A 576,716-nucleotide genomic window follows, 5' to 3' on the forward strand; every position below is an offset into this window, starting at 1 on the left:
ACAAGTGGCCAAAAATTTAACTTTGCAGTAGGCACTTAAGGTAACAGGAAACAACCAGCATGCCTGTTGTTTTCCTAAGTGTTTCTACAGTACAGAATTTGATTTCAGTTGAAAGGAAACATTAATGTATATCCAGGATGACTATGATATAAATATATTTACAGTTAAATAATCCTTAGCACTAAAAGTACTTTTCATCTTTGAGGCATTTTACAAACATTAAACTGAAAAGCAGCAGTTATACTTTTTCTTCTACAGTAAAATTAATCACAGTTAAGACATGGCAATGTAGCATGGGAATGTATTCACTGCATACTGTAAGTGTCAGGATAACTTTCTCTTTGCAAGCGTAGTCACCCTGCAATAAATATTTGGATACAATGCAATCCAAAAATCATGTTTTAATGCCATGGCTTCTGAAAACCTTGGATAGTGCAGCTGGTGGCTTCTCATACAATTACAGATTGGGGAAAATCCAGAGGCAATGTGTTAGTTAGGCCTTTGTACTGTCTTAGAATCCTTTAGTACTAGAGCAGATCAGAAATGTAGTAGCAGAAAAAAATTTCATTGCAGAAACATGCAGTTTGTTGAGCCAGAAATGTTTTGCTCAAAACATCTTGGATGTTCCATTTATTTTCATGAGATCCAAGGCAGGATTCCTGGCAGGCTGCCCTAGGGCAGGTTGACTAGTGAGATTCTACTGCTCTCAGAGGCAGATTGCCACTAGGATGGAGACCCTTGGACTCCAAGGAGCTGAAAACCTGAAAGCCCGGGGATCCCTATTTTTGCAGCTGAGATCTGAAAGCCCTGAGAACTCTGGCTAGAACCAGAGTTTTCAGAATGAGGATCCTTACAGTGAGCCTAGGACTTGTAGCCTGGAAGTATTTAGATGGGAGTTCAGTGTCGATGTCAGGGTCAGCGTAGACCTGTCCACAGATGCTGGGAATGGCATGCTGCTGCTCTGTAAAATCAATGGTTTTGCCAAATAGCAATGCCAATTTCACCAAAAAATAGCAAGCTACGCAGGGCTCTCGTTAGCTAGCAAGTTCACATATCAATTAAAAAAAAATTTCCTGCACATAGAAACCCTGCTATTCAGCTAGCTTTATTGTATACCCCTTCTGCTAACATCAAAGCAATTGAAATCAGTATAATTATGCACAAATGTCCTAGAGGAGGTATAAATTAACTTGATTCTTCCCAATTTTTAAATGACACCTTACATAGACTTCCTAAAACATAAGAGGATCCAAATTAGTGTTAAGTGATTTATCTTGCCTCTCAGTTGACTGTGGATTTCTCTAGAATCAGGGCAGGCAAAATACGGTCCATGGGCCACATCTGGCCCACCAGGTTAGTTCATCCATCCCACAGTCACCCACCAATTAATTGTACCCCACCCAGTCCACACACTTCACTCCCACCCTCATGCGCAGGAGGACCCCAGCCCTGGCCAACACACGCAGCTTCCAGGTGGGGCTGCTGCTGTGTGTGTTGGCTGGGGCTTCTCCTTATGTCCCTGCTGTAGTGGTACCTCTGGGCAGCAGGTAGGGAAGCAGCAGTGGGTGGAAGGAAACTGTAGCTGGGTGGGAGCACAGGGCTGGGGCTGGCAGCAGCATTGAGCATGGGGCCTGTGCCGAGCAGTATCTCCATTCTGGCTCAGTCTTCTCTTCAGAAAGCCTCTTTGAGGATGCAAGACATTTGCTACATTTCTCCTAGAACCTGTGTACTTCAGAATTACACACTCCTGTCATAAGGACCTAGACTTCAAAATTGGGTGAATAAAGACAACTCCTAAATCTTTTTATTTCTATTCTGACATTCATGGGCTGATTTGAAAAGCACAAATCATGCAGTAGTTCCCACTTACTCAATTTAAAAAAAAATCTTTTCCTAAACTGCCAATAAGGGAGTGTATTCTATCTTTATAAAATGACCCTTCTTCCCATCATTTATGGGAATTTTCCATCTTTTACATAATCTAGGCCTCTTGCTATGATTTCTTTATATTTTAAGATTTACTTCATTTTAACCTTCCTTTTAATAAAAAAATATCTTGTTCGCTATTGTGAAGTAATATGTCAAGAGACTTGCAGCAGCTGGAGGAAGCTTGTAGAAAAGTGAAGTCTTTCAAAGACATATTGGGTGATTGTTCAATTATTCAGATGTAATGTCTAGAAATTTTTACATTACTTTCTTAAATCATAATGCCAGAAAAACTGAAGAATTTAACTGATATCCTCGTAATAATGTATCATACTAAAAAAAAATAGAACCAATATTTTGTCACTTTTCAGCACTTTTTAGCACTGTTATATCTGAATGCTTTGTGCTTTTTGATGAAAACTATTGATGATATATTTGGACTAAAATGGAAATTTGAATCTTATGCATATTACAAACTTGCTTTCCAACAGAAATAAAACTGCTAGAAACCTGTAGATTGAACTGGTCCAATAATGTAAGAATGACTTGTTGGAGTGATAGTCCAGGAATTAGGAGAAATGAGGACTTTAGTTGGTGTTACCTTTTATTGAGCTGAAAGCATGGTTGGGACAAAATTAGGCAAGTTTTTGAATGCTAGGCATTCTTCATCGGGACCTGGTGAAGAGTCCCTTGGATTGAATGCTTGCCTAACTTTATCCCAACCATGCTTTTGGTTCAATAAAAGATATCACCCACAAAAAATCTTTGCCTCTCGCATTATTTGTAGGAAAACTTTTAGATAAATTTTACTACATGGGAAAAAAGGCAGACTAGTACAATAAGTGTAGAAAGGCTTTTACTTCTGGGTAACTGCTATACTTCTGAACCAAGTCAGATTGACAGAAAGTGCATGCCAAAGTGAGAGTCGTGGGTGTCCTGTTGGAACAAGGTCATTTAAATCCAGTTCCTAGTGGATGTGAAAAATGGAAGTATTTTTGGAACTGGCTATAGAGTGAATGGGTGTAGAGTCTGAACTGTAATATTGTCTTAGATCCTCTCTTTCCTTTATACAATAATGGTATCATAAGGATTAAATGGTTAACCCCTCCAGGCTATATTTTAGGAGCATCAGGGAGAAGATGAGACTCTAAAAAGAATACTTGGTATTTGGTTTCTTGTGACTGATCCCTCCTGTTTTCCTTTTACATATGGAATTCAGAATTTTAGCATGGGTATGATTTTCAGAATCATACTGATGGGGATAAGAATACAAGATTTCACCTTTGCTATGCCTACTACTTGCTCACCTTTCAAAGTAAACCTAATTGGCTAATTCTATCTTGACACACAGGGCAAGTCTTCTAAGTAAAATAAGAGAAAGCTCTAAGGGGCTCATTCATGAATGTTTGCTGATGTAGTGAGCAATTTTCTCCAGCTCTAAATGTTAAATGTCATCTGTTTTATTTGTACTTCAATATAGATCCTAAGAAGGGAATTTCAATATATGGATTCTTAAAAAAAAAAAGAAAAAGAAAAAGCATACAGTACAAAGTAGGACTGAACAGCTTGGGGTATTGTAACAGGAGTTTGTGTTCTTTCTTGTTCAAATCCAAGGTCAGAAATGGCTGAAGCTCATTGCTATCAGGTGACTGTAAAGTTTTTTGTAGAAAGCTTATTGGTTGCCACAGCTCAATTCCTATTGCAATAGATAGTAGTAGATGTCAGCCATGTTAACGGTATTACTCATGCCATTTAGCAGATCATGAATCAAACTTTCACATAGATCGTTGATATTCGCTCTAGAAATCTCTTGGGAGGCATATTTTCGTGATCAGTATGAAGACGTTTGTGATGATCCCAAACATACTTGGATTCCGTAGCCACAGAATCAAATGCTAATAACATATTCATCAAATAGCATATCTAAGAATTAGGATTATCCCCATTTTATAGATGTTGCTGAGGAACATTACATAACGGTGTAGCAAACTGGGTAACTGAATCCAGTTCTCCTCAGCATCTGCCCAGTGTCATAAATGGAAGAAGGAGACAGGCCAAAGGATAAACAAAGGAGTTGTTTTGTTTTCAGTGGTGGCAGGACATAGACTTTTGAGAGGATTAAGATGCCCATCAATAGAAGCATAACTAACAATTTGTGTCCTGGGTAAATCACTGCCAGCTATGGGATGGAAGGACAGTGGGAGTGATATACAAATGCTGAAGAGTGGTGGGCACAGGGAGCAAGGGGCATTACAACTTTTATTATTAGAAACCCACTTTTATGAATACAAGCAACAAATGGTATTGCTACAGTCAGTTAATGAAAAGGGCTAAACTGTGTTTCAGAAGGAAGGGAGAGTGGTGTCAGTACCATTTGGTAAGGGTGCAGTATGTGTTCCCTGAGTGGGACATTGTGCATTGCCTGGTACAAAATATATAGAGGAGGGTTTAGCCCCATATATGGCTCTAGCTTATCCAGTAGGTTAGGTTTAGAGTCTCTTTATCCAAGAGAGAGCCCGTATTGTGATAGCAGAGGGGAAAGATGGATGTGTGTAGCTACTTTATTCTCCCATATTGGACTGGAGACTATTAAATGCAATATGTTTTGGTATCTCTATCATATATTACTATGGACACACAAAAACATTTATACATTGATAGTATAACAATTTTTAAAAGTCCCCATTTTATAAATGATACCATGTAGCTTTAATTCTGTCAACATCCAACTTTCGCCAGATACATGGAGCCAGAAACTAAATTCTTCAGAATGAATACAAGTCCTTATTCAGGGCTATTTCTTCTCCAACTTCTGTTCTTTGTTGGGTTGTATTGGTCGTTTCTCTTTTCTTTTTGTGACAGTGGGAGACAAGATGGTTAGTTTAGTAATTCATCAGAGTAGGCTGGGCAGTCAGGTCATAATTCCATTCTTGCTAACGACAGGACAGATCCGTAGGAAATACATCAAAAAAAATGAAGATTAACCATGTAAGAGAGCTCTGGACTCCTACAGTATCAGTTCCATAAATGATAATATACATGGGCAACTGGTGCCACCTTAGTAAGGGGGGACACATGCCCCCCCTCAGCGACAGTCGGCAACCAGGGGTGTTTCCCTGCAGCCAATCTCACCAACTGGGGGGAGGGGGAGCACCAGTGCTCTCAGGGGGTGCACGTGCACCCTCATGCACTCCCTATGCATTGCTACTGATAGTATGGAGGTATGAAATAATTAAAAATCCAGTCAGGAATACCCTCAATTGAAGTTTAAAGATAATAAAGGAATCTCAGATATATAGATTCATAGATGTTAGGGTCGGAAGGGACCTCAATAGATCATCGAGTCCAGGTGCACCTGGAAAGGTGGAGTCCAGGTGTCCCAGTCTCTCCTTGTAGGGCTTGGTCTGCAAGCCCTTAACCATACGAGTGGCCCTTCTCTGGACCCTCTCCAGGTTATCCACATCTCTCTTGAAGTGCGGTGCCCAGAACTGCATGCAGTACTCCAACTGCGGTCTGACCAGCGCCCGATAGAGGGGAAGTATCACCTCTTCAGATCTATTCGTCATGCATCTGCTGATGCATGATAAAGTGCCATTGGTTTTTCTGATGGCTTCGTCACACTGCCGACTCATGTTCATCTTGGAGTCCACTAGGACTCCAAGATCCCTTTCCACTTCCGTGCCACCCAGCAGGTCATTTCCTAGGCAGTAGGTGTGCTGGACATTTTTCCTCCCTAGTTGCAGCACTTTGCATTTCTCCTTGTTGAACTGCATTCAGTTGTTTTCTGCCCACTTGTCTAACCTGTCCAGGTCTGCTTACAGCTGTTCCCTGCCCTCCGGCATGTTCCCTGCCCTCCCCATAGCTTTGTGTCATCCGCAAACTTGGACAGAGTACACTTCACCCCCTCATCCAAGTTGCTGATGAAGACATTAAAGAGTATCAGTCCAAGGACCGAGCCCTGCGGGACCCCACTGCCCACACCCTTCCAGGTCGAAACCGACCCATCCACCACGACTCTCTGGGTGTGACCCTCTAGCCAATTCACCACCCACCGGACTGTGTAGTCATTCACGTCACAGCCTCTTAACTTGTTCACCAGTATGGGATGGGATACCGTATCGAAGGCCTTCCTGAAGTCTAAGTATACGACATCAACCCCTACTCCTGCATCCAGGCGTTTTGTAACCTGGTCATAAAAAGAGACTAGATTAGTCAGGCATGATCTACCTGCTACGAACCCATGCTGGTTTCCCCTCATCATAATTTGTCCTGCCAGGCTCTTGCAAATGTGAGCCTTGATAATTTTTTTGAAGACTTTGCCTAGGATGGAGGTGAGACTGACTGGCCTATAGTTGCCTGGATCCTCCTTCCTCTCCTTGAAAATGGGGACCACGTTGGCCCTTTTCCAGTCCTCCGGGACCTGGCCCAAGCACCACGAGTGTTCAGATATTACCACCAGTGGCTATGCAATGACATCAGCCAGTGCCTTCAGTACCCTCGGATGGAGCTCATCCAGGCCTGCTGACTTAAAGGCATCTAGTTCCTCCAAGTGACTCTGCACCATCTCAGGGTTTACGCATGGCAGTCTGGTGCCTTGCTGCTGCCTCTCTACAATCCCAGTGAGAGCCTTGTCCTGCCCCTCACTTAGGAACACTGAGGCAAAGTACTTGTTGAGGAGTTCAGCCTTGTCATATATGTATACACATATATACACACACACACAAGTTTCAGTTATGTAAGGAACAGGACATATTCTGCAAAAAAAACTTTGTGCTTGGCTGAAGAAGACATATGGGAATATATGGAATAATTTATCACATACAAATTTGGACAGATATGTGTTGTACTCTGAGGATAAACCTCACTTTCTTGGTAATGCATACAAATTGGTTTAATAAATTATTATATACAGCAGATGTTATTATAAATAGAAAAATGATTTACAGATATTGTTAACAGTTGAGAAATGGGATAGTATCTGGAACTCACTTTGTAAAATATCTAATTCATTGCTTTTAAGATTTTTTTGAACAAGATGTTAAGTAGATTTTATTGGACCCTAGAAAGAATGGCTAGCTATAATATTTTTGGCAGTTAAATGGGAAATTTTAGGGATATGTAAAACTCCCAGCATAACTTCTTTGTTGGAATGGTCAAAAGAACTTATGCATGTTATGTTAATGGAAAATATTACATATGCAAATAGATATAACTTGGCTCAATATGAGATATGACTCTTCTACTAACTTTATAAATTGATTTGTTAGTGGGTTGGTATCTTTTTAAATGTATATGTATATTTGTTAGTTGGTTGTATATAATGTCAAACTCTCCCCTTCCCCTAGCCTTTACTAAATTTATAGAATATATGTTTAATTATCTATTTTGTAATACTTTAATTTTGCTTTCTTATTGTATTTTACTTAGTTTATATATATTTGTTTTATTTTATTATTACAATATAACCATTAATAAACTATTATAATTAAAAAAAAAAGAATCCAGTCAGCAAAAGTCACTCAGTTGCTGCCTATCCAAGAAGCTTACTTTGAGAAACCAATGTATAGTCTTATACATTTCATGTGCACTGTAAATTCTATTTCCAAGCCATAGAAAGATAGTAAACATAAAATTTTAAGATAGTGATCACTTTGGAAGTGTTAGTCTTAAATGTTACATATAAGGTTTAGAGGTCTGTTTTACTGTCTCTGCAACATAGAACTTCAATTAATGTCTTTTCAGCATTTTAATATTAGTTCTAACTGTGATCATCAAATAAAACTATATGCGATTTCATTTAATTCTTAACAATGATGACTAACTCAAGTCTTTGTAACATACAGATCAAGGTGAGTAGAACTTTCAGGATTTTATTTACACAACCTGAAAGTGGCATCTCCAAAATATTACATACAGTGGGTGTTTCTACATGTTCATTAATGCACCATAGTTACTGCGCATTATATGTAGTACTTGTATAACCAAGCACTAAATCAATGCACAGTAACAGGCATTACTGTGCAGTAGCATTAGCACAGACCTTTTTAGTGATGCTATGGTGCAGTAGCATAACAATACTGTGTATTAGCACCGTTTCTGCCATGAGGCGTTACTGCACATTTAGCATCTCGTGTAGACATGCCCACTGATGTGCACCCATTTGGCGTTTCTCAAAAGACCTTTTCTCAAAATGCTTCGATGGGATCTCAAAATTGAAAGCTTTTCACATGATGTTAGAAATAAAACCTAAGGTTAACACAATAATTGGCTAACAAAACTTTGCTTTAAAGACAGCTGAGGTATTTAGTCTCTAGTAACAACAGCTTGAAAAAATCAGTCTAATCTTTTATTCATATGGGCTTTTTTTCTCAGTATTTCCCATAGATCCCACTGCCTGTTCCATCTAACCGGGTGGAGGAGTAGGATGTAGAAATGTTTTAAACCTTTGCTACAGAGCAAACCTATTCTTAAAACATTATCCATTTCAATTGCAGATAAAATACATTCACTAGAAAGAATTCATAGCTAACAAGCTCCGTTTTTCTTTGTGCTAATTGGACTACAATCTGAAGAGAAAATTCCTTATTTTCTATTCCTGTTGAACCATTTGCATGGCCACATGTTACTTTGAATAAGAGAATCTTCGTCAATGATGTTTCAGTCAACAAGAGGGATACATTTTGCATATCTAACATAAGATTTATCTGACATAAAAATTTTAAACCCTAAACTTCTAAAAATGTCAGTGGAAATATTCCATAGCTCTCGGAGAGTGCAGCTGATTCTGAATGATTGTAAGCACACCTAAGTTGTCATAATTGTGTTATGTGCTACAGTCCCAAATATGTTCCTTTAAAAATATATGTCCTCTAAATTACTTTTTAACATAAGTTCGTCAAATATGCTGAAAGTAAACAAAAGGGCCATGTATTTGTGGTTATTGAATATTAATGCAAATTTAGAAAGTCAGTCTCAAATTAAATCATAGTGCTACACATTTTTTTAAGCTTTACTTGACATCTTTAGTTTGAGACAGAGATGTGTTCCTAGGGACATGTTTTTGTATGTAAAGGAAAATTTTAATGCTGAAAAAACCACTGAACTCCGTTGTCATAAACTTTACAGTTACGCTCTTGAAAATGGAACAGTTGACTGGTTTTCTTCATATCTTTTTGGCTGATGTCAGAAAGTAATATTTCATGGTTGTGAGCCTGCCTTACAACCTGTATCTGTAAAAATCCCCTCAGGCATTAGATCTTCTTCCCTTTTCATTTTGAACATACTGTAAGTATCATTCCTATTATTTGTGTGGATGCCAGGGATACTGCATGCTGAGCACATGGGTTATTTGTTTGTCTATTTAAATGAACCCTAGCCACAGTCATGTGCACTGCAGAATTAACTATAACCTTAACCTCAAAACAAATCAAAGTTCTTAGTAAATCATGTAAATGCTGATACTCAGATTATTAAGTAAGAAATGTTTATAATTAGGCTGGGGCATTTATGACAACCATTGTGCACATTTATGAGTTCACTAAGAGAGATGGCATATTCTCTTCATAAACAATCTTTTCTTAATAACTAGAATTGTGCACTGCCCCCAACCAACTGACACCTATAAATATCCATGATTTTTAAGTACATAATCTTACTACAGAAACAATTAGCCTAGATTTCTTTGCAAACAGAATGCTTATTGTACATTAGTTGGTAAATATTGACATAACTTTGGTTAGGATAAAAAAAAGATCAGCTGTTAAATCAGATTTAACAGTAACAAAAATATTTAGTTGTATTTAAGGTATTGGAAGCATCTTAATTTTCATTGTATGAAAAGGTGTACAAATTAGTGCTATTTACTGCCTTAAATCTGTTTTCAGAGGATCACTGAAAGAATTTCCTTCCAAAATAGCCTGATACATAAAAATGATGAGTATCTAATAATGTATATACATTGTGGCAGTTTATAGACTTAAACTGTAATGCATTGCACTGGGGCATCTTTGGTTGTTTAGATATTTTATGTACTCTCTCTAACTGTAATCTACTAGGGTAATACCATTTTCAGTATCATTGTTGATTTTAAAAAAATCTTAAACGATAATGACTCAAGGATAGGTCTTGGAACACCAGAAAGATCTTGTTTTAACAAAGCACTTAAACATGTCAATTGAAGTCAACATGACTTAAGTACATGTTTAACTAAAAGCAAGCATTACAAAAGGACTTGACTTCTTATTGACTTCACTGGACATGTCAAGAATTTCAAGTTAATCGTATGTAATCTTTTTGTCAGGAGCTGTCTTAGGTCCAAGACTGAAATGGCTTGAGCTTCCAGTCAGAATTTTGGGGATTGCTAGGTACATCCTTTGTGGACAGGATGAATAGACAGTTCTTCCCCACTTGAAAGCACCAAATCTGTATATAAAACGAAGACAACTTTGAGGAAGGAAGAGAACACAGTATCATCTCAGCACCAGACGGATTGCTGGTCTGTCTGCTAAAATGAGTGATAAACTGCTTACCCATAGCAGCTTTGATAGTTAGCCCCTCGTACCTTCATGGCATATCCTAACAGATCCCATAACACTTTCCTTTCCTGTAGCTGTGAAACTTCAGTTATACTTTGTGGTGAGCGAGTAGAATAGTGCTGTAGTCCAGATACATTTGTCTTCAGTCTGTTGTGAAATGCTACCAGGTTCATTCCAGAATACGGGAATAGGGTGTCATAGCGTAAGTGAAGGAATTGTGGGTAAATTGTGCAAATGAACCTTGTTCTCTAGCCATTCTTCCCCTTGTTCACCAATAGAGGGGATCAGAAACTACATTTGTATTTAGAGCTTCTGTTCATCTGGAGTTCTGAGCAAATAGCCTATACAGTTATGGTAGTTTTGAATTTTCAAATGGGACTGGAACTGTAAGCCACAAGGCTTATACAGTTGTTTAGCTGGCTTGGGATTTAAGACAATAAAACCGAACTAACAAGCTGATCCTGTGATGTGACAGTTAAAAGTTGTGCAAGCTGTGATAATACTACAAGAGCTAGCAATCCTTGCATTTCAGAGCATAGCCTGACAACCAGCAGTAGTCAGAAAAAGTATTTCTTTTACAATATGCTACGGCACAGTTGTAAATGAATGTTGTTAGTTTGTCTTACACTGAAGTGTTCAGCTCTGGTTACTATCCAAAAAACATATCCTTCACCTTTGGCAGAAGAAAAGGGCCTTTTGACTGCCCTTGGAAGATCAGCAGATTCTACGCTGTATAGTATCTGTCAAGTGTTCCCTTCAGTGAGATGGATGTGCTATTAGCAGATAAGGCATGGGATGGAGCCCATAAACTGCCATGCACAAACTCCCACAGAGGAAGTCAGGGCTCTCACTGAAAATTATTCAGTGTAAAAGACGGCACACCTCCATCTGGTTCTATTGCCCTTAAATTGCTTCAAACTAGCAATTATTCAGGACTATTATTAATCATTCACATTTGGTAGCACCTGAATGCTGCAGTCAGGGCTGGATCTTCACTGTGATAAGTGATATTCAGACACTAATGAAGTAACAAAATGAAATCCAGGCCACTCTGGAGTCAATGGCAATGTTTCTGTTGATTTCACTAGGGCCAGGTTTTCCCCTTGTGCATCTGCCCTGGCTAATGACAGCACAGAAACTTTTGTTTTAAATAAATATGCAGTTCCTGCACATATTTATAGAGCATTTATATTCACACAGTGAACTTTTTTTTGTATTCCAGTCAGTGTTCCCTGTTTGATGCTAACTATATTTTAATTGTTGTCTTATTATTGCATTGGAAATGTAAGGAGAAAATTAGATGTTTTGAAATACTAGAATGCCTATGTTATAATGAAAAATACAGACTTGTAGATATCCACTATTTTTAAAATCAGAGAACTAATTTTATTATAAAAACACATATTAAATAGATATTTGCTTTTTGGTCTTATAGATCAGATATGGACTTGCAACAGAAGAAATCCTACAGTATTGAGCAGAAAGCTAGAAAAATGTAGAACACTCTTGTTCTAGAGAACTAGATCCTTCTAAAAGATTTCTTCAGGCAAGCTGCCAAGTTTGAAACTGCAGCCATGAGATATATTTCTTTTTACTTAGGACTCATTAGCAAGAAGCAGATGTTGGTTCATTCAGTATTAATGTCAGCCCTAATGAAAGACACCCACTTGTGGAAAGAGGTGAATTTTGGAGAGTACTATTTAAAAAAAAAAAAAAAAAAAAAAAAGCACTCTGTGCCAAATTGCACTGTATCAGTCAGCCTAGTGGAATGATAATAGGACCCGAGTTTTGTGAAATCTTAAAGGAATAACTATATGAATAGGAAGGTTATACACTCTTCTGACTCAGCATTCTGAAGCTATAATACATATACTGTACTTGGTAATAATGCAAAGTATAAAGTGAAGGACACTTCTGTTTGGCTGACGATAACTTGGAAACATCAGATATGTAGATATGCTATTATTCATACCTATGAAAGTCTGCCTGTCACTACTGCTTCATGAAAAATTTTGCTTTAGGGAATATTTGAAAAAGTTCAGAGCTCAAACTCACTTTTCCCCATTTATTCATCACCTCTGAAAGTATGGGATAAGATTTTTATGTTCTTTTTCCTTTATTAAGAAAAAAAAATATGCATGTTGGCAGAAAACATTCAATTGCATTAAAAAGCTACAAGAAACTGAAGCAGGTGTCTGGTTCTTGCTAAAAGAATTGTATTTATACATAGCATTTTGTTGTTGCTCTTGTCAAAATATATTTGCAATTACCTTATCAGAGATGGGCAAATTGGAAGAGAATAAAAAGTTATCAGAAAAATATAAATATAAAGTTCTGGGAGTAAAGAGATTTGCTAAATACAAATTTCAAATCAAAGCTACAAATTTTACATTGCAAAATAAGAAAAAGTTCCTCTAACTCTTGAAAATATATGTAGTGATTAAAAACTGAAAAATGGGAATAGATGATTCAGGGTCCTTTCAGCTCCAGGTCATACTTTGAATGTAGTCCAGAGCAGTACTAGCATTATTATCTAAAAAAATGCATTACTTTTCAGATGGTTGTTTGACCTATATGGAATTAATTTGTGGTCTCAGTCAGTTTTTGAGGGCCCAGATGTTTATCACAAAAGCCATGAATGCAGTTGGTAGCAATCTAAGTAGGGAATGATTTTGGAAACTGAACCATTTTACTTCCTTTAGTGGTATTCCCTCCAGAATGCAATTGCAGTACATTACTGGAGTACTATTGCTGATGTCCCTGCTGTGCCAGGTATATTTATAAATAAGTCTTCTGTGGCTAATACTGTAATAAGGCACCTTTCGTATGCTCCACATACATTCAGACACATCAAAAGGATGAATGCCTCTGATTTTAAGGCTAGGGACAGAAATTACACATAAACCAGTTTAAGTGATCAGAAACTGGTTTAAACCTGCAACAGAACAGAAGTTCAGTGCACATGAACTGCTTTCAAAATGTCTGAAACTAGTTAAAGATAAACCTGGTTGAATATACTATCAGACCTAAATGATTTAGGTCAAGCTAGTTTAAGGAACTACTGTCCCAGACCCCTTCCTGGTTTAAGTTAATTCAGAGTCCCCCAGCATACCAGGATGCTTTGCAGCCCTGGGCTGGGCTGTGTTGTCTGTTCCAAAAGAGCAGAGTTGGCTCTGCCCCTCTACTCCCTAGCCAGAGCACTAGTGCTGCTCCAGTTGGCTGAGAAGGGGATGGGGGTAGGAAACCCTGTTCAGGACTGCAATCCCTGCCAGCCTTTTCTCCAGTCAAGCGGCTGGGGGGTGGGCACAGCCAGATGGTGGCCCCAGGCCAGCAGCCTGAGGTGAAGCAGGGGAAGGGAAGGAAGTTTAATCCCCTCTCCCTCTCCCACCAGCATGAGACCTCAGATAGGGTCTGCCTGGCAGGGATGCCTCTGCCAGGCTTTTCTCCCCACTTGAGCAGTGGGGGTGGGGGCATGGCCAGATGTTGGTCCCATGTCCCAGCCCCCACTGCTTAAGTGGGGAGTGTGAGGAAAAGCCTGAACAGACCAGTTAGGGGTCCTGTGCTGGTGGGAGAGGGGAGGGAGAGGGGTTTAAACCTCCCTCTCTCCCTTCCTCCCTTTGCCTCAGGGTGCCGGCTGGGGATGGGGTCTGGCCATGCCCCCTTGCTGCTTGGGTGAGTGAGCAGTAAAAACCCTGGCACGGGCTGCTTTCCCCCTTCCCCTCCAGGCACACCCCAGCTGGGGCCATGCAGGTCAGGGTTGGGGCTTAAACCTCTCCCCAATCATACTTAGTGGCTTGCTGGGGCTTGGCCATGCCCCCCTCCCCCCCAGCTTGATCAGGGAGGGGAAAAAACCTGGAGGGTTTCTCTCCCAGTTCCCCCCCCCCCCCAATCTTCCTGTCACTCCTGTAGGGAAGGAAGAGCTTGCTTTAGCAGCCCCCAGCTTCTTGCCTGAGCCACTACAGTCATGTGGCTGCATTTCTGGAATAAAAAAAACTAATGTCTATTAACTTGCTTATGAGTTCAGTCTATACAGTTTAGACAAACCTGCAAAGACTGAACTGATTCAGGCTCAGACTTTTTGAATGTCTGTACTTAGCCTAAAGAGATGCTATCAAGTTTTCTTAATTTCCCTAAATGAGATTATTTTTAAAATTTAATTTTTGGTTGTAGTAAATTTGCTCTTCCCTCCCTTCAAAAATTGTGTGTGTTTTTTTTCCAGTGCTACTCAAAATCTTTAAACACAATGGAAACTGACTGATTTCCTACAGGGAAAACTAACTATACACACAAGACCATCAAATGCACAAAGTAAACAAAATTAGTTTATATGCATGTTTGCTCAGCAGTTTCTCTTAGTCCTCTTAGGGGTTACTTGCTACAAGAACAGCATTCAAAAATTAAAAAGTGATTTTCAACTTGACCGTGTCTCTCTCTCATGTTACCTACCTTACATCTGTTAGACTCCATTTCATTTCTGTATTCAGTATTTTCTGCCCCTCCTTTTCAACTACCTTCTGCTATGTGGCCATCCACACTTTTCTTTTCATGTGTTTTAGATACAGTGTAAGCATCTGCCCTCTAACTATGTATTTAAGGCACAATTCCATAGCTTTTTCCCCCACCTCCCCTCTCTAAAACAAAGTCCCTGTGGTACAGAGTTCAAATAGCTTGACAGAAATTCTTAAGGAGAAAATAAAGAGAAGGAAACAATGCCCTCCTACACTCCTGAAATACATTTTCTCATTAATTTGCCTGCAAGTCCAATATATGCTCAGAGAGTTAAAGATTGCTCAATTATGAGGGATAAGGGTTTTCAGTTTCCCATGGAAAAATGGAAAAAAAACCCATGGAGTTTCCCTTTTAACCAAGAAAAGCAGATTTTCCACTTTTGCAAAAGCTCTCTGCAGGCTGGCAGAGTTCCACCCTGCAAGGAGGCTGGGGGGAGTAGGAGAAGGCTGGTCTGGTAGGGGGAGCCATATGCAAGTGCACACTTACACATGCATATGGCCACCAGGAAGCCTGGGGACCAGCTCCTGCAGGTAAGTCTGGTGGGAGCAGGAGCAGGATTAAGGCCCCCTGTAAGGAAGGAGGGAGTTGGGCAGGGCTGAGGCTGGGGCTAGGGCTGCTGCCTAGGTGGGGTGGTGTGTGATGCTTGGAGTCCAGGGCCAGAATGCACAGCCACAGGGCCCCAGTGTAGAGCAGGACAGAACTGTGGGTAGCTCATCCAGGAGGCCTGGGGGAGTTGGCTTCTTTCCACTGCACACAGTCCTGTGAAGGGGCAGGGGGTGGGGGGGAGACATGCTCCACAGTCTATGAATGGGGAGGGCTGTCTGCTGCATGCTTGGGTTCCCTGGCCTGCTGCCTTCCACCCAGGCACTCTGCAGACTAGCAGGCAGAACCCAGCAAGGCAGGGCAGAGTGGGGTGGAGAAGCTCAGAGATGCCACTGAGAGCTCTGTACTGCCATAACAAAGTGCCTTCTGCCCTCCTGGCAGCAGTGGGGATGGCGGCATGGAGTTGTGCCCCTTGCAGCTGGGTGGACAGGGGGAACCTTGCTATGGAAGTGCTGAGCTCCCAGAAGCAACAACAAGCTTCCCCACCAAGCCCCACTCTACCCTGCTGTGTCAGATCCCACCTGTTGGGCTGTGGAGGGCCCAGGAAGAGGGCAGTAGGGTGGGGATTCCTAGGACTGCAGCAGCCAACCCACCTCTGCCTTCTTGATGTGCTCTGCTCTGGCTATGCCACCCATGGGGGGAGGGGGGCAGGGAGCTAAGCTGCCACACCAGCTGCTACCTCCCATGAGTGGCAGAAAGGGCTCAGGTGCTGCTGCGGGGGCAGAAGGCTGAGGACCCAGATCCCTGGGCCACCTAGCCCTGGCAGCTGGCGGTCTCCTTCAGCAGTGCTTGGGGGGATTGAGGGACTGTAGTTTGCAAGTGAGGGGCTGTATGAACAACTTGCGCCTCCTGAGGCTTGGGGGGGGGGGGGGCATGGTGACTGCTCACAGGTGGTGGCTGCAGTGTCGGCGGGGACTGCTTACATGGCAGCCTGGTGACATCAGCAGCGAGGGTGGGCCGAGCAGGGACTGCCTGCAGGTGGCCATGATGACATCAGCAGTGAGATGTTCCGACTTGGGACTGCCTGCAGGTGGCTGCAGCAGTGTTGGCAGTGAGAGGTGAGGTTGTGACTGGCAACCACCTGTAGACACCAGCGGCAGTGTTGGCAGCTGCCAACCTTGGGGCGGGAGGCACATGCCCCTCCCCATACCTCTCCAAGCATCACCTGTGGTCCTGGGCCTATGTCCTGGTGAGCAAAGGGGACAGGGGGAGCTCTGATTTTACATGATAAACCCAAAATCAAGTACTAATATTTATAGGTATTTAGAATTTATTTTATTCTAATGACTGAGGCACTGCTAAGCTTCCGAACTGCTTTAAAATTATAAATATATTAGTAAAATATTGTATTCAATTGATACCTGCATGTGTTGTGGCATTTCATTTTAATCATGGATTCTGGGCTGTTTAAAAAAAAAAAAATCATACATTTTCTGATTAATCTGAGAATTTGCAATTTTTAAACAGAGAAAACCAGGATCCCTGCTAATAAGTAATTAGCTGGGATCCTGGTTTTCTCTGTTTAAAATCTAAAATCGTCTGATTAAAAAATCCCAAATTCCCTGAATAAAAAATCCCCAAACTCCATTTTTCAAAGATTAAAATGAAATGCCACTATATATATAGTAGGCCTGTGCGAAATTTCGCCCAGTGTTTCGTTTAGAAACTCTTTTGACGTGTTTTGACATCAAAACAGTGAAATCAAAACAAAACAGAAAGTATCAAAACAGCTTCAGTATGAAATGAAGGCATCACAATGTTTGGAAACTTTTGAAACATTTTGAGTTTTGAAGCAGCCCAGTGGTGGGAGGCAGGGGAGAGCCAGGGCTGCGTTCCAAGTGGCTCCGCAGCCCCATAGATTCATAGATGTTAGGGTCGGAAGGGACCTCAATAGATCATCGAGTCCGACCCCCTGCATAAGCAGGAAAGAGTGCTGGGTCTAAATGACCCCAGCTAGATACTCGTCTAACCTCCTCTTGAAGACCCCCAGGGTAGGGGAGAGCACCACCTCCCTTGGGAGCCCGTTCCAGACCTTGGCCACTCGAACTGTGAAGAAGTTCTTCCTTATGTCCAGTCTAAATCTGCTCTCTACTAGCTTGTGGCCATTGTTTCTTGTAACCCCCGGGGGAGCCTTGGTGAATAAATCCTCACCAATTCCCTTCTGTGCCCCCGTGATGAACTTATAGGCAGCTACAAGGTCGCCTCTCAACCTTCTCTTGCGGAGGCTGAAAAGGTCACTCAGTTCAGCAGGGAGCACAGCCCTGGCTCTTCCCACCTCCTGCTTCTGGGCTGCACTCCGTGGGGTTGGTGGAGCCGATCAGAGGGCAGCACCGGCTCTGCCTGCCTCCCACCGCTGGGCTGCACTCCAGTCAGCTCCACCAGGCCCATGGAGCTCAGCCCAGCAGTGGGAGATGGGCAGAGCCGGCACTGTGCTCGCTCTGTGGGGCTGGCAATTGGAGTGCAGCCCAGTGGCAAGAGCCAGGGCTATGTTCCACCTTCCACTGCTGGGCTGAGCTCCATGGATCCCAGTGCTGGTGCAGGCTTCACCCAATGCCAATCCCAGGCAGCAGTGGCAGCCTCCTGTTATTTGGTGCACAAGGGGGCCTGCACTCCTTGGAGGAGTCTGGCACAGCCCCACAGCCCTCCCAGGATCTGTGCCTGGATGACAGGAGGGTGCTGCTGCTGCCTGAGGCCAGTGGCAACATTTGTTGCCCCCGGCGCTGGGTGCGGGCTGTGCCCAGCACCGGTCCCAGGTGGCAGCAGCAACCTCCTCTCCTCCAGCACAGATCTGGGGGCCCGTACCCTGAGGAGGAGTCTGGCACAGCTCATCAGCCCTCCTGTGGGTGCAAGCCCCTGGATCTGCACCCCAGATGAGAGGAGGCTCAGGCTGCCTCTCCCACTTGGGGCTGGCACTGGGCACAGGCTGTGCCCAGCACTGGACAAGATTGCTGCTGCTGCAGCCTGAGCCTCCTCTCATCTGGTGCACAGATCTGGGTGATCGCACTCCTAGAAGGGCTGTTGGGCTATGCCAGACTCCTCCTAGGGGTACAAGCCCCCAGATCTGTGCGCTGGATGAGGGGAGGCTGCCGCTGCCAACAAGTGTCAGGACTTTTGCTTTGAAGAGTTTGAGGTGCAGTTTCCCAGAAACCTCTGCACCCATCTCCTTGAAACTTGACAGGCTTCATGCCCTTAGAGGGGGCTACCATCTCTGAACTTTTTTTATCCAAATCAGGCAGGAAATGGCAAAGTTTTAGGCATTTGCATGATTCCCCATTATAGCCTGTGGGCGAAACAGCGAAACTCATCGAAACAGCAAAACAGTTTTGATTAAATGAAACAGGACAGTACTTCAAAATGACAAAACAAAACACTGTCCTTTCAAAATGGTGAAATGGATGTTGAAATGAAATGATGATGTTTTGCACAGCCCTAATATATAGGTATCAGTTGAACACAATGCTTTATTGATATTTATAATTTTAAAGGAATTTGGAAGCCTACCAGTGCCTCAATGATTATAATAAATACATTCTAAATACCTATATGTTTTGGAGTTTGATTTTCCTTTTTTAATCCTGAAATATCAGAGCTCTCCCTGCCCCCTTTGTCACCAGGATGTGGTTCAGCTTCAGCTGCAGCACTCCCTACCACCCCCTGCTTTGCGGCACTAAACAACCCTGATATGCTGGTGCCTCTCACTCCCAAACCACAACCCCCCAGGGCTGGGTCAGGGATCAAGAACTCGCCATGGTGAGGAAGGGGGGTGCCACCCTTACCCAGCAGTGTAGATGACTAGTGACTGTTGATAGTGAATGGGGGGCACAATTTAAAGGTTCTGGTGGTATGCAGTGGGGTTCAGGGCAAGTATTCAAAAGACAAAGAAGTTCTGATTTCATTCTAGAGCTACTTTTAATGTCATGTTTTATGATACTATGTAATAGCAGGTGGAGATTTTTCTAAAAGAGAGCTACACATGAAGAAAATTGTGGCCAGACCTGGGTGGGGCAGGTGGAGTATGGGGCTTTCTAGAGCATGGGTCCTGCCCCAATGGAGCAGGGCTGGTCCAGACCCACTAGAGGTTGGCCTGTAATGGCCTGGACCAGCCCCACACTATTGGCACTGTGCTCTGAGCTCTGGCATGTCTGGACAATCCCTGTGCCATCAGTCCAGCCTCCCCCCCACCCCCAATGGTGCAGGCTCACCATTTTGGGCTCACCAGAGCTCAGGCCCTGGCTCTGATGGTGCAGGAACAGTCTCCAACTCTCCCCCTCCCCCCATCCACAGTCTTACCTGCATACAGCTGCCAGGGCTGCTCCCACCACCCTTCCTGACTGTATTGGGCTGTGTGTGTGCGTGTGCATGCATGCGTGTGCACACATGCATGTGGTGCCCCTTGCCCTGCAGCCCCAAATAGTTTTTTCCTTTACCTCCCTGCTCCCTTCCTCCCTTTCTATAAATAAAATTTATTAACGTTAAATTTGGGGGGGTGATCATTCCCTCCTCCCCCACATCCCTCCTGACACATTGCCAATGCCAGCAGGATGCACAGCACTGGTCCCCACAGCTCCTGGGGGAGCACAGCCCACCATACCCCATGTTCACAAGACCCCACCACAGTCTCTCCACTTCTGGGTGCCCATTCTGCCAATGTTATGAGCTCCAGGCCCTGTGCCTGAAAGTGAAACAAACATGGGAGGAACTGCCCAAGTCCCAGACCCAGCCCAGAGAAGGAGGAGAGCCTGGCCCTGTCTCCAGTCTCCCTCCCCCTTTCACCCCAGTCCCAAGTAGTTCGTTGCAGGCTGGAGCTCTGCCAACCTGCAAGGGGAAACCCATGGTTTGCTGCTTCAGACAGGAAAATCTGTTTTTTTTTCTCTCCTTTAAAGAGGAAAATTTGTGTTTTTCTGCAAGAAATGGAAAACCCAATTACCAGTGTTTCTCCCTTACTGCAGTTATTTTGATTGGTTTGGTTTTGTAGCATCTTGGGCTTTGTTTCCTGCATTCTGCATGCTTTTTAATTAGGTCCTGGAGGGAGGAGAATAGAACTGAAGGCAGAAGTCTACAGTTCAATTCTGACACGTTTTGGGGTTCTGGATAACACCTATATGATAAGCAAACTGGCAATTTCAACAGGAAGTTCTTACAAAGGGGTTGTGAACCAAAAGAATATATTTAGCACTCCTGGGTTGTGTTCCCATGAGCAGAAAGGCTTTTGAGGCACTGCAAAATGCACGTGACCTCTCCTACCCCACTAGAGCAATTTGCTACACTCCAGAGTGCAAGTGCAGAGGTGTTCCCTGAGGGCAACTAGCAGCAGAACATTTGTACCACTGTTAGTTGTCTCAGGGAAAATGCACATGTGCGCTTATAGGGACATGCCCCAAGTATTCATACTGCCACTGGAAATGGGTTAGAGTTAGGAAGAGAAGTTTCACAGTCTGGGCATATAGGTGATGATAGAAAAGAACTGTAATAACGGGATTCATAAAAGAAGCAGCAAATGATTGTGAAGGCGGGACACCCTACAGCCGTGCTTAGAAAGATGGCAAATATTGAGGTCACTACAGGAAAGTGGCAAAGCGTTCTAGACAAATTGGAACTATGCTTATTTGCACTGACTCCTTAGGTTGCACAAACCTTACAGATTTATCTGATAATAGGGATAGTTATACTCATGTTTTTTTTTATCAGTCATTTTGTACTTTCTCAGGTAAGTACAACGACCAAAGGAAGCTCATATGGTTGTGTTATGCCTTGCAGCCAAGATGACTTGTGTAGCCATCATCTAGATTTATATTCCAGTCACTGCAGTATTTCATGCTATCATGGACACTTATAACAATCAGAATCTATAAAAGAAAAACAAATAAAACAGTAACCAATCTGCCAGTAAAAAATAGTAGTGTTCTGAGCAGAAATAGGAGGATCATTTCCATTACTATGACCACAGCAAACATACTTGAATATTTCTAATTTAATATTTATTAATCTCAAACAAATATTAATTAAGCAAATAATATTCTTATTTTCAATCACTGGAAATTACTAAAACTGCTAGCAAGAGGTGAATAGAAATGTAGCAGCTCAAACTAAAATTCTCACTTGGTACCTTTTGTCCATCTGTGTTAAAAATATTCCCTTTCACAGTTTGCGGGGGGAGGGGATTGTTTGGTTTTTTTATGTATTCAGTATCTGTAAAAGAATTCTGACTTTTATAAGAGATCAGTTCATGTCCTTGCCTTACTATAATCCAGATAGATACCACATACAAATAAGCTCTTGACTGCAACTGGCTAGTGCTAGATCAGAAGAATGGGAAGGGAACTTTGAGATGAAATACAATGTAACATTGGGTCAGACTGGCCAAGGTATGTCTAGAATCATGTTAGGATTTGCAAAAGTGAGTGAGAAGGACAGGCCAGGAAATAACAATTCAGGTTTTTGGAAGGTTAGTTTGGGGGAAAACAAAAACAACCACCAACCCTGTGTCTGGGCATTTGATTTAATTTCACAAAGGTGGAAAAAAAGGAGAACTTTTCAGAAGTTTGAGAGAGAAGTGAACAGCAGAGTGACTAAGGCACCCAGCTGGGATGTGTTCAACTTCAAGTTCTGTTTGATTCAGAGAGAGGATTTGAACCTGCATCTCCCATTTCCCAGGTCTGTCCCTTAATCACTGACAAGCTGTTTAGTCTCAGGCTCTGTGCATGATTTTTAAATGAAATGTGAAAACAATAATTGGAAATTACATTCAGAATAGGGGCAGTACCCAGATGTTCAAAGAAAACTGTGAACTCTCCACACTCCTAAATGTATTGTTTGGGAACTTAAAAGTTAGTTTAATTCTACAGCCTCCCCCATGCCATACAAACTGCCACTGTGCTAAACTAATCTTTTTCTCTCAGTCATTGCTTGCAACCAAACATCTGAACAAAGATCTGAACTATAGTCTCAGCTGAACAATCTTGTGCTTGAAAACAGGCCAGACAGCAGTTCGGTCACTGATAAGAGAAGACCCCTGCATTAACCCCGGGAAGAATCTCCAGGAAAGTACTCAGAAAAGTTGATGCTTCCTTACTGAATTAGATACAGGATCTTCCAGGTCTGACTGTGCAACTGGAAACTTTAAGTATTTGAGATCATACGTGGACATTAAAGAGAACTGAATAGTAAAACCTGATTCAGAGCAACCTTCCCAGAGAGCAAACTTTTTTCTATAATATGCTTCCTTTACAAGTTGCCTCTGACAATTTACTGTGAATTCCTGTTGCTCTACAGCCTGTACTAGAAGGGGAACTCAATTATTTTGCAGGTACAACAATGTTTCTTAGTATTCTGGACAATTTAATACTGGCAAATGACTTTCTGAAAAATATTTCTAAAGGATCCTTTGGTATTGCGCATTCTTAATTGATAAGCCATTGTCCCAGAATGCTGTTGCCTAAATTTTCCCATGGGTGATGCATCTCAGACCATATTGTGCACTAGAAGGAGCCTGCTGAGCTGTTGTGAGAAAAATACATTGTTAAAAGGTCTATTTCCCTGTTTTCTCCACTTGTTTCCCCATTTTTTTTCTTGGAACATTTCCCAGTAATACTGTTAAAGTGGCTTTTCCTATTCTAAGCTGTGCAAATTGCATGAAAATTATCCTCCCTCCAAAATTATATTTTTACAAAATTTTCCAGGCACACCAGCCCTCGGTGTACTACTTTAATTGGCTAGTAGACTATAATTCTCTCAGCTAAGTTGAATCTATTGCCTGAAAGCCTCCAGAAAAGTACCTGTATCAATTTAAACTGCAGTGTTTCAGAAAGAATGCATACATTCCCCATAAATATGGTGAAGTAATAGGAATAGTTTAATTAACAGCACCTCATCTGGTACTGTCAGGGTCTGATTTCCATTTCATCACCTTAACCTAAGAGGAGGGTAACTGCTTGTCACAATTTAACTCAGCTACCAAAATACTGACAAAGATTACTCCTAAAATACCTCTAACTGCAGAATAGCTCATCATGATCACTATGCTCTCTGACAGAGGAAAGGAGTTCCTTGAAATCTTCACCCACATATCTTTGCTGCTGTTATACTTGAGGAGTTGTTTAAGGTGTCAAAAGATTGCATATGAGCACTATAACTTCATCTGCATGACCAACAAATTTAATTGACAGAGAGAAATTCTTCTACTCGCTCCCTTGTGCACCTAACCTTGAAATCCCCTGTTGCCATATAAAGGCAACATCTGTTCCTTTATACCCACTATAACCAAAGAGAAAGTTACTACAAGGGACTCATGGAACAAGCTTACTTCCTCTCCCTCTCCCCCACCCCCCATGTACCTTTTATTAAGAGGGTTCACATTGTTGGACTATAAAAGATCTATGTCCAGTCAATAAAAGACAGAGGACTCTGATATGGACACAGGACTGACGACAGGTAAGATGGAATCACTCCATTGATAGCTTATGAGCATGGAAAAGGCCATGATACAACTCTCCCATCCTATATCCTAGTTTAAAATACTTCCCATAATAAAAAAAATAAAATTTAGACTGCATAACCTTTAACGGCATTTGACAGGAAGTTAATTCCTGCTGTTATACCTAGTCCCCTGGGGATTTTGGAAGGGACTTTTGGAAGCACAGCATAGTCCATTTCAGAAGGTAAATGGGCCTCCAGTTATTGGTACCTTCCAAATCCCCTTTTTTGGAGCGGAATAAAAAAGAAAGATAGTAAGTGGCTCTAGTGAAATCATAGATAGCCCATAAAAGAGATTTAGTGAACATCTGAAGATTTAGCTATCAACCGAAGAGCTGTAGGGGAAATTCTTTGATTGACAAGATACCTGCACAATTCTCCCTCTATTTAGTGAGTCTCATTTCTCTTTTTCCAATTAGAAACCTGCAGTACTCTTTAAAAAAAACAAATAAATAAACTCGTCATTGGAAAGGAGGAATAATTTTCCATGGAAGAGCATATTGTAATATACCTGAATATTCTAGATGCCAGCAATTTCTCCTATAGATTTTGCCAGTGCTAGGCTCTTTTAACTCAACTATTCTATACTCTCCTTTCCTTACATTATAAGTACCTCATCTCTTATCCTAAAACTCTTTGCAAATTTAATTGGCGTTCAATAGTGATCCATTTCCTACTTAGCTTCCAGTAACACCCCATATGCATGCGTTCCCCTACTTACACCAACAATTCTACAGTGCTAAATAATGCCTTTAAACAGTTACCATGTATACACATTTCTTAAAAGGGACCATAGAGAGGCCATTGAACTCTTAGTTCCCCTCATTCCATCTGCTTGCATAAAACACCTGACATTTCTCATTTTATAAAGAAGAGACAAGGATTTCTTGGTGTGACATCATTTATTGGGCCAACTGTATGGTTGGGATAGAGTTAGACAAGCTTTAGAATGCAAGATATTCTTCATCTGGTCTGACCAGAAGTCCAACACAATGTAGTAAAGAACAGCTGTAGGAGGACAGAAGAGAAATTGCCAGAGGTAGCAGACACAATTAGCAGAAGCCAAGAAGCTGATTACCGGGAGATCAAGATCTATCTAAATGAAGGAGTCATTCTTACCTTTCATGTGAGGAAAGAATACAGGAGTAAGGAGAATGTATAATGTGCCATAAAACTAGTATTAGTGTTTAGACATTGATTTTTAATGGCCAGTCAGCTTTTGAATTTTTGTCTGTAGGTTTGCCTTCTAAAGGTTTTAGGTAGGTTTCCCTTGAGCTTGAGAATAGTGAGGTCAGAGAGGGAATGGTTGCTCTGTGAGAAAGTGTTCCTAATGGTGTGTGTGCATCTCTATTCTTTATATTTTTTTTTTTTCTGTGAGAGTTCATTATGGTATGTAGTTGCTGCTTAGTTTCACCCACATAGTTGCCATGAGAGCACTTGATGCATTGGATCAGGTATATCCACTGCTTCATCCAGTGTTAAAGTTGGAACAGTCTTGCTACACTTGTCCACATGTAACAATTACAGTGTAATAGTTGCTGCTCTTTTGAAACCTGCCCATACCCTGAGACTAATCAGTGATTGGAGAGCTTCAGAGGATGTAGTACATGTTGTCTAACCATGTACCTGTTGAACTATTCATTACATACCATGCCCAATTGACTATTCCACTCCTCTCTGAAAGCCTAAAAGTCTTAAAAAAGCATAAAACTTTTCTTAAATTAGAAGGTCCACAAACATCTTGTAAACCTTGAAACAACTTTTAAGTATCAGATAATATTTGGAAATATGTTGTGGCATCTTCTCTCCTAGTAGGTTGTTTTGTGGTATCAGTTACTGCAACTATTAGTGTTGACCAGCATAAAGCCTAACTGGCTGAATGAGGGGCCTCTCATCCAATCCTTCCAAGTTCCTAAAGCACCATGCCTAGAATGTAATCTTGGATTTTAGATCCTTACTAGATATACACCCTGCCTTTCCAAAAAATGAAAATCTTCCTCCCTCAGGAGCACAATTAAGATAGTGCTGTATTTTAGTGGAGCTTCTAAACAAAAGCTTCCTTCCAAGTTTCTACAGGTATTTGTAATCCTTATCAAAATAAGTTACTAGCTCCCTCTCTCCCTGCTTTCCCTTGTCCAGGATGGTCATATTCTCAAGAGGCATTTTTGCTTCTTCATCAGCCATAGGGGATTTTTTATATTTCTAGTTACCTCTGGATTAAGAAAAAAAAAATAATGGTCCCTCTTTCAGAACCTTTTTTTTTTTTTAAAAAAGAAGCATTCTTGGGGCCACCTCTCATCAGCATTTGGCCTTCACCTCTGTATTTGAGATACACTTCTACTGTGGCTCCCCTATATTCCTTCCTCTCCTTGAGACTCCATTAAGAGTTGAAAATGGAAGCAATACCATACAAATCATTTCCCAGAGTAAGGGAACATGGCAATCCCACATCTACTTGAAGGGCTCCCTCTGGCAGCTGCTCTCTAACATCAGGGACTTGCAAAGCATTTTTTTATTTTTTGGACTTTTCTGATGCCTGTCTATGCACATTGCCTCTTCCCTTTCCTTCAACAAAGTTCAGTTCCCCAGTCAGCTTCCCCATTTCAGGTGCATTTTCTGCCCGAGTGAAAAAATGCCCAGGCACAGAAAGGGGAAGCCAAATAATACTAATCAATAAAACCAGAGAATCTGTCTGTCCCAAATCACTTCTGCGTCAGACTCCATAGTGAACACCATTTCATTTTTGCTCAGAAATTGCATCGTGAACCTGAATGAAAAACCTTTCTGACCAGAGTTTCATTGAATCTGATATATTTGTGCAAAAGGTAGTTTGGATGAATTGGTATTTTCCAAGTTAAAAATGATTTCATAAAAAAATCTTGAAGAATTCTGTTCGGTAATGGAGTCTCAAACCTAATCTGTTTAGGTACTTCTATAAATCCCACTTGGTGTCTGTCTGTATTTATGTACCTAAATATGTTCCTAAAGATACATAAGTTTGTTTGTTTGTGTGACAGGGTGCCGTCTTCAGCTCAATTTTTGTAGGTCAGTGAGTGGGCACCCATCAAATCCTGCTGTATTTTCCTCCCCTGGGGATCATCTTTTCCCCTTTTACTCATCTGTCATGACTTGATGTTACTTGTTTCTTAAAAAGAGGGAGGCTGACGCAAAGGTTCCCAGACAGGCTCTAGGCTCACTGCCTGTAGGATAATGAGCTGTTGCCTTAAAGGGCAAAATGCACACTCTGACCTCCCCGTTACATGCCCCATGCTTCACAGCTGTCTTATAATTTTTTTCTTTATGTTGGGGTATCAGCTACTGTGGGTTTACCACCCCCGCATATTTGTCCCTCTTTTTGGAGCTAGGACTGTTTGCCTGCATCCACCCACCAGGACTTGGCTTTGAGGGTCCTAGCTTCCCTTCAAGCAAGTTTGGGCTCGTGGCCCTACTGCTGCCCTTTAGTGCAATAGGGCTTCTTGAGCCCTCTATCACGGCATTCCTAGGTATTCCTCCTCCCCTACAGCCTCAGCCACAAACCACCTGCTTTAACATTAAATGTAAACCACAGGCCCCTGTGGCCATATAATGAAAATAAAGATAGGAGAGGCAAAATGGGTGCTTACACGTGATTGTGCTTCTGTCTCACAGCATGATGCATTCTTGCCAAGGAAGCTGCTGCAGCTCACTCTGGAGTCATCCGAAGTCTCACTCTCTGCCACCCATGTCCCTGGTCTTCTCCCCTTGAGGGTCACATAGTTCTAGCCTTTCCCTTCCTGTCACCTGACCAGCCAGCAGGGCTGTATCCTTAACCCTTGCTCAACTGGATAGCTGTGCCCACAAGGTTCTGGATTTAAAGGGGCTGCTCTGCTTCCTGGTAACAGGGCTAGGGTTCCCTGTTACAGTTTGTCTTTAATTATGACAAAGTAATACCAGTTTGATTTGGTGGGAGTATTACAAGGTAAAAAAAAAATCAAGCTTTTACTAGGCCTGATAATCCTGGCAAAGATTTATAGAATCTCAAAATACACACAAATTAATGCAATTGATGAAAACAGGAAAATAGCCCTACTTTCCTTCACGGTAAAGAGTTTAATCTATTACTGTTGAAATGGTGGTTGTATCTGTGGAGTTTTGAAAGAGGTTGTGTTGTCATTACCCTACATTTTCAAGGTTTCTTCTCCTCCTACTGAATAGGGCAGTTGTGCTTTGCCCAATGAATCAGGGAAGCTGATCTTCATGCTAGACCATTGAGAACTGGGAAGAGTGGAAGGGAGGAGTGGAGATAGTATTAGTACAAGGAGTTAGGAAAAGGGATCTAGTTGTTCCCTGCTTTAGGAAAATGGTGCAGTTTTCTTTGGGAATAGTGTACCTATTTGCCCAGTTGCTGATCTAGAACATTAGGCAGAATAACAAGAACAAAAACCAATACCAACTGACCAACAAACAAACAAAATAAAATCTTGTAGAAAAATATAAACATATAGGTTTTTCTGTATTTTAAGATTCCACTTTAACATGTTTTCGGAAAAAATACTACATTCCTTGTATTTGCAGCTAGGAATTTTTTCAGGCGTATATAATGGAAGGGAAAATGTTTTCACTCCCAAAGGAGATCCATTTATGCCCAGGACCCTAAAGGGATCTTTTCCAGGAAAAGTTTGACCTAATTACTTGCAGTCCTTGTTTGTTTGTTGTTTGTCCCACCCTCTTTTTTAATTCTACTAAAAACAATAATTTCCCTTGACAGAGAAGCCCAGTTATTTACTATGTGCTGCATAATACAGCAATAAAACATATCTTTCACAGTTTGAAATGTGCTACTAGGCAATTTCATTGAATATTTTATTTATATTTTTGTTTATTTATTGGTAAATTAAGTAAAAAGTGGGATGAGAAGGGAATGATATTGACAGATAGGCAAACATTTTGAGAAGGAGAAATGAAAAGGCATAAACGCAATCATAAAACAAAAGTAAAGTGAAGAATAAAGATTCAACTCACAATGCATTTGTGGGCGTGTGTGCATGCATGCGGGCTCCCTCTCTCTCACTCTTGTTAACACCGGATGGTTGTATCTTGTTTATGTAGCACAGGAGGGAGTATGTCTGCTGTATTATTCTTGGCACTTGTCCTTTTGAATGAGCTCCTTGCTACATTCTCCCTGTGGTGGCAGCACCTTTATTATGGCTTAAAAGTTGTTTTCAGACTTTTTATATTTGTGGACCCCTAAAAAATTTCTATTGCGGCTGTGGATTCCTTTGAATTATAACTGTAGGTATTCATATACTTTTGATTGATCATAGACACCTTTCGTAGAACCCTTACGGCACATCCGCATGAGCATGCACGTGCCTTTTGCCCCACCTCAAACCCCTTTGAGGTGGGGCAAAAGGCACATAAGGGAACAAGAAAATGTTCCCTGTGCTGCAAACCTGCAGTGCGGGGAGAAAATGAGGCTGGGTCTAAAAAAAGCGAAGTTTAAAAAGTGGCACAGGCAACCGGTGGTTGGGTCCTCCATAGAGATGCTCTGGCTGCCAGAGACTCTCTATGGTTACCTCTCAACCTGGTACTGAAACATGCGCCGCCCAGGCCGTGTATTTCATCACCAGGGCTCCAGTGCTGGTGAGTAAGGGGTCAGGGGGGGCTGAAGGAGGGGGGAAGGGACTGTGGGGTAGGACCCCCGACAGCTCCGCCCACTCCCCCAAATTCCCTTCCCCTCACCAGCCCCCCTGAGCCCTTCTGAAGCTGGCCCCAACCCCCAGTGAGCCCCCCCAACCCTGCTGGGGCTGGCCCCTCCCCCTGCCAGCCCCCCTGAGGCCCCTGACTCCTGCCAGGGCTGGCCCCTCCCCCCAAGGGCCCTGACCCCTGCTGGGGCTGGCCCCTCCCCCTGCCAGCCCCCACCAATGCCTTCTAAAGCTGGCCCCTCCCCCTGCCACCCCCCCCGAGCCTGCCGAGCCCTGCCGGGGCTGGCCCCTCCCACTGCCAGTCCCCACTAGCCCCCCAACCCCTGCCGCGGCCAGCCCCCCAAGCCCTACCCTGTCTGGCCCATCCCCCAAGCCCCCCCCATCCTATACTTAAAAAAAAAAATTAAAAACCCTGGCACTTACCAGCAGTTGGAGCTGCCGTGTGGCTGACTGGGGCCCCACCCGCACAGTGCAGGGCAGGCTGACAGCACCAGCGGCCCCAGCCTGAGCCCTGCTGCCCTGGGGGCTCTGCCAGGAGGCCCTGGAGCCACCCCCCACCCACACCCCTGCTTTTCAGGTAAGCAGAAGGCTTTTATTTTCCATTTCTTTTTCTGTTCTTTTTCTGTTTTGGGGGGGGGGGTTTAAGTAGCCTTGGGGGCCTGGGGGTGCAAGTTGGGGGGGTGAGGCTAGGTGAGAAAGCCATTGGGGGGGCTGGGTGGTGCAGCCATTGGGGGGGCTGCAGCAGCTGGTGGGGAATGGGGCCAGGTGGGCAGCAATCAGGGGGCTGGGGTGGGGCATGTGGACCTTGCAGGTGGGGTGGTAGCCCTTGTGTGGGGAATGAACCCTCTGTTGGGGGGCTGAACCTTTTGTGTGGGGGCTGAATCCCGTGTGGGGGGGCCATAGCCCTTGTGTGGGGGCCCAACCCTTTATGTGGGGGCCATCGCCTTGTGGGAGGGCAGCAAAATATGTATTCATGAATTCATGAAACCTGTATTTAGAGTTCACTTTATTATTATGATAAGAGACTTGCTTTAACACTGTAGATATATCAATAAAACATTGCCCAACTGTCTCTGTCTCACTCTCTCTTTATAGTGGTCTTTTGTTTTATTTGTGGTGGAACATGGATTTGCGGGTATTTTAGAGAGTGATTTTGGGATTTTTTTTTTTATCAGGGATTTTTCAGTTTTCCAATAGGGAACACCAGAATTCCTGCTAGGGAGGCCAGTGGCAGGACCCTGCCTGCTCAGAGCTGGCACCTTGGACCCAGCTGGCTGTGGCTGACCTCCTGGACACGTGGGGCCAGGAGGACATGCTTTGACAGTTCAAAGCAGGCCACCACACCCGGAACATATTCAGGGCGATAGCTGCCCAGATGGACAGGCAGGGGGCACAAATGGCAGTAGTGCCACACAAAGGCCAACCCTGCAACCACAGTCCACTGGCAGCTGGCCCAGAGGGGCAGATGCCTCTACTGGCTGTGCAGTCCCCATCCGAGCCTGGCAGGTGTGCAGCAGGTCACAGCCAGGCAGCAGCCCCCACTGCCAGACTGCTGCAGTGGGTAGAGGGTGCAGGGAACTCTCAGGGCTGCTTCAGCAGTCCAGCTGGCACAAGGGGTAGTGTCCACAGGTGCCAATTGGCTGGGCCCCAGAAGCTCCTGAGAGCTAGTAGCCCTGAACTACTTGCCAAGGCGGCTTTTTCTACTGCTGGGGACAGCACAGGTGTTGGCCCTGGGCTCTAGCTCCCCCTGGCTGAAGATCTGGGAGAAGCCAGGCAGGGTTATTTTGCCCCAAGTGGCACAATTTGCTCCACAACAAAGGGCATGTCTGAGCATGTGCGTTGAGGCAAAAAGCCCCAGCTCAAATTTGTACTGCTTCTATTTGAGCTGCTGCAAGCACACGTGCTTTCATGTGTGGACGCGCCCTTAGAGTCTTCAGTCCCATAGGACTTCATGGATCACGGGTGGAAAACTACTGGATTAAACATCCAATCTTATGTTTTTAACTTTTTCCCAAACAGAGAAAAGGGTTTAATGCTGGTAAGGACAACATAGTTCCTGGACGTATCAGGATCCTGTGGATTTATAATTATAAATGGGATGCAGGATTTATAGTTTTTAATTATAAAGGGGATGAGGATAGACTTTTCTCTATGACTATAGGGAACAAGGCTAGGAGCAATGACATCAAATTAGATCAGAAAGAAATTTAGGTAGGAGATAAGGAGGAACTTTCTGACTATCAGTGGTTAAACATTGGAACAGACTACACATAGAGGTTGTGGAATCTCTATTTTCTGATCCACAAAACATGGACTCTATGGTAATGATTTGGAGTATGAGGCTGCCTTTATTTGGAACCATCAAACTATTACCCCAGCTCCCATAACAGATTAGATTTATATTTACTAAACTTCTGTTCCCTTTCTCTTCTCTGTTGATAAAGTTCACTTGAACTTTTATCTCCTATTAAAATTGACAACAGATATGTGCTTAAGTCCTACATTTCTTTAAAAATATCATCCTATTTCATGCATAATAATTTCTGGTATTTGTTATAATTTAAGAGTTAGAATAGTTTTAAAAAGGTAAAAAAGAGAGGACAATAGAGCAATAGAAAAGATAAGAAGTAGAAAAACAAACAACTAGTAAAGCTGCTCATGAATGGAGAAAAGGGAATGAAGAAAAGGAAACAAAATAATGAAAGCAGCTAAAACCGATAAAGATTAAAGTAACATAGATGAAATGGCAACTATTAAAAGAAAAAAATACAGTACCATTTTAATAGAAAACCATGTAGCATTAATCAAAAAGGTATAATAAAATAGTGAGTAGAACTTATTTGATGTAGCATACATTTTTGTATTTACATATTTTTAAACAACGTTAAAGGTTTCTTCACAAAAGCTTTTATATAAGCTTTTGTGGCCAACAGTAGCTGGTACCTCTACTTACTCTTATTACTTTCTTTTCCTCCCCCAAATGTAGCTGTTGTGAATTCCTAGGGAGCAATGCAAGTAGAAAGAAAAGTTTGATTCTTCCTTGATCTTAGGTAAACATAATTTTTTTTCTTTACCCAACACATTATTTCCTCCCCAGGCCAGTGGTAATACACTGTAGGGGGTTAAGTGCAAAAATGTAATTTTCTTTCCCTCTATCTTCTACAGATACACAGTCACATTATTCATAAAACTGGCACTTTTCATTCTCATAATATCTTCAGTAACGTATAGTATGAGTTTACAGAAAATTCTGCTGCCCTTAAATAGGAAATATTATGGCTGTGTAGGTAATCTCGTTGTCTCTACAGACTTGGCTTAAATGTACTCTAAAATAGTCTCTATGACTGATTTTAGACTCATGGGAAATGTACAAACAGTAAAACTAGGTATGATCCTGTTTCCTTCTTTAAGGCACTACATGCCTGAGCAAATCGCCTTTTATGGCTACAACCTGTGTATCAGGTAATGACAAATTCAAGTGAGAGAGTGGATATGATCAATACTTTTCAAAGTCCTGTTGCCAATGGTAAGTTGCATGCAAATAGTAATGATGAAATAAGGATCTAAATATTTATTGAGGGAAAACAGATATCAGGGCCAAATTCTCCAGCTACACCCAGAGAAATCAGTGAATGTAGATTGAATTTGGCATGTACTAGTTTGCTTCTTTAATGATCTTTTATTCACCTGTGGCTAGCCTCATTTTCTATTTCTTTTGTCTTTTTATTTTATTTTCCCCCTCCCTTTTCTTTTCCTGGTCAATATCATGGATAATCAACCTAACAGCATGATAAAAGAAGCCAAGCTCTGAAAGTAGAAGGAGTAATGAAAGGCATCTTTTGTTGAGGTCAAATGGAAATGGGTTTCCAAGGCCTGACAATGCAGATGTCTAGAGAAGCAAATGGTTTCCTAATGGAAGAAAGAGTATATTTCACTATGTGTTTCACTTCTTTTGAGGAGTTAGAGGCACTGTTCTTTTTTTTCATGCGGTAAAGGGCTTGATCACCTTGGGGGGTGGAGTTGCCATGTCCAGAGGAAATTAGTGTTTTGATAGTGACTTCCATTGAGTTCTGATGTAGGTTCTTCAACTTTTTCAATAAAAAGCTTTGGGGTAAGTACCTGATCTTAATTTTTACTTGCTTTTTCTCTTCCAAATAAAATGTGTGGGTTTGGCAGGCCTAGCCTTGGGGGAGGAGGGGTTATGTGCCCCAGTGACCAGCTAGCTTGCCCCCTCCACTTTTCTAGCTCTTCTAATCTGCCACCCTCTATCTTGCTTGCTGGAAGCAATTAGGCAGAAAACATCTGGAGCCTTTGAAGGGCAGAGTGGGGGTATTCCTTTGGGTGTCTTGACTTCTCCCTTTTACACTTGTTCAGGCCCTGACCCTCTTGGCCAGCATCTGATTTGCTGTAGCTGCTCCCTTCAGCCCTGAATCCACTCAGTCCAACTAGGCTTTCTGGTAGCAGCAGCAGCAGCAGCACAGCTGGGAATTAGGCCCCACAGTAGGGCTTTGGCCCTCTAGGTTCCCTAGCCTAAAAGGGGTTACATGTTCTCTCTCTCATGTCCCCTTGCCTTCAAGTGGTGAAAATACACAGGGTAAGGTTCCTACTAAGCCGCCTCCACCTCCCCTTACAGTTGCTATCAGTCCTCTGGGTGTCCATTATAAAACAAGGAAAACAATCCCAACAGAAAGTTCTTAACTTTGGAGTAACAGGCAACGGCTTTAGTCTGGGCCTGCTGTCTAAACCACCCAGAAACAAAATGGAACAAAGGCAATAAAAATCTCTCCCCCTCCTGGAGCTGCTTACAGGGTACGTTCAGGCTTTCTCTTCCTCTGGCAAGGACCATCCTGCCCTCTCCATGATCAGTGCTCCACTGCTGATCCAGCCTTGTCTTTGTAGCCTTCCCCCCAGGAAAAGGTTGAGGGTTCCCTGTTACGGGGGGAACAGTGACTAAATAAATGCCTGGCATGAAAGAACCATGACCAGTTATCCTCAGTGTTGTACGACAGGCCAAGGCCATATTTTCATATAGAAAGAAAGATTGTTTTAAAATAGTTTCTCCATTTGCAGTGAACACATGCCACTTTCCTTTGTCACTGGAGACAGGTCTTATTTTCACACACATCATTCTTCAGTGAATAGCTTTACTATATCCAATTGAGAAAGTCAGTCCTCACCAAGATATGAATATGCTATCCTAAGAGTATCTTAAATAGTATGTGCAGATTTTGCAAATAAATATCTGGTGAATTCCATTAAAAATGTAAGTGCTGTAAGTGGTATTTTCCAAAAAATTAGTTATCAATGTGTAAATTCCACATAGGCATGTCTACATGAGATGCTACTGCTAAGTAGTTAATGCATTTATTTGGTATGTGTATAAGCAAGTACTAAATAAATGTTCAGTAACTTGAGTTACTGTGCAGTAGTGCCAGCAAATGCCTTTTTTAAAGTGCTGCTACTGTACACTAGCCTATTACTATTGTGCAGTAGTGTCTCGGCATGGTTTTTCCGGACACTGTTGCGTAGTAATGTCAGGCTACTATACAGTCAGTGTCATGTGTAGATGTGGCCCATAATTGTCCAAAAGTGTGATCCTGGAAACCTCTGGTCACCTGATCCCTAATTTTGAAGACATCTAAAATTCATACATACCATATGTTCATACTAAAATTCATACATTCCATACATTTTAAAATTCTCTTGGCACTTTGAATTACAAGTGCCCAAAGCTGTCTCAGTCTTAACAAAGCCTACACCTGTGCTTACCTAGGAGCCAGAAACAAAGCATTCATCTTTCATGTTCGCTCTGACAGAGTTTGACCTGGTAGGTGTTCTCAGAATGGCTCAGGATGTGGGAGACCCATGTTTACTTCCTTCTCTGAATGAAGGGGTACATATTCTTCTCACTCATCGTCTAAAAGAGTTCTCTAACCACTAAACTCTAGATTATTTTGGATATGTGTCCTCTTCACACCCCTGTTGAAGCTTATATCATTGCTCAGACTGGAAATGCACAAAAGTAGAGTGGAGACTGACTGGCTAAGCTACAATACTATAGAAAAGGATCTGGGGATTACAGCAGGTAATAAACTGAATATGAGCCAACAGTGTGCTCTTGTTCTGCCCAGTGTGGCACACCAAGGGGTGAAGGGATAAAGAGCTGGGCTTTCTTTTTTTTCTTCGAATCAGAATTTTAAATTGGACACATGGAGGAGCAATGTTGTAATTTATTCCTTTTCCATGTTTTTTTCAACAAAGAGCTATGTTTTGGTGTGTATTGACATGTGACCTGAGGCTGTGTAGACATATGCTAATGCAAAATCTCAAAATGGTGTTAAATTCACCTCTTGACATCACAAAACTTTCAATGTAATCAGTTTGATTGATCAGTTTGATTGATCGCAACTATGATATCTTTCTACAGGTGTTTTCATATTTTTGCACTGTGTCAAGTCAGAGCAAGGTCTGAAAATAATCATAATCTTTGTCTTGACATGAATATTTAGGTCCTAAAAAGCATGTCTTTTGCATATATATGGTAGGGCACGAGTAATGTTCTAGCCATTGATTGTACAGAAATTATGAGAGGCAATAATTTCTTAGGAGACCTCATGAAAAATGTCTTGCATTCAGATTCTCATCTAACTTGATCCCAACGACATAGTTGGTCCAATAAAAGATATCACCCTAAGAAATTCTTGCCATGTATATATCATTTAAGCATGTCATTTTAATACATTTTTCAGTGTGAAATAGGTATAAGAAGAAATAATCATTTCCCAAAGTTTTTTGTTTAAATTACCCTAAATTTTGAATAGACATCATATCCCAAGTTTTACAGCCAGACTGAATATGATAACCTTTAATGATACTCCAAAATAGGTGGATATAAGTTTTAGAATGAAAACACTATCCTTATTACTGCCTCCAGAGTATGACACAAATTGAACTGTCTAATTCTGATATCAGAACAGTATAAGCCAGGAGTATCTACAAAGAAACTAATTGAACTACTTAAGCGGGCATGAATTACATCTTGTCCGCTGTGGTGGAAGTGAGATCACAATCCCTTATATTTACTTTAATTTTTGGTGCAGAATACCTCTGGTGTATCTGAACCAGGTTTATTTCAAAGAGCTAACTACCTGTCACTGGAGAAACTAAACAAGCAAAATATATCTCTGGCGCAAATGCAGAAATCAGCTCCTTATGTTGTGCCAAATAAAACTCTAATGTTTTCTGAAGAAAAGAATGATGTTCTAGTCACAGAGGAGTTGACTTCATAGATCGGTCAAAGGAATCCCAAAGGGGAGTGATTTCTTGTTTTATATATACACTCTTTCCAACCAAGCACTGTGCAGCAGGAAGTTACCATGCAAAGGCATTTCAGACCCTTCAAACTTTTAAATAATTTGTGCTTGTATTGTGCAAGTTGTTGTGATAACACTTATTTTAAGTATCCTATTATTATGGGTGCATTTAGCCTTAATTATAGAAGCACTTATCATTATAAATTCATCTGATATTTATGCAGCTGCCACATCTCCTTTGTTTTCATAGCTGTCCTATTTTAATATTTACACTTAATAAAAAAAGGAGCAACAGAAACAAGCCATATTTTCATTAGGAACTTCAAGTGCTTAATGAGTTTGCTTATAGAGAAAATAATTTATTAAATAAATTGCAGGAATTCTCAGGGGATCATATTATACACTTCGCTATTGTGTGTAGTTTATATTCTGCAGTGTCTTTGTGGTGATGGAAAATCTCTTCCTGTTGGCTACAAAGGACCAACTCTCAGGATCATAATAATTCTAATTTATTGTATGGGATGTGAACTTACCAATAAAATCATAAATGCAAACTTTGAGTTATAAGTGGTACTGGTCACCTTAGCATACACACACACACGCACTCACTCATTCAAACCCATGTCAGTTAAACCCATGTAGCATAGTGTATAGTAGCTGCTGTAGTCATTGTGAGAGCACTGGTGTCAGTATATCTACCTATCCGAGGCCCTGGAGTGTGCCGTCGATGGTCAGCTTCCTTCAAGGTGATGTCTTCTCCAGAAAGTGGTTGCTTGATTGTTCTTCCGTCTCTGTAGATCAGATGCTGGATGAGAGGGCACCACTGAGGGTCACGCTTCACTGCCTTTTATCCCTTTCTGGCAGACTTGTGTGATCCCCTAGCATCTCTTGGCTGCCCAATCCGGAGGTTGCTGTCCCATGTGAGTTTTGAGTAGTACATGACAGCTGTTAGTCACAGGGGTCTCTTTCTGCTGGTACCTAAAGTTTTGGGAGTCCACCCTTGACTTATTGACTTATGGCTGTATTGTCATGGGTTACAGGAATAGTCAATAGAGTGGGTCCTTAGTTTTAGGAATCAGTTCCTTGGCTTGATTAGCTTAAAATGTCTTGTAGAGTAGAGTTTTGTAATGGTAAGTTCCTCTGGCTAGGCTATTGTCAATTAACAGCCAGAGGTACTTGGTTTGTGATTCATACTCATGTTCATTCAAGGGACCATCCAATATGGCAGATTTTATCACTTTACAATTACAATTTCAATGCAGTTTTTAACAATGGTCCAGGGTGTAACTTCATTCTACAGAGAGTACATTCCGTAAGGGTTTTAAAGTATAAAATATAAAATACAAAATGCCATGGTAAAGATGAGAGAGATGAAATATAAAAATGCACTGTGAGAAATATATAAAAATGCAATGTGAGATAGTGAGGATCAAAAGTTACTGGGGACAATAAGTGAGTTAGGTTAGCACCAGGATATATTTACCGTATTTGAAGTGGATATTTTAGTTCTTTTGTTTTCTTTAGTGACATTGAACTTAATTGATATGTAGATGTAGTTTCTAGGTTTCTCCTACAGAAAGCCTCATCAGCTTGCTCTGAGCCTTGCCACACCCATGCAATAAGTGTGCTAGGTTTCTGCCAATACTTGAAAGAAGAAGTGCACAAATGGGGTGGGGGGCAGGGAGTTGCAGGCAAGAAGGGGCTTCTCTTATGTCAGTGTCCAGAAGGGAAGTGTACAAAGGGCTTTCTACTACATTCTTAATAAAGGAAACAAGGCACATTACTTGGAAAGTTAAAAAGTTTATTTAAGGAAAGAAAAACTTTTCAAAAACACTATTGCAATTCTAAGTGAAAATACTGAAAAAATTTTGAAGCGTTTGATCCTCAACTCAGACACTTTTGGAGGACATATGACAAGATGACAAGGGCGAGAGATAACAAAGACCAAAATGCTAAAAGGCTCAGTCCCATAGAGCGCTGAAGTTTAAAAAAAAAAACAAAACCCTCAGCAGCTTCAATTTTTTTTTCAGGTGTTCAGCGCTATGGTGGACTGAGACCTGGGATTATTTGCTAGACTCTGTACAGAAGTCAGAAACTGTTTAACTGTTCCCTACCTGAGACTATCCATTAGAATAGTAATGATAGTAATATATTAAGTGGTGGGTGAGCAGAAGGCTGTCCCTGGTCACCCACTTAGAGAAGGCACAAGAATGGCACCCATTGCCAGTGGTGGCCAAGCCCCTGCCACTGCCAGTGCCACACAGGCCCCAGACTCTGGCTGTTATGCCTCTAAGTCTTGACCAGTCAGTGCAAATAGCTTCTTTTCTGCCTTTCATCCAAACACAGAGGGCATGGAGGAACAGAAAAAGGGGAGGGGCTAAACTAAGAATAGGAGAAATTCTAGCAGTTGTAGGGGAAATCTTGCTGGTAAGGTTTTCTCTCTTTCCAAGGCTTTTATACAAGCTAGATATGGAAGCCTCAGAGGGCCAGGCACTTGTACCTACCAAGAACTACAACAGTGATGGATTGTTCTTGACACAGAATATATAGGGGTGCCAACTAATTCTTTAAAATGAGCAGAATGGAGATGTAATGGCAGATTTTGGTTGGAACTAGCTATGGTTATCTGGAGAGCTCTAGAATTTCAACAAAACTGGCCTTTCAGTATTTAAAAGTAATATTTAACCTACCTTGTACAATTGAACGGTAATCTCTACTGCCATCATAGACAATGATGCAAAGTTGAGTTGAATCTTCCCCATTATTTGTTTTGTATTTATTGATATTTGCTATGTTGCTAACATAATAAGACAACAAATTCATAAAGAATTTGCTTATGACATATGATTAATTATACCTTGTCTACATTGGGAGTTATTTCTGATTGTTACTTCCAGCTAACTCCCTGTGTGTAGGCCCTTCTTCCAATATATAAAAGTTCCTTATGCAAATTATCTTAGTTCCCTTCCACAGAGAGTTAGTCATAATTAATGATTCTAAATTAAAATCCCCTATAGACAAGACCTGAAATATCTTGCTGGATATTTTTTTTTTTTAATGAACATTGAAAATGTTACATATTTTTCTTCAGAAGATAGTCTTATGAATGAGAACCTCAGCTCTGTCTTACTGAGCTAAGGTCTTTGGGGAAAATTTAGTTGAATCAACTAAAGGTGAACAATGAACATAAGTTTAAAGTTGAGAGAGAGGTAGTTATCTGTGTTAGTCTGAAGTGATGCAGACAACAGGGCTGGGTGGCACCTTATAAACTAAATCATTCAGTGAGCTTTTGTAGGCTACAGTCTAGTTTTTCAGGTGCTATAAACAGACTTGTAGAGAGCAATAGTACTATATAGAAAGGAATTAAGTCATTTAAATACAAAGGTTAGGGAAGGGGAATGGAAAGGAGCATGCACTGCTGAGAGAGATGGGTTGAAGAGTTCAAAAGGGATAAATAAGGCAGTGAACCCACTGAGGAACCTAAGCGCAGAGCCAACCCTAGGGGTGTGCAGGGCCCAGGGCACTTCCGCCTGTGTCAGGTGTGGTGGGGGGTGGTGAGCTGCTGCAGGGGACAGCCCAAGCAATGGCTCTGCCTAGGCGTTATAAAAAGCTAATCCAGGTAATGGGATAAGAATCCAAAGTCTCCTAGAACCTAGTCTTTGGATGATTTCTTGTTCCAAAATGGGCATGTCTAGATGAGATGCTAAGTGTGCAGTAGTTTCATAGTTTCATAGTAGGTAGGGTCGGAAGTTACCTGAGTAGATCATCAAGTCCGACCCCCTGCCACGGGCAGGAAAGAATGCTGGGGTCAGATGACCCCGGCTAGGTAATTATCTAGCCTCCTTTTGAAGACCCCCAGGATACGAGCGAGCACCACTTCCCTTGGAAGTTGGTTCCAGATCCTAGCCACCCTGACTGTGAAGTAGTGCTTCATGATGTCTAGCCTGAACCTACTCTCAGTCAACTTATGGCCGTTATTCTTTGTTACCCCCGGTAGACTAATTCTACTGCATATTAGTGCATCACAGCAAAAGACATACTATTGGGCTAATGCACAGTAAAATTAGTTATTAGTTATTATAACTACTAAACTTAATGTACAGTAACTACGACTCATTAATGCATATGTAGACATCCTCAGTTTCATGTTCACCTTGGTTTTTTAAATTCTTGTTTAAGAACAGCTACCCTAAGGTCAGTTTTGGAATGTCTGGGGAGGTTAAAATATTCTACCACATGCTGTTGTGTCTTTATGGAATTTTATGGGAATTCAATGTCCATTCATTCTTACACAGGGGGACTGCTGAATGCCCTCCTGGACAGATATGTGCAGGTGATTGCATATATAAAAGTAGAGGAGCAAAATGAACCCCAGATGTTATCATCAATGTTGTTTAGCCCAGTAATGATGTGTCATGTGTTGATGAGGAGACACAGTAAGCATTTGGGTCCATCTAATTAAGAATAGGAGTCAAGTAGTCTGTTTCTGGAGAAACACTGGGGACTGCTTGTAAGGCAGGACAGACTTCTCCCCCAAAACTGACTTGAAATGGTTGTCATTTTCCAAGAGAGGTCATTACAAATGTGTCTAAAGTGTTCAAGCTGCAGCTATATGTGACATCAAGAGGGATTCTCATGCCCTTGTCATGGAGTTGGTATTGTTGCAGGTCAGAGTGGGGTTTGAGTCTGGTACTGTTTTGAGTGACTGTGCTTCTGGGATTTTATAATAAATGCAGGAATCCTTTCTCCACATCCCTAAGGTATGTGTCCTGGTCGGTGGGTTCAGAGCAGATACAATTGTTAAAATGCATTAGATCCCTGTGTAGATTTTCTCCTTCAGGAGAAAACAACCCAAGATGCCATTCTTTTTTCATGAGTTTGGCCCAAGATGGATTAGGTTTTAGACAGGAGTTTACAAAAAATCAGCAAACACTTTCCTTTTCTACAGATTTTGTAACTATATTAAAGTCTAACATAATATATTTTTAAACTCTTGCTACTACTTAGTTATACCTTCATTTCCTTCTGGAAGTGTAGAATTCAATCCAAGACTGTTCACATCAATGGAGTTTTTTTTCCTGGTTAGTTTAATAAGAGTAAGAGTAACCCCTTATTTATTTTTTATATTATTATTATTACCCACCTAATTTTGGTTCCATTATTTTACTAGCAACAGAGGATAGGATTCCCTCCAGCTTTTCATGGTCAATGTGTTTTTCTTTCATTATTTTTCTTTCTTTTTCCTTTATTTCTCTATCAGTTTTCTGGAATCTGTCTAGTTTTTATTTATTTAAAAAAAGCCACTGCTGATATACTGCCATAATTCCCTCTTTGCATACATATGTAGCTTAGAAAAACTGACTTAGGCTAAAACTGTCTTCTGCTCTAATTTCTGGGTGATTTTCATTTATTACACACATACCTTCCATATGTGCACATACAATGAAATGGGTACATTGATATTTTTTTTCATGCTTCATTACCATACTAACAGAGATGTTACTTTACTCCACTAGTGTAGGACACAATGCTGCTTGTAGTGTAGAGACAATACTATATCAACAGCTGGAAATGAAAAATGTAAAAGTGGCAGAATGAGCTATACTATTTCTTGGCAAATTGGTGGCCTATATAATAAAGGTGTCATGATGAAAAATAACGCAACAATGGAGCTTTAATAGGTCAGCCTCTTAAAGCTTCAACACAGCATGGCTCAAGCAGCTTGAGGCTTTAATGCCACACAGGTCTGTCAGCTTTAGGCTATAACACAGCATGGGCTCAGTGTCTTGGGGGCAAAAGTGTTAGCTGCTCTCATACTAAAACCCAATAATTGAATCCTCTCCTTTTCCTCTGAACCTACAGGCACAGAGCCAAGTAACCTGCTCTCCTCTATGGTCTTGAATGATTTTTGTCCCTATTGTTTTGGGGTTAGAGGTGTCCCTGCAAGCAGGGGACTCCTATACCTGAAAATAAACCCCATGCAACCTCTTGTAGATGGATAACGGGGAGGAAATGGAGTCCTCTCAATTTATGGACAAACCACAGCCATGTCAGAGTTTCATTTTACTACCATGGAGGTGATCAATGGCAGCTCCATTTCCAAGCTGTCATCTAAATTCCCTGCTTTTCGGGTTTGTGAGCCAGTCATGCACCATGGCTGGCTCTTTCAGCCCTTAAGAAATGAAGCGCTGCTTTATTAAGTGGCATTAAAATAGGTATCGCTTTTTTTTTTCTGATGTCTACTTTAATGGTTGCTAGGGATGGTACACGTTTGAGCAGATACATAGGTGTTTCCCATCAACCCCAAGAAAGAGTGACATCCCTGCTACAGACTGGCTACACATCCTTGCTACAGAGCATAAAATATAGTCTTGCTATGGATAGAGCTGGAATTTTGGTTCACAAATCAAAATGAGATGCATTAAAGGTCCTTAATGAAAGGACTGAGCTCCCTAAACATGTGAGTAAAATCTTGATGATGAAGCTTTGCTTCAGGTTGCAATAACTGTTCAGAGCAGTAGGGGTCAATCATTTTGGAACAAATTAGCTCTGCACCCTCCTGAAGTGCCACTCTGATCCTCTTTCCCCAGCCTAATCTGCTGCTCTGCGTCCTGCTCCCTGACCAGTCTACTGCTCTCTGCTTTCTGTTTGTTGCACTGTCCTCCCTGCCTGATCTGTTGCTTTCCTTTCTTCTCTATACTGTATCTGCTATTGTGTTGCCTGTCCCCTCCCCAATCTTCTGTTTGCCACACTCAAAGGCTGCTCATGCCACTTGTAATACACATATCAGAAAATCCTTAGTTTAGAGAGAGAGAAACACTGAGAGATTGGTTTGGGTGCCTGGCTGACAGATCTCAGTTATGTGTTTAGGATACTAGCTTTGGGTTCAAGAAGGAATTTACCCTGAGGCTAGATTGGTAAGACAGTTGAGGTGGGAAGGGCCTTTTCTTTCTTTTCTTTAAGTCATGGAGAGTGGTTCACTTCTTAGGTTTATATGAGTGTATTTTGCCTAACAAAGTCCATGCCATTACAGAGGCCAAAGCAATGGTAGTACCCTTTACCTCTCCTCTTCTTTTCCTGTGGCACATTGTTCTGATGTACTGGAGGAGCCAAAATGGATGCGTTTCTGCATGTGATCACAGGGACAGGATACTAACTCAAAGGTCCTTTCAAAACCTATGTAATATAAAATAAGTTTTATTTATCTGGTTCAGGTGATGCCCAAGGCTTTCAAAAGACTCTACAAGTGCAGTTGATCACTGCTTGCATCAATCAATGTCTTTAGTAGATTTGTTATGAAATTTAGGATCGTGTTTCAAAATGGAAGCAGAAATCTAGTGTTTAATAGTAATCAAGTTTCCTCTGCGACAGGGGTCAGCAACTTAGATTTCTCCCTCCCCCCCAACCCCTGGTCATATCCAGCCAGCCTATGTCTGATTCAGGACGGGACATGGGATGGCATGCAATTGCACTGAGCCATCTGTCCTCTCTGCAACACTGTTTACGATTCTTTCATGCCTGTGCCTATGTTGCTCCAAGGGGCTGAGTATCTGGTAGCAGTCATGAAGGTAGTTTGAGCTCTCCCAAGGGAGGTGGAGATTGGCAGCCCACAACAGGGAGCTGGGTCACAAACTTCAGACTGTAGGAGCAAAAAGTTGCCAACCCCCTGCTCTAGGGTGATATTATCTCACTAGTCCCCACTACATGTGAAAATTTAATTCAGAGAACAAGTCAATAATAGAGGGAAGTTTTGCACAACATTTACTCTGATACACTATTTTTAGATTTGACAGTGACTTATCATTTAGATCAATGAGCTGTGTGGCTTTTATAATAATATACTCCTGAAATTCATAGTTGCAATGTATTTGAATTTGCTACAGCCTCTAACATAGTAGACAGGTTTCTAGCTTCATGTATTCAGTTGATTTGAGCTGTGAGAAAAAACATTTGAAGGCTTCTGTGTTTGTGGTGGTTTTCTGTATCCAGTTTATATTACAAAGGTCCATGAATGATCAGGGATCCAGGTTTTCTCTGTTAAAAATTCCAAAATTCTCTGATTAAAAACCCCCAAATCCACATCTTTCTGTGATTAAAATGAAACACCACTATATATATAGATAACAGTTGAATATAATGTTTTATTGATACATTTACAATTTTAAAGCAATTTGGAAGCCTACCAGTGCTTAATCATTAAAATAAAGTAAATTCTAGATACCTATATATGTTGCCATTTGCTTTTGGCTTTTTATCATGGAAAATCAGAGCTCCCCCTGCCCCCTTTGCTCACCAGGACACAGGTTCAGCTGCAGCTGCCCTGCCCCAACCTCCCACTGCTTTGTGGTGCTGAGCAGCCCTGATATGCCAGTGCCCCTCTTTCCCGACACACAGCCCCTGCCTACGCCTTGCTCTCTACCCACCCACATACCCCTTCCCTGTCCCCTGCCAGCCCTGGCAGTGTCACTCCACCCACCTTCCTGCCCCCACCCCCCCACAGTCTCCCTCCAGTCCTGGTAGCATGACCTGCATCTAACTCACAGCCCCCCTCCCAGCCCTGCCAGTGCTTTTTATTCCCAACCTGCAGCCCAGTACCCACCCCCTACCCTTCTGTCCCTGCCCCCAGGACCCAACCCCCCTGTGTGTGGAGTGGAGGGGGGAAGTATGTGGGGCTGGGGGTGTGTGGGGTTTTCCAGACCTTGGTCCCTGCAATAGTGGTGCAGGGATAATCCAGACTCACCAGAGCTTGGTCCCTGCTGGCCCAGACTGGCCCTGCATCATTGGGCCATGTGCCAAACTGTAGCATGCCCAGACCACCCCTATGCTATCAGGGTCCTCTCTCCCCCTGCCCCACCCCCATCGATGGTGCAGGTCTGGGGGCTGGTCTGGACTTGGCAGAGCTTGACCCCTGATGACCTGGGCTGGCTTCACACCATCGGGGCTGTGCACCAAGCTCCGGCATGCACCTAGGCACCATATAACTACTGACACTGGGGGGGCACAACTCTATGATGCTGCTCATTGGTGACATGTTGGGGGAGGGGCATGGAGAGGCATGTAGCCCTCCATATTTATGCACCAACAGCGGGGTGCAGAGCACAGAGCTGCACCCTAGCCAGACCAGCACTAGGTAGGAGCCACCTCCACAACACAAAGGCCAGAATCCAGCACAGGATAATGGGCTGTGGTGAGATGACTCAATGCTGCTTCCACCAGGAGCCCTGCACCATCCATGCCATCATGGCTGCCAAGATGACATGCCCCCTGCCTGCTCAGGAGCAGTGGGGGTGATGTCGGTGGCAGTGAGGAGTTGTGCTCCCCCATGTATGCAGTTATGTGTCACCTATGTTGCCACCACAGTGGGGGTACACAACTCCATGTCGCTACAGCTGCCTTTGCTGCTGCCAGGTAGGGAGGGGGTGCCTCACCTTGGTGGCCATGGCAGTATGTCTGGTGTGGGGCTCCCACCAGTGCAGCAGCAGCATTAAGCACAAGGAGGGGGCACAACTCCATGCCTTTACTGCCTTGCTGCTGTTGTGGATAGGGGGTGCCTCAATTTGGTGGCCACAGAGGTGTGGTTGGTGTGGAGCTCCTGGGAGTGGTGATAGTACTGAGTCTCCCCACTCTGCCCTCCCATGCCAGGTCTTGCCTGCTGGGCCATGGATGTGGCTCCTGCCCAGTGACAGTCCAGCAAGTCTGCAACCCCATGCCCTGCGTCCCACTGTCAGTGCAAAAATCTGGGGGGTACGTGCCCCCCCATGTTCCCTCAATGCATTGCCAGTGGGTGTACCCAGACCATAGCTGGACAGTCCCCAACCTCCCCCACCCCCCACACTCCATCCCATAGACTTACCTGCCTGTATTGCCAGCTGTGTGTGTGTGTGTGTATACATGGCACCTCATGCCTCTGATCACCCTCCCCATGCTCCCCTCAGCCCCAAGCAGCTCCTTGCAGGTTGGAACTCTGCCAGCCTGCAAGCAGAAACCTGCCATTTCCTGCTTCAAAGAGGAAAATCTGGGCTTTTCTCCTTTAAAGGGTAAAATCCACGTTTTTCTGTGGGAAACAGAAAACCCAGATTCCTGCTGATGACTACGTGGCTGTGCTGCAGCACAGTTGTAGCATAGATGAGTTAAGTTTCTTATTACATTGCTCATTGTTCATACATTGCCTCTCCATGCTAATATGTTTATGCATCTTTAAGCTTCCTGCTTATATTCACCTGCTATTCAATTACCATCTTGTTGAGGAATGTCCTAATGTAGGGGTGGCCGCCCCATGGCACGTGAGCCACAAGTGGTATGGGTGGCTGCGGTGTAGTATGAGCCATGAAATAATGTAATTTGGCTTTGTGATGAGTTCCTTTCTGTTGAGAATAGCCACATCCATTAATACTTGCATTAATACAAAATTATGTTTTGTGCAAGTATTTCTCTGAGTTGCTAAAATGAAAATGTTTAAATAAGATTTTTTTTCTTTTAAGGCATGGCTTTTATTCTGTCACTTTGAAATGATTCTTATTGTGTTTACAAAACTTATGTTCAAACCAATATATCTTGGCAGGTTTGGGCTGAAATAAAGATTTACATTTTAGTTACAGTCTTTCCACTTAAAAGCTCTGCTAGATTTTGGAGGAAGTCCACGGAACTATTATTTCTTACTCAGCCGTTCTTTTTCAAAGCTGCTTCCAGAAATGTTAATTCTATGCAGCAAAAGATTCATGAATGACAGCAATACTAAAATATTTTTACAATACCCTAATTGGTCTTGAGCTTTTGATACTTAAACCATATGACTGCTCCTATTACATTTGATCAGAAACTGATTAAACTACAGTTCTTTATCTTCAGGTATATTAACTGATTTATTCAAGAAGGCACAAAGCAGGATAGCCCTGATGACCTCCATTACAAATATGTCTGTTCATAAAGATCTCCTTCTTGTAAAATATCAGATGAACATCCTTCAAGCATAAGGTATTCTGATGAGTGAGCTGCATAAATGCTGGTAGTGCAAAAAAAAAAGGATAGCATTCTACAGTAACTATTATGAGTTCTAATGGTTAACAAATCTATTTGGATATTAGAATCTCTTTTAATGCAAGTGAGGATGCTGGCTAGAAATCAGTTCAGGAACTGCTACAGGATTTTTAATTTGCACATGCACAGCTTCCACTGCTGGAAAGAGAGACATTAATATCACATGCCAAAAGCAGTAGCTTGTACCGCTCTGCTGTTATGGTAAAACAGGACAAAAAAATTTAAAGTTGGGGAATAAAACATTCCCCATCCACTTCTTTATCTAAATTGCCCACTCACTCCTTTTTCTAAATTTCAGTAGTGTGTTGAAATGAATGAAATCTCTTTGACCCACTCAGTGCCAACACTAAGTTATGTAAATAATATTAACACTAAGTGATTTGCACTCTTTCTTTTTTCTTGAGAGATATGCCATTCAGTCAGGTCATGTAAAATTCTGTGCGACCATTCCATGAAAATGACTGAAAACAAACAAAAATGCATATTACATCTACTTAGATTTTTTTTTCTTCAAAACTTTTTCAGCTAAAATCTCCTTTTTCTTTTTCCATCCAAAATAACATTTTTTATAGGGAAAAAAATCATTTGCCTAAATATGTCCATTTAAAAAAAGAAATAATTTCATTTTTTTAAATGCTTGAATTTTATTTTTGAAAAATGTAATTTCAGTGGAAGAAACCATAATACATTTACATTTTTTCCCACAAAAAGATGGTAGGAAAAAAAGATATGTGAGGCAAAATAACGACTGTCTCCTCAAAAAAACCCAAAACAAAACCGTTTGTTTTCAAAAATAAATTTTGCTAAATTACTTTGAAAATTAAAACTTTTTTCATGGCGCAGACTTGTTCTGATGCAGCAAATGTATATCATATTTTGTATTCCAGAGAATGTGCTACCTGCATATCTAGTCACAGCTTGAAAATAGAAAGTAGAATTCTAGAAACATAAATTTATACTACAACTGACTTTTTGCCCAAGCATGGCCAGTCTGTTTAAGGGGTGCTAAGTTACTGGTACAAGGGGTGATGAGGGGGTGATTAGCATCATATCTGGCTACTTTCAAGCCCTAGACCAAAGGGTAGGTACAACTTGAGGGGAACCTTCTGTACAAATCAACAAAGCTAGAGCTCCCACCTCTAAATCCTCAGTTATGCTGACACAAGAGCCCATTTTAGAATTATATCACATTTAAGCACAAATACCAACTTTCCAATAGTTGAGGTTTATTGAAATTTCAGACACCTCGTTTTTTCCCCTACTATATTCAGTAATACTATGAACATATCTGGATGGGATCTACCTGATGAAGAGAGGGAAGAGCAACCTTACAGGCAGGCTTGCTAATCTAGTGAGTAGGGCTTTAAACTAGGTTTACAAGGGGATGGAGACCAAAGCCATGAGGTAAGTGGGGAAGCTGGGGACATGGAGAAAGCAGGAGCAGGAAGAGACAACAGGGAAGGCCTCAAAGTAGGGCAATTGGCTAGTCACCTCATGTATCTGTACACAATTGCAGGGACTCTGGGAAATAAACAGGAAGAATTGGAAGTCCTTACACAGTCAAGGATCTACGATGTGACTGGAATAACAGAGACTTGGTGGGATAGCTCACATGATTGGAGCACTGTCATGGATGGGTACAAACTGTTCAGGAAGGACTGGCAGGTGAGAAGAGGAGGAGGAGTTGTGCTGTATATAAAAGAGCTGTATGATTGCTCAGAGCTCAAGTATGAAACTGGAGATAGGCCTATTGAAAGTTGGTGGGCTAAGGTCAAAGGGGAGAGCAACTAGGGTGATGTCATGGTGGGTGTCTGCTATACACCACCAGACCAGGAAAATGAAGTAGATGAGGCTGTGTTCAGACAAGCAGTGGAAGTTTTCAGATCACAGGCTGTCATGGGGAACTTCAATCACCCTGACATCTGCTGGGAGGGCAATACAGCAGTGCACAGGCAATCCAGGAAGTTTTTGGAGAGTGTTGGAGACAACTTCCTAGTGGACCAATTAGGGGCCATGCTTTTCTTGACATACTGCTTACAACCAGGAAAGAATTGGTGGGAAATGTAGAAGCAGATGGAAAGTTGGGCAGCAGTGCACACAAGATGATTGAGTTCAGGATCCTGGCAAAAGGAAGAGCCTCAGGGTATGGACTCTGGACTTCAGAAAAGCAGACTTTGACTCCCTCAGGATCCCCTTGGAGGTCAGGCTGAGGGAGAAAGGAGTCCAGGAGAGTGGTTGTATTTTAAAGAAATCTTACTGGGGGCACAGAAACAAATCATCCTAAGGTGCAAGAAGAATAGCAAATGTGGCAAGCAACCAGCTTAGTTTAGCAGAGAACTCTTCAGTGAGCTTAGACACAGAAAAGGAAGTTTACAAGTGGAAGCTTGGACAAACAACTTGGGAGGAGTATAAGAATATTGCTTGGGCACACAGGGATGAAGTCAAGAAGGCCAAGGTACAATTGGAGTTGCAGCTAGAAAGGTACATGAAGAGTAACAAGAAAGGTTTCTACAAGTATGTTGGCAACAAGAGGAAGGTCAGGGAAATTGTGGGCCACTTACTGAACTGTCACTAGGGAGGCAAAATAGTGACAGTTGATGAGGAAGAGGCTAAAGGTCCTCAATACCTTTTTTACTTTGGTCTTCACAGGCAAGGTCAGCTCCCAGATTACTGTACTGGGCAGCACAGTTTGGAGAGAAGGTGAACAGCCCTCAGTGGTGAAAGAACAGGTTAGAGACTATTTAGAAAAGCTGGACATGTACAAGTCCATGGGTCTGGGTGCAATTCATCTGAGGGTGCTAAGGGAGTTGCCTGATGTGATTCCAGAGCTACTGGGCATTATCTTTGAAAAAGCGTGGCAATCAGGGGAGGTACTGGATGATTGAAAAAAGGGAAAATATAGTGCCCATCTTTTAGAAAGGGAAGAAGGAAGATTTAGGGAACTACAGACTGGTCAGCACACCTCAGGCCCCAGGAAAGTCATGGACCAGGTTCTCAAATAATCCATTTATAAGCACTGGGAGGAGAAAGAGGTGATTAGGAACATTCAGCATGGATTCACCAAGGGCAAGTCATACCTAACCAACCTGATTGCCTTGATAATGAGATAACTGGCTTGGATTCAGGGAAAACAGTGGACATAATTTACCTCGACTTCAGCATGGCTTTTGATACCATCTCCCACAGCATTTTTGCAAGCAAGCTGAGGGAGTATGGACTGGATGAATGGACTGTAAAATGGATAGGAAGCTGGCTATGTAGCAAAACCCCCAGTTTCTACACGCAAATTCGTGAATCTTTCTTACTAAAATTGGAACGATACAGAGAAGATTAGCATGGCCCCTGCGCAAGGATGACACGCAAATTCGTGAAGCGTTTTTTCTTTCTTTCTTTCTTTCAAGATGGCCGCTGACAGCTGAAGCCCTTCTAAGCTCCTCCAGCTCAGGTGCTTTCAGCTCGTTGCCTCGCACTCCCTGCCCCCCTTTTCCTGTCCCCCCCCCCAAAAAAAACCCTTGCCTCTCCCCACCCTGTCCCTGGAGACCCCCTCCCTGCCCCTTCCCCCCACTTTCTGAGCATTTTTCCCCTGGGCTCTGGCAGCCTCGTTTGTCTCTGCCCCTCCCCCACCCCCGCCTGAGTTGTCCCTTTGATTTCTGCTGCCTCCCTCCCCCAGGGCCCCTTCCCTTGGTCCCTGCCATCTGCCCCTGCCTTGGGGCTTGCCCTGAGCCCCTGCGGGGTTGCTCTGCTCCCCCTCAGGCCGATTTTGGGGCGTTTTCAGCCCCCTCCCAGTCCCAGTCCCCGGGCCAGCCTGAGGCTTTTTTTTTGCTGCGCTTCGCAGTTTAACCCTGTCCTGGCGAGGAATGGCGGCTCCTACGCCTGGCAGCTGGCATGAGGATGTCTCTCAGGACCTCCCACTGTCTCATGGCCTGAGGGTTCATGCCCCTCTCCATGTGGGGCTCGAGGCTTGCGTGGAGGCTCTGGCCGCCCTCCTGGGATGGCGTACCATCCGCTACGCGGGGCGTGTGAACACTGTCCCGATGATCTATTTGAGCAAGCCCACCTTGGTTGACAGGGTGTGTGCGGAGGGCCTGGACATTGCGGGCATCCACTACCCTGTCACGCCCCTAGAGACTCAGGCAGTGAGGGTGGTGATTTCCAACGTCCCACCGCACGTTTCCAATCGGGAGCTGGCCAGGGGACTCGAGGCCTATGGGGTTCCTGCGAGTCCTTTTCGCCGCCTGCCGATGGGAAACAAGAACCCTCAGGGCAAGCACGTCCTGTCCTTTCGGAGGCAGGTCTTCATGCTCCTCAAGGAGGGCCCCCAGTCGCTGCCTCGCTCCCTGAGCCTCACGCTCGAGGGGCGGCGGTTTATTATCTATCTATCTGTGGGAGAGACCACGTGCTTCAAGTGCGGGGCCTCCTCCCACCTGGCCGCGCAGTGCCCTCGGAGCAAGGTGGCCGGACCATCGCCGCCTGCGGCAGCGCCGAGAGACGGCGCGTCGACCTCTGGGGCACGCGGCAGGCCCAGGGAGGCTGGGAGCTCTTCCTCCCGACCTCCTTCCCCCCCCCATTCCATCTCAGGGGACCGGGGTCTCCAGCGGGAAGCCATCGTCCAGCCGAGGGGCTGGTGCTACTACCATGGCCCCACCGCCCCCTCCCCTGTCTGTGGCGCCCCCTGCCCTCGGTGCGGCAGCCCCACCAGGTGGAGAGGCGGACGCCTCCCCTTGCCCCCTGCCTGCCCCGGCCGAAGTGGCTGGGGTGGCCGGGGACTGCGGTGCTGGAGCCTCATCGGATGATGGGGCTCGGGCATCCTCCCTACCACCCGAAAAAGAGAGGGAGATGAGGGGGGCCTCTCAGGACACCCCATCCCTGACAGACCCCTCCTCGGCCAGTGCCGAGGACCCCCCCACTACAGAGCCGGACCCCGTTCCGGCTGCCACACCACCCGCCCCGTCGGATGTAGCCACCGACGAGGCAGACTTAGCAGGTGGGGGGGAGGGGCCTTCAGGGGTCCCCCTCCCCTCGCCTGTCCCCCAGCCTCCGGAGTCAGGCGGCAGCAGGGATAGTGGCGAATGTCTCTCTTCCGGTGGCCTGGCCCCGGGGGTGGCGGGAGAGCCCGCTGCCCCTTTGGTCACGCCCCAGCCTACCGGAGCAGATGGGGAAGTTAGCGAGATGGAGATCCAGCTCTCGGAGTCTCGCAAGAGACGTCGTGAGCGGGATGGCCCCTCCCCCCCCAAGAAGACAGGGAATGTCCTCGCGGAGCCGGTCCTCGACTCGGACAACGAGAGGCGGCTGATGTGCCTGGACATCGAGGGGGTCGACGCTGCAGTTGCGGGCGAGCTCCCGCCGGGGGTGCGGCTTCGCCGCTTTTCCGTAGGCAACATCCACCCCAAGCTGGCGGAGCCCCCCTGGGTCTCTCCTGACTATGGGGGACTCCTGTCCTTGCTGAAGCTAACCAAGGGGCAGAAAAATGTAGCGGGGCACATCACCCAGTGGTGTGCGGACCCCAAAGTGTTTGTCAAGGCTGCCAGGGCGGCAGTCAAGCTCATGAAGCAAGATCGGGGCACACGTCAGATGGCCTACCGTCTGGACAAGCTTGCCCAGAGGGTGAGAGTGGAGTGGGGCCTGGGCGGGTCCCTCGACTAGAGTAGGGCACAGTAGGCCTTCCCTGACCTGTCTGTATTGCCTTGCTCTGCTCTTGGGTGCTCGCTCTTCCACCCGCACTCTGCTTTGCTCCTCCTCTCCCACACCCACCCCCATGGCAGCCACAACCATTGGCACCTTCAACGTCAACGGCTGTCGAGACGCGGTGAAGCGCGAGGCCGTCCTGGAGCTCCTGCGACAGAAGAGGCTGGCCATCGCCTTCCTACAAGAGACCCACTCTGATAGGTTCAACCAGGCGGCCTGGCGGGCTGCCTGGCGAGGACAGGTGTTCCTGAGCCACGGCACCAACCTCCGCGCGGGGGTCGCGACACTCTTATCGCCGCAGCTGCAGCTTGACGCGGCGGTGCCGCGGGAGGTCGTCTCCGGCCGCCTGCTGACCGTCCGCGTCACCCTCGTGCAACACCGTCTGCTGCTCGTCAACATCTACGCGCCCTCCGATGGCCAGGAGAGGGTCGCTTTCTTTGAGAGCTTGGCTGCCCTCCTGCGCGACGCTAGCGAGGATGATGATCTGCTCCTCCTCGGGGGCTATTTCAATTGCACCACTGCCCCGCGCCTCGACCGCACAGGGCCTGAGCCCCACCTGCCCTCCACTCGCAAGCTGCAAGCTGCCCTGGAGGGGGCAGACCTCGTGGACGTCTGGCGAGCCCTGCATCCCGATGCGCGCCAGTACACCTGGGCCAAGATGAGTGCCGGCGGTCTCACCATGGCTCGCCTCGACCGCCTTTATATCACCAGGCACCACCTGCCACTCCTGCGCAGCAGCCGCATCGCTCCCTCGGGTCTATCAGATCATGGCCTGGCCTTCAGCGAACTGAGCCTGCCGGGGGGAGCCTGTGCACGGGCACCGTATTGGTGTTTGAACATTAGTCTGCTCCAGGACTCTTATTTCCGGGACTGCTTTGCCCACTTTTGGCGGAGGTGGGAGGCTGCGAGACCGAGCCACTCCTCCTGGAAGCTGTGGTGGGACGTGGGCAAGGTCCAGACCCGAGCCTTCTGCCAGCAGTACACCCAGCTGGCCGCGAACGAGACGCGCCGCCGTATCCGGGAGTTGGAGGAGGACGTGGCGGAGCTCGAGGCTGCTCTGCTGGCCGCTGGCAGCGACGCAGCACTGAGCAAGAGCCTCCGGCTCCGCAGGAAATGCCTGCGCGACTTGGCGGAGAGCGCGGCCCGCGGCGCAAGGATCCGCGCCCGCTGCCAGGAGCTGGTGGAAACCGACGCCCCGACCCGCTTCTTTTTCGACCTGGAGCGGCGGCGGGCAGCGAGCAAAGTCTTGGAGCATCTCAAGACTCCTGAGGGCCGGGTCATTACAGAGCCGGGCGAAGTCCGCGAACGTGCGGTCGCCTTCTATCACGACCTGTTCGCGGCCGAGCCGTCGTGCCCCGAGGCCACGCGGGAACTCCACGAGGGCCTACCGCGTCTCGATGCCCTGGAGGCCGGCGAGCTGGAGCGGGACTTGTCCCTGGAAGAGCTGGCGGCCGCCATGGCCGGCCTTGCCTCCGGCAAAGCCCCGGGCCTCGACGGGCTGCCTGCCGAGTTCTACAAGACCTTCTGGCCTCTCCTCGGCCCCAGCCTCCTGCGCGTTTTCCAGGAGAGCCTCGCCGACAAGGTCTTGCCGATCAGCTGCCGCCGAGCGGTGCTGACCCTGCTGCCCAAGAAGGGAGACCTGGGCTACATGAAGAACTGGCGGCCGGTCTCCCTGCTGTGCGCGGACTACAAGATTCTAGCCAAAGCGCTGGCCACCCGCCTCCGCGCGGTCATGGCCTCTCTCACCGGGCCCGAGCAGAGCTACTGCGTGCCGGGCAGGACCATACAAGACAACCTGTTCCTGCTGCGGGACCTGCTCACGGCTAGCGAGCTCTTTGGCCTCGACGTCGGCCTCCTCTCTCTCGACCAGGAGAAGGCCTTTGACCGCGTGGGCCACGCCTACCTCTTCCGCACGCTGGAGGCCTTTGGCTTTGGGCCCCTCTTCACCGGGGCCCTCCGGGTCTTGTACCGGGACATTTCCAGCCTGCTCAAGGTGAACGGGGTGCTTTGCGCTCCGTTCCCCGCGCGCAGGGGCATTCGCCAGGGCTGTCCGCTGTCCGGCATGCTCTACGCCCTGGCCATCGAGCCGCTGTTACACGCGCTGCGCTGCCGCCTGAGTGGGGTGGCCCTTCCATCGGCCACGGGCCCATCCGCTGGCCCTCGTCTCCGGCTGTCGGCCTATGCGGAGGACGTCGCCATCTTCCTCGCCACCCAGGAAGACGTGCGGGCTCTGGCAGCTTGCCAGCGGGCCTACGAGCGCGCCTCCTCCGCCCGCATCAACTGGGGCAAGAGTGACACTCTGCTGCTTGGCGCATGGACTGGCAGGCCTCCGCCGGACTTGCCGGGGGGCCTCGCCTGGCGCCGCGAGGGCCTCAAGGTCTTGGGCGTGTTCCTGGGGCCGACGACCTTCATGGCGCGCAACTGGGACGGCCTCGAGGAGGGAGTGGAGGCCCTCCTGCAGTGGTGGCACTGGCGCCTGCCCAGTCTTTCCTACCGGGGGCGCGTCCTCGTCATCAATAACCTGGCGGCGGCGACCCTGTGGCACCGCTGCGCGGTGCTGGACCCTCCGCCGGAGCTACTGGAGAGACTGCAGCGGCTCCTGGTCGATTTCCTGTGGGACGGACGCCACTGGCTCCCACGAGCTGCCCTCTACCTGGCCACCGGCGAGGGGGGCCAGGGCCTGATTGATCTGGCCAGCAGGGTGGCCGCCTATCGGCTGCAGGCCCTCCAGCGGCTCCTGTACACCGAAGGCCACCTCCCGTGGTGACAGCTGGCGTGCTGATTCCTGCGGTGAGTGGGGGGCCTCGGCTTTGACCGGGAGCTGTTTCAACTGGACCTCACCTTCCTGAACGGGGCGGTCCTTCCCCCGTTCTACCGCAGCATGGTGCGGGCCTGGCGGGCGGCCTTCCATCTCTGTCCCCAGGCCAGGCACCTGCGGTTCCCACAACTCCTTCGAGAGCCCTTGGTCCACAACCCGGCCCTGCACCGGGTCGTGCCGAGCCTGGCCTCTGCCAGCCTCACGGCAGCTCTCGTCGAGGCACGCTCCACCCGCCTGGAGCACCTCCTGGACCTCGCTCGGTCGGACTGGCTGTCACCCGAGGCCCTGGCTGCCCGGCTGGCGATGCGCTCCGTCCGCACCGCGGGGCGGCTTCTGCGGGCCGTTAGGGCCACCCTCCTGACGGAGGCAGTGACCGCCCTGGAAGCCCATCTCCAGACTCGCCGGCCCCTCCCCACCACAGATGCCGCGGAACACGCCTTCCCACCACTACCCGTCATCCCAGCGGTACCCGGCGAGCTGGCCGAGCGGCCCAACACGCTGCTCAGGCTCCCGGTGCCCCCCAGCAGCAATACGGGCTGCCCTTTTGGCACCCTGCCCCGCAAGGACTTCTACATGTGGGTGGTGCGCACCCGGCACGCCCAGGTGCTCGCCGGCCGCCCTGACACCGCGTGGCGGCGGCGCCTGGCGCGGCCCGGGACCCCGGCGTGGCGCACGCTGTATAAGGCGCCCATCGCCAAGAAGACCGGCGACCTGCAGTGGCGGTTCATGCACGGCATCCTGGCCACCGGCACCTTTGTGCGTCACCTGGACCCAGCGGCCTCGGCGGCCTGCCCCTTCTGCCCGGTGGTGCTGGATGAGGACATCTTCCACGCGTTCCTCGACTGCCCCCGGCTGCAGCCTCTCTTTGCCGCCCTGGGGGCACTGCTTCGGGTGCTGGGCCGAGACTTCTCCGAAGACGCCTACGTCCACTCCTTTCCATACTGGGCGGCCGAGCGGGCCACGGTCAGCCTGGCCAACTTCCTGCTGGGCCAGGCCAAGATGGCCACCCTGAAGAGCCGGCGAAACCAGCTCACCGGCACCGGGATGGTCAACGCCCTGCAGCTCTTCCGCCTGCTGGTGCGGGCCCGCCTCTCGCTCGAGTTTGAGCACGCTGTCCTCCGGCGGACGGTGCCTGCCTTTGAGGAGCGCTGGGCCCTTGAGGGGGTGCTGTGCCGAGTCGAGGCGGGACACCTGATCCTCGTACTGTGATGCCACCGGCTGCTCAAGCCGCAGAGACGCGTCAAGCGGGCCGAGGCCCTGGACTTTTGCTCGTGCGGGTCGACCCCGGAGGCCTCCATGGGTGTCCCTGCTGGCAAAACTGTAAATACTGTAAATAGTCCTTATGTTCGTTGTGTTGTTTTTTTTTCTCTAGAGTGTACGGGCAGGCCTTGCAGGCCATGAGCCCAGACCTTGTCCATGAGGCCCAGAGCTTCGGGCATCCTTGTACATGCTTTTTACTAGCTCCGAGTTATCACCCTCCAGGGAATAAAGGTCTCTTAAAAGTCAAAAGTCGGCTGTGTGGCAGTGTTCTTGCCTATGACATAGGAGATCTGAGTTCAAGTCCCAGCTATGGTGACTTGGGGTGAGTGAGCTAACAAGGATCTTTCTTTCGCCTTCCCTCCCGTTCCCCAACCATTTCTGACTTTTTCTCTCCCTCTAAATTCCCTATAGATAAGTATAAGTGAGCTCAGAGTTAGGATAAGATTTAAACATTTTTGTTTTGGTAGCAAGTTTTTGCTTTTGGATATCCACCATTTTATATTATATTATTATTATTAGGTTTGTATTGATTCGTACTGCTGTATATTGTACTATTATCATTTTTGTACTGATTTTTATTGTTTCATATGGATATTGTATTGTTTAGGCCTGTGTTTGTAAGTGAACCAAAGTCATGTCAAGTTTCCATTTTTTTTGTGTCAAGCCTCCATCTTGTGTCCTCTGCCTGGGCATCCCATGTTGCAACTGTATGAGTCACGTACCCCTCCCATGTAAATTGGTTCCCCAATGCATGAGTGTGATTGGGAATGATTGAAATACAATGGTAGCAGGCCTCTACTGAATGGCCTGTAATGACTGGACCATCACCTCGCGCTGATTCACCCAAGAACCACGGACCTCACCCAGGAACAGAGACAAGACCAGCATTTGAAAGACAAAGGACCCTGCAAAACCAGCAACTCTCACCATTACAGACACCCGAAACTGCACATCCCTGCATGGAGCACACATACTCAGTACACCAGGGGCTGATCCTTGCCTGGGGATCAGCCTCCTCCTGTCACTAGGGTCACACAAGGTCTGCCCCTATAAAAAGGGGCAGTGAAGACAGACCCAGTGGGAATGCCATTTCCATCTGGACCAGCACCATCCCACACCACCTATCCACCCAGAGGCCCTGCCGGCGACCCCCCTCTGGACAACACCTACTGGACAAGGACCCCTTCCAGCCTGGATAGGTAGATATTACCTGCACACCTCCTCCTACAATTTGGACTCTCTCTCTCTCCTCCTGGACTTCAGTGGACTTCAGCCCCTGCTGCCATTTTGTGTGGGTGGGTGGGTGGGCTCAAGGGAACCAATTTGGCATTGTGTCACCATCTCCCCTGTTCAATAAAACCACTGTTATTTGCAACCCTGAGTTGGGTCATGTTTTACTGAATCGCAGTCCCTTCCCTATCTTAAATGCCAGCCTCATTCTCTCTCTCTTTCTCAGCTCCAGTTCTCACCCTCCCTGCTAGTTTCCTGATCTCCTCCCAATTCCATCTTCCCTTTTCTGCCACCTCTCAGCCTCTCCTTGCTTTCCTGCTGTCCCTGCTGCTTTTCTTGTGATTTTCTGCTGTCCCTCTGTCTGGTTTCAGGCTTCCCCTGCACCTTCTGTAATCCTCCCCCTCCTCCTGCAGCTTCCTGGTTCCTATTAGCTGTCTCCAGCTTCCAGCACCTAATACTGCTCCCTGCAACTTCTCTAGCTGCCCTGGAGCCATCTTCTGGCTCCCCACACCCAGAACCCCTCTTTAACACCCACATTTTCCCTTAGTCCTATTTTTCCCTGTCCCCATCTACCTTTTCAGCTCCCCCGTAGCTGTGGCTCCAGTCCCAGACTCTGTGCCGGCCTGCTTCCCTGTTCTGCAGGCCTTGGGCATTGTCTTTTAATCAATTAAGATCAATTAACCTAAAGTTACCCCTGAGCCTCAGTCCTTCAGCCCAGGCCCCTGTAGTCTACCGGTTCTAATCCTGGTCCCGGTGACTTTCATTTCCAGTAACTTTAACTCCCTACACTTCTACTTTCTTACCTTAACCTTTCCCCAGGTATCCCAAGTACACCAAGCACATTGCATACATACACATCACAACACCCAACTTAGGAACTCACTGGTGTGTACATGTAGGTGGGTGGTATGTGTGTGAATTATTGAATACATATATATATATATCTATATATCTATATCTATATATATAGATATATATAGATATCATTGTGTGTGTGGTATATGAATTAGTAATCCACGTATGTGTATTGGATGTGCAGGTGTTGGTAACTGGTAACTAATGTACGCTGTCTAAATTTGGTGTGTGTAGCATGTATGGGCTTAAACTGGTGATAGGTGTGCATGAACCTAGACTGGTTATTTTGAACGTGTGTTTATCTGAGTTGCTAGTGAGAGAGAGAGTGTGTGTGTGTGGCATTGTGTGCATGATATACGAATTAGTGATCGATGTCTAACTTTTCGGGTATATTGTGTATGTGCTTGAATTGGTGATAAGTATGCATGTGCCTAGGCTGGTTTGAATGGGTATGTGCCTGAGCTGGTAGTGTGTGTGTGCACCTAATTGATTTGTGTGTGTTTTGTATATGTTCAATTGTGTCACACCCTCCTGTCTAACAGGGGGTTGAGGAACATGACTTCTGAGGAGAGGCTGGGGGAACTGGGCTTAGTCTGCAGAAGAAAAGACTGAGAGGGGATGTAATAGTAGCCTTTAACTACCTGAAGGGTGGTTCCAAAGAGCATGGAGCTAGACTATTTTCAGTGGTGACGGATGACATAACAAGGAGCAATGGTCTCACATTGCAGAAAGGGAGGTTTAGGTTCTATTTTAGGAAAAATGTTTTCACTAGGAGGGTGGTGAAGCACTGGAACAGGTTACCTAGAGAAGTGATGATATCTCTCTCCTTTGAGGTTTTTAAGGCCCTGCTCAACAAAGTCCTGGCTAGAATTATATAGTTGCGGATAGTCCTACTTTGAGCAGGGGGTTGGACTAGATCACCTCCTGAGGTCCCTTCCAACTCTAATTTTCTATTATTCCATCTGCTGATTCTATTACTGGTATATACTGTATTTACCCAAATCCAAGACAAAACCTGAATTTAAGATGCCCCTCCCCCCCAACTAATTATATTCCGTACACACAAAATGTATAGATTCATTATCATTTGCCATGTTAATTTTTGGAGGTTTGTCTTAAATGAGTGCCCCCTGCTACTACAGGTGGTGGGGTGGCAGGCAATGAGAGGGGCAGTGACAGCGGGGTGGAGGGAGACAGGTAGTGGAGGGGTTCACAGTAAGTGAAGGCACTGGAGGGAGCACTGGGAGACAAGCAGCAGGGAGCAGGTAGTGGTGGGAACAGGCAGCTTGCTCTGTGTTGCTGCCTGACCCCTTGTGCTGTCCCCCTTCAGACGTGAGCCCCTGCTCCCCCTTTTCATGCCACTTTACCCACTCTTCACTGCTCATGTACCCCCTGCAGCCTTGGGTCCCTGCCCCCTTCCTCCATCTCCCACCCTGAAGCTTCATCTCCCAACCTACCCCTCCCTCCTTGCTTACCTTTGATTTAATGCCAGGAAGCTTCATCCCTGTTACAGCCTGGGACACAGAACACAAGCCCAGCCTGGCCCCATAGCAGTGGCACTGAGCTGCAGGGCTAGGCTGTGGCTTTGCTCCCTGCCCCAGGCTGCAGCAGGGACAAAGCCTGCTGGCACCAGGAAGTGGTGCTGGAGTGAGGGAGGAGGAAAGTATAAATGGGGAGACAAGGGGGAGGAGGTTATGGTGGAGGATGGGATGGTGGGAGCCAGAGGCTGTATGGGCAGTGTGCAGAGGTGCTGGGGGGGAAGGGGTAGTAGCTATAGCTCCAGCTTAGCCCTGACCCAGGGTTGGGGCCAGAGCCACAGCAGCTGCCTGTCCCCCACTACCCATACTCTATTCTAAGATGAAAAGCTTTTCTCTCCATGTTAAATGGGGAAGAGCACTATCTTTGCATCAAGTGAGTAATTATTCAAAACAGTTTTTAAGAATGCTTTTTTTTTTAAAGAATGAAGTGTAGTTTATGTTAAATTTGTTCTGAGTGAAACACTATGTGATCATGCAGGTACACTCCTCTGCAGTTGCCACTCTAAATTCGATGTCATCACATAATTTTGTATACAATGCATTTTTTATAATCAGATGTGAGACAAAATTAGATGTTTTCTTGAATAATGAGTTTAATATTAGTTCTTAAAATTTTTATTTAGAGGAACAGCATGAGTTTTACTTATATACTATTGAGCAAAGGCTATTTTTGATTGGCTTTTTCGGTAACCTACCAGATGTAACCAGTGAACAAAGTTACTGCCATACAGCCTCGTAATGAATCCTCTTGGGGCCTGGAGGAAATTTCAATAAAAGAGGGTGTTCACGGTATTAGGGTTAATCAATTTGTTTCATCATCATCATAAACTATGTGATTCCTGTTGTTGAGATGTTATTAAATGGTGGTGTGTTATCAGTAGGGTTTGTTAGAATAAAGTATATCTTTTGAAACTGTTAGTGAGATTGCATAAACTGTACACATCTGTTACTTGCGACCTGGGTTTCTTTATATGACAAAAACTAAAGGAATGATTGCTCTGTATAGGAACTTCTTAGGATAACCTCTCATGGACCAGTGTGGCCATGTGTGGGTTGACAAAGCCACAGAAAAAAGGGAACTTGCACCCGATCACCTAGTGGGCAAGTGCGAGAAGGGAGAGGAGAATACATTATAACACACAAAACAGTGGTAATTACCTTGCAGGAGCACTATGAAACAATGTTTGAAAAGCGCTTTGAGATTTTTGGCTGTAAGGAGTTCAAGATGTGCAAATTATTTTTTATTGATCTGTGATGTCTTTCTTATTCCCCTACTGCTTCACAACTGAAGCACTATTGCATTTTCTTTCTGTATTAGAGAGTTTTATATCTTCCCTGCCTCTGCAATTATAGGCTGATGGCTCATACAATTACAAATGGACAGCTTCATCTAACAATTATCAGGGAAGTTAGAGCTTTACTTCTTCCTCCTATACTGATAATTTTGACCAATTTCATAAGCATATATACAGTAGTAGACCATTGAATTAGAACTATTGATTATTTACTTCCTAACTGTATTCACCAGAAAAAAAACAGCTTGTTCATATACAACAATAATAATCCCTTTAAAAAAAACCCAGAGCAGAGCATTGGGACTCAGATAATTGATTCTGAGTGTGCAAAGAATACAGGATCCGGCCCTATATAATCTTTCACATGCCCTCTTTTTTGTGTAAATTCAAATACATTAAGGTAGCAGCACGCTACCCAAATTATCCATTAACTAGCAGCCAGACTGAGTTGAATACTTGAATTATCACTGAGTAGGTTTGACACATCTCTAGTAGGTATTCAATCTGAATTTATTGTAGAAGACAGAAGCAGAGTGAATGAAAATGCCCTCTGTGTTCACGAACCAGTGAATATTATGGTTCATCAACCTGTTTCAGTTACTGTACTTTGAGGTAGTTTGGTCATTTGTAACTAGTGTTTGCAGTCTGAGATAGAATCATAGAAAATTAGGGTTGGAAGGGACCTCAGGAGGTCACGTAGTCCAACCCCCTGCTCAAAGCAGGACCATTCCCAGCTATATCATATACCAGCCAAGGTTTTATCTAGCTTGGGTCTTAAAAACCTCCAAGGATGGAAATTCCACACCCTCTCTGTGGGAAGTAGGAAGAAGCTCCTTGTCTTCTGATTAATCCAGTTCTGGAGAAGTGGTATGCACAAAAGCAGTGTAATGAAGTTTGCATAAGTTTCAATTTTGATTGATATAATTACCCAAATGTACATTGTACTGTAGATCATTATACATATTTCCAAAACTGTAATCAGTGTGTTTTTCTTTGAAATTGTTTAATATAAACTGTGTACAAATATATAGTGATGCAAATTGTCTGCAAACACGTGTATTTCTCATTCTTTTTCTCTTGTGTATGTTATCATATTTGTGTATTTTAGAATAAATTCTTTGAAAGTATGAAGGAGCAATTGAGTGGATCAGAACATCATGACATGAATTTTTGTGACCTGCTTCAGCTTCATCCATCCGCAAGTGGCTGTCCAGCTACACTATAGCATAGTTCTTGAGTAGTTTGTACTTGGCAACGTATACTGGTCACAATGATATCTACAGAACTCAAGGGAAATAGAAGAAAAGATTTGGAGAATGTGGGAAGAGGGGTGCAGATTGGTAAATAAGCCCTTTTTTTTCTGCTTGCTTGTTTCTAATGTTTTCAGATTCAAATGCTAAGTTATGGCTAACTCAGGGCTGTCCAATTGGTGGAGCCACATATGACCCCTGAGGGATTAATCTGCAGCCCCCCAGCTCCTGGTCCAAGTATTGCTCATTGCTTTGATCTCTTGCTGCTGCTCCCAGTATCTCTAGGCTCCTTCACCCTCATCCAGGTTCTGCTGCTTGATACTGCTTCTGGGAATAGGGTGCAATGGTGCAGCTTGTGCATCTGTGGGAGTCTGTGGCTAGAGGCTGTGGGAGGACCCAAGAACCCTATGTGGCATACATGCCAATGTGGTACAGCTGGAGCCAATTGGTGTGTGGTGGGGGAGGGTGGACATGCCCAGAAATCACATTCTTTCATACTGGGGATTTGTGTGATACAGCGTGTTGGTACATTGGTGTCATGGCATGATGGGGAAGGTCATACAATGCATTGGGGGCCCACACAATGTAATGGCAAGAACAAGAGGCTCCTGTAGTTCATCAGGGTCTGAGCTTTGTAATTGTAGATGCAGGGCTCACATGGCATATAGATGGGGAACCTGCAGCTTCCAGCTACGTAGAAGGGGGAAAGCTTTGTGCTAATTTATCACAAGCGTTGGGCTAACTTATCCCAAGCATTTTGGAGCACAGACAGACATATAAATAAGAATGGGTAAGCAGTTCTCTTCCTTGAATCTCTTGAACATATTTTAACAAGCTACTTCCGGGCCTTGTGGTGGCGGGACATTGACAGTTCTCTTATCCCCCTGCTTTATCTGTAACAATTTAAAGGATGTTTTTGGTTATTTGGATATTATGCCCAGTAGTTTGCCATGAGAGTTTGTTTTCAAATGTGTTAAGAACGGGTTAGATAAACACTTGTCTAGGATGGCTTAGACAGGGATAATCCTACTTTGAGCAGGGGGTTGAAGTAGGTCAGGGGTGGTCAACCTGCTGTCTGAGTGCCACAAGTGAGTGACATGCAACAGATCAGGGACAGGCAGGGGTGGATTAATGCATGGGCCATGCTGAGGCACCAGGGGAAGCATGGCCTAGGTAGGCATCCTGGTAGCAGGCATCCGGGGCCAGCAGTGCACGTCTCCTCCCCTCTGGCCAGGCCAGGGCCAGAGGCTATGGGGTGGTCACAGGGCTGTCTGTGGGTGGCTCTACCATCTGCAGGTGGCTGCCAGCACCAGTGCCTCTGGGGCAGAATGGGACAGGACAGCCATGCTGGGGCCAGTACAGGGGCAGGCAGGAGCAGCACAGAGTCCATGCCCTCTGCGCCCCAGCCCCAGCCCCGGCCCCGGCCCCGGCCCTGGCCTGGCCTGCAGTGCTGGGGAATGCAGCCCTGGCTGAGACACTCGTAGGGTGAAGGGGCCAGGCTGGATTGGGGTCAGGGTTATTTTCACCTTAGTGGTGCTTGGATCCCCTGACTCTCCCTGTATGTGCCAAGGAGGCGAGGTGGGCCCAGCCACAGCCTCCTGGCAGGCGAAGAGGAAACCTGCTTTCACATGGTTGAGGGCCTCCAATTTTCTGTTTACCCAGGGCTCCATAAATCTTAATCCACCACTGGGCACAGGACAGGCAGCACAACAGTAGATAGGGCAAGGAACAGAAAGCAGAGAAGCAGATTGGGCAGGGGAAGGAGATCAGAGTGGCACTCCAGAATGCTGTAATGCCTGCCAAAAAATCTTGGCCCCCCACTGAACTATATGACTTCCTGAGGTCCCTTGCAGCCCAATTTTTTTATGATTCTAAGCACAAAGCAATGATCTTTACTAGATCAGATTGAAATCAAAGGTGTTTTCTGTAGTTTACAAAGAGGATGGACAGTACTATCTGGAAAATTCAACAGAAGTGGGGAAGTGGTGAAAAAGGTGATTTTTCAGTATGTTTTCACCTTACTTGAAAAGATCTTTTAACTTCACCAACCAACCAACCAGCTGATAATGAAGGAACAAAATGTAAGTCTTCTGAGGAGATAAGTGAAGCAGAGACAGGAGGGCTTCAGTAAGCACAAAATATTTTAAGGTAAATAATAAATTTGCTTCTACAAGGTATTGTGTGTCAGTGTCAGGAATTACAGACTCCCTTTTGCTCTGATTCATGATAATGAGGTTAAATACAAAACTGGAAGAGAAGTTGCCCTGCAAAGTGTACAGAGAAACAAGATTTCTGCTAGAAGTCAACTCTCCTGCGTGGGCAAAAAATTCTTATTCTAAACAACTTTCTCCACAACTTCTTATTTAGAAACCATAATATCAGGGGAAAAAAATCGGTCTCTTTTCCTGCTCATCCTTGAGAGACTGCAGCTTAAAGCACAGTTTGCCTAATCCAAATTCTGTTTAGAAAAGAAGAAATAAATACAGGCAGATGATACTTCAGAAGTTCTGATCAATTCCAACTTAAAAGGTAGATAATTAAAAAGGAAAAGGGGTGGGGAGGCAAATTCTTTCAAGGATAAGTAGTCTCTCAAGTGCTTATCACTGTCATGGAGGATTTTCTTGACACACTATATATACTGGCAACTCTAAATGTAATCCTCGGGTAGTGTGGGTGGTCCTCAGATTTTGAAAAGGGGGTGCAAGTGGTGTGCTGCTTTGTTTCATAATACAACACAGATTTTCCTTCAATTAAAAAGAAATTAGAATCAATGGACCAAAAGAGACCTGTAAGATCATCAAGTCCAGTCCCCTGCCATGGTCAGGAAGTTATTGGGCTCAGCCAAGCTCACTAAGATGCTTGTCCAGCCTCATCTTGAATACCGCTAAGGATGGTGACGGCAGCATCTCTGCTGGGAGAGTGTTCCAGATTCTGGTGACCCTTACAGAGAAAAAGTTTTTTTCTTATATCCAGCCTGAATTTACTTTCTATTAGCTTGTGCCCAGTGGTTATTGTCTTCCCTTGAGGTGTTTTCCTGAAGAATTGCTCCCCTAGGTCTTGATGCTCACCTCTGTAGGCAGCTATCAAGTCACCTCTCAGCCTTCTCTTACTCAGACTGAACAGGCCCAGTTCTCGGAGTCTCTCCTCATAGGGCCTATCCTCCATGCCTTTAATCATAAGAGTGGCCCTTCTTTGTACCCTCTTGAGCTTATTCCCATCCTTTTTGAAGTGTGGTGCCCAGAACTGGACACGGTACTCCAGCTGTCGCCTTACCAATGCCAAATAGAGAGGGAGGAGCTGTGCTAATATGCTAAGGACATGAGATTCAGCTTCTGATCCGAGCAGAAACAAATATAACTGAGTCTCTTGGGAGGCTGATTGCCATGGAGCAGGCACCTAGTGCCAGGGGGTACAGCTGTTACACCCCAGCTTGGCCATTGACAGGACTTTATATCTTTCTTTCTGCCCTTCTGAGTTATATCCTACCCCCTCATGGCCCCTATGAATCTACTGCACCCTGCCCACTTATCCCCATTGTACTCTAGCTGCCCTGATCCTTCACTATCCTCTTTACACCACACTGAGCTCTCCCCTGCCCTTCAGAGCATTCAAACATTACTGCAGCCCCTCACAGCTCCTGGGCCTCTTATCTACAATCCCTTTTTCTTCCAACCTGCTTTACATCACATTTCACTTCCACAGACCCCTCCATTCCCCTCAGCCCTAAACTTCATCTACCCTTCACAAGTCTCTCTGCCCATAATGCCCAGGCTGGGCAGCAACATGTAGGAAACACTTTTTTTCCCTCTTAGGAGATTGTCAAGGCATCCTTCTTCCCTCTCCAGTTCTTGCATTAATCCTTCTTTATTTTTCTGCACTTTTCATTACTCAAGAAGGTCCTTAAACCCTGTTTTTGTTGGTTGTGTTTACTTCAGCCAACTTTTCCATTCAGCAGAAAAGATGTTTGACCTCTTCTTTAAAATACAGTCAGTGCTTTTAAAACCACTAAAAGAGGTAGCATAACAGGGTCATGTCAGAGTGCCCCAGCTTTAAGGCTTTCTTCACAAGAAATTGCCTTGGGAGTCTGTTTTGCAGAGCAAGTTAAAAAAGAGAACAAACTATTCAGGGAGGATCTAAATTCTGTGCAAATCATGTCTCTGACCTCAGGTATACTTGTGCAATTGTTATAGATGCAGATGGTGTGTGTGTGTGTGTGTGTGTGTGTGTGCACCCGCGCACATATCTTATTTTGTCAAGTGTCTGATTAAAATCATGACAAAAAAGAAAAATTACCTGGAGCTCTGAAATGGCATCACAAGTGATGTGAGATATGGTTACTAGGGCTGTGCGAAATTTCACTGGGTGTTTTGTTTCAACACTGCTTCAAGTTGTTTCGAGCTCAAAACAACAAAATTAAAATGAAACAAAAGGCTTCGAAACAGCCTCAAAATGAAACAAGGACACAAAATGTTTTGAAACATTTTGAAGCTGGACCTCCTTGCAGGGAAACAGAAAGTAAGGAGAGGGAGGGAGAAGAGGGGGGAAGCACTGCGCTGATATTGACTGTGTAGCTGGCCAGTGACTGTGATCCATCCCTGAGGTACCTTCCAATCCCAGTGCTCTGGGGGAAAGGATGGAAAAATAGCTGTGCCTTAGCATACACACAGTCACGTGAGTTTTGGTCTGAACAGTTTGAGGTGCAGTTTCCCAGAAAACCCTATACCTATCTCTTGAAACTTGACACACTTTGTGGCCTCAGCAGGGGCTACCCTCCCTGCTGTTTTTATTTGAATCCGGCAATAAATAACAAAGTTATAGGTAGTATCATGATTCCCCATTGTAGCCTATGGGCGAAACGTTGAAACAACATTGAAACAGCAAAACATTTTTGACAAAACGAAATGCAATAGTGCTTCGAAATGAAATGAAACTCAAAACAAAACACTGTCCCCTTGAAATGGCAAAACAGAAGTCGAAATGAAACAGTGCTGTTTCGCACAGTCCTAGGTTATCATGTGAAAAAGTGGTGCTTAATTATTAAGCATTGTGAAATCAGAAGATACCTTGTGAAAACAGCAACACAGAAATAGAAAAAGACTTAAAAAAAATTACGAGATTTTCATAATGGTGACAATATTTCAATATTTCCTAACTCTTGAGTACTGACTTTGCTACCTTATAGGGATTGTACACGAAACAAGGGTTTAATTCTCCCTAACCTGAAGCTGTGTTTTTAAAAAAATACTGTTTCAATTTAGTGCAAAGTAAACCCCTGTGTCATGTACAACTGTGTCAAAGCCCAATCCTTACCTGCCTCTCCACTGGTGGGGAGGGGAGAGTGAGCTGCTGGTGGGCAGAGCTGTCCCTGCCCAGTATGGGCAGTCCCAGGGGGCACCACAGCTGCAGAGAGAAGCAACAGGCTCCCATGCAGCTCAGGCAGGCAGGCAGGCTCTGGGGGGTAGGGAGCATGGGGTGGAGAGAGATCAGGCTAACCAGTTTGTTTGTTTTTTTCCTTTTGTGGAGCCTGCCTTCCTGGGCTGCTGCTGGGCTGTCTGCACGGTCCGCCTGCACAGCCCCTGGTGCTTCCCTCTGCAGATGTAGGGTAGGAAACTAAAACTCCTAGAAGATGTTTTACTGTGCAGTACCCCAAAGTCATTGGCAGTGCATTAAGCTGCCAAATGTGGTACAGTGGCTAGAATTAACGTGCAATATACTGCCAAATGTGCAAACAGCAATGCCATTAAAGCGATGCAAAAGGCATTTAACCTGATTTAAACCTGCTTTAAAGTGTCGTCTACAAACCGCCTAAATGTTCTTTTACTAATTCAAGTGTACTGTTAAGGCTTATGGCAATAATGAAATACAGCCTCAATATTAATTACATGTTGTTCATGATTTAAAAAGGACAACATTTTTCTCTTATAAACACAACATCTCATAGGGCTTTTCTGCTCACAGATACCATGGCATATTGCCCCCCTTCAGAGGCCATTTGAAGGAAACTAATATGCCATGGTACCTGTGAGTGGGCAAGCCCAGTAAGTCTAATGATCGTCTTTGTTCTTTTTAATGTTTATCAATTTGGTAATGTGGCAGGGCACTGTTAGTGCCTGCCACTTTAAGGGCTGAGCCAAGCAGCGAGCAGGTGCTTGATTGCAGTGGCCATTTTAGATCTCTGGCCACTTATATAAGTAGAGCAGTTCACTGCTGGCAGGCCAGGTAGAAACATTGCCTGGCTGTAAGGCTGTATGCCACACCCTGGACATAAGAGCAGGAGCTTTAGGGGATGGTTTGGAGGCTCATGGTCCTGGGCATGACCTAAAACTGCACCCTGCTAGGGGTGGGTGGCCTGGTGGGGCTCTCAGTGGCATGGGAGCCCCGAGGAAATACCAGGCCATTTACCACCCTGGTGAAAGTCAGGTCAGGGTGCCTTAACTCCAGCTCCCACAACCGGGTGGGTTACTTCCTAGTAGGGCCAAGAAGGTGGACCCAGGTAGAGAGTGGGCTAGAAGCTCAGAGGCCTGACTCAAAACACCCTCGATGGGTCACTGCTGGGGCCAGGACTGAAAGGGTCAAAAGGGCCAGGGACCCACCACAAGGGACACCCAGAGCTGAGGGCTTGCATTTTCTGACTGTCCTTGGAGCTGAGGCCAGGGCCTTGTGGCCAAAGGTACCAGGGGGGACCGTGCCTGAGAGGGGGAAGAGTTCAGGGAGCTAGGCACCCCAGAATGAGGGTGGAGTAGGCTGCTTGATTGGAAGGATCTGGTTGGGGCCTGGACAGGAGGATTCTGGGGCCCAGTGTGGGGCCGGTTATGTTAAGAACTGTGGATGCCATCTGCGAGGCTTGGGCTGCAGTGTAGGGGAGGAATGGAGCCGCAGATAGTGCCCCCTGGCATTGGGGTAAGAATGGGCAGCCTACTGCCTAATTAATATCATAATTATATATCATCAAGGCATGGCAGATGAGGAGGCAGGTGGTTGCCCCAGAAATAGGTGGGCAGGCCAATGGCAGACTGACCTCGAGAAAGCCCCCTGTTACAGATACACAAGTGAGATTACCATACTGCAAAATCTAGAGAATTCAAAATTTCATAGATCCATTGTATTCATCTGAGGTATTACATTTGTGATAGCAGAGAAGCTCCAGGCACAAAAAAAAAAAAGAGAGCACAGAGCTATTCAAGAGATTTCTTTAGAAAGAGAATTAGTTCTTTTACAAGAAAGTTAGATCAGTGTCTATCAGGAAAATCTCCCTCCTCTCAATCTAACTTGAATGCATGGCTGTATGCTTCTCTAGTATGTTGAAGATACCCAATATCCCACAGTCTTCCACTCTCCTTTCCTCCCTGCAAGTGAGGAGGAAAAAGGGAGGGGAGAGCTCCCTGCTAGCCTATCCAGGGATAGCTTTCCCTTGTTTGACGTGGAGAAGTGTACAGAGTAGGGATATTTTCCTGAACCAGGCACCAAGAGAGTTCCTGCCACGAGATAATGGCCTCCCGTCCCACCAATTAGCTGGTTGGTGGGATACAGGGCTGGAACCTTCCTTGTCTGTCTGTGTAGCAGCTGCTGCCAACTACAGCTTGCCCTCTTGCTAGGCAGAGAAGAGGTCAGGCCATCAATCAGTGGGCTCTCCTAAGCGTGGGGGTGACCCAAGAAAGCAGCATTCTAGTGCCCCATGACTGAGAGTTCGCCTATGTAGTTTTCCAGGCAAGGGGTTGGAATGCATGTATGGTACAACTTCTAGTCTATTTATCTAGCACTGAGAATTTCATAGAAATTCCTGCTACTAGAAATGAAATCCTATCCATGGCCAGGTCTGCAAGTTAGATAAGTTGCACCACAAATTTTGTCTGTCTATACAAGTTCTCTTCATCCACCTGGGATAAGGGCATCTTGTACCTGCTACCTATAGCAAGTTTGCTGTGTACACGGATGGAAAAAGTAGTAAGTTTGGTAAGGGTAGCAGTAAGGAATAATAGCAAAGAACTATGAAACAGGTGGAAAGGAAAGCATTGGGTAGGCAGAACAAAAGTGAGAGGGCAAAATTTAGTGACTTGTTTGGTAAGACAATCTTCTCAGTATAGTATTGCTACAGGCTTCCAAGATTATGGAATTGGCTTAAAAATCCATGCAATCTTCATGTTTTTCCTTTGAAGCTTACCTTTGCAAGTAAACTGTAGGGTCAGAAGTTTACAAGACAGAAATGAAATTGTTATAAATGCTGGGACCCTCAAGCTGGGTTTTGAGCAGAATACTAAGTGTTATGATCAAATCATGGGAGATAGCATTTCAAAGTAAAACAAAATTGTAAAATGTTCCTAGTCTCTAGCTATTAGATGGGTCAGACACCCTCCTCCTGAATTCCAGCCCCCCTAGGTGGAGCACATTGATCAACTGCCCAGCTGGTTCTAATTCACATTCAAAGATGAACTATCTTTGTTTAATTTTTTTTTTTAAATACTATAGTTCATTCTGCCAATTGGGTCCCACATCTTCTGCCCACTGGGCCTTTATCTTTAAATTTCTTCTTGCTTCTCCTGTTGGTTCCTCATTTCTGACTGTGGAACTTAAGGAAGAGCATTTCCTGCACTGCTGTATTTAGTTCTGTTTCAAGCAGATGGCCTTGTATCATTGTGTATTAACAAGCATGCTCAGGCATACTCTGTCTACTGATGGGATGAAGTCCCCAGCGGATAACTCTCTTCTTATGAGCAATCAGCGGGACATCACATTATGCCATCCTGAACATCTTGTCAGTCCATTCTTCCTCCCATCTATTGTCCACAGAGAATTAAAAATTGCATTAGGACAACAAGAAATTTCTGAAATGTTACTGTTAATTGAAAATGAGGTCAGTTTGTTGGCATTTCAGAGACTGACAGATTCGCCTATCCACTGATCCCTGAGCTGTGCAGGCAGAACACATCTCTCACCCTACTGGCTTATCTTACTTTTTTTTTCCAAGACACTAAAGACATTCTTAATAAACTCCTGTATCTTTAAATGTTCTTCTCATTGCAGCCAGCATGATATTAACATTTGACTTGTTCTACAGCATTCCTTATCATATTGATGTAACTAACTCAAAATAAGTAACACATCTATGTACCATTCTTTTAAAATAAAATGTTTATATAGATAAAATTTCCCAGCTCAACTGAGGTAGGAAACAGACACAAATCCTCCTTTTAAAGTATAAATACAAAGGCCAGTCCATCTTGGGGAAAAAAAAAAAAAAAAAAATCAATGCATATGTCTCCCTTTCCCTTAGCAATCTTGTCCTATAAAAACAATGAGGAATGGTCGTGGTTTCATGTTCCATAAGGGTGGCTGTGTAAATAACCACAGAAGTCCTAGGTATAATTTGTGTTTCTGGAACTTCAGTTGAAGGCAATACACATATTCTCTGCATGAACTTGATACTTTAGTAAACTGTCACATGAGCAACCCTGGACAGGTAAGTCTTCTACAAGTATTGATACTGGATGGGCACTAGATTCTTCATAAACTTCCTCAACATGCCCCAGTAATGTGCTAGCCAGACAGCTATTTAACTCTTTGTTTCTTTGCTAGCAAGAGGTAGTATGTGCCAATAATAAACAATAGCTATGAGACAGAGACCACTAATGCACATCCCAGAGGACACCACAGAGCAATTTTTTGTTTGTTTGTTGCTGATCTCTACCAGATTTGAATTATGTGACAAAACCGAGAAGTTTCAAAGCCCATACTTAATTTCTTGAACAACCCAGTTTTTGCTCTTTCAGTTTGGAATCATGTAGTGATTTGTTTATTTGAAAGCAAGAGCATCTTAAATCAAGCTGTCTAATTTTAGGTGTGCTTTTTTCTATCCATGGGATGAAGGAAATCCCACATTTTTAAATACTCAAGTGTAATGAGAAGCATTAGTAAAACAAGCCAAGTTTTAAAGATACCTCTTTAGGGACAAATTTGGCCCCAAATTCAGGCATTGCAAACGTAAGCATTTGGAAAACAACAACAAAAGGAAATTTAATGTAATTTCATTATATAAAATTAAGCCAAGAATGTATTGGTTAAGCAAGTGGTTTCTCAGCATCCTCTGTGGTGTGAACCACATATCGTGAAGAAAAGATGTCTCCTGGATGGTTCCCGTTCCATTGGTTATGCAAGCCATCTTATGTCTTCCTAGTATTTGTGTAATATCCACGTGACAGTTACAGCCATTAATTACATGAAAGTGGTTGGATACATACATGTATATTCTAGCTGTACTTTAGTACTAGAAGATCACACCCTACAGTTGATGCATCTGGAAAAACTATTAAACTCCTTGTGTGAATATGGCTCTTATCAGCAGAAACAGGCTTTGATCACTAAAGAGCAGCAGCTGTGAAATGTAGGCTGGTGTGAAACCAGAGCGAAAGATTTGTCTAGGAATACCTATTGTATAAACACAACAAAACATACTAGTAGCAGTGGCCTCAGTATGGACTGTGGACCAGGACCAGATTTACCTCTTTTAACTGATGTCAAAGCGTACATTGAACAAATAGCCTGCAAATATACCAATTGAGTTGGGAGCAACTGGGAGGTTGACAAATATTCGAGGAAATGGAAGCAGAGAAATTATGGGATACTACATTTAGGAGACCTTGTTGCAATAGCTAGCCCACTAATGGACAGCATAAATGTTTAAGTGACTAACGTCTCAAGATGTGTAGTCAGATGTTTCTGGATGCTCAACAGACCACAAGTTTAAACCTGTGGTTCTCAATTGGAAATAATTATTTAAAAAATTACCTATATCTGCAAAATATTTATTAATCAAAACTATTACACATAACAGGCAGCTTCCTATTAGTAATATGGCCTACATTTCTGGACCTGAAATTGCCAGAGATGTAATGTGTAAAACAAGATTATAAAACATTGCATTCAACAAGCTATTCCCTACCTGATGGCCAAGATAGCAATGAATTTAAATGGTGCCTATATATGCTGAGTATTTAAAAGGCTAGTGAACTTGTGGATAATAATGATTACAAACACATCCTGAATCCATATTTCAGAAATTGATACAGCTTTGTGTGTGTACATGAAAGTGCATAGTGCTTTTGAATGTGAGTTTCATCTACAAACTTGACCAATGGAAATTAATCTGTCCAGTATTTACTATCTCTGGAAAAAGTGCAAAATTGAACAATGTGTAGTCAAAGATTTTAAATTCAGAAAATGTTGACAAAACAGAGACACCATAAAATTAAAATTCAAAATGCATCTTTAGTAAAGATGACTTGTAAATATTACTTCCTATCTAATACTGTTTCTATGATATATGAGGAAAAAATACATTTATTCTTTCATCTGTTAAAACATGTTATAAAGTAAAGGTTTCCTATTGTCGACTACATCTGACATTTGAATAATAGGTTATAATCTACAAAACTCATTTCTTTTTCTCATCAAGTTTCTTAAAATGAAAAAAAAGAAAAAACAAAGTAGGTTTACATGGGCGTACTGGCATCCAGTGAAACATGTTAACACAAAGTAGGAGGTGAAGAAAGCACTTGGTAGCACAGGATTGTGGCCAAAGAAATGTGGGTTCAGCACAAGTAATCTGTGTTAACAACCAAGTAAAAGTAGCCAATCTTTAACTCTGCCTCAATGTCCTGGCTATAAAGTAAAGATTATTACACTATTTTGACTGAACCATTTCAGGTGAGAAATGTATCTTTAAAGTTTTAGAAAAATCATTAAAAAAATGTGTGAAATAAGTAACTTAGGAAATAAGTTCTTGTGATGGTGGTGCTTAGGATGCCTCTTCATACCCTCTTATAATCTCCCAAAGAACTATAGGTACCCTGACTTTCCTTTCTGCCACGTCTTGGATGTTATTATTATATGTTCTAATTTATGATGTCACTAGTCAGGGGGGTTGTTATATATAGTTTGGGTTCTTTTGTCTTGTTTTGTTTTTTGTGCCTCTATTAGGGGTCCTAGTATTATGGAGAAATACCTCGCACGCCTTTTCAACTATCCACATGCACTCGCCGACATATATCTATTCACAGTCCGATTAAGATTAACACTTGTCTTTATTTTTATCTTTTATCAATTTATACAAACTTTCTTTACTTCTGGACAGAAGCTGTCCTTTTGTATCCTTTTCCTTTTTTTTTTTTTCCTCTTTAGCCTTATCAGTTGTCACAGCACGGGGTCTTGCGGGATGGCAGTGATCTCCCCAAGGCCCCCTTCCCGTGCCAAGTTCGCCCAAAGGGCACCCTCACTTCTCACCCGCCACATCTTTGATGGAGATTAAATATATGGGAGGCTGCCTTACATCCTCTTCGACACGGTTTGCTGCAATATCTGACCCCATGGACTCCCAGGGGTCCCACTCTGCAATGGGCACTTCAGGGGCACCCTAGCCTTATGGGCTATATGTGGCTCCAACCACCCCTTATACCATGCCCCAAGCCTTGCAGATGTAACTGACATTGTTCGGTCTTTCTCTGTGCCCCCTACGGTGCTCGTCAACAATGCTGCCCCCCTCTCTCTGGGGCTTCTCTCAATTATGCTGCCCCCTTCTCTCTAGGGCTTCTCAACGTGCTGCCCCCTCTCCTGGGGTTCACCACACCCACACTGGGGCTTCTCCTCAACATCCCCTCTCTGGGGCTTCTCAACTGCCCCCCCTTTCTGGGGCTGGGGTCAATGCACCCCGACTACTATGCCCTCACCAGCGCTGGGGTTCCCACGCTGCTGTGGGTTCCCTGTGAGGCCTCCTCCAACCCCTAATAGCCTCACCCAAACCACCGGTCTTTAAACAGCAACACAACACAAGCCCCTGGGCTATAACAGAAATTAAAGCCGCCCAGCTAAAACATCATTCAAGCCTACCAGGGCATACTTCATCCCACAGCATGGTCAGATGCTGCTCCTGCAGTCAGGCTTCTCCTCTCTTCCCTGAGAGAGCTCCTTCCCCCTTGGCTGCTGGCATGGAACTCTCTTTGGCCTCAGCCCCTAGGGTTTATAAGGGAGCCAGGCCCTGCCCCTTTCAGTCAGCTGACCACTGGCAGGTATGGCTTGCTTGCTAGCTCCAGTTGCCCTGGAAACCGAAAGCTGGGCTCCTTACTCACTGCTAGGGCTCTTTCCTTAGCAGTTTCCTCCCTTTAGGAGCAGGGTACCCAAGTGCTCTGCGACATCAGTAATATCAACTTTGTAACTCTACCTATATAATGTTCTTATGTAACCACTATCGATTTGGTTGAACTGAACTTAGTATTAGAAAACAAAGTCTTTTTCTGTCTTGTTTGTCTGTTTTTTCTTTTTGTGCTGGCTTTTATCTTCAAACTCCGCTGTATGCTTTCTCTTTATTTTGTTGCTATATATGTCTACCTTTTATCCTGCGTGTGACTGAAGCCTTGAATCCTCTTGTTGGACAACGAGATGCCATCTCCAAGCTTGAGAGAATGGGTCAAAATTCACTCTCTTCTTTTCTTTGTTTACTTTCCAGGTCAGCAGCCAGATGTGTCCTGTGGTTTGTCTCCTCGGGGATCCGCCCCTCTTCCTCAGAGCTCCGCTCTCTCCGGCATTGTGAGAAGTCTTGAGGTAAGCTTCTTATCCCCTGGGGATCTTCTTTCTCCCCTTTTTTCTCTTTTAGCCCCTCTCTCCATTTTGCTGAAGCTCCCGTTTCCTCTCCTTGTTCCACTCTTGGAGCTTCCATCCTTATATGGTAATGGCTCCGAAAGCATCTTTCTCCGGCTCTTTTTGCCACGCCTGCGTTTACTCTTTTACAGTTCTGCGCAGATATTTCTAAGTGGGCCATCTCCTAAGCACCTCATTATCTAAATTAATTTAGTAAGCAACCTTTTTTAGCAAGAAATGTAAAAAAAATAAAAATAAATTGACTTTTCTCTTAAATATAATTTAGAATTAGCTGTGATTCTGTCAATGATTTGTGGTATATGTATTAAAGGATTTCATTGACTTCTTATTAATTAGGCCTACTCTACCATGGAAAAGCTCTGACAGAAAGAATTGTATTTTGGAATGATGTCAATAGTTCTCTATGCCCAACTTCCTCAGAATACTTTTAATGAACAGGCAGATCTTTTATACCACATGCATTAGTTTACTTTCTAAAGTAAAAATAAATGTTTTCATACATCTAAATATCTGCTGTGCACCTGAAAGAATAAGAAACTTTTTTGGAATAAGAGTACCTTCCAGCAAGGTGCAAATTACAATCTGTTTTTCCCCCTGAAATATAGTAACTAATGTAGAGATCCTGAAAGGCACTTAAATTTAGATACCTTTTTTCACCTTTGAGGAGCTAGACCCTTTAAGGTTCTAATGTGCTAATATTCTGGAACAAATTAATCAATACATAGAATTTTTTGGGACCACTTAGTTGGCTAGAAGTATGTGCAGGTTAAGTGATTTTTCTGTATCAGAGGTTATGTTTATGAAATAACTTGATGCACCTGGATTTCTATCCTGTCTTTGTAAGATGCAATTAATTTTCACTCCTCTAAATCTTAGGACCTTACAAACAAGTGAGCCATATTATTGGCTGAGGGAGACATAAGTGCAAGTAATTTCTTAGACCTGATCCTCTGATTTTTAATAAGGACTAATTGCTGGTTCCCATGAGAGTTCAACCTGAAGGAGACTTGCAAGAATGTGGCATGTCTACTTTCTATTCTCTGAAAATTATACATATCTTTGTTATAGCACCACAGCACTTCTTGGCTAGGTACAGACATTCAAAAAGCCCGAGGCAGAATCGATCTAAGCTATGTGGTGTTCTATAAGTGGCATAGTTTACATCGGTAGCAAACAAAACATGCATTCGCCCTTTGGTGGAGGGGGGCAAATCTTAGATCAGGTTCCACAATTTTTAAGCCAGTCTGTGCGCTGAACTTCTGTTCTGTTATGGATATAGACTTGTTTCCAATCACTTATACCAGTAAAAGTGTAATGTCTGTACCTGGCCCTTATATTGCTAACAAATAGCTTCATGAAGTCTTAACAGGTTTTTTTGGTTTTTTATTTTAAAAAGTTGAGAAAGTCCAATAGTTAAGTCCAGGAATGTCCCTGAGTATTATAAATGCAGGTCCACCGTTTGGTATTATCTGCCTCTAAATATCAGCACCAGGCACTGGAAAACAAGTTCTCCACTCTTCACTCCTGTTGTTAGGTTGGATATAGATGGTCCCAGGTTTTAGTTTCTTTTGAAGTCCTTACTGAATGTATGAAAGAAGACTGTACTATGTGACACTTTACCAACAAAAAAATGAAGGCTCCAGCTGAGCACCTGCCAAGAGTTTCAGAAGAGTTAAAATCTTAATACCTTCCCTTTCCTGTCACATGCTAATAACAGTAATAATGGCCATCTACCTGCAGTTGCACCTGCATAGGTAGACTGCTACAGTAATGTGGATTAAGGTCAAAGATAGAAAAAGTTGTAAAGATAAATATGACAAGAGATAACCCAGGCTGCTCCATTGGCATTTTCCCAAGTCTACAAAAAATCTATCTTCTTGTTTAATTATTTCCCTGGTTCAGGCTCTAGCCAGGACACTTATGTATCTGTAGGAGGCCTCTTGGTTCCACAAAATCATGTCCATGACTTCTCCATTCAATAACAGGCAAATGTTATTGATAAACAGTGATAGCAGATAAGAATAATGCAGGAAAGGCAAACAAAATAACCCACCCTGATTCTATATCTATCAGTCCTAGAGCTGTCACAGAGGGAAGGTATGTCTAGCCATTACGTGAATGTCACCCTGAGGTTCTTTCTTGAATGTTAGATGAATGGAGGTTAAAAGCCAAGACCTAGCCCAGTCCTCCCCCCTCCCCCCCGAGTGGGATGGGTGAGATGGACTGGTGGTGTTCCCTTTGTCCACGGTGGCCTTGGGCTCCCCTCTTAGGGACCCTTTGCTGCTCTGAAGTCCCTCCTTTTGTATTCTTTCTCCCCTCTGCTAACTCTTCATCTCTGGGCATCGCTGATTGGTCTCCCTGTGGTTGACATACTGTCCACATTTTTTTGCATGAGCATATTCCTTTGTTCCAACAAATCTATTATATGCACACATCTTAATTGGTTATTTACTGGTCTCCTGATTTGGTCTGTCTACCAAAGCTGGAAATCCCATGGGCTCTGCAGTTGTGCACTGTGACCTAATACCACCTTATCTCATGTTATGGAACAGTGTGGTACATGTCTTCATTTTCCCTGTCTGTGTCTGCTGGCTTCATAGACAGTAGGCCTTGATGGAAACTTTGTAACAAACAGTCTTTTACAAATTAATTAACCCTTGCCATTCTCCTGGACCATTGTTCTAATGCAGTATCTACTTTACCTACAAGCCAATTCCCCAAAACAAACCTCTAAATATCATTTTCTAGCCATTATTATTGGTGAAGCAAATAGGTCATTTTTCTTGTTTACACTGTTCAACCCCATTGACCCAAATGCAAATTTGTCTTTAGTCAATGCAAGTGAAATTCTGGTACTTTGTCAATGATTTATGCAATGGGTTTCATTTAAAATTGTTCCTTGTGGTTTTTACAAAAAGCTTCCATCACTTAGATTTTATTGATGCGCACATAATTAGCATTTCAGGTTTGTGACCGGTTCACCAAAATCACAGAGCTTAAAAATCTCTGATCAATTAAAAAATAGCTGCAAAATAGGAATAAATCCATTTTGTGTAGGAAATGAGGTGAGACACAAATCTTTCAGCTCCAGAAGCATGCATGGTTAAAGAATTTAGCAGTATATAAAAATATGCAGGCTGTATAGAGACTGATAAGGTTTGCTTATGAATAACATTACCCTATAATTCTCATCTGAGGGCTCTTATTTTTTTTTTTTTTGCTTTTGCTACAAAGATGTAAAGTAGATAATAAAACCATTTCACAAATTAAACAAACATTTTTATAAATGATTTTAATATTTCAATTTGTTCTTTTTTTCCCCCCTTGGCTTATTTGTACCTGACCTTTTCCTTTGGGTGTTAAGTCATCACTCAAGGCATCTGTTATTTCTCAAAATTTTTCTTTCCAGGAACCTACAAACAAAATGTATAGAGTAAGTCTTTATAAATTGGGTGGTAGAGGACAAATTATATTTATCTGTACTCTGATGCTGTCCTTCAAATGATCGGTTACTCTAACCATATTAATTAACCTTGTTGTGTCCTCTTTTTAGGTAAAAATTACTGTCCAAATCAAGTACTATAAGACAGATGTAGCTGTGATGGTTCAGAAACTGTAAGAGGCAAGGATTTTTGAGCTGATATTTTTTTTGGACTAACTGTATAATTGGGATACAATTGACAATCTTTCACCTGCAAGACATTGCCTTCAAGAGCTTGTCTAACTTTATCCCAACTACATAGTGGGTGCATCTACATGACACACTAACTGCAGTAGCTTAATAATACTGCGCAGTAGCGCATCACAGTGCAAACAGTGCTAATATGTTAATGTGCAGTAGTATCACTGTGCTCAGTAGCTTCACTAAAAAGGTGAGCATTGGTGCTACTGAGCAATAACACTGGTTACTGCACATTAATTTAGTACTTGATTATATTAGTACTGAATTTAATGTGTAGTAACTACGGTGCATTAATGATGATGTAGATGCTCTCAGTCAGTCCAATAAAAGAAATAAGTCCAAGAAAACCTTGCCTGTTGTCTAAAATCAATTCAGAGCGAATTCATGCACAAAACTGGATCAGTTTTATTTATATAGGCTAGTCTTAAAGAATAATTTTTAATCCTTGATGCTTAAGAGTGGTGTTGCTTTTGGTACAATAGAACAGAAAATACTAATCTCTTGGCTGCCTTTTTTATTATTCTTGCATGGTGATCTTTTATTTTCATTCCCATGAGATACAAGAATCAAGCTCTCAAAACTGATTTGAATTCAGTATGACTTCTTGAATAAAGATTGCTCAGTTTCACTCTCAGTTATTACATGTCAAATCTCAGGTACACTGCTAGGCATGAAGCTACCGCTATCCTTTTCTCCTCCTTTGCTCCTCAAGCTACCTTCCACATATGCAGTTAGGAATTTAAGTATTGATTCCACTTAAAATAGGAAATCAGGAGCTATAAAAATGTTAATTTAAGGTTAAATTAAGTAGTGCTGGACTAGTTGGACTACCTTGAAATTAATGACCGTTTGGACTGGGACTCCTAATTCAGTCTCTTAAGAGAAAATAACATTTCCAAGCTACCTGTAGCACCTACATAAAGAAGCTTGGAAGACTAAAGATGAAGGTGCTTCATCTCCTTCTTATCTTGTTGAGAGTGCCATGGGCATGTGGGAGCATAAAAAGATAGCAGTCTATACTGTTACTTTACCACGGGGACCAGAATTGTGATGGCAAAAGCTTGTGTAAGGATGGTATGGAGATTCATGTCTTCCATATACTCTCAGATCAGAACCATAAACTATGACTGCACAGAGCTGTATCTGTTCCTGTTGATCTTGCTCCCTCTTAGGAGAATATTAATACTGACTGCCTACGTGGCCCTAAAGGATATTTCCAGGTGTATTCCTGTGAGGCAAACCAGTGATAGGAATGGTGATTTTCTAGCTAATATGTAGGACTGGATTCTGATGACAGAAGAGCAGAAGACGAGAATAATTCCTGTGAGTCTGGATAGATGTGAATGAGGTCAGATCTAATGCCAGTGCTCCCTACCAGGTAAAGAAATATGCTCTTAGAGTGGGAAAATAGATTAAAAGTTTTGTAAAAGACAGGGGCTCCACTAAAGTCTAGATAAAACAACAAAAGCTCTCCCAACAACATTCAGGATAATTTTCTGAGTTGCTGTATCAAATCATATCCACATCCTTAGGCTTATTTCATTGTATGTAGCTAGGAGGAGCAGGAAGACCTAGACCTGAGATAATTTGTAGAGCTGATTTTCCAGCTTGTTTTGTGTAAAATTAATTAGTTTTATCAGGAGCTCATCAGCATGGCATATGATTTGTGTGTGTGTGTGTGTGTGTGTGTGTGTGTGTGTGTGTGTGTGTGGTCCTATAGGGTTTCTGTCCCCCTTGGGTTTTTAGTCATAAGTATAGCTAAGCCTTCTGAAGACATATGTCATTTAGGAGATTATAAATACTCACTGCCTGGGAGGCCAAAAGGAATATTTCCAGCTGTGTATCTGTGAGGTAAATCAGCATGACACTCAGCCAGTCTTTGAAAGAAATATAATCATTCTAAGAGTTTGAATCCACATTATAACAATATAGGAGTAGGTATATTTTTTAAGTCTAACAATCTTATCAAGTCTGGTTACCACAGGAAGTGTTTCAAGGGCTTTTAGTATTGCCAGTATTTTTTCCCTCCATGAAAGTCTTCTTTCATGTCTTTCTTTCTGGAAAAATAGCTCTTGTTTTCACTTATCTAATCTAGATTTCAAATAAAGGTGGATTGCCTGGGAACATAAAGCATCAATCCCCTACACATGCTGTTAACTACCAGCAGGTAAAAATGTAGGTGCTGTTTAACATTCTTTAATTATTACCATAAAATGTGAAGTATGTTGATCTTTAAATGATGAAAACCTATCAGAAACTGCACAGTTTCAGAAAAGATTCACAGATGTTGCGTATAGTGCTAAATTTTATATTCAAGACTCCATTTAGGTCAGGTTGAAATAGGGGCAAATCCAAAAGGGGCAAAGTGGTATAGTCACATCCATCTTTTAGACCACACCACAGGAGCAGTCGTGAATTTTGTTTGAAGTTCCCAAAGCAGGTAAGGACCCTGGTCCCCACGCTCAGCATGCTCTCCCTTCTTCTCCATGCTCAGCAGCATGTCCCTCCCCTCCCATTCTGCCTTCCCCTGCCTACTCCTGCATCTCTGCCCACTACCACCAGCTGACCTGCAGGCAACAGTGGGGAGTGGGGGGATTGGAAAGAAAGGGGAGGTGCTGCTCAGCATGAAGGGGAAAACAGAGTGTTCTGGGGGGAGAGAGGAGTTCTTACTTGGTCTGGGGACTTCAAGTCCCTGACTGCTGTTCCTGCAGCATAGTCTGCCCATCCTGGTTTGTATGGAGGCTGGGAGAAGAGGTTTAACCACCCTGGTAGTGCTAGTCACTGCTGCCTCACCCACCTCAAAAATCCTGAATCTGACCATTCATGGAAATAAGCTAAGGACTTCAGGAACAGTCCTGTTTTTCTTCTTAAATTTAAGAAAAGTCAGGTCACACACTGGAACACATGTGGCTCCACCTTGTTTTTGCCTGCAACCATGTCGTTAAATTTGTAAGCACTCAGTTTGCACTTACTGTTTGTGTGTGTGTGAACTCAGTGTAGCCTTACAGGTGCAAATTGTTCCTCCCAAGCACCTGTAGCTACCCTATTGACTTAAACAGAGACAGCATGGAATCTTAATAGGCAACTACCTAATACAAACCCAACAAAATATCAGGATACAAACATAAAGGGATATATTTACTTAACTCATAGACTCATAGACATTAGGGCTGGAAGGGACCTCGGAAGATTATCGAGTCCAGCCCCCTGCCCCGGGGCAGGAAGTCAGCAGGGATCATAGGGTCCCAGCAAGATAAACATCCAAATGTCTCTTGAAGGCATTCAAAGTAGGTGCTTGAACCACGTCTGGTGGCAGTCTATTCCAGACCATGGGGGCTCAGACAATAAAGAAGTTCTTCCTTATGTCCAGCCTGAAATGGGTATGGAGGAGTTTGTGACTGTTCAACCTTGTCATCCCTTGGGGCGCTCTGGTGAACAAACATTCCCCCAGATCCTGGTGAGCACCCCTGAGTAACGTATAGGTGGCCACCAGATCACCCCTGAGCCTGCGCTTTTCCAGGCTGAAGAGTCCCATGGCTCTCAGCCTTTCTTCATAAGGTCTGTTTTCCTGACCTCTGATCATGCACGTGGCTTTCCTCTACTCTCTCTCAAGCTTCTCCACATCTTTTTTGAATTGTTGAGACCAAAACTGGATGCAGTATTCCAGCTGTGGCCTTACCAATGCCGAGTACAAGGGGAGAATGACATCCTGGGATTTGCTTGAGAAGTATCTATGGATCAAACCAGCATTTTGCTCGCTTTACTAGCTGCAGCATTGCATTGCAGGCTTATGTTCATCTTGTGGTCAATGATGACCCCCAAGTCTCCTTCTTCCATAGTGCTAGCCAGCGTAGCACTGCTGAGCCTATAAGGATGCTGCAGGTTTTTCCTCCCAAGGTGGAGAACCTTGCATTTTTCAGTGTTAAACACCATCAGGTTCTTGGCCGCCCATTTGCTGAGCCTGTCCAGGTCAGTCTGGATTGCCCTTCTGTCTTCTGGTGTGGATGCTTTGCCCCAAAGTTTGGTGTCATCAGCAAACTTGGCCAGTCCGCTTCTGACTACAATATCCACATCATTAATGAAGATGTTGAGCAATATGGGTCCAAGGACAGAGCCTTGGGGGACCCCACTGGTCACAGGGCATCATGACAATTGACTTTCATCAATTACCACCCTCTGGGTCCAACCACAGAGCCAATTCCCCAGCCAGGGGATTGTGGTGAGGCCAAGGCTGCAGTTAGCCAGTTTTGCTAAGACGTGATCATAGAATACCAGATCAAAGGCTTTTTTAAAGTCAAGATATATGACATCAACTTCTCCCTTGTCCAGGTGATAGGTCACCTGGTCATAAAAGGAAATAAGATTGGTCAAGCAAGACCTACCCGCAACAAACCCATGCTGGCTATCCCCACTTGCCGTTAATCAAATCCAGTGCACCAGGAACATCTACTCAAATATACTCAAATTATGCCTTAACATTTGACACTTCTTCCTCATTTTCCAGAGGCAACTTATACAACATACATAGAGAAATAAATTCTTAGTAAACGATTCTCTGAAATATAAATACTTCATTAAAATGATGTCAGGTAAATACTTGGCTTTATGGTTTTTATCTGATAACTTGAAAGGAACCCAAATAATTTAAAATGTTACTTACATTCACAAGTTGCATACTCTGTTGGCACTGTGATTATTTTTGGCTGACATTTTTGACAGCTTGGTCATGCAAGGCAGTGCATAAATGAGTTGTGAAATATGACATATTTAGCAATAGGTACTCAATTAGTTTTGTGGAACAGAGGCTAGGGGAAACTATACTATTAATGCACTTGTTGTTTTGGACGTTTCAGTGTCAGAAGAAAAATTTAATACTGAATTTTGCATTTGATGCTTTGGGCATTTTTCTACTTGTTTAAAATTACAGAATAGAAATAAGTCCTTTGAAAAGCAACATCAAATAACACAACCCCCTTTTTTGTAATTTAGAAAACTCAGTGATTGGAACATGGGTTATTTGGGAAAATGTTATTGACAATGTTTTATAATTAGGGCCTACCCAACTGAAGGAGACAGGTGACCAATTTCATTGGTAGATGATAAATCACAGGGCTGGCTACCATTTTTGTGCGCTTATCACATAACTGTGGCTGAGGGGCCCTGGAAGTCCCACTCTTCTCCACAGATTGGCAGATGGCCTGAAACCATGGCTTAATTACCCTGATTATGCCCAGGGAAGCCACTAATCAAAATTGTTATTAATCATGGATTAATGGCTTCCCCAGGCTTTATCAGGGTAATTAAGCCATGGTATGGGGTCATACCCAATCTAAGCATTCAATAAAACTTGAAACCAGGGGTCTGCAAACCCCAGCATGCGTGCAGAGCATGATGTGAAGTCATTTTGCTCAGCATGCCACAGCAGGCCCAGGCTTTAAGCAAACACCTGCCACCAGACACAGAGCCTGGCGGGCAGCAAAGCCCTGGCCCCTTCCCTATTGTTCACCCTAAAGCACCTGTGTACCCATTGCTAGTAATGAGTCAGAGTGGACAGCAGGCAAGGGGTCAGGGGCAGCTGCTTGCAGCCTTCCCACCCAGGCTGTGAGCAGTCTGGGTTCCATAGCCAGCAGCAGAGGTCTGCCCAGAGTGTGGGCCCAGGCCAGATGTGGCAGGCAACTGGGAGGCTGTAAGCAGCTGCACCAGAGTCTGTGGACCCCCAACCTGGGTCTTTGCCAACAACAGGTGTAGCGGCAGTGGGTGCGCCCATGCCTCAGGGTAGACAGCAGAGCTGTGGGTGCACCCCGCCATCTGCCTCAAAGTAAACATGCACCCACCACCAGCAGTGGGCTGCACTGGGGCTCTGTGAACCTGGGTGCAGATGCTTGCAGCCTCCCTGCCACCTACTGTGAGCAGCCTGCCCTCCCCCCTTCCCCCCCCCCATACTCCATATTTTGAAATATGAAATCATGATTTTGGTAGGTCCCTGTTTATAATCTTTGGAAATGTTTAAATGCCCCAAAGATTGTTACAATACAACAGTTTAGCCATTTTGGCTCTGCTATCTTGTGCATCAACAATCAGATGATTCATTTGATTCCAGCTATACACAGGTTTTACACCTTTTAAATTCAACAGATCATATAGGTGTAATTGAATGCAGAAACATATATAATAGGCCTGTGTGAAGTGTCTCATATTCACTTTGGATTCGGATTCAGCTGATTTGGGGGACAGTGATTTGATTCGGTGATTTGAATCACTGTCCTGAATGGATTCAGCCAAATCACCCAGGCTAGGCCCATCCCCTACCCGCTCTCCCAGCCCAGCAATGGCCACACCGCCCGCCCCAGCTCCCTGCACTTTGAAAAAAAAAGCTCTGACTCACCAGTTGCTGCTGGGTGGGGGGGCCATCCCTGCTGCCCCCCACTGTCCCATTCTGTGTGGGGGGCTTTGTATGAGCCCCCAAAGCCCCAAGGCCACTTCAGGAGCCAGTGAGTCCCCAGTTTTTTTCTTTTTTTTTCCTAAAAGGACCAGAGCTGGGGCAGGTGGGTTAGCCATGGCGGTTCTGGGGGAATGAGGGAGGGTCAGGGGGCTCATGCAGAGCCCCCCATGCAACATGGGGCAGTAAAGGGTAGCAGGGATTGCACCTCCAACCGGCAGCACCCGGTGAGTAGGAGCTTTTTTTTAAAGTACTGGGAGCTGGGGTGGGCAGGTCAGCCATGGGGAGGGGGGGCTGGGGGAGCAGGCAGGGGATGAGGGCTGCTAAGTGCCACCACATGGTTCCATCCTCTGCCAGCCCCCTCTCCCCAAATCTTTTCCAATGATTTGGAGAGCTTCGAATCTATTCAGACCTTTTAATTGGTCCCCTGATTTGATTCAGATTCAGAGATTCAGCCACCAAATTGGGCCGAATCACCTCTGAATCAAATCAGCACCTGAACCTTCACACAGCCCTAATATATAAAGTATTTGTATCCCTGAACTTGCTGCATCATCCACATGAACAATACAGCTTGATTTCCAGAGCCCAGTTTACAGGAGTGGTACTAAGATAAAACCACCCTTCCATTTGAAAATTGAGTAAAATTTGATGTAGAAACCATTAAAAGGTAGTAAATGTTGTTCTGCAAAATGCCCTTTTTGCATTCAGTTTTGACTAGGATGAACAACACTTAAAGTATGACACAAGCTGGTTTTGAATGGAGGAAAGCCACACCCGTGTTTGGCTGAATGAACAGTGGTGGTGACTTCATGCAGATAGGACCTGCAAAACCTGTGGCAAAAATGTCGGGGTTTTTTTTTTGGTTTTTTTTTTTTTTGTGGGGTTAAAGATAGTAATGTATATTTGATAAATAAAGAAATATTTAACTTCCTTCCCTTAAATATCAAAAAGGGGATCAATGACAAGACTACTGGTGATACTCCATATTAAGTGCAATTGCTATACTCTCTTCCCCTCTCATTTAATCTGAATTGGCTTTTCAGTAGTCAGTATCTGTACCCCTTCATTTGTTGTATCCACATAGCAGAAAATGTAAGTATTTTTAAGCTGCTGCTGGTCTACTATCTTACTGATTAAGATATACATGCATATGGTATTAAGATCTTTCATATAGAACAGGAGTTACACTGGAGTTATATGACCAAGCAACAGTTAGATGGGAAAAATTTCACTGTGTTTATGAGAGAACCATAGGTCATGTAACATGATGGAATACTAGAAATGAGATTTTGTACTTTTTCACTCATTGGGTTTCATCCAAACTGAACTGAACATATTATATCAAAAGAAGCATTTAATTCATCTCTTGCCTTCAGGTGGAAAACTTGATCCAAAATGTGAAAATTAGTTACAGCTCAAGCTTTCCATTTTGACTTTTCTTATCAGATATTTAAAGGTTATGATTCATAGTCTATCCCTCATCTTTTCAAGAGTCAAACATACTTAATTCAAAATATTTTGTTTGTGAAGCTATGGCTTTGCAACATCTTATTTTAAATAGTCAGGTCTGTTAAAATGTTGAATGTTGAAGAGTAGGCACTACAGAATTATCACTGAAAACAGTTTCACTTAGTTCATGTTGCAGTGCCTCATGTAAAGCGTATGTGTCTGTGCATAACTTAGGTGCATAGCAATGCAAAGTATGAGCATATAGGCCATCTTGTCAGTTGACAACTGACTTTCGTTTAACACAGGTAAAAGTTAAGAGAACATTATTTGTAAATGTAGACATCAGTTAGCTGTTCAGTGAAAATGCATGAAATACAACTAGTATTAATAGAAATATTTATATGATTTCTGGGTTTTCAGCATTTCTCTGTTTAGAGCTCAAACCTATAGCAGCATGTTGCATCCTAAGTAGACAAAGAAATCTGATATAAATGATAGGATCCCAATTTTTTCAAATGTTAGTGCTCCCTGGCTCACCCCTCTTTTTAAAATCTCTTCTATAAAATGTCATAACTACCATACAGTGAACTACTTCTGCCCTTAAAGGGATCCATGCTTGATTGATATTACATGCAGTATTCTGTGCACTTCTGGAAGAGGCTCAGATTCTATCATAAGAATGATTCATATAAAAACCTGAACAGACTGGTGCTGCTCATTCTAGAGCAGAGGTAGGCAAAATATGGCCTGTGGGCTGAATCTGGCCCTCCATACTGTTCTATCTGGCCTGTGGGGCCCCTAAAACATTTAGAAAATATTTATCTGCTCCTGGCTGCCTGTCAAAGGTGACAGGACCCAGGGGCAGTAGGACCTAGGGGGAGCCTCAGCAGGAACACATCAGCCCAGACCCACCCCAACCTCAGTCATTTCTCTGCCTTCCTGTCCCCACATTGCTCCAGCACCATGTGGCTCCCAGCTGCATTGCTGGACTGGGAAGCATGGGGCCAGCTGGTATCCAGGGGTGTGTGTGTGTGTGTGTGTGTGTGTGTGTGTGTAGGGAGGGTGTGTGTGTGTTCATACGGTGAGTCCCACATACACACCCCACCATACACATGCACCCACACCTCCCTTCACTGTCATACATTCAGAACCCCGCACCCACAACCCCTCATGCACTCCAGCCACCCTTCCCCACACAACTCCCTGCAAACCCCTTCCTGACTTGCACCCCACATATCCACACACACATCCACATGCTCCCTCATTCCACCCCAACACTTATCTACCCCCCACAGACACACAGCACACCCTCCCCCACATTCCACATACCCACACAGCCACAGGCCCCCCACAAACCTATACCCACCCCCCACAATATACAAATTAAAACTTCATTTTAAGCTATTATATGCAATCACCTCTATGCACAGTACACAAACACATGTAAACCGGGACAAAAATATTTTTAAAATCAAATTAATGAATGTTTTACATGTTTACTTTTTAGAATATAATTTGGTATTTTTCTGGTTCTGAGATGGCAAAACCCCTTGATGAAAGGAGTACTTCTGCGGGTAAAAGGAGGGACTTCTGGTGGCAAAGGTCAGGGGTTAGGGGGCTTCCAGTCACAAGATGCCTACCAGGGGGTGGGGCACCTGTCAAGGGGTGGGGCTACCCATGCAGCCCTCAACAGCTTGCCAAAACTGGGTGAGCAGCCCTCTACCTGAAATAATTGCATGCCCCTGTTCTAGAGGGACTATGTCTGAAAGCTTAGAGGACAGTTCAGCATCTGCTAGTCATCCCTTTGGTGTCCTAAGTATTCTAGACAAGGTTCTTTGGGTAAATCCAATCTTTTATTAGACAAACTAAAATAATAGGAAAAAATCTTCTTTGCAAGCTTTTGGATACAAACACCCTTCTCCAGGTAGGGGAAGCTTGATCCTAGTACATGGGGCCCGTGTAGGGCCCAATCCAACGGCATGCAGGGGCTGGCTGAGGCAGTGTGGGGTCCAATCCTAGTGCATGGAGCTCAGTCTGGCTCACAGACTGGCTCCTTACTGCCAATCTAGCATGCAAAGCCAAAAGCTTGAGCACCACTGGTGTAACTAACAGATTGACTCTAAAAATGCATAAAATCTATAGCACATATATGATGAAAACTCCATGGGCCTTCTTCAAGCCAATCCCTAACACAGGTTAAACTGCTAAAAAAAGCCCATTGAAATTGCCTTTCCTGGATACAAAAAATGTACTCCAGGGCTAAGCTCTTGAAACTTTCATTTAGGCAATGGATGTTGTTGCTTCTTATACTATGAATGAATTAGCCCCAGGAGTATTGCAGAATCCTGAATTATAAATTAAAGCAATGAAGGGATATGCTTTATTTTGCCCTCTCTATTTAATTATTTTTCCTTTTTATGCCTTCCGTCCAACTCCTGTGCATATTAGTAACTATACACTCCTGACACATGCATAAAAAGTACTAAATCAATATAGGCTATACCACCATGCCACCCTACTTGACTTCTTTACACCCTCATTTATGTCACGGCTCATTGGGCCCATAAATTTCCATAGGAATTGCAGTTACCTTTAGGCTGAACTTGTATTTTGGAAATGACAGAGGGAGGATAGCCATTAAATGCCAAAATTTGCCACTCAGTCCACACTTGAATGAGACTGCTGTTACCCCCTGTTGAAAGAATAGAATACATCCATAGTGTCAGTGCTGTGTTTGAAATGTTCTCTATTGCATATGTTTCCTCAGATACACTGCTAATAAAAAGCCAACCTCTACCAATTCCTGCTACACAGTGATATAGAAATACAAACTGTGTGACATAGGAACATATGTGTGTGCATATGCATTTCACTTCAATGATGTCAAAAAAAGTTTAAAATCTATTTTTCTGTCAGCTTCTCTTCTCCTCTTTTATGGAATTTGAACTATTTCTACAGCTCCCTTAAATTTTCCATTCTTTGATTACAAAGTTCAATTATGCATTTAGTATCCAAATGAAAAGTTGGGTAAAAATCTAGTTTTATCTGACCTTTTCTTTATTTAAGGAAAAATATTAAAAGAAAGATGCAAGATGCTTAAATCTTGCCCCAGATCTCTCTCATTGTTCTTCTCCGTCTCCTCTGTATTTTCACTTTTTGCTTCAATCTTATCCACTCTTTTTTCTCCTACGTATTCTTCCTCTTAATCTGTCAGATTCTACTATTTCTTTCTTTCTTGGAAGACGTTTCGCTCTTACCCTCTGGATATGTTTTTTATAAGCTTTGAAAAAAAAGAAAACATAAGGGGGATAAAAGAATCAGTGCATCTTACTATTTCAAGTTTTATCTGATATACGCAGAGTTCTGATTTCTTTGGCCAGCCCCAAATTCAGAAGCATCTTCCACAGACTTTGAATCAAAATAAACTTTGGGCCTCTGCATAAAATCAATAGGCCAGTCCATATACTATTGTCAATGTGAATGTGATGACCTTCAGGTCTTGTCTGTGCAGTTAAGACTGGAATAGATTTCCTAGAAAATAGTGTCTGAGAGAGATCATGGCAGCACTGGTCGACTGCAACTTTGAAGTTACTGAAAGGTTTTCTGGCAACTTCAATCAATGCATACATGAATTCTAAAGTGTTGCTGTAAGCCTGGAAGGTTGTAATTTAGAATGTATTTGGCCTTAAAGTCCAGACTTCTAGGTAGTGATGTGCTCTTTTTGGAATACTCAGCTAGGATCCATGGAAAAGAAATACGATCCCTTTACCTGTATACTGGAGATTTCTCCTACTTCAGCTACAGCCACATGTTGAAGAACTTTTTTGATCCTAGAAAAGTGCTGTTATTTTAATTTTGTTAGAAAATTATAGTATAGAAATTGGAAAGAACACCCAAGTTGGGAATTCCTTCAAGTAACATTAGAACTAATACTGATACCTTATTTTTTGGGTCCTTTTTAGGACCCCTAAAAACTTCTAAGGCTGTCTTTATAAGAAATGTGCTTGCTACCTATTCAGGGTAGCCTGTGCTGTGGAATAGGGCAGCCAGGGTTGATCAATAACTTTACAATACAGATTGTAGAAGGGGAATATGAAAAAAAAAAAAGAATTCAGAAAAGAAAATGTCAGTTAAGACAGAATCTCACCACATTGATGACATGAGGTAACATCTTTTATACTTAAAGAACCATGAAATAATTGAGGACCATAGATGGAGTTGTCATTCTTTACTTACATTTCCAAAAGATGGGGGCTTTTAGGATACAGATGTGCAAACCAGATGTTCTATAGAAACTGCTTACATGCATACCTGTAAACTTTGAAAACCAAAGATAACCCAGAGTACCTTAGCTCTCTTTTTATGTATTAATATCAAATGTTGAAACTTGAACTTCAATATCATCACATTTTTTCATTGTTTCCTAATGGAGATGTATCCTGCTCTGACACTCCTTGCCAAAGCAGTTTCATGTTCCTGGTGCTACTTTTCAGAATTGACTATGGAGAGCATGCTTGGCTATGGAGAAGGTTATGGAGACTTCATGCTCTACTATTTTGAGCTGTCTATCAATCCATATTGTGTTTATCTTTATTTTTTTTCTTTCCTTTGGGGAGAGGAAGTATTTAGTGCTCAAATGATCAGGCACAAAAGAAACTTTATTACTTTATTGAGAATACCTTATAAGCAGCTTCAGGGGACTAGGGACTGTGCAACATAGGAATTCTTAGTAAGCATCTTGTCTATAGATGATGGGAAAAGAGTAAGAAATGGTGTTCAGGTATATGGTTACCCAGACCTACAGGAGCCAAAAAGAATTTGCACATTGTTGAAATCAATGCATGGATAATTATTTAAGAATATGGCAATTACATAGAAATATCTGTCTGGTAGGCAACTATTGATCATCTGGATCATGGTGTACACAGAAGAGTTCTAGTCAGATGTTTAATGAATCCATTTGTGGCTGACAAGCCTAACTTTAGAGCAACACAGCTTGGTACAAATTTCACAGATCCATATGTTGTCCGAGTTGAAATCCAAGTTTACAGCACGCTGCTTTCTTCTTTCTCACTTTGCTTCCATCCTCTGGCTCAAAACAGCTTCATGTTGAGCTGCATACAGTGCCAGATGTACCTTTCAGATTGGATAGGATTCTTCACACTCCTCCAAGCTTTCTATGTTGATGTTAAATGACTTCATATCAATTTTGCACACATCATGGTACCACCACAGAAGTCAACCCCTCTTTCTAGATTTGTCTCAAATCTTGCTATACAAAATATTCTTGGGGATATGGTCTCCTCTCATTCTCCTGACATAGCCAATCTATCACAACCTCCTCTTTTTGATAGTGGTTATGATGCAGAACTACTGGCATGGTTGCTCCTATACACACACAATCTGTCTTTTTAGGTACTTGGGAGCATGCATACTTAAAAGAACCGATGGTTTTTAAATAAGCTGACTATTCATGAGTTGCTCTCTGCAGGATCAGCAGTCTATCTTGGCAATGCTATATTTGTTAGTGACCATCCCTGTAAAAGAAAGAGACATCCTCAATAAATGATTCAGTAGCAGGCCATTGAGCCCTTTTGACTTTCTCATACTGTAAATAAACATGACAATTGTATTTTGCAGATCACAGATAAGACCTTAGCTGCGGAACAAGTAATCTAAGGTCTGATAATGGTAAAGAATCAAAAACATTGAAATAAACCTCTGTTTCAAGTGGAAAGAGTTACTGTGCTCTGTGTCTTTCCTGTTCTCATAAAAGGCTTCAGATAGCAGTTTTTCTTTCCATTGCCTGTGCCTATTAGACCTAGCTTCTTGCTGTAGGTTTAAATATTCTCACCAGAAAAAAATACTACTAAAGATAAAGTCTTTCAAGGCTGCCTCAGAGACCTAATGCTCCCTCTGAACTGCTCTTTTGAGCCTGTTGCTACTCTCATCTGTGTTTTCTAGTGAATAGAAAGTGAAATTAACAGATGATGGTGTGACCTGTAAGCCAGGCTCAGAAATGGTGGAATTCTATAGGGAATGAGTTTGCATTGGTGCAATGCAGCCATTTCACTTACGCAAGTTTCTTTTTTCTTGGCCTAACAAAGAAGTTCATTAGTAGGGCTGTGAAAAACAGCTGTGTTCAGCTTCAAAATCCATTTTGACGTTTCGACAGAACAGAGTTTTGTTTCAAGTTTTGTTTTGATTTGAAAACACTGTTCCATTCTGATTCATCGAAAGGGTTTTGCTGTTTCAACATTTTGACCGGGCTGAGGAAGGAACTCAGTCCAACTGAGCTGAGTTCCCCTCCCCAGCGCTCTGATTGGGCTAGGGAAGGGAACTCAGCCCAGCTGAGTTCCCCTCCCCAGCACTACAATTGAGTTGGGGAAGGGAATGCAGCCCAGCCCAGCTGTGTTCCCCTCCCCAGTGCTAGGATCCTGCTGAGGAAGGAAATGCAGCCCTGCTGAGCTGAGTTCCCCACCTCCCACAGCACTAGGATCAGGCTGGGGAAGGGAGCTCAGCTGGGCTGGGCTGAGTTCCCTTTCTCAACCTGATCACAGCACTGGGAAGGGGAACTCAGCTGGGCTACTTTGAAATTCAAAATGTTTCGAAACTTTTTAAATGTTTTGACTGCCCTCATTTAATTTCATGACTGTTTGGAAGCCTTTCATTTCATTTCAATTTCACAGTTTCAAACTCAAAATGAGTCGAAACAGTGTTGAAATGAAACAGCCAGTGAAATTTTGCACAGCCCTACTGATTAGCACCTTTCCACAGTGGCTCCTGTCAGAGGAGCTCTTGATGGAACCTTGAGAATTAAAATTCCAGTAGAAGGATTGACATGCCACTTGATTTTTGTTGATATTAATGGGCCTTTTAGAACTGGGTTGAAATTTTGTTTCTCCTGGAAAGCAGTGATAAAACTCCCATTAGCTTCAACGTGGTTAGGATTTCAACCAAAGATACTAGCAAGTGCAAAAATATAACCAACACATCACAGTGCCATCTTTTCTGTACTGGGCATATTGTATTTATACTACTGAATATCGGTAGATCAGTTCTTCAGATTCAGTTCCAGGTAAGGAAATGCAAATATTTCCTTTCACAATGGGGAATGAATACTTAGAGAGTGAGTGGGACTCTATGGGATTGTGCAGTTGAGCATCCACAGAACACGCAATACTCCTTTAAATTTTGCCCCCAAGAATTCTGCAGTTGGGTCATTGGAAGAGGCAGTTAAAGAACACTTCCTGAACCCAGGATTATACGAATACAACACAACATATTAACTTGTTGCAACTAAAAATTCAGCCCATTGTATGCCAAATGGGTGTGAAATGGAAATATTAAATTGTTGTTCAATTGAAATATCCCTATTTCAAATGGAGTAGACAGGGTATTTAATTTGATAAGTGTAAAAGTAAGAAATATTTTCATGGTTAAATTTGTACAATTTAATACAATTGTAGTATCATAACTGCAAATTATAAACATTTCCCCATATATACATAACAACTTCACAAGTTATTAAATTTAGGATTTGTCTTTCAATACACTTAAAAAGTAGCAGGTAATTTGGGCAGAATCGAGACTTATTTGTGAATTTCAAGCAAGGACTTTCACAGAAACAGAATTTGTGCCTATTAAAACAAGATACAAATGAAGAAAAAAGCACATTTGTAATTTTAATTTGATTTGTATTAAACTCCAAGATGGACACATTGCATAGCAATTCAGAATTCAGTATGGAAACAAGCAACTAGATCAAACAAGCAACTAGACTGTATAATGTAGTGTTAGCACATGTTGATTACATCGGTTGATTCATACTAATTAGTAATTAGCCAAAATGCCCTTTAATTGGGTAGACAGTATTATGATATGGGAGTAAATCTTGACAATTAAGTCATATACTTATCTTTTATGTTTCTGGGTTGTCTACCTACATAGTAAACAGACTTTAGGTTTGATGTTGCTAAACTTCACATTAGCTGCTTTCTGAGAATTGTGCCTCTGGGTTGTTCTTTGATCCATGCTTCTTATGTTTTATTGGATTAAACCTACTTTAAAAACTGAATTCATCTAAGTTTGGATTAAGGGAGGAAATTAATGTTATAGGGAATGAAATAATGAACCTTATCCTGCAACTTTTGACTTTGATTAAACTAATCACTGGGTAAAAACAACTTGCATGACTAGGACCAGCCCCATTATGATGTGTGTTCTTCAACTATTATAAAATACATGATAGAAAAAGTTAAATGTATCAAACTGTAAATCAACTGTTTAGATTATAGTTACAGAGTTTTGCAGAAAATTAATGCCCATCTTTTGGAAATAATTATTTTTGTAAACATAATATTTTCATTGCTATGAGCATTGCTGTGCTTTGTTTTCGTGCTGCAGCTACTGCTTATGTGGAACTGAATGGGATGATAAGACGATATCCATGTATGTGTGTGTTAGGAGTTCTCAGCTCTTCAGCTGAAATGTGGTACAGAAAGAGAGTAATACCTAGAGTTTTACTATGCTACTCTTGGCATGTTTTGGTATTCATTCATAGACACATCATAGAAAGCTCCTTACAATATTATGAAGAATTAATTTTAATCTGTTGCACAGCACCTATTTGGTAACTTCTTCCTCAAACAAATATAAATTAATCATCTATAACAAGATGATTCAAAAGTTAAAGAATGGCTCCGCTAGAGTACAGAGATAGTTAGCCATGTTAGTCTGAAGTCAGGCAGAGTACAGGGGGGGTTGGCACTTTAAAAGCTTTGAGTTTTCACAGGCTGCAGCCTACTTCAGATATTCATAGCATCTGACAAAGTAGGCTGCAGTTTATGAAAGCTTATGCCTTCCTAAATAAATTAATCTTTAAAGTGCCACACTCCTCACCATTGATTAGTGGAGACAGCTAGGTGTATTACTGTTGTGTTGCATTACTTGGTGGATTACTTGGAAATGTTATGATATAAGCAGATTAATTTTCTTCCAGCCTTGATAGTAAGAAAAATGCTTGTATTTTCTTAATTAAAATAGAGGGAAAAATAAAGGTAAACAGAATTATTGAGGTCATTCGGAAACAATCTTCAATGCATATCTAAATACCAGTATGTCCCTTCCAATGCATGCAAAATAGCTAAAACTTTCATTCAGGTTCTCAAATTCAATCTTGCCTGACTGCTATCCATTTACAATGTTGCTACAAAAATATTTTATCTAGCTCATTACTTTACCACATCTCCCCTTCTTGTAGACCTCCTCACTGGCTTTCCCTCTTCTGTTGCATCAAACCTATCTTTACTCTTTGAACTGTTTACATCCTATCCTTATCCATTTTTTCTCTCTCTCTCTCTTCCTCTCTGCTGACAGGTTATTTCTCATCTCTGATTAACCCACAATGCAATCCTCCAGAGTCTATTTGTTAGATTTTCATACAAGTATCTCTTATGCTACCCCTAAGATTGGAAGGAATTCCCTACAAACATCCACAAAACTACCTCAAACCCTCTTTCAATTCTCTCATTAAAATCTGCTTTCCTGAAAAAAGCATCAGTGGTTAGACTGCCGTGGTTCTGTGACTAGTGCCTATTATGATAATGAACATATTTTCCTTGTGTTCCCTTTTACTCTCTATCTCCATCTGCTGTCTTTTGCCTTAAATTATAAATTCTCAGGCAGATGTACCATTTTTGTCCACATTTGTACAATACCTAGCACAATGGAATCTTGGTCCAGGATCTGATCCTAAGTTCTACAGTAACACAATTAATATTTTCATGTTGTTATAGAAAATATCCCTTTCCGGAAGTTACTTATGAAATACTTTTATGAATGCAGTACTTTATATGTACTATGAATAAGTGCACATTTCTAGAAGTGAAAGGAAGAAAAATTCCTCTAGGACAACACCATCAAACCCTTGCAATACTTAAGATATATCAATGACATCTTCAACATTTGGACTGAAAACTTGCAATCTCTGATTGATTTCCATCAGAAATTCAATGTGCATCACCCCTGCATCAGGTTATTATCAAAATACTCCAACACCAACATTCACATTTTAGACACTACAATCACTACTCAGAATGGTAAAATACAGACTACCATATACAAGAAACCCATGGACCAACATAGGTATTTTCACAGAACCAACAATCTCCCTAAACACACTAAGAAAGCTGTAATATTCAGGCAAGCCCTCTGATACCACCAGATTTGCACTGAGGAGAACACCTGTGATCGCCACCTTACAAATCTCAAAAGGGCCTTTGCTCAACCAGGCCACTCCTCCAGAGAGAGAGATTGTACTTTTGAAAGAGACACCTGGATACAATGTGAAGAATTGCTGCAAAACAGAAGAAAAACCCTTATGAATTGCACACCACTGGTTATGACATATCACCCCCACCCAGAACTTATATGGAAAATCTTCAAACAATTGCAACCCATACTAGAAGGAGTCACAATTCTTACAGAGATCTTCCCCGAGCCACCCATCCTAGCCTTTAATGCTTTAATAAGCATTGAACCTTTCCAACTTCATCACCAGAAGCAAACTTCCTATGTCCCCAAAACATTGAATGGAACCAGACCATGCCATGACAAGAAATGCAAAACCTGCCAACACATCTCCACCACCGCCACAACTACTATACCTCACAACAAAACCATCAACATTCCTGGATCTTACACTTGCAGCTCCAGAACTGAAATATAGCTCATCCAGTGCTGCAAATGCCCTCATGGAAAATAGGTAGGAGAAACCAAACAACTACGTACCAGAATGAACACACTGAAAATCTATCAAAGACAAGAATACTCAATTACCTGTGGGAGCACATTTCTCACAAGAAAACCACTCTCTCTCTCCAATCTCTCAGTTCTAACTCTCAAAGGGAATTTACAAAACACCTTTCACAGACAAACCTATGAACTTCACTTCATCAATCTACTGGATACAAAAAATCATGGACTAAATATAGACATTGGATTTATGACACATAAACTACCTAATATCTGACTCCCCAGGTAAACCCTCCACTTTTTACCAGCTATTCTCATTCCCTGTCTTCCCCCCACCCCCCCCAATCTATTGGTTACAGCTACATTCATCCCTCCTCACACACACACACACACACACACACACACACACACACACACACACACACACACACTTTTCTTTTGCCTACTGACCACCTCAATTTACATTTTAACTGACTGGATTTCTTCCATATGTACTGGCCTCTGGCTGCTTTACTACTCCATCCAGAAACATCGCAGACCATCTGCAGATGCTTCCTCAGAATGACACAGGGTATTTGTACACAAAGGCTTGCAAAGAAGAATTTTTCCAACTATTTGAGTTGGTTAATAAATGGTATCAAATTTACCCAAATAATCTCATCTGCTTATGTCCTTAGACCAACACGGCTGCAACCTACTTCCATTTTTAAAAGTGATACTTTGTAATGGATATTTTGCTCCTGCTTCATCTTCACTCATAAGCTGAGTTACCAAAATATTAACCTTTTTCATATTTAGTACTTCACTGTAATAAAGCTTAATTTACATGTCAATTAAATATCACTTTCCATTAAGAGAATTCACTTCATAATATATTTATATTCTTATTAAAATCAGTTTAAATGTGAAGGTCCAGTGTTTTTACTAATTATTGTTTGATTTTAATAGTTAAAATTTTCCATCTCAATTTATTTAAGATATCCTTCTGTGAAGGAAAAGAGAAGGAGAGGGGCTTCCCTAGGTTAAATGTAATAATATTTGGAAAGTCTTGTAGAATCCTCTCAGAATTTAGTTCTCACCAGAGACTTACCTTGCTTCCAAACCATTAATAGCTCATTTAAATTCATCCCTTGTAGAGATTTTAAACATAAGGTTGTTGTCATCTGTTATGACTAGCAGTATAAGGAGATCTTATACTTTGGCAATTATTTTTGGGAAGAGCCCAACACAGATCTATACAAATTATTGTTCCTATTTAAAAAATGAATTTAGTGTGGAAAATGTTATAGCAATGTTCAGATTTTTTTAGCAAGAAAAAAATGGCAACATGTCTGATTTTTGTATCAGATAGTGGCCCTGATTCTTCTGGGTTGTGTCATTTTCCTTCTAACACAAGAAAATGTTAGTATGAAAGTTTTATGGTTTTTTTCTTTCAATAATTGTGCAACAGGTTCTAGGAAGGGTAGCTATATTGTATACATCTTAAAGGTTGCTTAACCTTTTCTTCCTAAATGAAATTTGACAGAGTTCAAAGAATTATTATGAAGTGAAGCACAGCCAGTGATCTGAGTCTAGAAAGTTGATTTAAAAAAGGTTGCAGTCTTAGGTGTGTTTTATGTTTGTTTGTGGTTTCTTTCTTACATTGATGATTGGTTTCAGGTAAAATAAAAAATCCTGCATATTATTCCTTAAATATTTACAGTTTTGGAACTTGAATTTGCTTACACTGTAAGTTTCATTTTTTCCAAAGCAGGTAGACTTACAAGGACAGAAAAGATGATTTCTAATAGAGGAGCAGTCTAAATGAACAGGCACCATTTGGGAAACTATATCTAAAAACATTATCACAATCAATTAGGGAAGACTACATACATGTTGACTATATCTTCTGTGCTGTGATCCATTTTACACTTACCCAAAGTGACATTAATTCAAATGGAAGGCATCAATGAAAATCTTCATGATCTCATGTTTTGAAGTTAAAGAAACACTGAAATACAATATCAGATGGAGAGCCCATTAACCCCCTTCTCCAGAGATAAGTTGGATAATCAGCTGGATCTTTCACTATGCCCTAAAGGTCAAAGGATGGTGTCTCTGAAAGCTAAATCCAGAGTACAGGCCTTCTACTGAGAACATCCTGGTACTAGCCCCAGAGATTTAAGCTACAGACTACTTACTCATGCATTACAGAAGCTCTCAAGTGCAGATATAGAGTAAGTAGGAGAAGAGAGTCATACAGGGTGCATCTACACATTAAGTTAATGTGAAGCAATAAACTCTGGCACAGTTTGAGCCAGATTAAACTGCTGCCAGGTGCAGTGTCTACATGTGTGCCCAGGACAAAAGCAATTTGAGTCAGGGTAGAGCAGCCCCAGGCTAGCAGCAGGCATAGGAGGGTCAGCCCCAGGCTCCTGGTGTTGGTGTCAGGCAGCAGAGGGACTGGCTGGGGCATGAGGTTACAGAACCTGTGGAGCTATATGGCTAGGCAACAGCAAGAAGTCTACAACCTCCCCAGTCACTGTCTACACATGCTACACCATGTGCATGTCCCTGACAGTACTATCTTACAGCAGAGTTAATTAGTTTACTGCACCCTAATACCAGCACACATATAGATGGTGACACTTTACTGCAGATCTAATTAGTCCACTCTGCAGTAAACCACATGTGTAGATGCACCCACAGGGCATGTCTGCATGAGACATTTTCTGTGGAGTAGCCTAATTAGTTCTGCAGTAAAGTCTCTACATCTACACATGCAGCCCTATTAGGTCTCAGTAAACTAATAAACTCTGCTGCAGGTTAGCTCGTGTAAATACAACTACTATCTTGTGGTGGCATTTTCTGTTCAGCAGTGCATATGTAGATGTTTATGGGGCTGGCTGGGGCATGAGAGTGCTACAGTGTGGGTCTGCCTGCTGACTATCCCTGTATTGAAGCACCCTTGTGCTCCAGCCAGCCCCTCTGCAGCACACTGAGCTGAGTCAGAGCAGCCGTGGGCTGGCAGGCTGATCCTGGGGGCTCCCTGCTTGTTAGGGCTGCTTTGACCTGTCTCAGTGTGTTGTGGTCCCAGGTGCACATGTAAACATGGTGCCCAAGAACATAAATTCCAGTGCAATATGCTGTGGAGTTTATTGCTTTGCATCAATTGCATGTGTAGATGCAGTGTCTCAAAAACCTGTGATCTGAAGCCTCGAGGCTTTATAGATTGAAGCCCACCCAATGTATTAAATACATAAAGAATACATAAATACATGGCAAGGTACATCATCTTTTACAGCAGTGGGGGCCAACCTTTATATAAGGTGTGCCACAGATAAACTCTGCACTCTCCTTGAGTGTCACTCTGAATCCCCATCCCGTTCCCAATTTCTTACTCTGCTTTCTGCTTACTGCCCCACTCTCCCTTCCTGATCTGCTGCTTTCTCTGTTGCCTGACTTTTCTAATGTGGTGCTTCCTGTCCCCTCCTTAATCCGCTGCATGCCACACACTAATCTTGCCTGTGCCACTTGTGGGACTTATGCTGCAGTTTGGGCTGCCCTGTTCTAGAAAATGTATGTCATTTCAGCCTGCCTGAAGCATTCGAGGTCAATCAGACAAGGTCAGATTGCAAAGAAATGTTCATACTCACCTTGCCAGATACTGATCAGAATGAGTCTCTTTGACCACTGATTCTGCATGTTATATTAGAAAAAGACCTGGGCTATTCCAGCAGCCCTGGTCACCAGGCTTAATATGTAGCAGTAGACTTTAGCACACTGGGTGCATCTACACGTGCACCTAACTGCGCAGTTGTAACTGCGCATCATTTAGTACTTGCTTTAGCAACTACTAAAGGACGGCACAGTAACCACTGGTACTGCACGGTCCCAGTGCCACATGGGTCATTTCTGACCCTACTGCACAGTAGCAATGAGCTACTGAGCGGTAGCGGTGGCATCATGGTTTGTGCACACCTATGTTATGTCGCTGTAGGTCATTGCTATGGTGATGTAGTGTCTCATATAGACGCGCCCACTGTACATTTGCAACGGATGCAAACTGTTCCAGGACCTAATTGCCTGTACAATACCTCTGACCCGTACTTCAGTTTTTCTGAAAAGATTATTTACTAATATTTTTCACAGAAGTGTGATCAAGCCACAGCACAATTATTGTGCCACCACACAAAATTATTACATATTTTCTCAAAACCATTTTATGTGGAATCTATAAGAAAATGAAAAAAGATTACTTCAGTTGTCTAGGTAATAATAATCTGTTGAAATGGTTGGTTAAAAGTGAATTATATTCCGTACTTAAAGATTTTGTTATGCATTAGTAGTTAATATTAAAAATATATATACTGTTTAGATAGCTTAAGGTATCATTACCTAGTTAAGAGGCCTATAGTGCAAAGCTTTTAATACCAGAAGTGTATTATATATTTTTTTATATGTAGATTACATAGCAGATACCTAGAATAAGCAGGTCTTTTAGAAACTTGACAAAGAAAACATTGCACTTTCAGCTCTGTTCAGCTGAAACAGCAAACATTTGGGTCACATGATATAAGAATATTACAGTGCACTTTCCCTTAAAAATAAACTATTCCCATATTTTCCTTGATTTAAATAGATATGACTTTCAGTAATTCATATCAGCTACCAAGAATAAGTTTGACATATAAATCACAGAGGAACAGACTGTCTCAAGGAGCTCATTATAAGTAATAAATATTTCATACTTGTAATTGACAATTCAAATCTGTACAAGACTGATAACAAGGCAAAGGTCCTTATAATTTAAACCATGTTTGGTGGATCATGGGGAATGAATGGGTGCTCTCAGGCTAGTCAACATCAAGATATTACATATGACAAAAAATGTTACATTAAATATTCTTTGACATCCTTGTTTGGAGAATCAGCAGAGACGCCAAAGATGAATTGGGCTAGGAAATGTAATTATCTGTTCTTCCTAAGAGAAGTGACTCCAGAATAGCACTGTGACTTTTATGATGGTAAATAGAACATTTCATGTATCCATCCTGTCAATGCAACCCCTTTTCACAGTTATGGACGCCATGTAAAAATAATATGTGTTTTTTTCCCCCAAAACAGGTATCTTTTCCTGGTTGGGGAGACTACAGATAGGCTCTTCACTTTTAGTTGGTGGGGACATTGTGGACTTGTCTTCTAATGATGAAATTACATTAGCAAGAGGTATGCTTTGCAAGGTTTTCTAGGAAACCATATGCATCTATTTAAGAAGCAATGGTTCCGTTATTATATGGTTGAATATCAGCTGCCAAAAATGGTATGTATACATCTGTGGATACCAAAGATATAAGTTTCTGTCCCACCACCCCATCAAGGTACGTCAAGCCACAATATCCTTCCTTCCCTGTTTGTTGAACTTTCATTCTAATGTATTTGGTTTAGTAGCAACATACTCTCTTATCTATGAAACACAGATAAAAGCTATGAGAGTATAGAGATAAGAGCAATGTGATTTCCTTACCATCTTCCTCTATATATCTATCCAAACTGTAAAAGCATACACACTCTTAGTGCTATATACCTCACTTAAGCACTGCTCCAATATATCAATATGCTTTATTTTGGACATTGGCTCTCTAGTTGGATAACCACATTCAACCTTAAAAGGAAGACTAGGCAATTTTATTAGATTACTCTAGTAAGCGATGCATATAAAAAAGAAAGCTGTTTAACAACAAAACCCTGATATGACGGATCTGGAGATTAATCAAGCGCATTACTTTTGCTGTAGGAAACAGCCAGTTTCTTTAAAATTAATGACTTGGAAGACTTTCTAGTAGGTAAAAATAAACCTCAGTAGATTTGGATGTGTGAAGTACAACAAAAGTTTGCATGAGCAGCTCCAGTTCACACATGGTAATGCAAAATGCCCAATCTGTAAGATATTCAGCTGAGAAGAAAATGTATTTTCTGTCAAATGGCCAGGTGGTCCATTGTCAGTCACGGTCCCAGTAGGTAAAGTAACAGGATCTAACAATGGCATCATGAAGACTTGAAACAAGGGACCTGATTTCTATCACCTTTGGGAGAGGTCAGACAAGACCCATGAAAGATAACAATCCAATTATGTTCTGCAAAATACATTGTTCTCTTGCTGGTCAATCTTTTTTCAAAGCATGTTGGTATAAATGAGAGATTTTTTAAAAAAAACTTGCCACTGTTGGTACAATGTCAGTAATAAATTATAGTAGAGTAATGCAGAAAGATATGATCAATCTTACATTAAGAGCAAATAATTAATTGCCAGGAGAAGAAAGTACCCAGTGTATTCCATGAGGTTAGCGCTTGGGCTCTAGAAATATCTATAGACAAGCAGGGAAGCTGCTCCAACATGCTGTAGTTCCTGCGTGTTGGAACAGACTTGATTAATTGAGTCTGCTGGAGTATGGCAACTTCCACACTCCAGCAGTCTCCCGTATCTTGTGTATCAGTGTCCTCATGCTTCCAAATGGTGGTATGGGAACTTTACCTAAAACTCGTTTCACAAGTTTCAGATAAAGAACCCCCATGGCCATTTTGAAGTGCAGGGATACTGATACATGAGATGCTCCAGGCACCTCAATTAGAGCAGCACTCTAATTAAAGCACCCCCCACTCCACTCCTGAAGCATATGTATAAGCACCTTAGGATAATTTGGTGGTGTACAAGTGTTTTGACTTTTTAAGTGGAGTTGAACATAGCTTCCCTGCCCCAAAGTTTTAGGCAGTCTTTTTTGTTTCAATACGTCAGATATTGCTTAACAACACTTAGCCTTTTTATAACATAACACTGGCAAACAGTAAGTGACCCACAGACCTCTGACCAGGGAAAATATGAGGAATTGAGGAAGCAACTGAACTTAGATATCGATGGCCAAATAATACAAGGCAGTGCTGGTACTGAGTTTCCTTTCCTGTGCTCTATTATTAATGAATATCAGGAATAAGGTCTACTAGTTTACAAACCTACAATTTAAACAGTGTGTGCATTTCTCTGTGACTGTTATCACCATGTTAAGATGTTTAGACAGAGGAAATTTGAGATCTAAAGCTTTGGAACAAGAAACGGGTGGTCTGTGGTAAGCTGCCATGTGATGTGGTCAGTGTAAGAGAAAAGGGGCTGGAATGTAGATTAGTTCAGATAAGTTAGTCAAAAGCTGAAAGGATCAATATTCAGGGATGTGAGAGATTTCAGAAGAATAGAAAGTGAGCCATAGTTCATACAAGACAGAAAGGTCATTAAAAGTACTGGAGAAAAACACAGGAATAGGAAAAGAAAATAAAAGAATAGAAATAAACTAAAGGGGAACATAACACTTAAAAAAAAAAAGACAAGAGTAGAAGTACTGTAGAGATATGTAGATAATAATGTTATGCAAATAATATTTGTGATGCTTAATATTTCAAAAGGACTCTCAGATACATGAACATTCTTTATCTATTTCAAGAAAAAAAATGTTTTATTCTAGTACTGGACATAAATATCTTCTTCTAAAGTGGAGAGAATCTATACATGTAATCCCTCTAAATCTGAAGTTCCCCAAATGATTCATCATCCTGAATTCTTGACAGTAGAGCAGTTTCCAAAAAATGGGATCTTGTTCATCTCTCTCTGAGGCAGGGCACTGGTTTTCATATTATCATTAACTCTGCATTAACCTCTCATTAGAGATGTCTCCTGCTGAAGATTACTAGAACTGCTGATGCAATACTTAAAACCATAATGGGGAGAGAGGAGGAAAAAAGGCACAGGCAGACATCTGCTTTGGTGGCTCTTTATGGTAGAATCGGAAGACACCCATTTCTATATTCACTAGCACACAAGAAAGTGATTTGCAGCACATCTGACTACCTTTAACTTCCCAACCCAGATGACCAGCTGAGTTGATGTGGGGTAGCATTCAGACTGAGTACAGAATGAGACACACTGAGGCACATTAACTTCTTGTGCCCTACCCTCTGAAACAAGAAATGCTATTCATATATATATTAGTTTCATCTTACATAAACTCATTTGGTTCCCTTTACTATTCTACAGATGTGCTAAAGATTTTAGCTTGAAGTACCACCATTAATGTACCATAAAATTAAGTCTTTTCATTTACAAATATTTTCAGGCGCATAGATCACAGAATTTATTAATTATTCTAGATAATTAATTCTTCAGATAAAGAAATTGGTGTTCTAGGTGCTCATTGAAATAATTAAAGGAGCTTACAAAATAGAGAGGGATCTAGGTTGCGGGTGGATTAGCAACGCTGAAATAGCAGCACTGAAATAGTGAACCTGTATTTTTTTTCTTTTGATTTTTATCTGCATGGGAATATCCTGACAAGCTCCTTTTTTCTCTTTCCCTTTAAAATCTTGTCTTTTCTGGCAATTGCTTGCCTTAGACTATTTTTTTTAGATTTAACTGAATTTTGTATTTTTCTAATAAATAAAAAGGGGTTTCATTGGATTTAGGATTTGCCTAAAACCTGCTCAGCAGCCACCTGATTCACTAGATGACTGAAAGGTCCCTGGGAGCTAATGCTACTTCTGCACTTGTCCAGAACCACCCCAAGCCTGAGGGGCTAACAACTCCCACGTGCTTAATTTGGATCCAGCAGCGAGGCAAGGAGAGCATTTTAGTCCCCTGAGCACACTTAGTGCATGCACTGCCAACACTAAATTCAGTACAAAACACAGCTACAGCTGTTTTCATTCGGATACAGAGATGGTAGGACTATCTAATTTTATGTAATAAACTAGTAGAAAGACCCAGTTGCCCAGGGAGTCAGAGACCTACATAATAGTCCTACAAGATGGGAGATGTAGGTTTGAATCCCCTCAGACTAAGGAAGCATTTAAGCCTGGGTCTCTATATCTGGCATGATTTTTCCAGCCACTGAGCTATTGTAAAAAGGGTTTGGGGGGGAGGTTGGGAAGAAGGTTGTGGTACCAGCTCATTCTTCAGGTGTATTTTGAAAGAAAAGGGTGACTCCTAGTCCAGTTGTTTGAAGGCAAGGGTATAGGCATACACCTTTGGGACAGAGTCTCAGACTTTGAGTGAAGAGAGGTACTTCCTGGCAGTATCGATTAAATTTCCTAAGCCAGAGAGTGGGGAGGACCCACCTCTCTCCTTATTTTCCTATTTGCTAGGTGAGGCACTTCCTAGTGTGCTGACTTGAGGCTTCTCCCCATTCAGCCTACTAGTCACTGGGAATGAAAGTTGGTACTGCGCAGTCCCGGTGGCACATGGATCATTTTCAGCCCTACTGTGCAGTAGCAGTGGTGTCATAGTTAACACCCACCAATGCTGCATCACTGTAGTGACGAGCTACGTCACTGTAGCTAGTCACTACAATGATGTAGCATCTTGCGCCCACTGTGGATCTCACTTGAGAGCTCATCTGAGTTACCTAGCTGTCCCTAGGTGCTGTATAGGGAGCCTCAGAGTTATTAATAGGATAGTGGACTCTGCTGCTTAAGCCAGGCACCTAACTTTTAAGTGCCACATCAAACAGTATTATGGCACCTAATGTCCTTTATGGATTTCATCCTAAGTATCTGACAGAGATATTTATGGGGCTACCTAAAGGATGGAGGTAAATGTGAATATTTCACTCTTATGTGACCTAGTATGGTGTTTCTTCTATATTAACACTTGAGAAGTAACTAGCAATTTTGGTGCCCTCTGAAGAGATACTGTAGAATGTCAGAATGTGCATGTGTATGTGTGTGCTGGGAGAGGGGTCGAGGTGGGAGGGAGAGGAGGAAGCACTGGAGAGCCATGGCAGCATGGTAAGGGGGAGGAAATGCTGAGTGCAGGAGACCAGGGGTGCAGAACACAGTAGGATACTGCTAGCACCCAGAGCTGATTCCCCACCCTAGTTGTGCTATTGGTTAATGCTAAGTTGTTAACACTTGATTTATAGGGGAGTAAATTACTAAGCTGGTATATGCAAGTAGATCCTCTAACATCAACAGACCAGTTGTACATCCCTTGAGGGTATGGTTTGCCTTCAAAGGAAATTTGAGTAATGTAAATTTGCCAACAGAAGGTTTGCAAGATAAAGCCTTATTTATTTGGGAGTGTTACCCTATGGAAGCAGTAAAGATGTCATCTAATGACTCAGAAATGGACATTTTTAGTGATTAATGAGAATTTTAATTCACTAAATATGAGCACTGAACAGTTTGTGAATTTTGATATCAAGGGAATCTGAAAGCAAGGAGAGCTGAACAGAATATTTGCATCATATTTCAGATTTTACCATGAGTTTACTGAATATTTATTATCCTTAACCTCAGGCCATGCTCTCCCAAATCAGCAAACTTAGGTTACAAATCATTTATACTACTTAAAAAGTCACAGGTTCTCTCTAATTTGCTGCTTTTCTATGGCAACTCCACAGCTAAGCTATCACTGCCTTTTCAGTCCTTGGGTCCTGATTTTTCCTTGTGCAGGATGGCATTCAAATGCCCATCATATCTTCAAGATTTATTTTCCTTTTAAAATGTATTAACTTTAGGGTTCTTATAGTGGGTACATCCTATATCCAAAGCATATTCACTGAGCACAGGATTGCAGATTAACCAAAACAGAAGTTCAGAAAAAAAGTCTTACCATTTTCTAAACATCACAGTCGACTAGCAGCAATGGAGCCTCATTTTCAAATATAATGTATACGGGACCATTATTAACAAAGTGTTGTAATTACATTGTAGCCATGACAGTCTAGGAGATATGTGAGAGGCAAAGATTATTGTGGGTGATGTATTTTATTGGACTAACTGCATAATTAATTGACAGAGATGTTAATGGGGGTTACACAGTCATTTTTGTGCAATACTACACCCTTAATTGGGCTTGTTCCTATTCAGTGGAAATACTGAGCCCCTTTTCTCCACCACAAGACTCTTGTTGCAAACTTAGCTATGGGAAGTAGTCTTCAAGAATTGTAGTGCATTTAATTATGTTGTGTGGTCAAATACGAGCCTTAGCAAAATATTCTCCATTACTGGGGAGTAATGAGCACAATTAAGATGAACAGATGTATACCCCTACTGAACAACTGCAGAAATTGATTTTTGTGCTACTTCAGAAATACGTCTACTCTTTTATTTTTTTTCATCTTCCTATTTGTTTTAAGAAAAGCTAAACCATATGTAAATAGGAATAATCATGTCTTTTCTACATATACTAGTCAATTGCCTGTCAAGAATGATGGCGGGCAGGAGGGAGCAAGTAGGGACACAGCCCCATGTACCCCCATCCCCCTGTCTGGGCCTGCTCCCCCCTTCCCTCCTGCTGCTTGGGGTCTGGGCCTGCTCCCCCCTTCCGCACCACTGTGGTAGGGGGAGGGGAGGAGTAGGCCCAGGCCCAATGTGTGGGTGTTTGTAGGAGGACTGGGCTTGAGGGAGGGAAGAAGCCAGCCCGCAGCAGCAGTGGGGGGGTAGCAGTGAGCCCGGACTGATGGAATGGCAGTGGGGGGATGGGAGAAGAGGGCTCAGGGGTGACACGGGAAAGATGGGGGTAGAGGAGGAGTGGGCCTAGGCCTGGGCCCGAGAGAGGGAGGAGGCCCACTCCTCCCCTCCCCACACTGCTGCCACATCTGGCCAGGCCCGCTGCTCCCCCGCCAACTGCTGCAGTGGGTGGGCTTCTCCCCACCCTTGGGCCCACTCCTTCCCCCTCCATGTTGGGCTCAGTCCCACTCCTTCCCTCCCCCACCACTGTCATGTCATTCTTGGCCCACTCTTTTCCTCAAATCCTGCCATGGTGCACCTGTTCCTCCCCCCTGCGTTGGGCCCACTCCTCCCCCCACTGCTGCCATGTCAGCCCGCAATGGCCCTGCAGGCAGCAATGATGAAAGGGGAGAGGAGCAGACTTGCCAGTGTCCTTGTCTCCCCCACAGTATCCTGACCTCACTCCCCCTCTGTGCCACCCCACTGCCGCCACCTCCAAGGAGCAAGGGCAGGGCAGGCCAGCTCCGGTGGCCTGGCCCCCTCCCTCCACTCCATCATTGTTGCCTGCAGGGTGCAGGGCAGGTCGGGGGGGGGGGCGAGACCAGCCCTATTCCATCCTTGGGGGTCTTTAAGAGAAGACTGGATAGGCATCTGGCTGGGGGTCATTTGACCCCAGCACTCTTTCCTGCCTAGGCAGGGGGTCGGACTCGATGATCTGTTGAGGTCCCTTCCAACCTTAGCATCTATGAATCTGCTCCATTGCCACTGCCTCCAGGGAGCAGGGCAGGGGGTGGGGGGGCGGTGAAGCCAACACAGCTGTATCCCTGCTGGTGCTCCACCATGCCGCCACCTCCTGTCCCAGTGCTGTATTCTGTATTCACACTCTGATTGGTTGTTTCAGTCAGCCAGAGTGTAAATAAAGCATTATGGACAGACAGACAGCCTAAGGCTTTTATAGTATTACAATAAAGATGAATATTTCAGGATTTTGTTTCCATGGTTTCTTGGCTTGTATTTCTTTAATAGTATTCTGTTGTTTTAAGAACTAAATATATAAATTAGATTTGGAAAGTGTCACTAAATTGGTTGACCAAAGTTACAAAGAATATTGTTACTTGAATAAAAGGGACTTGATTTGTATGTACCAATATTTAACCAAATGATAAATTAGCAGATATACCTTGGTCTTTTAACATTTCTCATATAAAGTTGATATATATTTATAATATGACAGTGTTTTCTTTGGAGACTGAACATTGTTTTTCTGACTTGCAAGACCCAGTTCTGCCACTTTTACTCCTAGTGAATAGTACGTTATCCATACATACAGACCCATCAAACTGCCATAAGAATGGCAAAACTAGTTCTAATATCTGTTTCAGGATATCTGACCTTTAACTCAGTGCAACACTATGGATATTATGCTGCACGTAAACCATATATATTTAAAAATCTCCAATAGATAATCTCAACCAAAAAATAGGTTGCTATGATATTGTTATCAGGATTTCAGCAACAGTTTCTTCTTATATTTCTCATCAAAAATTGAATTATAAGTAGAAAAAGTAAAAGGAAACTCAGCTCAACTTTTGAGAAACTTTGACTTGATAACCCATTGAATATTAGTATGCAGCCAAGAAAAAAAACAAAAAGGACAATCTTTCTAAAGATTAACAGACAAACATCCTATCTAATTGTAAAAGTAAGTTAAGTAGTAATATTGGCATTCTAACCAAAATGCATCACTTGCTGGAGTACTGATTACTGAGAAGAGAATCTATGGAGAGATGTTATGCCTAAAGTTTAGGGGCATACATCCTTTGCTGGTTTGGTCCCAAGTACCTACAGAAAGGGATAGTTCAGGCTTTAGAAAGTGATTTATTTTTGTGTGGGAGCTCCTCTCAGATGATTCTCTAATTTTATCCATTTGGAATGGGTGAAGGTACAAGCTGAAGGACAGGTGAAGAAACCATCCAGCCTTCTCTTTTGACTCCTCAACCACTATCCAAAATTGGAGGAAAAAGAACAAAAAAGGAAGAGCACAGTTTTTAATACGTTTACAAACTAGAGCCATCTTATAGAGGACACTGAGGTGGGACCCAGAGCAATTGAATTAAGGTGCGACTGGGGATGGTTTGTTTTTGAAGGTAGTGTGTGAATCAGGGGCCATTATGGCTAGGTGGCTAAGGGACGAGTCCAGGGAAATTCAATTTTAGATAAATCAAGTCAGGAGATTTTAGGAGCTATTTCATTAATTCTAACTATGGTTTGCATGGATTAGATATTTTCAGATTTTAGATATATTATGTGCATATTCACACCTAGAATTCCATCGCTACATCAGAAATAAAATTGTACAGATTACAGGGAAACATGTTGGAGCAAGAAATAATTTCATAATTGGGTAATAAGGAATTAATTAAAATATTACAGAATAAGTGGATAAAGCTCATAAAATGAAATTGCTTGGCTAATAAAGTGAAGTTTTAATGAAGAGGTTTTAATGAAGAAGTTTTAATGTACTTTACATACCCCAGGTTAACACAAGTGGCATAAAGTACCCAATTAAAGGATTTATAGGAAAAAAATAATAATCATAACTTGGAAGAATGTGCTAAAAGGATAGGTAGCAAAGAGACCAAAGGGCCCACCATCCACCCCCTACTGTATTTGAAATAACCTGAGTTCAGCATACCAACTGTCTCATAATGCTATCTATCTATGCACAAGCTCTTATAAGTGATTTGTGAAAATAATGTGATAGTGTGTGGGCTGATGGTAATTAGGTGTCTTAGGAAAAGTCTGTCCTTGGCATGAAATATTACTATCTACTCATCAACTGATCTGGTGTACATTATATGCAGCAGTGGTGCTGTGGGTGGGTACAGTACCTTTCAGATATTTCTACTTGTATTCAACATATGACTGAAAGATATCATTTTTTACCCGGAATCTTCAAAGTTTAATGGAGTAAATAATCATTTTTTGACTATAAATAACCTGTGTACATACTGGAAACTAGAGCTTGGAGAGAAATGATAAAATAAGTACTAGGAATTGTTTGATCTAAATTTAAGGAAAGGTGTCATTCAAAGCACCACTTTCCAAAAATAATAAATAAAATTCTAAGTAGTGAATGACTTTTGTAATCTTTCTCCAGCAAGCACTCAGCTTGGCTTCTTTTTCTTTCTTTTTTTTTTTGGAAATTAATTGAATATTTTAGCCTCTTTTGTGTTGAAAAATATTCTGTTGAATATTCTGGTTTCTGTAAATATTTTCTTTTTGCGAGTGCCCTTCACCCAGTTTAGGTAGAATTTTCAGGCTACACATTTTCATCATATATTATATGGTGCCTGATTTCTTTTTCCCAGTATATATGCGTGTATTTATGCACAAATACATGCAGATAAGATTGTAAGGCGCCATATGAAGAACAACCATTTTTTAACTGCTTTGCAAACAGCAACAAACTTGTTAACCACGAACTGTTAAAATTGTCAGCGGTTTACAGCTGCAAGAGTATGACAATTACTTGCTCCTCTAGGGTATAATGGTACTTGCCTCCAAAAGTAAATAGGAACCTGCAACAATAGGAATTGTGACAGGAACTTGCCAGTACACTTTATATTTAGAAAAATCTCTCTCCTTCACACTCCACACATCCAACACTGCTATGCAATCTTTGACTAGTGTTCTTCATCTCTTATTCATAAGTCATGCTATTAGTTGACACCAAAAAAATGTCTGCATCACGTATACCTTATGTTGTAAGGAGGGTGCTTCGCTTTTTGCAGCAGCATTTATCTGACTATCCATAAATCAACACTTTAGTGTTGTAAGAGCTGAGTTTCAAGGGGTAGATATGAGGTGGCACCATCTGTTGTTTGTACCATCTTGTAATCTACTGGTTTTTTGGCTGGCTTTGCAAATAGACATTTTGTGCTTCTGTCAGTCCAGAGAAAAGCTTTTCTGTAAAGGCAGTTTTAAGAGAAATACATTAAATATGTACACAAATGGCTGGGTGAAGGTAGTAGTCAACTGAACAGACTTTTTTGAGAGCTGGGTACAGGCCAAGTTGCATTGCATGCTACCTTGTAGTCAATGAATGAGTAAGATCTGAGGTGTTTTGAAGTAAATGAACAGACAACTGGCCTTTCTGTGATGACTTGAGAATGAAATGAATTTAAACATATGTATACAAGAAAACTTACTTTCTGAGTCCCACTGAGTGTTTAAGCCAGTCCAGTATTTTCCAAAGATTTACAAAACCTTAACATGTGCTCATGTGCTGTCTGCTGCTACAGTTTGATTTTGTTTTGTTTTGTCTTGGAGGATTAGGACATTTTAAACTTGGTTCTCAAGTAATTGCATTTATATACCACTGTTCATCTGATCATACTAGTTAATGAGTGGGATTATCAACAATACCTATAAAATAAAATCCAGTCACATTAGAGAAAAGGCTTGGCAGTTTCAATGGTAAAATGAAACCAAAGGAAGGTTGTGCAAATGACCCATAAGAAATGTAACCCAGAATTAAGTTTTCACACTTTCGGGTTTTTTTGTGAGTTTGTTCCAATTGTATTATTTATTAATTATTTTATTAATTATTATCCTATTAGAAGCAATGATATTTTGTAGAATGTTTATTTCTTGTTTTCATTTAAATACAAGCATTTTTGAGTGAAAAATAGACCCTTTATCCATCTCTGTTCCTGTGAAGATTATGTAGTTTTGTTGCAGTCAGGTGGTCCAAGAAATATGGAAGAAGCAGAATTTGTTTGATTATACCTTTTTTGGACCAACTGTGTCATGGGGAAAGATTAATCAAATTTGTCAGAATTTATATTTTCCCTCATTTGATGCTAAATCTCTATTTAGAGGACATTTGGGTAAAAACACAATGTCTGTGCCAGGAGTTCCCAAACTGTGACATGTGGGTTAGGCTACATGGGGGGCAAGGAGAAAGGGATTTGGTGGTAGGGGTCTGCTACAGACCCCCACACCAAGGGGAAGAAATAGATGCGGGGCTCCTGAGGTAACTCTCGGAGACCATAAAAGCTAAAGAGGCGGTAGTCATGGGGGACCTAAACTACCCGGACATCTGCTGGGAGACGCAGACAGCAAGGTCCCATCGCTCACGCAGGTTTCTAACCTGTATACAGGACCTCCACCTGACACAGGAGGTGCATGGTCCCACTAGGGGGAATGCCATACTGGATCTGGTATTGGCAACAGGGGATGACATGATAGGGGACCTCCAGATTGGTAGCCATTTGGGAGACAGTGATCACCTAATAATAGAATTCAACATAAGACGTCGAGTGGGTAAGGTAACTAGTAGGGTGAAAGTGCTAGACTTTAGGAAAGCTGATCTCAATGCACTCAGGCGATTAGTCAAAGAAGCACTGCAGAGTAGGAGTTTTGAAGGGATGGGAGCCCAAGAAGTGTGGCTGTGCCTAAAGGAAATGATCCTTCGGGCACAAAGCAATGCAATCTCCGAGCGAGGCAAAAGAGGGAAAGGGGCCAGGAGGCTTCCATGGCTGACCAGAGAAATCCAGGGCAGCCTAAGGGCCAAAAGGGGAGCACATAAAAAGTGGAAACAAGGTGAGATCACTAAAGATGAATATACCTCCTCTGCTCGTGCTTGTAGGGAGGCAGTTAGGCGGGCCAAAGCTACCATGGAGCTGAGGATGGCAACCCAAGTAAAAGACAACAAGAAATTGTTTTTTAGATATATTGGGAGTAAAAGGAAGGCCCAGGGAGGAATAGGACCTCTGCTAAATGGGCAGAAACAATTGGTGACAGACAGGGGGGACAAGGCTGAACTCCTCAACAAGTTCTTTGCCTCAGTGTTCCTAAGTAAGGGGCACGACAAGTCTCTCACTGGGGCTGTAGAGAGGCAGCAGCAAGGCGCCAGACTTCCATACGTAGATCCTGAGGTGGTGCAGAGTCATTTGGATGAACTGGATGCCTTTAAATCGGCAGGCCCGGATGGGCTCCATCCGAGGGTGCTGAAGGCACTGGCCGACATCATTGCAGTGCCACTGGCGGGAATATTCGAATGCTCATGGCGCACGGGCCAAGTCCCGGAGGACTGGAAAAGGGCTAACGTGGTCCCCATTTTCAAAAAGGGGAGGAAGGAGGACCCGGGCAACTATAGGCCGGTCAGTCTCACCTCCATCCTTGGTAAAGTCTTTGAAAAAATTATCAAGGCTCACATTTGTGAGAGCCCGGCAGGGCAAATTATGCTGAGGGGAAACCAGCACGGGTTTGTGGCGGGCAGATCGTACCTGACCAATCTAGTCTCTTTCTATGACCAGGTTACGAAATGCCTGGACACAAGAGGAGGGGTGGATGTCGTATACTTAGACTTCAGGAAGGCCTTCGATACGGTATTCCACCCCATACTGGTGAACAAGTTAAGAGGCTGTGACTTGGAGGACTACACAGTCTGGTGGGTGGCGAACTGGCTAGAGGGTCGCACCCAAAGAGTCGTGGTGGATGGGTCGGTCTCCACCTGGAATGGTGTGGGCAGTGGGGTCCCGCAGGGCTCAGTCCTTGGACCGATACTCTTTAATGTCTTCATCAGTGACTTGGACGAGGGAGTCAAATGTACTCTGTCCAAGTTTGCAGATGACACAAAACTATGGGGAGAAGTGGAGACGCCGGAGGGCAGGGAACAGCTGCAGGCAGACCTGGATAGGTTGGACAAGTGGGCAGAAAACAACAGGATGCAGTTCAACAAGGAGAAATGCAAAGTGCTGCACCTAGGGAGGAAAAATGTCCAGCACACCTACAGCCTAGGGAATGACCTGCTGGGTGGCACAGAGGTGGAAAGGGATCTTGGCGTCCTAGTGGACTCCAAGATGAACATGAGCCGGCAGTGTGACGAAGCCATCAGAAAAGCCAATGGCACTTTATCGTGCATCAGCAGATGCATGACGAATAGGTCCAAGGAGGTGATACTTCCCCTCTATCGGGCGCTGGTCAGACCGCAGTTGGAGTACTGCGTGCAATTCTGGGTGCTACACTTCAAGAAGGATGAGGATAACCTGGAGAGGGTCCAGAGAAGGGCAACTCATATGGTCAAGGGCCTGCAGACCAAGCCCTACGAGGAGAGACTAGAGAAACTGGATCTTTTCAGCCTCCGCAAGAGAAGGTTGAGAGGCGACCTTGTGGCTGCCTATACGTTCATCATGGGGGCAGAGAAGGGAATTGGTGAGTATTTATTCACCAAGGCGCCCCCGGGGGTTACAAGAAATAATGGCCACAAGCTAGCAGAGAGCAGATTTAGACTGGACATTAGGAAGAACTTCTTCACAGTTCCAGTGGCCAAGGTCTGGAACGGGCTCCCAAGGGAGGTGGTGCTCTCCCCTACCCTGGGGGTCTTCAAGAGGAGGTTAGATGAGTATCTAGCTGGGGTCATCTAGACCCAGCACTCTTTCCTGCTTATGCAGGGGGTCGGACTCGATGATCTATTGAGGTCCCTTCCGACCTTAACATCTATGAATCTATGTGTACCACTAGGGGTACACAAGACAAATCTGGGGGGGTATGCAGGAGTAATTGTGTAATGGTGAATTTAATTTTCATTATTATAATAATGATTGGCATTTAAAAGGTATTAAAAGATAAAATATATGCTGATAGGGGTACATGGGCAACTGGTAAATCAGGATGAGAGTATGCAATAGGAAAAAGTTTGGAAACCTCTGGTCTGGGCTAAGAAATGTTTCAAAACATTTGTCATATTTTCCAAAACTTTTTACAAGACACCTTTCACAGCCTCTATGGGGAGATAAAACATTTGGATTAGAAAATAATCTGTCCTTTCTGGTTCTATAAAGTGATACATGGAAGCTCAAAGGGTCACAGTTTTAATGTGTTGTACTCTGGGATATAAATGTATTTTCCCCTTTTATATGGAAATTCCAAGTGGGTTTAGTCATTTTTGTCCCATGCTTCCTATCAGCATAAGATAAAATGGGGAAGGATAAAATTTTGCCTAAATGTTTTGAACTCAAGCGGTGCTAAAGTGGTGTAACAACTTCATGGGGAGATTGCTACAAGAAGGTATACATTGAACAGCATCAGATTTGCTCTAATTAACAGCACAGGGCTAGAGGAACTCAAAAGAGTTAAATCAGTCCCCCCCGCCCAACCTTTTAATCTTGTGGGAAAGGACTAGGAGTGACAAGATTGAAGGAGTTAAATTAGACTTAGTTTATCTTGCACACTTAAAATTATTCCTTTCTAATTTTGAATTGAAAAATTATGCTGATTCCTATTAGTGTCCAGTTAAGATTGGATTTCCCCTATCCTGTATTTCCATATGTAAAACATTATATTAATGCACACACTTGCTTTTATTTTAATACTGTAATGCTTTTTTCTCTTATTTTCTGCCCATTGCTATTTCTTTTCTAACCTGCCTAAATCTGAACAGCTCATTTGAACAGGACATCTTCTACATGAAACAGCATAATACCTTGCTTTTCATTGCATATTAAGAATTTTAAAATTGAATATTAATTTTTTTTGAAGCAGACCAACTTTGTTTGACTTCTCCTTCCAAAAAAGTTAATGTGAATTTTGGCTTTTTCTAGTCTTAGTAATCACCCTAACAACCATGATTAATAGAGGTTTGGCTCTTAATTTCCATGTTCCTGAATTTCATTTACAATGAAATTGAAATGCAGTGATAGCTAAACGATTTTTTTGCATGCCTAAATGATCTTGGAAATATTGCCCATCTACACTCCATGTCCCTATAGAAATCTGCCTTTTGTTAATATTGATAAACAAATTGATTTAAACTAAATGACAAGCAAATGCATATTTAAAAATATCTTTTAAATATGTACAAAGAACCATCAATTAATCTTCCTTGCTCATGCACTAGTGGGTGTCTATGACAGCTGTCCAGACTATCCATTGGAATATCCAGTATTCATCATTTCTTATTTTAATTACTATAATTACTTTCTCTCTGTTTACCCTGATATGGTTGAGTCAAATTGCAGGTGCTGAGACTGTCTTCTTTGCCACTAATTCCATAATTCCTTCACTGAAAAGAAACTCCTTAAGTTTTTTGTATGTTCCTTCAATACCCCTCCTGCTTCAGCTCCTCCTTACCTGTCTCCTGGTGTCATTGTCAGGATATCGGACCCTTAAGAGACTTATACAAATATAGTCATCTTGATTGCATAGAATTGGCTGGAAGCAGTGGGTTAGGAGGAACGGCTTCCAGCACTTGCACTGTAGAGTTGTCTCTCAGTTACATCCCTTTCCTTTAGCTTATTGTATTAGTAAAGTCTAACCTGTTCCTGAAAGCTGACCAGAGCTCCTCAGCTGAACCCACAAAAAGCAGTCATGTTGTTCCATAATTATCTAGATGATGAACAATGCCAGATTAATATGCTTTTTTGTCAGCTTCCCAAACACCTCTGTTACTTGCATTACTCCTCTCTTTACACTATACCTCTTCAGCTACTACACTCATCTTTGAATCTCTCTGAGGCTCTCTATGCCAAAATAAATATGAGCAAGCTACCAGTTAATAATTGTTTTAGAGGAGATAAGTAGCTTGCACTTCACATTAAGCAAGAAAAGACTACAAATATATATCAAAACATTTATATAATTCACTGTGTTTTCCTCTACTTACTGTTTTGTATAGCATTTGACATTTTTAAGGGATTTTTTTTTTTTTTTTTAGAATAACTGACAGTGTTCCTTAGTGCCAAGGAGCTAGAACACATGATTAGCTGGGTCTCCCTCTACAATGCATGCACAAATGGCATTTGGCATCTACTTAACCTTTAAAAGCCATCCCTCTCTGTATCAGCAGAATGCCTTTGGGAAATACTGGGTAGCCATGACTATGTCATTTTCAACCTTTGTGCATTACACAACCCAAGCAGGCAAAAAAAAAGTATTTACCTTCTTGAAGGAAGAAAAAATTCACACTGAAAATTTAGCTAATTGTGTTGTTGGATGTGCATTTTATACACTCCCTGCCTCTCCTACCTGCTCCCCCAAACATCTGGACTGGCATGAACACTGTACCCAACTGCAATCATTCCTATGCATAAATATATGCAGTTTTAGTTAAAAGTCTCAACGGGGCATTCCAGTCTAATTCATCCCTTTTGCTATTTGTTAACAGAATGGAAGGAACCCTTATTTTCAAGATCAGCAACTCTTATGCAGAGTGAACATTTTGCCCTGTCAAGTGTAGCTATAATTTTTAGAACGTTCTTTCACCATCTCCCCGGCATCAGCTTCATTAGTGTAGTCAATAGGTTTTTGTTGCTACTCCTGTTTCCTTTCGTGTTGACTTGATGGATGAGAGGATGGCTTCTAGAAACTCTGCCATTCGACACTATGAGGATTTGAGCTCAGTTTCTTTGACTTTTTTCAGAGAAAAGCAACTGTGCACTATACTGACACAAAACCTGAGGCAATTCCCACTGAAGCATTTCTACTGCTTATAATAGGAGTTGGATTTGGCCCATAAACCCTAATTCAGTGTCCATTCCAATCAGAGAAAGGCACTTACCAAAGTTAATTGGAATTGAATCAGGTCCATAGCATGTAAAGCCTGGGTCTTAGCATCTGGAAATAGGCATTATAATTTGTCCATTACACTTATTTTGCTCCCAGGATTTGTTCAGCAAAGCTTTAATTTCTTACATTCTAAAAGAAACTTGAAACTTGTCTGTTTGTCACACTTGGTATTCCTGTTTATGAATAACTTCTTTCCAGGGAGAGGTATTATAGAGGCATAAGCAATTGATAAATAATGTGAAAACATAATATTTTTGATGCTTCTAGGTCTAGTCTGTCCTTCTAGGTATAAAGGAAATGCTCTGGGGTCTCTGATATTTCTCAGAAAGGAGATTAGTTAGATCTTTAGATGAGATGTATATGGGAATAAAAATAGCATCTGTGATTTTGCTACCTGGAATAAAATGTGTAAAGACAATCAATCCTTATGCTACAGGCCATAAGATGATTGCTAGCTAGAATCAGAAACAAATTTTCCTTCATGGTATAATACTGCACAATTAGGTGCATAATGGTTTATTTGATACATTTCTGAAGTATCTGATATTTACCACTGCTGGAAACAAATGACTAAAACAGCAGAAAGACTAATAGTCTGTCTTTGTGCGTCAATCCCTGTGTTGTTGTTAGAAAACACAACAGAATATTCAACCTTTTGGGTTGTTTGTTTGGCTGGACATTCTGACAACTCTTTTTTTGGAGGAAAATAACAGCTCATAAAAAGGGATTCATTATTCCTTTACTGTTGTGGACAGGAGAGAGAATGATTCTGCATATTAAGAAGAAAACCTGCTCCTACTTGCATTCTCTTTTATTTATATATAATGTAAGGTATTAAAAATGTCAGGTGAAATTCCTATTTCCATTCCAGTCCCTTTTGCATTTTTCAAAATGAAAAATGGGGATAAAGGGACAGGCTGTATGTTTCAGAACTGTGAAGTTGCATCTTTAGGATTCCCCTCTCTGTTCACATAGGAGATGTAGCTTGGGGACTAGAAGGGCATGGTATTAGGGATATATCTATAACACACAAGTCTGTGGTGATTATAACCTAGACAAGCTCTTTAGGGCTAGGGTCAGAAATTATACATAAACCGGTATAAGTGATTGGAAACCAATTCAAATATGTAACACAATAGTGGTTCAGTGCAATTAAACTGCTTTCAAAATGGCCGAAACTGGTTTAAGATAAACCTGGATGGATGTAGTATCAGACTTGACTGATTTAGGTTAAATCAGTTTATTGAACTTCTGTCCCAGATCCCCTCCAGATTCAAGTTAACTTATAGTCCCCCAGCGTCCTAGGATCCTTTTCACCTCCCCTGCAAACCCCCACCCCCTTGGCCCAAGCTGTCTGCTCCAGCCAAGCAGGGAGGTGTGTTCTAGTGCTCCCTAGCTTCTGGCCTGGGCCACTGCAGGCACATGGCTGCATTTCTGCAATCAAAATGAATGCTTGTTCACTTATTTATCAGTTCAATCTACTCAGTTTAGACTAACGTGCAAAACTGGATTGATTCAGCCTTGGGCTTTTTGACTGCCTGTACTTAGCTTTAGAGACTAAGAGAATCTAACTCTGCTTATTTAGTTATAGTTTATTCAAATCTAAACCTTATTATTTATGTCTTACTATTTAAAGATAATCATAGTATTTGCCTTGGAAAGAGGTCTGATGACAAAAAGCTCTATAATAGTAGAGAGAAGTACTTAGCCATGCTAGTCTGAAGTCAGGCAGAAGGCACAGAAGGGTTCCACCTTAAAGACTAGCTCATTCAGAAAGGGATGAGCTTCCATAGGCACATCCTATTCTATCAGATGTGATTAATGGACTTCCAGAGAACTGGGGTATTAAATAGAAAGAAATTTGGTAATCTGAATGCAAAAAATAGGGAAAGGAGTATGAGAGTACTAGTAAAATGTATTATCATGTGCAGGTTTGAATTTACAGGAAAATAACCCTGCCTAAGTTATGAAGGAAGCATGACACTGATCTCCTCATTAAAAGCTATTAATAATTTAAAATCAAGAAGGAAATTTCTTAAGCTTTATAGATTTGATTTCTAAATTCAGAAACAAAGATAACTGCCTAAACTCTTCATTACAGTCCTAAAATGATCATTTAGTTGCTTATAATAGGGTTTGGCACACCTAAGAGCTGTTGTGAGTACCAAATATGGGGTTTAAGTAATCTGCTTTTTAAAAAACAGGACTCTGTTGAATTCTGCTATAGTATCTTGTAAAAGAAATTACTATGAAAAATTGTCTTTTCCTTTTCTATTTTCTTCTTCTAGGTAAGTAATTCTACTCTTCTTTCCACCTTTTTTAAAACTTTGGTTCATGCGAAAGCCTCTTGATTTCACTGATCTTCAATCCCAATTGTTGATCTCAGCTAAAACATTTTTCCCCATCTTCTATTCTAAATATTACATTTCTTTTCCATTGCTCATTTAATGTTCCCTAGAAACCCCTTTCACTGTGCTCCTGTTTTCATTCTAGTTGCTTCAGCCAAACTCCGCACTACTACCACTCTATGGGTTGGTCAGAAAAAGCAGAATGAGAGTAGTGTAAATAGCATTTTCTGAGGTAATAAAGCTTGTCACTTCTGCAGCTATCTCATCCTCCACCAGTCTGTAGAATGAAAGTACTAAATCTCTGCCACATGGAGCTGCTTGCATATTGGCATGTTATAAAGCTGCCACACAATTAGACTGCATAACAACCAAAGATTTCCCTAGGTTCAGAGAAGAAAGGCATTTTTGTTTTGTTTTTTGATTTATGCATGTGCACATGTAGGCTACAGAATACTTCTTCTACCCAGTGAAGCACTGTCCTTTGCTTTCAACTTATGAGAATGAAGTCTCAGTTATTTTCTTTCATGTCTGTGTAAGTACAGTACTTTGAACTAAGAGCAAAAAAACAATGTGTTGCATCTAGTAGCCTTGGTAAAAATATCAGTGATTGCCTAAAGGTCTGTTTCTTAGTGAGCAAGATAATGGGACTGGCACTTAACATTCGGAAGACTAAGGTCCACCATCAAATGAGCAGTTCCCAGCTTCAGTAATTCAGACTTACAGTGAGACTCTGCAAAATGTTAAGTATTTCCTGTATCATGGAAGCTCTTTCTTTCACAGAAGGCTGGCATTGGAGAAGAAATCCAACATCACCTCAAATGCACAAGTGCAGCCTTTAGACACCTGAGGAAACAGGTGTTCAAAGATTATGACATCAAATCTGAAACCAAGCTCATGGTTTATTAAGTAGCCATGATCCCCACTTTATTGTATGAAGCTGAGACATGAACAATGTACATGAGATGCCTTAAGTCAGTGGAGAAGAACCATCAACACTGCCTGCAGAAGATCCTTCAAATCCTGTGGGAAGACAGACACACCGATGCTAGTGTTCTCTCACAAGCATTAAGGTGATGATCATCCAATATCAACTTTGTGGGACTGACAACATCATCCAGATGTGCAACTCCAGATTGCCAAAGCTAGTTTTATTTTGCCAGCTCGGTTGAGCCATACACTCAAGAGGAAGGCAGAGAAAGTGTTTTAACAATGTCTTCAAGGCCAACTTGAGAAAATGTAATATCAACATCAATTTATGGGAAACTATCACCCAGGACTACCCCAAATGGAGAAGAATCTGCTGCAAGGATATTGAAACCATGTGACAACAACAGGAGACAGAGAAGCAGGAGTGGCAGAATCAGCATGTTGCAGACCTGAATCATGAATCCAGAGCCACCCACACCATACAGAAACATGTGCCTGAGTCATTATAGAACCTGCCGATCCTGGTTCAGCCTTATCAGCCATCTTCAGACCCACAGACAAAGCAATCATAGAACACAAAAATCTTCAACTGTGAGTAATTGCCAACGATGATGCATCTAATAGCACCTAGAATCTGGCAAGGGTTTTCCTGAATTAACATCTAGCAAGTATCTGGGTTTTTTGAGGGATTGGAGGGATGGTTCATGGAGAGAGGGAATGAAGACTGGTACAAACAACTGCTTTGTAGTAAAACATACTCTATAGCTCTCTTATTTCTTCATAGCTTATTTGACTCAACACACTATCTGTTTCTGCCTTCCTATTTATTTGAATGGGTCTTGACATCTAGAAAGTTTCCCATTTGTAGATGTTGAACATAGCCAGATGGAAAAAGGAACACTAGACAGAGAATAGAGGATAGTAAGGAGGATGACACAATACATGTTCCCATTTTATGGCATGTGGCTAATTTATATCTCCCATAAATCCTAATGGTGAAGGGAGATTAGGACTACAGATTAAATGCCTTGACTTGCTTTTGATGCTTTGTGCCTCTCCTGACCTATCTGAGGATTCCTTCTTTGATGTGATGATAGAGATGTGAAAATATAAATAACCCTCTACCATATTGATTTATGGTGTAAAGAACATCCCCAAAAGAAAAAGGGAATTGTTGAAGCATCCCATCTAACAGCATTCCATGAGTAATAGAACACTCCTGGAGGGTAGACATCAGATGTATCCTAGACCAACTTTAAATGTTACTTTAAGGATAAAACAGTGATTGGACTGGCATCTAGCTGGCAGTAGAATCAAAAAAGCCTATATGTGGCAAAATCATCTTTCCCCTTGTCCCCCAGCTGTGCAGACATATACTGGTTACATCTGAGAATGTAACTTCATGGTTTTGATTTACTTGTAGGTATCCTCTGGTTGTCTGAATAATAAAACCGTTTTCATTATTTTTTGCAAAATGTGCTACTAATCACGGACCCCTAGTGATTATTTTTAAGTAAAAATGTGGATCTATAAGAGAAAACAAATAAATAGTTAGGATTGAAACAGTATCCTTTCTCAAGCAGAAGAAAAAATCCTGAGAAGAAACAACCTCTCCCTTAAGCATTAAGAAATATGTTCAAAGATAATTAATTGTGGTTCTTTTAATTTTTATCACTTGTATAAAAATATTTTTTACTATTGAGATTTGTTTTCATCATTAGTAAAAAACATACTAACTTAAAACTTTCAGGACCTTGTAATCATCTTATTCTGCCCTAAAAAAAAATACAAATAGAGAGGGAGAGAGAAAAAATGTCTCTGGAACAAAATGTGAACAATGCTTGCACCCACCCCAAAAAGCCTAAAAACTGGTACTCTTTCCAGCAACGTGTATTTCTAAGAAATGCTTCATCAAATATTTCACTGTAGTCCTTGTGGGTAAGAGACTTGTATATTATATTCAGAACTCTTTGATCTACTGCATTTTTTGTTGGAAATTACCAATTCCTGAGCTTTTTAAACCAAGAAAATGGAAATAAATTAGTGGGTTTTCTTGTCTTTCCCTGGTTCTGAGTTCATGAGTTTATGGGTGTTTTAATAGGAATCATTTGAAATCATTTTTCTGTGTTTAAAAACAGCCTTGCACTAATATATTTAGAAGTAATCTTCTTTTTATCTAGTTTCTGTTGTATAGCAAGTCTATATTTCCCAGATACACTCTAGGGATAAAATTGTAAGAAAATGTATTTATTTCATTAATTTTATTTTATATACATTTTCCATTCTAATGTGAATGGGAATTCTTTTGTGAATTGCCTCTATTAATGGCAATGTGGGAATGATGTGACTTATAAAATTAGGAGTACTGTCGGTAGGCCTTTGCTTCTCCCACTCTGTATCCTGTCTCATGGCATGTCACTCTGAAGAAGAAGACAGGGATTCTACTTTAGAATTGTCAGGGAAATGTATACAGTGAAATGTTAAAATGCAACTTTAAGATTTCTATAGATTTCATGGCTTTGTATAAATTTAGGCATAGTTTATTTAACTTATTTCTTTTACTTTTGTTAGAAACGTTGGAAGATATGACAACTCTGCTGAATCAGGTAATTTGCTTCTCTACCATCCTATTTTCAGTGGTGGACAGTGCATAGACCTCAGAGTCAAAAACCTATATAGCTAACACCATGGTAAAAATGTGAGGAGGAGTTTTCTCTCTGACTTCTGTTAAATGATTGCAGGAAAAAAAAAAGCCACCTTCTAACATATGACTGTGACTAACCAAGATGCATGAAATCCACTGGGTAAAGTATATTGAAACAGGAAAGTGAATTCTTACTGCACCAGCCATGAAGGTAGGAGAGCTGTCAAGGACAGCTGCTTTTCCAACCTAAGGGAAAAAAAAATCAAGTCACTGCTAATAGCAGAGGAAATGGGATTGTGAGTTCCCCTGATTTCTGCCCCACCATGCTTTAAGAAGGAACTTGTACACAGTCACTCCCACACACTTGCACTCATTTTAAATGATCATCAAACCTTTACACATGACTAGAAAATATGTGACAATATTATATGTTTACCTTCAAGCTCTAATTTTAAAATGTACTAAAGATAATTTTACTGTCAGCATTATGTTGACCTTAACCTGTGGGACCTGAAAAATAAGATGAATTTGACTAACTAGTGATAACTGATGTTGTATGCCTTCCAACTAGAATGGTGGTTTATTCACCTGCTGTTAATTGATAACACTAATAAAAGTCAGCTTTGCACAAAATGCATGCTGATAAAGGTGTCTTCCCCTGGCAGTAACAGTCCTGATACACTTTTCTTTAGTCTCTTTTTCATATCTGTGAACAACTGTCAATGATTATTGACAGAAGAAAAGACTCATTTAAAATAACATTTATGGGAAGAAGAGTTTTACACAGTATAGCGTTCTTTAAAAAAGCTTCCTGTTTCTTATGGGAACATATATTTTTTCAGGATAGATGTGAAAAAGAGGGTCTGTGTTGAGAGCTAGCCCTCCTGGCATGTGTATGTATATAAACATAGATATGAAATGCTGGAGGCATTTTGAAGTCTCATTCTCTACCTGCTTGGAACCTATTATGACTCTCTAAAAGGCCGGGTGAAGAGGCAGGAGGCCAGCCAAAGGCAGTGCATGATGGATCATCCTTCCATTCGTAAGGAAACCAAAGTATAAAAACCATTAGTTCACCAGGAGCAGCTTTCCTATGAGGGTACTTGTGACAGGGGACTGTCTTTGGCTGCATTTTTTTTTTTTTTTAATATGGTGGTAAGTGTGCCCCCGTCAAGTCTTGCTGGATATTTCTTCTCTGGGGATCAGCTTCCCCCTCCTCCCTGCCTTTTCTCATCACCATGGCTTGATGTTACTTGGTTCTAAAGAAAGAGGGAGGCTGACCCACAGGCTCTGGGCTCACCACCCATAGGATAATGAGGTGTTGCCTTAAAGGGCAAAAGTGCATGCTCCTACCTTCCCTTGATGTGCCCCATGCCTCACAGATGGTTTTATAAATTTCTCTTTATGTTGGGGTCTCAGCTGCTGTGGACTTACCCCCCCCCCCAGCTAGACCTGTCAGTCAAAATCCACTAATTGGGGTGTCCTAGGGGTACAAGCATGGGGGAACAAGGAGCCCTGCCCACAGGGGAACCTGGGACAGTGGCAACTCAACCTCAGAGAGAAAACCCCAGAAGAAAGAACCACTTACCTGTTTTAGGACACTGAGCACAAGACAAGCCATGCCAGGAGGAAACACCCACATGGTTCTGTTGGCTACAAATGTCCAGCTCGGGATCCTTAAAATTCTAGTTTATTAGGCGGATTGAAACACTGTAATCATAAACCTTGGGGCTGGTTCACACACACACATGCACACATGCACACACATACACACACACACACAGTAGCAGGCTACAGGGTCAGGTATACCTATCCTTCAAGCGCTGGAGTCTGTCGATGAGGCTTCTTTCAGTGTGGTGTTATCTTCCAGAAGGGGGTCGCCGGCTGGTCCTTCTGGCTGGACAGGTCTGGTCGAGTTGGAGATCAAGAGGGCGCCACTGAGGGTCACTTTTCACTGCCTTTTATCTGTCCCTGGCAGACTTTGGTGACTCCCCAGTTTTCTGGTTTGCCCAATCCAGGGGTCATTGACCCTCGTGGGACTTCCCCCCCCCTCGGTGGCTACTGGACAGCATCTGTCAGCCCCAGGGGTCGTCCGCATGTACGTGCAGGTTTGGGAGTCCGTTGATGAATTTAGAATAGGGCTCTGGGAGTGGTCGATCTGGAGATATTCAGCCCAAAAGTTGGTCTCTGGTGTTGATTAAGTCAGGCCAGGGCTTTTAGCCCTTGATCAGTGAGGTATAGAGATTTCCCGGTTGTTACACTGTCTTCTATTGAGTTCAGCTTCCAGGTGATAATTGCTGCCTGCTTCCATGTTACACATTCAATCACTGATTCACTCATTCTTTCAGAGGCCAGCCTGATACAGGGAAGAGCAGTTTGATTTCTGCCTTTGTTAACAATGTTACAATGTATAACTTACTAAAACACATTTAGTTCAAAGTTGAAAGGTGAGGAGTATAAAATATAAGCTACAAATGCCATGGCACACAAATAGATAAAAATACCAAACTACAAGGGGAGATACAAAATGCACACATACAAATTTTAAAATACAATTCCTTATCTTAAAGTGAGAGAGAGAGGAAGGAAGAAAAGGTAGAAAAAGAGAAACATATCCAAAGAGGGGAGAGCAAATGCAGGCAAGAAGAAAAGGGGGCTTTCTGCTACATTAGAGGAAAAGGGGGCTTTCTGCTACAGTTCATCAGCTGTGCTTATCTGCAGCTGGAGCCGGCATGAGTGGGTGATTCATAAATTCATAGATTCATAGATGCTAGGGTCGGAAGTGGGGGTTTTTTTGTTTTTTTTCAGAGCTGGTACCTTTTATTTGATCAACTGAGAAATTGCAAAAAAACACATCTTTTTCTGCAAGCTTTCAGGTACACATGCCCTTCCTCAGGTTCAGGTAAAATTAAAGACAGTAAAGAGTCCCTGTAAGTAGAAAATAAACTTCATTTTTGCACAGAGGAAGCTGAATGTGGAAGTCTGTTCCTTTTGGTCCATGAGAGTTCATCCTTGTAAGGAACAAAATACCAGATCATCATGCTTAATACATCCCCTTTGCACTACAAGGTTTGCCAAGCCAGCTGTGCCATGCTCTTTTAGATCAGTTACTGTTGACAGATGTGTTGGGACTAGACATGACTAGAGGGTACTATATACCCTGGTGATCCTTGCTACTATAAAGAGGTCTCGGGATCTCTAGGAGCCAGCAGAAGTTGAAGCAAATTTGAGACTAACTTATTCCAGGCAGTCAACTGACCTGGAGACTGGGTTAAAGTAAATATGCCATAAAGCTGCATTTGCCTTCCTCACCTCAAGTCCTCAGTTAAGCAGAACTTGTCTCAGCCCAAGGGTCAGAGATGAACGTGATGTCAGAGAAGAACGCCACCCAGCAGGAATAAAATCCAGCACCAAGAAGGAACTGGGGGAAATAGGAGAGGTGGCAGAGGCTGCAGAAATTCCCCATGATGGTTGCAGCCAGCGACAGCAGGATAGTGGAGGTCTGGTGCAGGAGCAGATGCTGGAGTCAGCGGAGGCTGTGAAGGCTCCCCACACCAGCTACAGATGGCACCAGTGTGCGGAAGCAGAGCCAGCTTGAGGAAGAGCCGAAGGGGACCTCGGCAGGGGCAAGAGCCTGGAGCTCTGTGGCAGAGCACACTGAGGCACAGGCTAGGGCTGGAGGCCCAATGATCCCTCTCCTTTTTTTTCAGTCTTTTACTTTTATTTGAATGGTGCCTTTTCTTCTCCTCTCTATTTCTTCTTTCTCCGTTTCCTTTTGGCACTGGTTTCTATATAGTATTCCTTTTTCTTTTGTTGTTGGTTGCCCGTAATCCTTCAGCAACAGGATACAGGCAGAATTCCAGATGACAGAGCCATCAAGCCACCAGAGGGAGGTATACCAGAGAGTTGGGTATCCAGTGGCCCAAAGCCCAATCCCAGGAAAGTAAGACTGCCAACACGAAGGGGCGCAAAGATCAGGAACTGATGTAACTGGAAGGCAAACCACATAAGATCAAGAGGCTCATCTCAAGGGCTGGCATATGGACAGGGTGTAAGGGAGGTGGAGCCCTGTGTATATCCTCCAGGAGGCATGACCATTCCTGAGGGACCCTCAATGGGAGACCCCACCACTGAAGATCCATCCGAAGTTGTGGCCAGCGAGTTTTGGGGTCCTCCCTGGAGTAATCGAGGGCCCCTCCTGAAGGCACATGAAGCCTCACTGCATCCAACATCAGGCACACATACCAAGGCAACGGAGGAGCAGATACTCGAATCGAGATGGGCACGTGGGGCTTGACTCCGAGGCTCTAGCTCTCTAACTCACCTGTGCTCAAGGCCCTCCATTCCATGCCCTCCGTGACACTAGGCCTACTGGCCCTTCTACGCTGTGCGTCCCTGTGGTACCAGACTGTTGGGGCCTCAGCCCCCTACAGCTTTTGCCCCTCTTTCTGTAGTTAGGGCTTTTCAGCTAAGTCTACTCACTAGGGCTCCAAGGCTCATATCTCCCCTTCAAGTGACTTTGGGCTCATGGCCCTAGTGCAGCACCCCTAGTGCAGCAGGGCTTCTTGAGTGCTCTATCACGGTGCCCCTTGGCGCTAATGAGGCCTCCTCCTCCTCCCCTACAGCCTCAGCCACAAACCACCAGCATTTTTAATGTCAAATGTAAACCATAGGCTCCTATGGCCATATAATGAAAATAATTATAAAGAAATAAGAGAGGCAAAGTGCCCACTTACTTTATGTGATTGTGCTTTTGTCTTACAGTGTGGCATTTTTTTTCCCCAAAGAGGCTGCTGCAGCTGCACCATAGTCATCAGGAGTTCCCCTCTCTGCTGCCTCTGGCTTTTTCCACTTGCAATTTATATGGTTCTGGCCGCCTTCTTCCTGTCACCTGACCAGCTGGCAGGGCTCGATCCTTACCCCCTACTCAATTGGCTGGCCGTGCCCGGAAGGTTCTGGATTTAAAGGGACTGCCCTGTTTCTTGGTAACGGGGCTAGGGTTCCCTGTTGCCATACTTCTTGAGGGGGAGAAGTAGGGCATCTCCAGGACACTTATGGGTAGAGAAAAATAGTGACAGTTCCAGTAGAACTGAAGCACTATTAGGTTTGTTGTGTGGAGGAGATGAAGCATGGGATGAGTGACAGGCTAAAGTGTTCAGGAGCTGGAATGAGGACTGCTTAAAAGTAGAGCTTGTCAGAAATGTTCTGACATCAGGTTTCTTGTTGGAAAATACCAGTATCTTGATTAACATATTTTGTGGATACATATTTTTAAAAGATACCTCACTTTTTACAATGTAAAAAATGTTTAGCTCTTGGTGGAATTACGCATTTAAATTTATCCTAAATGATTTGTTTATACATTTTATATAATAGAAAACTGTGGAGTTTCTTAGGTAATGCATATTTCAAGTTTTGACCAGTTCTACTTTTAATTGCATGCATTGAACTAGAAGTGGCCAAAATGGAAGTGAGGCTGAAGTTGGTTCCTTATTGTCAATTCACATATTCTTATATAAAGACTCATTTTCTTTAGAAATAATTACTATGAGTTAAAGTTGATATTATACTCTCACAATAATCTGTTGCAATAATTTATTAAGTCTATACTGGCAATAATATAAAATAAATAAAGCAAATAATGGTAAATTCAATATGGCATATAATACCCAATAGGTCACCTTAGTGGGACTTGTATTATTAACTACTCAATCATAATCATTATATATCATGGGAGTTCCTAAATAAGGGGTAATTCCTCAATTGTTATAATGGTATTTGATGGCAAATAGTGAAGCTGATTGAATGCATTTCTGTTAAGGGAAACCAGTTGTGTAATGGGCCACCACGCAGAACACAATTCATATTTAAATCTTAATCACTGTTGTTTTGCTTTCTGCCCTATTAATAAGCCTAATAATTGTTCTGTAATAATACAAATTAGATGTAGGCAATTTTGCTTCTGCACCTTATGTACAGAAGTCCTGTCTAAGGAGGAAAAGGATGCTTTTCCTATTGTGTCATCAATGTCTCTATCATTCAGATATGTGACCAAGTCACAAGTACTCCTGCTAGTATAAATCAAACATGCCAGTAAATGCAATGAATACAGGTTCCTTCTATCCATGCCTGAATGGGGACCATCAGCTAAACTGATGCATTAGAAAATACCTTGAGGTATTTAAGATAATAAAGAACTTCCAGGAAACTGCTAAGACTGTTTATAAAAACTAGTATATAATGATATATAATGGTAATGTATATGTTTATAAAAAAATGGTATATAATTGTAAAGTGATGATAGTGCTTTACAACAAAAAGAAAGGAATGCACTGCCAGCAAAGGCAGCAGAGGCTTGCAGTAGGATTTCTTGTCTTTCTCTGGTTCTGAATTTGTGGGTTTATGGGTGTTTTAATAGGAATAATTTGAAATATTTTTTTCTGTGTTTAAAAAGTCTTGCACTAATGCATTTAGAAGTAAACTTCTCTTTATCTAGTTTCTATAGGATAGCAGGTCTATAATTCCCAGACAGTCTCAGGATAAAATTGTAAGAAAACTTATTTAGTAAGTTACATTTTATTTTATCTACATTTTCCATTCTAATTTGAATGGGGATTCTTTTGTCACTTGCTTCTGTTAAGTCCTCCTCCTCCCCCCCCCCCCCCATTAGGATTAGGGATTGAACTCTTGCTAGAGGCAGAAGCTTTTGCCTGAAGAACTCTGGCTGAGAGCTAGTGAACTGCAAAGTACTACAGTCTGCAGTACCTTGATGCAGTTTGCAATATGTAAACAACACTTTATTATTTGCAGGAACTTATGTAAGGAACTATTTACAGTAAATTAATCATCTTGCTACAGCTCTTGCAAAGGTCTGGAGCCTAGCTGTGTTGCTATTCTGCTGCACCAGGAAATAGGAAATCTTACCAGGAAATTCTTACCAGGAAATTCTTACCCAGACTGTCTTTTGGGATGCCACATTTCCTGGACACACCATTGTTTCCAGGAGAACTTCCTCTATGTTGCATAGTTGGTTATGACTGGAAAAATGTTGGGGGGAGGGGTTCCCCCTATAATACTATCTTCCAAAAACATGGTGCATGTTTTATTTGGAGCTATATGTCATGTGAGAAATATAGTGACTTGCTTTCAGAATGGCTAAAACTTAAGAATCTAACTAGACATGATTTGCCCTGAAGTTGGTTTCATTTAGGAAGGTCATACTATTTTAAAATATTGGTCAATATTTGTCTCTGCTGTCAATTGAGGGAGATGTTTGGGGGAGAGGGCGGTTTTCTGTGTGTGTCGGAATTTGCTATTTTGTTCAACCTGAAAAGTTCTGTGTAACTGTGCTGATTTCTCTAAGCTGGCATTCAACTGCCTTATTTGTGGGACAGTCCTGTCTTTGTCTCTGTTCTTACAATACCCTGGTTGACCTGGGATACAAGCTAGGCACTAAAGCTGAAGATGAAGCTAATACACACAGGGAAAGGCTATATGCTGAGATCTCTGGGACTCTGCCAGGCGGGATCTATTCTGAAGTTTGTTCTCTATTCCAGTTCCTTATTCAAGGGAGATGCTGACTCCATATTCATATAATTAAATTATTTGGAAGAACCTCAGAGAACTATTTTTTTTTTTTGTGACTTACAACTACCAAACTGCCTTTATTTAATTTATTTATTTAATTAAAAAATCATTCCCAGAAACACTAGCTCCCAGTTTCACCAGGTTTGTGGGAAAAAAAGATGGTTGTCAATGTTGGTATTCCAACTTGTTTATATCTGTAATTCTAAGTAACTTGTTGCAATAGACTGTACTGTTCATGCAAATAACTTTGATTAGCTCTATTGAGCTAATCAATAATGGCAGCAGTGCTTTAAACAGTAGCATTCCCCTCAGGTTAAATGGCAGAATGAAGGGTTTTCCTGTGGAAAAAAGATTTCATTCTCTGAAAAGTCAGTGAATAAATTTGAAAAGACTTGGATTGGTCCTTTGATATAACCTAATCCACTTATACCATCAGTTTATAGGGCAGAGGTCATATGTAGACAAACAGCCCTGTCCTAGACCTGTTCCTTTAATTCTTAACCTGGAAGGTTTCTGCTTCAGACCTTAAAGTGCTGTGGAGGATCCCTCTGGGTGGACCTCTCTTCCTTTTTCCTTTGTACTGCTAACATAATGCTGGTTTAGGGCGTCTGTAACATAGCATTCTCAAAATGTGGCCAAGGTAAATCCATCTTCTCATTTGTCTTGTTTGTGCAGCTGTTGGGAATTGTCCTCTACAAGATCTCAACATCCTTTATCCCTCTTCATTGTGACCACTTCACTAATATCCAGCACAGGCTTCCATGCTGAAAGCAGTTTAATTTATTTTGGATAGACTCATTCCTCTCCCATGACTCATACACACAGGATTAGGCTCAGGACAGCATTACTAAGGAGTCACAACTTAGTACTGATACTTGTTAGAATTTTATACTGAGGTGAATTTTTAAAAAGCAATGCTAGACTTACCTACCTGAGTGGTTGTTGGATAAAAGCAGTCACCAGAATTATGAAAGCTGATGCTTAGCTAAGAAAACCAAGCAGCAGTTGTCAGAGCTCTTCCGTCTAGAACGATGGCATTGTTAGAAGCCATACTGACTTTCATAAGATTGCTCTTTGAATTTTGATTTAATTATTCTACAGTTCTTTTGGTCTTTTGCTGTGTCTTTCTATCAGTTTGTTAAGGAGACAACAGAACCATCAGAACTATTGGTTCCAGTTAGCACAGTCTAGTTTTTCAAGGAATTATGGTTTTCATGATAAGTTTGTTGTATAAGAAACTCAGTGACAATGTTAAATAACAAGGAGATAGGGCATGTTCTCATTTAACTTCATTGCTAACATCAGACCAGTTTTTAATTTGGCATTTTGATAATCTGACTCTGGAAAGTCTGAATGGTTTTATGAGGAAATTCATTGATTTCCAGTGTTTGTCACAGGATCTACCTACACTGTCAAAGGCTTTCTAAAATGTATTTTAAATTTCCTGTCATTACTTAGTCTGGTGGTACTACATAGCATGAAGATTTGATCAACATAAGAATGAACAGTATGGAAACCAGTTTCTTGTTCTCAAAATCTGCTGTTGATAGCATGGCAGATCCTGTTCAAAATAAGTGGTCCAAAATGTTTCCCTGGGATTGACAACATGGTTTCACACCAGTTGCAGTAACTTAAATATCCTTATGAGATGTTATGATAGTTTCTTTATTCTTTTCTCTTGTATGTCATTTCTCCTATAGACTGTTGAAGTGTCACAGTAGAATCGTCAAGTTCCCTTCACTGCTTACTTTGAGCACGTCTGCAGTTGTTTTACCGCAATCTGCTGCTTTTTTATATGTCTTGAGTTTGTTGACAGCTGCTCTAAGTTCTTGAAAGGTAATTTTGTCACATTTTTCTTTCCTTGCTGAACATTTTACTAGTGAATCTTTTTTTCTGTTTTTCTCTTTGTTTTTAATTTTCCCTTGTCTGTTAACAATGAGAAAGTTTATTTTTGCCTGTTTTCCTCTGGCAATGACATCCCTTGTATTCATTTTTTCCCCCTAGCCCTGCAAAATCCCAACATATTCTTAGCCATATTGACATTTGCGTTTCTTATGGGTGTCCATATATTATAAATTATCAAAGAAGGACTCTAACTTTGTAATGATGAAAAAATTGTTTGGAGTTCAAATTCTATTCTTGTTTAGGGGTCTGTAACTATGAAAAATATATATTTTCTGGACCACTCCATGTGTGGGTATTTTGTCATTTGATCTACATCAGAGGTGACAAAGATATGGCCTGTGGGCTGCATCCAGCCCACGGAGCCCTGTCCAGCTTACCAAAAACTGACAGACTGGCCCTGCACACAGGGCCTGGGATGCACACTCACACAGTGCCTGCTCTGGGATCTGCAGTACATGTTGTGCCCACTCTGGGACCTGTGCTGTGTGTGGAGCATTCTGGACAAGCAAAAATGGGCACCATGTGTAACTTGGATGCTAGACCAGCTGGAGTGGGTGCCATGTGTGGTGTGTTTCCTGGGACCTGCACTGCATGCAACATCTGTTCTGGCTGGTCTGGGACTCATGCTGCATGTGGTACAGTCCTTGATCGGAGAGAGGATATGTCTGTGCTGGATCTGGCACGAGGCATGGGGCAAGAAGCAGGGGAGTCCATGGGCTCAGCCTCACCTGTAGACCACCCTGGCACCATCTATCCAGCCCATGGGGCCAGATGAGTTTTACACGCTTGTTCATACTAGCAATGCACAGATAATGAATGATTGTCACAGGTCTGCTGCACTGTATTCCCAGATGTCCCAAAGGGATGAGAAAAACCTTCTATAAATGCAAAAAATGATCTATTTGAGTCTTTGTTGTGTCATTTGGAGATACCCAAGGTGTTTGGGATCATTTTGTGGGGGGAAAAAAGCTTCTGCCACAATAAGATGATTTTTTTTTTTTATAGCAGACCTGGAAAAGTGGCTCTTTAACATACCGGCTTCTTGTCAAATTTGGTAGCTATGTCTCCTCATTTATTTGGGAGTGATATGGGGATCAGAGTCAGTGACTAGTACGATCTTTCCTCTCTTTCCATGACAAATATTTTTAATGGGATGAAGCTGCTAATCCCATGCCCAACCTAAACCTGAAGGACTGGGAGGTTTGCTCCTGTCTGGACTCTACCTTACAACTTGTCTTGCACAGGTGGTCCTGACAGCAATAAAATCAGAAATGGCTAATGGGATCACAGAAACTCACAAGTAGTTCCTTACTGAAGAGCCATGTCTCTAGTTGAATGGCATGAGCATTAAGGGAAGTTTTTGCCATATGTTCCTGAAAACCAAAGTGCCCTGCCCCAGACAGTCTAGGCAAAGCCCCCACTTGCTTTGTTGTGATACTTGGAGTAATCTAAGCCAGTGTTTCCCAACCAGTGCACTGCAGCACAAAAGTGTGCTGTCAGAAATTAACAGGTGTGCTGTGGCATTTTGCCATGGCGATGAGCTACAATAGGTATGAGGATGGGGAATGCCTTAACAGGTGTGCCGCGGAACATTTTTATTAGTGTAAGTGTGCCTTGGGCTGGAAAAGGTTGGGAAACACTGATCTAGGCCAGATAGGGTCACTGATATTTAGTGAAGCTCTAGCTCGGTATTCAGAGGCATAGGCAAAGGTGCATGGAGCCACCTGCCATTGCAAAATTAAGCTTTGCATGGGGGCAGCCCCAGCACTGTTTCAGAAGATCGCCTGAGAGCAGGATCACCTCCCCTGGAGTGACTCCAGCCGCAGTAGGCCACATAGCCCAGTTCACGACTCAAGTGCACTAAGCTGAGGGTTGTCTTGCGGAAGTTGCCCCTGTCCCCTCGCCTGCAGGCATGAATACCGCCTGCTGGGGGGGCACGGCGCTATCGTCGGCCGCGGGGGGTGGCAAGCGCTGACCAGCGGTGATTGGGGACCGCCCACAGACGCCGCCCGCAGTGTCAGCGGGTGCACGTGCGTCGCCAATGCCGGGGGGGGGGGGCACTCAGGGTCACAGGAGGGACTGGGGCCCAGGTGGCCATGGCCCTTCGGCAGCACTAAGGTCCCAGGGCCAGGGCTGCGACGCGTGCAGGGTTTCACCCCGCGCTGCGTTGCCCAGCCTGGCCCCCGAGGGGCTGGACGTGAGCCGCTTCCTGCGGCTGCTCGCCGTATCTGCGGGACCCCGGGCTGCTCGGGCGCGGCGCTGGGCATGTTGCCCCGCGCGGGGGCAGCTCCGCCGCGGCCGCCTCCCGCTGCCCGGCTCGAGCCCCCTCCCGGGGGGCGGCGCCAGGCGGGCCGGGGCGGGCCCGGAGGAGGAGCCTGGCGGCAGCCGCCCCCCGCACCAAGTGGAGTTTCACTCGGCTCCGGGGCCGCCGCCGCCGCCGCTCCAGCAGCCCGAGCGGGGGCACGGATGGGCAGCGCCCCCACGGCGGAGCCGTCCCGGAGCCGCCGCCGCCGGCCCTGCCCTGGCCGCGGGCGCCCCCCGTGCGCGGTGCGAGGCAGCCGGACCATGTAGAATGCTCCCGGGGCCGAGAGGGAAGCGGCAGCCGCCTCTGCTCTGGCCCGGCAATGCGGAGCCCCCCGCTCCTCCCTGGATTTGGATGGTCCCGAGCGCCGCCGGGCTGCTCCGCATAGGTGGTGCCGGCGCGGGGCCCCCGCCGCTGCTGCTCGCCGCGCCTCACCCGCCCCAGCCCGCTCCCGTGCTCCAGGGCGTGCCCGCCTGGCAGCTCCCCTGCGAGCCTCTGCTGCCTTTGCTGGCCGTGCCCTCGGCGCCGGAGCAGCAGCACCCGCTCCTCAGCGGGCAGGTAAGGCCGGCGCCCCGCGCCCTCCCCTGCCCTGGCTCCCCCCGCCGCTCGGCCACAACTTTTGCCTCCTGCGCGGCGGGCGCTGTCCGGCGCGGCGCGGTGCTGAACTTCCCGGCACTTCCCCTCGCTGCGCGGCGCTCTCCCGGCCGCACCTCGCAGGGACCCGAGGGCTCTTCATCCGGAGCCATTGCTGATTCCGAGCGGGTGGGCGGCGGGGAGGTGCGTGTGTGCATGTAGACTGCCCCCCCCCCCCTTCGCCTCCAGCTGCGGCTCCCTGAAATGAGGCTGGGATGTGCGGAGGTCCCCGCGCGCGGCGGGGCTCGGCCCTGGCCCTGGCCCTCGCGGAGCAGCGCGCTGCCCTTGGGCAGAGCGGGACTGTGAGGCGCAGAGGATGCGGAGCGGTGTCTGTCTGGAATGAATCCCCTGCAAAGAGCCTAGCGCTGGGCTTTGCTGAAGGCGTGCACCGCTCTGTCCAGGCGTATTTAATCCACAAAGAGGCATTTCTTTTCCAGAGCAACACTTATTATTATTACTATTATTATTATTATTATTAAGCATTTGCTCTGAAAGAGCAGACTGGGAATAGCATTTAGTGTACCTAAGGGCCAGATAACGATGTAAGGGTATTCAGTTCATTCAGCACAAAGCCTGGCTCCAATATTTCTCTTCACGCTTTAAAACAAAGTTGTCTTTCCCTTTTAAAGCCAGTCTATTGAAGCAAACATCACATTTATCACCCACCAAGCACCTCTATTTGTCATCCTTTTCAATATTCCCCGAGGCTTCTTGAATATGTAGAGTATGATTTCTTAAAATACATCTGGATGCAGTTGCAACATTTTTTATGTTGTGTCAGGATGCTGCCACTAGAGGTATTTAATGTCTGCAAACTCGATTTTTCCTTAATGTTTAGAACCTGCAAGAATTTTTTTCCCATAAGAGAAGGGGGGGGGGGGTGACTGCTTCGAAGTCTGTTCTTTAAGGCTTTGCTTTTCATCCCTTAAGTCACCCAAATCACTGTACACTTGTGGGAAAAGCAGGTTAGGAGTACAAGGGATGTTCTAACTGTGCAGAAAGCAGTTGTAGTATATGTCTCATTCCAAAATACTAGAACCGACATTAAAAGGTTCAAATGATATGAGTTCATGCATTGTATCTCATGGATGCTTTTCTGAATGTTTCCATTACTTATTCCTACTATAAGGCCACTTTACCTAGCTGTAAATGTTGACTAGAAAGCCTATGTACTAGAAGTTGTGCTAATTCTGTAGTAGTTTAGCTTAATGTTAACCATTTTTTATTATATTTTAATACTGTTTCTTGAAAAAAAAAACTTTGAGCTTGATCATTCTTAGTTCATTTGAGATTTCTAGCTATGAGTGTCCCTTTGCATTTGCTGGTTTGGAAGGAAAATGGGCAAGAAGGGAAGGCATGTTGTCTTGTGTTTAAAGAAAGAATGCTATCAACTACTTTGAAATGTGAGCACATTAGCTACAATATATATCCATAGGTCCAAATAATTCAAGAGTCAGAAAATGGCATGGTCTGTTTCTCTTTGTCTCTTGAGGAAATAACTCTTGTAGGTTGTTTTTCTCCTTCTATGTGAATTTTATTTTGGAGTGCACAAAAATCATAATTCATTGCCAATTAGTAATAGTATTACGTAGGCACTCTGAAAGTCTGAATTTCCTATTTATAGATATCTAAAACAGATTAGTTCCCCAGTGGCACACAATACACAGGGGACTGATTATAAAAATTCCTAAACAGAAGTTGCTTGATGGATTAAAAAGATAGCATTTGTTTGAAATTTAGTATCTACCTTTTAAACATTTCTTAATATATGTGTATAACAGTTGATTTATTGTAGAATATTATTTATTGATTTATTTTTAACTTTCTGTTTTTTAAAGTGGATGTTTGGATCTCATTCTCCAGTCATAGGATTTTCCCCTTCTTCTAGTGTGGAATTTGTTCCTATTTTCCCACATGTATACACATCGACTGTTCCACCTCATGCTGGGAAAAGTTGGATAGATAAGAGGCTACCAAACTGCAAGGTGAGTTTGCCCTTAGTTTGAAATTTATTTGAATATTAAGATGTTACTGTAAACCCAGGAAAAATTATGGTTTCAGTAGGTTATGAAGGGATGAGCAAGGTCAGCAATCTGTTAAGCAAATATCCTGAAGAAAAAAAAAATTGCTATAAAGAATAATCAATAAGCAGGCTATTTTTGTAGACATAAATCAGCAATTCTCTGGAAGACTGAAAAGGACTAAAATATCCTTAAAATGTACTTGTATTAAATCAAATAAAATAGTTTATTCTTACCACAAAACCATGGCTTTGATTGGTTTTCATATTGAGCTTACTCTTGCCACTTCTCTATTACCTGGAGTAAAATACTTTTGTTCAGTGGACTCAGTGGAAGTTTGCCCACAGCTTCAGTTGGGCCAATATTTCATACTAATTATTTTTAACCTTGGTCTTACAATGACACCTCTATAAACTTGGGCCTGCAAGTAAGTATAAATTAGATCTTTTCCTTTGTTTCCAACACCCTTTTTGAAAAAAAATTAAATAACCAAGTGTAGTGGGGTAACTTTGTTCTGATAGTATCTGGAGCCCGATTGACTTGATCGTTTAGTTTGGGATATTTAATAAGTCTCATGTTTTATATTAGGATATGTATTAAATCTGTTATTTTAGGGATCAGATAACAGCCAGCACACAAAATTTACAATCTTACCACATATGCCAGCTCATTATTCAAATTATGTATCCCTCATCTTAGTGTTCAAGATCTTGTGTCCTAATAAATTCAATAATATTATCTTCAACTTGAACTCTTTTTCTCATTTATCCTGCGCAGATATATTTAAATAATGCATTTGCTCTGGATTCAGCATGGATACATCCTGAGGAATCAAGAATCTTCCAGGGACATGAGAAACCTCTTTTGATGACAAATCAAGTAGCTATGGCTATATCTAGGCCAGCTACTGCCTCAAGGCCTCTTCCCACAGTGGTGTTAACACCTCAGCCTATACCAGGTTAGTAATAAATAAATAATTATGTACATGTTTTGTACTATTTATTTTTCCTATTGATGCTTTGCTTTAGGTGATAGCATCAGAACTACTTTCTTTTCTCAAGTAAAACTCTCTCTTGGATTACAAACTTGAAAACCTAGGTCAAAATAAGAACAATTCACTGTCACTTAACTTTTTAACTTCCACTTTTAATTTACAAAGACAAAAAATTAAATTATTGAAAATCAGAGTTCAGATTCTTCAGAAACAGGCCAACTCACTCCACTATGAGGGGGCACAGCTATCATTCAAGAGGACTTGGTTTATCTACATACAATCTAATGAGATTCCTAAAATAGTTGATGTATAATTTTAACATTAGCTACCTAATTTTAGATTTTTCATGGGTCCATGTAGGCAGTTTTTAACATGGAAGAGTAATTGATCCATCAGCTCATTAAAAATAAGTTATGCAAGACAATATGCATGAAATAAATGTCATTAATCTGCATAACCCAGGTATGTTGCAGCTGCTAGCAGTATAATGTTGCACGTGGTAATTCTCTTTTATAACTGGGAAAGGCCAAATTATAGACTGGTCTGAAGATGGATCTTTTGTTTGATTGGTACTTGCTGAACTGACCTGAAATAATGTTTACCACATGAAAACCCTAGTAAATAGACAACATTTAAAGCACAAATATATATTCCAAAAGTGAAAACTTCTAAAGGCTTTCCTACCGAAGTCAAAGTTAGTATCTTTTCAAATAATGGAAAACAATAGCTGTTATAGATTTCTTTGTTACGGTATATTTTTTATTTATAAATAGCATTGTGTGCATGTAATTTTCTTGTATTTTTATCATCTATTTTCTATCAAATTTAACCAGGCATTACTATTTTGGTTAATGTGGGGTTAGAGGTGGGAGGTAGGTCTCTGTTTGTCAGTCTTATTTCTCCTAACTGGCATTTAATATTATTCAACACATAAAACAATTCAAGTAATTTCTATAGTTCAATTATAATTTACAATAAGATGCCTTTTATTCTTGCTATTGTTAATTATTGATCAAGTCTAGTGTTTTATTCAGCTTTCTGTTAGGAATTATAGTGACCATAAATAAGGATGCTGTTAGGCAAAATAATTATGCTATTTATGCTTCTTCAACTAGATGGCATAGGGAATATTTGAGTTGTATCCCCCAAAAGTATGCATTCTTCAAAGTATCCAGCTAATGGCGGGATGTCATGGTAATGAATACTTTCTAAATGCCTGATAAAGGGCATTTGGAATTAACTCATTGGCTCTTACATCCTTTTGCTGTTTAATAGCTTTGTACTATTACCTGATTTTTCTGACTTTTGTCTGTATGCACCATCAGGTAGTAATATATAATGGTGACCTAATTCCATAGTTCACACACAGAAAACACTTGCAATGCATTCATATTGTATAACACAAAATAAGAGTGTCAGCATGTGTTCCTTCTTCCAGGAGCAATGGGTAGGATTTTCAAAATTACTCCCATTGTATCCTTATGTAGCTTATTTCCAATGGCAAGAATGAAGGAGGGTTGGCGGGCAGATCATGTGTCCCCTCAGATTTCTGCACCAATGGCAGGGTGCAGCCTCAAGGGCTGCAGCCTGGCTGAAGCCAGTACTCAGCAGCAGTGGCAGTTGCAGTGGTGGCACAGAGTTGTACCCCTCACTGTGATGGAGTTGTGCCCCACACCCACTGGCAGCACTTATGCATCGCATACAGTTATTTCCATGAATGAAGAATGGCATGTTTCTTAATGATCCTTATATGAATGTATTTTGGCAATGTTTTTACCCCTATATTGTACACCTCCAAGTATGCATGAAATCTCTAAGTGTTGATAGTCCTGGACCATCTACTTCAAACTCTGAGGAGTTCCTCATGAACTGTAGGATCAGGGCATGTAGTAATGCTCAAACAGACATGTAGAGCTAGATTCTCAACTCAAATAAATTGGTATGGCTTCACTGATTTTGCTTTCTCAGCTCTTTTTCTCATGCTATTGAATGTTCCTGTAGAAAATCTCATGACCACCCTGACTTTCTTCCTTAGTAGTTCATGCTTTCTTCCATTTAATGATGCCATCTGCCTACCTTTTATTCTCCCTCATTGAATCCTACATCTGCAACCTCAATCACCATTTGCTGTTTTTTTATTTCTGTCTCAGCTGCTTTTTGAGCTCCACACTGTGCGGGCCGGGGGCGAACCGGGCCCGTCTTTGCGCACACGGGCTGTGGCCAGCAGCCCGGGCACGCGGGGCCGGAGAAGACCGGGGGCGAGCTAGAATTAGTCACGGACACGTAGTGGTTGATTTAAAGATTGTTTACTTACACCGAAGATGATCACGGTGCAGGCAGGAAAACTTGCTTGAGTTACAGTTGCAGATAGAAAAGAAGAAAGGCGGACTAGAGTTCCTTCCCGTGAACACTCTTCTAGCCCATCCGGTTGGAGGCTCTAAACTGCGAGCCTGTCAGGCCAACCGAAGAAAGTACGCGAAACAAAGAGCTCTGAATAGACTTACACGAAGTTTGCTAGGCTCCGTGGATCCTTTTTGCACACAGGGAAGAGGGATACGTCGAGGATTGCGCTTGGTGACGGGGAGAGGCTAGAGGCTGATCAGACCCCTGTTGCCTGCTTGAAATACGTTGGGTCCGTAAGGATCCGCAGCGCTTAGAGATCTTCACACAGCATGAAGTCTCCTCCTCCTGGTGTTCATGGAGTCCTCCAACTTGGGCGGAAACCACTCAAGCTTTTTATACGGTTAGCAAGCCAATCACTAGCTGCCACGTGTGAATAATTTAGAACTAGCCAATGGTGGGGCACAAATTTGAATACGAATGGAGGGAACTCCTTGCAAAGTGCATTTCTGTGCTGCAAAGAAGAAATGCACCCTGCAAAGAAAGCTACTAGTGGCGGGAATTCTTTTGCACCCGGGGTTCTCCTCTGCAGTGGAAAACTCCATCGTGCAAAGAAGCTGCAATTTGGCGGGAACAATTTAGCAGTGCTGAAGCACACAAAACAAAAATCACACCCTTGGGTTGTGACACACACTTTTCTGTCCTGGATCATTTTCCTGACACTGGCCCTTTTTCCTGTCACTGTGAATGACAACTCTGTCTTCGGAGTCAATTAGACCTGCAAACTGGGTGTTATTTAATCTGTCCTCTCAGACCCACACATGCATTTTTTTGGTCTGTACCTGAGTCTTACTACTGTTTCCTTCACAGTTGTGGTCTTTTCTCTCCAAACTAAACTAAAGCTCTGTTCCAAACTATCCTTTGGCTTTCTAAAATTTCCTCTCCCTGCCTTTGACCACTGTCACCTTATACTCCTCGAATCTCTTCACATTTCTGCTACTAGAAACATCTTGGTATATTTCTTTCTGTAATTGTCTGTCCTCTAGTGGCTCCCTCTTTACCTCCACATCAGATATACATTTCAGTTAAAATTTACCCATTGAAGTCAGTGGTAATTTTTCCATTGACACCAGTGGGGTGACAATTTGACCCTTTGTGACTTTTACGTTTTCGATCCTCACATTATTTAATCCCATTCTACCACCCTTTTAAAGCACATTAGGATTCTATTGACCTTTGGCCTTGCTTTAGCAATAGTCTCAGCTTTTACAATCCACCGGTGAACTTTTCTCTAAATACCTTTATACATTCCTATATGCTGCTGCTTATGCAGGGTAAAGACACCCTGACATGTCCAGGCAGATTTTATATTTTCTTCCAATTTTCTACCTACAACTCAGTATTGTAATCCTAACAAAATTTTGCTTCCTAACTATGTTGATTTGGTGAGGAAAAGTCCTTCACCTCCTTTTCTTTTCCTACTGACTCTCTGTTGATAATTACCTGTGAAGAGAAACAGTGAGAAGCCCAGGACAGCCATATACATGCATTACATGGAGACCACACAAAGAACTCTGCAACCCAAAGTTCACTCTAAGTGAGAATTAGAGAGGACCTTGCCCAGGAGAAGAGAATGAAGCAGAGTTTATGGTTATGAAAGAAGATTAAAGGAGTTGGGATAAATTAATGAAGGAGATAGGATGACAGAAAGGGGAGTTTTGGGTTTTCAGATAGGACCCATGATGTGTAGTGTTGTGTTTGCAGCCTCCAGTATTTCAGTGGAGATGGTTTGGTTTTCACATGTTTCTAGGCTTTTCCAGTCGCAATTTGATGCCAAGAAGGAATCTTTTCCCCTTCTGTCTCCTACTGTTGCTACAGATGTCAGGTTTTTCTTTTTCCTTTCTGCCTTTCTCAAAAAACATTGGTTGTAGGATTTTGACTGGGGTGACCCAATGCTCCATTGGGACTGAAAAACCTGGAGGTGCCTGTTTAGAGTATCCTTCTCCCCTGTTCAAGGTCATAGACTCATAGATTGTAAGGGACTGGAAGGGACCTCACAAGATCATTGGGTCCAGCGCCCCTGCACTAGCCAGGAAAGACAACTGGGGGTCATATGACCCCAGTGAGGTGACTGTCCAGTCCCATCTTGAAGATTTCCAGGGTAGGTGATTGCACTACCTCTGGAGGGAATTTATTCCACAGTCTGGACACCCTGACTGTGAAGAATTTTTTCCTAGAGTTAAGCCTGAAATGGTTTTCCAGGAGTTTGTGGTCATTGCTCCTGTTTTCCCCCAAGGATGCCCTGGTGAGCAGTTGTTCACCGAGCCCTTGATGTATTCCCCTGATGTAGTGGTAAGCTGCTACCAAGTCCCTTCTAAGCCTTCTCTTTTTTAGGCTGAAGAAGCCCAAGTCCCTCAGCCTTTCCTCACATGGCTTGCCTTGCAAGTCTTTGATCATACGGTTGATTCTTCTCTGGACTCTGTCAAGCATTCCCATGTCCTTGTTGAAGCGCAGCACCCAGAACTGTATACAGTACTTCAGCTGCGGTCTCCCCAGTCCTGAGTAAAGCAGAAGAATTATTCCCTTGATTTTGCTTGAGATGCATTGGTTGATGCATGCCAGAGTATTGTTTGCCCTGCTGGCTACAGCATCACACTGATAGCTCGTGTTCATATTATGGTCTATTATTACCCCTAGGTCCCTTTCAGTCATGGTGCTAGTCAGTTTGGCACTACTGAGCCTGTAAGTACGTTGGGGATTGTTCATCCCCAGATGGAGCACTTTACACTTCTCAGTTTTGAACTTCATCTGGTTCCGATCTACCCAATTTGCCAGCCTGTCTAGGTCCACCTATATCTGCAGCCTGTTTTCAAGATTGACCATGCTCTCTCATAACTTGGTGTCACCCACAAACTTGGCCAGTGATGTCTTCACCCCCATATCCAAATCATTGATAAAGATGGTGAAAAGCCTTGGACCAAGCATGGACCCCTGAGGGACACCACTAGCCGCTTCTCACCAAGACAACACAGATCCATTCATTAGAATGCTTTGGGTTCTACCCAGCCTAACTGTCAAGCAGTTAAGCCTGCAATCCTCCAGTTTTCCCTTGAGAATATCATGGCATACCAGATCAAAGGCCTTTTGGAAGTCTAGGTATACAATTATGACCTTCTCTCTCTTGTCCAGGTGGTGAGTTACCTGGTTGTAGAAGGAGATGAGGTTGGTAAGACAAGACCGGCCCACAATAAAGCCATGCTGGCTGTCATTCAGAATCATATCTCCTGCAAGCGTATTGCACATAGGCTCCTTGATGAATTTTTCCAGGATTTTCCCTGGGATAGAAATTAGGTTAATTGGCCTATAGTCACCCAAGTTCTCTCTCCTCCCCTTCTTGAAGATGGGCACAACATTGGCCCTCTGCCAGTCTGCAGGGACCTTCCCCGAGTGCCACGAGTTTTGGAAGAGTTTCACCAGAGGTCCCACGATGACTTCAGCCAGCTCCTTCAGTACTCTTGGATGAAATTCATTCAGCCTTGCTGACTTATAAATGTCTAACTTTTCTAATCAATCATGCACCAGCTCAACGTCAACAGTAGGAAGGCAGTCATTACCACCATGCCCATTCTGAACCATATCTAGTATGATTTTCCCCTTAGTCAGGTGAAATACCAAACAAAGTAGTCATTCAGGAGTTAAGTTTTCTTCTTAGTGTCAGTAACCAGCTTTCCTGAACTGTTAAGCAATGCTTCTATTTGTTTTCCTCCTGTTCCCTATATACCTAAAGAAGGACTTCTTATTGTCCTTGATTTCTGTTGCTAGTTTAAATTCATTTGCTGCCTCAGCCTTTCTAATTTGCTCCCCACAAGTGTGGGCCATTGTTGTATAGTCCTCCTTGGGGACTCTCACAAGCTTCCATTGTTTGTATGTCTCTTTCTTCTTTTTCAAGAGGACCATGACATCCCTATTAAGCCAAGAGGGCTAACCAGCCCTTCTGCTACCTTTCCTCTGCATGGGAATGAACTTCTTTTGTGTTTTGAGGATTGTGTCCTTGAGGAATGACCACTCTTCATGCACTCCTTTCACTTTTGGTCCCTGGTCCCACAGGGCTTCCCCTACTATTGCTCTGAGCCTGTTGAAATTCACTTTTTTAAAGTTCAGAACTTCAACACTGCTAGCTGATTTGCCTGTCTTGTGATGGACAGTGAATGTGATGGTTTCATGGCTGTTGTTGTCCTGGCTACCCTTTATATTCAAGTCCCTCACCAGATTGTCTTCTTTGGCGAAGACTAGGTCTAGGAGACTATTACCTCTGGTCGGCCCATGCACTTCCTGAGTCAGGTAGAACTCTTCGATACAGGTCAGGAAGCAACATGATCAGTCTGACTTAGCCAAGTGTCCCTCCCAAGAGATGTCTGGGTAATTAAAGTCACACATGATGACCATGTCCTATGCATGCACGACCTCTGCCAGTTCTCAAGAGAACTCCAGAGCGAGCTCCTCCCCCTTGTTTGGTGGTCTGTAGTATACACATACAGTTAGGTCTGTCTCACTGCCCCTCCTCCCTCCCCAGAGTGTTTCAAGCCACTCTTCTTTGGAGCCAGTGTCGGACTCCAAGGAGGTGTACTGCTCCCTTACAGACAGAGCTACACCTCCACCTTTCTTCCCTACTCAGCCCCTTCTATGCAGGGTGTAGCCCTCTATGGCTACGTTCCAGTTATGTGAGGAATCTAACCAGGACTCCATAATCCCTATTAGATCATAATATCCACTGGAGAGTAGGAGGGCTAGCTCCTCCTGCTTGTTCCCCATGTTCCAGGCACCTAAGTCCTCCAATTGAGACCTTCAATTTCCTGTTACACTGAGAAAGAACCATTCCCTCAGCTCTGAAAAAGTGGCTCTCCTGTTGTCCCCAACTTTGGAGCTTTCTTGTGCACTGGTTCCTGGGCATGCTCCAGTCGTTGTTTCCCCATCCCTGGTGATCTTCGTTTAAAGCCCTATCTAGAAGATTTGCCATCCTGGTTGAGAACGGGGTCTTACCTCTGTGTGTGAGGTAGATGCCATCTCTTCCCAGGGTCAGACCAATTGCCTGCCACATTACAGACCAGGAAGGAATTTGACCCCATGATCGGATCAGCATGGACTGTGGGGTTTTGTTTTGTTCTTTTTGACATTCCTCTGCACTGTGTGAGGTTTTTTTTGCAGGGAGAAGGAATGCAGGGAGAGAAATGGGAGGAAGAGAGAGGGAATTGGTCCTCTTCCTTGGATTTCTCAAGTGCATTTTAACACATTACTTGACTTTGCAGTGTCAGGACATTGGCAGTGCTCTTGTTCCTCTGCTTTACCTGTGGAAACTTAGGGTTCTTGCTGTTTTAGGCATTGTGTGGTATATGGTTTAGATAGAGATGATCCTGCCTTGAGCAGGGAGTTGAACTAGATCACCTCTTGAGTTCCCTCCCAGAACTACTTTTCTATGACATTATATTCCTATCATTCCTCATTGTTTCTCTTCTTTCTATTAAAAAGAAAAAAGGAAAAAAGAAAGAAAAAAAATGAAGCTCTGTCAGTTTTTCAACATATTCATTTTCTTGTGTATTATCCTTGCCCTTTGCCTTCTACCTATTGTGTATCTTTTAAACTGTTAGCTCTGTTAGCAGAAGTTCTCTCTCATCTGTGGTTGTACAGAGCTCAGCACACTGGCACTCTAATTTTGATTAGGACCCTTAAACACTATCACAATAGAAACCATTGGTACCAGCAACTTCAAGAATTGATAACATACAACCGAGATCACAAGTGTTTCCTAAACCTTTCTTCACTGAAGTGCTGGAGCATGTATGCACACAAGGAAGAACCATAAAAAGTGCAGGGGGAAATGACAAGTTCATGGATTCTCTGATCTCTCTAAACATAGCACAAAGAGGCTTGAGAGGCTAAAGGCTGTCAATTTTGTCTTCAAAACATGTGTTTGCAGTGTTTTCTTTAACTGTGGCTCTCAGTAGAGATTTCTCTCCAACTGAAAAGATGCAAAAATTGGTTTTCAGCAAAAAATGAGTATTTGTTTTCTCACTCTTTCAAGGGCCCCCACTCCAATTACAGTAGCTGCTACATCTTCAAGCTGCCAACTACTGTTATAGAAAGGCTGGGGACATGGCTAGAAGTGTATTGCTGAAACCCTCTTCATCTATAATGCTTTGACTGCCATAGGAGCTGAGCCTCTAATTCATTGCAACTGTTCTGTTTTTAAGATTACTTTAAGGGGTAGGCAATCTTTTGCTGGTGTGGGATGTCTTTCACAACCTGGCCCCCTGCTGCAAGCCACAAGTCTTGGAGCAGCCAGCTGCCTGTTCTTACCCTTCCCACTGATCCCAGATCCCTCTGCAGTGACAATAAGGGCAGACATGGAAGAATAGCAGTGGAAGGAGAGTGCTGTGGAGGGAATACATGGCACATTCTATCTCTGTCAGACCAATCCAGTGTGCCAAATCAGATCTTCTTGGGCCAGATCATACCTCTGTACAGGCCAGATCTGGCTCCTAAGCTGTAGGATACCAGCCCTGCTGTAGATGCAAAAAAAAATAAGAAAGAAGGAAACAAAGAAAGGATATGGAAGTGGTAATCAGGTGTACAAGTTTGAAACTGTAGAAAATGGAAGCTCTAGTTAGATCAGAATTATTTTCCTGATTTAAAACGACATGGAAGAATTTTGTCCATTTAAGACATGCATTGGATATATACTTAGCAGAAAAGCAGTTCCATGTGGACTTTTTAGAAGATCTATATATTTTTCAACAGCATGATAATTGGCTAAACAGATATGAAGAATTTTATGCCAAGTTCTTCAAATTAGTTGAGGTTTCTAAAGTTTGTATTAAAAAGACAAATGTAAAGAATAATGATTTGCATTGCTTTCAATGGGAGTTAGGTATCTATCTCAACTCAGAGAATTTAATAAATCTCACTAAGCACCTCTCTGCATCTTAGGATGCCTACATACCTTTGAAAATCCAGCCCTAAGTTAAGATATTGTGTATAAGTATTTATAATATAATGGAAACCACTGAAATTTAGTTGTTGAGACCTTTGAGTGTAAAAGTCCAAGATCAGTAGATACCGTAGAATTAATGAAGTTCTGTAGGCATGCAGTTTGTTTTGGGCTTTGGAGTAAAAATACACGTGGTGTTTCTCTGGTTTTTGTTGCATACAAAGCTTTTTGTCAGGTTTTCTCATGCTTTTTGCTATGAGCATCTATTCGCATTGTGATCATATAAATGCAGTTGGCAAAACTATGCTGATTGAGTCTGATTCAAAACCTCCATGCAATGGATTTTGGATGAAACCCTCTATAACAGGGGTGGGCAAAATGCGGCCTGCAGGCCAGATGCGGCCTGCCAGGCCATTCTATCCAGCCCATGGGGCCCCTAAAAATTTTAGAAAATTAATATTTATCTGTCCCTGGCTGCCTGTCATGTGGCTCCGATGGCTTGCCAAAACACAGTAAGCGGCCCTCCACCCAAAATAATTTCCCACCCCTGCTCTATAACAATCCTGTACCATTGAGGTAGTTGCAAAGATGTCTTTTGAGAGACAGCCTTATAAAAGATGAGAGTTGACAGTAACACAGCTAGAATTTAGCCTAGATGGAAGAAATGGCCAGCCTGGTCCTAGTTAAACCTCATTCTGTTAAGCAACTCTAGAAGTTTTGAAGACAAGCATGTGAATTTTCTTATTTGCTGCAAGTATATTGTAACATCTTTGCCTTGAGGGACTGTTTAACCATTTCTGGAAACTGCCTGCACTTAAGGTGCCAGTTCAGTATTTTCAGTATTTCTTATATAATCTTTATCATTAGTATAAGGAACAATTTAAATATTAAGGGCAAATAATTTAACTGATTGATTCAACTGTAGGTTTACATGCCCTAATCACCTTTGGTGAATGCTTCTCAAAAGTTTTCACTTCTGAAGGAAAAAAGTTTTTGTGATATTTCTGATGGACTAGCTGTATAGTTGGGAGAGTTGTTGAAGAAGCTTTTGGGCATCAAATCCCTTTATATCTAAGAAAGGGCACTTGATTCAGCTTGTCCAGCAGCTCTCCTAACTATATATTTGGTCCTTTAAAAGATATCACAAAAACTCCTTGCTTCTTATGTGAGAAGTATTTCACAAAAACTCCTTGCTTCCTGGATAATTGTGGCTACAAAAACACTCCAAGACTACTTCACTTTTAAAGTTATTAGCAGTAGTCTCAGGCCACTTATCTTATATTCTCAAAGTACAAGAACCCCAAGAAGCAATAACACAATATGAAGTAGTTGTCCAATAGTTGGAAAATGCCCTTACAAAAGAGAGTACTTTTGCTAGGAATAAGCACTATCAGGGGCACAAACCCTGGTTTGATGAGGACTGCTGTCAAGCTAAAGATGATTTAAGAGATGCCTTGGAGCAATACAAGTCTAAAAATGACTGTGTTAATTTCCAATAGATCAAGAAGATTAAAGCAGTCTACCAAGTTGATAAATAAGAAAAAACCAAAAAACAATATCAAATGAGGCTATGGGAGGAACTATGGGAGGTGCAGGGAAAAATGATGATAATCAAAGTTTTTGGTAAATTATAGCCAAAGGGACAAAACATTTCAGTGTAATTCCTGATGTGTATCAAGACCCTAAAGATACACGGGTCTTGTTTTTTTAAAAACAAGTATAATAATTTAACAGCTGATAGGGAAGGAAATGGTAGTTGGGAAGGAAATGTTATCTGTTAAGCTACAAAGAGATCATTATCTCACCTCTGAATCTCAAGTAAGATCATATATACCTTTACTCAGAAATGGAAAGGCCCTTGGCCTTGATTTTCTCCCCCTAGAAATCTTCAATTCCTTAACTAATAGTGCCCCATTCTGACCATAATTTTAATATAATTATTTTAGAAGGAATTTATCCAAAGTATTGGAATGAAAATATAAGGGTTCTTGTACATGTGACAAAAATTGCCCTTTTGTGTGGCTTAATGGCATCCCACTTTACACATACGTGAGTTTTGGGCAATTTAAATGACTTTGCGTCATCATAAACTAACCCCCATCCCAATGTAGTTTAGTTTACGATGATGCAACTTGGAACAGTGTAGTCATTAATCTGTCACATGTACATGGTAATTCATTGAATGACGTGTGGTGAGCTCCTTTGTCGTTAAGGTGTCGCTACAATTTTTGTGTGGTAAGCCCCCTTGTGCACCAAGTTTCACTATAATTTGCAGGTGTTTGAGTGTAGTGAATGTTTTAGGAGACCCTTGGCAGGCCAGGTGGGAGCCCTGGTGAACACCGCTGACTGATACCAAAACTTGCAACAATCCCAGAGCATAGGGGTTGTGTGCCCAGAAAAAATCCCCAGACTTTGCCCAACAGTAACCATGAAGAACCCCTGTTCCCCTCAACCTGCACCTCTAAAGTATCCTTTTTCAGCTGGCTGCAGCATAATTGTCCCCCTAATGCCATTAATTCAGTCACTGGCTTTACGTAAACCTAACAAACTGAGTTCTGTGAGTCTGTGTGAGTGTTAAGCATGTCAACTTTATGAATAACAAGTGAGTTCTAGCAGCGTTCATTCCCTCAGCAGCTATGTCTGAACTGCTCAGCAGTTCAGAATATGTCCCTCTGGAAGTGGTGTCTTCACACCTGGGTCACTGGGTAGCTTGCTGTTGTGCCATGCCCTGATAGGGAGCCTGTGGGCATCCATCAAGGGCCTAACTCTCAGTACGTGGACATTGGGTAGCCTGTTGCTGTGCCAGGGCATACACAGGGTTAAAAGACCTAGCATAGCTAAAAGACATCCAGAACAAGTATGCCCATGGGGTCGTGTGCTAATTCATCTGCAGCCTGCAGGCCAACTGGCACATCTACCTTGATGTTGCCAGGAGAATGGGTGAGCAGGAGGACAATAAGATGGCGGTCTAGTGTCAAGGCAAAGATGTTGTGGGCTGCTTTCTTTAGGGATGTCATCAGAGCACAGTGACAGGGCACCTGAATGTGTGACATGGCCTATTACAGATACCTCCAGCTGCTAATGGAGATATTGGATTGCCGTGAATGCACAGGGACAGAGGTCTCCAGGGCATCCTCACCTGCTGAGACATCACCAGGGATCTTGGTTTTCCCTGATAAAAAATTGCAAATTCTCTGATAAAACCCCCATAATCGGTGATTTAAATAAAAGCCCCCCCCCCCAGCTCCACAGCCTTGCTGGTGCCCCTCACTGCCCCCCACAGCCCTCAGGCCCTGCTGGTGCCCCCTGTCTCCCACCCCAGCCCTGCCAGAAGGGGCCCAAGTTGCCAGGGCTATTTGGCTAGGGACCCGTATCAGCCCCCTACCCCTGGCAGGAGGCTGAGGCTGCTGCAGTGGAGCAGAGCATGGAGCCCTGCTCTGCCCTCTCTCCCTGCCCCCCTCCACTGCTTGCTACCCTGGATCTATGTGTGGGGTGGGGGCAGGATAGGCTACCTGCTGCAGGCTTGGGATCCTGTCCTGTTGCCCTCGCTGGGGCGTCTGCAGCCCAGCCACTGTGACCCAGCACTGCAGGGAACAACGGAGCTGTGCAGGGATATCCTTGCCACTGCAAGCTTCATGATTCCCTGGTGATGTGTCCTCTGTGGCACAGGGGTAGTGGGGGAAGTGGCATAGGGTTGTGCTGGTCATTGCAGCCCTGCACATGAAGGACATCTCGCCAGGGCAGCACAGAGCTCACAGTGGTAAGCAGCTTTCCTGTGTGTCTGAGCTCTGTCCTGCAATGCTGGGTCATACCCACTGGGCTACAGAGGCCCCAGGGGAGGGCAGCAGGGTGGAAGCCTGAGCCCACAGCTGGCAGTACGCACCTGCCCTGCTTCACCCCGTGCATAGACCTGAGGGGTGCAAGTCCCCCCTGCCCTGGTGCTGGCCTAGTGACACGTCCTCTGCATGTGGGGCTGCAGTGAGTGGCACAACCCCATACTGCTTTCTACCCTGCTCCCACACATGGAGGATGCATTGCCAGGGCAGTGCGGAGCTCACAGCGGTATGGAGATCCCTGTGTAGCTCTGCTGTTCCCTGAAGCACTGGGTCACACATTCTGGGCTGCAGAGGCCCCAGGGGAGGGCAGCAGGGTGGGAGCTCAAGCCCGCAGTGGGCAGCCTACCCTGAACACCCCATTCACAGATCCGGAGAGTACGGGCCCCCCCTACCCTTCCAGGACTGCGTGAAGCAGTCAGGAGCTAGCCCCACCTCCGCCCCAAAATGAGCCACCTGTGTCCCCATCCTGCTCCATGAAGGGGCCCTGTGGCCGCACATTGCTGTCCTGGGCCCCAAGCCCCACACACCACCCAGCTGGGCAGTAGCCCCAGCCCCAGGCCTGCCCAACTCCCCCCTTCCTTCCTATGGGACACATCAAGTTTTTAGAGAAGGGGAAGTTATAGGAACCTGAGGTGTGTTGGAATTGAAATGTAAGGAACAGGGCTTTTATAATGCTAATGACCCTATTAAAAAGCCCTACCTAGTCAACCCCCTTAGCACAAGCAGGTGGTGCTCTGAGAGAAATAGTAACTGTTGTGTCCTGCATAATAACATGATTTTGATGAATCCTGATGGAATCTGCGAGGAGAACCAGATGCTGTTGCATGCCCTGAAGATGTCCAACCAGAGAATGGAGACACTCAATAATGCACAGATACTGCTACTGAGTGCAATGCAAGCTATGATGGACTGTCTACAAAAGTGGCAACACATGGTATCAGCTTCTCAGGCCTTGCTATACCAGTCAACGGGCTGTGAGCTGGAGCTGGAGAACTGATCTATGGATCTTGAGGCTGATTGGGTTCTGTGGATCAACATACAGAGCAATGAACGAAGGGTCTGAGTCGCACGGACAGCTATGACTGGTGGAAGCGCATCATACTGTTGACTTGGGATGATCAACAGTGACTTGAGAGCTTCTGCATGAACAGGGAGACATTTGTGCCCAGTTTCACTGCTATCACTGCACATTGAGTGCCATGACACTGTCATGTGTCAACCCATCACACCAGAAAAGTGGGTGGCCATGCCCATCATGACACTGACTACCTGTACCAGCCTCCACTTTGTCAGGAACCAGATCAGTGTGGCTCCCTACACAGCTGGGGTGGTAATATGTGAGGTATGCCAGCTGCTTCAGGACATCATGGCAAACAGCTTCATCTGCCTCAATAAACCCTAGGGAAGTTGTGAAGACTTCAAGGCCATGGGATTCCTTAACTGCATGGGTACATTGGACAGCATACACATCCCAGTCCTATCCCCATACCAGGGTAGCCAGTCATTCACCAACAGGAAAAGATTTGCCTCTGTGATCCTCCAGGCCATAGTTGATCATTGAAGATGGTTCACTAATATTTATACAGGCTGGGCAGGCAGCACGCATAATATGTGTGTCCTTCAAAATTCGTTGCTGCCTGGCATGATGGAGAAAGGACAATATGTGCCTGGGGTCCCTGATGCAGTGATCCAGAGTGTTGCTGTGCCCCTGATTATCATAGCAGATGCAGCTTACACCCTCCTGCCCTGGCTTATGAAGCCATATGGAGGACAAGTTACTGACTGGAAAAAGACAGTATTCAGCTACTTCCTCAGCAAATTCTGGATGACTGTTGAATGCACCTTTGGCCATCTGAAAGCAGCATGATGGAGGTCACTGAACCACAGGCTCAATGTGGAGCCAGAAAACATAATGGTATTCATTTTGGCAATCCGCATGCTCCACAGTATTTGCAAGACCCGGGGCGGGGAGGTATTCAGTGAGTAGTACAGGAGTAGTACAGGCAGTGGTCAGAGGCATGGGCAGGCAGGGCATGGTGTCTCCTATGATCAGTATGCAAATACTGATCAGGGAGTCAATGTACAGAATTGCCTGGCTGCACCCATTCTGGCTGGTACAGATGGAAAGGGTGTGATTGATCAACGCTAAATGCAGTTACTGTTGAGTGTTTCTATAAATAACATTTAAAAATTAATTCAACACTTCTGTTTGTCTCATAAGTATATTGCCTCTAGTTGAGGGGTGTGGGGGGAGGCCGCAGTAATGGTGGAGGTGGGACCCAGACAGGTGGTGAGCAGTGTCTGGGGATGGAAGGGAAACATTGAACAACACAATAGCCCCCAACAGTGCAGGAATGTGAATGCAGGAATGTGAGTGCAGAAGGAGGGGTTCCAGGCATCTTCCAGGATTGGGACCCCTTGTGAGATAATGCATGGAGTGCATTGTTGGAGTTCCAATTATTGCACCACAACACTCTATATAATTTACAGGGTGCAGATTTGTGCTTATATTATAAGTGCTTGGAGAATTTAAGCACCCTGTTTGTGGGGCTAATTGTTTGAGTGACATAAAAAACTATGGATTTATGCCCAAAATAAAGTTAACTTGATAACATAGAAATAGGAAAATAAAAAATAAGAATAAGAATCAAGATAGGAAAGAAAAGAATAAGAATAAAATAATAAAACATTTAAACAATATTTCTCTAATTTTTTAAAAAAATTAAAATATGTGTAAAATACATTTAAAATTTATTAAATTAATCAAATGACAATTAAATTAATTAAATCACACCACTTTTGATCATCTGTACGTATGATGAGCTGTGAGCTGTGAGCTATAGACATCACTGCTATAATTTTGTATGAAGATATCAGTGGGGTGGATTGTTATGTGGCACCCCCTGCAGTAATTTACTGTGAATAGCGTACTGAGCATTTTATGAGATTTCAGACTGATGACATGCAAACAATGACAGAAAAATAAAACCCACCCACTCAGAAAATTGTGGGTTTTTTTCTTATTTCCTCCAGATGCAACAATAGATGCAATACTTCTATTTTATGTTATGTATACAGGGCCTAGATCCTTTGGTAAGGGAAACAAGTTATGTTTTTTCCTAATGTATTGTAAAGTCTGCCATATAGAGTGTAGTCTTTTTTGGTTTGGTTGTGAGTTGAATATAGCTGTGTCCCAAGGGAACTGGGGTGACAGGAGGGCCCCAGGCCAAAACAGAGCCCCACTTACCTCCCGTAGAGCCTGAAGAGCCAGAGGAGGGGCACGCGGCGAAACCACCGGTTAAAGTGATTAGCCGTGTGTATGTCCAGCTGCGGCCAAGCAGTGTGGGCAGGAGACGCCAACCAGGAGACATAAAAAGTGGCCCTGATGAGACGGAGGGGTGGCTGATATGTGGAGGCTGGAGGGAAGAGCCCTCACTCGGAGGGAATCAGCCGCCGTGCCCGGCAGCGTGGAAAGCCGGGGGTGGAGCTAGGAGAGACTTCGAGAGAATCAGCAGTGATGCCAACGGCAGAGCCGGCAAGGAAGCCGGCTGCATAATCGGTAGTAGAGCCAACAGGGAAGCCGGCTGCAACGTTAACAGCAGAGCCGTCAGGGAAGCTGGTTGTAACGTCGGCAGCAGTCAGCTGGAGAGCCGGCGGCACCATCAGCCGCAGAGACAGCAGTGAAGGTGGGAGCAACGCTGACGGGGGATCCAGCAGCTGCACCCACAGCAGAGCCAGCGGCAGCACCCACCGAGGATCTGGAGAAGAGGTAATAGAGGGGCGGATCCAACGGGGCCTTGTCGGGCCGCACCAGAGGGTGGACGAAGACCCAAAGCAGGGTTGGACAGTGGACCATCATGGCCCACAGCGACCTTGGAAAGAGGCGGGGATTCAACACCCCAGTGGGTGAGCCACCAGGGTGGTGGAACCCAAGCCCAGGGCGAACCACGCAGCCCAGAGGCCAGAGGCACCCTTGTGGGCCTCCTGGCCCGTTAGTTTAGGAACCTTGGTTATCTCGGTGGTGGGATAGGCACATAACGTCACAGGTTGATTAGTTTAGAGCGATAGGAAGCCTTATTGGAAGGACCAGGTCAGAGGTCCTCGCAGACCATATACCAGGCCTGAAGACCTAGGCACACAGCAGGCAAGCTGTGGGCAGGAGTTGGGGAAGAGCTGAGGACACCAAAAGGGGCCCGAAGATCAGCAACCCAAGGTGGCAAGTGGCTGGGGTGTAGGGGAGGTCGGAGCCCTATGAGTGCCCGCCGGGAGGCGCGACGACCCTGGAGGCTGCCCCAAGGGGGAACCCCTGCACTGAGGTAACATCCCAAGTTGTGGCAGGAAAGTTAAGGGGACCCCCTGACGTCAGCAGGGGTAGCCTGTGGGGTCCACCCACGAGCCCAGGACAGCCCTAGTCCGGGCGAAGGCCACACGGGAGCACTTAATTGAATGGAGGCGGGCACAAGCTGCTTCTATTCTTACTCCTGTTCCCTTCCCTGTTCACACAAAGGTTAATGAAAACTGAAAGCCTTTCTTGAAAGAATTAGCTATCTTGGGTGATCATTGTCTTCATAACTGGCTCTCTGGTTTAGTGGAATTATTAGGGATTCTTTGCAAGTCTGTGAGAATTTAGTTTCCTTTGAAAAGCAACTCTTTCTGATGTTTTATAATATTACCCCTGTTAGAATTACAATTATTTTAATGTTTTGCAACAATTTGGCATTTCTTGTTCTCAAAAGCTATCTACAGTCAATACTGTCTCTTACAGGTGTTCACTTTTTGTTAGTGTGCTCAAGATTTTTCTGTAGAAATTTCAAAGAACAATTCTTTCATCTAGCATGCTGTGTATGAGAGATTGAGCCATAGAGATATGTTCTCATCTCTTAAAAAATAGAGATTTCTCTGCATAAACTGAAGTCATGAAAAAGGTTTTATAAGATATTTCCAAATGCTTCATTGTTGATTATAAGCAATACAAGCAAATGTACAAATAAGCTACAGCAGTGAGGGCCAGCCTTTTTGGCAGGCATGCCACAAATTAACCCTGCATACTTTCTGAGTACCACTCTGATTCCCTTTCCTTGCCTGATCTGCTGCTATGACTTCCGCTTCCTGACTTATTTGCAGCTGTGCTGCCTGTCCCCACCCCAGTCTACTGTGTGCCACATGCAGAAGCTGCTCGTGCCACTTGCAGCACATGTGCTGCAAGTTGCCCACACCTGACCTGCAGTATGTCTTATGCTGTAGGAGCATAGTGGAAGAGCAATTAAAGCAAGTTATTTTGGTTCCAGAGACATGCATTTAAGCCTTGCTTTGTACTCATGCTGAAGGCTGCCCCCAGTTGACTCAGCTGTAAGGGGATCAAAGAACATATTAGGAAAATTAGATATGCAGATTAAATAGCTCTCACTTTTAAACATAAGAAGAAAAGTTTCTGCATTTTGATTCAGAGATGTGACAGAGACAGAGTCCTAGCAAAAAATGGCTGAGGAAGGCAAACAGAATTTAACCTAAAAATTCTAACTGCACAAAGAACACACAAAGCCACTCACATGGTTCCAGGTTATGGAAAAACCCTTGCACTTCATCTAGGCAAATTTGATTGAATTCAGTGGCACTGGAGGAATGCCTGAAGGGTTCATCTTTTATTTGTATTCATAACAGGTCCACCTGTTTATCTTCTGGGAGGAAATAACTGAAACAATGCTTCTGAGTGGCAACCCATTTTGCTGCCCATAAACAGCTGGGTAATTATTCAAAATGTAACAGGGAAAGCAAGGGCAGAGAGATGGAAGAACAATGGAAGGAACAGTTAAGCAAATATTACAGAACACATTAGCAAAAGTAGATGTGTAAGTTAAATGTGCTGCCATACTTCCTTAATTAGGGATTTCAAGGCATTTAGTCCCAGATATTTAGTGAATGTTGTGGTTGATCTTTACTTAAGGAACTGTTATTGAATGGACAGTATTCCTATGTCACAGCTAGGTTCTGTTTTAGTGAACGTTTTGCAAACTGGAAGTTCAGACATCCACAGAGTAGGCATGCACGTGGCTATCTAGACAAACGGCTTCCTTAGTATGTGAGCAGAAGTATGCAATCTCAGGTCATCCTTACAGAACTAGGCCATTCTCACAAAGGCTCTGAGGCCGGTTTTCTCCTATGCTCTTTATGGTAGGGCAGAGATCAGATAATGACCTACTGGGACGCGATAGGTGTAGAGGCTGAGACTGAAGGGAATTGGAAGCTAGACAGAGAGTTGAAAGTGCTCAGGTTAGGACTTTCTGGGTGTATACAAGAAAAGAAAGCAGGAGCTCATTATTGAGAGAGTTGGATGTTGCCCTGGAAAATTATCTCTATGTCTGCCTCAGGGTTACTATTGACAAGTAACCCTATGTAACCCTATGTACTATTGACAAGTCATTGCAACTAAACTCTTCATGGGTTGTCACTAGGGCTGTGCAAAATGACAGTGTTTCGTTTCAATTTCAGATTCGCTGTTTTGAAGGGACAGTGTTTCATTTCACTATTTCGAAGCGCTGTTCTGTTTCATTTCACCGAAACTGTTTCACTGTCTCGATGCTGGTTCGACATGTTTTGATGTTTCACCCTTAGGCTAAATGGGGAATCATGAAAATGCCTATAACTTTGTCATTTATTGTCTGATTTCGATTAAAATAGCAGGTATGGTAGCCCATTCTGAGTCCATGAAACCTGTCACATTTCAAGGAGATAGATGCAGGGGTTTTTGGGAAACTGTACCCCAAACAGTTCAGAGCAAAACTCATGACATGTGAGTGTGAAGGCATAGGGGGATGAAAACAGCAGGCACAGTACCTCTCTCTGTGCTTAGATGTGCCCAAGGTCCTGCCTCCTTCTGGTCAGCTGACTGGGGACAGGTGCTAGGGGTGTAGGTTTCATAGATTTCATAGACATTAGGGCTGGAAGGGACCTCGGAAGATCATCGAGTCCAGCCCCCCGCCCAAAGGGCAGGAAGTCAGCTGCGGTCATAGGATCCCAGCAAGATAAGCATTCAGTTTGCTCTTGAAGGTGTTCAATGAAGGCGCTTGAACAACCTCCAGTGGCAGGCTGTTCCAGACCTTGGGGGCTCAGACAGTAAAGAAATTCTTCCTTATGTCCAGCCTGAAACGATCTTGTAGTAGTTTGTGACCATTCGACCTCCGCATCCCTTGGGGCGCTCTGGTGAACAAACGTTCCCCCAGATACTGGTGGTCACCCCTGATAAACTTGTAGGTGGCCATCAGATCACCCCTGAGCCTGCGCTTTTCCAGGCTAAAGAGCCCCAGGGCTCTCAGCCTGTCATCGTAGGGTCTGCTTCCCTGACCTCTGATCATGTGCGTGGCTCTTCTCTGGACTCTCTCAAGCTTCTCCACATCCTTTTTGAATTGTGGAGCCCAAAACTGGACGCAGTACTCCAGCTGCGGCCTCACTAAGGCTGAGTACAGGGGGAGAATGACGTCCCGGGATTTGCTTGAGAAGCATCTATGGATGCAAGCCAGCGTTTTGGTCGCTTTACTAGCCGCAGCATCGCATTGCAGGCTCATGTTCATCTTGTGGTCAATGATGACCCCCAAGTCTCTTTCTTCCATAGTGCTAGCCAACATAGTACTGCTGAGCCTATAAGGATGCTGCGGGTTTTTTTTCCCAAGGTGGAGAACCTTGCATTTATCGGCGTTGAACACCATCAGATTCTCGTCCGCCCACTTCCTGAGCCTGTCCAGGTCAGCCTGGATCATCCGCCTGTCTTCTGGTGTGGATGCCTTGCCCCAAAGTTTGGTGTCATCGGCGAACTTGGCCAGTCCGCTTCTGACTCCAGTGTCCACATCATTAATGAAGATGTTGAACAATATGGGTCCAAGGACAGAGCCTTGGGGGACCCCACTGGTAACAGGACACCACGATGAGCCACTTCCATCAATTACTACACTCTGGGTCCGACCATGGAGCCAATTTTCCAGCCAGTGGATCATGGTGGACCCAAGGCGACAATTGGCCAGTTTCTCCAAGAGACGATCATGGGACACCAGATCGAAGGCTTTTTTGAAGTCAAGATATATGACATCAATCTCATCTCCCTTGTCCAGGTGATAGGTCACCTGGTCATAGAAGGAAATGAGATTGGTCAAGCAAGACCTACTCGCAACAAACCCGTGCTGGCTATCCCTTAAGATGTTGGCGTCGGCCAGTCCATTAAGGATGGCCTCCTTAATAAACTTTTCTAAGTTTTCTTCCCCGGGATAGAAGTCAGGCTGATGGGCCTATAGTTAGCCGGATCCACTTTCCTCCCTTTCTTGAAGATAGGCACCACATTGGTCTTCTTCCAGTCTTCGGGCACTACACCAGAGCGCCAAGAGTTTTCAAAGATCCGCGCTAGAGGCTGGGCTATGATGCTCACCAGCTCCTTGAGTGCCCTGGGGTGAAGATTGTCAGGGCCGGCTGACTTGAAGGTATCCAGCTTCTCAAGATGTTCCTTCACGAAGTCAGCATTAATGGAGGGCAGGGGATCACCCTCACCTGGACTTCCCGGCCCAGTAGTGGGCATGGGCGTCCCATGGGGCTGATGAAAGACCGACACAAAGTACCTATTTAATAGGTTGGCTTTTTCCTGGGCGTCAGTTGTCAGTTGCCCCATCTGGTTCAGCAGGGGTCCAACGTTGCCCCTGCTTTTCCTCCGGCTCCCTACATATCTGAAAAAGGACTTTTTATTGTCCTTGATGCTCAAAGCTAGCTGGAGTTCAGTTGCAGCCTTGGCTTTCCTGGTCTGCTCCCTACAGGACCGGACCAGTGCAGAATAATCCTCCTTGGAGGTGACTCCCATCCTCCATCCTTTGTAGACCTTTCTTTTTAGCCTCAGGAGGTCTGCTAGGTCCCTGGAGAGCCAGGGGGGCTGCTGTGCCCTCTTGCTGCCTTTCCTCCGAGATGGAATAGACTTAGTTTGTGCATTGAGGATGCTCCCTTGAGGAGCAACCACTCTTCTTGAACTCCCCTCTCCCTGTGGTCACAGTCCCTTAGGGCCTCACTGACAAGCCTCCTGAGCTTGTCAAAGTCGGCTTTCCTGAAGTCAAGGACTTCCGTGTTGCTGACTGACTTGCCAGCTTTACGGCGGATGGTGAAGGTGATCAGCTCATGGTCGCTGTCACCCAGCTTCCCATCGATCACTAGGTCGCCAACTAGGTCATCCCCAGTAGCCAGCACCAGGTCGAGCAGCGCTTTGCCTCTCGTTGGCCCATAGACTTCTTGAGTCAGGTAGAGGTCATCCACGCACGAGAGGAAGCTCTGCGACCGCTCAGATTTTGCTGAGCGATCCTCCCACGAGATGTCTGGGTAATTGAAGTCACCCATGACAACCATGGTCCTGGAGCAAGCTGCCTCAGCCAGTTCCTGGGCAAACTCCTGGTCTAGCTCAGGACTTTGGGTGGGAGGTCTGTAATAGACTCCCACCATTGTGTCCCCTGTGCAGTGTTCCCCACGGATTTTAACCCAGAGGGTCTCCAGTCGTCCACCCTGGTCGCCAATATCGGCTTGCAGGGACGCGTAGCTTTCCTTAACATAGAGAGCTACACCCCCGCCCCTTTTCTCTACACGATCCCTCCTGTACAGGGTATAGCCATCTATCCCCGTGGTCCAGTCATGGGTGGAGTCCCACCAGGACTCCGTTATCCCTATGACATCATAATTGTTTGCACTGAGCAGGAGGATGAGCTCCTCCTGCTTATTCCCCAAGCTCCTGGCATTAGTGTACAGGCAGGCAAGTGCCCCCTGGGGGGCTCCTTCCTTGCCCACAGATTTTACCAGGGCTGGGGCAGGGGTGGGCTCCCTTGAGTGCCGTGATCCGCTGGCTTTGCAAGGATTGCTCAACGGGCCAGCAGTGGCGGTAGTCCCCCCGTCCCCCAACGGGCTTAGTTTAAAGCCTGGTGGAGCAGGTCAGCCAGTCTGGCTGAGAAGAGCCTCCTCCCTAGGGGAGAGAGGTGGAGACCATCTCTTCCCAGCAGCTCGCTGCCTCTCTCGCCAAAGAGCGGGCTGTGGTCATGAAAGCCAAAGCCTTCCTGACGACGCCAGCGCCGCAGTCTTTGGTTGACCACATAGATCCTCCTGTCCCTTTTCAGCCCATAGCTTGAGACTGGGAGGATCGACGAGAACACCACCTGTGCCCCCAGACCCTTAAGCCCCGCTCCCAAATCCCTGTAGCGCCTCATGACCTGGCTGGGAGTGCTCCGAGCCGTGTCATTGGTGCCCACATGAATAAGGAGCATGGGATAGTGGTCTGTGGGTTTGAGGAGCTTGGGGATCCTCTCCGCAATGTCCCGGATGCGGGCCTCTGGGAAGCAGCAGACTTGCCGGGCTAAAGGGTCGGGGTGGCAGATTGGCCCCTCCGTCCCCCTCAGGAGGGAATCTCCCACAACAAACACCTTACGTTTTGTCTTGGGGAGAGCAGGGGCGGGAGCTGCAGTTAGGTCCATGTTGCCTGTGGGGGCCGGCAACTCAGCAGGCTCTGCTGGGGCAGCAAGAGGTGCGTACCTGTTGCTCAGTTCTGGTGGGGGAGGGGCCTTGGTGTGGCGGGCCTTAGGGCCCTTGACCACCTTGGTCCATGCCCCTGGCTGGACACAGCAGGAGGTCCCAGAGTCCTCCTCTGGCCTGGAGGGAGACTGTGATCTACCCTCTGCCTCCCAGGGGAGAAGGGTCTGGCAGTAGGAGTCTATCTCCTGCTCACAGTCCCTGATGGCACGCAGTCTCTGGACTGTGGCCTGGAGCTCCTCCAGCTGGCGCGCCAGAGACCCCAAAATGGAGCAGACCCCGCAAGGGGAGGTCGCCATGCTCCCAGGCCCCAGAGCCTGAAAAAGGGACAGGCAGCCCCCACAGCCGAGAGCCAGGGGCTCCGTCTGCGTGGAGCCCGGAACCAGGGGCTCCGTCTGGGTGGCCGTCTCTGAGGTGCCAGAGGGGGGGGGGCCGCAGAGCCCGAGGGGACCCTCGGGGTGCGGCGCGTGCCCATCCGTGTCATGCCTCTGGTAGGCTGGCTACAGCTGGGACTATCTACCCTGGGGGGTGCGCAGGCAGTGTCCGGCGCCCTCCTGCACGCCCTCCCGCGCGAACTCCGCACTAACTCACGCCCCGGCAGAGAAGAGCGCCTGTTTGCGCAGCCTGTTCGCGCAGCTCCGGTCGCACAGGTTGTAGCTGTGTTTGTCTAAGGACATGGCAAACAAGGTTCTTTGGATCAATCTGATATTTTTTAGTAGACCAACTGAATAGTTGGAGAAATATATCTTAGCAAGCTTTGGGCCTGAAAACCCTTCGTCAGGCTGAGGAAGCACCCACAGTTGGTGTGTGTGCTCTTCCTAGATGGAAGGTATAATAAAGAAGCCGGAGGCTGGCATGCAATGCACACAAGAAAGCCAGTCAGTGAAAGTGGAAATGGAGGCATCAGGGGGTGAGAGACAGGTTGGGGTAGGGGAAGGGGGAAGTAGCAGGTAAAAGTGGAGAGTTACCTGGGGAGTCAGATGTCCGGCAGGTAGTAGTGTGTCATAACTCCAGTGTCTTTATTGAGTCCATGAGTTTCAGTACCTAGGAGGTTGATGAAGTGCAGTTCATAGGCTCGTCTGTGAAAAGTGGTTTGTAAATTCAAATAAGCACTGAACCTTGCTAACCTCATCACCAGAAGCCAAAACACACTGAATGGATCCAGGCCATGCCATGACAAGACATGCAAAACCTGCCAACAATGTCTCTGCTATGGAGATATCTTCACAATACATATCTCCAACAGGGCACCAAATGCCCTGATGGAAAATACATAGGGGACACCAAGCAACAACTGTGCACCAGAATGAGTGCACACTGAAAATTTACCAAATACAATAACACCCAACTACCTGTCTTCAATCTCTCAGGCCTTATCATCAAAAGGAATTTGCTAAGGCTTTTGGTGGCCACGGAAGGGCTTGAGGACCACCAAAATATGGGTGACGGCACCCCACTCAGCTGTGTTAACCGGGCCACTGATCCCAATCTCCCCATGCAAGGCCATTTCATGGATGGCATTCTGTTGTTCCACCAGCCTTTCAAGCATCAAATCAGTGGAGTTCCACCGAGTCTCCACATCCTGCATGATTTTGTGTTGTGGGATTTTCAGCTCTGCCTGTTTGTTCCGCAGCATTTTGCCCCCCTTGAAGCTGTGGTGGAAGTAGCCTACCACCTTCCTGCATTTCAAAATTAGGTGGCTGGTTGTGACAGCACCCTCACTGGCAGCCCTATTCCCCTCCAAGATATCCCTCACTATGAGGTGCAGCTTGTGTGTCACACACTGGATGCCAGCAAAGTTGGCATCACAGACGGCCTTGACTATATTGGCCCTATTGTTGGTGGCCATGAACCTACGGGTGAGCTCACCCTGCCCAATGAGCCACCCCTGCACCATGCGGTTCATGGCCCCCATGATCTCTGTTGCTGCATGGGACTCATCACCTTGGCGAGGAGCCTCTTGCACACTGACAGCGTGACTGGTTGCACCAGTGCCCTGTGAGGGAAAAGTAGGCATGATCTCCACCCCAGCTGCTCCAGATGTCCAAGGTGAAGTGTAAGGCCACCTGCAGACCTGCCTTGGGAAGCTCCTCCCTCAAGTACTCCTTGCATGCCTCATACAGGGAGGGCACCACAGTCCTGCTGAAGGTGGTGCATGTGGGCACATTGTAAAAAGGGGCCATGAGCTTCCTGAACCCTGGTCACTTAACAAAGGAGAAGGGCTGGCCATCCACAGCAAGCATCTCCCCTATGCTTTGGGTGACCTCGCTCGCCTTGGGAATGCGCCCCCCTATGTGCCCGCCCTTTCCCCCACTGTTCCAGCATGGCCTGCCTCTGCTTTGTGGGGAAGGGGGCTATGGAGCAAGAGGGGGACTTCCCTTTGGGCACGCTCCCACTAGTGCCAGGCTGAGAAGGAGCAAGGGCAAAAGGGTGGTGCCTGCAGAGATGCATCAGCATCCCCGTGGTGCTCATAGATTTCACTCCCTTGCCCCGGCTGGTTTTCACTCGGTGATGCAAGCAGATAGCATGTGTGGGATTATCTGCCATTTTAAAATAATCCCAGACCACACTATCCCCTCACTTCTGGGATGCGGGTGCATGTGCAGATACTGCCTTTTCCCCCTGTTCAGCAGGCAGAGGCACAGCAACAGGAGGAGCAGACTCAGCTGAGCCACTTGCCTCTATAACCTCTACCACAACCTCCTCCGAAGTGCCTCCTGGGGGAGGAGACCTGGTTCTAGGGGAAACTTGAAGGGTATGGAGCACAACCTCAGGTGATTCTCCCTCCTTCCCCAGAATTTTCCTTGCTAGGGCACTCAGCTTCAGCTCCAGCTCCAGCTCTTCCTGTGGCACTGGAAGGCTTAGCATAGGAAGTGAAATGGGGGTGAAGGAGATTGTCATGCTGGTGCTGCTTGTTGTTGTCATGGTGGTGGTGCTCGGGGTTGTTGTTATTATGGCAGGTGTTATTGGAAGGGATGCAGACACTGCTCCCATCTCCTTGGTGCCACTAGCAGCAAAAGCAGTATGGCTGCCAGTTGTTGGAAAGAGGCTGCATCTAAGCTTTGGGGTATGTGGAGTGGGGGGAGACTTAGAGCTCTCCCTCTGCCCCCTCTTCCACTGTGGCCAGAAGAGCAGCCACCTACCTTTCCAGTATGCTTCATGTTTGGTGTTCTGGAAAATCTGTGTTTGTTTTTGTAATGTAATGTATATATTTATGTAATATATAAATTTATGTTGTGTAATATATGTTGTGCTTTCCTGCACAGTCAATGCAGACTGTCAGGGAAAACATAGATTTCTTTTATGTGGAGAAAGAATTACAGAGAATAATAAAAACAAAAAGAGGATTTTGGGGGAGGAATAAATTGAAAAGAATGGATTAGGAAAGGCTATATAAGTATTTTGTAAAGGATTGGATCCCACTTGCTAGGAACAGATTAACAAGTAGGAAGTGAGAGCCTTCCTGATGCTCCTGATGCTGTTGGAAGACACAGCTCAGAAAGCTGACAAAGGCACAGCTGACAAAGCTCATTTCAAACTATGTTTTTATGCTCTTTCTCCATCCCACCCCCAGAGCACTGGGATTGGAAGGAACCTCAGGGAAGGTTCACAGTCACTGGCCAGCTACACGTGTCAATATCAGAGTAGTCCTTCCCCCTTCTTCCTTCCCTCTCCTTAGTTTGTATTTCCCTGCAAGCCCAGCTTCGAAACTCAAAACTCTTCAAAATTTAAAAAACATTTTGAGTGTCCTCGTTTCATTTTGAAGCCTTGTGTTTCATTTTGGTTTCGGTGTTTCGAGCTCAAAACCCATCAAAACACCTTTGAAACAAAAGATCCATCGAAATTTTGCATAACCCCTAGTAGTCTATGCATGCTTTTCTGGTGCATGATTTGAGCTACTGAGCACTCACAGCTACAACTGAAGACCACAGGACATATACTTTGAAAACATAATGGGTTATATAATACTGGGCACATCTATATGTGTACTTTAGTGTGCATTAGCCTATTTTAATGTGCATTAAAGCATCACAAAAAAAAAAAAAAGTGGTTCTGCTAATGTGCATTAAAATAGGCTAATGCATCTTTTTCTAGTACCTCACAATGGAGGTACTAAATTTAATGTGCATTAGCAAAAGCTAATGAACATGAAGATGAATCCTCCATATAATCATTAGAAGGAATTTTCAGAGTTATCTAGTTTACCTCCTTCCATGTATGTAGGATATACTATACCTAACACGTCTCAGACAGAAGTCTATTCAGCCTTGTCTTGAAAATTTCCAGTGAAGCTTATTGTGTAACTTCCCTAGGTAGTTTGTTCTATTGTCCTAACAGTTGTTATCCAACAATGAATGTGTCTAATGCAAAAGAAATATCATTTTCATTTTATGCTGTTTTTCCCTTCTATATTTATGTAATATGAGAGTTATATTTATGATCTTCCATACCAACTGTACTAGCTTGGTTACAGTACCACAGAGAAGTTAGTCCTGCTTGTTTATTTTCTGCAAGAGCAATTTCAGAATTTCACAGAGCAATGTGAGAGTCAGATTTTCCTTATGCTGATATGGGGAAATCCTGCAAGTTCTTTAGTGTTGTTGGTGTAAGATAGGGGTGTCAAAGATACAACCTGTGGGCCAAATCTGGCTTGCAGAACCCTATTATCCAGGCCAGGACGCTGCATAGGTGTTTTGTAGTTGACCTATGCACTACATCTGATGTGCACTGGATCGACCCTGTCCACTGAAGCCAATCCAGTCTAGGATGTGTGCTGCATGATGGCTGGGTTTAGCCCTGCACGTGGTACTCACGCAGGGTGGATATGGGATGTGCTCTACACAAAAAGTCCATACTGGACCAGTCTGGGACATGTTGTATACAAGGCACTCATGCAGGGCCAGTCCAAAATGAGTAATGTACATGGATACTATACTGGGCTGGTCTGGGATCTATGCTGGATCTGACATACAAGGCCTGATCTGGCTTTCAGGTCCAGACTTATGCCATTCATCTGGCCCAAGGACCAGGCCTGCACCATTTATCTGGCTGTGGGGCCTAATGAATTTGACACTCGAGATGTAAGTCATTTTCATTGAGAAGATGCTGAAACCATGAAAGATGACTCTTTCAGGGTACTAGAAGATCATGAACAGCAGAATGTTTTGTTTGCTCATTTTATCTATACTGATCTGTTAAACAATCTAGATCCTTTATTTTATATATTGATAGAGATTACTTCATAGTTACTTTTTGTTACTATTACAGTTACTATTTAGAGTTACTATTAACAACAATTCCATGTGCAAAGTGGCATGGAAAGTGCCACTATCTTTCCAAAAAGCTCTGTTTTGTTGTTGTTGTTGTTGTTATTATTATTATTATTATTATAAAACACTGGTGCCAAAAATATTTAAACTTGGCCGTTGGTCGTCCCTAGTATTTGTGTTTGCCAAAAAGACTATTTTCTTTTTAGTAGGTTACCTAAGATGCCATTAAGGCCTTGCAATGTGTCAACCTATGATAATATGCAGAATTGTAACATAAAAGAATTGCCTACAGTCACTTGATTGAATGAAAAGCCCTGGTAGATAATGGGGACCAGGAGAGTAGAGATGAAACAGAAATAAGCCGAAGTGTAGTTTATAGTAGAAGTAGTATACTTATCTGGCTAAATGGGTAGGTAGATGTAGCTGCATAACCCCCAATGTTTTAAGGATTTTTGATCTATGTATTGTAAATGTTTTAAGAAAAGATGGAAAGGGACAAGACTACTATATAATTTCTCTTGCACATAATAAAAAATTATTTTAAAAGACCAAAACAACTAGGACATAAAAGTATGATATTTTCAAACAAAGGCATGCTTGAAAATTCATTTGGGAAATCATCCCAGGCAGTTTATTGTTTTATAAATAGTCCTTTCCAAAATTCCAGGCATTAGTGAGATACTAACTACAACTCACAGGCAGATTTGGGCCACAAGGCTTCTCCCAGTCCGGATCCAAACCCATCTGCAGTGGCAAAGCAAGTGGTGTTAGTATCAGCCCAACAGTTAACAGAGCCATTGTTCATCCCCTGAAACCTCCCCTCTCTCTATCAAAATGTTTCCAACAGGGCTTTGTACCCCAGATTTCACTGGTGAGCTCTGTCCCCAAATTTCTAGGAGCCCTATGGACCAGATCCACCTCATGGGACATTTCATTGACAAATTTGCTTTAGACAGCACAATGTGTGGTTAACTTTGGTAGCTTTAACTTAAACATCAATTTTACAAAAAGAATGAGAAAGACTACTTTTTTCTCTTGTAAATTTGTGCAAGGTTGCTCTGTTGGGACAGATAGTTTGATTGCTTTCTTCTGTGCAGTCTCACAGACTTCCACGCCAGTAAGCATTGTTTGCACAAATGATTCAAACTAACACTATTATCTTAGCATGAAAATTGATTACATGAAGTGAACCAAACATGCCTCATTGTGCCATAGACCTTTGCAGTGGAAAATATAAAATCGCATTATTGATGTGTCAAGAGAAACTGCACTGATGAGTAGACAAGATTTTTTTAAAGGGTTTTTAAGAGGTTTTTAAAACCTGGATAGACAAAGCCTTGGCTGAGATGATATAGATAGGGATGGACCTGCTTTGAGTAAGTAGTTGGACTATATGACTGACATCCTGAGGTGCTTTCCAAGCCTAATTTCCTATAATTCTAAGATGGGCCTATAACATTCTGGAAGATGAGAGAGATGGAGTTAGCCATTAGCCGTGGGATGCATTTGATACTGAGTGGGACAAGCTTCTTTGTTCCTTCTTTTTTGGTAAGACTGTTGCTGACTTTATTTGGGACTGGGATTGAAATTTTCAGTTTTCATCCCTGCAGTCATTGATAGTGAATAGTGAATAACCCATTATGCATTGCAGCAATTTCAGTTAGTTCATCGAGCAATGATAGAGTAGAATTAGAATCTTTATCTTGCTGATAAAATAAACAGTAATGAAACAGTTAATTAACTATTAACTACTCCCTCTTGCTGAAGAAATCCATGCTGAATCTCAGTAATGAAAAAGTTGCCATTATATGTAACCTAATTTGGGGCTAGTTATGGCCTGTCCAACCTGTGAACTTTAGAGGGAGTATAACAAATATTGCCTTCTTTAAGAAATTAAAAAGCATGAGTGAGGCTTCAAAAACCTCTAGATTTGTCCCCTAATATCATAAGATGTTTTAATTTATGTTTTTCAGTATAAGGTTTTATCTCCTTTCTGCTCTTCTACCACTGAGAGTAATAATTTCAGATTGAAAAGTCAATGTCTAAGGCCCTCTTTGAATATTACAGGTATTGCTTAATAACCTTGGAATGGGACAGGAAGGTGATTTTGCAGCTGCAATCATGACTGCAGGATCATGGATCCCTTCTGCTTATCCCATATGGGGAGGGAGCTAGAAAAGGTGCCCTGAACATAGGCTGTCCCACTTTTACCCTACCTGCCTGGATAGCCACTTCCAGGAGGATCACTCAAATTGTGGTCAAAACACAAAAATGCCCTTTGCATCTTGGAATGTCTGAACCTTTCTAAATGACTTGAATGCTGGCGGACCTGAATGTAGATTGGCTACTGTCGCCCAAGAACTCTTGTGATATAACATTGATATTACTACTCTCATTGAGGCCAGACTTGCAGACAAAGGTCATTTTGGGGGGGGGGGGGGGTTGCTATTCGTTATTCTGGAAAGGAAAACCTGGAAATGACAGGAGAATATAGTGTTGGTTTCACCATTAAGAGCCAGATTGTCAGCTGAATGACTGAATTCCTTCTTGGCATTAACTAGTCCCTCATGATTCTCCACCGCCAGTTGATCAGCAATTTGTTTGCTACCAAAATCAGTGCATATGCCCCAACACTTTATGCTGAGGAAGAACTGAAAAAATAGTTTTATGCTGACCTTGATAAAATCTTCTCTGTCCTTCCAAAAGAGGATATGATCATCCTCTTGGAGACTTCAATGCAAGAGTTGGCTGGGACTTTAACATATGGAGGGGCACTATCGGGAAGGGAGGAGTGGGCAACGACCTTGTCATTACTAACATTATCTTTAGACAATGTGATGGGTACAAAACAACCCTTTCTCAAAACAATGGTACCTCCTTGTGACATCATCATAAGACTGCATGATCTAAAAGAAAGGAGCCAATAACTGCTGGACTAATCATTGCTTAGTGAGATCAACCATGTTCATCGTGCTTGTGCTGGAACATCGAAAACAACCTAAATCAGTCTGAACACAGTGCAACATCAAATGCCTTCAGACCCCTGGACACCATGAAGCCCTCCAAACATATGAAGCCCTTCAATTTTAGGATTGAAGATGATAATACTTGTGTAGAGGAAGATTAACAACCTCTAAAAGAGACCATCCATGGACTTGCAGTGAATCAATTGGCTTTATTACCCAATGCCATCAGGACTGGTTTAACAAAAACAACACTGAGATCAAAGTCCTTCTCAATCAGAAAAATAAAGCTTTCAATTAATTGTACAATTATCTTAAGACCAGCTACATGTGCAATATACTTATTACACAATTTAAGGCTCCAACCAGCTATAAAGTTAGACCTAAAATATGTGTACTAACTGCATAGCTGGTTGCTACTGAGCTTTAATTTGCACATTTATCAGGGTCGCCCCTGTGGCTGGAAGCCCTGTCAGCTACACAGGGGTGAGCCTTGTCCAGGCAAGGCTGCAACACCCACAGCTGCTCAGGAATCTCTGCCTAGTAGCTGTGGACTCTGCATCGTGGAGGCACTCCCTAGATGCTGGGACCCAGTCGCATAGTAGCAGATGCTATTGCTAGGTCCCTGCAGTGTGCCTCCTGGTGATCCCTTCACCCTGGTGGTGTATGAAAACCCCAGGGTGGGAGGATCACTGCAGGGGAAATCCTCCCACCCCAGGGGAGCATGAAACCCTGTGGTGGGAGAATGACTGCAGAGGCAATCTCCCAGTCCTGGGGATGTATGAAACACTGGGGGAACGGGGGGGGGGGGGGAGTATCTTCTCTGCAATGATCTCCCTGCCCTGGAGGTAAATGGGTTGTCCCCACAGCTAGGAGCCCCTCAACTGGTGGACATGGGGCTCCCAGCTGTGGGAACCTGCTTCTTGCCAGTGCAGGGGGAGCCCAGGATTGGGCTTCCCTTACACCAGCAAAAAAATGCGATGGGATCTAATACTCAATCGCACCATTGTACCTCCTGTCATGCACATCGGGCATGGCAGCAGGCGCAATTGTGCGACGCATATATTAGATCTCATCATGCCTTTACCTGAATGTGTAGAGGGGGCCTTAGGTAAACGCAGGTGCCTACCTCTCCCTGGCTGCTCACATGCTTGCCCCATTTACCCCTCATGGAAGCAAACTGCCATACATGTCCTTGATTCTTTCCTCTCTTCTTTCTTCCCACCTGAGCCCATACACCTTTCGTGAACCAGGGAAATAAAATGCAGCCTGGAAATGAACAATAACCATCTAAAATACAAGGCACTCTCCTTTTATATTAGTTTTTCAAATTATGTTTCAGTAAAGATTTATGTGAGCTGCAAAATTTTTCCTTTTAAAAATGCCTCTAGAGCATCAAACAACTTGGTAGAAAAACTGTAACCTGAGCAATACTTAGCACAGTAATTATATTTGCACTAATGTGATATTACTATTTAAAAAAAAATCAGTTCTCACATATTAACATATTTCAAAACAAGTTAAAATTGTTCTCTTCTCTCTGTGAATCATCAGCAACCACATAAATATACATTCTAATAAAAACAATGTAAATATAAATATTGTCTGATAACCAAAATAATAAACTGTCAAATATTCTTAAATTTTTTTTTTTTTTACTTTAATTATTCTTCTCTGCTGTCCTGGAACTTTTCTTCTTTGCCTAGATCTCAGTAGGAAAGAAGTCTCAGGGGCAGTGGGGAGCAGAATTTTGCCTACCATTTGAAAACTTCAGGAGCTTCTCACACCATTCTTCAGACTCTTCATACAGGCACCAAAAGTTTCATGGCACACTATTAATTTGCAAGTTATTGGCCTCTATCTCTCTGTCTCGCTCCCTTTCTTTCCCTCTCTCTCTGCCTTCTGTCTAACCTAGCTAGCCAGGACTGTCTCTTGTGATACTTCCATCAGCCACTTAAGGCAGCTAAAAGCAATATCTTAAGCATCCAGATGCTAATACAAGATTTCCAGATCTCTGCATGGCTGATGAGATTGTGTGCTATGTCTCTTTCTCCAACAGTGAGGTTGTAAGTAAGGGTAAGCACCAAAGCCAGACGCTGCAATTTTTATTTGGCTGCTTATTTTTCTCTCCCTTTTTATGTAAGTGCACTTTGTCTTATTTGTCATCAAAGGAGTAGGGTCAGATTCCAACAAAAGCAACAGCACAGCAGCTCCAATAAATTTTGCCTAATTTCTCCTTTCTAAAAAAAAAAAAAAAGAAAGACATTAATTCTCATTTTAATGGTATCTAAAAGATTTTCATACAGCAAGTTATAAAGACTTGACAACTAAAAGGAAAGGGAATAAGGGATATTGTAAAATGAAAGCTGGCTTTTAACAATTTGTATTTTAAATGTTTTAGGAGTGCAGTAGTGTAACGAAGGAGAGGGCACAAAAATAGCAGTAGCTGAGCTCCTGGTCTGTCCACCACTGCTCCATGCTTGCCTTGCTTTCCAGCTATCTAGTGGCAGTATAAGCTCTTCTCCTCCAGGACTAGGACTGTGCTGCTGCTGCATGCCCAAATTGAGTCTGCACTGCTCCCTGACATGCTCCATTCAGGCTCCACTGGTCAGTGCCCACCTAGATCACCCCTGTGTCACTGCCCTACTCCCCCACCTGCTGGGATCAGGTCTGTACAGCCACCCGTGTACTCAGATTGGTCATCACCTGCCCAGATTGGCCCTTTACCACCTGGCAAACCCAGCTTCACTCACTCTGTGCCCCTCCCTGCTGTCCTGCTCCCCACTTATCTGCACCTACCCAGGTTTGTCACTCTGGGACAAAAGACTTTGGGGAGATAGACTGTCTGCATGGGGATGGGGGTTGGGAGAGGAATATTCTGGAATACCAGAGACCTGCAAATTGCTAGTATTGGCCCTCTAGAGTAGCCTGATGTTATTGCAGCATGAGCACCATAACAGCTGTTAGAGATACTCTTTGCCCAAAGAGGAGTATCCCTGAGATATTCAGAGGGCAGTTAGCACAAGTTTTTTTCCATTTCAGTGTGCAGATGTTTGCATTTTAAGTGCCTTTAATATGGTATAAGGGTAACATGCAACTGCACTCTCAGTTACACTAACTTATAATAGATATTAAGTTCAGAAGTGTCCCCAGGAACATTTAGTCCAGACCCTTCAAATACATGAACAAATGCCATAAGCTGTACAGCAGCTCTTGATATCTTAAAACAAAATATCAGACATCTAATAGAAAAAACCCCAAAGTCTTAAAAAAATGCAGTATGCTACAAGAAAAGAGCAGGAGAGGCCAAGAGCATTGCCAGGGCTTCAACTGCTTGTAAATGTTTTCCCTCCTTTGGGTTTGTTTTTTTTTTTGGTATCTTTAATAGCAGGTTAATAGATGTTTAATGGTGGCTTTCAGTTTTGTGCTAAGTTTGCTGAGGTCTCTGGACTTAAAACCCTCATTTTTTTAACCAATTAGTGATGTACAGTGACAGGGTCATGTTAACACTTTGACTCTCTGAGCTGGTCTATTCCATTAACATTAACACAACAGGGGGGAGAAGGCTACAACATCTTTATTTCCTATGTGCAGGCTCAAATGAACATACTTTTACTCCTTGTCCTCAGCCTTCATAGGTTGAGGACAATGTACCCCATCAGGGGCAGTGTGTATAACGTGTTACACCTTATGCCTTCCCAGGGTGTGCTCTATAATGTGGGATAGAGATTGCCAGTTGACAATCAAGCATTCAGTCTCAAAGGGCATGTCTAGATGAAATGGGGGCCCTAAATTAAAGTGGTGGGTTTTTAAAAACACCGCTTGAATTGAGGACCAATTAAACCCCCGTGTCGTGCACACACCCTGATGACTTACCTACCTCTCTAGTAGTGGGGAGGGGAGGAGAAGCTGCCAGCGGGTGGAGCAGTCCCTGGGCTGCAGAGGGGCAAGTGCTTACCTCTGCAGCAGCAGTGGGCCCTGCCTAGGTGGCACCCACACACAGGCCTTTAGCTCAGGAGGTCGCGGGGGGCAGCTGCAGAGGGAAGCACCAAGCCCCCATGCAGCTCAGGCAAGCAGGCAGTCTGGGGAGGGAATCAGGCTTGCCGTTTTTTGTGGGTGGAGCTGCTTTCCCAGGCTGCTGCCAGGCTGCTTGCAGGGCTTTCTGCAGAGCCGCGGAGCTGCATGGAGCTCAGTGCTTTACTCTGCAGCTGTAGGTGCAGCAAATTAAAACTGCTCAAAGGAGTTTTAGTTTGCTGCGCCCCAAGTCATATAAGGTGCATTATGCTACTGAATTTCCTACAGTGGCTGGAATTAATGCACAATATACTGCCAAGGCATGCAAACACCGACACCATTAAAGTGGTTCAAAAGCATTTAGCTCGCTTTAAAGTGTCATGCACACACGGCCCTTGTTTTGTCTACAAACGGCCGAAGGTTTCAACTGAAACAAACAGGGGAGCTCACATCTGTTAAGACCTCCTAAGTCAGGTTGTCTGTTGAGTCAGGCAGATATCACTGCCTCATTTGAAATTCTGTTCATATTTTTAAGGTTTCATTACAACCCTAAGTGATAGAGGCTTAATTCCTGTTTTAATGAAAGCCTGAATTCTGCAGCACAGTCACCAGATGAATCAAAAAAGAGAGGGGCTCCACAGCAATATGCATGGCTGCATAATCACAGCATGGCTGTAATCATTGTGTGATATCTATCTATCTATCTATCTATCTATCTATCTATCTATCTATCTATCTATCTATCTATCTATCTATCTATCTATCTATCTATCTATTAATTTGAACTACCACACAAATAAGGAAATATGCAATCAAGAATGTAGTGGCAATTTATTCTGTGATTTAAAGTAATGAACCTATATTTTCTTTAAGAAAAGTATGCATCCCTTTGTGTATAAAACATTAGCTTTAAAATTCAATAAATAGATTAAGAACTGCTAGTATTATAAAATTACAGGGACTTTAGGTGTTAAATTCTTTTATAACTTCAATTTTAAACAAACATTTTTCATGACTTGTGAGTAGTTTTTATTTTATCTATAAATTGTACATAATATTTAGTGATTAGGTTTTTTTTTTTCTTTCCTATCAGTTTGTACTTGGTTCTTGTCACTATCAAGGACTCTGTATCTGGCATTTATGTGACAAGAACTCTATTATAAATGTTTTAGAGAGCTTGAAGATATGTCATTTGTTTTATAGTATATAGATATAAATCTTACATGTATTTATCTGGATGTATTTAGATCAAAATAGGGCATCTCTACACAAGATGCTACAGCGATTTAGCTTGATGCTACAGCGATGTCCTATGGCAGGCATTAACTGTGAGGCAGCTCATTGCTACTTTACAGTAGGGCCAAAAATGACCCATGCGCCACTGGGACTGCACAGTACTGGTGAGTATTATGCAGTCATTTAGTACTTGCTGGGGCAAGTACTAAATGACTGTGCAATACAAACAGTCCATTAGGGCTGTGCGAAACAGCACCATTCCATTTTGACTTCCATTTCAACATTTTGACAGGAAAGTGTTTCATTTTATGTTTCATTTTGTTTCAAAACCGCTGTTCCATTTAGTTTCGTCAAAGCTGTTTTGACGTTTCACCCATAGGCTATAATGGGGAAGCATGAAACTGCTTATAACTTTGTCATTTTTTGTCTGATTCACATGAAACATACAGAGATGGTATCCCCTTCTGAGGCTATGAAGGTTACTAAATTTCAAGTAGATAGGTGCAGAGGTTTCTGGGAAACTGCACCTCAAAGTCTTGAAAGCAAAGCTCATGTCACGTGTGTGTGTTAAGGTGAAGCAGGGTGAAAACTGCAGGGATGGTAGCCCCTGATCAGACCACAAAGACTGGCACATTTCAAGGAGATAGGCACAGGAGTTTCTGGGAAACTGCTCCTCAAGCTACTGACAAGCAAAACTCATGTCACATGTGTGTGTTAAGGCACAGCAGGGTGAAAACTGCAGGCATGGTCAGCCCTGCTGAGGCCATGAAGCCCACCAGCTTTTAAGGAGATAGATGCAAGGTTTTTTGGGAAACTGCACCTCAAGCTGCTGACGAGCAAAACTCGTGACATGGGTAACACTGTGTGTGTGTTAAGGCATGCCCTAACTGGTTCTGGGGCCTCTACATGACACAGTAGTGTACCCTAATGAGGCCTCCTCCTTCCCTATAGCTTCATCCTGGCCCACCACTTTAAATGACAACAGGTAATATCTTAGTAAGCAGCACAGTAACATCAGCAACATCTCAGGCAGCCAAACTGTCACAGACTTTCTTTCATCTCCTAAACGAGTGTCTTCTCCAGCAGCTCCCAGAGAAGTCTCCCTGCCAACCCCAGCCCTGGGGCTTAGATGTGCCCAGGGCCCTGTGTCCTTCCAGTCAGGTGCTAGGGGTGCTGGTCTAAGGACAGAGCACTGGCAGACAAGGTCTTTACCTTTGGCTCAATCTAATCTGGTATGTTTTAGCAGACTAACTGAATAGTTAGTTACAGACATATATTTTAGCAAGCTTTCAGGTTGAAAAACCCTTTGTCAGGCTAAGGAAGCACCTGTAGTTGGTGTGTGTTCTCTTCCTGATGGAAGGAATAGTAAAGCAGCCAGGGGCTGGCATGCAATGCAGACAAGAAAGCCAGTCAGTGAAAATGGAAATGGAGGAATCAGGGGGTGAGGGACAGGCTGGGGTGGGGGGGAAAGGGGGATGTAGCAGCACAGGTAAAAGTGAAGAGGTACCTGTGGAGGAGACTGTCATGCTGGTGCTGGTGCTTGTTGTCATGGTGGTAGGGGGTGGGGGTGGCTGTGGCTGGTGCTCTTCGAGGGGATGCGGTCTCAAGCACAGGAAGTGGCACTGGCGCTTCTCCCCTCCTTGCTGCTTGTGGAAGCTTTGTCCCTGCTAGTTGTAGGAAAGAGGCTGCATTGCAGTTTGGGGGCAGTGGGAAACTTACAACTCTCCCTCTACCCCCTCTTCTGCCCCTGCCTGAAGGCTTGCCAGCTGCCTTTCCACCACACTTCATGGTGTGTTTCATAGTGTCTTGCTTTTATACAAATATAAAAATGTATCTGCATTCCTCTATAAATTCTGTAAGGTGTGTAGTCGGTGCCGCACGGTATAAATGTACCTGCATTCCTATATAAGTTCTCTAAGGTATGTAGTCTATGCCACAAGGTATGAATGTATAGGAATAAAATATAAATGTATCTCCCTTCCTATATAAATTAAATTCTATAGTGTAATATCCAATATAATTATAAAATTGAAAAGAATAAATCAATGGATATAGTAATAAAATAAAAGGGTCTAGAAGAAAGCAAAATGTACTGTGGAATCCCACTTCCTCGGTTAGCAAGTAGGAAATCATTCAAATCAATGCTAGTAGTAGCCTTCATTGTCTAACACTCCTGAGCTGCTGGAAGACACAGCTCAGTAACTGTCAGACACAAAGGCAGAAAGCAGGCCAGTTCAAAAAATGCTGCCTTTTATTCTGTTTTTCCATTCCTCCCCCCAGATCACTGGGATTGGAAGGGACCTCAGGGAAGGATCACAGTCACTGGCCAGAGCAGTCCTTCCCCGCCACTTCCCTCCTCTTCCCCCTCCCTCTTCTTACTTTCTGTTTCCCTGCAGGCAAACCCAGCTTGAGCTTTGAAACTCAAAACATTTCGAAACTTTCAAAACATTTCGACTGCCCACATTTCGTTTCAAGGCTGTTTCAAAGCCCTTTGTTTTGTTTTGATTTTGCTGTTTCGAGCTCGGAATGGGTCAAAACAGCGTTAAAATGAAACAGTCAGCAAAATTTCACACACCCCTCATGTCCATAGAGATGGACATTGCACCAAATCTATTTGTATTAGAATGGTGTCTTCTGTATATTTCAAGTAAAAAGAAAGGACTGCAAAGTTAAAGACAGTCATTATTTTCTCATCTAAGTGAAGGCATCTTTTTAATACATTAAGAAAGTCCCTGTTAGCCATTTAAATAGATTATTCACTGGACTCTACAGCCAAAATTAAATCAAAATTAAAAGTAAAATCTATACATTTCACCAATCCTAAAGAACAGAACTACAGGAAATTATAAATAGTATGATACTGATACATTTATATAATTTCACTCTCTAAGAAAGCTAAATATGTAAAAGGAGTTTTAACTATCTAATTCAATTGCAGAGTTTACTCTCCTCTGAAAATTACTTAATTTTGCCTTTAAGTTTTTTTTTTCTATAGAGCTTGTGGGAAAGATATTTTTAAAAGTCCACAGTGGGAAGAATTTAAACAAATGACTAAAAGACTGTAACACTTTGTACAACAGTGCAGCACATTTTTTAATGAGTTATTTTGCATAATGGGATATTATAGCACAAGGAATACTCCTGTGCTCCTACCCCACCCGAGAGAAGAATAGTAATAATCTCCGAGGGTATGTGACCATGCACATTTCATTGATATTTGAAACCCACTTTTGTTTATTATGGAAGAAAATATTTATTGGCTTTAAATGGTCATTAAAAATATTAATAATTAAAAGCCAAATTTAATTTAATTTAATTTACATCTCCTTTATATCTCCAAAGAAAGACAAAGGAATGTAAGAGTTTGTGGAAGACATTTTGGAGGCAAGAGTAGCATGTGTGGTGGTGGACAGACAAATATATGTTTCAGCGACTTTAAAACAGAAAGGGGAGCCAGTGCTCAGGGACATGCATCAACTGTTAACATCTAACTTATATCTGCATGATCCTGTAGCAACACAAGTGAACTGTGTCATCCTAGTTAGACTCTAGCTGGAGTGGTTTTGCAACACTTGCATCACTACAGAATCATGTAGGCTCAACAGTGCATGATAACAGCTTGTATTAGCATCCTTTGATATTAATACTATTACTGTGTCTGTCTTTGCCCTAAACTTATCTCATTTTCTTAACTGTTTGTCATGAGAAAAGTCAATATTACTGGAAAGAGTAAGGTCATGTGGCTCAGAGGAATCAGAGTTTGAAAATGGGGCATAATCAGTAGTATGGTCTATAGAATGGATCTTAATGCTAATAAGTCCTATATTTCTTTAGAAGAGTGGTTCACACTTTATACCATACCAGGTAACAAGAACTTCAAGAAGCTAGTATAGAACAGAACTGGGTCATATTGTTATGAATCACATGGATCGGGGTAGGACAGCTATTTCCTATACAGTTCAAGGATCTTAAGCCTATGACCCCGTAGCTGAATAGAAAAGGACATTGAAAAGAAACAGTGAGTTTCCTGTTCAATGGGTGCATCTACACATTTACTGCTGAGTTGACTAATTAGTGTCACAGACTACACATGTGCCGGTATTAGGGCACAGTAACTTAATTAACTCCTCTGTAGGATAGTATTGTTAAGGACAGTGCTGCCCTACGGCTGAGTAATTATATGTGCTGAAATACACATGTAGATAGTGACAGCAGCTGGCTGGGGCACAAAGGTACTAAAGTGCAGGGGTTGCCTGCTGCTTAGCCCTGCATTTTAGCTTCCTCATGCCCAGCCAGCCCCTCTGCCACCCAACACCGCCACCTGGAGCTTGAAGCTGACCAACCCCTGCCCCCACCCCCACTCCCTGCCTACCTGGGGGTTCTCCACCCTGGCTCAAAGTGCTGCAGTCCTGTGTGCATGTGTAGATGCTGTGCCCAAGAGCAGCTGACTTTGCTGCAAACTGTGTGGCATAATAATCTGTCTTCCCAAATAAACAGAAATATGTTATGATTGCCAAAGAGGCACTGTCTCTAGGCAAAAAAAGCTTATAAAAAGTGTAAATAACACTGGGAAGGATTAGACTTTGTATACATTGATCATAGTTTTCCACAGTATTCAACTTCTGAAGTTTGTATTAATGATAACCTTGTAGCAGCAGTTCTAAGAAACTCCTTTAAGAAATATTTTTGAAAAGGTCTACTGGCTGGCAAAATCTGACATGTTCTTGAAAAGACTGTTCTTTCTTAATTCAGGCTGCAAATTAGAAGGTGGTTTCTATCCACCAAATGAATGACATTCTAGAACAGCTGCCAAGAAGAGTAGTAGATGCAAGCTGACACCTAAATAGTTTTCATATACAACTTGTGATAGCTGAGACTATGTGGCTTCGTTACCTGAAATAGCACAGATAGGACCTGATGACCTAGGAGGTCCCTTTTAGCTTTACACATATTAGGAAAACTAGATCCATCCTTTTTTATTAGAATGATTTTGTGGTATCCAGACAAAGACAGGCAGACAAAGACAGAAGACAGACAGGGATGGAAGGTAAGGAAATGACCCCATTAAAAGTGGGGAAACAACCAAAAAATTTCGAGTTGATGAAATAAGGGGCTCCTGGCACTATCTAGCGCTTTACCCATTTACACTTGTACTTATAGTATGACTTAGTTTGTCCACCAATGGTGTTTATTATGTTGTTTCATTACTTTCCTTTACACATTTTGGGAAAAGCATCATACAAAAATGCTTTTTTCTCTTGAAAATAAAGATGTAATGCTAGAAGGCAACATTCTTCCTGCTTCAGCACAGCCCTCTGGGAAACTGGTAATACAATCATTCTTTTATACTCTTAGATTTCATGAACAGTTACAGGGGATTTTTTTCTGCATTTGGTAACAATAGAAAGTTCCTGGCATGAGAAACATGCGTATAGTCTCTGAGAGCAAATGAAAATGTGAGGAGGATTTGATTAATTTAACCTCCTGATCCATATGATTCCAGAAGGAAATATTAGAAATAACAGGAACATTGCTTTAATCAGATGGATTAGTTTGACTTGACATTTTTGAATAATTCCATTTTGACTCTGGTGTATGTAAGCTGGTCTCCTTTCACTTAATTCAGATTGAATGATCAAAGACATGGTATTAATATTGATTACTGCATTTTTTTTCTGGCCTGCACCTTTGTACTAGCAAGGACAGGTACCTCTCCAATCCAGCTTTTTAAAAAGAAAGTTGTTCTTAATATTGATAATGAAATTAGGAATAATAGAAATTATTGCAGATAACTATTATGTGTATTTGATTGCTGTGTGATTGATCCTGTCTGGTTGGGAAAGAATGATATTTAAGTGTACATTTACTTTACAAACAAAAATAGTAAAAATGAGAGCATAACCTTAGGAGATGCATATAATAATGAAAAATTTTCAACAACTTGACTGGATACACTTTAAAAAATCACATATGTATCTCTCATTCAAAAGTTATGAAACAGATTCACCCCAGGTGTAAATGAGAACATTTTTGTTGACTTTATTGGAATTGCTTCCTCTTATACCTCTGGCTCATAAATTACTCTGTCTTTAGTAATCTAATCTAGAACACAAAGAACCCAGAGCTAGACACCCCTCTTGTCTGCCCCCCGCCCCCCCCCCCCCAAAAAAAGGTAAGGTGCTGCATCACTAAGCATTGCTATGTATAAAGCTGAGCATTGCTTTGTATAACTTTTCAGAAGCAGGACCTCAGAGTGAAATCTAGAAGCCTGACAAAGCATCTGAACACCATATATACTTTAGGTGAGAGGAGAAGGAGATCTAAAACATCCAATAGACTTAACAGAGATCTACTTAAGGTCAACATATTCTATACAGAACTGCCTTGACCTGGCTCATACAGAAATGTTGTGGATCAGGGTGTATTTTCACTTCCAGCCCTCTCCAAGGACTAGATGATTCATTCAGGGAGGCAAGGGGGTACTTCCTTCCACCAAGGATCTGCAAGCTGAATTCATCTTCTGAAAATAAACACTTGCAGCCTTTCTTTTAATAATTGAATGGTTGTAAGGGGGATAACTTTTAAAGCATGGGTATTGCTGTCTCCCCAGTTTTTTACAGTTTTCCAGTAGATATAGCATTGCCTCAGAGGGTTCAAATCTCCCCCAAACTTGACCACTCCCATCTAAATGGAAGTCACCAGGACACCAAGTTGCTGAATAATTTAGCTTTTAGACAGGCCCTGTGTCAGAAGAATCTTCCAATAATTATATTTTTCAGGTTTACAAGTTATTTTTGATAGTGAAATGACCGTACCAGGGACAATGATCTCCCTCTGTTTCTCTACAAAAGTAGGAACCAAGTACATTTGTTAGAAGAAATATTGCAAACCTATGAATTGCCTAAAGTGACGGCTCTGCTCAAATAGTGATTTTTTGCAGAATTAGCAGTTGGTTCTTATTGCCTGAAGGATTTCCACATGAACTGAAAACATTTGCTAAACGACATAATAAGCTAATGATTGCTTAATTTTTTAATGCATCGCTCAGTGTAGAGAGCATAACAGCTGGTGTTTGTCAAATTAGGTTTTCTTTTTAAGATTTTTACTACTCATTTTCTTGTTTATTTAACATACTTAGCCATGATTGAGCTCTAAAGGTCTTCCCCTAAGCTTATTTCAGTTGAAGGTAAATGTAATGTAGGCGCACCCAACCTCCCTCTGTGGAAGTCCTCTTTAAATCAATGGCAGTTCTCTGCATAGAGTGCTTTTAGGACTACAGTTTCTAATAGCATTTTGAAACTGATGCCAATTTCATGCGGGAGAGTAGTCCTATAGTGACAAACCACATTAAACAAACCATTTTATTTTCTTTATTTTTTCTTTTAAATTTTAAAAAATACACTCAGGTTTTAAAGTTGAGCACTAAAAAGTTAGCAAAAACTGGAGTCAGGGTCCCTTTCCAAACTCTGCAAGGTGATGTAAACTAATGGCTACAGGCATCTTAGCCAAGCACGCAAATTTAGCACATTTGTGTTGAAATTGTGACTGAGTACAGATGAGACTTGCCATAGTAGGTACGTGGTTCTAATCACTGTCATGCCTTGCACAACTTCTTGATTATCTGGTATGTGAAAGGGAGAAATAATACTGACCTTATTGCTCAGTAATAAAAATAGCAGAATACGTAGATCAGTGGTTCTTCAATCTTTTTAGATGCATGAATTCATAGATTGTAAGGCCGGAAGGGACCTTGGAAGATCATCAGGTGCAGCCCCCTGCAGGACACCACTGCCCACTTCTCATCAGGATGACAGATTCATTCACCAGGGCTCTCTGGGTCCTATCCTGCAGCCAGTTTCTCACCCACCTGACTGTCTTGGAGTTATCCCACAACCTTCTATTTTCTTGCGAGGACATCATGGGAGACTAGGTTAACGGCCTTTTGGAAGTCAAGGTATACAATGTCAACCTGCTCTCTCATGTCCAGGTGGCTAGTTACCTGGTCATAGAAAGAGATGAGGTTGGTAAGACAAGACCTGCCTGTGACGAAGCCATGCTGGCTGTCATTCAGAATCTTACCTTCTGCAAACTTATCGCAGATAGACTCCTTGATGAACTTTTCTAGGACTTTCCCTAGGATGGGAGTTAGGCTGATTGGCCTATAGTTACCTGGGTCCTCCCTCCTGCCCTTTGTGTGGATGGGTACAATACTCAAGGCACCCCTCAATAGGTGTAAGGTACCCCCAGCTCTTAGTTTTCACTTGGCTTTTGAATACAGACAAATAATAGGGCAGTTTTGAAAGAACTCAGAAGAACCACAACAGGTCAGAATGTTTTTGATGCTATGGATTCCTCTTTGAAGTGTCAGGGCATGTCCAGATGAACGCAGACATGCAGTATGTGGCACCGCAGACCCATCTGCAGCACCACACACCACACACACAGGTGTTCCTCATGCTGCTACATTACAGTGGGGGTGGAGGGGAGATGTTGATCCCAGGATATCCCAGAGTCAAAGAAAACCGTGTCAGAAAAAAGTGGGTTGGTGCATGTGGCAGCAGCGTGCACCACCCAAAACTGGAGCCTGGTCGGCTGGAGCCACACTCCAGCTGCTGGCCAGGCTTCTTGCTATGGCTGCAGCTCTCAGAGGCCCCCAGAACCCTAGATAAGGTTGCTGGGGCTGCTGGGGCCAGCACAAGGTGTGCTGCTGCTATTTTTCTCTGGGGAAATGACCATTGCAAGTATGGTCAGTTAAACTGTCAGTAGAAAGTTTCATAGGGATGGAACATGCTGTTGCTTTAGAACATATTCCACAATATGTTTGAAGTTTCTTTCATTAGTTTTTTAAGTTAGAAGCTTTTCACTTGAATTGTAGTAACTATAATTATTGTTACATTATATATACCAACATTGTTTTCTGACCATACACTAGTTTAGTATGTACCAATCATTCCACATTATCAGTATCAACATATTTAAAGGTGTGTCCATTTTCTTTTTATTATAAAACTGCACAAAACAGGAAGGAAGAAGTATCAAAGGGGGAAGAGGTATGGGGCAGTAGCTATGAAGTATAGGTTTGTAATTCTCATGCCTTATAGGGATCTGCATTCACTTGTTGGACTAGAATCTGGACAAGACACTGTATGAAGTATCTTTAATACTGTACAAAATGACACATACCATCTATAACATATTGACTTGGGACTCCCGAGTACCCTGAAAGTCTCAAATTCAGTTGTATGACTGGGTGTACAGACAGTAGAGAACCACATCAAGTAATAGAAAGAGATATATTTTCATCCCTTCTCATATTATAAAAGCTGGGAAAATTATGTTGTTTGAATACAAGCTGTCTTAACTTGCCAACAAATAATTGTTTCTGATAAAATAATAATAATAATAATAATAATACCTAACTATATTTAACTCCTCCACAGGTGGTTGCCAGAATAGCCTTAAACAAGTTGGCAGTAATCAGACAATTGCATTAGCTGCTGCAGCGGCAGCAGCAGCAGCAGCCATGGTGTCAGTAGATTCAGAAGCACCTCAGGGACCATCACCGACCAGCATCCAACCTTGTCACGTGCTGACTGTGTCGCCCATCAAGATACCAGTTTTGACCTCACCTTTTCCAGGTAAGAGATTTCTTTTTGCTACCAGTTAGCAACTTTTTTTCAATCTTCAGCATAAAGGGATTGTGCTGTGTGTGAAAGTTGTTACAAATACTCTTTGTTTAATGGTTGTTGGGCATGTCTACTACAGCTGTGCGAGTTGGCAGCGATCTGATCTGGCTTAGGATCTGGCTGATTTGGATGGCTGTGATCCAATCCGGAGCTCTGGACCAGGTTTCCGCCTCGATCTGGCCTCGGAGATCTGTCCATAAAATATAATGGGGAATCAATGGAAGATCTATAACCTTGTTGTTTTTCGTATGATTTGGATGAAACTTGCAGGGATGGTAGATTCTGCTAAGAGGATGAAGCCTGCCAAGTTTCAAGAAGATAGATATAGGGGTTTAGGGGGAACTGTACCCCAAATCCTTGAAAGCAAAGCTCCTGTCACGTCCATGTGTTACAAGACAGGGGGCTGAAAACTGCAGGAATGGTGGCCCCTGATGAGGCCACAAAGCTTGCCATGTTTCGAGAATATCAATGCAGGGGTTTGGGGGGAACTGCACCCCAAATTCCTGAAAGCAAAACTTCTGTCACGTCTATATGTTACAACACAGGGGGGTCAAAACTGCAGGGGTAGTAGCTCTTACTGAGGCCACAAAGCCTGCCAAGTTTCAAGATTGGTGCAGAGGTTGGGGGGGAACTGCACACCAAGCTGCTGACAGGCAAAACTCCTGTCATGTCCTGAGTGAGTGCTGGGCCCTGCCAGGACACAAAGCCTGCCTGCCAGCTGTGTGCGTCTCGCTGGTGGAGTCTGTTGTTTGGGGCCCTGCACCTCAAGCTGCTGACAGGCAAAACTCATGATGTGGGTGGGTGACACTGTGCGTGCATTAAGGTGCACCCTTCCTGGTGCTGGGGCCTCTGCACAACCTGGCAGTGTGCCCCACTGAGGCCTCCACCTTCCCTACAGCCTCATGCCCGGTCCTCCGCTTTATGTGACAACAGGTACAATAACTTAGCTGGCTCAACACATAGCATCAGCAGCAGCATCAAAGGTACCCAAATTAAACTGTCACAGAGGCTGTTGTTTTATAAAGGAATTGACAGGAAGAAGTAAAGATGGTGTGTTGTGTTGGACATATGACATTATACATGGTGTGTGATGGCTTATCTTGTGTTTTTATGTCTATATGTGTATTATGAAAAAAAAGGAGTACTCAAAAATGTATCTTTGGAAGCTTTAGGGTTGAAAACCCCTTTGTCAGGCTGAGGAAGTACCTGCAGTTGGTTCTGGATGAAAGGAATAGTAAAGAAGCCAGAGGCTGGCCTGGCTTGCAATGCAGGCAAGAAAGCCAGTCAGAGAAAATGGAAATGGAGGTGTCAGGGGGGAGGGACAGGCTGGGATGAAGGGTGGGGGGGAAAGGGGATGTAGCAATGCAGGTAAAAGTGCAGAGGTGCCCGGGGTGTCAGATGTCCGGCAGGTCGCAGTGTGCCAGAACTCCACTGTGTATATACTGAGTCCATGAGTTTCTGTACCTACTACCTAGGAGGCTGATGAAGTGCAGTTCATAGGCCCAGCTCTGAAAAGTAGTTTGTACATTCAAACAAGCACCTAACCTCATCACCAGAACTGAAGCCAACTTCCTACAGCTCAAAACACAAAACCTGCCAACTATCTCCAGTACCCCACAAACTGCACACCAGAATCTATCAAAGACAACAAAACCCAACTACCTGTGGGGGCCCATTCCTCACCAAAAAACACTCTCCCTGATCTCAGGCACTCTCACTGTCTTAGGCCTGATCCTGAGAGGGAACAAATTACAATGCAAACCACTTTTCAGAGCTGGGCCTATGAACTGCACTTCATCAGCTTCCTAGGTGGTAGGTACAGAAACTCATGGACTCAGTATACACAGTGGCGTTCTGGCACACTGCGACCTGCCGGACATCTGACACCCCGGGCACCTCTGCACTTTTACCTGCGCTGCTACATCCCCCTTTCTCCCTTACCCCCCACCCCAGCCTGTCCCTCCCCCCCCAACACCTCCATTTCCATTTTCACTGCCTGGCTTTTTTGCCTGCATTGCAAGCCAGGCCAGCCTCTGGCTTCTTTACTATTCCTTCCATTCAGGACCAACTGCAGGTACTTCCTCAGCCTGACAAAGGGGTTTTCAACCCTAAAGCTGGCATCCCGGGAAGCTAAGCTGAGCTCACCAGAAGCCTCACAACTGCACTGCAACCAGCAAGCATCAGGGCTGTCAAAGACATGACAGGTCTGGGCGTTCCCCAGCCAGGACTTTGTGCGTGCATTAGCTGGAGTTTATGGCACCTCCTCCCTGCCTTTCACCAGGGGAACATTGGTCCTGGCATTTATGGGGCTGCTGCACCGCCAGCAGTCCCACCAGGCCTCCCTACCCTGGCAGGGTGCAGTTTTAGTGGTCATGCCCAGAACCTGGGGCCTCCTTCTTCCCAATAGCTCCAATCCCATACCTCCAAGTTCATCTTGGCAGGGGAATGAGCTCATTAGAGACATGTTCTTCCCCTGCTGGCTGGTGATGCAGTTAGTGCCCCCTCCAGCTGAGACCAGGGCATGACTTGGCTTTTCAAAATCTCCAAAAAGGAAATTGGTGCAGATGGAGTGAGGAGGGTGGCACTCAGTCTGTCTGCAGGTGGAGCTTGGGGAACCCCAGCAGTGGGAGGTTCACCTTTAGGAACACCAGCTGCTCCACCAACGTAGGATCCAAGCAGGTGCAGTGGGGTGTCACAACATCCCCAGCAATGCTGAATACCCTCTCACTTGGAAAACTGGTCAGTGGACAGGACAGGTGTTGCTGGGCAGATGTAGCCAGATCCTGCCACATCTGGCTGCGGCTTGCCCAGTAGGCCAAGGGGTCACATTCCAGTGGCTCCACCTCCTCAGTGAGATACGTAGCCACTGAAGCCTTGGCGCTTCCTGCCCGAGGCTGGGGTCTAGTGAATTTGGACCCCAGCATTGAATCCATGCATGGCTCACATTGGCACTGGCTGGCGTGGAGGAGACTGGCTGGTGCTGGGAGTGCTGGCATCGGAAAGTGGATCCCCCTCTTCCACTGTCCCTCACCTCTACACTTCGGCCTCCCTGACTTTGTTCACCAGCACCTGCATCCAGTGATCAAGGGTTTTGGGGCTGCCAGTGCACATGCTCCCCTTCACCCTTGGGTCACACATGCCCACCATCATGTAGACCGTACTGGACCACAAGGGATCCAGTCGTCTCCTGATGCCCTCCTTCGGCTGCCTCACCAGTGCCTGCATGTCTGATGACAGCGGCCTGCCCCAGCCAAGAACACTGATCCCCCTGGAACTTCTCCATTTGGTTCTCCAGTTCACTCACTAGGGGGACCACCTGGCTGAGGAGGGCATCGCCAGCGCTAATCTTGGTGGCCTCGAGGAAGGGCTTGAGGACCACCAAGATCTGGGAGATGGTACTCAACTCAGCTCTGTTCAGGGGGGCGCTGATCCCTATTTCCCCAACCAAGGCCATCTCATGGATGGCCTTCTGTTGCTCCACCAACCTCTCGAGCACCAGGTATGTGGAGTTCCACCGAGTCTCCACATCCTGCATGATTCTGTGCTGCGGGATGCTGAGCTCTGCCTGTTTCTCCCACAGCATCTTGCCCCGCTTGATGCTGCAGTGGAAGTAGCCCACCACCTTCCTGCATTTCAAAATCAGCTGGCTTGTAGCAGTACTGGTGGTGGCACCATCACCTACAGCCCTGTCCCCCTCAAAGGCATCCCTCGCTATTAGGTACAGCCTGTGTGCCACACAGCAGATGCCAACAAAGTTGGCATTACGGAGAGCCTTCACCATATTAGCCCTGTTGTTGGTGACCATGAACCTACGGGTGAGCTTGGCCTGCCCAATGAGCCACCCCTGCACCATGCGGTTCATGGCCCCCATGATCTCCCTTGCCACGTGGGACTCATCCAGCACCTTGGCTTGCAATAGAGCCCACTGACAGCCTGACTGATCACACCAGTGCCCCATGAGGGAGAGTTGGTGTCATCGCCACCCCAGCTGCTCCAGATGTCAGAGGTGAAGTGCAAGGTTACCTGGGGCCCTGCCTTGTGCAGCTCCTCCCTCAAGTACTCCCTGCATGCCTGATACAGGGAGGGCACCACCGCCCTGCTAAAAGTGGTGCATGCGGGCACTTTGTAAAATGGGGCCAGAACTGCTAGGGACTGCCTGAATCCTGGTCGCTCAACTAGGGAGAAGGGCTGGCTATTCAGAGCAAGCATCTCCCCCATGCTCTGGGTGATCTCGCACGCCTTGGGAATGCACCCCCCTTTCTGTCCACCTTTCCCCCAGTGGTCCAGGGTGGCCTGCCTCTGCATTGAGGGTAAGGGGGCTTTGGAGAGAGTGGGGGACTTCCCTTTTGGTGCACACACACTGGTGCTAGGCTGAGCAGCAGGAAGGAGGGCAAAGGGGTGGTGCCTTTTCAGATGCAGCAGTATAGCCGTGGTGGAGAAGTGTCTCATGTCCTTGCCACGGCTCATGTGCCTTTGGCAGTGCTGCAGATGGCAAACCTGGGATCATCTACCACCTCAAAATGATCCCACACTACACTACTCCCCCGCTTCTGGGTTGAGGGTGAGGATCCTGCCTTTTCCCCCTTCTCGGCAGGCTGAGGCTGAACAGCAGGAGGAGCTGCCTCAGCTGAGCCATGTGCCTCCACAACCTTAGCCTCCTCTGAGGTGCTGCTTTCCGGAGGAGACCTGGGTCTAGGGGAAACATGAGAGGTGTGGAGCACAAACTCTGATTCCCCCTCAGTCCCCAGAATTGCCTGAGCCAGCGCACTCAGCATCCCTGGTTCCATCTCCAGCTCCTCCTCTGGCAGAGGGAGGCTCACAGTGAGAGCTGAAATTGGGGTGGAAGAGGCAGTGATTCACTTCTGGACTGAGCAGAGGTGGTGCAGGTGCAGGGATGTTAGGTGCAGACGCTGCTCCCATCACCTGGCTTCTACTGGCAGCACTGATGACATGGCTGCTCGGGAATAGAATGTGTTTGTGTTTGGGACGGGGGTACTCGCAGATCTAGCTCTCTCCTTACCCCCTCTCCCTCCCCTGCCAGAAGACCTGGCACCTGCCTTTCCAGCACACTTCATATTGATCTTTCCTGTGCTGCAAAAGGTCTCTGTGTGTGTGTGAATCCTTTTGTATATCTGTCTGTCTTGTTCTCCTGTGAATATCTGTGTCTTTCTTGTGCTATGAATGAAATTATTTGTGTGTCTTCTTTGTGGGTCTCACTATATTGTCTCTTCTATTCTGAATGAAATTGTGTCTTCTTTCTGGTTCTCACTATATTGTCTCTGCTGTTGTGAATGAAATTGTGTCTTGTTGCTGTGAATGAAATTATTTGTGTGTCTTCTTTCTGGCTCTCATGATATTGTCTATCTTGTGGTGTGATTGAAATTATTTGCGTGTGTTCCTGTGTCTCAATATATTATCTGTGTCTTGTTCTTCTGTAAATATCTGTCTGTCTTCTTCTGCTGTGATTTTTTTTTCTATATTCTGGGTCTTTGTGTATGTTTGTGCATGTGTGCGTGCATGTGTGCACATGTGCAAGCAAGCAGTCTGTGCCTCCCTGCACAGTGATAGATAACACTAGCTGGGAAAACACAAATGTCTTTTTGCAAAGTTTCCAAAACAAGTTCCCCAAAAAATAATTCAAAGAAATAAATTGAATTGTAATACTGCTAATAATTGAATTGAATAGCTAAACTAAACTAAGCTAAGCTAAGCTAAGCTAAATCCTAACCACTCCTTTATAACATGAAAAAGCAGCAGACAGGTCTCAGTCACAGAGTTCCTCTCTCACATAGCTGCTGACAGGGAATGAGCTGCAAAAGGCACAGAAGGGCTGGAAACAGGGGCTTTTAAACTTTTTTTAGTCCTGCCCCACAGACGCTGCCATTGGAAAAGGAGCCAGGGAGAAAACCTTCTCACTGGCTACCTACAGACATCAGTCTTCCCCACCACCCCCACTCCCCCTCCCTCCCCAGCTCCCACTCTCCGTCCCTCCCCCGCCCCCCCCTTCCTCTTCTAATTCCCTCAAAATGCCCAAAACGGGTCTGAAGCATCCGAAGTGGGTCCAAAATGCTTCGGATACCCCCAACCTACTCCAGACACCATTACTGGTATCCTGCTTCAAACTGGAAGTGCCACTTCGGACGTCGAAGCATCTGAAGTGGGTCTGGATCTGAAGTGAGATCCAAAGACTCGCACAGCCCTAATGTCTACACATGTGTTTTAATGTGCATTAGTCTATTTTAATGCACATTAAAGCATCACAAAAAACTCTGCATTTCACTAATGCATCTTTTTCTAGTACCTCACATTGGAGGTATTAAATTTAACGTGCATATACACGGTAAATTTAATGTGCAAACATACATTAATGAATTTGTAGCTATGCTCATTGAGTGGTAATTTAATTTTCCAATATGTGTACATAGATATATAATATATTCTCAGATTTAAAATGTTCATTATTCTGTTGGGGTTTTTTTAAGTGACCTGAATTTTTCTAAAAGTGGACTAAAATAGGGTGAATAGTCTAACTTAAATGTACAAATGAAAGGAAATTTGGATGTGAGTTTGAAACTTGGAAACTTATTTCACTTCACACAGGTTTGTAATTCACATGCATTATAGAAATATGTGACCAAAATATGAATTGAATCTCTTCTCGTGCCATCCTTTTATTTTCCATGGTAAAGTTTTGTAAATGGGTTGTTAGTCAGTTCAAGGCAGCATGAATTTTCATACTATAATGACTTATTCCATGGGCAACTGGTGCTGCCTAAGTCGATGGGGGCTTGTGCCCAGTCCTGCCAATGTGGGGAGGGGTCCCATGAATGATCCTACAACAGCCAATCGCTGCAGCCACTCCCGGAAGCAGCTGCAGCGGCACTTGCAGTGGGGACACCGGTGCTCCCACCTGCCCTCTCTGCCCATCACCTAAGTGGTGAGTGCGGCTGGTCAGGGGGTGCACCGGCACTCTCAGCGGGTGCAAGAGCACCCCCATGCACCCCCTATGCGTTGCCACTGACCTATTCCTGGGACATCCCCTGAGATACAGTAAAAGTTGCATTTCAATAAAGTAGCTTCAGCTTTTGGTGAGCTCATTGAATATATTCAAAGAATGCATTATATATGGTGGTTGTATTTTTCCTGCCAAAGTGTGTTAATATTGCTACCTAAGAAAAAATACTCTATTTAGCATGGCATCATTTCCTATTCCTATGTCTAACCAGGCATAGAGCCAACTTTCTGCACCCTAACTCTCAGTGTGGTATGTACACAAGTAGGCCCTTAAATCTCTGGAATTATTGGTGTAAGCACATATGTCGACTGCAAAATAAGGATTGGTGAATGGAAATTATGTTAATGTGTGCATAATGTATATGTAATATGAAATATCACATGTTGTTTTGGTGGCATAAGCATTTGGATGCTTTTTCCCAGTCCTTGGATATACAAATAACACAATTAGATACAGAAAGTACCTTCAAAGAAAAGATATATCAATGAATGCAACAAAATAGAATTAATAAAATTCATTAATAAAAAACCTTCAAAAGGTAGACAGCCATGATTCCAGGTGCACAAATGAAATCTTAAAGAGAACAGTTTGTGTCAACAGTTGTCATTCCTCTGAATCAATCACTAGAATTCTTAAGAAAAATGCCTATGAATAAAACAGAGCTGGAAAAGGTGCTCACCTCCAGAATTGGTAGGAAGATTGTAAGGGTATAATTTAGAAGTAGTAGTTACCTTGCAGGATTTAGGAACCAAAATAACCCTGGGGCAAACTCACTCAAAGGAATAAAAGTGTTAGCCCTTTCCAAACCTTGTAGAGAAACAAATGAACATGAAATAAAGACACAATATACAATTATTGGAAAAGACCTTTGAGGTGAATTCACATGTACAGGAGTTGTACTTTACCTGTACTGGAAAAAAAATCATATGTTGCCAGATGTATCCTTTAAAAAAAGAGGCTTCTTGCATTTAAGAATTGAAGCATTCTAAGAAAAAACAGTCATCATACTTTTGATTTACAGTTGCAATAGCCTGCTCTGCATGAATTGCTTTAGACATGATAGAATATTGTAATATCAAGGAGCTACCCTATTTAGATAACTGGCTCAACTTTACAATGATAAACATGTCAGGCTATGACAATCGTTGCCTTCTTCACAAATAAAAGAAGGATAGGATATCAAAGATTGTGCATTGAGAGTCTGAACAGTAATCCTATTATCAATCATGCACAGTGAACTACATTTTTATAAGAGTGTTCTCGTATGGATTGTATATAGTAGCTTCCTAAAGACAGACAAGCTTGATGTGTTTTTGAACATGCATAAAGGTTTGGGGTTTCACACTAACATTTCTCTACATCAGAGATGTTCCATCTAACCACCTAGTAGTTTAGGAGACTACTGGAAGTTGGGAGGCATGGTCTGCTGCAGAATTTGGGGTCCTGGATGCCAATGGATATGGGCTTTGGTGGCAACCTGCAAGACCAGTGCTGACCCCAAATATGGCTCAGTGCTACCACCTGCTTCCAGACTTGTACTGCCGCCCAAATACAGCTTCATGCTGCCACCCAAACATAGCCCTACCACAGTTACTGCTGGCCCTGTGGATCTCATGTGGGAGGAGACTTTGTGGTCTGGATCCATCCCAGGGCCCAGGGTTAGTTTGACACTCCTAGTCTGTAGTTATTGTACGCTCCATACATATGAGGCTATTTACTTTCCTCAATAGACTTGTGTACAATACAAAAATAAAAAAAGATTTCATAGATGTGCCACTAATAATGTGGGATTGAAGGTATATATCCAGAACAAATGATTGCAAGGTAAGATATCAGCTACTCTGGGGAAACTATCCATTTGCATGTTCATATGTTATATTAAATTTAAGGTAGTTTATCCCTGAGTATAAGTGGGGTGAGCTATCTCAGATTTACTGCAGGCTAAATACTAGCTTATCTCATTATAACTCATTTTGATGTCATATTATTTGGTGAACTTATTTAACTTGAGCTTGATATAAAGATCCCTGAAGCTAAGAGAAGGACTCCCATTGACTTCAGTGGGCTTTTAATTAGACGGGACCCAAGGTTCCTTTCTAGTACGTCTCTGAAAATTGTAATGGATTTATCAAAATGTATAATTCCAAACAATGTATGGTATTATGTGACTAGGTGCTCAGAGAAATGCAAATAAAACTACCTGGTAAACATTTATGGGATTCCCATAAGTGCTAATGTAAGAAACAGCTGTCTGACAACTTAATTGGCCGTGTAAATGAATGGACCAAGTTGAATTTGCCTCACATCACTTCAATTATATCCTTGGCAGATACTGCATTTTTTGGCCATGTATCTAATATACATTACTCCTGTAAGATGACTAATCATGCCTTTGCCTATTGAAACACAGTGGACAAGATACTGAAGTTAAATTCAGGTTCTTTCCCTTAAAGGAAAAAAATGGTCAATTGGTCAAAAGTAGCCATCTGCTGTCAGGAACAAAATTACATTTCTATTTCTCCACTGAAGTTAATGACTGGAAAGACATCAAGGAAAAAATAATCTAATATACAGATAATCCCTTGTGTGGAACATACTTTATAACTCTGTCTGTCTTTAAGTTAAAAACATCAGTGCATTGACATTTATTGAGGATGACTTATTTTTCTCAAAGAAAAATAAATCTTTAAAAGAACATAATCTGTGTACCCTGGGGGCAGTTGCATTTTCCTTGTTTCATGTAGGATTTATTTAAAAAAACCCATGATAATTAACGATCTTCCTATGCTCTGCTTGAATAAAGAAAGTTTTTGTAAGGCAATGTTGACATAATATGCATGAACATAGAAAATAAAAGAATCTCTCATAACTATCTTATTTTTTTCTGCTTAGTATTATTATCTATCAGCCTTCAACATCATTTTCTTAGATATAAATTATGAAATAAGTTACACGGGATAACTGTTATGGCAGTATATTCAATAGTTACTTATTTTCCAGCACAGTCATCAATCAGGGAGGGTTATATTTATTTGTTGTCCTTTTTTTTGGTGTTTTTTTTTGATTGACACCATTATAAGTAATTTCATTTAGGTTTTCATTTTGCTTTTTGCCTTGTTATTTATTCTAGTAAGCAGTTCAGCTGTGTTGCCTGCTAAAATGCACTGTCCAGCCACATCTTTATACGGTTTGATTATGTTTAACATGGTAGCTTTGTCATTTCTTACCCTGAAAATTCACATATGACCCATTCAATTCTTGCAAAAATAAGTGAAAAATCCCCTCCCTGCAGTTTTGCTGCTTTGGGGTAATTGTATTCCTTTTCAATATGAAATACTCCATACATTACACAAAGCAACAAAGAATACAGTCTTGCCTTAGCTATCTGATACTGTCACACATGAGCTATCCAAAATACCATGGTTCCATTTTTTCTAAAACAGAGTCAAACTCCTGATTATAAGACTCCTTACAATGATCAAATTCTACTTTCTACACTAGGTTCAGAATATGTTAAACTATTACTAAATTTACTCCATTGCAACTTCCTACACTGGATGTGGTCCGTGGTTAAAGAGCAGACTTCATTCTCCGAGGTTGACTCCAGCATTTTTTTAAAAGCACTAAATTAACTTTAAAGATGTAAAAATTGGAATTGCAATGAGCTTCTGGAATTTATACAACTCTGGGATTCAATTCAGATTTTGGAGCTTGGAATTAGAAATGTATTATCACCAACTTTATATTTATTGCATCAAGATGAAGCAAGCCAAGTGATAAATTATCCTCCATTTTATTTTATTTTTTTTAGAATTACAGTATTTATTTTCATACTTTCTCCTACAATTTCCTAATCACTGAAGTTAAAAAAAGGTAAAATATGTGTCGGTAGTTATGGACTCTGTAAATTAGCAGTGAGTGCAAATATTAAAAAAGGCACCATCTGCCATATAGACCATTTGCCACCTGTTCTCTTGCCTTCAGAATTATTTAATGGTTTAAATTTAATGTTTTTGCCTGCCACAGAACAGCTGGGAAGTGACTAAGTATTTTTCTTGTCAGTAACTTAACAGCCAGGCAACATTACATGTTAAAAACACCTCTTAATGCCAGAATTCTGCTACATGGCCTTTCATGTGTCTGTCAGCTTGCCTCATTAGCAAATTTTGCTGATATAAAACAAGTTTTATAACAATAATAATCCAAACATATTTGGAAGGCATTTTCTAGAAGGACTGTTTCCTTCTCCACAATGAACACAACTGATGGCTAATTCAAAATTGTCATAATACTTATTGCAATTTCAACAAATGTCAGAAAATAATCTAGTTGCAGTGGAATTACCAACGTGAAGCCCTTGGCTTCCTTAAAAAGGGCGAGATCTTTCCACCGTTACCAGTACCCGGACCCCTCAAAGTAAGATTGACCTATGTCGCAGCCTTTTTTTTGGATTTGCCAACTTAAAAATGCCATCTTGGTTTAAGTTGTATTGATTTCAGTAAATGCTGAGGGTGCTTATTACTTTGTAGAGTTAACTTCAATGCATGAAATCCTGGCCTCATTGTAGTCAATGTCAAAATTCCTATTGAATACTGTAGTATCAATTTCACCATAATATACTAATACCAAACCCTCTGAAATCAATTAGACTTTCGTGTATATCATTTAGTTTAAAAGAGCAGTTTTTAATCATGCAAAGAACGCTGTATACTTGAAACCTACATTTTGGGATTCAGTCATGTCCAATTATGTATGTATGCTTTGTAGGGCTGAATGAATGCTATTTCCCCCCTCTTCCTATTAACAGTTCCTTTCATATTTATTCTTGGAGACTGTCTTCACAAATGAGTTTGCTGGAGATCATAATTTTTAAGTGAATGTTGAATATTTGTGAAAAATCAAGTTTTCAATTCCAAGTATTTACAGTAAAAGCATTTTTTCTAAACTGCATGCAGACACTCAGGAAACCAGAAACCTTTCATGTGACTTACTTGTCTAGTAATAAAGAAGCTTGAATTTTGAATATTGAGTAGTTATAACAAGCTTGCTATAAATTATCTGCCCATCTCTAATGTTGTGTAATGGAGCAAGGAAATGAATGTTTATAGTTATTAAAGTGATAACTTCCTCTGCAAACTAATATTGGGCATAAAATTACTTTTCAGTTTCATATCTATGTTTGGCATATGCAGTGCAGGGCTTACATATGCAATAACTTTCTTAGTTGAGATAATACTATAGACCACTAGAAAAATGAAAGTACATTTCCTCCTCTTAATGGAGAGCAAACAGCCATGGAAAACTGTGAATTGAGAATGTTCTGTTTCTCAGTTAAGTCTGAGTCTTTTTGGAGACTTGATGACTTTTCCTAAGGTAGTCTTTATATCTTTAAAGAAAAATCAAACTCCTGTGCCATTCATTGTTATCAAGTTTTAAACTTTTGCTTAAAGTTCTTATAAATGACTTGCACTGCAGCATCCATAGTGGTAGATGAGTACAAAAATAAATATAGGATATAAAAAGAGAAATGATAATCAAAGACAGAAGTTTTTGATAACATGCTTTCCCCAAAAAAGTTAGTTAATGCACACAGTCCTAAGACTGTACTGTAAAAATGATCAGATCCCACCTGGCTTCATAGATAGTTGTTCAACTGGTTTATTCACAGAGTTTAGATGTTTTAGATTCACAGAGTTTAGAAGCTGATGTTTCTTGATACTGTTCTTTTTCATTGGCATTCTTTCATGTCATTCTATCATTCTTGTTCATTGTTCAAAAACTCAGAGCAAAATATGTTGGTTTCCTAATTTAGGAAAGAGATAACTTATGACCTTCTTACAGACATTTTACAAATCCTACGTGTATTTTGTCTCAGAAAAATTGCAATGTCAGCAGAAGTAGACTTCTTCTACTCTTATATTTATTCTTTCCTCTTTCACGTCTGACATCTTACTAACTAAACAACTATAATCCTCCATCTTAATCTCATATTATAGATAGTAGCTTGAATTTTGTTATTTGAACTTATTTTCATTCTCTTTGAAGAGACAGCTTAGCTGATTTCTTCCACAGGACTTCCTCATTGGTACCCATGTCTCCTCATTAGCTCTGGGAAATATCACCAGTAAACATATGTTCTGTTACTGTATTGACTACTCACAGCACTGCTTCTACCTTCAGACCAGTTTCTTCTGTCCAAATTAAAATCTCAGATTGTTTCACAGGTATCTCATGGATTGTAACCATTGGCTCAGGTTCAATATGATAAACCAGAGCTTTTAATCTTTCCATTCAGCCATATCCCTACAATCCTTATTTTCTTTATCCTTGTGCACAGCAATACTTAGCCTGACATGCTGGCCTGTAACCTAAACATCATCTTCAATTTGGATATCTTTCTAGGTCCTCAAACTTAAATCTTGCCAATTCCTTATATATAACATGTCTAAAATAGAACTTCTTCTCTCCAACTGCACAGACAAAAAAACTCTCTCCTATTCTCTTTGATGTATCTTGACTTTAGCAAGGCTTTTAACACTGTGTTCCATGGCATTCTCATGGATCTAAACAAATGCAGTCTAGATGAAAGTACAGAGATGGATTCTTAATTGGTTGGATCATCATGCTTAAAGACTAGCCACCAGTGGCTCAGTGCCTACTTGGGAGGAGGCATTGAATAGGGTTTCCCATCAGTGTGTTCTGATCCTGACAGTGTTTATTATTTTCACTCATGATTTTGTTGGATTGGATTTAATGCACAGTTAAGAAACATGCAGATGACGCCAGGATGAGTAGAGTTGCAAACACTTTACAGAATAGGATTAGGATTCAGAATGACTTTGATGAACTGAAAAAATGGTCCAAAATTAATCAGATGAAATTCAACAAGGACAAGTGCAAAGTCCTGCACTTAGGATGGAACAGTCATATACTCGAGTACAATTGGGGAATGTTTGGTTAGGCTGCAGTGCTGCAGAAAGGGACCTGGAATTATAGCAGATCACAAACTGAGTAAGAGTCTAACAGTATGCTCTTGTGGTAAGGCCTGTACTACCCCAGCAGCAGGTGGGTGCCCCCTCTCTTCAGGTGGTTTGGCCTGTGAGGCCCCCCACAGCCTATTGGTTGTATTAGCAGGAGTTTCACCTGTAAATTAAGGGATGTGATTATGCTCTAGAATTGATGAGGCATCACTTAGAGTACTGTGCCCAAGTTTGGGTCTACACTTTATGAAAGCCATATTTAAATTGGAAGAGTCCAGTGAAAAGCAACAAAAATATAATACTTTAGGAAACGTGATTTACAAGAAAAGGCTGGGAGAACTTGGAATATGTTGCTTTTTAGAAGAGAAGATGGAGATGACGTTAACATTTTTTTCCAATACGTCAAGGAAATTAGAAAGAGGATGCTAATGGACTATGCTCTGTGACTTCAGGGCCAGAGCAAGAAATAACAGTCTTAAATTGCAACAAGGAAAATTTAAGTTGGATATTCGGAAGATCTTTCTTACAATAAAGCTGGTTAATCACTGGGCTGCATTACCTGGAGAGGTTGTAGAATCTCTATCCCTTGAATTTTAAGAACCAGTTAGACAAACACTTGGATGAGATAGTTTAAACAGAGGTAATCCTGTTTTAAGCAGGGGATTGGATTAGATGTCATCCTGAGGTCCCTTCCAGCCCTTATTTACTCCTATGAGCTTTCATCCTTATTATTCTAACATCTTTTCCTATGGCATTAACAAATATAATATTGCTCCTGTCATGTCCAATCTATGCTGAGAGAATTTTTCTAGAGTTTTGTTTTGGCCATGCCATCCTTCTCCTTGCATCCCCCTTTTTTATTGCTGTAAATATAAGTTGCTGGCTTTAACTTTCATGGTACTTCAGAACAGTTGCCACCCTAACCCACCAGTTGCCTTTTACTACCAAGAGGTTCTTCCTACCTCCATTTGGCTTATGAGCCTATATAGCCCACTGAATACATTTTTTAAGAAGCACCTTCGTACTTTGTCCCATGTTGCCATTCACGCTAAGAGGAAATTTCCTATAAATATTCACAACATTCTCATTTTACTTCTTCAAACTCTCCTTTTCTGATACAAAAGTAAATTTGTCAACAGGCTACAGAAATGCTAAGAATACTACTTATAATGCCAACCTTATTGTTTCTTTGTGATCTCCTACCTCCCTGTATCCATCTGTCTTTTGCCTTTTACGTATCTTATGAGCTGTTTGGGGCAGGGACTGTCTTCTAGTTTAGTGTCTGTACAGGGCTTAGCAGAAATGGTATCTTAGGCAATGTCGAGCTTTCCTAAGTGCTATTATTTTGATGCTTGATGGAAAAAAAAAACCCTAAATTACAGATGTGCCTTTTGGAAAAGCCATTACTTCTTCAGGAAATGTGCCACACAGTGAAAAAGTACTGCCCAAAAGAATTTAAAAATGCCTGCTGGGGGTGGAAGTGGATGGGGACATGCATAAGGCCCTTTCTGTTTCATGCTGTAAATCACAATAACATGAAACTATCCAAAATGTCCCTGAAAGCAGATAATGGTCTTATGTAAGCAAAGACAATTATATGGCACCCATATTTTTTTAAGAGTATTGCAAATAGATGTTGCATTAACAATGTGACCTAACAAAGGGAGATGAGCCAGGACACAACAAACAACCAGTGCCCCAATTCCAGAAAAGAAAGGAAGTTACATGGGCTTCATCCGCCTGGTCTTACATATTTTCTTCAGTTTGGAACTTTACATATACATTGGATTTATGATATGGTGGTCAAAGGCAAAATGTACTTTTCTTGCTGATGTAGTATGGATTTTCTGATTTTTTTTTTTTTTTTATGTAGCTGAATGTGGTAGTGTACCTTTTGGTGCCTGCCACTTTAAGGGCTGGAGGCAGGCAGCTGGCAGGTGCTTGATTAGGGTGGCCATTTTAGGACCCAGCTCACACAGGCTGGGGCAGTAGTTTATTGCCAGCTGCCGAGAGAGTAACGTCACCCAGGGGAGCTACTGCTCCCAGAACATTCTGGAGTCAGGGCAGACTGCCCTAGGCAAGTGGGTGAGCTAACTCAAGATCTAGCCCCAAGAGGCACCCTGTCACACTGGAGAACTTGTATGACTATTTTCTCCATGCTTGTAGCAACATATGAGCAGTTTTAGCAACATCTTGGAGCTATTTTCTTTTGAATCTTTTTTTATTTTACTCTACTGTACTTTGTATTTTATTCTGTGTGGTCATCAAGTAGCTTAGACCCTGTCTACACATGCAGGCCAAGGCACGATTGGATCTAATGCATCATCCACACAATTGCACCTCCTATCCTGCCACACATGCATTGTGGGATCACACATTAGATCCAATCACATCTTATTGCTGGTGTAGAGAAAGCCTGATCCTGGCCTCCCCTTGCATCAGCATAAAGCAGGCACCCATGGCTGGGAGCCCCCTTTGCTGAGAGGGCTCCCAGGTGTGAAAAACATGCACAGATGGGACCCAGAGACCTTGCAGCTGATGGGGCTCTGGGTCCTTGCTGTTGATGAGGCACAGCTGGGACCAGGAGTCCCATGTGGGCCTGGAGATTTCACACACCCCTGAGTCTTGAGGATCATGGCAGCTATGATCCCCAGGGCTTTCGGGGTTGCATCCTTTGTGGCTGGAAGGCCTGTCAGCTGCTGAGCTCCCAGACACAGGGGAGACCCTAATACACATGCAAATCAGAGCTCAATAATAACTAGCTATAAAGTTAGCACACATTTTCGCGGTCTAACTTTATAACTGGTTGGAGCTTTTTATTGTGTGAGAAGTACTTTGTGCATGTAGGTGGTCTCAAGGTGATTGCACAGTTAACCAGTTAATTACACAATACTTTTAACATGTAAATGAGGCCTTAGACTGACCACAGACTAAGATTTTTATTTCCAAAGTTTTATGACTTCATGTCCTTTCTTTGTAAATTAATATCATGATCCTACATTTACTGAAGTCAGTGGCAGAATTTCCACTGATGTCCATGATAAAGGATTAAATTGTAATGAGCCAGTAAGTACATCTACGCTCATACAGTGATCTGTTGTCCTTTCTCAAGTGTTCTCTTTTGATCAGAACACTGAATTTTGAATGTGAAATATAATGCCAATCCCTGAAATGTATGTATCAAGAAGCAAAAAATATTACAATATTCCCCTGGGGTAAAGTACTACAAATGAACTGTGAAATAGTTGAATGTCTGGAAATTGTGGGAGTTGTAAGATAGCAGATTTTCAGAAGTAAGATTTTCAAATGTTAAAAGAAACTAAATGCCAAAAGCATACTTGCTTTCCCTCTTTCTGTGCGTCTCTCTCACATTGTACAAAGTACAAAAATCAAAGGATGTGCTTGCATTACACTTTGTATGTGGCTCACCTGGAAAGCTCTTTACTCTGAATGGAGATTCACTTGTTTGGTTTGAGATATCCAATTTATGATCAAATAGTCTACCTAGAATAAGTCAATAAAATTCTTACATTGGTAACTACAGCTGGGCATTTCCCAAGCTGTCCTCTGCTCTTCTCAGCAAGCATTATAGTCTCTAGCTGAGACCAGCCAAAGGGGAAATTCATATTTGTGTTTGAACAATAGGAGCAGCAAGGATAAAGTAGGTCTTTTTTAATGTTGTTTATTTTCACTTCGTGATTTTATCACTTTTTAACAATATAATTTACTAAACATTTTTCTGTAAAATTGTCCATGTTTTTATGAAATATCATGCTAGAGATATAATGTTGATTGTGGCTTCTCAACATTTCACAGTATCTTTTGATAGGTTTTCAAAGATTAGCCTCTTCATAAATATAATATGCTGTTAATAACTCTGTGTTTTGTATAAAGTATGGCATTTTGAAAGGTGCTGTTTAGTAGGTCAATGTTTCCTTTTTTAGGCAGTGGAGAGGTATTTCTGAGAGTGTCATTATGGCATCATCAAGTCAGTTACATTTTAACCATTTCATACAGTGGACAGGAAGACATGAGAAGGGAAAATATTCTTAGTTTCATAGAAATTGGCAGCATTCATCACACCAAGATCCATCTTTTCCAGTATTATTTCTCCAAAGGTTTCTAGTTCTGAATGCTTTAAAGGTATAAGAATCCTGATGAAGCTGATAATTTGTCCTCCACAATAGATCTGATTTTGATATTTGATAGATTGGCATAAATGAAAACATGAGGCTTGATTTTAATAACTAATTAGGATAAACATACATATTGTTATTCTTTTAAATGTTCAGGTCATTTTTCTTCCTAATTTTTTTGCATTAATGCCTTACCATGGCAATGAGTTTTACTGTTTAATTATGAATTGTGTTTAAAATAAATCCCTTTATCAGTTTTGAACCTGCTACTTTTAATTCAGATAGTGTTCTCATATTATGGGACAAGGAGAATGGATCCATTCGCTCCAGACCTTCATTATTTTATATATCTTTATCACATCCTCTCTTATTCTTCATCTGTCTAAGGAACAGTCTTTCTTTCAGTCTCACTTTGTATGAAGGGTTTTTTTCCATCTCCTTAGTCATTCTTTTTGCTTTTCTCTGATATCCCTCTAATTCTACAATAGCCTTTTTGACATGAGATGACCATATGGGTATGCATATGTTTGTATGTTTGTCTGTCCAATAAAAACAGCTGCATCTGAATACAAAATAGCTATGTGGTTTGCAGTGGAAAGGGGATCTTTTTATATTCATCCCCCTGCCCTCATTTTAAAGGGCAGGACATAAAATATGCAAAAACAAATCCATTGGAAAAACGAAATGAATCCTGTAAATCACACTTACCTTCCTTCCCTAACAGCTAAATATTGTTTGATGAACCCTGGGCTTAGGGACAGAGTAGAGGTAAGTTAGTTGCTTCCAATGTAGTAGTTCAAAGCCAGTTTCTCTGTGTATGGTAGCTTCTTTTGTCCAGCCCACCACAGGATAGAATAAAAGACATGATAAGTACAGTTCTGGCCCTGTTCAAGTTACTGGCACAATGTCCCAAATCTAAATCCAGTTCCTTCACTCAGAAACATTGCTGCATCCCAAGCAAGTCTTCCTTCATTTCAAGGTTTGGGGTGTGCAAAAAATTCCATCACTATAATAGACATTAAGAGCCCCAGGCAACTTTAGAGGGTGCCCTACCTTAATCTTGATTCCAGTATTAAATAAGTACCTGCACTGGACCAAGCTGTAACAAAATAAACACAGTATGGACTTTATGAAGCCCACAACATGCCCACATATTGGCATACTTAATCCCAAGTATGTGTTGAGGTGCTGTTACTCCACTGATGGAATATGGTTTGAGAAGGAGAAAAGGGTATATTAAGCTTTCTACTTGTGTATGCAGGACCCAGTGAGCAATCAGATAGGATGTCACTTCCTTCAACAGCATTAGGAGGCAGAGCAGCCAAGGCCATAGATGTTGGTCTATTTGTCCAAACAGAACACTAATCCCAAGCAGATATATTCTTTTCTATTTGGGATGATGTATGGGGAAGAAGAGAGGTCCTTTTGCCTTTTCCATTAAGAAAAATCAAGTAGTGTGGAGATTCATATCCATCAGAATTTAATTAATTTAATAGGAAAGAAAAGGGCTATTAACAATTCACTAGTGAAAACACAGAGACAACAGGTCCTAAGGCTACATACAGCCTGTAGTCACCTGCTTAATTCACAAAGGTAAAAATACTCTTTAGAGGAGGAGGGGATAACAATATTTATTTTAGTTAGCTAGCAGAGTAAATCTGTGCAGTGTCTTCTATAAAACATATTGACCTGGGCAAAAGTTAATTAAACATTTTATACTGTAGTAAGAGAATGCAAACACTTTGAATTCCCTTATTTGTGTTAATCTCTGTTCACAGAGAAAATGTCATGCAAGTCAGGCTTAATTTACTGTATGTTTAGCTTGTTAAAATAAGAGGCACTATATTTTTCAAATGTCATTATCTAGCAGCAAAGTTAGCATGTCTTAAATTGGGTTTCATGTGTCTTGTGAGTCTTTACATGTCCACAATCAATAAGAGCCTCATCCAGATGAAGAATGAGAGGTGCAAATCTAAGCAATTACAATGTTGGTAGAAGACAGATATCATCAGTGAGTGTTATCTTTGGTGAAGAGGGTAGAGGCTGTCCTGGGAAAATATAAGGAACCTCATGGTGTTTTGTTTATAGTTTTCCCTTTTTACTACTAGAGCTTGCTCTGCTGTCAAGGCCGGCGGGGGAGGCAGCTGCTTGTGGACTGTTTTAAGGATCAGGAAAATGGCAGACAGGTCCTAATTCTACCAAGGAGGTGTGAGTCTGGAAGAGCAAGGGACTCAGGACTTTGCCAAGGTGGAGAGGGAATCATTGGGAGCATTGAGAGCTGGACAGAAGTCAGGGACTAGCAGTGCTGAGCATGGGAGACTGGCAGTTGGAAGGAAAGTTGAGAACCATAGGACCTTGGAATCATAAGGTTGGTTGGGACCTCCAAGATCATCTGATCTAACCTCCTGCATGACTGCAGGATATGCAATTCAAGAAGAGTTTCAGCCTCCTCTTGAAGCCTGTTACTGAAGAATATTTGACAACTTCCCTGAGCAGCTTCCTCCACTATCCTGCCATTCTGACAGGAAGTTATTATTTTTTAATTCCCCCCACCCCCTCAAATTTAATCTAAATCTGCTTTGGTGCAGTTTCAACACATTGTTTCATGTCCTGACCTCTGCAGCAAGGGAGATCAGGTGCTTTTTATGGCATCCTTTCAAATATTTGAAAACTGTTATCATGTCACCCCTAAATCTTCTCTTTGCCAGACTAAATATGCCTAGGTTTTTCAACCTTTCTTTGTACAGCTTGCATTCCAGCCCCATTATCATCTGTTGCTCATTCCTGGATTTTCTCCAGTTTTACCACATTTAATTGCAGAAGCTACAACTGAATACTGTGTTTTAGCTGATGCCTAACCAGAAGTAAGTAGGGTACTATCACCTCCCATGATGTTCCTGTCAATGCAATGCAAAATTACATTTGCTTTTTTGACAACCGAATCACGTTGTTTGTCCAGATTTGAGACTCTGACCCACCAAAACCCCCAGATCGGTGCCAACCCTCTCCCATTCAGTAGGGGTGCATTTTTTTTCTTTCTTACATGTAACAACTTACATGACTTTGCTGATAAGGAACATAGGTTGGCGTGGACCTGAATTTTTGTGCTTTTGTATTCATTTAAAATTACATTTGCATCTCTGAATTTTACACCTATAGACATACATACACTGAGGGCATGATCAGGGAGAGATATAACAATGGAACAAAACCAAAACTTCTTAATTTATTAAAATAAGATCTCATAAGTATTAGAACAGTCTTATGATATTTTGGAATCCAGCAGTATCCATACATAAATACAGTAAACTGGAATTGTTTTAATTGATTCTTATTTAAGAATGTTCTTTACATTCTGAAAGAACATTGGAATTCTTGAGAGAAAAAAACAGTGTACCAAAAAGTAAGTATTAGGGTTAATGAAGGATAACAGTAGATTTATAAAACAGAAAATCATAATAGAAAAGATGGTACTCTTTGGGAAGATTTATCATGGGGGTTCATGAGACTTTAATAAGAGATCAAATAAATTAATAATTTATTTTGGTTATTGCTTTTATTGTTTCCTTGAGTTCATTGGTGCTATTAAACTAATAGGATTTTTCAAGTATTTCTTTTTCCAGTAAGTGCTTAGGGTTACTCTCTAACATGATCGCATCTCTTCATAATGCATGGCTTCTCTTATCTAATCATAGGTAGAAGTTAGAAATGTTGTGGAGCTCTTTAGCAGAAAAGCCAAATCCTTTTCTTGGAAAATACAATTAGACTGAAGTAGTACTGAGTGTTTTCTAGTAATTTCTCTTCTGTTGACACAAAGAACTATGAAGTATGTGTCAGTCAAAAGAAGCTTAGATTTTCCTTCTTAGTTCAATTTTGTTTTTCTAGTATATTGCCAACCAGTTTTGTTTCTTTTTTCTTTGCTTTTTTTTTAAACAACCTCCTATTTTAATGCTATAAACAGGACCAAGTAATCTTTGATCCTGTTTCAAGTGATCAGGTTAAAAACCTAGATCTGAACCCAAACTTCTTCAAAATTTAATTCTGATCTAGGGTTCTTGCATATACTGGGTGCATCTACATGTGCAGAAAATTCAGGCATATTAAACTGCAGCCTCACACGCATCTGAATGTGCACCCATCAGGAGCAAATTTGCTCCTGATGGAAGTAGTTCAGTCCAGGGTTGCTCCTGTCCTGTTCTGCCACCTTACAGAAGCTAGGGGGAGCTCCGGGCTTCTTTGGGTGTTAGCTTTGGGCTGGCAGGGAGCACAGGGGCTGGTCCTGATCTCTGTGGGATAGGGGAGAGCTGTTCCAGCTCCTGGACAGCTGCAATCCTGATCACCACATGGCTGGGAAAGCTATCCCAACTGGCAGGCATCTGCCTCCCAGCCACATGGAGATCAGGACCTTTCCTGATCTCTATGTGGCTGGGAAGCAGCTTCCTGCCACTCAAGACAGCTCTCCCCACCCCCATGGCTCCCTGCTGCCTATGCTGACCAGGAGCAATTTGCTCCTGGTCAGCATCTACACATGTACTTCAGCACATTAGTTTAACATGCCAGTTTCTAGTACCTGTAACTACAGGTACTAGAAAATTGCACATTAGACTAATCTACTGTGCAGTAATGGCTGTGCATGTGTAGATGGTGACACTTTACTGCACATTAGATTAGTCTAATCTGCAATAAAGTGTCATGTGTAGATGCACCCACTGATAATTAAAACCTATTACAGATCAACTAAGTCTGCTGGGAATAAGTATCATCCTGGACTCTGTGAAATGGTACATTCTGATTAAAAATATGCTTTCTTATATACTAAAGACGGAAATAATTTTGAGAGTATTCCATGAAATCAAGAACACGGTGGATTATTAAAAGGCTTATATTTTGTTAATCTTCTGCTGAAGAGTTTGCAGAATGTAATTGTAAATCTAACAGACACCAAACACATTCCACCTCCCAAGAGCATACTTCAGATAATTTAAGAATGATATTTCATTTATTCTTGGTACTAAAAGTAATATAAACCTACCTGTGACTATTTCTTGGAAGTTATATTCTAAGAAAATTGGCCGTGGATATAAACTGAAGTAAACCATAGCAATTACCTACTCTTCTCCATTAGCAATTCAAAGTGGATACTTTAGATCTATATTGCTTAGTCTACAAAACGATATAACAGAAAGGTGCCTTCTGTCCCATTTACTAATTGCTTTAGTCCTTCAGCTTTAGCCATTGCCACAAGGGACATCAAAGAAAGCTGCAATGCAAAATGAGAGTAAACTCAAAAAAGCTGTATATAATATGTTTTCACAGTTAAAGAATCATGCTCAGTCAGCCAACTAGATTGTGGGAACAAATTAGAGCAAGCTCATGAAATTTTACAAACTAGATAAAGTTCAAAATCAATAGAAATCTTCCAGTTGACTTCACAAGGGACTGGATCATGCCCCTAAAATCTAAAATGATATAAGTTTAAATTGTGAAGTAAACTGAATCTTAGTTTAGAGGTAGAGATAAATTGGATCTTTAAACTGCAAATATTCAGTTCCATAAAGAATTATGGAATATTTCCCCTTCTCCTTCATAATCAGTATAACCAACATGAAGTCAAAAGTCACTTTCTACATTTAAGCAATCCATACCATCAATTTAAACTGTGGAATATAAGTCATTTGTAACTGGAAATATTCACCTCCTATAAAGAACTTCAATATATGATGATATATATTGGCAAAATCTTTATCTATTAAAGTGAAAAAATAGCATTAGAAATTCTGGTCAGACTTACAGTTTTCTACAAAAATGTTCATCTCCTAAAGGTGTCAATTCCCTTTTGTAAACTCAAAACCAAACATTTAAACCTCAGCTCAGTTTCTATTGTGTAGGTGGTATCACAAAAAGTAGACTCAGATTTCTAGTTTGTATTAATTTATTACTTTAAATAATTTTAAGCCTGCACCACAGCTAAGATCCCCCTGAGAGGAAGAGATTGGACAGACTTTACTCTGAAATATAATACATTAGCTCATGGGGAAATAATTGCTCTGGAATAACAGATAGAAAGTTGAAGTTCCAAAGATTTGTTACTGCATAATTTATTGTATCCTTTCAAAATTACATTCTATTAAACTGTGAGATATAAAATTTATGTTGGAGATACTTTTTGTAAGGCTAGAAATAAAATGCAGAAGTTTTATAAATGTGTATATATTAATCTGCAGTGATGAGCGTTTTAAAGAGAAAATATTTTAAGTACTCTAGCTGTGTATTTATTTATTTATTATCTTTATTTGTGCTGAATGACCTGTCAGCTATGCAAGACACTTGCAGGGGAAAAAAAAAGAAAATAAAAAGGCAGCAAAGTTCTTTTTAAGTGTCATATGTAAAGTGTGTTGTTTTGAAACACTGAAAGAGCAACATGCAGCCAGCATTAATGGAATGACATTGATGTCTCGCTCTAGAGAATATGAAATGTAAGAACTCAGCACAAGGTACAGAATAGTTATTAGAAGAAGGCTCTTATGGACTAGAAGAAAAAGCATTAAAGGTGAATATTGCTACCTTTACTCATATGAGTTATTTCTTTGTCTTCAAACAGGATTTAACAAAGGAAGATAGGCTTTGTTACAGTTCCCACCCCCCTCCTCCAGCCTATTACTGTGTATTTATAGCTAAAAGAAACTCAGAGTTATAATCCCCCTTCCTCACACAAGCCAAAATGTTAAATTTCCCTGTCTGTTGGAAAATAAGCCAGTGGACAAATCCCTCCCACTGACCAGATGAAAACGAGTTTTTAACCATTCCAGTGGAAGCAGACTCGTTAATTAAAATGAACTGGGCAGTGTTGCAGAGAAGTAGGGGATTGTTTAAAAACACAGTGAAACTGTAAAGACAACTTAACTATCTAGCACACATTCATCCTGCTGTATGGGGCCATATGCAGAGAAAAAGTTGCAAGGCCAAAGTATCCCTGTCCCTCAGTATTACCTGGCTTCCAGAACAGCATCTTTCCTGCTCTCCAGGATATTCTAGATTACAACAATGCCTAATGAAAGGTATCTGTGCCTGAAAGCTTGCAATTAAAGATTTTTTTTTTTTTTTTGCAAAACTCTTGTTGCTCTAATAAAAGATATCACCTCTACTACAAGCCCTGATTGCTCTAGACTACAACAGCCACTCTCTCCTTCCCGCAACCCACTTCATGGCCTCCCACTGACACACGAGCTGTAACAGAGCTGAGTATACGGTTCACTGCATTATGGTAAAGTACAGCTCTCGTGTAAGGGGTGATGAACACTGAACATTGGCGATGCGCAAGGTGTGCATACAGGTGCATGTGCGCCTCCTGCGATCGGCCATGCACCCCCTGGAAGTGCCAGCTGTGAAACCGGAAGTACACTTCCAGTCTTGCTGCTGGCTCAGCGATTGGCTGCTGCCCCTTCCCAACCAGTCGGCAATCTGGTGCCCCCCCAGACTTGGGAGGCACCACTCGCCCATGACTTTGAACAACCCTTAGTGTTTTACCTTTAGGTAATTAAAAGGCATAATGTCCTCTGAAATAATGGGTCAAATCAGACACTTAACTATGAAATCTGCAGGGTTGCTTTGGGTATAAATCAACAGTGGCTGTCTCAATGGCTATACGGCTTTTTCCCTCAGAATTTTGAATGTTATCCAATGTACAAAATGAATAATTCAAACCTCCTTCTTCATTAGGTGCCTGATCACACATTCCTCACACAGGAAAGCCTCCCATTGTCAAGAGCTCACAGAGGTTAAATGTCAGTGGACTGAAAAATTGTTGAAACTATAGTATGACCTATTTTTTTCCTCATTAAAGATACCATATAATGTTCTATAATGCAACAGAACTAGCAGTGCTTAAAATGAATTCAGTGGAGTTCTACCTCTATATCCCTAGAAACACATACAAACCACAGTTAGAAAAACACTGAATCTCTGAGGCTACTCTTCCTGCTTTTTCAGAACTATCAGTTACATCTCATTTGTTTTTTACTGAAGAGTAAAATAGTAATGCCCTGATGATGCTCTGTATAAAAGAGAATTAAAAGTATGCAACCTATAAAGTGCTGTCATCTAAGGCATGGAGTTTGGAAGTATTGAAATATTTAAAATGGACCATTTCACTTCAGCATCTATGAGATTTTGTTGTAGAATAATTAAGAGGTCGGTAGGTAAGAAGGCTTTTCTTTAGAGAGAAGTGTATTGCTCTCAGGCTTCTGTATTGCAATAGGTATGACAATATGCTTTCCAAAAAGACTCCATAGGATTATAAGAAAGCAGGGCTGGAAGGGACCTCACAAAGTCATCTAGTTCAGCCCTCTGCTCAATGCAGGATCATTCCTGACTAGACTATTCCAGATAAGTGCCTGTCTAACCTGCTTTTAATAACTTCCAAGGATGGAAATTCCACTATTTCTCTAGGTAACCTGTTGGAATGCTTACCTTCCCTCATAGCCAGAAAGTTCCTCCTAATTTCCAAACTACATTTTCCAGGCTGAAACTTGAGGCCATTGTTCCTAGTTCTGACCCCTACAGCCACAGAGAAAAGGCCATCTTCATCCTCTCTCTAATTGCCCTTCAGATATTTGTAGACTGTTGTCATATCCCTTGTCAGTTTTCCCTTCTCCGGGTTAAGTGGCCCTAGTTCTTTCAGCCTTTCTGCAGTAGTCTGCAGGCCTAGTCATGCAGGAAACTTAGTTTTATCCTAGTAAGCATTACTAAAAATCAGACCATTTTCTGAATGGTTCCACAGTAATGCTTACTACAGTTTCCAGAGGTAGGCCTCTGCTGTGGGTGGAGAAAGACACAGAGCTTTGAACCCAGGAAAGGGTGCTGCCACTGCTGCTGGATCCCAATGGTGCCCCAGGGTTGTAGCCAGTAAAATATTTAGTGTGGTCCTAGGGCTGGGGCTAAAAACCAGTCGATTGTCAGTCTTAGCGTGGAGAACCAGTTGGAGACTCTAGTGCAGTCCCCAGGCTGGGACTAACAGTCAGCTGATTTTTAGTCTGAGCCCTGGGATATACTGCAGCAAGTTCCAGACTCCTGTGTAGTCCTAGGGCTAGGACCCACAATTCAGATTATTGTGGGTCCCAACCCTGGGACCATAAATGATCATATTCTCTCTGTGTGGAACAACCTGATGTTAGCGCAACATGTGTTGACAGAGTCTGGAGATGTTCCTTGCTGACAAAGGCATATATTGGTATTATATATGCACAAATGGACTTAGCACATATAACCCTGCTTGAATGTGTGAATGCTTGAATTTTAAATGCGTTTAGCACAGCCTAAGTGTCTTGTGCAACATGGCCCATCCTTATAGAAACAGGTTTTATGTAAGAGAACTCAAACATATATGGAAGTCTTAAACATATGAATCCATGAAAATATACTCAAATTTGTGCACTCATCTTCCTTTAAAAAAGCTTCCAAAATGTATACAGTCACAGCAAGAATAAAAGATCCTCAACATTACAGATTTGTTGTCCTCTGAGTATGATGCCTGAACTATAAGTGTCCAGGCACAAATAAAGCACTTTTTACATATTATTGAGAAGAAAAGGTTATAAAGTTAGAAAAGAGAACTGTGCTTTACTGTGCTAGCAAACAGAAATTATTCTCTTATTTTTAACTTATACTTACGAAAAGCCATGCATTGAGATCATGGCAAATTTGAGTCCTCATAGGTACAGTGCAGATAGCTTCTGGGAAGTAAACTCAATGATTTATTTAAAAAAGGAGGCCAGTATGGAAAATTCAGTTTTTGTATTCATTTCTTGACCTTGCATCATTTTTGGTGGAAGTTTTTTTGTGATATGAACACATGTCACTTAACTCAGATTTGTTACATGTATAGTTTGTCACTGAATAGCCCTTGAATAATGGTTTGAAACCAGGTATCAGGAGACTAAAACAGCTATACATTGCATTATCAACAACCTGAGACATCAAGTCCCCCAAGCCAAAGATTATCATTTGTGCTTTTAATGGGCATGAATGCTAAGTTATCTCAAATGTGAAAATCTAGAAGTTTTCATCTTTGGCAGATGCTATTCATTTTAATAGCTATTAAAATAAAATGGAGAAAGGAGAAGGGTTTTCTTTAAAAAAAAATAAATAAATAAAGGAGCAAGCAGTTCACTTTCTTTGAGTTTTATTTCTTGGTGAAATTCAATTCACATATTGTTTATTATGGATATCCTAAATCCAGAGAATGATATAATTTTCAGAGTTTGTAAACTATATATAAAAGTATGCTGTTTTCTTTCATTTTTAAGAAAATAATACATTGACTTGCCTTATAATATTACATGCAACTAGTGTCCTTTCTTTTATGATCTCTAGCAGGTACATTCTGTTTACTGTAGGCAAAGATTATTTTATTGGAAGAATGGTAGTATTTGAATTTTTTTCTGAATTAGCATATTGTTTGCTTTCTGGAGGATCATATTTGCCTGGTTGCTTGGTTTTAGAAGACTGTAATCATTTTGAAAAGGATAAAGATAACACTTCGTTTGCTGTTCTCTGTAGAACAGTTCAATAATACTGTGTACATTACTTCTGCAAACACGCATTACTAACACCACCTATTCAAAAATATATTTATGAATTAATGTAACTATTATTATGTATTTGTAGATTTGTATAATTTATGGAAATAGAAATGAAGATTATTCTTAATGCTCTATATTAAAATAAACTTTAGTTACAGTGGGTACAATGTCTACCATACAGAGGGACAACAGAGTTACACTGGGGTAACTAAGAATAGAATTTACCCATAATATTGTTTTGATTCTTGGTGTTCCTGCAACAAACAATAAATAGGATAGTCTAATATAGTATCTTTGATCAGTTTGAAGCATGAATGGTACAAATTATAGTTGAATATTATTTCACCCTTGATGCTTGAATTGTTTCATAAATACCTTAAGTTTTGCTCTTAAATGCACTGATTTATAAATCCTTCTTCTCTCACTTATTTCAGTTTTCCTCTAGTACAACACCATTGATTTTGCTGTAAGTGACTGGAGAATCAAGCCCTTCAATTCCACAGCAAGAGTTTAGGATATAGCTACGGTAAAAGGAAAATTGGGTTCTCTAGCACTAGGGGGAGATACAGAAATGGGCCCACAAGGCATAGAGGGAGATTCAGGATGGCAGTAGAGGTTGATGGGATGTAAAATTGGGTAAGCAAAACTGACACCTAAAGGTTTACTTAAGAGCCCATTACAGCAGCAGGTAATGACACTGAATGTAATGTTAAAAGAGGAGCCTCAGGACACGGCTGTCTTAGAAAAATGTTCTGATTTTGGATGTAATGCCCACAGCATGGAATAAATCCAAAAAGTCTAAGGAGAGCACTGAGCTCTAATGATCTTAAACTGTGAGAGACACTAGTCTCTGAGGAAATGTTCTAAAGTTTTGTTTAAATGAGATGCTAATCCTGGCCTTTCTTACCTGCTAAACCTTATCCTAATCTTTTTTCTTTCCCAGTTTTTGCATGTGTTCTCTGTGGCAAAATTAAATAATGGGACAAATAAAAATTGGTTCAAAAATTCATTTTAGAGATAGATAACTGTTAAAAAACAGTGACTAGTACTACTTTAAAGGAACTCACATTCTGCTTTATCAGTATCGATATGGAATAAAATTAATGAAGAGTACCTTGGTCACCACTTTACAAAGGCATTTAGACACAATACTATAGCTAAGATAGGGTGGCAAGGGCACTATCCCTGGACATAGAATTGGAAGGGTGTAAAAATAGCAGCCCCTGCAATGCTGGCCTGGGCACTGCTCCTGACAATGCAGCCACTAAGGCAGCCCCATGCACCACTGCCACAAGGGCACAAGTACGTCTCTTAGCGGCATTTTCAAAAAAGCTAAGGCTAGGCACTGAGTCACTTAGAAGCCTAACTGCTTGAGTTGGTTTTGAAAATCTCACTCACTGCTGTGTCCAGATATTTCAATCATTTTGCAAGTCTGGTGACTCAGGACTGGATTCACAAAGGGTTTTAGGCATCATAACACTTAATAGGATGTGGGTATTCTCCATCTTCGGTTATGGTCCCTATTCACAACAGGACTGCCATGTATTTTACATTAAACAGTCATTAGATAAAGTGTATAAGTCAGGGATGTGAAACATATAGCCTACAGGCTGGATCTGGCCCACAGAGCCAGCCTATCCAGCCTGCCAGACTACAGGTGGGCTCTGGCAATGGTGGCATGAGGACAAGCAAGAGCTAATACAATTCTGGTCACCCTCCAGCTATTTTGCTTGTCATCAATGAAGTGGCCCTACCTCCTTGGCCAACAACCCTACTGCTGCTATGTGCTGCATGCCCCATGCCAGAGCTGGAGCTGTCACCAATATGTACCCTGTACCCTACCACTTGCAGCACAAGGCATGTGGCAGCAGCAGTAGCTCTGGCTCCACTATGGGGTAATGCAGTATGTGGCACACAGCAGGAGGTGGAACAGCTCGCATCAGTGCTGTGCACCAGGTGGCAGCCGGAGTTGTCATTACTACCTAGTGTACTGGGAAGGAGCTGAAGTTGCTGCTGCTGCCTCTTCATTCACCAGGATGGAGATGGATCTAGCTCACAAAGAGCCCTGCGGTCCAAATCTAGCCTGGAGCAGGAGATGAGTTTGACACCTCTGGTATAAACAATCTTTGGAACAGAGATAGGAAACTAGTATGTTGAAGATGAGTGACCTGTAATAATGGGGCATTTATCTCCCTCTCTCTAGCCCAATGAATGTTTCTTCTTATTGTCAAAGTGGAATAGCTTTGTCATGAGGAATAACATGACCCTATTCCAAAATAGCCCATAGCCAGGGGGTTAGGACACCTTCCTGAAAGGTAAAAGCTGTAAGCTTAAGCCCTGTCTGGATGAGACAAACAGTCTGTGCAAACATTACACTTAGATCAATCTAAGTAAGGTCAGGTCAATCTAAATGCTAAACTGTACATATGGTTGGGGATTTTAGACTGGGCAAAACATGGCTGTCTGATCTAACTTAGTTTACTTGAGGCGGTGTACCCTTGCCCAATCTAACCAAAAGTATACATGTTTGAAGCACAGCCCTGGGCCTGGGAAATCCCAGCCAATAACCCCAGGTCCAGGACTGTGTTTTTCCTATCCTCCCCTGTCCTGACTGGGTTATTTTTATGCCTCTGACCCCCACCCCCACAATGGGCAACCCTTCCCATGAATCCACCAGCTGAACCCTGATCCCACTAACCCCCTCCTCCCCTACCAAGACCTGCCAAACCCCACTATGGATCCACTAACCACCCTCATCCTACCTGCTCTTCTCTTCATCATGACTTACTTTGATCATGTTCCCAAGACTATTGAATATACGCACAAGTGGAACTTAAAGTCAGCCTCATGATCATAGATTGGGTCCTGGGAATGCCTGCATGTGCCCATAGAGTCTTCATTTTCCACTTGCTGATGGAGCATTCTAACCACTGAGCCACCGGATAAAAGGGGAAGGGGTAGTACCATCCTTTTCTCTTCACCCTCCTCCACTGGCATCTTTTTCAAATATATTGTCAGGAGAAACATGCCTACCAGATCAGGCCTTTCACAGGACATGCCTAGCTTGAAGCATTTTTAACTGATAAGAGACTTTTTCTCTTTTTCTTAAAAATCTAAAAAACTGTACAATTCTAATATTATAAAAGCCTACGTCTGTCTGTCTGTAACACTTTTTTTGTGCTCTGATTGGCTGTTTCAGCAGCCAATCAGTGCCCTAAAGAGACAGGACAGACAGTGGAGTGCTGCCACGACACTGGGGACTGAGGGGCCAGAGGGGAGCGGGGTGAGGCCAGTGGAGTGGGGGAGGTAGGGAGTGGCCCTGGCCCCAGCCCCCGCCCCGGTACGAGGCAGGGGGAAGGGATGTAGGCCTCTGTTCCCCCTCTCCCCCCCATCATTCTTGACGGGCAATTTGCTAGTATATAGTAAAAGCAATACCTTTTCATTCCTGTGTATATTGTCTCATACTTTTACTGCTATAATCAGATGCTGTCTTCATGAACTCTTTATGGCAGAATACCAATGGTCCTTTTTTAGTATAATGTCTTGTTTTGTTTTGTTTTTATACTTGTAGCTTTCCAGAAAACAAACAACTACACCACCATTGTGTATTAAATATGAGAAATCTAGATGTAGGCTATATCTCTGTGGTGTTGAATGATAATGACTTATCTCAGAAAATACATAAAATTTACAAAAAATTTCAAACTCTGGCATTAAAGTAGTGCCATAACCAGATTATGAACACAATTCTAATAAAAATTAGAAACATGTCATAATTCAGAATAATTCTGAGAGTCATGGGTAACAGAATTCATTGTTTGCAGTTTACACTATATTTTAAGGCACTTTAATTCAGGCAGTGTGGAGCAGATGTAGAACAATAATGAGGGGATGGCTGGAACAGCTGAAACTTCAGTTTTATATGCAATTAAATACTTCATAGATTTCAAACAGAAAGAGTCTAAATTCTGTAAAAGCAGAAATGGCAATATGGCAGGGAAGACAAAGCTAACCTGACTCATAGCTGTCAAAGTAAGTGAAGGTAATTGTATCCAAGTATTATGGGAAACAAGTAAATAGCCTGCACAGCCACCACTCTCAGTGGAAGCCTCTATCTCTCTTTGTAACTGGGTTGCCTCACAGTCCAACCTGTTACACTCTCCTAACTGATCCCTAACATTCTCCTAACACTCTCTTAATGTGATCTCTCTTTTTTCTCTCATTTCCACTCCCCTAGAAATCCATAGAATAGGCACCTCTGGCAAACTGTTTTCATTTCCACCTGCATTTTGGGATGCAGGTTAAACTGTATGCATATGGAAGAAAATTAGTCTGGCATTATAGCTCTTGTAAAGGAAGAATAATTCTTTTTTCTGGACCGGAAAAAGGAAAAAGCGTTTCTAGGGCCTTATTGCAAAAGGAGCAATGATTCTGTACAGTCAATTGAAGCAATGCACCTCATTCCCTTAGACCCCAATATTAACATAGATTTTTTTTAAATTGTGTTTTAGCTTCAACTTAAATGCAACATGCTGTCTACTATATGTGTTGTGACGAGTGATAAGCTGTGGTACGGAACTTAAATGTGTAGGTATCAGCAGGTGTGTTTACACAAGATGCTAACTGCGCAGTAGCCTAATAACACTGTGCTATAGTGCATCACAGCACAGACAGTGATAATACGCCCTTGTGCAGTATTATTAGGCTACTGCTCAGTAGTATCACTAAGAAGGTGTTCACTAGAACTACTGCACAGTAACTCTGGTTACTGCACATTTATTTAGTACTTGATTATACAAATACTAAATTAAATTTTCAGTAACCACTGCAGGTTAATGAATATGTAGATGGTCCTATTATTACTTTTCCTATGTTTAACTGATGATAATATTTGTAGCACTCATATGTGTTTGATATTGCTAAATTATTTGCCTGTTACCAATTGCAAAGTTTGCAGATGTCTCTAACGACTTGTTTGCATTTGGGTTTAGAAAATACAGTATAAATGATTAATCTGTAGCCTCTGCTCAGTTTCTTTAACCTTGAGATTAAATTCATACTGAAACTATTGAATTTTAATATACTGTAAATCTATAATATGTCAAGATTAAATTAGTTCTACTCTCTAAGGTCAATGCCAGAATAATACAGGACAGTTACACTTACACAGTTTATCTTTGACAGGCTGAAAGATTAAGAGCCTAATTTTTTATTTCTGACTGTTTCTTTTTATTTATTTTTTTTTTAAATCTGTTCTGTATACTAAAGACTGCCTTATAAAACCTGGAAGGAACTTACCTGAACCAACTTAATGGGATCATTTGGGAATGTCTGTGTTCAGCTAATATTACACAATAGTTAGATTGGGAAGCGCCTGCCCATACTGTCTCTGGACAATGCTAGAGAGTGCTGTAATGAACCACAGCCTGCCTGCTCCATGCTTGCTACAAACTTTAGTGGATGTAGGAATGTAAAGCAGCTCAGGATATGTTCTAATAAGCCTGCTATCCTGGCTATTCCAGCAACATCAGTTGTGGAGAGGAGCAAGTGCAGAGCAGTCTACCATGCTTTACTGCAGCATTTCCTAGCACCGTCTGAACAGAAACAGGTGTGCTCTAAGCTGGACAGCAGTGTTTATGTATTTATGGGAAATTCAGAGAGAGGGGAAATAAAAACAGAAGCCTATACAGTGATGCTGTGCTAATGCCAAGAAGTAGAAATGGCTATCCCTAAGTAGTGTTATATCATTCATTTTTCCTCGGTTTTGTCTATATGCAGTTCACAGGTAGGCTATAAACCTTTAAGTTTCTTACAAATAATTTCTTTACTTATGAAAATGAGTGATTAATCCAACACTCTGAGCCAAGTATGGCAGGTGCTGTATACATTTTGCAGTAGAGAGCTCTGTCAACGCAGGCTTTTAATCCTATTGTACAGCTCTTTGGCTGCATCCAGATGAGCGCGGCTGTGAGGTATGTGGCACCACACCACAAATTTGGGTATTCTCCGCACTGCTATCTTGCACTGTGGAGTGATGTTTTTGACCCTGGGAGATTCCATGGTAAAAAACATGTATGGAAAAAAACAAATGGTGTGATGCCCAAAACCGGAGCCTAGCTGGCTGGAGCCATGCTGTGGCTGCTGGCAGGCCCCCAGCTGCAGGGGGGCCAAGGCTGTGGCTTCCATGGCCCCCAGGACCCCAGGTAAGGCTGCTAGAGACAGCACAGTTGCTGGCCCCAGCCCTCCCTACCCCACCCAGGGTAACTTGCCGTGCACCAGAGCAGGCGTGGTGCAGGCATTCCTTGGGGGCAAGTAGCAGTGGCACAAGGTTTGCCACTACTTCTTGTCCTTGGGGAAACAAATGTCTGCACTTGTGTGAATGTGGCTTTTTTGTCCATTCCTAGGTGTTTCCTGCATATAAACTACTAAATTTTACCAAGAGTCATGGTTTTGTATGGTGAAGTTGAGTTTGACAACATACTAATTTTCACTTGTGACTAGAATTATGAGAAATATTCATTTCTTTTTAAAGAAAGGGGGTGATATTTTTATAAGTTTTGTAAGGAGGAATGTTGCTGGTCTGCCTGGGAACACAACCTTTCCTATTTGTCACAAACCAAACTCTAGTTACTGGTGCCAGAGTATAATCTTCACTGACCTTTACTGATTATAGAGACCTTGAAAGGTCTCTATAAAGCTCTGACAAAGGTCTTTAAAAGAGGTGCCCTGGCATAGTTAAAAACTCCCACACGAACTGTGGTAAAATGCTCAGCATTTTTCACCATTTATCCTCTATTGCTTGGCATGTTAAGTTTCTGCCTCTTTTTTCTATATTTTCTATGTTTGAAAATGAGTATTAAAACTACAAGGGCGTTAATGAAACATTTTGATTAGGAACAATAAACCTGTGGCATTTACAGCGTAAAAAATAAAACTAAATAAAATAAAATTAAGATTAATCTTCTGCTACAGCAATTACATAATATTCCATTTTTTAAATGATGCTTGTACCTTTCTTTGATGACTTCAAAGATGATACTGTTAGCCTGGTTTGTGTATGGTGATAGAACAGACTTTGAACCATGACGCACTGTCTCTCTCTCTCAATCTCTCTCTTTTATATTAAATGTTATGTTTGTGTAATTTTCTCATAGGATGCATATGCTAATTCTGAAGCCCCCTCACCTCTTCCCCTATAAAACCTCCCTAAAACCCTTGAATTAATATGCCATAGGAAAGATGGACACACCTTTGTACTAGGATGCAAATAACAGTAGAATATCTCAAAACATTGATAGTCTGCAACCAAATAAAGAAAAAGACAGATGTGGACAGCATGCTTAAGAAAAAAACAAGTGGAGCTGTGCATTAGTAATATAACAAACCAAAGCTGCATCACTCAATATAAAGTTTCTGCACAAGTTATTTGCACCATTTATGATTATGGTGATGAATCAAAAGTGTTCATTCCTGAGAACAAAACAAAACAACAACAACAAAAGGTTTAACATGTCTTTTAGTTCTGCTGCACCCTGAAAGGGGTCATTGGGAATTATTAGGTAGAATAATTTTCTTTTGGCAAAGAGCAATCATTTTCAACCAGGATGCTGTGGCACTCTTGCTGTTTGCAGAACTGCCTTGTTAACACTAAAAACACTAGAAATAGGGATTTTATACTCATAAAGTATGTAGTGGAACTAAGAATCAAAGTTTTTGGGATCAAAGGTTAGATATTTTCCAGCTTATACTATTCATCCCTTAAAGAACGGGGGGGAGGGAGGAGCTTTCCAGATATCAAACCTCTTCTGAGGAGTGGTGGGATTAATTTTGCAGTGTTGTATCCTGCTAGGATGAGACTCAAATTTCCTGTGTTTTCAGTTCATCTTTAGAGGTAGAAATTAATCACAAGCAAAATGTCACAAGTATTAGTAATAATAGAAGTTCAGGCATCTGAGGAATTAGAGAATGGCACAAGTTGAGACTCTTTAGTTTTAGTTAATTTATTTTTTTAAGTATCTGGCTTTACAAAGACAGAACCGTTTTCATAATCTTGTTATTTTGTTATTTGACCATGAATGTGTTTTCTGATAATGTGAATAAATGCCATTTAGTTTAAAGGTTATTAAAATGAGAAATCTCCTTAAAAGTTGGTAATTGGCCCATTGGAATTGGTCATGAATGCCCTATTTTAAGGATAGAAGCTTTTCTCATTAATCCCAACAGAAACAACATATGGCTTCAAACACACAAGGAATTAACTTGTGTTTTAAGCCTGTAAAAAAAAGTAGTAAGAGGTGGAGACAAGATGCCCTGTATCAAATGGGATGTTTCTTGAACAGAGACAATTGACTTCTAGAACCATATTCAATATCTTTTTGAAGAAACAGAGCTTGAAATAACTATTTAAAAAGAACCTCTATAAGGATTCTATGACAATGAGAAGCTTCTCCTTTTTGATAGATAATTTCAAAACTTCAAAATGCAATTAGATTTTAATTATCTGCGATTAATTTATCTTGAATGTTGGAGCTATGCACGTGGTAGGGGATAGGAGATTTCTTCAAGAGTCTTCTTCTATAATCATCTAGCTCATTGAATACATGTATTAAAATTAATAGGACTGATTTGGAGTTACTAGTGTGATTAAGTATTTACTAAAAAGTTCATTGATTATAGTTCTCTTTGGTACCGAAATGACCACTCCATCTCAGCAGTGTCACCCAATGCCTGAAAAAGGTGCTTGTGCCTGAAAGCTTGCAAAGAACTTTTCCCCAACTATTTAGTTTGTCTAATAAAAGGTATCAAATCTACCCAAAGAACCTTGCCCACCCCATCTCAGCTAATTATTATTAAAAATGAGGAGATGGTAAACTAAATCAGGGAATTCTGTGGTGCATAGGTGCCTGTCAGTTCTCGTTTTTGTGGAAAGTTTGGAAGTATTGTTAAATTGGTTATTATTATTCGATGTCAGCCTTTTATTATGCCTTCCACCCTGCCCTTACTTACAGATAAATGGCATTTAAGGATAGGGAAGAATCTTTCTTGTGCTACATATTAGTTCCAGTGTTGATGAGTTAGATTCCCTTGTATATTCCATACCCAATTATAGAGATAGAAGAAAATGAGCCATGATAGGAAGTGAGTGCTAAGAGGAGGGAGAGGTCACTTGCTACTCAATGCTGATTAAAGCATTTTTTATTTATGCCCTATCTTAGTGCATTGGTCCTTCTAATAGTATCATCTCTCTAGAAGCCTGCTATACTTTATGCCTGAAAAGTCAACTGCATTGCAATAATTTTCCTGACAGATAATTGCTCTTGTGGATGGCCTTTTTTGCAAAATGAATACAGCTGTAGCCAAATTAAAAAGGCCAAAGTGCAACTGGAGTTGCAGCTAACAAGGAATGTGAAGGGTAACAAAAAGGGTTCCTACAAGCATGTCAGCAACAACAGGAAGATCAAGGAAAGTATTAGGTCCCTTACTACATGAGGGAATCATCCTAGTGATAGATGATGCAGAAAAGGCCAAAGTACACTTCATAGGCAAGGTCAGCTCCCAAACTACTGCACCTGGCAGAACAGTTTGGGGAACAGGTGAGTAGCCAACGGTCATGAAAGAGCAGTTAGGGAGTGTTTAGAAAAGCTGGACATGTACAAGTTCCTTGGGCCAGATGGGATGCACCCAGGGCTGCTGAGGGAGTTGGTTGATATGATTACAGAGCCATTTCCCATTAACTTTGAAAACTTTTGGTTACTGGGAGAGGTCCTGGATGATTGGAAAAGGACAAATATAATGCCCATCTTGAAGAAGGAGGATTCAGGGAACTCAGACTGGTCAGCCTCACCTCAATCCCTGGAAGAATCATGGAGTAGGTCCTCAAGGAATCCATTTCTAAGTATCTGGAGGAGAAGGTCATTAGGGGCAGTCAAATGGATTCACTAACGGCAAGTCATGATTGACTTCTATGATGAGGTGACTGGTTCTGTGTATGTGGGAAGAGCAGTGGACATGATATACCTTGACTTTAGCAAGGCTTTTGATATGGTCTCTCACAACATTTTCACAAGCAAGTTAAGGAAGTATGAGTTGGATGAATAGATTGTAAAGTGGACAGAAAACTGGCTGGATCATTGAGTGGAAAGGTTTGTAATCAATGGCTTGATGTCTAGTTGGCAGCCAGTATCAAGTGAGAGGTTGGTCCTAGGGCTGGTTTTGTTCAATATCTTCATTAGCTCCCTCAGCATGTGTACTCTCAGGAAGTTTGCACATGACACCAAGTTGGAGGGAGTAGTAGATACACTGGAGGGTAGGGCTAGGATTCAGAGACCTCAAAAGTGTGGAAGATTGAACCAACAGAAATCTCCTGAGAATTAATAAAGATAAGTGCAAAGTCCTGAACTTAGGATGGAACTGTTCCCCTAAGGACCAAAGGGAATCTGGCTCTTTTCCCAAACAAGAAGAGAGCAAACAGCAGGATTGATACTGCCTTAAAGTATTGCCTTCAGTTTTCTCCAAACCAGAACCTATTCATTCCCTCCAACCAAGGGCCTATTCAGTTAACTCTTTAATAAATCAGTTTTATTGAACATTATAAAGTGTTTATGCCAAGTATGCATATAGATACAATCTTAGTAGTTTCAGTAATCTTGGCAAGATACAATCTTAGCAAGCAATTGTATATTACCAGTCCTAATAATACACAACTCAAGAGCTGGTCAGGCTTCTAGATTCCTTGAAGAGAGTTCAGGTGTCTTCAGTTCTCGGGCATCATCGGGGTAGGGAAAAGTAGGAGGTTTCTTTTGTTCAAGTAGTAATAATTATAGTTCTCTAGTCATGTAGCTGCCAATTAGGAATTTTTATTTGTTTGTTTTTCATCAGCAACCTGAATTATGTCTCCCCTTTATTGCTGGTTTTTTCGTCTCTGCTTGGTACCAGGAGCCATCTGCTCCAGATATGGGTGGAATGCAACATAACAAAACCTTTTATTCATAAGAAGCCACTATCATCATACTCTTGCAGAAAAAGAAGCTGCATCAGGCTCTTTTTGTCTGTAGAGAGCAGGTCATACAATTGCATAAGTCCATGAATGCACTCTTAGCCTACGTATATCAAGGCTGTTCTAGGCTTTGCATGTCTAAGGGACCGTTTCAGTCCTGTCAAATGTCAAGAGCTGAACTGTCTCTACAGAACAGTCCTATGAACCCATACAAGCTGGGGACCTATTGGCTAAGCAGCAGCTCTGCAGAAAAGGACCAGTAGATTACAGTGGAGAATATGCTGAAAATGAGTCAATACTGTCCTCTTGTTGCAAAGAAAGCTAACAGGATACTGGGCTGCATTAGTAGAAGGGTTACTGGCAGATTGAGGGAAGTGATTATTCTCCTCTGTTAGCCCCTGCCACATGCGGGTGTCCCCACCCCACACCCTGCATGCCCCGCCCCCCCCTGTGCGGGAGCTGGGAGTGCCCACTGGCTGCGGGGCACTGGGGGGTGGGGTACGCAGCCACAGGGAGCCCATAGGGAAGCAGGCAGATGGGTGCGGGCAGCATCTGCCAGCTGAAGCACATGGCCATGGTGCAGGGCACACCCCCCATGTCCACTCCCCATATAGCAACCTGCAGCCGCATGCCACACACCCTCCACCACACCCCAGGGTTGCCCTGATGCTTCCCCCATGTGGCCACTCCCCACACCATGCCCTGTGCCCATGTACCACCCCCCACATGCCACAACCTGCACGCTCTGCGCCACACCCTGGGGCCACTCCCCGCACCACGCAGCCACAGCCAGCAGGCGCTCCCTGTGCAGTGACCACTCCCTGTGCCATGCCCCATGGCCACGTGACACCCCCTTTGCAGTCACACACCACACACTCCCAACATGCCCTGCACCATTCCCTAGGGCCGCTCCCCACACCAAGTGGCCAGAGCCAGCAGATGCTCCCCCTGCTGTGGCCACTCCCTGTGCCACACTCCATGGCCATTTGCCACCCCCCTGTGCAGCCATGTACCATGTCCCCCCATGTGCCTTGCATCACACCCTGCAGCCACTTCCCACACCATGCAGCTGCAGCCGGCAGGCACTCCCCGTGCCCTGGTTGTTTCCCATACCACTCCCCACCCCAGCCCCACAGTCATGAGCCACCCCCCCATGCAGCTGTGTACTGTGCCCCCCACGTGTGCCCTGTGCTACACCTTGGGGTTGTTCCACATACCATGCAGCTGTTGAGCATTTCCCACACCATGGCTGTTCTCCATGCCATGCCGCCACGTGCTACCCCACCCCTGCGCAGCCATGCACCACACTCCCTCAAACATGGAGTGGTTGGGAGGAAGAGTAAAGTAGGGCATGACCCAGTGCAGTGGCAGGGGGGATGGGGAGCAGGGCTGGACCTGGAGTAGCAGGAGAGGGGTGCATCCCCGGTCTCCCCCCTCCCCCCTGTCATTCATGATGGGCATTTTGCTAGTACAGTAATAAAGATAGAAGACATCTTCTCAACATGTATTCATTGGCAAAAGATAAGACAGGGATTGACATTTAATATTAATTTTGAACATTTACAGAATTGATGGTAGCATTCTATCTATACATCTTCAGTTCCTACTTATATGAACAATTTATTTCTTCATATATTTGTTCAGAAAGTTTTTGCATAAAAGCACATCAGTATGAAAGCTTAATGTTATATTCCAAAAACAAGTACCAAAATAAATTTTGCTGCACAAAAAAGAGCCATAAAAATGCCATATCTTCAGCCATATTTCCTATATTTTGTTGCATACCATCCCCCCCCCCCACTCCCCTTAATAAGGCATGCACCCTGTCTGAAATGAAATGTTTCTTGAAGGGAGACTATTGACTTCTAGAGCCATTGACCATTGAGAAGGCAGAATGAAGGTAAAAGCCTTTTCCAGAATCATGGCTGAATCCTGACTTTAATGCCCCTGGTACACAATGGATTTTTGGCATGACTAACATGTTAAATGTGCCATAAATAGCAACATGCTACATGTTTATTATATTTATGGTGCCATAAAATGGCAAAGCAGCCATAAAATGTTGCATGAAAACTGTGTAAAATCTTTGTGTCTGGTATGTATGGTGCCATAAATTGAATGGGTGGCATGCCCAATCATCCCAATGCTGACAATTATCTGATTGTTGGCATTGGGACCTGGGCAGCATCTAGTCTGAAATCTGGCTGCATGCTGCCCTGGTCTCAATGCTGACAACCACTGATTGTCTTCAGTGGGATGAAAGCTTGCTGGGACCTGGCATCTTAAAGATATTTGTCCTGCAGGTCACATTCTCTAAGGCTTTTTAAGATGTTGACTCAACACAGCTCTCCTCTGCCTGATCCTCAAGCCTGGGTAGGGGGAAGCCTTGTGTCCAAATCAGGACCAGGGCTGCCCCACACCAGATTTTGACGCTCAGCTGGTCTGGGAGACAACTGCCCCCTGCCCAATTTGTAGGATCCAGCTACAAGGCATCTCTTGCTGCCCCTCTCTTCAATCCCCAGAAGCAGCCCTAGGTTTCAGGTCCAGAATTCTGGGTGCCTCTTTAAAAATGGGTGCACAGCTAAGGATGGGGGAGCTTCTCTTTTTCCCTGATTGCACATCTCAATTTAAGACGTGGCCAACAGGAGTAGTGGAAAATGAAGGACCTCCCTTATCTCCAGATGCACCATGGAGAGTACCGTGAGCCTGACACTGAGGAACCTCTCCCCAATGTTGGTCTTAAGACTCCCAGGAATCTTTAAACTTTAAAACTGCTTTTTAAAGGTACATGGATGTCATTAGCCTATACACCAACATCCTACACCAAGATGGCATCCAAGCCTGCCTCAAATATCTACCAGGACTAAATTACAACTCAGAGTACAGACCTCAGTATATCACTGAACTCATATACTTCATCCTTACACACAACAATTTTCAGTTTCAACAACCAACACTTCCTCCAGACTATGGGCACAGCTATGGGCACCAAAATGCCCGCACAATATGCCAACCTTTATATGATCTGCCTAGAAGAAGACTTCCTCAAGAAATTCACCATCAAACCCTTGTTATACCTGAAATACATAGATGATGTCTTCATCATTTGGACTGGAACCCTGCAGTCTCTGATTTCCACCAAAAAAATCAACAATCATCACCCCTCCATGAGACTATTGCTTGAATACTGTAACAACAGCTTTTTGGTTATTTTTGGACACGATGATCAATATCCAAGATGGTAAAATTCAAAGCACTATATATAAACCCATGGACCATCATACATATATATCTACACAGAACCAGCAATCACCCTAAATACACTAAGAAAGCTGTAATATACAGCCAAGGTCTCCAATACCACTGAATTTGCAGCAAGGAGAATATCTGTGACTACCACCTCACAAATCTCAAAAGGGCCTTCAGCCAGCAAGGGCACTCCTCCAGAGAGATGGATCATACTTTGAAAGAGCCACACGGATGCCACGTGAAGATCTGCTGCAGTACGAAAAGAAAATCCTCACAAACCACACACCATAGTTATGACATATCACCCTTCCTTGGAACCTACATGGAAAATCCTCAAATAATTGCAACCCATAGTAGAAGACCCCTCTCTTAAAGAGATCTTTCCAGAAACACCCATCCTAGCCTTCAAACAAGCACCAAACCTCATTAACCTCGTCACCAGAAGCAAACTCCCCATGATGCAAACCACACCGAATGGATCCAGACCGTGCCAAGACAAGAAATGCAAAACCTGCCAACACATCTCCACTACACCCCACAACAGAACCAGCACCGTTCTTGGATCTTACAGCTGAATCCCCAGAAATATAATATCTCATCCAGTGCACCAGATGCCCTGATGGAAAGTATAGGAGAAACCAAACAACACCTGAGCACCAAAATGAATGCACACCAAAAATCTATCAAAGACAAGAATAGTCTACTACTTGTAGAGGCACACTTCTCACAGGACAATCACTCCCTCTCCGATCTCTCAGTTCTAATCCTCAAAGGGAACTTACAAAACACTTTCTGTAGATGGCCTTATGAACTTCACTTCACAAATCTATTGGATACAAAAAATCATTAACTCAATCTAGACATTGGTTTTATGACACATTACAACCTGCCTGACATCTGATTCAACAGGTACCTGCCTGGTCTGAACTCTTACATTCTTCCTTCCCTATACCTCTTCTCCCCTTCCCTGCCCTACTGTTCTGCCCTTTGTCTCCCTGATTTCTTACTATTTGCTTCTTCACTGAGAGCCTCTTTCTTACTGTGTATATTTACCTCTGTAATGTTTCCCTTCGGCCTCCCCCCACTCCGGTCTCTTCCCCCTCCCTCCTCTGCTTTACCTTTTGTTTCTCTTTTCTACTTATTTATATTTACACTACATCCTCTGACACTTTGAGCTTCTCTCATTCCTGTTTTCCTGATTTCCAGCTATTTTTTATCACTGACAGCCTCTTTTTCACCCTATATTCTTTCACTGTAATGTCTCCCTGTAGGCTGTTTTCCCCTGCTCTCTTCCCCCTCCCCTCTCTGCTTTACCTTTTGTCTTTCTAATTTCTACCTAGTTACAGTCTCACTGACACTTTGCCACACTTTCAGCTTCTCTCATTTTTATTTCTTGTAGTCTCAGACTAGCAGAGACTCCCTATGCCTGAAGAAGGGTGACTGTGCCTGAAAACTTGCTAAGAACTTTTCCCCAACTACTCAGTTGGTCTAATAAAAGATATTACATCTACCCAAGGAACCTTGCCTGCCCTTTTAAAGGTACAAGGTGTCCTGAACTTAACCTCAGGTGAAAGCCCCAGATATTAGGAGTCTGCATCTTTAAAAAGCAGGTGTGAATATGGGAACCCCAACTTGTTTTATTATGTTCTTGGGCCTTGTGGCTGTGGCACCTGGGAAGTAGGGCATTCCTGGCTTCCCAGATGCTGTTTCCATGTGCATGGACAATGCAGCTGGGAAGTGGGGAGTATATTCTATCATGTTTTTTTTTAGTTCAGGATCACATTTAGTTAGGAACTGAACATTTTTAATAGTTTGTTAAGGATTATTATTGACACTGAGCATACTTACAATGTATGTTAAGCTCTACGGACAATGTTTTGTTTTCTGTTAAAGCTCACAGCCAGTGAAGTAATGCAAGTTTTATTCCCTTTATTTGGTGTAATATTCTATATTTGTTGTTTTAGAAGTCAAGAGGATCAAATTCAGAAAATTGTAGAATTTTTTCAATCTTTTGACCAAAGATCAAACTGTCTGTGACCTCTAAAAGTTTACTTCTACCACAGTTTTTTAAACATTAGATATCATAGCTAAACTTCATTTTATAGAATCACGCAAGACAGCAAGAGACACAATGAAAATAGGTAACCAAACTATATGGCAGTAACATCTTTGCTATGCTTAAAAGGTATTTTGTGTGGAATTCAGCACATGGATACATGGGGTTTTTTCAAGGGACCAGGCAGAAAGTGGGTTTCTTAACCATGCTGTTGTTACTTCACCTAAATAGTCCCTCTTAAGTAAGTGGAAGTTTTTTTGTGGATAATTATTAGGTGGAGTAAGGGTCTATAGTCTAAGTTGATGTAATTCATTCTTTGTGTTAATCTAAACATCTCTAAAAAGTTGTTACTTAAAATTGAAGTGAATAAATGGGAAAAAAACCCACATAGAATTAAAGATAATTGTAATAACATTCGTTATATTTATATTAACATTATTATAACCTTTTCAGGGTGCATAGTTCTTTATTACTGGAAGGGGCAGGTTATATCAAACAAAACTGAGCCTTATGAGGGCTTGATTTACTCCCTATTATATAAATACATGATGTTTCCAGCTGCTTCATTGACAATGTCACTACCATGCAGAGTGTCATAAATTTGCTATCAGAAATATAGAACTGCTTATTATTGTTTCAAATTAATTCATGAATTTGCCCTTTTCTTTTTCACGATATTTCCAGTACCTCTCCCCTTTAAAATGACAATCATCTTCTTTAAGGACTGTACTGCAATGGCACTTGAAGCTAAGTTACACAGTCCAACACTTGGTTAATATAGCATTATTTGGCTGTACACTTGGGATGTTGTTTTTGGTGTGTTTTAAAGCAGTCTCCAATACATGGAATGGGAATATATGAAGTCAGCTTGTGTTAACAGTAATTTTGGACCAAGTACAACAATCCAAATTTGTCATTCCTGATATTGGTTTAAACTCTCCAGTTATACCATGTACACATTGGCAATGTATTGTTTCTGCTTGCATTCTGCCATGCCAGTAGATTTTGGAGATAAATGTCTTTGGAAAATGGCTATACACTCTGTATAGCTATTTTCCTTTTCTTTGGCCTCACTTATCCATTGTATGTAACCATCTTTAAGATTTAATTGTTGCGTAGCTAATAATGGATGGCACCGTTATGAGCTACTACACTACTCTTAATAAGAAATTGCTGTAGTGTTTAATGTAGTTAAGTCAGTTCTGGCACTTTATAGGTGTCTATATGTATAATGCATGAAGCCATTTGGGGGTAGAAGGTAAAGGAAGAAGAATATAAGCAGAAGAATACAAGACTTTATTGTAATGTGACAGAGACACCTGCATCGGACAGGTTTGGAGTTTGCCAAGCTGAAGGAGAAACCTCTGGTGAAGGCTTTGGAACTTGCCTGGAGGAAAGGAGGGGGACGTGAGGAAGGCTAGTAGAGTTTGCTGGGATTGGGTTTGGGTTGGAAAGAGAAAAACTAGGGAGTAGGAAGGCAAGGATTGAACATAGTGAGGGAAGCGTGGAATCAAATTTAAGCTGGGAGAGGCAGTAAAGAATTGAAGAAAGTGGGGGCAAATGGTTGGGTAGCATTAGATACAGAGTGAATAGGGAAAAGGAAAAGAAAGATGTCAAGCTAAGGGCTATGAGGAAAATGAATGATATGAAGCCTATGAACAACGTACTGGAATAATAGTGCTTGTGTACATCCCATAACTTGGGATAGCTGTAGAAACACCATTTAATAGAGCTTTATTGATTTCGTTTAATAATCCCTTACATTAGGTGCATATCAAATTACAATTTTACAAATTAAATGTACAGAACAGTGCTAGGCATGATAATAAGGAATGCATCGGGAGGGGGAATGTATGAGGGATATAATAATGGTGGATCATGAAATATAATATTGTTTGCTAGTTATGAATTAGGTATGTCCCTCTTTGGCCTGTGGAAATAAGACTGAGATGAGAGTCAATGATGCAAGAAATGCTTGATGTGTGGGAATGGGATTATGATACACACAGCTTTATAGGGGCAGGGGGTCCTTCCAGTGACTGAAGGCTCTGGTAGGTACTAGAAATACTTTGATACCAATTTCTTTTATTGACCATGCATGTGTTGTTTGTAATTCTTAAGAACCTGAGCATTTGAAAGGAATGTACAAGATACATTTCAGTGTTTTGATTCGTGTTGGCTTTTATCTGTTTTTTATTTTTATTTTGGTACGCATCAATGGCAAATAAAAAAGAACTGAATATAAAATAGAATTTGTTTGAAGTATAATCCTGCTGTTTGATGGACCAGTTCATTTGATTGCCGAGTTTTAGACCCTTTAACACTGTGCATGTGTCCCTCATACTTTCTAGCAATTGCATTTTAATTATGGAGATTTGTATAAATGGATGGAGTGAACTGATAGGTTAGAAGTTTAGGGAGCTTTCTGAATTAACTCTCCATTACGAGCCAAATTCTGCCTTTTGATATATACTGCAGTTGGATTGCTACAAAAATTTTTCCATTAACATTTTTCAGTATTCATGTGAAGACTGTGATTGCTGCTGAAACATAAATTATGCATAAAGGATAGTTGTAAAAATTTTTAAGGTGACCATTGCATAGCATTCTAGGCTATAAGCCTGTTCTAGGCTATAATCACACCTGAAAGTGAAGGTCATAGAGGGAAAATATATCCCTTAAGTGTAGTAGCCTCAAGCACCTAAAGGTCTGCCAAGACTAGTTCAACAATATTTAGATGGGTCTGGATATTAGTGTACAAACGATTTTCCTTAGTAGAATTTTTGAGATGATGATATGTTATGCATAAGATATTTTAGAGTCTGCTTAGGGCAAGCCACAGCTGGCTTGCATGTGCATATGCAGATCCAAGGGCTACATATTCCTGCTCCTACAGAGACTGCAGCCACAGGGCCAGATTGTTGCCTGCTTGTGGGTATAAGAAAAATCATCTTGCTCTAACCTTTTTATTTCCCATTATTCCCAGTACAGGCCCTGTTTACTTAGGCTTTGTGCAGTGAGCAGTGAATTCTACCCACAGTTAAATGGCTGTTTATCCAGCTGTGAATTCTAGGTTACATTTCTTGGAGATACTGTTGAGTATTAAGAAATACACAGAATTTAAATATGAAGTAACGGTTTGATTTTTTTCCCCCTAGAGCTACACTGCTGTGATTCAATCTGAAAGCTTCATTTTGCATTTATCTTTTAACTGGCCTTTCAGACTTTTACAAAATAAAAACTCTGCATTACAAAAGAGATCAGTACTTTAACATTTTATTTTTAAACTATAAAGATTATAAAAAGGAAATCCCATGAACATCTAACATTAATGAGAAATCCCAGCTTTCTATTCTGCTTTTGTAGTTAATCAGGGACAAATCAAATAAAGTACTCTAGAGTCTTACAGAAATTCTGCATTTTGAATGGGCCCTTGAGTTAAAAGAAAACAGAGATATCATGTGGAGAATTTACTAATATTATAGTATTAACAATTTACAAAACATGGCTTATTTGCATAAGGGTCTTCTGTTTTTTTATGACACAAACCATAAGGGGAAGCATCTACCATTAATCAGAGTATCTATTTTTGTAAGTCTTTGTATTCTGAAATAACGTACATTAAGAGAAGCTAGCAGGATGGCAATGCTTACTGCAGTTTTTTTGAAGTTTCATCTTGTAAAGAAATAAATAAAAAATACAGTAAAAAGTTTAAAAGTTGTTTATGTCATTACAAGACTTAGTTTTAAATTCCTAGTAGAGAGATGCAGGGCTCCTGGATCAGCTCTCATGGTTCAAATTGCAAGACCAGAACTTAGATACAAAGTTTAAGATTACCTCATATTTAAGTCTTGCGTTTAAAAAATATTTTAAATATTTTGTATACACACTCAATTTCTCATTCCTTCTTACCAGGCTGCATTTTAAAAACACTTCCAAAAGTGGAAGTTTCACATGGTTTATTCTGGAACCAATGACTTGTGATTTTTCAGTGAGCTTATATAAGATAACATGCCTTATACAAGGCACAAGAAGAGACTTTAAGTATGAATCTCTGTAGCCACTTACCCCGATACACAATGAGTGCACTGTAGTTAGAAAATCCTATTAATTTAATTTGCTATTGTGATATGTCCACTTTACATTTGTGGAAAATCATTCTATGAGGGGCAAGAAACAGCAGATCTTCAAAAAGCAGATCTTGTATATTTCTAACAATCTGCTAAGTTGATGTATCACTCAAATAGTGCCTGCTTTTCAAAAATATGTCTTGTGGTAAATACAAATATATTGAGATATTGTTCGTACAAAACCAAACCAAAGCAAGCCAAACCGAAAAAAAACTCACCAAATCCTCACAAAGCATAATTTTCAGTATAGATCTAATTTACCATATGTTGTATTATAGTGCCCCTTTTAATGAGAGTTGTAAAGATTTGTTTAAAGGAAATAAGAAAGTGAACTCAGATTCTCTTTACTTCACTGAAAATCAATGGCCTTGCTAAAAGCACAGTCAATAAGAATTATACATTATGGAAGTTTTGTAATTTGCTATTACAACAGTGTCATCTGCACATTTTCCTAATCTACTCCTGGGTGCAAAAAACAATCATCACATTCATTTTTTTTTCTTTAATGGGAAAAGAAAATAGTTACAGACAATTGGGAATAGCTCTTAATTGGCAATTTGGTTTACTTGGAAAGAATTCAGTACTTCAGCATTTCCAAAAGGATGCACCTGGGTAATGTGTTTGCCATAACTGAAAAGCTTTTGGTTTTGGTCCCTATATTAGTAGCAGACCCTCTGTCATTTTAATTAGATTTAACCCTTAAGTGACATTCAGTAGTGCCTCACTCTTTGAGGAGTAGAGATGAGTTCAATGGACCATTTGAAGAGTAAGAGTATTCAAATCTAATCCATAATATTTAATTTAGGCATCTGAAATACCAAGAGCTCCTGAAAGCAACTATAAGAATGCTTTTCTGGAATGCCCTCTGTTGTAGGGGCTATGGCAGGAAGGAGGACTTGGCATTGTGCTAGTTTAAGAATAAATCTAAGCCCAAGATTTTCAAGATAAGAATGTCTATGTAAGTGAGCTGATTTTTCAAAAATGCTGCACACCCAGTAGTTGCCACTTGGATCAGTTGGGAACCCACTTGAAAATCAATTCACTTAAAAACCTGTTCAGGACTTGTGGTCTACTTTAGACTTCTAGTTTGGAAAATCTTGACTAAAGTACTTGGAAATATTGGAGAGAAAGCATCTGTGCATGCAACCTGTAATGACCTTGTAATAACATTCATAAAGTGCCCCAGAAAAAGCTTCATTAATTTAACACTGGGCGCAGGATTTTATTTGATACTAGGAAACTAATATTATTCCCAAAGCTGATTTTCCTCCATTAACTTCACAGGAGGTTAGAAGCCAGATTCAATTTAGGTGTATTAATTTAGGCATTTTTATGAGACTTAGGCTGGAGTTGGACTTGCAGGGTACTTTTACACGTGCTCTGTGGGTGGGGCTCCAAGAGCTGCTCTAATTAAAGTGTTTCAAGATGTTACTTATTCTATACTTTTTTTTCTTGTTAAAATGCAAATTAGTTATTTTATGGGAGAATCTGTCCATGAGCACATTCATGTTAGATGCTCATTACAGTTTTTCAGCTATTCTTTGGGTGCCAAAGAAAATATTTTTTTTTATCAATTGAAAGTCAGTATCATGTTGAGCAATCCTGGTATTCATAGATGCTATTATAACACATGAGAAATACATTTTATATCAAATACCACAGTGCATATACATATAAGGATTATAAGGCTAAATACAGCTTGATGTTATGTATATGTAGAGATTACACATGCCACATTAGCAAAACACACTCAAGACAACATACATGATACTGTTCTCTACAAACCCCCAGTTTGTGACACTTGCTTCCTTTGCAGCTGATATTATGAATAAACATGCATATATCAACATCACTTCTTGGCCTTTTGGGTAAGATCAAGCTTGACTAGGAACACTCAAACTTTTATGCCTCCAGACCTGGGATCTGCATGTAAGATGCCTGATTGAATAGGGGGAGTATCTGAACTCTCAGGCCTATGGGTTTGGGAGGTAGGATGGTGGTCTCCTAAGTTGTATGGGCCCATGGATATTTATAGACATGGTTGTCTGATTTGGGAATTGGAAATGTGTAAAAAATGCATGGACCCACTTAGAGACAAAATATGCAGCTCTTTTCCCAAGGTGTATGCAGCACAGTATAATGTAGCACCAGCAGAAGAAGTGTTAGGTAGGGATAGAGGAGGGAAAATACAGAACCAGGTAGTGGGAGGCAGAAATATAATTAGCAATTTTGGCACCCAGGGTGATGTCATTGAACACCCCACCTGCCCTTCCTTCCATTCGTAAAAAAAAAAAATAAAAAAAAAAAATCACTCATACCTTGACATGACCAGCTTGACCGTATAACGCAGAAGGCAGAGATTATCCTTTGCAACATGTTACACAGAACAAATATTTTCAAAAGCTTCTTGAGAGCTAATAGAGACTGGGGCTGAGAATTCCCAGCTGACTGTGCAGCAGCTGTAATTGATGTAGGAATGGAGCTGATTTCATAATTAAAAGGACTAGGACAACAGGGGGCAGATGTGCCACAAATTAGCGCAGCACCCTTCCTAAGTGCAACTCTGATATCCTTCCTTTTATCAAGCTTCTGCTCTGTTTTCTTCTCCTTTCCCTGTGCTCCCAGCCCAACTGCTGCTGTGCTGCGTGCCCGTTCTCCAATAATCTCTGCATGCCGCACATACAGGCTGTCTGTGCTTCTTGTGCCACTGGTGTCACACATTGGCCACCCTTGGACTAGGATACTCAAGAATCTTTGATAGGAAAACACCTAATCTCTTCCAAGATTTGTTGCTGCTGCCTCAGGGCAGCTCTTCACACAAGGGCTGCTAATGCAGTGGGTTTGGCTCCCTGCCCCTGCCTTGCTGGTGCTGTACATCTGCTGGAGTGTAGTGGCAGCTCTCTGGGAGGGTCTGTTCATGACTACTACAACCTGAAGTAAGGGGTGGGGAGCAGCTCCCTGCCCTATGTGGCTGGTGCTCTGCCAGGACAGGGGACAGGACAGTTCGCAGCACTCTTCCTTACAGAAGGTTCCCAGCATACCACAGCCTGGGCTGTCTGCTCCAATAGCCAGGGATGGAGCTGCAGCTCTCTGTGTGCCCTCCCTCCTGTGCGGAAGGCTTCTGGCTCCCTATACACCATCTGCTCCTCCTGTGGTTGCCAGGAGTGAGGGGCAGGTCCCAGCACACTGCCTGACCCATGCATGGAGAGAGCAGGACAGAGGATCCCATCTCCCCACAGCCCGCCTACTTTTGCCGCAATAGCCATGGGGTAGTGCAGGTCTCTGTGCATGCTCCCTGCTGTACAAAGGATTCTGGCTCTACATGTACAGTCTTGTGCTCTCTGGGGGTCCCAGGGAGCTGCTGTTTTGGTGCCCCTTCTTATCTGCTGCCCTTGGACAGCTGCCTCTCTTGCCCACCTCTCCACTAAGTTGTGCTACTGGGGAGGGCTCATTTGGCATGGTGTGTAGTACGTCATTCCTTTGCTTCCTCCATTTCCTTTTGTTTTGTATCATAGCAATAAGTGATGCTGTAGCCATGATAATCCAGCAATTATACAAGTTGCAAGGATTTTTGTGGTAATATCTTTTATGGGACCAACTGCATGGGTGGAATAAAGTTAGATGGGCTTTCAAATACAAGACATTATTCATGAGGTCTGAGGAAGGAAGCAAACAAACACAACAACAGTAGAATAATGAACATGGGGGGGGGGGATTCTCAGGGGTAGCTGGCAAACAATTAGCAAAAGAAAAGAAACGTATTATGGGAGATCAGGACACATCAAAAGGGGGGAAGGGGTCATTAATTCCTGTTGTCTGTAGGAAGAAATTCAGGAATCGGGTAGATCAGAAATCATTATTGGTGTTCAGTTCTTCGTTCTTAGTATCTAGCCAGCTTATGAATTTTTTTTTCCAACCTCACCTTTTAAAGGTGTTTGGTAGATTTCCCTTGAGCTTGAGGCTAGTGAGATCAGAAAAGGAGTTGTTTTGTGAAAAACGTGTTCCTATGGATATATGTGTGTCTGTCATATTTTTCCCATGAGAGTTCATTCTGGTGCATGGTTGCTGTTTAGTTTCTTCCACACAGTTACCATGAGGGCACTTTGGTGAATTGGATCAGGTATATTATACATTTTGGGAAAGACATATGTGGGATGAGAGCGGTGTTGACTAGAAGTAGTGGAGATGTGCTGACTGAGTGATTAATTATCTACTGCTAAGGCAAGACTGTTTCCCATTTGATATCTGTTGAGCAGTGGAGAATTTGATTCTCTTGATGAATTGGGCAAGGTTGAGGGGTTGTTTGAAAGCCAGGATTGGGTAGGCTGACAATATTTCTGTCAAGGTCCAAACTTTTGTATAGCCTGCAATTATTTGATTGTTCTAATCAATTCCAGGGTTGGGGTGGTTTGTAAGAACTATTGGTATGTGGGCCATTTTGTATCCCAACTTCTTAAAGGTTGCCAGAGGAGAGGGAATTTTCATCTGAGAATATCCTCCAGATACAAGAAAATGAATTCCCATTGACCAACCTCTCAGTAACCTTTTAAAAAATAAAATGGGCAAAGGAGGAACTATATAATACTTAACCCATTGCCCTGATTTTGCACCTGTAATGCCTGAGAGCATCTTGGTATCAGTGCTGTACAGTTGTCATTTTGGGGGGCCTTATGAATGAAAAGTGTCATTGAGCTGTCTGTCTCTTTTTGACTCATAGTGAATGAATTCTCAAAGGGCTTTTACATTCAAGCAAACCCTTCAACAATTCCATGCACATCCTTTGTAATACTTCACAAGAGCTGTACTAAGACACAATTATTGTGTTTTCTTGTAGGCTACTGTGTTTTTGTTCCACACTGAACTCGTTTAACAGATATCTTGGAGTTTAAAAGAAAACCTTAACAAAGGGGAAATATTTATGTTTTCTAGATTAGGCTCTATGTAAGTTATTATTATATTATATTATATTGACTTGGTTCTGCTTCAAAATGCACCTCAATGAATTATTTAAAGATGATACTAACAGAATTTGCCAATTGTTTCATTTTAGTTTTAATTGAGCACAAGGAGAAAATCATAAACCCACCAGTGTCTTTCCTCTTAGCTTTACTTTTGTCAGTTTAGTTTTAACGCATCATATTCCTTTTCTGCCAAACTTACTTGAAAGAACCAAGGCTTTCCTCTGATGTATGAAATGATGGGAAGCAACAGTTTGAAACATTCATTCAAAGAGAAACATGCATGAGGGAAAGTCAGGTATTGAGTAGGGTCCCCTATGGTGTAGTGGCCCTTCTACAGCACAAAATACACAAGTGCATTTCTGTGCCCCTGGGAAAGCATGAATCAACACAGTTGATTATGGAGGAGAAAGGAAGAGGCATGGAACAGATACTCCTCATGGCATGTTCTGGTTGCCCTCAGATACACGTGGGAGGAAAAATTTTAAATCAACTGAAGAACTGTATTAGCTTTCATTTTGGGTTTGGATAGACAAAGCATTTATACTAATTTAAAAAGTTTAGAACTAAGAGAAGTCTGGAGCTGCCAGAGATCTTTAGGCAAAACAAGAAAAAGAGATAGGGCTAGGTGAGCAAATTATAGAGGAAAAGAAACACAGGAAAAGTCTAAATTCCAGATTATAACTTGCCATTAATAAAGTATTTCCAGAACTTAGAGGGTGGCTCTGGCTGAGTATCGAACAGAGAAGACTATATTTTGTTCTCTAGAGATTTGAAGTGTATTTAAATCTAAGCAGCTGTATCTGCAAATTACAATCTGAAGAATTTGACTTGTCATCTGGGTAAAAACAAGGCTCTCGAATGTAGAGGGACTAACATGTCTTTGATCCTGACATACACCATTTTTCTGCCAATTTTGCTGTGATGATTTTACTCTTTCTGCCGATAACCACAAGTTGCACATAAGGGCAAAGAAAATCTGAATCTCTGCCAGGTACACAAAATGAACATTAATCAAGCCCATGTTGATATGGTAAACAAACACATTCTGTATAACTATTATAAATTTTACATAGTAGTATACATAGATTTACTTTATATGCACTTCTGTGTTTCTTGATAATTGCCTGTCTTTACACAAAGCATATTCTGACATTTCTAGCTCTTGGAAACAAAGAATTTTATTTCTGTGTTTGTACATGATTTACTACAATACAGATCAACCTTTAATGTGTTAAATAATCATAATTTCAGATATGCCTAGCATCACCATTCAGGTTACTGGAAACACTGTATTTGTAACACTCATTTAGAAGGTTTATTAACCATAGTATTGTCTGAGTTCAGGAGGTTAGCCTCAATAGTCTCCTGAGGTCCTTTCCATCCCTATGTTTCTCTGACTCTATTATAGTCTGCAGGCATACACAGTACTTCCTAAACCAGGGGTACTCAATCTCTGGCCCACAGGCCAAATACAGGCCACAGACCCATGGCATCTGATCCACAGGACTCCCCATGGATTGGGAAATTTGGCATGGGGGAGCAGGGACAAATAATATTGCCACCCTTCCTGCTGCTAAATTCCCAAGCCCTTCCCCCCTGAGTTGGGAGCAGGCTACACCCCTTCCCCAGCACAGCTCGATGGGGCTGTGACAGGACCCCTTCTCTCCATGTGGCTGGCTTGGGGCTGGGCCATACACCTCCCCGCCCCCACCCCTCCCGCACAGTTAAATTGAGGCTAGCCCACACCCCTTTCCCCTTGCATAACTGCATGCCGGCAGAGCTATACTGTTCCCCCCCCCACCCCCGATCAGGGCCTGGCCACACCCTCTTTCCCCTGTTCTGGGGCTGTGTTTTGAAGCCAAGACAAGTACCCTTCTTCACATGACTGAATTGAGGCCAAGCTGCCTCCCAATCTGTTCCACACATCTGGATGAGGCCCCACCGCACCTACCCCAGGCACTGGATTGGGACTGCTGACCAGATCTGACCCACAAACAGACCAGACATTGCCTATCCAGCCCTCCAGACAAAAAGGTTAAGCACCACTTTCCTAAATAGTTCCATCCTAGGATACAGCTGGCCAAAACCCAAATTATTTTCCACATGTTGGATGTTTAAATCGACTTAGGCAAATAAGTGCCTTTTGTAACACGTCATCACCTGACCTTTAAGTCACCAAGAAACAGTGATGGGGAGGAGGACCCACCCACCTTCTATATTAACAAGCAGAGTGGAAGAGAATCACACTCAGGCACGTAGGTCCACTTATGCACCTAATAAGTGGAATAGTATCTGGCCCTCACCACACACTCTCTAGGCTATGGCTTGTCTAGTTAAATGTATCAAGCACATAATTCATCATTGGTTCAAGACCACTGATTGCATCCATGGTGAAAGCTGAGATATAGATAGTTCTGGAGTAAACCCCTGTGTCATCTAACCCAGTAAATTATGGATTCATATTTTCCCACTTTGATTGTAACTTCAGTAATTTCTAAGTTTCTGTTAAGAATTTTAAGAGAATGTTCCCAGGGCAATTATATTACTTCCCAGAATCATATACTGGACTTTTAAGACTTTAGCTCTCAGAGTAGAAATGTATAAATGTTTACTTACATTTAGAAAAGAAAATATGGTTAAGTGTGTGTAAATTTTAGCATGAATATAGCAAAATGTTCACTTGTGGGAATGGGAAATCTTTGCATTTTAAAATATACAGAGATGTACATAATTTGTCCAGGGAAAATGTTATGCTCTTATACTAAGAAACATCCAAAGAACTGTCATGTTCACAAAAGTGACTGGCATCAGGTGTTCTGTTCTTACAAAAGGCTGGTATTTTCTCAACATTTCATCTGTTCTTGTAGGTGGCAATCAGTTGACTACATGTTATAAGTAATGTCATTGACAAAAGAAGGTACTTATGTTTAATGCCACTCATTTCCTCTGTACCTGTTTCAGGTGCTGAGAATTGCCTAGCAAACCTGCCTGTTTTTTGAGAATGCCAATGTTTTCAAGAAATTAGTAGGGTTTGCACCTATGCCAAAAGGGAATGTGAAATGATTAGTAGTAGTATTAAGTGTACTTGGCAACTACTTAAGACTTCTGTAACTATTCTTCTTTGATCATGGTATCTTTCACAACTGCCTAAAGACAGATATGGAAGGATGAATGCTGATGTTCCTAGAATTGATCTGTTGTTAATCACTGAGGCTCCAGATACACTGGCCAAAATCTCTAATGGTGTAAATGGACCATTTTTAACCCTTAAGATCCACAATTTGGTCTTGGTTGAATAACTTATGTACTTACTGAGTTAATAGTCTTCATGTTAATTTTCTCTTCTGGAATGTATAGTGCAATGTAATAGAATCAGATTAAAAGTACAGAAACTGAGAAAAAATACATATACATGCATCTGCAAATGCTAAGAGAGTAAGTATGGTAGATTCTTATAATCTTTTTCATCTCTCCCCATTTTACTTTTGACTTGGACATCAGAATAGGAAGATAAGAGAAACAATGTGAATATTGTGTCCTAGACATCCACATGTTTTAGATATTTTTGAGAGAGAACTAAAACAGGGCAACTAGGGCACCAGCCCCAGGCACCTACTTGTAGGTGGAGGGAAGGAGGGGGAAGTTCAGAAAAATAACAGCTGCCACTGCTGCTGGCTGGCTGCACCTCTGCCATGGGTACCCACTCATGAGTCCCCACAACCCTGTTGCACCTCTAGATTTTCCCCAAACTTTAGTTCCCTCTTCCCAGTTCCGACTCAGTTTTCATTGTATCAATGGTAGTAAATGGGGAACAAGGTAGGAATGTATTTGATTGAAATAGATAATAATAAATGTTCCAGGATATTTTTAGTCTGTCCTCTCTAGTGCTTTGCAGAATTGTTAATTCCCATTGGGAACACATATATCTCATGGGTTTTTTTTATGAGAGTTAGTAAATTAAATTAAGGAGGCAATGTAACTGTTCTCACCATCACTAAAAAAAGTTTTTCAAGTGGAAAGTGGAAAATGCTAAAAATTCTACTTTCCCATAAATCTTAAATCACATAACTAGTATGTGACAACTGATTCTGGGTTTTGTGAAACAGCAAAAATACTTCTAGTAAAAAAAAACAACAAAAAAAGATTCTCTGTTAGCCTGAGCCTACTGTCACTGAAAGAAAGACAATGCAAGTTTCATATGTGAAAAAAACTGCAAGTTCGATTTTTACTAGGAACATGGTATATTTTTTACCTATGTTGAGATAACAGACATTATTAAAATTCTAGTTAAAATAGTTTTAGTTTTAGTGTTAGTTCATCAAAGTGAATCCTGAACTCCTCCACAGCCTTTTCTTCATTAGGATTTGAAGATGGTCAGTTTGACACAGGTTAAAATGTTAAATGGGTTAAAATATATCTAATGAAGATAAGGCTGTAGTTGACATCTCTCTCTTTGTGCAAATTTTACACACTATTCTCACTTGCAACAATTGTTCCCAGTGAGTAAAAATGACAAAACAGGAGTTTTACCATTCAGATAACCATAAATACATTAAATTGGTCTAAATTTTAAGTTGTACAGAAAAGAAAATGAGAATACCATGTGTGCACTGAAAACTCTGTCAAGGATGACTTCCTTAGATCAGGAAGTATATCAGCAACTTATGTTTTATCTGAGACCCCTCATATGTGTTACATGCACAAATAGCAATGGCTCAGAAGAAGCCTCTTGTACTTCTGTTTCCTGGCAAGAGATATTACTTATCAGACTTGAGCCAGCTGCATCACTCAACTCCGAATTTAATCTGTTGTGGTGCAGTTTACCTAGGGATGACATTGGCAATCTTAGGAAAGGCTCTAGTCACTTCAAAACACAATAGATAGCCTCCTTAGGAACATAAGTCATCAACAGCAGTGGACTTTGGCATTCCACTCCATCTCTGTTAAATATTGAGTCAAGTTCAGGACTTTGGTCCTCATCTTTAAAGTGTTCAGTGGAAAGGAGACTATCTACCTAAAGGCCTACCAACAGCAGTTGTTTTCTGTTAAAACAATGGAACTCTCAAAAATAAAAGTTTTGTAAGAGAAATATTAGCTGATGCAAAATGCTTTGGGTAAGCTGAGCCATGACCACCTAGGTCATGGCCCATACATTAAACTGGGCACAAATCTTGCTCTTGTCATTCACATGCAATGGGCATGGTAAAAAAAAAAAAAGAAAGAAAGTAAATTGCAACTAACCTCTCCAAAGACCAGTGATTCCACCTGTTAGGTACCTAAGGGTCACTTTTGCATGTAAAATGTACATTTACAGCAGAGTGGCAGTATTCCACATCTGGGAAGTTCTTAAGTCCTGCTCACCCTGGAGAGACACCAGTGAAGTTGTTCCAGGGCATCCTGCTGTAGGTGATCTCAAGACCTCAGTCTGGCATGCTAGAAAGCAGCTAATGGGAATGAATGAGGAGCATCTTCACCAGCAGTCTTTCAGCAGCAGCTTTGGGATGTGGTAATGGGATGGTGCTGTAGTTCAGATGTGTCCTAGCTGGGACATACCTTAAGGCTAGGGACAGACATTCAAAAAACCTGAGCCTGAATTGATTCAATCTTTGCAGATTAATCTAACCTGGCTAGGCTGAATCAGTTTGTAACTGCACGGACATCCCAGACATGCAGGCACATGTCTGCAATGGCTCAGGCTAGAAGCTGGGGGGAGCTAGAGCAGCCCACTCATGTCTTCCACAGCACTGAGGGACATGACCAGCTGCCAGCAGGATGCTCTGATTAGACCTGTAGAGAATTGATAACAGTGTTTATCACCCCATTAAAAAAACAACAGAGGGACATTACCCCTTGATGCTGCCTGTTGATTCAGCAGGGACAGTAGCCAGCATGTGGTCTGCTAGCTAATACACAGACACTTACTCAGCAAGGCAGAGGGGAGTGGGGAATTCCTGCGGAGTGTTGAGGGGACAGGGGGTGAGCAACCTGCAGTCTCTGCAGAGCTCCAGCCAGGGAGCAGAGGGGAGGGGCCATCCCTGCTGTGCAGCACAGAGCCATGCCCAGCCCAGAGAGCATGGTGGGATGCTGGTGGAGTCTGGTTTAATTTAAACCAGCAAGAGGTCTAGGACAGACATTGCATAAACTGGTTTGACCCAAATCAGTTTAGTCTGATACTACGTTCAGCCAGGTTTATCTCAAACCAGTTTCAGCCATTTTCAAACTGGATTATGTGCACTGAGCATCTGTTTTGTTACAGGCTTACACCAGTTTCTGATCACTTAAACTGGTTTATGTGTAATGTCTGCCCCTAGCCTCAGTGTCTAAGTGTGATTCTGTTCCTGTTTTGAACTTCTGAAAAATGTTGCATTTGTAATGTATCTTCATCTTAGCCTTAAGACTAAATAACAAAAGGTGAGGAGGAGGACCCAGCTTCCATTTGTGTTAATAGTTTCTCAGGGACTGAAACAGGATAGAATATGATCGCACTTGTAGATTGGATGCAATAGGATCTGGCCCCAAATGTCTGTATATGCTATGGGAACTATACTAAGATTTGGCTTTGTCACTATGTACTTTAAGTCCTATATTGAGTAATAAGTGTTTGAGGAATTGGCTTCCAATTTTGAAAATAATTTGAACCACTTCCTTATAGCATAGACATGCCATGCTAAAGACTGTTGAATCCAGTTCCAAGACTAGAGGGAGGAAATTTTCAAAGGTACAAAAGAAAGCTAGTTTCCTTCAGTAACTTTGAAAATCTTCTTAAACAGTACTCAGCCGGAAACTGTTTAACGAAATCACCTAGAATCAAATTCTTCTGTATCTACAAATTGGAAAAAGATGGACATGATAAAATAGTTTTCAGGCCAGGCTTTTTTTAAAAAGCATTTTTTTCTTTTTATGTTTTCAAAGCAGGTGTAAAACTCTAATTCCTGTTCTGTGCTTGAGAAACTGATTCATGGACAAACTTCTATTATAAATAATGGCCTTTGGAAAGTTTAAAATTTTATTTCCAAGTCTACTGTGCTTGCTTTAAAAATAATATAACAGAATTAATTTTCAGTGCACATATTAAATAAGAGACTAATTTTACCCTGGACACATTAATCCAGGGGGATGTAGTTTGCTCTCCTTCACACCATCTGTTTCATTGATTTTTTTTTTTTTCCTTCCTTTGGTTGTTTGCTTAATAAGACTATGCTTCGGTGCTTCAGCTGTGGAGCAGAAAATCTGTTTCTTCTGTAATACTGATTTTTATGGCTATAACCCCAATTTTTATGGTTCTGCAAGAAGACTTGAAAACCAGGCTTTTCCTAGACTCAGAATTGCCCTTGGAACATAAAATTAGCCTGTCAGACTCTGGAATCTATTTCTTGTGTTCAAGTGGCAAGTTTAAAAGAATACTATATCACTGAGCACAGTCTAAAATAAGGAAAAGCCTGAGGAAGTTACCACATTTCTACTTTTTTTTAATTACCATTTACATTTTATAATTCCACTCTCTTTCCATGATATCTATTTTAAATTACATTATGATACTAGCTGTTAGAATGAGAAAATACAGTCTTAGAGTTGATTGTTGTTATTTTGGCATACTGATGCTCTTGAAAGTAATTAATATGCTATGAACAAAATGGTATTTATTTGGAATGTGCTGCAAGTCTAAGAGGGTTGTGGTTGTTTTATTGCTTTACAGCTGAGGATGACAGAGAGACAGTAATCTCTGACTGTCATGTAGCAGTGTTCTGCTCAAAATAAGCAACAGCTGGCATATATTTGGGGAGCTTAACTCATCTCTGCACAATCTGTACTTCACCTCACTGCCACTGGATATTTATGACTCAAAAAAAGAAGAGAACCAAAATTTATTATCTGCTACCCCTGTTACCTCCAAGCTAAAGACAGTTGTGCAGATATCATACAATAGCTCAAAGCATAACCTCGTTTTAGAGGGACCTTGAAAGCCCTCCATTCGTGGGAATTTTTTAAAGTACAAATTTCACCTTCTCTTGCTGCTGCTGGGTTTGCTACACCAGGCCAAATCTTGCAGACGCATAAACACATACTTGACTTTACACACCTGATTAGTCCCACTGAAGAGATTTATTTGTTAGTTTTGTGTATTCCCCACAATACAAGCTGCCTCTTTATTTTAGTGTATAATTTTGTTAACTAAACATCTATTGTTTGCTAAAGTGAAGTAATTTCTGAACACAAATAACTTTCTGTCATAAGCCATCTTCCCCCTGGTGTAATTTTAATATGCTCTAAAACATAAAAATTCAAAATATCCTTGAAAAGACTTCATTATATGCTTTGAATGGCTGCCTCAATATCATAAAGCGAACGTGAACCCGAGCAGGAAATCAGTAGTATGGTTTCCATGGAATATTTTAGTGTAAGCAGTGTAACATAATAGGATGAAAAACTAAAAATACCCTTGATAATTAAAGTAGAGCAGCACTAATTGATCCAAATGATTGTAAATGACTGAATTTTGTGAATTAGTAGGTAAGCATCAAGTACAGTTAAAATAATCAAGAATTTCAAATGTACTTGGTTCATTTATTAGTGTAGAGTTGAATTGTACTATTTATGATAATGTTAATGGTGTATTAGAGACAGCATGCAGCATACTTTTCAAAAGTAATGGCATTATAGTAATGTCAGATTACTAAATCTAAATGGAGACCTCTGCTATTAAATAAGTGTTGAGAAATGGGGAGAATGATTTGCGTGTGCATATATGAATTATCATTCACATTTGTATCTGTATTTAATAGGAAATTTACAATTTAACAAATTAATTTAACAAATTGTTCATAGAAAGAAGGTATCATGAAGATAGAGACCAATGATAAAGAAAGGTTACCGTGGTTTTTGAGTTATATTTAATGCATTAATATACATGCCACGACTCAGGCCCTGAGCTCTATTGTCACTGCCTGCTTTAGCTTGGCAGATCAAGGTTATCTTCTATCCAGTGCTAGTGGGAATAGGAATATCACATCAGCCTGGAGATTCTTTTATTTGGGTAAAATAGGTGGTAAAATAGCTGCTAAAGGCTAAGAACTCCCTCTGGCCAGCAAGGAAGATGGGGAAAGCATAGTTATTTATGGCTCACCTGTGTCCTAGAAATCTTCGTCTACTGTTTGTGGGTACAGGAAGGAGAGGCATAACATGTCTGTGCCCCTAAGGTAGCTGCATGGGTAGTAGTGGCTACCGCGCCACCGGCAAGATTCCCCCGTGGTTGCAACATCTATTTTTTCCGACTTTCCTTCCCTCAACTTGGTGCCCAAGTCACTCCACCCTGGTTACATTAATGCCCAGTGTTGTATTTTGAACCTGTATGTGGGCCGTTCTAAATTACACCTAAAGCTTGTCCAGCACATGGCTGGTCAAGCACTGGTAGAGAATAAGGGTTACTTAATGGCCACATTCTGTACTATTTGGCTGTGGCAGTGGAATTGCCATGAATGGTATTTAGTGATGGAGTTCTCTATTTGAATCTGAGATTTATAAAATGTCATTACTTTTATACTATCACCGTGGGAATACTATAGTCTGGTAAAAAAAAAAAAAAAAAAAAAAAGAAGAGCCATCCTCATAGGATATTCAGCTGTTTCATAAAAGAACAAATTGTAGCATATTAAGATGATTTTGGCTTTGGGTAACAAAGAGTTGTATTTTCCAAAGAGACTGATTGAATTTTTTCCAAGGATATTTACATTCTTTCAAAATTGATATCTTATTAGTCTAACTCCATTTTGCACATCAATACTAAGCAATCAGTGTACAATTGAGGCATTGCAGTAAAAGTAATAATCTCATTTAAGTTTAATTATAGTGGTGTGGTAGCACCACTATATTTAAGGTTGAGAGAAGCTTACTGTTTAACAACCAGTTTTTATATGTGCAGTAAATGCCATATGATTCCTCAGTTTGTTTTTAAAATTGTTGCTTCTAGTGGGGTTCAAGAAATGGTTAGTGGTTTAGTACTGAGGTTGTTCCCAAGACATAGTCTTCCTTAAATCATGACATCAAAATGTTACAGTTCTTATAACTCATTTTGCATGCACCAAGGGTGTAAAATGTAGTTCTGATCCTCCCCATACTTGTTATTCATTGATCTCAGTTAGATCTCAGACCCACCATATTTTATAGAAGCGATATTTGGACAGTCAGACTAGAACCTATTCTAGTCATGAGTGGACAATACTTCTTGCTGTATCTGTATGTTCTCTCTCCTTGCAGTGCTCTGCAACATTTGGAAGGATTGAGTGTTATGATGCTGTCACAGGTTAATGGGTTCATTTCTTAGAAACGGCAGAATTGAGTTAAAGGGAAAGGTGGGTGATTAGTTAAATACCAGATTTATTACTTTTCAAAGATTTAAGTATAGGTGCATTTGACCCTCTGTCAGGGAATAGACTGCCAGTCATCCTTAACTCTGAATGTCAAAATAGACTGTGTTGCCAAATGTAAATAAGCAGTTTCTCATTTTTCATAGAGAGATTTGATCTCACTTTGTTACTTTAACATAAAATACAGAAATGTTGCCTGGACTACATAACTGTCTTTGTGATATAGATACTTGTGTCTACTTTTTAAAACATATCTTCTCATTTTGCCTTAGCAAATGAAGTGTATAACATCAGTGAAGTGTTGCCACCATACCATACCATACCATACCATACCATACCATACCATACCATACCATACCATACCATACCAGGTTGTGTCTGCAAGTCAGGGATTTTAGCTATTCAAATGAACCTTAATTAACTCCAAATTATTTGAATCTATGAATTTCCTGGAAGCCACATTGAAAATTATGGTAAATCACTTCTGTATGGAAGATACCTAGCACTCTGAAAAATACATCATAGACAAACATATAGAAGAATGAAAGTCCAGATTTTGTCCCTGGCTTGGCCAAACAGTATGGGAAGTGATCAGATTGGCCCTGTCAGGGGATTATTGCATTAGAAAGGGAGTCCTGTTGGTTTGGTGATCTGCTACAACCTGAATTTTTCATGGGCAGAGGGTGGCAAGACTGGGACATGCTGAGTTCTGACAGTCCACATCTGGATGACAGTTCCTTGAGAACCATCTAGCAGAGTTTAGAGCACTACTTAATGTTACTTTTCTCCACATTTGTGAAAAATCAAAATAAAAAAATGAAGAAGCTGGGGAGGGGCAGGAGAGGTACATCCATTCTGGGGTTTATCCAGCCTGTCCTGGAGTGCGGGGGAAAGGACAGGTGGATTGGAGGCCCCCTGAGGTTCAGGGCTCCAATCCACTTGCCTTACCCTCCAGCACAGGCTGGGTAAACCCCAGACCGAACTCCTTCTTTCCTTCCCAGCCTGAAGACAGCACTGGGGAAGGGGCTAGGCTGCTTCAGTACAGCCCCGCTCCCAGGATGCACTAACAGTTTTGGAGCACCTTCACCTGAACCCTCATGTAATGAGGGTTAATTTGTCATGCTTCTTAAAGAGCTCTGCAGCTGTGCACTTCTGTCAGAGCACAGCTGTAGAGCCCTTTCAGAGGCCAGTCACATGACAAAGCATCATTTCTCTCAGTACCTTGCCAGGCTAAATCAGATCCGTGTTGTATCTAGTTTAGAAATCTGGCAATGGTTAGTTTCAGCTGCTTCAGAGTATAGGAAACCCTGTGCTGGGCAATGGATACTCTCCCTTAGGGAATTTTTCTTTCAAGTAATTTGTACATTGTTTATTCCCTACCATGATGGTTAAGATCCCTTTAAAACAATGTTCTGTAATCCTGTCTAATGTAGATATTCTCTTTAACCATGTCAACGGATAATTCTTTCTTGAACTCTACTAATCTGTTGACCTCAATAATATCTTGTAACAATGACCTCTGCAGGCTATGTGCTGTGATATGCTTGTGTTCTACTTTATTTCCTTTCATTTTCATTGAATGCATTCTTGTTCATGTGTTATGAATAAAAAGGATACATATAATCAATTTTACCTTCTTTTCACCTTATTTTGTATGCTCCTGTGAAGTCTCTCTCATTTATGTGCTCTCTAAGATGAACAATTCCAGTTTTTTCAATTATTATTCCTGTGGAAGTTTTTCCTTGTTACTCACCACTGTCATCAGCAGTCTCTGAAACTTCTTCTGTTTCTTCTGGATCCTTGCTGAGACAGTGATTAGAAATGAACACAGTATTTCAGGCAAGGGCATATCACTGATTTAGACAATGACATTGTAATATTTTTAGTATTTAATTGAATGCCTTTATTCCAGAATTCCTTCTAATACCGCACAATGCATCATCTCAAGAGCTGTGGGGTTCAGTATTAAACAGAATTAAAGTTGTATGCCTGGAGAATAAAAAGGTTTCTCTCGTGATTAGTTTATAATTGGAACAGGCTTGGGAACTGAATTTTAGTAACATGGTTTTTTTTTTTCTCCAGTATTCAGAAAGATTCTTGCAGAACTAAAATCCCATAATATTTTGTTATGGAAACAAGTCAAGAAGAGTCTGGTCATTTTGAAAACTGCTGTGCAGGGGTGGGTAGTAGAGACTCTGACAAGAATGATGTCGGTTTCTGTCTGCAGCTGTTAGTGTTTCCAGTGTCCTCAGTTCAATAGCAGTCATTTTGGTGGGCTATGACAGCTTGAGAGCTGTGGGGGCTTGGAAACATTGGGAAAACTCTGGGTCCTTGATGGCCCACCTGATGGCCTAAAGGGAAATGAGGAACATCTACTCTGAGGCTTTCAGCATCAAAGCCTGTCAGGCAGGATTTGAGTCTCTTCTCTGAGTCTACACAGAGTCTCTTGGAAGCAGGGGAAGTTCCTCCAAATAAAAATGCACTTGTGAAATATTTCAGTTTGGACTAATTAGCAAATTTTAATGGAAAAAAACATTTCAGCTGATTTTTTCTGTCTAGTCCAATATTTAATATGTTCTAAATTGTATTCTTGGTATGGCTTGGGAATCATTAAAAAGGCTGTTATTTGTGAAAAAGTTTTAAGACTGCTAATCTGTTTTTAATGAAGTGTAATATCAATTATAATTTTAAACGTGTGTGTCATATTTTGAAAATGTGTTATTTTAGAAAATAATGTAACCTTTACACAAACTTGCACATGTTTTACATCTGATGCAGTGCTCCAGAGTTACTGCAAATTTTATGATTAAAAAACACCATTGCATAAAGCAGGGGAGGGTTGTCTATAGAAACAGCAGAAAATAAAAGTGTAACGTTGGAAAACGTGTGATAAAAAGGCTTGCCTGGACCTAAAAGCACCTCTCTTTTTACCATTTTCTTTTATCTCTGAGGCCGCCACCTATTCTATTAGTGTCATGTAGATACTTTATTTCTTCACCAAAATAAAACTAGTTTATTTGAACAATAATGACTGCATCCCAAGTAAAATTGTCTGCTTTGTGTGAATAGCTATAGCCCACAGATAATTTCCAAATGAAATTCAAAAAGTAAGTGTATGACTGGATTCCACAAAGCATTTTTTTCTGAAACAGAATATGCTAAGAATGTGTATGACAGATAGAAAAAAGAAATGAGAAACAAAGTCTCAGCTCTAGAGACTCTAATAGAGAGGTTGTTAAAGACAAAGTATGAAAGCTACAAGGCAGGCTTGAGAAATGGTTTCCTTTATTACCTCCTTATTGCCATGGCGATTGTCAAAAAGTATTGCATGACAAGAAATTATGGAATAAACGTGGGAGTGCTGCTGAATCCAGGGACTTCACCCCAGGCACTGGGTCCAGCTTGCTGGTGCATATGGAGAACCTTGGTGGCTTTTGTCAGTGCAGTTAGCTCACATGCAGGCATGCTTGCCCAAAGTTATTTCATGAGGCCCGTGCTTATGTGCGCTGCTGGCAGCAAGGCTTAAACTCTCATATACAGCCCTAAGACTGATTATACGCTTCCTAGTTTTGTATTGTGAAATTTATTTTGCATTTAGGGATTGACTCATTAGGTGTTGGCGGAATTTTTTAAGGGAGAGTTTTATTCTAGCACTCAACCAGTAAACATTTTTAACTGATCAGGAGGGCAGTACAGTATATAGGAAAGGAGAATCTTACGGGTGGAGCTGTATGCTTTTTCCAGGAAGAGGAGTTCACAGAGGACTCTTATCATCAAAGGACCAATGTCTTATTTGTTTACTGCCTTATCTTGGAAGAGATGTTCTGTGGTAATAACCATCCTTAGGAGCAGAGAAGCACTTTAACAGTCCCTGATCATGTATCTGTCCATAAATAGCACAGGCAGGCAGTGATTCAGAGCTGTATAGAAAATAAGCACAATTTATTTTCTTTTCCTTGCCCTCCTCCCAGTGTGCCAGCCCCACTTCAAATAACTTGTACTCAGAAAGGGAGGATGGGGACTTCTTTTTGTTAAATGGAAACCAAATGATGTACATATTGAATTCTGACTGTTCTGTAATGGTTTAGTTCATACTCTTTTATTATTCATGAGGTCTCTGCAGTAAATATCAACAAAATATAAAAGCCTTTGTGGTCAAACCAAGTTCTTTGACATGTTTTCATGAAAACTTCTTTGATTTGAAATGTTGTGCCATCAAACAACTTCTGTGGCAAAAGAACAATGTGTAAGTTAACTGTTTTAAGCAGTGTTTCATGGTCAGCTGCCAGCTTATCTTTTTTGCGAAGATTTGTTTCAACTCAGTCAGGGGTAACTCTGAACTAAGGGTAGATTTCTGTTCATTTCTGGACACCAAGGCATTTGGATTTGGGCATTTACATGGCATTTTGGTCACATACATCCTTCAATAGACTTGGACGGCTGCGCATGACTAAATATTTGCACAGACTGAGTATGCACCATAGTGACCAGGACTCATATGCAGGTCCTTGTGGATGCATAGTAGCCTAAAACAAAAAGAAATTAAGTTGGCCAAAATTAGTGACCTCCAGACATAGACTTAGGGCAAGAAAAAAAGCGTATGGGTATGTCTGGCTTTATTCAATCCCTCTTTGCCCCACTAACTCAGTGGCTAGGGCATTTGTTTGGGATTTCATTTTTAAAAATAAAATTTAATTCTGAAATTCCAGTAACAGCCCCTACAGTATGCAGACTGAGAGTAATTCATGTGTAGAACTATAAAAGAACAAAATATGATGACATTTTTCCTCCAGGAGAACCAGTGTGTCAGAAAGTTAATATTACAAACCTCCATCCTTCCTGTTCTTAAAATAAACTGTACCCCAAGCTACCTCAATCCATCCCAATCTGTCACTCCAAAAGATGGGCTTTGCAGTGTGTCTGAAAGATTAATGACTGTGGGCTACTTGAGATCAAGGAGGGGACTATGTATTCGAAATTTATGAGACCTTTATGGAGAATGCCGAGTCAGTACCTTCTTTCCTCATATAGATCAAGGAGTTTGTATTTCCAGCTCAACCCTCTTTGATCAACCTCAGTTGCAGCATATGATACAAAACACTCAATTATCAAGTATGAGACAGTCTTCAGGCCTTTGGAGGTTTTATAGATCAAGGTCAACAGATTAAAATATACCTGGAAGACAGTTTTAAGCAGTTAATATAGGTCAAGGAGCATTGATGTCATATGTACATGGCAAAACCTATGAATGCTGTTTAAGATTAGGTGGTAAATAGATTAGTGGTAATATTCCATTGAGTGAATTTCAGCAGTATAGTCTTGAAATTAAAACAGCATAGATCAGTTCGACAAGATCCAAATGAAAAAGAAAAAAAATCAGCCTTCTGGGTAAGTGAAGAGAAAGAAGATCCATAGTAGTTACTGCTGTAATCTGAAAGAAGTTGAGAATTTTACTAGATGCCCAAATTTCAAACTTTTGTAGCAAATAATAGAAAAAAGCCCTTAAGCCAGGGAGTTGATCTAACATGAGAACTAATTAAAAAGATATTACGTTTCTTTTGCCAGTCCAACATAGATGAATTCATTTTTATCCATAATCAGTATCAGTCAACTTTTTTTAATGGTGAATGGATCCTATCTGTGATCCGAGAACACCAGCACAGGTGAATTTTTAAATCAGCTTTTTAAAACATTTCAACCATTTCCTTGTACTTATTAAGAAATCTCAAAATATCAGATTAAGCCAAAAAAAGGATCTAATAATACTTGATTTACTCTGTTACTGACTGTAGGAGTTTCAGTAGCATACTGTGCAAGTGGGAAAGTTGTAATATATGTGACCCCTAAGACTATGTTGTTGTATGGATATATATATTGGAAAACTTTGTTACTAATTCGAGAGAAAATCCAGCCAAAAGCAAAACTGACTTGCCAGATTGCATTCAGAAATATAACAGAGGTTAATTTTAATGAAATGTAAATATTTTCCAAACACAGGGCTTTTGCTGTTTGGACTCATCTGCTGCTATGTATTAGAAATATTCAGGCATACTGTTCAAACATCTGGTTCAATCATTTTTAGCTAGTTTTTGAACTCTCGGAGCTCTGAGCACAGCTTTATTTCCACAAGGAAGATCACACAAGAGCTCACTTCATATTCACTGTGCAAAGACATAAGATAAAGGGATGCTAAGGATCCAAAATGGGGTGCATGCTATCCACAGAAAGCATAATTTACTATGGTGTATTAACCTTTTCATCGGATTCTGAAGGGGTATCCATGAAGAACTCGCTCAGCTAAAACAAAACAGCCCTTATTTCCTGTGAGATAAAGTATATTAAAGCAAGATATTCAGAAAGCAAGATAACAGACAATCATCAGACAGTCACGCAAATATACAAATACCTTGTCTGCTAAGATGACCAACATCTGATTCATACAGCAGGCTGCAAGGTTAGCTATTGTTTCCTGGAAAGTATAAAAGATACAAATTAACGTAACTGATGATAAGGTAGATGGGCTACAGATATGGGCCTACACAGTAAAGTTAAGGTTTAGTCTTTTCCAAAGTTCAATGAAGAGGTTTTGAGTACAGGGTTTTTGTTTTTTTCTTTTTTATAGCAACAATCCGACTTGAAATCTCAAACTCCTATGCCTGCTTTATAGAATCAGAGAGTGCTTGCATCTAGGGTTTCTGCTCAAGCCCATCTGTACTCCTTTTTAAAGTACATAAAGCCAGTAGCTTTTTTTTTTTTTTTTGGTGGGGGGGAGTCTCAGGGGCACCAGCTCTGGGAGGTAATTTGGGGAGGGCACCAGAATGGAAGCCCCAATGGAGCATGTGCCACATCCCTGTTGGGGGATCTGCTCCAAGGTAGCAGAAGCCAGTGTCACTGTTGCTTCAGCTTGCACACTGAGGTAAGCATTGCCAGTTCTGCACCACCCCAGGCACCAAAATTTGGTTACATCTTTGTGTAAAACATACAGGAAAGGAATGCTTCTCAGCCATCAAGACAGCAATAAAAGCATACATGCTGGAAGCACTGGATGGTGGACAGAAGTAGCATTGCTCTGTCAGTAGCAAGAAAACTTTGATGCTCACATTATATGTGCTGCTGTCCTGCAAATCTCTGAAGGTATTTTATTTGGGAATCAAGGACTGGGAATCAAGACACCTTGGTTTTATTATCAGCTCTGTCATTGACCTGCTGGGTGATGTGATTAAATGGTGCTTCATTTTGCTTCACCTCTGTATCTGCTCCAGTTGTTGTCTATCTTTTCTACTTATATTGTAATCTCACTAAAGCAGGAGTTACTTTCTCTTCCTGCAGGTATTTGTACAGTTCCTAGAATGTTGGGTCCACTATTACTGCAATGCAAGCAAGAGATGATGATGATGATGATGATGATAATTATACTCTGAAAAAAAAATGAGCCAGAGCAGAAGTCACTTTGGCACTTTTTGGTATTAGGTATTATTAAGGGAAACGGTACAGGTCAGATTTTAACCTTCTGTAGCATCTATTTACAGAGAATCAAAAAGCTGTAATTGTTATAAAGTTAGGACATTCCAACCTAATTTGATAACTAATTTGCCACATTTGAGGACAAAACCTTTAGAGACAACTTTTCTGCCTGACATTTAATAATAGAAAAGTTTAAAAAAAAATTAAATGAGATGGCTGCTTTCACAAACCCTTTCTTCAAGCAGTTTATCACTATTTAGACTCCCTCCCCTTATGGTTTAATTCATTGCTTATTTCCTCTCTTGTTGATTAATTTTGGACTCAATTCTGCCTTCCTTGAGAGCCAAAAACCTCTATTAACATCTAGTTTCAGACAACTCTATGATGCCTTTGTTTTGTGTCATTCTCTGTTGGTATACTCATGATGTGGTCCCTTACTGTTCATCTTTTAATCAAAAACTGGGAATCCCTTGTGATGGTATCTAACTATTAATCTAGTAACTGATAGAGCTGTTAACTCCCACCTTGAGACAGACAGAAGTGCCACCTTTGGCTCCATCAAGCAGCTCCATGCTTCCTTCTTTTCCATCTATCATGAATGGAAAAGAACCTTCAGATCAAAATTTGTGACACTACCCTCTTTTAAATCCCTCCTTGGCTGTGATACCTACAAATCTGACCTTGAATACCAGCTGACATTTCTGCCTTTCCCAGCTAATCTTGAATTGCCTTATTTAAATTAACATGGATGACAAAAAACTGAGATTAAGAAACTGTAGGAAAGCCTGGATAAATGAATGCAAGGCAAACAGAATAATTATGCACTAGCCAATGAACGCTGCCAAAGCTTAACGTTATTTTGTTTGTTTTACATCATTTGGTGGTTTTTTTAACTGTGATAAGGATGAAAATAAAAGCCCTAGTTTGTAGCTTTTTATGTGTTTCCCAATCTAAGCTCTGCATTTGGAGTACACTTATTGGCCTACCACTGGGCAATAACTGATTCAAACCCCACAAACAATTTTCAGTGTGAACATGTGGCAAGCTGGCAGTAACTGGCATTCTTGAGGATATTCAAAATTGAGAAAATTTCTGGCTGATTTCTATGGATGAGGCTATGGAGTTGCTGCAAGGGCCACTAATGCTTCAGGTACTTATTTTATGCAGAGACTTATTTAGATGTCATATAAAGCCTGATAAACACTTCTGTTCCTACCCATTATCTACCCTTTTTGAAACCATCATGCCTAATGACAGTTTGTTCATAGTAGCTTTGCTTTGAGATTTGGTGTTTCTTTTCATCTCTCTTTCTTAAGATGGGGCTAAATGATAGTGTTCATAAGGCTAATAATAATGACAATGTCCATGTGAACCACACACACAATCCCTATGCATGCTTTCTTCAATTCTGATTTACAGCAGCTGTTACAATCCAGCTTTATGCTTCTTAGGAGCAGGGGTTACTAATCATTCAGAATTTTGCTAAATTGTGTGGTGTTTTATGTGACATAAGTACAGGTCTATAGGGATTAGATTGAGACATCAAAACGCATTTCATTTGTCAGGCAATCCTAAACTGAGTCCAGATTTTCAGCAGCAATGAAGTCGCTCCTTCAACATGCTATTCCACTCAATTACCTGGCATTAGATTTTTCACAGAGAATAGAAATGAGATTGCATGCTGACCTCTCTGGTACTTTTTTCTTTTTATGTTTTTTTTGGTGGGAAGGAAACACCAATTTGTGACGTGTATTGGTTTGCTTAGAACACGGCCCATAATAAGTATTTACATTTTTGAGGTAAGCAAGCAAAAACATGTTTGTAATTTTATATAGCAAACTTTATCAGGGGTCTTGAAACACTTTCCAAAGGGCTATAAGCATTACTCCCCACATTTGTACATAGGCAAGATGGGGCTCAAAGAGATTTGTAATACAAAAACTTGGCAAGGACACCAGCATATAGGGATCGAATCCAACCATGAGATCTGTATTCACTGTTCTAGTCTTTTTAAGTCCAACTTAAATGTTAGAGCTTTCCAACAGCCACTCCACACAAACTGGGGCTATTGGAAAGGGTAGATCAGGAAAGAAGAAAGTGTTGGGATTAGGGCTGGAACATTCAGTGCCCCAGAGATTCTGACCCACAAGTTAGCCCAGGGAAACTGTTAAAATTTAGATAGGCTCCAGGGGACTGTGCAAAGGTAGCTTAAAACCAATGAATTTTCTATTAAAGTTGGAGCAAGGAAACTTGCCTCATATCAGCTAAGTCAAGGCTGTCCAACTTCTGAGTGTCTGGGAACCACCAGCCACATGCTGTGGGAGCTACACCCTTCCCCGGCTGCATGCTGTACCAGGTGGTGCCTCTCATCCCTCATTGTGGGCATTCCCCCATTGCACGGCTCTGGTCACCCCTTCCACCTGGTGCGCCATTCTGGTCAGTGCCTCTGGGTCCCCCGAAATCCTAAGCCATGGGCTCCTTCAGCCCTGTGGAATGTGTCATGCTTCCCCATCCCAGACCAGGGCCAGGGGTAGGCAGCTGAAGCTGGAGGAGAGAGCAGGAGCCAGAAGACTTTGGCAGCAGTAGCAGGAGAATGATGGGAGACTGGTAGCCAGCCTGGGAGCCCAGTGGCTGCCAGGTAGCACCCAGGGCCTGCCAGTTGCACGGCTGTGAACTAAGTCATCTTTTTCTGACCACTTGACAGCACTGACGCAAAACTGGAAACATATGTATATCAAAACTATGATAGAATTTGGACAGTGAAATAACAAATGCTATTTTAATTCTCCTGAAAAGATAAGATTACTTGCAATGTTCTAGGGATCAAAATGATTGGAATTCTATTGCACAGAAATATTTTCAATATATGTTTACAATATGAAGACTGCTCTCTCTCAAAAAAATCATAGAAATTACCCTTTTTAACTAAAATTGTGCTACCACAAATCCACATAAATTTTCTGCTTAAAAAAAACCTCAATTAAAACAACAGTTTTATGCTACCTGCTCAAAGACTCTAGCTGTGCTAACAGCTAGGTTTCCAAATGTTCTCCACCCACTCCGTTTTCATTAATAGTCTGTGAGCTAGTAAATCTTTGGATTCACTTTGACTTCCAAATCAGGCAGGCAGTCACTGGAACACTCTATAAAAGCAGTAGTTTTCAATCTTGTTTGTACTACAGTTGCAGTTACAAAAGGGGAAAGAAACCCAGGACCCTCTCATTTTAATCATAAAATGATTGGTACTGACCCATCCTCAAACTGCATGAACTCCAAACTAATCTGATTTAAACTCTTTAGGCTAAATCCTTCCTGCCATCACCTCCTCTTAAGAATAAATAAATAAAGTGTGTGTGTGTGTGTGTGTGTGTGTGTGTACACACCTGTTTATATCTTACTATATAATTCACTAAAATTTCCTTCTGCTTTCCAAATGAGAAGTGATGAATGGGATATTAGTATTTTCCAGGCCAATGAACATTATGAAGTATTACACAGGTATATGCCATAAATCATCATTATTTTTCTAACAACTCTTATAATAGATACCAGAAAGAATTATAAATACTAATTGCCAACTTTTATTTTATTTTGCAGTTTCTTTGGTTTGGTTAGGTTGTTAACCACAATCTCTCATTTTACATTAAGAGACAATGCAATCATGGCTATTACTATGGTTCTCCAGAGAGGTTTCCCAGAAAGTGTTCTAGCACTGATGTTAGGGTAAGAGGGACTTGGGAATTCTAGTTAGGTAGGGTCATACGAGACTTTCCTAGTATTGTGTTTAATATAGTACAAGCTTTAGAACAGTGGTGGGGCCTAATGGACAAACCTGGGGGGTCAGGAGACTTGGGCAATATCTGTGGGTACACAGACTTTGATTCCATACTATATACCTATTTATGCTTCTGCTTCTTCTATCATTTTTTGTCTGTTTAGAGTGTGAGCTCTTTGGGCCAAGAAGTGTCTCTTTCTGTGCATTGTATAGTGCCTAGGACCATGAGGCTCTGGCCACATTTGAGGACTGTAGGTATAACTGTAAAACAAATAATATGGATTGGGTTCAATCTCTTTAAACTGTGAAGTTTAACCACTTATCTCCTTAAAGTTTTTCTAAGAAGCCATTAAGTTCCTTTGTGATACCAAGGTGAAACAATAGCAGCATGTGGCCAACAAACCAAAGACAGATGCAACATATGCATTGGTTTGTTTGGATATTAGTTTGGGAAGGTTTGGCCAGGTACAGATATTACACTTTTACTGGTATAAGTGATTGGAAACTGGTCTGTACCTGTAACAGAACAGAAGATCAGCACACAAAGCCGGTCTTTGCCCGTAATGGAACAGAAGTTCAGCACACACAGATTAGTTTTAAAATGGTAGAACCTGGTCTTAAATTTGCTCTTTTCCCCCACCCTCCAAAGGGCGAATGTGCATTCTGTATACTACCGATCCAAACTATGCTGCTTACAGAAAACTGTGTAACTTAGATTTTGTCTTGGGCTTTTTGAATGTCATCTGTATCTGTGAGGAAATCAGCAGCAAAAGGAGAGAAGCATAGAAAAAAGGCAACAAAAAACATCAGACAGACAGAAACACTGTTAGCATGGCCTAGAGGGAAAAGATGAAAGAGGCTTTGGGCTGAGTTCAGCTAAAGAGGTTGGACCCATGAGCAAAGATTCTCTCTCTAATGGTTTGATTCCCCTTGTGTTCAGAGAAACAGGGCTGTAGGTATTTCATAGTAATAGCCAGGATTCCATGAAAGTTCCTTGGGTCCTCATCTATTTTTCCTAATAAAAACAACCCACTGGGCACCAAAATGTAGCTGACTGCTGGGCTCACAATAATATGTCATGAGATATTAATGTCTGTTAGTTTCGTTGCTGCTCTGTTATCAGGCATTCAGTAATTTTTAGAGCTCTTTGTTTGGTTGTTTTCCCGTTTATACTGTTGATCCCACTTGGGAATTTTTAGAGATGCTCTTACCATGGCCAATATCATTTCTACTTCAGTGCTGGGAATCCTAATGCAAACACATACCTGGCTTCAGCATTGCCTATTCTAGTCTACTTAATATGATGCTAAAATGACAGAGGTGGGAGACAAATTTTTAAAGGATCTTGACCTTACTCACACCAGTGCAACTGGACAAGGTTAGTAGTAGTACTGGCACAGATGAAGCTTTAGATTGTTTACTTTAGTCATGGACCTTTGCTGGTGTTCGTTCCCATGCTGCAGTCACTTGAGTAGCTATTTTCTTTTGTCTTGCACTAACTGGACAGATTGTGTTCACAAACCGCTGGAACTCACCTATGCATCAAGGTCAGTGAAGTTTCTCCTGATTAACACCTGTGTAAACGAGAGAAGAATTTAACCACTTTTCCATTTCCCCGTTAAGAAGCAACCATTGTAACGTCCGCTGTGCTTCTCATTTCTTTTTTAACAGGCAGTCTGCATGGATTATGGCCATTGTCTTTCATCAAGAAATATGTTTTCATTTCTGTGTGATATCTGACTCACTTATCAATCTTGTTTATTGATAAGTGAGTCAGAACACTCAATTTTCCACACACAATTTTCCACACCTTTTTTTTTCAATTACTAGCTACATTCTTCCTCATTTTTTATGAGGAAGGCACTGCAGTCTATGGACTGTAAACTCTAAAGGGCAGGAGTTCTGTCATTGATTTCCATAGGGACAGGATTCACCTTACCTCTTAACAATCTTAAAAAGTGCTTTGCATTTATCTACTTTATGGCCATGCAGCTTTATTAACAATAAATAACAATGAGTTGCTATTATGTTACTAATGAGTAATGTACCCTATGTCCCAAATAGTAGCTTTCTGTGTGTGTTTACCATAAACATCAGGATACCTGCTAGGCTCTGGATATAGCACAAGATTTTCAAACTAGCTTTAGTTACTTGAAAGTCAGTAGGGCTTATGTTACCAGTGCTATTTGTTCTTCTAAATCACTGATGCATTTTTGGGTCCCATCATTGCCATCTTTAGACACCAAAGAAAACTCTAAATGTATGCATAATAAGAATAGACTTACAAGTAAACAAGAATAAAATACCTGACCAATGATTATGCTTCATAAACAAGATAAGATGCTAGCAGCTGAGCAAAACCTTACATGAAGGCAGCAAAATCTATATCTTGCCAGGCCTGAGACCAATTACACTGGCAAGGAGCTGACATCACTCTACAAAGGTTTTGTTGAAAATATTCCAGCATCTCATCTTTTCCCAGCCAAACAACAGCTAATACTTCAGACAATTATGCAGCATAAATCTTTTGGGTCTTTGCCTCAGTCAAAAACTTAAGCTGAGGAATAGGGGCAACAGAGAGCCTGAAGGTTTTTTTAAGACTTTAAAGTTCTGAACTCTGCAGTCTTACAGCCTGAATAGGATAATTTTGCCTTCTGAACAGATGTAACATTAAATTGGAAAATAAATCCCTTCTTTCCCATGCTGTGTGGAGACATTTTCAGTTCTGCCATAATTATGGGAACATATTCTATAGTAGTATATACAATATCTGCAAAGATGCCACATTTACCTATGCCTTGAGATGTAGGGAGTATATTCTATAAGGGGGCAATTTTTGAACTTATGCTTGTTTATTTCTGTTTTATGAGCTAGTTAATTTATGAACAAGGTTTATGTGCTGGGGGCCTGATTCAAAACCCACCAGAGGCTTTCTGTTAAGTTCAATAGACTCCTTAAGAATCACATGGCATGCAAAGAAAAGCAACAAAACACAATAGTCATTGTAGTTCCATTTGAAGCAATGCTTCTACCTAATGGACGAATTCCCTACTCTCCCTGTCCTCCTTCCCCCTGAAAAGGGGTGCTGTGTCCTCGCCCTGAGGAGCTAATTATGACTCCCTAATTTTAATGTTCCTCAACCTTTTTTTCTGTCTTGACTGAAGGGAATACTACAGACAACATGTAATATTTCTCCTTTTAGAGGCTTGTACAGCATACAAGTCTAACAGGTTCTTGAGGAGTGAGTGACATTCTGGGATGCTGAAGGAAGGATGCTTTCCAACACCTGGTCGTAGACTGTATGGCAGGGCTGGGACTGCCCCACAACTTCTGAGTCAGTTCTCTGCTTAAAGGCAAATCCTCAAAGCCAGAGAAAAACAGAGGTTGGATTTGTCCTGGGACAAAACCTTGGATCTTACAGATGTACATACTCATTGTCCCACTTTAAGAACCTGTGAAGATCCACGATAACATCTGTCCCCCAGTCAGGGTAATTCAAGATAATTAACATTCAAACAGTATGTGTAATGAGTAGTTTGGACTCACATCAATAAGAACTGACTCTAATATGGCATCTGTTCTCATCCAAAGTTATCACATCTTCCAGCTTATGCTACCTGAGCAGAAGACAGGATAAGTCCCTAATTCGAGATTCTATCCCACTGTCACCATTATTTATTTCAGTTCACGGAAAAAATGAGTAAATAAAGGATTAAGACATTATCACAGGCTAAGTTACTATGTGTACAATTCCTGAAGAAATAACTTTTAACACTGATGCTTATTTAGCATCCCCTACCCCAACCTGGGCTTAGTGCTTTTTATTTAAAAGCTGTAGCCAAAATTTCTCAGAAACAACTCTGTTTCTCAGCCAGAACATACACACTCTGGTTTGGTTTTTTTTCATTCTGCCTGGTTCAGCAGCTGCTAATCAAAGACTTTGTTTCCAAAATACTTTATTCTAAAACCCTACACGAAGAAGAGTTGGTTTTTAGATCAGTCATTTTGCCTTATGCAAATTGGATAATTCATTTCCTCTCTGCAATGCTACTCACTCCTCTTCCTACAGTTAGCCTCAGGAGCTAAAAATAAAACATGTCAGAGGTGTTTTACATTACCACGAAGAAAAAACAAACAGTAAAATCAGCCGATAACATGGATACACAGGCACTATTTAGCTAGCTTGATGGCTATTTTTGTAATATGGTAATGGGAAAAGTGTAACACGGTAAGAGGAGAGGTGTAATGTGTACAAGGGCCCTGAGTGCTTCTTAATAATCCAGTACAATGGGAAACTATTTGGACTCTAGTGGTTTCAGTGATCCTCATTCTATTTTGCAGGGATCCACCTTATCTTTTAAATGCCTCATTTACCATCTACTTGAGCCATTTTGTTTTTGCAATTAGGACTCTCTGTCTCTTCCTTCCCACTCCCCTCTTCCTCTCCCCCCTCCCCCTCCCTCTCAGAAGTTTTGTTTCAGGTTAGAAACATTTCAGTCTTTTCTCAGTTTTTGCCGCAGTGTAGAATTCCACATCATGTTGCTTCATCTTCTGAAGAAAAGATTTTCTGTTTGAACAGACTGCGTGTGCACAGGGCTAAGGTTAAAAATATAAAGTAAGGTACACAAATGAGAGAAACAGAGGCAGCCATTTAAATAGTGCTACAGTATCACATAGCAAAAAAAGTGCTGTTTTAAAGCATGCTGTTATGGACAGGCATTAAATAAGTAGAAGTATTAGCGCACACAAAAAAAATCTCACTTGAGTAAGAAAATCCTTTATAATTCACCAAATAAAAATAATAAAAACCACCTCTGTGAAAAAAACTAGGCTGAATTAACAGATTAGCAGAGCCATCAACTGCTCAGTTATAAATGTTAATTAATTCAAAGTTGATTTAAGAAACGTGGTTGTGTTTTCATGGTGGGTTTCAACTTAATCACCCATTCTGGGCATTTGAATTTCATCTTCTCCACTAGACTTAACATCCCTGAAGCATTAGCTCATGTGTAGCTTTGCTAGATGAGTATTTTTTATATTCTTTTCCAGTAGTGATGCAACTGCATCAATAGTAATAATGGCAGTACAACTGGCAGAGTGATGTTTCCAGCATAGCAACCTAAAGGACTGTGCAGGCAGCTTTAAGATGTAAAACCTATTAAAAAATTGACAGATACTCTTAATGTTATCCCATGCTTCATTCTTTTTACTGTAGCTACAAAGAAGTAGCTGCTGATGTGGTTGCACTTACTGGTTTTGATGCTGTTGCACATTACCAGAAGACATGTTCCAAACTTTGTAGCTTATATCCAGTATATCTGGTAGCATTTCACCCCCCGCCCCTTTTCATTTTTCTTTGTTTTCTATCTTTATGTCTATTTCACTTTTTGTTTGGTTATAGCCAGACAAAGTTCTTTGGGTAGATGTGATATCTTTTATTAGACCATCTAAATAGTTGGAAAAATTGTTATTTGCAAACTTTTGGGCACAAACACCCTTCTTCAGGAAAAGGGGAGTTTGCTGGAATTTGGTGTGCTCTCTTGGATAAAATAGAAGCCAATAGACCAAAAGCAGGTCTGTGAAAATGTAAATGCATGGAAGTGAGGAGCAGAGGGAATGGGAGACAATAGGTGTGAGATAGGTAGGTGGGGAGCAGGGAGGAAAGGGGGAATGTTGAACTGGTGATAGAATGTAGCTGGTAGAAAGAAGGCAGGTTACCTGGGGTATTCAGATGGCAGGTAGGTTATAATGCCCCATAAATCCAATGTCTATATTTAGTCCATGATTTTTTGTATCCAGTAGATTTATAAAGTGAAATTCATGAGCTTATCTACAAAATGTAGTTTGTAGGCTCTCTCTGAGGATTAGAACAGAGACTGAAGAGAGAGTGTTTTTTATCTGAGAAGTGAGCACCAACAGGTAATTGCATATTTTTGTCTTTGATAGATTTCTGGTGTGTGTTCATTCTGGTACACAGTTGTTGTTTGATACATATTTTTCATCGGGGCATTTAGTGCATTGGACGAGATATATTACATTTCTGGCCATGTAGGTGTAAGATCCGGGAATGGTGATGGTTCTGTTGTGGGTGTAGTTTTTGTGGGAGAAGTGGAGATTGTGCGGGCCGGGAGCGGTCTGAGGCCTTCGGGGGCGCGCGGCAGGCTGTGTCCAGCAGCCCTGGCACGTGGGTCAGGGAATGCAGGCTGGTGGACTAGAATTAGGCACAGACGCGTAGCGGTTGACTAAAGATTATTTTACTTACACCATAGATGGTCGCGGTGCAGGCAGGAGAAAACTTCGCTTAAGTTGCAGTTACAAAACTCGTATGAACAAGACCCGTAGAAAAACTCGAGCCTCTTGAAATAACTCGGGCAGAGCTCTGGATACACACACACACAAAGCTTGTTAGGCTCTGTGGAACAAGCGCGCAGGGAAGGGGTTCATCAAGGTATAGCGTTTCGGCGATGGGGAGAGGCTACAGGTCGATCAGACCCCTATATCCTTCTTAAGGCACACGCTGGGTTCGTTAGGCTCCGCAGCACTTAGAGTTCTTCACGAAATGGATGTGAAGTCCTCCTCCTCCTCCACGAGATGGTTGTGGAGTCTTCCAACTTGGGTGGAAACTGCTCAAGCCTCTTATACGGCTAGCAAGCCAATCGCTAGCCGCCACGTGGGAATAATTTAGAAACAGCCAATAGTGGGACACAAATTTGCATGCGAATGGCGGGATCTCCTTTGCACTGGGGTTTTCTCCATGCAACTGAGAATTGCACCGTGCAAAGAAAGCTCCTTGTGGCGGGAAATAATTCTGCAGTGCCGAAGCACACACAAAATCATACCCTTGGGTTATGACAGAGATGTGTTAGCTGGTTTTACGTTTCTTGTCCTGGCATGGTCTGGATCCATTTGGTGTGCTTTGGGCCATAGGAAGTTTGCTTCTGGTGATGAGGTTGCCAAGGTTTGATGCTTGTTTGAAGGCTAGGATGGGTGGTTATGGAAAGAATTGGGTCTTCTTCTATTATGGATTGCAAATGTTTAAGGATTTTCTGTATAGGTTCCAGGGAAAGATGGTATGTCATAACTAATAGTGTGCAATTCATGGGGATTTTTTTTGTACTGCAGCAGTTCTTCATGTGGTATCTGGTTGGCTCTTTCAAAGGTACAATCTTTCTCTTTGGAGGAGTATCCTTGTTGGGTAAAAGCCTTTTTGAGATTTGTGAGGTGATGATTGTGGATATTCTCCTCAGTGCATTTTTGGTGGTAGTAGAACTCTTGGATGTACATTAAACCTTTCTTGGTGTGTTAAGGGCAATTGTTGGTTCTGTGTAGATAGGTAAGTTGGTCTGTGGGTTTCTTGTATATGGTAGTTTGTATTTTACCATTCTGGATATTGATCATAGTGTCTAAAAAGTAAATGTTAGTGCTGGAGAATTCAAGAAATAGGCTGATGGAGGGGTGATGGTTATTGAATTCACGGAAATCAATCAGAGACTGCAGGTTTTCAGGTCCAAATGATGAAGATGTCACCTGTATATCTTGGGTATAGCATGGAGTTGATGGTGCAGTTCCTGAGGAATTCTTCCCAGTGGGCCATTAAAAGGTTGGCATATTGTGGGGCCATTTTGGTGCCCATAGCTGCGCCCATGGTCTGGATTAAGTGTTGGTTGTTGAAACTGAAGTTGTTGTGTGTGAGGATGAAGTGTATAAGTTCAGCAATATCTTTAGGTCTGTACTCTGAGTTGTAATATTGCTCTTGTAGATATGTAAGGCAGGCTTGGGTGCCATCTTGGTGTGGGATGTTGGTATATAAGCTGGTAACATCCATAGTAGCTAGGATGGTATTGTCAGGAAGGTGGTCTATGTTTTTAACTTTTCATAGAAAGTCTTTTGTGTCTTAGAAAACACTCGGTCCTTGAGCGATAAGAGGTTTTAGTATGGATTTGATGAAACCTGATTTTTCTGTAGCTAGGGTTTCATGGTTAGATATTATAGGTGTACCTGGGTTTCCTTGTTTGTGGATTTTAGGGAGCATGTAAAAAGTCCTAGATTGGGTAGTGGGGGAGTCAAGTTTTGTAGTTTTTCTTATAGTTCAAATGGAAATGATGTAACGGTGGTTTTGAGTTTTGTGAAAAGTGGAGTTGGATCTTCCTCTAGTTTTTCATAGCTGGCGGTGTCAGTAAGTTAGCTGTTGTCTTCTTTTATGTGGTCTTCACAGTTAGAGATAACTATAGCTCTTCCTTTATCTTCTGGTTTTATTACTATTTAGTGGTTGGATCTTATAAATTCTATGGGCCTTCTCTCTGAGAGAGAGAGTTTGTTATGGTGGTGTTTGTTGTTGATTGTTTCATTGTTCATTCTTTCCCTGAAGCAGTCAATATAGTGGTCAAGGTTTGAATTTCATCCTCCATGAGGTGTCCAATCTTATGGGTTTTTTGGATTTTTTGTTGTTAATCTTTTTCTCAATGTTGTTACAGGATGAAATGTTGTTGCAAGTGGATTCATTTTGGTTGTAGAAATTTTCCTTGAGAGAGAGGTGTCAGTTCTCCACATTGTAGTATCTTATTAGGGTATTTTTCCTGACAGAAATTAAGGCATTTAGAGAGGTCATATGTTTGGTTATATGTATTAATTCATGCTTTTCATCCTTGCTTTCCAAATGAATCCAATCAACCTATAATAGCATATTAGCAATAAAGTGCAGTTGGTGTTAGAGCTCCCTGATGCTTGACATTTATTTGATTTTATATATTTGTTTCCTATGCATTTTCTATTATGTTAAATTCCCAATATAATTACATTTTCATCCAGTTAAAAAAAGAAGAACAAGAAAAGAATATGTTTGATCCATTCAGGTTTATCTTTTCTTTTATGTGATTCATTTATAGTTTCTCCAATTTTACTTCCTGATGATTTCTTTAAGATCTCTAGATGTGGGAAAGTCTAAAACAATGCAACTAATAGAAGAACTGCACAAATGATTTAATATTGGTATTAAAAAGGCAAGTCACATTATCTTTCTTACTGAAACATCACTTTCTGATTTAATTATGTATTATACGGGAAATGGGTTTTGGTTTATTTTTGTTTTCAGCATCAGTAAGTGATTTGTACTAGACTGTTTACAGGGTTCTCAGGTTAAAAGTTGTAGTCCCTGATGGCAATGTCTACCCACTTTTTTCTTTCTGTTGATTGGTCTATTATTACTGTAGGTCACACTGTTTGTCATATGTCAGCTAAAGCCAGATGCGTTTTGACCTTTGTTTGATCCTGAACTAAGGAAAGCACTTGGAAAACTTTGTAGAGTTAGAACCAAACTGCATAATAAGTTTCTCTCAGTCTTCTTTCTTGGAGTGTGTTGGGGATAACTTTGTGAGACAGATGGCAAAGAAACCAGCCAGGGAAGAGTGAGGGGAGAGCATCTCAGTTTGCTACTTACAAATAGGGAAGAATTGGTTAAGAACATGAGGATGGAAGTGAAGATGACAGTGACCAGGGAATGATGGAATTGAAGATTATTTGAAAGAAATAGAAAGGAAGAAAAGCAGCAGAATGACTCCAGACAAGCAGCCTTTAACAAATTCAAGGAACTGGTATACTAGATCCTATGGGAGGCAAGTCTGAGGAGAATAAGAGTCCAGGAGAGCTGATTGTAGCTTAAGAATTCCATATGAAATATTCAAGAGCAATGTGAACAAACGTGCAGCAGGATACCAGTCTGGCTAAACTTTTTAATGAGTTGAAATTTAATAACAAATCTTACAAAAATGGAAAGTTGATCATACTACTAAAGAGAAAGTATAAAGGTATCTCATAGATATATGCAGGGAGAAAATCAGTAAGACCAAGGTACAAATTAAGCTACAGCTAGTAAGGGGTATAAAAGGCAATCAAAAAGCATTCTAGGTGTATGTCAGAAGTACAAAGAAGACTAAGGAAACTATAGATGTCTTAAAAACACAGAGGACAATCCAATCCTGGATGATGTGGAGAAGGCTGAAGTACTTAAAGCGTTTTTTGCTTTAGTCTCCTAAGTAATGGTGAACTATCAGATTAGGAACATACTTGGCAGAAATGATAGTGGAGGTGATAAGCAGACTAGAGTAGTGACAGCATGACATAAAAATTCCATAGCGAAGATGGTTGTTTTCAAGTCATCAGAACCAGATAGGATGCGTCCTAGAGTACTTTACGCAATTGGCTCAGGTAGTTTCAGAGACATTAGCTATTGTCTTTGAGACCTCCTGGAAAATGGGTGAAGTCCTAGATGACTGGAAAAGGACAAATATAGTGTCCAACTTTTTAAGAAAGGGAAGAAAGAAGATTATAGACCAGTCATTCTGACCTTGATGCCTGGAAAGATAATGGGATAGGTCTTCATGAAACCTATTTCTAAACACCTCGAAGAAGGCAAGGTGATATGAAAAGTCAATACCATACTGGGGTGGGGGGGGGGGGGGAGGAGAAAAGTCAATACCATACTGGGGTAAATTAATAAAAGTATTGCCTATAGGTCAAGGGAATTGATTCATAGATTCATATATTGTAAGTCTGGAAGGGACCTTGCGAGATCATCGGGTCCAGCCCCCCCGCACTAGGCAGGAAAGACAACTAGGGTCAGGTGATCCCAGTGAGGTAACCGTCTAGTCTCCTCTTGAAGATTTCCAGGGTAGATGATTGCACGACCTCTGGAAGGAGTTTTATTCCACAGTCTGGACACCCTAACTGTGAAGAAGTTCTTCCTAGTGTTAAGCCTGAAGTAGTCTTCCAGGAGTTTGTGGCCATTACTCCTGGTTTTCCCCAAGGATGCCCTGGTTAACAGTTGTTCACCGAGCCCTTGATGTACTCCCCTGATATAGAGGTAAGCGGCTACCAAGTACCCTCTCAGCCTTCTCTTTTTTAGGCTGAAGAGGCCCAATCCCTCAGCCTTTCCTCATATGGTTTGCCTTGCAAGTCTCTGATCATATGGGTGGCTCTTCTCTGGACTCTCTCAAACTTTTCCATTACCTTGTTAAAGTGCGGCTCCCAGAACTGGACACAGTACTCCAGCTGCGGTTTCACCAATGCTGAGTAAACTGGAAGAATCACTTCCTTGGCTTTGCTTGATTCTCTCACTCAATTTGACACTGATAAGGTCTTACCTTGGGTACCAGGCCTAGGCACAGTTTGGGACACTGCGTTTCAAGAATATGCAAACAAATTAGAGTGAATCCAGCAGAGAATGTTTAGGGATATAGGAAACACGGTTTGCAAGGAAAATTTCAGAGAACTGAGGTTATTTAGTCTTGAAAAAGGAAAACAGACTTCTCTTCTCCAGATTTAATAAGTCTTGATGGCAGATTTGATAACAGCCTTCAAATATTTGAAGGGTAGTTATAAAGAGGATGGTGATAGAGTATTCTCCATGACTACAGAGAACAGGACAAGGAATAACAGTCTTAAAATCGAACTATGGAAATTTAGGTTGATTAAGAAGAACTTTTCCACTCTAAGGGTGGAATATAATACCTAGTGAGATTGTGGAATCTCCATCCTTTGAAGTTTTTAATAGAAAGTTAGACATACACTCAGTTTACACATGTACAGTCCTACCTTGATTAAGAGACTGGATTAAATGAATTCTTGGTGGCCCTTCCAGCTCCACTTGTCTATGATTTTTCTATTATATGTGGGTGTGAAACTGAGGTTTTCTTTGTAAAATGTTGCTTGCTTAAAGCGGATATGCATTTTTATTTTTAACAAGCAACAGCAAACAAAATATATTTCTCATATATGTATGTGCATGCATTTTTAGGAATTTATTAATACCATTAATACCATTAATTAATATCAGGCATACCTAATAAAATCATTATCCTCTTATAGAGGGGAAAATAAGATCAAATCCATCTCCATCTAATTTATCACACATATTTATTTTCACTCATGAAAATGTGTATTAATTTGGCCATTTTTATTTATGTGTTTGGGTTTTATATATAATTAGATATTAGATAGGATAGTTATTTCCTTGGAACATATTTTAATAGTGTATCAAATGCTGGCCCAGTTTCAACCTGAGACAGAGTTTAACAGAACTGTGCATCCTTCTCTGACCATGACATGTCAAAAGTTTCCTGAGGGATTTTGCACAATCTCCAGGGTGACTGTGTTTCTCTTATGGTGCCCATAAACTCGACCTTTGCTCAAGGGAGAGGGTCTTTGGCTCTCCTTCAGCTCCTCTGGATTCTATCAGAGAAGCACTGTGCATGATAGTATATTACATCAGGGAATAAAAGGGAAGATTTTTCCACAGTTGATTGACAGCCAGTAACAGAAGAAGTCACAGCAGCTTTGTATTATAAGGCTGAACTCCAACATGATAGTGCTAAAATGGGGCGTCATGTCTAATAGATAAGAGGTCTATTAGGGAGACAGTTTCCCTCTTCACTTACACAGCTATCTGAATAATCACACTTCTATGCAATATTCTCCCAGGAGATGCTGAGTGCATTTAGTTTAGGTGTAATTGTTCAGGGACCCATTACTTCTCCTGTCCTTTTCCTGCGGCATTTCTTTTGCATTTTCCTTAGAGTGGCACTGAAAAGTGTCACAACCCAGTGATTTTGGTGCCTCAGCACGGTGGAATTTTCCCGCCACATGAGAGCCTCTTGCAAAGTAAAGGTTTTCTGTTGCAACAGAAAACCCCCGGTGCAAGAGAGTTCCCGCCATTCAAATGCAAATTTGTGTCCCGCTATTGGCCAGTTCTAAATTATTCCCACGTGGCGGCTAGTAATTGGCTTGCTAGCTGTTTAAAAATTAGTGCGACTTCCGTCCAAGTTGGAGAACTTTGAGCACGCTGCAGAGTGCCTCTGGAGAGATCTGACTCGTGGCTGAGCTGATCGATAGACTGATCACTTATCGATTCTTCTCCCCATCGCCGAGCGCAATCCCAGACGTATCCTTTTCCCTGCCGGCCTGATTTGTAGACGGACGTGCTGGCCTGAGCCCTGCCAGCTGGAACAACTAACGTAGTTGTTCAGATGACTGGACTGTTTTCGTCGCAACCGCAAGCAATGTAAGTAAAGTTTTACAACCATAAAGCTTTCTCCGCCTCTCTATTCACCAGCCTGCCCCGACAAATGAGCAATTATTAAATCACCTCGAGTCGGCTTTGGCCGTCCGAGACAAAAAGTAAGAGGGGTTGGATGCATGTAGATCTGCTTTAGGGAATTGTAGAGCTCATTTGCCATACATCTATATATCCCCTCATTCCCTTCTATCTCCCCCACCTTTCCCAGAAACCTTTTCCTTGGGTAACTCATGCAGCTCTGGTATGACTGAAGGGACTGAAGAACCTCACAGAACTCTCCCCAACAAAACTAGCTATGACTAGCTGAGGACAGGTCCAGTTGGTGTAAGATAGCTTATGTAACAGTAAGTAGCTTCCATATCATTTATTCCTATGTAACAACAAGCCAAACATTTTTGGCCAAGAAAATTCAGGGAAAATTTTACTGGGCAAAAGGATGAAAAAACCTCTTATTTGTTCATTGGTTAAAAACACTCTGGGTATGCCTACAGTTCATCTTTGTTTTAGCCTGGAAGGGATGATTGGGATTGTAAGTCACCTTTTTGGACATGCCAGACCTTCCAGTGTGGTGGAGAAGCTGCTCTAGATATCATCAGGAGCTCTTCTGAATCATATTGAATGTGGCCTTCAGAGTATATGCAATAGGTGCTCCCAAATTGATTTCTCTCCTGAGTTTGAAATGTGCAGGCAGCAAAAGGTAGGAGGCAGCATGCTCAAGGCCATCTGGAATGTGCTCAGGGTATGGTCTAGACCCTGTAACCTTTGAAATAAGTAAAATATGGTTTTATGGTTAATCCATCTCTATTATATATCTGTATAAATGAGACAGTGGTTTGGGGATGTGATATGAATCCCTGCTGTACAGACCACAGTTCTGGAGTCATAGTTTGAATGCAACTTCAGGTGAGAAGCACTTCAGGTGAGTAGTATTTATCACTCCCTACAACAGGAAATGATTGGTTCATAAACCAGGATTGTTCAAAACATTGATATTTTGATTTAATAACTGAAGGATAAAAAAGGATATTCTGGGACATTTAAATAAAAATATGTAGAGAATTTTAAAAAGGTTATTGCAAACTGAACAAAAGGAATCATTTACAGGTATTTTAATTAAAAACAGATAGGAAATATAGAAGCAAAGAGATAGACTCACAGTAAAATAGGTCGCCATAAGAGGTAGACTCACAGTAAAATAGGTCGCCATAAAACAAAAGATGAAGTGGTGGTGGTAGTGATGTTCTCTTATGTGCTACAGCCTGCTGATTAGGGCACTTGTTTGAGATATGGGAACCCAAATTCAAATAATTTTTTTAACTGATTTAAAGCTCAAATTTGAGTTGAGCTGGGTTTTTTTTAAACCTCTGAGTGAAAGTGCCCCCAGTCCTGGACTGCAGTGTCCCCTACCAGTGTCCCCAACTTCTCTGACATTTTGGATGTGTGATTTGTTTATTTGGCCAATCTATTTATCAAATTCACTGAACGTTTCAATTGATCTGAAACCTCATTCTTTTGAAAAATATTATTTTCATTCAAAATATTTGCCCAATCCAGGTATACATTGTGTTTCAACAACAACAAAAAAGTCAGCTTATGAATACAATAGAATAGTTCTCCATTTCTAAGCACTTGGAGGAGAAAAAGGTGATTAGAAACAGGCAGCATGGATTCACTAGGGGCAAGTCATGCCTGACCAACCTGATTGCCTTCTGTGATGAGACGACTAGCTCTGTGGATGCAGGGAGACTGGTGGATGTGGTATACCTTGATTTTAGCAAGGCTTTTGATGCGGTCTCGCACAACATTCTCAGAGGTAAGCTAAGGAAGTATGGGTTGGATGAATGGACTGTAAGGTGGATAGAAAACTGGCTGGAGTATCGCACTCAGAGAAGAGTAATCAATGACTTGATGTCTAGTTGGCAGCTGGTATCAAGTGGAGTGCCTCAGGTCAGTCACAGGGCTGGTTTTGTTCATTGTCTTCATCCATGACCTGAAAGATGGCATAGAGTGCAGTTTGCAGATGACAGCAAGCTAGGGGAATAGGAGATACACTGGAGGGTAGGGCTAGGATTCAGAGTGACCTAGACAAATTGGAGAATTGGGCCAAAAGGAATCTCATGAAGTTCAACAAGGACAAGTGCAAAGCCCTGCACTTAGGTCATAACAATCCCATGCACTAATGGGCGACTGGTGCCTCCTGATCCTGGGGGGACACCAGTGGCCAGTTTCCCTCTATTCAGCACTGGTGTAGCCACATTTGGAGTACTGTGTTTAGTTTTGGGCCCCCCACTACAGAAAGGATGTGAACAAATTGGAGAGAGTCCAGCAGAGGGTGACAAAATGATGAGGGGGCTGGGGCACACAACTTCTGAGGAGAGGCTGAGGGAACTAGACTTATTTAGCAGTATTCAACTACCTGAAGGGGGGTTTAAAAGATGATGGAGCTAGACTGTTCTCAGTAGTGACAGAGATGACAGAACAAGGAGCAATGGTCTCAAGTTGCAGCAAGGGAAGTTTAAGTTAGATATTAGGAAGAATTTTCACACTAGGAGAGTAGTAAAACAGTGGAACAGGTTACCCAGAAAGGTTGTAGAAGCTCCATCCTTAGGGTTTTCAAAACCCAACTAGATAAAGCTTTGGCTGGGAAGAGCTAGTTGGGAATGGTCCTACTTTGAGCAGGGGATTGGACTAGATGACCTCCTGACATCCCTTCCAACCCTAACTTTCTAAGATTCTATAACATAGTGGAAACTACTGCATGGATCTGCTAGCTCCAGAGTGTTGCTTGCTGGTGGTGATGTCAATTCCAGGGGGAATAGTTATATGAGACATGATGTTCCATGATACAGCAATTCATGAAGCAGCAATACAATCTGAGCAGCCTCAGTTGTTGGAGATTGTTGGTCCCTGGACTCACTTCCTTCTGTGTTCCCCTGCAGATGGTTAGTTAAAATGCTCACTATTTGATGTTGAAGTCAATGGTATTGCTCACATTTTCAAAGCCAGGCACATACTTTTCTGAATTAGGATTCTAAAATATGTTGCTCTATAGTAAGCTTTAATGCTGGCTCTGGGTATGTAGAAGTCTTATAGTATGTGCCTTAAAGAAAGATACTATCCTTATACTGCTCTTTTGCCATCAAACTAATTAAACATTTCATACTCCATCTAAATGAGCTGTGAAAATAGCTGTGTCTTAGGTATCAGCACCCCAGTGAGCAATGCCACACTAACACATCAAAAGTAATAAAGGAGCTCATCCACCCACACAGTCTGCAGTGACTTTAGTTAATGTAGCTTAGACAGATTTTAAGGTACTAATGTACTAGCCATTTAAAAAACAAAGTGCTCCATAGCAAGATGGCACTGGAGTCTCTCTTTTTTAATTAACATATTTATTTGTTCAGGAGTGGTGTTGTGATAGAATTTGTAGAGTCTGTTTGTTCTCCTGACATTTAAGCAGCAGATAGTCTTAATGAGAGTTTACGTGTACTGAGCTTCATAAACCCAGCCCTTATTCAGAATGACAAACATTTTCAGAGTCTTATTTTCCAACAGAATAATAGAACCCTTTTAATCAGAAACTATAAACCATGGGCATAATATCTTTTCTCTGGACTGATAGATATCTATGGGAATATTCCCAGCCCCCCTGGACCAAGACTAATACCTTTAATATGCCACGGTAATTTAAACACATCATCTTTATAAACCCAGTCACGAGGATTCCGGACATAGGTTTTAAGTCTTCAGGGCCACAGGTTATACATTCCTAAAAAATGCTGAGAATTACTAAGCTATAAACAAAAATAATAAGCCCAGCCCTTCCTCTGTTTCCTCATGCTCTAGAGTATTTGGGGATATGCTTATCCAGTATTCTTCTCCACCTCTGAACCACAGAGTTGTTTCCAGACCAGCTCATTTTCTCTGTCCTTGGCTTGTCCTGCCACTAGACTCTTGCTTATCCTTTCTCCTCTCCTGCCCCAAATACTTTTTGTGGCAATAAGAGTGTGAGTCATTCTATCAGTTATTTAAAACTCTTCCCTTGTCACCTCCATACCCCAGTCCTGTCTGAGGAGTTTCCACTTTCTCTTCAGTTTTGGAGAGAATCTAGGTCAAACTACTTGTCCTAGGCTTTAGCCTGCCTTCTTGACCAGGCAGTTAGCCTGTAAAGTACAATCATTAAGGTTAGCCACTCTCAGTGTTGTTACACATTAGGATTAGGACATGCTAAAGCTAGGCAGCACTAAAGTTAGACCATTGTGTTCAAGTAGTCACATGTTAAGGCGGGGCAGGATAATATGGCCTGCAGACTGGATCCGGCCCTCAAGGCACTTTTGTCCAGCACGTGGTACCCACCAACAAATTGTACCCTGCCCAGCCCTCCTACCCATGACAGTGGAAGCGAGGTGCCCACACATGCACCCCTCCCACCAAAAAATACCCTACTGCATCTTATTCCAACCCACTTGGGTGGATGGGCCTAGCCTGGCCAGCATGTAGCTTCCAGAAAGGGCTGCTGTTGCCACTGCTACAGCCACCCAGAGACCTGATTGGCTTCCCTTGGGTCCCGCTCATTCCAGGCACCAGGTAGGCACTTTTTGGTGGGGGTGGAGACAGAGCTGCAGCTTGGTGGGAGCACAAAGCATGGCAGTGTGGAGCCTACACCCAGGGGACGCATCCAGACGAGCACACACGTGAATCTTGCAGCATCTCAAAGTCCTTTGAGACACTGCAAGAGGCACATGTGGGAATGAGAAAACGTTCCCCGTTCTGCAAATTTGTAGTGCAGGGGAAAAATTAGACCCCTGAATATCCAGAGGTAAAAAAAAAACTGCAGCAGAAAAAAGCGGGGCAGGGCGTGGTCCCAGAGAACTGGAGGCTGGGTCCTCCACAGAGATGCTTTGGTAGCAGCCAGAGCATCTCTATGGCTGGCTCTCACCCTGGTGCTGAAGCACGCTGCCTGCCCATGTGAGGGACCCCCACTGGCCTTGCCTGTTCCCCCAGCCCCCTGATCACTGCCCCGCCTGGCCCCAGCCCCCACCTGCACCCCTGAGACCCCCGATGGCTGCCCCACCTGGCCCCATCCTCCACTGGCCCCCTGAGCCCCCCTGATCACTGCCTCACCTGGCCCCACCCCTCGCCTGCCCCCAAAGCCCACCAATTGCTGCCCCACTTGGCCCCATACCCTGCCCACCCCTTAGCCCCCCCCCCATCACTGCTCCTCTGGGCCCCAGCATCCTGGCAATTAAAAAAAAAAACAACCCTCACTCCGCACTCACCAGTGCAGTAGCAGTTGCCACTGGAGTCACTGGGCCCTCCCCCCACACAGTGCAGGGCCGGGTGACAGCCACAGTGGCCCCAGTCTGGGCTCTGCTGCCCTCTGTTTCCCTGTGCATCATGGGGGGCCTCTGCCAGGAGGCTCCAGAGCCCCCACAGCCCCTGCTACTGCCAGTGAGTAGAGGCTTTTATTTTTTAAGTGCTGGAGGCTACGTTGAGGGGAGGGGAGCCATCTGGGGCAGGGTCTAGGGCTGGGTGGGGCAGCCATTGAGGGGGCTGCAGGAGCCAGTAGGGGATGGGGCTAGGCAGGGCAGCAATCGGGGGCTGGGGGAGTAAGCAGGAGTGAGGCATGTGGGCCCTCCAGGGGGCGTGGTAGCCCCTGTGGGGGCCATTTGACCCCTGTTGGAGGGCTATGGCCCCTGTGGGGGGCTGTAACTCCTTTTGGGGGGGCTGTGCCTCCTGTAATGGGTGTAGCTCATATGGGAGGGTCTATAACCCTTGTGGAGGAGATGTGGCCCCTGTGGAAGGGCTGTGACCCCTGTTGAGGGCTGTAGCCCCTGTGGGGGCCCCTGTGGGGAGCAGTAAAGCATATAAGTATTTAGAATTCACTTTATTATGGTGATGGAGACACTGGTAGGCTTCAAAATTGCTTTAACACTGTAGATATATCAATAAAACATTGCCCAACTGATTGCTTTTTGTCTGTCTCTCACTGTGTGTGTGTGTGTGTGTGTGTGTGTGTGTGTGTGTATACATAGCCGTCTTTTATTTAAATTGTGGATAAACATGGATTTTGGGGTATTTTACAGAGTGACTTTGGAATTTTTTTATCAGGGATTTTTCAGTTTTCAAATAGGGAACACCAGAATTTCTGCTAGGGAAGCCAGTGGCAGAACCTGCCTACTCAGAGCTGGCACCTTGGACCCAGCTGGTGGTGTCTGACCTCCTGGACAGTTGAGGCCAGAAGGACATGCTTTAACAGTTCAAAACAGGTCACCACACCTGGAACATCATCCGGACGATAGCTGCCCAGATGACTGGGCAGGGGGCACACATAGCAGTAGTGCTGCACAAAGGCCAACTTTGCAGCCACAGCCCAATGGCAGCTGGCCCAGAGGGCAGATGCCTCTAGCTGTGCATTCCCCATCCAGGTTTGCAGGTGCACAGCCAGTCACAGCCAGACTGCTGCAGTGGGTAGAGGGTGCAGGGAGCTCTCAGGGCTGCTTCAGCAGTCTAGCTGGGACAAGGGATAGTGTCCCCAGGTACCAATTGGCTGAGCCCCAGAAGCTCCTGAGAGCAAGTAGCCCTGAGATACTTGACAGGGCAGCTTTTTGTACTGATTGGGCCAGGACAGGGCATCTTTCTATACTGCTGCGGACAGCACAGGTGCTGGCTCCGGGGTCTAGCTCCCTCTGGCTCCAAATCCAGGAGGAGCCAGGCAGGGTTATTTTTCCCCAAGTGGCACAATTTGCCCCACACAAAAGTGCATGGCTGGGCACATTTGGTGAGACCAAAAACCGTGGCTCAAATTTGCACTGCTTCTATTTGAGCTGCTGCAAGCGCATGTGCCTGCATGTGTGGACGTGTCCAGGGAGGCAGCATGGAGCTTGGGTGGGTAGGGTGTGGGTGAGAGGGAGGGTGGGAGCGGTGGGGAACCCCCCACACTCTGCCCATTGTATGCAGCCCCTAGCAGGTAGTGGTGGCAGCAGCAGAAGCAGGCAGGGGTGCTCGGGGTGCTTGTGCCTAGTGCAGGTGCTGGTACCCAGTAGCATGTGGTTCCAGCCAGCACTACACATTGCGGGGAGGAGCACAGCCCCTGCTGGGTTGCTTCTATCACCAGCACTCCCCACCATGCACGTGCAGCCCCTGAAATTGCACACCACCAGAGGGAAGCTCCACGTGCGGGACCCAGCTGTCTTATCTGCCCCTGCCACACAGGTCCTAGGACTGCAGAAGAAGTGAAGGGTAGTTCTGGCTCCTGCTTCCTCATGGAGTCCTGGGACCACGCCGACGGCTCCAGCATGTGGGGCTCCCTCCCTTGACATGTGAGTGTGGAGACTGCATGTGTGTGGTGGGGAGTGATGGCAGTAGAGGTGGCCCAGCAGGGGTTGTGCTCCTCGCTGTGATGTGAAGTGCTGGCTGGAGCCTTGTGCTGCAAGGCACCGGCACCTGCACCAGACATGAGCGCCCCCACCTGCCGCTGCTACTGCTGCACCATGATAGGAGTGTGTGTGTGGGGGGAGGGGGGGCACCCCCACCCTTCTTCATATCCCACAAACACCACATACCCACACCCTGCCCCCACAACCCACATATATACAACCCCCAACATATCCTATGCCCCCCACACACCCTACACACCAGCACATGCGCACACACACACACACAGATCCCTACACTGTACCATACACCCCCCCCACACAATATACAAGACTAAGATTTTATTTTTAAGTTACTGTGCAATCACATCTATATTCAATACATAAACATAAAGCATGACAAAAGTATTTTTGTAATATTAAAATATGTTATAGTAGGTGTTTGACTTTTAGTGTATGATTTGGTTTCTTCTGGTCCTAAGATGGTAACCCCCCCTCCCCCCCCCCCAAAAAAAGATAATTTTTAGGGGGCAAGGGGAGAGACTTCTGGTGACAAAGGTCAGGGACTGGGGCAGGACTTCCAGTCCCAAGATGGTGACCAGGGAGTAGGGCAACTGTCAAGGGGCAGGGCTACCCCTGTGGCCATTGAAAACTCAGCAAACCTTATTAAGGAGCCCTCCACCCGGAATAATCCCCTCCCTTGTGTTAAGGGTTAATACCCTCTCTGACCTGTAGTGCCCACTGTTTTCTTTTCATTTCTTGACTTTCCACTAGAGGGCTGGCAAGCAAGACCATGGCTAGGCGCTGCCATGCTTTCCCTGCTTTTCAGCAACTCCCTGCATCTCCCTCCCCTCCTGGGCCTCACAGCTTATGCCCTTCCCCCCTCTCCCCCCACCGGTCTTCCCTCAACCTATTAGGCTCACTGCCACCTCCATCACCCCACCCCCAGCTCACTTCCCCAGTTCCTGGTTCCTTGCTTACCTGCAGCTGCCGGCTCAGACCTGGGAACAAGGGAAACTCCTCTGCCATTCCAGGGGGTACATGGGGGCTGGATTCAGCCTGGGGATCTGTGCCTCCCTATCTTCAGCTCTGCCTCCCTGCTTGCTCTCCAACTGGTGGGAAGCACCCAGGGGTAGCAGGAAACCCACCTGCTGCTGAGCTCAGCTCCTGGTGGGGTTTCCCACCAGCCCAGGAGAAGGCATGAAGGGGGAATCCTGCCTACGCACTGGCATTATTGCTACTGCTTTCTGGGCTGAGCCCAGTGTCCATACAGCCTCTGGAGTGGGCTAGGGACTTCCCTTGTACCTGGGACAGCACTGGCAGTCACAGGTGAGCAGGAAACCAGGAGCCAAAAGCCAGGGAAAAAAGGAGTGTCAGGGTAACATGGGGTGAGCTCAGAATGGGATCCAAGGGAGAGGTGAGGAGACATGCCTTTGAGTGCAGAGGGGAAGCAGGGGGGAATTCTTACCTTCTTTGGGGCTACCCCAGCTGCCAGCTTTCCCTGGCTGTCACTGCCCCAGGGAATAGATCATCCATGTTGCAGGGTGGGATGGAGCTGAAAGCAGTGCATCTTGGTTTCTGGAAGACTGCTCCCAACTCATATTGGCCGCATGGAGCAGTCTAACATTTTTGCAGCATGAACTGCCTAAAACAAGCTAGAGATAATCCTCATCTAAAGAGGATTATCTCTGAGACACTCAGAGCCCACTTAGCTCATCTTTTCCTGCCTGAAGATGTGGACATTCCCATCTTAAGGGCTCTTAACATGCAGGAAAATTAATGTGTAATAATAACATCTTCTCTCTTTTCCCATGTCTAATAGGAATGTGCTAGAAGTCATGTCCGCACAGGTGAATACTCATAGGTGTAGAGGCATTCTATGATACTGCAGTTTTGATTTCTTAATGTGAATTGGAATTCTGAAATTAGATAATTTTAATTATCATGCCTGCATAAAGGGGAACGATTTTGCTAATGTCACATGGTTGGTGTTTGGCCTAGATGGTAAAACATGAGTGCATTTGTCCCTGAAGAGAATGTTACAACTGCAGCAGCAGGTGTGCAGAGATATGGACAGGAAAGGAAATTACTCCAGGCACAATGTGTTTGGATGCTACTGAAAGTTTTCTAGCACTACCCTCCCCCCTCACTGTGCAGGTGCCTCAACAGAGCATCATCTTCAACAGGGCACTTCCTCCCCAACAGGACAATATGTGTTGCTGCCCCTGTCCAGCAAGCGGGCGTTTATATACATCTTTTTATCATGCTTAGCAATGGTAAAAGTTGAAAGCAGAGCTCCCTACATGTTCTTCTGAAAATCAACCTCTCTCCCCTGAAAGTGGAAGTTATTTATTGAGCTATTAATCAGCTCCTTAAATTCAAGATAAATTGAACAAGGATTTTATCAAGCATTTAGGAGGTGTTCTTACTGTTATAAGGAAGAGCATATAAATGATCGGGATAAATTCTACTTTAATGTTGGGTTATAGTTTGGTTTGGGTTTTTTTCAATTGCAAGTATAATTATACTATTTTGTGCATAAATATATATTGTGCTTTGAATTCACATTTTTTTGTATTTCTGACTGAGTTATTCATTTCAGATAGAACAGACTTTGCATTGCCAAAAACCTCTCTCACTTACATTTATATTCCTCTTTAACAACTGGATTTCAATAGTTCAGAAACACAAATTGCCAATTACATTTGCATTATTAGTATACAGCCAACTTTAACGAAATTTGAAACACCTCATATAAGACAGGAAAAGAAAACAGGAAAGCAAACAGTTGTTATGTTCATGGAAAATATCTAAGCCAGTCTATATTTAACAAATGGCTCATCTTTTTTATAATGGATAGAATCAAAATGCTAAATCCTCAACTCTGGACCAATACAAAACTCTGAGATGCATCCAGTCTTGTTCTGGATTCAAGTTTTGCAGCTTGTGTGCATATTAAATATTCACAATTGGACAACAAAGAGGTAAAAGAAGTTTCCAACATCTGTAGTACCATACAAACATACACCCACATACCCCAAAGTGTGGGGTTTTTGTTTGTTGTTCTTTTTTTTTTAGCCCTTGACATCAGACATGTCTGGTATGTCATCCATATTTCTTTTCATTGTCTTTCTTGAAATCCAATTGCTATATCTTTGACAGAATAATAGTAAATATAGAACTATGTCTCTTTTCTAGTAGCTAAACAAAGTTGGGGGTTTCATATTCAGAAAACATTTTGTCTAAATATTTGCATATTGTGTCTTTTATTTACAGAGCTCACTGCTTCTTGAGGTAAGCTCAAGTAGTTTCAGTGTCCTATATAAAATTATTCCTTAAACAAGAGTGAACTACTTTTATTTATTTTTTTTTAATTTGAAAGCTGCTTCCAAGGTGTCTTACACGGAAGATAAATAATCATTTTTACCATGGTCCATTGTTCTAGGGAAAACTTTAATTCAACACCAAAACTTAATATCAATGAAATTAATTGCATCAGAAACAACCAGGGAACTTCACAAGTATTCAAAACACATAAATAAAACTACCAATTAGCCACTACCACTACAGAATGCTCTATCTTCTTGTCACACACTGTGTGAAAGTGTCCCTAATTGCAGTGGCAGTATAGAATAATAATGTCTTTTCTGCCTAGCACACCTTTTCTTCATAAAAATACAAATAGGCTTTTCCAGGAAAGTTTCTGTTGTTTCTATTTGCAAACCAATCTTTCCAATGTGGAAGTGAATTTTAAAATGATTTAGATATAAAATGTGTGCACTCATCTATGAAAGATTGATGTTTTAGAATAATTCCCTTCTTTATAACAAGGTTAGTTTAAGATTAGGCCTATACTGTGCATGTTTCTAGTATAAATGTGTTACAGTTAATTTCCGTGGCCCCAATTCAGAAAAGCTTCCTTGTTCTGGACAGCACTCAATTGTGGGCATCACTCTTATGCCTCATTGCCTTCAAACACCTTTCTGCTGGCTCTCTTGGAGAGAGATGAATTCAAAGCACATTTAAGTGCTGTTGTGATTCAAGATACATATAAAATAAAGTGAAAAACCTTGAAGACCTTTGCTAGTTGCGATATACCGTAGTTGTTATTCTGCTAGGCACAGTACAATCCTTAATGGCCATCATCCTTAACATTCAATTCCTCCATAAAAGAAAGATGATAATTGATGGTTCTGGAAAGCCATTGATTAAGCACTTAGAAAGAATAGATTTGCCCAGAAAGTCTCTCCCATCCCTTTAAAATAGAGTGAAAGCCTGAGTAACTTATCTGCTACCTCTCCTAGGGGCTATTTTGGCCACAAGCAAATAGATAGGACAGCTGGCAAGAGTGATAGATGTTCAGGCTTCATGGGCAAGGTTTAACACTCAGTTATAAATAATAATAAAGAGGTAATGAATGGATTGATTAGTTTGTGTGTCATCTATTCTGGCAAAAATGCCCAAGAAGCGGATGACAAAAAGGAATATCTCTTACCAATTTTCACAAGCTGTTGATTCCCTTCTAACCTCAGTTTCACAGCATTATGACTTTGTATCACCCATATGTCTAAAAAACGTTGTGTATTATAACGTCTGCTCTGTTTTTTCTGCAAGTTTCTAGGGATGCCTGGCAAATTATTAGGTTTATGATTTAACAAGCTTAAAGGAAGTGAAACCTGAGCAATTAAGAAGTTAGGGATTTGCATAATTTAAAGCAAATTGTTTTGTTGTTTGCTTGTTAACATCTGATTCAGTTCAAATCCCTAGTAAACACTGCAGATGAGCTTTAGAAATCTGTCATAAGTGCCGTTCATTGTAGTTAGTCTCCTCAAGTCTGCCACTGGAGCCCAGCATATATACATGTTCTGCCCTATTTTATTTATTTCTGTCAAAATGACTTCATTCAGACCTGTCAACATTCCTACTCTGGATACTGAGCTCCTGTTTTTTGCTGCTACCTGGACTTCTCTTGCCTAGAGCAAAATTATCCTGATTTGGGCCTTAGTTCAGCAAAGCACATTAGTGTATATTAACTTTCATTAGGACTTAAGCTTGGACTTAAATATTTTGATGACTTGAAATGCTGAAGAGCTTATAGATGCTCTGGGATGAGAGAGTCAGACTGCTTTAGGAGAGAAGGCCATTTTATGGGGCACCTAGACAAGTGCAGATAGGCTGCTCTGATGAGCTATAATTACAACATGTTAGAGCAGACTCAATCAAGTCTACTAGAGCATGGTAATTACTGTGCTCCAACAGACTTCAGCATCATGTGTATCATTGTCTCTGCACTGAAAAAATGGCAGCAGGGTTACTTTAACTACTTTAACTAACCACCGCCATTTTTCAGTGTGGAGATGCTGATACACTTGATATCCTGGGTGCTTTGATTAAAGTGGCTTCCCCTCCTCCCCCCTCACCACTCTTGGAGCATGTGTAAAAACATCTGTGGTGCATGGACTGGCATATAAATCAGGACTTCATAAGATCCTTGATCCATGATAGATTTTTCAGAGATGTCACAGCAAAGTTTGTGCAGAAATTAAAGGGTGAATATAGCTTTTACATAGGAAAAGCCTTTCTATTTATTGAGTTCAATGAAGCTAATATTCTGCTTCAGTTTCAGTCTATATTGTTCCATTTAGTATCATTATGGCTGCATGAATAAGTTACCCTTAAAGCAGGGCGGTAGATGAACTTGCAGCTTGTCACCTATTCCACAGTAAATACCTGTGTCTGCTCTTACCTTGCAGTTAATTCAAAATGTCTTTATCCTATGTGAAAGTGGGGTAAGCTACTTTGTGTTTACCAAAGTAAGCATGCACATGGGCAATTAGCGTGGAATTATAAACTCACTCTCTAGTTACCTATCAGTATTGTGTTAATGAAACCATGCTAGAGAGAGAAGCCCTGATCGTTTTAAAGCCACCATGCCTTCAGTTCTGTGTTTCTCTTTCTTCCTAAATGTCTTTTCTCTGCTTTTATCCCTCTTCATTCTTTGCAAGTTTCCTCTGAACTTCCCTCTATACTTCTTTCTTTGAAGCAACTACCAGTTTTGTCCCATAATGGATTTTGTTTCACCTCCTGTGTTGATTTTTCTGGGGTTGGAACTGGAATGAAATGAAGTATCATCACTGAGCTTTAAAAGTGACTCTCCACTGAAATTAATAAGACTCAGGGGAGTTTACCTTTTGGAGTCATTGTTTTAGACTATCTCTACTCTGCAGCCTCAGGCAAATGTCAGTACCAGTTATAATCGGTTCACGTTTGGAGTTCTCTGAAGAAAGACATGATTCAGCACAATCTGAGTATATTGAGCAGGCTGCATGAATGAGACTAGATTGTTTTATGTCCTGCTTTTTACTCTTTTTCTGCAAGTAAAGAGAAGTAGTAAGCCATGTCAGTCTGAAGTCAGGCAGAAGGAATGGCAGGGTAGCACCTTAGAGAGATACTAGTTCAGAGAGGCATAGGTAATAGGGCTGTGCTAAACAGCTATGTTTTGATTCCATTTTGGATTTGGCCCTTTTAGAAGGACAGTGATTCATTTCAGTGTTTTGGATCACTGTTCCATTTCGATTCAGCTGAATCTGTTTCGAAGTTTCGACACTGTTTCAGTGATTCAGCCATAGGTTATAATGGGGATCACTAAAATGCCTATAACTTTGTCGTTTCTTGCCTGATCTGGATGAAAATTGCATATATGGTAGCCTCCTCTGGGGGCATGAAGCTTGTCATGTTTCAAGGAAATAGGTGCAGGGGTTTATGTGAAACTAGACCTCGAATTGTTCAAAGCAAAACTCATAATATGTGACTTTGTGTGTTAAGGCACAGCAAGATGAAAACAGCAGGGATGGTAGCCTGTAACGGGGGGCTTTCCTATTCCTGGTCAGATCTCTACCTGCTCACCTGTTTCTGGGCCAACCACCCACCCCTCTTTCTCCTACCACACCTTGATTGAAAACTGATTCAGATGTTTCTCAGGTGGGAGGCTGCCCAATTATGTGTCTTGGGGTGACATCCATTCTGCACTTCTATACCTTCCCTACACTGTGACCCATGCCTCGCACATTGCATCCTTCACCCCCTCCAGCTGTGGTCCCCTCTCTGGGATCTTTGGCTCCCCTTTAGGCCCTGGCTCTGTTTTCAGGCCAGTCGGAATTATGAGCCTCTTGCTCTAGGCATTGCTCATGGTGGGCCCATGGCCCTTTGACCCCCCTTTGGGTCCTGGCCCCACCACAGACCAGTTGAGAGTACCTCTGATATGTTTTATTAGACCAACTGAATAGGTGGAGAAGTATATCTTAGCAAGATTTCGGGTTTAAAAACCCTTTGTCAGGCTGAGGAAGCATCTGCAGTTGGTGTGTGCTCTTCCTTGGTGGAAGGAATAATAAAGAAGCCAGACAAGATAGCCAGTCAGTGAAAATGTAAATTGAGGTTCCAGGGGGTAAGAGACAGGCTGGAAGGGGTGGGCAGGATAGGGATGTAGCAGCCAGATAAAAGTGGAGAGGTACCTGGGGAGTCAGATGTCAGGCAAGTTATAGTATGTCATAAATCCAATGTCTACATTGAGTCCATGAGTTTTTGTATCCAGGAGGTCGATGAAGTGAAGTTTTATCTGCCATGCCTTGAAGGAAAATTGATTCAGATGTTACCCAGGTGGGAGGCTCCCCATTTAGGCCTCTGATGTCTAGGGGTGACATCGGTGTTGCAGCTCCATACCTCTCCTACACTGCAGCCCATGCCTTGCAGATGGCATCCCAGGCAGGTAAGCTCACCTGGAGCCTTATAACTCCTCTGTAACCAGGAAGCCTCAGGCCTCAAACATCTTTCAGGTCTGGGCTTTCCCTAGCCAGGACTGTGCATGTGTGTGGTGGGTGGAGGGTATAAGGCACCTCCTACTCACCTTTCACCAGGGATGTTTGTGGCATTTCTTGGGTGCTGCTGCACTACTGGCAGTCCCACCAGGCCTCCTGACCCTGGCAGGGTACATGCCCAGGACCTGGGGTCTCCTCCTCCCCATAGCCCCAACCTATACCTCTAAGTGCATCCTGGCATGGGAGCTCAGTAGGGACATATTCTTCCCCTGCTGGCTGGTGATACAGTGAGTGCCACTTCCAGCTCTGAGAACAGGGCATTAAATGGTTGTGAAACCAAACCAAATAAAAAAAAAGAAATAGGTGCAGATGGAGTGAGGAAGGTGGTGCTCACTCCGTCTGCACAAGGAGCTTGGGGAACCCCAGCAGCGAGAGGGTTCCAGACCTTCAGGAACATCAGCTGCTCCACCAAACCAGGATCCAAGGAGGTATGGTAGGGTGTCACAACATCTCCAGCAATGCTGAGCAACGTCTTGCTCAGAACACTGGTCGGTGGACAGGACAAACAGTGGCCAGATTCTGCCACATCTGGCTGCAGCTTGTCCAGTAGGCCAAGGGGTTGCAGAGCGGCAGCTCCATGTCCTCCGTGAGATAGGTAGCCACCAAGGCCTCAGCTCTACCTGCCTGATGCTAGGCTCCCGTGGCTCTGGAACCCAACATGGAATCCATGTCCTTGCCCCACATTGGCAGCACCTGTGGTGAAGGAGACTGGCTGATGGATGGAGTGCTGACACGGTACAGTCGTTCCCCTCTTCCACACCCCTACCCCCGTCTGTGCCTTTTTGCCTCCTAGACTATGTTAAACAGCACCTTGTCCATTGATCCAGGGTTTTTGCTGGTGCATACGCTCCCCTTCACCCTTGCGTCACACATGGCTGCTATCATGTGGACCATACTGGACCACAATGGATCCAGGCATTTTTTGATGCCCTCCTTCAGCCGCTTCACCAGTGCCTGCACCTCTGGTGACAGTCGCTTGCCTTAGCCAGGAACATTGATCCCCTGGAACTTCTCCATTTGGTTCTGAAGCTCCCTCACCATGGGAGTCACCTGGCTAAGGAAAGCATCGCCAGTGTGGAGGCTCTTGGTGGCCTCGACGAATGACTTGAGGACCACCAAGATCTGGGAGATGCTATCCCACTCAATTTTGTTAAGGGGGTGCTGATCCCAATCTCCCCGAGCAAGGCCATCTCATGGATGGCCTTCTGTTGCTCCACCAGCCTTTCAAGCATCAAGTATGTGGAGTTCCAATGAGTCTCCACATCCTGCATGATTTTGTGCTGCAGCGTGCTCTGCTCTGCCTGTTTGTCCCACAGCATTTTGTCCCCCTTTATGCTCCAGTGGAAGTAGCTTACAGCTCTCCATCTGCTCCCTCTCACTTCCCTACCAGAAGACCTTACACCTGCCTTTCCAACATGCTTCACATTTGGTATGCTGGAAAATGTGTGTCTGTGTTCTGTATATGTGTAGTGTTTTCCTGCACAGTGACGAAACACTGCCAGACAAAGCACAGCTTTCTTTTTGTTTGTAGTAAAAAAATATAACAATAAATAAGAGGATTTTTAGGGAAGAAATATTTGAAAGGGATTAACAATAGGGATGGTAGGCAAAGGTAAGTGGGAAGGGATTGGCTAATGGCTGGCTAAAACTTGGTAGCAACAGACTGCCTACTGCTACCAGCCTAGACTCTTCAGATGCTGTGCTCTGCTGCTCGTGCTGCAAGAGACAGATCTCACAAAAGACAGAGAGCAGTTCACAAAAAGCCTTATATATTTTTCCCTGTCCATCCCCCAGAGCACTGGGATTGGAAGGAACCTCAAGGACAGATCTCAGACACTGGCCAGCAACAGATATCAATATCAGAACAGTCCTTCTCTCCCTTTTCCTCCTCCCTCATCTGAGTTTTTGTTTCCCTGCAAGCCTGCCTCTAAAACATCCTGAAACATCTCTAAATGTTTTGGATGGTTTCGGTTCATTTTAGAGATGTTTCAGAGCCTCCTGTTTCATTTTGGATTTGGTTTTTCATTTGCCGAAACGGGTTGAAACACCTCTGAAACGAAACGGCTGCTGAAGTTTCACAGCCCCAGTCATAGTTAACTATGAAAGCTTATGTGTCTTTGAACCAGTTTGTTTCTTAGGTACTGCCCTGCCCTACCATTTGCCTATTTTTTGTGGATGAGGCTGAACTTCTAACCCCTAAGCACACCTACAGCATAGTCCCCAAATCCAGCTCCAGAATTGTGACTAGGATGACATGGGACAGTAGTATTTCTATGCTTTGCTACAGGAATCTGCCACTAGTAACCTGGTAGGGCAGCTGGAACCCACTTACACACACACACACACACACACACACACTCTCAGAAAACAAGTGAGCAAAGACTCCAACCTGAAGAGCAGTTTGTGGGAGAATAGGAATGATCTATTCAACTAGATGCTTTCTTCCTCTTCAGGGCATGGAGAAAGGCTCAAGGAGGTTGGTTGCATTAGCTAGATACTGCCCAAAGTAATTCCAGAGCCTAAAGTTAATTTCACATTACAGTTTTGTCAGTCTTAAGTTATGACAGCCAAGACATTTATTTTCATTTATGTAAATAATGTGTTCTCATCAAATATATTAATAAGGGTGTGACATCGGTTGCATGGAAGCTTCAGATTTCTGAAATTTAACCTTAACTGATTTAACCATCCTGGGAATACTTCTACTTACAGATAGGCTGCTTGTATTTTTAAATTAAGTGAAAATCAAAAGGGAGAAGAGTAATTTCTTAAATTATGTAACCTGCTAATGAAACTGTCTTGCTTTAAGTCTACCAATAGGACCATAGTCAGAAGGCAGGGCTGAGTTAAACCTTATAGGCTAAACTCATTCAGAGAAACATGAGCTTTCATGAGCAATAGCTTACTTCAGATGTGAGGAATAAACAAACATAGGCCTGGAAGATGTTTTCTGATCCATTGAGTCTAGTCCCCAGAATTTAAATTATATAAATCTTCACAAAGATAATGACAATCCTTCTTTTCCTCGTCATTTTATTTTTACAACTAAATTTACCTAAGCTTAATCATAAAAAGCACAGTCTTGCATGGCATGTGTGTGTTAGGTTCTTTATGATTTGAGTTTAGGTATTATTCTAGCCCTGAAGGTTAGATTCAGTTCATTTTGAAAGCTTATGTTACATTATGGCATTAAACCAACCCTGTAGTGCTTATTTGGCATTTGCATTCCAAAGCAGTCTGTTGCAAAGATTGGGTTTTTTATGAGCATAAACTACTAAAAACACAAATATTTATTCCTTAAAAGTTATGATCACCTTAAATTAATCAAGCATATTTGGGTGAACATAAGGTATATGTGTGTGGTCCACACATATGCAATAAACAAAAAAGTCTGAAGTATGGATGGAATTTGTGAGCTAATTTCTTTACTGCCAATGAGAGCTGTGCTATTTATGTTTATTGTGCCTAAGTGTGAAAACAAATCAACATAGAAAATTAGCTGAAAGAGATGTACATTGTAGGGAAGCACGTTGGAGCAATCAATATACCATGCATTTACAAAACAAATAGAATGAATATCAAATAATATGTATACAATATATCAATCATATGAATAATAAATATACCATAAAAGGTACATGCATTAACACTAATTTCCAAAGCTTAGCATCCATATCTGTATTATTCCAATGTATGCACTGACTTTATCCATACATATAACTAATGGGATTAGGAATCTCATAATTTATGTGTATATTTGTGCATGCTTAGCTTTGAATTTCTGGTCCCTTTAAATCTTGTCTTCTGTATGGTAAGGAAAACCATGGAATAATTTCCTGCAAATATGAATGAAATTGCAAGCCACAAGATGGAACTGTGTTTTACCTTTATGACTTTCATCTGTATTCTAAAGTCATTTTCAGTGAGCTGCAATTTTCTTTTCTAGGCTGCTGTGCAAGTCATGGAGGCTAAATGTTGGTTGGGCTTCAGATTTTGGATCCAATTGCTGTTCCCTCAAGATTATAAACAAACAAAATATGGAATTTACATGAAACGATACTGAACTAAATCTGAATTAAATCCAATGCAGAAGGAAAACTATAGAAACAAGTTTAAATCTGTAGTTAAGAACCCAAAACTCCTTTCACTGCAAAATTAAGTGTGTGAAAAGGATGGACTTAAAGTTCTAATTCAAGCCCATCTCTAATGTTTTTGGAATTGATTTGTTCTCCAGATGCAAATTATTCTGTTTCCTTTTGACTATGGGGAATGAGTATAATTCTTTATAAGTCTGTATAATTATGTTACAGTCTGTCAATAGCAGTGAGGCTGTGACTAAGAACCTCAATATGTTCCTGGAGAGGCTCAGTCAGCTTAGATGGTTTGTAGTGACATATTTTGATTACATTTTCTTACAGAAAACTTTGATTTAAGAGTATAAAATTTGTAACAGAAATAAAGGAAGGAATGATATTATACTGCAGTTGGACTTAATCCCATGACTACTGATGTCAGTGAGAAAGCTCCATTTGAATTCAGCAGTGTAGTATTAATCATTTGTACAAATTTATTTCAGGTGAACTCAGCTGATCAACCGGTAGCTATACAAGACACAGGGGAAAATTGGCCCCAGTAAACAAGACCTAAATTCAAGTCTCTTTTGGTTCACAAACACAATTAAATTTGTTGATCTCATCCAAATCTTTATATACCCACATTGTTGAATCACTGTCCAGGCTCTCAGACCTGTGAGTCATATTTTAATAAAGATTGATGACAGGAACAGTGGTAATGTTGCAGTGTTGTGTATTATTGGAGTCTGGGCAATAGTGGATACTGGAAGTTAAACCAAGGTTATTATAAAGAGTATAACTTAAAAGCTATGGGCAACAGGGACATGGTGGGTCTGTCCTGGGACCAGAGATCCAGAGTAATGCAAGTTTCTGGCCTCAGGGCAGTCTACTGTCAGGTCAACCTAGAGAGCCCTCTAGCCCTCCAATTCACCTGACATTTTGGAAAATGCTGGTATCCATACTATTGAGCAAACCCAGATGAACCAGATAAGCAAAACAATTCCTGCAGGAAAAGAAACTGACTCTGAAATGTTCTTTGTATAGCCCAACCTCTTCTCAGCTGTCTTTGATAATTTATTTCTCCCTTTGAAGGATGTGGTTGGATATCTACTCTAGGTACTCTTTCTGTAGCTAAACCTCATGCTGGGTACGTCTACATGAGATGCTAACTACACAGTAATCTAATAACACCACCATAGAGAGTCACAGCACAGACAGTGCTAATACAATACTGTGCAGTAGCATCAGTAAGAAGGCATTTGCCAGCACTACTGTGTGGTAAATCTGGTTGCTGTGCATTTAATTTAGTACATGGTTATACAGGTACTTGGTTATACAAGTACTAAATTAAATGTTCAGTAACCAATTATGCATTAATGAACATGTAGATGTTCCCACTATGTTATACATCAAGAGAGTAAGCTGGTGAAGTAAGATCTGTTCCATATAAAAAAGGAAGTGTATTTGCTTCTTATAGCCATTGTTCCAGTGGGTGAACTTCTTGAGAGTTAGTGAAGCAGTAGACTCTGTTTATATCCACTTTGTAGTTGGTGCCTGTTTCCAGTAAGAGATATTGAATTCACTTTCCACTGCCACAGCCTCATGAAACATGGTCTTCTGCTGGGAACACATCAATAGTATAATATAGTAGAGACTTTCAAGAAATCTGGCCCTAAATGTCTGCCTGAAAGTTACTGGGAATTATCAAAATGTTAGTGATGTGAGTGAAGCAAGTGTGGTATTTTCATTCTAACTTTCTTCATGAGTCTTGTTGTCACCTTCAAGATATATAAAATAATTATCTGCTCTTTTCTGCCTTTTCCTGGACAGATGGAAAGGAGATCATTATTTGCAAATTGATTCCTACCACACCAAAATTAGAAAAGATCAGAAAAACAAATACCATTTTAATCTGTTACCAGAGTAGCTGAAAGTAATAGGATAAAATTTTCCTTATTGTTCACATCAAAATTATTTAAAAGTACTTTGAAATTATATCCCTTATTCTATAGAAAGTTACTTATAGATTTATAAATTATAGTCCATGTGAGGATCCTTTGGCCAGTGTTCGTAAAATAGAACACCGTATGTGTGTGGTCTTTTTCTGAACTTTCCCAGTATGTTTGAGTATAGCTCACACTAAAGCATTAGAACCCTTATGGTGCTTTCTGAGAGCTACTTCATTTTTTAAGGCCCCGAACCTGTTCCTGTCAAAGTTAATAGTTTTGCCAATGACTGAAAAAGGAGCAGAAGCAGACCCTAAAAAAGAAATCATCCCTGCCTGAAGTCACAACATCACTTCATACTGGGGATGGTTCAATATTTTGTTAGAGATGACCAAGTTCAAATCTCCAAGATGCAATAAAATATTCTCTAAACTGCCTAACGTCATAGTATGTAATTCCTCTCCTCTAAATGATGCCTTTAGAACCTTACATTTAATTTTACACGGGATAAATGTATTACAATCCAAAGTGATCTCTTCCTTGGATGTCTTCTAGGAATGATTGATTTAATAACTAAAAATAAGAAGGAATAATGGGATTTTTTTTACTGACATATACTCTAAAGCTGTTGGCAAATAATCTTCTCAGCAGTTCTCTAAAGTATCTCATACTATCTTCTCAAGGGTAACTATCAATAGACAACTATGCTCATAAGGAGTTTGGGGGTAGCAGGAAGAATATTAGGACCTCCTTTTGAAGATCAGGGCAATCCTATTACATCAGCTATTTTCCTGTCCTACTTGGTTTATCAATAGTCTCAAGCTAAAATATTAACTTGACCATTTCTTCCACCACTATTTTCTTACTGTATTTACTCAAATTAAAGACAACTTCAAATTTAAGATGACCCCACAATAATTAGATTCTACACATGAAAATTTTTTAAATATGTTATAATTTTTCATGTATAGAATCTAATTATTAGAGGGTTGTCTTAAATTCATACCATGCCCTCCTCTAACCTTCCACTGCTGCAAGAAGCAGTAGGTGGGGCAGTTGGCAGAGAAGTCGAGCAACCTGATTCTCACCCCTTGTCCTGCCATACCTTGCCCCCTGCTAAAGTGCTTACTAAAGTCCGGGAAAGAAGCTTATTTCCTAAACTTGAGGAAGGGCGCTTTGTGCCTGAAAGCTTGTCTAATATATCTCCCAACTATACAGTTTATCTAATAAAAAATATCCCAATAACAAACAATACCCCCTGGCTTCTTACATATTTCCTGGATCATCATGGGTACAACACCCCAAACAACTATTTCTGAAGGTCCTGCTTTAAGTCCTCCCTTAAGATATATTTGCAAGAAATTGGCCAGGTCTAGATAGTCTAGATAGTACAGCTGTTTATTTACTTTCAAAATTGTGATTTAGAGCCACGATTTAGCTGTGCCTTAGCTAACCAATGTTAACATATGTCTTATTTCTGTTACCATTATGATTTCTGCGGCCGGGGGGGCCTTGGGCATTGGGCATTCCCTACTACTGTGACTCTTATTTTGTCTGTGACTATTTTATGTCTGTTTTATGAGTAAACACAAAGGGGTGCCAATACTATTTGGACCTTTGAGTGCCACCACAATACAATAAGGACAGTGCACTTGATATACAGATACAAATATATGTCTGTATCGATCTATCAATCTAGGACAAGTTTCTATTTCACATATGAGGAGCACAAGTAGATTTACACACCTAAACGCAGCCCTATTTCTAATTGTTTGAAAAATAGTTAATCTGAAAGGGGAGGTAAGCCCTCCATGTTGTTTTTTCATGATTCAGTCTTAAGATCAAACTCAATGGTGTGTTACAAAAGTAGATTCATTAATGGAATTTCAGGGACCTGAACGGAGTAGTATAAAATGCATTTAGGCACCTAAGTCCATGCAGGCCCTAATAGGCAGAATAGGATCTGGCCCATAATGCATATGCTGTAGCTATGATTTATATCTTTTCATTTTTTTTTACCTTATTTGAGTTAAATCTATATTATAAGCTGAAGACTGGCCTGGGTTTTACCCAGCACTTTTCCTCCCACTGCACTAGCTCCTAAATCAATCAGTCTGCCCCAGGAATACATTGGAAGGGCACATTTATTGTAATTTTGGATTCATATGTCCCTTGGAGAGAATTTTTGTGCGTGTTAAATTATGAAAATTAAATCAGGGTTCCCAAAGTTTTTATGCCGCGGTACAGCAGTCGCAACCAACCGCGACCAGCATTTCCGGCCGGTAGACAGGTAAGGATATCTCCACCCTCTGGGCAAGGGGGCGGGCCAAACGCTGAGCTGCTGCAGGCCCTGCAGAAGGCGTTTCAGCCTCTCCACCTGGCTTTGAAGAGCCACAGTTTGCCAATCTGCAGCCACTTCCGGTCTGGTAGCCGACTGTGCTGCAGACCAGCAGCTGACCCACCATGGCCCGGCACCAGGCCGTGGCTGAGGGATTGAGAACCCCTGACTTAAGTGAATGATGTTACATGGAAAAGTCTGTAAAAATATGAGATACACTTCTTGCATGCATACATTTTTTCAAATGTCTCAAGCAGAGGACAAAAACAAATATTGATGTAAAACAAACACACACACATACACAATACACATACACAATACAATAAATATATATTTAAATTTGACCTATAACTTCTATTGTCTCCATTCCTAATCTGCCACCACATTTGTGTGATTGTGATTTCAGGATTAAGGTTTTATTAGATGTCTACTGTTCTACTACAAGTAATGTCTTGTAAAACCACAGCATAGTGTTGATTGATGGAATACTCCTTTTAAGGTGCCACTTGAATTCTCCAAAGGAATTCACTCTTGCATCAGCGAAGAAAGAAGATCAAAGATGGGTCTCAAGTAAAAGTGGAGAATGATGGTTTGCTACCCTGAGTGGTCAGGGAATATTAGTTTCAGGAAACAACTGCTTCTCTTGGAAGACAGGAGTCATGGGTGATGGTAAATAGACAGAAGGTAGAGGGTTTATAAATAAATCCCAGAATAATGAATTTGTTAATGCTAACTCATATTCCCTGCATAGTTTTCTTCTTGTGAAGTTACAAAGAATTTTATAAATAGTTCAGTTGATAGGTAGCCATTTCCTGATTTTGGCAGCTGACAGCCTACCTAACACAATTACAAAGCAACACACAAATGAAGCACAAAACAAAGTCTTAACTATTTTGGCAAAGTGCCAGTAGAGCTTTGACATGCTCCTACAGTAGACATCCATCCATTTTCTTAAGCTCTTGGATCAAAGTTTCATCTCTAGTTCACTGTGCAGTTTAGCTACCTAAAAAAATGAAGATCTGAATTGACCCTACTAGGAATCTGAACCTGTAATTCAAAGAGCCCTATGCACTATGTACTCCAAAACTGTATAACAATAACATATGCAAGAGGCAAGGATTTCTTAGGGTGTTTTTTTATTGGACAAATGGTACAGTTGGGATAAAGTTACATAGACTTTCAAATGTAAGACATTCTTCTTTAGGTGACCTTAGACATTTGAAAGCTTGTTTAAGCCTATCCCAACTCTGTACAGTTGGTTCAATACAAGATATCACCCTAAGAAACCCTTGCCTCTTGTATATCTGGACAATTGTGGCTACAACATCACTCTTACAATACCATAACAATAAATCTTTGAGTAATAAAGCAAAAAACCGAATATTCATCTGTTCTCAGATCAAAATATTTATCCATCTCCATGGGTACAAATTCCATTTCTTTCTCCAAATAAATCTTGCAAACATGGAATGCCCTTGGCATATTATGAATCCTATCTGGTATGGTTGTCCCTTGCCAGATAATATTACTGCTGAGCTGATCATACTGTTTTCTGGATCACTCTTGAAACCCTAAAGGTAATGAACCTGGAATGAGTCAATCTCCTTTATCTTCTCTGTGTCCCACTAACATGACAGGGAATCCCTCTGACTAACCATAGGCCATCCCGATAGCATTCACTGTGCTTTAAAATTCTGTGTCCTCTAATTCCATAAATATCATACTTTATTCCTCATATGCATCAAATATTTAATTCTCTGAATACCAGATTTTTTTCACAGACCTGTCACTTTTGTAAGAGTTTTTATTTTGTCTTCCTGGTTTTCTTAGTCATTTTAACCCTTTATGAAAAAATTCCTTTCTACTTCTGTTAAACATTACTACTTTCATAAGTTTTATATTTTTGCCACCTCTGCTGCAGTAAAGGACAGAGTCTTAAAAAATGGAGCATCATTAAAATGATTTACTGTGTTTTTAAATCCTCCTTCAGCTCTTAGGAGGGTACATCTCACCGATCTGGTTTATAGCCTAAACTCCAATTTTCCTCCAAGAAACTGTAATTGATAATATGAGAATGCATTAAAATAGCAGCTTTAAAACTTGTTAACTGGAAAAGACAATAAATATTAGTCAGTAGTCCTGGTGATATATTTCTATAGAGTTGCTAGGTTCAGATTATGTGCCATCAGGTCTAGGCAGGGAGCTATCCCCCAATATGAAAGTTGAAATTAATGATTTTTTGACATTATCTGCAGGGATGCTGGAATGTAAGGGTGGATGTCATGCATTAACCTAGCCCACATAAAGCTCATTAAAATGGAACTAATCTGAGGGTATTGAGTGTTCCCATAGTGTATCCTCTGTGATGTAGAAGTCCCATGGGACATTTAGGATCTGTGGCAGGTAGAGGAATCCTAGAAATCTAGCTCTATTGAAACCATGTTGCCAGGGAACTAGTCCCTCTCAGTGATAAGATCATTCATTGTAAGATATGCAATAGGAGTTAACTCAACTATTCTTCTGTCCCAGCTCCTTTTATGGTGCTTTTTTTGTGCATGGGACTACTGTGACCACACAGTGTCAGATCATTTACTCCATCCTGACTGGACCATTGATCATTACAATATATTTCTCCAAAGTTTTAAGTGACTTGAGTAGGGAGCCCTCCACTTATTGGGGAAACAACAGATGTTACAATTGTAATTTGAAGACTGGAGGTAGGAGGAAGAATTGCAAGCATTCACTGTGAGTGATTTATTCTACTCACTGCACGAATCACTTGTATTAAATTCAAAGGGGATATGCATGCATAACAGCAAAATATACACATGACTACTTCTTTTTGTTGCTTCCAGAAGAGCCACCTTTTGAATATATCATGTCTCTTCAGTTGTCTAGCTAGGATGAATCTTATATCTTTGATTACTGAATACTCCTGACCCCAATTGCAGCAGCTAGAAGCCTCAGTGTTAACTTCATACATTCTGATTTACATCTCAGATATGAACAAGAAAAAAAACAGTTTTCCAATTCAAACAGATGCAAACAGTATTTTTAATAAATAAATAGCTGATATAAGCTATAGTATTTATTTCATAAAATGGTTTTGTTGTATATAACAATTGGATGAACATGCTGTGTGTTAGTGGTAGTTTTGTTTATTAATCTAGTATCAGTCTCGCAATCAGAGAGCCAAAAGGCATTCTTAGCTAAGTCATATTTTGTTTTATTCACATAAATGGCACATACACAGCAATTTTTGCTTGTAGGTTGGGGCTGGGGAGGCATGGGTGCTAAAGCGCATACATGGTTGACCGCCCAGAAGTTGCAAGTGGTAAAGCACTCATGGCATGGCCCTCACAAATTCGAATGAATCTGCAAATTCTGCTAAAAACTTCATCACAAGGATGAAAAAGGAAAGGAATGCTGTAGTGTGTAGCAGCTTGCTCATAGTTTTCAGTTCATCAGTACCCATATAGGCATACTTGCTCTGGCCACACAGCTGTGCAGCAAAATAGTATCACTTATGTACATGTGTAAAGCCAAACTTTTAATTGCAAAAAACCCCATGACTAGCAGGTTTTAGATGGAAGAGGAGCTGGGGTAGCCATTTCATCTTCTAGCCCAGTAGCCAATAATTAGGACATTGGTCCAGGGATTGGTGGTGGTACCAAGACATAAGCTAGTCATTACTTAGACACCTCTCTAGGCCTTGACACTGGTCCAGTGGAAAGCTGAGTGGGAGATGTGGGGCCAGGATAAAGAGAACAAACCAGATGGTTAATGATATGGATGCTACCCTGGAAGGTATGGGCCCTTATCTTGTAGCTTGGGCCCCTTCTTTCCCACTAGGGCAGAAGCTTTTCCAGTGTCGTTTATTCAATAAATATTAAATGCAAGGTACAGTGAGCAAGATTCAAGAGGAATTTTTACAATATATAGTAAATATTAAAGAAGTGTTCTATAGCAATGACCATGTAATGTGGAAAAGGAGATATAAAAACTACTGTGTACAGGTAAAGGATTCAATAAAATAGATGTACAGCAAAATTTGCAAGTATGGAATCACGCTTGACCACATGAAACTTTGTGAGACTAAAATCACACACAGCTGTGAGTTAATGCTGCAGTTCTTTCAGTGAATTTATCAGTGGCCCTACACTGAAATAGCTCTTGAGGAATAAGTGGTCCAGCTTTAGTGTAGCATAGTTTTAGCAGATGAAATGGATGAGTAATCTATCATGTATAATTTTTTGATCAATTTAGTCATTTTCCATTTGTGAATTGTTTGTGAGCAGATTGTGATTTCCTTGGAAGTAGTTCTTATGTTAAATTATTTGCCAAATATTTTCTGCGAATAATATTGGGTCCTAAGCAGCCTATTTTTCCTATATGAGGCATTAAAACTGCTTTGGTTCATTTTGAATAAGATAATTGAATGTGGTATATATCTAGTTCCTGTTTGGTTAAATATGTCACCAGGAAATTCATTTTCTAGTGGAGCTACTGGACGTTTACTAAAACAATAAGATTTTCTTAGTAATTTCTTTAAATTGACTGTTTTTCTTATAACCTTGTCAGTGTCCAGAGTTACTAACTAGAGCGCACACAAAAGAAGGACTGAAACATACAAAGGAATGCTTTGGAGTATGTCTCCAGTTATATTTAACAGCCAGTAAATAAAGGTGCTTTGAATAAGATTACACAAAGATTATTTTAGATGATTTTATTCAATGGAAAAAAGTAATGTTTTCATTATGGTTCACATGCAGGTGCTGCTTCTAGAATGGATGCCCATATGACTCCTTTGATGCCAACTCAAGTCACCAGGGTAACTGCAGTATCTACACCAGCTGTGACTTTCATGGCAACCAATTTGGTGGATCAGACATTAACAGGTGTGTTTATGTTTCAATGTACTGATTATATTACTAAAGCATATGTTGCATATTTGTGTATTCCCAACCAAATCATGTTTTCCATACTGAAAACTGAAAAGCATTTAAAAAAAAAACTTCTGCAAGTGTACAGAATTTTTTCTAGTGCCTTGGAAACTTATTCACAGTGTTTTAGATCCTATTCACCCTGCCTGGTGTTTGGCATCACCTTTACATGTAGCAATACAAAACATCCCAGGTGCTTGGCATGAGGGATTCACATCATCACAGGTGGACATGTGAGCTTCAGTGCCTAATGCCAAGGTCAGTGTTGGTGGGGGAAGGAGTGGGGGCACAACCAGCTCCAACTCTGTCCAGAGTAGGCTGAGATTATAGTAAGCTTTGCTATGTGACTGCTCAGAGCATATTCTGACAGACAAGTCTGCTCAGAGCATATTCTGGCAGACAAGATGTGATATCTTTTATTAGACCAACTAAACAGTTGGAAAAATTGTTCTTTGCAAGCTTTCAGGCACAAACACCCTTCTTCAGGCATAGTTTGTGCTCAAAAACTTGCAAAGAACAATTTTTCCAACTATTTATTTTGTCTAATAAAAGATATCACATCTATCCAAAGAACCTTGTCTGCCTGTGTCCTTAGACCAACAGGGCTACAACCAAAAACCTCAAAACACATTCTAACTTTTAATGTGGGATGGCAGTATCATACTTCATCTGAGCCTTCAAGAGGGCAAGAAACGATAATAAAACGTGCTCAGTGACCCATGCAACAAGATCTACTGTTAGTGGCAGAGGAACACTGCTCTTGAACTCTAGTAAAATACTTCCTCTTTCCATTTTGAATGAGAAGCTGAATCAAGCTGAGGTACTTCAAGACACTGCAGCAGTATGTATGGTCTGGATCCTAAGTTCTTTATGTTCTCCATAACCTGACCCCATATTGCAATAGTAAACAAGGTTTCAGTTTAATTCAAAATTTTACCTAGCCATAAGTAAGAAAAAAATAGAAGCAACCCTGTTTGGACATACTTCTTACCCCTAAGTTGTGAACACATTTTCTAGGGATCTTTTATGAGAAATAGTGGGACTATTCAAGAATGAATAATTTTCAGTCATTGTGTAATGCTAATCTAATTTCTTATGCTGCAAAGATAGTAGCATAAGAATATTTCCCTCATAGGAATGCCAAATTGGCATGCCCCATTTTAGGAGCTGAGCTAATTTTCTGTGTTCACATCTGAGTGCTTGCTAAATGTCTAAATGCTTGCTTTGTGAAAACAGTTGTGTTTAAGTTACCTAGAGTGTATTGGTAAATCGTGTCCATGCTAAAGATATAGGTATAACATAAAATAAGATGAAGATGTCTCTTATAAAATTTGTGATGTCGAGCTGTTCTAGAAAAAAGAAAATGTAATCATAGATTCTCTTTGAGAATATGTTTCTGTTTGTTACGTCATTTACAAAGAAATTAGTTTTTTGTTTTTTTTAATTTTACTGAATATTCTCTTGCAAACATGTACACATTTCATTTTCAGGCATTAATTCTTGGAAAACTTCAGGGAACATCTTCCTTTTGACATCTTCCTTTTGCTTCATTTTAAATTAAAACGTTTTTCTATTTTTGTCATCTTCTACTCATTTTTCAGCAGTTCTTCTGTTTCCATCATTTTCAGAGTTATACTGCTTGAAAATGACAAATCCCTGCTTAAAAATCACCTCGAGTGTGAGAATTATGCTAAATTATGTCCATTTTCTGTATTGAAAACAAATCTTTTGATATAAATGAACTTGAATACATTTTAAAGAGTATTCTGAGGGTCAGGTAAAATTTTGCTCACAGTGGGTGCATCTACACATATGCTTTACTGTAGAGTATACTAATTAGCTCTGTAGTAAAGCATTCCTATCTACATGTGTACTGGTATTAGGGGCAGTAAATTAATTAACTCTGCCACAAAATAGTACCGTTGGGGACAGTACTATCTTATAGCAGAGTACTTATGTGTGTCGAAATGCATGTGTAGGTGGTGGCAGGGGCTGGCTGGGGCATGAGGGTGCTAAAGTGCAGAGGCTGCCTGCCACCTTAGCACTACACTTTAGCACCCTCATGCCCCAGCCAGCCCCTCCACAGCTCCTCAATGCCACCCAGAGGCCAGAGCTGTCCCCCTGTGTCCTCTGCCAGCCCAGGGCTGATGTGCCCTGGCTCAGAGTGCTTCAGTCCTGGACACGTGTTGACCCTGTGCCCTGGAGCACTTGACTCCAGTGTGGACTGTGTTGGAGTTTATTGCTCCACCTTAATTACACATATAGATACACCCAGTGTCTTGCTAATGTACACTAGTGTAGCCCATTGTAAAATGGAATTTTTACTTGCCATTTACCATGTTTAATCTTCCAAATGACAGTTTTAAAAACCATGGTCCCTTCCCATATTTTCCAGAACGTTGTGTGGTAACATGACTGTATGAAGCCTTTTTGTGACTATCAATATTTTCTGCTAGTCTGACATAACATTTGATCAATAGGGTTGTTTATACACATGCACTGGGTGTGTACATGTGGGGGGACGGAATGTGTATCAGCATTCCCGCACTAAAAAATGGCAGTGGGGGCACTTTATCTAAAGCTTATCGAATGAGTTTTAGTTAAACACTCTTGCCACCATTTTTAAGCATGGGGATGTCAATGCATGAGATGCTGGAGTCTCCTGGAGTGCGGTAATTACCATGCTTCAGCAGACTCAGTTAATCAAATCTGCTCCAATGCACTGTAACTACAGTATACTGGAGCAGCCTTACTGCTCGTGTATAGGCACCCTCTGTTTCCTAAATCAAATGGCTTCAGGACGCTTATTGAAAGGTGATAGTTGTAGAAAAGCAGTTGTTATATTTTTACATTTATCTATGTAATGTAAATAAGATTAACATTATATTATTTCCAATTTTCTCCTCACAAATATAAAACTCATTCATCTTTCCTTATTTGGCTTGTTTGATTTGCTGCCTATTTCATCGAGAAAAATAAGAATTTCACTGTAGTATGGATTATCCTTTAATAATATCCAGAAGGATACACACCATTTCAGTGACTTATTACACAGAGTTATCATTGTACTCAATGCAAGAAGAAGATGATTGATAATAACACTAAAAATTCAAAGTTTGGAAGTCTTTCACCTGCAGATCTCAAAGGTCTTTACGAACGAGTAAACATAATTATCCTCCTTGTGCAGATGAGGCAATAGAAGGCTAAATGCCTCGCTTGAGGTCACAAAGTGACACATTACTTCACTCCCTGATGTTTATTAAAGGGTTAGAGAAAGTCTAGAACATGGCACAAATGAGAGGGCTTCCAGGCTATATAAACTTTGGGCCATATTATTCCCTTCTCACCCACATTCTTGTGCATGTGGAGGGGAAACATTGCCTCTGTATCTGCCCATTGACCTTGATATACATGGACTTATAGATAAGCAAAGAGATGGGAGACTGTATTCAACAGTGGAGTATTTGCCAGGAAGTCAGAGCAGACTCCATTGGAAAAGTTCTCGTTTGGGTGGGCTGCATTGAAAAACAGAGAATGCTACTTTTGGATAAAAATATCTGCAAAAGCTTGGAATTTGAATACTTTATAAAACAGAAACCAATTAAATAAGTCAAGGAAATAGAAATGCATTTCTTAGAGGTGTAATGTTTTCTAGGTTATAAACAGGCATTCATATCATTGGGTAACTGTGCTGATGCAGCACAGCAGCTTTCTACCTCCTTCTGCCCCTGACACTTGCTCAGGTCGAGGGGACTGGAAGCCATTCTCCCGCAGTGGCAAGCCTCCTGGAGTGCAGGACCTTTGCTGTCATGGGATAGCTAACTGCTGTCCCTCATACTCCTCTGGACTGATCTGGAGAAGTGTGCATGTTGGGGGTGGGGTTGGGGGTGGGTGACCTGGAGCCATTCTCTCTGGTTGCAACCATCCTGCGGCCCTGGGAGGATTTTCATTAGAGGTGAATGTCCTTTTCTCCCCTTTCCCTTGCCAATCAGCTGGTGGATGGACATTTTTAAGGCAGGGTCCCCACAGAGCTCACTGACAGCTATCCCTGGGCAGGCTACTGAGAGAAGTGCTCTCCCTCCTTCCTTGTCTCTTAGAGGGAGAGAATGAGAGGAGAAGACTGTGATATTGAGTGATCTCAAAAACCCCATAGAAGTATGCAACCATTCAAATTAGGTGGGGAAGAGGGAGAGAGATTGCTGGTAGGAATCAGTCTAACTTTCTTCCAGTTCTTTTCTGCAAGCCATGTTAAACTTTCTTTTTGTGCCAGAAGAAAGACCCTTCTCCCAGCACAAATGTAATGTCTATCCATGGCCATAGTCTAGCTGGGGAGACAGTTTGCAGCCACCCTGCTCTGTACTGCACTTTCTGTACTCTGACTAAACTAAGGTAGTGCTATATATTATGGCCAAGTGTGAGTATTTTCAGATCTTGTATGAAGGCAAACTTGAAGTGAACTTGAAAGGGAAAATAATTAAAATGGATAAAAGGAAATATTTCCCAACAGAGTGCATAGGTAACTAGTGAGAATCCATTGCCAAGGGCAAAAAGTTAGGCAGAATTTTAAAAGCAATTGATATTTTAACATTTGCGGCCACACGTTCAAGTGTCAAAATGTCACAAGGATTATTAATTCTCATGTCTGGCAAATAGTTTTGGAGGATCCAAACAGATTCTCACCCTGCCACCCAAAAGCTGTTGCATAATTGAACAGGAGTTGTGAATGATGAAGATGGGGAGCTTTTCTCTGACATAATTCAGAGAACTAGCCAGATCCAGTTCTACCTAGACGTCTAAGTGGATGTAGGCACCCAAGTGCAATTCTGTACCACCCTGTTTGAGTCCCTGAAGACCTAACAAGGTCTTTTGTGACACACAGGGCACATCTACACAGGCAATTGATACAAAGTGATAAACTCCAGAGTTTATTGCTCCAGAATTTAGTGCTCCTGGGCACACTGTTTCAGCATGGACCCAGGACCACAGCACATTGAGCCAGGTCAGAGTAGCCCTGGCCATCAGGGGACTCGGGGGGGGGGGGGGCAACCTGCCAGCCTGGAGCTGCTTCCCCAACCCAGCTCAGTGTGCTATGGGGGGGGGGGAGGGAGGAGGAAGGGGTGTTGGGGCTGGCTGCAGCATGAGGGTGCTATGGGACTATCCAGCAGGGCAGAAGTATGGGGCTTTCCAGAAGAGCAGCATCTACATGTGTGCTGCTGCTGAGTGAAAAACTACACAGCAGGATAGTACTTGCCTAATAAGGGCTCACATGTAGATGCATTATATTTACTGCAAAGCTAATTACTCTACTCCACAGTAAATGTCTTGTGTAGATGCGCTCACAGTCCATTTATCCTGAAGACTGAGTTGGAAAAAAAAACCAGCTTGGAGAAGGAAGACCCACCCAACTTTTGTATTAATAGATTTTCAGGGACTCAGACTGAAGTGTGATCACATTTAGGCACTTAAATCCACTTACATGCCTAATAGGTGGAAGGGAATCTGGCCCTAACTGGGTTTATCCCTGTGGTGGTGGTAGTGGTGGTGGTGGTACTTAATGATGGCTCTCACTTGCAAAAGCTAAAGCATGCATATACATACATGTAAGTGGTACCATTAACTTACATATAGGGCCCGGTTTAAATCATGGGCCCAGCTCATGGTGTGGTGACTCCCTTAATCTTGGAGTTCCCCCCATGCACCCCCCACATCGCTGATTGATGGAGGGGCTCCATTAGCCCCTCTGCTTGCCGCTCAGACCTGATGGCCAGGAGGTGAAAGCTGCAGTTTAAATATGCTGCCATTTTTGGCTCCTGCCACTTGCTGCTGAACAGACAGGAGGCAGAAACTGTGAAATATTTAAAACCATGGTTTTCACCTCCTGGTCATCAGGAGCAAGTAGCAAACAGTGGGGCCAGCAGGTCCTCTCCATTGATCAGCGACGGGGGACCGCACAGGGGAAACTCCAAGATTAAAGGAGCCACCGTGCTGTGAGCTGGGCCTGTGGTTTAAACCAGGTCTTACTTATATGGAACTGCTGAAATGCACAGAATTATATACATTCATATATCTTGGTAGGAGCAGAGCCTAAATATTCCATTTGTATCCTGCCTAGTTCTGTGGACTTTCTTTGTTAACTATATCTCATAACCCAATGGTTTAATAATTATCAACATTAAATATACCTTTTGTAATCAGTTCATTAATGATTCACGACTTTCATTAACTGAAGGGATCTGTGTTCTTTGTAGTGAAAAACACAGTATGACTTTGATTATTCAAATATCATGGGGGATAGTGAATGCATTAGAGCATCAAGTTTCTCTGACTGAGGGGAATTTGAATGTAAATAAGAAACTTTAGGATGTGTGACCCTGTTTTAGATAATATTGAGTTTCAGAAAATTGAAATTTTACTGTAATGTTGTGACAGATTCCCCAGCCCTATTCACTAGGACATTATTTCTATTCAGATTACATTCCAGAAAAATGTGTTATAGACAGTTCAACAGCAATCTACACACATAATGCTAACAGTTGTTTCTTCATCAGAAATACTATTCAATGGTTCATTCATGCCTTTGTTTTCTTCCAAAATCTAAAGGAATTTTGCAAAGGCAGTAGCCACATCATAATAAAATACACATGCTTATTATTGAGTCTGTGCTAAAACAGGAGACTGACAGCTGAAAATTCATTCATCAGACTTGTAGTGACATATAACTAACAGATTGCAAGCAGTTAGGCCCTGTCTGAGGTATAGAAATGCCGTTCAAATCATTGCAACAATTTTGTTTTATTTCTGAATTGGATACTAAGAACTAGAACTGGCAACTATTCCAGCATTCATTTATCACCCTCATCATGATATTACCTGAACATCTTTTTTAATACATCCTGCAGATCCATTTTATTCAGCCCAGAGTGGGGATGCAAGTGATATTTGACAGCAGAGGCTTTGTCTATTCCATGCTATGCCATACTAGTGGGGAGAAGGAGTAGCAGAAGCCAGGTTCTTATACCAGCCTGCCTTGGAACTAAAGTGGATCACTCTGGCCCACTGCCAGTACACACTGCCAACCCTCTTGTAGTGCCTTAAGTGATGGGACTAACATCTCTCATGGGTGGTTAATTCTTTCATCTTGCCCCAGGGAAGAACAGCATGTGAAGTACAGTATTTTATATTTCTAATGATACATATTTTTTTAAATTTATGTTACTATGTTTTTATTTTAAGTAAGACAAGGTCTATGTGGTGCACTTTTGTTCTTAGAGTGAAAGTTGGTGAATGCAGGTGGTCCTTAATTCCTGTGGAAGTCCATACTACAGTTTCAGGTTGAAAAAGGTCAGCAACCTACAGAACAGATTTGCCCTTGTGGTCAACAGTTCCCTGGCACTAGAGAATTGCAGCATGTTAGAACATTACCTGATCTTGTGGCTATCCTGGCCCAGGACCATTCAGTGCCTTGACTGCTTTAAACTTGGTATTCTGTGGGAAACAGCACAGACATCAGAGGACAGTATAGCAGCAAAAACTATAAAGAGGCTGTATAACAGAGTACAGATTGGGCTAAAATCTCTTTCCTGTGTCAAAAATTGTCAAACTGAAAATAACTATAATGGGCTGAAAACCTTTAATACTTAATAAAATAAAATTATGAGGGTACCCAGTGAACATAAAGGCTAGGGACAGACATTCAAAAAACCTGGGCCTGAATTGATTCAATCTTTGCAGGTTAGTCTAATCTGCAAAACTTGAACTGATTTATACACATTCCCTTTTCATTCTTGACATGGGGGTACATGCCTGCAGTGGCTCAGGCTAGAATCTGGGGGGTGCTAGAGCAGCCCTCACTTGCTTCCACAGCACTGAACTGAGGGGGGGCATGGCCAGGTCCCAGAAAGATGCTCTGATTATTCCTCTCCCCCACTCTTCCCAAGCAGCCCAGCAGGGAATATTTATCACCCTTAACTCAGCGTTTATCAACCAGTTAAGAAAACAAAGCCTCTCTCCATTAACTAATGGAGCTGTTCTTAAACAGGTTTTCCAAGTAAGGACATTAAGCGACCTGTTGATTAGCTCCAAAAGCCTGTCTGTCTCTGTCGTCTCCCACAGCACAGACTGTAGCCAGCATGTGGTCTGCCAGCTAATGCTGAGGTGTCTGTGTAAGGCATAGTGGAGGGGGGAATAATCCCTGCTTAGCAGGGACAAGCCAGGCAGACTTTCTGTGCCTGCAAGTCTGTCCTGGAGCTGCAGCCAGGGAGCAGAGGGAAGGGACTAGTCCTTCTGTGGAGCAGAGAGTCCTGCCAAGCCTGGAGTGCATGCCAGGATGCTGGGGGTATCTGGTTTAGTTTAAACCAGCCAAGGGTCTGGGACAGACATTACATAAACTGGTTTGACCCAAATCAGTTAAGTCTAATATTACATTCAACGAGGTTTATCTCAAACCAGTTTCAGCCATTTTGAAACTGGTTTATGTGCACTCAACTTCTGTTCTGTTACAGCTTTAAACCAGATTCTGATCACTTAAACCAGTTTATGTGTAATGTCTGTTCCTAGCTGAAGAGACTTGTGAACTGGTTTCCTTTATAGACTGAAAGGATCCAATGAGATTGTTTTGAAAGAAGGTCACAATTGAGGAGACCAGTACACTTGCAATTTTTTTTCTCCTCATTTTTGTTACACTAATTCAGAATTCCACTTCAGTGGGAGAAATTAATATAATGAAGTATGATTTTTTGGTTTTGGACAATGAGATGTACTGACCAACAATGGTGTGGGGAAAAAATTGCATATCAGAATGACAAAGAACATAGTTCAAGAGTAGGCAACCTCCAGCATGGGTGCTGTCCCAGGGGAGCTAGGGTTGCAGGAGGGGCCCAGGCCAAAGGAGAGCCCCACTTACCTCCCGCAGAGCCCGAAGAGCCGGAGGAGATGTGCACGGCGAGACCGCCATTGCGGATAATTAACCGTACGTATATTCAGCTGCGGCCGAGCAGCGTGGGTGGGAGACGCTGCCTGGCGGAGATAAAAAGTGGCTCCGATGATGAGGAGAGGTGGCTGACAAGCAGAGGCTTGAGGGGAGAACTCTCACTTGGTGGGGCTCAGCCACCACACCCGGCAGTGTGGAGAGTCGGGGGCAGAGCCTGGAGAGGCTCCAACAGGGGAGCCAACAGAGGCAGCAACGACGACAAAAACAGAGCCGGCAGGAACACCGGCAGCAACTTTAGCATAGAAGCTGGCAGCGAGGCCGGCAGTGGAGCTGACGGAGTCGGTGGTGACGCCGTCAGTAGAGGCTGCAGCAGAGCCAGGAGTTACGCCGGTGAAGAAGCCGGCGGAGGCCACAGCGACAGCACCCGGGATAGACCCGGCAGCAGCACCGGTGGAGAGACCGGTAGCAGAAGTAGGGAGAGAGTAACATCGGTGCACGCCGGCACTGAGAGCAGAGAAGGAACCGTCATTAAAGCTTAGGAGAGGAGGTAACTGGGGATGTGGCCAATGAAGCCTCATTGGGCCACACCGGAGGGCGGCCGAAGACCCAAAGAGGGACCTGACAGGTGACCTACGTGGCCTACTGCAGGCCTAGGAAGAGGCGGGGACTCAATACCTGAGTGGGGTGAGCCGCTGGAGCTGTGGAACCCAGGCCTAGGGGAATCCATGCGGCCCATAGACCAGAGGCATCCTTCGGGGCCTCCTGGCTCAGTAGCTTGGGGTCTCAGTTGTCACGATGGTGGGATTGGCACATCACGTCACAGGGTGATCAGTATAGGGCAGTAGGGAGTCAGATTGGAGGGACCAGGTCCAAGGACTTCGAGGACCATACACCAAGGCCTGAAGATTCAGGCACGTAGCTGGCAGGCCATGGGCAGAGATTGGGGAGAGCGGAGAATGCCAAAGGGGCCCGAAGATCGGCAACCCAAGGTGGCGAGTGGCCGGTGTGTAGGGGAGGTCGGAGCCCTGTGAGAGCCCGCCGGGAGGTGCGACGACCCTGGAGGCTGCCCCAAAGGGGAACCCGTGCACTGAGGTAACATTCCAAGTCGTGGCAGGTGAGTTAAGGGGACCCCCTGATGTCAGCAGGGGTAGCCTGTGGGGTCCACCCATGAGCCCAGGGCAGGCGCGGTCCATAGTCCGGGCTAAGGCCGCACAGGAGCGCCTAATCGAACGGAGGCGGGCACAGGTGCCAAAGTATGACACGCAAAGGCTTTTTGCTTGACATGAGTACCTCAAGGTACACAGTGGAGAAGGGGGTTCCACAACAAGGATTGGGCCCTTTGTGGCTCCCCTACTGCCCAATCCTGGCACGTCAACATGTTACTAGTCAAGGTTGTGGATGTTTTTGGCACTCTGCCCAAAAATGTTGCTGCCCCTGGTGTAGTCTATCCAGCATAAAGTCATGGTGTATCATGTACTGGGCAGTACTGAGAGACTTGGCTGCAAACCTGAAAAAGTCCTAGACAACAGAAAAGTCTTTTCTTCTATACCAGATGCATTACAGGTGTTTCACATATTTATGGACCGGGGACATAGAATTCTCTCATGTTACTTTTCTTCCTGTATTTCTGCCATGCAGTAAATCTGCAGGACAGTAGTGCAGAAGAGAACTGGTATGGAAATTGTTGGGGAAGAAGGAAAGAAAAATGATTGCTCAGAGGGAAGTTTTAAGGAGAAGAGATAGAAAGCTTGGCAGATAAGAAGGAGATTGCACTAGGCAGAAAATACAGCATAATGAAAGACACTAAATAAATAAATAATATGGGCAGTAGAGAGAAGACAGAAAAGCATTAGGCCATATTTTGGACTGCATGCTGACACTAACACAGGATCCTGCCCAAAAACACAATCAAGTCCAAAGAAGAAGGTACAATGAAGAATAGATTTGTACAGGAAGAGACACATGCAGAAGGAGTAGGAGAGGTATAGGTATGGCAATAAAACATAGAGCTTTTAGGTACATGAACTTAATGTGAATATAATGATATAATATATATGATATAATGATATCTAAGAAATTTAGGGAAAGTTTTAAAAGGGATTTTAGACACCTAACACACAAATTTCAAAAGTGGTATATATTATTAATTTCAATGCAAGTTAGATGTCTAAATACCTTTAAACATATAGGCCCTAGCATATAAGGACCACAGCTCTTAAGCTGATGTAAATCAGCTATACTGTATGGACTTTATTGATGATAAACCAGTTTATACCAGCTGAGGATCTGGCCATTAATCTTTACCATTAATTAACAGAGCTGATAGCTCTGAATCTTTACAGTTAATTCACAGCACTGAATAGTGTCTGCTTTGTGCTTGCTTGCTTCCTTCCTTTCTTCCTTCCTTCCTGTTAAATAAGTACAATAATAACTGCAGGGTCCTATCTTTAATAATATATATAAATTGTTTACACACATATTGTGTAATACACCAAAGATAATGCCTCTGGTAACACTTTACTTTTATGTTATGAATTATTATTCATTCAGTTCTACCTGCAGCAAAAATGTAGAGAAGTCTTGTTAATCAAATGTCTTTATTCAAAAGTCTCCAGCGCACCCTTAGGTGGCAGTAAAACAACTATAGCAACATATCCTTGTTAATTATGGTACTAAGCTTAAGAGGAAAAAAGTTTTTCTTGAAATCATGTTATGGTATCTTAATTGTCAGACCACAGTATATTTTATGAACTTTTATTAAACTGAATTGGGGAAGAGTTGATTTAAGAAGAGAAGATCAAATCTGTAGACTAATGTACCAAATACAAGAGAGCGTAAACATGCATCTCAATAGATGTCCTTTCTTTCAGCAGGTATAGAAGAGAGAAATGTTTGAAGTGACCTGTTAAGTTTCCCCCTTATGGGCAGCTGAAGCTTCTAGTTTTAGTCCGTAGATGGCCTCTGTGAGCATTGTTCGCTTTTCCAGCAACTCCAGCTCTAATGTTTTTCTAGTTCTCAGGTGCCCTCATTAGCAAAGAGCTTGTGCTGTGACAACACTTCTCAGCTATATGTGATCTGGTTCAGCTACATATTGTTGTGCTAGATGCAAGAATCCCTTGGCTGAAATTCTGTGGCTTTTTACATGGCCTTTTTTTATACAGGAGATTAGTGTCAATGGTTCTAAAAGTACCGTCTAGTCTTAAAATTAATTAATCTAAGAGGCATATAATGTATTCAGTGAATTTAGCTTTTTATTCCTGTTTTTGAATCATTTTTGTCAGATTCTGTTGAATATACACGCTATTCCAAACTGTTTACCTATTTTTTTGTAAATATATTTTATTGTGTGATTAGTTGTGAAATGTCTTATGGGATTATTCAGGTATGCATGCCTTGTTCATTATGTTTCAGATGTGTGACTTGTTCCCTGCATCGCTTTACTACTTTTACTTTCTAAAAAATACTGATAGGGGAGAGAGTTTAAAAGGAAAAATGGGATCTAGACTCTCACATCCCTTTGACTTTTTCAAAACCCTTTTAGTTGAATTGTTTTGTCCTAAAAGTAGTACCTCTAAAATATATCAAAAGGAAGAAGAATCAGATTTTCTTTTGATTTGTTTTACAAAATCTTTATAAAATGTATCAAGCCCATCAGATCAACTGTGATGTCTTCCTATTAATCTGATTCTGTCTACTCAGTCTCACTTTTCTGGTGCTTTGTAGTATGTAAAAGCAAGTGAAAACAAGTTCTGTTCTTGGCCTGACATTTTACCAGTAAAATCCCAGATGATCACCTTTTTGTTTGAAACTGTGGAAGCAATGAACAAATTAAATGTCTCATTTACAAATTCTTACACTGCTAATAAGATTTTAAAATAAGATATAATTAGTGTGTCTACTGAAAAGAGGGAACATTTGAGGGGAAGGAAAAACTAGAGATATTTTCTGTTGTAGTAGGTATTCCTTTCATAGTCACTGAGATTTTCAACAAATTTAAAGCCTTGCATGGAGGGGTTTTTGTCTTTGTTTTTTACAAATGCTAAATGGGCTCTGGTGCTTTACCTGGTTTAATAAAACAAAACAGTATTTCTATAACTCTCTGAGAATTAGTGTTGCTGCAGAATATGTGGTGTCTCAGGGTTCCCTGGAAGGAAGAACTTCTTCACAGTTCGAGTGGCCAGGGTCTGGAACGGGCTCCCAAGGGAGGTGGTGCTCTCCCCTACCCTGGGGGTCTTCAAGAGGAGGTTAGATGCGCATCTAGCTGGGGTCATCTAGACCCAGCACTCTTTCCTGCTTATGCAGGGGGTCGGACTCGATGATCTATTGAGGTCCCTTCCGACCCTAACATCTATGAATCTATGAATCTGTCCCCTCTGTGAGCTTCTCCACAAATTCTGATGCCCTTGTCATGAAATAATTCTTACATGAGAAATAGAGTTACTTTTTGATTAATGAATCATAGGGAATGACTAGAGGGGGGCTAAAGGGCTTCTAATTATAGAAATGCAGCAATAAACAAGAAAAAATAGAATACAGATGCCTAATGAATATGAAGCTGTTTTTTTTTTTTTTTCGTTTTGTTTTGTTTGTTTTATTCTTTCAGATTAGGTAAATTCCCAATGATCCCATCACCAATTCTTCTTTCACCTTTGAGTAATCCAAGGAAGGAGCAGCTGTTTAACCATTTATTTACCTTGATCACTGTTTTGGTTTCAAACCAGTAATATATCTTTTTTCATTAATATGTATATGTATATGTATGGGAGTAACGACCTGAGAGAGTAAGAAAAGCTTCATTACTAGATCCATTAATAGTTTAATTAGTAAATATAAAAAAGTACGTGTTGCAGGTATAGATTGTAGACCATCATTTCTACTGCACATAGCTATGGCACCATAGTGTAGTTTTGCAAGAAGACACATTTCTGAATCATTCCAGTTCCATTTTAACAAATTGTTCTGCTTTGATCAAAAATTTCAGATATGTATGCTAGGGAAATAAAGTAACACTTGTCAGTATATAGTCTACTGCAGAAATTTTTGCTTGACATGTTATTACCATGATGTTTGATTGGAAATTGCTCAGCAGAGAAAATGTATAGATAAATATCCCTGAGCTTAGCAGAGTTTGAAATTAAATCTAAACTTAATAGTATGAGGCCCATTACATAGATTCATAGACCTTTAAGTCCAGTAGTCCTCTTAAATCATGTAGTCCAAGCTCTGGAATATCATAAGGCATATAATTTCTTTTTTTCATGCTCCACATACCATATTTATCTGAATCCAAGATACCTTCAGATTTAAGGCGGACCCACCCCCTGATAATTAGATTCTATCCATGGAAATGTATAAATTTGTTACAGTTTTCCATGGATAGAATCTAAGTCATGGAAGGTCATCTTCATTCCCTTCTCTCACTGCTACAGTGAGGAAAGAAGTGGTAGGGGGCAAGAGGCCAGACCTCTGCCTCTTAGATTGGACTCCCTGGCCATATTTGACCCTGTCCTCCCCTGCTACTTATCTTTCCCCTTGTCCCCTGCCACCTGAATCCCATGCCTCTAGCCCACCCATGCATGTGCCTACTCCCTTAATCCTGCTCCCACGTGCTGCCTATCCCCCTGCCCTTTACCCCCCCGTGTGCCTGATCCCTGCCAACTGTCCTGTCCCCCACCATATCTGCCACTCCACCCCCTGCATCTGTCCCATCACTTACCTTCTGCTGCTCTGCTCCACCTCCAGAGCAGTCCACAGTGGCAGCCCCTGCCTGATGCTGCCCTGCTCATCTAGACAGAAGCGATGACTGGTCTGGGGCTGGAGGGGACAGCTGGAGCAGACGCTAAGCTGGGTGGGGTGCAGGGAAACATGCTAGAGAGGGGCATAAGGGACAAGCACACTGGAGTGGGGCAGGTCTCCCCTACACTCTCCCCAAGCTACACAGGTAAGTCTTCCCTGCATACCCTCCCTCACCATGCAGTCTCCCCCACAGTCCCCTGGCCATGTGCCCTCTCCCCTTCCATACAACCCACCCTGGCTTAGGGAAGGCAACAGTTCAGCTCCTGCTTCATCTTCAAGCCCAGGGCCAAGCCAGAGCTGAGCAGTTACCTTCCCCCAGGGCAGTACTTAATATTGCTTGGGAGGAAAAACCTTGTCTTGGATTTTAGTAAATATTGTAGTTTGTGATCATAACCTCTTCTGACCTGTGAAAAAGTGTTAACCAAATTTGGTTAAATTAAGGGGAAATGAGAAAAGAACCCTGCCATATCATGAAATATACATAAAGGAGCATGGCTTTCTTTGATGTCTTCTGTCATTTCCTATACAAAGTAGCATTTTACTTTGAATAAGGAATTTTTTTTACACAGGTGTAAATTGATTTACACCTGTGCAAATTTTGATTATGTAAGATTCTAGGCAGTAAAAAAGCTGAAATCTACGGTATGTGAGATTACCTAATTATGAGCCTCCTGTTTCAAGGGACCACTTTCAAATAACTGTTTAACCGAATGCCCATTTCCTCTGCCTTCCTCAGATTTACAGCTTTTATCCGTCCTGTAAGTGTTTGCCTAAGTATTTGCCTAAGACATTTTCAGTATACTGTAGACTTCATATTTCAGCAAACCCAATAACTTTGTAGACTGCTGTTTCAGAGGAGCTCTGAACAGTTAAGAACATATATATGATCTGCTCAGGGAGCAGATACAGGCAGATTTGAACAAGCTGGAAAGTGGGCAGAACAAAATAGGATGCAGTTTAACAAGGATAAGAGCAGAGTACTGCACCTAGGGAGAAGGAGTTATCAGTACACATACAGATTGGGGGAGGACATTCTAAGCAGCACAGCAGCACAAAGGGATCTTGGAATCATAGTTGACTCAAAGATGAATATGAATCAGCAATGCAACGAAGTGATCAATAGAGCTAACTATACTCTATCATGCATTAACAGATGCATCACATACAGGTCTAGGGACATGATACTTCCCCTCTATGCAGCACTGGTAAGGCATCAGTTGGAGTACTGTGTTCAGTTTTGTGTGCCGCACTTCAAGAGGAATGTGGATAACCTTGAGAGGGTCCAGAGGACGGCCACCCATAAGATTAGAGGCCTGCAGGATACGGCCTATGAGGAGAGGTCGAAGGGCCTAGATCTCTTTAGCCTCCATAAGAGAAAGCTGAGAGGGGATTTGGTGGCTGTCTATTAATTTGACCAAGGGGGGTGGGGGGCACAGCAAAGGAATAGGAGATGCTCTGTTTACCAGGGCACCTCTTGGAGTAACTAGAAACAATGGCCATAAACTGACAGACAGCAGATTTATACTAGACATTAAGAAGAACTTCTTTACAGTACAAGTTACCAGAACCTGGAATGGGCTTCCAAGGGCAGTGGTGCTCTCCCCTACCTTGGGGGTCTTTAAGAAGAGACTAGACAAACACCTGGCTGGGGTTGTCTAACCTCAGCGTTCTTTCCTGCCCAGGGCAGGACGTTGGACTCAATGATCTGCTGAGGTCCCTTCCAACCCTGAAAATCTATGAAATCTATGTTCCTAAAAAGGTCAAGAAGAGTTTTATCATTGGTATCAATGAGAGCAAGAGGGAGACCTTCTTTCAATAAAGCATTGAGTGAGAAAGAAACAGTAGAGTTTCAGCCAGGAGTTGGGGGGGGGGGGGGATATTTTGATCTTCATGTCATTTTCTTTTGTTTTACCTCATCCCATTCTTTCCTGACCTGGTTGACATTCTAAGGTAGGAGTTTATCAGCACATAGCACAATGGCAGTCCATAAATACTTACAAAGTTGCTTTGTTTCCATCACTGCAGGTTTACTGTTCTGTCCCTAACTTAGATTGTAATTTCACCCCAGGCCTCCACGTTCTCTTAGATGACACAAGCAGTGCCTTCAGAACCTGTTAGCTTAGTGCCACAAGCAAAAAAAATGTTAAGGCAGTTTGGCTCTGAAGATTTGACAGATCAGTTCTACCAAACAGCACATTTGCTCATTTTTAATAATGTAACATTTTGTCTAACCAGTGAGTTTATTCTCTAAGGGGTATAAGTCCTCAAGACACCTCAAGGGGTCACTGATAGTACATTTATTATGCATTTTAAAATTATTTTTCCTTTACAGATAATGGCAAAGAATCAAAGAGAGCCTCCTGTCCACGGACCTTGATTTTACACAGTGACAGGAAAACTAAACCTACAGAGAATGATGACAATAAGGTCTGTTTCTTATTATAGATTTTGTTCTCTTTTAAAAGGCATTATAATAATATTGAATACCAGAAACTAGAGTGAGCAAAGGCCTATTGCGTGATCTGAAACTTTTCCTCTTGATACAGGATTATTCTATATACTTTGTGTTTTATGAGCAGTCTATCAAAACTCTCTGCCTGGGTATTTTATGCAGCCTTCAGTGCTGTAGTATTTGTGGGCCTCCTAATTATTTTAGTAACAGAAAAGACAACCTACATCTTTCTTTCTTTCTGATCAGATTTTGTTATCTGCTTGTATGTAAAAAAGGGGGAGGGGGAGAGAAAGAATGAAAAGAATGAGTGGAAACTGTTTTGCATCTGTGTTTGAAATTCAACCAGTGGACAACTGAAGAAACAAGTAGCCCATAATTCAGAAATTGTTTATTTCCATGGATATTCTTATGTCTTGTAGGAGGCTTCCTGACTTCCTTCCTCCTCCTTTCCTTCTCTCCTTTGTTTCAAGTCAGGAATAGTCAGAGACATGAAGCCTTCACTTTGATAGAGCCCGGATTTTTTTTGTCTTTTATTATGGCAGTTTAAACGGTTTAGAGAATCAGGATCCCCAAAGTGCCACCATCAAATATCTATAGATTCCCAAATTCCAGATGTTTGTGCAGAGCTTCTCCAGAAGCCCCTAGAGATAAGAGCCTGGTCTTATTACTAGTGTCCCACTTTATTGCCATTGCAGTGTTCCCATTTGCAATCTTATGTGTACTCAATGAATGTACTGTTAATTCCTTCTTAAGATCATGCACACAGTTCTTAAATATAGATATGAATTTGACATGAATGGATTACAAATGTTTTCTTTATGTGTTTCATATATCCATATACATACATAAACATTATATACATGCATTATTATTAGCATAGGTACAGTCTTTTAATATGGGCAAGGTTCTTTGGGCAGATGTGATATCTTTTATTAGACCAACTGAGTAGTTGGAAAAAAGTTCTTTGCAAGCCTTTGGGTGCAATCACCCTTCTTCAGGCTTAGGGAGTATCTCCTTAGACCAATGCGGCCACAACCAAAAACCCAGAAACATCTTTTTATACATATCTTTTTCATTACTGTCTTCTAAAGGATAAAGAACCTGAACCTAGTTCCCTTCAAGTTAATAGAAAAACTTGCTTCCCTGATGCAGATCTTTAAAAAATTAACAATTAATAATAGGTAATGCCAAATTATTAGTATCTATGAGTTAGTATAAAAGAGCACTTTTAACATGCCAGCTTGTTGATATGCTTGTCCCCTTTGAGTAGAAGACAGTGCTATTCCAGGTACTGCTATGGCAGCATGCCATGCAATACTTTGCCATCTGCATACACTGCACTTCCCAAATGTGGCATGTGTGGCCAGTGTGCTGTTTATACCACAGCCATGGGTAGAGCACCCAGTCTGCTGCCTCCCATGCACACACAGGTTTACACCACAACTACAGGGAGAGCACCCTAAGCGTTGTGTAAAGGTATAGCAGACATTACTGTTCCATTCTTATTTTTATTTGCTTGTCTCCCCCTTCCATACTTTCCAGCACCTTTGGCATCATTATACTTTATGCAGCCATAATGTTTCAGTCATTCATCACTCAGGCACTGCATCTGCCTCTGTCTCTAGGGATGCACTAGGTATCAAAAGTATTACTGAGTGCTTAGCATTTGTAAAATACTTGGAAGATGACCAGCTTTGTGTACTTGCTTATTATTTTTTAATCATATGATTTTCTTTCAAGCATTAATGCTGTGTTCAGCTATTATTATCCCTCCTACCTCTTTTCCATTCATTTCTTTAAGTTACTAATATAAATTGATTTTCCTTTTTTCCTTTATTTTTATAAACACAACCATATAACTATACGAAAAACACATATATAAAGAATGTTGTAACACATTTGGGGGTGCAAACTGTTATTATCCATATAAATGTTTCAGTTACTTCCCTCAACCTCAGCTATCTATTAGGTTTTACTCAGAAGCAGGGCGGGACTATGTCTCATGCTGTCTTTTCATTTTTAATAGACTTGTATCTCCACATTGCTGTATAACTGTAATGCTTTTCTTTTATGACCCTCTTGCATTAGATATTTATAGTATGGCAACCAGTAGGAGTAAAAATCCATACCTTTTCCATGGTGAATATGTGCCATATTCTTTCTGTCCATTCTCCCTTATTTGGCAAGATTACCCATTTCCATGCTATGGCTATCAGTTGGATGGCTGCTGAGATGAGGTGAATGAACAGAGCTTTATAATAATCCATAGTTGGAGATTTAGGAAATATCCTCAGAAGGAAAATTATGAGTGAAAGGGGAAGATAAATTGCTTTTCTTATCTGTTTAAACACTTGCTAACTGTAGATTCTAGAGTACCAGATAAAGGGATGTTTATGAATTTGCCTATTTGTGAATGAGCTGTATTTCCAAATAAATCAAAAATACATCAGTGCAAGGTTTGGTAGCATCAAAAACATTATCAAATATGCATGCACACGTGCGCACGCACACACACACACACCCGTGCATATACATGGTTTCAGAGTAGGTAACATAGCTGATGGAAGCTAGAGAAGAGACAGTTTTGACAGTATCATTCATTTGCAGAGTAATGTGAAATTGCCTACATTTAAGCATCTAAGGGTGACAGAACCATTATTAACTTATGCAAAGCACCGTTTGCCCACCTCACTGCATGCAGTCCTTACCGCAAGCACTTTCAGCAACATATCATTCAGGTTGCCTCCTACAGACTTTTCACTTCCAGTACTTGCAGAAGTGTTTTGTAGTCGACGTAACACTCAAGCAACATTATCCATTCTACTTTTTCCTCATGCTTTTCTGTATGTACAAGTTTGCTTTGGGTCTGCATTTAACTTAGGTTGCCTTGTATTTAGGTGACTTTTCAGATGCTAAATCCCTCCCTGATTATGAACTTTTCAAGTCTCACAGCCCATATTTTTTTTCTGATAATATGGTAACATGGACAAAATTGTATGAAGAATCCCAAATGCACCATTATCAATGCTACGTACAAACACATCTTTACTTCTCCAGTTTTCTATATGCAATATTCTAAACAATGCAGTGGTTATGTCCTTTTTCAGTTTACCCTAGCTGGCTTAGATGTAGACGGTTGGTCACATTCAACCAAATGGAACAACCAAGATTTGTCTAATCCACTTCCAGTTAAAATGAAGTCATTTGTATTTTATTGGCACTCTTGGGTATCAGTTTCAATTGCTGACTAATCTTTGTCTATTTCTATGTCAAGGATCATTCTTTAAAACTAGTAAATGAAGATGACAGAACATCCAATGGCAACAAGCCTGTGGCATCTACTCCTGTTCCAGGATCACCATGGTAAGCACATTCAAGCCTAATAATAATCATTTATCAATATAATTGTTCTGTCAAATCTGCATTAGTGTTTTGTTTATTTTATTAGTATGTATTAGAAAAAGAAATAATATTCTGGATGTTGGATAACACTTCACTGTTTTCTTTTAAGCAGTGGCATTGTAGCTTTATGTCATTACCCACATAATTGCAACAACAACAAAAAAGATATAGCCACATGCACAGTATGAGACAACTACCAAAGATTTATAAGGTAGGTGGAGTAGGCTCCTGATAGCAATTTCTAACTCAGCTAGAAATCAATTCCTGCAGAATGTAACTGATTGTTTTTCTAATGCCAGTGTTATGTTTGGCTGCTAGTATTGTATCAGGTACTGCTGTACTGACCTTCAGCATCACTATTTGAACTCTGATCTTGTTAGATTTCACTAGAAGAAATCAGTAGAAGGTCAGATTTGGTTAGTGTTTGCATGACCTGAAAAGAAAATGTAATTGCTACAAAGTACATTCTTGGGTCCAAGTCTCAATCTACCTTGAAGTCTTTGTGCATAAGGTACCACAGAAACTGCATATCCTGCCTCAGACTGTAACCCAAATCCATTTAGGAAGATGCACTGGGGGCAGTCTCCTCCACTATCAGAGACCAACCCAAATACACCTTCATCGATGCACAGCAATTGTTTTGAAAAGGAGCAGCCTTCAATACTTATAATCCACCCAGAAAAAAAACATAAATGCCTCTCTTGTTCTTTCAGCCGGGAACCCCTATTCAGCGGCATCACATATGGATCCAACTCACACTGAGTGGAAACTCAAAATGACTTATCAGGGGAGCCATCTAAATAACCTAGGAAGAGTGCCCACTCACCTAATAGCTTAGTGGTTAAGGCACTTGGGATGGGAACCTTCCAAACCTTTTTTAGCAGGGTGGGGTTTTCCCACTACCCAGAAAAGTGCCTTAACTGCCAGGCCATGGACAAGCCAGGGCCAAGAACACTCTCCGTCTTCTGCTGAAGCTGACCCAGTTAGCAGCCATGAGGGGGAGGTATGAGGCCAGAAGATTTGTAGTCTGGTGAGGAGGGCACTGGCCTGGGACAGACAAAGACTTGAGTTGCAGCTCTTGGTCTTAGTTATTTTATTTTATTTTTTCATTTTTCATTGAATGGTCTTTGGATAAAAGGCACAAAAATCTAGTGAGCATAGGCTGGGAGTAGGGTCCAGAACCCATGTCTCCTTGGTGTTTAGGATGCGATCATCCTGATCTCTGTTATGCTTCTGTGGAGGTTAAGGACAATTGTTGCTATACTGGCTTTTTCTAGATTTTATGCCATGTGTGTGAGATTATTTAAAATATTGTGACCTTACCTTCCTGGCCAAATTATAACTTGGGTCAATATATTCTGCGTAATGAAAACCTTTATTTGGTTTCAAATGGATCAATGTAATTCTTTGCTTTCTATCCTGATCTGCTGGATGTGAGTTCCTTTGTGTTCTTTATCCATATGGGTAAATTTCTGTAGTGGCTTAAGTATTTATTGTGCTTTTTCACTAGTTTGTTGAAATTTATGGGATCTCTGGGCAAAATGACCTGTGTAAATATCCATCATTTTTTATTATACTGTGTGATTGCAGTCCAACCATAATATAAATACATCCTTATGTTATCACTAATTTTGGCAATACAGGTTTCTCTCTATTTATGTGGGTTATTTATATGCGAATTTGCTCTTATGCAGTGAGCATATGTAGACCCATAATTCATTATATGCAAGGTAAATTTGCTCTTACACGATCAGTATAGATGCCCTTTCCCCCCCTCCCCCCCGTGCCCAAGCAGGTAAGTCTGGGGGGAGAGAAAAGGGCCATGGCCCCACTCATCCCAGCCCTAGCTGCAGTGGCTCTGGGAACAGCTGGTGCCAGCTGCCTGCAGCCTCTGGGCTGCACTGTTATCTGCCAGTCCCCCCATGCTTGGGCTCCATTTGTTCCCACTTACCTTTACTCCTGGGCTGCACTGTGCCCTGGTGCAGGCAGATGGTGTTGGCTGCTTCTAGGGCCACTCCAACATGGGCTGGGGTGAGTGCGGGCAAGCGGAGCCCTGGGCAGTGCAAGGCATGGCACTCACCCCAGCCCTGGCTATGCAGCCCCAGGAGCAACCAACACCAGCTGCCTGCACCAGGGCACAGTGCAGCCCAAGAGCAGAGGTGAGTGGGGACAGTGGGTTCACTTTATGTGAATTTGATTTATGTGCTGTTCTCCGGGAAAACATGTACTGCATAAATTGATGGAAACTTGTATATGTTTAGCTATCTAAGCATGCAGATGTTTTTCTTGTGCTGCCATAAAACCTAAGTGAACAGATGCCCTTGCCACTTGTTGCTCCATAAGGGCCCAAAAGTGTGTGTGCTTCAATTCCTAGTAATAGTTCATCATGCCTTTTCACAATGGATGTCTGTTTGTTTATGTCATGAGAGAGTGGGCAGCCTGGAGCTGCCTGTGCTTTTCAACTGCCCCAAGGAGGTGTTCTCTATGGGACAACAGCCCCAGGCAACATCTGTCTGCTCATCTATCAAATCAATTGTGCCAGGACACATCCTGGCAAAGACAGTCTCTCCACAAAGATGATATCTTTTTGTAACCCAATAGTTGTTTCTCTTCATAACATCTTGAATCACATGAAAATAGTGCACCCTAAGGAACTGGAACTATTAAACACTTAGACATTCCCCTATTTTTCCATTCTTGTACAGCAGGGCTTCTAATCAATTATGAGATTCACAACATTTCATCATCTTTAGCAATATATGCTGAATGGTTAAAGGGGCATTCAGTACATCAATTGAAATCACACCTCTCCTCAGTCCAGATTTGAAATACCTTACTCATAATGAGCGAATCTTTTCTAAAACTCCCATTTTTTTAGGCGGATTCTTTTGTAAGATAGTCAATAATCAATGAGTAAGGATATTTCAATCTTCCTCTTTTTTCAGGTCTTACTGTGACCTATACTGTTGTTGTCTCCTGCTCTGTTGTGACAACAGCCAAGTTGTACCACAAATTATGTTGGAACATGGAGCATGACTATAGGGTGCTTCTATTATAATTTAAATCCTTTTGGGATATAACATGATGTTTTGAAAGTAGATTTGCAAAGCCATGCCAAGTAGCTGAGTAATTAATAAATTCAATAAAAGCCTGAATTTACATCAACCCCTCTCCACCCGTAGGTTGGCTCCATGCTTCTGCGGGATTCCATGGTTGATGTGACATCACTAGGCATATGCTGGGGTGTCATACTGGAGCAGAAGCAGGAAATCTGAGTGGGGCTGGAGGTTGTGCCACTTAAAACAAACCAAAAGGTGAGTTTCAGTTGTTACTGTACTGCCAGCCCCTCTTAGTTTTGTAAGACATTCAGCACATAGTGCAAAAGGTAATGGAATTCAGATCAGTCCAAGACCAATCCTGCATTCTGAGTCAAAAAAAAAAAAATTGAAGTCTTTTTTGGCAGGCATCTGTCAAAGAAATAAATAAGCTACTTGTTGCATTTTATAGGACCAGTAGTGAATATATATTTGTCAGGAAGATACATAAAATATATGGCATGCCATTAATGTGTTTTTCATGCAATAGGTTGTATTTAAATATATTTTACATAATAGTAGCTCTTCCTTACTACAATCAAAATTGAACAATTTTGCAAAATGGAATATGTATTCTTTGGTAAATATGTGCATAATACATCTTAGAAAACATGTAACAAATACCCACAAACCATATTGTTGAGAATTGGCATTTCCTCGTGATGACTGAGTTCATACATCTCAGAATGCTTGTTTCCTAGAATATGTGTATAGACTCAGGCAGAAGACAATACATCAGCTTACATCTGGCTTATATGTGGAAGTTTACAGCTCTTATACTCCAAAATGTTAGAAATTTTTAAGACTAGAGATTTCTCAGTGTACTGGGATTGCTTTGCACTCTGACCAAAAAAAAAAAAAAATAGAAAAGAAAAAAAGAACAAGAAACTAGCTAGTTAGTTAAACTGCTTATGTAGTAGACTTTTATCACTATACAAGTCAAAGAACTGGGGCAGGCTTGCTAAATCTAATAACATCCTTTTTTAAATGGAAGCTGAACATGAACATTCTGGCACTAAATTCTGTTGCACCTGATAAATTCTCTTTTAAATTCAGGACCCACATAATCATACAAAATACATGGGATATGTCTTAGGGCTACAAAGATAACCTACACCAAAAAATATTCTGGATTTTAGTCGCTCATGATTTTCTCCCTTTGTCTGCATATAGGTTACATTAATAAATACCTGTGAGAGTTATGAACTGGTCTCATCTATCATAATGATGAAACCTAATGATAAGTTAAAGGTCAATATTAGCTACTTCAGAACTGCATTATCACAAAAATATCCTGCTGATTTACTTAACTGTAGATACTCTATCAGTCAGAGCTATAAAAGACCTGTTATATGACTTTATATATCCCCTAAGGCCACTTGTTTTTTTATTCCTATTTTATCTTTCCACTGGCTTGTCCAGTGCGATATTCTATAAATATAAAAAAAAAGTAGAAGCTACAAAAGGCTTGATCCTACAAAGGTTTACATATATACTTAACTAACACTGAGTACACCCATTGATTTTGGTAGAATTGTTCTCACTGTTCAAATATAGGAAGTGTTTGCAAGGCCTAAAATAGGACACAGTTTTTTGGGATTGAGGGCCAGAAAAGGGTGAAATAATCAATAGAGAGATTAGAGCCAGTAGGAGAAGGAAGATAAAAAGGGGAGAGTCAAAAGGAAGGGGAGCCCCATTTTGACTGACCTCTGATAGTATCAAAGGCTAAGTACAGACATTACACTTATCGCAGGATAAGCCACAGAAAGTGCTCTACAGCTGTAACTGAACAGACTGTCATGGCAGATAGAGCACTTTAAAAATATTGGATCCTGCTCTAAGTTAACCGTGGGTGGATATAAAATGAGACCAAAGTGCTGTAGGTTAGAGTGCTTTATTAAATATGTACCAAATCCCATCGCAAATCCCATGAGGCTTCTTCACACCCTGTTCACCCCTTCTTGCAAGGTGGTGCTCTAGCCTCAGCCAGAGCTCGTCTGTTCTGCCCACGCACCATGCTGATCCCACCTTTGGGCTGTCATTGACAAGAGTCAGCAAAGCCTCTGTCCTCAGCCCTGCATCTTCCTTCTGGCCAGCTGTGGCCCCCAGCCAGGAAAGGGAGGAAGGGGTCTCTGTTCCCGCACCACCTCTAACACCAGGGAACCCATGTCCCTCCTACCCATCATGAATCACCCCAAAGACCTGACACAGAACCTAGGAGAACCCACTGCTAACAGGCACAGCCCCATGGGCACTGGGTCCTGGCACATCTTCCCAGGCAGCCCCAAGGCCAGGCACCCTGCCACCTAGGCCCCAACATGCCTCCTCCCACTGCAAAGTACAGGTTTCCCTCAATTTATGTAGGTTTTATATATATGAATTCATTCTTATGCAGTGATCCTTTTCACACCCAAAATTCATTATATGCGAGGTAAATTTGTTATATGCAAGGTAAGCCTGTAGTGGAAGGGACAGGGGGAGGGGCTTCAGGCAGGTGGCATCAGCTATTCCCAGGTCTGCAGCAGGAAGCTAATCAAAGGGAATCATTGGAAGTGAAGGTGCAGCTACAGCTGGAAATGTCCTTTGAGGAGATGATCTTGCCCTTGATCAAGAGCACCCAGCATGGCATGCAGGAAGAGAGTTATAGTGCAATGAAAATTGGGAAACAGGGAGTCTGAGCATGTATCATCTACTTCATGGATTTCCCCCCTTCCCCCAGTTTTGACACTACAGACTACAACAAAGGTCATGAGCCCTGGAACACTGTTTCCCACACAAGGGGCCACAGCTGTCCTGGACCCATTCTGCTGACACCTCACTGCCCCCCTCCCAGAGACTCAGAGCATGTACCAGCCCCCCCACTACCAGTCTGACCTTCATGAACCATGACCAGTCCTCCCCCAACTTCTCATGATGACTCAGGCTCCAAGCAAGCCTTATGCAGCCTCAGATAGTACAGTTCACACCCACTCCACACAGCCATGATGGGGACCAATGTCCCAGGGGAAATGGGGGGTCCTTTGGAGGGATAAGTACAGGAAAAGGAAGAAGGAGCAGGGGGAATTGCAGCCACTACAGGCTATCACCACAGTCACAGCCTTCTCATACCATTGTGGCTAAGAAGACCAGAAAGGGGTTAGGGTTGTGGTGGGGGGTGAGGGAATGGTAAGGCATGGGGGAATGGTGAATCATTCTACCCTGCATGCTCACAGTACATAGTCCCAGGCCTCTAATTGCTCAAAAGATTTCTGTCCTACAGCATTCAGCAGAGTAGTGACCCTATCACTTGCTTCACCCCAGCCCTACCATCTTGGAACACAAACAAGGCACCAAGTTACTTTCCCCCTGGCCTTAGCTGCTTATCAGCTCAAGTCTCATTCAGTGGGAACATAAATCTATCTTTTTGACACCTCCCTGCCCTATATCTCAGGGCCAAGCTGACCTCCTGGGAGAAGTGAGTCTAAGCGCATCTGCCCAGAGCAGTTGTATGGAACCTCCTCCTCCCAAAAAATGGTAGGAATGGTACTGAAAACATTTACTGAGCTCCAAAGACAAAGTGTAAAAAACAGTTACAACTTTGGGTGCATGCTGTCTCTCCCCAGTTGCCATTGCCATAGGCCCTGTTGGCAGAGAGCACCCTGAGGTTAGGGTGCAGTTGCTGTACAGCAGGAAATTCACCCTATCTTAAAAATCCCTAGTCCTCCCTCTATCCTTACCTTCCAGAGTACTCTCAGAAGAAGAATGGTGCTGGAAAGCCAAGGGCAGCCCATGGAAGGACTTTATCTAGGCAACTAGGGTCTGGGAAAATTCTCTCTGGGTTAGGTCATGGGCTGAGCTGCATATCAATAGCAGTGATGATTGTGAACTCTTCTGGAGATGTCAGCACATCGTACAGAGCCACAGGTAGCAATCAAGGTGCTAACTCATATTGAGTGGCAACCTGGAGTTCCCCAGTGTGGTATTGCAGCAGATGACCTTCCCCAGCTGTTGATATGCTCCTGAGGGACCATCTCCAGCAGCAGGAGCACAACATATTACCTGGGGCTCCCCTGGGAGAACTGGAAAAGTTCATCCCTCTGGGCCTGGCTGACTGTCATCATGGGAATCTTGGGAACACAGAGCCAGGTCATCAGGGACACAGGGATGAAGTGTCTCTCCAGATAAGTAAGTATGGGGGAGGGTGGGAGCGTAAGAACCTCACTGTCCCGCTTGCATCTCACCCTGCAATGTTGGGATCTAAGTGATGCTCCTACAGAGATCCAGCACTGAGATACCTCTCCTGTAAGGGAAGGACAGGGAAAGCAAAGGGAGCACTCTAAAAGCCCTACTGGCATTCCCCAGGAGTGGAGCAATTGCCCACCATAGTGCCTGCAGAGGAACTCAGGCCCTACCTCCCCAGTAACTAGGGCTGTGCAAGGCTTCAGACAGAGCTTTGGATCCAGAGATGCTTTGGACATTTCAGGGTCCAAAGCATCATGTCTGGATCAAAGTGCTGGCCTTGTTAGGCTTCCTGAAGCAATTTGGAGTTTCCAAAGCACTTCAGAGCTGCCTCAGAGCCGCCTCGGAGATCCGGCCATAGGGTATAATGGGGAATCAATAAAATATCTATAATTTGTTGTTTTTTGTCCAATTTGGATGAAATTTTCAGGGGTGGTAGACTCTGCAGAGAGCATGAAGCCTGCCAGGTTTCAAGAAGATCAGTGCAGGGGTTTGGAGGGAACTGCACCCCAAATTCTTGAAAGCAAAACTCATGTCACATCTAGGCATTACAACAATCAGGTAAAAACTGCAGGGGTGGTAACCTATGCTGAGGCCACAAAACCTGCTAAGTTTCAAGAAGATCAGTGCAGGGGTTTGGGGGGGAACTGTACCCCAAATTATTGAAAGCAAAACTCCTGTCACATCTATGTGTTACAACATGGGGGAGGGGAGGTCAGAAATGCAGGGCTGGTAGCACTTACTGAGGCCACAAAACCTGACAACTTTCAAGAAGATCAGTGCAGGGGTTTGAGGGGAACTGCCCCTCAAGCTGTGGACTAGCAAAACTTGTGACATGGGTGCTTGTGGGACTGACTATCTCTGTCTTGGGGAGTGGGAGACACTACTGCAGGCCTGGCTGCTAAACTACTGTGTTACCAGTTACCAATCAATCATGATTCACTTAGGGACCAGCTCAATACACAGGACCTAGCTAATGTAGCCAGTTAATTGCCATCAATTAGCACCTACAAAACCAGGCTAAGGAGAGGAAAGCTTGGGTGGACACAAACCTGATGACATTCAATACTGATAAATGCAAGGTACTCTACATCGGGGGAAAAAAATGCAGCATACTTATAGGCTTGGCAGTGCTACGCTTGCTAGCACCACTGCTGAAAGAGACTTGGGGGTCATGATTGACCACAAGATGAACATGAGCCACCAATGTGATGTTGCAGCTGCTAAAGCAAACAAAACCCTGGCTTGCCCACATGGATAAGGATCATAGGTTAGTGGTTGGAGGGCCAGAATCTTTGGTATCCTCTCTGCTATGTCCTTGATGTGGGCTCCTGGGAAGTAGCAGACCTCCCGGGCTAGGGGGTCAGGGCAACAGATTGCTCCCTCAGTCCCCCTCAGGAGGGAGTCTCCCACAATGACCACTCTGCGTTTCATCTTAGGGAGAGTAGGGGTGGGTAATCCTCCCTTGCCTGCATGAGCTGGCAGCTCTGGAAGGCTTAAGTGGGGCTGCAAGAGGTCTGTATCTGTTGCAAAGTCCCGGAGGGGAGGGGATCTTGGTATGGTGGGCCTTGGGGCCCTTGACCACCTTGGTCACACCCCTGGCTGGACAGTACAGAAGATTCCCAAGTTCTCCCTTGTCCTAGGAGGTGACCTTGGTCTACCCTCTGCCTCCAGCGGGTAAAGGGCCTGGCAGCAGGAGTCGGTCTCCTACTCACAATCCCTGATGGCATGCAGTCTCTGGACTGCAGCCTGTAGCTCCTATATCTGGTGCTCCAGAGGCTCCAAAGTGGAGCAAACCTCACAAGAGAAGGTGGCCCTGCTCCTGGTCCCAAGAGCCTAGAAATGTGCCAGGCAGCCAGAGGCTCCATCTACATGGAGCCAGGAACCATGGGTTCTGTCCAGGTGGAGGCCTCTGAGGTGCCAGAGGGGGAGGCCGCAGACTCCAAGGGGACCCTTGGGGTGCAGCATGTGCCCATCCACATCATGTCACTGGTAGGCCGGCTACTTATGGTACTGCCTACCCGAGGGGGCTCACTGGTAGGGCCGTGGGCCCTCCCGCTCACCCTCCTGCACAAACTCCCATGCTAACTCATGCACTGGGCCCAGAAGTGTGCCTGTTTGCATGGCCTGTTTGCGTGACCTGTTTGCATGGCTCTGGTTGTGCAGCTATCTGGGGGGATGGATGAAGTAGGAGCTGGGTCATGACCCTCCTCAGCTCCACTCAGCTGCCTCCTTGCTGGCTATGGCCCTCCCACTATGAGCCCCTGCTTACCTGCAGGCAGGTTGGGACTCGTCAGGGGTCCTGGGGTCTCTCCTGGGGGTTCCCTGGGCTCACAGAGCCTCAGCAGGCTTTCACCCGCACATCTCGCACTGGAGACAGGACCTGAGTATGGCTTCTGCCATTGCCGGGCCCTTTTTAAACTACACGCATGTGCAGAAGGGCTGGCTGGTGCCACACTGCTATCGGGGGGCTAAGGGGGTCCCTTCCCCCCACTGAAGGAGGGGACAGGTAAGTGCCCCCCAAACCTGTCCCATGTGCTAGCAGCCCAGTTGTGCAGCTCCCTGGGGGGGTTGGGCCAACAAGGAGCTGAGGTGGGGTGTGACCCTCCTTGGCTGCACTCAGCTACCTCCCTGCTGGCTATGTCCCTCCCACCACGGGCCTCTGCTTACCTGCAGGCAGGCTGGGGCTCATCGGGGGTCCCTAGGCTCATGGGGGCACAGCAGGCTTTCACCCATGCATCTCACACCAGAGCCAGGACCTGAGATATGAGTTCTGTCCTTGCCACCATGCAGTTGCAGAAACCCATGCAGCAGAAGATGGTAACCACCTTCTGCAGTACCTGCATCTCATCTTCAGACAAGGTGGATGAAGCGGTTGTTCAAGACACCCTGGATGACCAGGCACATCTCCTGGATGGCATCTCCAGCTGTGGTGCTGTCCATTTCGAACTGGTTGGCAAGGCAGTAACTGATGGAGGTGGGCATGGGTGGGACAGCCAGCTGGTGGCTTGTGTGCATGAGGGCACATGCCACGATGAGCTGCTGCCTCATCAGGTCCAGGTGGGTATACGTGATGTCCGTAGCCTCTGGTGAGTCAAGCAAGCTGACCAGCAAGACCCGCCACAGCTTCTGAGTCTCCCTGCTTGGGTGTGGGTGATGAGATTCCATGGCAGGGTGAGGGCAAAATGGGATGCAAAGACGTGCAAGTCATGATGGAGAGGGGCGTGGGGGAGGGTCCACAGTGATGCAACAGGTGGTTGAGGGTATGGTGGCCCATGCCCAGCAACCAATCAGGGGTAATTTGTAAGATCAGCTTTGGTCAGGAGTCTTCAGCAGCCAAGGGAGGCCATGGGGCATGCTGGGAAGTGCGCAAGAGCACCCCTACTTGCTGGCCTTGGGCAGTGCAGGCAGGCTCCAAGTTGCTCCGCCCACCTAATTCTGAATATCTCTTTAGATCACTTCCACTCTAACTTGGAGAGTTCTGAGTAAAGCACCATACAGCGGTTCTGCCTTAGGTTTTTGTAACATTCCTACTTAGCCAAAGGCATTTACCTAGCTCAGGCAATTTGAGCATCTAACTGTTCTCCTTTGATCAGGGAAAATCACATACCAAGAAGACCAGGACATTAATTCTTAAGCAGAATGAATTAGTGATTTTAACAATTTCAGATCTTATTAGTGCTTCCTGGCATCAAGCTCATGAGTATGTGTTATAAAATTAATTCATATATTTTAAAGACAAAAATAATTAATAATCATAAATATTTGTTAGCCTAACTCCTATATAAGTAAACTATTTAAGGTAATTCTATGTACTTTTCATTGTTTTAATCACAGGAGACATTCTAACTAGAAAACCTGGCATCATTTGCATTTTCAATTTGATCACTGTGACTAAAAAAAAATACCGTATTTCCCCCTTTGGGTAACTGAAAGTTTTATTATGCCAAAGGGAGACAGATGACACGATGTGGGGGAAGGGACAGTAATTTTAAATTAAATGTCAAATTGGATTAGTTATGGAAAAATGAAAAGACAGCATGAGGGAGCTGCCATTTGGATCCATTTTAACATTCCTCTAGAGGTATTTGCTTGGTCTTCTAATCAGAGGTGGAAATGTGCCATTTCTATTTTAGCAATCACCTTGTTTTTATTAGATAAGTGCCTGGGCTCCAGGTGGTCTAGCAGCAAAACTTCAAATAACTAATACATTTTCTCCCTCAGATGTGGTATCAAATCACCCATCATGATAGAAACTGTATATCATAGACTGGAGACTAGGTGAGAGTGATAATATGTTGAAATGTTCACTATTAAATAGCTACATCAAAATCTTTCTGAAAACAGTCTTGTTCTTCCCTCTTGGCCAGAGGGGCTAATTTTTGATTAGCCATCAGAAGAAACAAAGTATATGCATGTTTAAAAGCTAGTCAGATGTTCCACCAAATATTAGTTTAGATAGTCCAGTGTATGGTTGTATAATGGTGACAGTAATAGTAAATTGGCATCATGCCATAAACTTTATCACGTAGTCCATGTAGTACTCCTGTTGGGTCAAATTCTATTAAATGCTAATTGTGCTGCCTTGCCATTTAAAACTGTTTACAGTTGAGGGTTATTAGCATTTTTCTGAAGGCATTCAGCACCACACAGGTTTGGGTCCATTATCATACTATAATCCAAACATTTAGCTATGGAGAAAACGTTAACCCTTTAAAATTAATCAGTAAAATGCTGATACCCTCTTTTTACTCTAATAATGGACTCTTAATATGGTTGTAATATTTTTGCTAGTTTAGCTCCTTGTTTTTGAAATGTTCCATTAACTTTGTCGTAATTTGTTTTGTCCCAGTGAGTTATGGTTAATGGTACAGTTACTTATTTTTGAACAGTTTGGGTGCATCTACATGTGCTCTCTACTATAGAGTAAACTACTTAGCTCCTCAGTAAAACATCACAGTGTACACATGCACCAGTATTAGGATGCAGTAATTAACTCCATGGTAAGATAGTTCTGTCCCTGACTGTCAGGGACAGTACTGTCTTCCTGAGGAGTACTTTACTTCACTGAAATGCATGGGTAAATGCTGACCATGAACATACATTGCACCTGGTTAACCCAGCCAGCCAGGGGCTTGCTCCACCCCAGGTCAAATTGCTGCTGGGTGCATGTCCTGGACACACATGTAGATGCTGTGCCCATGAGCAGTTGATTCAAGCTCAAATTGCTCCAGAGTTCATTGTGTTGCCTTAATTTTATGTGTAGATGTACCCTTTGTGTCTGATAGACCTGAGAATTGGCACAAAGTAAGGTTTTCTTTTTTTAATCATTACCTCACAGGATGGCTTTCTGATAAGCTATTTTCTGCCCTAAAGCAGTTGTATGTCACAATAACATGAAAGTTTAGCTCAGAGGCTACAAGAGACTTATATTAGGGATGACTCTAATTGAAAATAAGCTGAGTTTTTCCACAGATCCCATCTCTGACTTCCACCTTGGGAGTGCCTGCATTAACTGCACATGATTTACATGCTTAACATGTACTATTTGCTTAATTACTTATATCTTGCACAGAACTGTTCCTGGCACTATAAAGATATACAATCTGCCTTTGGGCTATTCTAGAGATCGTATATTTTCTATTAGAAGGATAGGCAGGGATCAGTAATGCTATCTTGCTACAAAATTCAAATTATCTGACTATCATGCTTTTCATTGGTATAGCATTTTTCACACTCTAACCCTTTTATACTGAATAGATTTATTTTAAAGCATGTCTTTTTTCCCAATTGTGTTCCCTCTTGCCATTATGAGCTTTCAAGTACTGTAGAGGTTGCATTAATAAAAAGGTTCTGCTTCTAGGAAACCCAAATCTGACCTTTTGGTGTGTTTTAAAATAATAGTGCATATGTGTTGTATGGAATGTTCTTAAACTGAGACAAAGTGCAGAATCAGTGCATGTACTAGATTTCTATTTAAACATGTATTTTATTAAGTGCAACTTAGTTTGTCTGATAATATATCATTAAAATAGAATTATTTTTAAAAGAATATTTTTCTGTTTTTTAAAAGTTATACAAGAAATAAAGATGATGTCATGCCAACTTTAACATTTTAAATATACAAGGAATTCTGTTTTTGTAGCAGTTGCAATTTGGTTACGTTACATATATGATTCAAATCTGATTAAATTGACTTTATATTAAACCATTATTTTCTCTGTAGCATGGAACCCACTAGAGTATGGCTGTGATCCAAGACTGGGGAAACCAAATTATATCTTGGCTAGGCCTTCTACCTCAGAGACAGCCCCTGGAAGTTTCTGTGACTATCTTTTACCAAAAGGCTCCTATTGTAGCAGGGTTTTGAGTAGTCACTGGCTATGTAAAATAACTCTCAAATTCTGCAGCTCACCACCTGCACAGATGCATCTTCAAAATGTGCAATATAAATCCTTACCACTGTTTCAGTTGTTGCTAGCATCCCAGTTTTCATTTTTGCTTTATTCCTCTTGTTGGACTGTTTGGTCTGTTCTGACTACTGTTAAATACATTTTTGTTTTTTGAGGAGAAATGACCTGTGTCCAGAAGCCTTGTCAGCCTCAAGTGCATTCTACTTTATAGAGTAAAAACTATGGAAATACTGAGTTCACTATGAGTTTAATATCTTGCCTCTAATGTATGTAAGATTATCTAAGTATAGTTTGTTAATTAAAATAGGTGTGTAGTCTGGACTGGAGATGACCGAGTCTTCTTCTTCAACCCTACAATGCAGCTGTCAGTATGGGAGAAACCAGTGGATCTAAAGAATCGCGGCGATATTAATAGAATTATTGAAGATCCACCTCATAAACGCAAACTGGAAACTTCAGCAAGTAACTAATGCTGTGATTATTCACATCTATTTAAATTCAAATCCTAAATGAAACTTTATGTACATTATGAAATGTATTCAGTGAAAATTTGGTAACTAATCAGAATGATATTTCCTGTGGGATTTTGTGTAAAGCATTGAGTTGACAGTGATATTGCTTACAAAAGAAATGTAGTTGCATTGAAATTCTAACATTGGAATTGGGGCTAAGTCTCTATTATGAAGATGTAGGTGGCTTCTTATGTTGAATGAATCTTTGGTTTACATAGTAGACCTTGGAAGACCTTACACACTAATATTTACAAGACATACATTAGGAATGCATTCACATAGCATGCTTTATCCAAGTGTACTGTAATAAATGATTATTTAACCCAGCTGCAGGAAAAGATTTCCAAAAATAAATCTCAGAGTAGTGCTGAAAGATTTGGCAGAAATGTAGATGCTTCAATCCAACCATGAGTTTGCCAATCAGCCTTCAAGCCCTGTAGATTTCTGAAAGATATTTTTGGCACTAGCTGAAGAGAGAACTTGCTGATTTGCAGCAATAAGTTGTTCAACTGTTGTTTAAAAGAAGACCATTTCTCATCAGAGAACCAAAGTTTGCCATCTGGTCCTCCACAAGGAAAGCCAGTTGGATGAGCCAGTTTCCTCAGCTTTATTTCCTCCTTCTTGCCCATTTCAACCCAGTTCTTTCAATTGCCCTGTCTGCAGCTTCAGCTTCTAATCTATGAACCTTGTTTAAGCTGCTTGCAGTGCTGATTACTTACACAAGTAGTTGCACATGAAACTGGTTATGCAAGATTGTACTCACCAGTAGGAATGAGGATTGTGTTGCTGGGCCCCAAGAGCTTGTCTGTATTGCTGCAACAGCTGATCCCAATGAGTGTGGAGCTGAGTATGCCCAACCCACTGGTACCTGCTGATGCACTCCAGATCTTAAAGTTAGCCAGTGAGGCTGCTCTGGGCTCATCCCCTGATGCCAATCTTAGGTCCTTTAGAGAGCAAAGCCTTGTGAGGGCAAACCAAGAGAAACCTCCTTGGTCACTTTCCAGGTCTATAGCATGCTTGCTAGTATATACTGCTGCCAAAGTTGAGATAAGCCTTAAATCTGCCTATTACCTAACAAATATTTGCCAGCTGATGTCTGCCCCCCCCAAGACTATTACTTGATGCTATTCCATTTAGTTTTGCTTCTTGATCTGTATTATAACCTCTGGCAGCATCACTTGTTGGGGAGTTGTGCTCGTATGTTTCCTTCATTTTCTTCCTTCACAGGCCTCGAATGTTTCCTCCTTTTTTCTCCTCTCCCCATCCTTTTATGTAACTTATTTTTCTTATTTTTAGGGTCTTTTCTGATTGAATGGACAACTACAGGCAAAATCAAGTTCTATCCAGACATTAGCACTAAGTGAACAATTATAATTCTGATTTTGTCAGGGAAATGTCAACATGAACACAAGGTCCTTGAGAATGCTATTCATTTTCATTAACTGTATGTATTTAGGGATAGTCACCCCTAGCACATACGGATTAAGTATTATACTTCACAGGCTAGTTACACAAGACAAATTTTGCCAGCCCATGCCTTTTCTTTAATGCTGGAGGCCAGAAAAAAGACCGAAAAAGTCAACTAAATCATTCCATTTTAAAAATGTAATAGTTTATAATAATAACACTAAGCCCAAATAGTTCTTACGAAGTTACCTAAAGTAATATTTATTTTATAGCTGTGCTGAAAAGGGAGAATAGTAATCTTTAAGGGACATAATGTATGCCTTTGATCTACAAACACTGTTCCCAGTGAACAACCACTAAATACAGGTTTTGTGCCTGGGCTTGAGGATAAGAACAGTTAGTCTGGAAAATTGATCTAAAAATGTTATAACCAGATTTTATGCTGTTCCCAATATAAAGGTTTTATTGAAGAAATGCCAGAGATTGATTTTATGATGTGCATCTATACAATAATTAACATAATTTACAGGATGGGATTCTTACTGATTTTTCAATGTAAGTTTCAGTTTTAAAAGAGGCTTGGACCCTTCTATATATACAGTGTCCAGTGACTCCAAGAATAATTTTTTTTAAGTTCTTGTTCAGAAACACAGTGTAATGTTTTTGTTTAGCAAGAGGCATTCTAAAAGATTAATTAATAACTGGGAAGGTAGATATAATAACTGAGACAAAACTGAAGGTCCATTATTCATATTCTGTGATTAATTCCCAAAAAAGGACTAGTGCTAAGGCAGTTCTTAATATGTTCTATTTAAGAATTTTCTTTTTTGTTGTGTCTTCCATTTTTTATCTTATACTGTGTGCGCCTAGTGTGTTGAGTTCTTCTGGAGAGTTATAGGCAAATTTTAACTGTCATTAATGATCTGCAGATCTTATGGATTCAAACAGCATTTGTGGTTGCTCAGTATTTTAGAAAATTGGGTTGTAATTAATAAATATGATCAGATGAGATCAAAGAAATAATTTGTTACCATACTCTTTAGTTTGTATTTTTGAGTAAATAAAACAAATAAGCTGCTTGTTTGCAACAGTGGTTGCCAAATGTATATGATTTAGTTGCTGTTGTTGAGTTTTAATTAGAATTTTTAAATCAAAGGTGCAAAGCATATGAGCAAGGATAATTATTATCTGAATGTTATAGGTCATCTGCACATCACTCCACTGAAAGATCAAGTGCATTTATAACTCAGGCATGAAAGAAAGATTGTTCATTTCTCCATTATTCAACCTTTTCAAAAGAATATGTTCTTAGAGGAATTATGAAGGTATCAAGATTCTTTACTAATAGGTTCACACTGGCCCATTTCTTGCAGTCAGAAAGCAAGCAAAGCTTCCATTTTTTCTGAAATCAATGCTAGAGTTTGGAATAAAGACTTGGTAAGGAATATGTGTTTTAATTCAATTCATATTGCTGTTTTGAGATGGAGGATATCCTTCTTCCACTATGCTCTACCAGCTTCTTACCACTGAAACGCCAGAGACTTGAATGGAGTTGTGTCAGCAACAAAGTAGTGTAGCAGATGGAGAATCTAGCACTATATCAACTTAGGGAGCTAAGTTATCTGTCTTAGCTACTTAGGGGTGTGCGAAGTGGACCCTATTTGATTTGGATTCAGATTTGGGCTGAATCCGAGACAGCGATTCAATTAATTGATTAAGATCACTGTTCCTGATTTGATTCAGTCAAATCCAAATCTGAAGATTCGATGCTGATTCAGAGAATCAGTGATTCAGACACAGGCACAGCTTTAAAAGTTATTTCTACATACCTCGGGGTACCAGACATGGCTCGTAATTGCTGCAATGCTGGGGCAGATGGAGCATCCCACAGGAGTGTGGAGGGACCCTCCATGTACTTGGCAGTGATCCCAGAAGTGGACCGGAAGTACTTCTAGTCCACTTCCGGGTCTGCTGGTGAACGTGTTGGGGGCCCCTGGTGCTTCCCCCTAGCTCAGTAATTGGCTGCAAGGGGACCCTGGGTGCTCCTCCAGACCCAGGAGGCACCAGTCGCCAAGGTGGAGGGATGCGGGGGGGCCAGCGCACTGTTTGGTAGGACCCAGAAGTGGACCGGAAGTGCTTCTTGTTTACTTCTGCTGCTGAGTGTGCAGGGGAAGCCCCCCATGCTTCTGTGGGACACTCTATGTCCCCCAGCATCACAGCATTCATGAGCCCCTGCTACCTAGAGGTATGTAAAAAAAACAAAAACATTTAAAGCTGTCTCTATGTCCAAATCTCTGAATCTTTCTGAATCTCTCCAAATCAATTCACAAGTTTCCAATTTGATTTGGACAGATTAAAGGGTCTCCTGAATCGATTCAGATTCGGAGATTCAGCCACTAAATCGGGCCGAATCTCCCCCAAATCGAATCAGGGGCTGAAGCTTCGCATGGCCCTACTACTTAGGCATCTAATAACAGAAAGTATGGCCATCTTGCACTGAAGAGCAACTTTCCCAGAGAAGAAGGTTTATATTCTTTCCCACCCATTTTATTTCATTAGAGCCTGCTGACATTGCAGTGTCAAAATGTAACTCGTTTTGATCATTGTTCTATTTCTTACTTCTCTGTGCCTTACTGTCATCATCAGGTACTAACCATCACTTTCTCCTTTCATAGATTTCTCAGGATTCTGCTATTTTATTACTAAGAACAGTAGTGCTTCATCTATTAAAATTACTCTCAACTCATGCAACTATAGGCACAGAAGTATATGTCCAGTGGGATTTGTATGTCCAAAGTCATGAAATCATGCAGGCCATTAGATTATATAAATGCATTACAGGAAACGAAACTACAGATCACCCGGTGGGGCTCCAGGAAAGGTTACAGAACTTCTGAGCCAATTACACTTTTGAAAGGAATGTATCAGGTAGACATTGGCTGTTTGAAGAATCTAATATTTGATCTAAGATTCTGATTTGAATCATATAGAATTATAAAAATTGGGGTTGCAAAGGACCTCAGGAGGTCATCTAGTCCAGCCTCCTGCTTAAAGCAGGACCAGTCTCAACTATATCATCCCAGCCAAGGCTTTGTCTAGCTAGGTCATAAAAACCTTCAAGGATGGAGATTCCACCATCTGTCTGGGTAACCTGTCCCAGTGCTTGACTACCCTCCTAATGAGAAAGTTCTTACTAATATTAAACCTAAATTTCCCTTACTGCAACTTGAGACCGTTGCTCCTTTTTCTGTCATCTGCCACCACTTAGAATAGTCTTTTTCCATTGTCTTTAAACAACCCTTCAAGTGGTTAAAGGATGTTATCAAATCCTACTCAGTCTTCTTATTTCCAGACTAAATAAGCCCAGTTTCTTCAGCTTCTCCTCAGAAGTCATGGATTCCATCCCCCTAACCATTTTCATTATATTCTTCTGGACTCTCTCCAATTTTTCTCCATCCTTTCTGTTGTGACGGGCTCAAAACTGGTTACAGTACTCCAGATGTGGCCTCACCTGTGCCAAAGAAAAGGGAAGAATCACTTCCCTTGATCTTGTGGCAATGATCCTACTAATACAGCCCAGTATACTATTAGCCTTCTTGGCAGCAAGGGCACACTGTTGGCTTATATTCAGCTTATTGTCCACTGTAACCCCCAGGCCCCTTTCTGCAGTGCTGCTTCTTAGCCAGTCCATCCCCAGCCTTACTGGTGCATAGGATTGTTCAGTCCTAAGTGCAGGAGTTTGCACTTGTCCCTGTTGCACCTTGTGACAGGGCACCTTTGGTGCCTGCCACTTTAAGGGCAAAAAACAGGCAACAGCCAAGTGCCTGATGAGGGCAGCCATTTTGGACCCAGGGATATAAGCTAGGCTGCAGTTTACTGCAAGAGGAAGGAGGTAACATCAGGCTGAGAGGCTGCTCTGGCCATAGTCAGGAGGTGAGGGCAGGGGCTATGGAGTGGAGGTGACCCCTTGTCCTAGGTAAGATGTAAAACCGTGCCCTGTTGGGAAAGGGTGGTCTGGTGGGAGCCCCCAGGAAATGCCAGGCCACTTACCTCCCTAATGAAAGGTGGGTCGGGATGCCTTAAAACCCTAGCCCCACATCCCTGGTGGTGTTCTAATGAGCAAGGGGAGCCCAGGGCTCATTAAAGGAACCCTGAGACAGAGCTCAGGCAAAAGGAGGGACCTGGGACCATGATCAGGTGGCAAGGGAAAGTTGGAGGGTGCGAGTCAGACCCTGAGTGAGAGGGCTGATGAGTAAGAAAGACTCTGAGTGAGAGGGGCGATGAAAAGAGCAGCCCCATGAGTATGGATGAGTGCAGAGGCCCAATGGGGGCATAGTGGTCTGGCGAGGGGCTAGGAGCAAAATAGGCCTACAGTCATAGAATTGCTCAGTTAACTCTCAGGTGAGGGTAGCAGGAGACACCCAACAGACTGCACTGGGGCTGACCGAGGAGAGGAGAGCTAAGCCCAAAGCTGGGTGAGGCCAGGTGGGATGAGTGTGGCCCCTGAGAGAGGTCCATATGAAAGATGCTGGGTGAGAACCAGCAGAGTGAGTGGGACCCCAGTGAGAGATGGGTAGTGTGTGAGTGACCCTCTGGAGCTGTAGAAAAGAGATACAACTGTGTGTCCAGTTTGCTTCAGCCATAGGCCAGAGAAGTAACACTACAGTAACATCTGCGAGGCATGGGATCCATATAGGGAAGGTCAGAGCGAGTATTAGGCCCTTGTCAGCAGAGTGAGTAATGGGTAGCCTCCCGCCTTAGTAACAACTCTCATTTTTTTCCATAAATGTGTGGCAGGTGAGCAAAGCGGGTGGTTACCCCAGGAGCAGGGCAGCTGGCAAAGACCTGACGAGGGGAGGCCACCCTGTTACACACCTCATGAGGTTTCTTTTGTCTCCAATTTGTCTAGGTCTCTCTGAATCATAGCCATACCCTGCAGCATATCTACTACTCCCCCCAGCTTGGTGTCATTTGCAAACATACTGAGGGTACACTCCATCTCATCTTCCAGATGGTTGATGAAAATATTGAACATGCAAGCCCCAGAACCAACCCCTGGGGTACTCCACTTGATACTGGTTGCCAACTAGACATTGAGCCATTGATTACTAGCTTTTGAGCCCAATGGTCCAGCCAGTTTTCTATCCAACTTACAGTCTATTCATCAAATCGGGACTTCCTTAGCTTGCTTGCAAGAATGTTGTGGGAGACCAGATCAAAAGCTTTGCTTAAGTCGACTTCCACTGCACTCCCTGCATCCACAGATCCAGTCATCTTGTCAAAGAAAGCAATCAGGTTGATCGGGCATGACTTGCTCTTGGTGAATACATGCTGACTGTTCCTAATCACCTTCTTCTCTCCAAGTGCTTAGAAATGGATTCCTTGAGTAACTGCTCCATGATTTTTTCCAGGGACTGAGGTGAGGCTGACTGGTCTATAGTTTCCTGGATTCTCCTTCTTCTTTTTCTTAAAGATGAGCTCTATAATTTCCCTTTTCCAATCATCCGGGACCACTCTCAATCACTGTAAGTTTTGAAAGAGCCAGTGAAGCCAGTAGTTCTGCAATCACATCAGCTACCTCCCTCAGCACCCTGGGATGCGTCGCATCCAGCCCCAGGGGCCTGTATATGTCTAACTTTTCTAAATAGTTCCTAACCACTGTTGGCTGTTCACCTCCTCCCCAGAGTGTGCTGCCAGGTGCCAGGCCTGTGCGAAGTGGCTAATATTTGCTTCAGATACAGATTTGGCCAATTCATGGGACAGTGATTTGATTCAGTGATTTGAATCACTGTGCTGAATTGATTCAGCTGAATCTGATTCAGTGATTCTCTGCCAAACTGACCGAATCTCCAAATCAAACAGGACCCATTCCCCGCCCAGTCCCAGTGTCCTGGCTCTTTAAAAAAGAAAAAAAAAGAAAAGCCCTGCACTCACTGGATACCGCCAGGTGTGGGGGGTTGATCCCCGCTGTTCCCGACTGCCCTGTGTTGCGTTGTGGGGGGGCTCTGCCATGAGGCCCCAGAAGCCCCAACAGCCGCTGGCAGTAGCCAGTGAGTGTGGTTTGTTTGGTTTTTTTAAGTGCGGGGATGCTGGGGCTAGGCGGGGCTGCCATTGATGGGGCTGGGAGAGCGGTGGGGGTCAGGGAGCACTCCTGGGGGAGGCTGGAGGAGCAGGCAGGGGATGGGGCCTGGCAGGGGTCCCCCCCCATGGTCCCTTCCTCCCTCCCTCAGGCCCCCCCCCCCACTTACCGGCACGAAGTCTGGGTCCAGCTCCCTGCAGCAGAGAGTGGGGACTGCCCAAATCTACGAATCTCTCCAAATCGTTTCCAAATTGATTCGGAGAGCTTAAAATCTATTTGGACCTTTTTTATTGGTATCCTAACTCAATTCAGATTTGGAGATTCAGCTGTTGAATCAGGCCAAATTTCCTCTGAATCAAATTGGCACCTGAACCTTTGCACAGCCCTAAGGTGCAGTAATCTGGGAGCTGACCTTGCCTGTGAAGACTGAGATGAAAAAGGCATTTAATACTTTGGCCAATTCTGCATTATCTGTCACTAGTTTGCCTCCCCCATTCAGCAACCCACACGTTCCCTGATCTTCCTCCTGTTGTTGACATACTTGTAAAAACCCTTCTTGTTACTCTATATGTCCCTTGTTAGCTACAACTCCAATTGCACTTATACTTTCCTGATTTCATCTCTGCAAGCCTCATTAATACTATTATATCCCTCCCTAGTTGTTTGTCCATGCTTCCACTTCTTATATGCTTCTTTTGTGTCTTAGCTCATTGAAGAGTTCCCTGCTAAGCCAAGCTGTTTTTCTACCATACTTGCTAGTCTTCCTGTGCATCAGGATGGTTCATTCCAGCACCCTTAGTAAGGTTTCTTTACCGCACAACCAGCTCTTCAGTGCACCAAATGCACTATATTCATTGCCCTCCCTCCACTGCCCAACCTGGCTCAGCCACCGACTCCTCAGTTTACATCTTCCGGTTTATGTGTAATGTCTGTCCCTGGTCCTAAAGACCATGCATACTGGTATTAATGCAAATATGTATTATTAAGTTGTTTTAAATTCCCTAGTGCTTTTACTAAATACTTAACATACACTGAAGGTCCAATTCTCTTTTCATTGAAACCAAAGAGAATTTGGCCATTTCATTCAAAGGGTGGAGAATATGGTCTTAGATTCTTTTTGCCCCTTGCTTTAAGGAATCATGAATTAATGATATTTCAGCAAAGTGTATAATATTTATATTAAGAAATAATAGTCCAACATCAATACAGAAAAGAGAATAATGGGGTGGAGGAGGGAATGCAACAGCTAAAAAAACTCTGCGATGAAATATCACAATAGCTGAAGATTAAAGGTAGTAGCAGAGAACATATCATAAAGAAGGAACTATACACCAAATTGAAATGATTTAACTCTCTTTTAACATGGTATGCATTGAGGGTAAGTAGAAGTTAATGGCAACCAAAAACCCAGTTTGCTTTATAAAATTATGATAATGAATCAGTGCATTTTGAACATACTAATGAACTTGTGTTTTCACTAGCTATACAGTATAGTCTTCCAGTTCTCCACAGCTACTAAATTATTCTATAGAAAAACCTACAGAGAAATAATTTGAAGTCCTAGAAGATAGAGGACGGTAATCTAGTCTTGACATTATAAAGTCATTAATCAGGAGCTATTCACCCTGATGAGACAGCAATGATCATAACTTTAATAAACTCTCAAGATAGCAGTATGAAAACTTTCAATGCAGAGTACTTGATGCTGTTCTGAAAGACAATTCAGGTTAAAAATGACCTGAGTTTCAGGGCTGATTGGGCAAGTACAGTCCTACTTTTACAAAATGGCAGAAGTAGTAAAAAAGCCATGCTCAGCAGGCAGCAAGCTGAAATAAAAATCAATTGAGTCTTATCTGAGTTAAGCTTCAACAAGTTAGCGGGCATCTAAAACTGATCATCTGTAAAGCACTTTATTACACCATAGATAGCTCTCTCAAAGTTGACTAGGAGATATACTCTGTGATACACTTGACAGTTATTTGTCTCAATGTGAGAAAATGTTTCTTGAACAAAGAACCAGGAAAAGCAAGTGGCAAGATTAGAAGTCTAGATGGTACTAGTAAGATTCTTTGATTCTATATCTCAGCAGGGCCAAAAAAATATGCATCAATGACAATGAATGAGTGATTTTCTGAAAGTATGCATGGTTTAACTTAAAATATCTACTGAGAAAAGATATAAACACTCCATTTCATTCTCAAAAGAAGGCCATCCTTTGTTACATATAACTGTGATATTGGTATTCAACCTGTAAGTTTATAAAACATTCTGTATGGCTACTAGATTAAAAAAAAAAAGAAATATAATACAAAATGAAAATCAATCAGTATTCTTATTTCCATGGGCTGATTCAGGGCCTCAACTTAGACTTACATCCACAAAATTAGACCTTGCTTAACAGAACAGGGCTGGATGCTGCTTTCCTTACTGTTGACTACTTGCCTGAGGATTTACCTGAGTATGTTTACATTCAGTAAATTTTATACCTTTTACGATTTTAATTCAGTTGGATATTCTGAGAATTAAGATAAGATAGATTCAAGATCTCCCTCAAAAATCACGTTGAAAACACTGCACTGTTGTTGGATCCATTTGTATGGATATTCTGACTGCCTGGTGGACAACAATCTAGTGAAGGATTTAAAACTTTAAAAAGTATATTACTTGAGTTTAACCTCTCTGTGTATTCATGAAAAGGCATTCCATATCACATCTGATGAACTGTCAAACAACTTTAATTAGTTGATTAATTCTTTACAAGAGTTAAACTACACTAACTACACTAGTGTTAATTAGTTAAAGATTCACAGTAACAGCATAGTATCACAAATGAATAGCCACTTCCTATTAGAAAAATAAATTATAAATAAATGCAACAGTATATTTATGTGACAGGGTGTAAATATCTATTTAATACTTCCCATGTTACAGGGGTATAGGTTGTAGCTGTGTTGGTCTAAGGACATAGGTAGACAAAGTTCTTTGGGTAAAACTGATACATTTTATGATCAGAAGCTGGTTTAAACCTGTAACAGAACAGATGTTCAGTGCACATAAACCAGTTTGAAAATGGCTGAAACTGGTTTGAGATAAACCTGGTTGACTGTATTATCAGACTTAAGTGATTTGGCTCAAACTGGTGTATGCAATGTCAGTCCCAGACCCCTTGCTGGTTTAAGATAAATCAGACTCCCCCAGCATCCTGACATGTTCTCTGGGCTAGTCAGTATCCTCTGCTCCACAGCAGGGCTGGCCCCTCCCCTCTGCTCACTGACTGCAGCTCCAGATACTTGCAAGCTGCTTCCCACCTCCCCTCACCACTCACTGCTAAGCAGGAATTCCCCCTTCTCCTCTGCCTTATTGAGGAGGTGTCTGTATTAGCTAGCAGACCACATGCTGGCTACAGTCCCTGCTTAATCAACAGGTAGAATCAACAGGAAGCTGGTAATGTCCCTCTGTTGTTTTCTTAATGCAGTGATACACACTGAGTTAGGGGTGATAAACACTGTTATCAGTTCCCTGCTTGGCTAATCAGAGCATCCTGCCAAGGCCTGGCCATGCCCTCCCTCAGCTCAGTACTGTGGAAGGAAGGGAGGGTTGCTTTAGCCCCACACCGGCTTCTAGCCTGAGCCATTGTAGGCATGCGGCTGCATTTCTGGGATGTCTGTCTGGTTACAAAACTGATTTCACCTAGCCATGTTAAACTAACCTGCAAAAGTTGAATCAATTCAGGCTCAGGGTTTTTGAATATCTGTCCCTAGCCTAGAAGTGAAATTCTGATTCCATTAAAATCAATTAGAATATTGCAGTGGATTGCAAATGGGGCAGGGTTTCATGGGCTTACATAAGGTACTGACTCCTTCCATCTCTCTTACCTCTGAAAATCTGTTTTTACTTCAACCATGTTTAAATGCTTAGAACACTGAAAATCAAACTAGGCATTAAACTGAAGTGAATGCTAACAGCAGTTCATTTTTATTCAGTGCTGTTATGTTGAAAATTGTATTTTGTATACATGGAAATATCATGAAATACTTCAAAATTGCAGATATAGGTGTCCTCTTCATAAACTTCTCTTTATGATTAATAAACTCATCTTATACTTCTATATGAAAGTGTCCAAGCCAAATAGGAGTGATATATTTTCTTTTTTGTTACATTGTGAGTTTAGGGATCCATACTATCTGGATAACTTTGCTTCCATTCATATACAGTGTGTCAGATTTAATGAGTAAGCAACATTACATTTTAATATTATAGGATGAGAAACACAAAAAGAAGAAAAACAGTTCCAAATACAAGTGAGCTGTCTAAAATCATTCAGCTTGTCAAGACTGAAATAATAATCCTCCACAAGCATCTTTATGGCCATATTTTCCATTTTTTATCAATCAGATGTGAAAGAGGGACAGTAAAATGTAGAAAAAAATCACATCACAAATTTACAGTGAGCACCCCTTCAAGCCCCCAAAATGTTAGTTTTTATCACTTTAAGCTTTGAAGAGAACACCTGTAAGTATATTTTAATACAAAAATAGTAGAGATTAGTATTTTATGCAGGAATCAGTGCAAAAAGACAAGTGAAACAGGAGTTTGGTGTTTTTTATTTCTATTTAAATAGTCTAAATGTCTACTAATTGTAATTTATGTCTTTTTTAGCAGATAAGAGTGATAGTTCTTGTCCAGAGGATGTAAATGATGAGCACAGCACCAAAATCAAGAGAAATAAGTAAGTATTACTGTCTCTTACTTCACATGTGGCATAGCAAAAATCCACTACAGATGAGGCACTAAGAAACTAATTTGCTCTTCATTGCATAGCTATTTTCATGAATGAATTGTGATAGCAGTCCTTAAGATATTTATTCATTAGTCTGACCTCTTTGCACTTCAAAATACCCATTTCCTATAGACCTCAGCTATGCTTTTTTCACTGTAGATTAGTTATTGCAAAAGAAATGAATGATGAAATTAAACTTAGAGAAACTTTATTAATAGTAAGTAAATTGGGTGAAATCATTGACTTAACTGAAATCAAATAGGACTTTTGCCATTGACTTTCATGGGATCAGGATTTCAGTCATTTTTTTCTGCTGCTATAATGGGGAATACTCCACTGACTTTAATGGAACTACATATGTTCACACCAACAGTTGGCCTTTAATTGTTGGTGATTTCAAAGTGCTTCTGCTGTCGTTTAGATTTCTCCTTTGGTATGAATCTCTTCCAATACTTATCTGAATCTCCCTTAACCAGATAGGAAGAAAAACACTTACACAGAAAAAGTAATGGGAAACATCTCCATCTTAGGAAAGGGTCTAGGGAAAGGCCTTCTTGACTCACCCTTGCCATGAAGTATTGGTGATTTTAAATATAATCTTGGCTATGATACAATATTGGCAATATAAGATCTGTCTGTAAAATAGTTCTGTATACAGTACTTACCAGGTGATACACATGGAGGAATGCTGAAATTTAAAGAGATACAGGTACTGCATTTCCAAAATAGATACTGTACTGTAGAACTGAGTCTCTTTTCCACTACTCTGCCCTACTACTATAACTTATTGATATAACTGGCATTCCTCATCATTTATATCAATGTGAGAGGAAGATACAATGTTATGAATGAAATCCAGCCATTAATTAAGCCAATGAAAATGTTTCTATTTATTCAGTGATTTAATCCTATATGTAGAAATATATAGTTTCAATATCTGAGGGAGATTTTATTTTAAGACTTTGTTGTAAATATGCAAATCTCATACCTATACCTAAACTAAGAGATCCAAAATTCCAGACAGTGGAATTCCTCTTTCTTAGTAAATTCCAGAAAAATGTGCTTTATTCAATTTCAGAAAACTGATAATATAAAGCTTACTACTCAGAATGTCAGTAGGTCAAACAATGGCTCCTTCTATTGCCTACTTGTGAATAGAGATTATTGTCCCAGGATGGTTAGATTTCCATGACTTATTCATCTTTGAAAAGGTTAACACCAGGTCTTTTGTGTTTTCTTATCTTCTTTACATTCAAAGGAACACTGTCAAAACTGATAAACCCTACATTTGACCTTTCATCCTTCTTTTTCTTATAACTTCTTTGCAAAGTCTGTGAAAACCATCTTTCCTTTTTTCTTAAAACAAGCATGTGACTACCATTCAGGTTAAAGCAGTCAAAACCAACTCTACACTGGGATCCACAGTCCATAATTACAGCATAGTTCTCTCCATGTAGTTAACTCAATGGTTCTCAGCTATTTCAGATGGCATGCTGGGGCAGTGTGAGTGCTCAGGCACATGGTTAGCACCCCAGTGGTTTCAGCTTTGAGGCCATAGCAGAAGTGTTCATGGCAAAGTCTGTCAGATTCCAACAAATCTATGAATTCTGCTAAATACCTTGTCAGAAGGACATGAGAAGAGAAGGGACCATTTTAAATGCAGGGTATCACTCCATAACTTTTTTGAATTTGGTGTCATCCCCATTGAAAATCATTGTTCTGCTACGCCATCTTATGTCAGTGGTTCTCAGTGGGCTGCTGCTGCTATTGTCACCATCAGGTAAAAATGCCCAGCACATTTCATGCACAAGCAGATTGAAAAGAGTTGTGACATATGCATATTCTCCTACCTCCATTAGGGTTATCTGATAAGCATAAAGAAGGCAGGAGAGCTTACTTTTGCCACAGCCCTTTCTGGCATTGTCTCCCCATGCTCCTCCCAGAAACAGGTATTCCAGGGACAGTTCCACTTGGCCTGAATACCTCTGTTTCTGTCAAGAGAGGGGAACTCCTGCCTTCTTTAGCTTATCATCTAATCCTAATAGAGGCAGGAGTGTGTGCTTGGGCCACAACCCTTCCCAGTCTAGCTGTGCATCAGGCACATGGCAGTGGTGGGTGGTGGCAGTGGCTGTAGATCCCACACTTATTCTGTAGCACCCCAGAAAAGGTCTGGTGGCACCCCATTTGAGAACCACTTAATTAACTAGGGTAGTTGACTTGCCCTGCTTGCATAAATATGGATTCTGTAGTGAAATCTGGTCCTTCCTCATCTCAGCCCTCATTGTAGAGACAGTGTTGAACTATATGAACCATCAGCTATCTGTGCCACAAATGAATTGCACCCATAGCAAGCACACCTACATGAGATGTTTACTGCAGAGCTTCCTAATTAGCTCCTCAGTAAAGTCTCAATGTCTACATGTGTGGCTCTATTAAGCTGCAGGAAACTAATTAACTCTGCTGCATGTTAGTTCTTGTAAATGCAAATACTATCCTGCTGCGGTATTCTTTAGTGTGCAGCAACGCACATGTAGACGCTGACGGGGCTGGCTGGAGCATGAGAGTGCTTTAGTATGGGGTTGACTGCCAGCTAGCCCCACACTGGAGCACTTTTGTGCCCCAGCCAGCCCCTTCACAGCATGTTGAACCAGGTGGAAGCAATTTCAGGCTGGCAGGCTGACCCCTGGGGCTCCCTGCCAGCCAGGGCTTCTGTGACCCAGCTCAACATGCTGTGGTCCTGGGTGCATGTGAAGACGCAGCACAATGTGCACTGGGGTTTATTCATTTGCATTAATTTCATGTGTAGACATGCCCAGTGAGTAGTATTTGAAGGACAGAAAATAACACTTGTTCATCTTTCCTTTGAGGATATTTTAATGCACAAGCAGGAGGCTGCTGTCCGGGTTAGATGTATGTAGCAGGAGAGGAGAAAACAGGACATAACAAATGTATATTAAATGCTGTCAATACAATATGCTAAATTTTGAAGTTTGATAGCAAGACATTTTTTTCTTTTGCTTAAAAATAAAACTGGAACAAATAATACAATATAAACTTTTACAATACTTTAAGAAAACTTTTAAGTCTGAGGGACCCTTGCCCCCAAATTAACTTATTTTTAAAATTTCCTTTTTTTTTAGTACTTAAAAAGAATTAAAATTTTCCTCCTAATTAGGAGGAATCAAATCCTAGTTGCTTTCTACACAGAAATAGTCTTATCAAGTGTTCCTTCCACGTAGTCCCAGCCTCACAAAATAACTGCTGCAATGAATAAGTTTGTGTATCTGCAAGCAACAGCATGCTCAGCAGTTAGAATCATTGAACCTGATACCAGCAGCATTTGGAACTGAAACGCTGTTTCTTAAGAGTGCTGGGTTTCATATGCCAGCATGCTCATGTACATATTTCCAGCTGAGACCAGAACTGATTTAAAATCTGTGATACATAGCAGTACTTAGTAACAAAGACTGCTCAGTGACTTGCATGCAACACTCCTACGCGACAGAGATATCCTAGAAAGAAGCAACACTAGGTTGTATTCTGAAGGAGATTGAATACATCCCACTTTTCCTGATCAAAAGGACAAACACCTTTATTATAGTCAATATATTCACCATCACTTTCCCCTATGGAGACATCCAGCTCTGCTAATTCTTAGATATTGGATTCTCCTTGCTTGCTTTGAATTTAGTGCCATCAGGAATTCCAGTCAACATTCATCTGTCCCATTCAAGGGATGAGGCAGAAGAGTTCCTCATTTATACCTTTCAACCACATAAAGGCCAGGTGATGAGCACTCCTAGCACTCCAATCATGTAACTGGGCTAAACTGAATATATTATATTCTTCTACAAAATCTCAAGGATTGAAGGTCATGGCACATGTCATTTGTAGCAGTATCAGATTTAACTGTCTTCTTTATAGCCTGAGAATATTGCAATATATTATTTTTACAGTACATAGAAATATGCTAGCTGCCTTACAGGAAGCATACATTAGTGTTCTCAGCTGTGAAGCTAGAAGGGAGATAACTTCAAAGCAACCAGCGGCAGGTCTGTAATTCTCAATCTACTTCTCCATTAGATCCAGTCCAGGCATAATTTACAGAAGCCTCTGGGCTACCCTAAATACACAAGCTGGTTCTAAATTCACAAGCTCTTATATTGTTAGAAATACCTTTTCTATTGATTTTTATGACATCATCAATTTTATTTGTGATAGCAGAAATCCATCATTTGGGTTTTCCATTTGTGTGCTTGTCTCTTTTGGAAAACCTGAAGTCATATTCCTCACTGTGATCAGGATCCCAAGCTCCCCCTGCTCTGTCAAGTTGAAAGCTGCATACCCACAGACCTGCAGACAGCTGTGTAACTGTGGCACCAAGGGGAGTCAATCTAGTTCCCCCTATGCCACAACTTCAAATCCATAGGCCTCAGTCCTATATGTGGGACTGTGGGTATGGACGCTGCAAGTGCTGCAAGTAGGAATCAATCAGGAGCCAGGGGCATCCTAGCCATGGGACAGCCCTGGTGTTCAAAAGTATATAGTTTTTAGACCAGTTCCCCATGGCTCCTTCCAACCTAGCATTTTTAAATGCCTTTCCCCACAGCCCCCTAATGGGGCACATTGCAACATGTTCCTCCAAATGCCCATTTTCAGCATTGGGATTGGGGCTGTCCTGATCCTGATGCCAAGCCCTGTCCCAATGAGGACAGGCAACTGATTGTCAGACTTGGGATGGGCATGCTATAAGTTTAATTATGGTGCTATAAAAACAGGCCACAGAGATGTCCTATGTATTTTAGCGGACAAGGTTCTTTAGGTAAATCTGATACCTTTTATTAAACCAACTCAAATAGTTGGAAAAATTAGTAAGCTTTCTTAGCAAGCTTTCAGGAACAAACACCCTTTGATAGGCTGAGGAGGCATCTGCAGATGGTTTGCGCTCTTTGTGAATGAACTTCACTTCATCAATTTACTAAATACCAAAAATCATGGACTAAATATAGACATTGGATTTATGACACATGATAACCTGCCCAACATCTGACTCCCCAGGTAAACCCTCCACTTTTTGCCAGCTAGTCTCATTCCCTTCCTCCCACCCTCCTGTGTCTCTTCTTTTGACTACAGCTACATTCATTCCCCTTTTCCGTGCCCCGCTCCCCTGTCTCTCATCTACTGACCACCTCAATTTACATTTTAACTGACTGGCTTTCTTGCATACCTACTGGCCTCTGGCTGCTTTCCCACTCCATCCAGGAAGAGCACAGACCATCAGCAGATGCTTCCTTAGCCTGATGAAGGGTGTTTGTGCCCAAAAGCTTGCTAAGAATTTTTCCAACTATTTGAGTTGGTCTAATAAAAGATATCAGATTTACCCAAAGAACCTTGTCTGCCTGTGTCTTTAGGCCAACACTGCTACAAACTACACCCCTTCTACATATTTTGCCACTTTCTGGCACATAAATCAGTTGAACATGTAGCACTGTTACATTTATGGTGCACGTAATCTTAATTGCCTTATAAATTAAAATATTCTAGGGACCTTAGAATCATAAAACATAGAAACAATAGGGCTGGAACAGATCTCAGGAGGTCCTCTGGATAGTCCAACTCCCTGCAAAAGGCAGAATCATCCCTAAATGTTTCCTAATAAACCAATGATGGACATGCTATGACTTCTTTAGGTAATCTCTCTAGTACTTAATGATTCTCATAGTTAGAAAGTTATTTCTAATCTTGTCATATCAACCATGCACACAGAGAACATTCAACCACCTCTGTATATCATGCTTTCTGTGCCTGTAATAATTTTTATTGCTGTCCTCTGGACTCCCTCCAATCTGTCCACATCTTTATTGAAATGTTGAGCCCAAAACCAGACACAGTGGCCCTGGTAAGGCCTCACTAATGCTAAATAGAGTAGAAGAATGGCATCCTGTGACTTGCGTGCAATACCCCTGTTAATATACTCTTGTGGCTTATAATCACCTTCCAATCCACTATGACCCCCCGGTCTTTTTCTGTAATATTTCAGCCTAGCCAATTACTGCCCACTATGAATTTGTAAAAAATAAACTTATTTAGCAAAATTCTATTGTTCCTTGGACATGGAATAAATTGACACACAATATGCTTTATGATAATGTTAAGAATCACTTTCATCAAAGTTCAGCCATAACTCATATTACTTAAAACACAAGAAGCACTCGTGGTGCTCTGGCCAGGTGCTAGAAGACTGGAAGAAGGACAATGTGGTCCCCATTTTCCAAAAAGGGAGGAGGGAGGATAGATAACCAGGCAACTATAGGCCCGTTAGTCTTACTTTGGTCCTGGGGAAGCTCTTTGAGAAAATTATCCAGGAGCAAATCTGTGAGGGGCCATCACAGGTGATGATGCTCAAGGGCAACCAGCATGGGTTCATTAGTGGCAGGTCCTGTCAAACCAACCTGATTGCCTTCTACGATCAGATCACAGAATCACTGGACACAGGTGTTGCGGTAGATGTAGTCTTTTGGACTTCAGGAAGGCCTTTGACACTGTCTCCCACCCCATTCTCATTAAAAAGCTAGGCAACTATGGCATTGATGCCTACACAGTCAGATGGGTCACAAATTGGCTAGGGGGCTGCACCCAGAGAGAGGTGGTGGATGGGTCATATTCCACCTGGAGGGATGTGAGCAGTGGAGTCTCCCAGGGCTCAGTCCTTGGGCCTGCACTGTTCAATTTCTTTATTAGTGACTTTGACAAGGGGGTGAATAGCACCCTGTTCAGATTCGCTGATGACACCAAGATTTGGGGTGAGGTGGGCATGCTAGAAGGGAGGGACAGGATACAACTGGACCTGGACAGGTTACAGGGGTGGGCAAATGTGAATAGGATGGGATTCAAAGTGACAAGTGCAGGGTACTGCACTTGAGCAGAAAGAACCAGCAGCATACCTATAGGCTGGGGAACTTCCTTCTCGAAAGCACAGAGGCAGAAAGAGATCTTGGAGTCATTATTGATTCTAAAATGATCATGGGCCACCAATGTGAGGACACGGTCAGTAAGGCTAACCACACCTTGTCATGTATCCACAGATGCATCATGAGCAGATCCAAGGAGGTGATCCTCCCCCTCTATGTGACACTGGTCAGGCCATAGTTGAAGTACTGCATCCAGTTCTGGGCGCTGCACTGCAGGAGGGACGTGGCCAGCATCGAGAGGGTCCAGAGGGGGGCCACTTGCATGATCAGGGGTCAGCAGAGCAGACCCTACAAAGAGAGGCTAAGGGACCTGAACAGGGCTATGAAGAGAGGCTAAGGGACCTGTTCAGCCTCCACAAGAGAAGGCTGAGAGGAGATCTAGTGGCCATCTATAAACTTACCAGGGAGGACTAGAAGGGATTGGGTGAGACCATGTTCCCCCGAGCACATCCTGGAGTAACAAGGAATAATGGCCACAAGTTGATTGAGAGTAGGTTCAGACTAGACATCTGGAGGCACTACTTCACAGTCAGGGCAGCCAGGATCTGGAACCAGCTTCCTAGGGAAGTGGTGCTGGCTCCTACCTTAGGGTTTTTTTAAAAAGAGGCTTGATAATTACCTAGCTGGGTTCACATGAGCTTAAATTTGCCAGGGGTCATATGAGCCCAGTATTCATTCCTGCCCAGGGCAGGGGGTCAGACTTGATGATCTGCTCAGGTCCCTTCCGACCATACATCTATGAACGTATGAACCTATGAATCTATAAGACAGGAGAAGATTGCAGCAGCAGCCTCCTCTCATCTGGCACACAGATCCAGGGGCTCGCACCCCTGGGAGGAGTCCAGCACAGCTCTGCAGCCCTCCCAGGGGTGTGGGCCTCTGGATCTGCACACCGGATGAGAGGAGGTTGCTGCTGCTGCCTGAGACCAGCTGAAGCCAACTAAGCCCGGCTTTAAAACTCGAAATGTTTCAAGTACCCTTGTTTTGTTTTGAAGTCTTTTGTTTAATTTCAATTTTGCTGTTTTGAGCTCGAAACACATTGAAACAGCTTTGAAATGAAACATCCAGCAAAATTTTGCACAGCCCTAGTCTATATATAGTCCATGATTTTTTGTATCCAGGAGGTTGACGAAGTGAAGTTCGTAGGATCCTCTGTGAAAAGTGTTTTGTAAATTCCCTTTGAGGATTAGAACTAAGAGATTGAGAGAGAATTTTTTTTTGTGAGAAATGTGCCCCCACAGGTAATTGGGTATTCTTGTCTTTGATAGATTTCCAGTGTGAATTCATTCTGATGCACAGTCGTTGTTTGGTCTCTCCTATGTATTTTCCATCAGGGCATTTGATGCATTGGATAAGATATATTGGATTTCTAGAGGTGCAGCTCTAAGATCCAGAAATTCTGATGGTTCTGTTGTGGGGTGTAATAATTGTGGGGGTAGTGGAGATGTGTTGGCAGGTTTTACATTTCTTGTCATGGCATGATCTGGATCCATTTGGTGTGTTTTGGGCCAAAGGAAATTTCTTTATGGTAATGAGGCTAGCAAGGTTTGGTGCCTGTTTGAAGACTAGGATGGGTGGTTTTGGGAAGATCTCTTTAAGAACTGGGTTTTTTCTAGTGTGAGTTGCAATTATTTGAGGATTTTCTATATTAGTTTGAGGGAGGAGTGATATGTCATAACCAGTGGTGTCCGATTTGTGGTGGTTTTCTTTCTGTACTGTATCAGTTCTTCACATGGTATCTAGGTGGCTCTTTCAAGCATGCAGTCTATCTCTCTGGATAGATAGAGCCATTAGTGTTCTTGTTAAGTGAAAGCCTTCTTGAGATTTGTGAGGTGGTAATTGGTGTTCTCAGTGCAGATTTGATGGTATCTGAGGGCTTGGCTGTATATGAAAGCTTTCTTGGTATGTTTAGGGTGATTGCTGGTTCTGTGCAAGTAGGCCTACTGAATTAATTTTGAAGAGTTCCATTTTAGTGCAATAGACTTTTATTAAAACAGTTATTTTATTTCAGCCCTGGATCTTTGTTTAAAATTCTAATGGTTTTACATTCAAACAGCTAATTTTGTAAGAAGTTCTGTACACACCACTCTATTTTCATTTACATTTAAATACATTTTAATTATAGGACCTAAAATACTTAACAACAGTCTAATTATATTATATACAAAAGCAGCAGAATGTTACTTTATTTTAAATGTGCAAAAAGAATATCTTCAGATTATTTAATCTTAATTACTTAAAGACTCGGTGCAATTGTGAGTAGAGTTAATTTGTTTACTAAAATGATTTGAAAGTTCCTTTCATGTGAAGGACAGGATAACAGAAAGGGAGCTATTTAGGCTTTGGATAACACATGGGTCCCATTAACTTCAGTGGAACCTGAATATCTCCATCTGAAGGTAAAATATGGCCTCAAAACTGTAACTAATCAGATGAAAATTATATTTTACCCCTAAATTTAAGTGCTCAATTGTCAAGATTATATGACACTTTAGGATGAATTTGTTTGAGATCAACATTTTGTAATAGATACAATCAAGTTTGCCTTGGTGGGAAGAAGTGGAGATTTTTGTCTGATAGGTTTTCACTGGTCATCTTCAGAATTGAGACTTGGCTGTCATCTTGCTGTATTTGGTCAGTGTTGGATATAAAGAGTGTATTAAAGAAAATGAGCTATGATCATTCTTGAGATTAAGAAGTCTGTAACAGGGCAAGGAACAGCCCTGTTTCTTTGCTGCTACAAAATAGTGAGTGTGGGGGAGAGTTGGGTCAGGGGACAAGGCAAAGATAATTACTTAGTAGACACAGTTGAGAAGAGGGATTGCATCCAGGGTGAATGTTGCCTGATTAAGAGTCAGTGGCTATTAAAGTCCATGGCAGGGGGCTTTTCTTTTCCTGCTGGGGAATGGTGTGAGGAGAGTCAATGGGGAAAGCCAGGAGCAGCAAACCCAGTGCTGGAATGGATTGCTGATAAGACTGGCTTACTGGGTGATGGTAACCACGGTGACCGCCAAAGCAAAGAGGTGAGAGAGACACGGGGGAGATTGATTCTCAGGCAGAGAGAAGGTCCCATGGAGGAAGAATCTGCTGATACCTGCAAAGGAAGGAAAGAGAGTGAGACTAGAGGTGAGCTGACAGGCTCAGGGGAGTAAGTTGCATAGCAGTGGAGGGTGAAGGAAGACAGTGTGCTGTGAGAACAGCCAGGGTTATCCACAAGCTGTGGGGAATTCACTAATAAACCAATTTACTCTTATACTGCTTCTGGGGTGACTTACCACAACCTCTCTCATTGGGGAATTAACTTCTTATTCTTCCATCACTTCAAGGCATGGCAGGAGAGCCCCAAGGAGAGAAATTTCATTATTCACCCCAACACAGCCATGAAGTCTAAAGATTAATTTCCTATTAGGATGCGATTTTTACTCAGTGACCACATGTACGCGAGACTCGCTCAGTCATTTAGTACTTGTTGATTATTATACTGTATGAAGGAACGGCTTCATATCCTTCAGCCGAGGAATGGCCTTTTCATGATACTGACTGTGCGGTATCCCTAGACTACTGTGCAATAGCATCACATCATGCTTTCTGCCATGCCACGTTACTGCACAGTAGTCACAGACTGCTGAGCAACCAGCATCTTGTGTGGATGCAGTCAGTGATCCTTTTCCTGATGGAAAGTTTATAGTATTCAACTGCAAATGTTGGTACAGCTAAAGAAAAAGAATTATATGAAAATTAAAAAGTTGAGATAGTAATAGAGTACAAAATAAAATTATCTGTCTATATGTGTCCTTTTAACTATAAATTAAAATACTTTGTTGCATTCCTTTACTGTTAGAACTTTTTTCACTATAGTTTTTAGAGTGAAAATACATGAAAGACTCATGTGTAGAAACATCTTCTATTACCCAAACCAAAAGAGAGTGTATCTCTTGTGGATCATAGCTGATTGAATAATATTTAGTATTTTCATCAGTTTCAGCTTCAAACAAAATCTTTGGGGATACTAGAAATTGGAATTTAAGGTTCATGGATCATATTACAGAATATTATGATTTGGGGAAAATGAAAATTGCTAATGCAATATAAAAGTCATCAGCATAATATGAAGAGTGACAGTGCAATACTTTTGAATCCACTAATAATATATATAACAACATTTAGTGCAATTTAGGTGTAATACAATTACTGCAGGGACATAATATGCTAGGACTAATTGCATTATTGACTGACTGATGTAATTTATTAGCAAAAAAGTATATTTGAATGTTTTCCCTCTTTATATAGTTCAAGTTAGAGCACTTTGGAAATAAAAATGTTATTACATTCAATGGTCAAATTCTAAATTGGGTTTCTAAAGTTAATTAACTTCAATGAGACCTACAGCACCTCTAAACATTGGACCACTTTTATTAAAATGACAAAAGTAACAATAAGTACTTTACTTTTAGCATCCAGCTTTGAAAAATGTTGCCAATATGATCACATCTTTTGCCCTTTAATAAAGCAGGGCTTGAATGAATAGATGGCTTGTTACTGATAAATAGTAGAGATGAGTACAAGCCAGAACTGAACTTGTCCAACTCTATTGTTGCTGTTGAAATCCTGGAATCTGGTGTTTGCCTGCCTCCAGTTTAAATCTGAATCAAGTTGTCAGAGTCTAACTGTTATTGTCACCACAAGTGTGCTTATGGTGTACACTTCCTCAATCCAGGTACCTAGCTTCTCTGAGGTATATTAGCAAATGTCCTTGGATCCCTAGTAGATAGGTATCTGCATCACAACCCCTCCCCCCCCCCCCCAAATCCCCGCTTTCTGAAGTTACTGTTGTCCTGAAGTTTAGTCTCTAATTCATTTAGGGCTGTGCGGAACAGCACCATTTCATTATGACTTCCGTTTCACCATTTTGAAGGGACATTGTTTCTTTTTGATGTTTTGTTTAGTTTCCTTTCAAAGCACTGTTCCATTTTGTTTTTTTGAAACTGTTTTGCTGTTTCAATGCATTTTGCCATTTCACCCATAGGCTATAAGGGGGAATCATGTAACTACCTATAACTTTGTCATTTCTTGCCTGATTCAAATGAAAACAGCAGGGAGGATAGCCCCTTATGAAGCCACAAAGCCTGCAAGGTTTCAAGGAGATAGGTGCAGGGATTTCTGAGAAACTGCACCTCAAGATGCTAACAAGCAAAACTCATGACATGTATGACTTTGTGTGTGTGTGTGTTAAGGCGCACCCTCACTGGCACTGGGGCCCCAGAGCACTGGGATTGGAAGGGACCTAAGGGAGGGCTCACAGTCACTGGCCAGCTACACAGTCAGTGTCAGAGCAGTCCCTCCCTGCTCTTCCCTCTCCTTCTCCTTACTTTCTGTTTCTCTGCAAGCAAGCCCAGCTTTAGCTTTGTAACTCAAAACATTTCAAAACTTTTGAAATGTTTTGATTGACCTTGTTTCATTTTGAGGCTTGTTCAAAGCTTTCATTTAATTTGATTTCACTGTTTTGAGCTTGAAACAAAACAGCTAATGAAATTTCGCATAGCCCTATCCTCTATTACTGGAACTGTTCCCCACAAAGGTAATGTTAAAACAGAAGCAGTGTGGCTTATGCTACCAAGGAAGCACTTGGGCATGAATAAACAGTGAATTTTAGTAAAAAGTTGTTTTGTAGAAAAATTATTGATTTCTGGATTTAGTTAAAAATACATGGGCCAGATCCTCAGAAGGTAGGATGCAGATTGGTGTACCTCCACTGGCTTTTAACTGAGCTGTGCTAAAGTGCACTTGATGAGAAAATGGCCCTTATGTACCTCTGTTTGAAGTTTTAAGTAAATTGTTCATGTTCTCTTCTGGAATAAACATGGTAATGTTAGATGCATGGCAGTGACCCTTGTAAATGTAATAGCTCACACAATGGTAATTAATTATTTGGAAACCGCTATTTATTCCTATATGATATCTTTCTGGAAAATGGTTATCAGTTCATGCAAAGATTTTTTTGAACAGATAGAGGCAAGTTCTTCACTAGCAGGTCATGTATATGTGATAAAAAGCCAAATTACTTCCCCTAGGAGTGAAGTTATGGGATGCTTGAGAACATAAAAGGAAGATTATTGTTGACCTTTAAGCTTTCAAGAAAAAAACACTAACATGGCTTTTTCCAGTTTCTACTCTGAAATCTTCACTCCTTGACACATTATATAGAACTATGTCATTTGAAGCACAGTGTAATGTCTCGATTTTCAGTTGCAGTCTTTGATCATAGTCTAGTCATACTATACTTCCACATAAATGCTTGCCATCATCTCTTCTAAAGGATCTTCAAGATTCATCCCACTTTAATAAGCATATAAGATTTGACTTGGGTAGTGTCAATATTGCATACTGTATAAAAGAGAAATCCCATTTTTTTTGGAAATTTTAAGGAAAGTGGAGGGTTGAAAAGTGTACCCTTCTGTCTGTGTTTACTGACTTATTCCTGCTTCACTTTCTTACATGGGTAAAGAACAGAAGATTCCCAGAATGCTGATCAGGAGAAGGTTGAAGTTGAAGAGAAAAATGTAAAAACATCAGCACATCAGATTGTGCTTCCTTTAGAGGAGCGCATTACGCATTTCCGAGATATGCTTCTGGAGAGAGGGGTAAGAAATAAGGGTGATTAATATATTCCTTGTAAATTTTGACAATAGTATGTGCAATATGACAAATATAACAAGCATGCTATAACTCTAACTCCCACATTAACCAAGAGGTGCTTTTTTTCTCTTCTTTCTAATATACACAGTTACCATATATAAAGGAAATGACATGAAAAAAACAAATCAGAAATAATTGTTAAGAAATGTGACTGGTCTAAACCTTGAAATGAAGAGCTTAAGCATTTTGGCCATAGTGATGTTATGAAATTGTATTTTGGGGTTTTTTGGTGGCATATATATTTTCAGACAAAGATATATTATTTGTCAAAGAGTCTTTTTTAACCAAAATATGTAGGATTATAGCATAATCAACATTTGGCCATATGGATGAAGTATATATTAATGTACAGACAGAATAAATTAGTTATATCAGGTTATTTAATCAACCACATGGTTTGAATTATAGAATATTTACTGATTTTGAAAGGGACCTGATTTTTCTTTTTTAATACTGAAATTAATGCAGCTATATTTAACTGCTCACAAAAATGTGGTTAGACAAAAATGAGTTAGCCCAACACGGCTACAACCTACACCCCTGTAACACAAAAGTGTTAGCATTTATTCAACTGATTCTGTATACAGTTATTTATTTCCATAAAATGTTATCCATATGATTAAGAGCCACTTTACAAAATTAGGCCCTTAGTGTATCTTCCGGTTTTCTTAGTGATGGATTTGAGTATTAACTCGTGGTAGAAGTAAGCATCAGACTTTTACACTCTAATCCTGCAAACTGTTAGGTGTGCACATTTACAGGCATGTATGTTACCCCATGAAATTCAAAGGAGGTACTTTGGGAGCACACTGGGATGCTGCAGGCCTGTGCTGTAGCTTCTTTCTAGGGAGAACGTTTTACAAATGTTCACGCTCTCTCAGGAGAAAGTCTCCTGGGAGTGACTTAACCTTGCTTGTTCCCAGATTATGTTTTTCTGGGAGAAGCCATGTTTGGTCTAGGAGAAAAATGTTGAACATCTGTGTGCTCATAGTTTCTTCTGGGATCCTAGGGAAGTGGTGACTTTCGCAGGAGAAACTGAATGTCTGTCTTTGGCTACAGCTGCAGGGCCTTTGCTGTCTTCTCCATCACTGGGACAGTTTAGCAGCAAATGTTTTTCATAAGATATATACAGTCAGGGTAGAATAAAATGTCAAGATTGCATGATTAATGCTAAACTTAAGGTAAGGTCCTGGAGCTTACAGGGAGGAATGGAATCGAATGGGGAAGGTTCTATATGTAGCAGACTGCAGAAGGAGCACTTCAGGAGGAAGGAGTTTGGAGGACATTGTTCAATGTGCACATGGCAGGAATGTCAACTACTTTTGTGGCATTTCATAAATAGTTTTCTTTTAACTATTAGTCAGCACATGCTGTGTGATACACAGTGCCATAGCAACAAAGTTTGCAGTTGGGACAAAACCCCCAGCGGCCCACCCTCACCCAGCACATAGATTCGAGCGGTACACCCCTCCCCCGCCATGCTTGCCTAGGAGTGCATGCAGCAGGGGGAGCCACCCTCCCCCCATCCCTGCATGCCCCCCAGTGAAACCCTCATGGCTTCATCTTACACCCTGCCCTGGCTGGGCAGCATCTATTGGTGTCCCTTCATTTTGGTGGCCAGGGCTATTGCCCTGCTCGGCCCCACCCCTTGGTATGGCACTGGTGATACACAATATACCTAACCCAATTTCAGACCAAAACTCACAGTACAAGATCCCCAGTTGTTTTGGAAGTGTAATCTCCACTAATACAGTGCTCCCTTCAAATTATGTGACTTCTTTAGCTTGAACAATAGGCACTTGTGCTTTTATGTCCATAGGTTCCCAGGGTCATTCTTTACATTTACAGCTATCATGTTACAGAAAGAGGCACTGTTCATAACTGTTTATTAACCAATCCCTTTACATTGTAGAAGTCAGCTTATAACTTTGAAACTTCCTGGCTTCCAGTGATTTCTAGGAAAGCCAATTCATTTAGACCCACTTTGCATCATCAAAGGTTTCTTGTTTGATTGTTAATTATTCTGTTTTAATTATACTTCACACACTTAATTTTTTTAGTCATTTACTCTTCTTTGTAATTAGGTGAGGTGATTAGAATATTTTATGTTACTCCAGAGTTTTCTTTTAATGAACTAATTAACAGTGATGATATATAAGATGTCAGAGGCAGGCTAGGGATTTAACTCATATGTTTTGAGGATCTTGCATCATAAAACTTTCTGGACAAAGGTGAATCAGAAAATAGAAGACCTTTTCAAATCTAATACTTTGGCCCCATCAGCCTTATTGGGTTTAATGATGTTTCTAATACTGGGAATTTTGTTGCAAAGGAAAATACTCAATTGATAACTGAACTAATGGAAGTAAAGTAAGTGAGCCTAAGGCAATGGATGGATACTGGTAATTCTGCACCAATGGAGACAGAATCTGTTGCTTGGCCATCTTAGACAATTCCCTGAAAGAATGAAGAACAACGGAAACATATTTGAGGACATCAGGAAGCCTTTTTGGAATTTACAGTTTAATAATATTTACTTAGTTTGTGCTAACACTTAAAGCATTGATCCTTTCCAATAACAGATGGAGACTGCAACTCTCACAAAGAGTACATGGTCTAAAAGGGCAAGACCAGTATTGCCTATTAGAATTTTTCTCTTTTCCATAGTTTGTGTATATACTTGTTTGGAATGAGCTGACTTTTTATACTGTTACCAAATGCCATTGGTTCTTAGCAGCTCAAATTTAGCCCCTTTTAGAAAATATGTAATAATGTAATTTAGGATTTCATTATATTTATGGGAGTCAGTGGAATGCTGGGTGCAAAATTTGGTGAACAGTGCCTCAGTAACATCTGTGGAGGGCTCAAGGAAGGAAGCATTATGATTGCTACATAAAGTATAATGACTCTTGGGTTATAGATATCAGTTCTTTTGTGCACTCATGCATTGGCAGACATAATCTGACTCTTATACTGATTTGTGATGTGAGACTGGTGGCAAGATGAATTGCTTAAATGAACTGAACTTTTGTGCTTGATTTAGCATGGGAATGTGTATTCCTATTTCTTATGCAGTATGACCAAAATGGTTATAGCTTGCCTATAGCAATCAATACTAATATATATTGTGGCACTGATCAGAGAAATGGCCAGATGCATATTATTATTCTTACCCACTGAGGAACAATTCATTTTCCCAGCCACTTTTCAGAGGTATCATTAACTATCCAGTGTGTTCTTGAGCTTTCAACTTTGCTTTTCCAGTACCAAATCCAGGCCAAAAAGTATTTTTATTTAAATAAACAATATTTTCTCCTTCATTTTAGAAGTCTGATTATGTAAATGAATTTACATATGCAGAAGGAAAGTTTTAAGTTTATGTAAACTTAAAGGAAAGGTGCCATTAAGTATATTTAGGGCCCTACCAAATTCACAGTGAAAGTGTGTTGTGCTGTGGCTCCTTTAATATTTCAGGTTCCCCTGCACAGTTCCCCTCCACCCCACTGCTGATTGGTGGAGGGACGTGACTTGCGGCTTGGTTCTGATTGGCAGGGTGAGCTGCAAGCAGGGCCCCTTCACCAATCGGGCAAGCGGGGAGGGCTGCAAAGGAACCTGCAAAATTAAACCTGTGCAGCCCACACTTGCAGTGAATTTGCTAGGGCCCTAGCTATATTTAAAGCAACAGGGGGAAAAAAGAGGGAAAAAAAGAAAACAAAAACAGGACACAAGATAAAAGTAAATCTAATTTGAAATGTACATACAATCTACCACAGAAATAAAAACTAAAGGAATAGTATTAGTAGCAATCAGAAGTCAGAAGATCACTATGTATGTAAATAAAGACAACAGAATAAAAACATTAATATGAGGAGGAGCTGAAGAGGGGCAGATAGAAAATAAAATGATAAAATAACACGAAAAGAAAATGAAAAAGTAATTTAAATTTATCCAAGAGATTGGAAAAATACATTTCTTAAGTATATGTTTGCTTTCTTAGTTTTTCTGGTTTTTTTTTCACTTCAGGCATGTTTTCCTAAACTTGTTCAAGAAAGCCTCTTAGCAGAAGTGCCATCTTGTTTTCTCCTGTTCTCTTATGCCAGTTGACAATTTTCTTAAATATTTCTCTTACTTCAAATTTAGTTATCTTCATTCTGATTATTCAATTTATTCCTTCCAGAAACTTTATTCCTAAATTGCATATTATTTTTTCCAAAAGCATTTTTGTAACATTAATGCATAGTGAACATTGCCTAGTAACTTGGCATAACCCTTTATTACAAAGCTTTAATAAAGGTATTTAATGCAGATACATTCATGTATTTCTTAGGTCTCAGCATTTTCTACTTGGGAAAAAGAGTTACACAAAATAGTATTTGACCCACGCTACCTTCTACTGAACTCTGAAGAACGTAAGCAGGTGAGTTCAGAAGAGTATTAATAATGTATGTAACCTTTCTGGTCAGTTTTTGATAACCAACAATTACCATAGCATCTCAATGACCCACAAACTAAAATAATAATAATGATGTTGTTGTTGTTGTTGTTATTAACAAAAACAGTAATCACCTTATTTTATCTTGGAAAGTAGGATTCATAGTTTAGTAGAATTAAAGGTATGTGTGTTTAAGTGTGTAGACCCACCTAACTGAGGGCACTAACTCTCCATAACGGGGTGTTATAAAAAGGTGAATTCTTCCATATCTGCTTGTAAGAGATGCTTGTCATCCAAGAGAGGTTTTGGAAGTTTTCAAGTGCATGGTAGACATGCATTAGTTTGGGATGATCCTGCCTTGACCAGTGCTGGACCTATTCCTTTGGCCCTATTCCTATGATTCAGAAATGATACTCATTTCTGTTCAAGCTGTATTTTTGTGAATAAATGGTTTTAAGAGCCTGAGGAAGGTGGGAAATGGTGGTGTTACCTTTTGAGACAGAGAAATATAGAACTCAACTTCTTACAAGTATCACTTGCACTTCAAATCTATTGTCTATGTAGTTCCTCTAATGGCTTCAAATAGGTATCAAATAAGATGATGGAGAAAAGTGAACTTTTTGGGACCCCATAAGTGAGGAACTGAAGGTAGAGGCACCACCGTCTCCACGATACAGAATGCATAAGGACATATAACAACAGTACTTTTTTATATGCATATATTGAAACACTTTAACTTATACTTTCCATATAAGTTATTTTCAAATTATATTTTATTTAAAATGTTTTTGTAATGCATGATTGTGAAATGAGGAAAATGTTTAATAAAGGTGATAGCAGTAAACAAGGAGACAGGATTACTTTGCAAGAGAGCTCTGCCTTTCCTCCAATGACTTAACAAGGACAACACCTAGACCTTGATCAATCTATCAAGCTTTATTGCTTCTTTTGTGTTATCAACCATATACATGATTTAATAAAAATACATAATGAATACACCTAATAAAAACATATCATATAGACCTTACCTTGAAACATCGCTGACATGGACCTCATTTGTGGGGTAGATTAAATGCTCAAGGAAAAATGATTATGAAGACTAAGGACTTTATATAGAAGATCAAAGTTGTGTTAATGTTGGTACTGAGAAAGAAAATATTCAAGATGAAAAGTAAACTAGAGGATTAAAATAATTGCTGACATTCTACCAAGTGTGATTAATTGGACCAGGTGGAAAGAGATGTAACAAAAAAAGTCCTAGATTTACTGATCTAAGAACTGAATCAAGCTTTGTTCATTTGCTTCTGGAAAAATATGCACAAACTATAAGCCAGTTCAAGCATTTTTGAGGACTATTACCTAAATAGTTGTAATTAATGCAAAATCAAATTAGATGTTTAAAGTTTTAGAAGATTTGCTGGATAGAAATATAAATGGAAGGACCTGTTGTTCTAGGTCCAAATTTTCTTTTATAGCTGGCTTTTGAATAATGGATTTGTAGGTATTCAGATGTTTCAGACTGTTCTATTTATTTAGACATTACTGTCTTTGATTCCATGTGACCTGAGAAAAGAATAAAAATAGATTACTGACTTAATTAATCATCATGCTCATGTATTGTAGAAGAAATAATGTATGCTGTCATCAGATGCATGGAAAGTTTTGCTGTGAATGATGCCTACTGATGCCTTATTTTACGTGGAAATAGAGTTTGTGGGAGAAAAATAATCTCTGCTATACGTCTGTGCAAGCCTTTGACATTCAGAAGATTAATTTCCATGCAGTCTTTTGAATTATGTAAATGAGCTAATGTTTTGAAGACTCAGGGCTGAAATCTGGCCCTATTTCTATGATGAGTTCATGAAGACTACATACAAATTAAATAGAGGAATCACTGGCCAGGTGATGGCCAGTTAAACAATACATTATTAATGTTTCCTCTTTCTTCCCTTTTCTAGCTTGAAAAGGGCAGGAGAGAAATGGTCCTAAGCAGAGAGGGCATGAAAGCATTTTATCCTTACATCCAAAAAAAAAGTGTTTCATGACTCTAACATGTGTTAGATTAGTTGGATCATGATGTGAGCCCTGCTTTGTATCTCTGGGTAATTTATCTGAGGCTGCCTGAGGAATGGAAGTATCATTTACAGAAGACTAGCAGTTAGGTAGGTTTATTTATCAATATTTCCCAAGGGGTTATTACCAGTTAGAGGAAAGATGTTATAGTACTTAGATTGAAAATAGAGTGAAACTTATGCCAAGAAACTGTGAAAAGCATTGTAGTAGAAAATATATTAGATGGATTTATTATAGTCAATGAGTACTGTCATTTTGGAGAATCACTTCTCGTAACATTAATAAATAAATTGTTTAAGAATTCTATTATTGTTTGGAATTCTCAGATGACAAAGAAGAATTTAAATTCTATTCTTGTCTTTCATTTTCTTTTTACAGTTGAAATTCAGACAAGAATAATTATATGTTATAGCAGAAGCTATAATGTACCTTATGCTTTAGCAGGGGAAATTAATGCTCTTTGAGAAGCTATTTTTAATGTTTTATTATTTCTAGAATATTTTGCAATATATTGTTCTATTAATCAACCCCACACTTTCATGTTCAGTTTTAGGAGACACAGCTTTTCCCCTGACTATAGCTAGATAAATACAGATAAACTGCTTTTTCCCTGTCCCCCATTTCCCTTCCCCTCCCCCCTCCCCAAAAAAGGGAAAACATTCTCAGTGGAATCGAATAATCAAGGGAAAGTTCCAAATAATTAAATCCATAAACATACTGGCTAAGTACAGACAGTCAAAAAGCATGATGTTGAATCATTTCAATCTTTGCAGGTTAGTCTAAGATGTGTAGATTGAACCAATAAGCAAGTGAACAGACATTCAATTTCGATTCCAGAAAGGCAGCCACATGTCTGCAGAAGCTGGGGGTGCAAGAGAAGTCCTCCCTGCTCAGGAGAAACAGACAGTTTGGGCCAAGGCTAGCTCATCCACCCTGCAATGGAGTGGGGGGGAGGGGGTTTGTGGGGAAGGTGCAAAGCATCCTGGGGTGTTGGGAGACTGTGAGTTAACTTGAATCTGGAGGGGATCTGGACAGAAGTTCAATGAACTGATTTAACCTAACTCAGTTAAGTCTGATACTACATCCATCCTGGTTTATCTTAAACCAGTTTTGGCCATTTTGAAAATTGTTGATATGCACTGTGTTGCAGATTTGAACTGGTTTCTGATCACTTATACCAGTTTATATGTGATTTCTGTCCCTAGCCATTGAAATTAAAAAGTATCCTAGGTACCAGAGAAAAAGTTTCCCAAGGCTCACAATATTCTGACTCCACATATAAAACCCGAGGGCAATTTTGATGTTTTTTTCTGTGGGAAAAGAAATGTTGACTTACAGTCAGAACAATACAGCAGCATGATTGATAGCTGAGCACATTTTGCAGTAATCAAAACTGATCATAATATCTTTCCTAATATTGATAACGTGGTGATAGAATTTGCAGTGGCAATTTTACCTAGTTGTGTGCCTCATTTCTGCCCTTCATGCAGTTACTTACTCACCTAAGAGCACATAGAATCAATTAATATATGATTTGGGCTTGAGCTACATGTTAACTCTCTCTTTTTCCACTTTTAAGTTTGTATGTTTGCAGAAATATTGCTTCCTTTACGTAGGCACAAGATAAGAATTGGAGTTACCTGCCAAATTATTTTTTTGCTTTCTCTTTCCTGTAAATATATGTTTGCACATGTGAAAGAATGGAAAGTCATCAGAGACCTGCTTCAGCTAGTTTACCTTTTCCAGTACAAACAAGGAACAGATATAGTGCTCCTACAAATAGGTATTTTAGTGTTAAACAGTTATAGATATTTCAAGGCAAAATACTTGATTTTTATTCTGTGTTTCTTTATAACGCAAACTAAAGGGCCAGATTTTTAAAGGTGTTTTAAGGTGATTATAGATGATGATTGGTACCAAGGGGAATTTTCAAAACTGCCTACAGATGTAACGTACATAGATTTTAAAGGGAGTTTGGCAACAAAGAAATCCCACTGGGGTGTATCTGCATCTTTTTGTGCCTAAATATGTTTACATAGCTGGCCTACAGTTCTTCTACTAGCCTTGATAGCTTTGTCTGCTTGTGTGCATCATGTGAAAGCCCATGTGCAAGCTCAGTGGAAACATGATTCAATTTTTCTTTGTGTAATGGACATGAAATTGCTGCTTAGCATCATGGACACTTTTCTGGCCCACAGTCAGGAGTTAAGATAGGTCAGGAAAGGTGCAGACTTCAAACCTAATAAATGCAATCTGTTTGACAGATATGAGATGGAAATGTATAATTTTATGAATCTTATGAATGTTGAGCTATGCACAGGACTAGTTACCTATACCCCTGACAGGAAGGCTGCACTCTGTATTTGAATGCAGACATAAATGCCCCAAATAGATATTTTTTCCTGTGAAACACATTATCAGACCTTAGAAGCAGATTGTATAGGTATGTGGGTCAGTGGAGTGCAGTTCTGGAATTCTGCAAACCTTTAATCAACTATGTGTATGGCAAAGGAACTATTAATAAATATTGCTGTATTTTGTCTCCTTTTTCCTTAAAAGATATTTGAGCAGTTTGTCAAGACACGGATGAAAGAAGAGTACAAAGAAAGGAAAAATAAATTATTGCTAGCCAAAGAAGAATTTAAAAAACTGCTAGAGGAGTCCAAATTATCACCAAGGTATGAAGCTTCTTCAAAAGAAATGGGTTTTCACACATTTTAAATTAAAGAAACTTTAAAAAAAATTAGATCATGATCAATCTTTTAACTCACTGATGTTTTACTTTTAATGTCTGTAGCAAAAAAAAAAAGAGGTTTATGGAAAGTAAGAGGGCAGTGGCTTATTTATTCTTGTTCTATCTCAATCTATCTCCCCCTAGCCTTCTTGAATATCTGTATGTGCACATGGTTAGGGACCTACCAAATTCACGATTGTACAATTTTTGTGGAAAATTCAAAATCAGGGTGGATGTGTGAAAAATGGTGGTCTCTGTGATTTTGATGGGCTGACTGTAAAGAAAAAAAAAATTACTTACCAGCAAGCAGAGAAAAGGACAGGAAGCCCTACAGTCTTGGAGTATGGTGGGTGAGGGCAGGAAGGGGGTGGGCAGAGGGAAGAGGGCAGGGAGGGGGAGGAAGAGGGCAGAGTGGGAGTGGTAGGTGGAGGTGGGGCAGAGGCTGGAGGTAGGGGGAGGGAGGCCAGGCATGGTTGCTTGCAGCAAGAGGCAAGGATGCTTCACAAGCAGCTGCACTGGGGCCCCAGGCTGGCTGTGGCAGGCAGCCGGGAGGCTGCACCAGAGCCTGTGGAGCCCTGGCCTAGCTTGTTGTGTGCTTGTACCCACCACCAGCAATGAGTTGGGCCAGGGCTCCTCAGATCCCAGTATAGCCTCCCAGCTGCCTGCCACAGCCAGCCTGTGACCCCAGTGCAGCTGCTTGTGCAGTATCCCTTCTAGGGGATGGCCTGAAACAGTGGTGGACTTACCCTGATTACACCCAGGGAAGCCATTAATCCATGCTTAATAACATTTGGCTTAACAGCTTTCCCAGGCTTAATCAGGGCAAAGAAGCTGCAATTTCAGGCAATCTATGGGGAAGGGCAGGTCTGTGGGGCCTTTCAGCCAATCAGAGGAATGGGGGTGCCCACCCTGCACTCATCCAACAAAAATGGTGGTTGGCCCTGGGGTCTGCCCAAAAAATCAGCCAGCCACCTCCTCGAGTTTGGTAGACCCTTACCCATAGTGAATGTGAAGTAAATAATTTACCCAAGTAAGCACAGCAGAATGCAAAGTACCCAGCCTCCAGCATTTAAATAAACACATAGCAACACATAACATCTCCAATATTTTTCAGTTCATGAATGATTGGTACCACATTTCCCTACATGATGGTTTTACCTTCCAAAGGGGTTTGGGATACATGACCTCATGAAGTCCCTTTCTCCTCCATTTTTTATGCTTCTGTTAAAGAAGATAAAACTACAATGTTCCTTTAGGTATTCATACTTGGACAGTCAAATACATTTGCTATAATTTAGGCATAATAGAGTTTTCCACTACAAGATATGGTAATAATAGAAATTCTGACATATCTCTAAGAAGGGTAGAATTAAGCAACTAGGTGGGGCAGTGAAAATTCATTTTAGCCATACTGTAATAATGATTAAAGATAATTAACTCCAAACTGATTGTTAAGCAAGTTTCTGAAAATCAATACATTTACAGCATATGAAAATGGGAATACTGATTAATGCAAGTAAGTCAATTAGATTAGGGAGTAAAGATGATTTTGATTTTGGAAGAGGCAATAGAATGGAGAGATTGACTCCCTTTGTCAAGTAGAGAACAATCTCAGTAAGTCCAATAGCGAGATGAAACGTAACATGTAAACCCATGGTCAAAGAATCTGAATCTGTAGTGACAAGTCTTTTAAGCGCTGCTTTACTCATGATTATTTCTTGTCTGCAGAACAACATTTAAAGAATTTGCAGAGAAACATGGCAGAGATCAGCGGTTTCGACTTGTTCAGAAAAAGAAAGACCAAGAGCATTTTTTCAACCAGTTCATACTTATTCTTAAAAAGAGAGACAAAGAAAACAGAATAAGGCTCCGGAAAATGAGATAAAAATTCTGGAAATCTGCAATAAGCACACAAGTCAATACTGTGACTGGTGGAGAAAATAGAAGGAAGAAGCATTTTTTTTGTCTTTTTTTGGTTAAAGGTCCAACAACGTAAAGAAGAACCAGATATCCTGGAGAAAAACCTTTTCATGCTGAAGTTCAGTGAACACAAGTTAAATGTATTAAGGTTGCTCTGCAGGAATCTGTAGGATATTTAGTTCTCAAAGAATTAATGTTTCATATTGAAGCTCTCTTTTGTATAACATTCAGAGTTTGATGCATTTCTAATTGCCATGATATGTCAATCCCTTAATTGTTTTAATTATGCAAATCACTTGTAATATACACAAATTATAAATCCAATGAAGAATTTGTAATTAAGCAGAAACAGATGTCATCCATAACAATCTCAAGATATTGTCATCATTTAAGGGAATTATCTAAAGCAAATTTTTGGCAACTTTATGCATTAACATACATTGTTTAGAAGTACAGTGGTATTAAGGAATTCATTACCCTATGTTCATATGTCTATGTCTAGTTTTCTGAGTAAAAGTAATACAGTATTAATTGTTGATCATAGTGCAAAAGTGTGAAATTACTGATATATGTTCCACAGAAAAACGTCTAAATTTAAAAAATGGCTTTCTAATTACTGTGACTGGTGCTTTCAGACACAGAGATAAGAGCAACATTTCTCATAAAAGTTACTATAAAGAAGTTATTTTGTAAAACCATATTAATATTTGAGTTATTTTTATTGTATGCAAAGAGTTTGCATGATATTTTTTCTCATCATATTTGTATACACAAATATTCTAACTTTTTTTTAATTAATAAATATTTTAAGCCAATTAACTTTCAGCTTTTAGTTTCTAACATTTGGAAGTTTTAAACAGAATGACACAATTCTGACAGAATTTATTTTAAAATAATACATATTTGAGGAACAGGTAATTTGTACATAAACTTCCAACGCTATCAACAGGAGATACAAGCATGTTGAAGACAAAAAAGAACTTGTGATAATAAAAATCACATAAATCAGCTAGCATATATCAGCAGAGCTCCAAATTTCCATTTTATGCTGGCTTTATTTGTTCTTTACAAACATTGTGAGTTAAAATATACCTAATCTAATTGGATTACTTTTTATTATGACCGGGTGCTTTGTAGGTTACCTTTTTTTTCCTACTAGTAGTTTGGAATTTTCTCCAAGTAATGGTAAGTTTTCTTTAGGTCTCTGCCACATTTCTTAAAAAATAAAATAAAAAAATTAAAGTGTAAATAATGGCCCCAAAGGAATTTGAATAAACATTTAAAATGAAACCTGAACTTTTTAATGTATGTGGAACTTCAGTGAGCTACCTTTTTAACCAACATGTTAATCACTTGCTATTCTGGGTTTTTATTTCTTTGGGGTATATGTATTTTATCCTTATTTGTTATTTTAACTTTCCTTAAGTTTGATTTTGGGAATATATCTAATAAATCGTATGCAACTGAGCAGCACGCAACAAGTGGAAGGTATAATCTTGCTGCCATTGAATAGCAAAATCCTCATTTATCCCCATAAGAAGAGGATCTTGCTGAAAATTCCTACAGGTATTGGACACCGTCACTTTAGATATTCAAGAAAGTGAGGATTTAATACTTTCAGAACAGAGCTGGAGTCCAGGACAACAGATGATGATCCTTACTTTATGATTTATCACAGATAGACCAACTGTATAAAAATGATCTATGTAACTATATATGTACCCTGGGGCTTTATAACAACCCATTCTGCTCTAGCTTTGCTTTGATAGGTATCCTGATGTCATCCAAAAACCCTGATGTGCATTTAACTGTGTGTTGCTCAGAGTTACATGTGAAGTATCTTGCCTAGAGAGCTGAAGTTCACTTGTAAATATTGTGTGACTGTTCAGTACCAACCACTAGAAGTGCACACGTCTTATAGGTTGTGAGGTTTCCCACTAAAACTGAAGGGAGATGCATGGAAATAATGAGGCCTCCTTTACTGAGAGAGAGACTACCCTACTTCCAGTGATTTGCACTTGTGTTGCCTTATGTTTAAAATGTATGTGCATACCTATATCCTATGTTGCCCTCAACTTTCCAATATAAATAAAATGATTTCTTGATTTTTTTTTTTAAGATTACTTTTAATTTAAACATTTTTCGGCTTTCTTGGAAACAATACCACCCCACTGTGCTAGTTGGTGATGATGAGAATTAGAATCAGTCTTGTGCTCTTGGGGAAGTGGAATGAAAAGCAAAAATTGAGAACTGTAAATGACATGTATTTTCATTGCTGTGGTACTTTTGTACAAATAAGTGCCGGACATCATTTTTTTCTCTGTTCTGGCATTCTTCGTCTGGTGAAACTCTTTTAAAACTGATGTAGTTCTAGATTTACAGTGATGTATCTAAAAAAAAAAAAGTCATATTAGAACAGAATTTAGCATATTAATAGCCGCACTTGTAAAATAGGATTTTTACCTTGACAGTATCATTTGAAGATTATACATTATGATACAATCCCATCCAAAATAATGCAATGCTGCTTATACTGTTTATTTCATCTGTGTGCTCAAACGCCTAGCCTGACCTCATTTTAGACACTCAAATAAAAACATGTATTCTCTTACTAAGAATATCTCTCTCTCCCACAGACAAAAGTTCAAAAAACATAAAATCACTTTGAGATTTGTCTGTTCAAACCTCCATATCCACTGTTCTCATTATATTGTCCTGCAAGAACAACCTGTTGTAAACCAACATCAGAATTGTTCTCAAAAATGTTTTTTATCCCATTTTTTCTGCAGCACAACATGAAATTTAACTAAGTGATATATATAAGACAGTACTATATTACACAAGAGTAATTGTTGCATTTAAATACAAATGTAGATACTAACCACAGGCATCAATTGCACCAAGCCTGCCCAGCCAGCCAGGACCAGATTCCTGCCTGCTGCCTAGCCACATGGCTTCACACTTCCAGTACCTTCATGCCCCAGCCAGCAAGGCTGACCACCGTGCTCCCTGCCAGCCCAGGCCTGATCTCCCAACGCTTGAATTGATGCTGTCCTGGTTGCATGTGTAGACACTGCTCCTGGACATAATTTACTCTCGCTCAAACTGCTCCAGAGTTTATTGCTTCACATTAATTGGGTCTGTAGATACACCCAGAGTAATGTAACTAATAAACAAACTTGATCAATGGAGAAATGTCATATTTGTTCACCACAGTAACAGATAAACAAAGGAATATGTTTTCTCATATAATTTCAAGTGCTAACCTCTCTTGTGAAAAGATGGGTTAGATATGCTACTACTAACCTTATATTTATTTACATCTGTAATTAAAGGCCATATGGTGATATGAACATTTCCCCCATGCTGGGAGCACTTGCCCTTCAAGCTATGTGGGGTTATAACTATGCCAGTGGTTTTCAACCTTTGAAACCCAAGGCTCAAGGAACCCCTTGCTAAGATTCAAGGGTCCCTTCGGAAAATGCTGGCTCTTAGCTTTTACTCCTTTTTTGACTATGGAAAAAGCATTTTTATTGCAAAGAACAGCAGTTTTTCTGTTTTCTTCTATGTTGTTCTGTTGCTTTTTCTGTTCTGTTTTCTATGGAAAAAGCCGTTTTTCTGTTGCAAAGAACTCAGAAAGATCCCAACAAGTCACAATGTTTCTAACACTATGGATTTTTATTTGATATCATTCAGTTTATTTTGTGAATCACATTTGCACATCTAACAAGGCTAACATTGTGTAGCACCCTCTAGCACCCTTGAAAGGATTTCAAGGCACCTCGAGGTGCCACAGCACCCTGACTGAGAATCACTGGTGTATGCTCTTGTCTATAAATACAAAATGTAAAACAACCAGAATGGAACATTTTGATAAACTTTGAAATAGATAGTTTCTAGTGTTTATGTCTAATATGCCAAAGAATCCTTTTATTAACATATTACAGTACAGTCTCATCTGGATTGTGAGATTCTTGCTTGTACAGAATCTTCCTATAGATTTAGAAAATACAGAATATATAATATTCATGACATTTTAATTAATTTTATCATTGTTGCTTAGATTGACATTCCTTTAATAAAACATAACTAATATACAAGATTGAGGAGCCTCAAGATTTGTGTCATACTATTTTAATTTTTTCTTTTGCTATTTTTTCTTTTTTTCTGCTAATTTTTCCAACTTGACTCTGATCAAGAGAGGCATGTTTCTTCATTTTTTCCCTGCCACATGGGCTGAATCATTGCAATAATGTGCTGTAATTATTTCATGTAACTACCTGATTTCAAATCTAACTATTCAATCTAGCAACTGGAATATGTAATTCAAGGGTGCCTGAGGTACAATATTTCCATTAGATATAGATAAGTATTGATGTCATTGTGCAAGGTGTTAGTAAACACCCCATTTGGAATACTGGGTAAAAGTCATATCACACTTTTTCAAGAAAGACAAATTTGAGCTGGCTGATAGGATGATCTGGGACTGAAGAGCTTATTTGCTCCAGTAGAGGAAAAGAGCTTGGCTAGTAGAACAAAGCCTGAAAGGGAAAGTGATTAACCCTCTACAAATAAAAAGAGGTAAGCACCAGAAACACGGAGAGAGAAGATCTATTTAAGCTAAAAGATAATGCTTGGTATAAGAACAAATGGTTATGAACTAGCCAGGTATAGATTTAAGCTAGAAGCAAGAGGATTTCTAACCACCAGAGCAATGAGGGTCTGGCATATCTTTCCAATAAAAGCTGTGAGGATAAGAAACTCACCTGGCTTCAAGATGGATCTTAATAAATTTATAAACAATATTACCTGGTACAATTAGCCTGAAAAAGCAAAGGGCTGGACCCATCAACCTAGGAAGAGACTTTTGGTTTTGTGTACTTATGTAATATGACCACACACCTTTTATAACTCAAGTCAAGAAGCGAATTATTGATGGGTGACTTATTGGTTCTGAGTTCACCTAAGATTTCATTGTTGTAGCCCAACAAGTAGTAGTAGTAACCCAGCAAAACTATTTGATTTGAATACTGATCTATATGCTTCATTGTGGAATCCCACTATAGATACAGGTGCTATAGGATCTGGCATTCTCTTGCATCTCATTAGCATGAACAATAAAAATTAGGGCGGTCAGGAATTAAAGGTGCAGTGCAATCAGGGCTGGATCCAGCATTCGGCAAAGTGGGGTGTGAGAGCAGCAAACTGCAGTACAGGGATGACTGCACCTCCAATTTGCAGCCACTTCTCACCCCCCCCGCCCCCCACCAGTGAAGGCAGAACACATGGCAGGAGCCTCTGAGGTCTTCTTTTAAGTCCCCAAAGCCAGGTGACTCATAGTGTCATAGAAAAGTAAGGTTAGAAGGGACTTCTGGAGGTCATCTAGTCCAACCCCCTGCCCGAGGGAGGATCATCTCAATCCAAACCACCCTTACAATCCATAATCTAACTCTACATAAGACTATCATCAATCCTGACACAACACCGACATAACACCCTAACCTGCCACAGGTAAAGCTGCTCCTTCCCACTCAAACTAGGCTGCATAGGGGCTGGGCTCAACTGGGAACATTACCAGTGGCAGTGGTGATGGGTGAGGATCTGTTCTTCCACCATGCCTGCTTCTGGGAGCCAGTGCAGGGGGAAAGAATCACCTGCCCATCACAGCTGCTGCTGTTCTCAGCTTAACTCAGTCCCCACACAGCCCTGCTGGAGCAGACAGGAGTAGCTCTGAAGCTGCTGCCTCTGCCCTGGGACAGGGGGAAAGCAGCAGCCACAGACAGAGGGAAGTGGAGTGGGGCTTATGAGCAGGGAGGGAAGGGTAGTTCTCACCTACTTTGGGGAATTTAAAAAAGTCCCCAGAAGCTCCTGCCATGTGGTCCACTCAAAAAGCAGGGTGTAGCCAGGCCACTTCAGATGCTCTGGATCTGCCCCTGAGCACAAGCATTTGCTTATCAGCATGCAAATATCCAAACTTCCCAATATTGCCTCTCCTGCTTAATTTAACAGTTGTATTGAACACACACAAACAAAGAACTACCGATTGCAATGGCTTAACTAGTTTACCATTCTCGGTGAATTTTAATTTCCTAAATAATGTATTTAATTTATTTTCCTAAATAGAAAATAGTAAAACTAATCATAGTAATAATAGTAATGTATGTTTATATACATATTTATCCATCCATTCATTTTTCCTTTTGCTTGCCGGTTAAAGCCAGACTTGCTTGGATGGGAGTTTCTTGGTATAAGGGAGAATTACAGTCATCTTGTTCCTGCTACTCACTTTTTAAATATATTGTTGCTTATTTTGATTTCTTCACCTGGGTTTACTTTAGAAAATATATCTCTCAGCCCCTCCCTCCTTTGGGAACAAATTTTGTATTGTTGTCATCATTATTTGGAGAGCTAATCTCTAACATAAATGAAGAGAAGTCAAGAAAATGAAAACAAATGATGGCATTATTCCCAAGAGACTACACATTTAGTTTTCTAGATTTGCAGCAACATGCTTTAGGTTTGCTTTTTTGGGCAATTTAACTTGATTTATCTTCCCAACCATCAATGAAATATCTATATATTGTATTTCTTCAGCACTGTCTGTAATGTCCAGAATTGTTGCCTCTCCACTTGCTTTCCATAATAAATACACTTCTTGCAAAGTTATTTGTATGTGAACTATTTTATAGTCATGTAGTTTCACATCTGTTTGTTTTTTTTCTTGTCCTGAGGTAGTTACATTTAATAATGAATTGCGGTGGCAAGGAAAAGTAAAGCGTCTCCTGGTATCACAGCAAAAAAAAAGAAAAAATCTTTTCACAAGTAAGACTTTTTTTTTCTAAACTGACTTTTTTGGGTTTGTTTGTTTTAGTTAATAGCATTTCATCTCTAATTAAATTATGCTAATTTTTAAAGTTACAAATGGTAAGCTCAGCATGGCCCTGATTAATTTTTATAGATACCCAAAGTTACAACACAATCAAGAATTTCTCTCGTATTTCCTCAGGAAAGCTCAATAATGGAATAGCAGCAATGTTTCAGTTCAGAACTCTAAGTTACATTATGTGAAATCATAAACTTGGTAACTTATGATCTGGTAACATTATTAGTCTTATGCTAGACTCTAGCCACAATTGGATCCCTTTCTTTCAGGGCCACTGGAATTCATTACACATGTAAATAAAAGGAAAGATATAACCTGAAGATTGTGCAAATGTAGGCAGTAAATTAACCACATAGTAGTTATGCAGTAGCACATGTGTAGATGCTGGCTGGGAGTTGCAGTCAGCCTCACCACCAGGGAGCCAACCTCAGGCTTGCCCCATGGGCACAAGGCTCAGAGCTTCTCCAGCCCTGGGACTGAGGCAGCTCTTTGCCTGCCCCAGACTGGCCTTTAAAACTGTGCTGTGACACTGGGGCCTGTGGCATCTGCTGCCTGCTCCTGTCCACTGGGTCCCACAGCAGTGGTCCTGTGCCAGCCGCACCAGGATCATGGACCCAGGTGGTGGCCTCTGGTCCCAGTCCCAAGTGCCATGCCCCTGGGCTGCAGGCACCTGCCCAGACCCAGCAGCACCCAGACTCACAGCTGGAGCCCCTGAGGGCCATTGAGGAAGCCACACTGGCATCTTTTCTGATGTCACACCCCAGTTCCTGGGATCCCAACTGATCCCAGGATGAAACCATGGCCCTTGTGGCACTGTGGGGTGATGCCAAGGTCCAGAGCAAGTTTGCCTGGGGTGGGAGCCTTAATGCCCACATCTATGAGGCTCTGGCCACATGCGAGAGTGTGAGCATGTCGGTTGGCATGGCAGTGCCAGATAAAGGTCAAAGATCTATGGATACAGTGGGTCTGTGTCACTGACCACAACCACAGGTTGGGGGCTGCCTGCAGGACCATGTCCTTTATGTGGCTGCCTGACCACATCCTCATGCTCTGCAGCCCTGGATAGAGCTGCACTCTGTTGTCCAGCATGGACAGCCTGCCAAAGCCTCCACAACAGCCTGGCAGCAGTGACTCCTCTATGGGACAGGCCTTTTGGGGCACCAGGAGCACATCCAAGCATATTCCCCATCCTTGGCCTTGTGCAGCGGCTCCAGGAGCCTGGGTCAGCAGCTGCCACACCAGGTCTGGGTGCAAAGCCCTGCCCAGGAGGAGCCCTACAGATGGCACCACCCACCCTGATGAGCTCCAGCTTCTCCCCAGAGAGGGCCACTACCCACACAACTAGGTACCATGCCCCTGCACCCCAGGATGCTGGCACCACCAGTGGGGACAAACTTGGGCCACTGGGAATGCCTGCCATACCCATCTGGTAATCCCCACACTGGGAGGAGCCTCTCCCACTCCCCTCCCTGTCACTGTCCCTGCCCCTCCTCCCTGCCCTGCTTGGATGACCTCCCCTGGCCCCTCCCCACAGTACTCAGGCAGACAGGAGGCATTAGGAAGAACTTTATTGAGCAACCACTACCCTCTCAGCCTTGCCTCAACAGGCCTCTCACATGTTAATAAACATGTTGATGCCTTAGGTAATGTCATCCTTAGCTGTGTGGGGCAGGGACATGTAGCATAGGCAGAGGTACTCCTCCAGACAGTGGCACATATTGCAGAGAAGTGCAGGCTTGCCCGAAGCACTGTTGAAGATCAGGGTCCCATGCCAGATCCTCAGAGATGCCTGGAGCACCATGGCAATAAGCAGCAGCAGGGCATAGTGGGTTGGGCACCCCTCAGTGCACACAAACAGCTCATCATGATGCACCCAAAGTACTCTCAGCAGGGGCACGCTCAGGGTAAAGGCTATGAGCAGAGTGAGACCTGCCCATGGCTGCCTTTCTAGAGAGGGCCCCTAGGGGGAGGGCTGGGTTGCCACATCCCTGTTAGGTGGGAGCCCTTTCCCCCTGACCCTGGGTTGCATGGGCCTGGTGGCACAGGAGGAGACTGCCTGGCCTGCAGGAGGAGAAGGGAGGAATGGGTTTGGATCAGCTGCAGCAGGTGCTGCCGGGAGCCAGGCCTGGCCCAACCTGGAAAGCAGGCAGGGAAGGCAGGCTGTCTGTGACAAGCACCAAGTGGGCTGTCTGCCCTCATGAAGTGAGCAGAGATGAAGGGCTCATCCAGTACCTACCTATGGCAGGGCCTGCCTTGCCAATTTATCATGGTCCCTGGACACCTGTGCATGCAGGACCCCCTGACCTGAGGCTGGGCAGCACATCCCCTGCCCCCCCCACACACATCTTAAAGAGCATGTTTGCAAACTCTCACAAACAGCCTCTTTCTCCTGGCTCTGCAGGTCCATCAGCTGCACGTGGAGAGGCACCAGCTGCCACTGGGGATATGCCTTCAAGGTCACCACAACCCTTTCCTGGAGCCCTCTACATATGCCAGCCCTGGCAGTGGTGGACCAAAAATTGGACCCTGCTGCTAGACTGCCTGGTCACCATGGCCGAGGAGTGTCTGGTGGACTCGTGGGGCTGGTACACTGAGGACTTAATGCAGGAGCTTGAGAAGGGACAAGGAGAGGGCCTGGGAGCACTGGACATTCTGGGAGAGGCTCCTGGCCCTTGAGGAAAGGTACATCACCCTCCTTGAGAGGACAGTGGAGGCCCAAAAGCAGCAGGCCACCTTGGTGGCCAGAGCAGGGAAGGTCATGGAGGAGGACCACTGGGTGCTGAATACCATCCAGGCCCTGGGGATCTCCTTCATGCTGTCTATTGCCCAGCCCTCAACCCTAGCCCCTCCTGTCCCCTGGCTGCTGGCCACCACCCAGCAGCAAGCCACTTGTTAGGCTTGGGCTGAGGTGCAGTGGTGCCTCCAGTAGCCAGGGCCCCCTGCCTCTCCATCCACCCTGGGTTCCCCCACCAGCCAGGCTGCCTGCCTGTGTAGCAAAACCTCCAGTTTCTTTTTTTTTTAATTATTTATTTATTTTAAAATGCATTCCCTCCCCTTCCCCTATCACTTCTGACTTTTTCTCTCCCTCTCTTTTCCCTATAGATAAGTATAAGTAAGCTAAGATGTAGGATACACTTTAACATTTTTATTTTGGTAGGAAGTTTTTGGTTTTGGATATCCACTGTTGTATATTATATTATTATTAGGCTTGTATTGATTTTACTGTTGTATATTGTATTATTATCATTTTCATACTGATTTTTATTGTTTCATATGGATATTATATGGTTTAGGCCTGTGTTTATAAGTGAATCAAAGTCATGTCAAGTTTCCATTTTATATGTCAAGTCTCCATCTTTTGTCCTGTGCCTGGGCATCCCATGTTGCAACTGTATGAGTCATGTACCCCTCCCATGTAAATTGGTTCCCCGATGAATGAGTGTGATTGGGAATTATTGAAATACAACGGTAGCAGGCCTCTACTGAATGGCCTGTAACGACCAGGTCATCACCTCGCATTGATTCACCCGGGAACCACGGACCTCACCCAGGAACAGAGACAAGACCAGCATTTGAAAGACAAAGGACCCTGCAAAACCAGCAACTCTCACCATTACAGACACCCGAAACTGCACATCCCTGCATGGAGCACACATGCTCAGTACGCCAGGGGCTGACCCTTGCCTGGGCATGCCTCCTGTCACTAGGGTCACACAAGGTCTGCCCCTATAAAAAGGGGTAGTGAAGACAGACCCAGTGGGAATGCCATTTCTTCTGGACCAGCACCATGCCACACCACCTATCCACCCAGAGGCCCTGCCGGGGACCCCCCTCTGGACAACACCTACTGGACAAGGACCCCTTCCAGCCTGGATAGGTAGATATTACCTGCACACCTCCTCCTACAATTTGGACCCTCTTTCTCTCTCTGTTTCTCTCTCTCCTCGTGGACTTCAACCCCTGCACCAAGCCTCTTTAAAACCTACTGCCATTTTGTGTGTGTGTGTGTGTGTGGGTTGTTGCAAGGGAACCAATTTGGCATTGTGTCACCATCTCCCCTGTTCAATAAAACCACTGTCATTTGCAACCCCAAGTTGGGTCATGTTTTACTAAATCCCAGTCCCTTCCTCATCTTAAATTCCAGCCTCATTCTCTCTCTCTCTCAATTCCAGACCCCACCCCTCTCCACTAGTTTCCCGATCTGCTGTCAATTTCTACTGTCTTTTCCCTGTGACTTTCTGCTGCCTTTCCTGCTGCCCCTGCTGCCTTTCAGTCTCTCCTGCTGCTTTTTCTGTGATTTTCTGCTGTCCATCTCTCTGTTTTCAGGCTTTCCCTGCCCCTGCAGCTTCCCAGCTCTTGCAGCTTGCTCCAGCTTCTAGCACCTACTACTTCTCTAGCTGCCCCAGAGCCATCCTCTGGCTCCCCACACCCAGAGCCCCTTTTTAACACCCACACTTTCCCTTAGTCCCATTTTTCCCTCTCCCTATCTACCTTTTCAGCTTCCCCATAGCTCTGGCTCCAGACCCAGCCTCTATGCCGGCTTGCTTCCCTGTTCTGCAGGCTTTGGGCATTGTCTTTTAATCAATTAAGATCAATGAACCTAAAGTTACCCCCGAGCCTCAGTTCTTCAGTCCAGGCCCCTGCAGTCTACTTGTTCTAATCCCGGTCCTGGTAACTTTAATTTCCAGTAGCTTTAACTCCCTGCACTTCTACTTTCTTACCTTAACCTTATCCCAAGTACACCAAGCACATGCATACATACACTCACAATACCCAACTGAGGAACTCACTTGTGTGTATGTGTAGGTGGGTGGTATGTGTGTGAATTAGTGAATACACATATATATTCACATTTATAGATATCATTGTGTGTGTGTGTGTGTGTGTGTGTGTGGTATATGAATTAGTAATCCATGTACATATATTGGTGTTGGTAACTGGTAACTGATTCTGTCTAAATGGTGTTGGTAACTGGTAACTGATTCTGTCTAAATGTAGTGTGTGTAGCGTGTATGGGTTTAAACTGGTCATAGGTGTGAAAGAACCTAGACTGGTTATTTTGAACGTGTGTGTATCTGAGTTGCTAGTGTGAGTGTGTATGTATATGTATGTATATATATGTGTGTGTGTGTGTGTATATATGGCATTGTGTGCATAATATACAAATTAGTAATCTTTGTCTAACTTTTGGGGTGTATAGTATATGTGCTTGTATTGGTGACAGGTATGCATGTGCCTAGGCTGGTTTGGATGTGTATGTGCCTGAGTTGGTAGTGTGTGTCTGTGTGTGTGTATGCACCTAATTAATTTGTGTGTGTTTTGTATATGTGCAATTGTGTCACATTCTCCTGTCTAACAGCACAATATTGAGATCCTGAGAGTTGGCCTGACCCCCCAGGGCCACACCTGGGCCCCACCACCACTTGCCCAGGCTCCATGCAGCCCCTGAGCAGGAGCTATCTTCAGTGGGCCCTTCTGGCCCTGGGAAGGAGGGGAACCTAGCCACACAGGCAGAGCAGTAACTGCCCTCATCCCTGGTTGAGCCCACAAGCTGCTGGCCTGACCATGGGGTCTACAGCCATCATGGTGCAGCCAGAGGCCAGGAGGAGGCCAGGCTAGGAAGCCAGGCTAGGAGGCTGTCCCTGGGATCTGCCCCATATGAGCCTCCACCTCACTATCTCCCACCACAGGAGGGCACACAGAGCACAATGTACATAGTTTGCATGGGTAATAGGGTGCTTTATTGGTGGTGGATGGGGTCGTTGGTGGTGGAGTCTGTTTTTGGGGAGGGAGGATGACATGGGATCTGGCATTCAGGAGCTAAGGTGGGAAGGGGCCTGAACTTGTTCAGGGAAATAAGTTGTTTTGCAGAAAACTGTCTGCAGTGAACATGATGTTGGAAGTATGCATTGGGCCTGGGATCCATGCCCAGCTGGCCAGGGGGGTGAAGGGGCAGATGGTCCACTAGGGCTTCTCACACACAGTGTCCTGGCCCCTGCTGCTGGGTGTGTGGCTCACCTGGGGCCTTGATGCAGGGGGCTCATCAGTGTTGCTGCAAGTGGTAGTCCCACTGCCAGCTGCCTTCTGCCTGCTACATCTCCTCCACCCATGCCTCATGGAAGAGCTCCTTCCAGGCCTGCCAGCCCAGCCAGCTCTGGTGATGGTGAAGATCCACCATAGCTTTCAGCACGACTGAGTGGACACCCCATCGGCTATAATAGGGTGGTCATCCCGAGATGGGCAGTGATAGGGATATGGATCCCATTCAGGTCCCCAATGCACAGTGGGAAGGACAGAACACAGAACCCCACCAACGTCTCCAGGGGATTGTAGACCCAGAGCACAGTGTGCCCCAGCATGTCCTGGAGGATGCCACAGACCTCCAGGACAGCCACCCCAGCGGTTGTCTTGCCCACCCCAAAGAGGTGGCCAATGTAGCACAGGCTTGTGGGCAAAAAGCTCATGGACAGCACCCATGGCAGCATTCATGTGTATGTCATCAGCCTCCCTGTCAGCATCTGGATGGCAGCCCACGGGCTGGTCTTTATCAGTGGAGGGGAAGGGGGCCTCAGATGGAGTAGTACACCTGGCCACGCAGCCATGCAGAATGGGTGGCAGACAGGGTCAAGACTGACTTGAGGCAGGCTGTAGTCACTACGGCAGTGAAGCACAGAGAGCAAGTGGCAAACAGAAGCCCAACGTGCAGGACATTGCTGCCAAGGCCTGGGGGGTGCAGCAGACATTATAGGGTGGACATAGGCTCTGCTGACAGAATATAGAGGGCTGTGCCTGCACACTGCAGACTTCTCTGGGCCAGAAAATCAGGTGGCCAGGGAATATCACCAAGTGCCATCTTTTAAAGAGTGCCCTGGCATCTAGCCAGCTGTGGACAAAGCCTCCAACTCCCCCTAGCTGCTGCAGGGGAGTGGAGCAGAGCCAGAGGAGGCCTGGAGCAGGTTACTCCCATAAACAGCAAATCTGCTCCCAAATGGTTGCACGTGTAGATACCTGCCCAGGGCTGGTTTACTGAGTAGTAAATTACTGCACTGTAAATGCAAATAGAATTAATTTTGTGTGTAGATGTGCCCAGTGTTGACTACTTTACTGAAGTCCAGATTAATTAGTTACCTTTGAACCAGAAATCAGTTATCCCAACCCACTGTTACCAATTCCATATTGCTTTTTATCCCATTTTCCTTTATGTCCTTAATTGTTCTTTCCTTCAGAACTTGTTCTAACACTGCAGTTTACTTAAATTAGACTAGTGGAGCTGCAATTTCTTGCATCATTTTATAGCTTCTTCTTTAATATGGGAACTACATTTTCTATTTTCCAGTCCTATGATACCACCCCTGCATTGAAAGACTTATTAAAAAATCCTTGCTCCTAGACTTGCAATTTCTGTTCCAGTTCTTTCAGTACTCTGGTTTGGAAATTATACGCTGCTTCTGATTTGAGCATATTAAGGTCTTTGAGCTTTTCTTCCAGCTCACATGTGATAATTTCTATTTCCATCCACATACAGTCATTCCCATTAGGCAACCTGACTTTGTTCCTCTTGTTTAACATCATCATCTTTATTGAAAAATCAAGGAAGAGTATTCATTTAGGTTCTGGGTAAATAACTAGGTTATCTTTAATCTCAACCTCATCCCTCCCTATGAAAGAGTCCTATTTCCTCTTTCCTTGTTCTCTTTTTATTTCTATAGCTGAATAACCTTTTACTATTTGTTTTAATTTCCTTTGAAAGGTCTAACTCATATTGACATTTTGAGATTTTTGTGATATCCCTACACTTTCTGACCTTCGAGCTATAGTGTTTTATGCTGATCAGTTCCTTTTCCCAATCCTTGCAGCTTCCCTGCTTATTGCTAATATCCTTTTTAAGGCTATTATTTATCCAGCAGGTTTGGAACCTTTCCCTACAGGCTTTTCCTGTTTGCTTGGGATGCAAATTCTATATAGTTTTTGCATCTTAATTAACAGGATTCTGTGTCTCCTCAATATTCAATTCCCTGAGCTCTTCAGTCTATTTAATTTCACTTACTTAATTTCTAAAAGTTTGCCCTATTGAAATGAAAAATGCCATGGTTAGAGGCCTGGTTTTGCTTATCTATCCATTTAATTTAAACAGAATCAACTTATGATTCCTTGAACCAAGGTTATTTTCTATAATCAACACTTTTATAAGATCCTCCACTGCTTATAAAAAAATCCGAAAAAGTCCCACCTTTGGTTATTATGTTTTAAAATAAAACAGGAAATGATCCCCCCAGTCCAGTAGTTAATTTAAATTCTGTCATTTCTCACTTTCTTAGCTGAGATCAATTGTAGGGTGGTTTAAATACCAATACTGTCATTCTGAATGTACAAATTACAGCTAATTCTTTCTAGAACTTAATTTATACTGCATAAACATGGAGCTATCCCTAGTGAGGCACAATGATCTTGGGGATACCATGAGTTTTTTTTCAATTCAGTCATATGAAAAAAAAACTCCAGAGCTTCTTCAAGCAGTTCAAGGTTTACCTAAAATGCTCTTCTTGGTCACCTTGCCCCAGCTTTGTGATCAGCGTAAGTGGTGATGGTGCCACATCAGGACATCCTGATCTGAATATTATGAAATAATGGAGAGGGATAATGGATAAGACTTTCTGAAAAATATTCAGGAGAACAGCAGCATGTTATGACTATAGCTCTCTGGACTGCGAGTTGGAAAAAAAAATCTGTTCTCATGTCCTCAGATCTAGTTTTACCAGCTAAAGCAAACTGTCTTTTGTAGATGCTGCTTCTTTTTCCACTTTAAAAGCCAAGCTTCTCTCTGTCATCAAAACAAAGCAACTTTCCAAGCTTGGAACAAGTACTGCATGAGAAACAAGAATATATTTAAAGGGCATTAGCAATAAAAAGTGTACATCTGACGAGGCTCTGACTGTAAGCACTATAGGCTGTGAGTCTAAGTTTTGTTTGTATTAAAAATAATTCCCCATAAACTGCTAGATTTTTCTTCTAGAAATAAAATATTGATTTAATAACACAGAGTGAAGATTATAGTAAACTAGCGGTTTATATTTCTAAATTGCAGAGATACAAATTGCAACATTATGTACCATTTTTTAAAACAAAAGCTGTTAATATTTTTCAAAGCATTACCAAGCTAGCTACTGTGTTGTAAAAATACTAGCAGTGATCTTTCCAAAAGAGAGCTTTTTACAATGTAGATTACAGTTTAAAAGCAGTTTGCTTGTTCTTGTAGCTGTTGGTAGGCACAAAGGAATAAAGGGGACTTAGCTTGTTATCAGAACTACTGAGTGACTATGATTGCAGGCAAATGAGTGCTGACATTATAAAGTGTGAATGAAAAAATACAGAGCCAACAACTTCTGTGGGAGGTGAGGTAGGAAAAGAAAGGGGTGTGTGTGTGTGTGTGTGTGTGTGTGTGTGGCAGGGTGGTAAGGGGCAGAAATCTACAGGACAAAGAGAAGCTGTCTACACATCTTTCATTTAAATTAAGATCTCCTGGAGGTAGCATCAAAATAGAGGACACCAAAAAGTTCTTCAGGGTGTGTCACATATTTTCTGCATTTTATTTTAGTTCAGATTATCATTTACATTTCAAAATAGGCCAAAAATCCAAAATAGAAATGATTCTAGAAATCATTCACAAGCAAAATTTTACTAAAAGGAGGCTTGCTTGGAAAAGTATATGAGATTTCTGTGAGAATAAGTGTTTCTGAAAAATGAATATTAGGCTGGAATGTCAAAGACATGGTAAAATGAGTTCATTTCCTCCTCCAGCAGGCTGTTGTTTATTGTAAACATTACTTGTACACAGGGAACTGTATGCAGTCAAGGGACTCAGGGACACATGAACTGGACTTTCTTTGTACAGAATATACCTCTGATATAGAAGTCTGATCCCTCCATCACCCTGCAAGTACATAGTAGCATGTTCACAAGATGCTCAGGATAGAAGTCTTCATGAGGATGAAGACAGAAATAGTCCCCGATAACTTAACCTTCTTTTCCATCTTTTCCAACTTACCCACTTTGCTTCTGCCCTTCTCCTCCTCAGACCTGACTTCCCAGGTGCCATCCAGAGACTGGAGAAACCATGCAAAGTAGATCTTGTCACTTGCCTGCAGTTTTCTCTTGACAGCTAATCACCACCTGCCTTACCCCTTGTTGCACATTTTGCTGTCTCCTTCTTGTTGCCCCTATTCTGGCTTCCATTATTTTTCCATTTCATCCATTACCTGTTACTTCTCCCATTATCTGTATTTGGCTGTTCCCTGAAACCTATATAATGGTATCATCTGTGTCAGGCAATGTTGTGATCCATAAAGTAGCCAACAACAGGCCTCTAAAACATAAAGGCACCAGTCCACTTTATGACTAACAGATTAAACCAAATAGTTTCTTAATCAAGGTACTTTGAAGCTACAACAAGGCAAGAAGAAGTGTAAAAAACTAGGGATATTTTTCAAAATGCAGTAAGGGCATTTTTTTTTACCCTGTATTTCCTAGTTGCTTTTTTCAAGACATTTTTTCAACAAGTTGAAAATGCCTAGATTGGCACAAGATCACCTCTGTGAAATTTTACAGTTTAATTTACTTCACTCAAAGTTAGAGGATTAGGCATACAAGAAATAGATTTATAATGAGAGCCTAGTTTCCTCCTCAGCTATGGAAAAAGACATTTCTCCCCATGATTATTTTATAAATACTTGGCATTCATGAATATTTTTCAGAACATTAAAAAAGAGCGAACAATACTGGCACCAGATTTTGGGGGGAACATCAAAAGTGCTTTTATTTCCACATTGTTACTTTTCAAACAACATTAGAGCAATAAAGAAGATTAAAGACATTTATTCTATTCATAATTTTTCTAGGTGGCCTTAGGTGAAATATTGGCCTTAATTAAAATAAGTTATTTACAGACCACTGGAGACCATGCTATGCTGTTCAATTTGCTTCTTTAATATTTTCTGTTGAGAATATATCCTTTATTTTAATTAATATTCTGCTCAGTATTAATGACTGGCATGGGCTTTTTGCTGTAAATAACAACATAAAGAAGGTGTTGTCACTGTATTGTTCAAGTAGATAAAAACATAAACAACACCTGCCACATTTAGAGGAAATAATGGAAAATTTATTTTTATTTTACATTTTATCCTCATTTGAGAGTCAACTCTGTGTTGCAGACTGTAGATAGTCCTTATTCACATTGTACATGTGGAGGTTAAGACACATGGGAAGAAACGCATAATGTTCCTACATCTCCCCGTGCTCAACTGTGCACAGGGAGAAATGAGCATAAAAGAATCAGTTCATGGAAGCTTTGTAGGGAATGCCAAAAAGAGTGTTAAGGCTGAGTGAGAGCCGACTTCCTAAATCTGGGCTGAAAGGAGCTGTCTCCTTCCTTTTAACATTCACAGCCATGAACTTTCTCCTGGAGTTGGATGTCTAAACCAGGTCAGATTTATCACTAAATAAATAAATATAAGAGAGGGATTTCCCAGGCCCCTTTTCCCCATCTTCAGTGCTCATTAACTCACCTAGAATGCATGAAATGAGAATTCAAATCCCCACTCTGTTTTGAACCAGTGACATCCCCCATCCCCTAAATTATATCTTTCCAGATTAAGCTCTTCTACTTTGTATGAGATGAATAAATATTTACTGGGGTGGAGTATGCTAATCAGCAAGCTATAGAGTCTTTCTCACTCATCCTCTTGACCCAGTATGTGCCTAGGCTATCTCCAGAGGTAGGCAGCACAGTTGCAATGGTTTGGGGATCTACATTTTGAATTTAGGTGCTTAAAGTGATCACTGGTATCCAAGTCCATTGTAGAACCAATGCCTTTTCTTTCCACTCTACAAGTGGCTTTGTAAAAGATTAACACAATTTTACGGCCTTGTTACGCTGTAATTTTGGGTGGCTTCTGAAGCTCTTAACACCTAGATTGTCTGCACATTTACACCTGAAACTAATTTTAAGCATTTGTTAGGTGGATCAAAGTCACCCCACTTCAGAAGAGGATTATCTCTGATCCATGTTACCCAGCTTGTGTTACATTAACATGTAGCCACTTTAGGCTACACCCTAGTATAAACACCCCACTGGTTCCCCCTCCCCTGATGGTCCAGATCAGGCCTACTGTCCTCCCTGCCTCCCCAGCACCTAGGGCATTTTAACACATGCAAGTGCCACAGCACTGGGAGCTTTGGAAAGCACCCAATGCTGCATCACTTGCAGTTGTATAAGCAGTGGAATTCACACCACCATGCAGAAAATGGTGGCATAAAGGCGTTTTAGTTCAGAAGTGCACTGCTGGAAGTGATTATTTACAACTGTCTTGCAAGTGCAGACTGAATCACTGCAACTATGCAAACTTCCTTCATAATGTTTGATTTCTTGCACAGGTAGCAGTGAGCAGTGTTTGCTCCTTGATTCTATCATACACTTGATTCCATCACAATGGCATTAGAGACCTCAAAGGGCGACGACCCCAATTATGTGACAAATTGTTCAATTTATAAGATTGAAACAGCAAACACTGCCAACTCAAAAAAAAAAAGTGTCTTGAATTTCAGTTCCAAGTTCTCAACTTTTTTAAATAAACTAAATACTCCCCAGCCTCCATTATTCCCTCTCCAAAAGGAAACTCATATATGTATTAATTTCTGTGATCGCTTGTTCTTTAGCATAAATTTGCATGCACCAACCAGCTACATTTTACAGAGAAATCTTGAAGTTGATTATCTTTTGCACTACTTTATGATTACTAGTTTATAGTCACACTTGATTACAATCAATTAAATCTGTTTTTATACAGGTTTCTTTCCTACTAAAGTTAGTAACTAATGAGTTGTACAGTGAATTTTTTAATGCTTTCCCTCTTTTATGGTGTGTTGAGCATTTAAATGTCAATGTCAAAACTGTGGGAGGACAAATTTAGATGACTAATGTAGGAATGTGAAATATTCATAATACCAACATATGAAGTTGTTGGTATTATGTCAGTCTTATCAGTCAGTCTTATCAGTCTCAATGGGTACCTACACACGTGCCCGACACCTGCTTTGACACATGCTAATTAGCATACATTGGAGCAGACTCAATTAATTGATTAATTGAGTCTGTTGGAGTGTGTTAATTAGCATGCAACAGCAGCTTCGGTGTCTCGTGTACTCAGTGTCTCCGCTCTTCAAAATGGCGGTGGGTGCACGTTAAAGCTTATTCATTGAGCTTTAGTTAAAGCTCTCCCACCACCATTTTGAAGCACCGGACTCTGAATATATGAGAAAGCCAGTGTAATTAAAGTGCCCCCTCTCCACCCCGAAGCATGTGTGAAGATGCCTAATGTTCTTGTTCTAACCAATGGGAACTTTTCTATTAACTTTACAGGAAGCTGGGTCAATAAAAGAATTTAGTTTCCCCCTTGTTTCATTGCAGATGGAATACTTGTGTGAATCATTCCCTAGCTACTGTTACATTAGCATGTTCTCACTTTCCCAGTGGTATCTAAAGGGAAACCAGAACTCTGCATATTTCTGAAGGTCCAGACAAGAAATATACACCCATCTAAAGTTAAAAAAGCATAAAAGAAGTTGGACCTATTCCTCAGTTGATATAATCTTGCCCAGCTCAAAATAAGCTCCAGCAATTTTACATCATCTGCTGTCCTTACCTCCTGTATATTTATACTCTGTTTCTACCACTTGGGTGTTCAACTGTCTTTTGAATTGTGTGATATCTTCTGCACTGGGAATAAAATCACCCCCTTCTGTGTCTAGGATTGTGGAGAGCTTTCATATCACTGTTACAGGGTTGTTGGTTATAGCTGTGTTGGTCCAAGGCATTGGCAGGCAATGTTCTTTGAGTAGATGTGATATCTTTTATTAGACCAACTAAATATTTGGAAAAAAAGTTCTATGAAAGCTTTTAGGCACAAATGCCCTCCAGGCATTAGGAGACTTCCACTGCCTGAAGAAGGGTGTTTGTGCCTGAAAGCTTGCAAAGAACTTTTTTCCAATGATTTAGTTGATTTAATAAAAGATATCATGTCTACTCAAAGAACCTTGCCTTCATATTACCCTGCTATTCCTATAATGAACCAATCGCTGCCATAAGACCTCCTATATCTGTCTTCTAAGCCCAAAACCACTGCTAAAAGGAATAGGAGTAAAAAATGTTACTAAACAATCTATAGATTAAATTCAAGGGATTTCTAGATCTAATCTGCTTTGCTGTGGTGGTGGGGGGTGCTTATTAGCCCTTGCCATCTGGAATTCCAGTCTCCTAAGATTTTGACTTACACAAAAAGAAATATTTTTTTACTGGATAACCCACAGTCACTTATCATACATAAAAGGTATGTCCTCTACTCAAATTAACACATGAAGACCAAATAAGTCAGTCAGTCCAAACTTGCATTGCAGAATACAATGCAACTAAGATAAATTATGTATTCAGCCTGCAGTTATCCCAGGGACTTTCTTTTTACAGACCTTACCCGAAGGGCAATCCTAAATACTTTTATGTTCAACTGACAAATGGCTCAAAAGGATCCTCATTGAACCTTCACTCTCTAGCCTCCAGTCAACATAATTACCTAAGACAATATTGAAATATACTTCCTGAGATCTTAAAATATTCACCCAATGTCACAAAAAACTCTGCCCTATTTAAAAATGACACCCCAAAAAGCCTTCACAAGTTTCCTTAACTTGGCCAGGAGAGTTAAGAAGTAACTCATAAGGGATGTATGCACTTTGGCACCCAAGTCATTTTATATTTACCTATATAATTATCTTGTCACTAATACACCATTTAACTACTAACTGATACCTTCTGGAGGCTAACAGTTCAGAATGTAGAGCCTGAAATTTTGTAGTGACATGTGAAAGGACTGTTTGGCATGATTGTGCATCATGTCTAAACTCCCAGCTGAGTCATTCTAGCTGTATTATTGATGGCATCAGTCAGGATATTTTCATACACATTGTGTATACTCTACATGGTATTTCAGTTGCAAAGTGAGAAACATCTTCTTTAGAAATAAAGCTACATTTAAGTCTTTTGAACAGAAACCAACAGGAGGAGAAAGACATAATTGCTGCTTCCTTTTATGACACAGTGCTCAGTTGAGAGCTTCTGTCACTTATATTATAAAGTAACTTAATGTTGTTAACCTAAAAGCAAAGTTAATTCTTTATATTGGAAAAGCTTAGGTGAGTATTGGTTGGGTGAGTAATAAATTACCCTTGCTGATGAGCAATGTACTGATCATTAATGAAGTTCTGACATTTAGAGTAGACAAGTGCAGAATAAAGTACTGACAGGGACTTTAGCATTTCAAATTTGAGAATTAAGTATGACAGATGCAATCTATGGATAATATTTTTGTCACTGCCAATTTTTACAATATCAACTAATTAAAAATTATTAAATATTTTAATTGCCACTATCACCTTACACTGCAAAACCCCCACAGTTACTGCAAATGAAAAGCATTTGAGAGGATATCAATTAACAAACTAATTATATAGAGATCTGTTCTCCCATGTTGCTAGTGTTGAAATATATTAGTGTATTCTTTTAAATTATAACATTTGTTTTAATCAATAAGAAGGCTCCCATTACTGCCTACAGGCAGTTAGCTGTGTTAATCTGAAGTCAGGCAAGAGGTAGGTCAAGATGACATCTTTGTACTGCAGAGAGGCATGAGTTTATGTAGGTAACAATCTATGTAATCATCTGATGAAGTCTTCTTTCGTATGACATGTTAGGATTATAACATTCATAGATTCATATCTAAATTTGATAACCATTCGACTGCTTCAGGGGTAGCTGCATGGATTGATTTTTAGATCACCATTAAATGATCTAATTGGACAATCATTCACAAAGTATTGGACTGTCTGAAAAATAGCACCACAATCACAGCCCAGAATCTCTTTGATTCTCCATTTATGGAGTAAGTGTCCACATTTTCCATGAAGTATCCAGATGTGATTCAGGTTGGACCAAATCTTTCTCAGTAGGACAAATCCTGGTTGGGGAACTGTAGGGTTAGTTCTCCAGCAGGTTGGTATTTGTCCAAGCTTCCCTCCATTGTTTTTGCTCTTGTTATCATCATAGAACTTCTTGGTGTATTTCCAGAAGGGTTTTCTAGATTTGATCCTGTCTGGTGGTTGGGTGGTAATGTCCTTGTTGATTGGGAGGTTTAGGTGACTGATGGCCTTATAACTTTCCCTCATGCATGCAGCATCACGGCGGAAATGTTGGGGAGCAATGTTTGTTAGGACTGGAAGCCATGACAATGGTATACTTTTTAAGCATTCCTGATAGAATCCACATAGCTGCATGTAACTGTGTATTAACAATCTTTGTGTGCGGGCTTTTTTCCAGACTGGGGAGCAATATTCTGCTGCAGAGAAAACAAGTGCTAGAGTGATCATCAAAGTGTGGTTGCATTTGATACCCATGTCATTCCACCCAGTTTATGCACAAGGTTATTTCAGTTTTTTTAGCAACATTCTATGAAAGGTGAGGCTCTGATCGAGAGTCATGTTGAGGTATTCTGGGAACTTCTTATGCTTAACCTCTTCTCCACAGAAAGTGATGGCCAGTTTCTGGTCAGCATGGGCTTTGTTTAAATGGAATGATGTGACAACAGTTTTCCTCAGATTTGGGTGGAGTCTCCAACATGCAAAATATTCTTCTAGTGATATGAGGTCTTCACAAAGATCTGTCTGGACTTCATGATATTGCTAGTTAGACAGGAGCATTGATAAAAGGTGGAGGGTCTGCTGACACCTGATGACCCTTAACACCTTCATCAGGAGGCCATCTCACTATCCAGTATCATAAGCTGCTGATAAAATGATGAAGGCAGCTCCTTTGATCTCTTTGTCCTAGTACATGGCTTCAATATACATAGTGAGCACCAGCAGTTGATCACAATTGCTGCATCCAGGGAGAAAGCCAGCCTGTTCAACTGGTATAACCTTCTAGAAGATGGAAGACATGCGATTCAGTAGCATTTTTTTTAGAGAAGTTTATATGTTGTACAAAGCCGGGATATAGGGTGGAAGTTTTTTGGGTCCATGGTTGATTTTTTGGGGTTTTGGAATAGAAATGAGCTTCACTTGTCATCATATCTTGGGAATTTTGCTCGTGGTTATTATGTCAGAGAAGAGTCTGGCCAACCAATGGCATCCTTTTTGGCTAAGATGTTTTAAGAACTTGGGGTAGATCCCATCTAATCCTACAGCCTTCCCTGATCTGGTAGCTTTTAGCTGATCTGATGAAGTAGGCTGCTGGAACTTCCCTGAAGCCTCCCTGAAACAGTAAATCTCTAAGGTAACCCACTGCCCCACCTTTAATATTGCTTATTATGGGTTATTTTGTTCTATTTAAAAAACCCCACACAAATTATAGCTTCTAATCACAGAATTAATGGTATGCTTTTGCTTAAGATACTGATGTTTACCTGAACTAAGCAAGGATAATTATTGGTATTGTTATTCTCTCTTAATTTTTAAAGAAAAATACACAAACTAGCAAAACAAAATTATGCTATGAATTTGAAGACATGAAAAAGCCAAGTTTCACCCCAACCTTGTATATTCCCTTCTGTCGGACACCCATACTTTGTGCATCAGTGCCAAGGGACGAATTTTCTCACCCATGTGTCATCAGTGCATAAGTGAGAAAGTTTGGGACAGAGTATAATCCCACCACTTCTAGATATTGGAGAAAATCAAAGGTTGAGACTCTTGTTATTCAGTAAAAGTTTAAATCATCAGATCACCCCATACATGAACATGGGGAGGGAAGAGGGTGGGGCAATTTTTGTACTAATGCTTGCTGATAGGTGTTTTCTCACAGTATCCAGGCAACCAACACCAACATGAGTTTTCATTGACTTCAGAAGGCTTTGAAATGGATACATGTTGTTCCAATATATTTTTTTCAATATCTTTAAAAAAGGAACAAAAATTAGGTCAGTAATGATTGACTGTGCAGATTGGACCATTAATGAGTGGAACTCATGTTGTCTCTTTGCCTTGGGGAGGCAGGCAGATGCCTGCACTGGCCAAGGCCACAAGGTGGAGGGCACTCCCACATACGTCCCAGCCTACCGGACATTTCTGAGGGCAGCTGAGCCCAGTAAAGTGGGGGCCATGGCTTATTGGCTGCCTGGCATATGCCCCCAAACTGATGCTGTCAGTCACATGGAAGGAGGAAGCCAGCACAGAAGATCTCTCTAGCTCGGGGGGGGGGAGGGGAATGAAGTCCCCTGCACCAGTTCTAGCCCACCCACGCCATAGGGCCTTGCTGCAGCCCTTGCAGCATGGGGCTTTCCACAGCTGGGAAGATCCTAGCTCATGGGGGCCAGGACCATTCACCACCATGTAGGTCAGAGGCACTGACTCATGAGGGACAGGGCTGTGTAGCCAGGCTTGGCTAAGTAGGGGGAAGGCCCCCACAATGTAGCCCCCTCCCAATGGAGAAAATTCAGAGATGAATAAGAAAAATGATAAAATGTTTAGAATGCAACACTGGGCTTTAGCAGGGACTCTATTACCTTTTCATAGAATCATAGAAAGTTAGGGCTGGAAGGGACCTCAGGAGGTCATCTAGTCCAACTCCCTTCTCAAAGCAGGTCCATCCCCAACTATATCATCCCAGCCAAGGCTTTGTCTAGCCAGGCCTTGAAAATCTCCAAGGATGGAGATTCCACAACCTCTCTGGGTAACCTGTTCCAGTGTTTTACTACCCACACAGTGAGAAAGTTCTTCCTAATATCTAACCTAATATCACCTGCTGCCAGTGAGAACTGTCTAGTTCTCTCCTCTGGAACAAACCTTCAGGTAATTGATGGCTGCTGTTAAATCCCCTCTCAGTCTTCTCTTTCCTAAACTATATATGCCCAGTTCCCTCAGCCTTTTCTCATAAGTCATGTGCCCCAGTCCCCTAACCATTTTTGCTGTCCTCCACTGGACTCTCTCCAATTTGTCCACATCATTTCTATAGTGGGGGACCCAAAACTGGACACAGTTCTCCAGATGTAGCCTCACCAATACGGAATACAAAGGAATAATCACTTCCCTTGATCTGCCGGCAACACTCATACCAATGCAGCCCAGTATGCTGTTAGCCTTCTTGACAACAAGGGCACACTGTTAGCTCATATTCATATTATTGTCCACTGTAAACCCAGGCCCATTACTCCAATTTATCTTGGTCTCCCTGAATCCTAACCCTACCCTCCGGCATATCTACTACTCCTTCCAGCTTGGTGTCATTTGCAAACTTGCTGAGGGTGTACTCTATGTCATCTTCCAAGTCATTGATAAAGTTATTGAACAAAACTGGCCCCAGGACTGACCCCAGGGGCACTCCACTTGATACCAGCTGCCAACTAGATATCAATCCATTGATCATTACCCTCTAAGCCCGAATATCCTGCCAGTTTTCTGTCCATGTTACAGTCCATTCGACCAGCCCATACTTCCTTAGCTTGCCTGCAAGACTGTCACCATATCAAAACCATATCAAAAGCCTTGCTAAAGTCAAGGTACACCACATCCACTGGTCTTCTAGGATCCACAGAGCCGGTCATAGGCAAGCAGGTTGGTCAGGTATGACTTGTCCCTGGTGAATCCATGCTAACTATTCCTAATCACCTTTTTCTCCTCCAAGTGCTTAGAAATGGATTCCTTGACAAAGACCTGTTCTATGATTTTTTCTAGGAACTGAGGTGAGGCTGACTGGTCTGTAGTTCCCTGAATACTTGTTTTTTCCTTTCTTAAATATGGGCACTATATTTTCCCTTTTCCAATCACCTGGGACCTCTCCTGATAGCCATATGTTTTCAAAGATGATTGCCAATACCTCAGCACTTGCATTAGCCAACTCCCTCAGCACCCTAGGGTGCATCCTGTCCCACCCCATGGACTTGTATATGTCCAGCTTTTCTAAATAGTCCCTAACCCATTTTTTTGCCACAGCTGGCTGCTCACCTTCTCCCCAAACTGTGCTGCCAGGTGCAGTAATCTGGGAGCTGAACTTGCCTGTGAAGACTGAGGTGAAAAAGGCATTGAGCATTTCAACCTTTTCCACACCCTCTGTCATTAGGTTGTCTCCCCCATTCAGTAAGGGACCCACACTTTTCCTCATCTTCCTTTCTTCCCTTGTGTGCTAGCATCACATGTAAACTGAGTCATTCAACATTATAACATGATGAATGTAGGGTAACATGGAAATACCTCATGGTCTGTCACACAAGGTAACTACCTGGTGTTAGCAAAGAACTGGATTATATTTCTTGACAAAAGATTAGCTGCTGTTGTGAATAATAGTTATTACCAAATTAATCCAGGTATTTTATTTATAGCCACACACCCTTTTGTCTAACCCCCACATTAAAGGTAATAAGTATTTCATATTACATCTGCACATACAGTGACCTCAAAAAAAAAAAAAAATTAAGAACCACCTTTGGTGGAAATTAATTTTTCTTTACATTTCCCAGCTAGAATCTTTCAGAAAGGGAACTGAATAGCCTCATTAAACATTTTCAAGGGTACTCTAATATAAAATATGTAGTAGTGCTAATACTGTACTGTTCTTACTGGATTCCATTTTTAATAAAAATGTACTGAGATGGGTGTATATTAACCTAGCTCACCTTGCAGATATTGTGGTGTATGTTACTACAGTGCAATTTCTCAGTGACATGTCTAGGATTTGCTCAAACTGGAAGGTCTCTGCTTTAGTTGCTCCTCTCTGTGTATGTTTAAACTGTATGCTATCTGTTTTCCCACTCAATTGCTTCTATTTGCAATTTTTGGTAACATATGCAAGACAACCATTTCTGTGGTGCCACTACTCTCAAGTGGCAGTTTCACTTGGAACGAGCATACCAGGTGCTAAGGCAGGGGGCGGTGGGTTGTAACTGCTCCGTTCCTCTTTCATTTCCTCATTGGTTGCAACCCTGAAGTTGTTATATTCAACAAGGATAATAACTAAATCAGAAAGACAGTAAAAATACCAACATTGTGATGTCCATCAAAACAGTGATCTTAATAACCATTAAGGAAGCTTATGTTTTAGAACAGATGGAGAACAAAATGTGTTTCACTGAGATCCCTGATGATTGGGCTTTGGATTCACCTGGCACCCTGGCTCCACCTCTATATATTACTGCAGACATGAAGGCAGGCAGAATGGACATACATACACTTGGAATCATTTCAAAAGAGGAAGTTTCCAAAGGGCAGCAGCTGCTGTGTCCTAATGAAATATGTGAACAAGCTGAGAATGAGTCAAATGCAGAAAAACCTTTCCAACTTTAAACCTGGATGAAGCTGTGTTACTGTTGCAGGAGGTTTTACTTCATTACAATTGTTTTCTGCTCAGTCATACATAACAATTAGAATGTGACTGCTGCTGCCCTTTGGAAATATTCCCCTTTTGAAATGGTTCAAAGGGTCCATAGTAGTTAAGGGTGTGGTGCACATTCAGCTGGGTCCTGTAACATATCATGCCCAGCTGCTGGGTATATTAGAAGAAGAGAGGGAGCAGAGTAAGACTGTAAGGGAGAAACTGGGTATAAGGGATGGGCGCGTTCTGTTATGCTTTATCTGCAGTATGAAAGAAATTTTATGTGATTTAACAAATTATGCTGAGTCTAGTAAAGGGAGTTATTTAAGCTATTCTAACACTGTGAAAGGGAATAGCTGTTTGTTATGCTCTTTATCATATCTTGCTTATAAACAAGCTCTCAATTTTCTTCCTTTGTCTTCATTGGGAGTTAGCTGTTCAGGTCTAGTGGATAAGAAGTGAGGAAAAGGCTACATTCTGACCTAGCATTTTAATGTGTTGGTGATTTATTTGTTTTGATTTTCTTTCTTACAAAACTTCCAGTATAATGGCATTCATAAAGGGAAATGTTATGTTGGTAGGACAGGCTTCTCCACTGTATTGTTACAATCTTATGCTGAGCAAGCACCATAAAGTAGAGAAACTCAAATGTATAGTTCAAATTTGATCCATTGCTCTTGTGATATTATGCTCTTCATTACTTCACAGCTTTTGAGTGACTGAAGGATTTTCATAAAATGAACATGCACTGTTTTCATATTAACTATTTGCCATTCATTACTTTCAGATATTTTCAGTTATCCAGTCATAGAGCATAAACAATGCCATATAAAAAGTTGAAAGGACTGAATATATTTATCTGAAATCCTCTGTACATGTGAACGTATTCAGTATTTGAAAACAAGTGCTAGGCCTACTTCAGAAATGATTTGCAAACAATCAGGAAATCACTGAATACATGATTTGACTGAACAGAATTAATCAGCTCCATTATGCATACTGCTTAATTCTACATTTCTCTTTGTTACTTATAAGAGCAATCATAGGTACTCAATTCCCACTTCCAATCCTACATTCATTCCAGTAACAAAGGCTTTGAATTTTTTTCCCTCTCTCACTAGCATGTACATATGCAACTGCAGTTCAAGAAGCACCCCCATAAACCAGGGGGGTAATTTTTATTAGCAGCATCTGTTCAGCGGGCAAGAGGAGGCATCATCTATTGACATCTTTGACTCTGAATCAGTGTCCTCCTGTATGCTGACTCATAGCTTCTCTCAGATGTAATTCTGTAGCTGTCAAAGACTGAAAACATCAGAAAGAGAGAACTAAAAAGAAACAGTAGTGGTTTTACTGCAGTAGAATGCAATCAAGTGAGCATTGGTGGCAATAACTGGTCATTCAATTTTCAGTTACTGATAAATAACTATAAAATTAGAATCCTTGCATTTTTCAAGGCACATTTTAAGATATCAAAACAAGTCTTGAAATGAAAATCACATTATTGAAATAAATTAGAAAAGTCCAAGTGTCTTATTCTTTTGTGTTCAGTCACTTAGTAGAAGAAGGAAATGCAGGCAGCAAACCTCTGCATTATAGTAGCTTTTCTGTGCATAAACTAGAGGAGCAGGGGCCAAGTCAGGTGTCTATTCGCCTTAGTATCTTATAAAGAATTGTTTATGCACAAAAGACAAGTGATCTCAGGCAGTGATCAAGAAGACTGCACTGATAGGAGCCAAAAAGCATGTCCCTTTTTTGGCAACGAGTTATTTAATGTCTTTTGCTTCCTTATATATATATATATATATACACACACACATTATCAAAACTAAAAAGCAGATAAAGCAAATAAATATGTAACAGACTTGTTTTTCAGAGGTTGGGTTGAGTCCCAGGCTTGAGAACCTGCTGTTTTGATTGGTGGAGCCCATCCACCAATCAGGAGGCAGCAGGAGAAATAAAGTCATGCCTCTTTCCTGAGGGTAGGGTAAGAAGAGCTCCCCTGGACCTGATTGAAGACTGTAAACTATCAGGTCTGGAAGGCTTCTGGGCGGAGCCCTGGAGCGTATAAAATGGGCTGCATGCCCAGTACGAGGGTAGATGCTGCATGGGACTCAAGAAGAGCAGAGCCAAGAAAAGCTGGGGAGCTCTCCCCAAGCAGGCAATAGGCCCAAGGCTCCTGAAGCTGCCACTGGGGGGGCAGCCTTGGGAGTGGTGGGAGACTGTTTGGGTTGTTGATGGTGCACACGGATGGTACACGAAGACCCAGCCCTGGGAATGGTGTGAGACTGTTCGGGCCCATCATGGTTCGGTGCATGGAGCCTAGGCTTTGGGAGCTGCAAGTGCTGGCTCGGGCTTGGGCTCAAGCCTGCAACCGTGGCATGGCTAGCGGGCTACACAGTGCGTGGGGCAGTGCATGGGGCAAAGGCCTTGGGGTTGCAGTGAGGTGGCTCAAGCCCCATCTCCCGGCAAGCAGCCAGGTCCCATGGTGTGCAGGGTGGCACACAGGCCCAAGCCTTGGGAGTCAGGGAGCAATGGAGGCTGCTTGGGTTAGCCACCTGGTGTAAGGATGGCTGGCCAGAGCCTGCAGGGTCCGGCCTGTGCTAAGAGAGCCCTCAGTGCTGAGCCAGGGTACGGAGAAATGGTAGTGCTGCAGCATGAGGCTCAGCACCCAGGAGCCAGCAGCTGTGGTGCAGCAGCTGAGAGGAGCTGAGCCCTCAGTGCCCAGAGTGGGGCACAGGGTGGGGAGGAACCCAGCAGCACAGGAGAGGCCTAGAGAGGTGTTCCAGCAGAGAAGACCCCATTGAGCTGTTACCAGACTACCACCACCTGAGGGAAAGTGAGCCATTGGGCCCTTGAGTCACACAGGGAGGAAAGAGGACCCAGGAAACTATAGGCCTGTTAGTCTTACCTCGGTCCTGGAGAAGCTCTTTGAGAAAATTATCCAGGAGCACATCTACAAGGGACTAGCAGGGAAGATTATGCTTAGAGGCAATCAATATGGGTTCATTAGAGGCAGGTCCTGTCAGACCAACCTGGTTGCCTTCTATGACCAGGTCACAAAAGCCTTGGATGTAGGTGTCCCTGTGGATGTAGTCTTTCTGGACTTCAGGAAGGCCTTCTACACTGTCTCTCACTCCATCTTCATTAAAAAATTAGGCGACTGTGGTGTCGATGCCTACACAGTCAGATGGGTCACAAATTGGCTGGAGGGCCGCACCCAGAGAGTGGTGGTGGATGGGTCATTTTCGACATGGAGGAATGTGGGCAGTGGGGTTCCCCAGGGCTCAGTCCTCAGGCCCGCACTGTTCAACATCTTCATTGGCAACTTGGACAAGGGGGTGAAAAACACCTTGTTCAAGTTCACAGATGACACTAAGATGTGGGGAGAAGTGAGCACATTAGAAGGGAGGGACAGGCTACAACTAGATCTGGACAGGTTACAGAAGTGGGCGGATGAGAATAGGATGGGTTTCAATATGGACAAGTGCAAGGTATTGCACCCGGGGAGGAAAAACCAGCAGCATACCTACAGGCTGGGGAACTCCCTTCTCATCAGCACAGAGGCAGAAAAAGATCTCGGAGTCACTATTGATTCCAAGATGAACATAGGCAGCCAATGTGGGGATGTGGTCAGGAAGGCTAACCACACCTTGTCATGCATCCATAGATGCATCACAAGCAGGAGGTGATCCTCCCTCTCTATGTGACATTGGTCAGGCTGCAGTTGGAGTGCTGCATCCAGTTCTGGGCTTCGCAGGACATCAGGAGGGATGTGCATAGCATTGAGTGGCCAAAGTCTGGAATGGGTTCCCAAGGGAGGTGGTGCTCTCCCCTACCCTGAGGGTCTTCAAGAGGAGGTTAGATGAGTATCTAGCTGGGGTCATCTAGACCCAGCACTCTTTCCTGCTTATGCAGGGGGTCGGACTCAATGATCTATTGAGGTCCCTTCCGACCCTAACATCTATGAATCTATGAATCTATGAGAGGGTCCAGAGAAGGGCCACTCGCATGATCGAGGGCAACAGGGTAGGCCCTATGAGGAGAGACTACAGGACCTGAACCTATTCAGCATGCACAAGAGAAGGCTGAGAGGTGATCTGGTGGCTGCCTACAAACTTGTCGAGGGGGACCAGCAGGCAATGGGAGAATCCCTGTTCCCCCGAGCACTACCGGGAGTTACAAGGAATAATGGCCATAAGCTGACTGAGAGTAGATTCAAGCTAGACATCAGGAGGCACTACTTCACAGTCAGGAGCTAGAACCAACTTCCTAGGGAAGTGGTCCTCACCCTTACCATGGGGATCTTCAGAAGGAGGCTAGACAATCACCTAGCTGGGGTGATTTGACCCCAGCATCCTTTCCTGCCCCTGGCAGGGAGTTGGACTTGATGACCTGCTTAGGTCCCTTCTGACCCTATCAACTATGAAACTATGAAATTATGAAACATTTGGGGTGGGCAAACCCAGAGAAGGGGCTGGGTAAGCAGCCCCTCCCCCCCCGCCTAGTCAAGGCCCTAAGTGGAGGGGCCCCTGGTGCTTCCTGGACACCCCTCAAGGGACCCCATTGGAAGGAGGACTATCTCTTGCCATGGGTCAGGGATTATTTTAAGGAATAGATGATATTAAGATTATTCATGTTTGCGCCTTATATTTTGTAATTGATATGTTGCATTGTGATGTTGTAAATAGTGTTATTTAGGTTTTGACCTTGGTTAGTGTTCAGTGTAAATATATGTACATGATATTTAGTTTTATGTTTATGTATTTTATAACTTAATAAATTGTATATAGTTAAGAACTTTGGGCTTGGGTTAATTCTAAAGAAGGAGGGATCTGCTTGAAATTCTGGCATCCCTCTTACAGCACCTCCTCCTGCCTACCCATCCCATTCAATTGAGAATAGGGCACACCCTGGGTGTACCCGGATTACAAATATATGCATACAACTACAGACTTACCACATACATAGATGTGTTGTCTTTCTGCTATTATGAGAGCTATTTAATTTTGATGATTGTAAAATGAGGATCTTGTTGCCTTTTCACTGGATAAATCTGAACCTCATGTTATATCACTAATTTAGCAAGTGTGGAGGAAAGGAAAAATGAAATGTTATGTTCTTGTATGCATGACAGCATATAACACAATAGTCACTCATAGACAATCAGCCCTTTACTTATTCTTATAACAGTTGTGCTGAAAAGGACTATAACTGCTCTAAATGGCATAACGGCTTTAAAAATCAAAGCAAAACTCACATACTCTAGAAATACAGTCCAAGCAATTTAGGTTGCTTTGTGCTCAGTGAACAAACCTATAAATGATGATTTTTTTTTTTTCTCTCAGTGTAACAGCTGCCAGAAGCTGGCACAAGGCAATCCCTGGTGGTGTTATATCCTACTTATGAAATTCAAGTGCTTTTGTAAGAATTGCAGCTGTTGAAGAGGCATGTTTGCACTCAACTGGTTTATCCACCTGTAACAACAAATAAAGATACTGCAATCCATTCAGAAAGGAGTACAACATGCATCCAATTTCTGTATCTTTGCTCCAGTAGCTTGTTCTTAGGCACAACTACCTTGATGAAATAAATACAATGTCAGAGTTGCTGTCCTATGGAAGGTCAAATACACACACACACACGAAAAGTTAAGATCACAACATACACATAAGCTTATCTAAAACAATTTCACAAGGCTGCTCAGGCTATGTATGCAAGATATTAGCTGGTGGGTATAGTCTTGTCAGAGTAATACAGCTGAAAATGAATTCTAATAAATTGGAAATCATATTGCTTTACCAAGAGTATCAGGAAAGCTGACACTGCTTTTATCATTCCACACCCCCCAGAAATGTTTCTAAACTATTAGATGAGGCAGTGTAGTATGAGCAGTTTGGCACAACACTGAAAACAGGAATGCAAGACCTTGTGTACTGAACTGCCAAGATAAGTGGAAGATGCACTCATTCTTTTGGCAGTGTTCTTCAGAGTCATCATTGCTGATGTCCTTTGAATGATACAGAAAGCAAGGAATAAAAACAACATGCAGGCAATTTTAAAGTACTAGGGGATGAAAGATACATTGAAGTATAACTACTGACCAGCAGATCTCTCTGATAGTAAATATGAAGCTTGGTTAGTAAAGAAATGCTCTGTGCTATAAATTCCAATAGGTTGCATCCTTTCTGTCACAGTTATCAAACTATTTAGAGTTGGGGAAGAATATACATTATGTTAGTGTCCCTGCACTTGAGCCACAGTCTGATTACTAGGGATCTACCTAAGTCTTGATGAGCAAAAAGGATTTTCACTGGCAGATTGTGGTGTGTGGAGCCTATTTCATGGCCTTGTTTGCAGTGAGCCTCCCATCACCGCTGATTGGCCGAGGGCCCCTTATGACCCCTGCCCCTACCATTGATTGTCTGAGAAGGCTGCCCATTATGCAGCCCTGCCCCTGGCTGTTGATTGGCCAAGAGGGGCAGGGCTGCATGACGGACAGCACTCTCAGCCTATCAGCAGCAAGGGGCACGGGAGGTGGCTTGGCTGCTCCCCTTTGGAACAGCAGCTTTCCCTCTCCCTCCCTCCCCCCAACTGGCTGCAGGGCTGGTCCACAGCAGCCATTAGGATCATTGGCTCTCACTGGGGAGCCAGCATTTTATTTTTAGTAGGGTGTTTTTTTGCTCGGATTCATGGACAATGCCTGATTTCATGGTTTCCAGGAAATCTGCAAAATCATGAATTAAGTAGGTCCCTAATTACCCATGACTTTTAACCTTTCCTTTCAGCCTTAGCATGCCAATTTTCAAGCATTTGTGAACAACAACCTGAAAGGATTGCCACCAATTGACTTCATGCATCTTGTACCACATGTGCATTAAGAAAAAGAGCTTTTCATTAGGAATGTGGCTAGCTGCTCCCATGATATTTTTCACTGAATGAAAAGCCACCAGTTCACTAGAAACCTTTGAGTTTCTATATGTCCTGTCAACAGCCCTTTGTCCTTTAGCCAACCCCTTAGGAATGTTTACCTGCAGAATCATATTGAGTCTGTGATCTACCAAGACTCCCAAGTCCTTTTCCATAGTGCTGCCATCAAGTCGGTTGTCACCCATTTTATATTTGTGTTTTTGATTATTGCTCCCAAGGTGTAGCACCTTGCATTTGTCAAAATATTGAACTTCATCCTGTTAGCTCTAGTCCACCTTTCCAATCTGTCAAGATCCTTCTGAATTGTGATTGCTTCCTCCATATATTGTCTATCTCAATCTTCTGAGATTGAGGAGTCCTTCATTTTTCCTCCATGTCTTCAAAAGAAATCATTATCATCATAAAGACTGCTTCAGCCGGTTCACTGGACACAGCCAATTCGACAACATTTAACTTTATTAAACCATCTCTCTAATCTATTCCTTGCCTATTTTAGCCTGAGTTCTGAATTATGTTGGCAGTTATGTTAGCTATTTAATCAAAGTTAAGCTTTTTAGTGAAGACCTAATCAAAAAAAGCATTATATATTTCAGCTGTGGAATCTTCTAGGGTAACTCTTCCCTTGGATGTATAAAAAGTTTTTGTTACAACTAACAAAAGACATATCTCAAAAAAGATCACCCTTCATGCCTTGGTCTTTCTGACTATTTTCACTATAATCCTGTTCTGTACAATTATACTCATCTTTAGTAAATATACCTAGTTTCCTTCTTGTGTATCATTTAATTGAGCAACTTATGACTTTGTTGCTTTGGCCCTAACTGTCCTACTTGTCTTTTTCTTTTGATAGTTTATGCTTGTGCTTTTAATGTTTCTTTAAAAAGCTAGACTATCTCCTGAAAACCTTTACCCCTTGGACTTATGTCCTATGGAATCTTATCTACCAATTGTCTGAGTTGACTGAAGACAGTTTTCTTGAAGTCCATTCCATTAATTCTGCTATTCTCCTTTCTTTACTTCCTAAAAATCACAACCATCATCAGGAAAACCGCCTTCCACCTCCAAATTCTTAATTAGTGCCTCCTTATTTGGTCAGAATCAAATCTTAAAAGTACCACCTCAATAAAGTCATTCTTCATCTTTTTATGTCAAAAAGTTGTTGCACTTTCCAAAACTATTTGGGTATCATAGTACTTTACCAACAAATGTCTGTGAATCCTTCTATATCAACATTTACCCCAGTCTGTTATATTTTTTGTTATAATTTTTATTGTGTGCTAGAAACTCCATTCCCCCCAGTTTTATTCCCCATACTTCTTGCATTCATATGTAGACATTTAAGTTAGCCAACAGACTGATCTTATAACTGTCCGTCCTATAACCTTATAGCATCCTTGGGCTTTTTAAGCCATGCCCAAGTGGAGCTTATTTACCTGTGAGCTAATATTGCCTGGTCCTGGCATATCTACTGTGTAAAGCCCACCTCACTAAGTTAGCAAAGCACCTCTTTCTTTTTATTAGATGGTTACTCCTTCCCATCCTCCTCCCCCAGCTCAACCTCCACTTAATATCCCTTCTACTTGCAACATCACCCTGTGATGTACGAAACAAAAGTCCTACTGGTGACAGTATCTTCTTAGCTATGCATTCAGCTCCAGCATTCAGCTATCCTTTTCTGGGTCTTTACTAAGAAGACTGAAGCCCCCAGCTTTTGAATCCTCCCCCAACTTCTTCCTCTCACCCCCTCCCTATCTAGTGTCTTGTAGTTCCTTCTGTTGTGCTCAAGATCATACAGTCATTTCTACCCAACAAGCTTATTTTTTATTAGAGGTATTAGAGGTCTCTATGCATATCACAGTGATGAAGTCCTTATGTTCTTAGTCTAGCCACCTCTTCCTGTTGCTCTTCTGGATTTTCAATAGCACAACATATATTTTCCCTGGCTTGACTTTCATTGGCAGAAAAAATGTAGACCACAAATCAAGACAAGCAGTGGTCTTGTCATTGACAATGCTGTATTTTCCAACCTCTCTAGGCAGTAGCCTACCCTCCCTAAACTTGAAACTTCCATCCAAATTGTACATACTTAAGAAGCTTAGATACATTTTCTGGATCCTTATTTGGCTATGCTCAAACTGACGAATGTCTGTATAAATACACATCAAGGACCAGATCCATTCCCAGTTACATGCTAGATGAAAGTACAGGAAAAGGTAGTGAGTATGGAAACCTGGGAGAGCTTAAAACAACAATTGTTTGTTGTTGGAACACCCAAAGGAGTACTGCAGTAGCAATATGACTTGCCCTTCTTCACCCGGATTAAATACAGGTGTCACTCCAGCCAGCCTGAATCTGTTCCTATTAGTTTTGGAAACCTGGATACGCAATTTTAAAAAAATACTAAGAGTTTATATGAAGTATGTAATAGGTCATTTGAAATTCTTATAAAGATTTCAGCAACATTAATATTCATATTCATAATCTAGTTCAATCTTTTCTGACACAATAATCTAACCTGCTCTGTGAAATTACAGGTTTAATAGTTTTTGGAAGATATCCTAATGAACCAGAATTCCCAAAGGGTAGCTTTCCCCTGGCACCTAAACTACATGCATTAATGCTGGCTTGTGTCCATCTCTCCTTTATTTCACATTTATACATGTTGAAATGCCTAAGCTTTGTTTATCAAAGAGCATGCTATCATTACACTATCACTGCTAACATGTAACTTAAATTACATCTGTGTATTGTAAATAAGCTTTCTACATCCCCAACACAGAACTAAGTCACCTGAAGAACAACTATCACAAATCCTCATGAGAATGGTCCATACCAATTACCTTCTCATCACACCATATCAAATTGCTTCAAAAATGGAAGACCAAAATCTACTCTGTTAAGTAAGCTAGGATTCTCAAACCTAGACTGAGAATCTTAGCGTAATATAACAGAGTAGATGATTTTGGTCTTCAGCATTTTTTGTACCAATGTGAAATAAGGGAGATGGACATAGGCCAGCATTAATGTATAACGTTATGAAGTGGAGGAACCTTGCACAACATAAAACAAGCAAAGCTAGTCAGAGTGCCAGAACTCCTGCAGCTACTGCCTGCTATTCATGAAATCCTACCATTTATTTCAATAAATATTCCACCAAAGAACTCATATGGAGAATGAATGTAGCTGGTAAATAGTGGAGAGGTACCTGAGGAATCAGATGTTAGGCAGGTTATAATGTGTCATAAATCCAATATCTATATTTAGTCCATGCTTTTTTGAATCCAGTAGGTTGATGAAGTGAAGTTCATAGGCTCATCTGTGAAAAGTGTTTTGTAATTTCCCTGTTGCTGTTCATGCAGATGATCCCACCATTTTACACTGCTGAATTGCTATATCTAAACAAGAGACTGTGGGTGAGTCTACATATGTGCTTTAATGTGTATTAACTTACTTTAATGTGAATTAAAGAAACACAAAAAAAATGTGCTTTTGCTATGTGCATTAAAATTGGCAAATCACCTTTTTCTAGTACCTCATAAAGGAAGTGCCAAATTGTGTACTCAAGAACTTGTAGATGTGCCCTGAATCCTTTATAACACTGAGTGTTTCTGACAAAACAAGAGTCTGGTCTGGTCCAAAATTCCCTTGTGGGCTGCCCATTTAAGTAATGTTAAATAATATATTACAAGTCGATTGCATCAGAACATTGAAACAAGAAATTATAAGACAGTTTGGATGTAAATGGGGGAGTAACTGAAAGTGTTAAAAATGCAATATACAGGTACAAGTAAAACCATACTTGTTGGAAACATAAAGGTCCCTTTTGAATTTAGGCAAATGTATTAGGAAATATCTACAGTCAAATTCAGGCCTCCTTTCCACCTTTTTCATGATTGGATTTTGATTGGATTTTTGTCAAGTCATCCGTTAATAAGAATGTAGAGATGAGAGTTTGCAAAAAAACTCTGTTTTTTGGGGGTTTTTTGCATCAGAAATGCCCAAACCTAATTACAAATTATGGGCAGACTCTTCTGTTTCTGAGCTCCACTTCAAGTGACTCAGCAGCATCAGTGCACTGGTCCCTTCTCTTTATGCTCTGTGTCAACTTGAGCTTTAATGCAATGCCGAGCTGCAGTCTACTTTAAGCTATGCCACCGACACAGGGCCCTTAGTTCAACACCAGTGGGCATGAATCAGACAGAGCTAAAATCTACCTTGCTTCTCATCAGCTATCCTTATCACATCATGTCCTCTCCTGCCTCTAAACATGCCATATTTACTGGGAATATGTTTGAGAGTGGAGACAGGGGAAACACAGGTTATGGCACATCTAAGTATCCCCTCACTCCTACATTTTCTTTAGGTCCTTTGTTTGTCTCTTTTGTGTCTCCTGAATCCCTTAAAATGGTTAGGTCTCAATAGAAAAGTCCAGCCCCAAGCTCTTTTAACATTATTATTTACTTTTTCATTTGGGTATCTTTTTTTCTCTTGATATAACATAGTTTACATTTTCCAAAAGGTTTTTTCCCCACTTTAAATTGCACTTGCAATAAAAACATTTTTATCATTTTGTAAAAAAGCAACAGGAATGAAATTGTGATTATCCCTCCCTCCTGCAGCAAAGGAATCTCTGCAGAGCAACTAACCACTGAAAGAATCAGGCACCAAGCTTTGAAATCTATCCTTAAGGGAATGCATGTAATTCTTGCCTTCACAGGCAGCTGTTCATACTGCTAGTTTTATCCCTGGATCAATAGCATAGTTGCAGCAGGATATTGTCTGGACTGCCTTGTCCTTGGAGTTAGACATAGTTTTAATTTTGGCTTAATTAATTTGTCTATCATAAATGTGTAGAAAAATAATTTCCTTCATGAATTTAATGAGATCACTGGATCAGGTTCTTACAGGAACAAGAACAAGAAAGCTTTGATAGCTCATTAAGTGCACCATGGGATGACTTACAGATTGGTATTGCATACCTCAGCACGTGGCTCAATCGTGGTTCATTTTTGCTCTGTAAGTTCTATATCACTATCATTGTGTGTATACAAGTGAGTATTCAAAAGTAGGTTGCTATTTCCTTCAATATTTATGAAATATTGCTTTACTTGTGGCAGAGCAGGGTGCTCTGCTTTCTGTTTCTATGACAGGGTTGCCTGTACAGTTTTAGGAACAGGTTACACGAGGATTTGCTTAAAGTGATTTGGACAGGGGTGACCCTGGCTCAGGCAGGAGGCTGGACTAGATGATTTCTAGAGGCCCCTTCCCACCCTACTTTTCTACAATTCCCTGATCATTCTATGAATACATTTGGCATTTTTCAAGTGCTTTTGAACTAGCAGATTTCTGAGGATTGGCTATTCCGGAGTGTGCAGGCCGGGAGCGGTCTGAGGCCCTCAGGGGCGCGTGGCGGGCTGTGGCCAGCAGCCCTGGCACGTGGGTCGGGGAATGCAGGCCGGCAGACTAGAATTAGGCACGGACGCGTAGTGGTTGATTAAAGATTATTTTACTTACACCGTAGATGGTCACGGTGCAGGCAGGAGAAAACTTCGCTTAAGTTGCAGTTACAGACAGACACGTGGAGTTTGCTAGGCTCCACAACACGAACTCGAACAAGACCCGCAGAAAACTCGAGCCTCTTGAAATAACTCGGACAGAGCTCTGGATACACACACACACACACAAAGCTTGCTAGGCTCCGTGGAACAAGTGCGCAGGGAAGGGGTTCATCAAGGGATGGCGCTCGGCGACGGGGAGAGGCCAGAGGTTGATCAGACCCCTATAGCCTTCTTAAGGCACACGCTGGGTCCATTAGGCTCCGCAGCGCTTAGAGTTCTTCACGAGACGTGAAGTCCTCCTCCTCCACGAGATGGTTGTGGAGTCCTCCAACTTGGGCGGAAACTACTTGGGCGGAAACTGCTCAAGCCTCTTATACGGCTAGCAAGCCAATCGCTAGCCATCACGTGGGAATAATTTAGAACTGGCCAATAGTGGGACACAAATTTGCATGCGGATGGCAGGAACTCCTTTGCACTGGGGTTTTCTCTTTGCAACTGAGAAATGCACCCTGCAAAGAAAGCTCCTCGTGGCAGGAAATAATTTAGCAGTGCCGAAGCACACACAGACAAAATCACACCCTTGGGTTGTGACACGGAGGAGTTAATTAGTTATGATGGTAATGAGTTAAGTTGTACTGCTGCCACTCTGAGATGAGCATGCAGATTAAACATCCCTAGTAAGTGAATTAAATAGGGGAAGGAGCTTGGTCAAAACAATTTCTTTTTAAAAATCAAGGAGTTTTTTCCCCTTTTTTCATCTAAAATTATCAAATGTGACATTTGTTATATGTGATTCATTTTATATATATAATGAGCCACATTGTATTGTATATACATACACATGGTTCAAAAGGACTAACACACACACACACACACACACACACACACACACACACACACACACACAGACATAGTGAAAGGCCGAAAAACATTGTATCATGCTTATGAATATAACCAACTAGTATAGCAAAACCCCCAGTTTTTCTTTTTTTTTTTAATTTTAAAATGCATTCCCTCCCCTTCCCCAACCATTTCTGACTTTTTCTCTCCCTTCCTATTCCCTATAGATAAGTATAAGTAAGGTAAGATGTAGGATAAGCTTTAACATTCTATTTTAGGTAGTAAGTTTTATTTTTCTTCCCCCCCTTTGCAAATAAGTGCCCTGCTATTTTGATATAGATACCCACTGTTTCATAAGTGATAATTATTATGTTTGCATTGATTTTTTTTGCAGAAGTTTTACTGCTTTTATATTGTGTGATTACTGTTTTAGGACTACATATGTAAGTTAGCATAAGTCATGTCAAGTTTCCGTCTTGTAATGTCAAGCATCCATCTTGTGTCCCCCGACCTATGACTCATACCTACGCCTCCTGTGTAAATTGGTTCCTGGATGAATAGGGATGAATGTGGGTGCTTGAGAGACAATGACAGTAGGTCTAAAAATATGAATGACTGAACCACCAACACCAATGCCTGGACCAACGACCCAGCCCTTGGAACCACCCTCAGCATTCAAGAAACAAAAGATGAGGCAACCCACCATTGTGCCAGGCTGCACATGCTCAGTAAGAACACCTGGAGCCCTCTGGGACAGGACTGACATTGCCTGGACAGGCCCTCCCCATAGGAGATCAGAGGTAGTCTGCCCCATAAAAAGGGGTAGTGAAGACTGACTCCTTAGGACGCCCTCTCCATCTGGACCAGCACCATACCACACCACCTATCCACCCAGAGGCCCTGCTGGCGACCCCTTTCTGGACAACCCCTACTGGACAAAGACCCCTTTCCAGCCTGGATAGATAGCTATCACCCCCACCCCCTCTTCAACCAAGGACTTGGACTCTGCTTCTCTTCTGTACCTGGACTTCAACCTTTCCACTGAGTCTCTTTCTCCTGCTGCCATTGTGAGTGCTTGTGTGTGTATGTGTAAACCAATAACTTCATGGGGCTGTGTAGTGTGTTGTCTGTTTAATAAACGTGTTATTTGGACCCATAAGTTGGGCTTTGTTTTACTATGGTTCAGCCCTGCTCCAATCTCTGCTCCTCGCCCCTCTAACTTCTGTCTCATTTCTCCCTCTCCTGCTTCTGGCTCACCGCCACCTCCAACACCTGTCCTGAGCTCCTCCCTGCCTGCAAACCCCATTTCTTTGCCACTGTCTTATCCCCACTGCCTTTTCCCCTGAACGCCCAGGTTTCTGCTTCAGTTTCTTTCCTGGCTGTTTCTTCCTTGACACCACTAATCTGCCCCCCCCCAATATCTCAGCTGTCTGCCTCAGTTTCCAGCCCCAAGCTCCCAGGTTTCTGTCTCTCTCTCTTCCCTGGCTGTCCCCTTCTTGCCACCAGGCTTTTTTTCCTGTACACCAGTGACCTCAGGTAACCCTGATCTTAAGTAACCCCAAGCCTCGGTTCTTCAGCCAGCTTCTTTCTAGTCCACTGGTTCTGGCAACTTTTGCTGCCTACACTTTATCTCTCTTTCTCACCTTAACCTTTCCCCAAATATCCCAGGTACCTCAAGTACACACATATATACTGTATCATCCAAGTTAGGAACTTACTTGTGTGTATGTGTAGGTGGGATGTATGTGTGAGAACTGGTGAGTGTGTGTATCTCATTGTGTGCATGATATACAAATTAGTGATCTGTGTATGTGCACTGAGTGTGGGGGTATAGACAATTGATTGTTGGGGGTGTATATTGTACGTGCTTGAATTGGTGATAGGTATGCATGTGCCTAGGCTAGTTTGGATGCTTATGTGCCTGAGTTAGTAGTGTGTGTGTGTGTGTGTGTGTGTGTGTGTGTGTGCGCGCACGCACGTAATTGACTTGTGTGTTTGTATATGTGCAATTGTGTCACACCCTCCTGTCTAACAGCACAATATTAAGATCCTGAGAGTTGGCCTGACCCCACAGAGCAACACTAGCATAGCAAATTGTTATTTTTCAACCACATAAACAGGTACCTGTTGTCAGAAGTTGTCTTTCTCTCTATTTTAGGTGTTCACTCATTATTGTAATATTGGAGCATCTCACAATGTCAGTGTGCTATTCCTCATAGTACTCCTTATAGAGTCCATAGAACCTATGTGGCTTTCTTCCAGTGACTGGCAAAGGTCTGTGGTACAGCATGGAACAAGATTTCAGTCACCTGAGTTTCATGTTAGCAGCCCTGTTAACGGGGGGGGGGGGGGGGGGGAGGGAGGGGGCAGGGAGGAGAGATTCAACTCCATTATCATTTTGCCCTTCCCTCTTGCCAGATCTGTTCAGAATGACTGTAAACCTAAGACAATTGGTTTTGCCATGACTGCAGATCATCATTATCATCATTGCTTCCCAACCCATTGTTGTCTCTGATCTTATGCTTAGATTGTAAAGTCTTTGGTACAGGGACTGTTTCTGCTATAAAAAAAAAAATTGTACAGTGCCAAGCATCCCAGGACTAGGCCCAAAAGTGTTACTGAAAATAATTAATATTAATCATGATGAACTGATCTTGTCAATATGTAGTTTTTAAAAAGGGAGCTGTAAAGAACCCCCAGACAATATAAATAATTATTAAGCAGATGGTTAGGGTAAATATACATTTCTCATTGAACAGAATTCATTGAGCAATCCAGTGTACTTCTACATATGTATAATCAACCATTTCCAACAACAACACTTTCTTTTCTATCTCCTGATTAAAAGGGAAGCATTCAATTAGCAAACACAGCTTTAAAAGACTGATTAAATAGAGCTCAGAAAATAATAAAGCCATTTAATAAGCAAGATTTTTTTAGACTTTCCATTTAAGCTACTTTTTGTTGTTGGGGGAAAAAGAATCTGGCCAAAGAACTGCTTATGATTATTAAATCAATTGTTTTTGTAATTCAAATGTAATTACATGGCAGATTTATAATGTAAATGTTGTGTACAACTCATTTGTATACATGTAGTTTAAATATATTATTGAAAAAAGTACACACACCTGGCTTGAGAACATAGGACTCACTGTACTCTTGTGCTGGTATGTATAAGAGGAATAATTCAAGTGGGCAAATATACCCAGTGAATGAATGAATCCAGTCAGGCCTTTCTTTTTTCCTGGCTTTTGATGATATTTGAATTCTAATAATGTGAATCATCGCCATTATAAAAAATAATTATTTTGACATACTTAGCAATTTGATTGTTTTAAAAAACATCACCTGTGCATGTGTGTGTTGGAGTTTTTATATGACTAGTACAAAGATCAAGAAGAATTTTTATTCTAATTAAGAGGTATTTTATCACTCCAATAACTACTTCTCAGGCAAAGGGTTTTTTTTGTTATTAATAGATATTAGTATTAATAATATATAAACAGGAAAATTGACTTTACATGGGCTTTAAAAAACAAAACAAAACATAGTTTGATATCTGCATTGCCATAGTGTTTTGTGCCAATTTGATTTGCCTTTTAATAATTAAAGACCAGTGCAGGTGCTGATGATAAAACAGATTTTCTTATATAACTGAATTAGTTTGCTAGTATTCGGTATGAAAGCTCATTGAGTACTATGCACACAGTATTACCGCTGAACTAGTGGGAGAAAATTCATTGCTCACGGTGCCACCTGCTGTCTCTTCATTTATCTCTTGGACTGAAAAGGAAAAAGCTTTAGTTTACTTGAGTTGCAACTGCCCAAAGCTACACACAGGCCTCAAGAGAGAGAGGCAAGGCAGGAAGCAAGGAAGGAACACTTGTGTCTTTGGTTCTAGTTGCTGCAGGGAGGATCCTGATGTCAGGCAAACTGTTCCCAAAAGGAGCAAGCATGCAGTTCAATGGCAAGAACTATCCTAGGCAGAGCATGAGAGAGTATTTTTGGGTACATTCTTCCTGGTTGATCTCAAACACAGACACATAGATGGTCATCTATCCTTATGAGAATCACCACTGGTAGCTACCTTAAACTTGTCTTGTCCCTAGAAGGCAGTTGCAGTCACAAAAGGGGAGTTCACTGCTAGTTGAACTATCAGTAACTTAGGCTCAGTACAGATGTTCAGAAAACCTCTGGTGGAAATGCTCTAATTTTTGTGCTTTACTTAAAGCATGATAAATTAGAACAGGTGCCAACTGAGCAGAAGTTTGCTGTTCGGTGTGGGGCTCACATTGACCACTGGGGGTGCTCCTGCACACGTCCCAGGAGGCTGCCAGAGTGGCGCCTCACCCCGGCCCTGGCAGAGCATTGCTGTCCAGGCAGGGCTGCTGCAGAGACATAGACTCTAGAGCCCTTCCCTTGTGGCTCTAGTAGCCAGGCAGCAGTGTGCTGCTGCCTGGCTAAGGCTGCTGCAGGAGCATGGACCCCTGATCACTTCTGTCTCTTGACCAGGCTGCAGCTCACAGCTGGCCAGAGGGATGAGGTGGGACTGAGAACAGAAGCTGTCACTGACACAGGTCGGTGACAGCCAAGGGGGTAGGGCTGACCTGGAGCAGAGCACAGAGCTGTGTCTGAGACTAGAGCACAGACCTATGCAAGGCTGCCTGGGATGGCAGTGATTGCACTCTAAGTTAACCCTCAATGGGATCTGGTACACACATTCAATACAGTGCTTTTACAGAAAGAACATTAGCTTAGTACACATCCATCAAGGGTTAACTTAGAGAATGATCCACCATTTTTAAAGCACTTTAACAGCCATGAATGTCTGTTCAGTTATGGCTTTAGAGCTCTTTCTGGGTGCCTAAAGCACAATAGGTGTAGCATTTCTACCTAGCCATAACGTTCACATATCAGTCTCCAAAGAGAGAGACTATTCTATTCAGTGGCTGACCCTCAGCTGCTTTGCCTTACTCCTATGTTAGGGTTTGAGCCCTGTAGTGGAAGATAGCATTTGATCCATTGTCTTGTAATTTATAGGCTGGCCTAGCCTGCCACAGGATTATATTTCACAGCCGCTTTCAGAGTCTAGAAAAATGGTTTGCTTAGAAGCATTAATTCCACATGCAAGTGTAACTGACGCACATTCCAAATCCTGTGGGAGAAAGAGAGAATTAAATTGCTCAGGAGGCATGAAACAAATGTTGCATCAAGATACTCCCTGTGTTGGTTGCCCCTTTCTGTAATATTAATGGATTGTGAGTTTCCAATCATCTACAAGATTCATCTGACTCCTTCAAAAAGCAATGCCTTTCTCTTCTGCATCATTTGTGCCACCAACTTCGGCAGGTTTTCAAGTGGCTAAAGCCTGGGAGTAGCTGAGTACTCTACAACTCATGAATACTTGGACAGAACTCTACACTTGTTTCAGGATTGCATTCAAGACAAAGTTAATGAAGATTCATATTTAAAAACTTGTTTCATAAAGATGTTGGATTTTTTTTCCTTCTATTGTATCAAGGGCAAACACAAAAGTTATTTCTACAGGATTGTCCTAGAAAACTGGCACATCACTTATTCTAGACAAAAAATAACCCAGGTTCCAAACAATTAACCACAATATAAGATTTTTTAGTTGTAGAAAACTGTTTTTTTTTCACAGATGATTTCTGTGCCCTCCCTCCATATTTATTCAATGGGTGAAAAGTGCCATCACCCTGTAAAGCAGTAATTTTATTTTAAAATGTCACTTCTCATTATTGGAATTACATTTATTTTCCCTGTACATTTCAGTTTTCTTTTTACTAGCAATGTAGTCCCATGAGATAGGATTGTAAGGAACACATTAGAGACCTTAGCATAAGTGCCTCTGTCTTGTACATGTCCTCTCTTACATAAAGATAGGAACTGTTTAATAGTTAAAGACCACTGTGAATATGTAACTTAAAATAATGGAAAGTCTGGGTAATCTTGTATAAAGATAGGTTTGCAATGCCAGATTCCATACTTTGCTGATTTAAACAGGAAAGCACTGACTAAGTGTTTGACCACAGTAACACACAATAACTGAAACCCATTATGATTTTTTTCCCCTTCATGACTGTGAGGAATCAGAACCAGTTGCCTGTGTTATCTAAACAATAGTACATTTGGATTTTTTTGTTACAGAATTCCAGCTGAGATTGATCATACACAAAGCGCTTCACTGTTTAACAAGTTCCCACTGTCTGAGATACACCAAAGCTATACAAGGACATGAACATCTTCACCTGCTTTCCATTTTACACCCTAATAAAGATATTTGGGCAAAACCTCTGAGAGTCTCTATTAGGAACTTGACCCTCACAGGTGCCTGTAAACTCCCCAGGGCTAATCCTGATTAACTTAAATAGGTTTATAAAGTTTAAACTTGTTTATTTTGGAGCATTGCATCAATGTTTGCATGCACTTGGTTTTCAAACAAATTAAGCCTGGTCCTCAGCCAGCACTGCAAGAGAGAAGAACAGTCCAGTGCTGCCCCCGCATTTTGGGGCCCCCACCCCATGCCCTGCCACGCAGCTTTGGGAGCACAGAGCTGCCAAATGGCACAAGAAAAAAAAAAAGCAGAAGCAATTCAAAAGTGGAGGCAATTAGAAGGGGCTAAACTACAAGAAAAGTTGCAGCACCATCTCGTGTACAAAGAGGCTCATTACACGTCTTTGAGTGCCTTTGTGTTTGCACACAACGAATCCATGGATGCGACACTTTAATTTGCAGCGAGGCAAACTAAACTATGTCCAAGGGGATTTACTTTAATGCACCAGAAAGACTTTTAAAATGTCCATAAAACCCACTCATGCAAACAGTCATGTCATTGCAATGCAAGAAAGAGCAAAGAATGTGGCATGTACAAAGACTCCATGTGTTTAACTGGAACACCCGCAATAGACACAGGCAATTCCCAAAGCATCTGGAAATAATGTATGAATTGGAAGTAGCTGAACTAAAACATATTTCTATACAATTGAAAGAACTATGGGAGGTCAGATTGTGGCCCAGGTTCTGCTCCACTCAGTAGTAGGATGCTATTGTAGACTAACAGCAACTGATTGAGAAACTGCTATATGACTAAACCCCTTTTTCACTTTCTCTGCATAGAATTTGAGTGTTAGAGCATTAGATCAATCATGTATAAGGCCCTACTGAATTCACAGTGGAAGAGAACTGCACTGCAGCTCCTTTAATCATGCAGGTTCCCCTGCCGCTGCGTGGAAGGGAAGTGAAAACCACTATTTTAAACATGGTGCCATTTTTGCCTCCCACCAGTCAGCAGCAAGCAGCGAGGCCACTGGGTCTCCTTGGCCAATCAGTGGCAAGAGACAAAAATGGCACTATATTTAAAACCACAGTTTTTGCCTCCCTGCCAATCAGGAGTGAGCCACAAGTGGGGCCCCTCCACCAATCAGGGGCAGGGGAACTCATGTGGGAACCTGCAAGATTAAAGAAGCAGCAGTGCAGGGACTCCCTAGAGTCTACTTTCAACCTTAATTTTATGGAAGTGATGTTTACGTTCCGCAGCAATACTTTTAAAGTGTATATATAGGGCTCAGACAGAAGTGCAGTTGCCCTTTGTAACTGAGACCGCTGTTCAGGAAGCATTCTGAGTTACAATGATCTCCCGGAACAAGCAGAAGTTCACTGTTGGTTCCAGAAAGGAGAGGAATCTCACTGCTGGCTGCCAGCTTAAAGCTGGCTTCCCTTAGCAACAGCTCCTCCTCTCTCCCAGCCTGTCCTGGTTCAGACTGGGAGGGGGGAAAGGGAGTAGACAGAACACATTGTAGGGGATCCCCAGCTGGCTCTGGAGGGTGGGGCACTCCTTGCCAAAGTGGGTGGGCTCCAGTATACCCACCCTACCCTCCAGCTAGGGCTGAAAAACCTCCAGACTGAACTCCCTCCACTCCCTTTCCCCCCTCCCATTCTGAAAACAGCAACAGGCTGGCAGGCAGGCAGAAATGACAGAAGATGCTCTGTTTTGAAACATCTTCATCTGACCCCTCATGCAATGAGAGGTCAGATTTTCACCCGATTGGCCATTTTTTAAGCTGATTCCAGCCAAAATTCCTGCAGCCACACTTATGTTTGGTCATGGCTATAAACTGCTTTCTGTGGCCAGATCAGGTGAAAATTGTCACTTCTGTTTGCACCCTAAAACAGTGACTGTTTTCCCTGCATCTTTGTCTACCATAGATAACCAGTCTGAAGATAACCTAGATGATCTCCCTAATGAACTTCAAATTTACTGCTAGGATGGGCAACATCATAATACAAAATTTGCTCTGAATAGTGTTTCTCTCAAGGGTGCCTAAGTTTGTGAAAAGTACATTTTTGCATGACTGACATATAAACATAAGGTGACTGAGGCTTATGCAAAAAATAACTTAGTTATGAAAAGCAGAGCTAGCATTTGAGAAATATTTTTAAGATCTGGAAATTTAATTTGAAGTTAAAAAGGTTCAGTACTAGTGAATCACAAATGGCATATTGTCTGTTTAATGGTTGCTCCTCATCATGTGACAAACATGATGCATGGCGATTGGATATGCAACTGTGAACAAACATCCAGGAGCATTGCTAGACAATAGATTTCAATGGGGACTAATGGATGAATTGATCATGTCTATGTAATGTACAAAGAATTCAAAAGAGAAGGTCCTGCTATTTCAAGTTATCAAGCAGTACAGTTAAATACTATCAATTCAATTAGTTCATTCGGTGCAGTCATACTTCTGGGTTGCAGGTTTTTTGTCATTTCTTCAGTTGAACCACTTATACTGTTTTCAGTACATTTGGTACCTTTTGAAAAGTATATTGAACAAAAGGCATATTGGAAGTCTAATAACAATAAAAATTTCAAAAGGAAAAAAGTATTTTCTACATAAAAACTGCACTTAAGCCCTTGGAGATATTTATATGAAAACTAGAGCACAACTGCAAAACAGCAAGAAGCTATTAGTCCTTAAACTATAAATATTGCACAGATCTTCTGTTTTGCAAATGACAAACTAATATTCAAGGCTATTTTATAGAGCATTACAAGGACTAAGGAAACCTATCACTCAAGGATAATGGAGTGTTAAACAACTGTGTGCCCTTTGCTTGCCGCAGATCTCAGCTACATGATGGTGAAAGGAAGGGGAATGATTATTCTGCAGACTAAATATACTTTCAGCTTCCATAACATTTTGTGCTGCATCTCTCATCTCTGCCACAATTTCTAAATCATGTCAGACATGACTGTTCTGAAGACAAAACAGGATAAAGTTTCAACAGCAGTATATTTATTCTAAAAAAAATAACTTGTCTCCCTCACTCCAATCACCATGTTTAGTCAGTCAAATAACATTCCTCTGATGATACATTTGAATATCATGGGATTTTGCAAATATATTTAGCTAATATAAATATATTTTATTATCTAATCATTTGGTTGATATTTTAATGAGTTTATTCACAATAACTGGTTTTCACACTAAGTCTTAGATATATTAGAATATTAATATCATTACATTCAATCCCTGAATCTTGTTATGGCTCTCTCCAATAGTAAACTGAAATTAATGTAGATGTCTGTTTGTCCCCTCATTGTGCAAGGTCAGTGTTCATGATTGTCCATGATTGCTCCAAAGTACATGGTTGCTCCTCCTCATGTGATGAAAATGATGCAAAGCAATTGAATATACAACTGTGAACATACATCCAGAAGCATCCCTAGACAACAGATTTCAATGGGGATTAATGGATGAATTGGTTGTGTCTATGATAATGGTACAAAGAATTCAACAAAGAAAGTCCTGCCATCTCAAGCTACCTAATTTATACACAATCTTTTTAGAACTATCCAAATGAGAATGGTTATTAAAATATATATATATATATATATATATATTTATGTAACTTTTTTTTAGCAGTCTTCTTGTGAAGAAATGGATGAAGTGCTGTACAGAGAGCAAAGGTTATGGCTGTTGTTCTGCCTGGATGGTTTACTGAGTTTGTCCTGAGCTTTGCTGATCAGACTGCAGCCTGCTAACAAAGTAGGAGGTTGTTGAGTAACAAGTGGGAAGGAGCTTGGGGACCAAGAGTGAATGAAGCAGCAGTTCCACTCTGCTGAAAATAAATGGTAGCAGATACAAGCTAAAGCACATGACTCTCACAGAACAGGAGGCATCAGGAGGCAGGTTGAGAGTCACATCAGGAAGGATGTGGAAAAGTTTAAGAGTCCAAAGGAGGGCTACGCATATGGTTACAGGTATGGATAGCAGGCCATATGATGAGAGACTGAGAGACACGGGTCTGTTCAGCCTGGAGAAGAGAAGACTCGGAGGGGACTTGGTGGCAGCCTATCAATACATAAAGGGTACATATCAAGGACTGGGAGAATATCTGTTCACCAGGGCACTCCAGGGGAAGACTAGACTAACATCCATAAATTGCTAGAAGATGGCTTTAGATTAGACACAAGGAAAAACTTCTTTACAACTCGAGAGTGTCCAGGGTCTGGAATAGACTCCCCACAGAGGTGGTACAATCACGTACTCTGGATATCTTTAAAAAAATGCCTGGAACCTCACCTTGCTGGGGTCATCTGACCCCAGCAGTCTTTCCTGCCCAAGTGCAGGGGGCTGGACCTGATGATCTTGACAGGTGCCTTCCAGCCCCTAGCATCTATGAATCTACAAGTCTGCACTCAGTCTGCTATGGGGGAGTGAAACCATGTGCATCCTCTAACTCAGAGGTGGAGAACTGTTTCCAGGGAATGGGAGAGAGAGAGTGAGGGAGAGAGTGAAGTTAAGCATATTTCCATAAATGCTACTTTTTTATCCAAAGCTTTCAGTTTTGGGACACAAAATTATGCACATAGACATTTGCATGATCAGACTGTTTGATATGTCTCTTTGAATATGGGTATTCAAAGATTAACAGATGCAAACTTGCAGACATATTTGAAGGTGAGGAAGCTGAGCCTGATTTGAAGCCAACTGAAAAATTTCTCCATGCAAATTGCCTGCTTTAGGTCTAGAAGACCAAGTCTAAGCATAATTATTTCCATGCTAGCCAAATGTTTATGCATGCGCTTGTTTAGCCTGTTTGACTTGGTAAATGTATGAACACATTAAGTTTTGTGTTTTCCCTCAGCTATCAGCAAATATTTCTCATTGACAGTAATGGAAGCTATATGCATATATTTGGCTGCAAATAATAAAACTATAAAGCTATCTGGCCAGATTTTGCACTGTGCTTGGCCCGTATTGACCTGGATGGCAAAAAGTGGCTGGATCCTGGCTAAAACTAAAGTTTTCTAAAGGGAAAACTTTTACAAAGAACTACCAGATGGCACAAGCTGCCCTAACCCAATTCAAATTGTCTATGAGGGAAGGGCCATAAGAGTTAAGGGGAAGACCGAGGGCATGGCAGAGCTGTCTTTCTCTATATCACTTTTATACTGGAATAAGATAAATTAAATTTATATCACTGGGGTGCATTCCCATGAGTGGGAACATGAATTTCCCTGGAGACAAACAGCAGCAGCACAATATGTTACTTGTTCCCAAAGAATGCCTGTGCACTCTGGCACATGGCATGTTGCCCTGGGTGGTGCATGGGAGGCCGGGGCCAGCACCTGTGCTGGCCACAGAAGCCTTACCTCTGGTCTTGGGGAACTTCAGGAGATACATGGCTCTGGTGGGCCAGGTTCCAGGGCCATGTGTGCTACCCCGCTTTTTTTTAGGTGCATGTGGAATGACTGCATGTGCATGCATGCTTGTCTGGATGTGCCCCTGGTATAAATTAAATAAATCTAGAAGCTGCTATAATTAAGGTTGGAGCCAGTGCAGACTCATGGAGCTTAATTGCTTCCTTCATGTCCCTCTCCCCCGAATGCTGCCTTTCATCCCTGTGTATGAGACATGGTGAGAATCAAACACATTCTCTTAGTCTGACCTTTAGGAAGGTCTGGCACTGTCTACAAAGTGCGGGGTAAAAGGAGCAAATCATCAGTATCCTAAATCTTAAAGAGACTTGTTCCTGCACTGATCAGATGCTTGGAATCAGAGTGTAGGAGTTGAGTGTGGGCAGCCCTGAGTATTTCATTGACCCTTAGAAAGTTTGAGCAACGGCTTATGACATCCAGACAGACCATTTTCTTTAGGTTTCTGCTGAGCTGTCCTGCAGAAGCCAGGTCAAAGAAAAATGGATTTGGTTATCCCATAAAAATCCTCATTTTTGCAAAGAAGCATCACTATTAAAGGGTTTTTCTTTCTTTTTTTTTAACAAAAAAAGGAAACTGCTTATTATGCTGCCTCTGTTGAGCAGTGTCCAGAAAGAGAAATAGATTATGCTTCATGGAAGTAATTTTCTTAATCTTGAGGGCTGCTTGCTGTCTTTAATCTCTGTCATGAGAATCACAGAGAGATACTGCATTACCACTAGTGTTGCTGATCTGGTTAGTCTATAGACTTCTTAATAGAAATCCTGTATGCTCTTTTCCTATAGATCAAATCTGCCTTAATAAGTTTTTAACCCAGTTCATACATAGAAGGTCTGGACTTCTCTTTACCAGCGGATTGGAACATATTTAGAACTTGGGTTTTTTCCCCTATATCTCTATTTGCAGGTCAACTATCAAAGCCCTTGCAGTACAGATGGATTGTACCCTAATTTCACTTCACTTGTAGAGTTTATACTTTGCTCTTTACTTTCCTAAGCACCATTGTGAAATCTACTTAACTAAGGAAAACCTTCTGTTTTAATTTTCATTAATGAAAAAATGCGTCATATTCAATCAAAATTTAAGTTCACTTATTGTTAAGTGGTACTTCATTTCATCAGTGATGTAAATGACATGACTCAGTCTCCAGTAAGTAGTATAAATTTCTCTATTTATCCGTGGTGTTTGACATTTTTAGGCATTAAAAACTAAGCATTCAAGAAAATACCCTTAAGCACATTCAAATTTCTCTAGGAAGAAAACAAACCCAATACACCAAGAAGGAAAGAACAAAGGACAAAGGAGGAATAAATCTCAGGAGGTGCAGAAAAATGCTTGCACTCAAACTCAAAGCCACGCTCCATCCCAAAGGGATGGATTTTAAGTATTTGGTGTAAAGAAGGCTGTGAAAATACAATAATAGTAAAAGCCAAGATAAAAGTACCTGAAAAATTCAGGCAAACATTTTCAGTTGCAGAGTAAATGCTACAGGAAGCAGAATCTAAATGTACAAGCAAAAAAGCATTTGAAAGTGAAGGCTCCTGTAAAATGTATTAGGGAGCTGTTATAGGACAGCTGATGCATCTGATCCTCCTGTTCAGGCAGGCATTCTATTCATATTATTAAATGGCTAAACTCTTGGTAAAGCAGATGCAAACAGGAAAGTGAACTCAGTGGTTCTGGCTTGATATCCTAAAGCCTAGAAAGAGACTTCTTCCTGCACTTAAAATCAGTGTGTCATGGCTGCAACTTTCATATGGGGAAATGACATTGCAATTGGATATGAAACCCTGAAGACTATAGGAACAAAGGAACATATGTCTGGAAAGAATCAAAATTCCCCTGAAGAGGCAGAGGTGTGTGCACACCCTGCAAAGCTGGATATAGAAACCTCTGTGGTGGTCCCAACCATCCTCCCACTCTGTTGAATGGTAAAGTAATGGAAACTGACTGTACGTTTCTGCTTGCCCTGGATAAAGGTGTTGTGAAACTCTTCCTTATCACCTGGGAGTGGGAAAAATCCAGAGGTGGAAATGGAGAGTTTCTGAAGGGTAAAAGGAAGCAGCAGATCTTCCTGTAACAGAAAGGAGGCAACGCAAGGTTTTATGGCTTCAGTACCATAGGAAGGAAATTTGGTGCCCGGGGCAAGCCCTCAGTAGCAGTCCACCTTTGCCCCACACACAGATCCAGGGGGTACACACACCCCCATGCTTGCCTGAGAGTGTGCACAGTGGTGGGAGCTGTCCTCCCCCCATCCCTGCACCCTCCCCCCCAAATGTGCCTCTCATGGCTCCATCCTACACGCTACCCTGGCTGGGCAGTGCTTGTTGGTGCCCCTTTGGCTGAGGGTGGTCATCCTGTTCACCCACCACCTGCTATGGTACTACATGGCTTGGATGATTCTTCTCTTACCAGTGCATAAGCTGCTCTGATTACTGATGAGATGCCTTAGAGCTCAGTGAACTGCAGGGCATGGCAGTGTTTCAGTAAGCACTTTGGTGACAAGCACTGCAAATGTGTAAGACAGTATAGATTTCTACAGTCCTTCCTTAGCATTCTTGTCTCTGTGGCTAAACCATTTAAAGAGAAGGAGCCCAGTGCCATGCATTCTTTTTGTAGGCCATGGACTCATGAACGAGTTAAACCATGGCAAATTAAGTTGCACTAGTTTAAAAAATATACCCTCAAAAATAGCCTCCTCCCTCCCAAATGGTGGAGAATTTACCCCTGGCTAAATTAGAGCTTTGTTTTGTCTTTTTTTTTATATGCCTGCCTGTCAATGCCCATCCTGCTAATTTCTCTCACTTTTCAAAGCACAGACTGCTTGTTTGTACACAGCTGCTGCTACGCAGTTTGCTCCAGGTTTATGCCTTGAGCTTCACGTCACTATTTGTATATCTCTAACCTCAGCCAAACTTAACATTTAAAGACAACACTGATAGAGCACACAGTTCCAAAATTTATATCCAGCCTCACTAAAATTACTGTTAATATCTGACCAACTGCCAAGCTGCCCTGTACTGTCATTCTAATTTTCAGGTCTACCTTGAGGTGTCCATGCAGCTATTGTCAAAAAGCTGCAGACCGCTTGTTCCGGCAGTGCCTTGTCCTAAGGCTGGTTTTCTTAACCCTTTGTTGTTGTTAACGCACTCAGGCAAACCGAGCTCACTGCCTCTTATCTCCCTCCCTTCTGCAAGTTGGAAAAGTGTCACCTCCTCCTCCTAGGTGTACATCTATCTCCTGTGAGAAGCTCAAGAACTCCATTGCAACTTCATGTGACACCACTGTTGCTTGTCTCCACGGATTTCCATCATACATGCACACCGCATCATGTTCATGAAGTGATGGCATTCCAAATCTTATTGCTATTTTGTTTAGCTTTAAATGTTTAGCATCAAAATCTTCAGTTCCTCTCCACTCACTGTACACTATTTTAAAGGCAGACAAGGCCTTGTCTGCCCATGTCCTTAGACCAACATAGCTACAACCACCAACCCACTATTTTAAAGACATTTTGATTCACAGTTTTCCATTAAACAAATACCTATGGAAATGAAATTCTATTTCACTGGGGCAGTCCTACAACTTAACAATGCACATTAAAGATTACAATCTGAATCTGCAGCATTATCAGTGCTGCTTTATTTTTTTAATAGAATTTTCCACCAACCTACTGGATCAGATTGTTGGGAGTAGTGATTATATGTCTAAATAAACTTCAACGCAAATTGGAAAGTCAACTAAAATGTCCTCTATCCTGTAAAGTCATCATAAGACATTTACTATGTAGGGTAAAAAAATGTCCTATAGAAACAATTTAGTATGCACAGTTATTTGTTTAGTGTACTATCTCTAGTAAAGCTATCTCAGGGAAGTGAGAATTATAGATAAAAATAACTACAAGTGTTTTGCTTTTTTCAGTCAGTATAAACAAACCTATGCCTAGTTTGCTGTGGTAGGGCAGTAAACCCAGTTCATATATGTTTTCAGTGGAAATAAGTTATTTACCGGAAGTTCTGAATCGCATCCATTTACCTTGATGTGTATCTTGTCCTTTAGTCTTCGGGCATGACAGAAGTGCAGCTCCCTGCTGTAACTCATGATGCTTTACAGGAAGTGCCATGAGTTACAGCAATCCCCCAGACCTAACAGGAATTCTCCACTATCCCCTAGCCCTACCCTCCATGCTGCCAGCCCCAGCGCTGTCTTCAGAATGGGGCGAGGGGAACAGAGTGGAGAGAACTCAGTCTAGAGCTTGTCACTTCAGTGTGGAGCCCCCCCCCCCCCCACTTCAGGGTGGGGAGCTCCAATCCACCTACCCCACCCTCCAGTGCTAGCTGGGTAATCCCAAGCCCGAGCTCCCCCCACTCCCTTCCCTCCATCCCATTCTGAAGACAGTGCTGGAAGCAGAGCTGAGCACCAGCACCAGCCCAACCCTGCTCCCAACACACACTGACACAAGTTAATGAAGGTGCTGCACTCTGCTTTGGAGCACCTTCATCTGAAACTTCAAGTAATGAGGATTCAGATTGTCACAGGGTCAGGCCCTTTTAAAGCACTCTGCAGCTGTGCTCTTTTGTGCTGTAGAGTGCTTCCAGTGGCTTATCGTACAACAAAATGTCACTTGTGTCAGTGCCCTTAGTAACATTTTTCTGGCAATGTTATTTTGTGCAGCTCTGTCCAGCTTTACCACTAATAAATACCCATTTGTTTTCAAGTTGACAGTTTGTTCTTTTTCTGCTGCAATTGTGTCCACTCCTAAAACAAATTCATCTGAGCTAATGATGCTGCCATTGCCTTCTTTCCTATGCTATACAGCTTAGTATCATAGAAAATTAGAGTTGGAAGGGACCTCAGGAGGTCACCTAGTCCAACCCCCTGCTCAAAGCAGGACCACCCCCAATTATATAATTCCAGCCAGGGCTTTGTCAGGCTTAGTGCTTAGTAGCTTGTACTTCCAAACTATTTTGAATGATATAATCCAGTGGTGCCCAGCCTGCGGACCGACATGGGGCACACAGACCCAACTGCCCCCCTCCTGGGGCTGCCCCACCACCCAACTTTAACTCTGCATGTGACTGCAGGTGGTAGAAGCTGTTCCCCAGGTGGACAGATGGGGGTGCAAGCTGGGAGCCAGTACCATAAGAAGGCAGCCAACACTTTGTGGCCTAGTGGTTAGGAACCTCTGATATAATCTATTGCAGGGGTGTCCAACCTTTTTGAATGTGGGGCCGGATCATGAACTTTTTATCACCCAGTGGGCTGGCGAGCCATATTCAAAGACCACACAGGAAGAGGTATCATATCACCCCCCTGAAACGAAAGTACAGCATTTACTTTTGTTTCCCGTCACAGCACCTTGGGCCTCAGAAAACAGCTTGGAGGGCCGCATGGCAGCCTGTGGGCCATATGTTGGACAAGCCTGATCTGTTGCATATTTCATCTTTCAAATATGACACATTATCCTGTCTTGCACTGATAATCACAGCATGTGCAAGCTATGTGTACTGTTTTGTTCTTGCTTGACTCTGACTTTGAGTGCATGCCTTCCCTCCCACATCTCTTCTGACATTTCAGATCCTCAGTCATAGCCAGTATGAGAGCACCATAGTCTTTTTTGAACTCCCTAATTTTCTTTGAGAGGTGATTTTAATAGCCTTGTCAAGTGTTAATTCTGAGTATTCAAGAATATGTTTTTTTCTTACTGGGGATGCAGCTTCACAAAACCGTAAGATGAGCTCCACAGACTTAGATCTATCAAAACCTCTTCTCTAGTTTCACTCCTTTTTTGTATCCTCAATTTGAAACACATCTCATACTTGACACTTTAAATGGAGTCCAGTATTCCTATTTTTGTCATACAATCTCATAGCTACACTTTTCTGCCTGAATTAACTAAAAACCATTAAACTAATCAAATGCATCAGATCTTCTGAGATTGTCTTCTTTGCATCATGTCTTTGTCTTTAAATACTTCAGCTCTTCTGAGATATCTGCTGTATCTCCTCAGATACAGAATAAAGCACTGATAAAATCTTCCTTTTTTCTTTAACATTTCCAAGGTGCTCATGCTCTAATAGAAATTTTATAAGGTCCATTTTTCTGCAATTAAAGTTTGTTAAACATATGTTTACTTCTGGAGCAATGGGCGTTTCTGAATTGCTCTGGGCCCAAGGCTTTTAAAAGGGTTACTCTTTTTCAGTTGCATAACCCACTTGGTCTCCAACACAGGGTCTCTTCAAGTAATAATTCCTACCAGAAGATGAACCAGCTTCTACTTGATGGCCCACTTTAGACTTCAGGAAGATTAGTATTAGTTTCACCATCCAGAGGAGGCATTAGGAAGGGGAGCTGTGGGGATGCTCAACTCTTCTAAGTGAGAAACAAGAGGGAGCTGTGCTGCCCCTCTAAAACCTGTGGTTGTAAAATTTTATAATTAAGCTGGGGCAAATAGTGCCAAAAAAAATCATTATCTCTGAGGATTTGTAACTTTTTCAATAAACTGTTAAGCAAAGAAACAGAGGATTGACTTTAAAATAACTTTTTTTTTTAAATCGGGGTTCTCTTAATTTGTTTTTGAGTCTCTAAAATTAAAAACATCAAGCTTCTCTCAACAGCTGTGAGAGTTATTTCTTTTTTCTTAAATAAAAGCTGAAGCTCTCATTTACATGTGACTTCAGGAGAGTAGAGGCTTTAAGAAAATGAACAAAACTAGAAAGACTTGAAATAAAATGGCATTGTAAATATTCGTTTCAGTAGAAGCAGAACTTTTCCTTTGATCTTTGCCACCTTTTGCATTCATTTTCCAGGAACATTCATCGAGAAGTTTCTTTGTTTGCCAGGACATTTATTAAAAGCAAAGGTCTTCTTCTTTGTGAATACCTGTGTTAGTAACTTAATGCAAAGTTACTGGAAATATTTATGTCACTATTTTGAAATCTCTTTGCATAAAAGTTTTAGTCAATGTTTCAGGGAGCATAAACAAATACTGTATTACTTTAAGTAATCCAACACCATGAATAATAGATACTCAAGGCTGATTTAGACAAAATTATTTTTACTGAATTAATTACATTGGTTAATTTATTGACATAATCCACACCAGTATAAGCACAGTGAAACTGATAAAACTGTTTCCATAGTTACTGAAGTTTCTAAACTGATATAGTAAAATTAGTACTTAAACTGTGGGGAGACCCAGGAGAGAGTGTGATTAATCCAAAAACTGCCAAAAATACTGTTACCTCCAGTCTTTCTCAAACAATTTATAAAATAATGTGAAAATAGCATGTTGTACACAGGGGTATAGGTTGTAGCTGTGTTGGTCTAAGAACATAGGCAGACAAGGTTCTTTGGGTAAATCTGATATCTTTTATTAGACCAACTCAGATAGTTGGAAAAAATTCTTCTTTGAAAGCTTCCAGGAATAAATACCTTTCATCAGGTGTTGTTCACAAACTCTTTGGAAACAGAAATAAAGTGTCTAAGATTTGGAAATGAGTTGTGAATGCCCAATGCAAGTATGGATATTCTTGTTGATTGATTTATTGTATAAATGATCTGTGCGGGCAAGAAACAAAAATCCTTCCATTCTTATCCTTGCAGTATTGATACTGGGCAAATTCTGAGCTGGCACTTGTCCACTGATTTCATCATCTTGTACTAGTAATCCTTGCTTGGCGCACACACATATGGGCCTCTATCTTCATTTATTTTATTTACACCTATCTCAGGAAGTCAAAATTGTGATAAGAGCAAAATACACATTTACTAGGCTACTTGTTTATGTAGGGCAAGATTTTGTGGATAAAGACTTATGTCGCACAGTGAAAGCATCATGTATATTGGAAGAAGAATGTAACATTTTAACCTGATTGATAAACTTTGAAATGTATGCTTCTTGATCCATTCCCTGGGGAGATAGTTAAATATGCCCAGAAAGGATTAGCTTCTCAGTACCAAATCTGTTTACACAGAACCTAAAAAAGCTCCATGAAAATATTCCATGTCAAGTGCTTAAATCTCCTGTCACAGAAATACTATAACAGCATTGCATGAAAATACTGGAGGAAAAAAAAAAGTCAAGAATGTGACTGGTTTGCATGGGTCATATGTTTTCCCTTCAACTCTTGTGATATTAAAAGGTTTTCAACACCATGAGACAGCCATGCTTCCACTCCTTGTTGGAGGCAGGCCATGCACAAACACCATATTCTCCTGGCATACTAAGCCTAAGAGTATATTAAGGATGAGATGAGAAAGGGGCACAAAATCCATACAGTACAACTCCCATCAAGCTAATATAATTTGCAGTAGCCACATAATGACTTTGCTATCACTCCCATAGTGTATGAAATTGACTGCATCCCTTCCTGGGTTTGCATAGGCGCATTATTCCACCATACAATAAGGTACCTATGGATAAACACCTATATAACAGAAAAGGGATATTTCAGAGGATATAATATGCCTAAAGTTTCATTATAAAAATGGATTATGCTGTAGTGCTAATGTGATTGTTGTGATGCACCAGGATTTTACTAAACAAGCTAGGGCAGCATTCACTGTATACGGCACTGCTTATATGCATATGTACAGTTTCCGTGTCTCAGAAAAAAAAATCAGTCCAAATTATATGTCAAAGTTATAAACAACTGAAAATAAGGTCTTCTTATGGAAAGTGCAAGAGCTTAACCATTGGTATTACTTACTACATTACTCTCAATAATAAGCAATATCTCAGAGGAAAGTTAGACAATCCTGGATGGCAAATATGAATGGGACGGAATGTCACGTTAGTTTCTCTATTAATATGCAGTATGTACTATGAAAGCCCCTGACCTAAACCATTCAGAGCTTGCTATTCAGATATAACTCTCATCTTGTATATATGGATAGCATTGTACGTTCAAAGACAAGCATGGATACTTTTCAATGACGCCTGCGCTAGCAGTTGATAGATCCTTTCTCTGTAGTGTTTGTCCATTCACTGCATGAGCCTTGTAAAGATGTCAAGCAGAAAATAGAGAAAAATATAAACATGGAAACAACTGGGAAATATCTGCTTCAGTTCTACAGTTCTTATTTTGAGGCTTGCTTGTTCTATTGAGTTCTCATGTAGCTAAGTCTTTTGTGACACTGGTATGCTTCCACATCAGAAGAAAAAGAAAATAGCCTCCCATCCGTACTGTACGGTTATTTTCAGAGGCTTATGTGAGTATAAGACATAAATCATGTAGGAGCAAGGCTGTAGGAAAGTCAAATTACAGATGCTACAGTAAAAGTAAATCTTTCAAATCAGTCCATTTATCAGTGGATTCACAACTCCTAATTCATAGCAGATGAAATTAAATATTGAACAAGGAAGTACTTAATTTCCCTATAGCAGTCTACTAAATTACCATATATCTTTACAGATACTTTGTTTTTAATATATTGTTATCCTTGAAAAGAAAGGGATAACGGTGCTCACAAAACAGTCACTATAGACTCTCATCTGGAGTTCCAGCAAAGTGGTTTTAGCTTCAGCACTCCTGAGTTTGAAAAGCTCATAGAATAGGTTTCTGATCTGTCTTACATTGATTGAACTCCGATTCCAGTGCAGTCCTCCTGACTCACATATGTGTGGGTACCACCAGGATCAGGTCCATAGTTTTTAATATTACAAAAATAAGTTAAACTGATTAAAATTAAAATTTGATTGGATTAAAATATTAAGATGTAATCAAAACAAGAGAATGTCAAAGGACGTTGCTGCTGTTTACAGTTGGATCAAGATTTCTAGGGCTGACATTTTTTGACTGGTCAAAGATTATAGCAATTTTACCAAAAAACCCTCCTAATTTGTAGTTTTCTTGAGATAAATATGATTTTTTAATTGTTTTTTGACACATTTCTTAATGGAAAATTTGTGCTTTTTATGTGTATCATCTGGACCTATTGGCAATTTTTTTTATTTTTATTTTTTTTTTTTACCATTTTTGATGGATATTCGACTGGTCAATTGATCAGACTTTCCTATCAGTCTCTTCCTGGGATTCTCTTTGTATGGAGAGTTCCCAGGAGGTTTAGAGATACCGTAAACATCTCCTGAAGCCCTTCCTTCCACTCTGAGGCATCCATCTCTCCCTATGTACTAAATGGGGAGTCAAAGTATCTAATATGTGGGGGTGGATGCCATTTTAGACAAGGAGCCTAAAAGGCATTGCAACCCATAACTTTTACCTACCTAGATGTCCTGATGCTTGCCCTTGGTGTCCCCCATCATGCAAGTAGACTAGTCAATGAACAAAATGAATCAGTATAGTTCAGGAGAGGTTTCGACAGGAATATTTACTGGTAGTTAACTGGTGCCTCTGAAGTGCTTAATATAATGGATCAACAGTAATATCTGTTTCAATACAGAATCCATATTAGTAGGATTACTTTAGCTCATAGTGTACTTAGTTTAGTAACTCTTATGTCAGTTTTAACAGTGCACATAATTTATCAAGTGATAAATTTGTTTTCCTAGGGGCCATGTCCTGAAGCGAAGCCCTTATTCAATTTTTACTCAGTGAGAACTCCCTTTGACTTAGACAACAAAAAGGCATTTCCTTCTAGAGGGTAACATTAGTTACCCTCTAGAACTAAGCACTTAAAGTGCTTCCCTGACAGCACTTTAAGTGCCATGTGCCCACAGCCCCACATGTGAGGTTGCAGATGCCAACTTTGTAGTTGTCCCATGGAGGCAGACCTTCCGCCACGTGGCACATTCAAAGCCCTCACCCATAGCCCCCTGGAGCAGAGGGAACAGTAAGATAAGTTTCCCCAGCCCCCTTTCCCAAACAGGGAACTTCCAAGTTTTAGGAAAAAGCAGTTGAGAAGTTTCTCCCCCAAGGGGAGAGCTTCCAGATTAGCACCTGGAGGATCATTTTTCTGGAAGGGACATGTTTGTCCTGGAAGAAGTTAGGCAAATGCCTGTATGCTTATCATTTCTACCAGAAGAGCTGCAATTCTCCCAGTAGAAATGTAATGCCTGTACATTGCCTTAGGCATTGATCTTGAGTTGGTTGAAACTGCAGCAAGGTAGGACTGGAGTAATTCTTGTAGGAAAAGGAAAACCTTAGAAGAATTGACACAGTTATTTTTGCTTCAGAGAGATTTTTTTTATTGCAGTTTGTCCACCTTGGTGACCTTCAGCAGTGGGCTGAACCTACAGCAGTAGTCTGAACCTTTCTACTGTTATTCATGTTTGCTGTTTCCAGTTGAGCAGGAGCGAGCATTTGCAGCAGCCCAAATAATAGCAGCACAAATTTGTGCTGCTATTTTGTGCTGCAGTGTACACACCTGCTCATGTGGTTTCCATAGAGACACATTGTCCCGCTGCTCCATTTGCTGCAAGAGGAGCTAGCTGGAGCACAGGGTGCCTCAGCACAAAGCTAATTGGCAGGCAGCCTCCATGCTGAGGAACCCTGTGCTCCAGTCAGCCAGGGAGTGACACATCAAGATGGGGGAGCAGGCAGCCCGGGAGTGGGGCACAGAGCCCCAGTGCTGAGGCACTGCATGATGAAGAGCCCCCACACTCTAGCACTCTGCACCCCAGCCAGCTGCTCCCCAGCTGGCTAGGGTACAGTGTGCCTCAAGAAGGGGGAGCAGGCAGCCTTGGTCTGGCTCCTCCCCTGTCTCCACATGCCTCTGTGTGGGGGCTCTGAATTATTAACTCTTTCCATGAAGTACTGGGTGCAAAGATAAGCACTAAAAAGGTATGTAGGGCTGTTGCTTTCCAAGTCATGCCATTATATCAGAATTTTAACTTCTATATTAAAAAAGTAACTTTACATATTTATGCAAGGAACATTGACAATGTGAAATAACTTCAAATGAAGTAGGGACAGCTGCTTTGTGGAGCACCCCTGAATGAGGTGAGTGATGGGGAGTTTCTCCCTGTATGGTCCTGGGCCACTGACCGGCTGGAAAGTACTCTGGGTCTCCAGGCAGTAGACAGCTCTTCTCCCTCCTGCATTTCCAGGGGCTTTTTATTCATGGTACTCTCTCCTCCTCCTCTGTACAGACCTGTTTCTGCTTTCCTAGCTGTGCCAGGTTGTGGGAGCATGATGTAACACTCGATGCACCACCCAACCCTCAGGGAGCAGGTAGTAATAAACTGCTGTGGTGACACAGCTCTCTGCTCTGTCATCATCAGCTTTGTACTGTCACCATCACCTCTGCACCTATAGGTAAGTACTGGCTGCCTCTTACCCTTACTGGGTATCCGGTGACCCTCCACTGGTGGCCTGTTGTAACTCCAGGGGCCTTGCCCACAGGGACCAACATGCCTGACTCGTCATGCTGTTACACTTATTATTGTATATCAAAGTCAAAATCCACCTTTATGCACCTTGACAATTCATTCATTCACCTTTACAGAAAGATTCATTTACTATTACACTTTGGCAAATCTTGAAACAGACATAGCCAGTGTATCTCATGTTTGCAGATTAATCCTGCACCACTAGATAAATCAAGATGGAACAACTGTTGTTAACGGTTCTCTTGATTTTGTGTCTATTGTTGGTTTCATTTTGATAAAACTTAAATATGTTGATTTGTTAATATGTATGTCACTGCGGGGTCCTCGCGGAGGACCGTGATCTCCTTGAGGCCCTCTCACCACACTACTCTGGCCCGAGGGCACCCTCCATTCTCGCCCGCCACGTCTTGATGTAATATGTAATAGGGAGCCTGCCTTGTGTTTCCTCGGGCCTGTCAGCTCCTGGACCCCTCGTGGGTCTCCCCGTACAATGGGTGCTACCCAAGCGCCCTAGCCTTATGGGCTGTACGTGGCTCCTACCTCCCCGATACCACGCCCCAAGCCTTGCAGATGTAATGGACGTTGTTCGGTCTGTCTCTCTCGTGCCCAGCCTCCCGCTGGGCCACTATGCCCGTCTCGGGCTTCTCAGTATGGCCCCGTTCTCTAGGGCTGCTCAGTATGGCGCTCCCCCCTTCTCTGGGGCTCGCCGTGCCCACACTGGGCTACTCAATAACGTACAATGGTGCTCCCCCCTCTTTGGGGCTCACCGTAGCGGGCCTCCGGTCCTATTGGCCAACCGCACGGGCACCATCTCTGACCCTGGCTCTCTGCGTTGCTACTCCCTGTCTCCTCAGGGCAACCGCAGTGCCCTGCCTCAGTCTGAGGGGTGTTACTACACTAGCCTGCGGCCGGGCTCGCTGTGCCCGTCTCGGGGTCCTCGGTATGGCGCTCCCCCTCTCTGGGGCTCGCTGTGCCAACACTGGGCTACTCAATACATACAATGGCGCTCCCCCTCTCTGGGGTTCGCTGTGCCCATGCTGGGCTACTCAATAACATTGAATGGCGCTCCCCCTCTGGGGTTCTCCGTGCCCACGCTGGGCTACTCAATAACATACAATGGCGCTCCCCCTCTGGGGTTCTCCGTGCCCACGCTGGGCTACTCAATAATACCGCCCCTTTCCTGGGGCCGGGGTCTATGTTCCCCCACATGCAATCCGGGGTCTAGGACCCGTCCGCAACCTACAGGTTGCGCCCGCGACCCACTGGCCGCGCTCCTTGCTGCCAGCTGCTCGCGCAGTGGCGTGCGAGCTGAGCCTTCCCTGGCGCTATACAGATAATGCACCCTCTTGGCGCTAGGGCACCCCACACTCTCTGGGGTCCCTGTTGCAACCTACGGGTTGCGCCAGCGACCGACTGGCCGCGCTCCTCGCCGCCAGTTGCTCGCGCAGTGGCATGCGAGCTGTGCCTTCCCTGGTGCTATGACAATAATGCTCCCTCGTGGCTCTAGGGCACCCCACACTCTCTGGGGTCCCTGTAATTGAGGCCTCCTCCAACCCCTACAGCCTCACCCAAGCCTCCGGGTGTAATAACACAATGCAAAACCACAAGCCCCTAGGCTGTAACACAAATGCAAGCCGCCTGGCCATAACTCATCATCATAGCTCAAGCCTCCAGAGCTATCATGAGCTGTACTTGCGACTTAGGCTCCTTTCCCTATCTCAGCTGAGGGAGCTCCTGCCTCTCCGGTTGCTGGCAGAAAACTGCCAGCCTGGCTTCGGCCCTGGGCTTTATAAGGGCCAGGCCCTGCCCCCTACAGGCAGCTGGCTCCACTTGGTTGCTCCGGCAACCCGCAGCTACGCTCATTACCTGAGCAAGCCTCAGCTGGGCTCATTATGTCAGGCCACGGCATGCTCACTCGCTCCCTGGCAGTTTCTCCTCTATAGGAGCAGGGGCACCGAGGTGCCCTGCGACAATGTATATGTAAAAGAAATGCATGTGGTATTTACTAAAATAAATACATTGCAAACTGGTGTCAAAACAAGTATTTTTATGACAATTACCTTTTGTACATTAGGAATAATTTCCCTATAGAGTGGCATCTTGAAAATGTTTATAAGTAAAAACACCTTTTCTAAAATAGCAACATGTCATCACAACTGTTGTACTGCAGGTATTCAAAACTTTAATCCTGTTTTTTTATAGTTCTGAAAAATGAAAGGAGGATGTTAATTCCAGAAACAGAAAATGTAGCAAAATAACAAAAAAAAAATTGTTATAATCACAACAAAACTAACATCTTTATAGCAACTGTAAATTTTATAAATGCTTACTTGGGAAATTCAAATGATGTGAAATTGGCGAAAATTTCCCATGATCTCTTGTTTCTTTGTGACCTTCATTATAATGAAATTTACTTTTTCCATGAAGAGTGATTTGTATCTTTTAAACTTGAAAGCTGAGCAGGACTTTATTACTAGGTGCTGCTAAAATAGAATTAACAAAAGAATAAATTTGTTTTTGATTTTTTTTTTCAGGTAGCATCCAGTAATATATTTCATTTAACTTTTGCAACAATGTGTCTTTATATTTTTTTCTAAGCTAAAACTACCTGATTGGAATTATTCACTTTAAATTGGCTTTAAATACTCCACAGGTATATAAGGAAATGCAAAGCTGGTTGGTAATTTATTAACAAAATATGGTTCACCTACAACCAAGGGATTGATCCAAAGACAAAAGCACTGCTTGCCTGCCCTGTGCTATTACAGTACTCTATTCCACAAATGTGTAATCAAGAATGACAACAGGAAACAAATGTTTATAACTGATAATAGCAAGGGCAGTAGCAATGCTGATTAACATATATACTGTTTAATTTCCAGGTGGCATATTTTATCTGCCAGGGAAGACTGCAAAAATTAAAGCATTATTATTGTGGCTGTAATTGATTTAGAAATAATTTCATAAACATAACAAACATTTAAAAATGTATAGCTTTGAAGCGTAGTCTAATACTTGCCTTTTTCAGTGCATAGCTCAGCTGCTCTATTATGCTTTCTTTTATGTGGAAGAGAATGACTTTCAAATTATTTTCCAGCATGATATGTGACTGCTTTTGCCTAGAACCCTTAAGTACATGAATGTTTATAAAATAGTATTGCACATCCCTTTCCCAGTATGCTATAACATGATCTCATATTGAATCTTTAAGCTGCCAAGTAAAAGTCAACACCAATAGATACTACAGCCAAGATTATTTTACCACCCCAACTCTACTTAAGTTGTTGGCAGCAGTAATCCCTAGATACAAGGATGACAGTCTTCCAGTAAATAGGGAAGATATCAATGAGTCTGTAGATGAGGCCACTCTGAGATACTTGCATTTGACTGCAGATATGGCAAATAGTTTTTGGAGGAAGGAGTACAGCCTAGTAATGTCAGGTTACAGCTCTTTTGCTCTTGTCTATTCACCTCAACAGAGAGGCAAGTTTGCTTAAAAATGATCGATGTCTTGTTGGTGTCCCTGGGGTTGATTCAGTGCCTGAATCTCCCAGATGTGGATGTTAATATCACATTCAAGGTCCTTGAATCTCTTCTTTTTCCCATCTCTATAGCATTGGTGAGTTGGGAATATAGGACCTGTTTTGGGAGTTAGTTGTCAGGCATCCTTATGACACATCCTGACCAAAGGAGCTGGTGCCATATAAACATGGCTTCACTGTTGGTGGTGTTTGCTTGAGCCAGAGTGTTGGTGTTCATTTTTCCATACTTCCAATTGATATGGAGGATTTTCCAAAGACATCACTGATGGTAACATTCCAGAGCTTTCTTTTGCTTCTGTCATCCAATTTTCACACCTATACAACAGGGTAAGGGTGACAACAGCCTGGTAGATGAGAATTTTGGTTTGGGTCCCAAAGTCATGATTATCAAAGACATGATTTCAGAGATGTCCAAAGCCAGCAATAGCAATTTTGTTCTGGTGTTGAATATCATTGTCTATGTTGCTTGTGGCAATTCTCCTACCGCTATCTAGGTGGAATTTAACAGATTTTGTTTAAGGCATCTTTTCCAAACCCCTTCCAAGATGGGGTGAGCAGAGTAAATCCAACAGATGCCTGCTCAGTCATGATTGCAGAAACCAAATTGTATATCTGTCTCGGTTCCAAGTACAAAACAGCCATCATACAATTATCACATCAGTGTAGGTCCATGACTAGAGGCTTCTAGTAATCATCACAAGCACTTGCCCTCGTCACCACTCACCCATTGTTGTAGGACTTGCTAGTAAAGGAAGATGCCCGCACATGATTTCTTTTAATGTGGGAGTGCTATTGCACATCAACAACCACATGATACTTCAAGGGAAGGAAACTGTAATCCAATGGCAAGGAAAACCTAAATGACCAGAGGTTTCTATTCAGATGTAGCCTTCATCTGCCTTTGCAGTCATTGTCAGTCACAAAGAAACAAGAAAATGATTCCAGGCTGACCAGGGGCCAGTAGAAGAATTAAATAATGTGAAAGAAATTGGTGAAATAAATGTTAGATTGATACTGCTGTCTGTAGTGGGATATGCATTTCCTCCTGGACATGAAATGTCAGCTTTCAAGTTTTGGTGATGCTGCTGGTCATAGGTTGGAGAATAGGAAGCTTTGGTCAGAATAGAGACAATATTGGAACTGGTTCAGAGTTTTTCCTCTTGTGTTAAAATTGAATAAAATGGTAAGAGACACGTGCTCTGTTCTTGGCACTGTCACAGGCTTTCTACGTAACATTTGATTCCTCTAAATTTCAATTGTTGATCTACCAAATGCGGATAAAGAATGATGTGCTTCATGCAAAGGAAGGTAAGTTTCATTCATTTTTGCAAGACTCAGACAACAGATAATATACGTGAAGGGAATTATTGCCATTGTTAGACTATTGTTTTACCTTGAATTTTTACATCCTTTCTTAGATACTGGGTAACCATCAGTTCCTTTGTTGGAGAATCCCTGCCCCTCCTCTCCTTCCTCCCCCGGAAGGAGGACAGGTGGTTTTCTAAAGCAGGTAAAATATGAGTAGCCTTCTTAGCAGAAAATGAATTGAACTGCTAATCCTGTGAATATGTATGAAATTCTGTAGCGTTATTTTGTACAATCACATTGAACTCCTGTATGAAACAAAAGCATGTGTATGACACCTGCAAGATCAAAGCTTTTCTGAATAAAGTTGCTCTTAAATTGCCTTGGGTAGATCTTAATTTTCCCTTACTTCATGATATGACTTCAGATGATCCTGCCCAGAGCATCCCTCTTCTCCATCTCTACTTTGCTTTAGAGTATGCCAGCCATGTCCCTTTATGCAGTCTTTTTTTTATATAAATTTAAGGGGAGATTTTCAAGGGAAAAGAGGGATTAAAGGCATCCAGCTTTCCCTTTCTACCTTTTGTGCCTGTTAGGAGATTCAGTTTTTAAATTATGCTTCTAACCCTTTCATGATCTCTCAGTTTTCCATAGGTACACACAGTTGAACAGATATAGTCTTACTTGATAGATATATGGTTGCTTTCTTTTGCTCTCTCATTTGATTTTCCTCTGTGCATTCAAATACTCTGTTAGTTTTCTAGGCTGCTTCCTGAAATTATACTTTGTGTATCAGATTATTTCTAACCAATCTTAAATCATTCTGCAGCTCTTTTATTTGTTGTAGGCATGGATACATGAACACACAAACCTGTATAGTTTACAGCAGTTTATATATCAGTGTAAAATTACAGTGCTACAAATGAATGGGTACATGCTTATCACTCAGTTATCCTGGGTAAGAACTCACACAGTGGGTGCATCTACACAAGATGTTTACTGTGGAGCTGATTTATTACCTCCACAATAAACATCTCAGCATCTACATATGTACCCCTATTAGGGTACAGGAAACTAATAAACTGAAGCAGCGTACTACTTGTAGATACAAACACTACCCTGTTGTGATGTTTTTTCATGTGCAGCAACACACGAAAGATGCTGACCAGACTGGCTGTGGCATGAGACTTGCCGCACACTGAAACACCCTTGTGCCCTAGCCAGCCCCTCGGCAGCACACTGAGCCCAGTTGAAGCAGCCCTGGGCTGGCAGGCTGACCACCCAGGCTCCCTGTCAGCTGTGGCTGCTCCAACTGGGTTTTGCATGCTGTTTGAACATGTGCTTGGGAACAAAAAAATCCAGAGCAGTAAGCCCCTGAGTTTATTCATGTGCACTATTTGCATGTGTATGTTTGCCCAGTCAGCAGCTATTTGCTATTTTGCCACTCAGCATCACGGGTGGAGGATATCCAGGTGCGGGATATTTCAGCCCTCCCTCTCCAGTCTTCCCTAAGGTAAACTCCCATAACACAGGAGCCTTTTGAGTCCAAGTTGTCCAGAGGATTCTGATGCCTATTCTTTTCACGTCCTGCCACTGGCCTCCCTAGCAGGAATTCTGGTGTTCCCAATTGGAAAACTGAAAAATCCCTAATAAAAAAATCCCAGAGTCACTCTGTAAAATACCCCAAAATCCATGTTCCTCCACAATTAAAACAAAAGTCCTCATAAAAAGAGAGAGACTGACAGTGAGACAGAGAGACAGCGATCAGTTGAGCAATGTTTTATTGATATAATCGACAGTGTTAAAGCAATTTTGAAAATGACCAGTGTCGTTATCCTAATACTAAAGTGAACTCTAAATACATGTTTCATGAACTCATGAATACACGAATATATATTTTGCTGCCCCCACAGGGCCTACAGACACCCCTCAGGGGCCAAGCCCCTCCCCACAGGGTCCATGGCCCCCCCACAGGGGTTATGGCCCCCCCACAGGGGCCACATCCCCCCCTGCAGGGCCCACATGCCCTGCCCCACCCCTGCTGAGTCCCCCAGCCTCCTAATTACTGCCCTACCTGGCCCCATCCTCTGCTGGCTCCTGCAGCCCCGCAATGGCTGCCCCAACAACCCCAGCCTCTGGCACTTAAAAAAACCAAACAAAAAAGCCTCTACTCACCAAGCACTGGTTGTGCGGGCTCCAGACCCTCTTGGCACAGCCCCCCCCTGCCTGGGCAGCACAGGGCAGTGGGGGGCAGCAGGGCCTGGGCTGGGGCCACTGGGGTTGTCACCCTGCCCTGCATTGTGCAGGCAGGGCCCCAGCGTCCTCAATGGCAGCTGTAACTACCAGTAAGTGCTGGGGTTCAGTTTTTGGGGGGGTTTTCCCCCAGTGCTGGGGTGGGGGGGCAGGGATGGAGGGGCTCAAGGGGCAGGTGGGGGAAAAGGCTGGGTGGGGAAGGGATTGGGGGGGTTCAGGGGGCAGGCAGGGAATGGGGCCAGGTGGAGAAAGGATCAGGGGTGCCTAGGGGGCAGGCAGATGGTGGGGCCAGGCAGGGAAGGGATTGGGGGGCTCTGGGGGCAGGCAGGGGGTAGGGCAGGCAGGGGGTAGGTGAGAAAGGGATCAGGGAACTGGAGGGACCCCCATGGTCCCCTTCACCAGCCCTCTGAACCACTGTGTCCAGGCAGTGTGCTTCAGCACCAGGGCAAGGGCTAACCATAGAAATCTCTAGCAGCCAGAGTGTCTTTATGGAGGACCCAGCTTCCAGTTGTCCCAGATTGTGCTCTGCCCCACTTTTTTTTCCTGCAGGGTTCTTTGACCCCTGGATATCTAGGGGTCTACTTTTGCTCATGCACTGCAAACTTGCAGCACAGGGAACATTTTCTCATTCCTGCACATGCCTCTTGCAGCATCTCAAAGGGGTTTGAGATGCTGCAAGAAGCATGTGTGGGCTTGTCTGGATGTGCCCGATGGGTCTATACATGGGTCTATGCACACAGACAGAAAGGGTTTCTTCTTTATTGTGCAGTAGAATAGTGATACTCAACTTGCCAGTACTGTAGGCCAGTTCCCATGGGCAGGACCGGTCCATGGGCTTGCTTCAGTATGACATTGGCACACAGGGCTGGTCTGCCAGTGTGATCCAGCACTCCAGCAAAGTTTTGCTTGGATTTGGCTAGAGAAAGTCAGATCTGGCTGTGACCTGGCTTTGCATACTGGCATTATCTGGTACACAGGGCCATGTCATTCAGCCTACAGGGCTCTCCACAAGTCCACGAATTTGACACTGAGGGAGTAGTGGCAGCATTAATTGCCATGGTGCTGGAAGATACAGACATTAACACTGCCACTGCTCCCCAACCACCAAATTTCCAGCTTGGGGAAAGACCTGTGGGTTGGATGACATAGCTCCATGGGCTAGATTTGGCCTGCAGGTTGGAGGATGAACATCACTGTTTTAGAGTATCATGGATCACTAAGGGAAGTTTACATGTCATACATGAATGGCTCTGAAAAATGTATGATACCAGGATCTTTCACAGCTCTAATCTTTCTCCCTACTGAGGTAGAGAGAGTTTGCTTACTTGTTGGGGAGAGGTAACATGTGCAGGGCTTAGTTATCTGGGTTGAACTCAAGAATACTTAGAACTGCCTGTGGTTAGATGGGTTGAAGAGATGGACTCATAGGATGTGGACTTCTCCTGGAAGAGGATATTACTGGCACTGGATATTACAGGGAGCAACTCCTGCTACTGTGTACTGAAGAGGAGAGTGATTTTACCTATGTCCTCTCTGCCTTTGTCCTGATTCTTATGTAGTTGTCCTTAAAATCAGGGCTGGGGTTAGCAGTAAACTGTAGCTCTGAGGTTGCCTGTAGATATACTGGGAGATTGCGCCAATACACTGTAATTACAGCATGTCAGAGCAGACTATTAATCGAGTCTGCTGGAGCATGGAAATTACTGCACATCAGCAGCTTCCTGTATCTCATGTATCAGCATCCCCGTGCTTCAAAATAGTGGTGGTGGGTGGGGGGGGGACTTTAAGGCTTTAACTAAAGCTCACCATTTTGAAGTGTGAGGATGCTAATACATGAGACACTGCAGTGCTTTAATTAGAGGTGCTCTTGGAGCCGCTCTACTTAAAGCGCTCCTACCCCCACAGCATGTGTAAAAGTGCCCTGAGTTGTCGTCTCCAGCCAAGATTCTACAAGGTGATTCTTTGTAGAAGGAACTCATGGACCTCCTAGTACCCAACCACCTGTTGACATTGCCCACCTTCAATCACTTGTTTTTCAGTTCTTTGTTCTTTTCATGGCACTGCTAGAAATCCCAATTGTGACCATTCTGCTTTTCTCTGATGGCAGTCTACAAGTACCTAACACATCAATAGACTATAAGGTCAGTGGCCTCCTTATACCTCCAATTGCTTGCATAGCAGATAACACAGACATACTTCTGGGGATGGGATTTTGGATCACCCTTAGATTTCCTGAACTGTAAAGGAGGATGGTCAAGCACAAAATGGTAGTGTGATGTCTTTGTAACTAACTGCTTGCATATATTTCCTTTGTTTTTTCATTTATACAACCCAATGGAAACAATCCAGGACTTTAGAGTTATTTCATTTTTAATACCTTCAAATAATATTTTTTTTTCTCTTAGTATGGTATTGGGTTTCACTTCTTTCTGGTCCTAGTGTAGCAAAACCCCCAGGGTTTGTTTTTTTTTAACTTAAAAATGCATTCCATCTCCTTCCCCAACCATTTCTGACTTTCTATCTGCCCTGTCTATCCCTTATAAGTGATTACAAGTATTAGTAGGTAAGCTAAGTTCTTATACACCCATATAGTAACAAGTGCATTTTTATATTGTAAATAGTGTTCTATTATGTTTGTATGGATTTTTACTGCTTTATGTTGAATTTATATGATTTAGGCCTATGTCTATAAAGTGATGTCAAGTAATGTCAAGTTTCCATTTTGTATGTCAAGCCTCCATCTTGTGTCCTCTGCCTGGATGTAACCTATGTTGCAACTGTGACTCATGCTTAACCAGTCTCATGTAAATTGGTTCCTGAATGACTGAGGGTGCTTGAGGTACAATGGTAGCACGCTTCTATTGAATGATCAACCCAACAACTGGACCATCAACAAAATGACTAGACCATTGCCTTGCATTCACTCACCCAGGAACCACAGACCTCACCCCAGAACAGAGACAAAACCCAGCATTTGAAAGAGAAAGAACCTACAGAAACCCAACATTTGGAAGAGAAAGACCCTACAGAAACCAGCAATCCCACCATTGTGTCCTACCAGACAGTGAGGACACCTGGATCTGCACATATGCATCTGATCAGGACTGTCCTTGCCTGGACCTGTCCTTCCCAAAGAAGACACAGGTAGCCCACCCCTATAAAAGTGGTGGTAGAGTGTGATCTCTTCAGGATGCCCTCTCCATCTGGACCAGCACTACACCATGCCACCTATCCACCCAGATGCCCTGCCGGTGACCCTCTCTGGACAACACCTTGCTGGAGAAGACCCCAACTGGCCATCAAGGATCAACTCACAGGCCAGGATAGGTAGCTATCACCCATCTTCCTTCCCCAAGCAAAGGACCTGGATTCTGTCCCTATGCACCTTGACTTCAATCCCTTCACCAAGCCTTTTTCTCTCCTGCTACCATTATGTGGGTGCATGTGTAAGAACCAATAACTTTGTGAGACTGTGTAGTGTGTTGTCTGTTTAATGAACCTGTTATTTTGAAACCCCAAGTTGGTTTTTTGTCTTATTGACCTCCTGACCCTCCTCCTTGATCTCCCAGCTTTCTGCCTCTCTGTTTCCTGTCTGTCTCCTCCTTGCCACCACTTATCTGCCTCCTGATCTCCCTGCTTTCTGCCTCTCTGTTTTCTAGGTGTCTCTTCCTTGCCACCACTTATCTGCTTCCAATCTCCCAGCTTTCTGCTCCTCCTTTCAGCCTCAATATCCCAGCTTTCTGCCTCTCTGTTTCCTGGCTGTCTCCTCCTTGCCACCAGGCTTTTCCCCTCACTTCCACCCTGGCACCAGGTGACCCTGAATAATCCCAAGCACCAAGTTACCCCAAATGTCCCCTAGTGTTAACACACAGGCACAAAAGTGCTTGTTTGTGTACATGTGTGTGTGAACTCATAGTGGTGTTTGTATAGTTTGTGTGCATGTATATAATTTTGTATCGTGTCCTCCTGTCTAACGGTACAATATTGTGATTCTTAGTGTTGCTCTGGCATGTGTTAAGTTAACACTAGAAAATGCTTCTCAGTCTCTGACATACTTAGACATGTCTCTTGCGAGTACTAACATTTTTAAATAGTTGTGGAATTTGAGGCCCAAAAAACAAATCACGTGAGACTCTTGAGAAAGAACTAAATCACCTTGAAGAGAATGTGGGCCCTGAGAGGAGGTTTCATTTGGTTTGAAAGTAGAGTGTGAAATATTTCAGTTGTTTTAATTAGTTGTAATACAGTTACTAATATACAAGTGCCTGAACCAAAAAAAAAAAAAAAAGGCATATTTTCATGAAAATTGATTAATTCAGTAAAAAAGCCTAGTACTGACTATACCTGGAAGCTGATATGCCTACTTATTGTCACAAGTGATGGTTTGAGGGCAGGATTGTACTGCAGTAAGTACCAATATGAAGTTCTTTTCTTTGCCCGCTGCAGTGTTTCTATGTAAAAATGTTGTTCATTTGTCAGCATGGCATCCATTAGAACAGCTAAGCTTGTAAAAGAAAACTTTGTGGATTTTAGTATTACCTAGGATTAATAACTCTTTTCCCTAGATGTGGCATTCTATAGAACTGTCTATACTACAGCAACTATATTTTAACATTAGCAAAGTGACCACAAACCCCATGAGACTGAACAGACAGTGGCTGATTTGTGGTCAATACAAGTAACAGTTGGCACTAAATCTTTCATCAGATTCTATTAGATTCTGTACTTATATCAGATTCAAAAGCATGTCTTGATTTTTATTTTTGATTCACAGTGAATAAAAAGAACTTTCCAGACCTATTGAAATTGAAATTAGGAAAATTCTACTAGACTTTTATGAATGATGAAAGACCAAATTAGTTAAACCTTTCATATGATACCACTATGTATCTTCCAGAGTCAGGCAGAGAGAGTCTAAAATTACAGAGCCATTCTTTGCAAGTAGGGACAGTAGCAACTAAGATACTGAAATATAGTATCAAAGGACTAGATTATCCCCTCCAAGCAGAGACCCACATTGAGAAGGTCTGTTCTCAGAAAATACAAAAAAGGAGCTAAATTAACAGTGTAACACTAATCCCCCCCTTCTTTCTAGGACCTGCCTGTTACTCACTGGGGTTATGGCCCTGTGACGTTTTGCATGGAAGATCTAAAATCCCACTGTATACTTCATTCCATAGACAATAGATATCCTAGTTCAAGTCAGGCCAGTTCACAGTACACATGCCAAAAATGGCACAGGCAGCTGCTGTGTGGTGCACAGTGCCAGGTGCTCAGTAAAGGAAGGTTGTGGAATGGAGGTAGGGAGGCTCAAGACATAATGCAGAGTAGGAGCAGGATACTAATATAACAGGGCAGGAAACTACTACATCAGAAGTCATCACCAAGAAACCGAATTGAGCCTTCCCTGGTAATGAAGCTTCTGCCAAATTCAGGGCTTTGAATACTTGCTCACTATATATAATAGGCCTGAGTGAAGTGGCTAGTATTCACTTCGGATTCAGCTGGTTCGGCGGACAGGGATTTGATTTGGTGATTGGAATCACTGTCCTGAATCGATTTGGCCAAATCTCCAAATTACCCGGGCCCATCCCCCACCCGCTCTCCCAGTCTGGCAGTGGCTGCCCCACCTGCCCAGCTCTCGGCACTTCGGGAAAAAAAGCCCCAACTCACCAGGTGCTGCCAGGTGGGGGGCAATCCCTGCTGCCCCCCACTGCCCCCCATTGCCCTGTGCTGTGTGGGGGGGCTCTGCATGAGGCTCCCAACCCTTCCCCACTGCTGTCTGGGCCCTCCCATTGCTGTCCCACCCACCCCAGCTCCCGGCCCTTTAAGGGAAAAAACCCCCCCAAAATCCCAGACTCACCGGTTCCTGCCCAGTGGGGGGCAATCCCCACTGCCCCCCACTGCCCCGTGCCACATGCGGGGCTCTTCCACAAGTTCCCTGAAACCCTGAGGCTGCTGCAGGAGCTGGTGAGACCAGGGATTTTTTGGGTTTTTTTTTTCTTAAGGGCCGGAGCTGGGGACGGTGGGGCAGCCATGGCGGGGGTGGCTGGGACAGTGTGGGGGGAGTTTGGGGGCTCTTGACAGTATCCCCCATGCAGCATCGAGCAGTGGGGTGCAGCAGAGATCACCCCCTGCTCAGCAGCACCCGGTGAGCGGGGCTTTTTTTAAAGCTGGGGTGGGCTGGGCAGCCATGGGGAGGGCTGGGGGAGCGGGAGAGAGTGAGGGAGACTGGGGGATCAAGCGGGGGATGGGACCCCCCCGGTCCCCTCCCCCATTCTCCAGCTCTTCCCCTCCCCCCCCTCCGCCCCCTATTTACCAGCTCAGAGTCTGGCTCCAGCTCCCTGCGGCAGCAGGCAGGGACTGCCCAAATCATTGAAGCTTTCTGAACCTTTTCCAAAGATTCCAAGAGTTTCAAATTGATTTGCACCTTTTTCTTGGTTCCCTGATTCGATTCAGATTTGGAGATTCAGCCAATCGAGCCAAATCTCCTCCGTGTTGAATCACCACCCAAAGCTTTATACAGCCCTAATATATAACTGTGGCAGTGGACTGGCTTTTGGCAGTGACACCTCTTACAGCAACATCTCACCCCAGCTCAACTTCTGTACAGATAGAGGCTTGATCAGAGTAGTACATGGGGTGGAAGGAGGAAGGGTGGCTTGACTTGTGCCATGCCTCCCAAAAAGTTTGGCCACCACTGTCCTAGTGGATATCAATTTTAAACTTGAATTGAATTATGGTAATATTAGTCAAATAACATTATCTTAGCTTGCACATCTGAATGTTGTAGTGTATGTGGGATGAGGGGTAGAGATGAGAATGTTGTGAAATGTGTCATCAATAGCAACCCCATGGATATTTAGTTTGTGAGAAAACAAGATGGTCAGTGGAAGACTGTAAAAAAAGCAGCTGACAAAACCTTCATTTCACCATAGCTCTGTAGGGTCAGGAGGCCCCGATGAATCTTCTTTCCAAGGGAAAAATTAGACATACTATTTAAGATTAACCTCAAGGAGCTTCCTACACTGTCTGATGCCCCCTCTGTGGGATATTCCTCCTTGCCTCACACCCATTGACATAAAATCCAAGGATAACACAGAATTCATCATAAAGCTAGTTGATGGCTTCTCTGAAGATTTATGTTCTTTTTCTCAAAGAAGGGAACATAGCCTTGTGCAACCGAATAGCCATGAATCATATCAGTATCATGGGCAGAATAATGGGAAGTCAGTGTATTTTAAATATCTAATATTAACTTTAAAAAGGAAGTTTATTTAGATATTTTTAAATGTTGTTTCTTCCTTGTGATCCTTTGCCATTAGCCAGAGTTAGGGGCCATATGGATTATTTCTGTTAAGAAGCAAATTGATATTGGCACTAGTAACTTTTGTAGTTCTGTTTCATTGCAAGGAATGTACAAAGTTTTCCTTCCCTGAAAAACAAACAGCAGATGGTATCCTATCTCAGCCCCTTCCATTCAGGCCCTGTTTTATAACTCTCTCTCAAAGGTTGTTTTTTTTCCCCCCCGTCTCCAGGCAGTGCTATCAAAATGTCTCTTGCTCTCCGATGTGCTTCCTTGCTGTTTTCTTTCTCAGCTTCTCTGGTCTGTCTGTCTTTCACAGGCACTGAAATGCACAAAACAAAAGCAGCAAAAATAGTTTGCTCCCAATGCCTGTTTGGGTTATAGGCTTTTAGGCTAAGTACAGACAGTAAAAAAGCTCAAGGCTGAATCGATTCAGTCTTTGCAGGTTAGTCTAACTTGCAAATGTTACACCGAGAAACAACTGAACGCACATTTATCTTTGATTCAGAAAACACAGCCACATGCCTGCAATGGCTCAGACCAGAAGCCATGGGTGCTAGAGCATAGCTCTCTGGCACTTCCTCTTCTTGCTACTCCAAGGTCTCTGAGATTTGCTGTCTAGCATCACAGAAGCAAGACTCTACAAGGTTGTTCATTACTTCCTCTTCCTGCTCCAGGTGCCTCTGGGATTTCAGAGTCAACAGTCACAGCCAGCAGGAAGTTTCAGTAAGTTTAGCAGCAGGGCAGCTCTGTACTCAGCAGGAGGTGGGGTTTAACTGGAGGAAGGGGATTTTAACCCCCCTCCCTGGCCCCAGACCCAGCCAGGGTTTGTCTGGGGGGGCAGTCCCTGCCTCTCTCTCCCTCCTCTACCCAACGCTTCTCTGCTGGAGCAGAGAGCCCAGCCCAGGGCTGGAAAGCATGCTGGGATGCTAGGTGACTGTGATTTCACTTAAACCAGGAAGGGGTCTAGGGCAGAAGTTCCATAAACCAGTTTGCCTCAGATCAGTTACGTCTGATACTGCATTCAACCAGGTTTATCTTAAACCAGTTTCAGCCACTTTGGTTTATGTGCACTGAACTTCCATTCTGTTACAGGTTTAGACCAGTTTCTGAAGACTTAAACTGTTTTATGTTTAACTTCTGTTCCTAGCCCTATTGTTTCAAGGAACTTAATTATTTTTCACAGGTATCTTAAATGACAGGCAATGATTACATGCTTCCATCCTAACTTAAACATGCAACATGATTTACAAAGCATTTCTTTATATTCTTCACCAAAGGATGTCTGCATGTGTTTTTGTATTAGGTTTTGGTTCAGTAAACATTTTTGTGAGTGCCATTCTTAAGCAATGCCCATAATTGAAGTTAGATATATGGTGAAGTATTTGCAGGACTGGGATCTTTGTACGTGCCGTGAGCACATAGTCATTCCATTGACCAGCCACACACTGATGTGGCTGGGTACCTGGGACACAGGGACAGTGACAACTCCCAGCAGCAGCAGATTTTTTTTCATCCCTCCTACTCCAAGTCATCACCTCGAGCAGTTGCCTTAGTTACACAAATGCATCCAGTCAAGCACACATGTGCATGTATATGGGGACAAGTAGCAGTAGCACATAGTTGTGCCTCTGCTACTTGTCCCCAGGGAACGCCACTCATGCACACTCTGGCATACAGCAAATTGCCCTGGGTGGTGTAGGGGAAGCTGGGGTCAACTCTTGAACTGACCCCAGCAGCCCTACCTGGGGTCCTGCAGGCCTCCCAGGGCTGCAGCAGTAGTAGCGCAGGCATGTGGAGCCTGGCTGGCAGCTGGAGTGTGGCTCCATCCTGCTTTCCCATGCACTTCATGTACTTTGCAGTGCCTCAAAAGTCTTTGAAGTGCTGCAGAGCACACATGCATGCTTATCTAGATGAGCCCCATGATACCATATTCTAATAGGGGAAAATGCTTTAGGGCATGATCCTTATCCCTTCTCTATCTGCATACAGTCAGTGACTAAGGGAGCTGGTAGAGATGTAAGGAAGTTCTAAAAGGCCCAGGTTCACTTGCAGGAAAATTATCTTGGTACACAAATTGAGGAAAACAGTCACAGGCTAACCTTTTATGCCAAGGGCAGAGCTGTGCACCTGGAGTGGTGGGGCAATAGAGAAGCACATAGCACTCTAGAGGCTAGGGGCAGTTCTGTTGACCAGATGAGAGGTGGTGATGGACTGTCATAATTTCATTAGCTCTCCAGCACCATGTGGGCTATAATAAGAGTAGGTCTGACTGCTGGAGTAGTATAGAAACTGAAGCGTGCAAAGGTGGCTTAAAACCCCCTTATCACATTCACCACATGGGAGGTCTCCCTCTTTGCCCAGGTACCTACATTCAGAAACACTAAAGAATAAGTACAGTTATGAAACTAATTACCCATGGTATTAACCAATTAATATCCTTTACCAGAATTGTTAAATCTATTCTTACAAAGTCTGAAATCTTGAAGATCTACAACACAATCCACTTTCCCTTTAATATCATAGCTATATTTAGCAATATAATTTAAAGCAAGCGCAGTGACATGCAGTGGATTTTAATATACCTTACAGTGTTAATTTTTATGGACTCATAAGGGACTTTCAATTTAGCAACTTGCACTGTCTGGGGAGTTATTTTAAGACCGTATATAGAGCAGATATATTGAAGCCTATTACGTTATTCAGTGATCAAATTTCTTGACCAGGTTTTATGATCTATTCTTTTTTTTATTGTGATCCATATTAGAATAAGTACTTTGTCTTCTGCAGTCATAACTGACTTGGTAAATGTTATTGATGCTCAAAGTACTCATCTGTATCCAGATGACAGAAATTGTTATGCCTCTGGGTAAACCTTGAATAGAGATTCATCTGCTTTGCAAAAAAATGTATGAGCTTCAACCAAATTTATAAAAGAACATGACTAATGACTTGAACTTTAAAGTTTCTAGATTAATCCGTGTTGCTCGTAAGCTTTTTTTTTTCAGAATCTCTCTGTACAAGAGACAAAAGCAATAAATGTCTCTTCTCCTTTTCTCTTTTCTTTTGTGTCTAAGCCTTTTACTGCAAAAGGTGTCCAAATTTCACGTATGTACTCAGACACTGAATACCAAAATTCTTTCCAAACTGGAGGCAGTTAACAAGCTAGACATTGCTTAAGTTAGATTGGGCAGGATGAGCAGCTGGTCTTTGAATCAAGTTGGAAAAGATGTATAATGAGTTGGCCCATTCTGTTCTTTGGAGAAACAGAGATATGCATTGCTGTCCTTTTTATAAACCAGTGAAATGGCACAAATCTGTCACTAGAAAAACAGGTTGTTGGCTGATATTTGTTTTTTCAGCGGGTCCAAAATTAATTGGCTTGTATATCTGCTGGCAGAGTGAGCCCTGACTGGATGCTGTAAGACAGGGGTATTGAAAAATAACTCCCTAAGGTATCTTCTCAATTCTGAAGGCAGATATTTGTGTATTCAGTGAATAAAGCGTCAAATATTCCCTTTTTCTCTCTCTGCATGTCATAATCCCGCCCGGTAAGTTCAAAAGAAAACTTGTGATGAGCTGATTGTTCTTTAAAAATATTTCTCAATATTTCCTCAGAGCCTTTTGAGACAATTATCATCTTGTTTACAAATGTTTTAATTAGGAGTCACAAGAGTTTGGAAAAACACAGGATAAATAAGCTCTCTTTCTTTTTTTCTTTTAAAGAGCCCCAAAATTCATCTCCCTGATGAGAACTTTACAGTTACTGGGGAAATCTTCCATTTGCCATGCAATGGAGTGCTTAAATGTATTCTATTTGTTCTGGGTTCAAACATCCTCTTTCAGCAGACAGTCCAAGTCAGACAAAAACATATGAGCAACATCTATAAATATTGGCAGCTTTCAAGTTCTTTTCCTGCTGAACCAAATAGCTTAAGAGCAATGAGTGCATTAGAAAGGTATCTGCAGTACCCGATAACCAGTTCATTGGAGTCTTAGCTTAATGTGCCCTGCGGTTATAAAAGGAAGCTGATGAAATGGGATTACCGTAATTAGATTTTCACATGGTTGCCCATTAGAAACTCATGTTGTTCCTGCTCTAAAAAGGAAAAAAAAAAGGTGGGGGGCGGGGGGTGGAATTCTTATACTCTATACAAGATATTCGATTTGAACAATTGCCATAATTAAAGCTTCTTGACAGTCTCATATTTCTAGTGCAGGCCAGAGTCACTTAGGAAATGTTTTTTCTTTAAATGATTTCCTGTAGAATATAATTTTTAGACAGACACTTTTAGATAAGTTTAGACAGATTTTAGACACTTGGCTTGGATTGGTTTAGTTAGGGATGATCCTGCCTTGGGCAGGGGCTGGACTAAATGACCATAAGAAGTCCCTTCCAGTTCTATTATTCTATGAGATGTCTAATATCTTTGGTTCACTTCTGGACAGAATGGTTTCCATGCTTAAAAACAGGCAAAAACAGTCATATAACTGTAGCCTTACTTGCACCCAAGTTACTTACACCCAAGCTGATGCTAAGTGTAAGTTACTGTCATGCTGTTATGTGGCTTTCAGTTTACAATATTGTCAGAAGCAAGGGGTTTGTGGGTGATATCTTTTATTGGACCAACAGTATGGTTGAGATAAAGTTATACAAGCTTTTGAATCCAAGGCATTCTTGATTTCGTCATGTGCATCTTGTTTTGCCATTAGAATCTTCTCCTTCAATGTTCAAAGTATTTGGAACACCACTGTGAAAAATACAAAACCCAAATCTGAGCTCAGTCTGATCTCACAGGTTTTCCTCTGTTGTAACTCAGATGATTTACATACATCAGTGGAGGACTTACTCAGATACACAGGGAGTAAAAGGAAGGCCCCGGGCAGTATAGGACCACTACTGAACGGGCAAAAGCAATTGGTGACAGACAGGGGGACAAGGCTGAACTCCTCAATGAGTTATTTGCTTCAATGTTCCTAAACAAGGGGCAAGACAAGTCTCACTATGGGATCAGCAGGGCACTAGACCACCAGGCATTGACCCTGAGATAGAGCAGAGTCACTTGGAGGAACTGGATGCGTTCAAGCCGGCAGGCCCAGATGAGTTCCATCCAAGGGTACTGAAGGCACTGGCTGATGTCATTGCATAGCCACTGACAAGAATATTTGAGCACTTGTGGCACACGGGCCAGGTCCCAGAGGACTGGAAAAGGGCCAATGTGGTCCCTATTTTCAAGAAGGGGAGGAAGGAGGATCCAAGCAACTACAGGCCAGTCAGTCTCACCTCCATCCTTGGTAAAGTCTTTGAAAAGATTATTAAGGCTCATATATGTGAGAGCCCAGCAGGAAAAATTATGCTGAGGGGAAACCAGCATGGGTTCATAGCAAGTAGATTATGCCTGACTAATCTAGTCTCTTTTTATGACCAGGTTACAAAACACCTGGATGAAGGAGTAGGGGTAGATATCATTTACTTAGACTTCAGGAAGGCCTTTGATATGGTATCCCACCCAATACTGGTGAACAAATTAAGAGGCTGTGACTTGGATGATTACACAGTTCAGTGGCTGGCAAATTGGCTAGAGATTCATACCCAGAGAGTGATGGTGGATGAGTCGGTATTGACCTGGAAGGACGTGGGCAGTGGTGTCCCGCAGGGCTTGGTCCTTGGACCGATATTCTGCAATGCCTTCATCAGTGCCTTGGACAAGGGAGTGAAGTGTACTCTGTCCAAGTTTGCAGATGATACAAAACTGTGGGGAGAAGTAGACACACTGGAGGGCAGGGAACAACTGCAGGCAGACCTGGACAGGTTGGACAAGTGGGCAGAAAACAACAGAATGCAACTCAACAAGGAGAAATGCAAAGTGCTGCACCTAGGGAGGAAAAATGTCCAGCACACTTACTGCCTACGTAGCTCAGCAGCACGGAAGTGGAAAGGGATCTCAGAGTCCTAGTGGACTCTGAGATGAACATGAGTTGTCAGTGTGATGAAGTCATCAGCAAAGCTAACTGCACTTTATCATGCATCAGCAGATGCATGACAAATAGAACCAAGGAGGTGATAATTCCCCTCTGTGGCATTGCTCAGACCGCAGTTGGAATACTGCGTCCAGTTTTGAGAGAGATGTGGATAACCTGGAGAGGGTCCAGAGAAGGGCCACTCATATGGTTAAGGGCTTGCAGGCCAAGCCCTACGAGGAGAGACTAGGGCACCTGGACCTCTTCAGCCTCCACGAGAAGGTTGAGAGGCGACCTTGTGGATGCCTATAAATTCATTATAGGGGCGCAGAAGGGAATTGGTGAGGCTCTACTCACCAAGGCACCTCTGGGGGTCACAAGAAATAATGGCCACAAGCTAGCAGAGAGCAGATTTAGATTGGACATTAGGAGGAACTTCTTCACAGTTAGAGTGGCCAAAGTCTGGAACGGGCTCCCAAGGGAGGTGGTGCTCTCCCCTACCCTGGGGGTCTTCAAGAAGAGATTAGATAGGCATCTGGCTGGGGTCATCTGAACCCAGCGCCCTTTGCTGCCTATGCAGGGGGTCAGACTTGATGATCTATTGAGGTCCCTTCCGACCCTGACATCTATGAATCTATGAATCTATGACTTAACCTGATTAAAGAAAGCAGATGTTAATATACAACATGTTTACTCTGGAGAGCTCTTTATTTAGTGTTGTTTTCTTCTGCAAAGTTAATTATGAGCAAGTCAAAAGTAAACTTACTCTGGAAAAAATCATTCCACCATTCATGTGTCCACTATTATTGTCAATATCAGTCCAGGATAGCTATTTGTTTAGTACAACCTGGCTCCTCACCACCTACTAGCCAGGCAGTGTAAAACCACCAATGTTGGGCAGCTGGCCTGGGAGAGCTGGCTGTGCATATGGAGTAAAATCAATAAATTAATCAAATGTAAATAAGCCATGTGTGCATATCCATAGACAACTATTATTTTACCATCTCATGGAATTTTTTTGCATTCTCAACTATGGGTTTCTTCTGACGCATATATATAACTTCCACTGCTTCCACTGAATCCTGTGTGGGTTACCTTAGAGCAAAATTCTTCTTGCAGAGAATAAATCTTTTGGTTAAACTATTTCCATTTGGCAGTTAAGAAGCTCCTTAGTTAAAGGATAGCAATATTTTACTGGGTTTTTTTTTAATATATTCAAAAAATGTCTATATGGTCCTTTTGTAGCTTTCAAATTTTCTTCTCTTCCCTTGTGACATTGGCTGGGGATACACATTCTAAATTGTTTTCTGTAGTGTTATCATAAACCTTTCAAACATAAGATTTACTTCATTATTCTATGAATGTCATCATGTCATGATGGTCTTTACTGAACAGCCTTGTACACAGAAGAACATCAAAGGGGTTGAAAGCAGACAAGCTCTGTTTGAGTAACAACCAAAATAGGAAAGGGATTATTTTTACCCTTCTTGATATTTCACCATTTCCCTACAACTCTATTTGTAAAGTAAATGACACAACAGATATTGCATGTGGTTTTCAGCCTGTTTTTGAGAACATTTCCTCCTTTCTTTGAATGAAAGCTGTGAGCAGTGTCATAACGATCTCTTAAAACTCATGCTAAACATAATGGAATGATACTCAATCATTCTTCAGATAATGAAGATAAAGAAGGTATCTATTATTCAACTGTATTATCCTTCTCTGCTTTATTTTTTTTCCAGATCACAGATTAATTAATATTTCAAAACCATGTTAAAAGAAGTGAGCTATATAAGCAAATGTATTGATCAAAATGAACGTAGGAGAAAAGCTAATGGAATTCAATTGAATAATATTGAAAGAATATATAAACATCTGTTACAGAGAAAATATCTGTTTAAGCTTAAGTTTTTTAATTGTTGAAATTTAAGCAAGTACACAAGCTGCTATTGTAGTCTGAATACCTAAGCATATTAGCATTTTTTTTCCTTCCTCTCTCACTATCTTCAATATACATTGAAAAAAAAAATTATAACTAATGTCCCAGTCCTGAAAAACTTGACTCACATAAGTATATCTACCACTGTGCTAGAATAAATAAAATTGATTTTAGTGAAGATTTGTAAGAAAAATGCTAAAAGACATACTAAATAGGCCTGTATGAAGCACCTAGTATTTGTTTCAGATTAGGATTCGGCTGATTTGGGGGACAGTCATTCGATTTGGTGATTAGAATCACTATCTTGAATCAATTCAGCCAAATCTGATTCAGAGATTTGACCACCACCAAATCAGCCAAATCTCCAAATCGGACAGACCCATCCCCCATCCGCTCTCCCAGCCCCATCAATGGCTGCTCCCCCCAGTCCCAGCCTCCCGGCTCTTAAAAAAAAAAGCCTGGCACTCACCAGCTGCTGCCAGGTGAGGGGGCAATCCCCGCTGCCCCCCACTGCCCCACACTGCATGGGAGGCTCTGTCATGAGCCCCCATCCCCCACCTGCTCTCCCAGACCCAGCTCCCAGCTCTTTAAAAAAAAAAAAAGCCCCCACTCACTGGCTACTCCCAGGCTGGCGGGGGGGGGGTGATCCTGGCTGCCCCCACACTACCAACATGCTTCATGGCAGACTCTTCCATGAGCCCCCCAACCCCTGCCTGCTCTCTGAGCCCCCCCCCCACATGGCCGCCCTGCCCAGCCCCAGCTCCTGGCTCTTTAAAAATAAAAAAAGGTCCCACTCACTGGCTGCTGCCAGGCAGGGGGTGATCCCTGCTGCCCTCCACTGCCCCATGCTGCATGGGGGGCTCTGCCATGAGCCCCCAGAACTCCCAAAGGCTGCTACAACAGCCAATGAGTTCAGGGCTTTCTTTTTTTTTTTTTTAACAAACCAGGAGCTGGGGCAGGCGGGCCAGCCATGCGGGGGGCTGGGAGAGTGGGTGGGTGTCAGGGGGTTCTTCAAGGCTATTCAGTAAAGAGTCAGAGCCCCCTACGCAGTGTGGGGAAGTGTGGGGCAGTGGGGATCACCCCCCCCGCCTGACAGCAGCCGGTGAGTGTGTTTTTTTTAAAAAGAACTGGAAGCTGGGGCCATGCAGGGTAGCCGTGGGGAAGCTGGGAGAGCAGGCAGAGGTTGGGAGGTGCTCGGGGGGCTGGCAGAGGAGGCAGGAGATGGGGCCTGGAGGGGCTCCCCACATGGCTCCCTCCCCTCACCTCCAGCCTCCTCCTCCCACCCCCTACTTACCAGCATTGAGTCCAGGTCCAACTTCCCGTGGTGGAGAGTGAGGGTTGCCCAAATCTCCAAAGCTATCTCGATCTTTTCTGAATTGATTCAGAGAGTTTCAAATAGATTTGGACCTTTTTATTGGTCTCCTGACTCAATTTGGATTCAGAGATTCAGACGCCGAATTGGGCCCAATCTCCTCCGAATCGAATCAGCACCCAAAGCTTTGCACAGCCCTAATACTAAACTCCAAGACAACTGAATATTTTAAAGTACTTTAATATTACAGCACTTATACACATACATTTGTCTACTCTGACATGCCGGAGGTCCAGTACATTGGAGCAGAATTGATTAATAGAGTCTGCTCCACACGCAAGCTGACATGCCTGGCACTGCATCACATGTATTTGTATAAATGGTGAAATGTGCGTCAGCACAGAGAAAATGGCAGCAGTGTTCTTTTGAACTAAAACACCTTTAAGGTGTTTTATTTCAAAGTGCACCACCACCATTTTCTCAGCACATTTGGCCATTTATACACGTTCATGCACCGCAGTGCCCAACACTTTCAAAAGCAACCTGCACTTCAGCGCAAGCATGTGTACAAATACCCTTGGTTTTACCCTCCTCCCCTTGAAATACCTTATTTACTTGCAATCCACACATCTTTTCCCCAAAAATCAGACATCCAAAATTGAATTGTAATTCTTAAGAGGGGAAACTGATTCACATTGCCACCAGAATAGAGGCAGAAGCACTGTGTTGCAAAATGGCTGCTAGTTTTTTTCTCAGCCAGCAAACAAATGGTGGAGTTCAGTATTAATTCACACTTTCTCTTAGCTTGCTGGCTGAGAGAGAAACTGGTAACCATTTACCAACACAGTGAGCTAAATGTGCACTTATGCCAACTTATATTTACTGTGCAGTAAGTTTCCGAACAGTAAGTGGGAATAGGCCAGCATCTACATGTGCAGGCATTAAAATGCATCAACGCTGTGTATGGACTGACTTGGGACTGAAGTTAGTCCCAAGTCAGTCCATACATACAGTGTTACTGTGCAGTAAGGCATCTACACATGTGTTATAGCACAGTAACTAATCAGGCATGAATTTGATACCTGCATGATGCAGGTATCAAATTTACACTCAAGTCGGTGTGAGTCACCATATCTACTGCACAGTATGGCTGCACATCTTCACGTGCATGCCCGTACTGTGCAGTAATTTTGGTTACTGCACAGTAAATATGTACTTGTAAACATGCCTAGCCTCTCCATAAAAAAGCTAGCTCTAGGCCATGACTCTGGGGAAAAACATTCTTTGCATTCTGCCTTCCATAAATAAGGGGAGCATCTTATTTTGGAGTGTGTGGTTTGTGAGCAAATAAGGTCATTTGCTATTCAAATTGAATGATAAATTTACTGTTTTTAATTAGCATAACTTTTATATCATAACATTCTATCATAGCATTTTTCACCATTAAAGTACTGTATAACTATTTGATAAAATGGAAGTGTCATTAGACATTTTGGAAAAGCATATTGCTGGAGATAACAATCATCTCCAACCCACAGTTGCCCTGTGGAAAGGTAAATCAGTACTTCTCTGTGTTTACAATGGGCTGTGTTATGGTAAATATATTATACAAATTTTGCTGTCACAGAAATGGCAGCATATTACAGATGTATAATAAAATATGTATGCATCTTAATTCCATCCAGATGTTCCCATGTGTTCAATATGTTGATCATTTTTAAGACTTGCACAGATAATGCACACCTAATTAGGAATTAAAAAGAAATTATTTAACCCTCATAAACTAGATGTATATTTAGAAATGAAACATGAATCACTATTTTAATTTGATATTTCTTCCAACAATTCATGATCCACATGTAGATTGTGTGGAGAACTGATTATGCAATTTTTGTTTGTTTGTGTGTTTTACATACAGAACTTTCTATTACTGAATTCCGATATGATTTATTTTGTGACTTTCTAAGCAGGCACACAAATGCCAGCTATTACATGCCTCCATTTTGAAAAGCTATGTACATATGGTAGAGTAAATTAATTTTGCAGGGAGAAGTTGCTGGAGAAATAAATGTAGAACTGTAATCACTCTAGTGAATGCCCATGTTACCATGAAAATAGTCATAAAGCCAAAATCTCTTCTGGCTTAAAATACTACATTATGCTTTATATTTAACTTTAAAACTACTTGGATTCTTTTCCAATTTGATATAGTTTGCTCTGAAGCTCTTACTGAGAGAGTTATTTGTACAAAGCATAAACATCTGCATAAAAATTCTGCACATAGATTGAGAGGTGTCACCTGAAATAACCTGCATATCAGAATGGGAAAAGGAAGGATGATTGACTTAGCCCTTTGAACAATGCATTTTAGGCTGCACAATCCATCTGAGAAAAGTTCTTAAAAAATACTAGTAATAATAATAGAAATTTTAAACAGATCTGTTAAATATTAGAGGAATCATTTCTCTTTCACTTTGGTGTAAATCAGCAGTGATTTTGCTGATGCCAATTTATACCAATGTCAATGAGCACAACCAATCCTTAGGAGTGAGCATCTACAGTATTATTACTTAGTAAGTAGCAGTAGATATACTACTTATTATAGGAACAATGTAAGAAAACAAAATGCCAAAAAGAACAGAGAATTCCAGGCTGACTGAACCTCCTGAATGTGGGAGAACCCAGGAATGTGTGAAAGACATGAGCAGGAAATCTCTCTTATTATTTATTATTTGAAAATGTTTACATGGGCAAAGACGGTAAAAGCCATCACTATTATAATGCATTTTGATATCATCCTGGCAGTTCTCACTAGTTAAAGGTCTGGCTGGGTAACACTTAAATGTAGACATTCATAGAAAGTTCTCTTTCCTCTTAATCAGTACTGAATTAGGAAGCCACTGTAGCAACCTTGAACAAAAACTGCTTAAGTGTATTGGGCATTAGCCCTAGGAACAGGAGCTACCATTTGTGGCTCTGGCTCCTCAGCTTTGCACCATGCTTCTATCTGGTGCAGCTGAAAATGTATTTTGCAAGATTCCCCTCCCCCCCCCCCAAAAAAAAAAAAAATGTTATCAGAATGCAACAATTCCCAGCTGATCCAAAGGGCACTTTCTGGTGATTGTGAAGTGCTAGCTGGTACAATAGCTCTACTATTTATTGTCAACTGCAAAATGATATTAATAATGCTAATAAAAGAAACTCAACATTCTTGATATTGCTACCGCATATATTCATATAGAGCAAATGGAATTTAATATATTTATTAATACTTCAAAATCCCTTTGGAGTGGGACAGTCAGTGGGATCTGTTTTTAATTTTCTATTAAAAGATGAGTAATCTGAGTAAACCCACTGCCACCTGCTAGAAAAATGTCTTGAGTACAGAGCTTGTGATAACACCCTCATAGAAATACCCACTCCTCCCAAAAACTCTTTTACTAGTTTTACCATAGAAGACAGTGTGCTGAACTTGTCCATTTGTCACATGGGCCTAACATTTCACTATTTTATAGTATGCTGTCAAGATAATTCCACTAAAGTTCCTGAAACACTGAAGAATTGATGAGGAATCTGTGGAGGGTGGAAAAAAATCAATTAAAAAAATAAAATATTCCTGGCTATGTCTTTTAGATATTATTGAAGCTCCAGAAGTTTCCTGTCTATAAACTGGAGATACAATTATTTCCCTAACTCAGCCTGAGTCACTGCTAAAATAATCCAAACCATTCTTCCCATAATGTTCAAAAAGGGTTTATTAATGCAGCATAAAGGATAAGGATAAAGGATAAGATAAATGTCCAAAAATGCTGAAAACACATTGTGGAGCTTTCCTGTACTGTAGTTCAGAATAACAATCTCTTTATTTCATGATTAGTTAATATTTTAAGTGATCAATTTTATTGATAATGCAGGGATAAAAGTGCCCTGTAACACATTTTGGTTACAGTACATCTGCAAAGGAATAATTATTTTGCCCAACACCAAACAGTACTGAATTAGTGGAATATCCCAGAGATCTATCAAGAGCCAGTCTCACGATTGATAGTTATATAATGCAGTGGAACTTTATATCCCATGCACTATGATAAACATTTCTGTCATGTAGCCCATAGACCTTTAAATCTGCAGATTGTAACTCTTTGGTTTCCACTTGTTACTTATATTGTTACATTATTAAAGGATTTATGAGGACAGAACAAAGTCAAAAGTTTAAGTAGAACAAATTCTAGCTCTTCATGTCCTTAATTTGTACACTCTGTACTATAAACTGCTTTAGCATATCTGGCCCTGGAAATGGATTGCAACTATGAACAAAGAATGTTAGTAAGTCACAGTTTATCTTCTCAAATTCTCTACCTAAGTGAGAAGTTGTTCCAGCAGCCATCATGATCCACAGAATTGTTCTTCAGTCCTGTATTTTCAGTTCTCCTTCATGGGTGCATATGAGTCTCACTGCATCCTTTCAGAAAAAGAAATACTAAGTTGACTCTGATGCAAGTAAGGCATTAATGTAGAAGTCCCTGAAGTTCAACCCCCTTTGGAGTGTTGCTTTTTATTTTGGCTTGACCGGATGCACGGGAAGAGGCTTATTGGCAATGTTTAGACCCAGTGGAAAACTGCTGAAAGGCTATTCAACAATTGCAGATGTGTGTTCATGTTTGATTCCTGTTGCAAATATGGCTCAAATTCAAAGGGGATTCTAAAGTATAATTCTAAATTTAGTTCAGAAATGTCTCAAGTGGTTAAGTTTCACATACTCAGGATGTAAATTGTATTAGCTTATTCTTTAGACTCCTTTAAATTCAGCCTTGCTCACTGATGTATAGGTTGCTCTACTGTCCACATCCCCTTCAAAATTGATGCATAGTGTTTCAAGTACTAGAAACAGATATCATTTACACACTAAAGAAATAGGTGAGAATGGGGTGATATAAAGAGAAACAAAGTAGCAGGAAGTAAATAAATATAAGATGCATTAGTGACATTCTTTAAATTCCACCTATGTATAATTTTCTTATGAGATGCTTTTATACTTAAACCCAGTCCTGAGAATGAGTTATGCCATCTCTGTGGTTTCTGAATTTGGTCCTATGCTTTGAAGAGATCCTGTAATGTGTTGGGTTTAAGGGGAGAAAAGATTGTATCCATCCTTAGAAGCTCAACTGATGTTTGGGCCCCACACATCTAGATTTCCTCATGGAAAATGGAACTGTCATAATCTTCACCGCGTGGAACATTCTAGATGGATAGTGGAGGTGAGGCCTAAATGCAGAATCGTAGTATTTCTAAATATTCCTTGTTCCCAAGCGAGTCAGTTTATTATGGTGTCCTTGGTGATTTTAGAATAGCAATTCCCTGCTTATTCAGTTCCTCATTCCAGGGAAATATTTTGGGACCTGTTCAGAAAATTCTCTGTTGCAACAATTCCTTATAGAACAAATCTTCAAAGGCTTCCTCCAAAATCTGCACGGCCTAACTGAGGCCTTTCTAGTAAGGTAGTAAAGGTAAATGTCATCAATTGTAAGTGTTTTCACCACAAACCAATCCTTTCGTAGTCCATTCCCATCTTCCTATTACACGTGCAAGGTATAATGATATATATTTAAACTGTCCAGCAAATTTACAGAAGACTTATTTTGACCCGTGGCTTTGATTGAAGAGTTCTTTTTGGAGATTCCGTATTTTATTGAGGATATTGAACTGAATAACTAAAATAAGAGCATCAATACAGACTATGAACTAAATGTAATAAGATATTAACAGGGAACAGTGTGAAATCCATATGGGCAAGAATGGAGACTTACAGGGACTATATAAAGGGATATAAATAAGAACTGAATCTCAAACTGGGGTGGGGGGCAAAATCCATGTCACTGAAAAGAAAATTACAACTTGGTCCACTGGAAGTTTTTTTGTTTGTTTGTTTTGGGGTTTTTTGGTTTTGTTTTGGGGTTTTTTTTAAGGCTAGAAGGGTACTATAGTATAACCTCATAAATGCTCATGCTCAGGACCAAGCACCTGCCAGAAATTTGAAAATTCTGGATTTTTGAAACTGGAATGGCAGCCGGTCATAGAGCAGGGTGGGGGTAGTGGTGGCTAGTGCTGGAGTAGCGGTACATGTGGAGCAGCAACCCAGGGTAGTACATGGTGGTGGCAGCTACCACGTGCAAGATTCCCCCTCCATTCCTCTGAGACCAGCCGCGGCTACTCCCCAGTGTAATGTATTTTTAAAAACTGTTGGATTTTCGAGAATTCCGGATTTTTGATATTTGAATTTATGAGTTTATGCTCTATTATGATTAGCCAGTCTGGCCTCATACATAAAACATGCCATAGCATTTCATGATATAAACATTGCATTTATCTCATAACCTCTGATTTTTTAAAAAATGTAATTCTTTTTTTTTTTGCAAGAGAGCCAGTCAGTGTATGGACTACTGGTGATGTCATTTGCTTTGATAAACTCTAGTTTGCTTATTATTTTAGGATATGTGCAGATGTTATATCTAGATTGACATAACTAGAGTTAGATCAGTCTAAATGCCCATGGGAGCATCTACATGAGACGCTTCACTTCACAGCATGTTCATTTGCTGCACAGTAAAGCATCACCATCTACATATGCATAACAATTAGGGTGCAGTAGACTAATTTACTAAGCTATCAGATAGAAGCGGTATCCAGCAGTGCACTAAATTACTGCGCTTAGACACATGTGTAGATGTTGACATCAGAATTAGTTTACTCTGACACCAGCACTGGTGAATATCTGTACATGCTTCTCCCAGTCTATAATCCCGAGGTTTAAAGTGAAAGTAAGAAGTGATTATAGACCCGGTGCAGTGAAGGTTTGTATGCACTCATTGTTAATGTAACGTGTGAAGAAACAGCTTGATTATGTTAAGTAGCTCCCATGGCACAACTTTGAAGGCATAGTTTGAAATTTGCTAAAAATGATTTATCACTAACCAACCAATAACACTCTCTCATACACATCTCTTCTGTATCTCTGCATCCTATACATGTTCTTTAATAACAAGATTCCCAGAGTCTGGATTTCAATTCCAATCCAGAACAATCATTCACTCTGAACGTGTATGGAAATCATTTTTGAATTCCCAGTGTTATTTTTGAGCCAGATACACTGCTCTTACCATATTGGAATGGAACTGATTTTAAAGCCTTACAAATACAAAACTAAAATGAATTTGAAGAGTCACAATGCTTTCTTTATTACAGTAAAATCCCTGATATCTGGCACGAGTAGGGAATGCGGGGTGCTGGTAATGTAAAAAAGCTGGTTACCTGAGGGTACAGGGTTTCCGTCTAAATGTGGAGCAGGGGTGGGGGGGTGGCAGAAGCTACACGCGGGGTGGGGGGGGATGGTGGCAGCTCCACACAGAGTGGTGGCAGTAAAGTGTAGTGGGTGGCAGCAGCCATGTGAGAGCTCTCCTCCGTTCCCCCCACCTGTGTCCAAAATTCCAGTTACTAGAAATGCCAGTTGGTGAAATACCTGATAACAGGGATTTTACTGTATTTATATTTGTTTTTATTATACAGAAATATAGATCATTCCTACGCGGTTTCAGTGAATAATACAAATTATTAATCATCCTAACCCTGCTGGGTTTGGGTTTTTTTTGTTTAGGAACAAAAGAATAGTGCTTCAATTTATGCAGACAAGACATCCATGAGTGGTTGTTTTTCAAACTATAGGCCTTTCTTTCACACAAGTAGCCACTAGAACTACTCAGATAAGACTTTTCAGAATTACGTCTTTTATGTACACACCAATATCAATCATTAATACCATCATTGTACCTCTGGCAATCATTTTTTTCTTATCTTCTGCTGCAGGACTGGCAAGCAAAGCACAAAAAATATGAGCTTTTATAAAATCTGCAAACAATAATAGCCATTTTAAAACATATTTTAGTGATGGGTTTGGTATATCTAATAAGCAAAGCCTAGAAATTTATAATCTAAAATCCTTTCCCAATGTAATTCTTTAATCTGCACCTTTACAGTAGTTTAATGTTATGTCAAAACCTTTTGACAGTTTGTAAAGTTGAAATAAGAATTTGACATGAAAAAAATTACTTTTTAAACCAGTTTCTTCTTTGGAGGATAGTAAATAACATGGCATTAAAATTACTAGAAACTCTTATCATCACATGTACTGCAGAACTCCCTCATGATACAGTACAGGCATTCATTACTACTAGCCACAAAATATCCTGACTACCAGGTATTGGATTGCTGTTCATTGTTTTCTAAGGAAAAGCTGTCAGAATGCCCCGCATTTAGGCTGCTGAAGTGAATCTAGTTAAGGTAAAAGAGAAAATTCAGCATCATTAAATGTATTCTAAAGGCAAAGCACTATAATAGCTGTCTTCTATTTTTATACCAGTTATTTTGTGTGGTTCTCTTCCTAAGAGAAAAAAAGAGGTCGAGCTGTTCCTACTACAATGTGTAAGTTTTTCTGTTGTCTTCAGTGAGTACAGATTTGGGCCCCAGGAAAAGACTGTACATGGCTATACCAAGTCCACCTGGACTAGAAGAAAAAGTTTAGTAGTTCAGCATTTATCTGATAAAACTGTCTTACTCTTCTTTAGCTTAAAAACTGATTTAAAACTCTGTTATATCTGCATAGCTCCTCAATGAAAGAGAACATAAGATTTATTTGCAAATGTAGTTATTTTCTGATGTGACTATCAGTAACTGACCAGAGTTGCTGTTTATGTATCATAATTGTTTATACTTTTATGGTCTGTTATGGTCTAGCAGTATTTCAATGGAGATGATACATGACCTAAAGGCAAATTTAAGTTTTGGAGTAAATGGAAAATTCCTACTTTTTAGGCAATATAGCCTGGGAAAAGGAGGAATCTAGAACTATTTTTTGTTTTCAGAACACCTGAAATTGACTTTATGGGTGCCCCTGGAAATATGTACCTTGTAGAAGAGAGACAGCAAGGAATTCAGATTTTATAGATTTCCCGCCCCCCCCCCATTAAAATAGGTTAAAAGGCCTAATTGCTTTCCCTTAAAGAGAAATGAGTTCCTGTTGGTTACTTAGCAACTAGTGACAATTTGCCTTTCCTTTTTATTTGAGAGAACTCAATACAAACTTTACAAGAGCACATTTCAATCCATATTTATATTCTACATAAAAAAGCTCTTTGCTATTGCTTTGTTAGATATAAAAAAAATTTGCTAAGTAAATGTGTTACAGGTACCTTCTTCCATGATAGTGCACACAGAAACGTGGCTAGGAAGGATATTTCTTTTCATTCCATTTGTACCAGCAGAGGAAAAGTAGATCCCCTGCTACACTGAAATTAGAAATAAATCTAGCCTTAATCGATGCTTAGCTTAGTGCTTTCAAAAGCTCTAACCAGACAAGTACTTAGAGGCCTGCAATGAAGGTGTGGAGGTAATATGTTCATTATGATGGCAGCACAGTCAACAAACACATTCCTGGTCTTCTTTTTCCCTTTTATGCACACCTATATGTTTCTGTTATTCCATAGGATAATCCTGTTTAAAATCCTCTTTCACAGCAAAATTTATTTACAAGGTACATCCAGGTTAATTTCAGGTTCAATCCTCTGTGTGAGGTGCACAGATAAGTTTAAAACCCTCCCTCCTTTGACCAAGTAGTTTTTCAGAAAGGTGTTTTCCACAGAAAATGACAAATGAGGAAAGGACATTGAGGGAAGTCTGCACTAAAAACATCCCTTTTCTATATAAACAGGGGACCTGGTCAGGAACATGCTGGACAATGATCTTTTTGACAGTCATGCATGTTTCTTATTTTTAGAGGTATAACAATGTGAAGCAGGAGAGGATTTCCAAGGAAGCATATGAATTTCTCATCTGTTGTACCCGTCTCTGTTGATTCCTTCCTTTGTATGATATAATTACATGCTAAAATTCTGACGTGATCTCCTAATTTGAGGAGGAGGACATAATCCACTTGTGACAACAGATAGCATGTTCAATCTGTGAATTATAGCAATCTGTGAAAATAAATTAAAGTGCTACCACCCTCAGGCCCATCATCATCAATAATTCACTGTGTTATCTTAAATGTTGACTCACCACATTCTTGGAACTGACTGATTAGTACCAGAAGCTGTTCAGTTGAATGCTAATGCTATAAAAATTGTCACTTTTGGGGAAAAAAGTTCTTCCAAAACTAATATCATGGGACAATCCAATGAAAAAGACTGAATGGTTACTTATAGTGAAATCACTCCTCTGTGTAAAATACTACTTCTATAAATGGTTGTTTCTACAGCAGTGGTATTAAAGTGGGCATGTTCCTGTACTTAGCTTATTTGTAGACAATGATTCATAGATTCATAGATGTTAGGGTCAGAAGGGACCTCAATAGATCATCGAGTCCGACCCCCTGCATATGCAGGAAAGAGTGCTGGGTCTAGATGACCCCAGCTAGATGCTCATCTAACCTCCTCTTGAAGACCCCCAGGGTAGGGGAGAGCACCACCTCCCTTGGGAGCCCGTTACAGACCTTGGCCACTCTAACTATGAAGAAGTTCCTCCTAATGTCCAATCTAAATCTGCTCTCTGCTAGCTTGTGGCCATTATTTCTTGTAACCCCCGGGGGCGCCTTGGTGAGTAAAGCCTCACCAATTCCCTTCTGTGCCCCTGTGATGAACTTATAGGCAGCCACAAGGTCGCCTCTCAACCTTCTCTTCCGGAGGCTGCAAAGGTCCAGTTTCTCTAGTCTCTCCTCGTAGGGCTTGGTCTGCAGGCCCTTAACCATACGAGTGGGCCTTCTCTGGACCCTCTCCAGGTTATCCGCATCCCTCTTGAATTGCGGCACCCAGAATTGCACGCAGTACTCCAACTGCGGTCTGACCAGAGCCCGATAGAGGGGAGGTATCACCTCCTTGGACCTATTTGTCATGCATCTGCTGATGCACGATAAAGTGCCATTGGCTTTTCTGATGGCTTCGTCACACTGCCGACTCATGTTCATCTTGGAGTCCACTAGGACTCCAAGATCCCTTTCCACTTCCGTGCCACCCAGCAGGTCATTCCCTAGGCTGTAGGTATGCTGGACATTTTTCCTCCCTAGGTGCAGCACTTTGCATTTCTCCTTGTTGAACTGCGTTCTGTTGTTTTCTGCCCACTTGTCTAACCTGTCCAGGTCTGCTTGCAGCTGTTTCCTGCCCTCCGGCGTGTCCACTTCTCCCCATAGCTTTGTGTCATCTGCAAACTTGGACAGAGTACATTTCACTCCCTCGCCCAAGTCGCTGACGAAGACATTAAAGAGTATCGGTCCAAGGACCGAGCCCTGCGGAACCCCACTGCCCACACCCTTCCAGGTCGATACCGACCTGTCCACTACAACTCTCTGGGTGCGACCCTCTAGCCAATTCGTCACCCACTGGACTGTGTAGTCCTCCAAGTCACAGCCTCTTAACTTGTTCACCAGTATGGGGTGGGATACCGTATCGAAGGCCTTCCTGAATTCTAAGTATGTGACATCAACCCCTACTCCTGCATCCAGGAGTTTTGTAACCTGGTCATAAAAAGAGACTAGATTAGTCAGGCATGATCTAACTGCTACGAACCCGTGCTGATTTCCTCTCAGCATAATTTTTCCTGCTGGGCTCTCGCAAATGTGAGCCTTGATAATTTTTTCAAAGACTTTGCCAAGGATGGAAGTGAGACTGACTGGCCTATAGTTGCCCGGGTCCTCCTTCCTCCCCTTCTTGAAAATGGGGACCACATTGGCCCTTTTCCAGTCCTCCGGGACTTGGCCCGTGCACCACGAGCATTCAAATATTCCCGCCAGTGGCTCTGCAATGACATCAGACAGTGCCTTCAGTACCCTTGGATGGAGCTCATCCGGGCCTGCCGACTTAAAGGCATCCAGTTCTTCCAAGTGACTCTGCATCATCTCAGGGTCTACACATGGAAGTCTGGTGCCTTGCTGCTGCCTCTCTGTAACCCCAGTGAGAGACTTGTTGTGCCCCTCGCTTATGATATGTTATTGCTTTTGACCTTGGTCAGATTACTAAATTGTGAGAACCTGCTGTCATGAAATTTCCAACCAATGGACTGATCTAAAAGCTTAGGAGATTCAATCATCACTAATCAGTACTTTATACTTTCCCATAATGGCTGTCATGGGTAGGGGTCCCCAGCTCTGTGACCATGCCATCTCCAATAATGAATTGGGAGGCTGCCCACTGGCCTTTGCATGGCCCTGGTCTGCTGAACCCCACAAGAACTCACTGGTCCTTGGACCCTTTGCTGAACCTTATTCCAGTACTGTGGCCCACACAGGGCATCTCAAGCCTTATAGGCTAAATGCATGGCTGCAAATCTCCCTTATACCATGCCCCATGCCTCATGGGTGTTACACAGATGTTGTTTCCTCTTTTGGGGCCTTGGCTGACTCCCCTTTTAATATGGCTAAGCCTTCTAGCCATGGCCCACTGCTCGCCCTTCTGGTGCCAGGCTCTCTGGCCCCTCATATGCTCTGTGCTTTGCACACCCCACCCACTACAGGTTCTATAACTACACAAGCCTTAATTTGGCTGTTGGCAGGCTCTGAGTGATCATGTGTCCCCTCTGGGCACTAATGAGGCCTCCGTATCTCCCCTTACAGCCTCATCCCAAACCACTGGTTCAGACAACACAAACATAAGCCCCTGGCCTATAACATAACACTAACAATGGAAGCCTTGCTCTGCCCCTTTAAGAAGGCAAACTTCTCCCCTATTATAGCATGCCTCCTACCTCTGGGTACCCTATGTGCTCCTGGGGCCTTATTGGTTTTACAGGCAGCAGATCAAGCAAACAATTGTTTCTGGGTAGCTCTTGTATGCAGGAGCTCGTTCCCCTGGCAATTACCTGAGAATTAAGCTCTGCCAGCCTCAGCCTTGGGCTTATATGTGTCCATGGTCCTGCCTCCTTCCAATTAGTTGACTGCCTGCAGGTGCTGGCTAATTACTTCATTAAGTTGTTGCTTAGGCAACCCGCAGCTGTGGGGCTCTGCCTAGCCTGCAGGACTCCCTGGCTAGTAGGGCTGTACATAGCTTCAGTCACTGATTCAATTCAGTAGAGATTCAGGCCAATTCGGTGGCCAAATCTCTGAATCCAAATGGAATCAGGAGACCCTTTAATCTCTCTGAATCAAATCAGAACCATCCAAATTGATTTGGAGAGATTCAGAAAGATTTGATGATTTGGACATAGACATAGGTTTAAAAGTTTTTACTACATACCTTGAGATACCAGACCTGGGGAAGATGGAGCATTCCATGGGAGCATGGGGGGGGGGGTCCCCAGTGTGCAGGGTCCCCCCCTATGCCCACCTGGCTCAGTGACTGGTGCCTCCTGGGTCTGGGCACACGGGGTCTCCCCACGGCTGATCGCCAAGCCAGGGGGCATGGGTGGCAGGGCCCTGTGCATTCCCCGGCGGACCCAGAAGTGGACCAGAAGTACTTCCAGTCTACATCCAGGTTCACCACCGAGCACGTGGACCCCCCATCCCTGCTCTCCTGTAGGATGCTCCATCCACCCCAGCATTGTAACATTCATGAGCCATGTCTGGTACCTCATGGTATATAGAAAAAACATTTAAAGCTGTGTCTATGGCCGAATCACTGATTCTCCAAATCAGCATTGAATCTTCATATTCGGATCCGACTGAATCAAATTGGGACAGTGATCCAAATTAACAAATCAAATCACTGTCCCCAATTTGGGCTGAATCCAAATCTGAATCGAATGTAGCCCATTTTGCATATCTCTACTAGATCGGCTGCTTCTGCCCTTAAAGGAAGCAGACACATCTTAGTACCCTGTGAAAATGTTTCTGGGTAGTCTTTTCATACTGGAAAAACTTTAGAGGAATCAATTTTCCCATTTCCCAATTTTCTAAATAATGAAGTTAAAAAAAAAAAAAAATATATATATATATATATATAGCAGCTCTATATAAACAGTAGAATATTTGCAGATTTAATTTACTTAACTAATACAATATTGGGCTATAAATTTATTCCACAAAGAATACATTATTGAAGCTTATTGTGTACATCTGCTATGTGCTTGGAGTATTTTAGGGAAGGTCTGGTTTAGACATGTTCCTGCCACAAGGAGTTTTACAGTTTAAATCAGATAGAAATCACTTTGCAAAAGAAACAAAAATACAACTTCTCTGTGAGCCTATGTTTAGTCATCTGTGTTACTGTGCATTATTCACTTATTGCTCCTCTTGTTCTCCAGGGATAAAGGTTGTAGCCATGTTGGTCTAAAAGTGAACACTGTCAGTGTGGTAGAGGTGATACCTTGTATTAGACCAACTAGATAGTTACAAAAAAAATCTTTATTTGCAAACTTTAGGGCTCATGTGAATGCAAATATTGTAAAATTTCTCCCAGGTAGAAATGAAACCATATTACACAGGAAAGCTGGACAGTTGTGTAAGCTCTACTGGCTGGAAAAGTTAATTTAATGCAAAATAGGCTCAGATAAAAGTTGGAGCTCTCTATTTACCTCATAGGTGTCTGATGGCAAGCAGGATGTTGAAAGTTGCTTCTTTCTTGTTAAGATGTTTCATATTTCACAGAAGGACTGATGATGGAAAGGTTCTTCTTGGCAAAGAAGTACTGTTGTGTTGAGTCTGCACTGCAAGTATGCAAATTTGACTTGAAACAAAGGGCTGGAGCAGGGATGTTAGCTTCCAGGGCTGAGGGTGTTCAATTTTGCTTCCTTCTTGTAAAATCATGAGCTTTATAAACAAAGTTTTCAAGGTAATTAAAGCCAGTCTGGGGCAGGGCGTAATGTCATGTGAGGGAGAAGAGTCATTGATCTCTTTGGAATGCCCAGGACTACTTCCTGTCTCAATTAAGGTTTCTTTTCCAAATATGTCCAATATGGAGGTAATCCAAGCTTTCCTCAGTCTATAAAATAAATCAGGGTCACAAGGTTGAACAACCTGGCTCAGGTGTCCTTAAGACAGAATTTCTCTTTTTAAATGTCTCCACTTTTTGCATTTGGTATCACTTGAATTTCCAGGGCCAAGGTCATTCCTAGAATAATATCACTGACAAATGGAGATTTATCAAGAACACATTTGACTCAATTCAAATGGAAAAAGGAGCATGAAAGCTTTTCTTGACAGTTTGTTTTCATAGAAATCTCAGTAGAGATGTAAAAGTCTGAGTGCACTACAAATACATTCTGCTCATTTCCCTATGAAATTGCAGGCATTTCAAGATGGTGCATGTGATATAGTACAGTACATGTCAAAATACAGCACATCAGGTAACCACCTGCACTCTGTTTTTATATGAGTTCCCCATAATAATAAAATTGCCTCAGTGTTACCCCATTACCATGTGTTCTTATGTTGTTTCTTTAAAATATGTAAACAAGAGAGGGTGTGTGTACAAAGATGTAAACTTGAAACAATCTTACAGGCTTATTCATGAAACACAAATATCTATTGAACTGAATCATCCTTTAATACACAGGAAAACAGAGAGAGAACATTAATCTTCTACTGAACTACAACCAAGGATAACATTGTTCCAATACCCAGAATTCCCAAAATTATTATATATATATATATATGTTTGAAGGTGTAGGAGGGTACTGGGGTTTGCCTGCTACTTTAAGTGAGCTAGCAGCCTGCAAAGTTGCTTTCAGGTGGTTCAGGGGGCTAATGAGAGACTCACCTAACCAGAAGAGGGCTCAGGCTGGATCTATATAAGCCCAGAACCTGAGCCAGTCAGATAGTCTCTCCCCGGCAGCCACAGGTTGAAGAACTCTAGGCACCAGGGCTCCTGAAAGGAATGGCACTTATATATCCTGCTCTGCAGACCTGGGAGTAAAGGCAAGGCCCCTGGGCAGAGAAGGACTGAGTTTTACAGGCAAATGGCCTTGGTTTTATTTGAGCCCACAGAGGGTCCTAGTGCCCAGAGGAGGGCTAAGCTGGACCACAAGACCCTGAGCCCAGAGAATGAGCATCATGCAGGACCAGGGGTCTGGGAGCCCATGTGTATTAGGGACCAGGGGGTCTGAAGGCCCAAGGAGCCTGAATGTGTAATTAGTCAACATCACAGGGAAGGAACACTTGTGAGGCTTGGGGTGTGGTATAGGTCAGGTATGGAGCCATGCAAGGTGACAGGTGCCCAGCAGAGGTATAGGCAGGCTGAGAGGGCCTGCTAACCTGGGATACAAGACTGTGAATGAGGGGACCCAGGAGTGGCCCAGTGGGGAATGACACAGGCTCAGGCTCATACAGAGCCCATAGGAAACCTCCCTCTTATAACCTTCATTAAGAGCTAAGCATGATGGGGGCGGAAGAAGTTCAAGGGAAGGGTTGCAGCTGAGCCTGAAGCAGGCAGGGACTGCATGGCTGCCCCTGTGGCCATAGGCCTGCTACTAAAGGGAAGTTTCATTGTGAAATAGAAGTTCCATGTAAAATATGCCTAATTGTGAGTGCACATATTATGGACTCAAAACACAGAGTCCCTTGCTCCACACATCTAAAGAACCATGCTTGGAGGCTTATTGTTGGTTTCTGCTGTGGGTCTTACATTATAATTTGAGTTATTCAGTATACTTAATTTAGAAATGCATCTAGGGTTTATACTCAGTTTCTATAAGAGGTGCTCACTTCTGTGACAGGATTCAGGTTGTAGAAACAGAGCTGTATATATGGCAAAGAAGTCATGTGTTACTAGTGACTTGGCCCAAGACATCCACGTAAATTGCAGCACTGTTTTTAGTGAGCTGCAAACTACAATCATTTTTGTTTTAGAGGGTTAACTCAGATGAGAAGTAGTTGCAACAGATGCTTCGTTGATAGCAGGACATCTGTGACATCAGAAGTAGTGAATCCTGTGCATTAAAGTACACAACAGTTCCTATGGTATAAGGTGAAATAAAACTGTTTCATCAGAAACCTAATTTCCATGTATCATTGCCACCACTAAACAAAATTTTATACTTATACATTGCCAAACATTACTAGAGTAATTTTGTGATATTCAGTTAACACACATCAATCATACTGAAGCTTCCTCATTTTGCTTTCTGAATGCATAATATCAACTGCTACTACATCTGAACCTTTCCCACATTGCAAGTATTCCAAAATTGTTTTTCTTTTTGGAGAGAAGAGAGATTTTCAGCTAAGTAGAGAGATTAGCCTGGAGTAATAAAACAGTGTGCCTTCTATTTTATGGAAATTGTTTTAACTCTGTCCAGAAATTGTGGTGATAGACATCTCCTGCATTTCTTTAAGAGATAAGAAAATATGGTAATAACAAAGAAAACATTGTGTCTAATGCCATTGTGCTTGTCACAGGCTTGATCTCCATGACAGTAAAAATGTGATTTTTTTTTTTAATTAGGCTTTTCATGATACTTCAGGATGTCCAGTCCTCAGCCGGTATAGACTGGCATAGCCCCACTGATTCTGACTCTTGTAACTTGTCAACGGACAAGATACCTGGTTATGAGAACTTTATGTGAATGGAGGATAAAGCTAACCATCCTGGTCACCTCGGGGACTGGCTGCTAAACAACACTCCTCCAGAAACTGCATACTCACTAAAACCCTACCTTCAAACCATTGTTTTTCAGTGTCTGTACCATGGTGTGAGGAGCAGAAATCATGAGCTTCTGTTTGTATCTGTGAGCAAAATCCTATCTCCATCAGAAGCTCCATTAATTTAAATGGGAATTTTAATGGGACTGTGCCCAGGCATGAGAGGCAATGTCAGGAAAGCCAAAGTGTAGGGGCAGGGGTATGAGATAGAAATATATATATTTCTGAACACTAAACATTAGTGCACTGACTTCTTTACTATCACATTTTTGATTTTTAACTTGGTCAGTTATTCTTGCTCAGTATTATTCTTTTATTTCTGAGAATGTTCCCTAGCCTTCTACTAGTTTCTACTGCAACATAATCACAACAGCTGAGAGGCTGAGTATTATCTGTGAATTCTGTGTATTCATCTCTAGGAGCTGTTTAGCATGTTGCGTTATTAAGAGAATAAGCCTGATCTAGTGTTCACTGAATCCAGTGGGAGTTCTTCCAATGATTGTGGTTTCTTTTTGGGTTAGGTCATATATGTGTTGCTCTAATATTACTTATTATATTTAGGTTTATTATTAATACATTTATCCCATACTTATTATATTTAGCAGTATTTATTTTAGATAGAATCTAGCTGTTTGTTACTGTCCTTCAATCTATTTCTCAAATATGTGCAGCAGCACCAACTACATCAGACATGAACCTCGTTCATACAGATTTCAGGGCAATTAAGTGACTTCATTAACAACAATAGAACAAGCAGTATTGCCACGAGACTATGAAATTTAGCAATTCATTGAGCCTGCAAAGGGCTACTGCTACAAAAATGAATATAATAAAACACATTTAAAATGTCTACTTTGTAGTAACATACTAATATAAAATGTCATTTCCCTTTGCCCATTCTTTATTCAAAGTTTGCAATAAAATATGTGGTCAGGTGCTAGCACGCAGCTGTGGGTATTAATGGTTTTTATGAATATCATGCACCTGACAGTTGTATTGCCACATACTAGATTTGCATAACAATGAATATATGCCTCAGGAGGGTGCCACAGATCAAAACAGATGAACAGTAACCAGATCTGGAAATTCAGAAAACAGAATCTTTTCCATATGAAGACTTAATATCCATTCATGGTGCAAAGTGAAATTCACAAAGTAAAATGAAAAAGCATCATTTACCAGATAATAGAGACTTACTACAGTTAGAGAAATTAAGTTCAGAACCAGGAATATATTGTTTGTAGTGCAGGGGGAAAATAGTTGTTTAAAAAGTACATAATGAACCTTCAGCATATTAGATATTTCTGAGAGTGTCAGAATGCATCCAATCCTGTGAACTGAGTGCTTTCAACTACAAGGAACATTCAGTATCTTGGCAGGATCAGGGCTGCTACTCTTTCCCCCACTAATTTGCTTTAAGCATTTTTATTTAATCTAGTCTATATAAAGCAAATTCCAGAATTGAATTTGGAAAGATTAGAATCAGAATACCCCTTCTATAAAGATTCTCCAGGTAATTTTTTGCTAAGCAAACAATAATTCTAGGGCATCAGCATGTTCGTTGTTAAAGCAGTAGTAATAGGCAGCAATAGAAATATGCTGAATGAGACATCAGCTCACTGAACGTAATCCTCACTTAAAAGATAAAGCAAAGCTGGAGTGACCTCTCCAGGGCACAATTGCCTGGGCAGTATACATGGAGACACTGAGCAGTGTCTCCCTCTCAGCCTTGCTGGTTTGTTAAAGATTATTTGCATAAAGATATGATTTGGAGCTAAAATCCACTCTAGGAACAACAAAGCCATCCTACTCATTTACCTCCTATAATACATTTTGGAGATTGAAAAATTACTTAGCATCTTAGATGAAACATCGGATGCATTTTGCCCTGGAAGAAAATGTTAATGAATAGACTTCTTTTTTTCCAGTCACTAAAAAAAAATATGTGATGTTTTTATTCCTATTCCACTGTGTTCTGTTACATCTTATTCTCTGCTTCTAGGTTTCCTTTTGATGTGAAACCTACTGTAGATGTCAGTCTTAGAAGAAAATGAAATTGCTTTCTGACAGACACTGTTGCTAAAGTACTGAAAATTCAGATGAATTCTTCATATGTAAGACTGTTTTTTTTTCCTCTCCAAAATACTATATAACTATGTAGAGAGGGATGAACTTCATTTACTTATTACATTACTAAGTCATAAGCCATAGTTTACTGTTGTAGAAAGACTTTGGCCATTTCTGTTGTAAGCAAGAAGAGATGGTGAAATGCATTTAAAAAGAGCCTGCTATTCAAAAAAAATAAAAAAATATAAACTCACACACTTGAATAGTATCAGTTTAATATAAACACCACTGAAATCCCTAAGCATTTTTACTTGCATTTCAGTGAACTTTGAATCACATTTCAAATTAGACTTGGACTTTGCAAGGCAATATGATTTGATAGAATGCCTGTGTAATTATTTGTACGTATGTGTGTATACATGCTAATCACTATCTAACTATATACATATATACATATATATATACATACATACATACATACATATACACACACACACATATATATTTAGTTAGCAATCATTCTAAATTTATAGTAGTGTTACAGGGATGTTGTGGCCATGATGGAGCAGGAATTACATGAGAGAAGGATTTTTAGGATGATACCTTTTATTGGAGCAACTGCATAGTTGGGATAGTTAGACAAGCTTTCAAATGCAATATGTTTATAGTAATTATACTAATTATTAGTTATATCCATTACCACTAAAAACTAACTATGTGTATGTGTGTGGTTAGTATTTAAAAGCAAAAATGTTCTTTATTTTTGGCAATTTATTGGAAGGGCACCCAAAGTGTGATATATAGCATTTGAGCACACAAGTTTTTTCAAGGATTCTTTTAAAATATTTTCTTCGTGCACTGTCCTTTCCACTGTAGTAGGTTAAAGTATATTTCAATATCTTCAAAGGGAAAGAAAAAAAAAATGTGACTACTATATAAAGCATTCACGTTGTGCATGGAAAATAGTGCGTCATATAAGATGTGGAAATCTGAGTCTGTGGAATTAAAGGTAACACTCTGGAAATCATCCCAGAGGATGATGTAGTATATCATGAGTTTATGATTTTATTTAAAAGATGTAGAAGCCTCAGTCTCATTAAAAAAAGAGCATCATACAAAATGTAAAAAAAAATTAAGTGGTAAATGTTCTCCCCCATATTCCTTTCAGCAAAACAACATTTTTTCCTGAAGAAAAATGCAAGAGACATAAATTATAAATGCCAAAAATCAATCATTAAACGGACATGACATTCCCTTTGATTCAAATAGAAAAAGATACAGCACAAAAAATGGGATAAATTAAAACTTAAATTAAAACTGATTTTCTTAACAGCTTCTGATATTTCAGGCATTTAAAATGACCATACTGTGTTACTGTGTGTTAAATTTTTGTTTCCTTATTTGTTTGCATAATCTCTTATTAATTATGTTAAATTTTTCTTATAAAACTTATTTAGCCACTTTCAAAGCTCTGAGACTGATATTTTATTAATACTTTTAAAATTTGGTAATAGCATTCTTTTTTCTTACACTTAGAAATCTTCACTTTTAGCAAATCTTTTCCCATGATCATTTTATTTCAGAGTTTCAGAATTAAGTTGATTACACAAATGCTTGGAATTTTATTTTTTCAGTAAAGTTATTGGACTGCTATTTATTACTGTACAGGTATTTAAGAGCACATCGGTGTTCTTAAGAGTATCGTTTTACACTGATAAAGACTCAGATTTACTATACCACCTCCGCTGATGCTGCACTGAATATTTGTTATGAGACTGCTTTGTTAAAACGCACCCTTGGGTCATTTCCAGTTGAAAAGGTCTTAACCTGAGCAAGAATGAGCTTTTTTATATTTATACATAATGTCATGACTATTTGAAGGAAATCTTTAAAACTGCAAATGTTACTAGAAAAACACCTAAAATAGCTGAACCAGGCTAAATGTTAGACCTTTTCTGTATCTTAATCAAAATATACATTGTCTTTCTATTCTACTGCTTTTAGGGATTGTCTTTTATACTTATACAGAACTTTGTTGTTAATATCACCCAGAATTTCAGATCACGAGTCAGCTCCTCAGTGGCTATAAATCCATTGAATGGGGTTTACCTGCTAGTATGATAAAATTCTTTTTCTACCATCACCACTGAAATGCTCTTTCTTATGTTTGTAAATCTGTATAAAGTGTATTCCCACTAAAAAGGTCTTGAAAATCACAAGAGTGAATCTGAATATTGTTTGAAGGCATAGTATCCACCATTTGATACAAATGTACTTTGTTTAGCTTGACATAGCAAGGTGTGGGGGTCAGTCATGTAACTCTTACTTGCATGTGTAATCTTACTCCTTGCCAGGGGCCATGTTGGTATCAGTGAGACTGTTCACCTGCACCAGGGTTTGTAGGATTAAACCCTAATATAGCAGTGAAAAAAAAGAAGAAACAATCATGACCTCTACATGTAGAGTGGCTTGATATGACAAATCTTACCTCTCCAGAATGTAATCCAGAACCCTGAGTTAGGCACAGAGTTCACTATACAGATAATGAAGAAGCAAAATACCTTGGAATGGTATCTAGAAGACCTATTTAGAGCTGTTTAGCCCAGAGCTAGCCAATAAGAACACTTAGGACAGCGTATATCTTAATCCTGGCTCCTTATTTAAGGCTTAGTAATTCAAAAACCACACCCCAGAACCTCTTCTTGGACCTTTTTCCCCCAAAGGGCAAGTTAAGATCTCTCGCTTTCCTTAAGAGGAAGAAAGATAGCAAAATATGTAACCACATTGTAGCTGGAGTCTATACTCAGGAAGCTGGAAGACATGTGATCAATTCATGCTTCTGCCTGAGGGTCATCAAAGTCTGGAAGATCAGAAAAATAAAGAAGATTTTAGGCACCTCAAGAGTTAAGGAACAGCTGAATGGAGGTTTTCAAGACAGCAGCTTTAGACTTGCAGTTTTTTTCCTCCTCTAGGTGTTCTAAGTCTCTTCCTGGATTTGTCTGCACCTCCCATTGTCGAAAGTTATACAGGAACATTTTGACTTACTTTTAGGTGCTTACAGTTTGTTTTGCAAAAGCAGAAATAAATTCTTCTTTCCCTTCTAACAGACTAATTAGGCAGCTTCTATTTCAGTAGTAAATATATAAAAGGGTAAATTGCTCTGTCTCATACCTGTGTAGCTAGGCAAATGTGCACCAACTACAGACATCTGCACCAGACAACTCAGTTCTGACCCCTCAGCAACAAGTGTGAGAGATTGAATAGAGTTGATCAGGACTCTATCTAGCAAAACATTTTTTGTTGGGAAACTACTTGTCAAAGCACGCTTTTTGCATAAGCATCCCCAAACTTGACTGGGGATCAAGTTGGAGAGGGTGCTCTCCACGCCCTTGTCCAAATTGCTGATGAAGATATTGAATAATATTGGTCCAAGGACTGAACCCTGCGGGACCCCACTGCCCACTTCCCTCCAGGCCGAGAAGGAACCATCCACCACCACTCTCTGGTTGGCTACCCACCTGACTGTGTAGGTGTCCACTCTACAGTCTGCTAGCTTCCTGATGAGGATAGGGAACCCTCTCCAAGTTCACTGATGATCCCAAGTTATGGGGCAAAGTTAGTATACCGGAGGGCAGGAAGCAGATTTAGGCTGATCTGGACAGGTTGTATCAGTGGGCAGAGAGAAATAGGATGCAATTTAATAAGGATAAATGTAAGGTACTCCACCTGGGAAGCAGGAACCCCCAGCACACCTATAGGTTAGGGAGTGTCCTTCTCAGCAGCTCGGAGGCAGAGAAGGATCTTGGAGTCATAATTGACTCCAAGATGAACATGAGCTGGCAGTGTAACGAGGACATCAACAAGGCCAATCGCACCTTGTCGTGCATTAGCAGGTGCATGACTAATAGAACAAAGAAGGTGATGCTTCCCCTCTATGCAGCACTGGTCAGGCCGCAGTTGGAGTACTGTGTCCAGTTTTGGGCTCTGCACTTCAAGAGGGACGCGGGGAATCTTGAGAAGGTCCAGAGGAGGGCCACTCGCATGATTAGTGGCCTTCGTGATAGACCCTATGGGGGGAGGTTGAGAGAGCTGAATCTCTTCAGCCTTCACAAGAGACGGCTGAGGGGAGATCTTGTGGCTGCCTATAAATTTATTAGGGGAGGTCAACAGGGAATAGGGGAAGCGTTGTTTCCTAAGGTGCCCCAAAGAGTGACCAGGAATAATGGGTGTAAACTAGTTGAGTGAATTTAGGTTAGATATTAGGAAGAAATTTTTCATAGTAAGGGTGGCCAGGATCTGGAATGGGCTTCCAAGAGAGGTGGTGCTATCACCTAGCTTGGAGGTCTTCAAGAGGAGGCTAGATAGTAACCTGGCTGGGGTCATCTGACCTCAGTCCTCTTTCCTGCCAGGGGCAGGGGGTCATACACAATGATCAATTGTGGTCCCTTCCAACTCTACAATCTATGAACTTCCATAGGGAAATGAAGGAAAGGGCAGTAACCCAGAATGCCTCAAAGCCTGGTGCTTAGACAATTCCCCGGTGACTTAAGAGAGAGGGTTCAAGACCTGCTCTATCAAATTGCAACATCTCCCATATACCAGTGATTAACACAGTCAGTTTTTTCTCTAATTTGAGAAAATGAGGCTGGATTAACACATGGTGTGGATGTTTGGTTCCCCAGGGACAACTAGCAGTAGTGCAGCTTGTGCTGCCACTGCTTGTCCCTGGGGAACACCCATGCCACATACACTCTGGCACATAGCAAGTTATGCCGGGGGCAGTAGAGGAGGCTGAGGCCAGCACCAGGCTGGCCCCAGCAGTCTTACATGAGATCCTGGGGGGCCCTGGGGCTGCAGTAGTGGCGATCCTGCCGTGCAAGAGCCTGGCTGGCCGCTACAGCATGGCTCCAGGTGGCCCATGTGTGTGCTGCTCTACTTTTTTTCTCTGTGCTATCTGGGGCTTTCTCTGTGGATATCCAGGATATCCCTTGGAGCACAGAGAACAACTGAATGTGTGGTATGTGGCACCATAGACGCATCTGTAGTGCCACATACTACACAGCCATGCTCATCTGGATGTGGTCTTGGGTCGTATCCAGACATGCAGGCATATGCACTTGCAGCAGCTCAAATAGCAGTGGCACAAATTTGTGCTGGAGATTTGTGCCTTAGCACATGTACCTGAACATGCATTTTCTGTCGGGTATATTGTGCCACTTGGGGCAAACTGACCAAGACCCAGCCCCTCCAAGATCTTCAGCCAGGGGGAACTAGAGGCTGGTGCCAGCACCCCAGCTGTGGGGGTGAGGTATGTGGGGAGGTTTGGAGCTTTTGTGGGGGTTTGGGGTGGAGGTCAATTGTAGGTGGGATGGTTTGTGGGGGTGGGGTTTGTGGATGGATTGTGGGGGGGTTAGGTAGTGGGGGATTGTGTGGGGGTGGGGGGACTGTGGGGGTGGGGGGGACGGTGGGAGGGGGGTGTCTCCCACTCACTTCCCCACATATCACACAGTCCTCACTCTCCTACACATTGCACATCCCCCTCTCCCCCACAGCAGCAGCAGTCAACAGTGGGCCACTGCAGTGCTCATGGTCTGCTGCTGGCAGTGACCCCTGGTGGTGTGCAGTGCCTCCTGATAGCTGGGGGCTCCATGTGGCACATGGTGCTGGCCTGGCCCACTGATGTACACTGTCAAACAAGTCCTAGCTGGCTTTTGCCTGGGGCTCCCAGCACTGCAGGCAGGTACTGCACACCATTCGGCCATGCTGGCTCCTGCATCCATGTACCTTGCACCTCATTGGGCTGGGACAGCCCAACCTGATGGTGCGCAGCTCCTGCCTGCAGTGCTGGGAGCCCCGGGTGGCAGCAAGAGAGGGCCTGGTCCTGCTTGAAGTTACACACTAGAGGGCCAGGCCCATGTTGTATGCTACATGGAGCCTCTGGGTCTCAGGAGGTGCTGTGCACCATAGAGGTCTCTGCCAGCAGCAGGCCATGAGAGCCCTGATGGCTCACTGCTGGCTGCTGCTTTGTGGGGGGGTTGTATGCCATGCAGGGTGATTTGCAGGGAACCCACCCATCCCACACAGTCCTCCTCCTTGCCCACAGTGCTTGCAGTCTCCCTGACCCACACACAGTCCCCCCAATCCCTCCCACCCACAGTTCCTCCCACCCCTACATCCCTGCTTACCTGGGACAAAGCCTGGGTCCCAGCCACTACTGCCAGCCTTGCCCCACTTCTATTTGCTCTGGCACACCAAGGCAGCATGCTGGAACAGCAGGAGCATGCAGTAGGCATACGGATGCTCTGGCCAGGTGCTAGAGCATCTCTTTGGAGGACCCAGCCCCCACGGGGGCACCCTGCACTGCTTTTCTCTAGCGTGGATTATTTTTTTGATACCAGGATTTCTTGGTATCAAACTTAGAGTCAGCACTGCAAATATGCAGCACAGAGAATTTTTTTTCTTTCCTGGCATGCCTCCTGTAGTGTCTCAAACTGCTCTGAGATATCACATCCAGCATGTGCTCGCTCATCTGGATGTGGCCTTAGAGATTAACTATGAATCACACACAGCAGGATCTTGAACCAGGGTTACATCCATGTGCCAGATGAGTGCCCTAATCAAAAGGGAACTCCCTATTCTGAGGTAAGGCACACAGAAAAACAGAAGTCAGTCTTTATCTCTTGTTCATAAACAGCTTTGGAAGGCCTTGACTTTTTCCCTAGGCAGAACAAAAGCAAACTTGAACAGTTTTCATGTAATTGCATTCTTGCTTTCTGGCCAGCCCTAACATCTCTTCCTCTGCCACCTTTTGTCAGTTTGCCTATTTGAACTGTAAGTTTGTCAAGATGGGAACTGTCTCTCACAATACATTTATACAGTGCCCAGCACAATAAAACCCTAAGGCATTACTGTAATACAAACAGCAAATAATAATTTCCTACAGGGCTTGGTAGCAAAGACACTGTCCTGCTGTCTCTTCCACAATCCTTGAAGAATGCTATAAACAGAAACATACCATAGCTCTGAAAGCTTGATAACTAAATGCCTTCCATGTCTGTAGGTTAACTTTCCATTTCAATAGCTATGTGCCTTTTTATGTTTTACTTTATTTTATAAACACAAAGAACATAGATTATATCGCTAACTCAGTGAAGAAATAAGAAATCATATGAACCCATAGACCATATCCAACATCTCATCTTGCCTGCTTTTATTTAAAAGCTCATCACTTACTTATCTACTTTATGGGATTTACCTTTTTATTTACACTTTCCTTCCACTGTCTCAGTATCTGTATAATTTCCCTCTATTGCCTATGTCATCATGACTAAATAGTCTTCCTTTGCAGTGTAAAGTAATTACAGGTGAAATGTCCACATAATGATTTGAAAATCTTGACTATTTTGAAGTACTAACAGACTGATAGAAAAACAAAATGCAAGAGAGATGAGTATATAAGTGGATTCATCTGTGGACGATATGTTTCTTGGGATATTTCTTCACATCTGTGTGTTCTTTGATCAATACACACATGAAAAAGAATGAAGCTTGTACAATACTTGAGGAATTAAATCTGGGGTGGGGGGGGGCACCTGGGCTCCCCCTGAGGCTGATCACAGAGTACTTCTGGTCCACTTCTGCATTCACCGCCAAGCATGTGGAGGGCCCCCCTGCACTCCTGTGGGATGTTCCATGTGCCCCAACATTGAACCATTCATAAGCCGTGATGGTACATCGAGGTATGTAGAAAAAAAATTTTAAAGCTGTGTCTATGTCCAAATCTCTGAATCAGCATCGAATCTTCAGATTTGGATTTGGCTGAATTGAATCAGGGACAGCGATCCAAATCAATGAATTAAATCACTTTCCCCTATTTGGGCCAAATCCAAATCTAAGTCGAATAGGGCCCACTTCGCACACCCCTCCAATACATATACCTTCCAAGATTTTTGGTTGTAGCCATGTTGGTCTGAGGACATAGGAAGGCAAGGTTCTTTGGGTAGATGTGATATCTTTTAGCATAGGTGATGCATAGGGGGAACAAGAGGGGACATGTGCCCCCCCAAGATTGGCCACCGCCAAAGATACCACAAGCTTCTGCAGGCAGTCACAGCTCTTCACTCCCCCACCCCTTACCACTCATGTGGCTGGTAGCATCTGCGGGCAGTCCCTGCTCACCACCATGGTGCCCCCTCAAGTCTTGGGAGGCACCAGTTGTTCATGTCTTTTAGCAGACCAACTGAGTAGTTGGAACAAAGTTCTTTGCAAGCTTTCAGGTACACATACCCTTCTTCAGGCATAGGGAGACTCTATTGTTGTTCTGAGATCTCCATGGAATGAAAGAAGCTAAAAGTGTGACAGGAGGTCAGTGAGAATGTAAATACTTGGAAATTAAGAAAACAATGTGTAGACAAGAGAGGGGAGATGGGGGGAATGAGGGGAGAAAAAAGGGTAAAAAAATGTGAAAGGTAAATGTGAAATGTGAAAGGCTCATCACTACAGCAAGAGAGACTCTGCTGTAGTGATGAGTTCTCCAAGGTAGAAATGAGGCAGTCTGTATAAAATTAAATAGCTGAAAATTAAGTAAAACAAAGGGTAGAAAAGGTGTGGAGGGGAGAGAGGGGGAGGGTAATGTAAATGGTAAATTCAGGTAGGTACCTGGTGAATCAGATGTCAGGCAGGTTGTAATATGTCATGAATCCAATGTCTATATTGAGTCCATTATTTTTTGTATCCAGTAGATTTATGAACTGAAGTTTATAGGCTCATCTACGAAAAGTGTTTTATAAGTTCCCTTTGAGGATGAGAACTGAGTGGTCAGAGAGGGAGTGACTGTCTTGTGAGAAGTGTGCGCCCACTTCAGTCCCTGATTTGATTCAGAGGAGATTCAGCCTGATTCAGTGACTGAATCCCTGAATCTGAATTGAATCAGAGGACCATTTAATCTCTCTGAATCAAATGGGAACCCTCTGAATTGATTTGAAAAGATTCAGAAATATTCTGAGATTCAGACATAGCTTTAAATGTCTTTTCTACCTACCTCTAGGTAGCAGGGGCTCATGAGTGCAGCGATGCTGGGGTGCATGAAGTGTCCCACAGAAGCAGGGCGGGGGGCTCCCCATCACGATCAGCAACAGACCCAGAAGTGGACCAGAAGCACAGTGACTGGTGCCTCTTGGGTTGGAGGAGGACACCTGGAGTCCCCCTGCAGCCAATCGCCAAGCTGGGGAGGTGTGCCCCCCCCCCCCAGTGCACTCCCCAGCACTCCCTGGTAGAGGTCATTGCAGGACCCCTGGCACAACTGTATAAGCACTCATGGTGCCAGAGGACTGGAAAAGGGCCAACATGGTAACCATTTTCAAAAAAGGGAGGAAGAAGGACCCGGGAAACTATAGGCCCATTAGTCTTACCTTGGTCCTGGGGAAGCTCTTTGTGAAAATTATCCAGGACCACATCTGCGAGGGACCAGCAGGAGAGATTATACTTAGAGGCAGCCAGCATGGGTTCATTAGGGGCAGGTCCTGTCAGACCAACCTGGTTGCCTTCTATGACCAGGTCACAAATCCTTAGATGCAGGTGTCATGGTGGAAGTAGTCTTTCTGGACTTTAGGAAGGCCTTTGACACTGTCTCTCACCCCATTCTCATTAAAAAAAATAGGCGACTGTAGAGTCGATGCCTACACAATCAGATGAGTCGCAAATTGGCTGGAGGGCCGCACCCAGAGAGTGGTGGTGGATGAGTCATTTTTGACCTGGAGTGATGTGGGCAGTGGGTTCCCCCAGGGCTCGGTCCTCGGGCCCGCACTGTTCAACATCTTCATTGGCAACTTGGACAAGGGGGTGAAAAGCACCCTGTTCAAATTCACAGATGACACTAAGATGTGGGGAGAGGTGGGCATGCTAGAAGGGAGGGAAAGGCTACAACTAGATCTGGACAGGTTACAGGGGTGGGCGGATGAGAATAGGATGGGATTCAATACTGACAAATGCAAGGTACTTCACCTAGGCAGGAAGAACCAGCAGCACACCTACAGGCTAGGGAACTCCCTTCTCATCAGCACAGAGGCATAAAAGGATCTTAGAGTCATTATTGATTCCAAGATGAACATGGGCCGCCAACACAAGGATGAGGTCAGTAAGGCTGACTGCACTTTGTCATGCATCCACAAATGCATCACGAGCAGGTCCAAGGAGGTGATCCTTCCTCTCTATGTGACATTGGTCAGGCTGCAGTTGAATTACTATATTCAGTTCTGGGTGCTGCATTTAAGGAGGGATGTAGACAGCATTGAGAGTGTCCAGACGAGGGCCACTTTCATGGTCGGGGGCATCAGGGCAGGCCCTACAAGGAGAGGCTATGGGACCTGATCCTGTTCATCCTCCACAAGAGAAGGATGAGAGGGTATCTGGTGGCCATCTACAAACTTACCAGGGGGGACCAGCGGGGAACAAGCAAGTCCCTGTTCCCCCAAGCACTACCAGGAGTAACTAGGAATAACAGCCACAAGTTGACTGAGAGTAGGTTCAGGCTAGACATCAGGAGGCACTACTTCACAGTCAGGGTGGCTAGGATCTGGAACCAACTTCCAAGGGAAGTGGTTCTCGCTCCTACCCTGGGGGTCTTCAAAAGGAGGCATACTGTAACCTTTCCCTGGAACCTACATCGAAAATCTTCAAACAATTCCACCCCATATTAGAAGAAGTCCCAATTATTAAAGAGATTTTTCCAAAACCACACATCCTAGCTTTTAAACAAGCACCAAACCTAGATAACCTCATCACCAGAAGCAAACTCCCTATTCCCAAAAACACACTAAATGGATCCAGACCATGCCAGGACAAGAAAAGTATAACCTGCCAACACATATCCACCACCCCCACAATAACTACACCCCACAACAAAACCATCACCATTCCTGGATCTTACACCTACACCTCCAGAAATGTAATGTATCTCATCCAGTGTATAAAATGCTCTGATAGAAAATATATAGCAGAAACCAAATGACTGCATACCAGAATGAACGCACACCAATAATTCATCAAAGACAAAAATATCCAATGATGTTTAGGTACACACTTCTCACAAGACAATCACTCCCTCTCTGACCTCTCAGTTCTAATCCTCAAAATACCTTCTGTAGATGAGCCTACAAGCTTCACTTCATAAATCTACTGGATACAAAAAATCATGGAATCAATATAGACATTCAAAACTCTAATACTTTTGTTCAGAGATGATATTTTTTATTAGACCAACAAAGAAATCCCCCCCAAAATATCTTTCTTTTCAAGCTTTTGGGCACACATGCCCTTCCTCAGGCTCAGGGAAAATCCTGCCTTATCTGCACATCAAAGAGTAACTCTCACAAAGAAAATCTCATGCACCCAGAGGAATAGACTTCCACCTTCAGCTACCTCTGTGCAATATGAGGTTTATTTTCTACCTATGGGGACTTTTACCATCTTTAATTTTCCCTGAGCATAAGGAGCTTGTAAAGAAAGATATTTTTTTAGCCATTTCTTAGTTGGTCTAATAAAAGGTATCATCTCTGAAGCAAGAGTTCTAGAGTTTTTAGCTCAGACCAACATGGGTACCAAATATATCCTTGGACTCAATATAGACATTGAATTCATGATACATTACAACCTGCCTGACATTTGATACACCAGGTACTTACCTGGGCTTACTATTTACATTTCCCCCTGCTTTCCCCTCCCTCCCCCACTTCCTCTCTCCCCTCCTTCTCTACCCTTTGTTTTCTTAATTTCTAGCTATTTACTTTTTCATAGACTACCTCTTTTCTACCTGGGAGAACTCATCACCAGGGATCTGGGTTTTCTGTTTCTCACAGAAAAACAGAGAAAACCACAGATTTCCCCTTTTTATCAGAGACATCACAGATTTCTCCTTATAGCAGAGAAACCCTCCGATGCCCTGCTTTTGCAAACAGCTGTGCAGGATGATTGAGCTCCATCCTTCAAAAGCTGTTTGCAAACAATGTGGAAAACCTCAGTCCTACCTGGAGGGGGAGGAGAAGCGTGGGGCCTGAGACTCTCAGTTAGCCACAGCACCACTCCGCTCTTCTCAGCCTGACTCTTCTCCTGGAGCCTGAGGTAAGTGGGGCTTGCAGGGGACTGGGATCCCCTCTAGCAGGCCTGGGGAGTTGTGGGTCATGGCTCAGGGCCCCAGCAGGGCTGGGGGAAGCCAGGAGCTGGCCCCAGCCCTACCCCGACCCGAACAGGCAGAGCAGTGGGGGAGCCGGCTCCATGCTGCTTCTTCTGCTGCCGCTGCCTGCTCTTGCAGTCAGGGAACTGCAGACATGGATCCCTGGCCCCATAGCCCTGGCAGCTCCCTCCAGCAGGGCTGTGTGATGGGGAGGTTGTTGTGGGGGCTGAGGGGCACCAGCAACATTGGAGGCAGCTTTGGAGGCAGTGAGGGGTACCAGCAGGGCTGGGGAGGGGGGTTTTGGATGAGTGAGAGGCACCAGCAGGGCTGGGAGGGGGCTTTGGGGGCAGTGAGGGGCACCATCAGAGTTGGGGGAGGCATTGGGGGGGTGAAGAGCACCAGAAGAGTGGGGGGGGGGATGCTGCAGGGGGCTTTTAATTTTAATAACAGATTGGGGTGGGGGTTCATCAGAGAATCTCTGATGTTTTGTTTTGTTTTTTTTAAATCTGAGAAAATCAGGATCCCTGCCCATCACTACAACAGAGTCTCTCTTGCTTACCTTTGGCATTCCTTCCCCCATTTTCCCCTCTTCATTCCCCTCTGCCCTCCCTGCTCTACCCATTGTTTTCCTAATTTCTATCTATTTACATTCTCGTTGGCCTCCTGTCACACTTTTAGCTTCTTTCATCCCTTGGAGGTCTCAGAACAACAGCAGAGACTCCCTATGCCTGAAGAAGAGTGCTTGTGCCCAAAGAGTGTTCAAAGAACTTTGTTCCAACTACTTAGTTGGTCTAATAAAAGATCTCACACCTACCCAAAGAACCTTGCCTGCCTATACTTTGCAAAGCAGACATAATGGGCTGTTGTTACATGCACTTTTAAAGTTTCATAGTTACTATTACCATTGACCTTACAATCTCAAGGACATTATTGTTTTTTATAACATGCCCACCAACTATGCTTCTCACCTGTTTTACAATTCTATAGCTCCCTGATGCATACCTCAGAAGGCCAACAGACTTATTCCTGAAGTAATACAGTTTAAACATTCCCTTACTCATTGCTTTGTCCACTAGACCCTTGATTTTTATATAGCACATGGGTTTATTATAAAGTGTTGTTAATTACTCTTTTTGATATATTGACAAAATTAGTAGGTTACCATCTTAATAGTCTCATGAAGTAGGCTAAGACTGAGGACAGAGAATTCATTAGGAACCACTGATAACTTCTAAATTGTTTGAAGTATTTGCATTGCAAATGCTAATTTTTTTTTAATAAAAGTCCTTAAAGCGCTTACGGACATAACTCAAACATCTATTGCACAAAAACTAGAGCTTACTGTAAAATAATTCCTTGTTTAGATAAGGAGACATGGTCTCAAGTAGCAGTAAGGGAGATTTAGGTTGGATATTAGGAAAAACTTTCTCACTAGGAGGGTGGTGAACCACTGGAATAAGTTATTTAGAGAAGTGGTGGAATCCCCAACCATGGAGTTTTTTAAGGTCTGGCTTGACAAAGCCCTGGCTGCAATGATCTAGTTGGGGATAGTCCTGCTTTAAGCAGGAGGTTGGACTAGATGACCTCCTGAGGTCCCTCCCAACCCTAGTTTTCTGTGCTTCTATGATAGTAGTACTCCAGTCATGCAAGCTATTCCATCAAGTCTCTGTTTTTCATTGTTTCTTGACCGTGTGAGGATTTCTAGTTCTTCCTGCTTGTTTCCCAGGCTCCATGTGTTTATGTACAGACACCTAAGGTAACTAGCCGATTGCCCTACTGTATCAGGAAGAATGAGAAGACCTCCCTTGTTGCCTCCTCTTCCTTGTGCTTGCTTCAGGTATCCCGCTTCCCCACTTATCTCACAGTATTCCATCCGGAAGTAATTTATAAAAGATATAGATATATAGATATACATATAGATAGAGTTGGTATATGTAAAAGATATAGATAGATATCTCTATATATCTATATTTTTAAAATATATATATCAACTAAAAAAGAAATCTATCACTCTCTTTTAAATAATATCTTTTTTCTTTTTTAGTTGATATCTATCAAAAAAGAAAATATGTATCAAGATATGTATATATCAAAAAGAAGATATACATGTCATATATATGTTTTAAATACATATCTTTTCTTTTTTAATTAATATATATCTATATTTTATATATGATCTAAAAACATTGTTTTTTTTTCTTTTTCAGAATTTGAAAACTGGAAAAATCAGTTTATAAATTTATAAATTTTGATTTAGGTTTCTTTTCTGTTCCCATATCCCTTGCTCTATCCTTTTTCGCTATTTTAACATAATTTAACCTTTATTTTTAGTTTACATAAATTATTAATCCTTCATGTATTTAAATTGAAATGATAATAATTGGACCAAAAGATATTTTGTCAAAAAAAAAAAAAAAAGGTTTTGTGTGAAAATCTTTGACTGGCTCAAATGTAAATCTGTACTGGTGCTAAAATTTAAGCAAACATTTATTTAGTCATCCACTAACTATGATGAATCAATATAATGTTTTGTTAAGTTACAAATCAAAGCATACAATCTATGGTTCTTCTGACAAGTAGACAGATTGCACCAGTGCAATTTAAATACATGAAGAATTGCACCAGTGCAGAGCCTCATGGAAGGCAATAGAATTCTGTGCAGATACAACAGGATTTGGGAATGCTTAGGTTTAAAGACTGCTGTAGGATATTGAGTGACATTTCTGGCTATACACTTCAATAAATGGGGTACAGGGGCTCTGGGACATCTGGAGTGTATAATACTGGATCTAAGAAATAAACACTTGTAGGTGATTCTTCAGTTGTTCATAAAATTAAACAAATTGAATAATTAATTCAGAGCATTTAAACAAACACTGGGAGTTGACCCTGAAGAACTCTGGAAAAATCCAAAGTATTTTTTTTTATTTCAGCAGTGCTATACCAGGAATAAATCTGGCCTAGAATGTATAGTTTTAGACAGAAAGTGAAGGAAGGGTTCTATCCTATTTGCCTACAAAGAATGATATGAAAGCTTCTAATTACACAAAATTAATTTATTGATACATCACTCATAACCTGAACAGTTGAGAAATATTACATTAACACTGTATTATGCAACTATTGATGCTGAAGAGAAGAAAATTGATATGGTTTAATTAAAAAGATGTACTTTATCTGATTAGGATACATACAGCTGTTACACTTAGATCAACCTAAAAAGGGTTAGGTCAATATAAGTGCCAAACTGTACATGATTATGTCCAGGAAGTTTAGACTGGTGGAAAAAATGGCCAGACTGATTTAACTTAATTTACCTGAGGAGGTGCATTGTAGATTAGGCTAACCCATTCCTGATATAACCAAATGTGCGTACATATTTGAAGTACAGCCCTGAGGCTGGAAAAGCCCAGTTGCTCACTAGGGCTGTGCGAAGGTTTGGGTGCTGATTCAATTGGGAGGAGATTTGACCCGATTCAGTGGCCAAATCTCCAAATCTGAATCAAATCAAGGAACCAATAAAAAGGTCCAAATCAATTCAAAGCTCTCTGAATTGATTTGGAAAAGATTTGGAGAGCTTTGATGATTTGGGCATTCCCCACCTAATGCAGCAGGGAGCTGGAGCCAGACTTGGAGCTGCTAAGTAGGAGGCAGGGGAGGGGACCATGGGGGGACCCTGCCAGGTTGTATCCCCTACCTGTTCCCTCAGCCCCCCCCCCCCCCCAGTGCCCCCCGACCCCAACCCACTCCCTTAGTGGGAAGCAGCTGGTGAGTCAGAGGCTTTTTTTTTCTTCAAAATGCCAGGAGCTAGGGTGAGAAAGGCAGCCATTGCTGGGGCTGGGAGAGTGGGCGGGGGATGGGTCTGTGTGATTTAGAATTCATTTGGGACAATGATTTGAATCACTGAATTGAATCACTGTCCCCTGAATCCGCCGAATCCGAAGTGAATACTGTCTGTTTCACACAGGCCTATTGCTCTCCCCAGCCCCTTTTCCTCCCTACCTCTCTCCCCCTTTCCACCCCCCTTCCACTTTGTAGTAACCTACCTGGGAAAGGGAAACAGTTTACATGATGGTTTATATAACCAAATGCTTATTAAAATATCTTTCAAATAGTAAGGGAAGGATTATCTAAATGCATGGACTTTCTGAAGTGATTATGTTTGCTAGGCCCCTCATTCTCTGAAACCTCAATATTTGATAGTCCTTTTAGCATTCCTTAACATTTATTGCCAAGTCTTTGGACTAATGATCAATCTGTCTGTCTTTATTCACATTATTGACCTTACTGAAATGAATGGAATTGCTCACATGAGCAAGGAACTAGCTGAGGACTGAGGTAACAAGAGAGAACTTATGTTCTGTATGCATACATACACACACACACACACGCACACACATACACATTCTGAAAAGTAGTAATATATTATCTTTTATTCCTAAAATGAATACTTATATGAAATAAGGAAAAGCTTGCAGTCTATAAGTCAATCAATTTTGATCTCAGCTGTCAAATTCACTTCTCCATCTCATAACATATCTTTAAATTGCCTATTGCACACTACCTGATGACTTCAGCAGATATCAACATCTTGTAATACTTGTATGGAGCATGAGAAGGATAATTTCTTTGAAACACCAGTTCCTTGATTAAACAAAGATAACCAGTGATTTGAGGGTTGAATCTCAGATGTCTTAAACAGGACATCTTAAACAAGAAACCTGAAAGCCATGGGGAGGCCAGCACTACAGAACAGGTAAGGAACAAGAAGGTAAGAAACAATGGGCCCCATGGGACTTGGAGCAGGGGGGCAGCAAAGGCACCAGTCGCAGGGCTCAAGTGCCTATATACTAATGCTAGGAGCATGGGGAACAAGCAGGATGAACTAGCACTCCTGCTTGCACTAAACACCTATGACTTAGTGGGGCTAACAGAGACCTGGTGGGATTCATCCCATGACTGGGCGGTACATATTGAGGGCTATAGATTGTATAGAAAGGACAGGTCGGGGAAGAAAGGGGGGGGGGGGTTGCACTTTATGTCAGTGAGCAATACACATCAACCCTCATCAAGACAGAATCCGAGGTTGAGGAAGTAGAAGGATTGTGGGTTAGGCTACATGGGGGGCAAGGAGAAAGGGATTTGGTGGTAGGGGTCTGCTACAGACCCCCACACCAAGGGGAATAAATAGATGCAGGGCTCCTGAGGCAACTCTCGGAGACCATAAAAGCTAAAGAGGCGGTAGTCATGGGGGACCTAAACTACCCAGACATCTGCTGGGAGACGCAGACAGCAAGGTCCCATCGCTCACGCAGGTTTCTAACTTGTGTACAGGACCTCCACCTGACACAGGAGGTGTATGGTCCCACTAGGGGGAATGCCATACTGGATCTGGTATTGGCAACGGGAGATGACATGATAGGGGACCTCCAGATCGGTAGCTATCTGGGAGACAGTGATCACCTTATAATAGAATTCAACATAAGACGGCGAGTGGGTAAGGTAACTAGTAGGGTGAAAGTACTAGACTTTAGGAAAGCTGATTTCAATGAACTCAGGCAATTAGTCAAGGAAGCACTGCAGAGTAGGAGTTTTGATGGGATGGGTGCCCAAGAAGGGTGGCTGTGCCTTAAGGAAACGATCATTCAGGCACAAAGCAAGACGATCCCCGAGCGAGGCAAAAGAGGGAAAGGGGCCAGGAGGCTTCCATGGCTGACCAGAGAAATCCAGGGCAGCCTAAGGGCCAAAAGGGGAGCACATAAAAAGTGGAAACAGGGTGAGATCACTAAAGATGAATATACCTCCTCTGCTCGTGCTTGTAGGGAGGCAGTTAGGCGGGCCAAAGCTACCATGGAGCTGAGGATGGCAACCCAAGTAAAGGAAATCAAGAAATTGTTTTTTAGATATATTGGGAGTAAAAGGAAGGCCCAGGGAGGAATAGGACCGCTGCTAAATGGGCAGAAACAATTGGTGACAGATAGGGGGGACAAGGCTGAACTCCTCAATGAGTTCTTTGCCTCAGTGTTCCTAAGTGAGGGGCACGACAAGTCTCTCACTGGGGCTGTAGAGAGGCAGCAGCAAGGCGTCAGACTTCCATACGTAGATCCTGAGGTGGTGCAGAGTCACTTGGAAGAACTGGATGCCTTTAAGTCGGCAGGCCCGGATGGGCTCCATCCGAGGGTGCTGAAGGCACTGGCCAACATCATTGCAGAGCCACTGGCGGGAATATTCGAACGCCCGTGGCGCACGGGCCAAGTCCCGGAGGACTGGAAAAGGGCTAACGTAGTCCCCATTTTCAAAAAGGGGAGGAAGGAGGACCCGGGCAACTATAGGCCGGTCAGTCTCACCTCCATCCTTGGTAAAGTATTTGAAAAAATTATCAAGGCTCACATTTGTGAGAGCCCGGCAGGGCAAATTATGCTGAGGGGAAACCAGCATGGGTTTGTGGCGGGCAGGTCGTGCCTGACCAACCTAGTCTCTTTCTATGACCAGGTTACGAAACGCCTGGACACAGGAGGAGGGGTGGATGTCGTATACTTAGACTTCAGGAAGGCCTTCAATACGGTATCCCACCCCATACTGGTGAACAAGTTAAGAGACTGTGACTTGGATGACTACACAGTCCGGTGGGTGGCGAATTGGCTAGAGGGTCGCACCCAAAGAGTCGTGGTAGATGGGTCGGTCTCAACCTGGAAGGGTGTGGGCAGTGGGGTCCCGCAGGGCTCGGTCCTTGGACCGATACTCTTTAATGTCTTCATCAGCGACTTGGACGAGGGAGTGAAATGTACTCTGTCCAAGTTTGCAGATGACACAAAGCTATGGGGAGAAGTGGACACGCCGGAGGGCAGGGAACAGCTGCAGACAGACCTGGACAGGTTGGACAAGTGGGCAGAAACCAACAGGATGCAGTTCAACAAGGAGAAATGCAAAGTGCTGCACCTAGGGAGGAAAAATGTCCAGCACACCTACAGCCTAGGGAATGACCTGCTGGGTGGCACAGAGGTGGAAAGGGATCTTGGAGTCCTAGTGGACTCCAAGATGAACATGAGCCGGCAGTGTGACGAAGCCATCAGAAAAGCCAATGGCACTTTATCGTGCATCAGCAGATGCATGACGAATAGGTCCAGGGAGGTGATACTTCCCCTCTATAGGGCTTTGGTCAGACCGCAGTTGGAGTACTGCGTGCAATTCTGGGCGCCACACTTCAAGAAGGATGCGGATAACCTGGAGAGGGTACAGCGAAGGGCAACTCGTATGGTCAAGGGCCTGCAGACCAAGCCCTACGAGGAGAGACTAGAGAAACTGGACCTTTTCAGCCTCCGCAAGAGAAGGTTGAGAGGCGACCTTGTAGCTGCCTATAAGTTCATCATGGGGGTACAGAAGGGAATTGGTGAGGATTTATTCACCAAGGCGCCCCCGGGGGTTACAAGAAACAATGGCCACAAGCTAGCAGAGAGCAGATTTAGATTGGACATAAGGAAGTACTTCTTCACAGTTCGAGTGGCCAAGGTCTGGAATGGGATCCCAAGGGAGGTGGTGCTCTCCCCTACCCTGGGGGTCTTCAAGAGGAGGTTAGACGAGTATCTAGCTGGGGTCATCTAGACCCAGCACTCTTTCCTGCTTATGCAGGGGGTCGGACTTGATGATCTATTGAGGTCCCTTCCGACCCTAACATCTATGAATCTAGGACAGATTTCCAGGTTATAGTTATTAAGAATTTTCTGATTTAAGAAGGAAGAAATTTAAAATAGTCCAAATCACACTCCTCATTTCTGCACGGAGTGGGAAATTTTCTTTAGACTAGCAAATGAACAACTATCTCCTCAGAGGGTGTGTCTACACAATATGCTTTACTGTGAAGCAGCATAATTTACTGCTCAGTAAGCATGTGTGTCTATATATGCACATACTTACTGTGCAGTAATCATGAATAATTTTGCTACCTGCAAATGTAAGTAACAAATTCTCTTGTGATTACTAATTGTTCAGTAGCACTTGTGTAGACTCTTGACTTAGAGCAAATTACTCCTGGTCAACCAGTCATCAGAGGGAGGGAGATTGCTCCCTGTCCATGGGAGCTGTCTGCTGCTGGGGCAGACTCCACCACTGGACCCTGGGCAAGGACTATGTCCTCCTCCTGCCCTGGCAGCAGGAAGCTCCAAGCCCCCAGCTCTGAGATTGTGATTTGGGAGTGGGGTCTGGGAAATCTTATCTCCCAGTTCCTACTTTGCCCTTGAGATTGGGGAGTGGAGGCTGGAAGTTTCTCAGCACTGGCCCTGCTGCCACAGAGCTGGTGCTGAGATATAAGAATCTCCCAGCACTGGCCCTCTTACTGCAGAGCTGGCATTGGGAGTTCCCTGCTGGTGGGGACTGGGGATCCTGTTCCTGTGGAGCTGGGTGGGGAACATGGTCTCCAGCCTGTTTGCACCCAGCTGCATGATCATAGAGCTGAGCAGGAAACAGGCTCTCCAGCCTCCACCACACGACTGTGGAGCTGGGGCTGGAAACTGTCCTGGTCAGGGGCATATCCCAGCCCTACACCCCACTTGAGCAATCCAGTCACAGGGCTTGAAAAGAAATGCTAGGATGGGGCAGGTCCCACCCCCTTACCCTGATCTGCCAGTGGGGCAGCTACCACTGAGTCCCTGGCTGGGTGGGAATTCCCCACTGTAAAGTCACTGCTTGGCTGATAACCAGTCTCGTGAGCACTCAAGGCTGGGTTCCTTCCTCCAACTCACATGCCATGTTTTGATGTTATTGAACTAATTAAAGGAGGAGGTGTAATAAAGATGACCTCACTGGGGTTACTCACAGTTTAGATGTGGCTGACTTGAGGCTCCACTTCCCCTACAACCCATTCACTTGCCAACCGTTGGTGTTGACACTTGTGGCTTGCAGTCACTGCTTCCACTTTCTGGGCTTGGTGTTCACTGCTGACCAGTATTTGGCAATTAGGTTCTTCAGCTGGCTGTCTTCAGGCACAATGTGACATATACAGCATCCCTTCTTCTACCTACCTCTGATCCCTCTTGAGGGGCTAATGCTCTACCTTATACCTTCACTAGAAGGTGCACTAACCAGATGATCTACTGGTTCTATGCTGCTAACTTAAAAATAAAAAAAAAAAAGCAAAAGCTAACATCACAAAAGAAGAAGAAAACAAGAAAAGGGCTGGTTATATAAAAAGCACAGCCCGATCCCCCTGGGCTTTCAGCTCCCTGGTCTCCCTTCTATGAAGGCAGTACAGGTGTTGGCTACAAATGTCCAACTCGGGATCCTTAAAATTCTGGTTTATTAGGTGGATTGAAACACTGTAATGAAGTTAAATCATAAACCTTGGGGCTGGTCCCCCCACGCACACACACACATGCACACACACAATAGCAAGCTACAAGAGTCAGGTATACCTATCCTACAAGCACTGGAGTCTGCCGTCGATGGCCAGTCGAGGCTTCTTTCAGCGTGGTGTTATCCTCCAGAAGGGGGTCACCAGCTGGTCCTTCTGGCTGGACAGGTCTAGTCGAGTTGGAGATCAAGAGGGCGCCACTGAGGGTCACTTTTCACTGCTTTTTATCTGTCCTTGGCAGACTTTGGTGACTCCCCAGTTTTCAGGTTTGCCCAATCCAGGGGTCGTTGACCCTCGTGGGACTTCCCACCCCCCCCCCCAGCAGCAGGCAGCCCCTCAGGGGCAAGGAGCAGTGTCCCAGCCTTGGCCAGGAAAGAGATGTCAGGGAGCACTTGGCCAGGAGACAGCCCCTGGGCTATCACCCAGGGGGAGCTGGTGGCTGCAGGGGCCCATTCCATGGCCCTAGGAAGCAAGAACAGTTTGTTGCCTTTAGCAGCAAATCTGCCTGCACTTCCCTACACATAGAGACCTGCCCAGGAGCATTTATTTGTGAGTAGTTTACTTGTGAGTAAACTGCTCCCAGATTTAATGCATGTGTAGACACACCCAGAGAAAAGGAGAAAGATCTCATAGTCAGACTTGAGGAACCTACTGCTTTTTTCTGCCTCAAAGTGCATGTAAGAGTATGCTGGGGATGTATGTAAAGAGTCTCTTGATTCTCATTGTATTCAGCAGCTATCAATTTCAGGTATTTCCAGGTATCTGGAAGCCATTATCCTATCACTGCTATTCTATCTTCCCTCCTTTGAGTTGAAGTGCTTCCAGATGAGATGAAATCCAGTATAAATGAGATTGCTAAAACCTGGTGGGACGATTAACATGATTATAATATTAAATCTCTGGCCTATCTTGTTAAGATTTAAGTGGGTAGTACACAACATTATGCCTTATACTGTTAGAATTCAGAAGTGCAGGATCTTGAATGCATGTGGAACCATGTAATAATTAACAGAGTCCAGGAGGGGGAGTGGTGGGATTCTGTTATAGACCGCTAAACCAAACTAAAGAATAATTATTTATTTATTTATTTATTTATTTATTTCTACACATTTTGGTCATGTGAGGCAAGAAAAACTGTTATGGGAGAGTTCAGTTTCTCATGCAGTGGGCACGCTTACATGTGTATTGGACTTCACAGTTGTTACTGTGCAGTCACTTGCTTAAGCAAATACTAAATGACTGCACAGTAACTGGCTTTACTACACAGTCCTGATGTCACATGGATTTATTCCCACACTACTGCACAGCAACAAGCTACTGTGCAGTGTCTCATTGCTACTATGCAGTAGAGTCAGCGTCTCATCTCTTGCCCACCAGTGCTATTTCACCATAGCCATGAGCTACATCTCTGTAGCTATGAGCTACACCTCCAAAGCTTGTCACTATGGCAACATAGCATCTCATGTAGACATGCCCAGTCTGTGGTAAAACATAATTATTTTTTTTAATTAAAGTTGATTAATTTTCTAACATGTAGGTGTTACACCTAACATGAAAAATCTCCATTCTGGACTACATTATAATGACTGAAAAGGAATTAAATGACTGCCCTAGAAGTTAGTGCCTGCCTCAGGACAGTGATCATGACTTGATTATATTCAATATGGGGAAATAAAGACAAAATATAAATGCTGGGAACCACTGACATGGTGTGGAGCCCCAGCAAATGCCAGGAACAGAACATCAACCTTTACCTCTCATTCATCCACCTAACTAAAGCCTTGGACATGGTGAACCACAAAGCCCTCTGGGAAATCATGAAGAAGGACAGATGCCCTGGAAAATTCATCAATAAGGTTTGACAGTTCCATGATGGCATGATGTCATGTGTCTTTGTGAATCGCAAATGATCTGACCCCTTTCCAGTCACAAATGGCATCAAGCAGGGCTGTGTGCTTGCACGTACCGCCTTCAGCATGGTATTCTCTGCCATTCCTTTTGGATGCTTTCCAAGATGATGACCTTAGTGTGGGGATCAGGTACCATTTTGACAGAGACATTTTCAAGCTGTGCAGGCTCTGAGCCTCCAAAGTCCAAACAGCCACTTTTTGTGACTTCCTCTTCGCTGACAACTGTATTATTCACAGGCTCACAGGCTGACATGGAATGGTCCATGGACCTAGTCTCATCAGCCTGAGACAACTTCAGACTCACTATTAACACAAAGAAGACTGAAGTGATGTTTCAACTTGCACCTGGCACAACACCCCAGGAACCACACATCTCAGTTAAAGGCTAGCAACTGTTGATGGTTGACAAGTTTATCTATCTAGGCAGCACATTCTCCCATGCTGTCCACATCAATGATTAACTCAAGGTGAGACTAGCAAAAGCTAGCGTGGCCTTTGGCAGACTCCATAAGTCAGTCTGGAACTGCAGAGGCATCGGAATGTCAATGAAACTGAAGTTATACAAAGCCATCATTCTCACGACCCTCCTTTGCACCTGTGAAACCTGGACCATCTACCAGTGTCATGTCAAGAAACTAAACCACTTCCACCTGCACTTTCTGCATTTTTCAGGAGACAAACTCAAGGCCAGATAACAAGCCAACCCACCCACCTGCCTTGATTGTTAACCATATTTATTAAGCAGGAGGCTGCCAGAGGGCACTATCCATAGCTCTGTACCTCCCGTACACCATGGCTCATGCCTCACAGATGTCATCATAAGTTCTAATTGGCTTTGGATCAAGTCTGGGTCAAACTTGGCTGTAGTTAGGCTTCTTCAATACTGCCCAGTTATGGGCCACATACAGACAGTCCCCCTCTCACAGGGCCCTCAGTCATTCCCCCTGCTTTCACCAGGGTCCAGTTCATACTGCCCCTCTTGGGCCACACACACCCTGCCATCGCTCTCTGAGAGACCCCTTAGGGCCATCGGACTTAATTCCCTTCACTCCTTAGTCAGCATGCGTGCACCCTTTTGGGCCTCTCTCATGCCCTCATCTGAATGGCTGCCAGGCAATTTGCCAAACTAAGGCTGACTTTGACTCACCCCCATCTCTGGGCCACTTCTCCACCCCTATCTGTCTGGGGCTCCACACGACCCACTCACTTGGACTCCACACCGCCCCCCTAGTTGGGGCTGGGGCTCTCTGGGATCCTCTATTCCCACTGCCCCCATAGGCACAGGTGCCTGCCTAGATGTGCCTGGTCCCTGAGTTCTAATTAAAAACTCACCAAATGGTGGAGGCCAGGGTTTAGGTGCCCTTCCCTGCCTTTCACTGGGAAGGCAACTGGCTTGGCATTTCTTGAGGACTCCTGCACCACCAGAAGCTCCACCAGGCCATCTTTCCTCAGCAGGGTGCAATTTTAGGTCATACCTAGGACCACTGAGGCCTCCTCTTCCCCCATAGCCTCTCCTTTACTGCTAAGGTATTCCAGGAGCAGCTCAGCCCGCTGTTGCCTCCTTGGCTGCTCTCCACAGACTGCTTCCTCTGTCCTATGTTTTAAAATGGCCACCCTCATCAGGCACCTGGTGGCTGCCTGCTCCAGCCCTAAGTGATGGGCACTTTTCAAGAATGCCCAACACTTGCCTGTGAAAGAAAATCTTCTATGGCAAACTGCCAAATGGAGTAAGTCTCACGGTGCACCAAAGAAATGGTATAAAGATACCCTAAAGGTGTCCCTAAAGAGTTTCAACATTGACCCAGAGTCATGGAAGCAAATTACTCGCAACTGGGGGTCATCAATCCCAGAATGGAGCACTGGTTTTTGAACAGCAATGGCAGAAGCATGGCAGAAGCACAGTAGAAGCAATGAAGAAATGCTTGACCAGGAAAACAAAAACCACTTGTACCCAGTCTTCACAGCTTTCCTGCTGCAGCAGGCTGTTCAAGGCAAAGATCAGGCAAGTCACCTATGTACCCACATGACGTAGCCACCTCCCCCCCCCTTTCCTTTCTCTCTTTTCTCCTTTTTCCCTCCTTTTATCTTTTCTCCCTCCCTGTTTCTTTCCCACTTCTTTTCTGTCTCATCCCCCACCCCCCGCTGGATGCAGTTGTCTTCACCTGTGAAGGACAAACAATACAACACAACACATAAATACTGGGTGTTTCAAAAATGGTTCATTTCCCAATGCTGATAAAAGTTACAAATAAGTTTGATTATGAGGAAAAAATAGAAATAAAATGCAAACAAAAATGGGAAAATCCTTTAAGAAGTCTTTATTAGATGGCCAAAATTGATTCTATGATCAAGAAATAGAGAATCTCTATATAAAAATAAAATTTAAAAAAAGAAAATGGTCACCAACCAATATAAAGAAGACAGAAATTATGAAATGTGTAAAATTGATGTTGCAGGCTTGCCTTTTGGAGCTTGGGTTGAGTTCCAGGCTTGAAATTTTGCTGTTTTGATTGGTGGAGCCCATCCACCAACCAGAAAGCAGAAAAAGGAGTCAAGTGATGCCCCTTTCCTGAGGGTAGGGGGAAAGGAGTTCCCCCCCCAAGACCTCATTGAAGACTGCAACACTCAGGTCTGAAAGACTTTGGGGGCAGAGCCCTGGAGAGTATAAAAGGAGCTGCATGCCCAGCATGGGGGGAACACATGTGGGACAGAGAAGGAAGAGTGGGGCTTAGAAGATCTGAGGAGAGATGCTCAGCAGGGCGAAGCACTAACCCAGAAGAGCCCCTGAAGACTTCCATCAGCAGGGAATGGCAAACAGCTCCAGCGGCTAGGCTCTTGGTGTGCAGCATGGTGCACAGCATCCAAACCCTGGCGTGCAGCATGATGCACAGCATCCAGACCTGAGTCTGTAACTTCTGGTGTGCAGCCAGAGACACGGTGCACAGGCCAGTGCATGGAGAAGGATCTTTGGAGTGCTTAAGTGGCTGAGGTCCTTAACCCCCGGAATAAGTCTGCGAGCTTGATGCAGGAGGCATTGCGCAGAGGGTCCAGGAGCAGCCCGAGCCTGGTTCTGCATGAGGCAGCCCGGGCCTCCTACCCATAGCAAAAGCTTGAGTCCAGGGAGACAGACAACGCTCAAGCTACTAAGCCAGCAGACATGGCTGAGCCAGAGGCCCCAGAAGCCCTGTATAGTGGAGCCCTGTTCCAGGGAACAGCGACCCCCACAAAGCCCACTGCAGGTGAGAGAGCAGCTTGGCGCAGAAGATAAGAGCCATCCTCCAGGCCTGGGAGCCATGAGTTACAGGGAAAAGAGGATTCCCACAGGGGAGGGGGAGTCATTCCTTGTTAGTTAAGGGCTCCTGAAAGTGGAGGTCCCACTGGGAGAGCCCCCCTGAAGTTGCCCTCTTCCTTGTAGGGCTTGGGAAAAGCCCAAGGGCATTGGGGTTTCCCCTTGGGATTAAGTTTATCTTTGGGGGTTTTGCGCCATAACTGGTGTGATGTCATGCTTTATGTTTTGTGAACTCTTATGTTTGTAAATTAGTGAATGAGTAGAGTTATAGGGCTCTTCTGGGACCCCCTGTTGCTATTTCACCTGTTGTTTATATGTATTTACTTGTGGCATATTTATTGTTCACCCTTACTTATCTATAGTTTATCTGCTGACTATCTATGCTTATTTTGGGATTTATCTGTTTCAGATCAGATACTTACCTGTATCTGGAGCACTGGTGTAAGGTTGTATAGCATTTACCCAGAGGGTATTGTGTGTGTGTGTGTGTATATTGTACATATGTTTATATCCATGTTTCTTTTCCTTGTGATAAGTTAATATAAATAAATTTGTATATTGTTAAGTCCCCTGACTGCCCCAGTCTGCTTCTATAGGGATGGGGGGGGGAGGGGGAACTGAGCGGTCTGCAGTTCCCCCACAGCACACCTACCAGCTAACAACTTCCTTCAATTTGAGAAGGGGAGTATATACCCAAGTTACCTGGGCTACATTGATAATGGAACATTAGGGGGAAAATCCACACTTGGCAGTGCTAAGAGAAATAAGGAGGCTTTTGAAAGCATTAGAAATGAAAGTAATCCCAGGAATGATCTAGAACATCACAAGGTGGAGATGACAAACTCTCAATAATGATAAAGAAGAAACTTGAGTGTTCAATAGATATTATTGTTTGGCTTTTGGAAAAACAGCAGGATGCTTTACTCCCATCATATAAGAATGATGGACTTCAAGACCTCTAGTATCTGAGGAAGAAGATCAACAGCAACTCATAGGAATACATATTTTTAAATCAGAAGGCTTGTACTTATGTGTCTTAAAGGAGTTGGCTGAGAATTTCTCTTACCCATTTAGGCTAATGTTTAATACATCTTGGAATAACGATGCTATTGCACAAGACTGGAAAGATGCCAGTGTTCAAAAATGGTAAGGAAAATGATACAGTTAGGCCAGTTAAACTGACATTAATCCCTGGGCAAAATAATGGAAAAGCTGATAGGAGTTTCAATTAATACAGAATTAAAGGGTAGAAATATAATTAATTCTAGTCAACATAGCTTTATAATAATAGACCTGTCACATAAACCCAATTTCATTGTTTTATGAGATTACACTTTTCACTGAAATATGTCAATGCATAAATATAATATGCTTAGACTTTAGTATCTGATTAAAAAGGAGCACTAAAATATCAATAAGGGGAACATTAAATGAAGTATTAACTTGATAACTGTCAACTCTTAAAAAATAGTCATAGTGGGGTTCCAATATATTGGCAGAGGCCAACTAGTACTCCAAATGTTATCAATTATCTGGAATTAAATGTAAATCATAACTGATAAAATTTATGGGTAACACAAAGATTGGTAGGGTGATAAATAACAAAGAGGCTGACAGTAATCTGTATCCCTCAGTAAACTGGACTGTTCAAGTAAAGCAAGTTTTTTAATATATCCATTGCAATATATATTGTGGAGCAAGGAATATAGTCTATTCAGAATATGGAACTGAATCTGGAAAGCAGTGACTAAAATGGCTATAGGAGTCTGAGTAAACAAACAACTGAACATTTTTGATACTCTGGTTAATTCAGTCCTTGCCTACTAAAATATTGCATACAGTTATTGTCACCACCTTTTCAAAAGAATGTTGAAAAAGGCAAGGTAAGTGAAAGAAAGCTGTAAAAATGATTCAAGGACTGGCCAAAATTTTTATGTTCAGTTGCTTGACTCCAGATCCTAATCCACCCAAATTGATTTAAACAACTAAACATGATCTGATTCCACCATTCTTGAGCCTCTGAAAAAATACTAATGTATCTTCTACTTCTGTCTTAGCCTTAAGACTAAGTCACAAATAACAGTGAGGAGGATGACCCACTCACCTTTTCTATTAATGTGTTTTCAGGGCTAGAGTATAATGGAGTAGGATCAGTCCTACACACCTAGGCCCATTTAGAAGCCTTAGAGCTCTATCTGTTAAATTAATAAAAATATGATGTAGAGGCATTCTAATTATGTTGTATAAGTAACTTCTCAGGGAGGAAGTAGTGGACCCTAAAGTGCTCCCTATAGTAGTAGAAACAACAGTCAAATTCAAAATACGATTAGATGCAAATCTTCAACAGTGATATTGGAACAAAACCCTGAAGGTGGCAGAAAACCCTGAAGGTGGCAGTGGTAGATTCCTCATCTCTTGATGTCTTCAGGTCAAGACTCATTGCCTCTCTGGAAGATATTATGTAGGCAAACATAGTTTAGTCACATACATTATTATTTACTAAAGACTAACTGGTGAAATGCAATGCTTTGTGTGATAATAATCAGACAGTATAATTTAATAGCCATTTATGGTTCTAAACTGCATTTCTTGAATTCTGTGCATCTCACCTGTTGATCCAAGGTGATGGGTATTGAGGGGATTTTTCTATTTCTTACAGTATTATGGTTGTATAGGTCCAGTTAAAAGTAATAAGGATAGAATTTACTCTGCGAAGTTATATAGGAATGTTAGGCTACTGCAACTTGCAGCCAGCAAGTCCAGTGAGGGTAAACCTAAAAGAGTCAAATTCCAACAGCTGTAACTAGTGAAATTATAATATTATAAACGCCTTAGTTAATTCATCTGTCTGTCTGTCCAAAATGCTTCATTCACACTCTGATTGGTTGACTGAAACAGACAATCAGAGTACTTCAAGAGTATTGGGACAGGAGATGGTGTGGTGAAGCACCGCCATGACAGTGGGGACATGGGGGATGGTGGGGGGGGAGGCCAGCTGCATGGTGGAGGAAACTGGAGAGAGCGGGCTGGCTCTGAAGCAGCGGGCGGGGAGGTTGGGGGGAGCAGGCCCATACCCCTCAACCAGAGGAGAAGTGGGGCAGGGACCGGACACAGAGCTCGGTCCCCATGTGTGCCGCCCCCCACCCCATGATGGTGACCTGGCCTCAAAACAGCCCTGAGGTGGTGTCAATGGAGGGAATGGCATGGGGAGTGAGGCCAGCAGCACTGGCCTCCCCCTCCCCCCACCTATCTGAGGAGATGGGGGGCCGAGGGGGCAGAAATGGTCCAGGACGCAGTGCAGTGAGGGGGGAGCAAGGGGAACAGTGTCAGAAGAGAAGTGGGGGTGTGGCTGGATGCATTTTCTCCCCACCTGCCCCCACCAAGAGTGAGACCAGAGGTGAGGGACTGGGGACAGAACGCACATGTGGGGAGAGACCAGTGGCACTGACTTCATCACCCCCACCCTGCTCCTGGGATCCGGTGGCACCACAGAGTGGAGTGGGCCCAGACCACAAGCAGGTGAGGGGGAAGGGCAGGAGCAGGCTCGGGCCTGGCATGAGGGGGTGGGGAGAGGAGTGGGCCCACTGCGGTGGGGGGGGCAGAAGCAGGCCTGAGTTGATGTGGCGATGGTGGGGGGAGGGGAGGAGCAGGGGCCCCAAGCCCATTCCTTCAGTCCCCCCACTGCCACCGCGTTGGCCTGGGCCCACTGCTCCATCCCCCAGCTGTGGCAGCAGGCCAGCTTCTCCCCACCCTTGGGCCCACTCCTCCCCCACATCAGGCCTGAGTCCGCTTCTCCCCTCACCCCACCACCATGGCAGGGAAGGGAGGAGTGAACTCAGACCCAAGTGGCAGGAGGGAAGAGGAGGAGTGGGCCTGGGCAGGTGGAGGGGTCAGACACGGGACTTCGTCCCTGCCCAATCCCTCCCCCGCTATCACTCTTGACAGGCAGTTGTCTAGTAACTAGCTATTTTACTTATAACAAGCATCTTTACACATACTGTGGTGCCTACTTTATATACCCGCAACCTCACTCGGGGTGGTGGGAAAATTCAGAAGTAGACTAAATCCACTGATAAGCTTTAGGGGATCTGCTGGAAGAATATTCATCAAGTTATGAGTTATATGATGTGAGACCATTTTATTCCCAAGCATATGCCTGTTATGTTAGCATGTGAATTAACCATTTTTAATGAAGTTGTGGCCTGTAGCTATAATTCATTCATTTGCATGTCCTGATCAGCATGACATATTGCCAATATAGGTGAATATTTTAGTTACTGGCATAGTTATACATGTGGGAAGCACTGAAAAATGAAACTATTTTTAAAATGTCATTAGAAACGTTAAATTCAATAGTGGTCCAAAGCGTTGCTCTACAGTTTGTCACTTACTTGCCTGAGCTTTGATTCCAATTTCTAAGTTATAATAAACACTTGAAAGGGTTATTTTGTTTGTTTGTCTTTAACAGACATGGTACTCTATAAACATTGGTTTATTTATTTCCAGGACTATAACTTTATATTCAGCCTGTAATCTTCCATTTTCTTTTAACTTCATACAGATCTCAAACTTGCTGGGAAAATCTTGTGGGGAATGTAAAGAATAGATTGAGTCCAGGGATCTCATACTGAATATTATATGATATAATTCAGTTGCTTGAGATCATTCTTTACTTGTCCCCCTGAACTCAGTAATGATATTGGGTCTTGTGGTACTTTATGCATTAGATTTGGTTTCAATATTTTTGGTTCCTTTCCTCGTTCCTCATACTGTCTTTTTCTCTCCCACTCTTTTTCTTGGGCTGCTGACAGACATTCATTTAAAGGCGCAATAGGATTTGATCCCTGATCACAAGAATCACAGTTCCTGCCACACATCTATGACAAGATGCACAATTTTGGGATTGGGTATCAGATTCCAGTCATGCCTTTCTTGTCAGTGCAGGATCGTGAGGTCTGGCAAAAGACACTTTTCTTGAGTTTCTTTTAGTGATATGGCATGTTTAATCTCTACATATAGGTAGCAACAAGCTGTGTTCAGCCTAATCATCCTTATATTTATATAACTTGTGACATTTGATATAGTTGTATTTTTGTTAGCTAGGGCAGAATTGCATAATGAATTTTAGACCTGGGAGAGCCTCAAAGCCAAAATGACTGAAGAGAGGTAATCACTGTCAGTCAGCATCCAACATGGGTGTCCAAAAGAGCAAGTCCCTTCCAGACAATGACAAATTTACATTTTCAAAAAAGGGGCTGTAAGGATAACACCAAGCTATTCAGGTCCTTCCGGGAAGGACATTTCACACAGTAGGGAAACCAAGTGAGAGACAGTATCTTTAGGATATTGGATTAGTAATTTTCATATCTGAAAAGATGCAAATATTCTCCTGGTCTTAATTAAATCAGAAAAGACTTCTGCTCTGGTAATCAAATATGCCTATTAGTAGGGAAAGGAAGTTATATGCATAGTGTGGCTTCCCCAAGAATCCAATGGATGATGTATATAAATGGATAGATAAGAAACCATACTTAATCTTTGCCTTGTGAGAAAGTGTTGGTCTTTTCGTTTTGTCCAGGCACAGGGAAATACTAGAGTCCCTCACCTAGTGGGCTAAGTAGAAACTGCATTCTTGGATTTAAGATGCAGCATAAGAACAGTTTATTGTTCTGCTATTTCTTTTGGTTTTTTTGTTCTTGTATCTCTGTTGGTATCTCAAAATATGGTTACTTATTTTTTATGTTTATTCTTGCTTTTATTATAAATCTTTTTGTTGTCTTTTATAACATAGTTGTTTTCAGTGACAGCTGTGATTTAAGAGCAGGCCTCTTCCAGGGAAGGAGAGATCTATCTTTTCTTAGCATATGGTCAGATAAGAGTGTTACCATTCTAACTGGCAAAATTCCCTCTGATAAGAGGTGGTAAGACCTAGGCAAGGTGGGCAGCATCAGTCAAGGAGGTGACCTTCGGACATCTCATTCTTTTCCCAGTGGTCAAGCAGCAGACAAAAGAGATGTGTTTGGGGCTGAAGGGCACCCCTGAAGGTGTGAGTGTCTCCCAGTCACATCTGGGGTCAAGGTATGTCACACCTGAATTCTACTCTAGCCTATGCTGATATCTATCTAGACCGGGGAAGAGGCAAGGACCCCCTGAATCCCCTGTAGCAGTCTTATCTCTTTCTCTCTCTCTCTCTCTTTGTAGTTTTATTCTGGTACAAATTACTTCAGGTGCTTGAGTAACCCTGTTGGACTTCCCCTGTATTTTCAGCAATTCTAAGTGACGCCTAGTTCTAAGGCTTGGCCAACCCCCTCCCCCATGTAATTATTTCCTCTTTCACCCATCTTCTGCTTAGCCTTAAAAACTTGGAGTGAACTTTCTGGTAACATGAATGGGTAATAATTCTATTATGTCAGAAATGTTAACAGTACTAACTACCATTGGTTCTGCTCTCATGAATGGAGCCAAAATAAATGCTGTGCTGCATCACTAATACATTTTGCATCAAACACTGGGGAGCAGATACTCTCAGCCTTCAAACTGAGGAGAGGGGAGGATTTTTCAGATTAATCTAACAATAAGAGATTTTTCTTTTGTCATTGTTGGTCTGAATATATATTGTATATTTAAAACAATGACCTGACACTCACCAGTAAAAGGAAAGTATATTTGTACAAGGGTACCTTGGTGTTTTCTTTAATTATTTAACCAGTGTTATTGTAGCAGACTCCTGAAGCAGTCTGCTTGGACAAAAATATATGTTTTTGAGGGAAATCTAAAAAACTAGCAGCAAATTGGAGAGTGCAACACTGTGGTGCGGCTAGGAAGCTAATAAGGAGTCACACCAAAGGATCAACTAGTGGGTTTGATAAAGTCTCACAGCATTGACACAAATCCCAAGAATTGTTAACACTGTGATATTTGTGGAGAATGACTTGGGACCTAAATGGTCCTGTAATGAGACCTCCAGCCCCTCAAGTGGTATACACAGAGGGAAGTGGAGATCTGTCACAGGTTAGTCCTGTCCTGGGGCTGTAGGGAGGCCATGGAGAGATTGTTTGAGTGTTTGTATTCTATCACCTTGCCTCCACTCCTTTTGTGGGCTTTTCTGATGAGCACTGATCTAAAGGCCTTGTTACACCTTACGCTGTAAGCTGAACAAATGTTAATCAGCTTAGTGTTGTTCAGTTTATTGAAGAAGTCACACCTTAAGGTGAAACACCATCTGAGACTGTCCTTCACCTGCACAGCTGTGACTTGCCACTAGAGGCTTGGTGAGCAGGGGAGGACTAGGAGCTAGGCTCATTGCTCCCACCAGGCAGAAGGAGCATCACAGGCTCAGAACTCCCAGTGGCTGTAGTGTTTCCTGCCACTGCTCAGGTGGCTTGCTGCTTGCTCTCTGAGGGGCCCAATCATTTTTTCTCTGGAGCATGCTCCCCCATGATGCCCCTGCCCCAGCTGCTGACTGGCAAGGCACTGCCTGAAAAGGATCAGGCCCCTTGTAGCTCAGTTGGTGCCCAGTCAGCCAGCAGCCTGGCTAGTGGTGGTGCAGGGTGATGAGATCCAGAGAAAATAAAGGATCGGGTCACCGGGACCCAGCATGGCCAGGCTTCTGGAGGAGGGTGGAGCTCAGCAGCTGCAGCACGGCAGCCTAAGGACAGTTCCCACTGACACCACGTTCCACTGGTCTGTTCAGGGTCTGGCTGCTGGATTCCCCAGTCTATACTCATCTCTCCCATGGGTGCCCCCAACAGGCCCAGGCACATGGAGCAGTGAATGCCTGGGCCAAGTGTGGCCCAGGCATATGTAGCAGCAAACTTGTCCAGGAGGCACCGCAGCCACTGGGCACCCCAGGATTGCAGTGCTGGCTGTGCCCAGTGCGAGCAATGAGACAGAGGTGCCATGCCCATCCCCACTGTGCCCTGGCATCCCAACTTACCCTGACTCAGGAGGCGCTACTGCATCCTGGGATGCTAGAGGACTTCAATTTAGGCTGAACAGCTGCAGAGAATGTCCACATCTTAATGGATCAGGAGCAAAATTAGGTGGACTAGAGGTAATCTTACCCTGGAGTGGTGTAATTTTAAACTGAAAGATGAGTACTTTAAGTCATTTTAAGGTGTTAACATGCAGCCAATCCAGGGGTTAAGAGCTCTAGAAGCTGCCTAAAATTACTATGTAACAAGGCCCTAAAACCAAATTAGACAAGTCAGCATTTTCTTTTCTAGCTATGCTATACACATAGCATTGTATACACTGTCTAGATTTGTTCTCCAAAGAAACTAGATTCATTCAGCACAAAACTGCCATTCTTGATACCCTGCAGTAATACACACCACTAGCTGATATGTTTTTCTATTATGTTAGCATGATTTACTATTCTTCATGTGCCATGAGTGCTGATGGAACTTTTCTGAACACATAAAAGAGAAAAAACAAGATTTGGAAAAGTGACTGATGATTTTTATACTGCAATGTTAATGTGCCCAGCTAAACTTTAGGCCTTTTAAAGTGTCTCAGGTTGGGTGCTGAAAAACCGCAGCAAACAAAATCAGCAGTCCATTTTGTAAGTTAGCACAAGGGAATTGAAAGACCATAAAATGTTTCACAGTCCTGTGCAGTATATCATACCACTGTTTGTGTTACGTATGTATGTGTTAAAATGAACTACAATTTTAAAAAAATGCTCACTGCATATCTTTGTTTCTTTTTCTTCAGTTATCTACTAGTACTATTGCCTATTCTAGGACTGTGTGAAACAGCACCATTTTGTTTCGACTTCTGTTTTGATGTTTCACTGGGACAGTGTTTCATTTTGAGTTTCATTTAATTTCAAAACCACTATTCCATTTCATTTAGTCAAAACTGTTTCGCTGTTTTGACACTGTTTCGATGTTTCGTCCATAGGCTATAATATGGAACCATGAAACTGCCTATAACTTTGTTAGTTCATGCCTGATTCAGATGGAACTTGCAGGGATGGTATCTCCTTCTGAGGCCATGAAGCTTGCCAAGTTTCAAGGATATAGATGCAGGAGTTTCTGGGAAACTGCACCTCAAATTCTTGAAAGCAAAACTTATGTCACGTGTGTGTGTTAAGGCACAGCAGGGTGAAAACTGCAGGGATGATAGCCCTTGCTGAGGCCACAAAGCCTGCAAGCTTTCAGGGAGAGAAGTGCAGGGGTTTCTGGGAAACTGCAACTCAGACAGATGCCAAGCAAAACTTGTGGTGTGTGAATGTGTCTGTGTTAAGGCACATGGGGTGAAAACTGCAGGCATGGTAGCCCCTACTAAGGCCATGAAGCCTGCCAGGTTTCAAGGAGATAGATGCCGAGGTTTCTGAGAAACTGCACCTCAGGCTGCTGACAAGCAAAACTCGTGACATAAGTGACAGAAAGCAGGCCAGTTCAAACAATGCTGCCTTTTATGCTGTTTTTCCATTCCTCCCCCCCCGAGCACCGGGATTGGAAGGGACCTCAGGGAAGGACCACAGTTACTGGCCAGCTACACAGTCAATATGAGAGCAGTCCTTCCCCCTCCCTCTTCTTACTTTCTGGATCCCTGCAGGCAAGTCCTGCTTGAATTTTGAAATTCGATACGCTTTGAAACTTTTGAAACATTTTGTAGCCCTTCGTTTCATTTCAATGTCACTGTTTCAAGCTCAAAACAAGTTGAAACAGCCAATAAAATTTCACACAGCCCTAACTTCTACCTATATTATGATCATTACATTATACTTCACTTTGCAAGTAGTACCACTGAAATCAGTAGGCATGTTTACATGTGCAAATGCTCTGGGGTGTCTCCCAGAGTTACTCCCTCTGGGAGCCACATCCAATCCTCCACAGAAGTTCAAGAGCCAGAAATTGGAGGGGGGGGAGGGCTTGCTTAGTGACCCAGAGTGGAGGTGGCCACCACCACAGTGTCAAGCCACTCCAGCTTTCCCCCTGCGGAGCACACCCTGGGGTAGGTGGTAGTGAGGTAAGGTAAATCAGGTAGTACTGAATTAATTAATAATTAGCTGAGTGCCACTAGAAGCAAAATGCATCCCCAACCTCTCCCCTCAGGCATCCATAACTAGGCATGCTGAGTCAGATAGGCTTTTATTAATCAGAGAGAGAGCGTGGGGAAGGGGAGCATAACAATGGAGGTTAAGATAAATCACCTTGAGCAATCAAAATAAGTTGAATCTAACAAACCTGGCCTCAATGGCCCTTTTAATACGCAACTAAATTACTCAGTTCTATCTACTAGCTAATTTTCAGGCATACTCACTGGTTCATCCAGAGAATCTTACTCTAGAGGTTCACTGCTAGAGTCTGTTCCAAAGAACCTGCCAGAGGAGGAGGGAGTGAGGGACTCCAGACCAGGTGGTCTGACCCTTCTATAACTTTTCTGACCTCATCACTTGGTTCCAACCAGAAACCAGCATTATTTGAAGACTACTGGAGCAGAGCAATCATTTTAAAATTGGTCAGCAATCCCCTGGTGAAGTGGTCAGAGTCACCAAACTGGTTCTACAGGTTCCTTTGAGGGAAACTTAAGAAAAGGGTCTGGACACAGTAAAGGGGGGGGGGGGGATGGGGAGAGGAAAAAAAAAACATACAGTACAACCAAGATGCAGGAGACAGACAGAGGGGGATTTCTTCACAGGCTGGGTTTAAAAAAAAATCTTTCAGTGAAATTTTCTGGTGGTCTTTACATGGTTTATTCTTCCAAAAAACTGGAGTTAAATATTTTCCTCAAAAATTGAAGGAAATGGGTATGCATTCTGTTGAAGAAAAAACTTTCCATTGAAATTTTTGATCACTTATATAAATCTGATCTTTACAGTATTCCTTATTTAGACAAGGCAAAAAGAAATATCCTGAAATAGTAATGAGACTAACCAGGCTACTGAGCAGAGTGCTTTATACAATTCAGTAATATTAAATAAGTAAAAGGATAGTGTATGTTATTGAAGAGCTGGCTATGAGACATGTTGGTTTACTAGAGCTAACAAAAATGTGAGTGTCATTGTGTTGCACCTTCACAAAAACCTATCCAAAAGTCTGTTTTTCTATACAGGCATTCCTCAACTTATGACTTTTCAAGTTACGATGAACAGCACTTATGACCTTTATAAATTTATACCCTGTTTTGAGGTTACAATACTGGTTTCAACTTTATGACGCTTGACACAGCTGCCTCCAGCTGTGGAATCCCTTGTGATGGGGGGAAGAGGGAGGAAACGGGCATGGGGGGGGGAAGATCAATCCCCTGCAGTGAAGGAGAGGTTGGGGCTGGAGCTGGGACAAGGGCTTGGGCAAGCGCTGCTCAGCTGGGGTGGAGGGGCACAGGGAGGGGGTGAGGGTGCTGCCACTGGTCCAGGAGCTGCTTGTCTGGTGGGTCTCATCACTGCTCCCACTGCGAGTCCAGGAGACCATGGGGTGGGGTGTGTGCCCCAGATCTGCAAGGTCTGCACCAAGCTGCGCTCCAGGAGGGGGAGAAGGCACTGAGAGCAGGTACTATGCCCTCCTGCCGCTTGACCAGCCAGGGTGGGGCAGAGCCACTGCACTGACTCCAGATAAGTGGTGCACAGCAGTGAGAGCCACCCCAGCCTTCCCACACCTCCTGGATGAGCAGCAGCTTTGTCCCACACCCCCTTGCCCCACCCTGGCTCAGCAAGTGGTGGCAAGGCATGGCAGGGGCACGTGCCTCTGGATCAGGGTGGGGCTGGAGCTGCACAGGGCTGCACTCAGAGGCAGGGGGTATGGGTGGGCTAGGATGAATTTTAGGATGGCTGCAGCCCCCCTATATCCCCCACTCTGCCTCCTGGCCCACCGCTTCCCTCCCCCACCACAACAGACTTACCAGCTGGACGCAGCTCTGTCGAGCATCATAAAAGAACCAACCCACCCCGCCCTTTTATAACATTGGTCCTATGGGAAAATTGGTTCTGATTTATGATGTTTCAACTTAAGACACAGTTTTCAAGAACCAATTGTGTTGTAAGTCTAAGGGCTGCCTGTATGAGTAAAGTAAGACTCAAAGCTAGCAGAAAAATATCTTGAAATAATGGAAAAAGCTGCAGCACTATTATATGTACAGTGCCATGACAATGCCTTGTTTCCATCACCCTAAGTTATGTACAATTTATTTCCCTCCTGGAGGGCTGCTTAAGGGCCAAAGGAACTACAAATTTAAGCTAAGATACACAAGTGTAAAATGGGACACAGAGGATGGTCTTTGCCCCTGGACTATAGAAAAGTTCTTCTGCAGAGTCCAAGCCTCCAGGAGAGGCCGATGGGAGACCAGGAGAATAAGGAGATAGTTCTGTCAGGACAGATAATGCTCTAAAGATTTTAAAATCTCTGTTTGAAAAGTACTCCTTATACCTGAAGATATATTATCTCTAGATTAGGATATGGGTCTAAATGAACTGGATCATACCTAGACCAAAAAAGTGTAATTATATCCTATTGTGTTACAATGATTCCTAGAGTAGTCTCCTTTGTTTTCCTACCCTCACTTTCTCATTAGCCTGTGTCTTACTATCTGATAGTATATTTATATGTGAACACCATTCTTGGGGAAAGCCATTCCAACTAATGAATGCAATGATGCTTTTAGTAGTTTGTAGCCACTGTAGTGATCACTGGGTTCACTAAATACATGAATAAAAAATGCTAAACAATGAACTTTATTATGGCGCAATAGGCAACCTCTGCAGACCCTTGATCTCTTTAACTAACTTCCTAACTGAAGGGCTATTACCAATTCCTAACTTCTGTAATCTTCAATGTAAGAGAATGTCTAAAAGTTCTAAATACTGTCACTGTATTACCAACTACCAAATTTCTATAGGTCAGGTTCAGGATTATCTAAGAAAAAAATCTTTGGCATAGTTTTTTTACTAACTATTTAAGCATGTGAAGAAATAAATATGCATTGTAGACCCACTGTATATATATTGCATAAACTCTCTACTACCCACATGATTTGTGTGTGTGCTATGCCTCACATTTTAGATATAGATTACAGTAAAAAGAAGAATATATGGTAAAGGTAAGTACTGCAGTGCAGTAATCATCCATATTTAATGACAACCACTGTTCTTGCTTTCTGAATATTTTTTTCTAACTTTCTTGTATCTGGCTGAGACTGAAACTATCTAATGAAGTTAAAACAAGCATGAAAAATGAAAGCTTTAAATGTTTTCACATTTCGTGTTAAAAGTAATATACTCTATAAAAATGAAAGTCTGAGATGTCTCTCATTGTAGTTCTACAAGTTATATCCCAGTTGCAAAAGAACTAACATTTTTAGTAGTGCTCTATTTCTCACTAATTCACTGATACATGTCAGGTTGACACTCAAGTTATACCTAAAATATAAGCATGACTGACTGCAGCTACGACTGCCTACATGTAAAACATGCATTTATTCATGTATAATTGTTACATGTAACCTCAGACCAGTATATGTATGCAAATGACTTGTTTTATATCTATATATGCCCAGCTTCCTGCATAGTATACTAAATCATATTTTCAAATTGCTGCTAAACCCAATGTAATTTTCTAAATGGTGATAGTAAGTTAATAACTTTGGGCCAAACCCTACTTGTTTTACTCATACAAAGAGTCTAACTAACTGATGTCTGTGGAATATGTCAAACAAACTTGATCTTCTTTGACAAAGGAACTATTCATGTGGATGAAGGGAATGCTGTGGATTTAGTCAATCTGGACTTCAGGAAACATTTTGACAAGATCCCACATGACCTTCTCATAAACAAATTGGAAAAATTAGTCTGGAAAAAACTACTATAAAGTAGACAACTGGCTCAATAGCTGCAAGCAAAGGGAAATTATATATAGATCCATAGTAGAATGGCAAGAGGTTTTGAATCTGGGATCTGTCCTGGGTCTGGTGCTGTTCAACTCATGTATTAATTATCTGGATGCTCGAATGGAGAGCTTCTTGAGTGCAGATTCAGCTTGTGGCGGGTCTTTGTCTGCAGTGGCATCATCTGGTTGCCGTGTGTCCTGCTGCCCCCTCAGTCCCACTTGGCTCAGGCATCATCTGGTTGTAGTGTGTCCTGCTACCCCCTGGGCACGTTCCTTGAGCTTCCCATAATTTGAACTGGGAGTCTTGGTAGATCACAGGCTCAGTATGATTGTGCAGTGTTATGCAGCTACACAAAAGATGAATGCAGTTTTGGGATGCATCAATAGAAGCGTTAGGTGCAAGATATGGGAGGTGATGGCAAGAGTGCCTCTGCTCGGCACTGGTTCTTGCATATTGTGTTCATTTTTGGGCTCCACATTTTTAAAAGGATGTGAAGTTAGAAATGGTCCAGAGGCTGGCAACAAGAATAATAAAGGTTTAGGAAACAAGTCATGTGAGGAGAGGCTGAAGGAGCTAGGCATGTTCAGTTTGTGGGAAGGGCACTTAAGAGGACACAAAATAGCAGTCTTCAGATACTTGAAGGATTGCCATTGAGAAGAGGGAAAGCATCTTTCTCCCTTGCTGCAGAAACAAGGACACAGATCAGTGGCTTGAAGTTGTAGCAAAGTACATTTAGGTTGGGTATCAGGGAAAAATGTCTTCATTGTTACAATAGTGAGGTAGTGGAATTGACTATGTAGGGAAGTTATGGACTCTCCATCACTGGAGGTATTTAAGAGGAGTTTGGACAATCAGTGGTCAGGGATGATCTATGCATAGCTATACCTTTGTCTACTATGGGTATTTTCCATGGTTCAGGACTTTGCTGTTTACCCTTGCTTCCCTTTCTGCTACATGGGTCAGGGTGTTTTTAGCTACCCTCAGAGGCATTAGATGTTAGCTGCAGCCAAGCTGGGGATTTTGATTGGGGTTTGCAAATACCCTTGCTGGGTGGGACTAAAACTAGAGGTTCCTGGCTAGAGGATCTTGCCCTACCTTTTAGGGTCAAACCAATCACCATATGTGAAGATAGGAAGGAATTTTACCTGATAGTCATGAAGTGTGGAGGATTTTGCCATCTGTAGCAGGGGTTGTGGCCCTCTACATGGGATATTTCAAACATATATTAAGAATGTTTTATAGAAACAAGTCATTGGCTGCTGTGGTTCCCATGCTTTATCTTTGGCAGGTTAGGGAGTTATGCCTTGTGTTGGCTCAGGATTTAAGGAAGTCTTACAAAGAGTTTATATTATGGATTGTATAGGATGGTTTGGATTGGGGTGATCCTTCTTCAGTCAGGGGGTTGGACTGGATGATCTCTGGAGGTTCCTTCCAGACCTATTTCTCTATAACTCTATGAGTTATTTTAATCTTTAGTATCTAATGTATTAATGTATATCTGCATAGCTGATAAAATGTAGCATTAGTTTTTATAGAAAATGTTTGCAGCATATAAATGCTGAATTTTCATACATAATTCATGTATAAAATAGTTCCAGAGTGTAATTTGTTCCTTTAACCCTATCATCCACATATTGATAACTAAAGAAGTGGTGAAATACACACACACACACACACACACACACACTGTGTGTGTACACATGTGTGTATTTATATATGTGGGTGGGTGGGTATGCAGCACTATGTAAAATTAGTACTGTTTGAAGTACATGATGCTGAATTTACATGTGGAGAACAAAGATTTCAGGAAGATTCTTTTAACCCTGGCATCAACCTAAAATTTTAATAGCCTAATATCATGATGTTTAATGTGTGTTAAGAGCATGCACATGTAGATGCACACCTTAATGTGCCTTAAATTGGCTAATGAGCATTAAATGCGTATATATAGAAACACCCAGTAAGTGTCACTGTCTAAACCTGCAGATGCTTACTGGGCTTATTTACTCATGATGCTATGGCACCATTGTTACTGCTCATACCCCTACAGCACCATCCTAAAGGAAGGACTAAATTGCAGATGGTGCAGTAACAGCCATTACTGCATCGTGCTGGCGGTGCATGCTACATCACCGTAGTGATGAGCTGTAGCGAGGGAGCTCATTGCTACAGTGATGTAGCTGTGGCATCAAGGTTTGCATCCACCAATGCTACATCACCATAGCATGTTGCTACTGCGACATAGCATCTCATGTAGATGTATCCACTGCACAGTAATTTGCTGTAATTGTGAATAAATTTGCTACCTGCAAATGAAAGTAGCAAAATTACTCAAAATTACTGCACAGTAGTGTAAGTATAGACCCCTGACCAGGAGCAAGTGTGGGAGATTTCTCCCTGCCCTTGGGAGCTGCCTGTTGCCAGGGTGGGGTCTACTACCAGAGCCTATGTAAGGACTGGCAGCAAGGAGCTCCCAGCCCCCGCTGTTTCTAAATCTCCATAGTCGTGGGGCCAGCACTTGGGGAGCCTTATCTCCCAGTGCCAGGTTCATGGTTGCAGAGCTGGCACTGGGAGAATAGAATCTCCCAATGCCAGCCCCATGACCATGAAGCTGGTGCTGAGAGAAAAGAATCTTTTCTCCCAGCACTGGTCCCAAGACCACAGAGCTGGTGCTGAGACAGTAAGATTTCCCAGCACTGGCCTCTTGACCATGGAGCTGGTGCTGGGAAAGAAGGATCTCTCAGCACTGGCCCCATGACTATGGGGCTTGGGCTGGGAGATAAGGATTGTCCCCACCCTGGGAGCAAACAGCTCCCAGGAACAGAGAGCAATGTTCTAGCCCACACCAGGTGACAGGTGTCTCCTGGCCCCTGGGCTACCACCCACAGGGAGCTTGAAGCTCCCCCTGGCTCCTGCAGGGGGCCCAGTGCCAGGCTGCAGGGAGTGGGAGCAGTCTGCTGCTAGGAGCAGCAAATCTGTTCCTGTGTCCCCATGTGTGTAGACATGTGCCCAGGAAAATTTACTCTAGAATTCTTTAATTTAGAGTAAACTTCTTCCAGATTATTTGCATGTGTAGACTGGACATTCTGGGTACATCTACACTTACATTAATGCACTGTGGTTACTGCCCATTAAGTTGTGTGTGTAATAATAAGTACTAAGTAAATGCACAGTAACTGGTGTGACTGCATAGTAGTGCCAGCCTCTTAAGTGATGTTAATATGCAGTAGAATAATTCTACTGCACATTAGCACAATAGTATGGCTTTAATTCTACTGCATAATAGCACATCATGGTTAGTGTGCTGCATATTTAGCATCTTGTGTAGATGTGCCCTCTGCAGGGAAAATGGCACTGCAGTCATACATACATGTATAAATATAAAAGATTAGTGCAAAACATTAAGCAAAAGCATTATTTAGAAGACTGAGGATATATTTTAAGGGCTACATTTTAAAAAGATAAGCCTGATTTGATACTATGTGTTGTTAAGATATAGTAGTTGAAATACGTATTTGGGTATCACAGCAACACCTACAGTATTATTACAATTTGCCTGGACTTCTGGTAGAATTTAGCAACAAAAGTACAAGCGCTACATTATACAAAGGAGCTTGTTCTTAGTGTTTCTGAAATAAACACTGTAGTCCTCTACATTAGAAAATGAAGGAAAGAAGGAAGGACAGACTTTTGACTTCTTAACTACTTTATTCAGGGGTTTGGGATACAAAAAGTTGGCCCCTCCAAGGTCCAGGTCCAATATACAAAGCAAAGACAAACAAATTACCATCAAACCAAGAGCACCATGTCATTACATTCATAACATCACACTGTGGACAACAAGCAAAGAAAAAGAAGAAAAGACACTGAGAAAATGCAAGAAAAGAATCAGAAAGGGAGCTAAACAGAAGCAGAAGACCTTTAGACAGGTGGGAGTCAGAAAAGAAAAGAGATAGGAAGCCAGGAGTCTTATGCTCAGGATTGCCTCACGCAGCTCCAAGCAAGCCCAGTCCAAAGCAGAAGGAAGGAAGGAAATATTTACCTGTTTCAGTTGGTCTTCCCTAAACTGCCTATTTTGAAAACACATCAAACATTTAAAATGAGCTTATGTTTATATGAAACCAAGGACTCCAACACTTATATTTATAGGCATTTTTAATATATGTTAGTTACAAGCCACTGGAGATTAGCTGGGAAAGAAGTCATTCACGATAATCTCTTTCATAATTTTTTCTTCATCATTTTGCTTTTAGGCAACATAGTGAGACAACTGAGGCATTATGACAATCAATAATAATTATACAGTATTCCTACAAGCTGTGAAGGATGGAAGGTGAACTCATGTTCTGTTAAAAGACTCCTAGACTGAAGACAGTGGGCCAATTCTGTTCAGTAACACCAGGGTAAACCCATTGGTTTCAGTTTGCATGGATTTATTCCAGTGTAAAGAAGGAAAAAAAACAAAACAGAAAACTAGTGTTACAGGCTTCAGGGCAAAGAACCATAAGTTTCGTTTTACTTCCACAGCATTGCACCCCATGGCTACAGCCTGAAATTCCACATAAACTAGTATAAGTGACTGGAAGCTGGTTAAAATCTATAACAAAACAGAAGTTCAATACACATAAACCACTTAATTAAATTAAATACTATTAAGACATTAGTTGAGATTTTGATATGTTGGTATTCTTTGTGCTTCTTTCAACAGTAAAGCAGAAAAGAAGATGAAGAACCATAACTACTGTATAATAAAGTAAGTTGATCAAGGAGGGTTTAGATTTCATAGACATTAGGGCTGGAAGGGACCTCGGAAGATCATCGAGTCCAGCCCCCTGCCCAAAGGGCAGGAAGTCAGCTGGGATCATAGGATCCCAGCAAGATAAGCATTCAGTTTGCTCTTGAAGGTGTTCAATGTGGGCACTTGAACCACCTCCGGTGGCAGGCTGTTCCAGACCTTGGGGGCTCAGACAGTAAAGAAATTCTTCCTTATGTCCAGCCTGAAATGGTCTTGTAGTAGTTTATGACCATTCGACCTAGTCGTCATCCCTTGGGGCGCTCTGGTGAACAAACGTTCCCCCAGATACTGGTGGTCACCCCTGATAAACTTGTAGGTGGCCATCAGATCACCCCTGAGCCTGCGCTTTTCCAGGCTAAAGAGCCCCAGGGCTCTCAGCCTGTCATCGTAGGGTCTGCTTCCCTGACCCCTGATCATGTGCATGGCTCTTCTCTGGACTCTCTCAAGCTTCTCCACATCCTTTTTGAATTGTGGAGCCCAAAACTGGACGCAGTACTCCAGCTGCGGCCTCACTAAGGCCGAGTACAGGGGGAGAATGACGTCCCGGGATTTGCTTGAGAAGCATCTATGGATGCAAGCCAGCGTTTTGGTCGCTTTACTAGCCGCAGCATCGCATTGCAGGCTCATGTTCATCTTGTGGTCAATGATGACCCCCAAGTCTCTTTCTTCCATAGTGCTAACCAACATAGCACTGCCGAGCCTATAAGGATGCTGCAGGTTTTTCTTCCCAAGGTGGAGAACCTTGCATTTATTGGCATTGAACACCATCAGATTCTCGTCTGCCCACTTACTGAGCCTGTCCAGGTCAGCCTGGATCACCCGCCTATCTTCTGGTGTGGATGCTTTGCCCCAAAGTTTGGTGTCATCGGCGAACTTGGCCAGTCCGCTTCTGACTCCAGTGTTCACATCATTAATGAAGATGTTGAACAATATGGGTCCAAGGACAGAGCATTGGGGGACCCCACTGGTCACAGGACACCACGATGAGTGACTTCCATCAATTACTACCCTCTGGGTCCAACCATGGAGCCAATTTTCCAGCCAGTGGATCGTGGTGGACCCAAGGCGACAATTGGCCAGTTTCACCAAGAGGCGATCATGGGATACCAGATTGAAGGCTTTTTTGAAGTCAAGATATATGACATCAATCTCTTCTCCCTTGTCCAGGTGATAGGTCACCTGGTCGTAGAAGGAAGTGAGATTGGTCAGGCAAAACCTACCCGCAACAAACCCGTGCTGGCTATCCCTTAAGATGTTGGCGTCGGCCAGTCCATTAAGGATGGCCTCTGTAATAAACTTTTCTAAGATCTTCCCCGGGATAGAAGTCAGTCTAATGGGCCTATAGTTAGCCGGATCCACTTTCCTCCCTTTCTTGAAGATAGGCGCACCACATTGGCCTTCTTCCAGTCTTCGGGCACTACACCAGAGCACCAAGAGTTTTCAAAGATCTGTGCTAGAGGCTAGGCTATGATGCTCGCCAGCTCCTTGAGTACCCTGAGGTGAAGATTATCAGGGCCGGCTGACTTGATGGTATCCAGCTTCTCAAGATGTTCCTTCATGAAGTCAGCATTAATGGACGGCAGGGGATCACCCTCACCTGGACTTCCCTGTCCCATAGCCTGCATGGGGATCCCATGGGACTGATGAAAGACCGATGCAAAGTACCTATTTAATAGGTTGGCTTTTTCCTGGGTATCAGTTGTCAGTTGCCCCATCTGGTTCAGCAGGGGTCCAATGTTGCCCCTGCTTTTCCTCCGGCTCCCCACATATCTGAAAAAGGACTTTTTATTGTCCTTGATGCTCAAAGCTAGTTGGAGTTTAGTTGCAGCCTTGGCTTTCCTGGTATGCTCCCTGCAGGACCGGACCAGTGCAGAGTAATCCTCCTTCGAGATGGCTCCCACCCTCCATCCTTTGTAGGCCTTTCTTTTTAGCCTCAGGATGTCTGCTAGGTCCCTGGAGAGCCAGGGGGGCTGCTGTGCCCTCTTGCTGCCTTTCCTCCGAGATGGAATAGACTTAGTTTGTGCATTGAGGATTGCTCCCTTGAGGAGCAACCACTCTTCTTGAACTCCCCTCTCCCTGTGGTCATGGTCCCTTAGGGCCTCACTGACAAGCCTCCTGAGCTTGTCAAAGTCGGCTTTCCTGAAGTCAAGGACTTCCGTGTTGCTGACTGACTTGCCAGCTTTTCAGTGGATGGTGAAGGTGATCAGCTCATGGTCGCTGTCACCCAGCTTCCCATCAATCACTAGGTCGCCAATTAGGTCATCCCCAGTAGCCAGTACCAGGTTGAGCAGCACTTTGCCTCTCGTTGGCCCATAGACTTCTTGAGTCAGGTAGATGTCATCTACGCATGAGAGGAAGCTTTGTGACCGCTCAGATTTTGCTGAGCGATCCTCCCACGAGATGTCCGGGTAATTGAAGTCACCCATGACAACCATGGTCCTGGAGCATGTTGCCTCAGCCAGTTCCTGGGCAAACTCCTGGTCAAGCTCAGGACTTTGGGTGGGAGGTCTGCAGTAGACTCCCACCATTGTGTCCCCTGTGCCGTGTTCCCCACGGATTTTAACCCAGAGGGTCTCCAGTCGTCCACCCTGGTCGCCAATATTGGCTTGCAGGGATGTGTAGCTTTCCTTAACATAGAGAGCTACATCCCCGCCCCTTTTCTCTACACGATCCCTCCTGTACAGGGTATAGCCATCGATACCCATGGTCCAGTCATGGGTGGAGTCCCACCAGGTCTCCATTATCCCTATGACATCATAATTATTTGCATTGAGCAGGAGGATGAGCTCCTCCTGCTTATTCCCCAAGTTCCTGGCATTTGTGTACAGGCAGGCAAGTGTCCCCTGGGGGGCTCCTTCCTTGCCCACAGGGTGGGCTCCCTTAAGTGCCTTGACCCGCGGGCTTTGCAAGGATTGCTCAGCGGGTCAGCAGTGGCGGTAGTCCCCCCCATCCCCCAGCGGGTTTACTTTAAAGCCCGGTGGAGCAGGTCAGCCAGTCTGGCTGAGAAGAGCCTCCTCCCTAGGGGAGAGAGGTAGAGGTCATCTCTTCCCAGCAGCTCGCTGCCTCTCTCACCAGAGAGTGGGCTGTGGTCATGGAAGCCAAAGCCTTCCCCATTGACACCAGCGCTGCAGTCTTTGGTTGACCACGTGGATCCTCCTCTCCCTCCATGTACTAAAAGGAAGAGCTAGCTTAGGCTCACACTTACAGCTATTGCCTAAGGGTCCAGTTTCACCACTTCTTTGTTCGTGTTAACATTAGCTAAGGGAACAGTCACATGCACTAATTACTGCCAGGTAAACTAGGTGGTGATTTATAACCTCTCACCTGCTTCATGGGGATTGACTGTGGGACTGCTTTTACTCCATGGTAAATATAAACTAACTCATGGTAACTTGACACTCCTCTCACTGAAGACCTGCTGCTGTGCATAAGCTTTCATTTACTACAGGGTAAGTGTGTACATGGAAAGCTACGGCGGGGGAGTAGGTGATATGCTGTAAATCTCCATCCTTACTTACCAACAGCAGCAACCAGGTTAATTTGTAGGGATCCCTTGGTCACCCTTTTTAGCTAGACAACCTAAATGGCAGTAACTGGTCATGCTATATGATTTGTTCCTAGCATTATTGTGCTTGTTGGTTGTAAGTATTTCTTAGTTCTTCCACAGATAGCACCAAAGGGGGTGGCCCTTCCCAGCTGATTGGCAAATTACTGTCTTACAGTATTGCACTTGGAGTCAAGGAGTGTAAGAGGTGCCTGCTTCATTTAATGTTTAGGTTTTAGCTAATCAAAACTGGGTAGTATGAGTCTGTACAGCATGATGACTGGTTTCAGACAGCCCTTTCTTCTAGGTGTACCTTCATAATATTGTGTGCATTCTCTTCTCATTTGTAACTTAGCATGTTATGGAATGTGCATCATAACCCCCCCCCCCCAAAAAAAAAACCAAAAAAAAAAACAACAACAGGTGTTGCCTCCATGCCAGATCAGCCCCCATACTTCCAAAGGTTCAAAAAACAACACAAAAACAACAGCATTGCATTGACAGGACTGCAGGAGGGTGACCCTTCCCTAAGTGTAACAGACCATCTCTCACTACCTGTCTATCAATTAAAGAACAGCAATAGCTGTGAGTAACCACTTCCTCCCACATTCCATCTGCCCAGTATACAATGCTCCTGTCCAATTGGAATATTACTCTTACACAGCCTTATTCCTTACTGGGTTACTGCGGAACGTGTCCACCATAAACTGTTTCCCTAGTGCATGCCAAGTAAGTATGTTCATGCTACAAGCTGCTTCACACCTTGCCCACCACCAAAAGCAGGGGGGAAAGTATCTGAGACAAGGAGGTAAAGTATACATTTCCGGTTCTAGGGAGGCGAGAGAAGCAGTTTGACCCAGCAGCAGAAAAGCTCTTTCGGAACCCACTTTAGTAAATAACAGTTTTGTTGTTAACTCGAGTTCATCACATTGACGTTATTCTGTGTTAGCCCATCAATAAGGAGGTTACATAAAATCATATAACACTATCAAACATAGATAGGGCAATAGCCAAGATTATAGTGCCGAAAGAAAATGTTCAAGCAGAGCCTTCAGTAGCCCAAGCCAAAGCATTGTCTCCATTACATCTAGCAAGCCAAGAATATTACCTACTATAGCTGAAAAACACTGGAAAATGTTGATATTTAAAAAAAATATAAGAGTGACTGTAGTTATAAGTCTGTAGCCATAATATAAAAAAAATTGCAGCACTTTGTGCATTATCTGTTTTATTTACTTATGGGCAAATTATATTATTTTCATTTTCACTTACTATGGGTGCAACTCTTTTTTCTTATTTAATGTTTTATCTGTTGTTTTGCATCCTCTGTGGTCTAGGATCATTAATTTTAACCACATCTACTTTCTATTCAGCAGTAGTATGACTCTCAGTTATATTTTGTAATTCAAAGTGTGTTCCACTAAAATGACAGTATTTTAGTGTACTATGCTTTTAGCAGAGTGCAATGGCAAGGCACAACTAGTGCACTATTTTATAACAAATTCATCTTCGGTCAAAAAAGATCAACTTGGAGTATAAACCCTGTAATTACAGATAATGCAGTTTGAAATAAAGCAAAATCCACTTACATATTAGTGTCATTGTCTAAAATATTTTTGTGGCTGCATATAGCACTGAACAAAGGACTGCAATTTCATAGGTATGATAATTTCTTGCGGCTGGGCAATTTTAAATTATGTGATCACACTGGTACCTGCTTGGGTGGTTGCCTACATCATTAAAGTGAAATTTGCAATGGAATGAAAAGCAGTTATTAATCACTTGCTCAAATGTGAAACAAGAAAACACTTCTAATAATATATTACATTCAAAAATTGTTCATAGGAAAATATAAGCAGGAAGCTGTTAGAATGAGTTTATTTAGGTCCTCAGAGCAGAAAAATCAAAGCACTCTTTCACCTAAGGGTTTTCTTGTAAAATTTCCCATCACAGTACCTTCACAGGTGGTAGTAACAGCCTGAGCAGTCTTAAAGGCAAAGTGCCATCAGTTTTCACCACTCACCACAGTTTCCACTTGGTCCTGCTCTAGGTACATTGTGGTTAAAATTCAAGTGACTGTAGAAGCACCATAGCCCTGGCTACTACTAGTGGTGCTGAGCTGATAGCAGCAGTGGCTAGTTTACAAAAAGATTTTATGAGTGATACTGCCCCCAAGTAAATGAGCTTTATTCTTACCTAAGGTAGAAGAGGTTCATGTTATTAGATCCACAAGAGTAGAACTATTCTCAGATTGCTGAAATGCCAATTAGCTCTAACAGACTAGATTTGCCAGGTTGATCAATGTTGAAGCCAATATTGGAATGGAATGTAATTAAAGTAATTTCTCTGTATTGAATCGAGGCTATACTAGCTTACAGTAGCATGGTATAGGGTAGGAAAGAGGGGCATGAGCCGTAAGTGCTGCATAAGGGGTGGCGGGGAAGAGACAAGAATGGTGCCAGGGAGTGGCTGTACACACCCTCCTTCCCTGCAGTGGCTCTGGCTCCAGCTCTAGCAGCAAATAACAACCACATAACGTCATCAGTCAAGTATAGATGCAACAAAAAATTTAAGCTGAGATGTCAAAGATACAGGCTGCAGTGCTCCCTTATTTGACCCACAGTGCTGCCCCTGGGTCTCACCATTGACCAACGTAGCACATGCTAGACCAGTCCTACAGGCAATGCCCATTCCAGCAGGTCTGGGATTGTACCTTCTCTGGCCATCCCAGGGTGTGAGCTGTGTCCAGTGTAGATCCTGGATCAGCCAAAGTGGGCACTGGGTCTGGCATGCTGTCAGAGGAGGGAAGGGGGGTTCCTCACAAACTGGATTCAGCATCTATTCTGGCCAGTGCAGGATCGTGCTTCATGCTTGCCCCAAAGCAACTGCAGCAAGTGCCAGGTTCACTGGATCCAGCATGTGGGGGGCAGGTACATGGACTCGATTTGAGCCTGTGCCAGTCATCCAGCCTGAGAGTCACCCACACACCTTTCATCTGGCCCACGGGTACTGTTTCTGGTTTGGCTGCTGCTTCAGTGGATTCAGCAATTCTTTTTATTACTCCTGGGATCTCATGGAAGAGAAGCGGCTGTTCAAAGGAGGCTCAAAACTTTTGGCATCATACTGATCCATGCCTAACAGGAAAAGGTCGGTCCTTTTATTATCTGTTACTTCCATGAATGGCCAGTAGATGGCGATAGTATACAACACACTTCTTCAATCCTTTTCTTAAATCGGCAAGTTTTTATATTTCCTTTCAAGAAAGATATTTCTGTTTATCTTAATATTGTAAAGTACAGCCTGATTAAAAAATTATATATTTGTTCCTTTTGCTACCTAATTCCTATCATTTTCTGTGTATAATTAATTCATGAAGAAAACAAAATCCATAATACAGGAACCTAATCCATACATAATCTAACAACTATTATTTCACATTATTCAAGGCCCACAATAGGATGTGAGACAATATGATGGAGGGACAAGCCAGATTGTTTTCAGATAGAAAAAATGCATATTGTTTCCCCAAATAGACAAACATACAGCTTCTAACTGGAAGTTAAACACTGAACTAGTTTGAAGAATCAGGATGTTAGACCTATACAGATTCCTCAGCTCCTTGTAGGAATTCTTGACTGATTTAACTTAGAGTTTCTACACTGCACTAAGAATTTAATGTGACTTCCATTATTTAATCTGCACGTTCCGTAGGAAAACAAGCTGTTATTCTTCTTTGCCACCTTTGTAGTCTTTTGTAAAAGGCCAGGATATATGAATACTTCATCCACAGATGAGTTAAGGGCATCTTCATTTGATAGACTAACAACAGCTGGAAGATTCCTTTCCTGAGAAATATGCATCTTAACTTTGGTTTAATTGATGCTCCCCAGACAAGATGTTTATGTGGGTACATGCATATTCATTCCCACTGTCTTCAGCTCCAAGAAAAAACTTAAATTTTAGAATATGCATAGGGGTGAATAGTTGTGATTTTAGTTGCCAGGAAGACGGGAACAGATGGATAGCTTCCCAATTAGAGGGGCAGAGATGGAGCTATAGTAACTCATTACCAATATATATGCAAGGCATATTCAACATCTATACATCTCACAGTAGGTGATCCCTTAAACTGTCTTTGAAATTTTTTTCTCTTGCTTATAACACTTATCTTCCCATTCAGATAGATCATCGTAGAAAATTAGGGTTGGAAGGGACCTCAGGAGGTCATTTAGTTCAACCCCCTGCTCAAAGCAGGATCATCCCTAACTAAATAATTTTAGCTAGGTTTTTGTCAAGCTTGGCTCTAAAAAACTCCAGGGATGGAGATTCCAAAATCTCTGTCTATGTAACTCAATTCAGTGCCTCACCATCTTCCTAGTGAGAGAGTTTTTCCTAATAATCCAACCTAAACTTGTGTTGCTACAATTTGAAACCATTGTTCCTTGTTCTGTCATCTGCCACCACACTGAAAACAGTCTAGCTCCATACTCTTTGGAACCACTCTTCACATAGTTAAAGGCTGCTATCAAATCCCCGCTTAGTCTTTTCTTCTGCAAACTAAATATGCCCATTTCCCTCAGCCTCTCCTCAGAAGGCATGTACCCCAGCCCCCAAACCATTTTTGTTGCTCTCCACTGGACTGTCTCCAACTTGTATACATCTTTTCTGTACTGGGGGGGCCTAAAACTGGACACAGTACTCAAGATGTGGCTTCACCAGTGCCAAATTGAGGGAAACAACTATTTTCTTCTATCTGCTGGTAATGCTCCTACTACTGCAGCCCAGTATACTGTTAGCCTTCTTGCCAACAAGGGCACACTGTTCACTCCTATCCATTTTATTGTCCACTGTAATTTTCAGGTGGTTAGCCAGTTGGTTTCAAGCCTGTAGCAGTGCATGGGATTCTTCTGTCTTAAGTGCAGGACTTGACACTTGTCCTTGTTGAACCTCATGAGGTTTATTTTGGCCCAATTCTCCAATTTGTCTAGGAAACTCTGGATCCTAGCCCTACCCTCCAGTGTATCTACTACTCCCCACTTCTTGATGTCATTCGCAAACTTGCTAAGGATGCAATCCATCCCATCTTCCCGATCGGTAATGAAAACATTGAACAAAACCAGCCCCAGGACCAGCCCCTGGGGCATTCCACTGGACATCAGCTACCTGCTAAACCTCAAACCGTTGATCACTACCTATTGAGCCCAATGATACAGCCAGCCTTCTATACACCCTACAGTCCATTCATCCAACCCATACTTCCTTAACTTGATTGCAAGAATGCTGTGGAAAACTGTCAAAAGGCATACCAAGAGTCAAGGTATATCATATCCACTGTTTCCCCTGCATCTACAGAGCCAGTTATCTCATCATAGAAGGCAATCAAGTTGGTCAGGCATGACTTGCCCTTGGTGAATCCATGCTGACTTTTCCTGGTCACTTTCTTCTCCTCCAAGTGCTTAGAAATGTATTCCTGCTCCATGACTTTTCCAGGGACTGAGGGGAGGCTGACTGGTCTGTAGTTCTCTGGATCCCCCTTCTTTCCTTTCCTAAGGACGGGCACTATATTTGCCCTTTTCCAATCATCTGGAACCTCCCCCAGTTGCCACACATTTTCAAACATAATGGCCAGAGGTTCTGCAATCACATCATCCAACTCCCTCAGCACCCTCAGATGCACTGCGTCCAGCCCCATGGACTTGTACATATCTAGCTTTTCTCAATAGTGCCTAACCTGTTCTTTCACTATTGAGGGCTGCTCATTTTCTCCCCCAACTGTGTTGCCCAGTGTAGTAGTCTGCGAACTGACCTTGCCTGCCTGTTAAAAAAGGCATCGAATATTTCAGCGTTTTCCTTCTCATCTGTCACTAGCTTGCCTCAGTAAGGAACTTGCACTTTCCCTGACCTTCCTCTTGTTGCTGACACACTTGTAGATACCTTTCTTGTTACCCTTCAAGTCCCTTTCAAGCTGCAACAATAATTGTACTTTGGCCTTCCTGATTTCATCCCTGCATGCCCAAACACTATTCTTGTACTCTTCCCTAGTCATCTGTCCATGCTTCCACTTCTTGTAAACTTCAGTTTTGTGTTTAAGCTCACTGAGGTGTTGTCTGCTAAGCCAAGCTGATCTCCTGCCATATTTGCAATTCTTCCTGCATATCAGGATGGTTTGTTCCTGAGCCCTCAGTAAGGCTTCTTTCAAATACACCCAGCTCTCCTGGACTCCTTTCCCCCTCGGACTGGCCTCCCAGGGGATCCTGCCCATCAGTTTCCTGATGTCATCAAGCTGAATTGTTTTGCTGTCCCTATGGTTTACATAGTTGTTTAATACAGATTAATGTAGATTATGAAATATTTTCAGCTGTTTCAACTATTGCTTTGATAATTCATATATTTAATATATATATAACAGATATTCCCATGAAGAACTTACTTCTGTAGCCATACAGCATCTGAAGTAACTATAGTTATTTCCTTCTTTAAAATCTTTGCTATTTTTGCTCCTTATAATTTAATAAAAGATAAACAAAATGCTTGACATTATCAGTGCCAGTAACATTCCTCACTGTAACAGGTTGCCCTCCCCAGCGCCATATTCCCTGTTAATTCATGCCTTATGTGGGGCACCCTTGGAGTCCTCTTTAAGGTTCTTATGTCCCGCTCTCTACTCGCCTGCCACATCTTGATGGAAATTATTATGCTGATGTTCTTGTAGGAGGGAGACTGACTATTGTATTTCATATGTTGGGGTCTTTTGCCTCCACAGGCCTTGACCCCAGTCTCTCTCTAGCTAGGCCTCCCTGTCTAAACTCACCAAACACAGTTTGACTCTGAGGCTCTAGCCTTTCTCTGTCTTGAGGCTCATGGCCCTCTTTTCTGCTCCAATCAGGAGCCTGGCCTAGAGGCCTGGCCCCTGGCCCCACAGCCAGGGGGGTGCAAGTGTACCCCAAAATCCCATGCCCACACTGGTGCCAGGGCCTATGTACCCCTAACACTGCACTTTCTCTAGTGCCAGGGTAAATGCATCCCAAATCCTGTGCCCACACTGGCGCCAGGTCCCCATGCTGTTGTGGGGTCCCAAATGAGGCCTCCATCTTCCCCAAATAGCCTCACCCAAACCACCGGTGTTATTTAATAACAAAAAGAAATGTGAACAGTCCAGTCCATGGGCAATAACTGCCACCAAAAAAAAAAAAAAGTGATTAAAGAAGGTAGTATGCCAGCTTTCATTTATGCAGGGTTCGTACTTCAGCTCCCCACCATCGGCTACAGTCTCTCTTCTGGGGTTGCTGCCATCTCTCTGTGGGCTTCTATAGTTCCCTTCCTCCAGCCTTGGGACTGCTCACCAAGCCTCTCCATGGAGCTCTGGGATGCACTGCTCCTCCACTACTGCCGCTCTGCCCCAGGTTTCTATAGCCCTGGCCTGCCCGTTCTGGTCAGCTGATCAGCTGGCCAGGCTCAGCATTTAACCCCCTTCTTACTGGCACTCTGTGCCCAGAATGTTCTGGCCTTAAAGGGGCTGACCTGTCTTCTGGTGACAAGGCTAGGGTTCCCTGTTACACTCACATTATGCCCGATAAGGAACTCACTGAAGTTAATAGCATGCTTCTTGTTGATGCAGTAAGTGAGGAGACTACACACATCCTTCTGTCCTGAGCCATACATTCTTCTGTCCTGAGCCATACTGGATACAGGAGAGCTTACTCAAGGTACTTGGCATCCAGAGTTTGTTGATATCTCTCCCAACTATCCAGTTGGTCCAATAAAATATCCCCCACTAAAATTCTTGCCTCTTCTATATTTTCTGGAGTGTCAATGGTTGCAGCATCATTACAACACTACCTTCTTCAGGAGAGTCAGCTGTTCCTTTCTGCATATTAGGAACATTGAGTAACCCACATAGGCAAATAATTAGCTACACATATTATAGGTAACTATGCTTGGAATTCTCTCTCAGGTACTTGTAACCTATTGTTTCACAATTGTTTCTGGTATAATTGAATGATTCTAATACATATGACATATTTATAGACATTGTTAACACCTCCCAGAATTAGAATCCCTTCTGTTTTAAGAGAAAATGAAGAGTGGATGTTTTGCCTTCCTGCAGCATGCACTTCAGTGAAATCAATACCTCGTTATTTTGTTGTTTCTCTGTACTAACAAGAACTAAAATGGCATAACAGAATATCAGCTATGAACTTTTTAGTATAAACATTAATGCTGTTATATGACCTACTGTTTCTAAGTATGAGCAAATGTCAAGTTTAAGGGGTTTGCAAATTTGTTTAGTGAAAGTTAATGGCATGAATCTTCTGCTTTCTTATGTAATATTATAAACATTTCACTACAGCAACAAATTTTATGGAATTTCCTTGTAGTTTTGACTTGGAAAAATATTATAACGCAAATGTTAGAATAGAAAATAAAAAAGAAATATAGTAATGGGACATAAAAATATTCTTATGAAAGGAAATAATGTTTTAGCTGGGTCAGATCCTTTACAATGTTCTTTAGAGATATTGTATTATATTCTTATATATTATAAATAACTGCAGCATTTCTACAGACTATTAAAAAATAAAGGATTTAAATGACCGCTTCAAATTTAACATTTTGTGTTGGTGTCAATGAGTTCTAGAAAAATGTATGATAAAAATTGCCTTTACTCAAGAGATACAAAAATGTAATTGGGTAAGTAGCCTTATTCAAACTTTATATATTAAATAACTATAAAACTAATCTTCCAAACTTAAATAGCCACAAGTATCAGACAATATCAAAAACCAAATAATAATATTTTTGTTGGATTTAAATGTCTACAGCAGTGCTTCTCAAAAAGGGGGCCATGGTACCCCAGGGTGCTTTGAGATGCTTTCAAGGGTGCCATGGGGTGTCACATTATGGTAGTACTGTTAGGGTTAAAAACATATTTTGCAAAATAAACCCATAGGTTTCAAACAGAAATCCACAGCTGTGAGTTCTTTGCAACAGGAACCTTCAGCTCAATAATACATAAGGTCGAATTTATCTTTTTAGAGTCAAAAAATACACATTGTAACAGGAGGGATGGCAGGGTCGCCGTGCTAGTCCTTGCTGCCTCCTCTACTGTGCCAAGCTTCGGATTTGCACCCTCCTATTCTCGCCCGCCACGACTTTGATGATAAGTGTTTTTGTAGGGAGGCTACCTCTCCTCCACTTAGCCACAGTTCTCCTGCTCCGGGTGTCCGGCATGTCTAGGCCTTGCGGGCCTTCTCTATACGCCACCCTTCCCACTAGGGCTCTTCCCTCTGCAAGGCTGCCCCTCACCGGGCTCTTCCCTGCAGTGCTGCCCTCTCACCGGGCTCTTCTTTGGAGCTGGGGTCTGTACCACCAAACTCCGTGCCCTCACTGGGGCTGGGGTCCTCACTCTACCGTGAGTCCCCTATGAGGCCTCCTCCATCCCCTTATAGCCTCACCCAAACCGCCAGTGTAACATCCGCACAACTCAGTGTAATACATAACAACACAAACTCGAGTCTCCTGGCTATAACTCATACATATGTCCTCTGGCTATAACAACATTGCTCCACTCTGGTCAAGCTGTACTTGACATTAGGCTTCTCCTCGCATCCTAACTCCAGAAGCTCCTGCCCCTCTGGCTGCTGACAGGGAACCGCCTCTCGTCTCAGCTCTCTCTTCTTTCCTTAAGAGCCAGGCCTTGCCCCTTATAGCCAGCTGATCGCTGGCAGGTGTGGGTCATTTGCTGTCTCCTGTTGCCCTGGCAACCCACACCTGACGAGCCTTCCTGGCTCTCGTAGTAGCAGGCACCTTTGTGTCCTGCTACACACCTCCCCGCTCAAGACTTCAACTCACCAAGGCGGTTTGCATTCTCGTCCCTCTGGCTTCCTTCGTCTTAATCCTTCTTGGTTCTTGTTTTGGCTCATCAACACTTTTAAAAAAATGCACAGAAGCGGAGGTTTTAAGGTGTCTCCTGCTCACCTTTTCCCCCAAGGTGCACCATGTGGGATTTCCTGGGACTTGCCCCGCCACGGGCAGTCCCCCCACATTAGCCAAGCTTGGTAAGCTAATCTCTCTGTTGGTTGAGCTCCTTGTCTTTTAGAGTCCACTATCTCTTCTTATGCCTCTCTCCTGAAGTAGTGAGGCTTGTCTTTCCTAATAGCCTCCCTGAAGGTCTTGAAGCCTTCCCCGTATCTCCCACTGTCTTCTCAATGTTCTCTGAGCATCTTCTTCCTCCCAAAACTCAATCTTTCCTCGGCCGGTGGATTCTCCTTTAGGTCCTTTATAAATTTTTACATAACCTACGCCTCCGACTTTTGCTTCAACAAGCTTTCTTAAAGTCCATCACTTGACATTTCCTGGGATATTCCTCACATAAATCTGTGGTCTCCTCCCCTGACTGTCCCTCACTTTAGGTGGTAGTTTTCTTCCTCATATCTCTATCTCCTTGGCCTCGCTTTCTCTTCTGGGTCCCACTGATCCCTTTTCCTTGGGGCTCATCTTTGGCTTATGTCGCCTGACGCTTTGTCTCTCCTGTGTGCAGTCTTGGCAAACCTGATTATTGGTCTCTTTCCTTGAACTCACCTGTTCATTCTTTCCTACTGTCCCTGCCTCTATCAGGGCTGCTTCCACTAATGGCCTCTGATGGGGTACTGTAATTCCCCGCCTAGCTCGAGGTTTATAGCATTCCATCAGCTGTTGTCTTACATGGCTCATCTCTTCGGCATGGCGCTCCAACCATTGGTCCCATCTTTTATTCCAGTCATCTAGGAACACTGGTAGAACCTCTCCTTCTAGGGCTGTAGACTTCGTCCCTACCAATCCCTTTTCTGGGTTGCGTCCCTTAAGTGGTCCTGGTTCGGCCTCCTCTCTCAGATCCTCTGGTCCTTGGTCTCCCCTGAAACTCACTTGTTCCGGTGTTTTTTGGCTTTCCAGCTGCACGGTTGCTAGTTGCGCCTCCACTTCCCTCAAGGACCTTTTTGCTGCCTCGAGTTCCTGGTGCTGCTCTAGGCATCCTGAGTTAGTCATGATCACACACTCTGCTAGTTTGGCTCCTAGCACCTTCAGCCTCTTTTGCATTGCATCTGCAACCTTTTCCACTTGGGCCTTCTGTCCTGTGTCTGTCTGAGTTGCTATGCTTGTTGTCTCTGGCACCTCTGACTCCCCAGGATCTTGGCCTTTTGTGGCCATCTGCCGGCTTGCTACCTGAAGCATTTTCTTTTCTGCCTCCAAGGCCTGGACCTGCTGACTTAAGGCTTGCGCTTGATGTAATGCCTGCTCCCTCTCATTGTTAGTCAATGCCTCTTTAGCCACACCATCCTCCAGGAGGGTTTTAAGGCTTTGTATCTGTTCTTCCAGACGGTCTTTTTCAGTCTCCACACTCTGTAGCTGGGACTGTAACCTATTGTTCTCTTTCGCTCCAGCCTCTAACTCCCTTTCAAGGGACAGGTTCCGCTCCTGCAAGGCATCATAATTGGCCATGTATTCTTTTACCTTTCCCATCTCCTGTGTGAGCACCTTTCCCTTTTCTTGGGTCAGAGCCTGATTTTCATGCAAGGTGTTCCGCAGCATTTGAATTAGTTGTTCTGCACCCATATACTTTTGCTGCCATTTCTCCACCTCGTCCTGCAATTCCTGTACGTGATCTTCCTGGCCGCGGACTTCTTTCTGAAGGACATCAATCACGCCTTTAGGGAACTCCAACCTCTGTAGTATCTCCTTCTGTTCCCTTGCCTGGGTTGTGCAGGTTGTAGTAGACTTCTCCCTCCAAGTTGCCATCTCCCTCTGCATCTTCTGCAGCTTCTCTTCCCTCTCCCAGCTCTTTTGGGCCCCACTTGCAATAAGCTGCTCTAGGGCATGAGCTCTCCGCTTCCACTGCTATCATGCGCCTGATTTCTTTTGAGCCTCCTTCCCTTTTTCCTGCCTGGGCCTGCTGTTCTAACCCAGCAGCCCTTGCCTCCACTTGCTCTTTTTGAAAGTGGGCCACCTTCAGCTCCCACTCCAGCTGTTCCAATTTTTCCTCCAACTCATCTATTCGTAATAGCCTGGCCAAATTCTCCTGTCTCAGGCTCTCAATATCCTCTGCCATTGCCATCCTGGCCTCGCCTTCACTGGTCAGGCCCTCTGGCTTCCCAGTACTGTCCCAGGGCAGCGCCTTCCTACTTTGCCCTCTTTTCGCTTTGTGTAGCCACTGTCTTCTTACAGCCCCCTCTCCATCCTTATTTTAGCCCTTCGGTTTGTCTTTCTGTGCACGGTCTTACGGTTTCCCGGCCAATGCACCACTGTAACAGGAGGGACGGCAGGGTCGCCATGCTAGCCCTTGCCGCCTCCTCTACTGTGCCAAGCTTCAGATTTGCACCCTCCTATTCTCGCCCACCATGACTTTGATGATAAGTGTTTTTGTAGGGAGGCTACCTCTCCTCCACCTGGCCACAGTTCTCCTGCTCCGGGTGTCCGGCGTGTCTAGGCCTTGAGGCCCGTCCCACTGGGGCTCTTCCCTCTGCAAGGCTGCCCGTCCCACTGGGGCTCTTCTTTGGAGCTGGAGTCTGTACCACTGAACTCCGTGCCCTCACTGGGGCTGGGGTCCTCACCCTACTGTGAGTCCCCTATGAGGCCTCCTCCATCCACTTATAGCCTCACCCAAACCGCCGGTGTAACATCAACACAACTCAGTGTAATACATAACAACACAAACTCGAGCCTCCTGGCTATTGAGTGCCTCAATGGCACTTTATCGTGCATCAGCAGATGCATGACGAATAGGTCCAAGGAGGTGATACTTCCCCTCTATCGGGCGCTGGTCAGACCGCAGCTGGAGTACTGCGTGCAATTCTGGGCGCCGCAATTCAAGAGGGATGCAGATAACCTGGAGAGGGTCCAGAGAAGGGCCACTCATATGGTTAAGGGCCTACAGACCAAGCCCTACAAGGAGAGACTAGAGAAACTGGATCTTTTCAGCCTCCGCAAGAGAAGGTTGAGAGGCGACCTCTTGGCTGCCTATAAGTTCATCACGGGGGCACAGAAGGGAATTGGTGAGTATTTATTCACCAAGGCGCCCCCGAGGGTTACAAGAAATAATGGCCACAAGCTAGCAGAGAGCAGATTTAGATTGGACATTAGGAAGAACTTCTTCACAGTTTGAGTGGCCAGGGTCTGGAACGGGCTCCCGAGGGAGGTGGTGCTCTCCCCTACCCTGGGGGTCTTCAAGAGGAGGTTAGATGAGCATCTAGCTGGGGTCATCTAGGCCCAGCACTCTTTCTTGCTTATGCAGGGGGTCGGACTCGATGATCTATTGAGGTCCCTTCTGACCCTAACGTCTATGAATCTATGACTCTATAACTCAAACATACGCCCTCTGGCTATAACAACATTGCTCCACTCTGGTCAAGCTGTACTTGACATTAGGCTTCTCCTCGCATCCTACCTCCAGGAGCTCCTGCCCCTCTGTCTGCTGGCAGGGAACCACCTCTCATCTCAGCTCTCTCTTCTTTCCCTAAGATCCAGGCCTTGCCCCTTATAGCCAGCTGATCGCTGGCAGGTGTGGGTCATTTGCTGCCTCCTGTTGCCCTGGCAACCCACACCTGATGAGCCTTCCTGGCTCTCGTAGTAGCAGGCACCTTTGTGTCCTGCTAGGCAGACAAGGTTCCTTGGGTGAATTTGATATCTTTTATTAGACCAACCTAAATGGTTGGAGAATAGTTATTAAGCAAGCTTTCGGGTTCAAAAACCCTTTGTCAGGCTAAGGAAGCTGCAGCAGTGGGTGTGTGCTCTTCCTGGATGGAATGAAAAGTAAAGAAGCCAGGGGCTGGGCTGGGCTGGGGAGTCAGTTGCCAGGCAGATTGTAATGCAACAAAAATCCAATGTCTGTGTTTAGTCCCTGATCTCTACTATCCAGCAGGTTGATGAAATGGAGCTCATAGGCTCATCTCTGGGAAGTGTTGTGTAAATTTCCCTTGAGGATCAGGACTGAGAGATTGGAAAGAGAGTGGCCCTCCCGTGAGAAATGTGCCCCCACTGGTAACTGAGTGTTTCTGTCTTTGATGGATTTCCGGTGTGCGTTCATTCTAGTGCGCAGTTGTTGTCTGGTCTCTCCTACATATCTTCCATCAGGGCATTTGGTGCATTGGATGAGGTATGCTACATTCCTGGAGGTGCAGCTGTAAGATCCTGGGATGCTGATGGCTCTGTTGTGGGGTGTAGTAATAGTGGGGGTGGTGGAGATGTGGGGGCAGGTTTTGCATCTCTTGTCATGGCACGGTCTGGATCCTTTTGGTGTGTTCTGGGGTTGAGGAAGTTTGCTTCTGGTGATGAGGTTGGCAAGGTTCGGTGCTTGTCTGAAGGCTAGGATGGGTGGCTCTGGGAAGATCTTTTTAAGAATAGGGTCTTTTTCTAATATGGGTTGCAATTTTTTGAGGATTTTCCGTACAGGTTCAAGGGATTGGTGATTCAGCGGTGTGTGATTTGTGGGTGCTTCACTTCTGTTGACATATACTTGTAATAATTCACAAAACATTTTATAAATATGTATAAATGATGACATATAAAATGCTGGGATTCTACATATTCTAGATATTCTGATTATCTATTGGCATAGTGTATTATAAAGAACTACAATGTATCAAAATTTCTTCATGCTAAACACATATATAAGAAGAATCCTCACAATGCCATGTAAGGATTTAGCATCATAGAACATGAAGAAATTTTGATACATTGTAGTTCTTTATAATTCACTATGCCAATAGATAATCAGAATATCTAGAATATGTAGAATCCCAGCATTTTATATGTCATCATTTATACATATTTATAAAATGTTTTGTGAATTATTACAAGTGTATGTCAACAGAAGTGAAGCACCATAGCAAAAAAAAAAAAAAAAAAGCCCAATACTGAACATTTCTAAGAGCTTGTCAAAATGTTGGACATTGAAATTTACAGAAGGTTGTAAAGTGCTATGAATGCCTATAGGGCTGTTCAACTGAATAATTAATACACTATGAGTTCTCAGAACATATGGCATAGGAAACAGCCAGGAAGACATACATGGACATAAAGATTGTAGTACCAAGGAGCTGGGAATATCTTCCTGTTTTGTTCTGATACTGCACCTAGCAGTATGAAGTCCTGATCCATGGCTGGTGCTTCTATGCAGTTCCGTAATATAAACAATAAGGGCCTTGGGAGGGACTTGTTACAGATTACTTTTAAGTGGCTCCCGGAGCTCTTAACTACTCCACTGGCCACACATTAACACCTAATGAAACTAGTTTAAGCAGACTGTAGGCAGCTTAAAGTTATGCCACTCCAGGTCAAGTTTATGTTTTATCTGTGTTACCCAGCTTGGGCTCATCCAGACAAGCATTGTCATGTGCTATGTGGTGTCGCAAACACGTTTGTGGTGCCACATACTGCACAGTTCAGTGTTCTCCATGCTGCAAGGGCATTCTACCTGAGCATGTGCTGTTTCAGGGTTTTTTTTCTCCTGCAGGTTTTTTTAACCCATTGACCATCCAGGGGTCAAAAAAAATGCAGAAAAAAACCACCAGTGCAGCTCATGGGTGTTCCCTAGGGACAAGTAGCTGTGGTGCAAGGTTCACAACTGCTAGTTGTCCCTGAGGAACCAAACGCCCATGCATGTCTGGACACTCTCCTTGTATTCCATTAATAGTTCCCACAGATAAGCCACCCAAGTTGCAGCCCTCCAGTATCCCAGAATGAAGTGTTTCCCACCCTCCTGTTCTGTATAGACCAACTTTCCACCCCCTGACCTATACTGTCTAGGGGGTGGTTCTGAAACCAAGACAACTGTCCCTCCTGCCCCTGGGGGCATGACCTTCCCACCCCCTGGGGTGCAACTCTGTGCAAAAAATCTGTTGAGCACATGCCAGCTAGCTAGTTCACAGGGCATGGACAGGTCTAGGAGTGAGGTCTGGGGGTGGGGGGAAACAAGGTAGGTGGCTGGATCAGGTCCCCATGAGCTGGGGCTTGCTTTCAAAAGCACCTTCTCTCACTGCTCCCACACCCAGCGCTCTGGGAAGCACAACCAGTACCCCCCCACACCCCAATCCCAAATCTCAGTGTATTAAAACATTAGACCTTTCACTTACTTTCTCTTTGCTTCTTTTTGAATTCTTATTATTTGCTTCTTTTTCTTTTATCCTTCAGTAGCTGATTTCCCTCATTTCACCCATCCTCCACCCCCATTCCCTTTCCACTTCTGATTTCATTACCCACCCCTATCCCTTTAACTGTCTGCCTCCCAGCTTAATATTCTCACCCCCTACCCCAGCCCATCTCTGCAACACACCCTCACCAAGATCAGGGATAGAAGCCTGTCCAGGCTCATCAATTGTAGTGGCAACTCAGAGCTACAGCTCCTAGTCTGTCCCCTGCCCTCTAATGGGAACTCACAGCATTGTAAGTGGGGAACAGAAAGGGTTTTAGCTTTAAGGTGTGACTACTCCAAACTCAAGCTAGTACCAAAATTGATCAATATTTGAGGAGCTCAAAATGCAACATGTAACAAGACCCTAAGAATAAAGGCTGTATTAGACTACATGTCTGTGCAGAAAAATAAGGAACCCTACTTCTAACATGTACTGTGGGCTGCCCTTAACTTATCTGAAGATAAAGAAATACACAATGGGCCTCGGAACCAACTTTTCCCCCTTGGATTTGTTGCTCCACACCAGTGGATTTGATGCACCAGTCCACAGAGATAAGCTGCTAAAGGGAAGGACTATGACTTGCTGCTTCTACAAAGCAAATAGAAGCAGGGCAGGAACTGTAGCTTCCCTGTGCTAAAATTATATTCTTTGGGATCCCCTGGGTGCATCTACACATGTCCCTATAGTGCATTTGTTACTGTGCTGTCATTTAGTATTTCCTTTGGAAGTACTAAATGATAATGCAGTAACAGCCTGTACAGCTCCATGCTGGTGGCGCATGGTTATTTTTAGCCCCTATGTTGCCATAGCAACATGCTATAACGAGTGAGCATGTTACTACAGCAATGTAGCTGTGGCATGACAGTTTGTGTCCACTGACACTACATCGCCATAGCATGTTGCTACGGCGACTTAGCGTCATGTGGAGATGCACCTGCCTTGAGAAGCTGAGTGACTTACAGCCCCAATACTTCTGGGGATCAATAGACCACTAAACAGGTGAAATCATTTTATAATCCTATATCCAAGTCCCCTGACCAAAACAGAAACAAATGTAGATTAAATCTAGTTGGAAAAATTCTGATGAAAGTTTTTTGTTGATGTTTAATGATTCATCAAATGGAAATATTCCACAGAGAGTGCTTTGTTTTGACTGACTGTCTCTGAAAAGTAGGCAAAGTTCTGGCAGAAGACTGCCTGGTTTTGTGCTCCAAAACTTCCAACTGCATAGACTCTTGTAGGACCAACAATTTAAAGGTATCTGGGCCACCACCAGGTAGAATACCTCTTACCCAAAAGACCAGGGATTCTAGCATTCATTCCTCAAGATACTTCAGGCCTTCTAGAAGTATGTAAATGGCAAGCTGAAAATAACATCCTGAAAGTCCTGGGAGGACCAACATCCAAGTTTCAAGGCTTACAGTTCAGAAGGGAGTTCCTGAATGTTGTATAGAAATTACTGAACAAAATTATTCACTTTCCTGGTGGAGGAGGCGGGGGGAGGTATTTCTATTTTGCTGAGAATTTTAACTATTTTTTTGTTTAGTTTCATATGAACATGAAAGAAAATTTTAAAAACTCAGTTCTACACATGCATTTAATCTGGGATCAGTTTACTCACAAGTAAACTGCTACTCTCAGGCAAGCATCTGGTAGCATCTTCTCTGCACACACAGAGAAGCAGGAGCAGATTTGCTGCTAATGGCAGCAAGTGGCTCCCACTTCCTGAGGCCCTGCAATGAGCCCCTGCTGCCACCAGGAGGAGCTTTAGGCTCCCCCTGGGTGCTAGACCAGGGGCTGTCAGGGAGTACCAGGACAGAAGACAGCTGTCTCCTGGCCAGGACAGGGACATTACATCCTTCCTCCATTGGCTGCTTGCTGCTGGGGTGGGGACAATGTCCCCCTGCCTCATCACCAGGGATCTCCTGATCCTGGATCCCTGATTAGGGACAGGGGACTTGGAAAGGGCTGCAGGGGAGGGGTAGGTCCCAGCCCCATGCCCCAATGGACCAGCAGGGCAGCTAGCACTGACTTACTGCTAGATGCCCCACCAACAGATCACTGCAAGGGGCTGAGACCTACTCCTCCTTGCAGCTCTTTCCAAGCCTTGTGCCTCAATCACCCCATCAGGCCATGGGGCTGGGACCTGCCTCTGACCAAGACAGTTCTGAGCCTCTACCCCACATACAGGGTGGAGCATAGGGAGCCCTTGTCAGCTCTGCAAGCACATAGCTGGGTGGGGAGCAAGCTGGGGAGCTTTTTCTCCTCTGAGCTCCAGAGAGTAGAGCTGGGTGGGAACAAGCTCCCCAGCTTGTTCCCAGCCAGCTCTGCACTGCAGAACTGAGCAGGGAACAAGCTCCCCAGCTGTATGTTCATGGCGCTGAGTGGCAAACAAGCTCCCCAGCCTGTTCCCCACCCAGCTCTGTGCTCATGGAGCTGAATGGAAAACAATCTTCCCTCCCCACCCAGCTCCATGCTGTGGAGCTGAGCAGGGAACCAGCTCCCCAGCCTGTTCCCCGCCCAGCCCCCACTGGAAGGGAGCTCTGAGAACCAGCTCTGTACCACAGGGCTGGTGGTGGGAGACCCTTATCTCCCAGTGCCAGCTCCACAACCACGAGGCAAGTGCTGGGAGATTCTTATCTCCCAGCACCAGCTCTTTGGTCATGAGGATGATGCTGGGAGATGGCCATAGATCTGGCTGTGGGAGATAAGGATATCCCAAACCCCAACTCCCTGATCATGATGGTGGAACAGGAGCTGGGAAATAAGGATCTCTCAGCCCCCACTCCCCAAATGCAATCTCAGAGCATGGGGTTCAGAGCTCCCTGCTGCTGGAGCAGGGGGACATAGTCCCCACCTGGACTCTGACAGTGGAAGGCTGCTTCTTGGGGCAGGGACCAATTTTCTGCCCCCAGTGGATGGCTGACCAGGAGCACCGGTCGATCATCTACGTGAGCACCGCTACACTGTTACTAATCAAAAGAAAATTTGCTATTTGCATTTGCAGATAGCAATTTTTTTTCATGATTAGCAAGGTTTACTGTGCAGTAAGCATGTGCATGTGTAGATGTACATGCTTACTTCTCAGTAAACTGGGCTACTGCACAGTTAAGCATCTCATGTAGACATGCCCAGTATCCTTCAAAAATGGCTTTTCAATAAGTAGAGTGTCCCAAAGAATATGTTTTCACTAAGCATATGTACACCTGGGTACTTGCCTTTTCAGGTGTCATGGGACCTCTAAAGGGGCACAGGGAACAGTGTGGGTGAACTGATTGCAGGATTGGAGCCTTATATCATAAACTGCTATTATAATAGACATATTAAATAACAATTAGAAATAACTGTCAGGATTTATAAAATATATATCTAGTTTTTAGTCTTCAGTTTCTGTGAAGTTAGGGTGTCTAGTACTGAAGTCTGTGCTAGAGATAATCACACAAGTGTTTTCATGTTTTTAATCTGTTTTTTAGATATATAATTCCCAGTTTTAGCATTTTCAGGTTCCTGCACTAAGAATACAGAAGACAGATCAGGATGTCAAATTAAATTGATATGTTCATTTAAAAACAGAAAGAACCAATAAAAGCATACATGGATGGGATCCTTATTTAATTAATTTGTAGAAATGATGTCACCAATCTTCAGATATCTAGGTAGCAAGGTGGAAAACCACTAAAAGACAGTTGTCTGCGATAGATATTTGCCTATCAGTAAAAAGAACAAATCACTAAGCATATCTAGAAACTGTGGAAATTGGAACTTATATTATTACTGTATTTATTACATTTATTGTAGTGGATGGTAGAATTTCTATTCTGTATCCAATTCAGACATAATATCACTGCAGTAGAGGAGTTCATTTACTGCAAGTCTGAATTAAATGACAGCTTTTTCAGTGTGAAAAAGGTGCACCCCTGCTTGCAAACACTAAACTCTACTTTTGACTTATTGCATCTTGGACTTATATAGAGGGGCACAAAAGTGATTTATAAATCCTGGCAAGAGCTTTATTCTATAACTCAGACCACATAAAAGATATCCATCAGGGAATAGAATGCCACACTCAACAGATGATTTTCTCTCAAGGTACATTTAACGTCTCACCAGTAGGTAAAGAGGAAAAAAGTGGAGTAGGCTGGAAATATTTGCTGTATTCTCAAAAGATACAAAACAATCATTAACAAAAGTTCTGTCATATTTCTCTATACCTCAGCCCAGATATATTAACCTAGTGCTCCCTAGAGCAAAGTATTGTTTATTCTGGACAGAATTAAAGGACAGACCAGAATCTGTATTTAATTTACAGCCAACCTCACATCAGTCTCAAGGGAGCAATCATTTCTAAACATGTCTTGAGGCTTTGGATGGAATTCTTGTCAAAAGTAAATAATATTGTAGCACTAGTTAGAATTCCTGAAAGTTTATGGCCACATCTACACATTTATTAATGCTCCACAATTATGGTACATTTAGTACCTGTAATAACAAGTACTAACTTAATATGCCATAACTGGTGCTACTGTGCAGTAGTGCCAGCGCACATTTTTTATGTGATGCTAATGTGGAGTAAACTAATTTTACTACACATCAGCACATTAGCATGGCTTTCACCATGACCTGCTAGTGTGCAGTAGAATTAGTCCACTGAGTTTTTAGCATCTCATGTAGAATTGCCCTATGGATGTACTGCACAGTTGTGTGCAGGGCAAAACCATACTAATACGCTATGAAGCACTAGTATTAGGCTACTGAGCAGTTAGCATCACTAAAAAGCTTTGTGCCAGTGCTACTGCACTGTAGCACCAGTTAATGTTAATTGATTTAGTACTTGGTTATGCAAGTATTAAACTTAATGCACTGTAACTATGGTGCATTAATGAACATGTAGACACATGCTATAAGTACAAAAAGTTAGTGCTTCACAAATATCAGGTTATGCATTCATATAGCCTATACATTATTAAATATCCCTAGTTCGGGCTGTTTTCCTACAAATAGAGAGAGCCATTATCCACTGCTTAATTTTTATCAGCACTACTATATAAATATTCCAAAATGTCTACCTTCACAAAACATGGTTGCACATCTAGGCTTCCTAACCACAGAAAATGTTTGTATCGGTCATTCAGATGTTCTTCCCAAACCCACTCCATAATTTGCCTTTCCCTAAGAATTAATTTTCCCCAAATTAGGGAAGATCACACACACACACACACACACACACACACACACACACAGTGGAAAACAAGAATATTTTTTTCTTCCTATGGTGTATTATAGTTAGAGAGATTCCCTTTAATTAGTTTGTAAACCCTCTTGTGGTCCTTCCTGTATCTTCCAGATGCCATCAAAAATAAAACAACAGCACAGCATACTTGTAGCTAGGTCTGCCTGGCATACTGTAATCAGCATGGTTGTTTGGCCCTGTTCTTTCATAATACAATTCATGGCACCTGGGAAAATGACAATATGAGCATTTAGTCATATAGAAACTTAATTTTCAAAGATTTGTACAAATATTTCTTGTTAATCTGATTGAAATGAAATAGGTATTAATATATGTAGCCATATTTGTGCAGCATTTCATTAGCTAATTAGCACTGTTGGTGATTTAATTCTAATATGCCTGCCTGCCCAAAAGTTTCTAAAATGCCTTCAGTTAGGAAGCAGTGCAATGTCCTTGAGTTTCCTGCTGCTTTGTGTAGTAGGGACTGCAGACATGCTCTACATGTCATGCCTCAGCAGTCAAATCTAAGCCTTTTTGTTCTGTATTGAGGTCTACTTCACCTTGTCATAATTTCTGAATCTCAGTTTTCTAATGAATAAAATGATCCTTTTCACTTTTTTGTGATCTGAAAGAATGTTATAGGGGGGAAATCCTTTGGATCCTTCATATTGGATAACTGAAACAAAAATAATATAATTTTTTCACAAATTTAGTAAGCATTAGACCAATGAACTGAAACCAGTTTAGCGCTTATCAGACATGGTAACAATTCTGAACAATGTACAGTAAAAGTTCTGTTATCCGGCATTTTACAAGTCAGCATGCTCAATTAACCAGCATGCCGGCTTATAAGATAAAGTGAAATGGGAAGTGCCCACCGTGGCACTTCTGGTTTCTCTGAACCCCCATGGCCCATGGCAAAGCAGCCTGTGCTGCTGAGCCCCCATGGCCCAGGGGCCTAACGTGCTGTGTGGGGCTATGTGGGGCCTGCCTCCCTGTCCCACGGGGCAGCGATGCTGCGGGAGGGGCGGAGGGACACTCCAGACACGGCAGGAGAAGTGGTGGCCCAGGCTGCTCAATTAACTGGCATATTTTGTTATCCAGCATCCCCCATTCCTGGGGGATGCTGGATAACAGAGCTTTTACTGTATTTTCAAATTTTGTCATGAGAAAAACTCCTAACTTTTAAATAACTGGAAATTTCAGGTAAAGTATGAGGCCTTGCTTCTTGGAGGACTTAGCTTAAAACCAGCCTCTGATGCCACAATGCTGCCTTAGTAAATTCTGATTTGTCTATTTGAAAATATGTGCACTAGCACTATTTTATACCTTCTAAGCACTTTTGAGACCTGTAGATCCCATTGGAAAGGGTAGGGAAATATAATCATAGACAGAATAACTAAGTTCAGATCTAAAACAACTTTTTTGAAGCATTTAATACTTTAGGTAGTAAAACATCTTGCCTTGGAGAATAAGTTTTTCTTCTCAGCTTTTCCATACTTCCCCTAACCTTTGAAAAGAAAAGGATTAATCTATTTATGCTTCAACTGACCCTTGGGTCAATGGGGCAATGATATTTGTATACCTCTTGTGGGTGGTATAAATCCTTAAGAAATACAAATTATGTAATGCAGAAAATAATTGTTATTGACAATAATTGGAAAGAAAAGACACAGGTTCAAGTTCTCCTGGCCTCTCTTAGTCTGTGTATTTACCCATAGGCTGAGGGACAAATTTGGGGAGGGTAAAATACTAGGAAAAGGAGCAAAACCCATTCACTGGACATGATGATTAAATAAATCAGCTAGGAAACTCTTCTGATCAGTTCAGAACAACTCAGAGAACTAGAAAGTTACAGCGCAATTCTGCAACCTAAATCAAGTTTAGTAAGTCCTTTGTTAGGCTAGGGACTGACATGACACATAAACCAGTTTAAGTGATCAGAAACTGGTTTAAACCTGTAACAGAACAGATATGCAGTGCACATAAAACAGTGTGAAAATGGCTGAAACCAGTTTGAGATAAACCTGGTTGAATGTTGTATCAGAGCTAACTGATTTGGGTCAATCTGATTTATGCAATATCTGTCCCACACCCCTTGCTTGGTTTAAGATAAACCAGAGTCCTCAGCATCCTGGCATGTTCTTGGGCTGGGCAGGCCTCTCTGCTCCATAGCAGGGATGGCCCCTCCCCTCTGCATCTGCCTTGCTTCTCTGTGATAATCAGGGATTATTCCCCACCCCCCTCTGCTTTATGCAGACACCTCAGCATTAGCTAGCAGACCATATGCTGACTACAGTCCATGCTATGGGACGGGCAAAGGCAGACAGGCATTTTGCAGCTAATCAACATGTAGTTTAATGTCCTTCCTTGGAAACGCTGTTTGCTCCCCTCCCTCTCCCTCACCACTGTCTGCTAAGCACAAATTTCCCCCTCCCCTCTAACTTGCTGAGAGGTGTCTGTGTATTAGCTAGCAGGCCACATGCTGAGTCCATGCCAAATCAACAAATAGCTGGTAACCTCTCTCTGTTTTCTTAATGGGCAATAAACAGAGAGATAAGGGTGATAAACACTGACATCAGCTCCCCCTCCCCCTGGCTTGCTTGCCTGTCAGTTTGGTGCAGACAGTACTATATACAGAAGCATGGAGGGAGAGTAAAAAAGCTCAGTATCATCAACAGATGCATGCACTGCACCCCTCCCCCCCCCCACACACACACCTTTCCTCAGAGTGCTAGCCCAGGGCTGCAGGCTGGCAACACTCCTGCTCCTTGAGCAGCAAGCAGGGAAAAGCTTGGGACTGCAGGCAGTTTGGGGGTTCACACCTCTTCTTAATCAGAGCCCTGCTGGGGTCTGGCCATCCCTCTCAGTTTAGCTCTGTGGAAGGGCAGGGAGGGCTGCTCTAGCACCCCCTGGCTTTCAGCCTGAGCCACTGCAGACATGTGCCTGTATTTCTTCAGTTCAGAAGGATTGTCTGTATGGTTGGAAACTGGTTCAGCCTAGCCAGGTTAGACTAACCTGCAAAGGTTGAATCAATTCAAGCTCAGGCTTTTTAAATGTCTGTCCCTAGCCATCATGAATAATTTCATTAACTAGCATTTATGGGCAGATACAGGATTTTCTAAAGGGTGTATGGGAACAGCAACCAGCACTGTAAGGCTGACTGCAACCCAGCTCCTAGCCTCCCGACTTGGGATGGGTAGATGACACCATAGGAGAATCAGCTGGTAATTTTAAATCCCTGAGTCAAGTGGGATTGCCCTCGATGGTCAATTCCCTCCTCTCCCATTCACTCCCTCACCTGCCACTACTGTCCCCAACTGACCCAGGGATGGACGAATTCTGAATCCAAATCTTTAAAAAAAAAAGTCCCACATTCACCGGCTGCAGCAGGGATCAGGACCTCTGAGGGCTCATGGCAGAGTTCCCCAGGGCAGTGGGGGGTGCAGTGGAAATCCCCCCCACCCCAGCACCTGCTCAGCAACTGCCCCATGGCAGAGCTCAGCAAGACACTATGCACTGTCTGGGATCTGGGGCAGCTCCAGCAGACAGCTGGAGCCTGGCAGTGCTTGGTCCCAGTGGCCCCAGCTCTCAGACATTGTGCAGCGCCCTGCTGACCTGTGCTGCACCCATGCCATGGGCAGGTACCATGTGGGACCATGTTGAGGAGATATCCCTGCTGCCCCCCATTGTCCCACACTGTGCAGGGGGGCTCTGCCACAAGCCCTCAGAGGCCCAGATCCCTGCTGCTACAGCTGGTGAGTGCAGGGCTTTCCCCCCCCCCCTAAGTTCCAAGTGGATGGGCCTGGGCAGGGGATGGGGCCAGGAAGGGCAGCCATGGGGGCTTCTTTTGTGGCTCCCCCTGCCCGGGGAGAGGCAGGCACAGCCAAAGGAGCCACAGGAGAACCTGCAGCCACTCGGCTGTTCCTGCGTGTCTCTGGCCGAATCTGTGTTTGTACACATCTCTGAATCTCTCCAAATCTTTTCCAAATCAATTTGAAGACTTCAGATTCTAGTCAGACCTTTTAATGGGTCTCCCAATTCAATTTGGATTTGGAGATTCAGCCACCGAGTCAGGCCAAATCGCCGAATTGAATCAGCAACCAAAGCTTCTCACAGCCCTAATGGAGATTCTGTGCTCTGACTCAGTAGGATCCAGATTCTAATGGTGATCCCAACCCCACTGTAAAAAGTGTTGTACAAACAGAGTAAGAGAGAGCATCAAGATGTATACCTATAGGGTTTCCAATCTAAATATACAAATTCAACTGTTTTCTCCAGTGCAACTCTAAATATGGCTTAGTGTATACATAGTAAACTACAAAAGCTGTGGGTTGCAGCTAGAGAGATCTAAAAAAAATGCTGGATGTTTAGTTCTTATTGTAATTCATATTGTATCTCACCTGAGAATCAGGTTTTCCTTCTGCAAGCCCTTTAGAACAGTGCTTTACACCAACTCAGAGCACATGTAACCACTTTGTGTATGCAGAGCTGTATGATATGATTTGTTTTATCAGAGATTTATTATGCAGAGAAGTAATATAGGCGGTTTTGGTTATGAATAATGAATAAAGGACTGACACCATTTGAAAACAATGATAGAAAATAGTTAGGAAGTTTTTATGTAAATTAGGAGCTCTGGAGAAGAGTCAAACTCTATTATCATGTGTTGTCAACAACTATCAGTAAGTAGCATACCAGAAGGTCCCAGTATCACATGCTGTGAATTAATAAAACAAATGTATTTTGTGTCTCCTAGGAGACCTGGCTCTTGTTGCTACCATTCTATAATGGTTACCAATCTAGGACCGACCTATTTAGAAAGCAGAAGTGCTTGGTACTTGTGCTACCTGGAAAATGGGTTTCTTAGGGTACTTCCTGAAGCATTATGTTTAAATGGGACAGCTAGAGCCAGTCTCTTGTGGAAGGGGAACTTTGCATGCTAGATATTTATGGCGATGTTTATACATTGAAATAAAGCAAAACTGGTGTTTTCTTATCTAATGTTTTGGGTGAATGCAGGTACTGCTTCTTATTTAACATGATTTTTAGAATCAGACAAATAACCAATTCTTCTTTTACTTCCAATGCTCCCTATGAACTTCTACAAACCAGCTCATTTCATTGAAGAGGTATCTTTGAATTTTACAAACAGCTGTAGGCAAAGCATGAAATATTGAAATTTTTAAAATTAGTTTTCCAGATATTCTTTCTAAATAGAATATTTCTTTCTACTTCTGATTCCCCTTTGTTCTTAAATACAACAGCTCTTAACCTATGAGAAAATCTTACATTCTGATAGATATATTTAATCTCACACAAGGCAGGGTAGATATGTGCCTTATCAACCAACTATATGAGATATATAGAGAGAGAGCTTAAGTTGTCATGAACTTGGGTTCTCTTCTTCAGACTAACACAGCTAACTATCTTTCTCTTTAACCTCATGATCATTCAGACCAGGTACAGAAGTACACTTATTGTACGGTATGCATGCAGAAATCTCTCTAAAGCCATAACTAAATAGATTATCAGTACTGTAAAAATGGCAACTCATGATAGGTCACATTCTGTTGATTTCCCATGGAGCACTGTGGCACCCCACTGACCCCCAGTCCCTCCATCCCAGGGTGGCACTCTAGCCTTGGACAAATCTTTTGTGGTCTGCCCAACCACCAGGCTGGCCCTACCCCTGGGGTCTCAGAGATCCGAGACTGCAAAGCCTCTGTTTTCAACTCCCCCTTACCTGGTTCCTTCTAGTGAGCTCTGAGCCACTGTCTGCCTCAGTGTGTGCCATCTACCCTGCCTGGGCATTTGTAAATATTGCAACTTTTGATTAAGTACTGTGCTGTTTGCTGGACTTCACATACACACAGAGGGCAGTCCAAGACACTCATCTTGTACAGTGTTGTTTAGAAGTGTCCATATCTCAGTGTCTCAGCCTGTTCATCTTGACTTACGCTTCTCTGTCAAGGTCATGCCCAGTGGGGGAATCTTTTGGTGTTAGTATAAAATGCTGTAGGAATAGATTTCAGCCTGGATTATTCTGAATGATCATTTAATTTCCATTTACCCCAGTCCTTATCTAAGTACACACAAGGCCACAGTGCCCAGCCTGCCAGGCTCTACACAGGCTCAGAAACCTGGCAGCAGGGGAGCAGTTAGGGTCCGTCTTCTTTTGTCACTTGGTCTAAACCCCAAGAGTTCAGAGAATATATTTGCATATGTGTAAGTTGTGTAGCCTATTATGAGTCTCTGTGCACTGTTAAGTAAAGTGTTGAACTTTTTAGTGTGATACCTTCTGAACCATGCAGGAGCACAGTAATCTGCTGGTGCATATACCATTGCAAGTGCAGTGGTTCTGACCACTTTGAACTTGGCACATCATTGTATGCTGGCTAAATGTCTTAAGGCAGATACTCATACAGAGATTTTACTGCTGACCTTCTGAATATGATATTTATAGGTGAGGAAATAATCTAATTTGACTCCTTGGTAGCTTGGGGTATGATGATAGGGAAGGATATGGCTGCTTACTCTGATATTTACTGTGCTCTTGGCTTGTTAATTGTCCATATGAAAGACTGATTATACTGATTTATTGGTGCTACCTACTGACCTCATGCCTTGCAAACATGCACACCGCACCAACTTCCTGCACCACTGGCCTGGAATGAAGCAGAGGCACCAGAGGTGGGACATCCTACTGTTGTTGGGGGTTTATCAGTCTGTGTTACACTGAGTGGGGTCATAAATCTGGGTAATTGACAACTGGCTAACCCATCCCTCAGGGTCACGTTGTTTTCCTGAGAAAGGCCAGTGTGTTTACCTGGATCCACCTGACACAAACCCTAACTCAAACAGACCCCAATATACACTAAAAGCTTTTTTCAAACCCCACAGCCAAGGTGTAACCAACAGGCAAAACTGCTCATTTTCACTGGTGATCCTCCAGGCATCATTTGGTAAAGCAGCTCCAAATGAGCACTACCACAGGTAAGCTGCAGTGGGAAACAGCTAACATTCTCCCTACCAAACACCCCCCATTCCCTTCCTCCCTCCCTCTCCTCCCAGAGAACTGGAGAAGACTTGTCCCTCCAGGCCCTGATGCCTGGGTTTCTCAGCCCTCCTGGCTCCCACAGCATACCGATGGAACCCAGGCATCTGGGTTTTCCCATCTGGGAGGCAGAACATAGGCATTCTGTGCTATGGTCAGCACCAGATTATGAGGAACTGCATGGTTTCTGGCCCCTGATGGGGAAAAGGTCCAGACAGGGACTCACCAGAGGCCCCTCCAGTTTGTGTGTGGGAAGCCTAGTCATGGAGCCTGAGATGCTGGATCCAGGATGGTTGCCTGGACACCTGCAGAACACGGGAGATATGTGCATAGATGGTTCTGGCAGCATAAGGATCAAAAGGGACCCTTGATATGGGGGCGTGGAATGGACAGGTTGGCAACTGCTGTGTTGTGACACTTCAACAAGTCACCCAGACCCAGAGATGCACTGCAAAGTTCCAAGAATTATGTCAATGGATAGCCAGCCATGCTCTGAGAAAGGCCACTCTTGCCACTATGGAGCTGAGAGAGTCACAGCACCAGGATAAGGAATTTATGCACAGGGTCCAAGACCATTTGGGATCTAGCTATGACACCCTGGAGTGGAGTCAGCTCGCCTTCCCATGGGAAGACCGTTGCCCTCCTGGGCAGGAGTGGTGGTGCAGGCTGCTACCCTCCCCCATCAAGGAGAGATCCACTGCAGGGACTCCTCCTTTGGACAACATGTCTGAAAGTCCCATGGGAGTGGAGCCCTGGATGGCAGCAATGGGGGAACACTCTACACCATGCATTGGATGGGAGATGCTGGGGTGTGGGGGAGCCCCAGAATAGAAGATATGGCATGTGAGTGCTGCTACCCCATGGTCCAAGGAGTCAGAAAGTTGTCTGTGATGGCCCCCTTTGGGAAGCAGCATTGGGAAAAGGGAGGTTGCCTGAGATCTGATGCCAGGGTCAGATTTGGCAGCTCTTTAATCTGAACTTGCTTGCTTAGCTGAAGATATAGATAGACCTCAGTCCAAAGCCCACCTGTGCCGCATAAGGGTATAAGCTAAATGGCTGGCATGCTGAAAGTCCTCCCATGTTCTTCTCTCAAGTCTCCCTTAAGACCAGAAATGTTCTCCCACCACTGCCTAGGAAAGAACCATGCCCCCGGACAAACACAGGGTAGTTCAGAAACAGAGAACCTGGAGATGTGGTTAGGTGTTTGCTATGGGGAATGTTTGCAGCCAGGGCAGGCTGAATCAGGTGCAAGTCTCATAGCTAAACTTTTTAAAGAAGGGTATGCTAAGAAATTCCCAAATCACATCTGAGTCATCCAAGAACAAATATAAAACCAAATAAGACATTGTATCTAGGAAAATAAAGAAAACATTATATTTAATGTAGAAATTCAGGGCTAACTGTTGCTGTAACTTCTGCAGCATTTTTTGTTGACACTGGTGATAGACAACCTAACCCCAAGCCCTATGTACACAGATCCCTGAACCCACATTGTAATCCAACAGTTTCAGTCTACCCAGGTGGGACAGCTTGCAAACTTCTCTTCACATAATTGTAATGCAATTAAAAACAACGTCTCCCAAGTATTCTTCAGTTGTTGAAGATGGAATGCTTTAATTAAACCCTTAAAAGTATCACTTTCCTAGAACTGTACACAAAGCCATTATAAATTACAAAATAATTTTGTAATTTTGACAGTTAAGACCTTTATTTTTCTTATTTAATACCCAAGTAATTCAGCCTGGACTTACATTCTCATCCTAGTTTACTTTGTGGTAACCTCTTGTGAAGACAATCCTTAAAGCAAAATCCATGAGTATGTACAGGCAAAACAATTATACTGATTTACAAGGGGGAAGGGAGGCATGTAACAGTTATAATGAATCATTGCAACTGTTTTATGTGTCCAGTCTACCCTGCAGTAAGTGGAAACTGAACCAAGGTAATTTAGCAGCTTCTTGGGTGGGGAGGAGGAAGGGTAAATTGTGCTGATTTAGGGGGTTTTTTTTCTCTTCAGGATAGGAGCAGTCACATAAAATAGGTTATAGTGGATCAGGTCATGTGCACTCACAAGAAAGAAGTCATTTACCCCTTCTTTAAATCAGTATAATAGTTTTGTCTATCCACATCTCTTATTGAATTTAATCAAAATTAAGCTAGAATAGAAGACTACTGAATAAAAGATAGTTGGCCAATTCCATATATGACTGATATCAGTGGGTAAATGCCCGTTGGCTTCCACTCATGTTAGACTGTGTCCATGGTCAATATCAGGATAGGTAGAAGAACAAAATAGGTCTAAGAATATAACATTAGCCAAAGTTAATAAACTGCTACGGAGCCAAAGGTCATGTCCAGATGAGAATGGCCATGTGGTATGTGGCACTGCAGACATGTCTGTGGAGCCACATACCACATATTCAGCTTTTCTCCATGTTGCAAGGGATCAACACAGGGCAGGTTTTTGACTGCTGCATATCCAGGGGTAAAAAAAACTCAAGCAAAAAAGAAAGAAAGAAAGAAAAAAGCAGAGCAGTATATGCAGGGGCAGTACACACCACTCAAAACTGAGGCCTGGCCAGATAGAGCCACACTCTGGCTCCTGACCAGGCTCCGAGTGATCAGAAGGCCCTCAGAACCCCAAGTAAAGATTCAGGAGCCAGCCCAGTGCTGTCCTCGCCTCCCCTACCTCATCTGAGGTAACATGACAAGCACCAGGGGGCACATCGGTTGCTTGGCATTCCCCAGAGACAGTTAATGGTGGCACAAGGTCTCCCACTGCTAGTTGTCCCCAGGGAACCAAATGTCTACACTTGTGTGGATGCAGCTAAGGAAGTTTCCTAAGACTTCGCCATATAGTTTTTAAATAAAATATTTAAATAAAAACTTTTTAGTACTTTCTAGGAGAAACTCAAAGTTAAGATGTTTCATGAATATGTATTATGGAAGTTCTCATCATTCTAACTTGGAAGGCCATTATAAGAATTAATTAGCTAATACATACATGTCCAAAGCAGTAGTAGTCTATTCAAAAGGTAAACAATATAGTTAAAACATTCAATCCAGCCTGCTAAAATAAGATATCAGGAACTGAAATGCTGCAAGGTTTCTGTTTGGCAAAGATATAAAGCATAAATCACTGAATCAAGCTAAAGTGACTGGCATTTTTAATATTAATAACATACAATTGGAGTTATTTTTATTATTATGGGTGCTTAATCCAAAGAAAATACAGCTTTATATGCTTTAGCATGCCATACAATAATATTGTAGTGTTATATACAATCTAAAATACAGATATATAATCAAATTACTTGGTTTTGCCATCCTATTTGTTCACATAAATACAGTGTAGAACTATAATATTTCATATGGCTCATGTTACAATGACTGGTCTTGCCTACATCTCTTTTTTTTTCAGCATTGATGCCACCAAATACAATTCTCAAAGCAATGAGAATTCATTAGCCTGGCTTGATTAAGGCCAAGTTAACAGGGGAGCACATATTGCTGATGGCCATATAATGCTGTTTCTCATTTTGTAATCTGTTCATTGTTTCAGATTCAAGCTTGCAAATTCATTCTAAGAAAATCCTCTTGGAAGCTCCTAGGGTTGCTTGGAGACAGCTGTGCATTGATGTGTTGGTGATAAAGATTCTGTCTGAGTTCCCCTAAGTTGCAGCTGGACTTACGTTCTTGACAACCAGGCTCTCCCATTTGTTCCATCATTAGTTAACATTGACATTTCCACCACTTTGACAGGATGGAAAGGTCGTCAACCTTTGAAACTTCTCATTTTAAAATGGCATTTTGTTCCCTATTTTGATGGTAGTGTCACATCCTATAACTGTATGTATAACTGGTGAAAACTAATATATGCTCATTTCAACAGTATGAATTTATGAAATAGATATAGGTAATTTCTAGTCTCTGTCTTCAGGCAGCACTTCAGATGTAACCCATCAATCAAAGGTTACAAAGAAACATAGTCTCATCTCAAGACATTTACATCAGTATCCTCTGACTATATTATTATTCTCAAAATATGGTCTTGTCAGCATCATGTCTGGAATAAACGAAAATCCTTGTGTCAGAATCTTGATCTATGTATTGTAAACTTAGATGCTTCTCAAAACTAAAAGTAAGAAGTAAGATACAACTTAGAAACTCTTGTTAATGACCAAAAGTCATCCAGCTCTGATAGTTTGTAGCAGAGAAATACTTCTCCATCCTCTATATTTCTGTTTCTATTTTGGCTGTATGTTCTAAAGGGAAAATACTGTCAACTATGTCTTGTTCTGTGCTGAAGGAATTTATTTCTAAAGTTAGCCGCTAGCAATAATATTGATTCTTTCTTTCTTTATTATTTCAGCCTCCAGTCCTTTACTCCATTAGAAGGTTCATGGAAAGATAGCAAAATAGTTAATATGTCTAATAATTAGTGAGAAGTTTCTTTTTCACCAAAATGAGTGAAATAGTATCAACACTAAAATCATGTAATATGTAACATACTATTTTAATACAGTAATATTACCAAGCTGCTTCTGCAGAACATATTAAATCAATTTGGAGCTCTGGTTTATTGCAGGCAGAAGAAGTTAGGCCTCAGTTTAGCAAAATTTTAGGTACATGTCCAATTCTGAACAAATTAATAGTTTTATTGCTTTTGGAATATTTTCATACTTATAGTTACTCCCGTGCAAAAGTGCCTATGGAATCAGGATTGTAAACCAACCAGATCAGTCTGGATATCTCTTTCATTCATGGTAAAAATGACACTAGTGTGTATGGAGCTGTTATTATATATTGACTTTCTTCTTTGAGGCAGGGACAGTTTAATTAGATTTATATTTTTTCTTGTAGATTTTTAAAATATACACATGGAGCTATTCCTATCAAAGCCTGAGAATGTTTTCTTTATCAAATGATACTCAAAGCAGGACACACATACCATAAAAAAGATAATTTGTAAAATTCACTGCAGTTTCAAGTAGAGCAGGATAAAAATAACCCAAACAATTTTTCTAGATTAAACATTTAAGTATAGTTCTCCTATCTGAAGTTATGAGATACAAACTAAAAAGTCATTTATAACAAAGAATGAACAATTTGATGAAACTTCTCTTTTAATGTGATCCAACATTTCAGGAGTAATCATTTGAGCTGCATCAAGGTACTTGTCAAAAATGACATTGTAGTGCTGTTGCATTGTGCTTGGTAATTCATCATAGTTAGCAGCCTCATCTTGCTGCTTTCCTAGGAAAGAAAGCCATTTTATGTGATTTATGCTGTTGAAGAGAACAACAATCTAATGGGTCTTACTGTTACCTGGGAGGAATACATTTCATGGATTCCAGTGTATTACTGATAAGCACACAACAGACTGATCCATTTTACTGATGCCTAAGTTTTCTCCAAAGAATATAACCTATGTTTTGCCTTGCCTTCTGGTATAAATATATTGATTTCAAAGTCCTAATTCTTATTAGAGTGAAATTAGCATGAAGACTAAATTCTAAACCATACAAAATCTGCCTGATTTTTAAATGTCCAATTCTCCAATAAAATGTTGGAATTCCAATTATATCAAGTCACAACATGACAGCTACTTGATTCTACTAGCCCTTGTAAAATACCCTTCTATTATTAGCAAAATATATTATGAAATAGAAAGTTCATGAGGACACTGTGTTCAGGAATCAGTTTCCAGTGATTAAATAATATGATTTTACTTCATGCTCTGGAATTAGAGTCAACTTTAATGTTTTTTACAAAATGGTATAAGTAAACATGTGCAATGTCACAAATGAATTTAGAAGTGTACTTTCATTTGAGTATCTCAGGAGAATTTCTCCATATACTTAAACTGCCAGAAAACTTGCTAGCCTACTGAAATGTTGATACAAGCTTAGCACTGTCTCACAAAAGGTTCATATTAAACTCTTACAGCCTTGTTACACAATAATTTTGGGTGGATCCTGGAGCTCTGGATTCCTGGATAGTCTACACATTAACAACTGAAACTAGTTTTAAGAACTAATTTGTCATGTCTACATTAGACATGTTAACGTGCATTAGCCTAAGCTAATGCACATTAATTTAGGCTAATCAGAGCTAAATCTGATACCTGCAAAGGCAGGTATCAAATTTAGGTGCGACTAGTTAATGTTCATTAACACATGTGCAGACACAACCTGGCCCAAAAGTTAGTGCCAGGTCTGCCCTGCCACTAGAGGGCCGGCCTGAGCCCAGCTCCAGGAAACATCCAGGGGCTGGGGTGCTACGCATCTGCCCCAGGCATCTGCCTCCTAGCCCTGTCCTCATGACCCCACACTCTGGGCTTGAAGAGCCAAAATATTATAAATAGTTTTCCCCTTATATATAGTTTCCCACTTGTACGTTATTGTTGGTGAGTGGGGAGGGTGGTGGAGGGGCTCTGTTGGTTGAGTGGAGAGAGGGAGGGTCTCTGTTTGTTGAGGGGGAAAGGAGGAGGGATGGAGTTGGTGTTTTGAGGGTAATAAAACTTTTTTATTTCACCCATGTGCATGTTCTAAGAGTGATGCTGGGGGTGGGCAGGGCATCAAGGCAGGTGGGCTGGAGTGGGGAGTGCAGGAGGACAGGGCTGGGCAGGGCTTCCTGCAGCCAATGCCCTGGCCCCCACTGGTGGGTGTGTGGCTGTCCTGGGACCTTGGGCGGTGGGTGTGGAGGAGGGTGGGGGCTGCTGGGGCAAGCAGGGTCAGCACCTTGGCCAGCAGGAATGCAGGGCACTGGTCATCGCTGGCAGAGGCCGGGCTGGAACTGCAGGGCACTGGGTATTGCTGGTGCGGGGGGCAAGGGCAGGGGCAGAAGCAGGGGCTGAAGCAGCCCTGGTGCAAAGAGGTAGGGTGGGCAAGGAGGGAGCTTCTGTGTGCTGTCCCTGTGTTCGGTGGGGTACACAGAAAGACCAAAAAAAATGGAGTATCTCAGAATTCCTGAGGAGTTAAAGCTGTCCAGCAATGTAGCAGAAACTGGAAGAAATTTAAGCATAATGTCACCATATATATGATGGCCAGTGCAGGTACAGAGAAGGCAGATTAACTCAAGGTAGCTATTTTTTAAAAATATAAACTGCTGAGGAGCTCTGTCTGTTTATAATAGCCTACAGCTGCCAGAAGCAGAACAGAAAAATTATGGCACAATAATAAAAAAGTTTGAGGGAGATTGTATACCCAAACAAAATGAAACCTTGGAATGGTATAATTTCCACATGGGACAGCAAAAAGAATGTGAGACAGTAGAGGAGTTCGTCAATGTCCTCAGACTACTGAGTCAGACATGGAACTTTGGAGACCTAAAAGAGTCCATGATCAGAGACCAAATAGTATTGGGTATAAAGGATACCAGCCTCACGAAAAGACTGCTAGAGGATCCTGAGCTTAATTTGGAAAAGGCAGTTAGAATGTGCCAAGCAGCTGAAATAACAAATTCCAGACTGCAGAAGCTGGAGGAAAAAAACAGAACTAGCAGAACTAGACAGTATTACAAGACTGCCACAACCTAAGGCAACATACAAACAACACAGAAAGGAGGACCTCACTATGAAGTAGGCAAGCAGAGGCCAAAGAGAATTGTTTGAAGAAATAGGGGTCAGCTGCAGATGCTGTAGAGGTTACCACAAACCCATGCAATGCCCTGCATTTGGTAAGTACTGTAAAAAATGCAAAAGATTCAATCACTTCACAAGAGTTTGAAGAAAGGAGCAGGATGCACCACACAAGAAACAGCAGGTGCATGCTCTATGTAATGAGGAAAAGGAAGAATTCTTCAATAGTAAAATGCACAAAGAAGAAGTTGCAGGGGTTTAGGTTGCAGCCATGTTGGTCTAAGGACATAGGCAGACAAGGTTCCTTGGGTGAATTTGATATCTTTTATTAGACCAACCCAAATGGTTGGAGAATAGTTATTAAGCAAGCTTTCAGGTTCAAAAACCCTTCGTCAGGCTAAGGAAGCTTCAGCAGTTGCTGTGTGCTCTTCCTGGATGGAATGAAGAAGTTCATTCTTCTGAGGATTGAACAATCACCTGTGACACCAGTAGACTAATGGTAACTTTTAAATTAGATACAGGGGCACAGGTCAATGTAATACCAGAATACATTATTTTAAAAAATTAAAACTAAATGTGTGTACTATGAGAATAAGAAAGTGAGACTTAGAGCATATAATGGGAATACGATTGCAACCAAGGATATTTTTGTATTGCATGTTAGACACAAGGGTAATATAGTAAAAATTCAATTTGTAACAATCTGTAACTGAGAACCCTAGCCCTGTTACCAGGAAACATGGCAGACCCTTTAAATCCAGAACCTTCTGGGCACAGCCAGCCAGTCAAGCAGGGGTTAAGGATTAAGCCCTGCCAGCTGGTCAGGTGACAGGAAGGGGAAGGCCAGAACCATATAAATCTAATGCAGAGAAGGCCAGAGAGACAGAAGAGAGGGAGATATCTGATGACTATGGAGCAGCTGTAGCAGCCTCCTTGGGAAGAATATGCCATGCTGTGAGACAGAGGCACAATCACATGTAAGCAGGCATTTGCCTCTCTCATATTTTTATTTTCATTATAAACCATAGTCCCCTATGGCCATATGTTAAACAACAGTGGTTTGTGGCTGAAGCTGTAGGGGAGGAGTAAGCCTCATAAGCACCAAGGGGCACTGTGACAGAGGGCTTATGAAGCTCTGCTGCATTAGGGGTAGAGCACTAGGGCCACAAGCCCAGAGTTGCTTGAAGGGAAGATAAAAGCCTTAAACCCAGGTCCTAGTGGGTTTCACAGTTTCATAGATGTTAGGATCCGAAGGGACCTCAATAGATCATTGAGTCCGACCCCCTGCATAAGCAGGAAAGAGTGCTGGATCTAGATGACCCCAGCTAGATACTCATCTAACCTCCTCTTGAAGACCCCCAGGGTAGGGGAGAGCACCACCTCCCTTGGGAGCCCGTTCCAGACCTTGGCCACTCGAACTGTGAAGAAGTTCTTCCTAATATCCAATCTAAATCTGCTCTCTGCTAGCTTATGGCCATTGTTTCTTGTAACCCCCGGGGGCGCCTTGGTGAGTAAAGCCTCACCAATTCCCTTCTGTGCCCCCATGATGAACATATAGGCAGCCACAAGGTCGCCTCTCAACCTTCTCTTGCGGAGGCTGAAAAGGTCCAGTTTCTCTAGTCTCTCCTCGTAGGGCTTGGTCTGTAGGCCCTTAACCATACGAGTGGCCATTCTCTGGATCCTCTCCAGGTTATCCACATCCCTCTTGAAGTGCGGCGCCCAGAATTGCATGCAGTACTCCAACTGCGGTCTGACCAGCGCCTGATAGAGGGGGAGTATCACCTCCTTGGACCTATTCGTCATGCATCTGCTGATGCACGATAAAGTGCCATTGGCTTTTTTGATGTCTTCATCACACTGCCGGCTCATGTTCATCTTGGAGTCCACTAGGACTCCAAGATCCCTTTCCACTTCCGTGCCACCCAGCAGGTCATTTCCTAGGCAGTAGGTGTGCTGGACATTTTTCCTCCCTAGGTGCAGCACTTTGCATTTCTCCTTGTTGAACGGCATCCTGTTGTTTTCTGCCCACTTGTCCAACCTGTCCAGGTCTGCCTGCAGCTGTTCCCTGCCCTCTGGCGTGTCCATATCTCCCCATAGCTTTGTGTCATCTGCAAACTTGGACAGAGTACATTTCACTCCCTCGTCCAAGTCGCTGATGAAGACATTAAAGAGTATCGGTCCAAGGACCCAGCCCTGTGGGACCCCACTGCCCCCACCCTTCCAGGTCGAAACCGACCCATCTACTACAACTCTCTGGGTGCGACCCTCCAGCCAATTCACCACCCACCGGACTGTGTAGTCATCCAAGTCACAGCCTCTTAACTTGTTCACCAGTATGGGGTGGGATACCGTATCAAAGGCCTTCCTGAAGTCTAAGTATACAAAATCCACCCCTCCTCCTGTGTCCAGGCGTTTCGTAACCTGGTCATAAAGAGATACTAGATTGGTCAGGCATGATCTGTCTGCCACAAACCCGTGCTGGTTTCCCCTCAGCATAATTTGACCTGCCGGGCTCTCACAAATGTGAGCCTTGATAATTTTTTCAAAGACTGCCAAGGATGGAGGTGAGACTGACTGGCCTATAGTTGCCCGGGTCCTCCTTCCTCCCCTTTTTGAAAATGGGGACCACGTTGGCCCTTTTCCAGTCCTCCAGGACTTGGCCTGTGTGCCACAAGCTTTCAAATATTCCCACCAGTGGCTCTGCAATGACGTCGGCCAGTGCCTTCAGCACCCTCGGATGGAGCTCATCCGGGCCTGCCGCCTTAAAGGCATCCAGTTCTTCCAAGTGACTCTGCACCATCTCAGGGTCTACGCATGGAAGTCTGGCGCCTTGCTGCTGCCTCTCTACAACCCCAATGGGAGACTTGTCGTGCCCCTCACTTAGGAACACTGAGGCAAAGAACTCGTTGAGGAGTTCAGCCTTGTCCCCTCTGTCCATCACCAATTGTTTCTGCCCATTTAGCAGGGGTCCTATTCCTCCCTGGGTCTTCCTTTTACTCGCTACATATCTAAAAAAACAATTTCTTGTTGTCTTTTACTTGGGTTGCCATCCTCAGCTCCATGGTAGCTTTGGCCCATCTAACTGCCTCCCTACAAGCGCGAGCAGAGGAGGTACATTCGTCTTTGGTGATCTCTCCCTGTTTCCACTTTTTATGTGCTCCCCTTTTGGCCCTTAGGCTGCCCTGTATTTCTGTGGTCAGCCAGGGAAGCCTCCTGGCCCCTTTCCCTCTTTTGCCTCACTTGGGGATCGTCTTGCTTTGTGCCTGAATGATCGTTTCCTTAAGGCACAGCCACCCTTCTTGGGCTCCCATCCCTTCAAAACTCCTACTCTGCACTGCGTCCTTGACTAATCGCCTGAGTT

At 42.3% G+C, this 576,716-nt stretch overlaps 1 protein-coding gene and 1 non-coding gene across 3 annotated transcripts; both read left to right on the forward strand.

Annotated features, from left to right (window-relative positions):
- Positions 1 to 51,362: 51,362 nt before the first annotated feature.
- LOC132251285 (U6 spliceosomal RNA) lies at positions 51,363 to 51,465 on the forward strand. The gene has a single exon (XR_009463230.1). It is a non-coding gene; the product is annotated as a U6 spliceosomal RNA (small nuclear RNA).
- An 88,456-nt stretch (positions 51,466 to 139,921) lies between these two features.
- Positions 139,922 to 381,594, forward strand: TCERG1L (transcription elongation regulator 1 like). 2 transcript variants are annotated; one of them, XM_019482906.2, is made up of 13 exons: positions 139,922 to 140,299; positions 142,213 to 142,359; positions 143,173 to 143,353; positions 190,007 to 190,204; positions 307,410 to 307,535; positions 324,638 to 324,732; positions 328,032 to 328,120; positions 342,193 to 342,347; positions 354,546 to 354,612; positions 368,140 to 368,275; positions 372,658 to 372,747; positions 377,395 to 377,513; positions 379,298 to 381,594. In XM_019482906.2, exons 1-13 carry the CDS (start codon positions 140,012 to 140,014, stop codon positions 379,452 to 379,454), a joined length of 1,848 nt encoding a protein of 615 aa, XP_019338451.1. In that variant the 5' UTR covers positions 139,922 to 140,011; the 3' UTR covers positions 379,455 to 381,594. The 2 variants fall into 2 exon arrangements, with proteins under 2 accessions (XP_019338451.1, XP_019338450.1); XM_019482905.2 differs by having other exon boundaries at positions 139,924 to 140,299; positions 354,543 to 354,612.
- Positions 381,595 to 576,716: the final 195,122 nt, after the last annotated feature.

This window comes from Alligator mississippiensis, chromosome 6 (assembly GCF_030867095.1).
Source record: "Alligator mississippiensis isolate rAllMis1 chromosome 6, rAllMis1, whole genome shotgun sequence".
NCBI classification, from domain to species: domain Eukaryota; kingdom Metazoa; phylum Chordata; order Crocodylia; family Alligatoridae; genus Alligator; species Alligator mississippiensis.

Coding starts and splice junctions, on each gene's coding strand:
- TCERG1L (XM_019482905.2), top strand. CDS start 140,012: ATGCTCCCGGGGCCGAGAGGGAAGCGGCAGCCGCCTCTGCTCTGGCCC. Junction 142,360..143,172: donor AGAGGCTACCAAACTGCAAG/GTGAGTTTGCCC, acceptor TATCCTGCGCAG/ATATATTTAAATAATGCATT. Junction 143,354..190,006: donor AACACCTCAGCCTATACCAG/GTTAGTAATAAA, acceptor ACTCCTCCACAG/GTGGTTGCCAGAATAGCCTT.